Source organism: Phyllobates terribilis, unplaced genomic scaffold (genome assembly GCF_046119375.1).
Source record: "Phyllobates terribilis strain yellow unplaced genomic scaffold, ASM4611937v1 Scaffold_9__5_contigs__length_417890890, whole genome shotgun sequence".
Classification (NCBI taxonomy): domain Eukaryota; kingdom Metazoa; phylum Chordata; class Amphibia; order Anura; family Dendrobatidae; genus Phyllobates; species Phyllobates terribilis.
The window spans coordinates 26,338,553-26,915,268 of NW_027362769.1; the positions used below are offsets into that span (position 1 = coordinate 26,338,553).

General features: G+C 45.2%; 1 protein-coding gene across 2 annotated transcripts; it reads left to right on the forward strand.

The window, feature by feature from the left end:
* Positions 1–127,315: 127,315 nt before the first annotated feature.
* Positions 127,316–476,292, forward strand: PLEKHM3 (pleckstrin homology domain containing M3). Of its 2 annotated transcripts, XM_073646341.1 has the most exons (9): positions 127,316–127,571; positions 166,993–167,640; positions 182,102–183,037; positions 276,529–276,674; positions 294,769–294,962; positions 347,476–347,539; positions 422,910–423,067; positions 465,729–465,886; positions 475,313–475,444. In XM_073646341.1, the coding sequence occupies exons 2-8, from the start codon at positions 167,079–167,081 to the stop codon at positions 465,877–465,879; spliced, it is 2,211 nt and encodes a 736-aa protein (XP_073502442.1). In that variant the 5' UTR covers positions 127,316–127,571; positions 166,993–167,078; the 3' UTR covers positions 465,880–465,886; positions 475,313–475,444. The 2 variants fall into 2 exon arrangements, with proteins under 2 accessions (XP_073502442.1, XP_073502441.1); XM_073646340.1 differs by lacking the exon at positions 465,729–465,886 and having other exon boundaries at positions 127,318–127,571; positions 475,313–476,292.
* The last annotated feature ends 100,424 nt before the right edge of the window (positions 476,293–576,716 follow it).

Here is a 576,716-nt window from a genome sequence, read left to right on the forward strand (position 1 = left end):
TCTCCCTGATTTTTCAGACACAAATATATCTGTTGAAAATAGTCTGGTGTAGGCCCGAGAAATACAAGTGTGGTTTTGCAGTTCCACGGTACAAACCTCTGTATTATCCACTTTTGGGCCATTTGTATCTAAAAAAAACAGTTTGAGTGTGTCGCTCACTGTTCAGCCGCAAATATATATATATTTTAAAATGCCTGGTATACACCAGTAAATTATTACTGTGGTTTTGATGTTCCACGGTAAAACATCTCTATTATCCTGTTTTTGGCATTTTTTGCTGTATAAAAATAATAATAGTGTCTCCCTGATTTTTCAGACACAAATATATCTCTTGAAAATAGTCTGGTGTAGGCCAGAGAGACAGAAGTGTGCTTTTGCTGTTCCACAGTAAAAAATCTCTATTATCCTGCTTTTTGCATTTTTTGCTGTAAAAAAAAAAAAATAGTGTCTCCCTGATTTTTCAGACACAAATATATCTGTTGAAAATAGTCTGGTGAAGGCCCAAGAAATACAAGTGTGGTTTTGCAGTTCCACGGTACAAACCTCTGTATTATCCACTTTTGGGCCATTTGTATCTAAAAAAAAACAGTTTGAGTGTGTCGCTCACTGTTCAGCCGCAAATATATATATATTTTAAAAAGCCTGGTATACACCAGTAAATTATTACTGTGGTTTTGATGTTCCACGGTAAAACATCTCTATTATCCTGTTTTTGGCATTTTTTGCTGTATAAAAATAATAATAGTGTCTCCCTGATTTTTCAGACACAAATATATCTGTTGAAAATAGTCTGGTGTAGGCCAGAGAGACAGAAGTGTGCTTTTGCTGTTCCACGGTAAAAAATCTCTATTATCCTGCTTTTTGCATTTTTTGCTGTAAAAAAAAAAAAAAAATAGTGTCTCCCTGATTTTTCAGACACAAATATATCTGTTGAAAATAGTCTGGTGTAGGCCCGAGAAATACAAGTGTGGTTTTGCAGTTCCACGGTACAAACCTCTGTATTATCCACTTTTGGGACATTTGTATCTAAAAAAAAACAGTTTGAGTGTGTCGCTCACTGTTCAGCCGCAAATATATATATATTTTAAAAAGCCTGGTATACACCAGTAAATTATTACTGTGGTTTTGATGTTCCACGGTAAAGCATCTCTATTATCCTGTTTTTGGAATTTTTGCTGTATAAAAATAATAATAGTGTCTCCCTGATTTTTCAGACACAAATATATCTGTTGAAAATAGTCTGGTGTAGGCCAGAGAGATAGAAGTGTGCTTTTGCTGTTCCACGGTAAAAAATCTCTATTATCCTGCTTTTTGCATTTTTTGCTGTAAAAAAAAAAAAAATAGTGTCTCCCTGATTTTTCAGACACAAATATATCTGTTGAAAATAGTCTGGTGTAGGCCCGAGAAATACAAGTGTGGTTTTGCAGTTCCACGGTACAAACCTCTGTATTATCCACTTTTGGGCCATTTGTATCTAAAAAAAACAGTTTGAGTGTGTCGCTCACTGTTCAGCCGCAAATATATATATATTTTAAAAAGCTTGGTATACACCAGTAAATTATTACTGTGGTTTTGATGTTCCACGGTAAAACATCTCTATTAACCTGTTTTTGGCATTTTTTGCTGTATAAAAATAATAATAGTGTCTCCCTGATTTTTCAGACACAAATATATCTGTTGAAAATAGTCTGGTGTAGGCCAGAGACAGAAGTGTGCTTTTGCTGTTCCACTGTAAAAAATCTCTATTATCCTGCTTTTTCCATTTTTTGCTGTAAAAAAAAAAAAAAAATAGTGTCTCCCTGATTTTTCAGACACAAATATATCTGTTGAAAATAGTCTGGTGTAGGCCAGAGAGACAGAAGTGTGCTTTTGCTGTTCCACGGTAAAAAATCTCTATTATCCTGCTTTTTGCATTTTTTGCTGTAAAAAAAATAAAAAAATAGTGTCTCCCTGATTTTTCAGACACAAATATATCTGTTGAAAATAGTCTGGTGTAGGCCCGAGAAATACAAGTGTGGTTTTGCAGTTCCACGGTACAAACCTCTGTATTATCCACTTTTGGGCCATTTGTATCTAAAAAAAACAGTTTGAGTGTGTCGCTCACTGTTCAGCCGCAAATATATATATATTTTAAAATGCCTGGTATACACCAGTAAATTAAAACTGTGGTTTTGCTGTTCCACGGTAAAAAATCTCTATTATTCAGGTTTTGGTAGTTTTTTCCGTAAAGAAAAACAGTAGTGTCTCCTGACTGTTGTGACACAAAAATATATCTGTTGAAAATAGTCTTGTGTAGGCCCGACATCCCAGTGTGGTTTCGCAGTTCCACGGGTCAAATCGCTGTACTATCCAGTTTTGGGCCTTTGGTATCTAAAAAAAAAGCAGTTTGAGTGTGTCGCTCACTGTTCAGCCGCAAATATCTCTATTTAAAAAAGTGTGGTATACCCCAGTAAACAATAACTGTGGTTTTCCTCTTCCACGGTTCTAATCTACTCTTTATTACCCTTTTTCCATTGATAGTGCAAGTGTAAGCTATTTTACTTCATTTACAATGGGCAAGGTGCGTGGCAAGGAACGTGGAAGTGGACGTTCTGGTGATGGTTCGTGCAGAGGACGTGGCCGTGGCCAAGGTGAAAATGTGCCACAACCAACAGCCACATCTTCTCGCTCCCACTTCTTGACCGAATTACTAGGGAAGCACAGAACAACACCAGTATTGTGAACTGATCAGTGTGAACAGGTTATTAATTGGATAACAGACAATACTTCCAGTTACCTGGGCACCACCACCTCCAGTCTGTCTTCCACACGGTCAACTCTTAGTAGCCGTGAGTCTCGACCGCATACTCCTCCTCACCCTGATGCTCCTTCCTCCCACCATGCCGAGTGTCGTCAGACAGCAAGTGATCCCACACTTGGACACTCTGAAGAGCTGTTCACTGGTCCATTTCCATATTTGGGCCCCTCGCCTGATACGCTTGAAGTGGTGGAAGAGGAGATCCCATGTTGCGATGCCCAAATATTTGAACAGCCACGGCCACAGGAAGTCGACGTTGGCAATCTGTCACAAGAGGTGGACGATGACGAGACACAATTGCCAGGAAGTGAGGAGGAGGATCGTGGTGCGCAAGTGGAAGAGGAGGAGGTGGTGGATGATCTAGTAACTGACCCAACGTGGAAGGAGGACATGCAGAGTGAGGCCAGCAGCACACAGGGGGAGGGAGGCAGAGTACCCCAACAGGCAGGAAGAAGCAGTGTGGTGGCCGCAGACAGAAGGCAGGCAACCGTTCCCCGTAACACCAACACGAGGGACGTTCCCAGTACAAGCGGTAGGTCTTCCAGAGTCTGGAATTTTTTTAAAGACTCTGCTGATAACCCCAAAAAGGCCATATGTTCCACCTACCATGCCATCATCAGCAGGGGAGACAAAACTACCAGCCTGACCACCACCAGCATGATCAGGCACATGGCAGCAAAGCACCCGACTTTGTGGGGCGAAACCCAGGGTCCACGACCAGTGTCAGTGGGTGTCACCACTGCTTCTTCCACTGTTGTGCGTGCAATAGAACCCCCTGTTGTGTGTGCAAGGCAATCCCCTGTCCATACTGCATGTAAAGGTGCCCCCTCCTCTCAGTCTTCACTTGTTATGGCAGTTTCTCAAGAAACAGCATCAACGTCCACATCCACGTCCCACCGCAGCGTTCAATTGTCCATATCCCAGACCTTTGAACGAAAGCGGAAATTCGCAGCTAATGCCCCACAGGCCACAGTCTTAAATTCGCACATTTCACGACTGCTTGCATTGGAAATGCTGCCTTTTAGGCTGGTGGAGATGGAATCCTTCCGCAATCTTATGGCGGTGGCCGTCCCTCGGTACTCGGTCCCCAGCCGACACTATTTTGCCCGGTGTGCCATCCCTGCACTACACAAGTACGTGTCCCAAAGCATCTGCCGTGCCCTCAACAACGCAGTTACTGGGAGAGTCCACCTGACAACGGACACGTGGACAAGTGCTTGTGGCCAGGGACGGTACATCTCTCTGACGGCAGACTGGGTAAACATAGTGGAAGCCGGGACCCAGTCGAACCTTGGGACGGAACACATCCTCCCCACACTGAGGAATGCGGGCCCTATGTCAGTCAGAGTTGCCCCCACAGTGTACAGCTCCTGTGCATCCTCCTCCTCCTCCTCCTCCTCATGTTCAGCCTCCATCTCAGATATCACATCAGTTACAAGCTGGAAGCATTGCAGTACTGCCTCCGACAAGCGGCAACAGGCTGTGCTGAAACTCATAAGCTTAGGTGATAAACCTCACACTGCTTGTGAGTTGTGGACAGCTGTGAAAGAGCAGGCAGATCTGTGTCTGAGACCGCTGAACCTACATCCCGGCATGGTCGTGTGTGACAATGGCCGTAACCTGGTGGCGGCTCTGAGGCGAGGTGAGATCACACACGTACCATGCCTGGCTCATGTGCTTAACCTTGTGGTTCAGCGGTTTCTTAAATCGTACCCCGAGTTGCCAGATCTGCTCGTGAAAGTACGCCACCTGTCAGCTCATTTTCGCAAGTCGGCTACAGCTTCCGCCGCCCTTGCTGTGTTGCAGCAGCGTTTGCAGCTTCCGGCACACCGACTGGTGTGTGATGTCCTCACACATTGGAACTCTACCCTCCACATGTTGCAAAGGATTTGTGAGCAGAAGAGAGCAGTTGTGGAGTACCAGCTGCAACAAGGCCGTCGATATTCAGGTCAGACTCCACACATAAGACCTCAGGAGTGGACCTGGATGTCTGACATATGTACCATCCTGACAAACTTTGAGGAGGCCACCAAGATGGTGAGTGGCGATGACGCCATCATTAGTGTCAGCATCCCACTTGTCTGTCTTTTGCAACACTCTCTGCAGAGAATTAAAGAGGAGGCATTGCAGCCAGAGTATGATGAGATGGATCAAGAAGCCGTAGCGGGCAATTACACACAGCCCAGCCTCATCTCATCCCAACGTGCATTGGGGGGCAATGAGGGAGAGGAGGAGGAGGAGGAAGAACAGGAGCTGCTATCATGCGTTGTAGACGGTAGTACCTGTACAAGTGTCATACCGTCGGTTCAGCGTGGGTGGCCTGAGGACAGGGGGGAGGAGGAAGAGGAGGAGGAGAGCATGGTCAGTCATCATCTTCGTGAGGACATGGAAATCTTGCCCGTTACCAGTCTGGCACGCATGGCTGACTTTATGTTACGCTGCCTTAACCGTGACCCTCGCGTTGTCAAAATGTTGGGTGACAGTCATTACTAGTTGGTGACACTTGTAGACCCCCGCTACAAGGAGAACTTTCACTCTCTTATTCCTGAGGTGGAGAGGTCTACAAAAATGGGGCAATACCAGAAGGCCCTTGCTGCAGAACTCTTAAAAAAATTCCCATCTGAACACGATAGCGGCAGAGGTCACAGTTCGTTGCCCAACCAAGGAGTACAGGTGAGAGAGATGCAACACCAATCCAGCAGAGGCAGGGGAACACTGTCAACTTTCTGGGACAGTTTTCTGACACCCGCCCAGCTTACAGGCCCTGAGGCGCGGGGTACTCTCACAAGGAGTGGAAAGTTTCAAAAGATGGTGAGGGAGTACCTTGCTGATCGTACCAGCGTCCTCCGTGATTCCTCTGTGCCTTTTAATTATTGGGTATCCAAGCTGGACACTTGGAATGAACTCGCTCTGTACGCCTTGGAGGTCCTGGCCTGCCCTGCCGCTAGCGTGTTATCGGAGCGTGTTTTAGTGCCGCTGGGGCAATTATAACTGATCAGCGCACTCGCCTGTCAATGCTGACAAGCTGACCCTTATCAAAATGAGCAAGGACTGGATTGGGCCAGACTCTCATCACCACCAAATGACAGCAGAGTAACATAAAGTCAAATCCACTGTGTTATTTCGGGAGGTGTATTCCCATGCATCGCTTCACACCCACACATGGGTATACGCTTCCTCATTTCGGCTGTTTTTTGCTCTTCTCCTTAGCCTCAGCCTCCATGACCACTATACCACCAGGGTGACCGTGGTCCATGTTGCCAGCATTGCAAGTTCCTCTGTCCTAATTTTTGGCAGCTTTTGCTTGGAAGGCATAGGCAAAGACTATGGGAGACCCACTCCCCAATAATGGGAATAATGTTTTTAATATGCTGTACTGCATGGCTCTTGTAAGGGACATTGCAAGTTCCCCCTTCCTAATTTTTGGCAGCTTTTGCTTGGAAGGCATAGGCAAAGACTATGGGAGACCCACTCCCCAATAATGGGAATAATGTTTTTAATATGCTGTACTGCATGGCTCTTGTAAGGGGCATTAAAATCGTCTTGTTAAGCTACTGTGACCTCCACGTCTCTTCCAAGGGTCGTTAATATTGTCTTTTTATTCCACTGCGACCTCCACCACTCTTCCAAGGGGCATTAAAAGCATCTTGTTAAGCTACTGTGACCTCCACGTCTCTTCCACAGGGCGTTGATATTGTCTTTTTATTCCACTGTAACCTCCACTACTCTTCCAAGGGGCATTGATATTGTCTTTTTATTCCAATGCGACCTCCACCACTATTCCAAGGGGCATTAAAACCGTCTTGTTAAGCTACTGTGACCTCCACGTCTCTTCCACGGGGCATTGATATTGTCTTTTTATTCCACTGTAACCTCCACCACTCTTCCAAGGGGCATTAAAACTGTCTTCTTAAACCACTCTGAACTCCACGTCTCTTCCAAGGGGCATTAAAACCATCTTGTTAAGCTACTGTGACCTCCACATCTCTTCCAAGGGGCATTAAAACTGTCTTGTTAAACCACTCTGAACTCCACGTCTCTTCTAAGGGGCATTAAAACCGTCTTGTTAAACCACTCTGAACTCCACAGCTCTTCCAAGGGGCATTGACATGTTGTTTTTAATTACCTCTAACCTCCACGACTCTTGCAACGGGCATTGCATTTCCTCCTAATTTTTGTCAGCTTTTGCTTTTCAATGCATAGGCGAACACTAAGGGAGACCCACTCCCCAATAATGGGTAGAAGGTTTTTAATACGCTGCAATCCACGTCTGTTTCAAGGGGCATTGCAGTGCCTAATAATTTTTGGAAAGCCTTCCATTCCCTGCTTAGGCCAACAGTGTACAGGAGACCCAGTTGCTATAAATGGAAAAAACGGTTTAGTTAAGGCCCTCTGACCTCCATGTCACTTCCAAGGGGCATTGGAGTGGCTCGAAATTTTTGGTAGGCATTGCATTCACTGTATGCCTTATAACTGTGTAACTGAACTGCTCCTTTTGGTACAGAAACATATCCTACAAGACATGTGTGGTTGGCTGGCCTGATATTGATGTGAATGGTCCCTGTTCCTCCTGCTCTTTCTCCTTTGCCACCACCTCATCCATCATTCATCACCTGAAGCTTTGTTTTAACGGGAGTCATAGAACTGGGATAGCAGCAGGAAAACATCCAGCAATCCTCGAAGGAGGTAGAATATGCGCCAAAACGCTGACCACCTCAGGCGTAGCTGCTACTACATACATGCGCTTGCATTCCAAGGAACAGAAAGCTAAGGAGGTGGATGGCCTCATGATCACAAATAATTTACTTGTTATGTAGGAGGCCGACCACTGCTGCTGTCTACCTTCTGAACTTTGTGTTGAAGCCTGATTGACCCAGGACCCGCAATCCTCTATGTCTGGAGGACGTGTTGCATCCCAGTGTCCAACTGTGTCCCGGCTTCCACAATATTAACCCAGTGTGAAGGCGTCAGTGAGATGGACCATTCCTGGCCACATTCACTTGTCCACGTGTTTGTGGTTAGGCTGTCCTTCCCACTAAATGCACTGGGGAGGGCACAGGTAATGTTTTGGTATGTGCGCTTCTGTATAAGGCGCACCGGGACAAATAGGGGCGGCTGGGGACCGTTTATGGACACCCGGCCACCCCCACGCGGCTGAGGACTGTGTGTGGGCACCCGGCCGCGGAGTGGCTGGGGACTGAGTATGGACACCCGGCCGCCCCCTGCTGGGGACCAAGCGTGGACCCCCGGCCGCCGGGCGGCTGGGGACTGAGTATGAATACCAGGCTACCGACGCAGCCATGACGTGGTGGCCAGATTCCTCCTCCACATGCCTAAAAGGCCCAATTTCAAGTGCAAGCAAGCTAGCAGTATGGTATTGCAGCCTGGGGGTGGGTGGGTGGCAGGCTGCATACTTGCGCTTGTATTGCAAGTTATGGGGGAGGCACAATTGAACACTGCCCTGGGACAAGGACTTGCACGGGGATAGTTGCAAGTCTGCATCTTCTGATGCGGCAAGGATCACTTCTGATGGGCACACTTTTAGGCAGTGACCTGGGTGTCAGAGATGCTTCCAGGTGTCTTCCCCATGCTGTTCCCATGTCTTTTTAGCACTGTATGCATGTGTCACACAGCACATGGCCAGATAAGGTTGTAAAATGTTAAAATGACATTTCCCGGTGAATGCATTTGTCACGGTTGAAAGCAATACAAACGTGCAAAAACGCATAAAAAATGCTACTTGTGAACATAGCCCAAGGTGTGGAGGAGTATTTTTGTTTTTGGTTATTTATTTTACCTTATACACAAGTCTTTACCCTGGAAAGGATGTTCCTTAACCCCTTTCCGACCTGGTCAGTAATAGTACGCACCAGGTCGGGAAGGCCGGTTCAGCGGGGGCTCCGGCGGTGAGCCCGCACTGAAGCGAGTACATGTCAGCTGATTATTGGAATCGCAATCCACCCACGGCTGTTAACATGTTAAATCTCTGACAGTGGCATTTAACTCGTGCTTCCGGGAGTCCTAAGCCCCGCCCATCAGTGACCCCATCACGTGATCGCGGGTCACCAATGGGTGGGCATGACAACTCAGGGTCTGCAGCAGACGCCTGTGGTTGTCATGTCTCAATTGCTATGAGCGCCACCTAGTGGTCAGAGCTCATAGCAAGTGAGCATTTCTCCTGCATACAAGCGATCTGCTCATCGCTTGTATGCAGTAGAAGCAATCAGACAACTGCTGCTTCTAGTCTCCTCTGGAGACTATAGAAGCAAGCAGAAAGTGTAAAAAAAAAGTTCTTAAAAAAATTAAAAAAATAAAAAATATATAAAAGTTTAAGTCACCCCCCTTTCGCCCCATTCAAAATAAAATATATATATATAAAAAAAAAACACATACACATATTTGTTATCGCCGCGTTCAGAATCGCCCGATCTATCAATATAAAAGAAGAATTAATACAATCAGTAAACGGCGTAACGAAAAAAAAAATTTAAACGGCAGAATTAAGTTTTTTTGGTCGCTACAACTTTGCAATAAAATGCAATAACGGGCGATCAAAACATCGGATCTACCCCAAAATGGTATCAATAAAAACGTCAGCCCGGCACGCAAAAAATAAGCCCTCACCTGGCCCCAGATCCCGAAAAATGGAGAAGCTAAGGGTCTTGGAAAATGGTGTCATTTTTTTTTGGTTTTTTTAGCAAGCTTTGGATTTTTTTTTCACCACTTAAATAAAAAAGAACCTATACATGTTTGGTGTCTATGAACTCGTAACGACCTGGAAAATAATGATGGCAGGTCAGTTTTAGCAATCTGTGAATGTGGTAAAAAAAGGACCCAAAAAACAACTGTGGAATTGCATTTTTTTTGCAGTTTCACTGCACTTGGAATTTTTTCCCATTTTCCAGCACACAATATGGTAAAACCAGTGATGGTGTTTAAAAGTACAACTCGTCCCGCAAAAAATAAGCCCTCACATGGCCATATTAAACGAAAATTAAAAAAGTTCTGGCTCTGGGAAGAAGGGGAGCAAAAAAGGAAAACACAAAAACAGAAAGACCCATGGTCGTTAAGGGGTTAATATATTTCACAGGAAAGCACTTTCACTTTCGTTTTTGAACGTTTTATTGTGAGCCTGTAAAAGTGACTTAATACCTCTGACCACGTTGTTGACAGCAGTGACCTGGGGGTCAGAAATGCTTCCAGGGGCGATCCCCATGCTGTCCCCATGTCATTTGAGCACTGTCACTATCGTTTTGGGCACTTTTTAGGCTTTTTACAGACTGCCGGGGGAGCCGCCGCAAAAATGTTCGGGTCTCCCATAGACTAACATTGGGCTCGTTGCTCGGGTCGAGCACCCAAGTATCACAGTGAGCTCGGCCTGAGCTTCGAGCACCCGAGCATTTTAGTGCTCGCTCAACACTAATCATTATACTTTCAACAACTAGAAGAATAAAGAACAATGTAGTATGGACACGTAAGAGTGTGGCAAGAATTACACCTACACAATAACAAATCACAGTTTACTCCAGAATGAAAAATGCAGAAAAGAGAAAGAAACTGTGTAAAGTAATACAAACATTTCTACAGCTATAGATAAAAGGAAATATTCCCCATAAATAGAGGCTGCGATTTCTGGAAGGCTTTGTAATGCTGATATGTAAAAATGGCAGTGTGCTGAAAAAGCGCATATGAAAGGGAAAACTCATTAAATCAAACACTAATTTAGTAATCAGTAGAATAAAGGTAGTCATGAAAGCGATGAGATGTGAAAATGTAACAAAGAGCAACAAAAGATTGCAGGCTTCCAGGTGTCATTTTCAGCTTGTCTAAATGTATTTCTACCTCTCCCAGTGCTGCTTTTAGAGTCCTTTCTTCTTTTGGTATCTCGTTGTTATGCTGCAATCTTAACAAATGCTAAAATAATGCATCCACAGACGAAAAAGGGCAAAATCACTTTTAAGTAGTATGGAAATCTATGAGCGGTCTATGAAAGCTACCAATTATAAGTCAAAAAGTGCTTTATATTAGAACTAGCAAATTGTGGCACATTTAGAAGACTAAAATGAGATACTGATATCACATTCATAAATAAAGGTCAGCACACATAGCATACACTACAATCTACAAAGTTTAATGGCAGCAACGGTAAGGAAAATAGCACTTTTTTGTTTATATGATACTGGTCAATGTTTGAAGGGGTGGTCCAAAACTAAGAATTGATCTTTATTCTAAATGTCTCTCTATTTATATTAATAATGTATTAGTTTTTCTAATAAAGTTTAATTAAAATATCCCTACCCTTCCCACTGTAATCTAATCTGTTTTATGTTATTTTATTTTTTTACCTACTCCCGTTTTGATAACGCTTAATTTGAGAATTCACAGTGCATGATGGGATACTCAAACGGTACGTCATCAGGAGACAGAGGCTGCGATTTTCTGCCATAGCTTCTGTACCCACCATGAAACAAAGTATTATCAGCTACATCCGTTTCAGGGGCTGGGCTAGTCCCTGCTCTAAATGACCATCCATCAGTTGTCATTTCCGATATATGCTTAGTATGAGCTCCCTTGTTACTGTCCAATATTCTTCTCAATGCATAGTGACAGTGCACTCCTTTGACGGGTCTAGAGAAGTGAAGAGCCAGCAACAGAACGCACAGTGTCAGTGCACAAAGTAAAGAGAACGAGCAGAGACCAACCCCACCTCTGAAAACAGACCCCACTCCTAACACTTTTGTATTCAGAGCAGCAGTTGTCACTTTTTCAGGTCATCACTTCAAGTGTTGTTCAATGTGAAGTTATTTATGGTATGGGTTATTTATTATTCTTGCTTACTCAGCGCCATCATATTCCACAGCATCTTATAGACATCGTCATTGTCTGGACTGTTGTTCACAATCTAATTTCCCTATTAGTATATCTTTGGAGTCTAGGAGGAAATACGTGCGCAGAACATACAATCGGAGAACATACAAACTCCATGCAGATGTTGTCCTTAGTGGGATTTGAATCCAGATATCAAGAAACCAAATTTGTGACTGCAAAGTCTATAAAACTCTCAATAAATTGCAAGCATGGAATAAAAGCTTTTGGAGTTCTAATGTTCTATACAAAGGGATGAAAAATGAAAAGGCAATGATTTGGGCACTAGAGCATTATTCATACTATAGTGTCCGATTTTTTTCTCACTTCCATAGACTTGATTGGCTAAGTCTGATCCCATAAAACGTGACATTCATGGGTCCATTTGCTGCTGTTTTTAAAAAGGACAGCACAGGGACAAAAGGGCCATCATGTATATAAGGCCTTAATCAACAATCCAACTCCTTTTTCTCATGTGCAACCAGAGGTCAGGTCTTCTGTAATGGGTGAAAAATGTGTTGTCAGATGTTAAGGAAAATACTCTTTATTTTGTGTTCAAACATAGTTACATAGTTTGTAGGTTGAAAAAAGACCTAAGTCAATCAAAATCAGTTGTTTTATACTTTTAAACCCAAGTTGATCCAAAAGAAAGGCAAAGTCAACTCTGTTAATTACCATTTGGAATTAAGTGGAATAAAACATTTTACTGTCCACTGAGGGAATCAGAAAAACCTTGAGTCAACCTTCTAAATGAATGTCAGTAATTATGAATATTTTATTTACAAAAAAGTTATTTAACCCTTTTTTTTAAATCTGTGCACTATTCCAACCATTATGAAATCCCGTAATGCTTTTGAACTTTTGACAATATGGCCCTTTCGTAAATTAATTTATTGGTCTTTTTAAAAAACTGTCAACAGCCCTTTTATGTATTTGTTCTCCAAACTGGACAGCATAATCAAAATTTAATTGCACCAAATATGACAAATTGGTAGAAAAAATATCAATGGGAAAAAAAAGAAGGCTGCTTCTGAAAATTGTAAAATGTAATACTCAGCTTCTCCAAAAATGTACTTTCTCCCAGGTATCACTCCATCTAGTTTAAAGACTAAAATTTCTATGCAAAACATGCTGTAAGGCAGCAGCTTTCATATCCGTGCGGCAATGAGGCAATGACCCAAAAAAGTTTAACTTAAACGGCTTTATTTTCCAACTTACAAACAAATCCAATACTTTATCCTCTGGTTCGCAGCCGGAACGTCCATGTCAGTCCGTTGCCATGGACGAATGCACCACCATATAATCTGTGGGTGCGGTAATGACTTGTTCAAGTCTCTGCTCTGTGTTTATTTTCACACAGACAGGCCTGCACAGAGCTCCTGCTCTGTAGCTTGCAAAACCCAATACTGACACACCCAAACCTTAACTGAAAGATTAAAGCGCACCTGTCAGCAGGATTGTGCTCAGTAGACTACATACACTGTCAGGTGGGCAACATTAGACTGATTAAAATGATAACTTGGTTAATGAATAGAGATGAGCGTTGTTCTACTCGAACTGTTCGCCAATCTCAAATTCGAGCTGTTTTGGGCGGTGTTCGAGCCGGTCGGCGAACACGAACAATTTGAGAAAAATTCGGCTGTTCGAGGTTATGTTCGATAACTGTTCGTGCACCAAAATCATAACTGGATTTTTTCTCAGTAATGATGAAAATTAATGTTAATACGCAGTTTGAGTGTACAGCGGGGCGGGGGGAGGGGCAGGGGATGGATCTCTGCAGGAACAATGAAGATCTCCATTTTTTTTTCTCTTTCCCGCATTTGCAGTGGGGAGGTGCAATCTGTCAGCCTATCAGCAGCGCACACACGGAGCGAAGTGCTTTTTTTCACACAAGCAAGGGCATGTGTGATTGGCAGTGTATGTCACATGTCCTTGCCCTATAAGACCAAGCCATTTTCCCCGTCGCCACCATTTTCTCACTGCTGCAGCTGCGTGTTAGACGGCACCGCTGTTGCTGTGTGCGCTATACCTTGTTAATTTCAAGCCAATTTTCGCACAAATATACAGATAGCTTGGGAGTAGGGAATAGTTGTGATTGCAGTCCTTTTAAGGACTAGGTTACAGCATTTCCTACGACTTTTATCAGGCAGGTCTGTGCTCTTAAATAGATAGATTGTGGGAGTAAAGACTAATTGTAATTGGAGTCCTTTTCAGGACTAGGTTACATCAGTTCCTATCAGTTTTTGCCAGGCAGGTCTGTGCCAGTGCTGTGCAAGTTTTTTTCACAGCATTTGGCTGAATCTAGCAAAGCTAATCCTTTTTGGCCTATTGCAGAGTGTGTTAGTCAGTGGAGTAGCCTATCTGTGTTGCAAGATATACCACCTGTGTATAGAATACCAATTTTTTTACTGCACCTAGTGAAGTAAAATCTTTTGGGCATAGCATCATTCTATTAGTCCATCTATACTGACCTCCATCAGGTTGCAAACTGAATATAATTTTTTTCTGCATCTAGCTCTGAAAAAATATTTGGGCTTCTAGCAGTGTGTGGGACTTGGTCTATTAGTCCATCTATACTGACCTCCATCAGGTTGCAAATTAAAAATAATTTTTTTCTTCATTTAGCTCTGAAAAAATATTTGGGCTTCTAGCAGTGTGTGGGACTTGTTCTATTAGTCCTTCTATACTGACCTCCAGCAGGTTGCAAATTGAATATAATTTTTTTCTGCATCTAGCTCTGAAAAAATATTTGGGCTTCTAGCGGTGTGTGGGACTTGGTCTATTAGTCCATCTATACTGACCTCCATCAGGTTGCAAATTAAAAATAATTTTTTTCTGCATCTAGCTCTGAAAAAATATTTGGGCTTCTAGCAGTGTGTGGGACTTGGTCTATTAGTCCATCTATACTGACCTCCATCAGGTTGCAAATTAAAAATAATTTTTTTCTTCATTTATCTCTGAAAAAATATTTGGGCTTCTAGCAGCGTGTGGGGCTTGTTCTATTAGTCCATCTATACTGACCTCCATCAGGTTGCAAATTAAAAATAATTTTTTTCTGCATCTAGCTCTGAAAAAATATTTGGGCTTCTAGCAGTGTGTGGGACTTGGTCTATTAGTCCATCTATACTGACCTCCATCAGGTTGCAAATTAAAAATAATTTTTTTCTGCATATAGCTCTGAAAAAATATTTGGGCTTCTAGCAGTGTGTGGGACTTGGTCTATTAGTCCATCTATACTGACCTCCATCAGGTTGCAAATTGAATAAAAAAAATTTCTGCATCTAGCTCTGAAAAAATATTTGGGCTTCTAGCGGTGTGTGGGACTTGGTCTATTAGTCCATCTATACTGACCTCCATCAGGTTGCAAATTAAAAATAATTTTTTTCTGCATCTAGCTCTGAAAAAATATTTGGGCTTCTAGCGGTGTGTGGGACTTGGTCTATTAGTCCATCTATACTGACCTCCATCAGGTTGCAAATTAAAAATAATTTTTTTCTGCATCTAACCCAGCCAATAGTTTTGGCCTAATACCACAGTTTGGCCACTCAGCTCTGCTCGGTTACCATCCATTGTTTTTGTGTGCAAACAACTCCAGAGTTGTGAATTAGTTAACCACCAAAATGAGTGGAAAAAGGCCTGCTGCTGGTGGAAAGGGGAATAGGCGTGTTGGGAAGGGGAAAAAAGGTTGTGTCCGTGGGGTAGGTGCAGAAGAAAGACCATCTTCCAGCCAAACTAAAATGTCTACTTCTTTTAGCGGACAATGTGATAAGATCCCTTTCTTACGGCCACGCCAATCGCTACAAATTCCAGATGAGGCACAAAAACAGCAGGTGCTTCAATGGATATCAAGTGCTCCTTTAAGTGGGCTCTCCTCCACATCAACTTCAACATCACAAATACTCCAGTCCTCAAAGGTGTCACCCCAATCGCACTTGCTTCCTCACAGCTCCCAAATCTCCAGCTGCCCGTCTGAGTATGAGGTAGAACAGATGGTTGAGTCTGCAGAGCTGTTTACTCATACTATAGCCTGGGAATCAGAGGTCGACTCCAGCGCTTCTGTGAATCCAGACGAGGAAATGATCTGCACTGATGCCCAGAATCTTTATGAGTCGGATCCAGGACCAGACGCAGAAGGTTCTGACCATAATGTAGACCCTCATTCCCAAACTGTAACTCCTGTTGGTGGAGACAATGAGGAAGACGATGATAAGACTCAAATACCTGATTGGAGCGACAACTTTAGTTTTTTGTCAGGGCAGGAACAGGTTGGCTCTGAGGACGACGGGTGTGATAACGCACAGGGTGATGATGATGAGGTCGGAGATCCCACTTACTGTCAACCCACAGTCAGCCAAGAGATGAGGTCAGCAGAGGAGGTGGAGGAAGATGCTAGTGACGACGAGGTCAGGTTGCGCCTTCCTGGACAGAGACGTAGTACTGGAAGCACGTCAACAACTGCATCCTCAAACACAACTCTGCCTCTCACCACAAGTCGTGGTGGCTCTTCAGGTCGCATGGGTGCTAAGCCTTGCATAGCCTGGGCATTTTTTCAGATCGATAAAGATGACCCAACTCGTGTTATCTGTAACATTTGTCAGCAAAAGCTAAGTAGAGGCCAAAAAATACATAGTTTGAGTACTTCATGCATGAACCGGCACATGGACATGAAGCATAAGTTGCAGTGGGAAGCTCAGTGTGCTACAATGCGGTCTAGCCGGCCAGGCCAACCACCGTCTGCCATATCTTGTGCATCCGCGGCCTCTTCATCCTCTGTGACTGGGGGGACAGCAGTCACACCTGTTTTGGGGCGCAGACCTGCCACCTCTTTACCCGCAACAGCTAGCGTGATTGGCAGGTCATCATTTTCTTTGGAGGTGGTAACACCAGCTGGTCTTGAGCGCTGTCTGACATCGATAGCACCACCTTTGGATCAAGGCAACCTAACATGTCCGCCTGCATCTTCCTCACAGACCGGCAGTTTGCCGGGGACACCCTTATCAACCCCGTCTAAGCACAATAGCCAGCCCTCGGTCCCTCAGATGTGGACAAGTAAAAGACCATTTCCTCCTAGCCATGAGAAAGCTAAGAGGTTGAATTTCACCATCTGCAAGCTCTTGGCTACAGAAATGCTGCCTTTCCGCCTGGTGGACACAGAGGATTTTCGAGACCTTATGTCCGTCGCAGTGCCCCAGTACCAGATGCCCAGTCGGCACTACTTCTCAAAGAAAGGTGTGCCTGCGCTCCACCAGCATGTCGCACACAACATCACCGCTTCTTTGAGAAACTCTGTGTGTGACAGGGTGCATTTCACCACAGACACTTGGACGAGTAGGCATGGACAGGGGCGTTACATGTCGCTGACTGGGCACTGGGTAACTATGGTGACAGCAGGACAAGGGGCTGCTGTCCAAGTCTTGCCGTCCCCACGAGTTGTGCGTCAATCCTCTTTATGTCATTTTTCCTCCACTGCTTCTGCCTCCTCAACCTCCTCTCGGTCTTCCACCTGCACCCAAAGCCTGTCTGGTCATGCCACAAGCTTTCTAACTGCGCAGAAGGGATCCTGCACACCTCCTTACTATGCTGGCAGTAGGGCTCAACGTCATCAGGCGGTTTTTACATTGAAATGTCTGGGAAATGTGAGTCACACAGCTGAGGAGTTGTGGTCAGCTCTGGAGAACCAATTTCATGAATGGTTGTCTCCACTGGACCTGAAACCAGGGAAGGCCGTGTGCGACAATGCTGCAAACCTGGGTGCGGCCCTTCGCCGGGGCAATGTCACACACGTGCCTTGTATGGCTCACGTGTTGAACCTGGTTGTCCAGCAATTTTTAGCCCACTATCCCAGACTAGATGGCCTTCTGCAGAGGGCACGGTCGCTGTGTGCTCACTTCCGCCGTTCGCATCCCGCAGCTCAGCGACTTACATCTCTACAGAAGTCGTTGGGCCTGCCACTTCACCGGCTAAAATGCGATGTGCCTACCCGGTGGAATTCAACTCTGCACATGTTGCAGCGACTGTGGCAGCACCGACAAGCCCTGGTTCAATACGTTCTGACGTATAGCCTGGGCCAACGAGATTCAGAGGTGGGGCAAATCACGCTGGAGGAGTGGTCTCAGATCAGGGACCTATGCACCCTTCTGCACAGTTTTGAAATGGCGACGAAGATGTTTAGTGCTGACGATGCCATTATCAGCATGACTATTCCGGTGATTTACATGCTGGAGCACATGTTAAACAGAATTCGGAGTCAGGTGGTGGCACAAGAGGAGGTGGAGGAAGTAGAGGAGGAGGAGTTGTATGCGGAAGGGCTAACATCTGCAAGGTCCAGACGGTCGGCAGCACCAAGGCGGCAGGCATGTGAGGGTGGGGGAGATGATTTTACCAGGGCGCATGGTAGCAGCCAAACTAGTGAGGAAGGTGCAGGAGCCCAGGAAGAAGTGGAGGACGAACTGATGGAAGACTCATCAGATGAGGGAGACCTTGATCACATTTCTGTTGTGCGAGGTTGGGGGGAGAGGACAGAGGAAGGAAGCATGATTGCTACCTCGCCACCAACACAACAGGGACTTGGTGCTCCTGGATGCGCAACACACATGAGTGCCTTCTTGCTGCACTACCTGCAACATGACCCTCAAATTGTGAGAATTAGAAATAATCCTGACTACTGGGTTGCCACACTGTTAGATCCCCGGTACAAAAGTAAATTTGCAGAAATTATTCCTGCCATAGAAAGGGATGCACGCATGCAGGAGTATCAGCAGAGACTGTTGCAGAATCTTACATGTGCTTTTCCACAAAATACCAGTGGTGCACGTAGTGAATCTCACAGTTCCAACTTGCCAACCGTGGGACCGTCAAGTGTTCAGCACTCAAACCGTAACAGAACCACAGTATCTGCTGGTAACATCAATTTTGCGGAATCATTTCACCACTTTTTTAGCCCATCCTTTGCAAGGCCACAGGAGACAAGAAGTCTGACACATAGTCAACGCCTAGAGACGATGGTACAGGAGTATCTCCAAGTAAACATTGAAGCCACGACTGTGTCACTGGACCCTTGCTCTTTTTGGGCTTCCAATCTGGATAAATGGCCGGAGCTAGCCACTTACGCCTTGGAGATCTTGTCATGCCCCGCAGCCAGCGTTCTGTCTGAACGTGTGTTCAGCGCTGCTGGTGGTGTGCTGACAGATAAGCGCACGCGGCTCTCCACTGATAATGTAGACAGACTCACGTTCATAAAGATGAACAAATCATGGATCCGAAACGACTTTTCTACCCCTGTGTCATCCTGGGGAGAGTAAAAGCTTGATGATTGGTTAAAATCACCCTACCAACCATTTTAAGCTTTCAAATTACTAATCATGTTTATCTGTATCTTGACTGGAAAATAATTTGGGCTTTGTAGCAGTGTGCAGCACTGATCCTATTAGGCCATCTATAATAAGCTTCACCAGATTTAAAATTAAAAATAATTTTTAGCTGCATCTAGCCCGGAAAATAATTTTGGGGCTCCGAGATGCGCAAGACACATAAGTGCCTTCTTGCTGCACTACCTGCAGCATGACCTTCATATTGTCAGAATTCGAAGTAATCATGACTACTGGGTTGCCACACTCTTAGATCCCCCAAACTTTTCGATCAACCTTTTCATTTTAATAAAGACCAAAAAAATGGTCATTTTTGAAATTATAAGCATTAGCAGGTTGTTAGAAACTGAAATCAAACAGTTTTCAACTCAAAACTTTATTCTAGGTGATGTTACATTTTCACATAGGACCCCTTGTTCGAAAGGAGCTTCTGAACTCTCTCGTCCATTGAATTTGTCAGGTTTTGGATGGTTTCTGCTTCAATTGTTTTGCATGAGGACAGAATACCCTCCCAGAGCTGTTGCTTAGATGTGAACTGCCTCCCGCCATCATAGACACTCCTTTTAATGATGCTCCAAAGGTTCTGAATGGGGTAGAGGTCAGGGGAGCATGGGGGTCACACCATAAGTTTGTCCCCTTTTATGCCCATATCAGCCAGAGATGCAGATGTTTTATGTGCAGCATGAGATGGTGCATTATCATGCAGAAAAATGATCTTGCTGTGAAATACACGGTTCTTCTTCTTGAACCATGGCAGGAAGTGCTGTTTGAGAAAATCCACATACATTATGGAGTTCATCTTTAGCGCCTTCAGGGATCCTAAAGGGGCCGACAATCTCTCTCCCCATGATTCCAGCCCAAAACATTACTCCACCTCCTCCTTGTTGGCGCTGTAGCCGTGTTTGCGTGGGGTGTCCATCAACCAGCCATCCTCCACTCCATTCATCTGGACCATCGAGCGCTGCACGGCACTCATCCGTGAACAAAACAGTTTTGAAATCAGTCTTCATGTAATGTTTGGCCCACTGGAGCCGTTTCTGCTTGTGTGAAGTGGATAGAGGAGGTCGACAGGATGGCATATGCACAGCTGCAAACCTCTGAAGGACCCTGCATCTTGTTGTTCGGGGGACGTTGGAGGCACAAGCAGCTTCAAAAACTTGTCTGCTGCTATGACAAGGCTTTTTTGCCGCTGCTGTTTCAACCTGACGTAATTGCCTGTAGGAAAGTGTCCTCAATTTGCCCTTATCAGCACGCACACGTGTGTACTGTGAATCAGCTACATACTTCTTGATTGCCAAGACACTTCATCCTGATCATCGCACAATGTTGATTGTAGTCATGCCTTGACCTAAACACTCCACAATTTGTTGCTTCTCAGCAGCCGACACATCCTTTTTCTTTCCCATTTTGGCAGAAAATGTAGGCTGCTTAATAATGTGAGAGAGCCTTCTTAAGTAGTCTTGCCTTTCATTGGACACACCTGCCAAACTAATTAGCACAGGTGTCTGCAATTGCTTACAGTGATATAAAGAGCCCTGACACACATCACCATCAATGAGTTTAACTGACAAACAAACAAATTCTTCCCTTATCACTCCTAAACACTTTTTGCATAATAATTTGGAACGCGGTGTACATGTGCTTTTCCACAAAATACCAGTGGTTCACGTAGTGAATCTTACAGTTCTAACTTGCCAACCGTGGTCTGTATGGAATTGTTCAATAAAGGGCCCAAAATTAAGATAACATAGATGGGAGAGGTCTCTATGAATAGGAATTCCTAAGTATTTGATACCCTGTGAGGGCCAGGCAAAGGGAAAGTTGGACTGGATGGAATCCTATATGGATTTAGGGAGGGAGACATCGAGGGCCTCAGACTTCGCTGCATTGATTTTAAAATTTTACCATGTAACAAAGTGATCTATTTCAGCCATAACAGCAGGGATGGATATATGTGATTGAGTGATATATACTAGGACATCATCAGCAAATAGAGAGCACTTGTACTCGGTGCCTCCCACCTCAATCCACCTAATATTGGGGTTATGGCGAATTGATGAGAGCAGGTGCTCCGTCACTAGGATGTATAAGAGAGGGGACAGAGGACATCCCTGCCTTGTCCCATTGGTGATTGTGAAAGGTGATGAAAATGTTCTGACGCACCCCCTGGGCCTTGGGACACCCGGAGCCGGACCCTTTTTGGTGGATGCTGGTGGTTGTAGTCTTCGTGGCGGCGATCCGGTTCCGTGGCTCAGGGCGGTCAAACCAGTGGCGGAACTATTTATGTGGTTTTGATGTTTAAATGTCCGACTACGCCACCCGTGGATTGCGGTCAGAGTGAACCGCCGCTACAGGGCAGACCGCTAAGGCTGGTGTTGTGGGTGCAGCAGAGCGTAGCATAACTCCCCATGGGAGGAGTATAGCCTCAGGGCAGTGTATGCGGAGGATGGGGGTGATGGTGCAGGGCAGCAGCAGTAACGACACGGAGTCAGTGATGCAGTTCAGGGCCTTTACTCACAGTTCTTATTATCCAGACCACGTCTGCAGGTAACGGCTGCCCACGTCGTACTGTGCTCACCAGGTGAGGGGCTCAGACAACTCCCAGATAACTTTGGAGCGCTTCACAGGACCCCCTTTGTGTGTCCTTTGTCTGGCCTTTCTTACCAACACTTCTGTCCGGCTGCCTCGGGCCTCCTCTTGGTAAACTTGGCGCCAGTTTCCCTGACCCTATTTGGTGCCTTCCTAGCGGGTGGAGCAAGGGGCTGCGCCACATAATATGTCAGAGCCTCCGGTTTCTAGCTGAGGGTCGTTTCCTGCCTCCACTAGTTCGGGGACCGGTCTCCCCCTTTGGCCTGACCCCTCCACGCAGGTGGATTCGGGCGTGCGGTGGCGACTCGCCCGTCCGCACCCCTGGGATCCCTTCATTCCTCGTTCCTGGAGCCTTCTCCGCTCCTCTTCCTTCCTTATCCCTCTTGCAGGCCTGGGCCTCTGTTACTAGGCCCGCCTCCGGAGCAGAGCTCATGCAGAGCCCCTGCTCCCTGCCACTTCTGCTCAGACTTCTCTGCACTGAACTAAGATGGTGCCCACCTTTTATACTCCCTTCTCAATGCACCCAGGAACTGCTTCCTCCCTGCTCCTGCACTGCAGGGTTCCCCTTCCTCAGTGTTCCCTCCCCCCACTCCAGCCAGGGACAGGGACTGTCGTGCCCATCTCAGGGGCATATTGGTCGCCCTGCCCCACGGCAATGTGGTGTAATGCATGCAGGTGTCGGGTCCTGATCCACACTCCATCCTTATCTGAGAGTGAGATATCACACCTCTCGGTGAGGTGCAATACGTCTGTAGCAACCGAGCCCTCGGTGCTACAGTTCCATTTATCTTCAGCCTAGGTGACGTATTGTGATACAGGGCCGTGATTTTGGCTATAAAAGGGTCCCCTAGACCCCTACCCCAAGCTTTTTAAGAGAATCATATATGGCGTGCCAGGAGACTCTATGGAATGCTTTCTCAGCATCCAACGAGAGTATCTACTTACAAATTTTTAACTGCATCTAGCCCAGGAAATACTTTGTGCCTAGTAGCAGTGTCTGCTAGTCAGCGGATTATCCCGGCTGTTAAGCAAGCTACACCACCTGTAGTTTGGACACTTAATTTTTTCAAAGGAAATGCTTCGGGACCACGGGATACTTAGTGAAGAGCATCAGGAGGCACCCCAAGGCATAGGGGCTGGGACTGGCACTAGGATGCCTTGCGGTGGACAGCCGAGCTCGATCCTTATAAAAGCTTTTTAACTGCAGCAGCTTTAGTGGACGCTACTGGAGCTGGAATTACGCGGCTGCTGGCATGAGACTTGCCCTCCAATAGATCCTTGTAAATGGATTTAAAGTGTATTCATTCAAATTAGAGGGACAATTTAAATTAAAAAGCTTAGAGCTGCCTCCACCACAGGGGGGCTCTCTCGACCCACCAGCGGACAGGCACCAGTATTGGGAGAGGGGGGCTGGCCGTCAGGGTTCACCGCGGCTCTGGCACAAACCCGGCGACACGGAGGTGGCACGGGCAGGAGCGGACTGGCCGTCTCGGCTTCTCACTTTTTGGATTTTAGAAGGGCATGACATGCCTATATCTGTGTCTCCCCCTCCTTTTACTCCTCCACCTCTTTTCTTTTCGCATGACTATATGTACTTGTCACTTTTCCATGTGTTAGTTGTGTCTTCTGAGCAGTTTGTCAGCTTTTGGACACCTTTGAAGGTGTTTTCTATGTGTTTCTATGTGTTTTTGTTTGCCTGCCATTGGTTTTAACGGTGTTCGAAGGTGTTCGACGAACAGTTCGACGAACAGTTCGGCGAACACACGGGTGTTCGACGAACCGAACCGAACTCGAACACTACGGGGGTGGCTCAACACTATTAATGAAATCCGTCCTGTGGTTCTTGTGTAATCTGTACTTTCAATTTGGAGATAATGATATGCTCGTGCTCAGGGGCGGCCTGTGGGGGGCGCTCAATCTGGTGCTCTGTTTACATATTCATCTGTATGCTCTTATGACAGATCACTGTGCCTTTGTAACACGGGTACTTTAGATGCAGCGATACAGAAACACAGAGCAGCCAATACAGGGTTAATAAACAGGGGAAGTTTATAATAACAGGTCAATCTCCACGCAGGGAGTAACAGGGGAAAATATGGGGGAAAACAAGGGAAATAGCAGGTAAAAGTCTTTAACTTACAGTTCACAGTTTAACTAGATGTAGCAGAGTCGAACCGGTTGTAATCAACAGTTTTTACACTTAGCTGACTCTTTTCCTCCACAAGGCAGTTGCCAGCTGATGCTGGGGTTGATTTCTTCGGGCATCCCCGCCCAAACAATGCTCTGTCTTCTGGCAGCAGCGGGCGGTCTCCGGTTTTCCCCCCTGAGCCCGTAGTCCATAACACGGCACCTCACGTGCTCGGCTCCACAGGCCCTGCGTCTCTTCTCCCTCTAGTCGGAGTGACTCCTTCGGTCCACTGCACTCGGCTCTTGCTCCCAGTACTGGAGCCAGGAGCCTGGACCCTCTCACACTGCTCTCCTGAGCGGGACTCTGCTCTCGCTTTCCCATGCCAAAGTCCTCGTCTCTCCCTCTCTCTAGCCACACCACCAGTTTTCCGGTCACATGACCTCCCAGCTCTCACTCTGGACACGCCCGCAGCTTCCCAGTCACCTGACTCCTGTGCTGGAAGTCTGTCTTCCCCCTGCAACCAGAGGTACGGCCCTGGCAGTTCCGGATCCCTTGTTCTGAAAGTACTTACACCCCGGTCTTCCCTCTTACACCTTCACTGACCAGCCTCCTATTTTACATAATGCATCTAGTAGTGCGGGGCTAGGTAAAATAGGAGTCAGGTCAGTGAATGCACAGTGAGCTGTCATAAGAGCATACAGATGAATATGTAAGCAGAGCACCAGATAAAGTCCCCCCCACAGGCTGCCCCGAAGCATGAGCATATCATTATCTCCAATCTGAAAGTAAAGATTACACAAGAACTACAGCACGGGTTTCATCAACCAAGGTATCATATTAATCAGTGTAATGTCGCCCACCTGACAGTGTATGTAGTTTACTGGGCACAATCCTGCTGACAGGTGCGCATTAAATGGGAATCGTGGACATGGGCAACTCCGGAGACCTGAAGTGGAGGGAGAGATCTGTCCCACTACCATCCTACAGATCTCTCCAAAAATAAAAGCTCATGTCAGATTTTCTTAAATCTAACTTAGTCAAATAGTTTGACCAAATCCACACTCTTTTATTTTGAGTTGTAACCACAGCTATGGCTGTAATTACAACACTCTCCAGTGGGTTTAGTATGCTACTATGCACATCCTGGCGGACACATAACGACCCTCATATATGATTCCCCTCACAATGTGCTGATATGTAAAATAAAGTATATATAAAGAAAATTGGAATTTGGAATTTTGCAGGATGACACATTTGGAGACATTTAACAAAATTGTTACAGTGTGAACAAAATAACTAACAAATAGAGTTAATTAGTAATACCGATGGTAATGTTTTGATAGACTTTCTACTATTACATACTATTAAATGTACCTTCATATTTTTTAATTGATTCAGGCAAACATAGTTAGATTTTAGAAGAGATTGCCTTAATTTTGAAAATGGTCAATCTCTCTACTTTGCCTCCACAACAGAGAAAACAATTGACTCTCCAATTACATCAAGAAAGTAGATACTTCACTACATCAAAATAAATCACCAAGTCCAGACAAATAAACTAAGTCTAGACAAAACTAAGGGCCTCATTATTATTGCAAGCATTTATTTCACTTTTTTTGGATATATCGTTAGACTCCATGAAAGAGGCTTTTGGTGGACTGCTCTGATGTAATAGCGAAGGCCGCAGACAATCAACAGCCACTGATTAGTTGTAGCTATTACTTGACACAGCATAGGAACACAGAGATTGAAGGAATAGTGTCAGTCTGGGAGATAAGCATTCAATGCTTTTATACCGCACTGGAGAGCTATTAAGAAGGTGTTGTCCAGTAACGGACAGCCTTTTTACTGCCTTACCGCTAATGCCTGTTTTCACCTTCCTGCCAGATGCTTTTTTAACCCCTTTACCCGCGAAGACTGTTTGTACGTTAATGACCAGGCCAATTTTTACAATTCTGACTAGTGTCAATTTATGAGGTAATATCTCTGGAACGCATCAACGGATCCCACTGATTCTGAGATTGTTTTACGTGACTTATTGTACTTCATGATAATGGTAAAACTTATTTGATATGACTGGCGTTTATTTGTGAAAAAATCTGAAATTTTGCAAGAATTTCACAATTTTCAAATTTTGAATTTTCATGCTCTTAAATCAGAGATATGTAACACAAAATAGTTAATAAATAACATTTCCCACATGTCTACTTTACATCAGCACAATTATGGAACCAAAATTTTTTTTTGATAGGAAGTTCTAACAGTTAAAAGTTGACCAGCGATTTCTCATTTTTCCAACAAAATTTACAAAACCATTTTTTTAAGGACCACATCACATTTGAAGTGACTTTGAGGGGCCTTTATGACAGAAAATACCCCAAAGTGAAATCATTCTAAAAACTGCACCCCTCAAGGTGCTCAAAATCACATTAAAGAAGTTTATTAACCCTTCAGGTGCTTCACATGAATTTTTGGAATGTGGAAGAAAACAATGAACATTTAACTTTTTTTTTCCCAAAAAAATGTTATTTTAAACACAATTTTTTTATTTTCACAAAAGTAATAGCAAAAAATGGACCCCAAAATTTATTGTGCAATTTCTCCTGAGCGCGCCGATACCCCATATGCGGGGGAAAACCACTGTTTGGGCGCACGGCATGGTTCGTAAGGGAAAGCGCCATTTGACGTTTTGAATGTAAAATTTGCGTGAATAATTAGCTGACGCCATGTCGCGTTTGGAGAGCCCCTGATGTGCCTAAGCAGTGGAAACCCCCCACAAGTGACCATATTTTGGAAACTAGATCCCTTAAGGAATTTATATAGATGTGTGGTGAGCACTTTGAACCCCCAAGTGTTTCACAGAAGTTTATAACTTAGAGCAGTGAAAATAAAAAATCACTTTTTTTTCCACAAAAATGATCTTTTAACCCCAATTTTTTTTTCACAAGGGTAACAGGAGAAATTGGACCCCAAAAGTTGTTGTGCAATTTCTCCTGAGTATGATGATATGTGGGAGAAAACTATTGTTTTGGTGCATGTCAGGACTCGGAAGGGAAGGAGTGACGTTTTGGAATGCAGACTTTGATGGAAAGGTCTGCGTGCATCATGTCGCGTTTGCAGAGTACCTGACATGCCTAAACAGTGGAAATTCCTAACAAGTGCACCCTTTTTGGAAACTAGACCCCCCAATGAATTTATGTAGATGTGTGGTGAGCACCTTGAACCCTCAGGTGCTTCACAGAAAATTATAACATTGACTTATGAAAATAAAAAAAAAATCAAATTTTTTCCACAAAAATGTTATTTTAGACCCCCAAAAATTATTTTAACAAGAGTGACAGAAGAAAGTGGACCCCAAAATTTGTTGTGCAATTTCTCCTGCGCACACAGATAGCCCATAATGGGTTGAAAACTACTTTTGAGGCACAGTGCAAAGCTCAGAAGTGAAGAAGCGCCATATTGGAGTTCATATTTTGCTGGGCTGGTTTGACGGTGCCATGTCACACTGACAGAGCCCCTAAGGTGCCGGAACAGCAGAACCCCCCCCATAAGAGACCCCATTTTACCCATTTTACAAACTACACCTCTCAATGAATTCATCTAGGGGTACAGTGAGCATGTTGACACTACATGTGCCTCACAGAATTTGACACCATTGGGCAGTGAAGAAAGAATAAATACATTTTTACCACAAAAGTTTTGTTTTAGCTCCAGATTTTACATTTTCACACTGGAAATGGGTAAAAATGGCATCAAAACTTGTACTGTACAGTACTGCTTAACCACACGGCGAGACTCCGGAGGGATGGAGTGCTATTTGCCTCCTGGAGCACAGAATTTCCTAGAATAGTATGCAGACGGAATATATACAGCTCTTAAGTGCTAGAAAAGCAGAATCCCCCATCAAGTAACCCCCCATTTTGGAAATTATATCCCTTTGGGAATTTATCTACAGGTGTGGTGATGATTTTAACTACATGGATGTTTTCCAGAAACAAGCAGTAGTGGATGCTGCTGAGTGAAAATTGCAAACTGCTGTTGTAGTGACCAGTATGTTATGCCAAGCTTGCGCTTCTAGAAACATGCACCCGTAAATTAAGTGGGCTCTCATCTCTACAGAAATGTCAAACATGTGGACGCTAACTGATTGTTTAGGTACACTGTGGGGCTCAAAAGGGAGGTGGGCATTTGTATTTGGGAGAAAAGAATTTGCTGAATTTCTTTTGGGGGGCAAGGTCCATTTCGCTTTTCCAGAGCCTTTGTGCTACTAGTAACGTGGAAGCCCCCTATATTTCTGTTAATAGATGACGGACCTGAGTGGATCCATTCACTATAATGAGGCAGCAGAGTTAGGCCTCGTTCACACGTCAGTGCTTCCGGTCCGTTTTTCACATGTACCGGAGACACATACACATGCAGACCCGTTCAAATGAATGGGTCTGTGTACATGTCAATGGGTTTCCACGGATCGTGTGTCCATGGGCAAAACACCTTGACATGTCTGTTTTTTTCGCGCTGTGCGGGCCGCCAATTGCCCTACACTGATGACACATGGATGCCATCCATGTGTTATTAGTGTGACATGTACTGGCACCTGGGAATCAGCGTACAGTTAGCTCTGTTCCCAAGTGCCGGGTGCTGAACGTCGCCCTTATCATTGTCCCCTGCTTGCGCTGCGATCAGCGCGAACAAGGGACAATGATGAGCATTGTATTCTACTCCCGCTGTGTCCTGGTGTAGAAATCAGAATAAAATAAAAAAATTCTTATACTCACCTGTCCGAAGATGTCCCCCGCTGTAATCCATCTGACCGCTCACACAGAGGAGCTGGGAAGAATGACTCGCTCCAGTGAGCGAACCCCGGAGCTGCGCTGAGTTCACTGAGTGAAAGGATATTTAAGAGCATTATTTACCTGCCAAGATCACAGAAACTAATGCACTAACAGGATGCCACAGCTCCCATGATAAAGGCAGAGGCAACACAGGTGCAAAACACTGATGAGAAAACAACTCACAGTTCATTTGGATGGTTGCTTAATATTAAAATTCCACGCAAATTAGGCTCATATATACATGTGCGCTGATCACACACATGTAGTTTAGGCAAGCTGCACAGCACTATATAGATGCACCCCACCGGGACAGACACCCTAGTTTACAAGACCAACAATGACAGGTTTGGGTGCACCCTGCATAAAAATACTGTAAATATGAAGTGGAGAAAAAATAAATATGAGGTATTGGTCAATATTTTAGCCAAAATAAGCAAGCTTGCAACCCACGTCAAGGGTCCTCATTGTCTTCTGAGTCCCTAAACTAAAATTAAAAGCAGAGTCATACGGAATTAAAATTTCCCCCCAAAAACTAAAAAAATAACAGCAGAAAAGGTATCAGTATTTACCTGCCCAGTTCGCAAAAACTAATGCACAAACAGAATTGCAGCAGCCCCTTTTGATAAATGCAGGACTGCTGAAGGGTCTAAAACTTTAGCAGCAATTTTCTTTTTTTTTTATATATATAAAATCTATTTTTAGAGACCTATTCAGTCTTGAAGTAACTTTGAGGGTATGATACATCAGAAACCACCCAAACCCTTACTGAAAATGAGATGACAGGTGGAAAATGAACTATATTTCTTCCGGGAGCCGCAATTTATTCAAAGTATTCAACACTGCATTCAGGAGGTGTGTTAACTTTTCAATTCCTACTTTTATTGAGCGAAAATGTAACAAAAAACGTTAAGCCATTTCTACTGAACACACTGATACTCAATATGTGGTCAGAATCTACTGTTTGGGTACATGGCATAGCACAGAAATGAAAGTGCACTATTCAACTTTTTGGCTGAAATTGATTATACTCGCCATGTCACATTTGCTGAGCCCCCAAAAGGCAGAAACAGCAGAAACTCCGGCAAGTGACCGCATTTTGGAAACTACACCACTAATGGAATTTATCTAGTTTTGCAGTGAACTTTTTGGACCCAAAGTTTGTTCACGAAAGTTTATAGCATTGGGACAAGAAAATAAAAAATTACTAAAATGTTGTTTTAGCCCCAAATATTTAATTTTAACAACGATAGTAGTGGACTACACAATTCATAAAGTTATTTCTCCTGAGTATGCTACTACTTCATATGTAAATGTGTATCTTATGCACGTGACCCATACTTGGTCCCGTCTCACTACTTGTGCCGGTGACTGCGCGTCCCATGCACCGGAACGTAGGGTAAGACGATTATGCTGTGTATATACTGTATATTGTGAGGCAGTGAGGGGAATTATATGAGAGGGATGGCATGTATCCCCCAGAATGCGCATAGAAGCATATTGAACCCGCTGGAGTGCATTGCAATCACAGACATAGCTGTGGTTGCAGTACAGAATAAAAGTAAGTTTGGACTTGGTCAAGATATTTGACCAAGGCAGATTTAGTAAAACCCGGCATGGGCTTTTATTCTTGGAGTGGACTACAGGATGGCAGTGGGGCAGTCCACTTCCCTCCAGCCCAGGTCTTGCATGTGGCTCATGGCCACAGATTCCTTTTAAAAACCTGCAGCAAATGTTTGGGTGTGTCAGTGTTGGGATTGCTAGCAGCAGAGCAGGAAGCTCTGCAAGCTTGTGTGAAGATGAACACAGTCCTGTGAAGGCAACGTATCTGATGCACCCTAAGTGACACGGCATGGCCGTCTCCCACGGCAACAAGTTTATATGGACTTTGTGGACACCCCGGCTACAATGCGGAGGACAGCTTTTGCATTTGAGTTGTGAGTTTTTGGCAAATAAAGACGTTTAAGTTGGACTTTCCTTGGGTCACTGCCTCATTACCGCACAGTGTGATCACCGCCGCACTACAATACAGTATGTGCATTGACACACCATTATTAGGACCTGCCCTGATGAAGCTGCTAGGGCGGCGATACGCGTGAGCCCCATGTAGACGTTGGTATTGCTAACTATTTGCCCTCCCCACATGTTATTTTCTACCTTTTCTGTCCTGCTTTGCACTTTATGGGTATCTTACAGGTTAGGTCTTATGTTAGGGATCTATTGAGTCTTATTTTCTCCATCCTAATTTTCATATGCTCTTATACCCTTACACGTGTTTGTACACCTTGGACATAACATTGTCGATTATTGTCTACCCTTTCCCAGGGACGCCTGGATTTGGGTCTAAATGCATGCATATGCATCATTAATATTGGCTATTCATATAGCATAAGTCTGTACCCATTTACACCGTGGGCACATTTTGAAACAGTTGTTTTTTGCATTTAAGCATGATATTGTGGGGATGTATTAATTTTGACTTTACATCTTTTGATCAACGTTATTTGTGATCCTTTTATACATTGTATACATCATGGTCTTTGGTCTCTGTTTAATTGTTTTTAGTGTGTTGTTGTGCTATAATAAAGCTGTATATTTTCCTATATACTACTTGTTTACATCTTGGTGTGCATATCCGCTTCTTGTATTGTTTCGTTTTTCTTTTTTGATGTTCTTGGTTGTTACATACAATGCAGGATATAGCACCCATTATCACTTAACTTGATACATGGTGCACTCTGCCGCAGAAACTGTCCACAAGTGACCCCAGTTTGGGAACTGCACCCCTCAAGGAATTCACTAGCAGTCTAGTGACCTTTTTCGACCCATAGGTGCTTCTCAAAGGTTTATAATGTTGTGAAGATGAATAATTACATTGTTTTCCTTGAAAATGTTGCTTTAGCTCCAAAATTTTCATTTTCACAAGGGTAATAGGAGAAAATGAATTCCACAATTTGTAAAACAATTTCTCTTGAATACGTCAATATCCCTTATGTGGTCAAAAACTACACTGTTACTAAGGCCCCCTTAGTAGCCACCACACTATTTTTATGGCCCCCTTAGTATCCCCACATTGTTATTATGGCCCCCTTAGTAGCGCCCACATTGTTATTATGGTCCCCTTACTAGCCCGCACACTATTTTGGACCCCTTAGTAGCTCCCACACTTTAATGGCCCCCCTTAGTAGCCCCCACCCTATTGTGGCCCCTTTAGTAGCCCCCCACACTATTATGGCCCCTGTGAAGAACATGAGGGATATAATTTTATGCCAATCGACTGTGTCATATAGTGTCCGAGATTATAAAATTCCTTCAAAGTGTGAAAGCTAAGACAGGACACCTGGTTCAGCAGGTGGTCTAGCTTCTAAAGCTCCAAAGTGGAAAAACTGACACCATAGTAGCCTAGCTGGTACCATGGTCTTTCTACTAGGATGAATCGCTGGTTGGAGCTCAAGCAGCATAACTGCTTCAAACAAATCCCCCCAGACAAATAGGAGGTGTAATTTCATAAGGAGTTATGGAGCTATCATACATCCCAGCCATACAACGGTTACATTTTTGAGATCTGGGGAATGGGCCGAAGCCCATCTGGGTCTCAACCTTTTCTAATGTCCAAGGAAGTATGAAAAAGACAGCACTCACCAATGAATGCCAATAAAAGATCCTTTTATTTCAGATCCAGCATACAGACGTTGCGGCTGGTTCAGGGGTGCGGGGGTGAAAGAAGGATGTGGATGCCAATAAAAGATCCTTTTATTTCAGATCTAGCATACAGACGTTGCGGCTGGTTCAGGGGTGCGGGGGTGAAAGAAGGATGTGGATGCCAATAAAAGATCCTTTTATTTCAGATCCAGCATACAGACGTTGCGGCTGGTTCAGAGGTGCGGGGGTGAAAGAAGGATGTCCTTCTTTCACCCCCACATCCCTGAACCAGCCGCAACGTCTGTATGCTGGTTCTGAAATAAAAGGATTTTTTATTCGCATCCATTGGTGAGTGCTGTCGTTTTCATACTTTCTTGGACATTTGATTAGCACTACTTATTTAGACATAGCACCTCCTGAATGGATAGCCGAGGGCTAGAAAAACTGTCATAGAGTTTTTTTTTACTAAACAGGCAAGATTTGGGAACTGGTGCCGGCATAATTCACGTCTATGTGGTTCTCGACCTTTTCTAGCACCCCGTGATGGGGAGATATGTAGAAGCCAGTTAAGTAGATTAATCACTCAGTATATGTGCATCATAATTTTTATAATAATAATCTTTTTACTTATAAAGCGGCAACATATTCCGCAGCGCTTTACAATTCAGACAATTTACAGACATTATCGGCATTGTCACCATTGCGGCTCACAATCTAGATTCCCTATCAGTATGTTTTTGGAGTGTGGGAGGAAACCGGAGAACCCAGAGGAAACCCACGCAAACACATGGAGAACATACAAACTCCTTGCAGATGTTGTCCTTGTACAATTGAATTAACCCAATGCATTTGGACTGAATAGTAAAGGGATACAATCGCTGAACAACATCAGGATATAGAAGGAAAATGACGATCAAATAATCCCCATAGTAGTGAAATAGCATATAAAAATATAATTTTTATTGAAAAGATATAACAAAATTCACACAAAGTGTAAAAGAACCAGTGGCAACTTGATGTGCAAACGATAAAAGGACGCACTACACATCCAGAGAGAATACAGTGCATTGTGAAAGTATTTGGCCCCCTTGAACTTTTCTACCTTTTGCCACATTTCTGGCTTCAAACATAAAGATATAAGATTCTAATTTTTTGGGGAAGAATCAACAACAAGTGGGACACAATCGTGAAGTGGAACAAAATTTATTGGATATTTTAAACTTTTTTTTAACAAATTAAAAACTGAAAAGTGGGGAGTGCAATATTATTCGGCCCCCTTGAATTAATACTTTGTAGCGCCACCTTTTGCTGCGATTACAGCTGCAAGTCGCTTGGGGTATGTCTCTATCAGTTTTGCACATCGAGAGGCTGAAATTCTTGCCCATTCTTCCTTGTAAAACAGCTCAAGCTCATTGAGGTTGGATGGAGGGTGTTTGTGAACAGCAGTTTTCAGCTCTTTCCACAGATTCTCGATTGGATTCAGGTCTGGACTTTGACTTGGCCATTCTAACACCTGGATACGTTTATTTTTGAACCATTCCATTGTAGATTTTGCTTTATGTTTGGCATCATTGTATTGTTGGAAGATAAATCTCCGTCCCAGTCTCAGGTCTTTTGCAGACTCCAACAGGTTTTCTTCCAGAATGGTCCTGTATTTGGCTCCGTCCATCTTCCCATCAATTTTAACCATCTTCCCTGTCCCTGCTGAAGAAAAGGAGGCCCAAACCATTATGCTGCCACTATCATGTTTGACAGTGGGGATGGTGTTTTGAGGGTGATGAACTGTGTTGCTTTTACGCCAAACATATCGTTTTGCATTGTGGCCAAAAAGTCCGATTTTGGTTTCATCTGAGCAGAGCACCTTATTCCACATGTTTGGTGTGTCTCCCAGGTGGCTTGTGGAAAACTTCAAATGAGACTTTTTATGGATATCTTTGAGAAATGGCTTTCTTCTTGCCACTTTTCCATAAAGGCCAGACTTGTGCAGTGTACGACTGATTGTTGTCCTATGGACAGACTCTCCCACCTCAGCTGTAGATCTCTGCAGTTCATCCAGAGTGATCATGGGCTTTTGGCTGCATCTCTGAACAGTCTTCTCCTTGTTCGAGATGAAAGTTTAGAGGGACGGCCGGGTCTTGGTAGATTTGCAGTGGTCTGATACTCCTTCCATTTCAATATGATCGCTTGCACAGTGCTCCTTGAGATGTTTAAAACTTGGGAAATCTTTTTGCATCCAATTCCGGCTTTAAACTTCGCCACAACAGTATATCGGACCTGCCTGGTGTGTTCCTTGGTCTGCATGATGCTCTCTGCAGTTAAAACAGAACCCTAAGACTATTAAAGAGCAGGTACATTTATTCGGAGACTTGATTACACACAGGTGGATTTTTATCATTACCAGTCATTTAGGACAACATTGGATCATTCAGAGATCCTCACTGAACTTCTGGAGTGAGTTTGCTGCACTGAAAGTAAAGGTGCCGAATAATATTGCACGCCCCACTTTTCAGTTTTTAATTTGTTAAAAAAGTTTAAAATATCCAATAAATTTCGTTCCATTTCACGATTGTGTCCCACTTGTTGTTGATTCTTCCCAAAAAAATTTGAATTTTATATCTTTATGTTTGAAGCCAGAAATGTGGCAAAAGGTAGAAAAGTTCAAGGGGGCCAAATACTTTCACAATGCACTGTATATACAATGTCCATATAGAGTATATCATTATGCATATAATAAACTGTGAAAAAGACCACATAAACACTCCATATATGCAAATACAAGATAGCAGTTAATACAAACAGTGATAAATGATTCAATAAACTTGTATTTGTATGTAGAATACCTGATGGAGTAGGGCTATGCGGTCACTGAATTCTCTGGGTGGGCGCGCGTCCATCCCAATGCGTGTTTTGGCGAGCCTTTGTCAGGGGGTGGTGCCATAATGAATCAAGCAGCTATTTAAATTGGAGTCCACCAATCAGTGCCATTCAAGACTGGAGATGACGCATGGCCTCGAATTGATGGACATAAACATATGTCGCTTAGTTTTAATGTGACCACTCGACGTTGGGGTGGACGCACGCCCACCCAGAGAGTTCAGTGACCACATAGCCATACTCCAGCAGGTATTCTACAAGTTTATTGAATCATTTATCACTGTTTGTATTAACTGCTATCTGGTATTTGCATATATAGAGTGTTTATGTGGTCTTTTTCACAGTTTATTATATGCATAATGATATACTCTATATGGAAATTGTATATGTTCTCTCTGAATGTGTAGCGCGTCCTTTTGTCATTTGCACGTCATGTTGCCACTAGTTCTATTACACTTTGTGTGAATTTTTTTATATATTTTTTCAATAAAAATTGTATTTTATACTCTATTTCACTACTATGGGGATTATTTTATCGTTGTTTTCCTCCTTGTAGAAGCCAGGTAGTAGAAACCAGGTAGTGAAGCGGTGTTTGGTCTCCAAGCATAATGGGGGGCCCGGCCGGATCAGATAGCCCCAAAATTGCTGCCCTATGACCTTCTGTTGAGAAGTTATGATCCATCATAGGATTTGGAGTTTCAGTTACAACTCTGGGGGCGGGAAAGGGAGTGACAAACCAAGGGGTTAAGTGGTCATGCGAGGCTGTGGTCATTGGTTCACTTATAAGGAAGGTCACCCCGTGTATTGTGTTGGAAGAAACCGGAAACAGCTGGCAGCCCACACTTCTCATGTGGCTGCCAGCACCAAGGCTTAGCATCAAGCCGGTAACTGACCTTTGTATCCTCTGCTTATACCTATTGTACTACCACCTGCATTTGCATATCTGACGACCGTATATGTATATCCATTGTGTATCTAGTGTTTTGGCTTGTGTGCCCTTAAGCCTATTAAATATCTAATTTAACCTCGGGCTACTCTTTTATCTCAATCCAAGAATCCACATGTCTGTGTTCTTGCTTTAACATCACATGCTACCGGGGCTCGTTTCTGGCCTGATATAATTAAGTTAACGGACCAAGCTTATAACTAACGAGGAACTTGAGCCAGTCCTACTGGGCTGGCAAGGCTCTGTTTCACTGGTGTTAGTGAAAGGGGTCAGCCTGTCAGGGTTGTAAGCAAGTGTTGTGCCACGCTGGCAGTTGCATGGGCCACCCTCTCCCAATCCCCATGCCTCCCTGTGCCCGTGTGGACAGGGGGTGTCTGTGTAAAACTGTGCAATCTGACATTATGCATCCCCAGGGGGGCGCGGAACGTCATGTCGGTGAAAGTGGGGAGACTGTACCGCGTGACCCCCAACATATTAGTGACGTCAGTTAGGGCTAAGATGTGAGGTTCCTCACAGCCCCCTTAGTAGCCCCACACCATTATGGCTTGTTTAGTTGCCCTCATACATAATGACACAATCACACAATCTTACACAAAAAAAATAAACATCATATACTCACCTAAACCTGGCGAGTCCAGCAGACAGCAGCAGCTCCCGGGGGCTGTCCGAAGTGGTGGCGTCATCTGGGACTCTGATGTCCTGTGTGTGGCACGATGACATCCTCGCGACGCTCCGCCCTGGACCTACCGTTCTGTAGGCCACAGGCCTAATGTGACTTACAGTCTACAGAACTGAAAGCACACTAATAAAGTTAGGGCAGCGTAGCTCTGTGTCAGCCCCTCCAGGTCAGGGGCAACTGCCCCCTCTGCCTCTCCCGGTAGCCACGCTACTGGTGAGAATTTAACCTAAAAACTATCTATACAAACAATAATTTGTTTTTGCATCACCATATTCTGATAGCTATGTTTTGTTTTTGCCAACAGTTTCATTTGAGGGCTTGTTTTATGTAGTTTTCAGTGATATTTTTTTTATACACAACTTTTGAGCACTTATTACATTTTGTGTATGTCGGTATGATGAAAAATTCATAATTTTGTGATATTTCTGTATTTTGATACACATAATATCCATTTCAATTCTATTGAGATGATAGTTTATTCTGTACATGTTATTATATCAACTGTATCATAAAAGTCATTCAAATATAACAACAAATCAGCAATTTGGGTTTTTAAATCATTTAACCTATCCTCTTCATGTAAGATTCCTAAGTATCTGAGAAAATAGTAGTTGGGTTTTTCTTAAGCCTCAGCCCAGGAGGAATAATTTTTGTGTCTACACACATTTTCAAACAATAATGGTCCCAGCAAACTCACTTCTCCAAATTAAATATTTTTCCCAATTTATGAACGAATCCTCTGTCTGGCATTTTTTTCTTTCCTCACATTTTCCCTATATCAATGCGTTAAGACAGTATACTTTGCTGTTTGTTTGATTTATTGGTTTTATATTCTCCCAGTGCTTCACAAGCTTGTCTAAATGTTGTTGAGAAAACTGTAAACGCGCTTGAACATGCTATTTGCTCAGTAATGGAGTCTTACGTGCTGAGCAGGTTTTTGTGGGCCCCGGGCGAAAGAGTCTCTTTGGGCCCCTTTAACACATACCACGCTTCATGATGCACAGATACAGCAGATAAATATATATATAGTACAAGGCCAAAGATTTCACTTCTTACATTACATGACCGATATCTATTGTAAATTCCACAACAGCTCAGAAACCAGTGAATCGCTCCATACAGAATAATGGCCCCCATAAAATGCTCCATACAGGATACTGGCCCTCATATTACGCTCTGTACAGGATACTGGCCCCCTTATAATGCTCCATACAGAATACTGGCCCCCAAATAATGCTCCATGCAGGATACTGCCCCCCATATTATGCTCTGTACAGAACACTGGCCCCCTTATAATGCTCCATACAGAATACTGACCCCCAAATAATTCTCCATGCAGGATGCTGCCCCCCATATTACGCTCTGTACAGGATACTGGCCCCCTTATAATGCTCCATACAGAATACTGGCACCAAAATAATGCCCCATGCTGGATACTGGCCCCCATATTACGCTCTGTACAGGATACTGGCCCTCTTATAATGCTTCATACAGAATACTGGCCCCAAAATAATGCTCCATGCAGGATACTGGCCCCCATATTATGCTCTGTACAGGATACTGGCCCCCTTATAATGCTCCATACAGAATACTGGCCACCAAATAATGCTCCATGCAGGATACTGACCCCTATATTACGCTCTGTACAAAACACTGGCCCCCTTATAATGCTTCATACAGAATACTGGCCCCCAAATAGTTCTCTATGCAGGATACTGGCCCCCATATTACGCTCTGCACAGGATACTGGCCCCCTTATAATGCTCCATACACAATACTCGCCCCAAAATAATGCCCCATGCAGGCTGTTCCCCCCACATAATGCCCCATGCAGTCTGTTCCCCCACATAATGCCCCATGCAGGCTGTTCCCCCCACATTACGCCCCATGCATGCTGTTCCACCCACATAATGCCCCATGTAGGATGTCACCACTCCCCTGACTTATAATGCCCCATGCAGGATGTCACCCCCTTATAATGCCCCATGCAGGATTTCACCTCCCTTATAATGCCCCATGCAGGCTGTCCCCCCCACATAATGCCCCATGCAGGATGTCACCCCCTCTTATAATGCCCGATGCAGGATGTCACCCCCCTTATAATGCCCCATGCAGGATGTCACCCCCCCTTATAATGCCCCATGCAGGCTGTTCCCCCCACATAATGCCCCATGCAGGATGTCACCCCCCTTATAATTCCCCATGCAGGATGTCATCCCCCCTTATAATGCCCCATGCAGGATGCCTTTCCTCATTTAATACCCCATGCAGGATGTCACCCCTCACATAATGCCCCATGCAGGATGCCATCCCTCATATAATGTCTAATGCAGGATGTCACCTCTCCCCCTATATAATGCCCCATGCAGGATGTCACCCCCTCTTATAATGCCCCATGCAGGATGTCACCTCCCCCCCATATAATGCCCCATGCAGGATGTCACCTCCCCCCCCATATAATGCCCCATGCAGGATGTCACCTCTCCCCCCCATATAATGCCCCATGCAGGATGTTATCCCTCCCCCCTTATAATGCCCCATGCGGGATGTCATCTCCCCCCCCCCTTATAATGCCCCACGCTTCCATATATTAAAAAACAAAAAAACAAATACTCACCTCACTTCTCACCTGCTGCCGCTGCTCCCAACTCCTCACCCACGCCGGCGCCTTCCCGCTCTGCGCTGTGGCGGCTCAGGAGAGAGCGCGGTGTAAAGACGTCACCGCGCCCTCTGACCTGAGACTTCACTGTGCAGCAGCCACGGAAGAGACCGGAGCTGCTGCGGAGGCATGGGGAGAGGTAAGTATTGTGCCGGGGCCCTGAGCAAGCGGGGGGGGAGCGGGCACTGGCACCGCACTGCTCACGGGTCTCATAGCGCGCAGGGGTCCCCGACAGTGAGTGGGCCCCTCCGCCAGCTCAGGGCCCCGGCACTTGCCCCGGTGCGCCAGGTGCTGACGCCGGCCCTGGTGCTTAGCACGCATACAGGCCATGGAGGTTGAGTGCATTACTCATAGTTTTCTTTGAAACAATTGTACCTGTTGATTCCAGGTCTTTCTGTAGCTCTCCACAGACGGTATGTGGCTCTTGGACATCTCTTCTGGTAATTCTTTTCAATACTCTGAAATCTTGTGGGGAGCCCCTGGTCATGGCCGGTTAATGGTGAAATTACGTTCTTTCCACTTCCGGACTATGACCCCAACAATGCTCACTGGAACCTTCAGTAGTTTAGAAATATTTATGTAACCAATACCATCAGTATATTTTGCAACAATAAGTATGTTGCAAAGGTTTTGAGACAGCTCACTGATTTTACCCATCACGATATGTTTCTTATCTTGTGTGGCACCTTTGGTAATGAGACACTTTCTTACAGACCACCAGTTGAACCAGGTGGTGTTATTTTTCACTTAGTGGCAGGATTCCTTTCTAATTACCGGATTACTAATAGATTTCAGCTGGTGTCATCTTTTTCCATGGCTTTTTGCACCTCTCTTTCTTTATGTGTCCAGTACTTTTTCCCTGTATCATGTCTCATTATCTTACACATAACTTAAATTAAAGACATCTAAGATTTGATTTCTTTGCCTGTGTGGATTGGATGGGGGTTACCGACATCTGCTAAGAATTTCATGTCCCTAGCACCTTCAGAAATATATTTACCTAGAAATTTGGCGATGTGTTCAATACTTATTTGACTTCCTGTGTATGTATATATATATACACACACATATACATATATATACAGTACAGACCAAAAGTTTGGACACACCTTCTCATTTAAAGATCTTTCAGTATTTTCATGACTATGAAAATTGTACATTCACACTGAAGGCATCAAAACTATGAATTAACACATGTGGAATTATACACTTAACAAAAAAGTGTGAAACAACTGAAAATATGTCTTATATTCTAGGTTTTTCAAGGTAGCCACCTTTTGCTTTGATGACTGCTTTGCACACTTTTGGCACTCTCTTCATGAGCTTCAAGAGGTGGTGATAAGGGCCACATTCCCTCATCGACTGGTTCCTGGGAAGGTGGTGGGTGTCCGGTGTATCCATGGGGACGCTAAGAACTATCCTGTGGCCCAGGTGGATGTAAACACGGACTGTGGCACTACATGTCATGAAGTGGCGGTCGTTAAGGACCTATTGCATCCCATAATAATTGGACGTGACTTTGCATTATTCTGGGAAATGTGGGGGAAAGCGGGGACACCTGGTTGCTCGGACGACAGCCAAATCGCCCCTAAGGAAACTTACCCACAGAATAAGGTAGATGAGTTTCCCATATGTGTGTTTGTGGGCGATGAGGATGAGGCAACATCCCCTGAGGCCAACATCCCTGAACTGGAGGTGTCCGAGGGAAACTTTGGAACTGCCCATCTCAGGGATTTAACTCTGAAAGGGGCCTTTGAAAATGTTACTGTGTTAAATGGGGTGCCTCAGGAATCGGGGGCTTACACTTGGTTCCCCTTTTGCTGTGAATGGGGATTTGCTGTACAGAGTAACTAAGCCAAGGGGTGAGGTAGTAGAACAGTTACTGGTGCCAGGGCCCTATAGAAACAGGGTGTTAGACATGGCTCATTCTCATGTGTTGGGTGGTCACCTGGGTGCAGACAAGACTCATGAATGGATCCTCCAGAGATTCTACTGGCCAGGTTGCTATAGAGAAATAAAGAGTTATTGTCGTTCCTGCCCCACATACCAGATAACCTCCCCAGTAGCCAACTTCCGCAGTCCCCTAGTGCCCCTACCCGTCATCGAGGTTCCATTCGAACGCATAGCAATGGATCTAGTGGGGCCTCTGGTCAAGTCCGCCCGAGGGCATCAGTATATCCTGGTGGTATTAAATTATGCTACACGGTATCCGGAGGCCGTACCACTACGAGACTCTGCCAGTTGTACAGCCTGGGAGTTAGTCCACAAGTTTTCAAGAACGGGGTTGCCTAAGGAGAACCTAACTAGTGTTGAGCCACCCCCGTAGTGTTCGAGTTCGGTTCGGTTCGTCGAACACCCGTGTGTTCGCCGAACTGTTCGTCGAACTGTTCGTCGAACACCTTCGAACACCGTTAAAACCAATGGCAGGCAAACAAAAACACATAGAAACACATAGAAAACACCTTCAAAGGTGTCCAAAAGCTGACAAACTGCTCAGAAGACACAACTAACACATGGAAAAGTGACAAGTACATATAGTCATGCGAAAAGAAAAGAGGTGGAGGAGTAAAAGGAGGGGGAGACACAGATATAGGCATGTCATGCCCTTCTAAAATCCAAAAAGTGAGAAGCCGACACTTTCAGTCCGCTCCTGCCCGTGCCACCTCCGTGTCGCCGGGTTTGTGCCAGAGCCGCGGTGAACCCTGACGGCCAGCCCCCCTCTCCCAATACTGGTGCCTGTCCGCTGGTGGGTCGAGCGAGCCCCCCTGTGGTGGAGGCAGCTCTAAGCTTTTTAATTTAAATTGTCTCTCTAATTTGAATAAATACACTTTAAATCCATTTACAAGGATCTATTGGAGGGCAAGTCTCATGCCAGCAGCCGCGTAATTCCAGCTCCAGTAGCGTCCACTAAAGCTGCTGCAGTTAAAAAGCTTTTATAAGGATCGAGCTCGGCTGTCCACCGCAAGGCATCCTACTGCCAGTCCGAGCCCCTATGCCTTGGGGTGCCTCCTGATGCTCTTCACTGAGTATCCCGTGGTCCCGAAGCATTTCCTTTGAAAAAATGAAGTGTCCAAACTACAGGTGGTGTAGCTTGCTTAACAGCCGGGATAATCCGCTGACTAGCAGACACTGCTACTAGGCACAAAGTATTTCCTGGGCTAGATGCAGTTAAAAATTTGTAATTAGATACTCTCGTTGGATGCTGAGAAAGCATTCCATAGAGTCTCCTGGCACGCCATATATGATTCTCTTAAAAAGCTTGGGGTAGGGGTCTAGGGGACCCTTTTATAGCCAAAATCACGGCCCTGTATCGCAATACGTCACCTAGGCTGAAGATAAATGGAACTGTAGCACCCTGAGGGCTCGGTTGCTACAGAGGTATTGCACCTCACCCAGAGGTGTGATATCTCACTCTCAGGTAAGGATGTAGTGTGAATCAGGACCCGACACCTGCATGCATTACACCACATTGCCGTGGGGCAGGGCGACCAATATGCCCCTGAGATGGGCACGACAGTCCCTGTCCCTGGCTGGAGTGGGGGGAGGGAACACTGAGGAAGGGGAACCCTGTAGTGCAGGAGCAGGGAGGAAGCAGTTCCTGGGTGCATTGAGAAGGGAGTATAAAAGGTGGGCACCATCTTAGTTCAGTGCAGAGAAGTCTGAGCAGAAGTGGCAGGGAGCAGGGGCTCTGCATGAGCTCTGCTCCGGAGGCGGGCCTAGTAACAGAGGCCCAGGCCTGGAAGAGGGAGAAGGAAGGAAGAGGAGCGGAGAAGGCTCCAGGAACGAGGAACGAAGGGATCTCAGGGGTGCGGACGGGCGAGTCGCCACCGCACGCCCGAATCCACCTGCGTGGAGGCCAAAGGGGGAGACCGGTCCCCGAAACTAGTGGAGGCAGGAAACGACCCTCAGCTAGAAACAGGAGGCTGTGACATTTTATGTGGCGCAGCCCCTTGCTACACCCGCTAGGAAGGCACCACATAGGGTCAGGGAAACTGGCGCCAAGTTTACCAAGAGGAGGCCCGAGGCAGCCGGACAGAAGGGTTGGTAAGAAAGGCCAGACAAAGGACACACAAAGGGGGTCCTGTGAAGCACTCCAAAGTTATCTGGGAGTTGTCTGAGCCCCTCACCTGGTGAGCACAGTACGACGTGGGCAGCCGTTACCTGCAGACGTGGTCTGGATAATAAGAACTGTGAGTAAAGGCCCTGGACTGCATCACTGACTTCGTGTCATTACTGCTGCTGCCCTGCACCATCACCCCCATCCTCCGCATACACTGCCCTGAGGCTATACTCCTCCCGTGGGGAGTTATGCTACGCTCTGCTGCACCCACAACACCAGCCTCAGCGGTCTGCCCTGGAGCGGCGGTTCACTCTGACCGCAATCCACGGGTGGCGTAGTCGGACATTTAAACATCAAAACCACATAAATAGTTCCGCCACTGGTTTGAGCGCCCTGAGCCACGGAACCGGGTCGCCGCCACGGAGACTACAACCACCACCATCCACCAAAAAGGGTCCGGCTCCGGGTGTCCCAAGGCCCAGGGGGCGCGTCAGAACATTTTCATCACCTTTCACAATCACCAATGGGACAAGGCAGGGATGTTCTCTGTCCCCTCTCTTATACATCCTAGTGACGGAGCACCTGCTCTCATCAATTCGCCATAACCCCAATATTAGGTGGATTGAGGTGGGAGGCACCGAGTACAAGTGCTCTCTATTTGCTGATGATGTCCTAGTATATATCACTCAATCACATATATCCATCCATGCTGTTATGGCTGAAATAGATCACTTTGTTACATGGTCAAATTTTAAAATCAATGCAGCGAAGTCTGAGGCCCTCGATGTCTCCCTCCCCAAATCCATATAGGATTCCATCCAGTCCAACTTTCCCTTTGCCTGGCCCTCACAGGGTATCAAATACTTAGGAATTCCTATTCATAGAGACCTCTCCCATCTATGTTATCTTAATTTTGGGCCCTTTATTGAACAACTCCATACAGACCACGGTTGGCAAGTTAGAACTGTAAGATTCACTACGTGAACCACTGGTGTTTTGTGGAAAAGCACATGTACACTGTGTTCCAAATTATTATGCAAAAAGTGTTTAGGAGTGATAAGGGAAGAATTTGTTTGTTTGTCAGTTAAACTCATTGATGATGATGTGTGTCAGGGCTCTTTATATCACTGTAAGCAATTGCAGACACCTGTGCTAATTAGTTTGGCAGGTGTGTCCAATGAAAGGCAAGACTACTTAAGAAGGCTGTCTCACATTATTAAGCAGCCTACATTTTCTGCCAAAATGGGAAAGAAAAAGGATGTGTCGGCTGCTGAGAAGCAACAAATTGTGGAGTGTTTAGGTCAAGGCATGACTACAATCAACATTGTGCGATGATCAGGATGAAGTGTCTTGGCAATCAAGAAGTATGTAGCTGATTCACAGTACACACGTGTGCGTGCTGATAAGGGCAAATTGAGGACTCTTTCCTACAGGCAATTACGTCAGGTTGAAAGAGCAGCGGCAAAAAAGCCTTGTCATAGCAGCAGACAAGTTTTTGAAGCTGCTTGTGCCTCCAACGTCCCCCGAACAACAAGATGCAGGGTCCTTCAGAGGTTTGCAGCTGTGCATACGCCATCCTGTCGACCTCCTCTATCCACTTCACACAAGCAGAAATGGCTCCAGTGGGCCAAACATTACATGAAGACTGATTTCAAAACTGTTTTATTCACGGATGAGTGCCGTGCAGCGCTCGATGGTCCAGATGGATGGAGTGGAGGATGGCTGGTTGATGGACACCCCACGCAAACACGGCTACAGCGCCAACAAGGAGGAGGTGGAGTAATGTTTTGGGCTGGAATCATGGGGAGAGAGATTGTCGGCCCCTTTAGGATCCCTGAAGGCGCTATAGATGAACTCCATAATGTATGTGGATTTTCTCAAACAGCACTTCCTGCCATGGTTCAAGAAGAAGAACCGTGTATTTCACAGCAAGATCATTTTTCTGCATGATAATGCACCATCTCATGCTGCACATAAAACATCTGCATCTCTGGCTGATATGGGCATAAAAGGGGACAAACTTATGGTGTGACCCCCATGCTCCCCTGACCTCTACCCCATTCAGAACCTTTGGAGCATCATTAAAAGGAGTGTCTATGATGGCGGGAGGCAGTTCACATCTAAGCAACAGCTCTGGGAGGGTATTCTGTCCTCATGCAAAACAATTGAAGCAGAAACCATCCAAAACCTGACAAATTCAATGGACGAGAGAGTTCAGAAGCTCCTTTCGAACAAGGGGTCCTATGTGAAAATGTAACATCACCTAGAATAAAGTTTTGAGTTGAAAACTGTTTGATTTCAGTTTCTAACAACCTGCTAATGCTTATAATTTCAAAAATAACCATTTTTTTGGTCTTTATTAAAATGAAAAGGTTGATCGAAAAGTTTGGGGGATCTAAGAGTGTGGCAACCCAGTAGTCATGATTACTTCGAATTCTGACAATATGAGGGTCATGCTGCAGGTAGTGCAGCAAGAAGGCACTTATGTGTCTTGCGCATCTCGGAGCCCCAAAATTATTTTCCGGGCTAGATGCAGCTAAAAATTATTATTAATTTTAAATCTGGTGAAGCTTTAGTATAGATGGCCTAATAGGATCAGTGCTGCACACTGCTACAAAGCCCAAATTATTTTCCAGTCAAGATACAGATAAACATGATTAGTAATTTTAAATCTGGTGGAGCTTATTATAGATGGCCTAATAGAATCAGTGCTGCACACTGCTACAAAGCCCAAATTATTTTCCAGCCAAGATACAGATAAACATGATTAGTAATTTGAAAGCTTAAAACGGTTGGTAGGGTGATTTTAACCAATCATCAAGCTTTTACTCTCCCCAGGATGACACAGGGGTAGAAAAGTCGTTTCGGATCCATGAACGTGAGTCTGTCTACATTATCAGTGGAGAGCCGCGTGCGCTTATCTGTCAGCACACCACCAGCAGCGCTGAACACACGTTCAGACAGAACGCTGGCTGCGGGGCATGACAAGATCTCCAAGGCGTAAGTGGCTAGCTCCGGCCATTTATCCAGATTGGAAGCCCAAAAAGAGCAAGGGTCCAGTGACACAGTCATGGCTTCAATGTTTACTTGGAGATACTCCTGTACCATCGTCTCTAGGCGTTGACTATGTGTCAGACTTCTTGTCTCCTGTGGCCTTGCAAAGGATGGGCTAAAAAAGTGGTGAAATGATTCCGCAAAATTGATGTTACCAGCAGATACTGTGGTTCTGTTACGGTTTGAGTGCTGAACACTTGACGGTCCCACGGTTGGCAAGTTGGAACTGTGAGATTCACTACGTGCACCACTGGTATTTTGTGGAAAAGCACATGTAAGATTCTGCAACAGTCTCTGCTGATACTCCTGCATGCGTGCATCCCTTTCTATGGCAGGAATAATTTCTGCAAATTTACTTTTGTACCGGGGATCTAACAGTGTGGCAACCCAGTAGTCAGGATTATTTCTAATTCTCACAATTCGAGGGTCATGTTGCAGGTAGTGCAGCAAGAAGGCACTCATGTGTGTTGCGCATCCAGGAGCACTAAGTCCCTGTTGTGTTGGTGGCGAGGTAACAATCATGCTTCCTTCCCCTGTCCTCTCCCCCCAACCTGGCACAACAGAAATGTGATCAAGGTCTCCCTCATCTGATGAGTCTTCCATCAGTTCGTCCTCCACTTCTTCCTGGGCTCCTGCACCTTCCTCACTAGTTTGGCTGCTACCATGCGCCCTGGTAAAACCATCTCCCCCACCCTCACATGCCTGCCGCCTTGGTGCTGCCGACCGTCTGGACCTTGCAGATGTTAGCCCTTCCGCATACAACTCCTCCTCCTCTACTTCCTCCACCTCCTCTTGTGCCACCACCTGACTCCGAATTCTGTTTAACATGTGCTCCAGCATGTAAATCACCGGAATAGTCATGCTGATAATGGCATCGTCAGCACTAAACATCTTCGTCGCCATTTCAAAACTGTGCAGAAGGGTGCATAGGTCCCTGATCTGAGACCACTCCTCCAGCGTGATTTGCCCCACCTCTGGATCTCGTTGGCCCAGGCTATACGTCAGAACGTATTGCACCAGGGCTTGTCGGTGCTGCCACAGTCGCTGCAACATGTGCAGAGTTGAATTCCACCGGGTAGGCACATCGCATTTTAGCCGGTGAAGTGGCAGGCCCAACGACTTCTGTAGAGATGTAAGTCGCTGAGCTGTGGGATGCGAACGGCGAAAGTGAGCACACAGCGACCGTGCCCTCTGCAGAAGGCCATCTAGTCTGGGATAGTGGGCTAAAAATTGCTGGACAACCAGGTTCAACACGTGAGCCATACAAGGCACGTGTGTGACATTGCCCCGGCGAAGGGCCGCACCCAGGTTTGCAGCATTGTCGCACACGGCCTTCCCTGGTTTCAGGTCCAGTGGAGATAACCATTCATGAAATTGGTTCTCCAGAGCTGACCACAACTCCTCAGCTGTGTGACTCACATTTCCCAGACATTTCAATGTAAAAACCGCCTGATGACATTGAGCCCTACTGCCAGCATAGTAAGGAGGTGTGCAGGATCCCTTCTGCGCAGTTAGAAAGCTTGTGGCATGACCAGACAGGCTTTGGGTGCAGGTGGAAGACCGAGAGGAGGTTGAGGAGGCAGAAGCAGTGGAGGAACTTTGACATAAAGAGGATTGACGCACAACTCGTGGGGACGGCAAGACTTGGACAGCAGCCCCTTGTCCTGCTGTCACCATAGTTACCCAGTGCCCAGTCAGCGACATGTAACGCCCCTGTCCATGCCTACTCGTCCAAGTGTCTGTGGTGAAATGCACCCTGTCACACACAGAGTTTCTCAAAGAAGCGGTGATGTTGTGTGCGACATGCTGGTGGAGCGCAGGCACACCTTTCTTTGAGAAGTAGTGCCGACTGGGCATCTGGTACTGGGGCACTGCGACGGACATAAAGTCTCGAAAATCCTCTGTGTCCACCAGGCGGAAAGGCAGCATTTCTGTAGCCAAGAACTTGCAGATGGTGAAATTCAACCTCTTAGCTTTCTCATGGCTAGGAGGAAATGGTCTTTTACTTGTCCACATCTGAGGGACCGAGGGCTGGCTATTGTGCTTAGACGGGGTTGATAAGGGTGTCCCCGGCAAACTGCCGGTCTGTGAGGAAGATGCAGGCGGACATGTTAGGTTGCCTTGATCCAAAGGTGGTGCTATCGATGTCGGACAGCGCTCAACACCAGCTGGTGTTACCACCTCCAAAGAAAATGATGACCTGCCAATCACGCTGGCTGTTGCGGGTAAAGAGGTGGCAGGTCTGCGCCCCAAAACAGGTGTGACTGCTGTCCCCCCAGTCACAGAGGATGAAGAGGCCGCGGATGCACAAGATATGGCAGACGGTGGTTGACCCGGCCGGCTAGGCCGCATTGTAGCACACTGAGCTTCCCACTGCAACTTATGCTTCATGTCCATGTGCCGGTTCATGCATGAAGTACTCAAACTATGTATTTTTTGGCCTCTACTTAGCTTTTGCTGACAAATGTTACAGATAACACGAGTTGGGTCATCTTTATCGATCTGAAAAAATGCCCAGGCTATGCAAGGCTTAGCACCCATGCGACCTGAAGAGCCACCACGACTTGTGGTGAGAGGCAGAGTTGTGTTTGAGGATGCAGTTGTTGACGTGCTTCCAGTACTACGTCTCTGTCCAGGAAGGCGCAACCTGACCTCGTCGTCACTAGCATCTTCCTCCACCTCCTCTGCTGACCTCATCTCTTGGCTGACTGTGGGTTGACAGTAAGTGGGATCTCCAACCTCATCATCATCACCCTGTGCGTTATCACACCCGTCGTCCTCAAAGCCAACCTGTTACTGCCCTGACAAAAAACTAAAGTTGTCGCTCCAATCAGGTATTTGAGTCTTATCATCGTCTTTCTCATTGTCTCCACCAACAGGAGTTACAGTTTGGGAATGAGGGTCTACATTATGGTCAGAACTTTCTGCGTCTGGTCCTGGATCCGACTTATAAAGATTCTGGGCATCAGTGCAGATCATTTCCTCGTCTGGATTCACAGAAGCGCTGGAGTCGACCTCTGATTCCCAGGCTATAGTATGAGTAAACAGCTCTGCAGACTCAACCATCTGTTCTACCTCATACTCAGACGGGCAGCTGGAGATTTGGGAGCTGTGAGGAAGCAAGTGCGATTGGGGTGACACCTTTGAGGACTGGAGTATTTGTGATGTTGAAGTTGATGTGGAGGAGAGCCCACTTAAAGGAGCACTTGATATCCGTTGAAGCACCTGCTGTTTTTGTGCCTCATCTGGAATTTGTAGCGATTGGCGTGGCCGTAAGAAAGGGATCTTATCACATTGTCCGCTAAAAGAAGTAGACATTTTAGTTTGGCTGGAAGATGGTCTTTCTTCTGCAGATGTTACTGTTGCTTTAACACCTACCCCACGGACACAACATTTTTTCCCCTTCCCAACACGCCTATTCCCCTTTCCACCAGCAGCAGGCCTTTTTCCACTCATTTTGGTGGTTAACTAATTAACAACTCTGGAGTTGTTTTCACAAAAAAACAATGGATGGGAACCGAGCAGAGCTGAGTGGCCAAACTGTGGTATTAGGCCAAAACTATTGGCTGGGTTAGATGCAGAAAAAAATTATATTCAATTTGCAACCTGATGGAGGTCAGTATAGATGGACTAATAGAGAAAGTCCCACACACTGCTAGAAGGCCAAATATTTTTTCAGAGCTAGATGCAGAAAAAAATATATTCAGTTTGCAACCTGATGGAGGTCTGTATAGATGGATTAATAGAACAAGTCCCACACACAGCTAGAAGCCCAATATTTTTTCAGAGGTAGATGCAGAAAAAAATATATTCAGTTTGCAACCTGATGGAGGTCAGTATAGATGGACTAATACAACAAGTCCCACACACAGCTAGAAGCCCAATATTTTTTCAGAGGTAGATGCAGAAAAAATATATTCAGTTTGCAACCTGATGGAGGTCTGTATAGATGGATTAATAGAACAAGTCCCACACACAGCTAGAAGCCCAATATTTTTTCAGAGGTAGATGCAGAAAAAAATATATTCAGTTTGCAACCTGATGGAGGTCAGTATAGATGGGCTAATACAACAAGTCCCACACACAGCTAGAAGCCCAATATTTTTTCAGAGGTAGATGCAGAAAAAAATATATTCAGTTTGCAACCTGATGGAGGTCTGTATAGATGGACTAATACAACAAGTCCCACACACAGCTAGAAGCCCAATATTTTTTCAGAGGTAGATGCAGAAAAAAATATATTCAGTTTGCAACCTGATGGAGGTCAGTATAGATGGACTAATACAACAAGTCCCACACACAGCTAGAAGCCCAATATTTTTTCAGAGGTAGATGCAGAAAAAAATGTATTCAGTTTGCAACCTGATGGAGGTCTGTATAGATGGATTAATAGAACAAGTCCCACACACAGCTAGAAGCCCAATATTTTTTCAGAGGTAGATGCAGAAAAAAATATATTCAGTTTGCAACCTGATGGAGGTCAGTATAGATGGACTAATACAACAAGTCCCACACACAGCTAGAAGCCCAATATTTTTTCAGAGGTAGATGCAGAAAAAAATATATTCAGTTTGCAACCTGATGGAGGTCTGTATAGATGGACTAATACAACAAGTCCCACACACAGCTAGAAGCCCAATATTTTTTCAGAGGTAGATGCAGAAAAAAATATATTCAGTTTGCAACCTGATGGAGGTCAGTATAGATGGACTAATACAACAAGTCCCACACACAGCTAGAAGCCCAATATTTTTTCAGAGGTAGATGCAGAAAAAAATATATTCAGTTTGCAACCTGATGGAGGTCTGTATAGATGGATTAATAGAACAAGTCCCACACACAGCTAGAAGCCCAATATTTTTTCAGAGGTAGATGCAGAAAAAAATATATTCAGTTTGCAACCTGATGGAGGTCAGTATAGATGGACTAATACAACAAGTCCCACACACAGCTAGAAGCCCAATATTTTTTCAGAGGTAGATGCAGAAAAAAATATATTCAGTTTGCAACCTGATGGAGGTCTGTATAGATGGATTAATAGAACAAGTCCCACACACAGCTAGAAGCCCAATATTTTTTCAGAGGTAGATGCAGAAAAAAATATATTCAGTTTGCAACCTGATGGAGGTCTGTATAGATGGATTAATAGAACAAGTCCCACACACAGCTAGAAGCCCAATATTTTTTCAGAGGTAGATGCAGAAAAAAATATATTCAGTTTGCAACCTGATGGAGGTCTGTATAGATGGATTAATAGAACAAGTCCCACACACAGCTAGAAGCCCAATATTTTTTCAGAGGTAGATGCAGAAAAAAATATATTCAGTTTGCAACCTGATGGAGGTCAGTATAGATGGCCTAATACAACAAGTCCCACACACAGTTAGAAGCCCAATATTTTTTCAGAGGTAGATGCAGAAAAAAATATATTCAGTTTGCAACCTGATGGAGGTCTGTATAGATGGATTAATAGAACAAGTCCCACACACAGCTAGAAGCCCAATATTTTTTCAGAGGTAGATGCAGAAAAAAATATATTCAGTTTGCAACCTGATGGAGGTCAGTATAGATGGACTAATACAACAAGTCCCACACACAGCTAGAAGCCCAATATTTTTTCAGAGGTAGATGCAGAAAAAAATATATTCAGTTTGCAACCTGATGGAGGTCTGTATAGATGGATTAATAGAACAAGTCCCACACACAGCTAGAAGCCCAATATTTTTTCAGAGGTAGATGCAGAAAAAAATATATTCAGTTTGCAACCTGATGGAGGTCAGTATAGTTGGACTAATACAACAAGTCCCACACACAGCTAGAAGCCCAATATTTTTTCAGAGGTAGATGCAGAAAAAAATATATTCAGTTTGCAACCTGATGGAGGTCTGTATAGATGGATTAATAGAACAAGTCCCACACACAGCTAGAAGCCCAATATTTTTTCAGAGGTAGATGCAGAAAAAAATATATTCAGTTTGCAACCTGATGAAGGTCAGTATAGATGGACTAATACAACAAGTCCCACACACAGCTAGAAGCCCAATATTTTTTCAGAGGTAGATTGAGAAAAAAATATATTCAGTTTGCAACCTGATGGAGGTCTGTATAGATGGATTAATAGAACAAGTCCCACACACAGCTAGAAGCCCAATATTTTTTCAGAGGTAGATGCAGAAAAAAATATATTCAGTTTGCAACCTGATGGAGGTCTGTATAGATGGATTAATAGAACAAGTCCCACACACAGCTAGAAGCCCAATATTTTTTCAGAGCTAGATGCAGAAAAAAATTATATTCAATTTGCAACCTGATGGAGGTCAGTATAGATGGACTAATAGAATGATGCTATGCCCAAAAGATTTTACTTCACTAGGTGCAGTAAAAAAATTGGTATTCTATACACAGGTGGTATATCTTGCAACACAGATAGGCTACTCCACTGACTAACACACTCTGCAATAGGCCAAAAAGGATTAGCTTTGCTAGATTCAGCCAAATGGTGTGAAAAAAACTTGCACAGCACTGGCACAGACCTGCCTGGCAAAAACTGATAGGAACTGATGTAACCTAGTCCTGAAAAGGACTCCAATTACAATTAGTCTTTACTCCCACAATCTATCTATTTAAGAGCACAGACCTGCCTGATAAAAGTCGTAGGAAATGCTGTAACCTAGTCCTTAAAAGGACTGCAATCACAACTATTCCCTACTCCCAAGCTATCTGTAGATTTGTGCGAAAATTGGCTTGAAATTAACAAGGTATAGCGCACACAGCAACAGCGGTGCCGTCTAACACGCAGCTGCAGCAGTGAGAAAATGGTGGCGACGGGGAAAATGGCTTGGTCTTATAGGGCAAGGACATGTGACATGCACTGCCAATGACACATGCCCTTGCTTGTGTGAAAAAAAGCACTTCGCTCCGTGTGTGCGCTGCTGATAGGCTGACAGATTGCACCTCCCCACTGTAAATGCGGGAAAGAGGAAAAAAAATGGAGATCTTCATTGTTCCTGCAGAGATCCATCCCCTGCCCCTCCCCCACCCCGCTGTACACTCAAACTGCGTATTAACATTAATTTTCATCATTACTGAGAAAAAATCCAGTTATGATTTTGGTGCACGAACAGTTATCGAACATAACCTCGAACAGCCGAATTTTTCTCAAATTGTTCGTGTTCGCCGAACGGCTCGAACACCGCCCAAAACAGCTCGAATTTGAGATTGGCGAACAGTTCGAGTAGAACAACGCTCATCTCTAAACTTAACAGACCAAGGAACTCCATTTATGTCGAAGGTCATGAGGGAATTGTGCAAGACATTGCAGATTGCACAACTGAGAACCTCCATGTACCATCCCCAGACAGACGGACTGGTCGAGAGTTTTAACAAAACCTTGAAAGCAATGTTGAGGGCAGCAGTGGAAAAGGATGGCCGAGACTGGGACTGTCTGCTTTCCTATCTGTTGTTTGCCATCAGGGAAGTTCCCCAAGCTTCCACAGGTTTCTCCTCGTTAGAACTACTCTATGGACGACACCCTCGAGGACTCCTGGATGTGGCGAAAGAGTCCTGGGAAGCTGAGACCACTCCCAATAGGAGCGTGGGGGAGCACGTTGCCCAGATGCAAGAGAGGATTGCCCACGTGATGCCCATTGTGAGGGAGCACCTCCTCAAGGCTCAAGAGGCACAGTTCAGGGTGTATAATAGGTCGGCCAGGGTGAGATTGTTAAACCCAGGAGATCGAGTGCTTGTGTTAGTGCCCACAGTGGAGAGCAAGTTCATGGCCAAGTGGTAGGGCCCCTATGAGGTGGTAGAGAAAGCGGGGGAAGTCAACTATAAAATCCACCAACCGGGGAAGAGGAAGCCCTACCAAATTTACCATGTTAACTTGATTAAGCCATGGCAAAATAGAGAGCCAGTGGAAACTCCCTGTTTAGTGGCTGAGGCTGATGTAAAAGAGGTCAAGGTGGCAGAGTCACTGTCACGTGCCCAAAAGCAACAGTGCGAAGAGTTGCTACAGTGAAATAAAGACCTGTTTTCGGAGTTGCCAGGACTCACTCAGGTCATAGAGCATGAGGTTCTCACAGAGCCTCATGTTCGCGTCAATCTAAAACCATACTGGATCCCCGAGGCCAACAGAGAGGTGATCTCAAAAGAAGTGAGGCGGATGCTTAACCTGAGAGTCATTGAAGAGTCCAAAAGTGGATGGTCCAGTCCTATAGTCTTAGTGCCGAAACCAGATGGGGAATGGCGGTTTTGCAACGACGATAGGAAGCTGAACGAGGTCTCAAAGTTCGACGCCTACCCAATGCCTAGGGTAGATGAGCTTATCAAAAGGCTTGGAACCGCTCGGTACATCGCCACTCTGGGCCTCACCAAAGGATATTGGCAAATTCCCCTGTCCAAAGAGGCCAAGGAGAAGACAGCCTTCTCGATGCCAGACGGATGTTAGAAATACGTCAGGATGCCGTTTGGGTTGCAGGGAGCTCCGGCCACCATCCAGAGAGCCATGTATCGGATCTTAGCACCCCACAAAAAGTATGCAGCGGCCTACCTAGATGACATCATCATATTCAGCCAGGACTGAGAAAGTCATCTGGACAAAGTTCAAGCCATACTTGATGCCCTAAGGAAGGCGGGCTTTACTATCAACCCGAAGAAATGTGCCATGGGGATGGAGGAAGCCAAGTACCTAGGGTACGTGGTTGGTAGAGGGGAAATAAAACCACAAATAAATAAGGTCGAAGCGATCTTGAACTGGCCACAACCCCTCTTGAAGAAGCAGGTCAGGGCGCTTCTAGGCATTGTGGGATACTATCGAAGATGTGTCCCTAACTTTGCCCTGATAGCAGCCCCGCTGATGGATCTTCTGAAAGGGATGAAGTCAGCTATGGCCAAGTGGTCCCCGGAAGCAGAAGCGGCCTTCCAGAAATTGAAAATGGTCCTCTGTAAACAGCCAGTCTTGGTGGCGCCCAACTTCTCCAAGGAGTTTGTGGTCCAGACGGATGCATCGGATGTGGGGCTGGGAGCAGTCTTGTCCCAGGAGATTAATGGAGAAGAACACCCTGTAATATACCTCAGTCGGAAGCTCTCCACTTGTGAGAAGATCTACTCCATTGTAGATAAAGAATGTTTGGCCATTAAGTGGGCGTTAGACACTCTGAGGTATTACCTGTTAGGTAGAAGGTTCAGGTTAGTGTCAGACCATGCCCCACTGAGGTGGATGCGAGAAAAGAAGGGGAACAATGCCAGAGTGACTAGGTGGTTCCTGGCTCTACAAGATTTTAGTTTCCGGGTAGAGCATAGGCCTAGGAAACAACATGGGAATGCTGAAGCCTTGTCAAGGGTTTATTGTATGGTGACAGAACGTGCCAAGCACCCCCCCCCCCGGCTTTGGGCAGAGAGGGGAGTATGTAAGGTGGCTGCCGGACAGGTCGTGGACGGGAGGTATGTGTCCCCGAAGTGCCAAGCTTCGGTGATGTAGGATCCGGAGAAGCAGGCTCACATAGTGCTGAGAAGAATTTAATGGGCCCGGATTACAGGGCCAGGTTTTATGAGCAGCTGAAAGAGCTGGGGGAGGAACAGCTGCTCACTTACCTCGAGTCCAGGTCTTGGAAGGCTGATTAAACACAGCTGCGCCTGTCTCACTCTGTCTGTGTGTGTTGGGCAAGGTGAGCAGACCTTGCATGTGCTGCTTAGATTCTGCAGGAGGCAGAGAAAAGCACTTTGTTTATATGGCTGAGGTCGTGCTGCATGGACTTGTTATTTTGAGCTTTGTTCTATTATTCCTTTTTTTGCCAGGAAAAGGCTGTTACTTTTGTTTTTTCACTGGTGTATGGACACTAAATAAACCAACAGTTTGTTTGAACCCGTGGACTGCATCACTGTGTGAACCTTTGCCTACCTCCGACGTGGCTCAGTGAGTACAAACCCCTACAATATATATATACACATATACATATATATATATATATATATATATATATATATATATATATATATATATATATACAGTGGTGGCCAAAAGTATTGGCACCCCTGCAATTCTGTCAGATAATACTCAGTTTCTTCCTGAAAATGATTGCAATCACAAATTCTTTGGTCTTATTATCTTCATTTAATTTGCTTGCAAGGAAAAAACACAAAAGAGAATGAAGCAAAAATCAAATCATTGATCATTTCACACAAAACTCCCAAAATGGGCCAGATAAAAGTATTGGCACCCTCAGCCTAATACTTGGTTGCACAACCTTTAGGCAAAATAACTGCGAACAACCGCTTCCGGTAACCATCAATGAGTTTCTTACAATGCTCTGCTGGAATTGTAGACCATTCTTCTTTGGCAAACTGCTCCAGGTCCCTGATATTTGAAGGGTGCCTTCTCCAAACTGCCATTTTGAGATCTCTCTACAGGTGTTCTATGGGATTCAGGTCTGGACTCATTGCTGGCCACTTTAGAAGTCTCCAGTGCTTTCTCTCAAACTATTTTATAGTGCTTTTGGAAGTGTGTTTTGGGTCATTGTCCTGCTGGAAGACCCATGACCTCTGAGGGAGACCCAGCTTTCTCACTCTAGGCCCTACATTATGCTGCAAAATTTGTTGGTAGTCTTCAGACTTCATAATGCCATGCACACGGTCAAGCAGTCCAGTGCCAGAGGCAGCAAAGCAACCCCAAAACATCAGGGAACCTCCGCCATGTTTGACTGTAGGGACCGTGTTCTTTTCTTTGAATGCCTCTTTTTTTTTCCTGTACACTCTATGTTGATGCTTTTTCCCAAAAAGCTCTACTTTTGTCTCATCTGACCAGAGAACATTCTTCCAAAACGTTTTAGGCTTTCTCAGGTAAGTTTTGGCAAACTCTAGCCTGGCTTTTTTATGTCTCGGGGTAAGAAGTGGGGTCTTCCTGGGTATACTACCATACAGTCCCTTTTCATTCAGACGCTGACGGATAGTACGGGTTGACACTGTTGTACCCTCGGACTGCAGGGCAGCTTGAACTTGTTTGGATGTTAGTCGAGGTTCTTTATCCACCATCCACACAATCTTGCGTTGAATCTCTCATCAATTTTTCTTTTCCGTCCACATCTAGTGAGGTTACCACAGCGCCATGGGCTTTAAACTTCTTGATGACACTGCGCACGGAAGACACAGGAACATTCAGGTCTTTGGAGATGGACTTGTAGCCTTGAGATTGCTCATGCTTCCTCACAATTTGGTTTCTCAAGTCCTCAGACAGTTCTTTGGTCTTCTTTCTTTTCTCCATGCTCAATGTGGTACACACAAGGACACAGGACAGAGGTTGAGTCAGCTTTAATCCATGTTAACTGGCTGCAAGTGTGATTTAGTTATTGCCAACACCTGTTAGGTGCCACAGGTAAGTTACAGGTGCTGTTAATTACACGAATTAGAGAAGCATCACATGATTTTTCAAGCAGTGCCAATACTTTTGTCCACCCCCTTTTTTAGGTTTGGTGTGGAATTATATGCAATATGGCTTTAGGACAATTCTTTTTGTGTTTTTTCATTGAAGAAAAATGAAATGAAGATAATAATACCAAAGAATTTGTGATTGCAATAATTTTCAGGAAGAAACTGAGTATTATCTGACAGAATTGCAGGGGTGCCAATACTTTTGGCCACCACTGTATATACAGTACAGACCAAAAGTTTGGACACACCTTCTTATTTAAAGATTTTTCTGTATTTTCATGACTTTGAAAATTGTACATTCACACTGAAGGCATCAAGACTATGAATTAACACGTGGAATTATATGCTTAACAAAAAAGTGTGAAACAACTGAAAATATGTGTTATATTCTAGGTTCTTCAAAGTAGCCTCCTTTCGCTTTGATGACTGCTTCGCACACTCTTGGCATTCTCTTGATGAGCTTCAAGAGGTAGTCACTGGAAATGGTCTTCCAACAATCTTGAAGGAGTTCCCAGAGATGCTTAGCACTTGTTGGCCCTTTTGCCTTCACTCTGCGGTCCAGCTCACCCCAAACCATCTTGATTGGGTTCAGGTCTGGTGACTGTGGAGGCCAGGTCATCTGACGTAGCACCCCATCACTCTCCTTCTTGGTCAAATAGCCCTTACCCAGCCTGGAGGTGTGTTTGGTTTCATTGTCCTGTTGAAAAATAAATGATGGTCCAACTAAACGCAAAACCGGATGGAATAGCATGCCGTTGCAAGATGCTGTGGTAGCCATGCTGGTTCAGTATGCCTTCAATTTTGAATAAATCCCCAACAGTGTTACCAGCAAAGCACCCCCACACCATCACACCTCCTCCTCCATGCTTCACAGTGGGAACCAGGCATGTAGAGTCCATCCGTTCACCTTTTCTGCGTCGCACAAAGACACGGTGGTTGGAACCAAAGATCTCAAATTTGGACTCATCAGACTAAAGCACAGATTTCCACTCGTCTAATGTCCATTCCTTGTGTTCTTTAGTCCAAACAAGTCTCTTCTGCTTGTTGCCTGTCCTTAGCAGTGGTTTCCTAGTAGCTATTTTACCATGAAGGCCTGCTTCACAAAGTCTCCTCTTAACAGTTGTTGTAGAGATGTGTCTGCTGCTAGACCTCTGTGTGGCATTGACCTGGTCTCTAATCTGACCTGCTGTTAACCTGCGATTTCTGAGGCTGGTGACTCGGTAAACTTATCCTCAGAAGCAGAGGTGACTCTTGGTCTTCCTTTCCTGGGGCGGTCCTCATGTGAGCCAGTTTCTTTGTAGCGCTTGATGGTTTTTTGCAACTGCACTTGGGGACACATTCAAAGTTTGCCCAATTTTTCGGACTGACTGACGTTCATTTGTTAAAGTAATGATGGCCACTCGTTTTTCTTTACTTAGCTGCTTTTTTCTTGCCAATCCTGGTGTTCTGTGGCAAATGCCAAGTGTCCTGCACGGTGTTGGGCTGTGAGCACAACCCCCATCTGTAGACGTCGGGCCCTCATACCACCCTCACGGAGTCGGTTTCAAACCGTTTGTGCAGACACATGCACATTTGTGGCCTGCTGGAGGTCAGTTTGCAGGGATCTGGCAGTGCTCCTCCCGTTCCTCCTTGCACAAAGGCGGAGGTAGTGGTCCTGCTGCTGGGTTGTTTCCCTCCTACGGCCCCCTCCATGTCTCCTGGTGTACTGACCTGTCTCCTGGTAGCGCCTCCAGCCTCTGGACACTTCGCTGACAGACACAGCAAACCTTCTTGCCACAGCTCGCATTAATGTGCCATCCTGGAGGAGATCCCACAGGAGAGCATCCGCAACCTCATCAGGAGCATGCCCTGGTGTTGTAGGGAGGTCATACAGGCACGTGGAGGCCACACACAATACTGAGCCTCATTTTGACTTCTTTTAAGGACATTACATCAAAGTTGGATCAGCCTGTAGTGTGTTTTTCCACTTTAATTTTGGGGGTGACTCCAAATCCAGGCCTCCATTGTTAATAAATTGTCAGTACAGTCAACTTTGTACAGAACAAAGTATTCAATGAGAATATTTCATTCATTCAGATCTAGGATGTGTTATTTGAGTGTTCCCTTTATTTTTGAGAAGTGTTTATATACAGTACAGACCAAAAGTTTGGACACACCTTCTCATTTTAAGATTTTTCTGTATTTTCATGACTTTGAAAATTGTACATTCACACTGAAGGCATCAAAACTATGAATTAACACATGTGGAATTATATACTTAACAAAAAAGTGTGAAACAACTGAAAATATGTCTTATATTCTAGGTTCTTCAAAGTAGCCGCCTTTTGCTTTGATGACTGCTTTACACACTCTTGGCATTCTCTTGATGAGCTTCAAGAGGTAGTCACCGGAAATGGTCTTTCAACAATGTTGAAGGAGTTCCCAGAGATGCTTAGCACTTGTTGGCCCTTTTGCCTTCACTCTGCGGTCCAGCTCACCCCAAACCATCTCGATTGGATTCAGGTCTGGTGACTGTGGAGGCCAGGTCATCTGGTGTAGCACACCATCACTCTCCTTCTTGGTCAAATAGCCCTTACCCATTGTGGAGGTGTGTTTGGGGTCATTGTCCTGTTGAAAAATAAATGATGGTCCAACTAAACGTAAACCGGATGGAATAGCATGCCGCTGCAAGATGCTGTGGTAGCCATGCTGGTTCAGTATGCCTTCAATTTTGAATAAATCCCCAAGAGTGTCACCAGCAAAGCACCCCCACACCATCACACCTCCTCCTCCATGCTTCATGGTGGGAACCAGGCATGTAGAGTCCATCTGTTCACCTTTTCTGCGTCGCACAAAGACACTGTGGTTGGAACCAAAGATCTCAAATTTGGATTCATTAGACCAAAGCACAGATTTCCACTGGTCTAATGTCCATTCCTTGTGTTCTTTAGCCCAAATAAGTCTCTTCTGCTTGTTGCCTGTCCTTAGCAGTGGTTTCCTAGCAGCTATTTTACCATGAAGGCCTGCTGCACAAAGTCTCCTCTTCACAGTTGTGGAAGAGATGTGTCTGCTGCTAGAACTCTGTGTGGCATTGACCTGGTCTCTAATCTGAGCTGCTGTTAACCTGCGATTTCTGAGGCTGGTGATTCGGATAAACTTATCCTCAGAAGCAGAGGTGACTCTTGGTCTTCCTTTCCTGGGGCGGTCCTATTTTGAGCCAGTTTCTTTGTAGCGCTTGATGGTTTTTGCAACTGCACTTGGGGACACTTTCAAAGTTTGCCCAATTTTTCGGACTGACTGACCTTCATTTCTTAAAGTAATGATGGCCACTCGTTTTTCTTTACTTAGCTGCTTTTTTCTTGCCATAATACAAATTCTAACAGTCTATTCAGCAGGACTATCAGCTGTGTATCCACCTGACTTCTGCATAACACAACTGATGGTCCCAACCCCATTTATAAGGCAAGAAATCCTACTTATTAAACCTGACAGGGCACACCTGTGAAGTGAAAACCATTTCCGGTGACTACCTCTTGAAGCTCATCAAGAGAATGCCAAGAGTGTGCAAAGCAGTCATCAAAGCAAAAGGTGGCTACTTTGAAGAACCTAGAATATAAAACATATTTTCAGTTGTTTCACACTTTTTTGTTAACTATATAATTCCACATGTGTTAATTCATAGTTTTGATGTCTTCAGTGTGAATGTACAATTTTCAAAGTCATGAAAATACAGAAAAACAGTTTAAGATCTGTGTTCATCCATCCTGGTTTCCTTAAATGCTTCCCATTCTTCCTACTTTTCGGGATTGTTAACGACTGAGCTTTGAGAATTTCATTTTGAAAAATTTCCCATCCTTCGTGGACATTTTTGTCCTTAAGGACATCCAGCCATTGGATCCCTCCTATTCTCTTTCTGAGTCGCTTATTATCAGCCTTTCTGAAATCTAACCTTGAAGTTTGAGTCTTCACATGTCTTCCTCCTCTAGCTATCCAAAATTCTATAATAGCATGATCGCTGCCTCCTAGGGTCCCAGCCACTTTTACCTCCTCAACCATTTCATCCCTGTTTATAAGGAATAGATCCAAAGTAGCAGATCCCCTTGTTTTCTCCCCTACCTTTTGGAAGATAAAGTTGTCAGCAAGAGAGGATAAGAATTTGCTTGACCTGTTAGTTTTACTTGAGAGAGATTCCCAACAAATGTCTGAATAGTTGAAATCTCCCATGACCACTACGTCATATTTTTTGGAGAACTTGGTCATTTGATACATAAAGAGTTCATCCATATCTTCAGCTTGCCCAGGTGGCCTGTAGTAAATGCCTACAATGGTGTCCTTTCCGTTGTTCTCTCCTTGTATTCTTACCCAAACAGTTTCCACAGAACCCCCAGTCTCTGCTTCAATCTCTGTGCAGATATGCGCTTTTGTAACATACAGTGCGACACCTCCTCCTCGTTTATCAAGTCTGTTTCTTGCAAATAAGTTGTATCCTTTTAGCCTTGTACTCCAATCATGTGTATCTGAAGCGCCCCCAGGGCCGTGGGGTACTCGGCAGCCGGGCCTCTGGTTGCCGGGGGATATCACGGTGGCTGGCCCGGTCCGTGACCCAGGGCGGTCAGTGAAAAGGGGAATCTTCTATTATTTGGGGCTTTTGGAATTGTTTGTGACGCCACCTGTGGTGTCCGGTGAGGATCAGCAGCGCTGCAACAGTCCTCTGAGGCAGATGATAGGGCAGCTTCAGATGGAACGGCTCCCCACAGGTGGAGCAGGCCTCAGGGCACTGTAGAATAGATGGAGGTGCGCTGGGCGTTGTAGTGCAGGGAGGGAAATGGCACTGGCGAAATAAAGGAGCAGAGGCAGTGCAGTGCAGTCATCCAAGATTTTATTCACAGTTCTTTAGACACTTCACAGGTGCACTATACAGGTAAAGGCCTCCCGCGTCGCACTGCGTTCACCAAGCAGGGGTTCAGTCCTTCCTCAGGTAGCTCGGATGTGCCTGGCAGAACCCCACTTTCCTATGTACCTTCCTAGACCGACTTCACGCTGGGTCTTACTCCCTCCTGCCCTGCGCTTCCCACTGTGAATCCTGTTCGGGTGCTGCGAGGTCCCCCCTGTCCGTCGGAGTTGCACCGACCTGCTTGACCTTACTTTTGGATTGAAGTGAGAGTTTGGCTCCTGGCTATAGAAGTCAGAAGCCTCCGGTTTTTCCAGCCGAGGCTTGAAGCTGCACGACTGGGCCAGGAGCCGGTCCCCTTCTTGTGGCCTAGATCCTCCTGACACTTGGCAGGTTAGGGTTGTACGGGTGCCACCTGCACTCGCCGTACCCCCTAGGATCCCTTCTTCAGAACGGAGCTTCCTCCCTGCTCCCCTCCTGGGCCTCTGAGGCTAGGCCCTGCTTGGGGAGCAGAGCTCTGACAGAGACTCTGCTCCCTGACTGTCTTCACTCTCTCCTCTCACTGACTGGACTGCACTATTCTAAGATGGTTTCTTTTTATATCTTTACTGTATGAGTTCTCCCCTAAACTACTTCCTCCATCCACACCCACTACTGGTTCCCCCTACCTTTGGGTTCCCCCCACTCCAGCCAGGGACAGGGCTCAGCAGCTGCGCTCTGCATGTCGCTCCTCCAGCCGGCCTGGAGCAGTGTAGTGTTGGATGCAGGTGTTTGGGGTTCCGTGCAGCACTCCCTCCTTACCTGAGTGAAGGGAGGCACCACACCTCTGAGTGAGGAGCAGTACCTCTGTGGCGACTGGACCCTCAGGGGCACCACATTCCCCCCTAGTAAAACACAGCACATCTGCGCGCTGGAACAGAGTAAAACAGTGCATACATGACATGCAAATTTTTAGAACGCATTATATACAAGACAATAAAACATTTCTTCCCTTTATGGGAGGCACTTCACTTAAACGTTGCAGGTTAAATTTTTCAAACATTATAAGTTTCTGGCTGTTCACTGTCCCCAGCCTGGAGTCTATATACCCTAATGGGTAATTATGCACACAAAATGTTCAGCAGTTCAATAATGGTGCTCCCTCCGGGGAAGCACCTGTCCACAATAGGCTGGCCCAGCCGGGTCATCAGCTCTAGATGGCGAGGGTTTGCTCTCCTCCACCACCCTGTGGACATTCAGGGCATACCAGCCCCTTTCACCTCTATGCCTGGTGTAGGTGACGGAGTCACCAGGGTAGAGATTCCGGTCGGGAGCGTTATCTGGTGCTCCGGCGTCTTGCTGGTCATTGGCCATGGTTGTGCCCCCTTAGTGAACCGGAGCCTACCTTCTTCACTTTTCTTTTAGGTAGGCCGCAGCTCCGCGGGCGACGGTCTTCCTTCAGGACCTTGCGTCACTCGCGTCTGACGTCAGAGCGTCCTCTGGCTCCTTCCAGGACCTGAAGCTTCCTGGTTCGACATCAGGGGTGGGGCGTGTACTGGGCTTCGCGCGCTTCCAGCAGTCACGCCCCTCTTCTTCCCGCGCGGCGACAGGAAAAATGGCGGATATGGCGGGAAAACCTCAGGAATGGCGGGAAAACTTCACCACAGTGAGTAACACAGTCTTTTAAGGCGCACAGTACCCGGTGGCAACAGGCACGGAATCCTGTTCGTGACGCCAAAACATGAAGCGCCCCCAGGGCCGTGGGGTACTCGGCAGCCGGGCCTCTGGTTGCCGGGGGATATCACGGTGGCTGGCCCAGTCCGTGACCCAGGGCGGTCAGTGAAAAGGGGAAACTTCTATTATTTGGGGTTTTTGGAATTATTTGTGACGCCACCTGTGGTGTCCGGTGAGGATCACCAGCGCTGCAACAGTCCTCTGAGGCAGATGATAGGGCAGCTTGAGATGGAACGGCTCCCTACAGGTGGAGCAGGCCTCAGGGCAGTGTAGAATAGATGGAGATGCGCTGGGCGTTGTAGTGCAGGGAGGGAAATGGCACCGGCGAAATAAAGGAGCGGAGGCAGTGCAGTGCAGTCATCCAAGATTTTACTCACAGTTCTTTAGACACTTCACAGGTGCACTATACAGGTAAAGGCCTCCCGCGTCGCGCTGCGTTCACCGGGCAGAGGTTCAATCCTTCCTCAGGCAGCTTGAGAATGCCTGGCAGAACCCCACTTTCTCGTGTTCCTACTTTGACCGACTTCACACTGGTCTTTCTCCCTCCTGCTCTGCGCTGCCCACTCTCAGTCCTGTTCAGGTACTCTGAAGTCCCTCCTGTCTGTCGGAGTTGCACAGACCTGCTTGACCTTACTTTTGGATTGAAGTGATAGTTTGACTCCTGGCTATAGAAGTCAGAAGCCTCCTGTTTTTCCAGCCGAGGCTTGAAGCTGCACGACTGGGCCAGGGGCCGGTCCCCTTCTTGCGGCCTAGATCCTCCTGACACTTGGCAGGTTCGGGGTGTAAGGTTGCCACCTGCACTCGCCATACCCCCTAGGATCCCTTCTTCAGAACGGAGCTTCCTCCCTGCTCCCCTTCTGGGCCTCTGAGGCTAGGCCCTGCTTGGGGAGCAGAGCTCTGACAGAGACTCTGCTCACTGACTGTCTTCACTCTCTCCTCTCACTGACTGGACTGTACTATTCTAAGACGGCTTCTTTTTATATCTTTACTGTATGAGTGCTCCCTTAAACTACTTCCTCCATCCACACCCACTACTGGTTTCCCCTACCTTTGGGTTCCTCCCACTCCAGCCAGGGACAGGGCTCAGCAGCTGCGCTCTGCATGTCGCCCCTCCAGCCGGCCTGGAGCAGTGTAGTGTTGGATGGAAGTGTTTGGGGTTCCGTGCAGCACTCCCTCCTTAACTGAGTGAAGGGAGGCACCACACCTCTGAGTGAGGTGCAGTACCTCTGTGGCGACTGAACCCTCAGGGGCGCCACATATCGTCCCACCAAGTTTCAGTGATTCCAATGACATCATATTCCTTTTCCTGCGTTAGTAGTTCGAATTCTCCTTGTTTGTTGCCCATGCTTTGTGCATTTGTATAAAAACATTTTAGTTTGTTTGGTTTCTCTTTCTCCCATATTTTTATTATTTACATTTTTTTGCCTTTGTTCTTCCTTTCCACTTCCAGTAGCAGAAATCTCAATAGTATTTGTCAGCTGTATATCTTTTTCTGGCCTTTTGCTTCCCTTCCCACATTGTTCTAGTTTAAAGCTCTCCTGATGAGTGTAGCAAGGCGACTTCCAAATACATGTTTTCCAGTCTTCGTAAGGTGCACCCCGACTCTAGCAAGTAGTCCATCATATAGGTAATTCATTCCGTGATCCAGAAACCCAAATCCTTGTTGACGGCACCATCGACGTAGCCAGTTGTTCGCCTGTAGAATCTTATTCCACCTCATTGTTCCATGGCCATCCACTGGGAGGATGGATGAGAAGACCACCTGCGCTCCCAATTCTTTCACTTTCTTGCCTAAGTCTTCAAAGTCACTGCAGATGGTTTCCAGGTCCTTTCTTGCAGTGTCATTTGTCCCCACATGTATTAGCAGGAATGGGTAGTGATCTGTAGGCCTGAAGAGTCTTGATATCCTGTCAGACACATCTTTAATTTTTGCTCCTGGAAGACAGCACATTTCTCTTCAGGTTATGTCTGGTCTGCAGATAGCGGCCTCTGTTCCTTTCAACAGGGAATCCCCCATGACCACCACTCTCCGTTTTTCTTCACATTTTTCTTTCTCCATCCAGGAGGATTTTGAGGGCTTACAGGGTTCTTCATTGTGGGCAAAGTCTTATCTTGCTGTATTTCTTCGTGATTCTCCTGCGTGAGAGCCTGGTACTGGTTCCTGAGCAGTATAGGTGCTGACTGCCTCTCGATCCTCCTGCTTCTCTGGGTCACATGCTTCCATTCCTCTGTTTCGCCAGGTGCAGTTCGAATTTCTTCTCTTTCTGTATCATGAAGAGATAATTCTGCTCTGTCTAAGAACTCTTCACCTTCCTTAATGATTTTCAAGGTAGTTAACCTCTCTTCTAGATTTCGCAACTTTTCCTCCAACAGGGACACAAGCTTGCATTTCTGGCATGTGAAGTTTGGCTTTTCCACTGGCAAGTCTGTGAACATGTAGCAGGATATGCAGCTCACCAAATGGCTCCTGACCTCTTCCATGTTCTTATTGTTGATATATTATGAAAACAGTGAAAAACGCTCCAAAATTCGCTCGCGGAGATTCTTCACTTATCCCAAAATGCAGTGAGAATATTCAAATTGTCCCCTCAGGACTCCTCCCCTGGTTCACCGATGTCCTCCTTTCAGCTCCAATGGCCAAAATCCAGTGTTCTTTGAGCTCGCGGAGACTCTTCACGTATCCCAAAATGCAGTGAGAATATGAAAATTGTCTCCTCAGGACTCCTCCCCTGGTCTCGCTCCATCCACCAACGTCACGTTGCACCAGACTGTCCAGGAGTTGTCCAAATCTGGGAGGAGATCCCACAGGAGACCATCCGCAACCTCATCATGGGCATGCCCAGGCGTTGTAGGGAGGTCATACAGGCATGTGAAGGCCACACACAATACTGAGCCTCATTTTGACTTGTTTTAAGGACATTACATCAAAGTTGGATCAGCCTGTAGTGAGTTTTTCCACTTTAATTTTGGGGGTGACTCCAAATCCAGGCCTCCATTGGTTAATAAATTTGAGTTCCATTGATGATTTTTGTGTGATTTTGTTGTCAGCACATTCAACTTTGCACAGAACAAAGTATTCAATGAGAATATTTCATTCATTCAGATCTAGAATGTGTTATTTGAGTGTTCCCTTTATTTTTTTGAGCAGTGTATATACACACACACACACACATACAGTGGTGGCCAAAAGTATTGGCATCCCTGCAATTCTGTCAGATAATACTCAGTTTCTTCCTGAAAATGATTGCAATCACAAATTCTTTGGAACTATTATCTTCATTTAATTTTCTTGCAAGGAAAAAACACAAAAGAGAATGAAGCAAAAATCAAATCATTGATCATTTCACACAAAACTCCAAAAATGGGCCAGACAAAAGTATTGGCACCCTCAGCCTAATACTTGGTTGCACAACCTTTAGCCAAAATAACTGCGAACAACCGCTTCCGGTAAACATCAATGAGTTTTTTACAATGCTCTGCTGGAATTGTAGACCATTCTTCTTTGGCAAACTGCTCCAGGTCCCTGATATTTGAAGGGTGCCTTCTCCAAACTGCCATTTTGAGATCTCTCCACAGGTGTTCTATGGGATTCAGGTCTGGACTCATTGCTGGCCACCTTAGAAGTCTCCAGTGCTTTCTCTCAAACTATTTTATAGTGCTTTTGGAAGTGTGTTTTGGGTCATTGTCCTGCTGGAAGACCCATGACCTCTGAGGGAGACCCAGCTTTCTCACACTGGGCCCTACATTATGCTGCAAAATTTGTTGGTAGTCTTCAGACTTCATAATGCCATGCACACGGTCAAGCAGTCCAGTGCCAGAGGCAGCAAAGCAACCCCAAAGCATCAGGGAACCTCCGCCATGTTTGACTATAGGTACCGTGTTCTTTTCTTTGAATGCCTCTTTTTTTTTCCTGTACACTCTATGTTGATGCGTTTTCCCAAAAAGCTCTACTTTTGTCTCATCTGACCAGAGAACATTCTTCCAAAATGTTTTAGGCTTTCTCAGGTAAGTTTTGGCAAACTCCAGCCTGGCTTTTTTATGTCTCGGGGTAAGAAGTGGGGTCTTCCTGGGTATCCTACCATACAGTCCCTTTTCATTCAGACGCCGACGGATAGTACGGGTTGACACTGTTGTACCCTCGGACTGCAGGGCAGCTTGAACTTGTTTGGATGTTAGTCGAGGTTCTTTATCCACCATCCGCACAATCTTGAGTTGAAATCTCTCGTCAATTTTTCTTTTCCGTCCACATCTAGGGAGGTTAGCCACAGTGCCATGGGCTTTAAACTTCTTGATGACACTGCGCACGGAAGACACAGGAACATTCAGGTCTTTGGAGATGGACTTATAGCCTTGAGATTGGTCATGCTTCCTCACAATTTGGTTTCTCAAGTCCTCAGACAGTTCTTTGGCCTTCTTTCTTTTCTCCATGCTCAATGTGGTACACACAAGGACACAGGACAGAGGTTGAGTCAACTTTAATCCATGTTAACTGGCTAAAAGTGTGATTTAGTTATTGGCAACACCTGTTAGATGCCACAGGTAAGTTACAGGTGCTGTTAATTACACAAATTAGAGAAGCATCACATGATTTTTCAAACTGTGCCAATATTTTTGTTCACCCCCTTTTTTAGGTTTGGTGTGGAATTATTTCCAATTTGGCTTTAGGACAATTCTTTTTGTGTTTTTTTCATTGAAGACAAATTAAATGAAGATAATAATACCAAAGAATTTGTGATTGCAATCATTTTCAGGAAGAAACTGAGTATTATCTGACAGAATTGCAGGGGTGCCAATACTTTTGGCCACCACTGTATATACATATATATACAGTACAGACCAAAAGTTTGGACACACCTTCTCATTTTAAGATTTTTCTGTATTTTCATGACTTTGGAAATTGTACATTCACACTGAAGGCATCAAAACTATGAATTAACACATGTGGAATTATATATTTAACAAAAAAGTGTGAAACAACTGAAAATATGTCTTATATTCTAGGTTCTTCAAAGTAGCCACCTTTTGCTTTGATGACTGCTTTACACACTCTTGGCATTCTCTTGATGAGCTTCAAGAGGTAGTCACCGGAAATGGTCTCTCAACAATCTTGAAGGAGTTCCCAGAGATGCTTAGCACTTGTTGGCCCTTTTGTCTTCACTCTGCGGTCCAGCTCACCCCAAACCATCTCGATTGGATTCAGGTCTGGTGACTGTGGAGGCCAGATCATCTGGCGTAGCACACCATCACTCTCCTTCTTGGTCAAATAGCCCTTACACAGCCTGGAGGTGTGTTTGGGGTCATTGTCCTGTTGAAAAATAAATGATGGTCCAACTAAACACAAACCGGATGGAATAGCATGCCGCCGCAAGATGCTGCGGTAGCCATGCTGGTTCAGTATGCCTTCAATTTTGAATAAATCCCCAAGAGTGTCACCAGCAAAGCACCCCCACACCATCACACCTCCTCCTCCATGCTTCACAGTGGGAACCGGGCATGTAGAGTCCATCTGTTCACCTTTTCTGCATCGCACAAAGACACGGTGGTTGGAACCAAAGATCTCAAATTTGGACTCATCAGACCAGATTTCCACTGGTCTAATGTCCATTCCTTGTGTTCTTTAGCCCAAACAAGTCTCTTCAGCTTGTTGCCTGTCCTTAGCAGTGGTTTCATAGCAGCTATTTTACCATGAAGGCCTGCTGCACAAAGTCTCCTCTTGACAGGTGTTGAAGAGATGTGTCTGCTGCTAGAACTCTGTGTGGCATTGACCTGGTCTCTAATCTGAGCTGCTGTTAACCTGCGATTTCTGAGGCTGGTGACTCGGATAAACTTATCCTCAGAAGCAGAGGTGACTCTTGGTCTTCCTTTCCTGGGGCGGTCCTCATGTGAGACAGTTTCTTTTTAGCGCTTGATGGTTTTTGCAACTGCACTTGGGGACACTTTCAAAGTTTTCCCAATTTTTCGGACTGACTGACCTTAATTTTTTAAAGTAATGATGGCCACTCGTTTTTCTTTACTTAGCTGCTTTTTTCTTGCCATAATACAAATTCTAACAGTATATTCAGTAGGACTATCAGCTGTGTATCCACCTGACTTCTGCACAACACAACTGATGGTCCCAACCCCATTTATAAGGCAAGAAATCCCACTTATTAAACCTGTCAGGGCACACCTGTGAAGTGAAAACCATTTCTGGTGACTACCTCTTGAAGCTCATCAAGAGAATGCCAAGAGTGTGCAAAGCAGTCATCAAAGCAAAAGGTGGCTACTTTGAAGAACCTAGAATATAAGACATATTTTCAGTTGTTTCACACTTTTTTGTTAAGTATATAATTCCACATGTGTTAATTCATAGTTTTAATGCCTTCAGTGTGAATGTACAATTTTCAAAGTCATGAAAATAAAGAAAAATCTCTAAATGAGAAGGTGTGTCCAAACTTTTGGTCTGTACTGTATATATATATATATATATATATATATTTATATATATATATTATTATTATTATTTTTTATGTAGCATATTTTCTTGTAGACAGATGGAACTTGCAATATTTGCCTATCCATCACTAGACATGACTAAGGGCATCACAAAATTGAAAATAAAGTAATCTACCCTAACAGCATACTGAATAACTATAAAAAATTAGATGTATTATGGAAAACTTGATTATGTGGCCTACATATGCTTGTGTATATATGTTCTTCTAAAAAGGTAATTTCAACAGTCCTTATTGTTACTGTTAAGATAGCATGTGTACTTATTTTTCAAAACCTAGTATATTTCACATGTTGCTATGGTCTGGCATTTTGCCTAAAAAAAATTTATACTAATATATTAAGAAATAATACAAACAAATAAGTTGTATATTTTGGTAATTTAGATTTCCTAAGTCAATTAAAAAATAAATCAAAGCTCACATTAAGATATAATACAATAACGTCTGTCCCTACTGTCACTTCCCAGAAAGCCGCTCTATACAGAAAGCCTTGTTTGGTGCTATTAGTGTACCTCATCGCCCACAGACCCCATTAGCTGGCCTTATTAAACCAATGACAATGAGGACAATGAAAAAGATGGTCTTGTCCCTGATAATTACTATGCTCACCCCCCTCTTTGGGGATCCTGAAAAGGCTTTGAATAATGTTTCTTTTGCTGAGGTTGCAGACAATAGTATAGCAAACAGCTTTGAGCAATGCCAATCCTATTAGCAGAGGAAAATCACAGATTTCAATGTATGCGCTTGTATTTCTATGTTTATTAAAGTATTGTTGCATTGGCCAAATATTGTAAACTCCACATATTTGTATGGTCACCATTGTTTGTCCCCTTTTTGCTCATATAAGCCCTTATTTTACCTTCCCATGAGTGGAATGTCATTAAATTATCAATCTTTTCATCCTCAAGTGGGACTGACACCAGCAAACTAGTTTTCCAAAGTTTCTAGATCTTGATTAAAAGAAATAAGAAGCAGGCATACTGCATTGGAAGTTGGTTTGGATGTTATTTTGTATTAAAAATGATGACAATTTTAAATTGAGTCTACAGATTTATTTTATGTATCCCCGTAATGATGCAGCCTACTTGGGATGTTAGGACGCAGTCCCATTTTTCAAAGCTGACAAGTCACTTTACTTAGCATTAATTTTAGTGCCTTTATGTATTCAATTTAGTGAATTTCTAAAAAAAAAACCTGAAATGTGTAAAAAAAAAATTGGAAAAATTCGCAGTTTTCAAACTTTTAATATGTCTGCCCTTCAAGAAGATAGTCATCACACAAAATATTTAATTATTAACATTGTACATTTATCTACTTTACATTGCCCTAATTTTTACATGTCCATTTATTTTGTTTACTACATTAGACAGCCTTTTACAGATTAATCTGCTGTGAATTGTCTTGAGTCAAATTTTCTATAAATTCTTATACATGTCTGAATATTGAATCGGAGGGGGCTCATGACACCAGGCGTGACCTCACAGGCTTCCTCATAATGCCTTGCAGCTATCAGATCACATGAGCAGCCAATCAAAGGGACTATCATGGGGACGTTAAAAAACGAAAGCAGGGAAAGAGTTTAAGCCAAGGGATAGGAAGTCAGAATGCTCATTAAACATAGGAATAGAAAAAGGACTAAATCTGATTATGGTGTACTACTGTAGTGCTGAAACAGATTGAAAATATTAGTGGTAGTATCACTGTGAATAATCAAGATACACTGTGTGCAGAATTATTAGGCAAATTAGTATTTTGATCACATGATACCTTTTATACATGTTGTCCTACTCCAAGCTGCATAGGCTTGAGAGCCAACTACCAATTTAGTAAATCTGGTGATGTGCATCTCTGTAATGAGGAGGGGTGTTGACTAATGACATCAACACCCCATATAAGGTGTGCTTAATTATTAGGCTACTTCATTTCCTTTGGCAAAATGCGTCAGAACAGAGATTTGACGGGCTCTGAAAAGTCCAAAATTGTGAGATGTCTTGCAGAGGGATGCAGCAGTCTTGAAATTTCCAAACTTTTGAAGCGTGATCACCGAACAATCAAGTGTTTAATGGCAAATAGCCAACAGGGTCGCAAGAAGCGTGTTGGCCAAAAAAGGCGCAAAATAACTGCCCATGAATTGAGGAAAATCAAGCGTGAAGCTGCCAAGATGCCATTCGCCACCAGTTTTGCCATATTTCAGAGCTGCAACTTTACTGGAGTATCAAAAAGCACAAGGTTTGCGATACTCAGGGACATGGCCAAGGTAAGGAAGGCTGAAAAACGACCACCTTTGAACAAGAAACGTAAGATAAAATGTCAAGAATGGGCCAAGAAATATCTTAAGACTGATTTTTCAAAGGTTTTATGGACTGATGAAATGAGAGTGACTCTTGATGGGCCAGATGGATGGGCCAAAGGATGGATCAGTAAAGGACAGAGAGCTCCACTCCGACTCAGACGCCAGCAAGGTGGAGGTGGGGTACTGGTATGGGCTGGTATCATCAAAGATGAACTTGTGGGACCTTTTCGGGTTGAGGATGGAGTGACGCTCAACTCCCAGACCTACTGCCAGTTTCTGGAAGACAACTTCTTCAAGCAGTGGTACAGGAAGAAGTCGGTATCGTTCAAGAAAAACATGATTTTCATACAGGACCATGCTCCATCACATGCATCCAACTACTCCACAGCATGGCTGGCTAGTAAAGGTCTAAAAGAAAAAATAATGACATGGCCCCCTTGTTCATCTGATCTGAACCCCATAGAGAACCTGTGGTCCATCATAAAATGTGAGATCTACAGGGAGGGAAAACAGTACACCTCTCGGAACAGTGTCTGGGAGGCTGTGGTGGCTGCTGCATGCAATGTTGATCGAAATCAGATCAAGCAACTGACAGAATCTATGGATGGAAGGCTGTTGAGTGTCATCATAAAGAAAGGTGGCTATATTGATCACTAATTTTTGGGGTTTTCGTTTTTGCATGTCAGAAATGTTTATTTCTAAATTTTGTGCACTGATATTGGTTTACCTGGTGAAAATAAACAAGTGAGATAGGATTATATTTGGTTTTTATTAAGTTGCCTAATAATTCTGCACAGTAATAGTTACCTGCACAAGCAGATATCCTCCTAAGATAGCCAAATCTAAAAAAAAAACACTCCAACTTGCAAAAATATTAAGCTTGGATATTTATGAGTCTTTTGGGTTGATTGAGAACATAGTTGTTGATCAATAATAAAAATAATCCTCTAAAATACAACTTGCCTAATAATTCTGCACACAGTGTACAGTGCGTCTGTGAATTTTTTGAGCTGTGATACACTGCAGCACAGCACCTTAGGGTATGTCTCCATGATCAGAATTACTAGAGTTCTGGATGCAGCGTATTTTACGCAGGTGTTTTCAGCCTTGTATAACCTAATAAATAATTTTAAAAAAATGTGGGGTCCCCTCAGTGCAGTGCGTGTTTAGTTTACTGTACATGTATTAACCTAATAAATAAAAAAATGAAGAAATTACATTGGGCCCCCCCCTATTTTTGATAACTGTCCATGGTAAAGCAGACAGCTGAGAGCTGATATTATCAGGCTGGGAAAGTCCCTGGTTATTGGGCCCTTCCCAGCCTAAAAATACAGTACAATCCCACAGCCACCTCAGAATTGGCACATCACATGAGATGTACCAATTCTGGCACTTTGCCCGACTCTTCCCGATTGCCCTAAGGCAGTGGCAATCGGGTTAATGGTAGTTGGGGTTGATGACTAGAGATGAGCGAAACTTTAAAGGTTCGGTTCGGTTATGATTGACGAACTTCCCGATGTTCGCCAAAAATATCTGAACCCCATTGAATTCAATGGGAAGCAAAACAAAACGTATAGACAAAACCTTCGGGGGGCAAAAGCTGCCAAAACAGCTCAAATTAGGGGCAGACACCAGGAAAAGTGGCATCAATTGACCCACAGTAGAAATTTTATAACAGCACAGCAGCAGTCAGTCATGAGAGCCTTGAATGAGGTATCAAGTTCTGGGCCAGCATCTACAGCTTTGAATTTAATTTCAAATTAAGACGGGGTGGGTGAGGGACTGGTTTAGGCCTGCTGTGCTGGGAGCCTTGATACCTCATGCAATAGCTCAAACTGCTTTTCTGCTCAGCCAAACTCAGGTGGCACAAATATCAGCTTTGTAGACTACTATTGCTAGAAAAATTTAAGGATAGTAACACAGGTAGTTGACTGAAAGTGCAGGCCTGTCGGTCTGGGAGCCCTTCTGCTACAGGCAACACACATGAAGGAGACCCAAGTTGGAGTCTCCACATTTCAAAAAATTGTTATTAACATCAGCAACAGTAGGCACAGAAGCCACGACATAGGTGTCACAGAATGCAATAATGCGAGATCAATGCAGCACACTAAAAACTACACCATCCACTGGTCTGCACAGTCTGCGACTGGGGTGCAAAAGTTAGGCGGTCTACACTTTCCATTAAGACACCACCAACAGCGCTAAACAGACGTTCTGAGAGAACACTGACTGCTGGGCATGACAAATTCCATGCCCACTGTGCTTCTATGTGACGCCGCGTAAACTCACCGGTGGCGCGGCTTTATGAGCCGTAGCATGTCTATTTCTGTTGTGGAGATGCTGGTTTCTGCAACAGAAATTTCGACAATAGAATGTATGGGGTGCAGTAACTCCGCATGTGTTCAATGAACACATGCGAATTTACCTACGTGATTGGACGCAGCACTTTGGACACAGCGAAAATACGCTGCGTCCGAAGCACTACTATATTTTTTTTTTAAAAAATATTTGTGGTCAATTAAAGGAGCGCTGTTGCTAGAGAGCATACTATGATAGATTGGTAGCGATCTGCTTCTGAAACACATAGTGGTTTAATAAAAGGTTTGTTCATCACCAATCTATCACAGTGTGCTCTCTAGCCATAGCTCTCCTTTAATTGACCACAAATTTTTTTCCAAAAAACATTTATATTCCCCTTGAGGGATTGTGGCTGGAGCAGGTTGGGGTCCTAGAGAGTATCTCCAGGCATCAGGACCTGAAGTGACGTCACATCCTGTGAGGTGGTATCACGTGACCGGATCTTGGGCCCATGTAACCAGACCAGGAAGCACAGCACAGGAGCGGTCCTGGAGCAACACAGCAGGAGTGCATGGAGACACCCGTTACCAAGGTTGTGCAGGGATGCACAACCCTTTCAGGTGAGAGGCTAATCCCCCCACCTTTATTGGAATATCCCCACTAAACCACTAGGTGCTTTTCATGCTGCGCTCTTCCATGTTCATTATCTTACAAAGTACTGCTATAGCCTGATTGTGGGCACATAGCCCAAGGCATGACAGGTGAGCTCAGGCCACTCTTCCATTTTTGAAGTCCAAAATGCAAAAAGGTCCAAACCTCCCCTGATGGCATTGATATTGAGCTCGAGATAGTCCTGCACCATCCTCTCGTCGTTCACTACGTGTCAGACTTGTACTCTGTTCTGCTGCACAGGCTGGTCTAAAAAATGTGTGAAACGACTCACAGAAATCGCTTCTGCCACTTACACAGCTGCTAATGTTTTTGCATTAATGACTCGACGTTCCCGGGGTTGGAAGTCTAGAACTGCGATGCACACGGTGTGCCTCACTGCTGTCTTGGGGAAAACCACTCTTAAGATTGTCTACAAGCATGTTTTGATACTCCAGCATGCGCCCTTTCCAAGGTGGGAAGCATCTAGAAAAATTTACTCTTCTACCGTGGCTCTATCAAAGTGGCAACCGAGTAGTCAGCACTATTTCTAATTCTAACAATACAAACATCATGTTGCAGATAGTGCAGCAAGAAGGCGCTCACGTGTCGGGCGCTTCCATGAGGTTCAAGTCCATGCTGTGTTGGTGGCGGGATAACACTCAAACTTGCTTCCTCTGTCCCCTCCCAACAACCACAGACAACAGAGAGGGGATCATTTTCCTATTCATCCACTGACTGTTTTGCACCCGGCACCTCTTGCTCCTCATTCTCCTCCATTTGTTCCTCGGCACCTGCACCATAATTAACAGTTTGTCTGGTACCATGAGCTTCCCTCGCTGTAATCCACCCTCCCTTGGCACCTGCCTGTGGACAACAGTCCGGAACTTAAAGATATTGTTATCCCTTCCACATCCTCCTCTGCTTCTTCCTCTTCCCCTGGGATCACCACCTCCTTCCGTAAACTATTCAAAGTGTGTTGCAGCATGTAGATGACCAGAATAGTAATGCGGATTATGGCATCATCAGCGCTAACCATCTTAGTAACCATTTCGAAACTGTGCAGAAGGGTGCACAGGTGCTTCATCTGTGCCCACTCCCCAAACATGATTTGCCCCACATCCGTACTGCCTTGGCCCAGGCTATGCAAAATGACATACTGCACCAGGGTACATTGCTGCTGTCACATGTGCAGAGTGGAATTCCACTGTGTCAGCACATCGCATATCAACCGGCTAACCGTGGGGCGTGAACGGCGGAAGTGAGCACACAGTGACTGTGCTTTCTGCAGTAACGCATCTAGGCCGGGATAGTGCCGGAGAATTTCTGTACCACCAGGTTGAGGATGTGAGCCATGCAAGGCACGTGTGTGAGGTTGCCCTGGTGTAGGGCCGCCACCAGGTTCGCACTGTTATTGCACATGGCTTTCCCTGGCTCCAGGTTCAGTTGAAACAGTCATTGCTCAAACTCTGCCTGGATAGTTTTTCCACAACTCTTGAGCTGTGTGACTGCGATCTCCAAGGCATATTAATTTAAACACTGCCTGATTGCGGTGAGCCATGGCTGCGCAGTACAGAGATGGGGGGGATTCTCTTCACTGTTGGAATGCGTGTCTCATTAAGGCAGAGGTTGAGGGCACAGGTAGAGGCCCTAGAGGAGGTGGAGGAGGCAGAAGCAGTGGAGGAAGTGTTAGATACAGAGGTTTGTCCCGCAAGCCTTGGGGATTCCAAGACCTGTGGAGCAGCCCCTTCCCCGCCTGCCCTGACAGCCACCAGAGTCACCCAGTGCCCAGTCAATGAGATGTAACGCCACTGGCTATGCTTACTTATCTTTCTTAGAGAAGTAATGGCGCCTGGGTAACTGGTACTGGGGGACTGCGACTGCCATCAGCTTTCGGAAACTGTCGGTATCCACCAGGAGGAAAGGAAGCATTTTCATGGCCAACAGATTGGAGATGGTGGAGTTCAAGCTCTTAGCTTTTGTATGTGTAGGAGGAAACAGTCTTTTACGTGACAACAACTGTGGGACCGAGGACTGGTTGCTGTGCTGAGAAAGGGTAGAGTAGGGTGAACAAGACAAACTGCCGGAACTGTGAGTGAGGTGCAGGCGGAGATGTTATGGTGGAGTGAGAAAGACGTGGTGTACTCAATGAAACAAAAAAAGCAGGCATGTCCACTTCCGTAACAGCTCACGGGCTCTCACTCATGCCGACTGTAGCGGGTAAACAAGTATAGGTTCTGCGGCCAGAAACCTGTGTGAGAACACTTGCCACAGTGACTGAGGAGGAAAAAGCAGCAGATGCGGTTCATGGGGTGGCGGTTGGCGAGGCCCGCTAGTCCGCATTTTAGCGCAGTGAGATTCCCAGACTAACGCATGTTGTTCACGCATGTGCTGGTTCATGCATGTAGTAATCAAATTATTGCAATTTTTGCCTTTACTGAGTCGTTTTTACAAAGTTGGCAGATCACGTGAGTTGAGTCATCCTTTGTGATCTCAAAAAAGGCCCAGGCTAGGCAACCCTTGCCGTCCCTGCAAACTGCAGACCTGTGACCGCTGCTAACCACAGCCAGAGGTGTTGATGAGAATGCAGTGCTTGTCGTGGTCGCATCACTCCGTTTCTGTGAGTGAAGCTGCAATGTAACCTCCTCGTCTTCCTCCTCCTCTGCTGAGCTACAAAGCTGTGTGCCTCTGGGTTCACATCAAGTGGGATCTACAACCTCATTGTCATCATCTGTGTTCTCCCACTCCTTGCCGTGAGAGTCACCCTCCTCCTATTCTCTGACTCCTCGCCCTGAGAGTAATCCTCCTCCTCTTCCTGCCCTGACATTACAGTACAGTCCACGTGCACCTCAGGTATTCGAGTCTCATCAGGATCACCTCCACCCCTAGCGTTAAGGTCTAGTGACGAGATTCTGGATCCTGCTCGGACCCTACTTTGTCCGGCCCCGGATCCAACTGCAAAAAAATGTTGGGCATCGATGCAGATGCTTTCCTCCTCTTGAGTCCATGAATCTTTGGGGCAGACCTCTAATGCCCATGGAATAGAATGTGTGAACAGCTCTGCAGACTCACCATCTGTGGTTCCCCACAGTCAGTTGGGCAGTTGGAGAGTTGTGGGGGAAAACAAGGGTAATTGGGGTGCTACCTCTGAGGACTGAACTGTGATGTTAAGGTGGAAGAAGAGGAGTAGAGGCCACTTCATGCAGCGCTTGCCATCCACTGGAGCACATGCTCTCTCTGCCCCTCATCTGCAAGGCGTGCCGCTGTGCGGCTGCCAAAGAAAGGGAGTGAAGTGTCCCTTAACAGAAGTTGTCAGTTGTCTTTGGATAAGATGAGACTGTGTTTGTTCAGTAGAGCTTTCAGTAACATTACTACCTACCCCCTGTACATCTTGAACACAAAGCCTATTTCCCCTTCCACCACAACCTTGCTGATTCCCACTCATGTTGAATGTACCCTTCTCCTCTTTTAACCAGCTGTTTCACAACCCCAGGCCCAGATCTGTCAGTCACCTGTCGCTAAATTAACAATGAGTATTTATTTGCTGAAATAGTGTGGCTGAACCACGCAATTAGCACAAAGAATTTAGATTCTGAAATGTGGACTCCTGGCTGAACAAAAATATTAGCACAAAATATTTATATGATGAAATGCGGCCTGGTTTCTAGACCACACATTTACACAAAGGATTGATCTGCTGGAAGGTCGATTTCACACAGGAGCCTATCTATCTGAACTAGTTGACTGACAATCAACCGCCTAGATAACTATCTGACTATCCTATAGCAGCAGCAGCTTTTCTGCACAATTATACTAACAAAATGGAGCCAAAACAACATTTCCGCTCTTTATATGGAGACAGACATGTCTGGACATTGTGGATGGTTTTTGCACCCTGATTGGCTGCCGGAATCTCCACACATTAAGTTATTAAAAAAAAAGTAAAGAATAACAATCCTCCACTCCTCTGACCTCTCCCCCACCCCCTCCTCTCATCAAACATGCTCATCATGCTCATGCTCATCATTCAGCACCACTATCCTAGCCAAAGTCCTAACAAAAGCATTAGTGGAAACTTGATCATTTACCGAAATTTGTCTGAATTTTCCAGATTTTGAGGAAAATGCTCAGGATTCCGAACACGAATCCACATGTGCAGTTTGTGCCGACTTTAAGATTGGCAAATGTTTTCCAAACAAGCTGGCTCATTTCTACTTGGCACTGCAGGGGTCCTCTGCTTCAAAGATGTTTTAATTGGTTTTGTCAATTCTCAGCTGTACGTAATTTATTCTCTTCCAATAAGTAAAACATTTTCCAAACAAGTTCACTCATCTCTATTGATGACACCTATGATTTGTCAAAAATCACAGCTGCCATCAGGCCCTGGGGTTAGTAATGGTGAGGTGGCTTAATGGCTTAACCCCATCAGGCATCCCAAGTCATTGCCTTAGACTTAAGGTGGGCAGCATTATTATGTTGTTGAGAAATTTGAATATAAAACGAGGACTCTGCAATGGTACACGATTAGTTGTAACATCATTGAATAGAAATGTTCTTGAGGCAGAGATTTTAAGAGAATCAGCTAAAGGTGATAAGGCATACAGAGAGATTCCCACACAATCTGCTGTGGGCAATTCACTTTTTGAATTGGCGAATGTCTCTGTAATCTTCTAAATTTTATTTTTGTTTTCTGTAATGCCATTTACTAATTTATTTGTTGTTTATCGTGTAAAAAGGCTGAAAGTGGATAGATATGGGGAATTTGGGTTAGTTTTTATTATGTAGAGCACACTTTTCTAGCTTCTGAAACGTATTTGTTTTGGAACTGAGGCTGCTAGTTCCTACATGATGAAGGATGCCATCCTGACTTTGCAAAAACAGAACAGTCTGCCATAGTGCAGCCTGATTTGCAACAATGCAACCCACTGGAATTCAATGTGGCATTGTTATGATCTGCAACATGCACTAAGGAAAGATAGGGGAAAGCTGTCCCTACAGTAAGACTAAGCTGAATCCCTACGATGTAGCGGGCTGCCTGTTCCTAGCGAACGGGACCCGCCTTAGTCCTCGGCTAGTCTGAACGAAGACCTATAGCATAAGGGGAGGGGTCCCTAAAAGAACTAAGGACTGGGACAAAAATGGGACACCTCCTAAACAGAGAAGTTGTTGCAGAACACAAAAAGACAAACTGACAAAAAGGTACTAGAGGTCCCAGAAGGACCAAGCGAACTGACAGAGAAAGGCACAGAAGCACTTGGCTAGAGAGACAGTCAAACACTGAAGTCCAGCACAGCCAAAAGGGCGGAGCTGGAATATAAAGGCAGATGGTCACGTGACTGCAAAACACAAGATGGAAAAAAAACAAACAGGAGGATTCTAACAGGCATATTTTGGAGCGAATGTTAGAGAACCAGAAGCAACAATGCACTATATCACAAAGTAGCCAAACTGGAACATGGTTTACTTTGAAATTCGCCATTGACACCTGATGAACGAGGTGTATCATCTACTCTAGCCCTTCAAAAAGGCTACAAAACTTGTCAGTTGGGACAACTGTGGGATCAACAATGTCATCATATTTATTGTGGAAAAAACTTGCACCAGAATCCAAAAGAGGATGGAAGAATAACATCAACTTTTACATGTTCATCTTGACTCTGTGTCTGTTGGGGACCCTCAAAGTCCATGTTACATGCTGCAGGATTTAGAGGAATATGGGGAGGAAGAGAAGGAGCATATTTTATGTGGAAGGGGAACATAAAGATGGCACAGGTAGAGGATGAGGCTGACATAGAGACAATAAAGATGACAATGATTATGCTGGCCATGACAACTAATCATCACAACGAGGTAGTGTAAATAAGCCACCTGGACCCCTGATTGTGTTGTCCAGCATGGCACACTGTATGCTAGAATGCTTGTGGGATGACAGGCATAATGTTACCATCAATCATAGGGACAACTATTAGATAGCCATGCTTTTAGATTTTATAAAAGCTAAATGGGGATTTTTTTTCAGGCTTCCGAAAGGAAGTCCAAATTGACTTATGACAAGGATAAGCTTTTTCGCTAAGAGACGCCTGCCGCATTCATTTCAGACAAACATTCCCTGCTACGATCCCTGCTGACACAACATTCCACTGCCTGTGCTAGTCTTGGGGTAGAACAAGTAGTGGGGGCACTAGTAGCAAAAGTTACAGTGTATTTAACATGATGGACCAGATATTTATCTGCCATTTCATCAACCAAACACAGTTCAGCAAACAGGAATGCAAAGGCTGAACAGCCAGGTTCAGTCATACCATGACTGTGTCCTTTCTCAGACAGATATCTTGAGGTCCTAGTTGAGAAGCCATTACTTCTTCATGTTCAAAACAGCCTTACTTCCATTAGTGCAGCATGTGTATAAACACCAACAAGTCAGGCATCAACCCCAAAAAAAGGTATACGTTTTGGTCCATTTTTATAATTTGAGTAGTTTAAATGGTCTGATACTGCAGTGTGTTAATCAATTGGCTGTTGGTTACCACTGTTTTCCCTTATTCAGATGGGTTGAGGTTACTTGGACATTAACACGGTTCAAAATAGTGCTAGGAGATCACAGAGTGTTATACATATATTTCAGAGGTAATTAAAGGCCTAATATCATTGTGATTTGCTGCAAAAATGTTTGCACAATTCTGCAAAGCTGGCAAATTCAAATTTGAAATGATCCACTCATGTCTAGTTGGCACTAAGGGTTCATTATCACAGTATAAAGCACTATTAATGTATGGTGCACTATGGAGGCAGCAAACGCTGCAGAGATGAGTTGTGGCTGAGAGAAGTTGTCATGGTGATTAGGAACAGATGGAATAAATAAGGGAAAGTAAAAGACTAGAAGCAGCATAGATGCCATCTGTGAGTCACTGGATGTAACTATATTGTATTATCTCAAAGATAGTAAACAATGAGTTTGTATACTCTATAGAGCACCAAAAATGAGCAAATATCCTGCAGTAAGTAAATAGTAATAGCATATGTAAATAACAAAAGATATTTAGCTATTTAGATAATACTATTTTGATCAAAAAAGCGTAAAAGCTATGGCACCGCAACAAGGTGTACCCAATCAGGATGGTCCTATCTCTAGTATTAAACCTCTCTATGTGTTAGCAGCATAGCTACCAACCATCCCGGATTCAACGGGACTGTCCTGTCACGTCAGAGATTGTGTCCCTTTTCTATACTCACCTCTCCAACATCTTCATCGCTCCATAGCTCCTCCTCCGCGGGGGCATAAATTAAATTGTATTATTCACTTTTGCTCCCTCCTGTAATCTGGTCTCCTCAGAACTCAAAGTCACGTCTCCATGCATGCAGGCTGTTGCTCTACAAATGAACCACAAGCCATAATGATGTCGATAGGAGATTTTGGTAATCTTGACCTCTATTGCAGGCAATGAACCCAGAAGCATGTCACACATGTCCATAGAGATACATTGTGTATAGCAATATATTTTTATGGTCCCTGTATACTGAGGTGAAGAAAAATATTTCTTTTGTTCATATAAAAGTAGTAAAAATATTAAGCAATTACTAAAATTAATTTTTTTTTCTGTGAGTCTCCCTGGTTCTCAAACACACAACCCCAAAACCTTAACATTGCAGTAAAGCCCTTAAGCTACTAAACCACAATCTCTGATTATTTGATGGGGAGAATTTTGTGTACTTGATCTATTCTGCAGGATATGACTACACGCAGATTATATTGATAGAAATACACTGCTGTGTATAATGTATGTATTTGAGAATAAGAATTTTTTCATCCTATAAAATTGCTAAAAAAATAATGAAAATCACTTGATAATTAAAAAACTATTGTAATTTTTAAAGCGTTTTATAAAAAATAATGAACATCACAAATCAGCAAATAAAATGAACATATTTGGTATCCTTGTAATTGGAACGACCCGCACAACACAGGGATCAGATTATTTCTTATGATCGGTAAATGACTTAAAAAAATGGCGTGATTAATATTTTTTCTGTATTACACCCATAAAAAAACATAAATATAAAACCTAAAATTAGACACATCAACCAAAAAATATATGATTGATAATTAAGTTTATTAGATACTCAAGATAAAAACATAGGATATAGCAATGCGGGAAAGGGACTAAAAACTGAATCAGAGAGCACAAAGGGGTATATATAGATAAACTGTATCCATGCAGACTAAAATATCTAATAGGTAACAGTATATATGAGTGATAGGATAGTAGGTAGTAATGTGATATGAAGATTAAATAGATATATATATAAATAAATAAATATTTAAAGTGCACAATATTATACCAATTCAATCAGAATATCAAAAGGACATAAAGATAAAGCTATCAGACACTCAATAGTATAATAGGAACAGCCAGAGTCATAATACATGGATGATAAATAAATAAATACATGAATATGTGACACCCCAGGGGTCTGGTTGCCACAGTAATAGAGATATTACGTCTGAGAGCAGGTGGGAGGTCTCTTGGTCAGGAATCCTATGCATGCCACACCTCCTGCCCAGTCCTGGGAGGGGAAGAACTTCCACTATATAAAGCTGGGGCTGAGGCAGGGTTAGCGAGTAGAGAAGAGTAGAGAGAAGAAGAGGAGCAGCATAGGAAAGAAAGATCAGGAGCTCAGTGGGAGCAGTGCTAAAAGGAATCAGGGGCTGGCAGCTGAAGAGCTCGCCCTGATTGAAGAGTTACCACCGGACCCGGAGTCCGAGGCTGTGGGGATTAACCCAGACCCAGCAGCAGAAACCGCCCGGCAGGGGATTTCAGGTCCTCTGGCCAAGAAACCCGAAGGCACGGTCACACGCGTGGGACCAGCACCGCCGTCGTGGAGCGGAAGCCACTAGAAGGCCCCGAGTCACCGGCCATACGGGTGAGCACCACACGGTACACTCAGGGACGTGGGCTACTTTTACCCGCCTCTAGCAAGGTAGCCAGAAGAGTACAATTAGTTGGGGAGGCCTACAACTCCACCTGGCCAGGGGAGATCCCATCTGCTCAAAGACTGACCAGGCCCCGACCGCTAGCCAGTACTCCGGTAGGGTCTATCTTTGTCACCAGTAAAGACCCTGAACTACACCGCATCGTCTCTGAGTGGTTCCTGCTACCCCCATCATCCACGTCGGCTGCCCTGAGGCCATACCCCTCCCGTTGGGGGTTATACCATCTACGCTGCACTATCCTACCACCGGCCTCAGCGGTCTGCTCTGCAGCGGCAGCTCCATAGCTGCATTCAACGGGTGGCGTAGTCGTCCTACATCTACTGCTAATATACCGCCACTCAGCTTGACTCCCTGGGCACGGACCGGGTCACCGCCACGAGACTACTACCCCTATCAGATCCGGCTCCGGGTAGGCTCCCGCGTGCGCAACGCTACTCAGCACAGGCCCAGGGGCGCGTCAGCTTTTGGCGTAGTCGGCAGGATTACGTGCCCGCAACCACCGGGTACTGCGTGCCTGAAAAAGACTGTTCAAACTTACCAGTGGTGAAGATTCCCGCCATCCGTGGAGGTTTCCCGCCATCCGGCGCCATCTTCTGCCTTCTTCCCGCCTTCCGTGGAGTTTTCCCGCCGTTGGATGCCATCTTGAAGACGCCGCGCGGGAAGAAGAGGGGCGTGGACTCCGAAAGCGCGCGAGAACTGAAGCCCCGCCTCACGTCCGGACGTTGCGTAAGGTCCTGGAAGGAGCCCAGCAGACGCCGACGTCACAGGAGCGCGACGGAAGGTCCTCGACCCTGACGATCCACTGCGGAGCCGCGGCCTACGGAAGAGGATCATCGCAAGGTAGGCCACGGTCCACTAGGGGGGAGAAAGATGTCGGATACGGAGGAGAGCTTCACTGCCTCAACCCCCGCCAGCGCCACCGCTGCTGAAGTCATGCCTTTTACCATGCCCTATATCCCGGGAGCAGCCTGGCTACCCCAGTACTCAGGGGAGTCACATACCCTGAATGACTTTAAAGAAAAGCTGGATAGCCTCTTCCAGGTGTACCCCCTCACAGAAGAGCAAAAAGTGAGCATCCTGGTGGCCCAACTAACCGGGGCAGCCCAAAGGGAGGTAAAGTCCTGGCCACCTGGGAGGAGGACTGTCGCGGGGATACTAACCCGGCTGAGGGACGCCTTTGATACCCACACCTCAGCTGAGATTAAGCTTAGATTCTATGGGTGCAAGCAGCGAGCACATGAGAGTATAAGGGACTATGCACTAAACCTACAAGAGGCCCTGAGAGCCATTAAGCAGACCGACCCCGACAGCGTGGGAAACGAGGACAGGCTGTTGACCGAACAATTTATAGAGGGACTATATTGCAATGTCCACCGAACCCAGTTGCGGGCCATAGCCTTACAGGATCCTCATCTGGACTTTGCACAGTTCAAGGACAGAGCCATCCGGGTGCTCCGAGAACCGGCACCGGGTGGCGTTGTGACCCACAGGCGCCCAGCTATCACTTACCACCAGGAGGCGGCGCCATTGTCGGCAGGGGCTGTGGGGGCTGATGCGCAGGCTTTGAACAATGACCCGGCTCCAGACCTGCACCATCAGGTCCAAGAGCTAGCTAAAAGCGTTGCTGCGCTAACCCGAACTGTGCAGTCTTTACAGGTTTCCACTCCAGGGAAGATCCAGCTGGCATCCGGACCGGAGGACATCCCGTGGCGTCGACCAAGGAGGACCCCACCGGCCAGAGGAAGACCCAGCGACCGATACAACGAGGACGGACAACCCATCTGCCGCCGCTGCAATCAACCCGGACATATGGCAAGGTACTGTCCTTTAAACTGGCACAACCTGGGGTAGAGGGCCAACCCCCAGGAAAAAGATCACCAGGCCCATTGAGCTGGCGCGACAAATATGTGGGAGGACGTCCAGTCTTGCCTGTGGTACTGGATGGCATTCCTATGAGTGCCCTACTGGACACCGGGTCACAGGTCACCACCATCCCGTACGTGCTCTTCAAGCAGTACTGGAATGACTCGGATATAACCCGCTACCCTGACGACGACTTGAGTATTATTGCCAGCAATGGTCAACCCGTGCCGCAGATCGGATTTAAAGAGATGACCATTAAAATCGGTAGAGTCGAACTGGCAGCACAGGGACTGATCATTGTGGACATTGACAAGCGCGAGAGTCACCCAAAGATAACTCTAGGAACTAATGTGATTGAAAATTGTCTTGCAGAGGTGATTTTCATTTTACAGCAGGTTGCCAAGAACGCCAGCTCCGGCCAGCAGCGAGTGCTCCAGAAAGAGATTCGGGCACTGATGCGACGGCAACAAGTGGAACTCTCCGGCGGTGAGATTGGTAGCGTAAGAATGTGTGACCCTTTCCCTATTGCCATACCCCCGAAAAGTGAAATGATGATTTGGTGCCGGGCAGCTATTGGTCTGAGAGGTAGAGATTACCAGGCCATGGTAGAGCCAGTCTACTCAGACAGTAGGCCCACCATTTTGACAGCCCGGGGGGTAGTTGATGTACGCCATGGGAGGGTACCCGTTCGCATAATAAATATTGGGAAAAGGGAAGTATACCTGCCCCGGTATGCTACGCTAGCCAAATTATATACTATCAACCAAAATTCTATACAGTCTGTGGAACCCTTGCCTCCATCTCATCCGGAGGAAGGTAACGGCTCTGAGAAAATAATGGAGGATTGGTGTCAGCAACTACATTTGGGTACTGACTCCACTCCCTCCCACCAGAAACAGGGAGTCTACTGGGTGGTTCAAGAGTACGAGAGAGTGTTTAGTAAACACCCGTTAGACTTCGGGCGAGTCAAGGGGGTAGAACACCACATCCCCACGGGAGACCATCCTCCCATAAAAGAGAGGTATCGACCCGTACCCCCTGCACACTACCAACACGCCAAGGGGATGCTTAGAGACATGAAGGAGGCTGGGGTAATCAGGGATAGCTGTAGCCCCTGGGCAGCTCCACTAGTCTTGGTCAAAAAGAAAGACAACACCAAGAGAATGTGTGTAGATTACCGGAAAATTAACCGTATCACACACAAAGATGCGTACCCCTTACCAAGAATAGAGGAGTCTTTGGCTGCTTTAAAATCTGCAAACTTCTTCTCCACCTTGGATCTCACTAGCGGGTACTGGCAGGTTCCTGTAGCAGAGGCGGATCGGGAGAAGACCGCATTCACCACCCCGATGGGACTTAGCGAGTTTACCTGCATGCCGTTTGGACTCTGCAACGCACCAGGAACCTTCCAGCGATTGATGGAGTGCTGTCTGGGACACCGGAACTTTGAGACGGTCCTGCTATACCTGGACGATGTCATCGTCTACTCCAAGACCTACGAGGACCACCTGAAGCACCTGGCGGAAGTGTTTGAAGCTCTGGCAAGTTATGGCCTAAAGGTGAAACCCTCCAAGTGTCACCTCCTGAAGCCAAAGGTGCAGTACCTGGGACACGTGGTGAGTGCTGACGGAGTGGCTCCCGACCCTGATAAGATCACCGCAATTAAGGAATGGCCAAGCCCCTCCAGCGTAAAGGAAGTGAGGCAGTTCCTCGGGTTGGTAGGCTACTACCGAAGGTTCATTCCCGGTTTCACCAAAAAGGCAGCTCCTATGCAGGACCTCCTGATAGGCCAGTCTAGGAAGGCCAAGAACCAGAAGCCGCCCTTGAGATGGGAGAAGTTGGAAGAAGAGTCCTTCCGCCAGCTGAAGATGGCCCTCACGGGGGATGAAATCCTGGCGTACCCGGATTACAGCCAGCCATTTATCCTCTACATCGACGCCAGTAACATCGGGCTAGGAGCCGTACTATCCCAGATCCAGAAGGGGAAAGAACGGGTAATTGCTTACGCCAGCCGAAAACTGCGACCCACCGAAAGAAACCCTGAGAATTACAGCTCATTTAAGCTAGAGTTCCTGGCAGTGGTGTGGGCAGTCACCAAACGCTTTAAGCACTACCTCGCTTCTTCCCGGTTCACCGTGTACACGGATAACAACCCGTTGACACACCTGGACACTGCAAAACTCGGTGCCCTAGAGCAGAGATGGATGGCCCGCTTGTCCAACTATGAGTTTACAATCAAATACCGGGCAGGACGCTCCAATACCAACGTGGACGCCCTGTCCAGGATGCCAAACCTACCGGACGTAGGGGAAGATTCAGAGGAACTGGAAGAAGTTGAGCTCCCCGCGTTCCACCGTCATGGGACTATCCAGTATTCCCACCGTGTAAGAAGTAAGCAAACCGCTACGTTCAACCCCTTACCTCATTCCAACTGGGTGGAGACGCAAGACAGTGACCCTGCCGTCCGTCTGGTAAAGGAGATGCTGACTCGGCCAGATGCACGCCTTGACCCAGACGCTCCGGAGGAAGCCAAGCAACTGTGGGCTGAGAAGAGTCGACTGTTCCTTTATAAGGGAAAGTTGTGCCGCAGAATGGTTAACTCCCGGACGCATGAACTAATCTGGCAAGTAGTGGTGCCCAGAAGAGACGCAGCTATGGTGATGGAGGCATACCACGACGGAGCTGGGCATTTCGGATGGAAGAAGCTGGAGTTCCTGCTGCGCGGGCGGTTCCATTGGGTAGGCATGAGAGGAACCATCGAGAGGTGGTGCAGAGACTGTGGCCCATGCAACTTAAGAAGGAGGGACCGTGCCAGCCAGAAGACTCCCCTGCGGTCCATCATCACCAGACAGCCGTTGGAACTGGTAGCCTTGGATCATGTAAAACTGACCCCAAGCAGAAGTGGCTACGTCTACGCGTTAACCATCGTGGATCACTACTCCCGGTTCTTGGTTGTCGTCCCCGTCAAGGACTTAACGGCTCAAACAGCAGCTAGAGCCTTCCAGCAGCACTTCTGCCGTCCGCACGGATACCCGGAGCAGGTGCTGACGGACCAGGGGCCTGCCTTTGAAGCGGAAGTCTTCCAGGAGTTCTGCACCCTGTATGGCTGCCGGAAGATTAGAACAACACCCTATCACCCGCAAACTAATGGACTTTGTGAGAAAATGAACCAGGTGGTGATAGATCTTCTGAAAACATTGCCCCTGGAAGAACGTAGTCTGTGGCCTGAAAAGCTGCCCGACCTGGTGGACCTATACAACCACATCCCTGTAGGTTCCACCAACTGTACCCCGGCTTACCTAATGAGGGCAAGACCTGGTAAGCTTCCTGTTGATCTGGAGATGGGAGTCCTGACACCCAAGGACACTTCACCAGAAGCAGACTGGGACACAGAGAGGCAGCAGCAGTACCGGAAAGTACAGGAGAGCGTGGAGCGAAGTCTCTGTCAAGCTAGGGAAAGACAAGAGAAAACTTACAACCAGTATGCTCCCGCTGTTCCCCTGGTGCCCGGAGAGCAGGTCTTGAAGAGGAAAAGACGGCTCCACAAGTTGGACGACCAATGGGAGAAGGACCCGTACACCGTACTGCCCTCAAGCCACGACAACCCAAAGATCTGTACAATCAGTAAAGACGGAGGGGAAACCACAGCCATTGTATCCTGGGATCACCTAAAGAAGTGTCCTGAACAGCTACGGAACCCTGAAGAGGAACAAGAGGACCCTCGACCCGTAGAGGAAAGGGAAGATATGGTTAGTACTGTGCTCGGAGACTTCCCTCGGTCTTGGACTCAGGTCAATGGTGCTGTTGTGGTACCCGTCCTCACGTTCCTCCAACCAGCATCCCAAGTGCCTACGGAGACGCAGGTAGAACTGGAAGAACAGCTGGTCCAGGAGGCAGAAGGCCCCACACAAGCAGACCAGGAGAATCAACCCTCTGCTTATAGTGAGCCTGCCATACCCCTAGTGAGCCAAAGAGTCCGTAGACGGCTGCCCAGTTTACCCTTGACAGCCCCTATACCCTGTAGCTCAGGACCAGTCAGCCAGCTCCGTAGATCCACTAGGGTCACTAGAGGCCAGTTACCCATACGGTGGAGGATCTAAATGTTCAAGTTGTTTTATTAATGTTTACCTGTTTATTGTTGCTTGTGTATAATTATGTGTTTCTAGTTATTTATAGGAGTCTTTGGTGGATTTACCGGGAATCCTTTGTGTATATAGTTGGAGCGTAACCCAGGACGGACTGAAAGACTGTTAAGGACTCGGGGCAGGACAGACCCCTACCTGGTTACGTCTCCCTGTTTTTGGTGAAATGGACACCCTTGTTTTCTTGAAAAACTGCACCCGGTTGCGGACACGCCGTGACCATCCTAATGTTTTTCTTTATTGTGTTGTTTCTGTTTGTAATTTGTTATGTTTACAAAAGTATGTTTAGTCCCGGAGTACTAAATTTTACTAGGGGGGAATGTGACACCCCAGGGGTCTGGTTGCCACAGTAATAGAGATATTACGTCTGAGAGCAGGTGGGAGGTTTCTTGGTCAGGAATCCTATGCATGCCACACCTCCTGCCCAGTCCTGGGAGGGGAAGAACTTCCCCTATATAAAGCTGGGGCTGAGGCAGGGTTAGTGAGTAGAGAAGAGTAGAGAGAAGAAGAGGAGCAGCATAGGAAAGAAAGATCAGGAGCTCAGTGGGAGCAGTGCTAAAAGGAATCAGGGGCTGGCAGCTGAAGAGCTCGCCCTGATTGAAGAGTTACCACCGGACCCGGAGTCCGAGGCTGTGGGGATTAACCCAGACCCAACAGCAGAAACCGCCCGGCAGGGGATTTCAGGTCCTCTGGCCAAGAAACCCGAAGGCACGGTCACACGCGTGGGACCAGCACCGCCGTCGTGGAGCGGAAGCCACTAGAAGGCCCCGAGTCACCGGCCATACGGGTGAGCACCACACGGTACACTCAGGGACATGGGCTACTTTTACCCGCCTCTAGCAAGGTAGCCAGAAGAGTACAATTAGTTGGGGAGGCCTACAACTCCGCCTGGCCAGGGGAGATCCCATCTGCTCAAAGACTGACCAGGCCCCGACCGCTAGCCAGTACTCCGGGAGGGTCTATCTTTGTCACCAGTAAAGACCCTGAACTACACCGCATCGTCTCTGAGTGGTTCCTGCTACCCCCATCATCCACGTCGGCTGCCCTGAGGCCATACCCCTCCCGTTGGGGGTTATACCATCTACGCTGCACTATCCTACCACCGGCTTCAGCGGTCTGCCCTGCAGCGGCAGCTCCATAGCTGAATTCAACGGGTGGCGTAGTCGTCCTACATCTACTGCTAATATACCGCCACTCAGCTTGACTCCCTGGGCACGGACCGGGTCACCGCCACGAGACTACTACCCCTATCAGATCCGGCTCCGGGTAGGCTCCCGCGTGCGCAACGCTACTCAGCACAGGCCCAGGGGCGCGTCAAATACATAACATGACAATTCATATGAACATGTGTACTGACCCCAAACGTGTCTCACATCCGACGCGCGTTTCGCTGTTGCTTTTTCAAGGATATGGGAAGGCCGAATGGGTGAGAGTATATATGCATAGAGCGAGTAGCTCATTAGTATACACCGGAGGTACGTGAGGAGGGGCTGCGCATACCATGCATGGTGGAGTCGGCGCGACCTCCTCCCAGGCAGACGCGTCTCCATGGAGCGCGGCTGCCCAGTTAGAGGCGGCGTCGGCGTGCATGTCAGCGTGGAACGCAAGGGAGGAGAAACCGGAAGTGACGACAACCTCCATGACGTTAATGGATAAGGGAGGTCCCAATCAAATGTAAATAGAGAAGATAGTGTAAAGGTGAGTGTAATGAATAGAAATAAAGGAACAAGACCACAGAAGTGAAATAGGGTAGCTAGAGAAGGAACCTCTCCAAATAACAAGAACAGAGAGGAATGTGTATTAATGAAATAAAATAAATAAGGGGAAAATAACAATGTGTATATATATATCAATGCCAATGCATAAATAAAGCCACACATTAATATAAAGTGAAGCACAAACAGAATATAAGAAAGTGCATGGTGCAAGATTCCTCCATATCAGAGCTGGAAATTGACATTAGGCTGGTAATTTCACTGGATAATCACGCACAAACCCCAGACCACCAGAGGGAGCATTCGGATGAAACAGGGAAACTAGAAAGATGAGAAAAGTGCATTAAAAACAGATAAAAAGAAAATTAAAAACAAAAAGAATAAGACAACAAAAAATGAATAAAGCACACAAGGACTATTCAAAGAAAGGGAGCAAAGCTATAGAATTCATTAAGACCACGGGGGGATATGGAATCTAAGATGGTGATCCATTTCACCTCCTTTTGTGCCAACAGTTTTTTCCAATTGCCAACCCGAATCCCCGGATAAACGCGATCAATCTCACTTACCTTTAATGTCGAAGGATCACAATTGTGAAATTTTTTAAAATGACGAGGAATAGTTTTCAATTCTTCCAAATTTTCATTTTCAATGGCTGCCCTTATGTCTAAGACATGTTCATGTGTCCTCCTACGTAATTCCCTCGTTGTCATTCCAATATAGATCTTGTTACATGGATACCTGGCGCTATATATAGCACCAACTGTGTTACAGGACACCGTGTGGGTGATCTTGAAAGTCCTCGAACTATCCGCATTCGTGAAAGTCTTCGTTGGTTCAATATTAGGGCAAGCTACACACCCACCGCACGGTCGACAGCCCCATTGTGGGCCCTTAGAATCAAATAGGTATTTCTTATTACATGTCAAATGACTATGAACCAGCATGTCTCGTAAGTTTTGTGATCTTCGATAGGTGATCGTAGGATTTTTGGAAATGTAAGGTGCCAGTGATTGATCGAGTTCTAGAATCCGCCAATGTTTCTTCAATGCAGCCCAAATCTCAGAACCTCTAGCATTGAAGGCAGAAATAAACCTCACCACATCTGATGCTTCTGGTGTCTGTTTCTTATATAATAGATCCTTCCTTCTGGAGAATTTGGCCCTTCGTTAACTACGTTGAATGATTTTGTCACTATAGCCTTTTCAATAAATCGGCTTGGATTTCGAATTTTGCATCACTTGAGCAAATCCGGCGTATTCTAAGAAATTGCCCAGTTGGACTATTCTCCACAAGATTCCTGGGGTGTGAGGAAGCAGTACATAGAAGGGAATTCACCGAAGTTGGTTTGCGATGCACATCTGTATGGATAAAACCATCTTGATCGATGTCTAGCAAAACATCCAAAAACTCCATTTGGTGTGGTCCACACTTGAAGGTAAGTTGATATTGAGGTCGTTTTCATTGAGGGCAGTCATAAATAATGTAAGGTCCTCATTGGATCCCTGCCATAGAAAAAAAATATCGTCAATGAAACGACCCCAATATAAGACATGTCAGTCAGTCATGAATATTTCCCTCTCCCACAGCCCCAGGAACAGATTGGTGTATGAGGGGGCACAAGCTGCCCCCATAGCTGTTCCCTGGAGCTGTAGGAAGAAGGCGTCTCTGAAAATGAAAAAGTTGTGCTTCAAAACGAAGTCTAACAATTTGGTGATGAAATCACCAAAATCTTTGTCCATATTTGACATCTCCAAAAAAGCTGCTACTGCCCTAATCCCGTCACTGTGGCGGATTGATGTATAGAGGGACTCAACGTCACACGTGACTAAAATCACGCTCTTATCCACCTGGATCCCATCCATCCTCTTCAGAAAGTCTGAAGTATCCTTCAAATATGACGGTAGGGTTTCCACAATGGGGCGTAAGGTGTGATCGATCAATTTACAAACGGATTCACAAAAATTATCAACTCCAGACACTATGGGCCTACCTGGAGGATTGGTGAGGTCCTTGTGAGTCTTTGGAAGAATGTAAAACGTTGAAATTTGTGGATCCTTTTTGAAAAGATAAGACATTTCCTGTTTAGTCAAGACCCCCCTCTGAACTGCATCACTGAGAATGATCTCAAGGGAACTCTGAAATTTGGATAAAGGCTTGAATGTTAGTTTCTTATAAGTCATTTGGTCATTTAAATGACGTCTCACTTCTTTCTCATATTTTGACAAAGGGAGCAGCACAATGTTGCCCCCCTTGTCAGAAGGTTTGATAATTGTGTTTGGAAGAAGTTGTAATTCTTTAATCGCCTTTCTCTCCTCTCAACTGCAATTATCAAATGGAATCGACGTCGGTATCTGTTTAAATTCGTCACTCACCAATTGGACAAATAGTTCAATGTTGGAATACAGCGAGAGGGGAGGAAAGCGCTGAGACTTCGGAATAAGAGATGATGGAAATTTACCCGTTGATTTGGCAGTTTGTTCCTCCAAAAGACTCTCAAGGGTTCTCAAGGCCTCCCGTTCCTCTGTGGTGGAAAAAATGTTGTTATCATCATACTTTTTGTGGAATATTTTTAAAAAAATCAATTAACGGGCAAAAAGGTAGAGGTCCTTAAGCCCAGTAAATAAATCAAAACCACTAGTTGGTGAAAATGTCAGACCCTTCATTAAAACACTAGATGGTGGCCCGATTCTAACGCATCGGGTATTCTAGAATATGTATGCGGACGACCGGGCGCAATCAGCAGTACGTTGTTTAAATTTGGCGCCAAAATCGCTGATTGGTCGCGGCCAGCAACCGCGACTAATCAGCAAAACGGTGTTTAAATTTGGCGGCAATATCGGTGATTGGTCACGGATGGCGGCCGCGACCAATCAGCGAACTGTGTTAGTGAGGACCGGAGAGCTTGTTTAAATTTGGCGATAAAATCGACCAATCAGCAGAGCGTTGTTTAAATTTGGCGGCAATCTCGCTGATTGGTCTCGGCTGGCCGGTGGCCGGGACCAATGAGCAGAGCGGTGTTTAAGTTTGGCGCCAATCTCGCTGATTGGTCGCGGTCGGCCGGCGGCCGCGACCAATCAGCAGAGCGGTGTTTAAATTTAGTGCCAATCTCGCTGATTGGTCGCGGTCGGCCACCGCGACCAATCAGCAGAGCGGCGTTTAAATTTGCAGCCTATATCGCTGATTGGTGGCGGCCGGCCACCGCGACCAATCAGCAGAGCGGTGTTTAAATGTGCCGCCCATCTCGCTGATTGGTCGCGGCCGGCCATCGCGACCAATGAGCAGAGCGGCGTTTAAATTTGCCGGCCATCTCGCTCATTGGTCGCGGTCGGCCACCGCGACCAATCAGCAGAGCAGCGTCTAAATTTGCCGCCCATCTCGCTCATTGGTCGCGGTCGGCCACCGCGACCAATCAGCAGAGCGGCGTTTAAATTTGCCGCCCATCTCGCTGAGTGGTCGTGGTCGGCCACCGCGACCAATCAGCAGAGCGGCGTTTAAATTTGCAGCCTATATCGCTGATTGGTCGCGGCCGGCGACCGCGACCAATCAGCAGAGCGGCGTTTAAATTTGCCGCCGATATCGCTGATTGGTCGCGGTAGCCGGCCTTGACCAATCAGCAGAGCGGAGTTTAAATTTGCCGCCCATCTCGCTCATTGGTCGCGGTGGCCGGCCGCGATTAATCAGCAGAGCGGCGTTTAAATTTGCCGGACATCTCGATCATTGGTCGCGGCCGGCCATCGCGACCAATCAGCAGAGCAGCGTTTAAATTTGCCGCCCATCTCACTGATTGGTCGCGGTAGCCGGCCACCGCGACCAATCAGCAGAGCGGCGTTTAAATTTGCCGCCCATCTCGCTGATTGGTCGCGGCCGGCCACCGCGACCAATCAGCACAGCGGCGTTTAAATTTGCCGCCCATCTCGCTGATTGGTCGCGGCCGGCCACCGCGACCAATCAGCAGAGCGGCGTTTAAATTTGCCGCCCATCTCGCTGATTGATCGAGGCCGGCCACCGCGGCCAATCAGCAGAGCGGCGTTTAAATTTGCCGCCCATCTCGCTGATTGGTCGCGGTCGGCCGGCCACCGCGACCAATCAGCAGAGCGGTGTTTAAATTTGCCGCCCATCTCGCTCATTGGTCGCGGTGGCTGGCCGCGATTAATCAGGACAGCGGCGTTTAAATTTGCCGCCCATCTCGCTGATTGGTCGCGGTGGCCACCGCGACCAATCAGCAGAGCGAGGTTTAAATTTGCCGCCCATCTCGCTGATTGATCGCGGCCGGCCACCGCGGCCAATCAGCAGAGCGGCGTTTAAATTTGCCGCCCATCTCGCTGATTGGTCGCGGTCGGCCGGCCACCGCGACCAATCAGCAGAGCGGCGTTTAAATTTGCTGCCCATCTCGCTGATTGGTCGCGGTGGCCGGCCGCGATTAATCAGCAGAGCGGCGTTTAAATTTGCCGCCCATCTCGCTGATTGGTCACTGCCGGCCACCGCGACCAATCCGCGTCGTATTAGTGTGGGCCCGGGAGCGGCGCTGCTTGTGCGGCTCCGTATTAGTGAGGACCGGGGAGCGGCGCTTCCTGTGCGGCTCCTTCTGCTGCGAGAAGCCGGGAGATGAGTGGCTGCTTGCAGCAGAAGCATCCCGACCGGCGGCGCCGCTCCCCGGTCCTCCGTTCACACTTGCTGTCGGGAGGTCAGCGGGCCAAGCCGCTGATCTTCCGACGTTAGCCGCATGGAGTTCAGCGGCGCCGGTCGGGGTAGTTGTGCTGCTAGCGCCGCTCATCTCCCCGCTGCATCGCCGCTGACCTCCGTCCGCCAGATGAGCCGCTAACTGCCGCCATCTTTTTTCAGAAATCTCGCGGCGCTAATTGGCCGCTGCCGGACCCATGAGCGACGCGGGATTTCCAGGACAGACAGACAGACAGAAAGACAGACAGACAGATAGACAGACAGACAGACAGATGGGGTAAGACAATTATATAGTAGATTAGTTTGAGAAGTAGTAAGAGTGTGATAAGTTGATTACCTTCAATGTGGACTTGGAAGTGCCAGCCTCCATCAGAGTGGTTTGTTTAGGGTGATTTCTCCAGTTGTCCTGCTTCTTCTGACCCAATCTTGTATTATAATTAGATTTAGATGAGGAGGAATCGGTAGATTCATTATCAGTTGACATGTGAGATGAGTTTAAATTTGCCGCCCATCTCGCTCATTGGTCGCGGTGGCCGGCCGCGATTAATCAGCAGAGCGGCGTTTAAATTTGCCGGACATCTCGATCATTGGTCGCGGCCGGCCATCGCGACCAATCAGCAGAGCGGCGTTTAAATTTGCCGCCCATCTCGCTGATTGGTCGAGGCCGGCCACCGCGACCAATCAGCAGAGCGGCGTTTAAATTTGCCGCCCATCTCGCTGATTGGTCGCGGTCGGCCGGCCACCGCGACCAATCAGCAGAGCGGCGTTTAAATTTGCTGCCCATCTCGCTGATTGGTCGCGGTGGCCGGCCGCGATTAATCAGCAGAGCGGCGTTTAAATTTGCCGCCCATCTCGCTGATTGGTCACTGCCGGCCACCGCGACCAATCCGCGTCGTATTAGTGTGGGCCCGGGAGCGGCGCTGCTTGTGCGGCTCCGTATTAGTGAGGACCGGGGAGCGGCGCTTCCTGTGCGGCTCCTTCTGCTGCGAGAAGCCGGGAAATGAGTGGCTGCTTGCAGCAGAAGCATCCCGACCGGCGGCGCCGCTCCCCGGTCCCCCGTTCACACTTGCTGTCGGGAGGTCAGCGGGCCAAGCCGCTGATCTTCCGACGTTAGCCGCATGGAGTTCAGCGGCGCCGGTCGGGGTAGTTGTGCTGCTAGCGCCGCTCATCTCCCCGCTGCATCGCCGCTGACCTCCGTCCGCCAGATGAGCCGCTAACTGCCGCCATCTTTTTTCAGAAATCTCGCGGCGCTAATTGGCCGCTGCCGGACCCATGAGCGACGCGGGATTTCCAGGACAGACAGACAGACAGAAAGACAGACAGACAGATAGACAGACAGACAGACAGATGGGGTAAGACAATTATATAGTAGATTAGTTTGAGAAGTAGTAAGAGTGTGATAAGTTGATTACCTTCAATGTGGACTTGGAAGTGCCAGCCTCCATCAGAGTGGTTTGTTTAGGGTGATTTCTCCAGTTGTCCTGCTTCTTCTGACCCAATCTTGTATTATAATTAGATTTAGATGAGGAGGAATCGGTAGATTCATTATCAGTTGACATGTGAGATGACACTGATCCTCTCCGTTCACCATGAGACGATTTTGTAAATTTCCATTTATAAACCCTATTATTATCTTTGTCAGATTGATCACGTAGATATTTATTGGTTTTGGTTGTTCTGATTTGCTTTTCCCATAAGGAGAAGCAATCCTCCATTTCTTCGCTAAATTTTTCAAAATCCGTCACTGGGATTAAGGATTTAAGCTTTGCTTCTTTAACAGAAATCTCTGAATCAATATCATTTAAGGTAGTCCCATTTTTATTAATGATTAAGCCCAAAAATTCGCACGAGCATCTTTCACATGATTCTTCCCATCGATTGACAAAATCTAAATCTTCTTTCCCATAAGAGGGGAAAACCTGTATTCGCAAGCCCCGTGGAAGGAGCTTCTCTTCAACATATTTTTCCAACGTAAATTTATTCCACCATGTTTTGATGCGACGATGATAAAGTAATGTCAAAGTGCGCTTACATTCATTGATATCGGTTTGAGTGGTATTATCTGGTTGAGTCCCTTTCCCTTTAAATACTGATATGGCTTGTGAATGCCATACAGCCTCTTTGGCTTTAAAATCCATGATTTGAAAACAAGAAACCTCTGTAAATATACAGGATATATAACCACAAAAATTAGCTGATTAAGCAAAAATACCAACTGTTTATGTGTCAATAGCAAATCTAAAACCTAAAATTAGACACATCAACCAAACAATATATGATTGATAATTAAGTTTATTAGATACTCAAGATAAAAACATAGGATATAGCAATGCGGGAAAGGGACTAAAAACTGAATCAGAGAGCACAAAGGGGTATATAAAGATAAACTGTATCCATGTAGACTAAAATACCTAATAGGTAACAGTATATATGAGTGATAGGATAGTAGGTAGTAATGTGATATGAAGATTAAATAGATATATATATATAAATAAATAAATAAACATTTAAAGTGCACAATATTATACCAATTCAATCAGAATATCAAAAAGGACATAAAGATAAAGCTATCAGACACTCAATAGTATAATAGGAACAGCCAGAGTCATAATACATGGATGATAAATAAATAAATACATGAATACATAACATGACAATTCATATGAACATGCGTACTGACCCCAAACGTGTCTCACATCCGACGCGCGTTTCGCTGTTGCTTTTTCAAGGATATGGGAAGGCCGAATGGGTGAGAGTATATATGCATAGAGCGAGTAGCTCATTAGTATACACCGGAGGTACGTGAGGAGGGGCTGCGCATACCATGCATGGTGGAGTCGGCGCGACCTCCTCCCAGGCAGACGTGTCTCCATGGAGCGCGGCTGCCCAGGAAGAGGCGGCGTCGGCGTGCGTGTCAGCGTGGAACGCAAGGGAGGAGGAGCCGGAAGTGACGACAACCTCCATGACGTTAATGGATAAGGGAGGTCCCAATCAAATGTAAATAGAGAAGATAGTGTACAACGCAATAACAATCTTCTCTGATTATTGTGTGTTTGCTGCGTTTCTTTTATACGTTTTCCCTCTTATTTGATGCGATTTTAGGGTGGATATGAAGCAAAGTTTTTAATGATTTTTAATAGTACAAAAAATCTTTGATTGTGAGCTTAAAAATGCAACTGCGTTTTTTTTTTCATGCGTTTTTTTCAGAAGAAGCCTATAGAGAAAAAATGCACCAAAACTGCAGAGTTCAGCAGCATCTTTACACCACAGGGAGCAGAGATTTCATGAAATCACATCCACTTTGCTTCAAAATTTAGAACTTATTCACATGTAAAGAAAATGCTGCATATTTTCTGCTGTTTAAGGCCAGGGTCCGATTAGCGTACTGGCATCTGATGCGATATGCTAATCACACTTGGCTCCTGCTCTACGATGTTTCACACTCACCCATAGAGTTATAAGGGTGCGTGCAATCCGATTTGCGGATGCAGTCTTGCGATTGTTCGATTGTTTTCGCATGCCGAATTGGCATGAGAAAATAATGGCAGATGTGAGCTGCACCATAGGGTGATACTGGGGCGAGTGCAATCCAATGTTTTATCAGATTGCACTCGTCTCATTGCATCGCGACTGGGAGCGAGCCCTAACTGTCCAAGCAAAGTGGATGTGATTTCATGAAAACTGCACCCCCTGTGCGTCTTAAGATGCTGTTGAACTGTACAGTTTTGGTGCTTTTTTTCTCTCGTCTTCTATGTGGAGCCTAAAAAAAAACACACGTAAAAACTGAAATTACTTTATTAAGTGCAGAATCAAAGCTTTTCTGTACTATAAATAAACACATTAAAAATGCATTTCCACATCTGCACTAAAACACATCAAATAAGGGGGAGAATATTGTTATTGTGTAGTTTGGTGCGGAGGCCTGCAGAAAACAAAAAATACTGTATTTCTGCAATGTGTGAACACAGCCTTGCAGACATCAGAAGCCAGATGTTATATAGTGAAGCTACATTAAGATGAGAAAGGCGGTTCTGACTGTGAATGAAATAACAAAAATTAAATCCACAGGTCCCAACTAGACATGAGCAGGACGCACAGATGACATCCCACCAGCTCTGGCCGCGCCAGGAGCGCTGGAAGGTTAGAGATTCGCAGACCTCCTGTCAAGCTGCCAGGCAGCACTGACTTGCACGCTGGACCAGAGACCCGGGAATCCATCCGTTCATCTCTAGTCCCAACTGTCCTGGATACAACAATGGCCTGGGATAGCTCATAAAATCCCATGGCTTCCAGTACCATCTATATGCTGATAACACCCAGATCTACCTTTCTGGCCCAGATGTCACCTCTCTGCTGTTCAGAATCCCAGCATGTCTAGCAGACATGTCCTCCTTCTTCTCCTCCCACTTCCTCAAGCTCAATATGGACAAAACTGAACTCATCATCTTTCCCCCATCTAGCATATCTTCCCCACCTAACCTTTCTATCACAATAAATGACATCACACTTTCCCCTGTACTGGCAATCCGCTGCCTCGGAGTAACCCTTGACTCTGCCCTGTCCTTCAAATCCCACATCCAAGCTCTCGCCACCTCCTGTCACCTCCAGCTCAAAATATTTCCAGAATCCGTACTTTCCTCAACCCTCAATCTATTAAACTGCTTGTGCACGCCCTCATCATCTCCCGCCTCCACTACTGCAACATCCTCCTCTGTGTTATTCCTGCTAACACTCTCGCACCCCTCCAGTCCATCCTTAACTCTGCTGCGCGATTAGTTCATCTCTTGCCTCGCTACTCCTCTGCTATCCCCCTTTGCAAATCCTTTCACTGGCTCCCAATTGCCCAGCGTATCCAGTTCAAACTACTCACACTGACCTACAAAGCCATTCATAACCTCTCTCCTCCATACATCTCTGAACTAATCTCCCGATACATTCCCTTACATAATCTCCGGTCCTCCCAAGACCTCCTTCTCTCTTCCACACTTATTCGTTCCTCGCCCAATCGCCTCCAAGATTTCTCCCAAATATGCCCCATCCTATGGAATTCTGTGCCTTAACACGTCCGATTATCCGCCACACTTGGATCCTTCAGACGGAACCTGAAAACCCATATCTTCAAACAAGCTTTACAGCCTCCTATGACCTTGCCTGCTGCCACCTCAACAACACCGGAGCTACTGCAACCCCCCAACCTACTGTCTCCTTCCCCATTCCTGTAGAATCCTTTCAAGGGAGCTCCAGGAAACCTCCCTTTAGACTTAACCATATAGCCCCAGACGGTGAACTCCTCCCTCCCCACTATTTTAGGGAATCGTACTATACTACCTTGTCATAAGTTTGAATATGTTCAACTTAAACACTTTCATACCTCCTTGAGTGTGGGATCTGGCTGCCCTTTATCAGTTTTTGATAGATCATGAATGTCTCCCTCTTCCACCCCACATGCCATTGCATTTATTTATAAGTTATTATAGGAACCAGACACAGCTTAACTTCCCTCATTCTGCAGGGCTTGAAAAACAGAACTACGCAAAACTTTTACACATGATCAATGGACTAAATGTTTTTTCTTTTCCCACAAATTGGTTATTGCATCCAAATCGCAAGAAACTAGTTTTATTATAGTCTCCAGATGGTTCCGTGTCCCCTCTGCCCTACACAGGTGGTACCCAAATGTATCTAACCTATGATGGCGTTGCAGTGTGGAGGAGGGAACTATGACTCACATTTGGTTCTCCTGCAGGTACTGGGAGCCTTTTGGGAGGGAGTTATTAAAGTCATTAAATAAATTACAGGAGTGATGATCCCCCCTACTCTGGAAGCAATACTTTGGTATATGTTCCCCATGTCCAAATACTCTTGCAAAAAATCTTTATTACGTCATCTTTTGCAAGTTGCTAAAAAGGTAATTCCATGCCATTGGAAATCGACCCTCACTCTATGGAGGAATGGTTTGCTGTAATAGCCTTGACCCACCAGATGCAATCCTTTATCGCTCAGTGTCAACTCAAAAAGAATACCACGACTACCAAATGGTTTCACTGGGAGGCTTTTCTTTCGTCCCCTTTGTACACAAATATTCTGAAATAGTCCATTTTATTTCCTAGCATACTCTATAGGTCTCCATCTCATCCAATTAATTGTTGGCATTACTTTTTCCCCAGGTCCGAATCTCTTTACCGAAACTTTCTTCCCCTACTTTGTTCTCCTCTTATTTCCCTCTCTTCCCGTCCTCTTGCTTTCCATGGTCCCTTTGGTCATGGCTTATTTCCCTCCATTCCTTCATGATAAAGTCAGGTTACTTTTGCACCTGTTTGCATAACAAGTTTTCTCCTTAAGCTATGGCCCCACTATCAGTATTTGGTCATTATTTTTCCCAGGAGTGGGAGCCAAAACCAGGTGAGGAACAATCAGAGAAAAGGTATAATAGAAACAGATGCACCAATTCTGCATTTATCACCCACTACTGGTTTTGGCTCCCACTCCTGAGAAAAAATACTGACCAAATACTGATAGTAGGGACGTGGCCTTATACAAAATATCATATTAATGTTTTATAAATAATAATAAGTTGTTATATAATTTAAGGTATCTAGTTCACAAGCACCCTGTAGAGACCACTGGGGAAAAAAGGGTGGAGGAAGCTGCTGATAGATGAGCAGATATTGTGTGGAAGGTTACTTAAGATAGAGACACAAATCTATCGCGCTAATCTGAGTGATAATTGGGAGATAATAGGGAGGGGGGATTTGGTAATGACCTAAGGTAACAATCCAATCTGGAAAAAAATGTATAAATATTTTACTGGAAATAAAGGGGGGGGTTGAAACAATGAACAGAGTATATGATAACACTATAGATAAAACAGTGATAGTACATAAAATAATGATTGTACATATATAGTGATGGACGAGCACTAAAATGCTCGGGTCGAGCAAATTGGAATGCTCAAGTGCTCGACCCGAGCAACGAACACAATGTAAGTCTATGGGAAGCTCAAGCATTTTTCAGGCGGCTCACCCCGGCGGTCTGCAGAGGGCCTAAAAATTGCCCAAAGTGCTCAAATGACATGGGAACAGCATGGGAAAGACCCCTGGAAGCATTTCTGACTCCCAGGTCACTGCTGTCAACAACGTTGTCAAAGGTATTACGCCACTTTTACGGACAAAAACATACAAAAAGGAATCCAAAATTGATTTTCCTGCGAAATATGTTAAGGAACATCCTTTCCAGGGTAATGGCTTGTATATAAGGCAAAATAAATAACCAAAACCAAAAATACTCCTCCACACCTTGAGCTATGTTCACACGTAGCGTTTTTGATCCGTTTTTGCACTTTTGCATTGCTTTCAACCGTGACAAATGCATTCACTGGGAGATGTCATTTTAACATTTTACAACCTTATCTGGCCATGTGGTGTGTGTGACATGATCAGGCACATCCTGTTTCATTTATGAAGAAGGGACTCTGAAAGTCACAAAGCCTATTTTTATAGGGCCATCAGGCGGCCTTTACTATTCTTAAAGGACCAGCAGTCGGCCTTCACTATTGTTAGAGAGCTATCAGCCGGCTATCCTTTGTTGTTCCCATTACTAAAGAGTGGGTCTCCTATACTGTTATTGCGTATGCAGTAAGTGGCAGGGCTGCCCAAAATTTGGACGCACCCCAATACCCCTTTGAAGAGACTTAGAGGTGGGCCTCCTGAAAACAACGTTCCCATTAATAGGAAGTAGGTCTCCCATACTGTTTGCCTATGCAGTGAATGCAAGGGTTGCCAAAAATTTGGAGGCACTCCAATGCCCCTTGGAAGAGACATGGAGGTGAGAGGGCCTCCTGAAAACAATGTTCCCATTATTAGGAAGTGGGTCTCCCATTGTATTTGCCTACGCAGTGAATGCAAGGGTTGCCAAAAATTTGGAGGCACTCCAATGCCCCTTAGAAGAAATGTGGAGGTCAGAGGGCCTCCTGAAAACAAAGTTCCCATTATTAGGAAGTGGGTCTCCCATTGCGCTTGCCTATGCAGTGAATGCAAGGGCTGCCAAAAATTGGGAGGCACTCCAATGCCCCTTGGAAGAGAAGTAGAGGGCCTCATGAAAAAATGTTCCCATTATTAGGAAGTGGGTCTCCCAGAGTGTTGGCCTATGCAATGAATGCAAGGGCTGCCAAAAATTGGGAGGAACTCCAATGCACCTTGGAAAAGACGTGGAGGAGGGCCTCATAAAAAAATGTTCTCATTAGAAAGGAGCGGGTCTCCTATACTTGTAATGCCCATGCTCTAAGTGTATGGGCTGACAAACATGTACCCCTGGGGGGTATACATGAACATACAGTATAATTTTTTTTTTTTTACGGGCATCATAAACACCCTTTAAAAAAATTATGTGGGTGTTGCATCACGGACCACGGTCACCCTGTTGATATGGTGGTGGAGGATGAGGAGAAGGAGGAGGACAAGAGCAAATAGCCCAAATCAGGAAGCGTATACCCATGTGTGGGTGTGAAAAGGTGCATGGGGATACACCTCCCAAAAAAGACACTGAATTTGAGTTTATGTTATGCTGCTATCATTCGGTGGTGTTGAGACGTCTGGCCCAATCCCGCCCTTGTTCATTTTTATAAGAGTCAGCCTGTCAGCATTTTCAGTTGACAGGAGGATGCGCTTATCAGTTATAATTCCACCAGTGGCACTAAAAACCCACTCTGATAAAACGCCAGCGGCAGGGCAGGCCAGGACCTCCAAGTTCATTCCACGTGTCAAGCTTGGATCCCCAATAATTATAAGGCACAGAGGAATCACGGAGGACGTTGGTACAGTCGGCAAGGTACTTCCTCAGCATCTTCCCAAACTTTACACTCCTTGTGAGAGTACCCTACGCCTCAAGACCTGTGCGATGGGAGGGGCTGAGAAAAATCTCCCAGAACTTTGACAGTGTTCCCCTGCCTCTGGTGGATTGGAGTTGTGTCTCTCTCGGCTGTACTCCTTGATTGTCCAACGAACTGTGACCTCTGCCGCTAGCGTTTTCAGATGGGAATTTTTTTAATAGTTCCGCAATAAGGGCCTTCTGGTACTGCCCTATTTTTGTAGACCTGTCCGCCTCAGGAATAAGAGATAGAAAGTTCTCCTTGTAGCGTGGGTCTAGAAGTGTCACCAACCAGTAATGACTGTCACCCAAAATTTTGAGAACGCGAGGGTCACGGGAAAGGCAGCGTAACATAAACTCAGCCATGACAGACTGCTAACAGGCAAGACTTCCGTGTCATCACCAAGAGGACGAGTGACCATGCTCTCCTCCTCCTCCTCTCTGTCCTCAGGCCATCTACGCTGAACAGACGGTATGACAGTTGTGCAGGTAGTACCGTCTATAGCGCATGAAACCAGCTCCTTTTCTTCCCCCTCTTCTTCATTGTCACCCAATCCACATTGGGATGAGATGAGGCAGGGCTGTGTGTAATCATCCAGTATTGTTCCTTGCTCCATCTCATCGTGCTCCGCCTGCAATGCATCCTCTTTGATTGTGAGCAGAGAGCATTTCAGAAGACAGAGAAGCAAGATGGTGACGTTCATTATGGCATCATCGCCACTCACCATCTTGGTGGAGTCCTCAAAGTCTTGGAGGATGGTACAGATGTCTGACATCCATGTCCACTCTTGAGGTCTTATGTGTGGAGTCTGAACTGAATACCGACGGCCTTGTGGATGCTGGTAGTCAACAACTGCCCTCTTCTGCTCACAAATCCTTCCCAACATCTGCAATGTAGAGTTCCAAAGAGTGGGGACATCACACACCAGTCGGTGAGCCAGAAGCTGCAAACGCTGCTGAAGCACGGCAAGGGCGGTGGAAGCTGTAGCTGACTTTCTAAAATGGGCACACAGGTGGCGTACTTTGACAAGCAGATCCAGCAGCTCTGGGTAGCTTTTGAGAGACCGCTGAACCACGAGGTTAAACACATGGGCCAGGCATGGTACATGTTTGAGCTCGCCTCACCTCAGAGCTGCCACCAGGTTCCGGCCATTGTCACACACGACCATGCCTGGCTGTAGGTTCAGCAGTGTCAGCCACAGATCTGCCTGCTCTTTCAGAGCTGTCCACAACTCTTCAGCATTGTGCGGTTTATCACCTAAGCATATGAGCTTCAACACAGCCTGTTGTCGCTTGGCCGAGGCAGTGCTTCCAGCTTGTGACTGATGTGGTCATTTTGGAGATAGAGGCTAAAGAGGAGGAGAAGGCTGAGGAGGATGAGGTGGAGGAGCTGTAGACTGCGGGGGCAACCCTGATTGACTTAGGGCCCGCAATCTTCGGTGTTGGGAGAATGTGTCCTGTCCCAAGGTCCGACTGGGTCCCGGATTCCACTATGTTAACCCAGTGTGCCGTCAGCGAGATGTAACGCCCCTGCCCACGTGTCCGTGGTTAGTTGGACTTTCCCTGTAACTGCATTGTTGAGGGAACGGCTAATGTTGTGGGGCACGTGCTTGTGTAATGCGAGGACGGCACACCGGGAGAAATAGTGGCGGCTGGGGACCGAGTACCGAGGAATGGCCACCGCCATCAGGTTGCGGAAAGCTTCCGTCTCCACGAGCCTAAAAGGCAACATTTCTAGCGCAAGCAGTCGAGAAATGTGGGAATTTAGTAGTGTGGCCTGTGGGGCGTTGGCTGCGTATTTGCGCTTGCGTTCCAAGGACTGGGGTATGGACAACTGAACGCTGCGCAGGGACAAGGACGTGCTTGCTGATGGTGCTAGTTGAGAGTGTGCAATGACAGGTGCAGGGCAGGAGGCATCTTCGCATGCACTATGGACAGGGGATTGGCTTGCACACACAACAGTGGAAGAAGCAGTGGTGTCACCCGCAGACACTGTTCCTGGACCCTGGGGTTCGGCCCACAAAGTCGGGTGCTTTGCTGCCATGTGCCTGATCATGCTGGTGGTGGTCAGGCTTGTAGTTTTGCTACCCCAGCTGATGTTGGCCTGGCAGGTGGTGCAAATGGCCTTTTTGGGTTTATCGGCAGAGTCCTTAAAAAACAACCAGACTCGGAAAGACCTAACAGTTGTACTGGCACCTTCCGTCGTGTTGGTGTTACAGGGAACGGTTGCCCGCCTTCTGTCTGCGGCCACCACACTGCTTCTTCCTGCCTGTTGGGGTGCTCTGCCTCCCTCCCTCTGTGTGCTGCTGTCCTCGCTCTGCATGTCCTCCTGCCAGGTTAGGTCAATTACTATATCATCCACCACCTCGTCTTCCACTGCCGCACCCTGGTCCTCATCCTGACTTTATGGCAATTGTGTCTCATTATCGTCTACCTCTTGAGACACTTTCCCACCGTCGCCTTCGTATGACCCTGGCTGCTCAAATATTTGGGTATCGCTACATGCGATCTCCTCTTGCCCCGCTTCAAGTGGACCAGGCAAGAGGCCCGAATCTATAAATTGAAAAGTGAACAGCTCTTAGGAGTGTCCAAGTGTGGGATCAGTTGTCTCTGGGCACTCTGCATGGTGGGAGGAAGGAGGATCAGGGTGAGGAATATGCGGTCCAGACTCACGGCTACTGGGACTTGACCATGTGGAAGGTGGTGGTGGCTAAGTGACTGGAAGAATTATCTGCTATCCAACCAATAACCTTTTCACACTGCTCTGTGTTCAATAGTGGTGTTCTGCGATCCCCTATTAATTGGGACAGGAAGGTCGAGAGAGAAGATGTTGAGGCACAATTTCAGCTTGCCCACGGCCTTGGCCTCTGCATGCATCACCATCATGTTCAGTTCCCCGTCCCTTGCCACGTGCCTTGCCCATTTTAAATGGAGGACAATATTTTCCACGCTCACTACAAATAACTGAATTTGAAGCAAACTTATATGTGACCCATGTGACGGACAAACCACAGTTTTAAATAGCTGGCCTGTAGGTAACTATTTTTAACAGCGCCCAACTCGTGTCAATAAGGCCAGAAATGGCAATATTTTCAGCGCAATTATATATGATCAGTGTAACGGACAAACCACAGTTTTAAATACCTGGATTTTTAGCGCTGTAATATGGAAAGGACCTGGCTGTATTCTGCAGTGTCAACAAGACCCACAGTACAGAGGTATAGAGGAGGGCACACACGTGCACACAGTGATCACCAGCCCCTGTGTGGTAACATTGCCCCACAGTACTGAGGTATACAGGAGAACATACACATGCACATGGACACCACCAGCCCCTGTGTGGTAACATTGCCCCACAGTACAGAGGTATACAGGAGGGCATACACCTGTACACGGCGACCACCAGCCCCTGTGTGGTAACATTACCCTACAGTACAGAAGGATACAGGAGGGCATACACCTGCACAAGGTGACCACCAGCCCCTGTGGGTGATAATAATGCCTCACTGTACAGAGATATACAGGAGGGCATACACTTGCACAGAGCAACTGACGCGCCCCCTGGGCCGTGGGATACTCGGCAGTCCGGCCTCTGGTTGATGGGGGATATCATGGTAGCTGGCCGGGTCCGTGACCCAGGGCGGTCAGTAAAAGGGGGGATACTTATAAGGGATTTAAAGTGTTTGTGATGCCACCTGTGGAATGCGGCTAAGGGGTGCCGCCGCTGTGGAGCAGTCCTCTGGAGCTGGTGTTACGGCAGCAGGGATGGCGTGGCTCTCCACAGGTAGAGCTAGCTCCAGGGCAGCGTGGGGTGTAATGGATGGTGGTGCAGGGGAGATGGGACCCAGCCGGGTCAGAGGAAGAACAGACACACACACCGGGGCTAGTTTCAGTACCTTTACTGTTAGAACTCTCCTGTTAGGTTTTTTCTATCTTGCTGGTCACATGACCTTGTTTGACTATTTAATCCTGCTCCGCCCTCCTGGCCTTGCTGGACTTCATTGTAATTTCTACTCTTAAGTTAGCCTGGTGCTTAGTTACCTTTCTCAGTCTGTTTAGCTTGGTCTTCGGACCTTTATGTTCTATGTTGTGTGTTTGTCTTTTACTGCTACAATTTCTGCTAGGAGGTGCCCAACTTTATCCCAGTCCCTAGTTCTTGTAGGGATCCCTCCCTTGCATCTATAGGTCTTCGTACAGACTAGCCGAGGACTTTAGCGGGTCTGATCGCAGGATCAGGTTCCCCGTTACATCGTAGGGATCTAGCTTAGTTCTATTGTAGGGACAGATCTCCTTTCTTTCCTTAGTGCTTGTAGCAGATCATAACAGTAAGTCCAGCCCAAAAATATCTCTAAGGAAAGACCTCCAGTTTCCATCATGGTGTCGGTTCAGGATTTGGCTCAACGCCTGCAGGGACTCTCTCTGGAGGTGGCCGAGCTCCAACAACACGTGAGTAGCTGTTCTGGAGCACATTTTGTGGAGCCAAACGTACGTTTGCCTGATTTATTCTTTGGTGATCAACAGGAATTTTTTCCTTTAAAAATGCTTGTTTACTGTATTTTCGTTTGAGACCCAGATCCTCTGGTGATGAATCACAGTGCATAGGGTTCATAATGTCACTTTTGCGCAAAGAACCTCAGGGATGGGCCTTTTCTCTCCAACCTAGTGATCCATGCTTTAGATCAGTGGAAAGTTTTTTTTCTGCTTTGGGTTTGTTGTATGATGATCCTGATCGTGTCTCATCAGCTGAGACTGAATTAAGACATTTGAGGCAGGGATCAGGTAATGTGGAAAAATATTGTTCTCACTTCCGTCGGTGGTCTGCCCAGGTGGGGTGGAACGATTCAGCTTTGAAAGGTTTGTTTCTTGCGGGGCTAGGTGAAAGGGTTAAGGATTTGCTGATTGCTTATCCCACACCTGGAAACTTGCAGGAGGCTATGCAATTAGCTATACGGGTGGACAGGAGACTGCGTGCAAGGGTTAATGAAAGTAAATCCTCTGCCATGTCAGCTCCGAGTCTTGAGAGGGTCTGTACTGACATTGGAGAGCCAATGGAGATCGGGGCGATGGCACCCCACTCTCAGGAAAAAGACCGCAGATCTTCTGAAGGTTTGTGCTTTTATTGCGGAAAATCTGATCATTTTATTAAGAACTGTGTACTTCATATGAACAAAGAAAAAAAAAAGGTCAGTTACGCCCGTATTGCCTGTTTAAATTCTAAGGGGGTATTTCTTTCTGCTACTACCACTGCTCAGGAAGAATTAATTGAATTTCGGATATTTGTGGATTGTGGTTCTACTCTGAATGTGATTGATGGGGGATTCTTGGAAAAACTTAAATTAAAACCCAAACCTTTGTCATCCCCTATTGCTGTGGTTTCTGTCGATGGCTCCCCCTTGAAGAGTGTTACTTACAAGGTCTGTGAATTTCCCCTCACTATTAATGGTGTTCATCAAGAAAATTTGGATTTGGTGGTATTAAATAATTTGCCTTCTCCAGTAATTTTGGGGTTACCCTGGTTAAAATTGCACAATCCTGTACTGGATTGGTCTACCAATGAAATTAAGTCCTGGAGTCCTAAGTGTTATGACAAGTGTTGTAACGGACGTATTGCTGCGGTGGAAAAAGGGGAATTACCTGTACCTATTCAGGATTTTTGGAGAGTTTTTTTCTGAGGAGGAGTCACAAATATTGCCTCCCCATAGAGACTATGATTGTACCATTGAATTTGTCCCTGGAGCGACTCTTCCTAAAAGTCGTTTATTTAATCTTACTATTCCTGAGAGAAAGGCTTTGGAGGAATACATACAGACAAGCTTGGTCGCCGGTCACATTAGGCCTTCCAAGTCTCCTGTGGCTGTTGGATTTTTTTTTGTTAAAAAAAAGGACGGCGGTTTACGTCCTTGTCTGGACTTTCGTGAGATTAATAAAATTACTGTACGCAATCCTTACCCACTGCCATTGATTCCTGATTTGTTTAACCAGTTAGTGGGGGCCAAGTGGTTCTCTAAAATTGATCTCCGGGGGGCATACAATTTGTTGCGCATGAAGGATGGTGATGAATGGAAGACTGCTTTTAACACTCCTGTGGGTCATTTTGAGAATCTGGTTATGCCTTTTGGTCTTACCAATGCTCCAGCATTTTTTCAGAATCTTATTAATGACATCCTTAGACCTTTGATCGGCAAAAATGTGGTTGTGTATTTGGATGACATTTTCATTTATTCGCCTGATCTGGAGTCTCATTGGCGGAGCGTACGTGAGGTATTACAGTTATTAATTGACAATTCGCTTTTTGCTAAGCTGGAGAAATGTGAGTTTGCTGTACAGAGAATTAGTTTTTTGGGCTACATTATCTCCAGCGAAGGCTTTGAGATGGACCCTGTGAAGGTTCAGGCGGTTCAGGAATGGCCTAGGCCTATTGGTTTGAAATCGATACAGAGGTTTTTGGGTTTCGCCAATTATTACAGTAAATTCATTAAAAATTTTTCTATTATTGTCAAACCACTGACCGATCTCACCAGGAAAGGTGCTAATGCGGTTCAGTGGACTACTGAGGCCATTGAAGCTTTTGTGTTTCTAAAGGAGAGGTTCAGCTCTGCTCCTATCCTTATGCAGCCTGATGTGACTAAGCCGTTTTTGGTTGAGGTTGATGCTTCTTCGGTGGGGGTCGGTGCGGTGCTGTCTCAGGAAATCAAGGATGGAGTACATCCCTGTGCTTTTTTTTCAAAAAATTTTTCTGAGACTGAACTTAATTACGATATTGGTAATCGGGAATTGCTGGCTATTAAACTCGCATTTGAACACTGGCGTCATCTCTTGGAAGGTGCTGAATTTCCCATTCAGGTTTTCACTGATCATAAAAATCTGATCTATCTTGATGCTGCCAAGCGCTTGAATGCCCATCAGGCTAGGTGGGCACTTTTTTTCTGGGGGTTTAATTTTTCCGTTACTTACATCCCAGGTACCAAGAATGTTAAAGCTGATGCTTTGTCTCGCAGCTTTTCTCCCATGGTCGGTGCTGAGGAGGAGGGGAGCATTTTACAAGAAGGTGTTGTGATTGCTGCATTGGACTCCGTTTTGGAAGATGAGATTCTTAAAGCACAGGAGAATGCCCCATCTAACACTCCCCATGGGAGGTTGTTTGTGCCTAGGACCTTTAGGAGAGATTTGTTTGTTGAGTGTCATGAGTCTCGGTTGGCAGGTCATCCAGGAATTTCTGAGACCAAGAGACTTGTGGGTCGCAGTTTTTGGTGGCCTGGATGGCAGAAGGAAGTCATTAAGTGGGTGTGTCAATGTACGGTGTGTGCTAGATCTAAGTCTTCACATACTCCTGCAGCGGGGTTGCTTTTCCCTCTGGAGGTTCCTAGTGCACCTTGGACACATCTGGCTATGGACTTTATTACTGACCTTCCCCCCTCTGAGGGTTTCACAGTCATCTGGGTGGTCGTGGACAGTTTTAGCAAGATGTGTCACTTGGTTCCTTTCATCAAACTGCCCTGTGCTAAGACACTCGCTAAGGCCTTTGTCAAGGAATTTGTCAGACTACATGGCGTTCCTACTGACATTGTTTCGGATAGGGGACCTCAGTTCGTGGCTCGTTTTTGGCGTGCTTTTTGTGACAAGTTGGGAGTTCATTTGTCGTTTTCATCCGGATATCATCCTGAGTCTAATGGCCAGACAGAAAGGAAGAATCAGGATGTTGAGCAGTTCTTGCGTTGTTTTGTGGTAGACAATCAGGAGGGGTGGTCTGAGTTTCTGCCACTTGCTGAGCTTGCTCTTAACAACCATACATCCTCTTCTGCTGGTTGTTCGCCTTTTTTGTGTTGTTCTGGGAGACATCCGTCTTTTGGGTCATTCTCCAAATTGGTATCGGCTGTGCCTGAGGAGGAGAGTTTTTCCGGTGACTTGGAGAGAGTTTGGACGGATGTGCGTGGTAATCTTCAGGAGGCTAACAAAAAATCTAAGAGGTACTTTGATAGGAAACGGCAAGAGGTTTTGTTTGCTATTGGTGACATGGTTTGGTTGTCCTCTAAGAATCTGCGGTTGAGGATTCCTTCTAAAAAATTGGGTCCCAAGTTTGTAGGGCCCTTTAAGGTGCTTCAGGTAGTTAACCAATCTACTGTTAGGTTGGAGGTTCCTATCTCCTGGAAGATTAATCCGGTGTTTCATGTTTCTCTGTTGAAAAGAGCTTGTGTGTCGGATGGAGACGTCTCTGCCACTGTTCCTCCGGTGGTGGAGGATGGGGAATATGAAATTTCTCGCATCCTAAATTCTAGACGGTATAGAGGGAGTCTGCAGTATCTCGTCGCTTGGAAAGGTTTCGGACCCGAGGATAACTCATGGGTGAGGGCTGATGATGTTTCTGCTTCCAGACTAGTCAGAGCGTTTCACAAGAGGTTTCCTGATAAGACTGGGCCTAGGGGATCCGGAGGATCCTCATAGAAGAGGGGGTACTGTTAGAACTCTCCTGTTAGGTTTTTTCTATCTTGCTGGTCACATGACCTTGTTTGACTATTTTATCCTGCTCCGTCCTCCTGGCCTTGCTGGACTTCATTGTAATTTCTACTCTTAAGTTAGCCTGGTGCTTAGTTACCTTTCTCAGTCTGTTTAGCTTGGTCTTCGGACCTTTATGTTCTATGTTGTGTGTTTGTCTTTTACTGCTACAATTTCTGCTCGGAGTTGCCCAACTTTATCCCAGTCCCTAGTTCTTGTAGGGATCCCTCCCTTGCATCTATAGGTCTTCGTACAGACTAGCCGAGGACTTTAGCGGGTCTGATCGCAGGATCAGGTTCCCCGTTACATCGTAGGGATCTAGCTTAGTTCTATTGTAGGGACAGATCTCCTTTCTTTCCTTAGTGCTTGTAGCAGATCATAACATTTACTGCAGATGGTAGTCAGGTACGGTCCGGGGCACTTGTAGGTGGTGTGCACTTCTAGTCTTGCTCCCCAGTGAGCGGGTGTAAGGCCTCCTTTCTGTATCTTCCTGTCTCTCTACCTGGAGCTTCTGACCTGCCTGGAACAGGGTCTAGCTCCCTTGATGTTTCTCTCACCCGTCTTGCTTGGCGGCGAGGGCTTTCCCACTGGTTACCACGATCCCTGGACGCTGGGGCCTTCATGGTACCTAGTCCTCTGAGTGTGCGTTATTCACGGGTGGACTGAGGGATATGAAATCCTCCTCAGTATGCTGCATTCCCTACTGGGTATAGAGATCCCAATAGGCTCGGGCCCGGTGCCCGGCTTGCAGCAGGGGACGAACCCTCTGTGGTTCCTCTGTCCCTCATGGCTCTTCTCTTCCTTCTTGCCTTCTAGCCCACTCTAGGCTTTCACTGGCCAGACTAGCCCGCAGCTTGGGCCTAGCCTGGCTTTCAGCCACACAGACTTCAGCTTGTCTGGTGCTGCAGCATCGTGTCACACTCACTGACTGACTTCCTGAACTCCACCTCCCAGTATATATATACCTGACAGGGCTCCATCTAGTGGACTTGGGTGGAGGTGTCTGCATGTATTGAGGCCACTGGGGAGAATCCCATCTGTGCAACAGCAAGGAGTTCTGTGACAGCCTGCAGCTGCAGGGCGTCACACAACCACAAGCCCCTGTGTGGTAACATTGCCCCACAGTACAGAGGTATACAGGAGGGCATACACCTGCACATGGCGCCCACCAGCCCCTGTGTGGTAACATTGGCCCATAATACAGAGGTATAGAGAAGGGCACACAACTGCACATGGCGACCACCAGCCCCTGTGTGGTAAAACTGCCCCACAGTACAGAGGTATACAGGAGAACATACATATGCACATAGCGACCACCAGCCCTCGTGTGGTAACATTGGCCCACAGTACAGAGGTATACAGGAGGGTATACACCTGCACATGGATGTGGCACCCTGCTGCGCACAGGTACCACAGGACCCAGGGTGCATGGACGGACTTCTCCACAAGAGACCCTCATTACATACAAACACCTCCACCCTTCCACCTCATACCACCAGAGGGAACCCGTTAGGGATATATATATGAAGGGTGGAGCCAGGCAGTCAGTTAGAAGGAGTCAGACTGAGAGAGAGTCTGAGAGCGTGCTGACGCTGAGAGCAGTGAAGATGCAGCGCCTCTGCTGCTGAGTTCTGAGGGCCCCGAGTGTGGCTGAAGGCAAGAGGAGAAAGGAGAGAGGAGTTAAGGGGGCAGAGGAGCATCTTAGGCTCACCCCAGTATACAAACCGGACACCGGGTCCATGCCTACAGGGTCCCTTTATACCCAGTAGGGATCACCGGCATTCAAGGAGGACTACAAGTCCCTGGACAACCTGAAGCTAGACCCATTACAGGACCAGGAACCACAAGGCGCCAGCGTCCAGGGAGAGTGGTTGCCAGCAGAAGGTCCTACTACCGAGCGACAGGTGAAGGAACAGCACGACACATAAGCTAGGCCCAGTTGCAGGCTGGCCAGGAGCAAACAGAGAGGCAGACACGGACCAGGAGGCCTTATACCCGCTCACTGGGGAGAAGTCCTGAAGTGCACCCATCCTACTGAGTACCCTGGACTGTACCTGACATCCGCACCAGTAAAGGAATTGAAGCGAATCCCCTGTGTCTGTCAGTGACTCCTGCTGCGCCATCCGCCTGCACTACAAGTCCCAGCATCACCACCATCAAACTCCACACTGCCCCGGGGGCCCGCTCCACCTGTGGGGAGCAGAAACACCTCAGCTGCAATCCCATCACCCCCCGGAGGTCTGCAGCAGAGCTGGTAACCCTTACCAGGTACCACAGGTGACGTCACAAACTATTTACTTAATTTTTATAGGTTATCCAAGTTACAATCCCCCTTTTTGGTTGACCGCCCTGGGCCACGGGCCGGGCCAGCCACTGTGACATTGCACCGGGGGCACGTCACGGACGCCACCAGCCCCTGTGTGGTAACATTGCCCCACAGTACAGACGTACACAGGAGGGCATACACCTGCACAAGGTGACCACCAGCCCCTGTGTGTGGTAACAATGCCTCACAGTACAGAGGTATACAGGAGGGCATACACTTGTACACACAGCGACCACCAGCCCCTGTGTGCTAACACTGCCCCATAGTACAGAGGTATATAGGAGGGCATACAGATGTACAAGGACACCACCAGCCCCAGTGTGGTAACATTGCCCCACAGTACAGAGGTAAACAGAAGGGCATACACCTGCACACGGTGACCATTAGCCCCTGTGTGGTAACATTGCCCCACAGTACAGAGGTATACAGGAGGGCATACACTTGCACACGGCAACCACCAGCCCCTATATGGTAATATTGGCCCACAGTACAGAGGTATACAGGAGGGCATACACCTTCACACAGCGACCACCAGCCCCCTGTGTGGTAACATTGCCCCACAGTACAGAGGTATACAGGAGAACATACACCTAAACACGGACTCCACCAGCCCGGTGTGGTAACATTGCCCCACAGTACAGAGGTATACAGGAGGCCATACACCTGTACATGGCGACCACCAGCCCCTGTATGGTAACATTGCCCCACAGTACAGAGGTATACAGGAGGGCATACACCTTCACACAGCGACCACCAGCCCCCCTGTGGTAACATTGCCCCACAGTACAGAGGTATACAGGAGGGCATACACCAGCACACAGCGACCACCAGCCCCCCTGTGGTAACATTGGCCCACAGTACAGAGGTATACAGGAGGGCAGACACCTGCTCATGGACACCACCAGCCCTTGTGTGGTAACATTGCCCCACAGTACAGAGGTATACAGGAGGGCATACACCTGCACACAGCGACCACCAGCCCCTGTGTGGTATCATTGGCCCCCAGTAAAGAGGTATACAGGAGGGCATACACCTGCACACCAGCCCCTGTGTGGTAACATTGCCCAACAGTACACGGACATCACCAGCCCCCGTGTGGTAACATTGCCCTTTAGTACAAAGTTATACAGGAGGGCATACACCTGCACACCAGCCCCCGTGTGGTAACATTGCCCAACAGTACACGGACACCACCAGCCCCCGTGTGGTAACATTGCCCTTTAGTACAGAGGTATACAAGAGGGCACACACCTGCCCCCGTGTGGTAATATTGCCCCACAGTACAGATGTATACAGGAGAACATACACCTGTATATAGCGACAACCAGCCCCTGTGTGGTAACATTGGCCCACAGTACAGAGGTATACAGGAGGGCACACACCTGCACACGGACACCACCAGCCCTCGTGTGGTAATGACGCGCCCCTGGGCCTGTGTCGCGCTTGCGTTGCGCACGCGGGAGCTTACCCGGAGCCGGATCTCTTGAGGGTTGTAGTCTCGTGGCGGTGATCCGGTCCGTGCCCAGGGCAGACCGCTGAGGCCGGTGGTAGGATTGTGCAGCGTGATAGTTTAACCCCCAACAGGAGGGGTATGGCCTCAGGGCAGCCGACGTGGATGATGGAGGTAGCAGGAACCACTCGGAGACGGTACGGTGTAGTTCAGGGTCTTTACTGGTGACAAAGATAGACCCTCCCGGAGTACTGGCTAGCGATTGGGGCCTGGTCAGTCCTTGAGCAGATGGGATCTCCCCTGGCCAGGCGGAGTTGTAGGCCTCCCAAACTAACGATACTCTTCCGGCTACCTTGCTAGAGGCGGGTATAAGTAGCCCACGTCCCTGAGTGTACCGTGTGGTGCTCACCCGTATGGCCGGTGACTCGGGGCCTTCTAGTAGCTTCCGCTCCAAGACGGCGGTGCTGGTCCCACGCGTGTGACCGTGCCTTCGGGTTTCTGGGCCAGAGGACCTGCAATCCCCTGCCGGTCGGTTTCTGCTGCTGGATAGGAGTTAGTCCCCACAGCCTCGGACTCCGGGTCCGGTGATAACTTTTCAGTCAGGGCGAGCTCTGCAGCTGCCAGCCCCTGACTCCTTGTAGTACTGCTCCCACAGAGCTCCTGATGTTCTTTTCCTATATCTGCTTCTCTGTCTCTACTTCTTCTCTACTCACTAACCCTGCCTCAGCCCTAGGTTTATATAGGGGAAGTTCTTCCCCTCCCAGGACTGGGCAGGAGGTGTGGCATGCATAGGATCCCTGACCAAGAGACCTCCCACCTGCTCTCAGACATAACATTGCCGTTACTGTGGAAACCAGACCCCTGGGGTGCCACAGTAACATTGCCCTTTAGTACAGAGGTATACAGGAGGGCATACACCTGCACACCAGCCCTCGTGTGGTAACATTGCCCCACAGTACAGAGGTATACAGGAGGGCACACACCTGCACACCTCCCTCTGCGTGGTAATATTGCCCCACAGTACAGAGGTTTACAGGAGGGCATATACCTGCACACAGTGACCACTAGCCCCTGTGTGGTAACATTGTCCCAGAGTAGAGAGGTGTACAGGAGGGCATATGTGTAACCCCAGGCCTGGATGCCACAAACTTGTAAGGCTGTGTCTGAGAGCAGGAGGGAGGTTCTCTGGTCATGGACCATTTGCATGCAGCACCTCCTGTCCCAGGCCAGTAGGGGGAGCAGGCTGCCCCTATAAAAACTGGTACTGAGGGCAGGGTTAGAGAGACCAGGACCCACTTCTGAAGTATCCAGAAGGGTCCCAGAAGAGAGGGACAGGTCAGCCGCAGCTGAGGAGTCCAGGAGGCAAAAGAGGAACAGAAAGCCAGGGACAGAGGCGACGAGAGCCGATCCTGGTTGAAAGGGAACTGCATACCGGACACTGGGGTCCGAGGCTGTCAGGATTGCAAGTCCTGCAGCATATCATCTACCTGCGAGGGATTTTAGGTCCCTTGGCCTAAGAAGCCTGGAGGTTCCGCCACACAGAGGGACCGGTACAGCACGGAGAAGCTACAGGTACCTAAGGTCCGAGTCGCAAGCCATACAGGCGTAGTACACGGCAAGCTCGGGGACGTGGGCTATCATACCACCAAAGGGGGAGATAGTCAGCAAGGGCAGAGAGAGAACGGTAGGCCTACCAACTCACCCTGACCAGCAGAGCTCGCCTGAATGCCCTCAGACACCCAGGTCCGTTCCTACCCTGTACTCCTGTTGGGTCTATGATAAGATCAGTAAAAGACCCTGGACTGCATTATTGGACTCTGTGTGGTTACTGCTGTGCCTGCACCATCACCCCCAGCATCCTATTACACTGCCCTGAGGCTACACTCCTCCCGTGGGGAGTTGTACTATTCCCTGCTGCATCCCCAACACCAGCCTCAGCGGTCTGCCTTGCAGCGGCGGTCCTCCCTGACCGCAATCCACGGGTGGCGTAGTCGGACGTTACCTACAGCACATCATAGACTACCACTGGTCTGACCACCCTGAGCCACGGGACCGGGTCGCCACTACTACTCCCAGCATTGCCCTGAAGACCGTTCACGAGTGCCCCATGGCCCAGGGGGCGAGTCACATACAGCTGCTAACTAGCCCCGGTGTGGTAACATTGCCCCATAGTACAGAGGTTTACAGGAGGGCATATAACTGCACATCAGCTCCTGTGTGGTAATATTGCCCCACAGTACAGAGGTATACAGGAGGGCACACACCTGCCCCTGTGTGGTAAAATTGCCCCACAGTACAGAGGTATACAGGAGAACATACACCTGAACACGGACTCCATCAGCCCTGTGTGGTAAAATTGCCCCACAGTACAGAGGTATACAGGAGGGCATACACCTGTACATGGCGACCACCAGCCCCTGTGTTGTAACATTGTCCCACAGTACAGAGGTATATAGGAGGGCATACACCTGCATACAGCAACCACCAGCCCCTGTGTGGTAACATTGCCCCACAGTACAGAGGTATACAGGAGGGCATACACCTGTACATGGCGACCACCAGCCCCTGTGTGGTAACATTGCCCCACAGTACAGAGGTATACAGGAGAACATACACCTAAACACGGAATCCACCAGCCCTGTGTGGTAACATTGCCCCACAGTACAGAGGTATACAGGAGGGCATACACCTGCCCCTGTGTGGTAACATTGCCCCACAGTACAAAGGTATACAGGAGGGCATACACCTGCACACCAGCCCCCGTGTGTTACCATTGCCCCACAATACAGAGGTATACAAGAGGGCATACACCTGCCCCTGTGTGGTAACATTGCCCCACAGTACAGAGGTGTACAGGAAGACATACACCTGCACCTGTGTGGTAATATTTCCCCACAGTACAGAGGTATACAGGAGGGCACACACCTGCCCCTGTGTGGTAATATTGCCCCACAGTACAGAGGTGTACAGGAGGGCATACACCTGCCCCTGAATGGTAACATTGCCCCAAAGTACAGAGGTGTACAGGAGGGCACACACCTGCCCCTGTGTGGTAACATTGCCCCACAGTACAGAGGTATACAGTAGGGCACACACCTGCCCCTGTGTGGTAACATTGCCTCACAGTGCAGAGGTATACAGGAGGGCACACACCTGCCCCTGTGTGGTAACATTGCCCCACAGTACAGAGGTATACAGGAGGGCACACACCTGACCCTGTGTGGTAACATTGCCCCACAGTACAGAGGTATACAGGAGGGCACACACCTGCCCCTGTGTGGTAACATTGCCCCACAGTACAGAGGTACACACGAGGGCACACACCTGCCCCTGTGTGGTAACATTGCCGCATAGTACAGAGGTATACAGGAGGGCACACACCTGCCCCTGTGTGGTAATATTGCCCCACAGTACAGAGGTATACAGGAGGGCATACACCTGCACACCAGCCCCCGTGTGGTAACATTGCCCCACAGTACAGAGGTATACAGGAGGGCACACACCTGCCCCTGTGTGGTAACATTGCCCCACAGTATAGAGGTGTACAGGAGGGCATACACCTGCCCCTGTGTGGTAACATTGCTCCACAGTATAGATGTGTACAGGAGGGCACACACCTGCCCCTGTGTGGTAACATTGCCCCACAGTACAGAGGTATACAGGAGGGCAAACACCTGCCCCTGTGTGGTAACATTGCCCCACAGTACAGAGGTATACAGGAGGGCACACACCTGCCCCTGTGTTGTAACATTGCCCCACAGTACAGAGGTATACAGGAGGGCACACACCTGCCCCTGTGTGGTAATATTGCCCCACAGTACAGAGATATACAGGAGGGCATACACCTGCACACCAGCCCCCGTGTGGTAACATTGCCCCACAGTATAGAGGTATACAGGAGGGCATACACCTGCCCCTGTGTGGTAACATTGCCCCACAGTATAGAGGTGTACAGGAGGGCATACACCTGCCCCTGTGTGGTAACATTGCTCCACAGTATAGAGGTGTACAGGAGGGCACACACCTGCCCCTGTGTGGTAACATTGCCCCACAGTACAGAGGTATACAGGAGGGCACACACCTGCCCCTGTGTGGTAACATTGCCCCACAGTACAGAGGTATACAGGAGGGCACACACCTGCCCCTGTGTTGTAACATTGCCCCACAGTACAGAGGTATACAGGAGGGCACACACCTGCCCCTGAGTGGTAACATTGCCCCACAGTACAGAGGTATACCGGACGGCACACACCTGCCCCTGTGTGGTAACATTGCCCCACAGTACACAGGTATACAGGAGGGCACACACCTGCCCCTGTGTGGTAACATTGCCCCACAGTACAGAGGTGTACAGGAGGGCATACACCTGCCCCTGTGTGGTAACATTGCTCCACAGTACAGAGGTGTACAGGAGGGCACACACCTGCCCCTGTGTGGTAACATTGCCCCACAGTACAGAGGTATACAGGAGGGCACACACCTACCCCTGTGTGGTAACATTGCCCCACAGTACAGAGGTATACAGGAGGGCACACACCTACCCCTGTGTGGTAACATTGCCCCACAGTACAGAGGTATACAGGAGGGCATACACCTGCACACCAGTCCCCGTGTGGTAACATTGCCCCACAGTACAGAAGTATACAGGAGGGCACACACCTGCCCCTGTGTGGTAACATTGCCCCACAGTACAGAGGTATACAGGAGGGCACACACCTGCTCCTGTGTGGTAACATTGCCCCACAGTACAGAGGTGTACAGGAGGGCATACACCTGCCCCTGTGTGGTAACATTGCCCCACAGTACAGAGGTGTACAGGAGGGCACACACCTGCCCCTGTGTGGTAACATTGCCCCACAGTACAGAGGTATACAGGAGGGCACACACCTGCACCTGTGTGGTAACATTGCCCCAGAGTACAGAGGTATACAGGAGGGCACACACCTGCCCCTGTGTGGTAACATTGCTACACAGTACAGAGGTATACAGGAGGGCACACACCTGCCCCTGTGTGGTACCATTGCCCCACAGTACAGAGGTATACAGGAGGGCACACACCTGCCCCTGTGTTGTAACATTGCCCCACAGTACAGAGGTATACAGGAGGGCACACACCGGCCCCTGTGTGGTAACATTGCCCCACAGTACAGAGGTATACAGTAGGGCACACACCTGCCCCTGTGTGGTAACATTGCCCCACAGTACAGAGGTATACAGGAGGGCACACACCTGCCCCTGTGTGGTAACATTGCCGCACAGTACAGAGGTGTACAGGAGGGCACACACCTGCCCCTGTGTGGTAACATTGCCCCACAGTACAGAGGTACACACGAGGGCACACACCTGCCCCTGTGTGGTAACATTGCCCCACAGTACAGAGGTATACAGGAGGGCACACACCTGCCCCTGTGTGGTAACATTGCCGCACAGTACAGAGGTATACAGGAGGGCACACACCTGCCCCTGTGTGGTAACATTGCCCCACAGTACAGAGGTATACAGGAGGGCACACACCTGCCCCTCTGTGGTAACATTGCCGCACAGTACAGAGGTATACAGGAGGGCACACACCTGCCCCTGTGTGGTAACATTGCCGCACAGTACAGAGGTATACAGGAGGGCACACACCTGCCCCTGTGTGGTAACATTGCCCCACAGTACAGAGGTATACAGGAGGGCACACACCTGCCCCTGTGTGGTAACATTGCCCCACAGTACAGAGGTATACAGGAGGGCACACACCTGCCCCTGTGTGGTAACATTGCCCCACAGTACAGAGGTATACAGGAGGGCACAAACCTGCCCCTGTGTGGTAACATTGCCCCACAGTACAGAGGTATACAGGAGGGCACACACCTGCCACTGTGTGGTAACATTGCCCCACAGTACAGAGGTATACAGGAGAGCACACACCTGCCCCTGTGTGGTAACATTGCCGCACAGTACAGAGGTATACAGGAGGGCACACACCTGCCCCTGTGTGGTAACATTGCCCCACAGTACAGAGGTGTACAGGAGGGCACACACCTGCCCCTGTGTGGTAACATTGCCCCACAGTACAGAGGTACACACGAGGGCACACAACTGCCCCTGTGTGGTAACATTGCCCCACAGTACAGAGGTATACAGGAGGGCACACACCTGCCCCTGTGTGGTAACATTGCCGCACAGTACAGAGGTATACAGGAGGGCACACACCTGCCCCTGTGTGGTAACATTGCCCCACAGTACAGAGGTATACAGGAGGGCACACACCTGCCCCTGTGTGGTAACATTGCCGCACAGTACAGAGGTATACAGGAGGGCACACACCTGCCCCTGTGTGGTAACATTGCCGCACAGTACAGAGGTATACAGGAGGGCACACACCTGCCCCTGTGTGGTAACATTGCCCCACAGTACAGAGGTATACAGGAGGGCACACACCTGCCCCTGTGTGGTAACATTGCCCCACAGTACAGAGGTATACAGGAGGGCACACACCTGCCCCTGTGTGGTAACATTGCCCCACAGTACAGAGGTATACAGGAGGGCACACACCTGCCCCTGTGTGGTAACATTGCCGCACAGTACAGAGGTATACAGGAGGGCACACACCTGCCCCTGTGTGGTAACATTGCCCCACAGTACAGAGGTATACAGGAGGGCACACACCTGCCCCTGTGTGGTAACATTGCCCCACAGTACAGAGGTATACAGGAGGGCACACACCTGCCACTGTGTGGTAACATTGCCCCACAGTACAGAGGTATACAGGAGAGCACACACCTGCCCCTGTATGGTAACATTGCCGCACAGTACAGAGGTATACAGGAGGGCACACACCTGCCCCTGTGTGGTAACATTGCCCCACAGTACAGAGGTGTACAGGAGGGCACACACCTGCCCCTGTGTGGTAACATTGCCCCACAGTACAGAGGTACACACGAGGGCACACACCTGCCCCTGTGTGGTAACATTGCCCCACAGTACAGAGGTATACAGGAGGGCACACACCTGCCCCTGTGTGGTAACATTGCAGCACAGTACAGAGGTATACAGGAGGGCACACACCTGCCCCTGTGTGGTAACATTGCCCCACAGTACAGAGGTATACAGGAGGGCACACACCTGCCTCTGTGTGGTAACATTGCCGCACAGTACAGAGGTATACAGGAGGGCACACACCTGCCCCTGTGTGGTAACATTGCCCCACAGTACAGAGGTATACAGGAGGGCACACACCTGCCCCTGTGTTGTAACATTGCCCCACAGTACAGAGGTATACAGGAGGGCACACACCTGCCCCTGTGTGGTAACATTGCCCCACAGTACAGAGGTATACAGGAGGGCACACACCTGCCACTGTGTGGTAACATTGCCCCACAGTACAGAGGTATACAGGAGGGCACACACCTGCCCCTGTGTGGTAACATTGCCCCACAGTACATAGGTATACAGGAGGGCACACACCTGCCACTGTGTGGTAACATTGCCCCACAGTACAGAGGTATACAGGAGGGCACACACCTGCCCCTGTGTGGTAACATTGCCCCACAGTACAGAGGTATACAGGAGGGCACACACCTGCCCCTGTGTGGTAACATTGCCCCACAGTACAGAGGTATACAGGAGGGCACACACCTGCCACTGTGTGGTAACATTGCCCCACAGTACAGAGGTATACAGGAGGGCACACACCTGACCTGTGTGTTAACATTGCCCCACAGTACATAGGTATACAGGAGGGCATACACCTGCCACTGTATGGTAACATTGCCCCACAGTACAGAGGTATACAGGAGGGCACACACCTGCCCCTGTGTGGTAACATTGCCCCACAGTACAGAGGTATACAGGAGGGCACACACCTGCCCCTGTGTGGTAAAATTGCCCCACAGTACAGAGGTATACAGGAGGGCACACACCTGCCACTGTGTGGAAACATTGCCCCACAGTACATAGGTATACAGGAGGGCATACACCTGCCACTGTATGGTAACATTGCCCCACAGTACAGAGGTATACAGGAGGGCACACACCTGCCCCTGTGTGGTAACATTGCCCCACAGTACAGAGGTATACAGGAGGGCACAAACCTGCCCCTGTGTGGTAACATTGCCCCACAGTACAGAGGTATACAGGAGGGCACACACCTGCCACTGTGTGGTAACATTGCCCCACAGTACAGAGGTATACAGGAGGGCACACACCTGCCCCTGTGTGGTAACATTGCCCCACAGTACAGAGGTATACAGGAGGGCACACACCTGCCCCTGTGTGGTAACATTGCCCCACAGTACAGAGGTATACAGGAGGACACACACCTGCCACTGTATGGTAACATTGCCCCACAGTACAGAGGTATACAGGAGGGCACACACCTGCCACTGTGTGGTAACATTGCCCCACAGTACATAGGTATACAGGAGGGCATACACCTGCCACTGTATGGTAACATTGCCCCACAGTACAGAGGTGTACAGGAGGGCACACACCTGCCCCTGTGTGGTAACATTGCCCCACAGTACAGAGGTATACAGGAGGGCACACACCTGCCCCTGTGTGGTAACATTGCCCCACAGTACAGCAGCGCAGGCTGCCAGCTCCACATGACTAGACAGAGAGACAACCTCAGGGCTGGAACTATTTTTAGCTTCCTTGTTGCACGGGGGACAGAGAAGAGCGGAGGACTGGAGCTGGAGACTGTAAACAGGGAAGCAATGCAGAATGAGGAAGAGCCACCCCTAGGAAAAGCTGTATGATGGTGGAGAGGAGCCAGTCTGCAGCCTCCCTGTCCTCTCCATAGGTCTGCAGCTATGGCTCACAGGCAGGTAGGTGACCTTCATCCTCAGTGTCAGGACACCTCTGTACATGGGAGAGATCATAGATGGTAAGAGTGTGGGATCAGTGCAGTGTGGGGTCTGTATGTGGGTGTAACATCATCCATCCATTTGAATCCTGATTAAATATTTCCTTTGTCTTGTTGCATCCCATCTGCTCTGTGATGTCAAGGCCATTTAGGGGTTAACTCTGTAGATGATCTCATCTCTGTAAAAAAAACTCTGCAAAATGACATGGAAAAGCTTCTCATCTGGAAGATTTTTTTCTGCTTGTAAATGAACTGGTTCCAGTGATAGACCCCCATCCCTGGCTGTGCTGCCTGCTGCACATTGCTATGTCTTGTGGCATGATGGATCTTACTTGTTTTACTGGCAGATATTTTCTTAAATGTGTAAAAGATGAGACATAATATAATATTATTCTGTAAGATATATTGTTTTATTATACAGCTCTGGCAAAAATTAAGAGACCACTGCAAAATTTTCATTTTATCTGGTTTTTCTCTTTATAGGTATATTTTTGAGTAAAATGTACATTGTTGTTTTATTCTATAAACTACTGACAACATGTCTCCGAAATTCAAAGCTAAAAATTGTATTTATTTGCAGCAAATGAGAAATCATCAAAATAATAAAAAAGAAACAGTGCTTTCAGACCTCAAATAATGCAAAGAAAACAAGTTCTTATTCATTTAGAAACAATAATACTCATGTTTTATCTCAGGAAGAGTACAGAAATCAATATTTGGTGGACTAACCATGATTTTTAATCACAGCTTTCATGTGTCTTGGCATGCTTTCCACCAGTCTTTCACACTGCATTTGGGTGACCTTATGCCACTCCTGGCACAAAAATTTAAGCAGTTCTTCCTTGTTTGATGGCTTTCGACTATCCATCTTCCTCTTGATTACATTCCAGAGGTTTTCAATGGGGTTCAGGTCTGGAGATTGGGCTGGCCATGACAGGGTCTTGATGTGGTGCTCCTTCATCCACACATTGATTGACCTAGCTGTGTGGCATGGGGCATTGTCCTGCTGGAAAAACCAGTCCAACAGAAACCAACAAAAAGTTGGGAAAACAGGGTACAAAACTAGAAACCAAAACCAAAGAAAATGACCCTAAAAAAAATACCTTTAATAGTTAATTCTATAAAAAGATACTCAATGGTACCTATGGAACAAAGTGTACACACAAGAACAAATATAAACTTCGATATACTACAGTTATCATACAAAGGGAGGGATGTAAGACAACGATCCAAAAATTGCCCTAGGTCACCCTAGTAGTAGATAATAGCCCACATAGAGGCCAAGTATACAGTTTACCCTAAGGGTTCGACTAATATCCCCACTCGTCAGTGGGTAAGGCTAAGCTATCCCTATATCCCCGTGTAACCAAAAGTGAAAGATAAAAATAAAAAATAATACATAAATTGCAAGGCGTCAAATACAGTAACAAGATGCCAGTCACATACAGTATCAAAAATGGACTAAATGAAAAATAGCCCCTTATAGATAGTAATCGACTATACAAAATAGACTTAACCAACTGTCGCCCGCAAAATGCCAATCACATACAGTATCAAAAATGGACTCAATAGAGAATAGCCCGTTACACGTAGCAATCACATATACAAAAAAATGGGCTCAGTAAACTAACGTCCGTTTTTATGAGATATCAGCTAGTATTTGTTAGACATATAGCTAACGGGACCACAAGTCGCCTGGGATCATGAAGGGAATAATCAATTGTAATCAAATACTAGAAAAAACACAACTACTAGTATTAATAAAGATGTCAGAGGATAAATAAACATAATAAAAAGACAAACTTAGTATAAGATAAACTTAATATAAGATAGTTCTTCTGAGATGTCCATCAAAATTCGTAAATATTATAAACCATAGGGCCACACTAAAATGACCCAAGCAAAAATACTAATGGAAGATTATCGATGAATGTCTCAAATTGTAGTAGTCCCTCAGAAAGAAAAAAAAAAAAAAAAAAAAAAAAAAGTACAAATGATAATGTCCCAGTCGTAATCAACTAAGAAGACAGTTATCCTCAGAAAAACATAACAAAATGTCCATTATCAATGTCCCAGCATTCGTGGTTATATAGCAAATCCTAGAGGGTGGTAAATAAATGGACTTTTTCTTAGGTGCAATTTCTTCTGAGATGACAGATGATGAATATCAAACAATACGTGTATCCAATTATAGTTGTCCCTCAGAAAAAATATAAACTGTCCCAGCAACAGCAATTATACAACAGTTATCTTCGGAAAAAATAACAAGATGTCCATAGATAACATCCCAATATCCGCAGTTATGCGGCGCATCCTAACAAGATGGTTGCAAGAAAAAAATAATAAACGGGCTCCTATTCAATGCATTTCTTCTGAGATGACAAATGATATATTCCAGGCAATACAAGTATAGAATTTCAGAAAAACTAAAGAAAAAGAATGAGGCGACCATTCATACTGTTCTAGCATCAGCAATTATGCAACAGTTTATCCTCGCAAAAAATGACAAAATGTCCACTATTGACATCCCAGTGTCTGCAGTAATATAGTATATCCAATAAAGGTGATTATGAAAGTAGACAGATAGACTTATCTTAAGCGCATTTCTTCTGAGATGGCAGATAGTGTATTTCAAGCGATGTTCCTAGAGGGACATGCAGATAATCCAGCCAAAAAGAACAATAAATTTCCTAAAAGGAGTTGTCAGCAGGTACGCCCATTCAAGTTTATCCAAAGAACGTCCATCAATAAATATCCCAAGGTGGTATGCCAAACATGAGGTCCCATTGACCTAGTCCCAGTCCCTACGCGTTTCACCCCCTCCTCAGTATGGGGCTCATCAGGGGACAGACAGTATCAGAGGAGAAAGCCCATAGTAGGTGCACAACAAATGTGTGTTTCCATAATCCAAAAAAAACCGTATATAGACTAATGCACATGGTCTCTCTATATATAACTCCCTTAATTAGTGCCCAAATTCCATAGGGCAGAACACCTGCAGTTAATAATGCGGTTACCTTATCCCATGAGGCGCAAGCAGCGTTCCACGATACCCTCCATACACTGTTCAGTGTCATTTCCGGGAGTTACGCCAAATGTAACTTCCGGTTACGCAGACACAGAAGGAAAACAAAGGGGACTACGCAAAGTCCGTTCCTTTTTACACCGGATGTTACGTATAACTCAAAATCCGGCTGCGTAGATAGCGCAATTCACAGAGAAGGGTACTCAAACTACGTCCCAATTACTCGTACTGCAGTATTTATAACCTACGATTTTAAAGGGCACACAATATATAGGGGAAAACAATGACAAACCCTCGCACCAGTAACAGTTCTCATACTTGTGGATGTTACATATTGAATAACCTATAGACATAATGACATCAAATAAAATAATAGACACGAAAATGAAAAAATAAATAATAAAAGAGAGACAACACTGATATGCACACAAAAATGACAAAGAATTACAATACCCAAAAAAAAGGCTTATAGTCCATAAACTTGTTGATGACAGCAGTGTCCCAAATTCACAATGTATATGATAAATACACTGGAAAATAGTTAACAAACTATAATTTATAAAGAAGGCTGATATTGATTTTGTCAGTAAGGGTAATAAAGAAAAAAACATACAGTGGCTAGATGAAACTCGAGAAACTCAATTGTTCATTGATACCTCCAGGGGCTAGGGACTCGAGCCAAAAAATCCACCTCGCCTCTCGCTGTAAAATTTTGCGATCCCAATCACCTTGACGAATTGGCATATCTACGACTTCTATTGAACGAAACGTGAAAGAATTTAAGTCGCCTCCGTGATGCAAATTGATGTGTTTAGCTAGGGGTGTATCCCTGTTGTTACGGATATCCCCCAAATGCTCTCCAATACGGACCTTAAATTGTCTCCTAGTCTTCCCTACGTAATCTTTAGGACAGGTACAGGTACAAATATAAACTACACCCATACTCCTGCAATTAGCAAAGAATTTATTTCTATAAATACGTTTGGTGACAGAACTCATAAAGGTGTCAGAGACAGATATATGTCGGACTAGGGACTGGGACTAGGTCAATGGGACCTCATGTTTGGCATACCACCTTGGGATATTTATTGATAAACTTGAATGGGCGTACCTGCTGACAACTCCTTTTAGGAAATTTATTGTTCTTTTTGGCTGGATTATCTGCATGTCCCTCTAGGAACATCGCTTGAAATACACTATCTGCCATCTCAGAAGAAATGCGCTTAAGATAAGTCTATCTGTCTACTTTCATAATCACCTTTATTGGATATACTATATTACTGCAGACACTGGGATGTCAATAGTGGACATTTTGTCATTTTTTGCGAGGATAAACTGTTGCATAATTGCTGATGCTAGAACAGTATGAATGGTCGCCTCATTCTTTTTCTTTAGTTTTTCTGAAATTCTATACTTGTATTGCCTGGAATATATCATTTGTCATCTCAGAAGAAATGCATTGAATAGGAGCCCGTTTATTATTTTTTTCTTGCAACCATCTTGTTAGGATGCGCCGCATAACTGCGGATATTGGGATGTTATCTATGGACATCTTGTTATTTTTTCCGAAGATAACTGTTGTATAATTGCTGTTGCTGGGACAGTTTATATTTTTTCTGAGGGACAACTATATTTGGATACACGTATTGTTTGATATTCATCATCTGTCATCTCAGAAGAAATTGCACCTAAGAAAAAGTCCATTTATTTACCACCCTCTAGGATTTGCTATATAACCACGAATGCTGGGACATTGATAATGGACATTTTGTTATGTTTTTCTGAGGATAACTGTCTTCTTAGTTGATTACGACTGGGACATTATCATTTGTACTTTTTTTTTTTTTTTCTTTCTGAGGGACTACTACAATTTGAGACATTCATCGATAATCTTCCATTAGTATTTTTGCTTGGGTCATTTTAGTGTGGCCCTATGGTTTATAATATTTACGAATTTTGATGGACATCTCAGAAGAACTATCTTATATTAAGTTTATCTTATACTAAGTTTGTCTTTTTATTATGTTTATTTATCCTCTGACATCTTTATTAATACTAGTAGTTGTGTTTTTTCTAGTATTTGATTACAATTGATTATTCCCTTCATGATCCCAGGCGACTTGTGGTCCCGTTAGCTATATGTCTACCAAATACTAGCTGATATCTCATAAAAACGGACGTTAGTTTACTGAGCCCATTTTTTTGTATATGTGATTGCTACGTGTAACGGGCTATTCTCTATTGAGTCCATTTTTGATACTGTATGTGATTGGCATTTTGCGGGCGACAGTTGGTTAAGTCTATTTTGTATAGTCGATTACTATCTATAAGGGGCTATTTTTCATTTAGTCCATTTTTGATACTGTATGTGACTGGCATCTTGTTACTGTATTTGACGCCTTGCAATTTATGTATTATTTTTTATTTTTATCTTTCACTTTTGGTTACACGGGGATATAGGGATAGCTTAGCCTTACCCACTGACGAGTGGGGATATTAGTCGAACCCTTAGGGTAAACTGTATACTTGGCCTCTATGTGGGCTATTATCTACTACTAGGGTGACCTAGGGCAATTTTTGGATCGTTGTCTTACATCCCTCCCTTTGTATGATAACTGTAGTATATCGAAGTTTATATTTGTTCTTGTGTGTACACTTTGTTCCATAGGTACCATTGAGTATCTTTTTATAGAATTAACTATTAAAGGTATTTTTTTTAGGGTCATTTTCTTTGGTTTTGGAAAAACCAGTCCTCAGAGTTGGGGAACTTTGCCTGAGCAGAAGGAAGCTAGTGTTTTTCAAGGATAACCTTGTATGCTGCTTGATTCATACATCCTTCGCAAATATTAACCTGCCCAATTCCAGCCTTTCTGAAGCATCCCCAGATCATCACCGATCCTCCACCAAATTTCACAGTGGGTGCAAGACACTGTGGCTTGTATGCCTCTCCAGGTCTCCGTCTAACCATTAGATGACCAGGTGTTGAGCAAAGCTGACTCATCAGAGAAGATTACCTTACTCCAGTCCTCTATGGTCCAATCCTTATGGTCTTTGGCAAACTTCAGCCTGGCTCTCCTTTGCTTCTCATTGATGAAAGGCTTTTTTCTAGCTTTACATGACTTGATGCCTGCCTCTAGGAGCCCGTTACGAACTGTTCTAGCTGTGCACTTCACCCCAGCGGCCATTTGCTATTCCTTTTGTAGGTCACTTGATGTCATCCTGTTGTTGCTGAGTGACATTCGAATAAGATGACGGTCATCCCGGTCAGTGGAGAGTCGCTTTCGCCCCCTGCCTGTCTGTAGCTTTGCTGTCTCCAATGTCTGCTGCTTGACCTTGTTGTAATAGACTGCTGTCTTCGAAATTTTAAGGATGGAGGCAACATGACGCTCACTGTATCCCTCTGCTAGTAAAGCCACAATTGAGCCCTTCTTTTCCTCACTCAAGACTTTTCTTTTCAACTCCTTTGGCATGGTTAAAAGTTATTTTTTCATTCAAATTACTTTTGGGCTATTCCTAGCACTTATTTTGCCATCCAGCTTGTCCTATTGCAAGAGGATTGTGAAGACCACAGCAGTGTTTTTTATACTTTCCCTCGTTACATAAGATTTGGTTCAGGTGATCACTAATCAGAAGCACATTAAGTAGAATGAGGTGTACTTTGGTTGGAATTCAACTGACACTGGAATGGAATGGCTGTCAGACATGTACAGATGGTAATTTTTAGAAAACTGTGCAGTGGTCTCTTAATTTTTGCCAGAGCTGTATATTTGAAGGGAACCTGTCACCAGAAATAACGCTATTAACCTACAGATATGCGATTAATCTGCAGGTTAACAGAGTAATTGTGCTGCCCGGCACCTGTACACAGCCAAATGCAGCAGTGAGAAAATTATATTTATTCTCCCCGCCAGCATTCGGTTTCAATTATGGGAGTGGCGCTGCAGGTTGATTCATCGCTCTGAGTATACAGAGCGGCCGAAGTAACCGCCCCCTGGCCCTGACTTTACACTCCCTGTGCATTGAGGCCGACTGTCAGGTCCAGGGGTGTGGTTATAACAGCCGCTCTGTATACTCAGAGCAATGACTGAACCTGCGGCTCCCCCATCCCCGTCCCCATGACTGAAACTGAATGCCGGCGGGGAGAATAAAGTTAATTTTCTCCCCGCTGCATTCGGCTGCGTAATAATGCTGTTAACCTGCAGATTAATCTCATATCTGCAGGTTACTAGTGTTATTTCTGGTGACAGGTTCCCTTTAAAGGAATTGTTCTTGCAGTTTTATTTATTTTAAAAGGGGTTTACACCTTTAGGAACTATTATTATTGTTATTATTTTTACTAAAATGCATGTATTTGGGGCTAAAAATCTTTTTTCTACCGATTGGCTTTTACAGGCTCTTTGTTTCGCTGCACATTCACTTTTGATGTGGTCTGTAATGATATGTTAGCTAAGAGGAGTTATGATTCAAACTTTATGAAACCCTGGTGCAAAAATTATTTTTTTAGCCTCAAATGCAGGCATTTAAAGGGAATCTGTCTGCAGGTTTTTGCTACCTCATCTGAGAGCAGCCTGATGTAGGCAAAAAGAAGCTGAATCCAGCAATGTATCACTTAGATTACAGGGTGCAGCCGTTTTCGCACAATCAGAAGCTTTTAGTTTTAGCAATGAAGCAGAGCTGAGAAAACTAACCATGGCCTCACCAGGCTCTGTATATACAATGTCCATAGACAGTGAGCTGCCTATCACAGAAGGGGGTGTTGCTGGACCAGGAGTGATAAGTACCTGGTGCAAAAACATTCATTACAAGCAAACAAAACCACTGAGCTTGATAAGAGAGGCATCGCTGAAATCTGTGTTTTAACCCCTACAGAATGCTGTCTTCAGCTTACATAGGAAAAATCTGTTGAAGCATTCCCTTTAAAGAGGACCTTTCACCATTTTGAGCATGTTAAAATTGCCACATCATAGAATAGTGGCTACAGAGTAAAATTGTAGTTTTTATTTTTAAAGGGAACCTGTCACCAGGTTTGTCCCATATGAGATACGGCCACCACCTTTCAGCCCTGATATACAGCATTCTAATGTGCTGTATATAATCCCCAATACGGCCTGCAAGACTAGAATAAGACCTTTTATAATACCTACGGGGCGGTTGGGTCCAATGGGTGTATCTATCTTGGTCCGGCGCCTCCCTTCTTCTTGCAATGCCTTCCTCCTCTCTTCTTGCTTCGTGTGGCTGATGTGTCCCATTCGTCATCCACACAGTCTCCCTGGCATTGCGCTTTTGTGCAGGCGTACTTCTCTGCCCTGTCCAGGGCAGAATAAAGTACTGCAGTGTGCATGCGCCGGCGCTCTTTGACCTTTCCCGGCGCATGTGCACTGCAGTATCTTGCTCTGCCCTTGACAGGGCAGAGAAGTACGCCTGCGGTGCCGGGGAGAGTGTGTGCATGACGTAGAAAGTGTCATCCACACGAAGCAAGAAGAGAGGAAGACTGCATCTCAAGAAGAGAGGAGGCACCGGTCCAAGACATCGACACCCATCGGACCCAATCGCCTTGTAGGTGAGTATAATATAAGGTCTTTTTCTTGTCTTGCAGGCTGGATTGGGGGCATATATTAAGCATATTAAAATGCTGTATATCAGGGCTGAAGGTGATGGCCTTACCTCATATGGGACAAACCCGGTGACAGGTTTTCTTTTAAATTTCTTCTTTCCTTTGTGAAGATATTAGCTTATAAAGTTTAGGTTATAATTTATGATAGAATCAACTGTATGTTCCCAGAGATTTGTCTCTAAGGGCGTGTACTTCTTCCCCTGCATTTAGTTGACCAATCATAAGCCGGCATCAACATACTGGGGGGAAAAGAATATGCCTCCACAGTAGCTTAGAGCAGGTTTCTCATCTAATGACAGACCGTCTGCTCTCCTCACTGCACAGCTGTGTGCTATTACAAAGTCCCGGGAATTGAGCTGAGTTTCATTATAAGGGCTCACTCACACTGGCGTATAATACGGAGGAGTGCATTGCATCGCATTGTACTCTGACCAATGTTATTAAATGAGTCAGTGCTCATCTGCAAGTATTTCTTCAGCTCGGATTGGGCTGAGGAAATAAATGGCAGCATCCTGCAATTGGATGCAAGAATCGGATCACACTCGCCAATGCAAGTCAATGGATGAGAGAAAAAATCAGATGGCACACAGACCATGCGTTTGCCATATTATTTTTACGCACACATTTCAAAGGAAACCCGACATTTCTTCAGTCAAGTACAGTAAATTCACTGCCCGAACAGTCAGAATAGAATAGATAGAATATATATATATATATATATATATATATATATAGATAGATAGATAGATAGAATATATGTCATGCAGATATTTAATGTAACATTCCCCTACATATAGTAAACTAGCACTCTTTATTGCCTTTCATGTGGCACTAAAGGGTGTTTAGCCTTATTGAACCCCCTCTTTTTTGATAACCAGCCGAGGTAAAGCAGACAACTGTGGGCTTATATTATCAGGCTGGGAAGGACCCTGGTTTTTGGGTCCTTTCTAGTCTAAAAGTACAAGCCTGCAGCCACCCCAGAATTGGCGCATCACATGAGATGCGCCAATTCTGGCGCTTGGCCTGGCTTTTCCTGATTGCCCTGGTGCGGTGGCAATCTGGGTAATGGTTTATGGGGTTGATGTCAGCTGTGTAATGTCCGCTGGCATCAAGCCCTAGTGTTAGTAATGGAGAGACGTCTATCAGACACCCCTATTACTAACCTAGTAAGTTAAAAGGAAAAACACACACAAATAAATTTTATTTTAAAAAACACCCCCGACTCTAGCCCTGTTGCACCAATTTATAAAAAAAATAAATAAAACTATCCAGTCCAGGGATTTCGACGTAGTCCAACGAATCAGAATTAGTGTACAAACGGGAACCTGAAACACATAAAAAAAGAGAGTCAGTGAAATAAAAACAAGAAACACTCCCCCATTCACCAATTTATTATTAAAAAAAATCCCGGCAACTCCGATGTAATCCATGGCGTTCCGACGACATCCACCGATTCTCTACTGCAACCTATAGAGTGCCGTTCTGAGAACAACGCTTCATAGGTCACTTTCGGTCATGTCTCACAAGTGATGATGTCAGTAACATCATCGCTCGTGAGACATGACCGGGAGTGACCTATGGCTGCTGCACAGAGTTGCCGGCTTCCACAAGATCTGGCTTCTCTGAACAGCAGTGACATCAGTAACTACACCGCTCATCAGAGTCGCCAAGTCATTTAACAGATGCCATTGTTTCTAGGATATAGGTTATTTTCTTATCAGCCATTTAAATGTGTGTATTGCTGCAGCCTGGTTGCTAACAGCCCCTAATTTGCTAGGACTATGTCTATTTTTTACCATTTGGGCAGCAGTTTCTTTAAATTGGCCGTTACCTGTTGGATTCATCACTATATTAATTTCTCTCTTCTCGATCCCGGCTTCTCCACTGCAGGCCCAACTCCTGCATCTGAAGGGCCAACCGGAAGTGAGGAGAGATGAGTGAGGCCGGGTTCGCACAAGTGTATGCAAAATCATCAGTTTTTCAGTTGTATCTGCATTGCATCCGTTTGTCCATTTTTTTGTCTGTATACAATGCATATGTCCTTTTCGCATGAACAATTTAATAAATAATAAAGGTCATATTGACAGCACATGGATGTTTAATATCTTCATCTGAACAGACCCTAGTTAGGGCTTGATCTGTCTGACATTACAACCCTAACAATGTATCTAAAATGACTGTCTCATCAGATATTTATTATAAATAGGTTTTATTGGATTTTACATTGATGGGCTATGTCACAGATATAGTTACACTCTATGGAGTACTGTTAACCCCTTCTTCTATTGATCATGGAGGTCTTGAGTGTGAGACACCCAGTAATCATACATTGGTCGGGCAACAGAGTAATGCCTGTGTTAAGAGATGGTGAGCAGCTGCTTCTGGTTTCCCTGATTCTTATTTTTTGACCATTGCAGTCAGGGCTGTGGAGTCGGTAAGCCAAGCCTCCGACTCCTCAATTTCCCTGACTTCTGACTTTGACTCCAACTCCGACTCCACCCGGCCTCACTACTGAGCATGTACATAAGGTGCAGCACAGATTCATCTCAACTAAAAGTAGAGATTCTCAAATCAGGAACAGAACAGACATTTATTGGGCATTTCGTAACTTTCCTAAATTCTTTTGAAAAAATTTATGGCACATCCTGCATTGAACTACTGTACCAATTTATTATATATTTTTGGAGTTGTTCTCCACGACTTCAACTCCACAGCCCTGATTACAGTACCAGAACCACTGGGCACATTAGGTAAGCAGTCAAAAAAGGGAAGAAAAAGACCAACTTGGGACGCTTTAAGGCTTGATTCACATTTATCCTATTCTCTACACTGAGTGCTTGCGTCAGGATATCCTAAAAATGTTATTCAATCCCAATTAATCTAATCTATATAATGAGCCATGTGGACTCATTTGGCCTCTTTTCCAGTGGCGTCTTATCTTTTTAGGTGGGCATAAACAAGCACACTTGTGATTAATGAAAAAGAAGGAGGTGGCTAAAATGAAGGCCTAACTGAGTTCAAAGTGACTACATCTGGCCCATTATAATGAATTGGTCTCTCAGGGGATCTGTCAGAATCCCTTTTTAAGCACATGATAAATGTGAACCTAAAAAGCATATAACGGCATGTCAGGATTCTTGTCCTTCTACAGTTTGACGACTAGTGGCTGCTATTGTTCACCTTCATAATTGTGCTGAAATCCCACTCCTTACCCCTGGCGGCTGCTGTTGTGTTCTGCAATTGCCTTTTACTATGATGGCAGATTCTTAACCTGTGGAATCCATCTTGTTTTCTGTTTGGGCCTACTTAAAGCCAGATGGATCTCTCACTCATTGCTTGAGTATTGTGTCTAGCTGTTAGTCTAGTTACAGTCTCCAGCTCCTGAACTTTCTTACCCAAACTGTTGTCATTTATCTTTGGATTGTTTCTGTCACGCCAGGTGTGGGAAAGACTTAGTGCAACACAGAGGGAAAAGGAAAAGGGAGCCTAGACACTAGGGAAAGGGGGAAATGCAGATCTCCTAGTCTGATCTGGCGTCACCCTGTCTCAACTATCGTCCCTATATTGCCTCTTCAGCAATCGCCGCACGGATGCCTCGCCCTACTATCCCTGGCATATGGCTACGGCTAGGGATGGGAGGAGATGAGCACTAGTCAACCTCCGCTATACTCTATAGACAACAAGGGTGGACAAAACAGGGGAAATGGCTTAGCTTTAGATGAACTCCAAATAAGCACACAGCCTCAAGCTCCACAGAGGACGAAGTACTGCTCCTGCTAAGCTTCACAAGTAGAAATGAGTATAACCGGCAATTCCCTCTCAGACACACCAGGTATATATACACCCAGGCCGGAGAGCTTATTAGCAAGAGAGAGGTGGCCGCTCGGTCTTAAAGACAGCCTCTTATCTAAGGAGCTGTCTGCAATGCCAAACGTAGAGATCTCCTGTAACCCACTGCAGGGCGACTGTCTGTCACCTCTGACACACCCGTGACAGTTTCCTACAACCCTTTGTTATCGCCAAGGACTTCTATTACCGCTTGCTGTTCCTGCTTGTGCTCCTTCGGCCACTGGTTTCCAGCAGTGCTACTCCAGTATCGTAGCACGGCATTATCCAGCACCAGGAGTGAGCATTGATGTTGCAAAATATTGTTCTGCATGAACTGACAGAGAAATGTAATTTAGAAGCACTCCTCCCATCAAAGTTTTTATCTTCTTAATATATTGCAGTCATCATACTATATAGCAATTGCTCATTTTGCTCTTTTACCTATATAATTCTCCTCTTTTCCATTAGGTCTATGACATCACATGATTAAAAATTGTCTGTCTCATGGATGTCAAATATAAACAAACAGAGGGCCAAAATCAAAAACTTGGACAAAGTCGTGGGCCATCCAGGATACAGTATACTGAGCCCCACATAGTGCTCCATACAGAATAATAGCCTCACATAGGGGTAGCGGTTCTGGTGTCGGGGGCCAAATATAACCACCCTGCGGGCCAGATTTGACCCACGGGCCGGAGTTTGACATGTGTGGTCTAGCTGAATCCTTCTAAGCTCTATGTAGAAACAGGAGGTCGATTTTCTTTGCCCAAGTCATGAGTCACTGCAAAAGTCCCTGGCAGGGGGAGGGGTGGAGCTGCTGGGTCAGGAGTTGAAGAGGAGGATGATTTCTGCAGGGACCAGATACTTCCTGTTTCTACATAAAGCAAAGAAAAGAGAAGGATTATCTGTCTGAAAAGGGAAAATGAGCAATTTTAAGTACACAGTTGCTATATACTGTATTTTTCGGACTATAAGATGCACTTTTTTCCTCCAAAATTTTGGAGGTGTGGGGGAATCGGCAGCGACGGAGGAGCAGGGCACAGGAGGCCGGAGACACAGTGCCTGCTACTAAAGAAAATTAATATTCACTGCTTCCCACGCCCATGGGTGTGGTGAGCAGTGAATATTCTTTTTCCTTACCAGCGCGCACACTGTACATGCTGCGCGGCTCCTGGTATGTATGGCCCTACTCATCCCTCTTCCTGGTATGTATGGCCCCCCTCATCCATCTTCCTGGTATGTATGGTCCCCCTCATCCCTCTTCCTAGTATGTATGGCCCCCCTCATCTCTCTTCCTGGTATGTTTGGCACCCCCTGATCCCCATCACGCTGCACACAAAAAATAAAGAATTATACTCACCTCCTCTCTGCTCCAGCGCTGCGTCCTGCTCTGCTGCCGACAGGGATCTCACTGTGTGAGCCGCGTATGGCGTTACTACCATGCGCCCTCACCCTGTGAGATGCTGTGACGGAATAGTCACTGCTCCCCATGCCGAGACTGTGTGCGTGGGGAGCAGTGACCATTCACTCACCTTAATAGCGCGCACACGGTACCTGCAGCACGACTCCTGCTGCCGCTCTGTGGTCTGTGTGCCCGCTATTAAAAACCATGAACATTCACTACAATCCACTCCCATGGGTTGTAGTGAATATTCATGGTCTTTAATAGCGGGCACACGTGACCTCCGGTCGCAGCAGGAGTCGTGCTGCAGGTACCGTGTGCGCGCTATTAAGGAGAGTGAATGATCACTGCTCCCCATGCACACAGTCCCGGCGTGGAGAGCAGTGACTATTCCAGCGCAGCATCTCACAGTGTGAGGGCGCATGGCAGTTTCGCCATGCTCGGCTCACACAGTGAGATACCTGTCGGCCACAGAGTGGGATGCAGCGCTGGAGGAGGTGAGCATAATTCTTTATTTTTTGTGCAGCGTGATGGGGATGAGGGGTGCTAAGCATACCAGGAAGAGGGATGAGGGGTGCCAAGCATATCAGAATGGAGTGGTACCAAGCATACCAGTAAGAGGGATGAGGAGGACCATTCATACCAGGATGAGGGATAAGGGTTGCCATACATACCAGGAAGAGGAATAAAGGGTGTCATACATACCAGGATGAGGGATTAAGGGTGCCATACATACCAGGATGAGGGATGAAGGGTGCCATGCATACCAGAATGAGGGATGAAGGGAGAGATACATACCAGGATGAGGGATAAGGGTTGCCATACATACCAGTCAGAGGGATGAGGGGGACCATACATACCAGGATGAGGGATAAGGGTTGCCATAAATAGCAGGAAGAGGAATTAAGGGTGCCATACATACAAGGATGAGGGATGAAGGGTGCCATACATACCAGGATGAGGGATGAAGGGTGCCATACATACCAGGATGAGGGATGAAGGGTGCCATACATACCAGGATGAGGGATGACGGGTGCCATACATACCAGGATGAGGGATGACCGGTGCCATACATACCAGGATGAGGAATAAAGGGTGCCATACATACCTGGATGAGGGAAAAAGGGTGCCATACATACCAGGATGAGGGATAAAGGGTGCCATACATACCAGGAAGAGGGATGAGGGGGGCCATACATACCAGGAAGAGAGATGAGGGAGGGGGGCCATACATACCAGGATGAGGGATGAAGGGTACCATACATACCAGGATGAGGGATGAAGGGTGCCATACATACCGGGAAGAGGGATGAAGGGTGCCATACATACCGGGAAGAGGGATGAAGGGTGCCTACATACCGGGAAGAGGGATGAAGGGTGCCTACATACCGGGAAGAGGGATGAAGGGTGCCTACATACCGGGAAGAGGGATGAAGGGTGCCATACATACCGGGAAGAGGGATGAAGGGTGCCATACATACCAGGAAGAGGGATGAAGGGTGCCATACATACCAGGAAGAGGGATGAAGGGTGCCATACATACCAGGAAGAGGGATGAAGGGTGCCATACATACCAAGATGAGGGATGAAGGGTGCCATACATACCAAGATGAGGGATGAAGGGTGCCATACATACCAAGATGAGGGATGAAGGGTGCCATACATACCAAGATGAGGGATGAAGGGTGCCATACATACCAGGTTGAGGGATGAAGGGTGCCATACATACCAGCATGAGGGATGAAGGGTGCCATACATGCACTCGTCATCCCTCATCCGGGTATGTATGGCACTCGTCATCCCTCATCCGGGCCATACATACCAGGATGAGGGATGAAGGGTACCATACATACCAGGATGAGGGATGAAAGGTGCCATACATACCAGGAAGAGGGATAAAGGGTGCCATACATACCAGGAAGAGGGATAAAGGGTGCCATACATACCAGGAAGAGGGATGAAGAGGGTCATACATACCAGGAAGAGGGATGAGGGGGGCCATACATACCAGGAAGAGGGATGAGGGGGGCCATTCATACTAGGATGATGGATGAAGGGTACCATACATACCAGGATGAGGGATGAAGGGTGCCATACATACCGGGAAGAGGGATGAAGGGTGCCATACATACCGGGAAGAGGGATGAAGGGTGCCATACATACCGGGAAGAGGGACGAAGGGTGCCATACATACCGGGAAGAGGGATGAAGGGTGCCATACATACCGGGAAGAGGGATGAAGGGTGCCATACATACCGGGAAGAGGGATGAAGGGTGCCATACATACCGGGAAGAGGGATGAAGGGTGCCATACATACCGGGAAGAGGGATGAAGGGTGCCTACATACCGGGAAGAGGGATGAAGGGTGCCTACATACCGGGAAGAGGGATGAAGGGTGCTATGCATACCAGGAAGAGGGATGAAGGGTGCCATACATACCAAGATGAGGGATGAAGGGTGCCATACATACCAGGATGAGGGATGAAGGGTGCCATACATACCAGGATGAGGGATGAAGGGTGCCATACATACCAGCATGAGGGATGAAGGGTGCCATACATGCACTCGTCATCCCTCATCCGGGTATGTATGGCACTCGTCATCCCTCATCCGGGTCATACATACCAGGATGAGGGATAAAGGGTGCCATACATACCAGGATGAGGGATAAAGGGTGCCATACATACCAGGATGAGGGATAAAGGGTGCCATACATACTAGGAAGAGGGTTGAGGGGGGCCATACATACCAGGAAGAGGGATGAGGGGGGCCATACATACCAGGAAGAGGGATGAGGGGGGCCATACATACCAGGAAAAGAGATGAGGGAGGGGGGCCATACATACCAGGAAGAGGGATGAGGGGGGCCATACATACCAGGATGAGGGATGAAGGGTACCATACATACCAGGATGAGGGATGAAAGGTGCCATACATACCAGGATGAGGGATGAAGGGTGCCATACATACCGGGATGAGGGATGAAGGGTGCCATACATACCAGGATGGGGGATGAAGGGTGCCATACATACCAGGATGAGGGATGAAGGGTGCCATACATACCAGGAAGAGGGATGAAGGGTGCCATACATACATACCAGGAAGAGGGATGAAGGGTGCCATACATACATACCAGGAAGAGGGATGAAGGGTGCCATACATACCAGGAAGAGGGATGAAGGGTGCCATACATACCAGGATGAGGGATGAAGGGTGCCATACATACCAGGATGAGGGATGACGGGTGCCATACATACCAGGATGGGGATGAGGGGTTTATGCATATCAGGAAGGAGGGGGCCATATATACCAGCATGGGAGAATATTAACAGAATTAGTGGACATTACCCCTATAACAGTGTCAGCAGCAGACCCCCTCCCACTTAACATGTCATCATGACCACATTTTTTGCTTACATTTTTTTTCTATTTTCCTCCTCTAAAACCTAGGTGCATCTTCTGGTCCGGTGCGTCTTATAGTCCGAAAAATGCGGTAATATGATGACTGCAATATATTAAGAGAATAGAAACTTTGATGGGAGGAGTGCTTCTTTAATTGTGGGAGAAGCTTAATATATTCTATAATTCTCAGCTGAATTATGTATTGGTCCAATAATTAAAACTGTAAATCCCCCATCAATATGAATGTACAGAACTTTTCTCTGCTTATAGTGGGGGAGGGAGTGAGGCATAGGCACTAATTATTTGTACTTTTTACCACTATTTGTTGGGTTGGGAAGCTTCTAATGTCTATGGCAGATCTAAGGGTCCTGCTAAAAAAAAAAAAAAAGAAGGCGGTATAGAGTATGAGATTCCTAAAGTATCGATGAAAAGACAATGCTTCAAAACTTCTGGATAGTACTAATGTCTGACAATTGCACACAAGATATCTTGCAACATGAATCTCATGTTATAAGTTTAGAAGGTTAAATGTTCAGTCATCACTTTAGAAATTATGAACAAACTGCTTAAATCGAATCAGTCATCAGAATTTCACCCCTCAGTTCGTTCCTCCATTTCCTCACTCAGTGCCGTCTCCTGCTTGATTGACAGCTCCTTTGCCTGAAGTCCCACAGCATAGAGGTTGAGTGTCAAACAAGAGGAAGCAGCATTAACCAGGGAAGAGAGCTGGAGTGTCAGAGGCTTCAGATCTACCATAGTTCTTCAGCCTCATTTGCATATCAATTCAAATCCTGATTTCTCAGTAACAGGAATAAACTGGCCATGTAAAGATATTGCTGGACTTGTCTTTGAAAGAGCTACATGCACATATAAATAGTTTGAGGGAGACATTCTACTGACAAATTTCCTTTAACCTTTACAGAACAGTACAATTTTTTTTCTCCCCCTTATAGTTTTTTTTTGTCAACATACCCATATGAGGGCTTGTTTTTTGTGTGATAAGTTGTAGTTTTGAATAACAATGAAAATATAGCGAAAAGCAAATGTGTATAAATCTGTTTTTATTACTTCAGAGACTCACTCAGTGGGAGTGTCAGTCAGTGCCGGGGGCGCAGTTACAGCGGACGCTCTTTATTCTCAGAGCCGTGACTGGACCCCTGGCGCCCCCGCCTCCATGACTGAAACCGAATGCTCGCGGGGAGAATAAAGTTCATTTTCTCCCTGCTGCATTCGGCTGCGTGCAGGCACTGGGCAGCATAATAACGCTGTTAACCAGCAGATTAATCGCATATCTGCAGGTTAATAGCGTTATTTCCCTTTAAATAAGCAATGTGATATGAGGATTTTTTAAGCTTGTAATATGTAGTATTTCTCATTGCAAAGTATAGGAGAAGCTTTGCCATTTATTTCTTTATCCATCCATAAAAACCCTGATGACGATGGTAAAAATGGACACACTGATGCACAACACTGAAGACGCACTGATGACACACTGATGCACAACACTGCAGACGCACTGATGACACACTGATGTACAACACTGAAGACGCACTGATGACACACTGATGTACAAGACTACTGACACATTGATAACACACTGATGTACAACACTGATGATGACCTGATGACACATTGATGACACACTGATGTACAACACTGATGACGACCTAATGATACACTGATGACACATTGATTACACACTGATGTGTAACACGGATGACGACCTAATGACACACTGATGTACAACACTGGTGACGACCTGACAACACACTGATGTACAGCACTGAAGACGCACTGATGACACACTGATGTACAAGACTACTGACACATTGATAACACACTGATGTACAACACTGATGATGACCTGATGACACATTGATGACACACTGATGTACAACACTGATGACGACCTAATGATACACTGATGACACATTGATTACACACTGATGTGTAACACGGATGACGACCTAATGACACACTGATGTACAACACTGGTGACGACCTGACAACACACTGATGTACAGCACTGATGACGCACTGATGACACACTGATGTACAAGACTACTGACACATTGATAACACACTGATGTACAACACTGATGATGACCTGATGACACATTGATGACACACTGATGTACAACACTGATGACGACCTAATGATACACTGATGACACATTGATTACACACTGATGTGTAACACGGATGACGACCTAATGACACACTGATGTACAACACTGGTGACGACCTGACAACACACTGATGTACAGCACTGATGACGCACTGATGACACACTGATGTACAGCACTGATGCACAACACTGAAGACACCGGTACCATTTTTTCATATACGTGTTTAAACATAGATGTATGAATGGCGTCTAAACGTGTAACTCTACAGTCTTAGATGACAGCACAATATTGCCATGGGAGATTCAGGGTAAAATATTGTAATGTTAACTTCTTACATCCTAGAAGATTGATCGTTGCAGAGCGGCTCATGGTCTTTTACAACTCCGGTCAGTCTTGTTGATACCTGTTTAATGTCTGTCCTGCTCAGTATAACATTGCCCATCCCCTCATATTCTTCATGCATCAACAAGCAGCAGTGAAGGGTGTCTAAGCCCGCTGGGATGCAGAGAGAGGCAATACAAAGCACAACTTCCTGGCAGATGCTGTCAGAGGTAATTGAGTGGAGAGACAGGTCTCTGCCAGAGGAAACTATGGTTTCTGTTCTTTAGTAATAAATCCACGTTGCGTTTTACTTTTTGTTTTCTGTGTTCTTCCTCATAACCAGAGTAAACATGTAATTACAAGAAGATCATCACCTAAAATTAGTGGTATTTTATCTATGGCATCAATTAGAAATCTTTAAAGAAAGAAGACGCCATCAGAATATCTCTGTTGTTAAAGCAGTGCGAACAAAAAAAATAAAAATTGATCCCTATAAATATAAGAGGAAATGGTTTCTCCCATGGATGCCATACTTATCTTATCACCCTGGAACCTCAGTAAATAGATTTGCTTAAAGGGGTGTTTCAACGTCAAACTATATTTCATTGTAAATACCTATCTATCCCTACCCTATATTGTAAATCCCGACCTATCTACTGCCGTAATCCAAGCTATTTTCTATGTCTTGTGTGATGACGCTTCGTTTAAGAATCCCAGTGCATGCTATGATACCCAAACGAAGCATCATCAGAGCAGGGGACAGAGGCTGCGGTCACTGACACAACCTCTGCTCGCTCCCTGAAACAAAGCATCATCAGTGTCGCTCATTTCAGGGGCTGTGCCTGTCCCTGCTGTGTCCCTCCCTGCGAGCTGTGCACTGTGCAATTTGCACAGTGACATTGTTACTGATCTGAGCCGACAACAGAGTGGACAATCAGCTGGCAACAGAGCGGAGTCAGAATGCCCGGCGTACAAGAGACTAGCACCGCCCCCTCAAGTGATGTCACTGGTCTCCTGCATGCCAAGTATTGTGATGCTGCTCTGCTTCCGGCTGATTGGACGATGTCACTGTGCAAATCGCATAGTGCACAGGTCGCCCGGAAGGACACAGCAGGAATGAGTACAGCCTCTGAAACCAGCGTCACTGATGATGCTTCATTTCAGGGAGTGATAGAAAAGGAGGGAGTTATGGATAATCCTGTGCTGCTGGTGGGTAAAATCGTAGATCCAGGCACACACAAGTAGGTTTGGGGTTTTTATTTGTCTACGTGTTTTGAAGAATACAAACTTCTTCCTCAGGACAGTTTTTTGGGCATCAATGCATAAGTAGTGGACAACCTCTTTAATATTGTTGTGTGAACTGAGGCAAGACGACTCGCTCGGCTGCAGTCGGAAGTAGACACAGGAACAGTTTCATCTGCCGGTTTATTATATCAGCATAAAGCACTGCAGACTTCAACAAAATAAACTCAGCCTTGCTGGCATAAAGGTAAAACAAAAGACAAAGGATAACACAGTCCATTTGTGTGCGGGTTAGTCTGCACCAATTTGCAGCATACTTCAGCTACTCCTGAGCTGAAGTTCCACAGTCTGGAGACTTGCCTCTCCAAACTCCCAACAACAGAAAAAAAAACAGTGACTGAGCATTTAACCTTGCTCAGACACGCACTGAGGTGGAGATGGGAAGAATGACTTCCCTCCCGTCTCTATGTCATTCACTAAAAACCACTCCCTTCACAATTGTGATTTAACCCCCCCAACATATAACATGCTGGAGAAACGTTGTAGGTCTAGTTCACAAAGCTACAGCTAGTAGCTGTAGTGAAACATATCTCCCCTCACATATACCACCAGTGACTCTGTCACAGAACACAACCATACCAGGTTAGCATAACCTTTAATTATATATTTTTTGTTAACTGGATAAGATAACTCCTCTTTGGTCAGACCTCATCTGGAATACTGTGTCCAGTTTTGGGCACCACATTTTAAAAAAGACATTGACAAACTGGAGCAAGTTCAGAGAAGAACGACCAGAAAGGTGACCGGTCTGCAAACCATGTCCTATGAGGAACGGTTACAGGATTTGGGAATGTTTAGCTTGCAAAAAAGAAGACTGAGAGGAGACTTAATAGCTGTCTACAAATATCTCAAGGGCTGTCACATTGTAGAAGGATCATCTTTATTCTCATTTGCATAAGGAAAGACTAGAAACTGAATGTGAGGAGACACAGATTAGATATTAGAAAAAACTTTTGGACAGTTAGGGTGATCAATGAGTGGAACTGGCTGCCACGAGAGGTGGTGAGTTCCCCTTCAATGGACGTCTTCAAACAGAGGCTGGACAGACATCTGTCTGAGATGATCTAGTGAATCCTGCTTTGAGCAGGGGGTTGGACCAGATGACCCAGGAGGTCCCCTCCAACTCTACCATTCTATGATTCTATGATAAGACCCTATTGCGTTTTTCTCTGCTCCCTAGTTTCTCCTGTTTCCGGGAGGGGGCAGAGGTTATGACAGTGACTTTTGCCTCTGCCCCTTACTCTGATGACGCTTTGTTTGTGTATCCCCGCATGCACTCAGATTCTCAAACCAAGCGCTATCACACAGGAAATAGGGAAAAAAAAATAGCTGTTATCTAGTGTAGTTAGGGAAGGATACTGAATTTTTAATACAAGTATATTAGAAAATAGCTTAGATTATGGCACTAAATAGACAGGGATTTACAATGAGATTTCGTTTGACTTTGGACCACCCCTATAAGTTGTCTTCTGTCAAGTTGGTAAATTCTATTCAGCTGGTTTTTACCACTATGTCTGGCATTGTCATTAACCCCTTCACAACAATTGCCATACCTATACGTCATGCTCGGTTAGTGGATCCCGACCGATGATGTATAGGTACATCATGGAGATCATGCGCTGCACATGAGCTATGCCGGCAAGTTCATCGCTGGGAGCTTGGCTTATGTGATAGCCGAGCCCGGGTTCTTACAGCGAGTAGCGATGCCGGCACCGCCTCTGGCTGTTTAACCCCTTAAATACTGTGATCGATATCGATCGCAACATTTAGGAGGCTGGGAGAGGGACGGGGTTCCCCCTCCCGTCTGAACGGCGTCCCCGCAACATCCTCACAAGGGCTTGATTGTCGTCATGGCATCCTGAGGTTGTCATGATGACCGCCGTGTCTGCCATCTACGGCAAGCCTGTTAGACCATGCCAGGCCAGTGCAGCACTGACAGGTATAATGCATTGCAATGCTGGTGCATTTCAATACATTATACCTGCGATCAGAGTGATAAAAGTTAAAGTCTAATAAAGGGTGTAAGTAAAAAAGTAAAAAAAAAATTATAAAAATATATATATATTTTTTGTAATCAAAATTTAAAAAATATACCCATCAATATGTTTTTTTAATGTAAAAATAAACAACAACAATGTTGCGTTTGGAACGGCCTGATCTATAAAACTGTCACACTAGTTAACCCTTTCAGTGAGCACCGTAAAAAAATAAAAAGCCAGGCAAAAAGCTATACTTTTTCATCATACCGCCAAACAAAAAGTGAACTACACCGTGATCAAAAAGACGAATGTAAATACAAATGGTATTGCTGAAAACGCCATCTTGTCACGCAAAAAACAAGCTGCCAAATAGCTCCGTCAGCTGAAAAATAAAAAAGCTATAGCTCTCAGAATATAGTGATGCAAAAACAATAGTTTTTATTGTGTAAAAGCGGCAAAAATGATATAACTGTGGTATCGCTGTAGTCTTTCTGACCCAAAGAGTAAAGTTATCATCAATTTTACCAAACACGGAACGGCATAAAAAAAAACATAAAAAACAATTCCTGAATTGATGTTTTTTGTTTATTCTGCCTCCCAAAAATCAGAATAGAAAGCGATCAAAAAATGTTGTGTGCCCGAAAATGGTACCAATAAAAACATCAACTCGTCCCACAAAAAACAAGCCCTCACATGACTCTGTCGGCAAAAATATAGAAAAATTATAGCTTTCAAAATATGACGAAGCAAGAACTTGATTTTGCAAAAAAACAAAGCATCTTTTAGTGTGTGACAGCGCCAAACATAAAAAACTATATAAATCTGGTATCACCGACCCGAAGAATAAAGTCATCTAATCACTGCACAAGGAATGCCTTAAACATAAATAAAACCAATTGTTCGCCTGCTGTTGATTTGTTCATTTTGCCTCCCAAAAATCACAGTAAGGCTCGGTTCACATTTATCCTGCTCTCTACGCTGAGCACTTACATCGGGGTTTACTTGTAAGGCTATGTTCACACAAGGCGTTTTTTCATCGTTTTTTTATGTGTTTTTTTATACAAATTTTCAGCTGCATTTTACCAACCAGCAAAGTATATGAGATTTCAGAAATGTCATACACACACCTTGGTTTTGTTTTTTTGTTTTTTTGCACAGTAGAGAATGTCACTTCTTTCAGCATTTTTTCAGCGTTTTTCATCCATTGAAAGTAATGGGTGGTGAGTGAACGCTGAAAAAAGCCTAGTGTGAACATAGCTATCAGGTTTTGCTGTGTTTTTAGTGAAAAAAAAAGTATAGCAGTATGTGAAACCCATTTATTTTTGTGATTTTACCATCTTGTCTTTGTCACGTGAAATGGCAGTTTGGATTAGGAGTTTAATTAAATTAGTGATGTGTAAATTTGTAAACATTGGCTCACCTAGGTGTGAAATTGAACAACCTCTGAGCAACTCAATGGCAGACCATAGTGTGAAAATAAATGGTGTCCTACAAACTCAATGCACTGCCAATGTCTTAAAAAAACTATTCCTGAACAATTCACCTCCCCCCACTGTTAAATTTGTAATTCTAGTTAATATGGTTTCACATATGTCTTGCATTGGTGACCTGTGTTCATGCTTCTGTGGTGGAAGCAAACTGGAACTTTGGGATCCTGAAAAACGCACCAAAAATGCAGCTAAAATGTACCAAAAAACGCACCAAAACCTGCTTTTTTAATGCAGCTTCTTTCCTGCCAAGAGATCAGGTATTGCTGCAGGAAAAAAAACGCTAAAAAAATGCCTAGTGTGAACATAGCCTAAATCTCTGAAATGCGTGATTCAGATGGAACACTCGCCAGAGGATTACCTATAACAAGGCAGATGGAGTCTTTGTGGACGCCGTCTAGCCTGTGGTCCAGTGGTGTCCGTCTTTTTAGACGTGCATAAAAGCGCAGTCGGGCCACAGTTTTGTGCACTTCTAAAAAGGACACCGCTGAACAGAGGCCATATGGAGTCCACAGTAACTCTCCTGCCTCATTATAGTGATTGAATGTATCGGGAATTTCATCTGAACCACGGTATTCACAGATTTAAATGGAAACCCCAGTGTAGGTGCTCAGCGTAGAGCGCAAGATAAATGTGGTTCAAAATGTTATGTAAAATGTTCTCAATAAAATCTTCAACTAAGTCGACAGAAAAAGCAAGCTCCCCACTCAGGTCTGTTATCTGTTAAGGCAAATATTGTGGGCTTCCACATTACTGGAATCACAAAGGCTCTGGAAAAGCACTAAGACTCCTTACCCCCAAAAGAAATTCAGCAACTTCTGCGCTCCCAATTCCAGATGCCCCCCCCCCCCTTCTGAACCCCAGTGTGCCTAAACCACATTTGGCGTCCACATGTTTGGCATTTCTGTAGCAATGAGAGCCCGCTTAATTTTCGGATGCACTTCTCCAGAAGCACGACCTGGGCAAATTGGACTGGACACTGCAGTGGTAGATTTGCAATTTTCACTCCGCAATATCCACTGCTGCTGGTTTCTGTAAAACACCCATGGAATCAGTTCGTCACTAGACCTGTAGATAAATTCCCAAAGGGGTATGATTTCCAAAATGGGGTCACTTGCGGGAGAAGTCTGCTTTTCTAGCACTTAAGGGCTTTGTATATGGAGTCCACAAACTATTCTTGGAAAATCTGTACTACAATAGTCAAATAGTGCTCTGTCCCTCCCTCCTGAGTCTTGCCGTGTGGCTAAGCAGTACTGTACAGCCACATATGGGGTATTTCCACGTTCAACAGAAATTGTGTAGCAAATTTTGGTGCCATTTTTAGCCATTTCCTCAAGAGAAAGTATAAAATCAGGGTCTAAAACAACATTTTTGTGGTAAAAATAAAAATGTAATTATTTTTTCTTCACTGCCACAGTGGTATAAAATTTAGTGACACACCCGTGTTGTCAATATGATCACTGCACCCTTAGATGAATTCATTGAGAGGTGTATTTTGTAAAATGGGATCACTTATGGGGGGTTCTGCTGTTCTGGCACCTCAGGGGCTCTTCCAGTGGTCATGGCACACGTAAACCATAACACTTAAATCTGCACTATAATATGCCGCTCCTTCTCTTCTGAGCTTTCCACTATGCATGAAAAACAGTTTCCGATTACATGCAGGGTATTGAGCACTCAGGAGAAATCGCACAACAAACTGTGATATCCAATTTTTACTAATAGCCCTTATAAAATTAAAACTTTGGGGCAAAAACAACATTTTAGTGGTAAAAATTTAATTATTCTTTCTTCACTGCCCAATAGTATGAAATTAGATGAGGCATATGTGGTGTCAACATGCTCACTGCACCACTAGATAATTTCATTGGGGGGTGTAGATTGTAAAATGGGGTCACTTATGGGGGGTTCCACTGTCCTGGTGCCTCAGGGGTTCTGCCTATGTGACATGGCACCGTCCCACCATTCCAGCAACATCTGAACGCCAATATGGCGCTTCTTCCCTCTGAGCTTTGCACTGTGCCTCATAAGTAGTTTTTGACCACATATGGGGTATTGGCATACTCAGGAGAAATTGCGTATCAAATTGTACCATTCAATTTCTCCTATTATCTCTTTTGAAAATTAAAAACTTGAGCCCAAAGCAACATTTTAGTGGAAAAAAATGGTAATTTTCCATTGACTCAACCCAATGTTATTCTACACCCATAGATGAATTCAAGAGGTGTAGTTTCCAAAATGAAGTCATTTGTGAGTGTTTCTGCTGTTTTGGCACGTCAGGGGCTCTTTAAATGTGTCATGGCATCCGCAATCTATTCCAGCTAAAATTGCGCTCTAGAATTCAATTGGTGCTCCTTCCCTCCCAAGCCCTGCCGTGTGCCCAAACAGTAATTTTACACCACATATTGGGTATCGGTGTACTCAGGAGAAATTACACAACAAATTGTATGGTCCATTTTCTTCTGTTACCCTTGTAAAAATGAAAAAACAACATTTTTGTGGGAAAAAATTTCATTTTCACGGCTCAACATTATAAAATTGTGTGAAGCCCCTGTGGGTTTAAGGTGCTCACCAAACCTCTATATAAGTTCCTTGAGGGGTGTAGTTTCCAAAATGGGGTAACTTGTGGAGGATTTCAGCTGTCTAGGCACATCAGGGGCTCTCCAAACCTGACATGGCTTCCGCTATGTATTCCCGTCAATTTTTCAGTCCAAACGTCAATTGGTGCTCTTTCCCTTCCGAGCCCTGCCATGCACCCAAACAGTAGTTTTCCACCATATATGGGCTATATACGTACTCAGGAGCAACTGCACAACAAACTATACCATCTATTTTCTCCTGTTACCCTTGTGAAAATGCCAAATTTGGGGCTGAAGCAACATTTTGGTGGGGAAAAGTAACATTTTCATTTTTTTCTTCCACATTGCTTTAATTCCTGTGAAGCACCTGAAGGGTTAATAAACTTCTTAAATGTGGTTTTAAGAATTTTGAGTGGTGCAGTTTTTAGAATGGTCTCACTTTTGGGTATTTTCTGTCGTATAGGCCCTCATAGTCACTTCAAATGTGATGTGGTCCCTAAAAAAAATTTTTTTTTTGTAAATCTTATTGGAAAAATGAGACCCTTAATCCTCTCAACTTCCTAACAAAAAAAAATTATGTTTCAAAAATAATGCTTACATAAAGTAGACATGTGGGAAATGTTATTTATTAACTATTTTGTGTGGCATAACGCTTTGGTTTAAGATCATAAAAATTAAGTTTGAAATTGTGAACTTTTCAACAATTTCGCCAAAATTCCGATATTTTCACAAGTAAACGCAAAAAATATTGACCTAAATTTTCCACTACCATAAAGTACAATATATCACGAGAAAGCATTCTCAGAATAACTGGGATCCTTTGAAGCGTTCCAGAGTTATTACCTCATAAAGTGACACTAATCAGAATTGTAAAATTTGGCTTGGTCTGGAAGATGAAAACAGGCTCAGTGTTGAAGGGGTTACAGAGAATATCCTCCTTTTAGGGAATTTTTTTATTTTTTACTTCAAGCACATCTGTCAGCAGTATTGTGCTCAGTAAACTACATGCACTGTCAGGTGGGCGACATTACACTGAATAAAATGATACCTTGGTAGATGAAATCCGTCCTGTGGTTCTTGTGTAATCTTTACTTTCAGTTTGGGGATAATGATATGCTCGTGCTCTGGGGCGGCCTGTGGGGGGCGCTCTATCTGGTGTTCTGTTTACATATTCATCTGAATGCTCTTATGACAGCTCACTGTGCCTTCACTGACCTGCTTCCTATTTTACATAATGCGTCTAGTAGTACGGGGCTTGGTAAAATAGGAGGCTAGTCAGTGAAGGCACAGTGAGCTGTCATAAGAGCATACAGATGAATATGTAAACAGAGCACCAGATTGAGCGTCCCCCCACCGTCCCTGAGCACAAGCATATCATTATCTCCAAACTGAAAGTAAATATTACACAAGAACCACAGCACGGATTTCATCAACAAAGGTATCATTTTAATCTGTGTAATGTCGCCCACCTGGCAGTGTATGTGGTTTACTGAGCACAATCCTGCTGACAGGTGCGCTTTAAATGCATGTAATTGGAGCTAAAAATCAATTTTGCAGTTTGGTTTCATTAATAATTTTGCATAGTTTGTGTTGCACAGTCTATTGCTGGCTGCAGAATGAGATGATTGAGATTCCATCAGCAGCACTTTTTGAGGGTCTGACAGAGATTTTGCCATGCTCTTCTGTCTTTTTCTGAGCTCCTTTCAGCTGATTTAGAACCACAGACCACATCAAAGATGCATGTGCAGGGAAACAAAAAGCCTGTAAAACCAAAATGTTGCAACATTATTTCTTGCCCCAAATTCATTAATTTAAGGGAAAAAATGTCCTCAATGGTGGACAATGCCTTTTATATCATTCTTTCTTGGAATCTTAAAGGGAATCTGTCACATTCAGAAACACTACCGTATTTACCTGCAACTCTAGGAGTAAGCTGCAAGTAAAAATGCTTATATCCTGTTTAGCTAGATTACTGGAGCAGGGACAAAAGTAAGTTTTATTCTCTATGTACCCTCTCGCTTCCAATCATTGGGCCAGTTAGGCTATGTGCCCACGATGCAGAAATGCTCCGGATTTTTTCCTGAGCGTTTCTGCATCTCCCTGGCAGAAAAAACGCATGCGGATTGTACATGCGGGTTGTACATGCGTTTTCCTGCCAGGGACATGCGGATGTGAAGTGTTCTTTACATACATTTCCGCATTAGGGTTGACAAGCGCTTTCCAAGCGATTTTAGCATCACTTGGAAAGTGCTTGACAACTTGGTCATACTGTATGAATCCATGCAGCCGGCATGGATTTATATAGTGTGACCGTAAAAGAATGGTAAAAAATAAAAAAATAAATCTATACTTACCTTCTGATGGCCCCCGGAGTCTTTATTCGATCTGTCCTGGCTTGCCGGCAGCTCGCGGTACACTGAAGGACCTGCCGTCACATGACTAAATGACGTCAGCACAGGTCCTTCAGTCTACCGCGATCTGCCGGCAAGCGAAGACAAGCACACCGGGGGCCATCAGAAGGTAAATATAATATTTTTTATTTTATTCTTTTTTCACAGGTTCTATGGTACCCAGGTCCGGAGGAGAGTCTCCGCTTCTCCAAACCCGGGTACCATCCGCACATTGAAACGCATGGAATGCGCATCTACATATACAGTGATGCGTAATCCATGCGTTCCAATGCAAGTCAATGGCGGCGAAAACGCAGCGCTTCCGCAAAATAATTGGTAGTGCTGCGTTTTTTCCGCAATGATAATCCGCAGCGGAAATTTCCGCAGCATGTGCACAGCACATGTGGATTATCATTGGGGAACATGGCAGGCCTTCTACCATGCGTTTTTTAAGCGTTTCTGCAGCTGAATTGCCGCTGCAAAAACTCTTAAAAAACGCATCATGGGCACACAGCCTTACAGTCACCCTCGCTGTGTGTATGTGTGTATATACTGGATTCCTTCCCCGGCACTTTGATTGACAGCCTGCTCTGCAGCTTATTTACGTAAGCTGGCTACACTACTTTTCATGCGAAGTTGCCTTTCTGGACGTGACAGGTTCCCTTTAAATATAATGTTTTTTTCTGTATGTACTTGATGTATGTATGACGGAATACCCATAAATATGAAACACTTTGGCTAGGCAAAACTCATATAGTTAACACCACAACAGCAGCCTCTGTATTTGTCTAATTTTGTAATGTAACTAAGTTGAAGTGTTTAAATATTTTTTTTTATTGGGTTATATACTCCATGGGTTTTTCTTGCCCTCCTGTAGTGATGTATTACATGTAACCTGATTCACTGTAGCTGTCAATAATTGTTAAAAATAAGTAAAAAACATTGCTACACTGTGCTCCCCTGATCAGCATAATTCCTATTATGACCCTGAACGGCAGGGCTGTGGAGTCGGTAAGCCAAACCTCCGACTCCAACTCCGGCTCCTCAATTTCCATGACCTCGACTCCAACTCTGACTCCCTCATACATGGCTCATGTTTAAGTGATAAATTTACTGTAGCACAGATTCATCTCAGCTAAAAGTCTAGACCCTTAGATCAGGAATAGGACAGACATTTATAGGACATTTCATAATTTTCCCAAATTCTTATGAAAAAAAATATTCCCCACAAACTGCATTGAACTACTGTACCCAATTTATTATATATTTTAGGAGTTGGAATCAGTCCATTTTATACCGACTCTGATTGTGACTCCACCAAAATGGACACCGACTCCGGCTTCACAGCCCTGCTGTATGGCCAAAAATATTTGACCACTCCTCTTAATAATTAAGTTTAGGTGTTTCAGCCATACCCATTGCAGATGCTTGCATAAAATAAAGCACGTGGCCATGCAGTCTCCAGAGATAACAGCTATAGTTGCTAAATTGTTAGTACTATGGCTCGTACTGAAGACCTCAGTGACTTTAAACATTGCACCATAATAGGATGCTACCTTTACCACAAATCAATTTGTAAATCTGATGCCAAGGCCAGGCTGCTATAGTGTTTGCTGAAGAGAACTGTGTATGTATGGTCGCTATGTATGAGAGGGTGAGTTCGAGCCCATGTTAATACACGTTCCAGCAGTAAACCCGCATCTATTGGAAATTTGTGGCATGTTCTGTTTATATAACATAAAAGACCCAGATAGGACAACCCTTTTAAAGGGTTGTTCCTATGATGACCTTCCATGGCTGAGATGGGAAACTCCATCCAGGCTACGGCCACTTAATGTGGAGCTATGGGAACAGATAAAAGCAGAGCCACAGAGAAAGTCAAGAGCCGCTGAGCTACTGTTTCCAGTTCAGCCACTCTCGGTTCTTTCTGTTTGTTCACCGCCAACTGCACTCCTGGATGGAGTTATTCCAGTCTTAGCCATGAAAAGCAGAGGTGGGAATCGCTCTTTAAAGTGAATCTGTCATGTCAAAAACCACTATTAACCTACAGAGAGTTAAAGGGAACCTGTCACATCCTTTATGGCTATTAAACTGCCCCTGTTTCGTGTTAGTGATGCACAATGCATGACTAACATGTTTGTCTCAAGCAAAACTTCAATATTTAGCGCACAAATCACTTTTTAGACTTTGATGAGTGCCCCACATACCTCCGGATTCAGTCATAGGGGTGGGCAGCTCTAACTTTTCAGTCACGGTCAGTCATCTGTGTTTTGAAATTCTCCCCACCCATCATATTAGCACTCCTTACAGTCACTACTCCCTACATCACTGCAATATCCCATTCCAGGAGATTTCGCGGTTGCGCACTGACTCTCAGCTTTCTGGGCATGCGCACCGAATCTGGGTGTACGTCCCAGCTTCATATCCTATGTGCGCATGCTCCGGAGCCGCTGAACATCAGCGCGGTGAGCGGGAAGACAGGCGCGCATACCGTGCGCGCTCACAAACTGTCATGTGGCCACTGACGCTCAGTGACTCCGGAGCATGCGCACATAGTATATGAAGCTGGGACGTACACCCAGATTCAGTGCGCATGCCCGGAAAGCTGAGCGTCATTGCGCAAGCCGCCGGATCTCCTGGGATATTGCGGTGACGTAGGGATCAGTGCCAGGAAGGAATGCTAATGGGGTCTGCAAAGAGAATGTCAAAACGCAGTTGATTGACTGTGACTGAAAAGTTAGAGCTGCACACCCCTATGACTGAATCGAGAGGTATGTGGGGCACTCATCGAAGTGTAAAAAATTATAGTGCGCTAAATACTGGGACATTTTGCTTGAGACAAACAAGTTAATGATGCATTGTGCATCACTAACAAGACACTGGGGACAGTTTAATAGCCGTAAAGGACGTGACAGGTTCCCTTTAATCTGCAGGTTAGTAGCGTTCTAAAGCTGCCCGGCAGCCACACTGGAAGTCCGGCTAGCGGAAGGAAATAAATTTATTTATTCCTCCTGGGCTTTCAGTCATAGAGATGTCGCCACCGCGGCTTCAATCACCACTTAGTACATAGTGAGTGGCAGCTATAACCACACTCTGGCAGTGACTGAAAGCCGGCTCAGCACTGATTTGCTGTATGGGGCGAGGCGTGGTTCCAGCCACCGGCTCACTGTATACTGAGTGGTGACTGAAATCCCGAGGTTGCCGGGAGGAATAAAGTTAATTTCCCCTCAGTAGCCGAGCGGTCAGTGCGGAGGCCGCACGGCTTTAGAACGCTATTAACCTGCAAATTAACTCTATATCTGCAAGTTAATAGCATTTGGGGACATGAGACGTTCCCTGTAGGTTTATGGGAAGTTACACTGTGCTACCCAAAATAAGATCTCTAAAGTGAAAACTGTCTAATATAGAACAAGTTGATGTCTACATATGTGTACGTTTTGTGCAGCATGCTCAATGTTATAGTATTTTGTAAACACATACTCTTTAGTTGATGACAATATTGTACACTGCTCAAAAAAATAAAGGGTATACTTAAACAACAGAATATAACTCCAAGTAAATCAAACTTCTGTGAAATCAAACTGTCCACTTAGGAAGCAACACTGATTGACAATCAATTTCACATGCTGTTGTGCAAATGGAATAGACAATAGATGGAAATTATTGGCTATTATCAAGACACCCTCAATAAAGGAGTGGTTCTGCAGGTGGGGACCACAGGCCACATCTCAGTACCAATGCTTTCTGGCTGATGTTTTGGTCACTTTTGAATGTTGGTTGTGCTTTCACACTCGTGGTAGCATGAGACGGACTTCACAACCCACAGAAGTTGCTCAGGTAGTGCAGCTCATCCTGGATGGCACATCAATGCGAGCTGTGGCAAGAAGGTTTGCTGTGTCTGTCAGCGTAGTGTCTAGAGGCTGGAGGCGCTACCAGGAGACAGGCCAGTACACCAGGAGACGTGGAGGGGGCCGTAGGAGGGCAACAATCCAGCAGCAGGACTGCTACCTCCGCCTTTGTGCAAGGAGGAACAGGAGGAGCACTGCCAGAGCCCTGCAAAATGACCTCCAGCTGGCCACAAATGTGCATGTGTCTGCACAAACGGTTAGAAACCGACTCCATGAGGGTGGTATGAGGGCCACAGATGGGGGTTGTGCTCACAGCCCAACACCGTGCAGAACGCTTTGCATTTGCCACCTATCACCAGGATGGGCAAAGTCGCCACTGGCGCCCTGTGCTCTTCACAGATGAAAGCAGGTTCACACTGAGCACATGTGACAGACGTGAAAGGTCTGGAGACGCCGTGGAGAGCGATCTGCTGCCTGCAACATCCTTCAGCATGACCGGTTTGGCAGTGGGTCAGTAATGGTGTGGGGTGGCGTTTCTTTGGAGGGCCGCACAGCCCTCCATGTGCTTGCCAGATGTAGCCTGACTGTCCTTAGGTACCGAGATGAGATCCTCTGACCCCTTGTGAGACCATATGCTTGTGCTTTTCGCCCTGGGTTCCTCCTAATGCAGGACAATGCTAGACCTCATGTGGCTGGAGTGTGTCAGCAGTTCCTGCAAGATGAAGGCATTGAAGCTATGGACTAGTCCGCCCGTTCCCCAGACCTGAATCCGATTGAGCACATCTTGGACATCATGTCTCTCTCCATCCACCAACATCACGTTGCACCACAGACTGTCCAGGAGTTGGTGGATGCTTTAGTCCAGGTCTGGGAGGAGATCCCACAGGAGACCATCCGCAACCTCATTAGGAGCATGCCCAGGCATTTTAGGGAGGTCATACAGGCACGTGGAGGCCACACCCAATACTGAGCCTTATTTTGACTTGTTTTAAGGACATTACATCAAAGTTGGATCAGCCTCTAGTGTGTTTTTCCACTTTAATTTTGGGGGTGACTCCAAATCCAGGCCTCCATTGGTTAATAAATTTGATTTCCATTGATGATTTTTGTGGGATTTTGTTGTCAGCACATTCAACTTTGTACAGAGCAAAGTATTCAATGAGAATATTTCATTCATTCAGATCTAGGATGTGTTATTTGAGTGTTCCCTTTATTTTTTTGAGCAGTGTATATTCTCTTGAGTTTTGTAGACAAATGGTCTGGGAAATTATTTTTGCCTTTGGAGAACTGGCGTTCACTGGTGGCTTCTCTTCTCATGAACAAAGCTCTCAAGCTATGCTCCCATGACCTTCCTATGGTTCTCTTTATTCTGTGGCAACTCATTATGAGCACTGTCCCCTTTATTAAAAAATGCACTAAAAAATTAGTCAGTTAACTCTCGCTTGTACATATGTTAAGATGGGAATTTGCTATAACACTATTTTGTGTTTTATTATCATTTCCTTATTATCCAGTTTTTTGTGGGTAAAAAGTTATAGATTAGTTTATGAAGAGTTTTATTAATATTCTGCAATGATACATTTAAAGTAGGTATGCATTAGCCCTGGAAGCTTAATGTACATAAGACATTGACCTGTATTGTCTTATACTAAACTTACAAATAAAATTAATTATGGCCAGTGTCGGACTAGGGAACATTGTGCCCACCAAAGAACTTGATTCTGAGAGCGAAACCTTTCATCCACACAAAACCAATTTGGTTACACAGGTCTAGTAAAAAAATTTTTTCAGGTACCAAGGTTTTTTTTACTGGATTTAGGGTATTTTGAGGGTACTGAAGTAAAAAAATCCCATTACTTTTACTGAATTGATTTTAGTTTTTGAGATAATTCATCTATGAAAATAATGCATTCCCCCAATGTACTGTTGTATGATAACAAATGCAATAGCTTTTGGTCTTTTGACTCTTTAACAGTGTCTTAGGTAATGAAATATCCGATATAATTATTTTGTATGTCAATTTGTATGCGTACAATGCTATAAGGCTGCGTGCCCACTATGCTTTTTTCAAGCATTTTGCCGCAGAATTTCCGCAGCGAAAACGCTTGGTAATACGTGCCCCATGGTCCCCAATGATGATCCGCATGTGCTGTGCATATGCTGCGGAAATTTCCGCTGCGGATTATCATTGTGCAAAAATCCATTAATTTTGCGGAAACGCGGCGTAATTGCCGCCATTGACTTGCATTGAATCGCTTAATGACTACATGTGACATGCGGATATTAAGCGATTCAATGTGCGGATGGTACCCGGGTCTGGAGAAGAGGAGACTCTCATCCAGACCTGGGTACCATAGTACCTGTAGTTAAAAAAGAATTAAAATAAAAAAAAACATTATACTGACCTTCTGATGGCCCCCGGTCTCCTGTACGGTGCGTCCGGTGTCTTCGGCGGCTCATGGTGGTGTAAAAGGACCTTCCATGATGTAATTTAGTCATGTGACAGGTCACACAACCGCTGACGTCGGCGGTCGTGTGCCCTGTCACATGACTAAATGACATCATGGAAGGTCCTTTTACACCACCGCGAGCCACCGAAGCCATCGGAAGGTGAGTATAATGTTTTTTTTATTTTTCACCATTTTATTCTTTTGTTTTACTATTGATGCATTGATTTGCAGCATTGTAACATGGTCACACTATATAAATCCATGCCCGTTGCCGGTTGCATGGATTTATATAGTGTGACCAAGTTGTCAAGCACTTTTCCAAGTGATGCTAAAATCGCTTGAAAAAGCTTTTGATAACCCGCATGCAGAAATACATGCAAAAACGGTTGACAAATGCTTCTACCTGGCAGGAAAAACGCATGTAAAATTTCCATGAGTTTTTCCTGCCAGGGAGATGCAGAAAAAATCCGGAGCATTTCTGCATCGTGGGCACTTAGCGTAAAAGCGACTTTTTGAAACCAGAAGCCAGAATTCTACTGTAATTAATCTATCGTGATGAGCGAACGTGCTCAGATAACGTCTTATCTGAGCATGCTCGGGTGCTATCCGCGTATCGTCGGCGTGCTCGTATATTATGTTCGAGTCCCTGTGTCTGCATGATTTGCGGCTGTTAGACAGCCTCAACACGTGAGGATTGCCTGTTTGTTAGGGAATCCTCACATATGTTGAGGCTGTCTAACAGCTGCAAATCATACAGATGCAGGGACTCGAACATAATATATGAGCACGCCGACGATACTCGGATAACACCCGAACATGCTCGTTATCCGTGCACGTTCGCTCATCACTATTAATTAACTATTAAATATCTCAGAAACTAGAGCCAATCTGACCGAACCAAAGTTATATTCTTAATCGGCACCATAAACTTAATAAAAAAACGTTCCGACATCATTGGCACCAAAATCATTGTATATCCGTGTATCATTAAATGTTTTTTTTGGAGCAGGACTAATTTTTGTCCGCACTGTATCCTAAGGTATTGCCATAAGCTACACAATGTTAGGATTCGGCCCTACTTGCCAGTTCGACCGGTAATTATATATCCCTCATATGCGATTTGCATAAAGTTATGTGTCGACGAGCAAATAACTTCTCTGAATGCTAATTATAAAGCGTTGAGAGACGCAGGGAGAGAAGTTTGTCAGCGTATGTCCACAAGTATGTCAATAGCGTAGAGCAAACCGGCAAGCAGACCTAAATCCTAGCAGTGCATATACTACATAGTGTTAGGGTTCGGTCTGATACAGTGCCTGAAAAAGATTACCTCTGGCCTGGAAAACCCCTTTATTGATAATGCAAAATTACATATTGGAAAGAGACATGCAGTGTAGCTCCATAAGCTTTCACATATGGCCGCTGCCAAAGGCTTTTACAGCTAATCAGCAGGGGAGCTGGGTGTTGCACCCCCGCCAATCTGATATTGATGAGGGATAATTCATCAGTGTCATTTGCCCAGAGAAGCCCCTTTGTGTTTTCACCTACCATGAGACCCTTTCAGATGCTCCATTTAAGTATGATGCCCTCAAATATGCCCCCATGCAGTATGATGTCACTGCAGACCCCCTATATAGAGTATGATGTTCCACAGCTCCTTATAATAAGTATGATGTTCCACAGCTCCTTATATAGAGTATGATGTTCCACAGCTCCTTATATAGAGTATGATGTTCCACAGCTCCTTATATAGAGTATGATGTTCCACCGCTCCCTATATACAATGTGATGTTTCCACAGCTCCTTATATAGAGTATGATGTTCCACAGCTCCTTATATAGAGTATGATGTTCCACAGCTCCTTATATAGAGTATGATGTTCCACAGCTCCTTATATAGAGTATGATGTTCCACAGCTCCCTATATACAATGTGATGTTTCCACAGCTCCTTATATAGAGTATGATGTTCCACAGCTCCTTATATAGAGTATGATGTTCCACAGCTCCTTATATAGAGTATGATGTTCCACAGCTCCTTATATAGAGTATGATGTTCCACAGCTCCTTATATAGAGTATGATGTTCCACAGCTCCTTATATAGAGTATGATGTTCCACTGCTCCCGATATACAATGTGATGTTCCACAGCTCCTTATATAGAGTATGATGTTCCACCGCTCCCTATATACAATGTGATGTTTCCACAGCTCCTTATATAGAGTATGATGTTCCACTGCTCCCGATATACAATGTGATGTTTCCACAGCTCCTTATATAGAGTATGATGTTCCACCGCTCCCTATATACAATGTGATGTTTCCACAGCTCCTTATATAGAGTATGATGTTCCACAGCTCCTTATATAGAGTATGATGTTCCACCGCTCCCTATATACAATGTGATGTTTCCACAGCTCCTTATATAGAGTATGATGTTCCACCGCTCCCTATATACAATGTGATGTTTCCACAGCTCCTTATATAGAGTATGATGTTCCACCGCTCCCTATATACAATGTGATGTTTCCACAGCTCCTTATATAGAGTATGATGTTCCACCGCTCCCTATATACAATGTGATGTTTCCACAGCTCCTTATATAGAGTATGATGTTCCACCGCTCCCTATATACAGTGTGATGTTTCCACAGCTCCCTATATACAATGTGATGGCTAACAGTCCCCTATATACAATATGATATCCCCACAGCCCTTTGTGTACAGTATGATGACGCCCATATCCCTCTATATACAGCATGATCTCCCCCGAGAGGTCTGTTGCTATGGATTGTCCTGAGAAGAGGCTAGCTCACTGCCTGCTATTGCCAACACATGTTCCAATAGGGATAATTGTATCATGTATTCTTACTAGTAGCTGCTAGTCAATACCATATAATTTAAAGTTAAAAAAATGTATAAATCCTAGTACTATGATTTGAGCGATGACCATTAGGTGGAAAGTGGGTGCGCTGACTACATTGCCCCTTTAACGCCTCCTCCTATGTTACTAGATTGCTTAGCCGATGTTACTTGTATCTGTTCCTGGGAAAGTTTGGTACATGGGGTAAGCTGAACAGACCGATGACAGAGGGAAATTGTAACCCAGTGCTCTGCTCTAGGTTTCAGTAAAATGATGCCAGACTCCACCTACAGCCAGGAGGCATGCCAAGCTCACAGATGAGGCACGCTCAGTACAGGAGGTGGGGTTGGCGTCCGACCCGGTCTCCTATGGCCTGTGGTTGTTGTATTAGCTCAGACACTTACAGAACGGCAACTAAAAATAGTTGCCCCAGTGGCTAAGTAAAAAAGTAATTTAAAAACAACAATTACCCCAGTTAATTTTAAACACTCATAAATAATTTTTGTTAGCAATTCCATATATTAAAAAAATAAAGTGACATTCCATTTAAAGTTTTGTGTGAGCAATTAGGCTTTTGTCCCTGTGCAACTTTAGGATTTGTGCTTCCTATAGACATTTGGTGCCCAGTAGATCCCCAAATACTATTGAAATGTAGTATAAATGCTAGGATGTGTGGGAATCCTGGCATATGTTCCTTGTAAGGAATTTACACTGAGTTTTTGACGGTAACGTATTGGAAATTAATGTGTTGTTTTTTTGTTTTCAAACAGGGTATGAACTTGAGACTCCAGTTTCACCTGGTCATAGTTGGCTATCAAGCCTAGTAATGTATCGAGAGTAACTATATCAGCAAAGCATGGAGGCATTGGAAGTGGAGGACATCAGTCCAGCACTTGAAGTCACTGAAGACTTCTTCAATTCATTTGATAATTTGGAGCATGCGGGTCATCAGCCAGAGGTCTTTGGCATTCACGAAGTTCCAGAACTCCTGGGGAATGACATATCTGATAAGATCAAGCAGCATGCTGATGGTCAAAATGCCAACTCACAGCAAAGCATCATTTGGGAGAGGTGTAAAAGTAGCCTGTTTGATGCCGAAGCAAAGAATGGTTTTCACGCCAAAGAACATTTTTCCACAACCAGACGAACATTTTCGGATATACCATCGTTGGCTGGAGAAGAAAAAGACTCTTCTGCATTTCCTTTTTTTACTGCTTGTCATCGCAGACGTGACAGACCTCGTTCAGTTAATGACACAGGAGCCCTCAATGAAGAGCTTCCAAAATTCCGACCAGGACACAACAGATCCCGGTCTGATGTCAGTCATGTGGACTGGAATAATGTTCGCAAACATGCCCCATTGCAGCGGTCATCAAGCCAAGGGGTTCACTTCACCAGAGACATTGAAGGAAATACTGGTATGACTTGATTTACTTTATCTGAACTATCTTGGTATGACATAGGGGTTAGGATCCACCCACTCTTAGCTTCAAGTTACCTCCACCTTGTAGGAGAAGTTGGTCAATATTGTCCCATTAACTGTTTCCCGACAAACGTAGAAAATGTACGTTGCAGCTGGGCGCCAGTTTCAGCTCTGTTCTGTGACATACATATTCACCAGGCTAATCAACAGCAGGAGCAGGACTGAATTACGTTGCCTTAGGCTAGGTTGCAGAAGACGTGTATCCTCTCATCTGAGAGAATTGGGTCAATTATGCAAATGAAACTCTGATTAAACTGTGATCATAGTGTAATCCAACCCTCGAGGAAAAAATCAGACATGTTCATGGCTTCTGATGTTTTGTCGGATTGCACCCAGACCAAAAACATGGTCGTGTGCACCTTCCCTTACTCCTGCCTCATCTGCCAAACCGGTGGAAGTGCCAATCCTGGCAGTTTAACCCTCTACATTCCTCGGTCAAAAGAGGTAATTTTTTCCCTATATCCGCTCTTCCAGTAACGCAGCAAAACTTGGTTAAACTTATTTACCTGCAGATTACCACTATATCTGCATGCAAATAGTGTTTTTTGTAGCCGACAGGTTCCATTTAAAGGGTAAGGCTGTGTGCCCACGATGCGTTTTTGGTGCTTTATTTGGTGCAGATTTGCAGCGCGGAAACGCTCCAGAAACACATTGCATACCTTATCCCATGACTTCCTATGACATTCTGCAAGTTCTGTGCACATCGTCAGGATTTTTTCTGCACGGATTTTACTCGCAGAAAAAATACGGACATGACCAATTCTTGTGCGTTTCTGCATGTGTATTTGCCTATACAGTGCATTGGAAAAACACATGGCAAATACGCATCAAAAACGCATGTAAAAAACGCGTGCGTTTTTCTGCCAAGGAAATGCAGAAATGCTCAGGAAAATTTCTGCTTCATTTCTGCATCGTGGGCACTAAGTCTTAGGGTATATGCCCACGATGCAGAAATGAAGCAGAAAATTTCTGCAGCTTTTCTGCATTTTCTTGGCAGTCAAAAAGGTTTGCGGATTTTACACGCGTTTTTGCAGCGTTTTTACATGCGGATTTGACTTGTGTTTTTCAAATGCATTGTGACCTCAAATCCGCATGCAGAAACGCACAAATAATGGACATGCTGCTGATTTTTCTGCAAGGAAAATCCGCTGCAGAAAATTCCGCAGCATGGGCACAGAACATGCAGATTTTCATTGGGGACCATTGGGCACGGATTACCAAGCGTTTTTAAAGCGTTTCTGCTGTGTAAATTCCGCATCAAAAACGCTTGAAAAACTCATAGTGGGCACACAGCCTGAAAGTGTTTGAAATTAAACTTCTTGTTCTCCGTATAGAAGAGAACCCACATGAATACATTGAGTAGGATTGCCATTAGTGTGGCTATAGCATAAAGCACAGTGTTAACAGACCTGATCACAACTGTAAAGACCGCTGGCTTACCTGCAAAACTGGACCAAACAGCTCCACTCTGGATCCAAAGTCAAGACCCACATGTAACACTGGCTGTGTAAGCAGCAGGGGTAAAATTGAGCTAAAAGTACTCTGTTCCTGAAAGCCTTAGTTAAAAGAAAAATGTTTTAAAAGGCAAGAAATATAATTAATATAGTTAATTAAAAGGCCATATAAAATCTGTGAATAGCTACCCTGCTTGCTGTAAGCTTTCCATGGGTTGCAAGAGATTTTTCTTCTAAACTGTAAAAAAGCTGAAGCAAATGAGGATTTAAATCTGTAGTCACTCAGTGGCATAATAGTGTGAAAATGAGATTGTGTCTGTAGTAACGTACTGCAGTGCTGAGACTTGAAGTTTGCCAAAGGCTAATGTGTCACGGCAGTACTGTATGTTGGTCAGTATCTTGCTTCGTTACTTGAAGGCTTGTGGCTTAGCTGCAGAGGTTGCAATTTTGACAAGGTTGCAAAGACCCATTGTCCTTTCCCCTTGTCCACTTCTAGCTGCTACATCACTTGTCACTTATGTTACAGGAAATATTTCCTTCAAGATAAAAGACCCCCTTTTTTTTATATTTTTACAGTTATTTTTTATTTTTTTTCACTTTCTGACGCTTTTTTTTTCACTTTTACACTTTGTCCCCTATGGGACTCTCATTTTTTGCAATCTGATCGCTTGCATAGCATAAGGATGCAGCAGTATCCCTGTGCTGTGCAGGCTTTCAGCTCTGCACTGGCACAAGTTAGATTGTGTGCAGTGCACAATCTATCTTACTTCCTGATGCCCCCACACGGGGTCTCCGATCCAAGGTAAGAGGGGCTTTCTTACCTCTGCCTGCCCCGGAAATGCTGTGATTTCGGGGGTTAATGTGCTGGGAGTGGTGCGGGACTGCTCCTGGCACATAGTACTAGGTGTCAGCTCTCAAAATCAGCTGATACCCAACGGCAATCGCGTCCGTACAGCTTCTGTACGGGCGCGATCTGTGAGGTGTAATAATACGTACCTGGTCATTAAGGCTCAGGTCACAGAGACATATTATTACACTTCACGTCAAAAAGGGGTTAAAGCCCCACACCAGCTTTTTTTTTTTTGTTAGCGCTGGAGTGGCACTTTAAATGTAAGCCCCTGGTCATATACTCACCCTCCGGCGTCTCCACTGTTTTTTAGCACTGCTCCGGTCCCGCAGCGCCATCTTGTGACAGTAGCTTCTGATTGGCCGGAAGTCAAAAGCTACATCACAAGCTCTCAGTGCAACTCTATGAGAGCAAGAACGAGGCTCTCATCAATTTTTATTAAAAAGTGACCTCCGCACAGCTCCATGAAACACTGGAGCTGCAGGCAGTTCACTTTTCGCCAGAGATGGACGGGAGCAGCAGCGGCGAAACAGTTGAAAAGGCCGGAAGGTGAGTATGAGACAGGGGGCAGGGGCATTACATTTAAAGCATCACTCCAGCATGCAATAAAAAAAACACTGAAGTAGTGCTTTAACAAAATGTAAAGTGAATGAATAAAAGAGAAATCTAAATCAAATCAATATTTGGTATGAATACCCTTTGCCTTCAAGACAGCATTAATTCTTCTAGTTACACTTACACACAGTTTTTGGAGAAACTTGGCTGAGAGGTTGTTCCAAACATCTTGGAGTTGAGAGGAGTCTCAAACGTGACGTCACAGAAGGCTGAGGCTGCATTCACTTTCTGCAGCGTCCATCAACCCTCCTGTAACCGAACGTCCCACGGGGCAGCCCTGCAGTTACTCACTAGTCTCTTGCTTTGCTGCACCCTCTGAAGGCGTCCTGGATCTAGGGTGATGCACACTGTGGCAGATGTGAGCATAGAGCCAGCGCTGCACTATCTCCATCGCCGTAGTTTCTGTGAAAGAAGATGTTGTCAGGGGAAGGAGATGGAAGCTGTGAGTGACACCAGCTCCGACTCCTGACGACTCATTTGAGGGCGATGCTAGAAGCTTTGATGCAACGTTGTTTTCACTCACTGCTTTTATCTCCATCACCTGATGACGTCTTCTTTCACAGAAGCTACTTTGGCAGCAGAGAGAGAAACAGAGTGCTGGCGCTGCACTCACCTCTCCCACATCGTCTATCACCCAGGATCCAGGACATCTTCAGAGGTTGGCGATGCAAGAAACTAGTGTGTAACTGCAGCGCTGCCCCCTGTGATGTCCTGTTGCTGGAAGGGCGATGGACACTTTGAAGAGTGAATGCAGACCCAGACTCCTATGATGTCACTTTTGAGAGTCCTCACAAACGAAACATCACAGGAAGAACAGTAAAAAAAGACATTTAGAGTTTTGATAGATAGGGAGAAGTGTAGGGTGATGTGTTATAAAGAAAACTGCAATAGTGGTTAGGGTGACAGACAAATCAATAGGAAATACAGTGGGTGGATAAACTATCAGTGAGAATCTCGCTGCACAAAGTTTCGGCTTCCCTTCTGTTTGTGGAGGATGCAGCCACAGTGAATGATCTCCATTCATTTTCAGGGAAATGTTAGTATTATGCTATCATGCCTGTAGCTTCTCAAGCTTCATTAGAGATTTACAAGAGCTGAAAATCAAACACTTTGTCATTCACAGATAAAATGAAAGATGAAATGCGGAGCAGTAGAAGGACAGCTTCCTTAGAAATAACCTTAAAATATCAATTACATTAGGCTTTATTTCATTAATGATGGATAAAATATGACTTCTGTCAATTTTTCACTGCAAGATAAAATCAGTGTAATCCTATTATGGGAACCATAATAACATATAATTTGTTTCTACAAAGTGCTTTCAGCTCCCTTCATAAAGAGCGTTACGTGACTTATTATTGTAATTGCAAAGCTGTTCTTTTTTATTATCTTTACACAATATCAGGCTGTGCATAATGGCTCCTTGTTCTGCTTTTAGACACATGGTATCGGCCTACTGCTTTGATTAAATGTAATTATTACACTGCATGGATGGAGTGAACCTTATACAAAATATAGGTGCAGTCATAGAGGGTGCTAATGGGTAACTGAATTGCGCCTTTCTTATTTCAGATTTTTATCAGATTTGATGGCAGTCTCTGTGTTTCAGTTGTTTCATTACCTGCCAGAATAGTGACATTTTCTGCCTCCTCAGTAGGTATTTACACATTACATCAGTGATATGAATGTCCCACTTGTTTTTTTGTTTTTTTACCAGTTTTCCCCTATATGTCTTAATTTAGTCATAGAGCTAGTGGTTGGAGACTAGCTGTTATGTCTGCTGTACACAGTACACACAGATGCGCAGATGATGAGGCATTCCTGCTCTCCTGTTTTTGCATAGCACCCCTTATGAAGCAGCGGCGGCAGCATGAAGTGCATCATACAGCAGTACTGAGTAGTGTAGCTGTGAATCGAGCAGTATAGCTGTGAATCCCGCACTGGCATGAGATAAAACACTTGCTGGAAAACATCAGCACAATTTGTGCCTCTCTCTTATACTATTCTTCTTACTCCACCTCCATCCACTTTCCATAGGTTTGAGTACACAGCTGTAATCTGACACCTCAGTGACAGGTTGTTAGATTTGAACAGTTTTTCCGTGAGTTCAGGAAGCAAGAGGAGAAATGTCTTGTAAGAAGCATATTTCTCTGATAACATATTACGTTTCTTACATCCATTTGTGCTATTGATGTACTGTATACAAAGTTTTTTAAAACCTCAGTGACACTTTAAGTAGCGTACATATACCTTTCTTCAGTATACAAGTATGTAATTTAGGCTTTTATGTATGATTTTAAATGCAAACACATTATTTGGCACTCAGCCCTATTACATATTCATTAGGAAGGTAATACAACAATTGAACCTCCTAAATTTATTTTATCTATAGCTTTTAAAATTATCTAAAGTATCACAGAGAGAAGGAAAAAAATCTTCTCTCCCTTCATAAAAAGACTCACAAAACCATATGTTTTACCTCTATTTGCCACAGATTTGGAGAGGTTCGCAGAACATTGATGGTTTGATGTACAGCTCTTGGCGGTGTGGCGCACCGCTGCCCCTGCAACATGAGTGATTCTGTCCCACTGCTCTTGGAGTACTGTGTGTCATTATCAGTGTCATCAGTATGGCCACAAGGTCCATGTGATTTCACTGCCATGTTTTCTGTACCACTTTTTAGACAATTGCATTTTTCAAGTTAAACTGTATCACTGCATGATCGGTGAGATTTGCCCTTTAGTACTCAAAGCACCATGGCAGTCCTGGTCTGAGTTGTCATAGTGGCCAAAGTAGTCGCGTTTCAGCTTATTAATATGATTACCAGAAACTTCTTAAAGAGTACCCGTTAGTGTTGATCGAGCACTGAAATGCTTGAGTGCTCTATACTCGAATCAATCACGTCGGACTCTCTCTCCACGCTCGCCCATCACTAGTAACTGTCGATTTAATTTTTATTTCACAAATCAATGGTACTCATCAAAATAAGAAACTTTGTAATATATCTTATCAGAAAAATCCTCTTCTTTCTGATCCTTTACTGATGTTTCATTCTCAAAATTCTCAATTCAAGGGTAAAATCTCTCTTCTGTGAAGACAGGTTTCCCCATTACTGAGATAGAAGATGATAGTTGGTGCTCATAAAGTTCTATGGAGAACTGCAAGGGACTTGCTGCAGAATATCTTTGTCTACTTCTAGCTCCCCACCTTTTAACATAACTTATCAGAGAAATCTGCTTCAGAGAAATGGAACAGATTTTCCCGTTACTGAGATAGTAGATGACAGTTGGACCAGGATGCTAGTTACAAGTTACAGGGGCCTTCAGCAGGCTCCCGGCTGCCGAAAAAAAGTTTTCATTTGCACCAAGGTTGTAGTGGATTACTCCAGTTTAGATCTACCTGATCTATAAGGCATCCATTTATACTAAAAGGGAGTGGCTTTTGTAGATCAAATCTGTCAATATATTGGCAGTAGATTCCTTCTTACTGATTGGTACCGTACTAATTATGCTGCCATTTGTAATTTGATACTTCAGAAGCCTCACAGAATTTGAAGGAGACTAAAGCTGCTATAACAATTATGCCTGTGTTCATATGACCATGGTAATTCACTTGCCGGTCAATTGCACTTGTAAATGTACAGTAGCCGGACTCATCTAGCCCTATTCTTGGTACACCAGCAGCTCGGCTTTTACATTAATTTGGGTGTGGAACCAGTGGTACAGCCATTTCTCCAAAGTGTTCCTGGAGCCATTTTTCAATAACGCCAGGCCGCATGATGCTCGTGAGCAGCCTATGTGGCCTAAATGTGCTACCATGTCCTGCAGCTTCTCCAGACTTGTATTTCATCAAGCAAATGAGGGACGTCATTTCATAATTCCTTGACTTTTTTCCTTCTTGGTGTTGCAGTTTCAATGTTCAGAGTATTTATGCTACTTTGCTTCTGCTAGACTAGACATATTATGAATGTAACCACTGAATTACTACTCCTTAAAACATACCTCTGTAGGGATTTATGGCTTATGAATGAATTACCTGCGTAGTAGTTACAGGCATGAACTCTTGAGCTGATTCCGTAACAGAGGAATGTCTGAGAAGAGCGCCACAATCAAATGTATAATGCACTGGTCTTGGAATATGTTCAGCTGTAATACATTACTATGCCTATTATTTCCTTATATATAAAGGTAGTTAACGAGGAACTGTCAATTGCTCAAGAAATTGAAATACTTTGTTGTGAAGAATATTCAAAATATAATCCCATGTCAATCATTGTGCCCTGTTTGGCGGGGGACTATAGAGGTCTAGACTGTACAGCTGTAATTGAACACTTCTGCAGCTAAACAAGAAGGGAGGGGGCAGAGGGACAGTGAGTGACAAAACCCCCACCTTCTGCTGTGGAGCTGCCACAGGAAGACCCCCTGTGGACCCCAGCCATGCGGCATGTCCTCTGTGTCAGACAAGTATAATTCAATACCGAGTTATGGGAATAAGATACATCCCAGCGATACACCAAATAGATTTTTCTATGTCACCCTAGCTTCCAGCACAGTCTATCATGTAGGAAACCCCTAGGGTCAGTGTGTTTGGTCTCCACGCGTAGCAGGGGCCTGGCTGGATCTGATGACACCAGAGCTGGCTCCCTAGGACCGTCCATTAAGGAAGTATAGCCCATTTTAGTTTTTGGAGTTTTTAGCTGCGAGATACCGGGGGTGGATATTTAGGTCCAGCCAGGGAGCAGGAGGGGGAGTGACCCAGAGGGGTTGAGAGCTCCAGCAGCTCAGTGTCTTTTTCTCCGAGAGTCACGATGACACATCGTGTGGGAAAAGTCCTGCAGCAAAGGGGACCGCAAGCCTCCCATGTGGCAGCCCCTCCCCCGCATGCCAGGCCTTCCATCTGACTGGTAACTGACTCTTAATAACTGCTAATACCTTTTGTAACACTACCATTGTGTTTGCATCTCTGACCATTATGCATGTATAACCCTTATGTATATAGTGTATTGTCTAGTGTGCCCTTAAGGCCATGAAATATATAATTTAACCTTAACATACCACTTTCCAGAAGCAACAAATGTGAATATCTCTGCAATGGAGTGACTCAGCGCAAAACAAAAAACAGCAGCAGTATCTGGGGAGTTCAGGGATTTTTACAAGGTATTTGACTCAATCTTTTTTAGCAAGTTTAAGGTCCTCTTTAAGTATGCTATTTGGAATTCTGAGAAAGCTTGAGTGACAACCCCTGTGGAAGGGAGATCTGTTAGTAATAAGCTGGTGCATCACAATTTTTCCCACAAAGGAAGACAACTGAAAGATTTTAGGACTGCATTTTTTTCTGAATAGAAAGTACAGTGATGTTGAGTTAAATGAGTATTCCCATCTCCAAGATCCTATCCCAATATGTAGTATGTGTAGTAATAATATTATCATCAAATACCACCAATTGGAAATGTAGTATAGTTCTTTTGATTTGCTATTTCGCTTACCCCATGTGCAGGGCATTGCAGTAGTTTAGGTGTCCATGGTTACAACCACTCCTATAGTGACAGTTAGTTGTTAGTGGGAGTATCCATGGATATCTAAGCTACTGCAACGCCCTGCACATGGGGTAAGCGACATAGAGAATCAGAAGAACTATACTACATTTCTAATTGGAGGTATTTGCTAATATTATGTCACTCAAGGTGTGGGAAAGACTTAGTGCAACACACAGGAAAGAGGGAAAGGGAGCTTAGACACTAGGGAAAGGGGGGAGTAGAGACCTCCTAGTCTGGTCTGGTGTCACCCTGTCTCAACTACCGTCCCTATATTGGCTCTTCACCAATCGCCGCACGCGTGCCTCGTCCTGACTTTCCCTGGCGTATGGCTAAGGCTAGGGATGAAAGGAGATGAGCATTAGTCGTCTCCACTAAACTCTATAGACAACAAGGGTAAACAAACGGGGGAATTGCTTAGCTTTAGACGGCTCCAAACAAATGCGCACACGGCCGCAAGCTCCAGAGAGGGCAAAGTACTGCTCTTGCTAAAGCCTCACAAGTAGTAATGAATATCACCGGCACCTCCCTCTCAGACACACCAGGTATTTATACACCCAGGCCAGGGAGATAATTAGCCAGAGGGAGGTAGCCGCTGGGTACTAGAGACAGCCAGCCTGTAAGAAGATGTCTGTAATGCCAAACGTAGAGCTCTCCTGCAACCAACTGCAGGGCGACTCTCTGTCACCTCTGACACCCCCGTGACATATTATTATTATTACATATACTACATTGTATCTTGGAGATGGGAATACCCCTTTAATGGAAACAGCAATAAGGTGAATAAAATCGATATTGTTATTATAGGATACACTAGGTTGTGTCCAGCAGCCATTAGGCTTCAGATAGTAATGGTTGATCTTATATTTTTGTGTTTTATCAGAACCATGATTTATCATGCAAGGAAATTGTTATTGACTATCTACTGAAAGTTATTCTTTGGTTGCCTGAAGATTTTTCCTAAATCCTCTGTGTCTCCGTATACTACTTACCGTATCCTTATACTCCTTATAGTATCTATAACGGTACAGTATCTATGTGTGATGCCTCATCTGCCCTCTCATACATCTCCTTTCAGTCTTCTATGTTGTGAAAGCTCAGCCCAGATGTTAGGTCATTTACTGTGATTAGCTTTCTTTTGTTCCACCTTAAATTCAATTTCTCTATTTGGGAAACTAAATTAAATGGAAAAGTATTACCGTTTTCATTGAGAGTGGAAGGCAGATTGAACCTGGGCCTTTTGATTGGACTCTTCCTTGCCAGCTTCCATTCTGGCCCAAGTCCCAAGTGTTTTTATTTTTTTATTTAATCGACCTGCCCACTTCATGGAAAATAGAGTGAGTCGGCTACATGAGGACTTCTTGTATTTGTGCGGCGAACATCTGAGCAAACCACGGGTTATAGAACTGTAAGAGGGAACAAGGGCAAATTGAAAACAGAAATAGACATGTTGGAGGAAGGCTGAAAACATCGTCTTTGCGGAGAGAAGAGAACATGATTGCAGTTCAGCTTTGCTTGGCCTTTTATTGGATTAACAGAATAGTAAAATGGTAGCAAAATGAATAACCATTATGTGCACTTTAAAGGGATTAGTGTGAGTTTCAAAGAAATGTAATGGCTCTCTATTGTTTCTTTTTTTCTCCAAATACATTATGAATGCTAAAAAAGGTAAATTAGTATATTAGATGTCTGGTTTCATTATAGAGAGAAACTAAAATATATACAGTGAAATCTGTTTGAGACTACCCAAATTTGCATTGAAAATGTCTGCAACAAACTTTCCTTCATCCACGATCTTTTCATTACAAACAAACTCTCCTTCCTCGCCATCACCGAAACCTGGCTCACCCCCTCTGACACAGCCTCCCCAGCTGCCCTTTCATATGGCGGATTCCACCTTTCCCACACCCCCCGCCCCAATGGAAAACATGGTGGAGGCGTAGGTTTCCTCCTATCAGAACTCTGCGCTTTCACCAAAATCCCACTGCCACCCTCCGTTACACTCCCCTCTTTTGAGGTGCACTGTGTGCGCATCTATTCCCCCTCCAACCTCCAACTGGCCGTCGTTTACCGACCCCCAGGGCAAGCCACCACCTTCTTAGACCATTTCACTACCTGGCTGCTTCACTTCCTTTCCACTGACATCCCCACTATCATAATGGGTGACTTCAACATCCCCATTGACACTCCCCACTCGTCTGTCTCTAAGCTCCTATCCCTCACTTCCTCCTTTGGACTCACTCAATTGTCTTCCACACCCACCCACAAAGATGGCCACACACTGGACCTCATCTTCACCCGCCTCTGTTCCCTATCTAACCTCTCTAACTCACCACTCCCTCTCTCTGACCATAACCTCCTCACATTCTCTACCCTCTCCTCTCCGGGTGCACAATCCCCACTCCACAAACTCACACACCCTCGCAGAAATCTCAAACACCTTGACCTACACTCTCTCTCTGAATCCCTCCTTCCTCTCACAGACATAAATTCCTTGCACGATGCAGACGTTGCTGCTGCTTCATATAACACCACAATAGCTGCAGCTCTAGACTCGATCGCCCCTCTCACACACACCACACCTCGCACATTCAACAGGCAACCCTGGCACACTAAACTTACCAAAGAACTGCGCCGGGCCTCCAGGGTTGCGGAGCGGAGATGGAAAAGGTCTCACTCCATCGAGCACTTCATCGCATTCAAGCAATCCCTCACTAATTTCAAGTCCGCACTCACTACAGCAAAACAAACCTACTTCTCATCTCTCATATCCTCCCTATCTCACAACCCTAAACAGCTATTTAATACTTTCAACTCTCTCCTTCGTCCCCCAGCACCTCCTCCCTCTTCTCTCATCTCAGCCGACGACTTTGCCTCATTCTTCAAACAGAAGATTGACACCATCAGACAAAACTTTGGCCTAAAGTCCACACAACCCCTCCTCATATCTACTCAACCCTCCTCCTCCAAACCCCACTTCTCCACCATTACAGAAGGTCAAGTCTCCTCTTTACTCTCCAAATCACACCTCACCACCTGCGAACTTGACCCAATCCCATCCCACCTCATCACTAACCTCACCTCAGTCTTCATCCCAACCCTAACCCACCTCTTCAATCTATCACTAACAACCGGAGTCTTCCCCTCATGTTTCAAACATGCCGCAATCACACCCATCCTCAAAAAGCCCTCCCTTGACCCTTCCTCTCTGACCAGCTACCGCCCCATATCACTTCTCCCCTTTGCCTCAAAACTTCTAGAACAACATGTCCACCTTGAACTGTCCTCCCACCTCTCCTCCTGCTCCCTCTTCGACCGTCTACAATCTGGCTTCCGACCGCATCACTCGACTGAAACTGCCCTGACCAAAGTCACCAACGACCTACTAAATGCCAAATCCAAGCGACACTACTCCATCCTCCTCCTCCTGGACCTGTCATCTGCCTTTGACACAGTGGACCATTCCCTCTTACTCCAGATTCTCTCATCTCTTGGCATCACGGACTTGGCTCTATCTTGGATCTCCTCATACTTAACAGACAGGACATTCAGCGTCTCCCACTCACGCACTACCTCCTCATCTCGCCCCCTATCTGTCGGTGTCCCCCAAGGTTCAGTTCTAGGACCCCTGCTCTTCTCCATCTACACCTTCGGCCTGGGACAGCTCATAGAGTCTCACGGCTTTCAGTATCACCTCTATGCTGACGACACACAGATCTACCTCTCTGGACCCGATATCTCCTCCCTACTAACCAGAATCCCACAATGTCTGTCCGCCATCTCATCCTTCTTCTCCGACAGGTTTCTAAAACTCAACATGGATAAAACAGAGTTCATCATCTTTCCACCCTCTCATTCACATCCCCCATCCGACCTATCCATCAACGTCAATGGCTGTTCACTCTCCCCAGTCCCACAAGCTCGCTGCCTTGGGGTAACCCTGGACTCTAATCTCTCCTTCAAGCCACATATTCAAGCCCTTTCCACCTCCTGCCGACTCCAACTCAAAAACATCTCCCGGATCCGTGCATTCCTCAGCAAAGACTCTGCAAAAACACTAGTGCATGCCCTCATCATATCCCGCCTCGACTACTGCAACCTCCTGCTCCGTGGCATCCCTTCCAACACTCTTGCACCTCTCCAATCTATCCTAAACTCTGCTGCTCGACTAATCCACCTGTCCCCCCGCTATTCCCCGGCCTCTCCTCTCTGTCAATCCCTTCACTGGCTCCCTATTGCCCAGAGAATTCAGTTCAAAACTCTAACCATGACATACAAAGCCATCCACAACCTGTCTCCCCCATACATCTGTGACCTAGTCTCCCGGTACTTACCTGCACGCAACCTCCGATCCTCACAAGATCTCCTGCTCTACTCCCCTCTTATCTCCTCCTCCCACAATCGTATACAAGATTTCTCCCGTGCTTCCCCCCTACTCTGGAACTCTCTACCCCAACATATCAGACTCTCGCCGACCGTGGAAACCTTCAAAAGGAACCTGAAGACCCACCTCTTCCGACAAGCCTACAACCTGCAGTAAACACCACTGCACGACCAGCTCTACCCTCACCTACTGTATCCTCACCCATCCCTTGTAGACTGTGAGCCCTCGCGGGCAGGGTCCTCGCTCCTCCTGTACCAGTCGCTGACTCGTTTTGTTAAGATTATGTAAATGCTTTTGTTATGTATATCCCTATCACATGTAAAGCGCCACGGAATAAATGGCGCTATAATAATAAATAATAATAATAATAATAATAATCTTGTAGGGGTTGGTTTACTCAAAGAATTATGTCATTATTATTATTTTTGTGCTGTGAATCAATCACAACCAGATGACTCCAGAATTGTGGTTGAAGAAAAGAAACGTATCTAGAGGACAGATGCCATGGTTTCTAAGTTATAGGACCAGACAAGTTCCTTCCTCAACTGCCACTGCTACATTGCAACATAATGCAAGTGAATGGGAGCGCATTGCAACCCCAATGTTCTTTGACAGCATCCATCAAGTCTCAAAGAGCTCAAAGTAATTGGAATTTTTTGCGACTTGCTTTATGCGGTTATGGTACCTTGCAGAATGCAATGCGACCTCATTTGCTTGCACTGTGCTGCGATGGAGGATACAGTGATCTTTCACTGTGCAACCTGTGTTGTGGCTAAAGTCGCCGAGTAGCCACAGTCTAAAGACAGTTGGGCTACTCTTTCCAAATTTTCCCTATAATGGTCAGCTGCGATAGGGCCAATATCTCCTTTTTATTTGTCTGTGCAATATAAAAGGGATTAGAGCCAAAGAGAGGTCCTAGTCCTTGCTAATCCAGGTGCGCAGGAACCCTACATACATTGAAAATACAGAACACAAACTCAAATTCATAAAGCAATGGTAATTTTAACAAATAAAAACACGTTTCTCTCTTCACAACTAGTCCTAACTAGTGTCGTTGACAATGTATCTCATCCTTCATCATTAAAATATGTTACATAGAGACCGTAGGCCAAGAGGTTCCATCCATGAAGCCAGAAATTATGGACGATAACTGTACATCATGGCTTGGCAGCTCTACCTTGTTTCCTCTGGGGACTCAACCACTTCAATAATGGGAAGATTAGAATAACCATATTATTTTATTAAACCAAACTTTCCTACTTCATATTTTTAATCAGTATTTTTTTTAAAGTGTTGTCTCCGATCTCAAACATTTCTTAATAAACTGCAGTTTCTGACATTTTTAGCATGTAATAAATACAATTCAAATAAAATTCTCTGTCTCATCATAGGATGCATAATTTTGTGCTAAACATATTGGGAAAATTCACTGTAAGCAATACTCATTCTTACTAATTAATACCTTTTTCCTGTATTTTCAATATTCTTTTTTATGTGCAAAAAGACTAATTATTGCCCCCGATTCTTACATTTTTTACCTAATCCATTCTTTTAATTTTGCAGAACATATATTGCCAAATATACTGAAAAAAGGATTCCTGGAAACTCGGAAAACTCAAGAAAGCTTTTGGAAGAGCTGTTATGCTGAGATAACTCAATATAAACTTCATATCTACAGCACGGACAGCAGTGGTAACCATAATGCCATTACAGCTTATCCTCTCGCTCATATTGAAAGCATCAGTATAACTGGAAGCCATGAGACTAAATTGGTTGATGTCTTAATGTCCGATAACAGCCAATTGCAACTGAAAGCAGATTCAGCATGGGAGGCCTTGGACTGGGGGCAGAAGTTATGGGAGGGAGTACGTGCTTTGACTTTCATCCCAGACTACATGAGTCCTCAGCATGATGTCCTAACAAGATCAAATACCACAAGTGACAATAACAGTGACTATTTGGAAACTCATAGCTTAACTAATACATCTAATGTACTTTCGAGGGCCATTAACTTGGCCAATGGCTATCAAAAAAACATTTTAAAAACCGGGACTTTGTATCGATTAACACTCCAAAATAATTGGAAAGCCTTCACATTTGTGCTTACCAGTTCACACTTTACAGCTTATCGGCCAAGTTGTTTGGATGAAGACCCATTGATTAGTTACAACCTTGATACGTGTACCTCTGTGCAAATGGATACTCTTGATGGATACGATTCTTGTTTCCAAGTCATTTTTCCTCAAGATGTCCTTCGTCTTCGAGCTGAAACCCGACAGAGGGCGCAAGAATGGATGGATGCTATTATATCTGCTGCTAATGTCGCCAGGAAACCAGATCAGGATGTACTAGTGCCTCTTAGGAACAAATCCAAAGAACAGCTATCTTTACGGGAGCTGCAGAAGAGCAAGCGTCAGTCTGTAACCACAAGTTTTCTTGGAATCTTGACAACGTTGGCCTTGGAAAGGGGCCTCACAGCTCAGAGCTTCAAGTGTGCAGGTAACCATTACAATTCCTGATTGGAAAAAGAACCTAATTCCATTTAAAGGTGAACTCTAGGAGTCCTCCTTGCTCATTTGCAAAGTAGTTATATCATCTTTTTTCTCTAGAGGTTATGTTGATTTTATTATTATCATTAGTTTATGTAGATTATTTTTGTTGTTGTTTTTTAGCTTTTGGTGGGAATGTTATATGAAGAGATACTGTGTAAAGCATGGGCAGGGATTGCAGCCTGTGACACATGTATGGTATGTGCACACAGTCAGGAATAGCTGCTGATTGGACACAGCGGCCAGATGTTACAGCATAGTGGATGGGATTTCAAGAAATCCCATGCCCACTATGCGTCTGTATGCTCCTGCGGATCACCAACGGACACGGACATGCAGCGCGTAGCATGGTCTCCGCAAGAGAAATTCTATCAGTGCAATGTATAGGATGCGGTGAATCCGCATGTGTTCAATGAACACATGCGGATTCACCTGCGTGCAGCGCTTTGGACGCAGCATAGAGTATGCTGCGTTCAAAGCGCTGCCAGAAAGGATTGTGTGCACATACCCTAAGATATCGATTTCAGACTTTCAATAAATGTATGTAGCTAACATACATTTACCTAATAAATCTTTGCTAAAGGAAATCTGTCGGTAGGAATAACCCTCCTAAGTCATCTATATGGGCATGTAGGTCATAGGAAGCTGAATAAAATGATACTTTGTTATCTGCGATCTGTTGACTTATTTGAGATACACATATTTTTCTTAATAAGTAAATGTGCTGTTAAAATCTATGGGCCGGACCCCGATCTGCATGAGAATCTGCCTTCAGAGCTTATTTTAAATGAAAGGAGGAGTTACAAGTGTGAGACATGTAATGACTGAAAATCCAAAGCAATCGGCACTCCACTCCTTGTGGTGCATATGGAAATGAGTTACATATAGGCACTCAAATATATCCTGAATCTTGATTCTTTTATTCAGAACCAGTATGAACGTTTTATCTCTTCACAATTGCTATTGAAAGCTTGTGAGAAGCTGAAAATTTCTTACAGGTTCTCATTAAAAGAATCAAGATTTGCGTTATATGTGAGAGTCGGGAGTTCTTCCCCTATATGTAATGACTGACAGTCTGCTCTTCTCATCTACATGTCTCACACTGGTAACGCCTCCTTTCATTTATAATAAGCTCTGGAGATAGATTCTCTGGGAGATCTATATCCGGCCCGTAGTCCTGAACAGCTCATTTATATATTAAGAAAAACATGGATTTCTCTGGAATAAAACATCAGACCGCAGATATCAAGGTATCATTTTATTCACCTTTCTATGATCTACATGCCCATATAGACAGCTTAGGAGCCTTGATCGTACTGACAGATTCTTAAGACAAGATTGTGGAAAAGAAATGCTAGTTAAGGGCAATTCAGGTGTAAATACTGTTAAGCCTCTATTTCCAAGCTGTTTAGTATTAGACTTGCACACAAATGAGGCCTTTAAAAGGTAATTGTAGTGCACCACACTGTCTGGCAGCCTATTGGTTACAAAAAAAGAAAATTGTTCCTGCTACTGGATAAAAAATATAATATAATGAGCTTTGACAAAGGACGCCAGATAGCTTTCGAAACGCGTTGCTTTTTGTTTTTTCCACCTCGCTGGTCATCTGATGTGTTTTTAACCCCTTTACAACCCAAGGTGGTTTGCACGTTAATGACCAGGCCAATTTTTACAATTCTGACCACTGTCACCTTATGAGGTAATTATCTGGAACACTTCAACGGATCCCACTGATTCTGAGACTGTTTTTTCGTGACATATTGTACTTCATGATTGTGGTAAAATTTCTTCGATATCACTTTAGTTTATTTGTGAAAAAAAACGGAAATTTGGCGAAAATTTTGCAATTTTCAAAATTTAAAAGTTGACCAGCGATTTCTCATTTTTCCAGCAAAATTTACAAAACCATTTTTTTAGGGACCACATCTTATTTGAAGTCACTTTGAGGGGTCGTTATGACGGAAAATACCCAAAAGTGACACCATTCTAAAAACTGCACCCCTCAAGGTGCTCAAAACCACATTCAAGAACTTTATTAACCCTTCAGGTGCTTCACAGGAATTTTTGGAATGTGGAAGAAAAAAATGAACATTTAACGTTTTTCACAAAAATGTTAGACCCCAGTTTTTTTATTTTCGCAAGAGTAACAGGAAAAAATGGACCCCAAAATTTGTTGTGCAATTTCCCCTGGGCACGCAGGTACCCCATATGTGGGGAAAAAACACTGTTTGGGCGCACGGCAGGGCTCGGAAGGGAAGGAGCGCCATTTGACTTTATGAATATAAAATTTGCTTGAATAATTAGCAGACGCCATGTTGCATTTGGGGAGCCCCTGATGGGCCTAAACAGTGGAAACCCCCCACAAGTGACACCATTTTGGAAACTAGACCCCTCAGGGAACTTATCTAGATGTATGGTGAGCACCTTGAACCCCCAAGTCCTTTACAGAAGTTTATAACATGGAGCCGTGAAGATAAAAGAATCAAACTTTTTCCACAAAAATGACGTTTTAGCCCCAATTTTTTTATTTTCACAAGGGTAAGAGGAGAAAATGGACCCCAAAAACTTTTGTGCAATTTCTCCTGAGTACGCCAATACCCCATATGTGGGGAAAATACAGTGTTTGGGCGCACGGCAGAGTTCAGAAGGGAAGGAGCACTGTGTGACTTTTTGAACGCAAAATTGGCTGAAATCGAGAGCGGACGCCATGTTGCGTTTGGAGATCCCCTGATGTGCCTAAATAGTGGAAACCCCCCACAAGTGACCCCATTTTGGAAACTACACCCCTCAAGGATTTTATCAAGGGGTATAGTGAACATTTTGAACCCAGAGGTACGACACAGAATTTGATAGCATTAGGTCATCATATTGAATAAGTTGTCATTAGTCTTGAGCGCAAGTTCTCACTACTGTTCTTACTACTTGAGTTTGCATCGGGTACTCAGGTATGCACCATGTATCAAGGGTGCTCGACTGACATGCTCAAGTTCCCGCCCGCATGTTTAATGGTTATTAGACACCCAAAAAAACATGCGGGGATCGCTCATGCATGGCAGGCAATCCCCGCAAGTTTTTTTTGGCCGCGAAGCATATGGGGCGGAGACTCGAGCACCCGCGATACTCAGTGCATACCCGAGCACCCGATGCAAACTCAAGTAGCGAGCACTTACGCTCAACACTAGTTGCCATATCATCATCTTTTTTTTTTTTTTTTTTTACTTTTGAAAAAAAACCAAACCCTAACCCCAACCCCAGCCCTAGCGTTTATTTTTCACGCTGTTCCTCGTGCGGTATAAGTGATTAGACGACTTTATTCTTCGGGTCTGTGCGACTACAGAGATACCAGAATTATATCGGGTTTTTATGATTGACAGCTGTCACACACTAAAAGACACACATTTTGTAAAATCTAGTTTTTGCATCGCCATATTTTGAGAGCTATAATTTTTCTATATTTTGGCCGACAGAGTCATGTGACGGCTTGTTTTTTGCGGGATGAGATGACGGTTTTATTGGTGCCATTTTCAGGCACGTGACATTTTTTGATCGCTTTCTATTCCGGTTTTTCGGAGGCAGAATAAACAAAAACCAACAATTCAGAAATTGTTTTTTTTTCAATTTTTTTATGGTGTTCCGCGTGTGGTAAAATTGATAAGGCAGCTGTATTCTTCGGGTCAGTACGTCTACAGCGGTACCACATTTAGATTGTTTTTCTATGTTTTGGCGCTTTTACACAATAAAAGCTATTTTATAGAAAAAAATATTTTTTTGCATCGCTTTATTCTGAGAGCTATAACTTTTTTATTTTTCGGTTGATGGAGCTGTTGTTTTTTGCGGGACAAGATGCCGTTTTCAGCCGTACCATTTTTATTTATATTCGTCTTTTTGATCGCGTGTTATTCCATTTTTTGTTTGGCGGTATGATGATAAAGCATTGTTTTTTGCTTCGTTTTTTTTTTTTTGTGTTTTTTACCGAGTTCACTGAAGGGGTTAACTAGTGGGACAATTTTATAGGGCACATCGTTCCGGACGCGGTGATACCAAATATGTGTACTTTTATTGGTTTTTTTTCTTAGTAATATTTATTCATGGGTACATTATATTTTTATTTTTGGTGGATTATTTTTATTTTTTTTTCACTTTCTGACAGTTTTTTTATCTTTATACTTTGTCCCACTATGCCACTATGGGACTTTCACTTTTTTTATTCTGATCGCCTGCATAGCATAGGGATGGAGCACCATCCCTGTGCCATGCAGGCTGTCATCCCTACACAGTGAGAAGATAGTTTGGTCATGTACTGCGCATGACCAAAAAATCTTCCTGCTGTCTGGTGACCCGGATGTTATCATGACGACATCGGGTCGTCATGGCAACATCCGGGAAGCCGCGGCAGACAGCGCTGGAGGCCGGAAGAGGAGGTGAGTTTACCGATCACCTCCCCTTAGCCTCCGCAATGCTGCGATCGATTTCGATCGCAGCATTGCGGGGGTTAATGTGCCGAGAGCGGTGCGGGACAATCAGCTGACACCCGGCGACGATCGCGCCCCCACAGCCTGTGTGCGCGCGCGATCGCCATGACATACTAATACGGGTCAGGCTCTTAAAGCCCAGGGGACACACGCGTATTAATACGTCATGGGTTTTAAAGGGGTTAAAGATATTTCAATAAAGATATATTATTTTTTATCCAGGAGCTGGAACAATTTTCTTTTTTTTGCTCTATTCTTTGACGTCCAGTCAGAACTTGGTTCCGGGCACACTGGATGTTTTTGCCGCAGTGGTGAGCTGGCATTTTGCCTCTTTTTTGTAGCCTATTTATTAATGATTTAATGTCTTAATTTCCAATTTAAATTATTGATGCATCTGCAAAAGGCTACGTTCCCATGATGAGCTTTTGGTGCATTTTTGATGTTGCAGAATTTTTGCACTATTTCTGCACTTATTATTTTAATTAGGTTACTTGCTTTTTTTTCATTGCATTTTTGTGTGCGTTATTTTAACATGCTTTTTTATCTCGTTTTTTTTACGTTGCAATTTTTGTCTCTGTTTGATGTGTCATTCTTTAAATAAAACTGCTATGTTTTGGATATTTCTTGTTTTTTTGCTTTGAGAAAGCTTCATTGACATACTTGGGTGTGGATTACATGCGTTTTTGATGCCTTTCCGCGGTGGATTCGCACTAAAAACACATGCTTTTTTTACTGCTGATTTTCCTCATCTAATGTAAGTCTATTGGGAAGATCCGCACAGAAAACTCAGCGTACCCGCAAGACAAATTGACATGCTGCCGAAAAACGCACCGCAGGTCAGTTTACGCAGTGTTAAAAAGAAGCACAGTGGGCATGAGATTTCTCTAAATCCCATCCACTTTGTTAGAACTGTAAGACGCTGTAATTTTGAGTCTGCAAACACACGCAGCATCAAAAAACGCACCAAAAGCTCATCGAGGGAACTTAGCCTAATGTAGACAGGCTGGGTGTGAAGAGGAAGGAAGCCTGTGTACCAGCTCTCTGCTCTGGTTAATGGAGAATGGTCCCGAGCAGCTATTACATCTACTACTAACCCTAAAGGGACTTATGCAAAGAGGTCACCAATTGTTAACCCCTTAAACTGCGTGAGAAAGAAGTTACAACCGCTCTTCTATCTCCATGTCATCCAGTGTAGGCTTGGTTGACTACATTGATACGTTGCCATCCTCTAAATAAAACAGAAGTAAAACATCATTTCAAGCCTTTCTCAATGTGTGGCGTACATGTAAGTGATGCATATATTTGTCAAACGTTGGGTGTCCATGTATAGAGTGGGTTCAGAAGCTGAGCCCACTCCACAAACAGTGAATGCTGACTGTGTTAAACAGCCAGCATCCAGGGCTGTGGAGTTGGTAAGCCAAACCTCCGACTCCGACTCCTCAATTTCCATGACACCGACTCCACGACTCCGACTCTCTCATACATGGCTCATGTTTAAGTGATAAATTTACTGTAGCACAGATTCATCTCAGCTAAAAGTCTAGACCCTTAGATCAGGAATAGGACAGACATTTATAGGACATTTCATAACTTTCACAAATTCTTATGAAAAAATATTCCCCACAAACTGCATTGAACTACTGTACCCAATTTAATATATATTGTAGGAGTCGCAGTTGGTCCATTTTATACCGACTCCGACTCCACCAAAATGGGCTCTGACTCCACGACTCCCGACTCCAACTCCACGGCCCTGACAGCATCTGGTTCTAACAGCAGAAACCAGAGCTTTCTCCAATCACTATTGTTTAACCCCTGCCAATTTCAGTGATTTCACAGCAGAGTTTGAGGCACATGATCTGGGTGTTATGCTGTTCCAGGCACCCACGACCCCCATCGAACCATGATTGTGGGGTGCCGATAGGTAGCTATGGCAATCAAGAGTCTAAAGGCCCCATGGATGCTACCTTGGTACTCCTGTAATGTCCAGTCACAGGCTAGGCTTCATAGGAGACCATAATTTTCCTATATAGTGCAGTATATAAAACAAATAACTGCAGGTTATAAGTTCCCTAGGGGAATAAAAATAATGTTTCTAAAAAAAAAAAAAGTTTATAAAAATATACGTTATATAAAAAAAATTGCTTGTTTAAAAATAAGTTACCGTATTTGCCGGCGTTTGACGACTTTTTTGCCCTGAAAAACATGCCTCCAAGTGGGGGGGTCGTCTTATACGCCGGGTGCACTTCAGTTGGGATAGAGATAGCTGCCCATAGTGGCCTTCCGATGCTCGCCCGGTGCCCATAGTTGCCTCCCGATGCCTGCCAGGTGCCCATAGTGGCCTCCCGATGCCCGCCCTGTGCCCATAGTGGCCTCCCGATGCCCGCCCACCTCATTCTACATGCCATCCAGTATTGCGCGATATCCAGCGCGGCCGGTCATCAGCGTGGCTGCGGCGAGCATCAGCAGCGATTGGGGTGCCAGCCTTTTTGGCGTGACTGGCCCGCCCCTTGTCTACGCAGAGCTCGCACTTGCGCATTAGTGCCGGTCACAAGGAGATGCAGGGGCGGGCCGGAGGCGCTGCGGCCGTACAATGGTGACAATGACAGGTACTGTAATGGCACACTAATACTAATACTAATGGCACTCATGTAATACCGGTAACGATAATAGCACACAGGGGTACACTTTTATACATTTTGCAACTCTCTCCTCGCCCCCTCCCCCCTTCTTATGCATACCTTGATAAATAACAAACTCTATATTTTGAGTGGAAATGTTGGGGGTTCGTCTTATACGCCGGCAAATACGGTAATACATTTAAAAAATAAACATATTTGGTATTGCTGCCTTCATAAAAGTCTGATCTTTCAAAATATCTTATTATTTAACCCTTCTTGTAAACCCTTTCAAGCAAAAATCATTTGAAATGCCAGAGTAGCTTTCTTTTTTCACTACACTTTACCTAAGAAAGCAATCAAAGCGGCACTTTGCCACACATAAAATAAGCCCTCATACAGTTTCATTGATGGTAAAATGAAAAAGTTAGGGTTCTCAGAAAATGTCAACGTAAACCAGCTTTTTATTTTTCTTTTTACAAATTTCTGAGTTTTTTTCACTTAGTAAAAAAAAATATATACGGTATACATGAACTGATCTGGAGAATCAAGTTTCCAGGTAATTTTTACAGCACAATAAATGTTATAAAAGCAACAACAACAACAAAAAACCTCAAGAGAATGATGTGTATTTTTTTCAGCATTTCACCACACTTGGATGGTGTTTCCCAAAAAAGAAGCCCTCATATAACTATGATGACGGAAAAATAAAAAAAGCTATAACTCATGGAAGAGAGGGAGGAAAAACCACGGGCAAATACAGGAAAAAAACACCCAGGGTAAAGGTTTAAAAAAATGTTTTAAATTGTGAAAAAGGAAAACAAAAAAAAAAACTTTACTCTGTACTGTTTTATTAAAAATGTTTTTATTGTTTTAAAAGTAGAAAGTAAAACGTTGTGAACGCCTTAAGATAAAATGACAAAATTAAAATAAAAAGTAATCAAAATCATGTATGTCAAAATGTTAACAATGAAAAACGTCTACTCATCCTGCAAACGGAGAGCCTTCACACAGATAAATCGATGAAGAACTTTATAAAAAATGCTGGCACATAGAATATGTCTGCAGAAGAAAAGAATGTTTTTGTTTTCTTTAAGAAATGTTTTTATTGTGCAACAGTTTAAAACATAAAAAAAATAGTAATTTATATGTGCTCCAAAGTTGTGCCATTGAAAATGATCACTTATTCCGCACACAAAAACAGGAATAATACAGCTCTATTGACAAAAAAGTTCTGGTAAAAGAAAAAACAAAAGTTGCATTGTCTATGTGACTGCAGACTTGTGAATTCTCACATTGTGCGCACTGTGCCAATGGCTGTCATGTGACCACAGATATGTGATTTGCATATGGACACATTCTGACTAGACGTGTCCAGCCTTTCTCAATACACTTGCATTGAGTGAGGCCACACACGTCTAGTCCACAGGTGACCGACCGTATGTATGCAAATCACACACTTGAGTTCACTAGCCTGCCACTCCTGGCGCCAGTACTGGAGAATACTCACAGTGGGCAGTGCAGTCTGTGAGCATTCACAAGTCTGCAGTCACATAGAGTGACCTCAGACCTGTAACCAAAAGCCAGACAACACCTTAAACTCAAAATCACATACACAAACATACAATCCTGATGGGGTTTCACCTGCTGCATCAGGATATAGATGTATGAGACTGGGATAGCTTGGGCACAGTAGTTGTGCCTGTACCATCCTCGGTAGGAACCAGCTGTAATGTCCATCTAAGCTCTCGCTACATCTCTTGGTACCACAGTTAGCTCGTATACCAGTACAGGGCGATTCAAAAAGGATGGTACAAAATGATAGCCTCAGTATTCATAACCGAAGGAAATAACACAAATCTATTACCATGAGTAGACACATTGGCCCAGAATCATCATTTGCAGGTTTTTTAAGTCCCTTTCCTTTTGCCGTTTTTGGCGCCAAATTCATCAAAATGGGCTTTTATTTTTTCTTGAACTATTCTTGCAACTTTTTTTTTCCAAAATTGCGCCAAAATTTTGACATTTTCAAAAATACATGGAGGGGGGACTGGAGTGAAATTGCACCAAAAATTTACATATAAAGAAAAAGGTGCAAATAAAATAACAAACTGAGTACAAAGAAAAAAAGGTGCAAAAAGCACAAAACTAGACAAAAATCAGGTGCAAAGACAATGATGAATCTGGGCCAATATCTATCAAAGTTTTATCTGGTAGGCTCACCATGTGTGACTGATCCTCTAAGCCCCAAGTCTGGGTGGGCACACTGATATCGGATGTTGATGCAGCAGCAAGAAGGCTCGCGTGGAGCAAGGACTTGAAACACTGGAGGCCGTAGGCAGACAGGAAGCATGAAAGTCCAAAACAACATAAGCAGATGCAGGCAAGGAGCAAGTAGAGGTGCACAGCAAAGAAAATAGGGCTGAGAGTCTTAATACGAAGACACAGATGTGTGTCACAGTCTGCCTTATATAGATCTAGGCAGATGATGTCATGAGAGCACATGCCAAGCCACTTGTAAAACCCAATGTGGAGCACAGCAGAGGTCAGTGGTCATAAGGGAAGGTGTTGAAGACCTGCCGAGCCAAGGCAGATGTGTAACATTATCTATACACTACAAAGATTCAACATGATTTTGATTAGTGACACGGCAGATGTCTAGGTGGTAGTCCATTTCTGTCCAGACGCATGCCAGCATATCTTTGGTACAACACCTTTAAAGAAGTTGTACCAAGATTACAATTTATCACCATGACATTTGGCATTTACTGTATCTAGTTTTTTACTGCCACAGTATTGAAAGTTTAGAAGAGACCTCTTCATTCCAGGTCGTCTCGCCTGTTTTCCTATGCCATGTATAGATGAAAAGTTGCAAACTTGGTGCAACCATTTAAGGAACAGTTTGAAAACCACTGTCTGAGCCGCCACTTCTTGCTATGACCAGGTGCTAGGGATTCTCGCCAATTATATGGAGCTCTTAATGTCAGTCAAAAGGGACCTACTGCGGTAGTTATCTCTGACACCCCACTGTATCATGGTCTGATTCTGTCATCAGAATGCTGTCCTTATTCACATATTATTTATAGATAAATCCAGAGGCAAATTGTTATATACTATAAGGAATTCAAGTCAGCAGCCACTAGATGTCAGCACAAGTAAAATGTCCAAATTTGTTAATTCCGTATGAAAAATATTATATAACCCCATAATAACAAAACGATCATAGCCGTACGAGGGCATGTTTTCGTTGTGAAGTCTTGACTTTTTCTAACACCTTAATCCTCAATTTTGGGGTACATATAATGAAAACTTTTTTATTTTTTTTGGAGGTCAGAGAATGGAAAAACATCAAATACCAAATTCATTTTGCTTTTTTTAATGTTTTAATACTTTTTCAAACAAAAAAAATCCCTTAAAAAATCATTAGTATCACCAATGCTGTGAGCATAGAAGGGAAGCTGGTACATGCTGCCCGATCCACGAGCAGCAGGTAGCAAGCACTGGCTGTGTGACCGCAACCCGATATGTTTAAAGGGAATCTGTCATGTGAAAAAACTGCAGATATGGGGTTAATCTGCAGGTAAATGGTGTTCTGACACCATGTGGCTGCCAGACTGAAGCTCCGGCTGCTGGGAGGAAATGAACCTTATTCCTCCCCTCAGCCTCGGGCTTTCAGTTATAGAGGTGCCACTTCAGTCACTTCTTAGTATACAGTGAGTGTCGGCTATAACCACGTCGCGGCACTGACTGATTGCACTGAAGAGTGAGCTGTCAGTCAGTGACGGGGCAGGTTTACTTTCATGACTAAAAGTCTGAGGCTGACGGGAGGAATATAGTTAATTTTCTTCCTCCAGGCAGCGGGACTTTCAGTGAGGTGGCAGGTTAATTGCATATGTAGCACCCCGAGGGCTTGGCTGCTACAGGGGTATTGCACCTCAGACCAGAGGTGTGATATTCCACTCCCGGGTAAGGATGGAGTGTGGACCAGGACTCGGTAGGCTGCATGCACCACACACACCCCATTTCCAAGGGACAGCTCAACGGTGCTCCCACTAGACAGAAGTGCAGGCACGACAGCATCTGTCCCTGGCTGGAGTGGGGAGGGGAAAGTACACCCAGTGGTGTAGGAGCAGATAGGGGTGGGTCTCTGGGCATAGGTAGGAGCCCATTGGTTGCTAGTCACCTGGGCTCACACATAGAGGGAGGTATATAAGGTGGGCACCATCTTAGGACAGAGTTCAGTTCAGAGAGGAGGAGAAGAAGACAGTTCAGCCAGAGAGGGCTGACGGAGCTGTGGCTCAGTCTGGGCCCAGCTCCAGAGGCAGGCCTGGAGTGGAGGCCAGAAACAGCAGAAAGAGAGAGGAGAAGGAACGGAAAGGAAAGTAAGAAAGGAACTGGAACAGAGGAGAAAGGAAGCAAGGAACACAGAGAAAGGCCCAGAGACACGAAGGCAGAAGGAACCCCATATGCCCAGAGGAGATACAGGGTGAAGGGTTGGCAGAGCAGGGTACCGGAACCCAAATTGGTGGAGGCGACTAATCCTCAGCCAAAACCGGAGGTTATTACCACATCTTGGTGCGACCCCTCACTACATCCACCAGGAAGGCATACCATATAGGGTCAGGGACGCAGAGATCAGCGTGCCCAGAGAAGGCCCGAGGGAGCTGGACAAAGGTGGGTCACTGGTGGGGACGGCCAGAGAAAGGAAAGGAAGGGAGCCCTGTGCCACGCTCTGGAATTGCCTGGGAGTTGACCGAGCCCCTCACCTGGTGGACGCAGCATGACTCGGGCGGTCCTAACTGCGCACAAGTGACCTGATAAAGAACTGTGAGTAAAGCATTGAAAACTGCAACTGCATGTCTCTGTGGTTCATCGCCACACCAGCACCATCAGTACTGGGACACTCACACCATCACTCCCATCATCCACATTAGCTGCCCTGAGGCAATACTTCTCCCGTGGGGAGTTATCCCATTCTTGGCTGCGCATATAACATCAGCCTCAGCGGTCTGCAGCGCAGCGGCGGTCCCCACTGACCGCAATCCACGGGTGGCGTAGTCGGACAATTACAATACAAATAGACTGCCACTGGTTTGACCACCCTGGGCACGGACCGGGTCACCGCCACACGGAGACTACAACCCCCAGCGATCCGGCTCCGGGTATCCCCCTGCACAGCACAGGCCCAGGGGGCGCGTCACATATCTGCCAGTTAATAGTGTTTTTTTATGTCACAAATTCCCTTTAAGGCTATGTGCCCACGTTGCGGACCTGAAGCATATTTTTTACGCTTCTCCCTGGCGGGAAAATCGCATGCGGATATTACATGCGGTTTTCCCGCCAGGTAGAAGCGTTTGTGAGGCGTCTTTGCATGCATTTCCGCATGCGGGTTATCAAGCACTTCTCCAAGCATCACTTGGAAAAGTGCTTGACAACTTGTTCAGAATGGTAAAAAATAAAAAAATAAACTTTATACTCACCTTCTGATGCATCCTCTGCCCCGTCCGGAGTCTTGAGCGGCTCACGCTGTTGTGTGCAGGACCTGCGGTGACGTCATTGAGTCATGTGGTGGGTCACATGACTCAATGACGTGGCAGGTCCTTCAGACAACAGCGCGACGGAGGGAAAACATCAGAAGATAAGTATAAACTTTATTTTATTCTTTTTTTTACAGGTTCTTTGGTACCCAGGTCTGGATGAGAGTCTCCTCTCCTCCAGACTTGGGTACCATCCGCACATTGATTCCGCTGCGCTTCCGCAAAATTAATGAACATGCTGCGGATTTTTGACTGCAGCATATACGCTGCGGAAAAATCCGCAGCATGGGCATTGACATTGCGGAATGCCATTGGGGACCATGGGGTGCGGATCTACATGCGTTTTTCAAGCGTTTACGCTGCGGAAATTCCGCAGCATATACGCTTGAAAAACGCTACGTGGGCACACAGCCTTACTCTGAAACGCTGCTGCATAAAAGCAAAGAAACCCTCATTTGGCTGTGTTGACAGAAAAATTAAAGCTATGGCTCTTGGAAGAGGTTGGGGGAGGGGACCAAAATCACAAAAAAAAAAACGGTGAAGGGCTACAATTAGAGGCTAAAATATATATTTTTTAATAACTACTATGTTATTTTCCTGTTGACATATTTGATATTTTCATAATGTTATATTTAGTTTTGCAGATACAAAACAAGAGCATGAATTACATATTCTATAGGTGTGAAGGAAATAGTAAGAAGCTGGAAATGTGCGTTATCCACCGCAAAGTGGAGACCTAAAAACTTAATCCTAGAAGCACAGGACTGCACGTTACATGGTCCTGAGTGTGGAGTTCAAGTCTTTATCCCTTCTCGTATTGTTACTTAACCCTAAATTGTATCCACTGTCAATTCTAAATAGTAGGAACCAAGATTTTACTTCTTACCCTTCTAGTTGTGAGAGCAGCAAACAGTTGTCGGGGAGAGAAGGGCTTCACTGCAAATTCTTCAGTCATTTAGTGCAAATTCCAGTAATTATAGTCATTGTGTCCTTACTGAATGGTGCATAATACAGACGAAGCCAGTTCTAATTGAGACCTTACAGGAGGTACAAATCCTTTCTTTGTTTAGTTTGACAAATTAGTGCCAGAAAGTGGCAAGGTCCGAATGGGAATCAAAGACAAGAAACACAAAGATGGGACTTAAAGCTACAGTAATAACCCTCTCTTGTCCTGCCAAAGGGGGAAGCAAGTAAAGACCAATGCTTGTTGAAGTTTTCTTTTTGTTCGGAGTTCCCTTGACATGCCAGCAGCTCAGGATTGCCTTATTTGTTTAGTTAAAGTGATTAAATTGTAATAGCTCAGGGCAGACCATTGTCTTTTTTCCCTGATTCCAGCTCCACAGACTCCAGCTGTCTCCATTAATTGATTGACAATGGCCTACTGATAAGGAAACAAGTTGGTAGCACCACATTTTTCCTCATGTGCTTTAAAATTAATTAAGCTGTACTTTTTTTTTCTCCCCTCTTTCTCAAATCAAAACTGTGACAAGGGCTGTGAAATGCAAACAAGTCCGATGGGAATGAGATTTGTGTGAAGAGGTTCAGTCTCATACAACATTTTAGAAAACAATCTGAAGTGTGTCTGGATTTTTTTTGCCATAGTTGTGTTTAGCTAGAAGTTACTCCAGTGAGTTTATGATGTTCCTGGTTTCAAAATTGGAGGCAAAAGAAGTTCAATGTCTCGGTCAGAAGAATATAGGGACTTACAGAACTCACTGTTAATGTAAAATAATTTCCTGGATTCACCTACCTTCTTAAATGTTTTAAAGAGAATCTTCGAAATTTATAAGAAATAATTTTAGAATGTGTAGAACAAAACTTCACTTATATGGTGATGACTATCTGGCAGTTCAATTATAATGGGCACATTTACTTAAGACCGTCATTTTATAAATTGGTCTTCCTTTTAAGAGAATTGAAGTAAGAAGTGCCAAATTTATTAATAGCTTCTTAATAGATTTGGTGCATGTTGGGGCCGCCCGGCCACCAGAGACAAAAAATCGATGCCAGTTTATAGCTTGTAGATTAGATCTAAAGTCACTCCCTGAAGAAGTGACATGCGAAACACATGTCAGAGTGCTTGGTGGCAAAACAAGACATTTGTACTATGACTATAGGTCTGTATTAAACTGTTTGTATTTATTGTGTCTTGGCCTAATACCCCTAATACCGTTACCAGGGTTACTTGAGATTGATTGTCTCTTGAGAATATAAAAATATAATGTACATGTATTGCCTCTCTAATTATCTGGGAAGTAGTATATTAATCAGTGCACCATTGATTGGTGCTATCGCAGCTAGGCATGCATGACTCATTGTGCTGCTATTTTTAATTGATACTGGTCCATTGAGATATTCTTGTTCACTTTCCTATTGTTTTTAACTCCTTCCCAATATAGGATGTACTATTATGTGCTATGTCAAATGCAGGTTTTCACAATCATAGTGCCGGCGTTGTTATATATCCAAATTCTGCTTAACAGCAGTGACTGGATTTGGCTCCAATTGCTGTTGCTCAATCCCTTAAATGCCTCTATCAATACCTTATAGCAGCATTTATGTCCTGTTTCGGGGGCCCATCTGTCCACCCACAACATGTTAGCTGGATGCCTATGGGTTGCCATGGTACCAGGGGGGCTGCTGAAGGCGCCATCTTGGTACCCATTGACATTTGGTTTTTTTTCACTTGAAAAAGACGCTGGTATGGCATTGAAACGCATTGTGAATAAAAAGCCTTTTCCTCATCATCATTTCTGAAGAATTGATTTACTCCAGCAGCGCAGCCCACTTACGTGTTCGTCCAACTGGATCCAGTATCTCCTGGAGCATTTATCCACCAGCCATGGGGCAGCAGCAGCTGTTTTTCTTCATGCCTACATAGGAGATGTGCCTGTCACAACTCCACCAGGTGAGTGTAACCAGCACTCTCCTACTCTCCCTCCATAGGGTATCACCCTATTGTGCGCTCTCTTCCCCACATCTAGATTTACATATTTTGGTACCCATGTGATACCCAGCCAGAGGTTGAGCTTCATAGCAGACCATTATTTTCAATTTATACAGCATTGCAGTATGTAGAACAAGTGACCAAAAGATTAAAAGACGGCAGTCCCCTAAAGGGTCTAAAAAATATTAAAAAAACAAACATTTTTCAAGGCTGCACATTCCTCAGAGCAAATGCAATAATCGGCTACTAAAACATGTACCCCAAAATGGTATCAGTAGTTAGTAAAAATGTCAGCACAAATACAAGCCATCATGCAGGTACTTTAAAAAAAAAAAAAACAAGTAGACGTTAAAGTGCTTTATTGTAAAATCTTCATTCTGGGAACACTATGCCAACCCTAAATTTCTTCAATCATTCTTTCCCATACAGTTTGCATAGTGTTAATCATTGTTACTTTAGAAAAATGTCATGTACAGTATTATTACTTAAAAAAAATCATGTAGCTAATATACTGTGTTCAAGGTTCCTCTCTACACTAGAGAGAAAATCATCTTCAACCATTGTGCCTTGGGTGGAGTTGGTTTTATTATATTTATAATAGGAATAAATGAATGAATGGACTAGAAAAAAAGCCACTGAAAACACACCTGCACATCAAAGGCCTCATATTAATGGATGACATACTTCACTTGAAAGCCAAGGATGCCCTGATGTTACATGCAAGTCACTTTGGACCACTAGAGATTTTAGATGTCCTGCATACATCACATGGTGGCTACTATGAATGTGGTTACCTTTAGAACTGGAAAGCTGTGTCTAGGTGTCTTATGAAGCAAATATTTCTTTATGGGTAAAACCAGCTGAGCTCTGAGGTTCTTTTCTAACAAAATAAATCCTACAGTAGTTCTGTTTAAATGTAAAGAATCTTTGTAGAATGACCATTAAATTGCTGAACATTTCAGTATCGCTCAACTCTCCCGTCTCCGTTGACATCAGGCGTGGAGAGGAGAAGGCGCATGGTGGGCCGTGTTGCTCCTGTCTCTTTACGCTGTCACATGTTGGTCACTCTGACACTGGAGTAGCCAGTTCTGCCAATGGTGCTTCAAAAACGAACAGGATATTATTATTTTGCTTTAGAAAAAGTTTGTCTTTGGAAGATAACAATTTTTCCACCTTGTTATTATGTAGTAGTGTGGCCACATCCTGGGCCTCTGCAGATCAGTTTTGAGCATTTGTACATAAAAGAGATGCAATAAATGAGGAATATGGTGGTTCAGAGTCCGCGCTGCCTAAGGTTCAAAGGTACGATCACACACAAAGATAAAGCATGAATGCGGTTTATTGTGTCAACTCGTTTCAAGTTTTTCCAAACCTCGTCATCAGGACCAAAACACAATGATAAGATACAACTCAAAAGTGCGGAAATATATGGACAATGTATTCCTAAAAAGGCGCCATGTTGTCCATATATTCCCACACTTTTGAGTTATATATATATATATATATATATATATATATATATATATATATATATATATATATATATATATAAATATATACATATATACACACAGTATGTATATATATATATGTGTATATATACAGTTCTGGCAAAAATTAAGAAACCACTGAACAGTTTTCTATTGGAAAGCATGGAAAGACTGGTGGAAAGCATGCCAAGACGCATGAAAGCTGTGATTAAATATCATGGTTAGTCCACCAAATATTGATTTCTGAACTCTTCCTGAGTTAAAATATGAGTAATTTGAGGTCTGAAAGCACTGTTTCTTTTTTAGTATTTTGACGCTTTATCATTTGCTGCAAATAAATACAACATTTTTAGCTTTGAATTTCGGAGACATGTTGTCAGTAGTTTATAGAATAAAACAACAATGTACATTTTACTCAAAAATATACCTATAAAGAGAAAAATCAGAGAAAATGAAAATTTTGCAGTGGTCTCTTAATTTTTGCCAGAGCTGTATATATCACTTTACAACATATTTCCACCATGCACATTTTTACTATGTGCGCAGGCACTTTATTTCTACACATCATAATTTCAATTTCAGAACATACATACTTCAATTTTGATCCCTACGGGACACATACATCTGCCCACCTTAGCACACTCCTCAATTAATCTCTTCATCATAATGTCACTGTAATTTCCCTTCACTATTTTATAATTATTCTTATTCTAATTTATGCTTCACTTTACATAATTCCCTCCCCATATTCATGATCACCTTAGTTTTCATCATTATATAGTTCTTTTCATCAATTTTCTCTAAATTACTTTATAATATACTAGCTATTGAACCCGTTCTACATCCTGGTATGCATGGCACCCCTCATCCCCAATCCCGGTATGCATGGCACCCCTCATCCCCAATCCCGGTATGCATGGCACCCCTCATTCCCAATCCCGGTATGCATGGCACCCCTCATCCCCAATCCCGGTATGCATGGCACCTCTCATCCCCAATCCCGGTATGCATGGCACCCCTCATCCCCAATCCCGGTATGCATGGCACCCCTCATCCCCAATTCCGGTATGCATGGCACCCCTCATCCCCAATCCTGGTATGCATGGCACCCCTCATCCCCAATCCTGGTATGCATGGCACCCCTCATCCCCAATCCTGGTATGCATGGCACCCCTCATCCTCAATCCTGGTATGCATGGCACCCCTCATCCCCAATCCTGGTATGCATGGCACCCCTCATCCCCAATCCTGGTATGCATTGCACCCCTTATCCCCAATCCTGGTAGGCATGGCTCCCTCATCCCCAATCCTGGTAGGCATGGCTCCCTCATCCCCAATCCTGGTAGGCATGGCACCCCTCATCCCCAGTCCTGGTATGCATGGCACCCCTCATCCCCAGTCCTGGTATGCATGGCACCCCTCATCCCCAATCCTGGTATGCATGGCACCCCTCATCCCCAATCCTGGTATGCATGGCACCCCTCATCCCCAATCCTGGTATGCATGGCTCCCTCATCCCCAATCCTGGTATGCATGGCTCCCTCATCCCCAATCCTGGTATGCATGGCTCCCTCATCCCTATCCTGGTATGCATGGCCCCTCATCCCCAATCCTGTTATGCATAGCTCCCTCATCCCTATCCTGGTATGCATGGCTCCCTCATCCCCAATCCTGGTATGCATGGCACCCCTCTTCCCCAATCCTGGTATGCATGGCTCCCTCATCCCCAATCCTGGTATGCATGGCTCCCTCATCCCCAATCCTGGTATGCATGGCTCCCTCATCCCCAATCCTGGTATGCATGGCACCCCTCATCCCCAATCCTGGTATGCATGGCTCCCTCATCCCCAATCCTGGTATGCATGGCTCCCTCATCCCCAATCCTGGTATGCATGGCACCCCTCATCCCCAATCCTGGTATGCATGGCACCCCTCATCCCCAATCCTGGTATGCATGGCACCCCTCATCCCCAATCCTGGTATGCATGGCTCACTCATCCCCAATCCTGGTATACATGGTACCTCTCATCCCCAATCCTGGTATGCATGGCACCCCTCATCCCCAATCCTGGTATGCATGGCTCCCTCATCCCCAATCCTGGTATGCATGGCACCCCTCATCCCTATCCTGATATGCATGGGCCCCTCATCCCCAATCCTGGTATGCATGGTACCCCTCATCCTGGTATGCGTGGCACCCCTCATCCCTATTCTGGTATGTATGGTACCCCTCATCCTGGTATGCATGGCACCCCTCATCCCAATTCTGATTTGTATGGCCTCCTCATCCCAGAAACCTGGTATGCATGGTACCCCTCATCCCTATTCTGGTATACATGGTCCCCTCACCCCCCAATCCTGGTATGCATGATCCCCTCACTCTGCAATCCTGGTATGCATTGTCCCCTCACCCCCCAATCCTGGTATGTGTGGTACCCCTCATCCTGGTATGCATGATCCCCTCACCCCACAATCCTGGTATGCATGGTCCCCTCACCCCCAATCCTAGTATGTGTGGCCCCCTCACCCCCCAATCCTGGTATGTGTGGTCCCCTCACCCCCCAATCCTGGTATGTGTGGTCCCCTCACCACCCAATCCTGGTATGCATGGTCCTCTGACCCCACAATCCTGGTATGTGTGGTACCCCTCGTCCCCCAATCCTGGTATGTGTGGCCCCCTCACCCCCCCAATCCTGGTATGTGTGGTCCCCTCACCCCCCAATCCTGGTATGCATGATCCCCTCACCCTGCAATCCTGGTTTGCATGGTCCCCTCACCCCCCAATCCTGGTATGTGTGGTACCCCTCATCCTGGTATGCATGGTCCCCTCACCCCCCAATCCTGGTATGTGTGGCCCCCTATCCCCCCAATCCTGGTATGTGTGGCCCCCTCACTCCCCAATCCTGGTATGTGTGGTCCCCTCACCCCCCAATCCTGGTATGTGTGGTCCCCTCACCCCCCAATCCTGGTATGCATGGTCCTCTCACCCCACAATCCTGGTATGTGTGGTACCCTTCATCCCCCAATCCTGGTATGTGTGGCCCCCTCACCCCTCAATCCTGGTATGTGTGGCCCCCTCATCCCTTTCATGCTGTACACACATACAAAAAATAAACAGTTATACTCACCTTTCTTCTCTGTGCTCCATCGCTGCAGCGTCCTGTTCTGCCGGAGGCCGGGGGAGGAGTGCGGCGCCGGAGCTCCGCGCTGTCCGGCGCCATTTTGCTGAAGACACATTGCAAATGTGTCTTCAATAAAATGGTGCCGGATAGCGCTATGCGCATGCGCTGACCCGACGCCTCACTCCTGCCCCCGTCTCCGGCGAAGAGAGGCGCCGCGGCAACACTCCTCCCGGTCAGGTAAGTATGTAAGTATGGCGCCGGAGATCGCAGTATGCGCTGAGTGTATACGCATACCGTGATCTCCGGCGCCATACACTCCTCTTACCTGTAACGGCTGGATGCGGTTTTCTGTCTGGAGCCAAACTGCGCGTCGCGCTTGCGCAGTCTATAAAGGCTTCAGACAGAGACATGCATCCCCCGTTATATTATAGATTTCAGTCTATTTTTACTATTTCCCAATATATATCTACATTATCTATCTATGTTAACAATCCAATATATTACATTTCACCAGTTATTTATTCATTCTATAAGATCTTATACTTCTATCTTTCCCATCGATCATCACAATCCATTTATTAGTGCTTATGCTGCTGGCTGTGCACATGCACGAGCTGACGCTCCTTGTTGGACTTCCAGAAGTGTCTCCACAGTGACCCCGTGCGTTCCAGCATGCGGCTCACTAGACACGACCGAGGAAGTCCTGTCTACAGATGAGGGACGGCACAGACGCGCTATGCGCCAATAATACCAGCAAGCGGTGCTTATCTCCTCCTCTCCAATACGTGGCAGGACATCATTGGTCACAGTAGTACATAACATACCGGCCCTCTGCAGTAGGTACACGCACCCCCGGAAGAAGCAAGAGCGAAACGGCGTCCGGCCAAGGGAGACACGACACATCACCCCCGGTCTGGCATCATGATTTATTAGGTAAAATTACTCCTATGATCTATCTAATATGACTTAATATACCCTTTTTTTAATGCATGCTGTCTATTATCCCTGCATGACTAGAGCTAAAATTACCACTCCAATAACATTTAGTGATTGCTGTATACTACCATTACTGCCCAGGCAAGACAGTTTACCTATTATTTAGATTTCTGACTCATCTGCACTAGACACTTTATGGGATGATATTCATATTTGCAATAGGCACTTTATTAATAATATTCATCTTTTATACTAGTTTTCTATATTTGCTGGTGCAGATGGGATGTTAATATACTGACCTCTTTTTACCTTGAGCTTTTTAGGTCTGGTTGAAGGAATTTTCCATGATTGTTCTCTCGGTTATGCTATGAGATGTTATACATCCCTAAAAATGTATATTGGTATTTTTACCGTTGCCTTTTCATGGATTTAATCTGCAGTTTATGATATAGTGTTAGCAATTTATCTTTAGGGGTTTCATAACCTATGTATAGTATTTGCGTTGTACTCACTATATGCCTTTACTATATTGCTGGTGGATTGTGTATTTATAATGTCTCCTGTCTATTGAAGGTTCTCTTCAGTTCTGTTTTTTAACATTTCTAATTTTATTTTGTTTCAATAAAAATTATGTTTTTATATTGAGCTGGAGTCCCTTTTATCTTGAAGCCTGGTATATGGCTATTAAGGTATATATTGTATAGAGAAAGTGTCTAGCACTTGAATTTCATGGTGCTGTTTGGACATATGTGATTAACCTGCCAGTGCCTATCTGCAGGCTAGCCGTACCCGCCAGCATCTGTGATTCCTGTGTTCCCGCTGTGCCTTGCAGTACCAGCTGTACTCTCCTACGGGGCCTTTTCAGCTACTGCCACGGGTGTGTCAGGTTTGATAGACAGTTATACTGAATCTGGCTATAGAAGGTCGCTGCGTTTGGTCTTGCAAACACCTTCTTGATACTTTCATCAACTCTCTCCCTTTAGGACCCAACAATGATCTCCACCTTCTGCTGCTAATTAACACACCCTTGCTGGATCCCTAAATACACTCAGTTTCTCTAGGGAGGTGCTGGTGATAGAGTTAATTCCTCTGATCAGATCTGAATTCTAGCAGTCCGCTAGATTCTCCTTGGAGTTCCTTTGTGGATTGTAGTCGTGATCTTTCTGGTGTCTTCTCAAAGCTAAGTGTATCCCCTTGTCTGTTTCCCTTGTTTGCCTTCAGTTGCAGTGGGGCTGACTAGTGCTCACCCCTACCCCTCCCTACCTAGAGCCTAGCTTTAGGTTCAGCAAGGGCTAAGGTATCATGCTCGGCAATAGGTGCAGAACCTATTTAGGGACGATAGGGGAGTCAGGGTGTTGTTAGATCTGCTTAGGGGTCTCCACTCTCCCTTTCCCTAGTTGCAGGGCTTCCCCCCTTTTCCCGTCGTACGCTGGGTTCTTCCCATACCTAGCATGACAGCTACCTTTCCCATGGGGGTCAACTGCAAGATCTGCCCAGGAGTGGCACCTGATGTCCATCGGTAGCCAAGCCTAACCCCTACATCAGGGGCTCTAGTGAAGAGTCAGGTGTTCATCTAAGTCACGCCCCACTCTGACCACCGCACAGTGGTTCCACCACTCCCGTTACATTTTACATGCATATTTAGGAGTTGTTTATATGTATATATGGCCCTCAGATGCGCCATACACCAAGCAGGACTGCTCCTCACAGCGCTGTACACTTGTGCCATATTTGTCAAGATTACTGCAATCCGCATTTGAAAAAGGCCCATGCTAGGGCCGAAACGTCTTTATTATTTTTGAATTGCCTTATTAACTTATAAATAAAGAGCATGTTGCATTACTTTTGAGTGCCGAATATCATTTATATAATTTTTATATAGGAGTTGTGACTGTCACAATCCTATCAGGTGAACATACCTATGCTAAGACCCTATTTGCGCTTTTTTTGTCTCTCCAGTTTTACTATTTGATTTACATAAAAAAGATGATAGAGCTCCAAAATACTTACACTATTAGTCACAGCATCTCACTGAGGGAGGGATGCCCGAGCTTGGATGATAACGAAACAGACGGTTACCTACATTCCACATTTGCGGAAATAAGATGAAAACAAACTTGCTTAGAGTCCATTGGACCCCATGGAACTAATTAAAGGTTATGTGTGAAAGATCTCCATTATAACTAAAGATTTTCAAACACTAAACGCGAAGGAAAATAAATATTGGGGGTAATATAGCTGCATTAATTATGGCCCCTATAACATACAATGTAATCAGGAATTCTTTTTGTGGAACATGCGAGGGGCAACGTATCAGATTGATGAAATTGGGTTTTAAACTAAGAAGTTAACTTTGTGAACAGTTATAGCACCACTCCAGCGTTATTTTTCTTTCATTGCTGGAGTGGTGCCACTAATGGAAGTTTCCTGACCCTAATATTATACAGTCATGGCTGAAAGTGTTGGCACCCTTGAAATTGTTCCAGAAAATGAAGTTTTTCTCCCAAAAAATTATTGCAATTACTCATGTTTTGTTATACACATGTTTGTTTCATTTGTGTGTATTGGGACAACACAAAAAAACAGAGAAAAAACACAAATTGAACATAATTTTACACAAAAACCCCAAAATGGACAGAACAAAATTGTTGGCATCGTTCCAAAATTGTGGGTTAACAACTTTGTGTCAAGCATGTGATGCTCATTTAAACTCACCTGTGGCAAGTAACAGGTGTGGGCAATACGAAAATCACACGTGAAACCAGATAAAAAGGGGAGAAGTTGACTCAATCTTTGCATTGTGTGTGTGCCACAGTAAGCATGGAGAACAGAAAGAGGAGAAGAGAACGTCTGAGGACTTGAGAACCAAAATTGTTGAAAAATATCAACAATCTCAAGGTTACAAGTCCATCTCCAGAGATCTTGACGTTCCTTTGTCCATAGTGCGCAACATAATCAAGAAGTTTACTACCCATGGCACTGTAACAAATCTCCCTGGACATGGACATCAGAGAAACATTGATGAAAGGTTGCAACGCAGGATAGTTTGGATGATGGATAAGCAGCACCAAATAATCCAAAATCCTTCTGGGAAAGCACCTTGTGGACAGTTGAGACCGAGATAGAGCTTTTTGGTAAAGCACATCATTCAACTGTTTACTAATAACGAAATGAGGCCAACAAAGAAAAGACCACAGTGCCTACAGTCAAATATGGTGGTTGTTCAAAGATGTTTTGTGGTTGTTTTGCTGCCTCTGGCACTGGGTGCCTTGATAGTGTGCAAGGCATCATGAAATATGAAGATTACCAGTGGATTTTGGGTCTCGATGTAGTGTCCAGTGTCAGAAAGCTGTGTTTGTGTCCTAGGTCATGGGTCTTCCAGCAGGACAATGACCCAAACATACTTCAAGAAGCACCCAGAAATGGATGGAAGCTAAGCGCTGGAGGGTTCTGAGGTGGCCAGCAATGAGTCTGGATCTAAATCCCATTGAACACCTGTGGAGAGATCCTAAAATTGCTGTTGGGAGAAGGCCCCTTTCAAATATGAGAGACCTGGAGCAGATTGCAAAAGAAGAGTGGCCCAAAATTCCAGTTGAGAGGTGTAAGAAGCTTGTTGATGGTTATAGGAAGCGATTGATTGCAGTTATTTATTCCAAAGGATGTGCAACCAAATATTAAGTTGAGGGTGCCAACAATTTTGTCTGGCACATTTTTGGGGTCTGGTGTGATATTATGTCCAATTTGCCCTTTTTTTCTCTGTTTTTTGTGTTGTTCAAATTCACACAAAGGAAATAAACGTGTACAACAAAGCATGTGTAATTGGAATAATTTCCTGGGAGAAATAATTCATTTTATGGAACAATTTCAAGGGTGCCAACACTTTTGGTCATGACTGTGCATACCAGCCGCCATCTTCAGCTCTTCTAGCTCCACCATCTTGTGACTTTAACTTCTGACTGACCGGAAGTCAGATGTAACAGTCACAAGTTCTCAATGTCTATGAGAGATGAGAGACTTGTCCTGACCTCGGTCTGGCTCTCATAAACTTATATTGTGTTGTGACTTTAGAATCGCCCAGCAAACACAGGTCAAAAACTGCTGGAGACCGACAAGAGTTGTGCCCTTAACAGATGAATACGGCGACTGGTAAGTATAATACTAAGTGCAGGGAACTTAGATTATTGACGCCACTCTAATGGTGAAATAAAAAAAAAACCCGCTGGAGTGGTGCTTTAACCCCTTCACAACCTATGACTTATAGGTATGTCATAGGTTATGTCCCTGTATTTGATGCGAGCTCCAGCCCCGGAGGACACACCTTTCCCGCAATCCACCCGTGGCTCTTAAAGGGAACCGGTCATGTCCTATCTACTATCTAAACTGCCCCCATTGTGTTGTTAGTGATGCAATGTGCATCACTAACACGCTTTTTTCATTAAAATCGGCTTTAATATAATGAGTAAAACCCTCTTTATATAGTTATTTCCTACCTGCTCATTCAGTCATAGGGGTGTGATCCTCGCTTTTAGTCATCGTTGGCGCCGTCCACGCATTTGAATTGTCTGTGCTCCCAGCTAGCGCTGACGTAGGTACGGGGCGCTTGCACAGTATTTGTCATCCCCAGTATTGCAACTCTGGGACCCGCGCATGCGCTGTGACGAGCGGCTCCGGCAGCACACAGTGAAGCTGGGAACTACACAGCTTCACTGCGCACGCCTTGATTGACAGCCAGCTCTGCAGTGCATGGAGTGATTACCGCACACTCACTGTATGGCGAGCTATGACTATAACCCCTACCTGCACCTACCTGAAAGCGAGCGGCTGCAGGGCGCTTATTAGTACATTTTCTCCCTATAGCCTTATTTACAGTTTTGGCCTCTAGCAGGCGTTTGATGTGCTGTAATGGTTCTATACAACATCATTCTGTAATATATTCATGTGCATAAGGACTTAACGTGCCTATACATCTTCAGTAGCTGTCAGCCCCACCATATGCACATGTGTACTCGGACCAAGTGTGCATGTGTTTTCCTTAGGGAGAGGGGGAGTAAACTATTGCCAAACACATTTGGCATTAGGTTATCTCTCTTCTGAAGAAAATGATTGGGTAGTTGAAATCCAACATGCCCAATCTTTCTTTCTCCCGACATCACTGCAGGCGAGGCAGGAAGTGCATAGTAATCTCGATCAACTCCATTTAATATAGTGGGTTGGGCTGACTTTTCTCTTATGTGTATTCAGACACATCTGGCTGCACCACTCCTAGAGATATCTATAATTACATAAGAAATTATTGGGATTTTTCTTTAGTTTATATGCACTTTAACCAAATTCAGCTAATATAATTTGTGTTAGTTTATCTGTATTTCATTGTACAGAAGAAATCATAACTGAACCTTGGTAATGTATCCAATATTTCATAGAGAAATTCTGAAACTATTCACCTAGCAAGAATCTCTATAACGTAACTCAAAATATCTCAATTATCATTAACTGCAAGTATGGGGGTGAAAAAGCTAAGTGTATGGAGACTGGTTATTTTAACCTTGGTGCTTTCAATAGTATAGTTCAGTTGAGATGTATCATTGAAGATGAGAGGTTCCCAGATGGTTAAGTGTGTGAGCCATACACTTATGTAACACACAATCAGAGCAATAAATGGCAAATCTCATCTACAGAAATCTACACTGATTTATTCCTATATAATGAGCTCATGGATATTTTCATTTATAGAAGTACCATAGTAAACATTTGTTAGTCTCTGCTCACATTTCTTTCATCTGAGGTACAGTACTGTGCAAAAATTCTAAGGCGTAAAAAAATGCTGCAAATAATGCTTTGAAAAATAGAAGTGTTAATAGTTGCAAAGTGAATGAACAAAAGAGAAATCTAGCTTAAATCAATATTTGGTGTGACTCCCCTTTGTTTTCAAATCGGCATCAAAGCTTTATTATTCTACATATACTAGCATACTGTTTTTGAAGCAATTTTGGCAGAGAGGTTGTTCCAAACATCTTGGGGAACTAACCACAGATCTTCTGTGGATGTAGGCTTGTGAAATCCTTTTGTCTCTTTATATAATCCATGAAAGACTCAATGTTGATATCAGGGCTCTGTGGGGGCCATGCCATCACTTCCAAGACTTCCTGTTCTTCCTTACACTGAAGATAGCTCTTAAGGACATTGGCTGTATGTTTGGGGTCTGTTTGTCCTGCTGCAGAATAAATTTGGAACCAATCAGATGCCTCCTTGATGGTATTGCTTTGTTGGTTAAGTATCTGTCTGAATTTCTCAGCTTCATTAATCTTGATCATATTCCCAACTCCATTTGCTGAAAGGCGTCCCCAAACTTGCAGGAAACTCCAACATGCTTCACTGTTGCCTGCAGACAATGATTATTGTACCTCTTTCCAGTCATTTGGCAAACAAACTGCCAAATATTTCAAATATTGTTTCCATGTTGAAGGTCTGGTTTTTGGATTCAGTTCTTCAATGAAGACCAGTTCTGACCAGACTTCTCGAAACAATAAATGGGTCTAGCTGGGTCCCACGGGTTTCTGCCAGTTCTGAGCTGATGGCACTGCTGGAAAGGTTTCAATTTTGAAATGAAGTAAGCATGATGTGTCTTACATGTGCTGCACTAAGTTTCCTTGGCTGACCATTACACTTACAATCCTGTCCAATTCTAGATGTCCTCAATGCTAAGAAATATAAGCAGATACTTTTTCATCATGCAGTACCATCACAGATGCTTCTAATTCACTCCAAATTTGAAGCTAAAACTTCTTCAGGAGTACCACCAAAGAAGAAGTTTATTATTTTTGAAACGCATCGAGAATAAAACCACATTAATATCCTGCTACCACATATTGATCTTTTATTGTGGATACGAAATCTGCTGCGCAGATCACCCATATTTTCCAATATTTTATTACCACGTTGGACCTACCAATCAGTTGGTGCTGCAGAAGCTGGAATATCTCCTTTCCAAAGCTTAACTAGTGTTGTGTTTCACACAACCTCACAAGGTGAGCAGTTAACACTTTTCTTTATATACTGGTATATTGAATAAAATCCTATTGCTCTTAATTAAAGGGAATCTCTTAGCATGATTTCACACCCCAAACTAGTTATATGTGCATGTAGCTTTTTAAATACAGGTGCAGCAATACCGGCCGTTCCGTTCCTCTGTAACTGAGAAATCAGAGTTTGAATTGATACGCAAATGAAGCTGAAGAACTATAATAGCTCTGAACTATGCTAGATCTGTCACTCCAGCTCTAAACCTCGCCCTGCACAACCGCTGATCTCCCGACGGTAGCCGCATGGAGGTCAGCGGCGATGCAGCCGGGAGATGACCGGCTGCTCGCAGCGGAAGTACCCGCACAGGCAGCGCCACTCCCCGGTCCGCACTAACACGGCTCGCTGATTGGTCGCGGCCGGCGATTTTAGAACAAGATGGTGGCCGTTAGCGGCTCATCTGCCGCACGGAGGTCAGCGGCGATGCAGCCGGGAGATGACTGGCGCAAGACGGTCATCTCCCGGCTGTTCGCAGCAGAAGTACTCTGACCGGCGGCCTCGCTCCCCGGTCCTCCCTTCACACTTGCCGTCGGGAGATCTACACCGTGTTGGCATATATTTACCGGAGCCCGTTTTTGGTCATGGACAACTCTATGTTGCATTTTCAAGAGTTAAAATGAGATCCAACGTCAAGGTGCAAGTTTTGGATGCCCCTTTACAAGGAAAGTTGCTTAGAGATAGTCAAAAAGTATTCACAAAAATGTAGTGTACAAAAATATTTTGGGTTGATATTGTTAAGAAATACATTACAGACCAAAAGTTTGGACACACCTTCTCATTTAAAGATTTTTCTGTATTTTCATGACTATGAAAATTGGACATTCACACTGAAGGCATCAAAACTATGAATTAACACATGTGGAATTATATACTTAACAAAAAAGTGTGAAACAACTGAAAATATGTCTTATATTCTAGGTTCTTCAAAGTAGCCACCTTTTGCTTTGATGACTGCTTGCACACTCTTGGTATTCTCTTGATAAGCTTCAAGAGGTAGTCACCGGAAATGGTCTTCCAACAATCTTGATTAAAATGTGATTCTTTTCACACTTTAAGAAATGAAGGTCAGTCAGTCCGAAAAATTGGGAAAACTTTGAAAGTGTCCCCAAGTGCAGTTGCAAAAGCCATCAAGCGCTACAATGAAACTGGCTCACATGAGGACCGCCCCAGGAAAGGAAGACCAAGAGTCACCTCTGCTTCTGAGGATGAGTTTATCCGAGTCACCAGACTCAGAAATCACAGGTTAACAGCAGCTCAGATTAGAGACCAGGTCAATGCCACACAGAGTTCTAGCAGCAGACACATCTTTTCAACAACTGTTAAGAGGAGACTTTGTGCAGCAGGCCTTCATGGTAAAATAGCTGCTAGGAAACCACTGCTAAGGACAGGCAACAAGCAGAAGAGACTTGTTTGGGCTAAAGAACACAAGGAATGGACATTAGACCAGTGGAAATCTGTGCTTTGGTCTGATGAGTCCAAATTTGAGATCTTTGGTTCCAACCACCGTGACTTTGTGCGACGCAGAAAAGGTGAACGGATGGACTCTACATGCCTGGTTCCCAGCGTGAAGCATGGAGGAGGAGGTGTGATGGTGTGAGGGTGCTTTGCTGGTGACACTGTTGGGGATTTATTCAAAATTGAAGGCATACTGAACCAGCATGGCTACCACAGCATCTTGCAGCGGCATGCTATTCCATCCGGTTTGCGTTTAGTTGGACCATCATTTCTTTTTCAACAGGACAATGACCCCAAACACACCCCCAGGCTGTGTAAGGGCTATTTGACAAAGAAGGAGAATGATGAGGTGCTACGCCAGATGACCTGGCCTCCACAGTCACCAGACCTGAACCCAATCTAGATGGTTTGGGGTGAGCTGGACCGCAGTATGAAGGCAAAAGGGCCAACAAGTGCTAAGCATCTCTGGGAACTCCTTCAAGATTGTTGGAAGACCATTTCTAGTGACTGCCTCTTGAAGCTCATCAAGAGTGTGCAAAGCAGTCATCAAAGAACCTAGAATATAAGACATATTTTCAGTTGTTTCACACTTTTTTGCAAGTATATAATTCTGGATGTGTTAATTCATAGTTTTGATGCCTTCAGTGTGAATGTACAATTTTCATAGTCATGAAAATACAGAAAAATCTTTAAATGAGAAAGTGTGTCCAAACTTTTGGTCTGTACTGCAGATACAGTGGGGAAAATAAGTATTTGATACACTACCAATTTGGCAAGTTTTCCCATCTGCAAAGATTGGAGAGGTCTGTAATTTTTATCGTAGGTACACTTCACCTGTGAGAGACAGAATCTAAAAACAAAAAAACAGAAAATCACATTGCATTATTTTTAAATAATGAAATTGCATTTTATTGCATGAAATAAGTATTTGATCACCTACCAGCCAGCAAGAATTCTGGCTCTCACAGACCTGTTAGTTTTTCTTGATGAAGCCCTCATATTCTGCTCTCATTACCTGTATTAATTGCACCTGTTTGAACTCGTCACCTGTATAAAAGACACCTGTCCAATCAATCAAACTCCAGCCTCTCCTCCATGGCCAATACCAAATTGCTGTCTAAGGACACCAGGGACAAAATTGTAGACCTGCACAAGGCTGGGATGGGTTACAGGACAATAGGCGAGCAGCTTGGTGAGAAGGCAACAACTGTTGGCACAATTATTAGAAAATGGAAGAAACACAAGATGACTGTCAATCTTCCTCGGTCTGGGGCTCCATGCAAGATCTCTCCTCATGTGGCAAGGATGACTCTGAGAAAGATCAAGAATCAGCCCAGAACTACATGGGAAGACCAGGTCAATGGCCTGAAGAGAGCTGGAACTACAGTCTCAAACATTACTGTTAGTAACACACTATGCCGTAATGGATTAAAATTCTGCAGAGCACGCAAGGTCCTACTGCTGACGCCAGCACATGTCCAGGCCCTTTTGAAGTTCGCCAATGACCATCTGGATGATCCAGAGTAAGCATGGGAGAAGATCATGTGGTCAGATGAGACCAAAATAGAACTTTGTGGTATCAACTCCACTCGCCATGGTTGAAAGATAGAAGAAGGATGAGTACAACCCCAAGAATACCGTACCAACCGTGAAGCATGGTGGGGGAAACATCATACTTTGGGGGTGCTTTTCTGCTAAGGGGACAAAACAACTGCACCGTAGTGAAGGGAGGATGGATGGGATCATATATCGCAAGATTTTGGCCAACAACCCCTTTCCTTCAGTAAGAGCATTGAAGACGGGTCGTGGCTGGGTCTTCCAGCATGACAATGACTAAAAACACACAGCCAGGGCAGCTAAGGAGTGGCTCCCTAAGAAGCATTTGAAGGTCCTGGAATGGCCAAACATTTCTCCAGACCTGAACCCAATAGAAAATCTTTGGAGGGGGCTGAAACTCAATATTGCGACAGCTCCTAAACATGAAAGATCTGGAGAAGATCTGTATGGAGGAGTGGGCCAAAATCACCGCTGCGGTGTGTGCAAACTTGGTCAAGAACTACAGGAAACGTCTGACCTCTTTAATTGCAAACAAAGGTTTCTGCACCAAATATTAAGTTCTGTTTTTCTATTGTATCAAATACTTATTTCATGCAATAAAATGCAAATTAAAAATCATACAATGTGATTTTCTGGTTTTTAATTTTAGATTCTGTCTCTCACAGTTGAAGTGTACCTACTAATTACTGACTTCTCCATTCTTTGTAGGTGGGAAAACTTGCAAAATCGGCAGTATATCATATACTTACAGTGGGGAAAAAAGTACTTAGTCAGCCACCAATTGTGCAAGTTCTCCCACTTTAAAAGGCGAGAGAGGCCTGTAATTTACATCATAGGTAAACCTCAACTATGAGAGACAAAATGAGAAAACAAATCCTGAAAATCACATTGTCTGATTTGGAAAGAATTTTTTTTTCAAATTTTGGTGGAAAATAAGCATTTGGTCAATTATAAAAGTTCATCTCAATACTTTGTTATATATCCTTTGTTGGCAATGACAGAGGTCAAACATTGTCTGTAAGTCTTCACAAGGTTGGCACACACTGTTGCTGGTATGTTGGCCCATTCCTCCATGCAGATCTCCTCTAGAGCAGTGATGTTTTGGGGCTGTCGCTGGGCGACATGGACTTTCAACTCCCTCCAAAGGTTTTCTATAGGGTTTAGATCTGGAGACTGGCTAGGCCACTCCAGGACCTTGAAAAGCTTCTTACGAAGCCACTCCTTTGTTGCCCTGACGGTGTACTTGGGATCATTGTCATGCTGAAAGACCCAGACACGTTTCATCTTCAATGCCCTTGCTGATGGAAGGAGGTTTGCACTCAAAATCTCACGATACATGGCCCCATTCATTCTTTCATGTACACAGATCAGTCGTCCTGGTCCCTTGGCAGAGAAACAGCCCCAAAGCATGATGTTGCCACCCCTATGCTTCACAGTAGGTATGGTGTTCTTTGGATGCAACTCGGCATTCTTTCTCCTCCAAACATGCCGAGTTGTGTTTCTACCAAACAGTTCTACTTTGGTTTCATTTGACCATATGACATTCTCCCAAAACTCATCCAAATGCTCTCTAGCAAACTTCATATGGTCCCGGACATGTAATGGCTTAAGCAGGGGGATACGTCTGGCACTGCAGGATCTGAGTCCCTGGTGGCGTAGTGTGTTACTGATGGTAGACTGTGTAACGTTCGTCCCAGCTCTCTGCAGGTCATTCACTAGGCCCCCCCGTGTGGTTCTGGGATTTTTGCTCACCGTTCTTGAGATCATTTTGACCCCACTGGGTGAAATGTCGTGTGGAGCCCCAGATTGAGGGAGATTATCAGTGGTTTTGTATGTGTTCCATTTTCTAATTATTGCTCCCACAGTTGATTTCTTCACACCAAGCTGCTTGCCTATTGCAGATTCAGTCTTCCCAGTCTGGTGCAGGGCTTCAATTTTGTTTTTGGTGTCCTTCGACAGCTCTTTGGTCTTCACCATAGTGGAGTTTGGAGTGTGACTGTTTGAGGTTGCGGACAGGTGTCTTTTATACTGCTAACAAGTTCAAACAGTTGCCAGTACTACAGGTAATGAGTGGAGGACAGAGGAGCCTCTTAAAGAAGAAGTTACAGGTCTGTGAGAGCCAGAAATCTTGCTTGTTTGTAATTGACCAAATACTTATTTTCCACCAAAATTTGAAAAAAAATTATTTCCAAATCAGACAATGTGATTTTCAGGATTTGTTTTCTCATTTTGTCTCTCATAGTTGAGGTCTACCTATGATGTCAATTGCAGGCCTCTCTCATCTTTTTAAGTGGAAGAACTTGCACAATTGGTGGCTGACTAAATACTTTTTTTCCCCACTGTATAGATAGACAGACATAGACAGACCTATTGACATACAGACAGACATATAGACATATAATTGCACAACCCCTCAACATATTATAAAATTGCACCCTTTGGAGCTTATTGGACAGCTTTTTATGATTAAATGAATAAATGAAAATAACAACTTGGGTTTCCCCCCTATTTTTTGTAACCAGCAAAAATAATGCAGACAGCTGTGAGCTGATATTATCTGGCTGGGAAAGTACCTGGTTATTGGGCCCTTCCCAACCTAAAAATAGCAGCCCGCAGCCGCTCCAGAAGTGGCGCATCACATGAGATGCTCCAAGTATGACGTTTTGCTTTGGCTGTTCCCGATTTGCCCTGGTGCAGTGGCAATCATAGTAATGGTGCTTGTGGTTGTCAGCTGTAAATTATCAAAAAACACAGCTGACTTCAAGCCCTTTTGTTAGTAAAAGAGAGATGTCTATCAGACACCGCCATTACTAACCCAGTAAGAAAAAAAAAACATTCACACAAAAATACGTTATTGAAATAAACACCCCCAACACTATCCCTTGTTCACCAATTGATAAAAAAAAAGTTCCCACGAAGGTCCTCCGTAGTCCATTGAAACCAACGTAATACATAAATGGAAGTCTGAAAAACATAAACAGAGAGAAATAAACACAAGACACTATCCCTCGTTCACCAATTTATTAGAAAGAAAAATTCCCACGCATATCCACTTTATCCACTGAATCTGACCTAGTCCAGAGCGCAGAGAGACCAGGAATGTCTAGAGAGCAGTGACCTTACTGGCCTCACCACTTTTCAGAGGCGCTGGGTCACTCTGGGCTCTGGACTACATCGGATTTGGTAGACTAAGTCGGACCTGCATGGGACCTTTTCTTTCTAATAAATTTGCTGAACAAGGGATATTGTCAGCTGTGATTTTTTTTTTTAATAAAGTATTTTTGTGTGTGTGTTTTTCTTTTTTTTTACCTGGGTTAATAATGGGGGTGTCTGATAGACACCTCTCCATTACTAACATTAGCGCTTGATGCCAACTGTGTTTTTGGACAGTTCACAGAGACTGTTCGTGGTCGATCGCTGCCGGGTGTCAGCTGATTCTGACCGCTGACACCCGGCACTCGGTGCCAGGAGCAGTGCCCTCACCGCTCCTGGCACTTTAACCCCCTAAATGCTGCGATTTAGCGAGGGAGCAAAGGGACAAAATCCCCTCTGCTCTGGGATTGGAGACCCCGCGATGTCATTGCGGGGTCCAGATTGTTGCCATGGTGACCCAATGTCGTCATGACAATATCCTGGTCACCAGGCACTAGCAAGTTAGTTAGCTCATATGTAGTGCTTGATCTAACTAACTTGCGTCTGCAGGGCTGACAGCTATAAGGAATAGCAGTGATCCTGCACTGCTATGCCTTATAGCAGCGATCAGACTGCAGAAAGTTAAAGTCCCATGGTGGGACTAAGTAAAAAAAGCTTAAAAAAAGTTGTAAAAATATTTATATTTTTACAAAAATCACAAAATAATAAGAATTAAAAAAAAAAAAAAATATATATATATATATATATATATATATATATATATATAATGTTGTACCCATAAATAAATATTATTATGAAAAAAACAAAGCAATAAAAGTACACATATTTGGTATCGCCGCGTCCGGAACGCCCTGACCTATAAAACTGTCCCACTAGTTAACCCCTTTAGTGAACACGGTAAAAAAAAAAAAATGAAGCAAAAAGCGATGCTTTATCATCACACCGCTGAACAAAAAATGGAATAAAACGCAATCAAAAAGACGAATGTAAATAATCTTGTCCCGCAAAAAAGAAGCCGCCATTCTGCTCCATCAGCCATAAAATAAAAAAGTTATATCTCTCTGAATAAAGTTATGCCAAAAAAATTTTTTTTCTATAAAATAGTTTTTATTGTGTAAAATCGCCAAAACATAAAAAAACTATATAAATGTAGTATCACTGTAAACGTACTGACCTGAAGAATAAGGGTATGTTCACACTAGGCATTTCTTCAGCATTATTTTTCTGCAGCAAAACCTGATCTCCTGGCAGGAAAGAAGTTACATCAAAAATGCAGGCTTTTGTGCGTTTTTTTGGTGCGTTTTTGGTGCTTTTTTCAGTATCCCAAATTTCCGCATTGCTTCCACCACAGAAGCATGAACACGGGTCACCAATGCAAGGCATATGTGAAACTGTATTAACCAGAATTTCAAATGTAACAGTAGGGGGAGGTGAATTGTTCAGGAATAGTTTTCCTAAGACACAAGCAGAGCATTGAGTTTGTAGGACACTATTTATTTTCACACTATGGTCTTCCATTGAGTTGCTCAGTGATTGTTCAATTTCACACCTCCGTGGGCCACAGGTATTGTTCAATCTCACACCTAGCTCAGCCAATGTTTACATTTTACATATCACTCATTTAATTAAACTGTCCTAATCCAAACTGCTATCTCAGGTGACCAAGACAAGATGGTAAAAAAAATAAAAATGAGTTGCACATACTGATGTGCTTGCTTTTTTTCACTGAAAATGCAGTGAAACCTGATAGCTACAGTTATATGAAAAAGTTTGGGCACCCCTATTAATCTTAAGCTTAATGTTTTATAAAAATTGGTGTTTTTTGCAACACCCTTTCTGTTTGATATATGTAATAACTGTTGGACACAGTAATGTTTCTGCCTTGAAATGAGGTTTATTGTACTAACAGAAAATGTGCAATCTGCATTCAAACAGAAGAGGGCTGTCCATGCTCGGCGACCATCAAACTTAACTGAACTGGAATTGTTTTGTAAAGAGGAATGGTCAAAAATACCTTCATCCAGGATCCAGGAAATCATTAAAAGCTACAGGAAGCGACTAGAGGCTGTTATTTTTGCAAAAGGAGGATCTACTAAATATTAATGTCACTTTTCTGGTGAGGTGCCCATACTTATGCACCTGTCAAATTTTGTTTGAATGCAGATTGCACATTTTCTGTTAGTACAATAAACCTCATTTCAAGGCAGAAACATTACTGTGTCCAACAGTTATTACATATATCAAACTGAAATAGCTGTTGCAAAAACACCAATTTTTTATAAAACATTAAGCTTAAGATTAATAGGGGTGCCCAAACTTTTTCATATAACTGTATGTTCAGACTAGAGGTATTTACATCATTTTTTCATTACCCATTACTTTTAATGTGTGAAAAACGCTGAAAGAAGTGTAGGGATCATACTCACTTGGGTGTGATGAGAGGAAAACAGGCGGCATGTTCCTTTAAAAGTTCATGTCTGTTAATTGCTTCATTAACCCAGAAGCCAAAAGGAAAAGCAAATAGGCTTTAGTTTAGGCAAAGACAAAGAAAATAGTCCTTTGAACAAAATCTCTGGTTGGCCAGCGCTGTGGTCAAACTGGCTTGTAGGCAACCAGTACACGGCCCAGTCTGGAGACAACCACACACAGGAGACCTTCTCCCTCCAGACACACAGACCATGTGCCAAACAACGGCATCGTTCATCACAGAGGACAGCCATCTCTGTGACACATACCTCATATCGACTATGCAACAATTAACGGCCTTACATACCCCCCCCCTCTGCCTAAAGCCAAGGGGCTTGGCACTTTCTACTACCAGACAGTGGATTCTCGAGAGGGCATCGGCATTACCATGTAGCTTCCCTGCTCTATGCTCTATATGGAAGTTCAAAATCTTGTAGGGCTAAGAACCAGCAAGTGACCCTAGCATTTTTCCCCTTTGTTTCCCTCATCCATTTGAGTGGGGCATGGTCGGATACCAGTCTAAACTTACATCACAACAGATATTACGGTAATGTGTTCACCGCCCACTTTATGGCCAATCACTCCTTCTCTATGACTGAATAATTCCTCTCACATGAGGACAGTTTCCTTCTTAGGTAGAGAATAGAGTGCTCCTCCACTTGTATCTCCTGGGAAAGAACTGCTCCCAAACTGACATCTGAGGCGTCCTTTTGGAGTATGAATTCTTTCTTAAGTCGGGGGCAACCAGGACTGTTGCTTACACAGAGCCCCTTTCATTTTTTTAAAGACCGTCTCTGCCTCTTCAGACCATTTGGCCATTGCTGATTTCGTCCCTTCAGGAGGTCAGTCAGGGGTGCGGCCATCATGGCGAAGTTTGGGATGAACCTCCTGTAGTATCCCACGATCCCCAGTTAGGCTCTAACTTGTTTTTTTGACAGCGGCCTCGGCCAGAAAGGATTGCCTCCACTTTACTGATTTGGGGTTTGTACTTGCCTCTACCCACTACATAACCCAGGTATTTGGCTTCTTCTTTCCCCATGGCACATTTCTTCAGTTTTATTGAAAACCCCACCTTCCTTAGAGCATCAAAACCGCCTGGATCTTCTCCAGATGACTCTCCCAGTCTGGGCTGAAGATAACAATATCGTACAGGTATGCTGCGGCGTATTTCTTATGGGATGCAAGCATTCGATCCTTGGCTCTCTGGAAGGTTGTAGGGACCCCCTGCAGTCCAAACGGCATCCGGACATACTGGAAGCATCCATCCGGCATAGAAAACGCAGTGTTCTCCTTGGCCCCCTGTGCCATGGGAGCTGCAAATATCCCTTCGTCAAATCTAAGGTGGTTATGTACCTTGCTGGCCCAAACCTCTCGATCAGCTCGATGCGTGACATGGGATATGCGTCGAATTTGGAGACCTCATTCAACTTCCAATAGTCGTTGCAGAATCTCCACTCACCATTGGGCTTTGGGACCAAGACAATCGGGCTCGACCAACTGCTCTTGGATTCTTCAATGACATTGAGCTTCAGCATACGAGCCACCTCTTTGGAGATCACCTCTCGTCAGGCCTCAGGTATCCGATAGGGCTTCAAGTTCACCCGCACATGTGGCTCGGTCAGAACCTCGTGTTCTATGACCCTTGTACAGCCCGGCAATTCCGAGAATGGATCCTTGTGCCTCCGCAGCAACTCCCGACACTGCTGTTTTTGGGTCTTCGTTAGCGTCTCCGCTATTGCGATCCCTCCAACGTCACCTTCTGGTTTGACTAGCAAGCATGGAGCTTCCACTGCCTCTCTGTCTTGCCACGGCTTAATAAGGTTGACGTGGTATATCTGGTATGGCTTACGTCGTACCAGTTGGTGAACCTTATAATTCACTTCACCAACCTTTTCCACTGTAGGAATCAGAACGAGGACTCTGTCACCAGGATTGAATTGCCGCACTCTGGCTGAGCGGTTATAGACCCTGCCCTGCGCCTCTTGTGCCTGGAGGAGATGTTCCTTTGCGATGGGCATCACCTTCGCAATCCTCTCCAGCATCAGAGCGACATTCTCGACGCTCCTGTAGGGCATGACTTAGGCTTCCCAAGTTTCCTTTGCTACATCCAGGAGACCCCGCGGATGTCGGCCATACAGGAGTTCGAATGGCGGGAACCCCATAGAGGCTTGTGGAATACCTTCCGTCTATAGGGACCCGGCACTATTAACTGTCCCACCAGCTCCTCCCTCATTGTCTTGACCCGGTACAACAATTCCTCATCATAAAATATGGAAACCTTGCGTCAGCCCCCGGCTCCTGTGCAACCCCATTTATGACCGTGACATTATTAAAGGCTTCCCTCAGAGTTAGGTCCCTATGTTGGGCAGACCCAAAATTCTCGCTGGTCACCCCTAACTCCGGAATGTCAGTTTCAGCAGACCCTACCTTCTCATCCCCCACAAGGACACAAAAGGGAAACCTGGCTGACTCTGGGTGTGGTGATACCTCATCAGGGTTAACTGGCTTCCTATCTGAGCCATCGAACTCAGAAACTTTCCCCCACAGATCCCAAAATAAACAAAAGTCCCGGCCTATAATAATGGGGTGCAACAAGTCCTGAATGACGCCGACCTCATGGGACTCAGTACCGTGGGCCGTTTCAATGTCCACTCTGGCCATAGGATAGTCCTTAGCATCGCCCTGAATGCACCTTTCGCCGATTTTTTTCCCCGGGATCAGTTGGAGAGGAAAGTTGGCCCTCACAAGGGTCACCTGACTCCCTTAGTCTAGCAGTGCCGTTACCTGCCGCCCGTTCATCTTCCTGGGAGACATGACTGTGGCCCCTCGCTTCGTGGACAGTTCACGCTGCATGCCTGATACGCATAATATGAACAGCGGTGTCCTGTGCTGCAGTCCATTGGCTCGGGGGTCAGGGGACAACGGTCTGGTCTGGGCCATGGCACCTCCAGCAAATCACATCTCCCTTAGGGACCTTTGGCACCACCTCCCCTGCCCCTTTGGACCTTGGATGCCCCACCCCCTCTTGGGCCTCTGCTTCCTGTTAGGACCCCCAATGTGGAGTAGGCTGCCTTCCCAAGGACCCTTCAACCCCCTGGTATCTCTCGACCAGTCCGACCAGTTCATCGGCATTCCAGGGATCACCCTGGGCAACCCAAGTCTTAATGGGCCTCGGTAGGGAGTGCACAAACCGGTCCATTACCACTCGCTCTACCATATGCGCAGGCTTAGAGGATTCCGGCTGCCGCCACTTCTGGACCAGGTGCAAAAGGTCAAACATTTGAGAGCGAGGGAGTTTGTCCCGGTGATACACCCAGCGGTGGACCCGCTGTGCCCTGACAGACAACGTCACCCCCAAGCGCGCCAGAATCTCAGTTTTTAGCTTGCCATACTCTTTAGCGTCTTGCAAAGCTAAATCATAATAAGCCTTCTGGGGTCTCCCTCGTCAAGTATGGCGCCAGCACCTCTGCCCACTGCTCTGGCAGAAGTCTCTCGGCGACTCTTTCAAACACCGTCAAAAAGGCCTCTATATCATACCCCAAGCTCATTTTCTGCAGGGCTCCCCTTACCGTCTTCCGGATGGAAAAATCGCCCACTGACCTTGTCGGAGCTGTCGCCGTGCCACGGACCTCCTCTGCAAGCAACTCAATCTGCTGCTGCTGTTGATGATGCTGATCCTGTTGCTGCTGTTTCTGGAGCTGTATTTGCTGCATCAGCATCTTAGTTGTCTCTTGTTGCGCCATTTGTTGTTGCTGTAGCATCTGCTGGTGCTGCGCTTGCTGCGTCTGCTGTGCCTGTAACAGATGTTTGAGCAGATCAATGGTGAACATTGGACATAATTTAAAAAAACATCACAGTAAAAGATAATGCCTTACCAACACCAGGTCAGATTACCAATGCACTGCAGGATGCAGCAAGCCTCCATGATAAAGGCGGGGGCAGCACATGTGCAAAATACTGATGCAGACAGCCACTACCAATTCATGGACGGGGGTGGCTGTGTAGTATTATACATGCACACCGATGAAGTTTGCATAGGGCGCCAGTCACACAGATATGTGTGATGCACAGTGTCTGGCTTGCAGCCTATTGACGCCCATACTATTAGATCAGACGGGTTGCTCAGCACTAGATACGTGCACCCCCACAGGACAGATGCCCCAGTTCACCCAGCCAACACTAAAGAGGCCTGACCGCATCATGGAGACTTGCTGCATCCTGTATCCTGCAGTGCATTGGTAATATGACCTGGTGTTGGTAAGCCATTATCTTTTACTGTGTTGATGTTTGAGCAGATACTCCATTTTGTCCGGTGTCACTTGCTGGCTTATGGCAGACTTCACCCAGGACATTCAGTCCTTCTTATATTAGTCATACGTGTCTGCTGGAAACGCTGCCCGCACGTCTAACACCAATTGTAGGGATCGTACTCACTTGGGTGCGATGGGAGGCGAACAGGAGGCATGTTCCTTTAAAAGTTCATGTCGGTTTATTGCATCATAAACCCAGAAGCCAAAAGGAAAAGCAAACAATCTTTAGTTCAGGCAAACACAAAGAAAACAGTCCTTTGAACAAAATCTCTGGTTAGCCAGCGCCATGGTCACACAGGCTGGTGTGCATCTAGTACATGGCCCAGTCTGGAGACAACCACACACAGGATGCCTTCTCCCTCCAGACAAACAACCATGTGCCAAACAACAGCCTCCATTTTATAGGCTGTTAACCACACCCAGAGGTGAGCTAGGTGGGTAGCTAGACCCGCCCAACTCTCTTAGCTACCCATAACCTGGTCCCAGGTGCACCAAACGAACCTCTTAGTGCTTACGTGCACTAGACAAACACTCCAGGTTACATCACAGAGGACAGCCATCTCTGTGACACAAACCTCCCATCGACTATGCTACCATTAGCCACCTTACAGAAGTGACTTGCTCTATTGTGCAAAACAACATGCAAAGTACAGAATACTGATGACACAAAAACCAATGTGTGTGCATGAGAATTCTGAAATCTCATAGACTTTGCTGGTACTGTAAAACGCACAAAAAAAGCTGAAAAAACGCCTAGTGTGAACATGGCCTAAAGCTGCCGTATCAATTTTACCACACGCGAACAACATAAAAAAAAAAAAAAGCAATTCCTGAACTGATGGTATTTGTTTATTCTGCCTCTCAAAAATCAGAATAGAAAGCGATAGAAAAAAGTTACGTGCCCGAAAATGGTACCAATAAAAACATCAACTTGTCCTGCAAATAACAAGCCCTTACATGACTGTCGGCCGAAATATGGAAAAATTATAGCTCTCCAAATATGGCGATGCAAAAACTAGTTTTTGCAACAAAAAAAAGCTTTTTTTAGTGTGTGACAGCTGCCAAACATAAAATCCCAATATAAATTTGGTATTGCTGTAATGCACTGACTTGAAGAATAAAGTCGTCTAATCACTTATATCGCACGAGGAACAGCTTAAAAAATAGATAAAACCAATTCTTCACCTGCTGCTGATTTATTCATTCTGCCTCCCAGAGATCGCAGTAAGGCTCGGCTCACATTTATCCTGCACTGAGCGCTTACACCGGGGTTTCCGTGTAAATCTCTGAAATACGTGATTCAGACGGAACACGCCGTCTGGCCTGTGATCTCACTGTGTCTGTCATTTTATTAAGCGTACATAAAAGTGCCGGCGGCCACAGTTTTATGAACCTTTGAAAAAAAAGGACACAGCTGAACAGAGGCCAGACAGAGTCCAGAGTAACTGTACTGCCTCATTATAGTGAAAAGGATCCCTTGGAGGCTCCATCTGAATTACGTCACTCAGAGATTTAAATGGAAACCCCAATATTAGTGCTCAGCATAGAGCACAGGATAAATGGAAATGTAGCACCCTGAGGATTCGGCTGCTACAGGGGTATTACACCTCAAGCCAGAGGTGTGGTATTCCACTCCCGGGTAAGGATGGAGTGTGGAACTGAGCTTAGTAGGCTGCATGCACTACATACATCCCATTTCCGGGGGACAGAACAACGGTACTCCCACCAGTATATGTGCAGGTACGACAGCGTCTGTCCCTGGCTGGAGTGGGAGGGGGGTGGAACATCCCAGTAGTGTAGGGGCAGATAGGGGGAGTAGTCTGGGTAAAGCTAGGAGCCCATTGGGTGCTGGTCACCTGGGTTCACACATAGAGGGAGTATATAAGGTGGGCACCATCTTAGAATAGGGTCTTTAGTCAGAGAGAGGAGGAGCAGAGCAGAGGAGCTCAGCCAGGAGGGCTGACAGGGAGCTGTGGCTCCGGCTGGGCCCAGCTCCAGAGCAAAGCCTGCAGTGAAGAGAGAGAGGAGGAAGAAAGGCCCAGAGACAGAGGGAACCCTAAGATCCCAGAATCAGACCAGAAAGGGTGAAGGGTTGGCAGAAGAGGGCACCGGATCCCAAGCTGGCGGAGGCAGAAGTAACCCTTAACCAGGAACCGGAGGTCGTGGGCAAGTTTTGCCACGACCCTCACCATATCCACCAGGAAGGCACACCACGAGTAGGGCCAGGGAAGCCAGAGAAGGTTCAACCACTAAGAGGCCCGAGGGAGCTGGACAGAGGTGGATCCCTGGTGGGGACGGCCAGGAGAAAGAGAGTGAGAGGGAAGCTCAGGACCACGCTCCGGAACTGCCTGGGGGTTAGCCGAGTCCCGCACCTGGTGGACGCAGCACGGCTCGGGTGGTCACTCAAGGCCAGAGTGACTAAAGCAACATCAGTGAGTAAAAACCCTGAAACTGCATCTCCTGACTCTGCCTCTCCTTCCTGCATCATCACAACCCCCATCATCCACACCTGCTGCCCTGAGGCCATACCCCTCCCGTTGGGGGTTATACCATCACTGCTGCACATATACCACCGGCCTCAGCGGACTGCTCTGCAGCGGCGGCTTCAAAGCCGCACTCAACGGGTGGCGTAGTCGATCAAATTAACATCTACTGCCATAGACTGCCACTTAGTTTGACACCCTGGGCACGGACCGGGTCACCGCCACAAGGACTACTACCCCCATACAGATCCGGCTCCGGGTATCCCTTGAACATGGCCCAGGGGGCGCGTCAACTTTGGCGTAGTCGGCAGGATAACGTGCCCGCAACCACCGGGTACTGCGTGCCTGAAGAAAAGTTCATATTTACCGTAAAAAGAAGTCTCCCGCCAATTCCGGAGGGTCCCCGCCATCGGACGCCATCTCGGATCATTTCCCGCCGTTTGCCCGCCATCTGCAGTCTTTTCCCGCCATCCGCAGAGTTTCCCGCCATTGGGAAGCGGTTCCCGCCATCTGAGAAGATTTCCCGCCTTGGCAGAGCGGACGCCATTATGGGCGTGCCAGAGGGTGACAAGAGGCCACCTCCCATCGTGGGCCAGGACCAAGAATGGCGCCAAAAACGGAGACCGCCCCCACCAGTGGAGACTGTGATGTTTGAGATGTCCATCAGCGTGGGGGGTCTGCCCCTGGAACTGACAATCACCAAGTTGCCCCAGGACCGCCCTCAATGGGGGCGGAGAGAGAACAAAAGAGAGAAGATGGGAGCAGCTTGGAGGAGTCCGGAGAAGTCGCACCCGGAGATGGAGGGAGAGTCAGGCAGCACCGACCCTGTGGTCAGGAGCCTGCTGCAAGCGACAACCCACTAGGCCTGGTGGAGATCCTGGCACAGCTCCCCCGAGACCGGGAGTGTGCGCAGACCGAGCTGGAGCGCCTCGCACGGAGGATGGCCCAGGTGCAGCGAGAAACGCTGACGGAGTGGAGCAGAGAGATGGCCCTGCAGGCAGGAACCCGCCAACGGAGCACGCCACCCGAGACGAGGAGTCAGACCGCCTCTGAGGATGGCGCAGGAGGAATCAAGGCCGGAGACGACACCGAGGAAGGAGCTAAAGAAACGGAGGCAGGTAAAGGGGACGTCACTACCCCGAGCCGAGAAGCTGTGAGCCTGCCCCAGCTCCCCGTCGCAGAGCCCGAGACCCCACTCACCACTCACGTTGCTGCATCGTCACCGCTCCGAGCTAGGCCTCAAGCGGCAGGAGCCGCGGCCACGCCCCCTGCTACGTCATGCGCCTCGACTCAGAGCGCGGCCAAGCAAGAAGCGCCACCGGCCTGGTCGTTGGGCCAAGTAACCCCGGGCGCCGCCGTTTTCACGGTGCCCTTTATATTCAGGGTGCCCCAAGCCTGGTCGCAAGGCCTGGTAAACCCGGGCGCTGCTACCACCACCGCGCCCTCAACGTCCACAGCGCCACACCTGGGTGAAGACCTATTTGCCCAGCACACTTGCCCGGATGGGCAGCCCCCTGTGTGGCCACCGGAGTACCACCATCCCCGACTCCGGAAAGAAAGACCCCTGGATGAGCCCCTGATCCCGGCTCCGGCGCCCGTCAAGATGACCCCGCTCTCGTTAGAGGAGGCGCAGTTCGAGTGGGACCCCACTGGAGGAGACCTCATCGGGTTCACTCAAGAGGACCCGGACGGGTCTGAAGCCTACCCTCAGGGAGGAGCAGGAGGGCATCGTCACCATTAAGAGGTGAACTGAAACTGTAAAATAGTTACCCGTAAGGGTATATGCCATGCTGCTAATTTAAATATGTTCCTTCTTCCCACTGACCGAGGACTGAGAGCGGTCATTCTTTCCTTAATCCCACTGGTCGAGGACTGAGAGCGGCCACCTCCCCTTGTATATAGTTGCGCTTTTTAAGGCGCCCCCTACTGGTTTTAGAGGAAACTGTGTTTTTCCAGAAGAGACTGTTGCACTTTACCCGGTCACAATTTGCACCGTGGCCGGAGGAACAAGAATGTTTACTATGAAAAGTTTTATATGAAAAGTTTTATGCTGATGATATATATAATGTTCTATATGTTTATGATGTTTTTGAAAAAAAATTTGTATGTTTGTGGATGTTTTTATTCTTTTACAGCCCGAGGACGTGCTGTGATTTACCAGGGGGGAATGTAGCACCCTGAGGATTCGGCTGCTACAGGGGTATTACACCTCAAGCCAGAGGTGTGGTATTCCGCTCCCGGGTAAGGATGGAGTGTGGAACTGAGCTTAGTAGGCTGCATGCACTACATACATCCCATTTCCGGGGGACAGAACAACGGTACTCCCACCAGTATATGTGCAGGTACGACAGCGTCTGTCCCTGGCTGGAGTGGGAGGGGGGTGGAACATCCCAGTAGTGTAGGGGCAGATAGGGGGAGTAGTCTGGGTAAAGCTAGGAGCCCATTGGGTGCTGGTCACCTGGGTTCACACATAGAGGGAGTATATAAGGTGGGCACCATCTTAGAATACGGTCTTTAGTCAGAGAGAGGAGGAGCAGAGCAGAGGAGCTCAGCCAGGAGGGCTGACAGGGAGCTGTGGCTCCGGCTGGGCCCAGCTCCAGAGCAAAGCCTGCAGTGAAGAGAGAGAGGAGGAAGAAAGGCCCAGAGAAGCAGAGACAGAGGGAACCCTAAGATCCCAGAATCAGACCAGAAAGGGTGAAGGGTTGGCAGAAGAGGGCACCGGATCCCAAGCTGGCGGAGGCAGAAGTAACCCTTAACCAGGAACCGGAGGTCGTGGGCAAGTTTTGCCACGACCCTCACCATATCCACCAGGAAGGCACACCACGAGTAGGGCCAGGGAAGCCAGAGAAGGTTCAACCACTAAGAGGCCCGAGGGAGCTGGACAGAGGTGGATCCCTGGTGGGAACGGCCAGGAGAAAGAGAGTGAGAGGGAAGCTCAGGACCACGCTCCGGAACTGCCTGGGGGTTAGCCGAGTCCCGCACCTGGTGGACGCAGCACGGCTCGGGTGGTCACTCAAGGCCAGAGTGACTAAAGCAACATCAGTGAGTAAAAACCCTGAAACTGCATCTCCTGACTCTGCCTCTCCTTCCTGCATCATCACAACCCCCATCATCCACACCTGCTGCCCTGAGGCCATACCCCTCCCGTTGGGGGTTATACCATCACTGCTGCACATATACCACCGGCCTCAGCGGACTGCTCTGCAGCGGCGGCTTCAAAGCCGCACTCAACGGGTGGCGTAGTCGATCAAATTAACATCTACTGCCATAGACTGCCACTTAGTTTGACACCCTGGGCACGGACCGGGTCACCGCCACAAGGACTACTACCCCCATACAGATCCGGCTCCGGGTATCCCTTGAACATGGCCCAGGGGGCGCGTCAGAAACATTTTACATAACATTTTGGATCACAATTAAAGCTTCGACTCAATCCAGAAAAAAAGCAAGTCCCCACTCAGTTCCTTTATCTGTTAACGGAAATATAGGGGGCTTCCGTTACTAGTGGCACAAAGGCTCTGGAAAAGCAAAATGGCCCTTGCCTCCCAAAAGAAATTCAGCAAATTCTGTGCTCCCAAATACAAATGACCACCTCCCTTTTCAGTGTGCCTAAACCGCAGTTAGCGTCCACATGTTTTGCATTTTTGTAGTATTTCTAATTTACGGGTGCATTCCTCCAGTAGCACGAGCTGGGCATAAAGTACTGGTCACTACAACGGCAGTTTGCAATTTTCACTCTGCAACATCCGCTGCTGCTTGTTTCTGTAAAACTCCCATGTAGTTAAAATCCTCATTACACCTGTAGATAAATTCCCAAAGGGATATAATTTCCAAATTGGGGGTCACTTGTATATGGAGTCTGTATACTAGGAAAATCTGCGCTCCAGGAGGCAAATAGCTCTGTCCCTCCAGAGTCTCGCCGTGTGGCTAAGCAGTACTTTACAACCACATATGGGGTATTTCTACATTCAGCAAAAATTGTGTGACAAATTTTGGTGCCATTTTTACCCATTTCCCAGTGTCAAAATGTAAATCTGGGGCTAAAACAAAACTTTGGTGGTAAAAATTAAATTATTCTTTCTTCACTGCCCAATGGTGTAAAATTCTGTGAGGCAAATGTGGTGTCACCATGCTCACTGCACCCCTTGATGAATTCATTGAGAGGTGTAGTTTATAAAATAGGGTCTTTTATGGTGGGTTCTGCTGTTCTGGCACCTTAGGGGCTGTGCCAATGTGACATGGCACCGTCAAATCAGTTCAGCAAAATATGAACTCCAATATGGCGCGTCTTCCCTTCTGAGCTTTGTACTGTGCCTCAAAAGTAATTTTTCGACCACATATGTGGTATCGGCGTACTAAGGAGATATTGTGCAACAAATTTTGGGGTCCATTTTCTCCTGCTATCCTTGTGAAAATGAAAATATTGGGGGCTAAAACAGCATTTTTGTGGGAAAAATATATATTTTTTTCATTTTTACAGATCCACGTTGTAAAATTCTGTGAAGCACCTGTGGGTTCAAGGTGCTCACCACACATCTAAATATATTCTTTGAGAGGTCTAGTTTCCAAAATGGTGTCACTTGTGGGGTATTTCCACTGCTTAGGTACATCAGGGGCTCTCCAAATGCGACCTGACGTCCGCTAATTATTCAAGCAAATTTTACATTCAAAAAGTCAAATGCCACTCCTTCCCTTCTGAGCCCTGCCGTGCACCCAAATAGTGGTTTTCCCCCCGCATATGGGGTATCGACTTACTCAGGAGAAATTGCATAACAAATGGTTTGGTGCAATTTCTCCTGTTACCCTTATGAAAATGCAAAGTTGGGGGCTGAAAAACATTTTTGTGGGAAAAATGTGAAAAGTTTATTTTTACGGCTCAATGTTATCAACTTCTGTGAAGCACCTGGGGGTTCAGGTGCTCACCACACATCTAGATAAGTTCCCTGAGGGTTCTAGATTCCAAAATGGCTTCACTTGTGAGGGGTTTCTATTGTTTAGGTACATCAGAGGCTCCCCAAATGCAACATGGCGTCCGCTAATTATTCAAGCTAATTTTACATTCAAAAAGTCAAATGGCGCTCCTTCTCTTCCGAGCCATGCTATGCGCCCAAACAGTAGTTTTCATCCATATATGGGGTATCTGTGTGCTCAGGGGAAATTGTACAACAAATTTTGGGGTCCATTTTTTCCTGTTAGCCTTGTGAAAATAAATAATTTGGGTCTAAAGTAAAAATTTTGTGAAAAAAAATTAAATGTTCATTGTTTTCTTCCACATTCCAAAAATTCCTGTGAATCATCTGAAAGGTTAATAAACTTGTTGAATGTTGTTTTGAGCACCTTGAGGGGTGCAGTTTTTAGAATGGTGTCACTTTTGGGTATTTTCTGTCATAAAGGCCCCTCAAAGTCACCTCAAATGTGATGTGGTCCCTAAAAAAATGGTTTTGTAAATTTTGTTGGAAAAATGAGAAATCGCTGGTCAACTTTTAACCTTTATAACTTCCTTACAAAAAAAATGTTGGTTCCAAAATTGTGCTGATGTAAAGTAGACATGTGGGAAATGTTATTTATTAACTATTTTGTGTGACATATCTCTCTGATTTAAGGGCATGAAAATTTAAAGTTTGAAAATTGTGCAATTTTCAAAATTTTCACCAAATTTCAAATTTTTTCACAAATAAACACAAGTCATATCAAATAAATTTTACCACTATCATAAAGTACAATATGTCACAAAAAAAACATTCCCAGAATCAGTGGGATCCGTTGAAGCGTTCCAGAGTTATTATTACCTCATAAATTGACGCTGGTCAGAATTGTAAAAATTGGCCGGTCATTAACGTGCAAACAGCCTGCGGGGGTAAAGGGGTTAATCATTAAAAAGCTGTTTAATAAGCTCCACAGGGTGAAATGTTATAATATGTTGGGGGTTATATGTCTATATGTCTGTCGGTATATGTATAGGTCTGCCTATCTATATCTATTATCTATCTCTATAGCATTCATTGCTGTCCAAAAATGCATGCGAAAACGCGTTTTTGCCTCTGCGCATTCACAGCACATAGTGATAGGATGTGGACTCAATGCTGATTTTGTAATTTGCTGCAGATTTTTCATGTTCCAGTTTAGCGTAAAATTCTGCTGTAATTAACAGTTAAACTGTGAGTTTTTTTGTTACTGCTTTTTTTTTCGTGCATTTTCTCCTATAGTCTTCTATGGGGGGCCTGAAAAAATGCATGTAAAAAACAGTATTCCAATGTTTCTGCAATAAAAAAAAACACTTTGTCAAATCTGCATCAAAATGTAAAAAGAAGAAAATGTAGCAAAACATTAATGCAACAAAAACAATAATCAGAGCAGATTGCTACCTTGTATTCTCATGCATACACTGCAAAAAAAAACGCAAGAGAAAAAATGCACTTGAGAACTTGGCCTAAGGCTGGTGTGGCATACAAGCTGGAGTAAAATGTGTCAACTTTGTTATGAGGCAAATGGTATTTAATATTTTTTTTTTTTCTTTTTTTTTTTCTATGTGGCACAAAATGAAATTTAATCCATGAAATAAATGACACAGATTTGCACTATAATTTATGCCAGTTTCTGATGTAAATTATAGTAAGCTTGTTAGGTCCTGGATGGGGTGCGAGAGAGCCACTCTCCTGCTAATCCCCAGCCATTTCTATCAGTTTTGAAAAATTGAGAGGAATATATTGTGTAATGTTGAAATGTAAAATTAACAAAAGTCACAAAATGTTTGTGCAAAATGTATGTCTTTTTTATGCAAGAAAAGAAGTTTGAAGTCCCTTGATAAATGCTTCCATATCCTTTAGGTTATTACTGACTTACTGATTTATTAACTTTAGGGGTGTTAGAACCCTCCTGTTTGTTTTTTCCATCTTGTGTTTTGCGGTCACGTGACCATCTGCCTTTATATTCCAGCTCTGCCCTTTTGGCTGTGCTGGACTTCTGTGTTGTTTGACTGTTTTTCTAGCCAGGTGCTTCTGTGCCTTTCTCTGTCAGTTCGCTTGGTCCTTCTGGGACTTCTAGTACCTTTTTGTCAGTTTATCTTTTTGTGTTCTGCAACAACTTCTCTGTTTAGGAGGTGTCCCATTTTTGTTCCAGTCCTTAGTTCTTTTAGGGACCCCTCCCCTCATGCTATATGTCTTCGTTCAGACTAGTCGAGGACTAAGGCGGGTCTGTTCGCTATGAACAGGCAGCCCGCTACATCGTAGGGATTCAGCTTAGTCTTAGGCTGCGTGCACACGATGCGTTTTTCATGCGTTTATGCTGCGCAGCGGAAACGCATCAAAAACGCATGGTAATCCGCACCCCATGGTCCCCAATGGCATTCCGCAATGTCAATGCACATGCTGTGGATTTTTCCGCAGCGTTTCTGCAGTGCTCATAAATCCGCAGCATGTTCATTCATTTTGCGGAAGCGCAGCGGAAGCGCCGCCATCGACTTGCATTGAGACGCATAGAATCCGTGTCTGTACATTTGTACAAGTGGATTCTATGCGTCTCTATGTGCGGATGGTACCCAGGTCTGGAGGAGAGGAGACTCTCATCCAGACCTGGGTACCATTGTACCTGTAAAAAAATAATAAAATAGCAAATAAAGTTTATATTCGCCTGTCCGGCGGCTTCTCTCTGCATGCCGGCATCGCTGAAGGACCTTCGGTGACGTCACAGTCATGTGACCGCAGGCCCTTCACCGCTGTGTCTCGCGATATGCCGGCAGCCGAGAACCGGACAGGAATGAGCGCTGCAGCACACGCCGGGCCATCGGGGGTAAGTATAGCTTTATTTTTTTATTTTTACGGTCACACTATATAAATCTATGCTGTTTGCATGGATTTATACAGTGCGACCTAGTTGTCAAGCACTTTCCAAGTGATGCTATCGCCTGGAAAGCGCTTGTCAATCTGCATGCGGAAACGCATGTGAATCCGCATGTGGATCCGCATGTATTCTGCAGGAAAAACGCATGCACAATCTGCATGCGTTTTTTCTGCCAGGGAGATGCAGAAATGCTGCAGAAATTTTCTGCTTCATTTCTGCATCGTGGGCACATAGCCTTACTGTAGGGATAGCTTTCCCCTCTCTTTCTTTAGTACTTTTTCCAGATCACAACAAAGGGGACCTGTCATCCACAGAAATACTTTACCAGCAAACATAGTGGTAATCTGCAGGTAAATAGTGTCTAAAACAGAACTGTCAGGTTTACAGGATCATCGTCGACAGCAATGATTCCCAAACTGCAGTCCTCATGGCCCCCAACACATCATGTTTTCAGGATTTCTTTAGTATTGCACAGGTGAGAGGACCTGAGGCAATTTCTGATTCCTTAATGATACTCCCACCACCTTTGGAATACTAAGGAAATCCTGAAAACATGACCTGTTGGGGACCGTGAGGACTGGAGTATGGCAAACACTGGTGTACAGGGAGAAAATGAAGTTATATTCTCCCTGCAGTCACTTGCTTGCAGTCATTGGAACGGTGCTGGAAGCTGTTACAGTCGCCGCTCACTATATTCATTCCTCTGCACCTTGATTGACAGCCTGCTCTGCAGCATATAATGTGCAGCGTGTGTGTGTCGACCATGTTGTCACTCAAGGTGTAGGGGAGTGATAACTGCTGCGCTCACAGTATGGTCAGCGGTGACTGTGACAGATCCCTGCACCACTTTGATAAAACGTAATTCTCTCCCTGTAGCCGCAGCTGCAGTACAGTAATAGTATACAGTGTACAGTACAGCTTTATTTAAGACACCAGTGTTCCAACATTGTTTTAAAAGCATATGACCCTTCGGGAAAATGGCAGCGGTGTTTTCCCTAAAGTGTCCTCTTTGTCGCTTTTTTGATTGTTTTTTTTGTTTTGTTTTTTTAATAAAAGATAGTGGTGGTTTTGAATGGCTGGTCAGGTCATTTGTTTTAGCCACTTCACAGCTTTGGAAGTTTGAAGTGGTTAAATGAAGTTACAAAAGACGGACATATGTACGGTAAGTGGTTTTGACACAGCAGCGCATATTGTCATTATTTGTAACGTTCATTTAGCACTTTTTCAGGTGAGTCCAAGGCAGAATCCGTGTGAAAAAGATGCTGTATGCACATACCCTTAGGCAGCAAGCATATTTTAAATGCTATATACATGCAGAATACCACAATATCTGCAGATACATAACGTTTCTGGAGGTGATAGGTTCCTTATATGAAAAAAATCGAGCGAAAATCTACTTTATTGCTCCCTTAAAGGGAACCCGACGGTCATACATGATTCCTGATCCACAGGCAGCATGTATCAGACACTGACTGTATGATTTCATCCATGTACAACATTCCAGAGAAAAACATACTTTAAAAGTCGCAGGGCACCGAGCTGCACAAGAGACTAGTTGGACAGGCTCTCCCCGCCTGCTGCCAGTGACCGACGGTGCAGTTGTAGAGAGAGACCTGTCACTCCATGGCAGCTGGTGGCGAGAAGCTGCCAGGGACTGGCCTGTCCGACTGGTCTCACTTGTGGCTTGGTCCCTGGCGGCTCTTAAACTATGTTTTTCTCTGAAATGACGCAGCATTTTAGAGTCAAACATACATAGATGAAGTTGTACAACCATGGACTGATACACGCTGCCTGTGGGTCGGACAGCATGTGTCAGCTGCCCTGTTCCCTTGATCTTACAAGGCCCTAGCATTCCCCCACCACTAATTAACAATGGGGGATCCTACGATTTGAATGTATGGGGCCCTGAAGTTTCTGATGGCATAATTACGTCATCCATCTCCTGCAGGACAATCTGTGAACGTCTGTATTGTCTATTTTAAATAGTATTAAAGCGTGAAATGCATCCTAGCGATGTTTAGTGCTTAGCACAATAGACTGAATACATGAAGATCAAGGGACAGCATCTACTTTTACCATCAAACATTGTGTACTGAAAAAAGAGTCTTTTAGGGCGTGAATATGAACTTAAAAAAGAAAACTTTGTATTTCAAAGCTGCTCTCCTGAACCGTCCTCCCAAATAAACATCCTAATTGACATCCAGTTCTGTGATGCTAGCATTTGCTTTCCAACCTCACTTACTTTGAAACCCCTGACATCAAAGGCGGCCAGCATCTTTCTGAACTCAATATGCAGGGACACCTCTATTATGACCCAAGCAGATAATCTAGTAGAGAGAAGGCTGCAGAGTGGACCAGAATTAAAAATCCGCCCGTAATGGATTGCTGGGTCTTCAGAGCCACATGAAGTCTCTGCTGTGTCTGTCCAATTTACCTTTTATTTGTTTTGCTGTGTGCACAAGGAACCTGCTATATATCAGTCACGGTTTTTGAGAAGGAGGGCAATTTGTTGAAAGGAGCCAACCTATTTAATTGATGTATCATTATATATTTTTTAAAAGCACCAGTGTGGTTTTTCATCCAGTTTTTTTTACACCAAAGCCAACAGTGTATCCAGAATGAAGGCATAGTATACGGCTTGTCTTTTGCATTTATAATTTCTTTGTAATCTGGTTTTGACCTCAAAAAACGACATAAAAAACGTAAGTGTTTTTTCTTCAAAAAAGAGAAACCATCTTTCCAGAGAAATTTTTTATCAATTCAGAAAGTCTCCCTGATTGCCGCTTAAATAAGCATACAGAAGGGATGACATGACTGCAGGACCAGACTACAAACTGGTTTGTTTGTAGTCTGTCACCATGGAGACACTTAGGTACATTTTTATTAAGTCTTATCAGGGAGAAAGTGACATCTTCCTTACTTTTCAGCACACTGTAGACACTCTACCCTTTCTGTAGACACTGCAAATGTTCTGATACCTTTCCTTACTCCCCAAAATAAAGAAATAAATAGTCCCTTTGCTGTATCTTGTTGAGATACCAAATATATGTTGGCAAGAAGTAGGAGACAGTTAGAACAAAATATTTGGCACCTGTTCAAAAAATGATATTTTTACTTAAAGATCTATCACTAGATTTCACTCTTCTAAATGCATATCTCATTAAATAGATCTGTTAGATTTAAAATGAATCTGACAGCTGATCGATCCTGCCGATTCAGGGTCAAGCATGTACAGTGGCTTGCGAAAGTATTCACCTCCCTTGGCTTTTTACCTATTATTTTTTTTATATTACAACCTGTGTTTAAATATTTTTGTAATCCGATTTGTGTGTGATGCATCAGTACTCAATAGAAGTTGGTGAAGAAAATATATGCATATATTAAAATTATGTGATAAAATAAAAAAAAAATTGGCATGTGCATATCTAGTCACCCCTTGAAGCCCCTAAAATTTGTGGTATAAGCAGTTACCTTCATAAGCCACATGCTTAGTGAAAGGAAGTCCACCTGTGTGCAACCTAAGTGTGACATGGTCTGTCAGTATATACACTTTACCTTTGAAAATCAAGGCAGAACTAGCTGTATTATCCTGATATTAAGATCAGCATTTTAATATAATACAGGAAAACCCCCTTAAAATATTATACAGCCATTCTAACATGGATTGTCAAAGTAAAAACACCATCCTCATGAGGTCTGAAATCCACTTGTATGTAATTTAGTTTGTGAAATATCGGGGCTGATTCCCGTTCCAAATATGTTTACGTTTCATGTTAGGATACATTGCAAAATACAAAAAAATAGGAGATTATAAAAGATTACATACTCTTTGCCTCCCCTATAAGTAATTCCTTACAGACATTATTTGTCTAGCTGTGCTATGCTCAGGGTTGGCTCAGGTGTTGTAGCTGACAGGACCTAATTCCAGGTCTCTTTGCCTTTGTGCAGAAGGACCGCTGGTGTATAGATGACCTGCCACCAGCATATGACATTTTTTTCACAAACTATTCAGAACTTTTTTGGTTTATTTTGATGAAGCCATGATTAGTAGCTATGGACCCCATTATCTCTTTATAGGGACCGGGATTGCACAAATGGAGCAACAGCAGAGTTTTGGTTTGTTGCAGTGAATCTCTGATGGTTTCTTATAGTCTCAGTGACATTATCAGACTGCCATAGTAACAGACAGACTGCCCCCTACCAGCATTCTGAGGAGATAAACCAGTCAAGGAGGAAGGGACGTCTGTTTCTTTTCCAATGTACAGACAACAGATCAGTCACTACCTTCATACTTTTATTTTTAGATTGTTTGCTCAGACTTTATCATAGATGTGAGGTGCAATCAAAATTATTCAACCTGCAAATTAGAATTATTAGAGCTAAATTTACACATTTTCTGCTGCTTGCAATAAACCAAAGTAGAATAATTTAAATGGCTGACCACATCTAATGTAACAAGTATTCCCCACAAAATGCCATTTTTAATGACTACTGCACTCTCAGAATTAGGGCTCATTCAGATTTCAGTTTTTCTCATACAAGTACTATCCTTGATTTTCACAAATGGCACTTGTAAGTATGGTAGTCTACAGGGCTATTCACATGTCCGATTCTTTCTTCGGACCGAGTGATCCTCACAAAAGCACAGAGACTTCTCCAATATTGATCCGAGTATCGGATCAAACTCTTCTATGGGTCTGTGACAAAAGTAGCATTCCAATACCATCCACGTTTTACAAATTCTTTGATAGGAGAAGCTTGAGAAACCTCCGTTAATTTTTTTTCATGCACAAAAAACTTATGAAACTCTTATGGTAAAAAATGACACACTGACCAAACTCTCATAAACACTCTGATTAAAAACACTGATGAAACTTGGACGAGAAAAACCATTGACGTCCGAACGAGCCCTTACACTGTTTTTGGGAGGCAGGATGAACAAATAAACAGCAGTTTAAAAATTGCTTTCATTAATTTCTCTTTTTTGTACGTCATTCACAGTGCAGTATAGATGAGATAAGACGGCTTTGTTCTTCAAGTCAGCACTATTACAGTGATACTAGATTTACAGGTGCATCTCACTAAATTAGAGTATCATCAAAAAGTTAATTTATTTCACTTCTTTAATACAAAAATTGAAACTCATATTATAAAGAGTCATTACAAACAGAGTGATCTATTTCAAGTGTTTATTTCTGTTAATGTTGATGATTATGGCTTACAGCCAATGAAAACACAAAAGTCATTATCTCAGTAAATTAGAATAATTAACAAAAAACACCTGCAAAGGCTTCCTAAGCGTTTAAAAAGGTCCCTTAGTCTGTTTCAGTAGACTCCACAATCATGGGGAAGACTGCTGACTTGACAGATGTCCAGAAGGCAGTAATTGACACACTCCACAAGGTCCCAGAGTTCCAATTTTTATTTGGAAATCAAGGTCCCAGAGTCTGGAGGAAAAATGGAGAAGCACAGAATCCAAGCTGCTTGAGGTCTAGTGTGAAGTTTCCACAATCAGTGATGGTTTGGGGAGCCATGTCGTCTGCTGGTGTAGATGCACTGTGTTTTATCAAGACCAAAGTCTGTGCAGCCGTCTAACAGGAAATTTTAGAGCACTTCATGCTTCCCTCTGCCGACAAGCTTTTTGGAGAAGGAAATTTCATTCTCCAGCAGGACTTGGCACCTGTCCACACTGCCAAAAGTACCAATACCTTGTTTAAAACAACAGTATCACTGTGCTTCATTGGCCAGCAAACTCGCCTGACCTTAACCCCGGTATTGTCAAGAGGAAGATGAGAGACACTAGACCCAACAATGCAGACGAGCTGAAGGCTGCTATCAGTGCAACCTGGGCTTCCATAATACCTCAGCAGTGCCACAGGCTGATCGCCTCCATGCCACGCCACATTGATGCAGTAATTGATGGAAAAGAAGCCCTGACCGAGTATTGAGTGCATTTACTGAACATACATTTCAGTTGGCCAACATTTCGGATTTTAAAAACATTTTTCAAGCTGCTGTTATAAATAGTGTTGAGCGAGCACTAAAATGCTCGGGTGCTCGAAGCTCGGGCCCAGCTCACTGTGATACTCGGGTGCTCGACCCGAGCAACGAGCCCAATGTTAGTCTATGGGAGACCCGAACATTTTTGCGGCGGCTCCCCCGGCAGTCTGTAGACAGCATAAAAAGTGCCCAAAACGATAGTGACAGTGCTCAAATGACATAGGGACAGCATGGGGATCGCCCCTGGAAGCATTTCTGACCCCCAGGTCACTGCTGTCAACAACGTGGTCAGAGGTATTAAGCCACTTTTACAGGCTCACAATAAAACGTTCAAAAACGAAAGTGAAAGTGCTTCCTGTGAAATATGTTAACCCCTTAACGACCATGGGTCTTTCTGTTTTTGTGTTTTCCTTTTTTGCTCCCCTTCTTCCCAGAGCCAGAACTTTTTTAATTTTCGTTGAATATGGCCATGTGAGGGCTTATTTTTTGCGGGACGAGTTGTACTTTTAAACACCATCACTGGTTTTACCATATCGTGTGCTGGAAAATGGGAAAAAAATTCCAAGTGCAGTGAAACTGCAAAAAAAAATGCAATTCCACAGTTGTTTTTTGGGTCCATTTTTTACCACGTTCACAGATTGCTAAAACTGACCTGCCATCATTATTTTCCAGGTCGTTACGAGTTCATAGACACCAAACATGTATAGGTTCTTTTTTATTTAAGTGGTGAAAAAAAAATCCAAAGCTTGCTAAAAAAACAAAAAAAAATGACGCAAGTGAGAAATGCTCACTTGCTATCAGCGCTGACCACTAGGTGGCGCTCATAGCAATTGAGACATGACAACCACAGGCGTCTGCTGCAGACCCTGAGTTGTCATGCCCACCCATTGGTGACCCGCGATCACGTGACGGGGTCTTAGGACTCCCGGAAGCGCGAGTTAAATGCCACTGTCAGAGATTTAACATATTAACAGCCGCGGGTGGATTGCGATTCCAATAATCAGCTGACGTGCTCGCTTCAGTGCGGGCTCACCGCCGGAGCCCCCGCTGAACCGGCCTTCCCGACCTGGTGCGTACTATTACTGACCAGGTCGGAAAGGGGTTAAGGAACATCCTTTCCAGGGTAAAGACTTGTGTATAAGGTAAAATAAATAACCAAAAACAAAAATACTCCTCCACACCTTGGGCTACGTTCACAAGTAGCATTTTTTATGCGTTTTTGCACGTTTGTATTGCTTTCAACCGTGACAAATGCATTCACCGGGAAATGTCATTTTAACATTTTACAACCTTATCTGGCCATGTGCTGTGTGACACATGCATACAGTGCTAAAAAGACATGGGAACAGCATGGGTAAGACCCCTGGAAGCATCTCTGACACCCAGGTCACTGCCTAAAAGTGTGCCCATCATAAGTGATCCTTGCAGAAGATGCAGACTTGCAACTATCCCCGTGCAAGTCCTTGTCCCAGGGCAGTGTTCAATTGTACCTCCCCCATAGCTTGCAATACAAGCGCAAGTATGCAGCCTGCCACCCACCCACCCACCAGGCTGCAATACCATACTGCTAGCTTGCTTGCACTTGAAATTGGGGCTTTTAGGCATGTGGAGGTGGAATCTGGCCACCACGTCATGGCTGCGTCGGTAGCCTGGTATTCATACTCAGTCCCCAGCCGCCCGTGGGCGGCCGGGTGTCCATACTCAGTCCCCAGCCGCCCCGCGGCCGGGTGCCCACACACAGTCCCCAGCCACGTGGGGGTGGCCGGGTGTCCATAAACGGTCCCCAGCCGCCCCTATTTGTCCCGGTGCGCCTTATACACAAGCGCGCATACCAAAACATTAACTGTGCCCTCCCCAGTGCATTTAGTGGGAAGGACAGCCTAACCACAAACACGTGGACAAGTGAATGTGGCCAGGAATGGTCCATCTCACTGACGCCTTCACACTGGGTTAATATTGTGGAAGCCGGGACACAGTTGGACACTGGGATGCAACACGTCCTCCAGACATAGAAGATTGCGGGTCCTGGGTCAATCAGGCTTCAACACAAAGTTCAGAAGGTAGACATCAGCAGTGGTCGGCCTCCTACACAATGAGTAAATTATTCATGATCATGAAGCCATCCACCTCCTTAGCTTTCTGTTCCTTGGAATGCAAGCGCATGTATGTAGTAGCAGCTAGGCCTGAGGTGGTCAGCGTTTTGGCGCATATTCTACCTCCTTCGAGGATTGCTGGATGTGTTCCGGCTACTATCCCAGTTCTATGACTCCCGTTAAAACAAAGCTTCAGGTGATGAATGATGGATGAGGTGGTGGCAAAGGAGAAAGAGCAGGAGGAACAGGGACCATTCACATCAATATCAGGCCAGCCAAGCACACATGTCTTGTAGGATATGTTTCCGTACCAAAAGGAGCGGTTCAGCTACACAGTTATAAAGCATACAGTGAATGCAATGCCTACCAAAAATTTCGAGGCACTCCAATGCTCCTTGGAAGTGACATGGAGGTCAGAGGGCTTAACTAAACCGTTTTTTCCATTTATAGCAACTGGGTCTCCTGTACACTGTTGGCCTAAGCAGGGAATGGAAGGCTTTCCAAAAATTATTAGGCACTGCAGTGCCCCTTGAAACAGACGTGGATTACAGCGTATTAAAAACCTTCTACCCATTATTGGGGAGTGGGTCTCCCTTAGTGTTCGCCTATGCATTGAAAAGCAAAAGCTGACAAAAATTAGGAGGAAATGCAATGCCCGTTGCAAGAGTCGTGGAGGTTAGAGGTAATTAAAAACAACATGTCAATGCCCCTTGGAAGAGCTGTGGAGTTCAGAGTGGTTTAACAAGACGGTTTTAATGCCCCTTAGAAGAGACGTGGAGTTCAGAGTGGTTTAACAAGACAGTTTTAATGCCCCTTGGAAGAGATGTGGAGGTCACAGTAGCTTAACAAGATGGTTTTAATGCCCCTTGGAAGAGATGTGGAGTTCAGAGTGGTTTAACAAGACAGTTTTAATGCCCCTTGGAAGAGTGGTGGAGGTTACAGTGGAATAAAAAGACAATATCAATGCCCCGTGGAAGAGACGTGGAGGTCACAGTAGCTTAACAAGACGGTTTTAATGCCCCTTGGAAGAGTGGTGGAGGTCGCAGTGGAATAAAAAGACTATCAATGCCCCTTGGAAGAGTGGTGGAGGTTACAGTGGAATAAAAAGACAATATCAACGCCCTGTGGAAGAGACGTGGAGGTCACAGTAGCTTAACAAGACGCTTTTAATGCCCCTTGGAAGAGTGGTGGAGGTCGCAGTGGAATAAAAAGACAATATTAACGACCCTTGGAAGAGACGTGGAGGTCACAGTAGCTTAACAAGACGATTTTAATGCCCCTTACAAGAGCCATGCAGTACAGCATATTAAAAACATTATTCCCATTATTGGAGAGTGGGTCTCCCATAGTCTTTGCCTATGCCTTCCAAGCAAAAGCTGCCAAAAATTAGGAAGGGGGAACTTGCAATGTCCCTTACAAGAGCCATGCAGTACAGCATATTAAAAACATTATTTTCATTATTGGGGAGTGGGTCTCCCATAGTCTTTGCCTATGCCTTCCAAGCAAAAGCTGCCAAAAATTAGGACAGAGGAACTTGCAATGCTGGCAACATGGACCACGTTCACCCTGGTGGTATAGTGGTCGTGGAGGATGAGGATAAGGAGAAGAGCAAAAAACAGCCGAAATGAGGAAGCGTATACCCATGTGTGGGTGTGAAGCGATGCATGGGAATACACCTCCCGAAATAACACAGTGGATTTGACTTTATGTTACTCTGCTGTCATTTGGTGGTGATGAGAAGTCTGGCCCAATCCAGCCCTTGTTCATTTTGATATAGGTCAGCTTGTCAGCATTGTCAGTTGACAGGCGAGTGCGCTTATCAGTTATAATTCCCCCAGCGGCACTAAAAACACGCTCCGATAACACGCTAGCGGCAGGGCAGGCCAGGACCTCCAAGGCATACAGAGTGAGTTCATTCCAAGTGTCCAGCTTGGATACCCAATAATTAAAAGGCACAGAGGAATCACGGAGGACGCTGGTACTCCCTCACCATCTTTTGAAACTTTCCACTCCTTGTGAGAGTACCCTGCGCCTCAGGGCCTGTAAGCTGGGCAGTTCTCAGAAAACTGTCCTAGAACATTGACAGTGTTCCCCTGCCTCTGCTGGATTGGAGTTGCGTCTCTCTCGCCTGTATGCCTTAGTTGGGCAGCGAACTGTGACCTCTGCCGCTACGGTGTTCAGATGGGAAGTTTTTTAATAGTTCTGCAGCAAGGGGCTTCTGGTACTGCCCCATTTTTGTAGACCTCTCCAACTCAGGAATAAGAGAGTGAAAGTTCTCCTTGTAGAGGGGGTCTAAAAGTGTCATCAACCAGTAATGACTGTCACCCAACATTTTGACAATGCGAGGGTCACGGTTAAGACAGCGTAACATAAAGTCAGCCATGGGTGCCAGACTGGTAACGGGCAAGACTTCCGTGTCCTCACCAAGATGACGACTGATAGTGTTGAGCGATCACTAAAATGCTCGGGTGCTCGAAGCTCGGGTCGAGCTTACCGTGATACTCGGGTGCTCGACCCGAGCAACGAGCCCAATGTTAGTCTATGAGAGACCCGAGCATTTTTGCGGCAGCACCCCCGGCAGTCTGTAGAAAGCCTAAAAAGTGCCCAAAACGATAGTGACAGTGCTCAAAAGACATGGGGGCAGCATGGGGATCGCCCCTGGAAGCATTTCTGACCCCCAGGTCACTGCTGTCAACAATGTGGTCAGAGGTATTAAGCCACTTTTGCGGGCTCACAATAAAACGTTCAAAAACGAAACTGAAACGGTTTTCCTGTGAAATATGTTAAGGAATTTCCTTTCCAGGGTAAAAACTTGTGTATAAGGTAAAATAAATAACCAAAAACAAAAATACTCCTCCACACCTTGGGCTATGTTCACAAGTAGCATTTTTCATGCGTTTTTGCACTTTTGTATTGCTTTCAACCGTGACAAATGCGTTCACCGGGAAATGTCATTTTAACATTTTACAACCTTATCTGGCCATGTGCTGTGTGACACATGCATACAGTGCTGAAAAGACAAGGGATCAGCATGGGGAAGACCCCTGGAAGCATCTCTGACCCCCAGGTCACTGTCTAAAAGTGTGCCCATCTGAAGTGATCCTTGCCGCATCAGAAGATGCAGACTTGCAACTATCCCCGTGCAAGTCCTTGTCCCAGGGCAGTGTTCAATTGTACCTCCCCCATTCCTTGCAATGCAAGCGAAAATATGCAGCCAACCACCCACCCACCCGCAGGCTGCAATACCAGACTGCTAGCTTTCACTTGAAATGGGGCCTTTTAGTTTGGAGGAGGCCTTTTAGGCATGTGGAGGTGGAATCTGGCCACTACCTCATGGCCGCTTCGGCAGCGAGGTATCCATACTCTGTCCCCAGCCGCCCAGCGGCCGGGTGTCCACGCTCGGTCCCCAGCCGCCAGGTGGCAGCCAGGTGTGCATACTCGGTCCCCAGCCGCCCTGATTTCTCCTGTCACCTTCCCCCACACTTTTCTTAGCCTGGCCTGCTTTAGGGCAGCATTGGACGAGCCCACCAGAGAACCAGACTCCTCCGGTGGGCCCTGGCTTCTCCATCAGGGGAGTTGAGAGTGCCTAGGTGAGGAGCATGATGATGATGATAGAAGTTAGCATCTGCTTTGTTTTCTTGGAATGCAAGCGCATGTATGTAGTAGCAGCTAGGCCTGAGGTGGTCCGCGTTTTGGCGCATATCCTACCTCCTCCGAGGATTGCTGGATGTTTTCCTGCTACTATCCCAGTTCTATGACTCCCGTTAAAACAAAGCTTCAGGTGATAAATGATGGATGAGGTGGTGGCAAAGGAGAAAGAGCAGGAGGAACAGGGACCATTCACATCAATATCAGGCCAGTCAGCCACATATGTCTTGTAGGATATGTTTCTGTAACAAAAGGAGCGGTTCGGCTACACAGTTATAGGGCATACAGTGAGTGCAATGCCTACCAAAAATTTTGAGCCACTCCAATGCCCCTTGGAAATGACATGGAGGTCAGAGGGCGTTAACTAAACCTTTTTTTTTAGATTTATAGCAACTGGGTCTCCTGTGCACTGTTGGCCTAAGCAGTGAATGGAAGGCTTTCCAAAAATTATGAGGAACTGCAATGCCCCTTACAAGAGCCATGTGTGGCACCCCAGGGGTCTGGTCACCACAGTAATAGAGATATTACGTCGGAGAGCAAGTTGGAGGTTTCCTGGTCAGGATCCCTTAAACATGCAACATCCTCCTGCCCCACTCCTGGGAGGGGAGAATTCTGTCCTAATAACTGGATCTGGGGCGGGGTTGAGTGAGTCAGAGAACAGTCAGAATCAGAGTGAGAGCAAGGGAAAGTAACAGCAAGGAGCTCTGTAGGAGCTAGGAGCTAAGGACCAGGGGCTGGAAGCTGAGCAGAGCTCGCCCTGGCAGAAGACAATAGGAACCGGACACAGGAGTCCGAAGCTGTGAGGACTTATATATCCAGCAGCAGAAACCAGCCGGCAGGGGATTTCAGGTCCTCTGGCCATAGAAGCCCGGAGGCTCAGTCACAAGCAAGGGACCAGCACCGCCGTCGTGGAGCGGAGGCTAACAGAAGGCCCCAAGTCACCAGCCATACTTGTGAGCACTACACGGTACACTCAGGGACGTGGGCTACTTCTACCCGCTTACAGCAAGGTAGCCAGGAAGAGTGCAGACAGACGGGGAGGCCTACAACTCCACCTGGCCAGGGGAGCTCCTGCTTGCTCACAGACTGACCAGGCCTCTTATGCTAGCCAGTACTCCCGGGAGGGTCTACCTTATAATCATCAGTAAAGACCCTGAACTGCACTGCAAAGACTCTGAGTCGTTCCTGCTGCGCTCGTGCACCATCACCCCCATCATCCACACTCACTGCCCTGAGGCTATACTCCTCCCGAGGGGAGTTATCCCATTTTATGCTGCGCACACAACAACAGCCTCAGCGGTCTGCCTCGCAGCGGTGGTACTCCCTGACCGCAATCCACGGGTGGCGCAGTCGGACAATTAACCTCAAAACCTAAGAAAGACTGCCACTGGTTTGACCAGCCTGAGCCACGGGACCGGGTCACCGCCACGGAGACTACAGACCCCAGAGACCCGGCACCGGGTATCCCACACACGTGTACACACGGCCCAGGGGGCGCGTCACATGCAGTACAGCATATTACAAACATAAGTCCCATTATTGGGGAGTGGGTGTCCCATAGTATTTGCTTATGCCTTGCAAGCAAAAGCTGCCAAAAATTAGGACGGAGCAACTTGCAATGCCCCTTACAAGAGCCATGCAGTACAGCATATTACAAACATAAGTCCCATTATTGGGGAGTGGGTCTCCCATAGTATTTGCTTATGCTTTCCCAGCAAAAGCTGCCAAAAATTAGGACGGAGCAACTTGCAATGCCCCTTACAAGAGCCATGCAGTACAGCATATTGCAAACATAAGTCCCATTATTGGGGAGTGGGTCTCCCATAGTATTTGCTTATGCTTTCCCAGCAAAAGCTGCCAAAAATTAGGACGGAGCAACTTGCAATGCCCCTTACAAGAGCCATGCAGTACAGCATATTACAAACATAAGTCCCATTATTGGGAAGTGGGTCTCCCATAGTATTTGCTTATGCTTTCCCAGCAAAAGCTGCCAAAAATTAGGACGGAGCAACTTGCAATGCCCCTTACAAGAGCCATGCAGTACAGCATATTACAAACATAAGTCCCATTATTGGGGAGTGGGTGTCCCATGGTATTTGCTTATGCTTTCCCAGCAAAAGCTGCCAAAAATTAGGACGGAGCAACTTGCAATGCCCCTTACAAGAGCCATGCAGTACAGCATATTACAAACATAAGTCCCATTATTGGGGAGTGGGTCTCCCATAGTATTTGCTTATGCTTTCCCAGCAAAAGCTGCCAAAAATTAGGACGGAGCAACTTGCAATGCCCCTTACAAGAGCCATGCAGTACAGCATATTACAAACATAAGTCCCATTATTGGGGAGTGGGTCTCCCATAGTATTTGCTTATGCTTTCCCAGCAAAAGCTGCCAAAAATTAGGACGGAGCAACTTGCAATGCCCCTTACAAGAGCCATGCAGTACAGCATATTACAAACATAAGTCCCATTATTGGGGAGTGGGTGTCCCATGGTATTTGCTTATGCTTTCCCAGCAAAAGCTGCCAAAAATTAGGACGGAGGAACTTGCAATGCTGGCACCCTGGTGGTATAGTGGTGGTGGAGGCTGAGGATAAGGAGAAGAAGATTAAACAGCCGAAACGAGGAAGCGTATACCCATGTGTGGGTGTGAAGCGGTGCATGTGAATACACCTCCCGAAATAACACAGTGGATTTGACTTTATGTTACTCTGCTGTCATTTGGTGGTGATGAGAAGTCTGGCCCAATTCAGCCCTTGTTCATTTTGATAAGGGTCAGCTTGTCAGCATTGTCAGTTGACAGGCGAGTGCGCTTATCAGTTATAATTCCCCCAGCGGCACTAAAATCACGCTCCGATAGCACGCTAGCGGCAGGGCAGGCCAGGACCTCCAAGGCATACAGAGCGAGTTCATTCCAAGTGTCCAGCTTGGATACCCAATAATTAAAAGGCACAGAGGAATCACGGAGGATGCTGGTACGATCGGCAAGGTACTCCCTCACCATCTTTTGAAACTTTCCACTCCTTGTGAGAGTACCCCGCGCCTCAGGGCCTGTAAGCTGGGCGGGTGTCAGAAAACTGTCCCAGAACGTTGACAGTGTTCCCCTGCCTCTGCTGGATTGGAGTTGCATCTCTCTCGCCTGTACGCCTTGGTTGGGCAACGAACTGTGACCTCTGCCGCTAGCGTGTTCAGATGGGAATTTTTTTAAGAGTTCTGCAGCAAGGGCCTTCTGGTATTGCCCCATTTTTGTAGACCTCTCCACCTCAGGAATAAGAGAGTGAAAGTTCTCCTTGTAGCGGGGGTCTACAAGTGTCACCAACCAGTAATGACTGTCACCCAACATTTTGACAACGCGAGGGTCACGGTTAAGGCAGCGTAACATAAAGTCAGCCATGCTTGCCAGACTGGTAACGGGCAAGATTTCCGTGTCCTCACCAAGATGACGACTGACCATGCTCTCCTCCTCCTCCTCCTCTTCCTCCTCCCCCCCTGTCCTCAGGCCACTCACGCTGAACCGACGGTATGACACTTGTACAGGTACTACCGTCTACAACGCATGATAGCAGCTCCTGTTCTTCCTCCTCCTCCTCCTCCTCTCCCTCATTGTCCCCCAATGCACGTTGGGATGAGATGAGGCTGGGCTGTGTGTAATCGCCCGCTACGGCTTCTTGATCCATCTCATCATACTCTGGCTGCAATGCATCCTCTTTAATTCTTTGCAGAGAGCGTTGCAAAAGACAGACAAGTGGGATGCTGACACTAATGATGGCGTCATCGCCACTCACCATCTTGGTGGCCTCCTCAAAGTTTGTCAGGATGGTACATATGTCAGACATCCAGTTCCACTCCTGAGGTCTTATGTGTGGAGTCTGACCTGAATATCGACGGCCTTGTTGCAGCTGGTACTCCACAACTGCTCTCTTCTGCTCACAAATCCTTTGCAACATGTGGAGGGTAGAGTTCCAACGTGTGGGGACATCACACACCAGTCGGTGTGCCGGAAGCTGCAAACGCTGCTGCAACACAGCAAGGGCGGCGGAAGCTGTAGCCGACTTGCGAAAATGAGCTGACAGGTGGTGTACTTTCACGATCAGATCTGGCAACTCGGGGTACGATTTAAGAAACCGCTGAACCACGAGGTTAAGCACATGAGCCAGGTATGGTACGTGTGTGATCTCACCTCGCCTCAGAGCCGCCACCAGGTTACGGCCATTGTCACACATGACCATGCCGGGATGTAGGTTCAGCGGTCTCAGCCACAGATCTGCCTGCTCTTTCACAGCTGTCCACAACTCACAAGCAGTGTGAGGTTTATCACCTAAGCTTATGAGTTTCAGCACAGCCTGTTGCCGCTTGGCGGAGGCAGTACTGCAATGCTTCCAGCTTGTAACTGATGTGGTGATATCTGAGATGGAGGCTGAACATGAGGAGGAGGAGGAGGATGCGCAGGAGCTGTACACTGTGGGGGCAACTCTGACTGACATAGGGCCCGTAATCCTCGGTGTGGGGAGGATGTGTTCCGTCCCAAGGTCCGACTGGGTCCCGGCTTCCACTATGTTTACCCAGTGTGCCGTCAAAGAGATGTACCGTCCCTGGCCACAAGCACTTGTCCACGTGTCCGTTTTCAGGTGGATTCTCCCAGTAACTGCGTTGTTGAGGGCACGGCAGATGCTTTGGGACACGTGCTTGTGTAGTGCGGGGATGGCACACCGGGCAAAATAGTGTTGGCTGGGGAACGAGTACCGAGGGACGGCCACCGCCATAAGATTGCGGAAGGATTCCGTCTCCACCAGACTAAAAGGCAGCATTTCCAATGCAAGCAGTCGTGAAATGTGTGAATTTAGGACTGTGGCCTGTGGGGTGTTAGCTGCGAATTTCCGCTTTCGTTCAAAGGTCTGGGATATGGACAATTGAATGCTGCGGTGGGACGTGGACGTTGATGCTGTTTCTTGAGAAACTGCCATAACAAGTGAAGACTGAGAGGAGGGGGCATCTTTACATGCAGTATGGACAGGGGATTGCCTTGCACACACAACAGGGGGTTCTATTGCACGCACAACAGTGGAAGAAGCAGTGGTGACACCCGCTGACACTGGTCGTGGACCCTGGGTTTCGCCCCACAAAGTCGGGTGCTTTGCTGCCATGTGCCTGATCATGCTGGTGGTGGTCAGGCTGGTAGTTTTGTCACCCCTGCTGATGCTGGCATGGCAGGTGGAACATGTGGCCTTTTTGGGGTTATCAGCAGAGTCTTTAAAAAAATTCCAGACTCTGGAAGACCTACCGCTTGTACTGGCAACGTCCCTCGTGTTGGTGTTACGGGGAACGGTTGCCTGCCTTCTGTCTGCGGCCACCACACTGCTTCTTCCTGCCTGTTGCGGTACTCTGACTCCCTCCCCCTGTGTGCTGCTGGCCTCACTCTGCATGTCCTCCTTCCACGTTGGGTCAGTTACTAGATCATCCACCACCTCCTCCTCTTCCACTTGCGCACCATGATCCTCCTCCTCACTTCCTGGCAATTGTGTCTCGTCATCGTCCACCTCTTGTGACAGATTGCCAACGTCGACTTCCTGTGGCCGTGGCTGTTCAAATATTTGGGCATCGCAACATGGGATCTCCTCTTCCACCACTTCAAGCGTATCAGGCGAGGGGCCCAAATATGGAAATGGACTAGTGAACAGCTCTTCAGAGTGTCCAAGTGTGGGATCACTTGCTGTCTGATGACACTCGGCATGGTGGGAGGAAGGAGCATCAGGGTGAGGAGGAGTATGCGATCGAGACTCACGGCTACTAAGAGTTGACCGTGTAGAAGACAGACCGGAGGTGGTGGTGCCCAGGTAACTGGAAGTATTGTCTGCTATCCAATTAATAACCTGTTCACACTGATCAGTTCTCAATACTGGTGTTGTTCTGTGCTTCCCTAGTAATTCGGTCAAGAAGTGGGAGCGAGAAGATGTGGCTGTTGGTTGTGGCACATTTTCACCTTGGCCACGGCCCCGTCCTCTGCACGGACCATCACCAGAACGTCCACTTCCACGTCCCTTGCCACGCGCCTTGCCCATTGTAAATGAAGTAAAATAGCTTACACTTGCACTATCAATGGAAAAAGGGTAATAAAGAGTAGATTAGAACCGTGGAAGAGGAAAACCACAGTTATTGTTTACTGGGGTATACCACACTTTTTTAAATAGAGATATTTGCGGCTGAACAGTGAGCGACACACTCAAACTGCTTTTTTTTTTAGATACCAAAGGCCCAAAACTGGATAGTACAGCGATTTGACCCGTGGAACTGCGAAACCACACTGGGATGTCGGGCCTACACAAGACTATTTTCAACAGATATATTTTTGTGTCACAACAGTCAGGAGACACTACTGTTTTTCTTTACGGAAAAAACTACCAAAACCTAAATAATAGAGATTTTTTACCGTGGAACAGCAAAACCACAGTTATAATTTACTGGTGTATACCAGGCTTTTTAAAATATATATATATATATTTGCGGCTGAATAGTGATCGACACACTCAAACTGTTTTTTTTAGATACAAATGGCCCAAAAGTGGATAATACAGAGGTTTGTACCGTGGAACTGCAAAACCACACTTGTATTTCTCGGGCCTACACCAGACTATTTTCAACAGATATATTTGTGTCTGAAAAATCAGGGAGACACTATATTTTTTTTTTTACAGCAAAAAATGCAAAAAGCAGGATAATAGAGATTTTTTACCGTGGAACAGCAAAAGCACACTTCTGTCTCTCTGGCCTACACCAGACTATTTTCAACAGATATATTTGTGTCTGAAAAATCAGGGAGACACTATTATTATTTTTATACAGCAAAAAATGCCAAAAACAGGATAATTGAGATGTTTTACCGTGGAACATCAAAACCACAGTAATAATTTACTGGTGTATACCAGGCTTTTTAAAATATATATATATTTGCGGCTGAACAGTGAGCGACACACTCAAACTGTTTTTTTTAGATACAAATGGCCCAAAAGTGGATAATACAGAGGTTTGTACCGTGGAACTGCAAAACCACACTTGTATTTCTCAGGCCTACACCAGACTATTTTCAACAGATATATTTGTGTCTGAAAAATCAGGGAGACACTATTTTTTTTTTTTTTACAGCAAAAAATGCAAAAAGCAGGATAATAGAGATTTTTTACTGTGGAACAGCAAAAGCACACTTCTGTCTCTCTGGCCTACACCAGACTATTTTCAACAGATATATTTGTGTCTGAAAAATCAGGGAGACACTATTATTATTTTTATACAGCAAAAAATGCCAAAAACAGGATAATAGAGATGTTTTACCGTGGAACATCAAAACCACAGTAATAATTTACTGGTGTATACCAGGCTTTTTAAAATATATATATATTTGCGGCTGAACAGTGAGCGACACACTCAAACTGTTTTTTTTAGATACAAATGACCAATAGAACTGCAAAACCACACTTCTATTTCTCTGGCCTACACCAGACTATTTTCAACAGATATATTTGTGTCTGAAAAATCAGAGGCACACTTTTTTTTTTGGGGGGGGGGGCACCAAAAGGTTAATAAGATGGGTATTTGTACATTGTGAAGGAGGAAAAAAAAAAGAGGATTTAGATAAAAAAAAAAAAAGGATTTTTCCTGGCCCCTGAGACCTGGAGCTAAGTCCAGCAATTTCAGCAACAGGAGCAGCACACAGGACTGTAATGCAGCGTTTGCTGGTATAACCACTGCGTCTCCTATACAGCCTGCCTGCCTGCCTGATATACCTGGGATGGATATTAGTCCTGAGAAGGACTGTTTGTTTGATCTGGCAGCCTTTACAGACCCTACACTAACTATTTTGCAGGATATATCTCTCCCTAAATCAGCAGCGCTGTCCCTACACTGTCTGATCCGGAGCGACTGTGTCCAAGATGGCGGCGCCCGGTTTTAAATACTCGAGGTGACGCTGTGAGGCCAGCCAATCACTGTAATGCCCACAAACAACATGGCTGCGGCATTACAGTGACTGGCTGGCAATCCCTGCATGTTCATTGGCTCTGTAAAGAGCGCCAAACATGCAGGGCGGAGACCCGAGCTCCCGCCCGAGTAACCCGGAAATGCTCGGTGCTCGCCGAACATCCCGAGTAGCGTGATGCTCGGGCGAGTACCGAGCAGTGTCGAGCATGTTCGCTCAACACTAGTTATAAAGTAATTTACTGAGATAATGACTTTTGTGTTTTCATTGGCTGTAAGCCATAATCATCAACATTAACAGAAATAAACACTTGAAATAGATCACTGTGTTTGTAATGACTCTATATTATATGAGTTTTACTTTTTGTTTTGAAGAACTGAAATAAATGAACTTTTTGATGATATTCTAATTTAGTGAGATGCACCTGTAAGTATTTATGCGCTCCGTCTATCCATTTTTTATTGTTTTCTCCTTTTGCACACTAATAACTAAATTTTACAAATTAGTTTTTACATATTCTGAGACCTGTAACTTTCTCTCTTTTTTCTGACTCGGTGTCATGGGTGTTTCAGAGGTGACAGAGAGTCGCCCTGCGATTGGTTGCAGGAGATCTCTACCTTTGGCATTACAGACATCTTCTTAGAGGCTGGCTGTCTCTAGGACCCAGTGGCTAACTCCCTCTGGCTAATTAGCTCTCTGGCCTGAGTGTATAAATACCTGGTGTATCTGAGAGGGAGGTGCCGACGATATTCATTACTACTTGTGAGGCTTTAGCAAGAGCAGTACTTCGTCCTCTCTGGAACTTGAGGCCATGTGTGGATTTGTCTGGAGTCATCTAGAGCTAAGCAATCCCCCCTGTTTGTCTACCCTTGTTGTCTATAGAGTTTAGTGGAGATCGACTATTGCTCATCTCCTCCCTTCCCAACCTTAGCCTTACGCCAGGGAAAGTCAGGGCGAGGCATGCGTGTGGCGATTGGTGAAGAGCCAATATAGGGACGGTAGTTGAGGCAGGGTGACACTAGATCAGACTAGGAGGTCTCCACTTCCCCCTTTCCCTAGTGTCTGGGCTCCCTTTCCCTCTTCCCTCTGTGTTGCACTAAGTGTTTCCCACACCCTGCGTGACATTATCGCCGGCTCCTCCCTCTCAGACACAACAGATATTTATACACTCAGGCCAGTGAGCTATTTAGCCAGAGGGAGGAAGCCGCTGGGTCCTAGAGACAGCCTCTAAGAAGATGTCAAGATGTCTGTAATGCCAAACATAGAGATCTTCTGCAACCAGCTGCAGGGCAACTGTCTGTCACCTCTGACACACCCGTAACACTGGGTCTTATGACAATTTGTTTTTTTGCCTGACAAATTGATGTTTTCACTGCCACCACTGTTTTCACATATGATTTCTAGATCACTTTTTATTTCATTTGTTTTGAAAGTCAATGAAAAAGGTACAGGATTAATAATGTCACAGTTTTATAGTTCAGGTTGTTTCTGTCTCTACGATAACAATTATGTGTATGGGCTTTCTTTAACTTTGTATTAACAAAAAAGCTGACCTTTTAGTGTCAAAACTGTTTTTTTTACCATTTTCTTGTGTGTTTTTATTTTTTTTTACACATTTTAACTTTACTGACAGATTTTGCTGCATCAGCCTGTAAGTGGGCTCCAGTCACTTAGTGATGCTGATGGTTAAAACCCCTTAAAGGGGTTGTCTGATCCAAATAGATAAGTTTGCAGTCACTTTGTGTAACTGCAGACTTATGAATCCCCCTTATACCCTCTGGTCCCAGCTCAGAAACCAGCGAATCCCAGCAGCGCACAGTGCATGCTCTGGGGAGATTCATAAGTCTGCAGTCATACACAGTGACTGCAGACTTATCTATTTGGACCGGACAACCCCTTTAATTAAAACCCACTGTAATTCAGCAGTTGATAAGAGGTGAAAATGTTTTTTTAATACTGAAAATTGCTTCTTGTGCAGGTAACAAATCAGTGGAGATCTAACTCTTGGCACCTCCACTGATCGGCTATTTGACGGGGCTGCAGTGCTCGGGTGCAATATACGCATTCCCCTCATTGCTTACTAGGTACTGCTTAGTATATATTGTGTAGTGGCTATGTATGGTATTGCATCTGAGAACTAAAGGTCTAGGCACATCAGCTACAAAATGTGCATGGTATAGAATAAAGTAGATCGGCACTTGTTTTTTTGCCTTTTAATCCGCTGATTGTGGGGTCACCAAGAATAAGACCCACACCAGTCTCCTAGTAATGGCCTAGATTATTAATGTCAAGCCCCTGAATTTCAGCAGGAGCAGAATATCATCTGATGTAAATTGGGGAAGGATTGGGCTGTTGGATTTTAATATGCGTGATCATTTTGGTGTTTGGCGAGGTAAGCCTCCAGCACCGGTGTCTGGCAGATTCTTACTTCCATCCTTCAGAACAGGTGCATGATGGCCAAGTCAAGGGTGCCTGTGAATGAGGGATCTGAATACATGTCTGATGGCCAAATAAGCATTCAGCAAATCACTACCAAAGAGTATGGCCATCTTAAGCAAATGTCATCAATATCAAAGTCCCAGAAAACCTCATTTAAATTGTATAGAATCTTTTAAATAAAAGATAATGAGCTTCTGACAGCATCCAGTATATCTTTTACTAGAACAGGCAATTCCATATTAGGGGATATTTAAGAAACAGACTTAATGAAATGAATTTTACTTAAAAGGGTTTTACCATGAACAAAAGTATATTTAAATCAACAGATCTTGGAATAATAATAACTTCCACAATTGGATGTGTTTAAATAAAATGTTCCTGTGTTGCGATAATCTTATAAATGTGCCCCTGCTGTGTACTGTGTAATGGCTGTGTCTGACCGTACAGGAACATGGTCTGATCATACCACAGCTCCTGGGCAGAGGAGGAAGGAAAAGAGTTTACAGACATTGCAGCAGGGGATTCTTTTTGTGAGATAAAACATTTCCCTGCCTGTTTTTAAACAATATTTTACCTCAAAGAAAGAATCCTCTGTGATCCCCTGCTGTAATGTCTGTATACTATTTTGCTTCCTTCCCCGCCCAGGAGATGTGATATGATCAGACTGTGTTCCGTACATGGTCAGACACAGCCATTACACAGGGGCACATTTATAAGATTATCTCAGCACAAGAACATTTTTTTAAACACATCCAAATGTGGAACTTATTTTTATTCCAAGATCTGTTGATTAAAATTAATTTTTTTCCTGGCTGATTTGGAAAACAGCTGCGTTTTTGCAAACTGCAGCATGTCACTTCTTTCAGCGTTTTTGCAGCATTTTTTCACCCAGAGAAAGCAATGAGTAAGTGCAAAAACACAGCAAAAAATGCAGGTATCAAGTTTTGCTGTGTTTTTGGTGCCAAAACCTTAAGGAAGTTGCATCATCTTTTTTGGGGGGGCACTAAACTTTAGCAGCATGCACACGAGACAATACAAACGCAGCAAAAACTGAGCAAAGCCTGCTTTTTTGAAGCTGCTTCTTTACTGCCTAGAGAGCAGATTTTGCCTGCCGAAAAAAACGCTGCAAAAATGCAACGTGTGAACATAAGCTAAAGAGTTCATGCCGCTAGCAGGCTCTAGAGCACATGTCAAACTCCGGCCCTTGGGCCAAATCTGGCCCGCAAGGTGGTTATATTTGGCGCCTGACAACAGAATTGCCACCTTTATGTGGAGCCATTATTCTGTATGGAGGACTGTGGGGCTCATTCTGTATGGAGGACTATGGGAGCCCATTATTCCATATGGAGGACTATGTGGGGCCCATTATTCGGTATGGAGGACTATGTGTGGCCCATTCTGTATGGAGGGCTATTGAGGCCCATTATTCTGTATGGAGGACTATGGTGGTCCATTATTCCGTATGGAGGACTATGTGGGGCCCATTATTCCGTATGGAGGACTATGTGCGGCCCATTATTCCGTATGGAGGACTATGTGGGGCCCATTATTCTGTATGGAGGACTATGTGAGGCCCATTATTCTGTATGGAGGACTATGTGAGGCCCATTATACTGTTTACTGGTTGGCCAGTGACTTTGTTCAAGTTTTTAATTTTGGCCCTCTGTGTGTTTAAGTTTGACATCCCTGCTCTGGAGCCAGTTCATGGTGTTGGATCTGGCCTGCCTTAGTGCCCCCTGAACTTGTCCCATGCTGCGGAATGCAAAGCTACCTCTGCTTGCAGCATAGGACAGCACATAGTTGGGACCAGTGGTACATCCATGCTGTTTGTCTGAACTGATTGGCTTCAAAGGAAGGTGCTCTCCTGAGCACTTATCAATAAGATTGAAGATGTGAACACAGCTTTAAATCCCCCAAACTCTTCCCATTTTGGCAGAGTTGACCAGGACCGAAGTAAAAACGCCAAAAGTCACAATATTTTGCACACTTTCAAGTTGTGCAAAAATTTTGTTATATTTCAAGGTGTTTTACACTGGAAAACTGTCAAAAACACCTTAAAAAATTAGGCACTGTATATGGTACAGTATGCAAACTGCCAAAAGTAACAAACGCCTTAATGAATCAAGCCATATGTATGGTGCAATACGACTTACCACCTTGATGTAATTATTTAGAACAGTTAGAAACAGCAAAATAATTATTTTGTGTGGGCGGAATATATATATTATTAGATCTGTAAAGGGTCTGGACATAAGCACCTTCAGTTTTACCAGCAATAAGTGAAAATGAATAGCTGCTAAAACAGTGATACGCAGGGAGGCTTTCTCAGGTTACATTATTTACAATCAGTTTTTTCTTTTACCACCAGAGGTCTCTACCTGTATATGTGCATGTAAAATATTCAATGCGGTTAGGACTGTTCAACATAGAGGTATGTGTGTGTACATATAAATATATTGTAACAAAGTCACTGGTAAGGTGATAGAGGGAAGATATGTTTCACGGAGGCTGTTAGCTTCCTTGAATTGAAACCATGAAGTTTGCTCCAGTATGTTATTTGCTATGAGGGTTAAACCTCCATTTTAAGAGGTAGTGTTTTTTGTGAATGACCATTGTGACGGGTGGGAGGTCGTTCACCATATCTTCACCCCAGGGTGTGGCCTGGGGTTTAAATACTCGGCCAGCTAATGCATTCAGTGTTCAGTAAGTCTGGAGAGAGTTAAGGGTATGTGCACACGATGCAGAAATGAAGCAGAAAATTTCTGCATCATTTCTGCATCTCCCTGGCAGAAAAAACGCATGCAGATTGTGCATGCGTTTTTCCTGCGGAATACTTGCGGATTCACATGCGTTTCCACATGCGTTTCCGCATGTGGATTGACAAGCGCATTCCAGGCGATTTTAGCATCACCTGGAAAGTGCTTGACAACTAGGTCACACTATATAAATCCATGCAGCCGACATGGATTTATATAGTGTGACCCAAGAGAGTGTATATACTTACCTCCGATGGCCCGCGCTGTCCTGCTCACTCCATTCTCCCTCGCCGGCAACTTTGAATTGAAAGACCTGCCGACGTCAGCGTCACGTGACCCGTCACATGACTCTGACGTCAGCGCAGGTCCTACAACTCACTGCAAGTGCCGGGAACCAAGAAGGAGCGGTGCGCGGGCCGACAGAAGGTAAGAATACATTAATTTTTTATTTTATTCTTTTTTTACAGCTTTTTTAATAGTACCTGGGTGTGGATGAGACTCTCCTCTCCTCCACACCCGGGTACCATCCGCACATTAGAACGCGCCAATTACGCAAGTACAGATGCAGTCTTGCGGAATTGGCGCGTTCTAATGCAAGTCAATGGCGAAAATGCCGCGTTTCCGCAAAATTAATTGACATGCTGCGGATTTTTGAGCGCAGTGTTTACGCTGCGGAAAAATCCGCATCATGGGCACAGCACATGCGGATTTCAATTGGGGAACATTGCTGCCCTTCTACCATGCGTTTTTAATGCGTTTCCGCGGCCTCTACGCAACTGCAAAAACGCCGCTGAAACGCATTAAATACGCATCGTGTGAACTCAGCCTTACTCCAGATTTGTTTGTGTGGAGCTAGCCTGAACCATGTGGAATTGCTGGATGCTGAGCAAGCAGATTCCTGCTACCACAAGGACTGTGCTTTTGTGTTACCATTTTGCTTTGTTTTCCCTGTTTTTGCCTAAAGGGCCGTGTTTTCTTTTATGGACTCAGTGTTGATTTATGCTGCATTTTAATAACCCAACCAGAAGTTTAAAGAGACAGCTTAACTATGTCTACCTCCGTATGCAGCTGAGTGATCGATCTACCACAATGTATATATATGTCTGTGTGTATGTGTGTGTGTGTATATATATTTTTATATACACACACACACATATATATAAGGCTATGACACTCTGCAAACTCTAGTGTGTATATTTAAACATAACCTTTATTTTATAATTTTATGTTACAATAAACATGCAGACACAAAAATACTCTCACATGAACGGGCATATAGTATTATGTCCAAAATTACGTATATATAAAGGTTACCAAATCTTAGCACCAGTGGTGCCCATTAGTTTCTCCAGGCAGTGGAGCAGAGTCACAGAGGGCCATTCTCTCTAGTACCAGGTAAACAATAATGTGTAGGTACAATGTCCAAGGTAACCTGATAGGCTGGTCATTAAATGCTTGGCAATTCTGTTGATATATGACATACTAGCCCTGGTATTCCTGGTGGGGTGCTAGTTTTTCATACGGGCTTAGTTTGGGTTACTTCTTCCTTGTAATGAGGCCCCCTGAATCTAAAACCATACTCTATTAAAAAGTCACCTAACATGCCCCTATAAAAATAAGGGCATATTTCTATCCAAAAATGAAGGAAGACTCACCAGGACACATTGAGATTTGGTATCCTGCAAAAAAAGTCATTGTAGCTTTATAACCCTGCCTGCCATGTCTTTGGCTGTAACTGTAGGATGGGTAACTTGTAAGCGTGCAGACTGCCATTTACCTCAGAATTGAGAATTTTGATAATGACAGATCAGTTCTGGCAGAGAAAGAAGATTTCTCTGATAAGATATAGCAGGTGAAATAAGTATTGAACACATCACCAATTTCCTAAGTAAATAGATTTCTAAAGGTGCTATTGACATGAAATTCTCAACAGATGTCAGTAACAACCCATCAAATCCACACAGGCAAATAAATCAAACCATAGATATCAATAAATGAAGTTATGTACTGTATAATATTGAAAAATGACACAGGGAAAAAGTATTAAACACATAAAGAGGTGCAAAAAGCCATGGAAAGTCATGACACCAGCTGAAATCTATCGGTAATTAGAAAGAAATCCTGCCACTTAGTGAAAAATAATATCAGCTGGTTCAACTAATGGCCTATAGAAAGGTGTCTAATTACCAAAGGTGCCACAGAAGAAACATCCCTTGATGGGTAAAACTAGTGAACTGTCTCAAGACCTTCGCAACCTTATTGTTACAAAACATTCTGATGGCATTAGTTACAGAAGAATGTCTAAACTACTGAATGTCCCAGTGAGCACTGTTGGGGCCACACCCCGGAAGTAGAAGTAACATCATTTTACCATAAACCAACCACAACCAGGTGCTCCTCACAAAAATTCAGCCAGAGGAGTGAAAAGAATTATCAGAAAAGTCATCCAAGAGCCAAGGACCACCCGTGGAGAGCTACAGAAAGACCTGGAATCGGCAAGTATTATTGTTTCGAGGAAAACAATAAGTAATCCACTCAACCTCCATTTCCTGTATGCACGCTCACCACACAAGACTCCTTTGCTTAACAAAAAGCATGATCAAGCGCATTTAAATTTTGCTCAACAGCATTTAGACAAGCTTGTGAAATACTGGGAGCATATTGTTTGGTCAGATGAGACCAAAAATGAACTCTTTGGGATACATAATACACACCATGTTTGGAGGCCAAATGGCACTGCATATCACCTCAAAAACACGATACCAACGATGATGTTTGGGGTTCGGAACACCATCATGTGGGGCTGTTTTTTAGAATAAGGCAGTGTCAAACTTCAAGTAATTGAAGGAAGGATGAATGGACAAATGTACCAAGACTTTCTTGAAAAAAATCTGCTGGCATCTACCAGGATAATGAAGATGAAACAAGGGTGGACTTTTCAGAAAGACAGTGATCCCAAACACACAGCCAAGGAAACTCTCAATTGGTTTCAGAGAAAGAAAATTAAACTGCAAGAATGGCCGAGCCAATCACCTGACTTGAGTCCAATAGAAAATCTCTGGAGAGAACTAAATCTCAGAGTTCATAGAAGGAGCCCACAGAACCTTCAGGATTTGAAGAGTGTTTGTGTGGAAGAATGGGCCAAAATCACACCTGAGCAATGCATGTTACTAGTTTCTCCATACAGGAGGTGTCTTAAAGCTGTCATCGCCAACAAAGGCTTTTGTACAAAGTATTAATTAATTTTCAGTAAACTTGTTCAATACTTTTCCCTGTGTCATTTCTCATTATTGCTCATAACTTAATTTATGGATTTCTTTGCCTGTGTGGATTGGATGGGTTGTTACCGACATCTGGTGAGAATTTCATGTCAATATCACCTTTAGAAATATATTTACTAGAAAATGGTGACGTGTTCAAAACTTATTTCACGAACCACTATATACAGTTAGGTCCATATATATTTGGACAGAGACAACATTTTTCTAATTTTGGTTCTAGACATTACCACAATAAATTTTAAACAAAACAATTCAGATGCAGTTGAAGTTCAGACTTTCAGCTTTCATTTGAGGGTATCCACATTAAAATTGGATGAAGGGTTTAGGAGTTTCAGCTCCTTAACAAGTGCCACCCTGTTTTTAAAGGGACCAAAAGTAATTGGACAATTGACTCCAAGGCTATTTCATGGACAGGTGTGGGCAATCCCTTCGTTATGTCATTCTCAATTAAGCAGATAAAAGGCCTGGAGTTGATTTGAGGTGTGGTGCTTGCATTTTGAAGGTTTTGCTGTGAAGTAAACATGCGGTCAAAGGAGCTTTCCATGCAGGTGAAACAAGCCTTTTCCAACAAGCAGGGGGTTGGACCAGATGACCCAGGAGGTCCCTTCCAACTCTACCATTCTATGATTCTATGATTCTATGATAAGCCATACTTATCTGCAAAAACAGAAAAAACCCATCCGAGAAAATGCTACAATATTAGGAGTGGCAAAATCTACAGTTTGGTACATCCTGAGAAAGAAAGAAAACACTGGTGAACTCATCAATGCAAAAAGACCTGGGCGCCCACGGAAGACAACAGTGGTGGATGATCGCAGAATAATCTCCATGGTGAAGAGAAACCCCTTCACAACAGCCAACCAAGTGAACATCGCTCTCCAGGAGGTAGGCATATCAATATCCAAATCTACCATAAAGAGAAGACTGCATGAAAGTAAATACAGAGGGTTCACTGCACGGTGCAAGCCACTCATAAGCATCACGAATAAAAAGGCTAGACTGGACTTTGCTAAAAAAAACATCTAAAAAAGCCAGCACAGTTCTGGAAGAACATTCTTTGGACAGATGAAACCAAGATCAACCTCTACCAGAATGATGGAAAGAGAAAAGTATGGCGAAGGCGTGGTACAGCTCATGATCCAATGCATACCACATCATCTGTAAAACACGCGGAGGCAGTGTGATGGCTTGGGCATGCATGGCTGCCAGTGGCACTGGGTCACTAGTGTTTATTGATGATGTGACACAGGACAGAAGCAGCCGAATGAATTCTGATGTATTCAGAGCCATACTGTGTGCTCAGATCCAGCCAAATGCAGCCAAACTGATTGGTCGTCGTTTCATACTACAGATGGACAATGACCCAAAACATAAAGCCAAAGCAACCCAGGCTTTTATTAAAGCAAAGTGTGGCACCCCAGGGGTCTGGTTTTCCACAGTAATGTAATATTATGTCTGAGAGCAGGTGGGAGGTCCTTTGGTCAGGGATCCTGTGCATGCCACACCTCCTGCCCAGTCTTGGGAGGGGAAGAACTTCCCCTGTATAAACCCTGGGCTGAGGCAGGGTTAGTCAGTCAAGGAGAGTAGAGACAAGAAACAGCAGAAGCAATACTACTACGAGTCAGGGGCTGGCAGCTGCAGAGCTCGCCCTGACTGAGAAGCTTTCTTACCGGACCCGGCGTCCGAGGCTGTGGGTACTAACTCTTACCCAGCAGCAGAAGCCGACCGGCAGGGGATTTCAGGTCCTCAGGCCCAGAAACCCGAAGGCACGGTCACACGCGTGGGACCAGCACCGCCATCGTGGAGCGGAAGCCATTAGAAGGCCCCGAGTCACCGGCCATATGGGTGAGCACCACACGGTACACTCAGGGACGTGGGCTACTTATATCCGCTTCTAGCAAGGTAGCCAGAAGAGTACAGTCAGTTTGGGAGGCCTACAACTCCGCCTGGCCAGGGGAGATCCCATCTGCTCAAGGACTGACCAGGCCCCGTTCACTAGCAAGTACTCCGGGAGGGTCTATCGTTGTTACCAGTAAAGACCCTGAATTACACCGCACCGTCTCTGAGTGGTTCCTGCTACCCCCATCATCCACATCTGCTGCCCTGAGGCCATACCCCTCCCGTTGGGGGTTATACCATCTACGCTGCACCATCCATCCACCGGCCTCAGCGGACTGTCCTGCAGCGGCAGCTCCATAGCTGCATTCAACGGGTGGCGTAGTCGTCCTACATCTACCGCTGTTACATCGCCGCTCAGTTTGACTCCCTGGGCACGGACCGGGTCACCGCCACGAGACTACAACCCTCAAGAGATCCGGCTCCGGGTAAGCTCCCGCGTGCGCAACGCAGCGCGACACAGGCCCAGGGGCGCGTCAACTTTGGCGTAGTCGGCAGGATTTCGTGCCCGCAACCACCGGGTACTGCGTGCCTGAAAAAGAGACTTTTCAAACTTACCTGTGGTGAAGATTCCCGCCATCCGGCGCCATCTTCAGCCTTCTTCCCGCCATCGGTGAAGTTTCCCGCCATCTTCTGCCTTCTTCCCGCCATCCGTGGAGTTTTCCCGCCATTGGACGCCATCTTGAGGACGCCGCGCGGGAAGAAGAGGGGCGTGGACTCCGAAAGCGCGCGAGAACTGAAGCCCCGCCTCACGTCCGGACGTTGCGTAAGGTCCTGGAAGGAGCCCAGCAGACGCCGACGTCACAGGAGCGCGACGGAAGGTCCTCAACCCTGACGATCCACTGCGGAGCCGCGGCCTACGGAACAGGATCATCGCAAGGTAGGCCACGGTCCACTAGGGGGGAGGAAGATGTCGGATACGGAGGAGAGCTTCACTGCCTCAACCCCCGCCAGCGCTACCGCTGCTGCAGTTATGCCCTTCACCATGCCCTATATCCCGGGAGCAGCTTGGCTACCCCAGTACTCAGGGGAGTCACATACCCTGCATGACTTTAGAGAAAAGCTGGATAGCCTCTTCCAGGTGTACCCCCTCACAGAAGAGCAAAAAGTGAGCATCCTGGTGGCCCAACTAACCGGGGCAGCCAAAAGGGAAGTAAAATCCTGGCCACCTGGGAGGAAGACTGTCGCAGGGATACTAACCCGGCTGAAGGACACCTTTGATACCCGCACCTCAGCCGAGATTAAGCTTAGATTCTACGGGTGCAAGCAGCGAGCGCATGAGAGTATAAGGGACTATGCACTAAACCTACAAGAGGCCCTGAGGGCCATTAAGCAGACCGACCCTGATGGAGTGGGAAACGAGGACAGGCTGTTGACCGAACAGTTTATAGAGGGACTGTATTGTAATACCCACCGAACCCAGTTGCGGGCAATGGCCTTACAGGATCCCCATCTGGGCTTTGCACAGTTCAAGGACAGAGCCATCCGGGTGCTCCGAGAACCGGCACCGGGTGGCGTTGTGACCCACAAGCGCCCTGCTATCACTTACCACCAGGAGGCGGCGCCCTTGTCGGCAGGGCCTGTGGGAGCTGATGCGCAGGCTTTGGACAATGACCCGGCTCCAGACCTACACCATCAGGTCCAAGAGCTAGCTAAGAGCGTTGCTGCGCTAACCCGAACTGTGCAGTCTTTACAGGCTTCCACCCCAGGGAAGATCCAGCTGGCATCCGGACCGGAGGACATCCCGTGGCGTCGACCAAGGAGGACCCCACCGGCCAGAGGAAGACCCAGTGACCGATACAGCGAGGACGGACGACCCATCTGCCGCCGCTGCAATCAACCTGGACATATGGCAAGGTACTGTTCTTTAAACGGGCACAACCTGGGGTAGAGGGCCAACCCCCAGGAAAAAGATCACCAGGCCCATCGAACTGGCGCGACAGATATGTGGGAGGACGTCCAGTCTTGCCTGTGGTACTGGATGGCATTCCCATGAGTGCCCTACTGGACACCGGGTCACAGGTCACCACCATCCCGTACGTGCTCTTTAAGCAGTACTGGAATGACTCGGATATTACCCGCTACCCTGACGACGACTTGAGTATCATCGCCAGCAATGGCCAGCCCGTGCCACAGATCGGATTTAAAGAGGTGACCATCAAAATCGGTAGAGTCGAACTGGCAGCACAGGGACTGATCATTGTAGATATTGACAAACATGAGTCACCCAAAAATAACTCTAGGAACTAATGTAATTGAAAATTGTCTTGCAGAGGTGATTTTCCTTTTACAGCAGGTTGCCAAGAACGCCAGCTCCGGCGAGCAGCGGGTGCTCCAGAAAGAGATCCGGGCACTGATGCGACGGCAACAGGTGGAACTCTCCGGCGGTGAGATTGGTAGCGTAAGAATGTGTGACCCTTTTCCTATTGCCATGCCCCCAAAAAGTGAAATGATGATTTGGTGCCGGGCAGCTATTGGTCTGAGAGGTAGAGATTACCAGGCAATGGTAGAACCAGTTTACTCGGACAGTAGGCCCACCATTTTGACAGCACGGGGGGTGGTTGATGTACGCCATGGGAGGGTGCCCGTTCGCATAATAAATATCGGGGAGAGGGAAGTGTACCTGCCCCGGTATGCCACGCTAGACAAATTATATACCATTAACCAAAATTCTATACAATCTGTGGAACCCTTGCCTCCATCTCACCCGGAGGAAGGTAACGGCTCTAAGAAAAACATGGAGGACTGGTGTCAGCAGCTACATCTGGGTACTGACTCCACTCCCGCACACCAGAAACAGGGAGTCTATCGGGTGGTTCAGGAGTACGAGAGAGTGTTCAGTAAACACCCGTTAGACTTCGGGCGAGTCAAGGGGGTAGAACACCACATCCCCACGGGAGACCATCCTCCTATAAAAGAGAGGTATCGACCCGTACCCCCTGCCCACTACCAACACGCCAAGGGGATGCTTAGAGACATGAAGGAGGCTGGGGTGATCAGGGATAGCTGTAGCCCCTGGGCAGCTCCACTAGTCTTAGTCCGAAAGAAAGACAACACCATGAGGATGTGTGTAGATTACCGGAAAATCAATCATATCACACACAAGGATGCGTACCCCTTACCAAGGATAGAGGAGTCATTGGCTGCTTTAAGATCTGCTAACTTCTTCTCTACCTTGGATCTCACTAGCGGGTACTGGCAGGTTCCTGTAGCAGAGGCGGACCGGGAGAAGACCGCATTCACCACCCCGATGGGACTTAGCGAGTTCACCTGCATGCCGTTCGGACTCTGCAACGCACCGGGAACCTTCCAACAACTAATGGAGTGTTGTCTGGGCCACAGAAACTTCGAGACGGTCCTGTTGTACCTGGACGATGTCATCGTATATTCCAAGACGTATGAGGACCACCTGAAACACCTGGCGGAAGTGTTCGAAGCTCTGGCAAGTTACGGCCTAAAGGTGAAACCCTCCAAGTGTCACCTCCTGAAACCAAAGGTGCAGTACCTGGGACACGTGGTGAGCGCTGACGGAGTGGCTCCCGACCCTGATAAGATCACCGCAATTAAGGAATGGCCAAGCCCCTCCAGCGTAAAAGAAGTGCGGCAGTTCCTCGGGTTGGTAGGCTACTACCGAAGGTTTATTCCCGGTTTCACCAAAAAGGTAGCACCTATGCAGGACCTCCTGATAGGCCAGTCCCGGAAGGCCAAGAACCAGAAGCCGCCCTTCAAATGGGAGGAGCTGGAAGAAGAGTCCTTCCGCCAGCTGAAGATGGCCCTCACGGGGGACGAAATCCTGGCGTACCCGGATTATAGCCAGCCCTTTATCCTCTACACCGACGCCAGTAACATCGGGCTAGGAGCCGTACTCTCCCAGATCCAGCAGGGGAAGGAACGAGTAATCGCCTACGCCAGCCGAAAACTGCGACCCACCGAAAGGAACCCCGAGAATTACAGCTCATTTAAGTTAGAGTTCCTGGCCGTAGTATGGGCAGTCACCGAGCGCTTTAAGCATTACCTCGCTTCTTCCCGGTTCACCGTGTACACGGATAACAACCCGTTGACACACCTGGACACGGCAAGACTCGGTGCCCTGGAGCAGAGGTGGATGGCCCGTCTGTCCAACTACGAGTTCACAATCAAATACCGGGTAGGACGCTCCAATACCAACGCGGACGCCCTGTCCAGGATGCCCAACCTGCCGGACGGAGGAGAAGATCCGGAGGGACTGGAAGAAGTTGAACTCCCTGCATTCCACCGTCATGGGACTATCCAGTATTCCCACCGGGTAAGGAGTAAGCAGGCTGCTACGTTGAACCCCTTACCCCACTACAACTGGGCGGAAACGCAAGACAGCGACCCTGCCGTCCGACTGGTGAAGGAGATGCTGACTCGGCCGGAGGCTCGCCTTGAACCAGACGCTCCGGAGGAAGCCAAACAACTATGCGCAGAGAAGAGTCGACTGTTCCTTTACAAAGGGAAGTTGTGCCGCAGAATGGTTAACTCCCGGACGCATGAATTACTCTGGCAAGTAGTGGTGCCACGAAGAGACGCAGCCATGGTGATGGAGGCATACCACGACGGAGCTGGACACTTCGGGTGGAAGAAGCTGGAGTTCCTGCTGCGCGAGCGGTTCCACTGGGTAGGCATGAGGGGAACCATCGAGAAGTGGTGCAGAGACTGTGGCCCGTGCAACCTGAGAAGGAAGGACCGTGCCAGCCAGAAGACTCCCCTGCAGTCCATCGTCACCCGGCAACCGTTGGAACTGGTAGCCTTGGATCATGTAAAACTGACCCCAAGCAGAAGTGGCTACGTCTACGCGTTAACCATCGTGGATCATTACTCCCGGTTTCTGGTTGTCGTCCCCGTCAAGGACTTAACGGCTCAAACAGCAGCTAGAGCCTTCCAGCAGCACTTTTGCCGTCCACACGGGTACCCGGACCAAGTGCTGACGGACCAGGGACCTGCCTTTGAAGTGGAGGTCTTCCAGGAATTCTGCAATCTGTATGGCTGCCGGAAGATAAGGACGACACCCTACCATCCGCAAACTAATGGACTTTGTGAGAAAATGAACCAGGTGGTAATGGATCTTCTAAAAACGTTGCCCCTGGAAGAACGCAGTCTGTGGTCTGAGAAGTTGCCCGATCTGGTGGACCTATACAACCACATCCCGGTAGGTTCCACCAACTGTACCCCGGCTTACCTAATGAGGGCAAGACCTGGTATGTTACCTGTTGACCTGGAAATGGGAGTCCTGACACCCGAGGACACTTCACCAGAAACAGACTGGGACACAGAGAGGCAGCAGCAGTACCGGAGAGTACAGGAGAGCGTGGAGCGAAGTCTCTGTCAGGCTAGGGAAAGACCAGAGAAAACTTACAACCAGTATGCTCCCGCTGTTCCCCTGGTACCCGGAGAGCAGGTCTTGAAGAGGAAGAGACGGCTCCACAAGTTGGATGACCAGTGGGAGAAGGACCCGTACACCGTACTGCCCTCAAGCCACGAGAACCCGAAGGTTTGTACCATCAGTAAAGACGGAGGGGAAACCACAGCCATTGTATCCCGGGACCACCTGAAGAAGTGTCCCGAACAACTGAGGAACCCTGAAGAGGAACAAGAAGACCATCGACCCGTAGAGGAAAGGGAAGATATGGTTAGTACTGTGCTCGGGGACTTCCCTCGGTCTTGGACTCAAGTCAATGGTGCAGTTGTGGTACCCGTACTCACCTTCCTCCAACCAGCATCCCAAGCACCTACGGAGCAACAGGTAGAGCTGGAAGAACAGCCGGTCCAGGAGGCAGAAGACTCCACACAAGCAGAACAGGAGGATCAACCCTCTGCTTATAGTGAGCCTGCCGTACCCCTAGTGAGACAAAGAGCCGGTAGACAGCTGCCCAGTTTACCCTTGACAGCTCCTACACCCTGTAGTTCAGGGCCAGACAGTCAGCTCCGTAGGTCCACTAGGGCCACTAGAGGCCAGTTACCCGCACGCTGGAGGATTTGAAGTGTATAAATTGTTTTATTTATGTTTATCTGTGTATTGTTGCTTGTGTATAATTTTGTGTTTCCAGTTATTTTTAGGAATCCTTGGTGGATTTACCGGGAATCCTTGTACATAGTTGGAGCGTAACCCAGGATGGACTAGAGACTGTTAAGGACTCTGGGTAGGACAGACCCCTACCTGGTTACGTCTCCCTGTTTTGGTGAAATGGACACCTTGCTTTCTTCAAAGACTACACCCGGTTACGGACATGCCGTGACCACCTTTATGTGTTTCTTCTTATTGTACTATTATTGTTGTTATATCTTGTTATGTTTTTTCTAAAATATGTTTAGTCCCGGAGTACTAAATTTCACTAGGGGGGAATGTGGCACCCCAGGGGTCTGGTTTTCCACAGTAATGTAATGTTATGTCTGAGAGCAGGTGGGAGGTCCTTTGGTCAGGGATCCTGTGCATGCCACACCTCCTGCCCAGTCTTGGGAGGGGAAGAACTTCCCCTGTATAAACCCTGGGCTGAGGCAGGGTTAGTCAGTCAAGGAGAGTAGAGACAAGAAACAGCAGAAGCAATACTACTACGAGTCAGGGGCTGGCAGCTGCAGAGCTCGCCCTGACTGAGAAGCTTTCTTACCGGACCCGGCGTCCGAGGCTGTGGGTACTAACTCTTACCCAGCAGCAGAAGCCGACCGGCAGGGGATTTCAGGTCCTCAGGCCCAGAAACCCGAAGGCACGGTCACACGCGTGGGACCAGCACTGCCATCGTGGAGCGGAAGCCATTAGAAGGCCCCGAGTCACCGGCCATACGGGTGAGCACCACACGGTACACTCAGGGACGTGGGCTACTTATATCCGCTTCTAGCAAGGTAGCCAGAAGAGTACAGTCAGTTTGGGAGGCCTACAACTCCGCCTGGCCAGGGGAGATCCCATCTGCTCAAGGACTGACCAGGCCCCGTTCACTAGCAAGTACTCCGGGAGGGTCTATCGTTGTTACCAGTAAAGACCCTGAATTACACCGCACCGTCTCTGAGTGGTTCCTGCTACCCCCATCATCCACATCTGCTGCCCTGAGGCCATACCCCTCCCGTTGGGGGTTATACCATCTACGCTGCACCATCCATCCACCGGCCTCAGCGGACTGTCCTGCAGCGGCAGCTCCATAGCTGCATTCAACGGGTGGCGTAGTCGTCCTACATCTACCGCTGTTACATCGCCGCTCAGTTTGACTCCCTGGGCACGGACCGGGTCACCGCCACGAGACTACAACCCTCAAGAGATCCGGCTCCGGGTAAGCTCCCGCGTGCGCAACGCAGCGCGACACAGGCCCAGGGGCGCGTCAAAAGAAGTGGAATATTCTTGAATGGCCAAGTCAGTCACCTGATCTCAACCCAATTGAGCATGCATTTCACTTGTTAAAGACTAAACTTCAGACAGAAAGGCCCACAAACAAACAGCAACTGAAAGCCACCGCAGTGAAGGCCTGGCAGAGCATCAAAAAGGAGGAAACACAGCATCTGGTGATGTCCATGAGTTCAAGACTTCAGGCAGTCATTGCCAACAAAGGGTTTTCAACCAAGTACTAGAAATGAACATTTTAGTTACAATTATTTAATCTGTCCAATTACTTTTGGCCCCTTTAAAAACAGGGTGGCACATGTTAAGGAGCTGAAACTCCTAAACCCTTCATCCAATTTTAATGCGGATACCCTCAAATGAAAACTGAAAGTCTGAACTTCAACTGCATCTGAATTGTTTTATTTAAAATTCATTGTGGTAATGTCCAGAATGAAAATTAGAAAAATGTTGTCTCTGTCAAAATATATATGGACCTAACTGTATTCCAGAGTCTCTTATTTTCATGTGTACTTTTAATATATGAAATACAAATGAAAATGTCAGGTACTCTTTAAATGCTGTAGTCCCCTGTGTAAAATAATAAAAAAAAAAACCTTATACTCACCTCCTTTAGTGGTGTCTTTCAGTGATGTTGGCACTTGGTCTCTCGGTTCTCATATGACATTGTTATGGACTTTGTAATGCCACTTGAGCGCTTCAGATGCGCTGCTTTTTCACTCTTTCCTTGAACAGTACTCCCAATATAAAACCCGCTGATGGTCTGCAATGCGCACATTACATAACTGTGCCAAGCAAGCACCTGGAGACCCAGGACCTACATCGCTGGAAGGGCCTTTGGTGCGGATGGTGAATATAAGAGGGTGTTTTCATTTTACATGGGGGACTACCTTAAGAAAGTGTTTTCCAAGTAATGGACAAACCCTTTAAGAGAGGACGTCTAATATGTTTTCCAAGTAGTGGACAATCCCTTTAAGAGATGACGCCTAATATGTTTATATATACTCGGTTACATGTAGCTGGTGCACACCAGTAAGTCAGTACTCTTACACAACTCAGGGCAAATCATGGTTCTCATAGTGTCTTAGATGTTGCAGTGATGGAAGGGGCTTGAAGGTAAATGCCTCTCCTATCAAGGGTTGAAGATGTTCAGAATGTTGTTAATTATACTCAGGAGCTGTCAGGGCTTGAAGATTATAAACGTGTTCCTTCTTTTTTTCAGCGCCCTGTCTTCTCTAGGATCTAATTATTTCAGGAGCAGCATTCTGTATGAGAAGACTCTTCAAAGTCAGGTTAATAATGGAAGATTCACCATCACACTTAGATTGATGTATTCTGTCTGACACTTAATTGTAGGGACAGTTCGGAAATTAACTATTACATGCGAGTATTATAACACTATAATAGAATTTCTAAATACATTTTTTACGTCCTAGTAACGTGCAAGAGAACTAAGTGTTGCTTATGTGAACTGCTGTGATAAAACACTAATGTATGTCCCTTTATAGCCCTAAGATGACACATTCAGGTATCCGTTGCCCACAATTTACCATGTAGAACTTTTTTTTCTTCTCTTTTAGTATGTGATGAAATTATGCATTATTATAGCTAAAACCACATTATATTTTGAAAGGCTTGTTTCAATTCCTCATCTGTGTCCAGCAACCTTCTCTTCAAACAAGTATGCAAGCATATCTTAAAGAGGACCTGTCACTTGCTCAAAATATTGAGTTAAATAGTTAGTAAAAATCCCTGCGCTCCCCCTGACTCAACACTTCTCTTTGTTTTGCTCTGCGTAATCCCATTGCAGAGATATTCACATTTGTTTCTTTCTTCTAGAGCACTCTGTGAAATTTCTGCTTGTAGACCAACTGGGCATTTCTTCAGTCTTCTCTGGGGGCATACAGTTTCACCTCTCCTGGACGCTATCAATCACAGCTGATCTAGCAGTCTCAGACACTGCTGAGCTGTAATTGGCAGCATCTGGGATGGAGGGGTGAAAGCGCATGCCCACAGAGAAAACTGAGGAAATGCCCAGTTGTTCTGCAAGCAGAGATTTCAGATATTGCGCTCCAAAAGCAACAAATGTGAATTTCTCTGCAATGCAGTGATGCAGTACAATACGGAAACGAGTGGCAGAACTGGGGGAATTTTCATAAGGTATTTAAAGAGTAATTGTCATTTTAATTTTTATTTTGTAAATCAATATTACACGTGAAAATTAGCAACTTTGTATTATATGTTATCAAATAAATTTGCATCTTTCACCTACTTGATTGATCTTTCAATTCATGGGTAAAAAAAAGTAAAATCCGTATTCCGTGAAGACAGATTTTCCCATTATTGAGATAGGAGATCGCAGCTGGTGCTTTTAAAATTCTATAGATTGGGAAGAAGAGGAGCTAGAGGCTGACACAGACATTCTGCTGCAAGTTCTGCAAGCCTATACTCACTGAAGACAGGTTTTACCCTATCATTGTGAGAATGAATGAATGATCCATCCAGAAGCAGATTTCTCTGATTAGAAATATTACAAAGTTTCTTATTTTCATGTGTATTGTTAAATTATGAAAGAGGAGATAAATAATGATAGTTACTGTTTAACTTAATTTTTTGAGCAACTGACAGGCCTTCCTTATCTCTGACATTTCCCCTCGTCCGTAAATATCTGGTGATCACAACAATGACATCACTGGCGTCAAATCAGAATTTTTCACCAAACTGAATAGGTTTGTTGGCAATCCTGCAGAAATATTACTCTGCTACATTAAAGGGGGCACACACAGATCAGCTCATATTATGGGTTACACATTCCAGTAAGCCCCACATTGTCTCTGTTTTTTACCAGACACAGCTCTGTACATTCTGACTTCTGCTCAGTCCTATTTAAGTAAATGGGACTTAACCTCCAATATCATGTAGAACACCATGGATGGAGCAGTGCCTAGTAAAGATAGAAGGGGTTGAAGGATACTTGTTCTAGTTAGTGTAGTGCTCTCCTTTTTTGCAACATGTAAAAACACAGAGTTTTCGTTCACATAGCCGTGTTTTCGCTCCAAGTGCTGTTTGACATCAGACAGCGCTCAGACCAATGTTATCCAATCTTGGCTGTTCACATGACTGTTTTTTACACAGACGGAATATGCATGTGAAAAATATTGCAGCCTGTATTTCGAGGGAAACTTTGCTACTCAAGTGTATGGGTTCACAAAAAAAGAAAATGATCCCACATGGATCAAGAGTATTGCATCCGATTTTTATGGATACATTGTCATTAATAACATAGGTAACGGTTTTCAGTCTTGTAAATTTTATTCACTGCTGATGTATAAAACCGATGCCATGAGGATGACACTACAAAAAAAATTGCCCATTTATTGTCAGAATGAAAAGAGGACACTTTTTTTGTACTTTTGTGTGATAGTGTGCGATCATTTCATGGGTCATCTTTTTTATATATTTACTTTATTTCTTTTCTTTTTTTATGATTGAGGTCAATGGTAAAGGGTCTGAAAACAGGAGCAATGTGAACTAAAACAATAGTTTGCCCATGTTGTAGCCAGTACTGCATCGGCAGGTAGCAGAAGGCTGGCACAGTCTTGCAATAGATATCTTGGCTTTGGTATTTATAATCCATATTTACCTATGTGGATGTAAGTAGCAAGTGACCTTTCCGGCGGATCCTTCATTGTGCCAAGATCACTTGAGTCTTTTTTTTGCCTTGTAGAGAAGCATTAAAGTTGCAGCTTCTTAGTCTAAAGATTGTACTTCTGGGAATATGGTAGAACTGGAGTCCAAAGGATTCATACATGCTTCATGGTTAATCAGATGCTAGGCTTTTGTGGTTACTTTGTGCCTTTTGATCAAGCGTCTAACCCAGTTTTTGAATGTACAGTGCTCAATCCTTGAAGGGCTTTTCCAGCGCCGCTTACTTCTGTATTGGGAGCTGATGGGCCTGTGTGCTTTAAAATACTATGGCTAATTTTAATTCTTGCCCTGGCTTCAGTAGGTATCTTGCCTAGAGAGAAATTTGAATTCTGTGCCTTACGGTAAAACCTTGGTACACAGCATCACCCCAGAAAAATGTAACTGCAGTATTTAGGTAAACCTCTTCAGCAAGGAAATCAAAGTTTTCCCAAACTATTTTGTCCCTCACAGGGCTCTGTTCCATACTCACTGCCATAACTTAGGTATATCCAGAGAATGAGAAGTACGCCTCGTCCGTTGCTTTTCTGTACTACTGTTCCTTACCAGTTTTGCCTCTTTCTTATAATCTTCTAACTGTAACTCATGTTATTAATCCAGAGACTCAAACATCTACCGGGATCAACAGTCTCCTAATAAAACAGTGCTGTCTTTTATTACACTGTACTAATCTATACATACTGTAAATGCTTTCCTTAGATTAGCGATAGATTACATTAAAAGTAAAAGTTTTCCAACAAAACCGAAGATTTTCTAGATGCTTTAACTTACCCCTGTATGATAACAAATTCCTTCTTGTAAATGAATGTTCTAACATATATTATTGGATCTCCTCTACTCTTTGCAGGTTGCCAGAGGCCAATTGGGCTTTCTAATGAAAAGGCCAAGGTGTGCAGTTATAGCGGGTGGTATTATTGTTGCTCGTGCCATGTAGATGATGGCTTCATTATACCAGCTCGGCTTGTTCACAATTGGGACACATCTAAACACAAGGTAAGGTGCAGTTCTTTTTGTAAATCTTTTTCCCATGCGTCTGTTTATTTCAGAGACCAATCATTGGCACATAGCTATCTTGCCAAAATTGTGATATTTATTAATATTTTCACAGGTTCCTGATTAGCAATTGCATTTTTTTCACAGACCACACAAAATAAAAGGCAGAATAAATGAAAATGGCATAACATGTTTAAAAAGGAGCTGTACTTTAACCCCTCTACCCCAGAAGGCTGTTTGGGCATTAATGACCAGGCCAATTTTTACAATTCTGACCACTGTCACTTTATGAGATAAGAACTCTGGAACGCTTCAATGGATCGCGCTGATTCTGAGATTGTTTGTTTTTTCGTGACATATTGTACTTCATGATAGTGGTAAAATTTCTTCGATATGACTTGTGTTTAATTGTGGAAAATTGTTAAAATTTTTCTATTTTGAAACTTTAGATTAAATTAACTAGCGCTGGACCCAGGCGTAAACTTAATATGAGATGGAGTGAAAGGTATAAAATAAAATTCTTTTTTGATAAAATTGATTAAAACCCAATTGTAAAATAAAGTAAAATGGGAGTAATTTATATTAGGTATAGGGATTAGTAGTAGTGGTAAAAGGCTGGTGGTCCTCTGTAGATCTTCTCAAAGTGGATCCACTAAGAATTGGTTTCTAGAACAGGGTGATTTTCTTGATGGCGAGGAGGAGAAGTGAATCAGAGGAGTCCAAGAAGGTTGTGGGTGACCCAGGGGGATGGTTCACTCTGCTAAGTTGTCCCAAGATAGGTAGGTGGATGTCCTGGTGGGATAGGGAAGTAGATGTGGTCTTTACAGAAGAGGTACAGCTGGCTCAGACGTATGTTTTGGTTGTTAATTAGTAAAAGGATTAATCTCAGAGGAAATCACTGCGGGATCTCGTCCTTCTCCTCCCGGTGAGGACGAAGGACGAAGCCAATTCTTAGTGGATCCATTTTGAGAAGATCTACAGAGGATCACCAGCCTTTAACCACTACTACTAAACCCTATACCTAATATAAATTACTCCTGTTTTACTTTATTTTACAATCAATTTTATCAATAAAGAATTTTATTTTATACCTTTCACTCCATCTCATTTTAAGTTTACGCCTGGGCCCAGCGCTAGTTAATTTTGATCCAATTTTTTAACCCTTGACAGACCGTGGTTTGTGTGTCCTACTTGCTGCAGGACCCTTCAAGCAGACCTACCAGCACCACTGTTTTTCTATTTATATTTTGAAACTTTGAATTTTTATGCCCTTAAATCAAAGAGATATGTCACACAAAATAGTTAATAAATAAGATTTCCCACATGTCTTCTTTACGTCAGCACAATTTTTGAAACATAATTTTTTTGTTAGGAAGTTCTAAGGGTTAAAAGTTGACCAGCGATTTCTAATTTTTCCATCAAAATTTACAAAACCATTTTTTTAGAGACCCCGTCACATTTGAGATGACTTTGAGGGGTCTATATGACAGAAAATACACAAAAATGACACCGTTCTTAAAACTACACCCCTCAAGGTGCTCAAAACCACATTCAAGAAGTTTATTAACCCTTTAGGTGCTTCACAGGAATTTTTGGAATATGGGGAAAAAAATGAACAATTAACTTTTTTTCAGAAAAAATTTATTTTAGATGTATTTTTTTTTATTTTTGCAAAGGTAATAGGAAAAAATAGACCCCAAAATTAGTTGTACAATTTCTACTGAGCATGCCGATACCCCATATGTGGGTGAACACCACTGTTTGGGTGTACAGCAGAGCTCGGAGGGGAAGGAGCGTCATTTGACTTTTTTTGAATGTAAAATTTGCTGGCATAATTAGTGGACACCATGTCGTGTTTGGAGAGCCCTGATGTGGCTAAACAGTGGAAACCCCCCACAAGTGACACCATTTTGGAAACTAGACCCCTCAGGGAACTTATATAGATGTATGGTGAGCACATTGAATCCCAAGGTGCTTCCCAGAAGTTCATAACGTTGAGCCGTGAAAATTAAAAAAAATCACATTTTCCCCACAAAAATGTTTTTTTTAACCCAAAATTTTGCATTTTCACAAGGGTAACAGGAGAAATTGCACCATACAATTTGATCTGCAATTTCTCCTGAATATGCCGATACCCCATATTTGGGGGAAAACCACTGTTTGGGGGATAGGCAGGGCTTGGAAGGGAAGGAGCGCCATTTGACTTTTTGAACTAAAAATTTGCTGGAATCATTAGCGGACACCATGTTCCATTTGGCGAGCACCTGATGTGCCTAAACAGTGGAAACCCCCCACAAGTGACCCCATTTTGGAAACTAGACCCCTCAAGGAATGTATCTATATGTGTGGTGAACACCTTAACCCCTAGGTGCTTCACAGAATTTTATAAGGTTGAGCCGTGAAAATAAAAAAATCACATTTTTCCCACAAAAATGTTATTTTAGCCCCAATTTTTTTTATTTTCATAAGGGTAACAGGAGAAATTGCACGATACAATTTGTTGTGCAATTGCTCCTGAGTACGCAGATACCCCACCTGTGGGAGAAAACTAGTTTTGAGTCACAGTGCAAAGCTCAGAAGGGAAAAAGCGCCATATTATAGTGCATATTTTACGGTTATGGTTTGTGGGTGCCATGACCAACTGGGAGAGCCCCTGAGGTGCCAGAACAGCAGAACCCCCCCATAAGTAACCCCATTTTACAAACTACACCTATCAACGAATTCATTTAGGGGTGCAGTGATCATATTGACACCACGGGTGTGTCACAGAATTTCATACCATTGGTCAGTGAAAAAAAAATAATTACATTTTTACCACCAAAATTTTGATTTAGCCGCACATTTTACATTTTCACACAAGACGTGGGTAAAAATGGCACTAAAATTTGGCCCACAATTTCTGCTGAATGTGGCAATACCCCATATATGGCTGTACAGTACTGCTTAGCCACACGGCGAGACTCAGGAGGGAAAGAGCACAATTTGCCTCCTGGAGCGCAGATTTTCCTAGAATAGTTTGCGGACTCCGTATACAGAGTCTTAGAAGATTCGAATAACCCCTCAAGTGACCCCATTTTGGAAATTATACCTCTTTGGGAATTTATCTACAGGTGTAATGACGATTTTGACTCCATGGGTGTTTTCAAGAAACAAGCAGCAGTGGATGTTGCTGAGTGAATATTGAAAACTGTTGTTGTAGTGACCAGTACGTTTTGCCCAGCTCGTGCTTCTAGAGACATGCACCCGTAAATTAGGCTGGCTCTGATCGGTAGAGAAATGCCAAACATGTGGACGCTATATGTGTTTTAGGCACACTGGGGCTCAGAAGGGAGGAGCGGCATTTGGATTTGGGAGAGCAGAATTTGCTGAATTTCTTTTGGAGGGTGAAGAGCCATTTCACTTTTCCAGAGCCTTTGTGCTACCAGTACCGTAACGTGGAAACCCCCTATATTTTAGATAACTGATGACGGACCTGAGTGGGGACCTGCTTTTTTCGTGAATAGAGTTGAAGCTTTTGTTAGGAACATTTTACATAACATTTTGGATCACATTTAGGGGGTTCCGTCTGAATCATGTATTTCGGAGATTTACCTGGAAACCCCAGTGTAAGCGCTCAGCGTAGAGCGGAGGATAAATATGTGCCGAGCCTTACTGCGATCTTTGGAAGACAAAATGAACAAAGAAAACAGCAGGTGAAAAATTGTTTTTGCTTATTTTTTTACGCCGTTCCTCGTGCGGTAAAGTGATTAGACGACTTTATTTTTCGGGTCGGTGCGATTAGAGTGATACCAGATTTATATAGTTTTTTATGTTTTGAAGCTTTTACACAATAAAAGCGATATTATAGAAAAAATAATTATTTTTGCTTTATTTTGAGAGCTATAACTTTTTTATTTTTCAGCTGATGGAGCTGTATCATGGCTTGTTTTTTGCAGGACAAGATGACGTTTTCAGCGGTTCCATTTTTATTTATATTCGTCTTTTTAATCGCGTTTCATTCCACTTTGTGTTCGGCGGTATGATGATAAAGCATCGTTTTTTGCCTCTTTTTCTTTTTTTTTATGGTGTTAACTAGTGGGACAGTTTTATAGGTCGGGTCGTTCTGGACGCCGCAGTACTAAATATGTGTACTTTTTTTGTTTATATATTTTTTTTTCATACAAATATTTAGTTATGGGTACAATATACACTGCTCAAAAAAATAAAGGGAACACTTAAACAACAGAATATAACTCCAAGTAAATCAAACTTCTGTGAAATCAAACTGTCCACTTAGGAAACAACACTGATTGACAATCAATTTCACATGCTGTTGTGCAAATGGAATAGACAATAGATGGAAATTATTGGCAATTATCAAGACACCCTCAATAAAGGAGTGGTTCTGCAGGTGGGGACCACAGGCCACATCTCAGTACCAATGCTTTCTGGCTGATGTTTTGGTCACTGCTCATCGTTATTGTCACCCTTGATGCTTAAGTACATGATGTGGAATATCTCCTGAAAAAAATGAATCAAGTGAAACAGTTTTTTTTGTATTGAGCACTTGTGTTAAATAAAAAAAAGGAAATGATAGACAATAATTTTAAACCAAAAACAATGGGAGGGAAAAATAGAAAAACCTAAAGCTTGCTGTGACACTGGTATTGGCACCCTTTACATTAATTTAGTATGGGAACACATTTTGACTCACCTGTGGTAAATCACAAAAGAGATTCACCTGTGATAAATTGTCGGTGCCCATGTGACATGAATTAACCAAATGAATGATGACTTAATTGTTTTAAAAAGCCACATGGTAGGCCCTGATCCTTTGTCACAATGACCTTGACAAACCGCAATCCTGCTGGGAAAATGTTCTGTGGACAGATGAAACAAAAATAGAGCTTTTTGGCAACGCAAAGCAACAGTTTGTTTACAGACTGCGCAATGAAGCTTATAAGGAAAAGAACACCTTACCAACAGGTAAGCATGGTGGAGGATCCATAATTCTGTGGGGTTGGTTTGCTGCGTCTGGTACTGGAGGCCTTGACCGCATCACAGAAATCATGAAATCAGAGAATTATCAAGAGATTTTAGAGCAAAATGTCCTACCCAGTGTACCATTGTCCTCCAGCAAGGCAATGACCCAAAGCACACATCTAAAAGTACACAGGAATGGTTGAAAAAGAAAAAAATGGACTGTTTTAAAATGGCCAGCAATGAGTTCTGACCTCAATCCCATTGAAACTCTTTGGGGTGAGCTGAAATCTGCCATTGGGAAAAAGAACCCTGCAAACATTCAAGAGCTTGAACAAACTGCAAAGAAAGAGTGGGAGAAAATTCCAGCTGAGAAATGCAAGAAGCTTATAGATGGCTACAAGAAATGTTTGGAGGCTGTCATCAATGCTAACGGGTATGCAACCAAGTATTAATTAGGGGTTCCTTTATTGCTGCACATGCTGTTTATTCTGTTTTTTCTTTTAAATTGCAACATGGAAGTTGAAAAACAATGTTTTATTGTTGTATTTCTTTGGACCACTAATTAATACAATTCTGAGGATATAACTATGGTACATTTCCATTTATTTCTGAAGATATTGTACAGTCTATGAAAAAAATGAAGGGGTGCCAATAACGATGAGCAGGACTGTACAGGCAGGCTTATATACAGACGCAAACATACAGGCTGCATATACAGAGACACAGACATACAGGCAGGCTTATATATGTACACAGACATATAGGCATGCCTATACACAAGCACAGATATAGGCATTCTTGTATACAGACACACACAGACATATAGGCAGGTTTTTATACTGACACATAGACATATAGGTAGGCTTATACACAGACAGGCTTATATACAGATACACACAGACATACAGGCTTGCTTATATACAGGCACACAGACCTACATGCAAGCTTATATACAGACTCACACTGACATATAGGCAGGCTTATATACAGACACACACTGACATATAGGCAGGCTTATATACAGACCCACACTGACATATAGGCAGGCTTATATACAGATACACACAGACATATAGGCAGGCTTATATACGGACACACACTGACATACAGTACAGACCAAAAGTTTGGACACACCTCATTTAAAGATTTTTCTGTATTTTCATGACTTTGAAAATTGTACATTCACACTGAAGGCATCAAAACTATGAAGTAACACATGTGGAATTATATACTTAACAAAAAAGTGTGAAACAACTGAAAATATGTCTTATATTCTAGGTTCTTCAAAGTAGCCACCTTTTGCTTTGATGACTGCTTTGCACACTCTTGGCATTTTCTTAATGAGCTTCAAGAGGTAGTCACCGGAAATGGTTTTCACTTCACTGGTGTGCCCTGTCAGGTTTAATAAGTGGGATTTCTTGCCTTATAAATGGGGTTGGGACCATCAGTTGTGTTGTGCAGAAGTCAAGTGGATATACAGCTGATATTCCTACTGAATAGACTGTTAGAATTTGTATTATGGCAAGAAAAAAGCACCTGAGTAAAGAAAAACGAGTGGCCATCATTACTTTAAGAAATGAAGGTCAGTCAGTCCAAAAAATTGGGCAAACTTTGAAAGTGTCCCCAAGTGCAGTTGCAAAAACCATCAAGCACTACAAAGAAACTGAGGACCGCCCCAGGAAAGGAAGACCAAGAGTCACCTCTGCTTCTGAGGATAAGTTTATCCGAGTCACCAGCCTCAGAAATCGCAGGTTAAAAGCCGCTCAGATTAGAGACCAGGTCAATGTGACACAGAGTACTAGCAGCAGATACATCTCTTCAACAACTGTAAAGAGGAGACTTTGTGCAGCAGGCCTTCATGGTAAAATAGCTGAAAGGAAACCACTGCTAAGGATAGGCAGCAAGCAGAAGAGACTTGTTTGGGCTAAAGAACACAAGGAATGGACATTAGACCAGTGGAAATCTGTGCTTTGGTCTGATGAGTCCAAATTTGAGATCTTTGGTTCCAACCACCGTGTCTTTGTGTGACGCAGAAAAGGTGAACGGATGGACTCTACATGCCTGGTTCCCACCGTGAATCATGGAGGAGGAGGTGTGATGGTGTGGGGGTGCTTTGCTGGTGACACTGTTGGGGATTTATTCAAAATTGAAGGCATACTGAACCAGCATGGCTACCACAGCATCTTGCAACGGCATGCTATTCCATCCAGTTTGCGTTTAGTTGGACCATCATTTATTTTTCAACAGGACAATGAACCCAAACACACCTCCAGGCTGTGTAAGGGCTATTTGACCTAGAAGGAGAGTGATGGGGTGCTACGCCGGATGACCTGGCCTCCACAGTCACCAGACCTGAACCCAATCGAGATGGTTTGGGGTGAGCTGGACCGCAGAGCGAAGGCAAAAGGGCCAACAAGTGCTAAGCATCTCTGGGAACTCCTTCAAGATTGTTGGAAGACCATTTCCGGTGACTACCTCTTGAAGCTCATCAAGAGAATGCCAAGAGTGTGCAAAGCAGTCATCAAAGCAAAAGGTGGCTACTTTGAAGAACCTATAATATAAGACATATTTTCAGTTGTTTCACACGTATTTGTTAAGTATATAATTCCACATGTGTTAATTCATAGTTTTGATGCCTTCAGTGTGAATGTACAATTTTCAGTGTGATGAAAACACAGAAAAATCTTTAAATGAGAAGGTGTGTCCAAACTTTTGGTCTGCACTGTATAGGCAGGCTTATATACAGACACACACTGCCATATAGGCAGGCTTATATACCGACACACACTGACATATAGGCAGGCTTATATACAGACACGCACACACAGACATATAGGCAGGCTTATATACAGACACGCACACACAGACATATAGGCAGGCTTGTATACAGACACACACACACACAGACATATAGGCAGGCTTATATACAGACACGCACACACAGACATATAGGCAGGCTTATATACAGACACACACACACAGACATATAGGCAGGCTTATATACAGACACACACACACAGACATATAGGCAGGCTTATATACAGACACGCACACACAGACATATAGGCAGGCTTATATACAGACACAGACATACACACGTGGTCAAAATTGTTGGTACCGCTCGTTTAATGAAAGAAAAACCCACAAATAAACTCAAATAACTTGAATCTGACAAAAGTAATAATAAATTAAAAATCTATGAAAATTAACCAAATGAAGTCAGACATTGCTTTTCATCCCTGCTTCCACAGAATTTTAAAAAAAATTAAACTAATCAAATAGGCCTGGACAGAAATTATGGTACCCTTAACTTAATATTTTGTTGGACAACCTTTTGAGGCAAGCACTGCACTCAAACGATTCCTGTAACTGTCAATGAGACTTCTGCACCTCTCGACAGGTATTTTGGCCCACTCCTCATCTGCAAACTGCTTCAGTTGTCTCATGTTTGAAGGTTGCCTTTTCCAGATGGCATGTTTCAGCTCTTACCAAAGATTCTCAATCGGATTTAGGTCAGGACTCATAGAAGGCCACTTCAGAATAGTCCAATGTTTTCCTCTTAGCCATTCTTGGGTGTTTTTAGCTGTGTGTTTTGGGTCATTATCCTGTTGCAAGACCCATGACCTGCGACAGACCAAGCTTTCTGACACTGGGCAGCACATTTCTCTCTAGAATCCCTTGATAGTCTCGAGATTTCATTGTACCCTGCACAGATTCAAGACACCCTGTGCCAGATGGAGCAAAGCAGCCTCAGAACATAACAGAGCCTCTTCCATGTTTCACAGTAGGGACAGTGTTCTTTTCTTGATATGCTTCATTTTTCCGTCTGTGAACATAGAGCTGATGTGCCTTTCCAAGAACTTCCATTGTTGTCTCATCTGTCCATAGGACATTCTCCCAGAAGCTTTTTGGCTTGTCAACATGTAGTTTGGCAAATGCCAGTCTGGCTTTTTTATGATTTTTTTTCAAAAATGGTGTTATCCTTGGTCGTCTCCCATGAAGTCCACTTTGGATCAAACAACAACGGATGGTGCGATCTGACACTGATGTTCCTTGAGCTTGAAGTTCACCTTTAATCTCTTTAGACTTTTTCCTGGGCTCTTTTGTTACCATTCATATTATCCGTCTCTTTGATTCGTCATCAATTTTCCTCCTGCGGCCATGTCTAGGGAGGTTGGCTACAGTCCCATGGATCTTAAATTTCTGAATAATATGTGCAACTGTAGTCACAGAAACATCAAGCTGCTTGGAGATGGTCTTGTAACCTTTAACTTTAACATGCTTGTCTATAATTTTCTTTCTAATCTCCTGAGACAACTCTTTCCTTTGCTTCCTCTGGTCCATGTTTAGTGTGGTACACACCATGTCACCAAACAGCACAGTGAGTATCTGTAGCCCTATATACAGGCCCACTGACTGATTACAAGATTGTAGACAAACTGTGATGCTAATTAGTGGACACAACTTGATTTAACATATCCCTTTTGTCACATTATTTTCAGGGGTACCATCATTTCTGTCCAGGCCTATTTCATGAGTTTAATTTTTTTTTAAATTCTGTAGAAGCAGGATTGAAAAGCAATGTTTGACTTTCATTTGTTCATTTCCGTAGATTTTTAATTTATTATTACTTTTGTCAGATTCAAGTTATTTCTGTGACCATTGTGGGTTTTTCTTTCATTAAACGAGGGGTACCAACAATTTTGACCACGTGTGTACATGCAGGCTTATATATAGGCTTATATAGAGACACACACAGACATACAAGCAGGCTTATGTACAGACACACAGACATATACGCAGGCTTATATAGAGACACACACAGATATACAGGCAGGCTTATATATGTACATACAGGTAGGCTTATATACAGACACACACAGACATACAGGCAGTCTTATATACAGACTTACAGACATACAGGCAGGCTTATATACAGACATATAGGCAGGCTTATATACAGACATACAGGCAGGCTTATATACAGGCAGGCTTATATACAGACATACAGGCAGGCTTACAGACACTCTTACATACACAGGTAAACAGAAGCACATACTGTACACACAGAACCATCTATCTATATAATTGTCTTATCCCGTCTGTCTGTCTGTCCAGGAAATCCCACGTCGCTGATTGGTCCGGCCGCGGCCAATCAGCGACGCGGCATTTCACAAAAAGATGGCGGCCGTTAGCGGCTGATCTGCCGCACGGAGGTGAGCGGCGATGCAGCCTGGAGATGAAGCCGGCTGCTCGCAGCATACGTCCCCCGACCGGAGGCGCCGCTGACCCCCATGCGGCTACTGTCCGGAGATCAGCGGCTACGGCCGCTTATCTCCGAACGGTAAAAGTGACGCCCCTCCCCTCTCCTCCCCTTCTCTACTCTCTCCTCCCCTCCTCTCTCCTCCCCTCATCTCCTCCTGTCCCTCCCCCTGCTCGCTCAGGACCCCGGCACCCGGCGCCATACTTACCCCTCCCCGTGCCTGCGCAGCAGCACCTGTGTCTTCCGCTGCTGCTGTGTGACGTGTCAGGTCAGAGGGCGCGGTGACGTCTTTACACCACGTTCTCTCCTGACCGGTCACAGCGGGAACATGCGGGCTACGCTGGAGTCCAGAGGAGCAGCTGACAAGTGAGGTGAGTATTGGATTTTTTTTTTTTTTATTGTATGGGGCCATAGGGCATTAAATGGTGGGGTGGCGAAGTGTGACATTGTGGAGGGGCCATTATAAGGGAAGGGGGATGTGACATCCTCCATGGGGCACTATGGGGGGGATGTGACATCCTGCATGGGGTATTATATAGGGGGGGTGTGACATCCTGCATGGGGTATTATAAGGGAGGGGGTGATGTCACATCCAGCATGGGGCATTATAACGGACGGGGGATGTGACATCCTGCATGGCGCATTATATGGGGGGGGAGTCACATCCTGCATGGGGCATATTCTAGAATACCCGATGCGTTAGAATCGGGCAACCATCTATGTATGTATACCTACCATCAAGCTAGTGGAGCCTGAATACACAGTGGAGATCCCAGCCTAAGGGGAGAGCAGGAAAAGAAGGTGTCAGTATTTCCTTTGCAGTGCAGCTCCTGGAAACCATCACTGTGGGGGACTCCCGAGTTCCGCCTACATGTCTCCTCTGAGTGACTGCACAGCTCAGTGTTTGCAGCTGCCAGCCACCTGTCACTACATGAAGGCCAGTGAGTGGTTTGAGCGGCCATGAGCTCTCTGGGAGCTTCGGGGCCCATGCAGCCACCCAAACCACTGTAGGGACTGTACTCACTCAGGTGCTATGAGAGGCAAAAAGGAGGCCTGTTTCTTTAAATGTCCATAGCGGTTTATTGGCTTCATAAACCGTCAAAATAAAAATGTAAACAGACAGCCTTTAGTCCAGGCAAAAGCAAAAGTAAAGCAGTCCTTTTAGCAAAGTCTCGGGTAAACCGGACCTGTGATCACACAGGCTGGTAAGCATCCAGCACACAGCTCAGTCTGGATACAACACACAAGAGGCCTTCTCCCTCCAAACACTGGCCATGTGTCAAACAACAGCCTCCATTATATAGGCTCGTAATCACACCCAGAGGTGAGGTATGAGGTAGCTAGACCTGCCCAACTCTTCACAGCTACCCGTAACCCGGTACCAGGTGCACCAGTTAGTCCTCTTAGTGCATGCGTGCACTAGAGAAAATACTCCGGGTTACATCACAGAGACCAACCATCTCTGTGATACATACCTCACATTGACTATGTGACCATTAGCCACCTTACACCACTTATATCATTCAGGCCCTTAAAACCAATGGAGGGACCAGTTCAGGGAGCAAATGTCCCCCAGTGTAAGACATAGTGACAGGACTGTGTGTGATGCGGTGACTGCATGTAGAAGATTTAAAGGGCTGGCGGCCCACTTTCTAGTTTACTGCTGCAGCCCAGTGGCCACTTGACCAATTTGGCAGATTGCCAATCCGGGCCTGTGGAGAGGCGGCTGAGATGGCTGTTGGATGAAAGATTGATCAAAACATTGTTCAGCCTGCAGCCTTCTAATATGTATGGTCAGCCTTAAGCCCAGCTCCGACCCTTTACAGGTGTGGCCTCACTGTATGGAAAATTTCCAGAATTTCTTCCAGGTGTGTAACACATCAAACCTTGACATTTTAGTTCATTGGGAAAGCTTTTAGAAGAACTATAGCTCTGTTTTCTCATTTGCAGATGCACTTCATGATGCTGTGTCCTTTACTGCTCCTATAAAACTCCTAACAAAGCTTGATATAAGACGTTTATATAATGAGACATTTTGTCTTCCTTGAAATAAAATGTATTGATTTTTTTCGTTCTTCTAACAGTGATGTTTTTTAATGCACTTTCCAGCCTTAATTAGGAGTTATTTGCGATTTAAGCCGAACTTGCTTGGTACAATATGTCTGGAGAAGATTTAAAATCTAAAGAAAAAACCTTTCTGCCATCATTTGCCTTCCTGAAATAGCACAATTTAGCTGTGTCTCAGTGTAAACATGGACTTAAGGGTCTGGAAGCCTAATAGCATTGCTCAATATATCATTTTCCATCATTCTATTCTCAAGTGTCATAGACAAAATTTCCCCCATGCTTTAGAATGGAATACATTAGTAGGAGCTATTTCATCTTTCCCTACTCTGTTTGAGTGAATACATAATAGGAAAAAAATTAGTTCAGTGGTTTCTGGTAATTAATGTCCCCTTGATGCAGTTGGCCTGTGTGATGTATATTGTAGTTCTTTCTTTGCTATCTGACCGATTAGTTTTTTGCAAATATGATAAAATTACATTATTTTTATGTACATAAATTATATATATATATATATTTTTTTTTTATTGGAGCACTAGTCGTGTTTCATATAAAGGGTTGTTTACCTGTAAATGCAGGTTGGTGGAATAGTAAGAAGTTATTTGATAATTTGTGTGCTATTCTAAGGATTGCCATAATACTTGTTACATTGAGATCTGCCATTCAGCTATTGTTTAGTTGTAATTTGGTTATTTTTACTTGGGAGCGTAATTATTTATTTGTGGTCATCATCAGTACATTATCGTCAACGACAGATTACAATTATAAATGTAATAACATACAGTTGGGTCCAGAAATATTTCGACAGTGACCGAATCTTCGTGATTTCAGCTCTGCATGACACTATTTTGGATTTAAAATGAAACAACTGAGATGCAATTGAAGTGAAGACTTTTAGGTTTAATTACCGTATTTTTCGGACTATAAAACACACTTTTTTTCCTCCAAAATTTTGGAGGAAAATGGGGGGTGCGTCTGTAGTCCGAATCTACTATATATTGTACTGTTGCTGGTGCTGTGGGGGAGCGGCAGCGGCGGAGGAGCAGGGCACAGGAGGCAGCAGCTGCCTCCTCCAGCCAACACTGCTAAAGAAAATGAATATTCAGTGCTCCCCACGCCCATGGGTGCAGGGAGCACTGAATATTCATTCTCCTTAATAGCGGGCATGCAGTGTCAGCCCAGCCGCCGGCTTCCTGCAGCGGCTCAGCGGTCACATGTACACGCTATTAAAGAGCATGAATATTCACTCCTCTCCTCGGCATACGCGATCGTTCAGCCACTGCAGGAGCCGCGGCTGCTGCTACAGTGTGCTCCCGCTGTTGAGGAGAATGAATAGTTACTACTCCCCACGCCAATAGTCCCGGCGTGGGGAGCAGTGACTATTCCGGCACCTCATCTCACCGTGTAAGAGCGCATGGTAGTGACGTTATGCGTGGCTCACACTGTGAGATCAGCTGCTGGCAGCAGAGCAGGATGCAGCGCTGGAGCAGAGGGAAGGAAGGTGAGTAGTATCATTTATTTTTTTGTGCGCAGTATGATGGGGAAAAGGGGTGCCATGCATACCAGGATGAGGGGTGCCATACAAAACAGGATGAGTGATGCAATGCATACCAGGATGGGGGTGCCATGCATACCAGGATGAGTGGTGCCATGCATACCAGGATGAGGGGTGCTATGCATACCAGGATGAGGGGTGCCATGCATACCAGGATGAGGGGAGCCATGCATACCAGGATGAGGGGTGCCACTCATACTAGGATGAGGGATGAAGGGTGCCATGCATACCAGGATAAGGGGTGCCATGCATACCAGGATGAGGGGTGCCGTGCATACCAGGATGAGGGGTGCCGTGCATACCAGGATGAGGGGTGCCATGCATACCAGGATGAGGGGTGCCATGCGTACCAGGATGAGGGGTGCCGTGCATACCAGGATGAGGGGTGCCATGCATACCAGGATGGGGATGAGGGGTGCCATGCATACCAGGATGAGGGGTGCCATGCGTACCAGGATGAGGGGTGCCATGCGTACCAGGATGAGGGGTGCCATGCATACCAGGATGGGGATGAGGGGTGCCATGCATACCAGGATGGGGGCTACGTATAACAAGAAGGGGGGGCCATATATACCAGGATGGAGGATATTAGTACAGAATTGTGGGACATAACCGCTATAACAGTGTTAGCAGCAGACCCTCTCTGTGCATAATGACCACATATTTGCTTCCATTTACATTTTTTTTCTAATTTCTTCCTCTAAAACCTAGGTGTGTCTTATGGTCTGATGCGTCTTATAATCTGAAAAATATGGTAAAGGGTTTGAAAATATATATCCTGTGAAACGTTTAGGGATTGCAACCATTTTTCTACAAAGCCAGACATAGCGTTTACCTCGGTTGCCATAAAGTTCAATTTTGGTCTCATCTGACCACACCACCTTCCTCCATACATTTAGGGAGTATCCCACATGTCTTTTGGCAAACTCAAAACCAGGGCTGTGGAGTCAGTAACCTAAACCGCCGACTCCTCAATTTCCATGACTCCGACTCCACGACTCCGACTCCCTCATACATGGCTCATGTTTAAGTTTAAGTGATACATTTACTGTAGTAAAATGTTAAGTAACAGCAGGCTTTTAATCATTATTATAATACAATAATCAAACCATTTAGATAGAACATAAAATATATTTATGAGCTAAGCGGAAAAACAAACTAAAACATCAAGCATACAGAGACAACATATGCTGGACTATTGATTTATGCACAGTTTTTTGAAAGTTTAGATATGCTTTAAGAAGTACTTACCTTAATCCTGCTTTCCTGTTCACTCCAGCAGTTCTGAGATGAGTGCAGGCATTCCTTCCCTGTGTGTGTTTGTTTTTTTTTCCCGTTATCTGCAGAGGAGGAGCTTCACTACTTATCATGTACATAAACTGCAGCACAGATTCATCTCAGCTAAAAGTCTAGTCCCTTAGATCAGGAATAGGACAGACATTTATAGGACATTTCATAACTTTCCCAAATTCTTAAGAAAAAATATTCCCCACAAACTTCATTGAATTTAAATTGAACTGTACCCAATTTATTATATATTTTAGGAGTTTGAGTCGGTCCATTTTATTACAACTCCACCAAAATGGACACCGACTCCACAGCCCTGCTCAAAACGAGCCTTACAATTTTTGTGTGTAAGTAAAGTCCTTTTTCTGCCCACTCTTCTATAAAGGCTACCTCTATGGAGTGTACGGCTTATTGTGGTCGTCTGGACAGATACTCCAGTCTCTGCTTGGGAACTCTGTAGCTCCTTCAGGGTTACCTTTGGTCTCTGTGCTGCCTCCCTGATTAATGCCCTCCTTGCCTGGGCTGAGAGTGGTGGTCGGACCTCTCTTGGCAGGTTTGTTGTGGTAATGTGTTCTTTCCATTTGATGATAATGGATTTGATGGTGCTTGAGGGGATCATCAGAGATTGGGATATTTTTTTATAACCCAACCCTGACTTGTACTTCTCAACAACTTTGTCCCTGACTTGTTTGGAGATCTCCTTGGTCTTCATGGTGTTGTTTGGTTAGTTTTGCCTCTTGCTTATTGGCGTTGCAGCCTCTGTTGCCTTTCAGAAAAGGTGTGTATATACTGACAGACCATGTGACACTTAGATTGCACACAGGTGGTCTTGCTTTCACTAAGCATGTGACTTATGAAAGTAATTGCTTGCACCAGACATTTTTAGGGGCTTTATAGAAAAAGGGGTAAATACATATGCATATACCAAATTTTAGTTATTTGATCCCATAAATTTAATTTATACCTATATTTTTCTCACTTAACCAATTTAGACTATTTAGTGCTGATGCATCACACACAAATCGGATTACAAAAATATTTAAACACAGGTTGTAATGTAACAAAATAGGTAAAAAGCCAAGAGGGGTGAATACTTTCGCAAGCCACTATAATTGTTCAGTTACCTTTAGTCCATTTAGAAAGTGGCAGCTACATATTAAACAGCTGTAATTCCTAAACCCTTACTCCAATTAGGATGTGAATACCCTCAAATTAAAGCGGAGAGTCTGCACTTTAAGCCCATATTAATTATAGAACTATATCTTGAATATGTTTTGGTGAACAGCTAAAATGCCAAAAATTGTGTTACTGTCCAAATATTTCTGTACCTAACTGTAGTTACATAGATGAATTGCAAAAGTTAAAGTGAAATGCTTGTTAAAGGGGTTTTCCAGGACAAGACTAGTGATAGCCAATCTATAGGATAAGCCATCAATATCAGATCGGTAGCTTCATACGCATGCACCTAGCCAATCGTGTAAGCATTGCAGTCTGTTCCGTGTATACATTGTGCTGTCTACCTGCACATCATCAGCTTAGTAGTAGCAGTGCAAGGTATTATAACATTGACTTATGCATTTCAATTTGTATTCATTATATGTGTGTTGTGGTAACAGCCATATTCATCATGAAATAACAGATTTGGAGCATGTTTTCTTTAGTACTCCATGTTGTATCATCCCTATTATTCCTCCTGAAATGTATAAATATTTTACTCACTTATCTAATTCTACAGCACTTTACAGACATTATCATTGCTGTCCCCATTGGGGCTCACAATCTACATTCCCTATCAGTAGGCCACCCACATACAGGGAGAACATACAAACTCACTGCAGATAATGTCCATGGTGGCAAACATATGCACGGAGTTTGTATGTTATTATAAGCATTTACTATAAGTTATGAGATAATAATTACAATCATAATTAAATAAGCTTCTCCAGCTTCAAAAAATTAATGGATGCATCAACTTTCTTTTTTTTTTTGAGTACCCTATTTTACTGACCACAACCCTAGAAGTAATTTGAACCCAAGACCTCAGCGCTGCAAGGCTGCAGTGCTAACCACTGAGCCACCATGCTGCCCCTACTATTTCTGTGATATACCTGGGCAGCACGGTGGCTCAGTGGTTAGCATTGCAGCCTTGCAAGGAGTTTGTATGTTCTCCCCATGTTTGCGTGGGTTTCCTCCAGGTTCTCCTGTTTCCTCCCACACTTCAAAGACATACTGATAGAGAATTTAGATTGTGAGCCCTAACGGGGACAGAAATGGTGATGTCTGTAAAGTGCTGTGGAATTAATGGCGCTATATAAGTGAGTAAAATAAATAAATATAAAACCATGAAATTGATTATAACATTTTATCGCTAATTCAATAACATTTTCTTTGCACAGTATCCTAATGTTTGTACAATACTTTATGAATTCATATATACAAAATAATTGCTATCACTTATGGGATGTAAACGTTGAACACAAATCAGATTATCTGTGATCACAGGGCACAGTGTTCCATGTTACAATATAACCGGTCACTATTCAACCATTTCTTGCACAATTTTGTTCCCACTTATCTGATATCATTTACTAGTTGTGAGTTACGATTACATCGTTCGTCACTTAAATGATTGTCTGCTCTTGTAAATGAATGAAGGTTGCATAATAAAAATTCCCTCCCTGATGGAAAATGTTTTTTTCCCCAGATTGTTGTTCAATACATTCAATCTGTCTGTGATATTCTATTTCAGTTAAAAATAATTTAAGAAGCTATTGACAAACCAAAGGAAGGTTGCTTCTTTTCATGAAGCGTTCTGCTTGTGAGGCAGGTGCGCTCGCTAACAATATATACTTCCCAACTGTGAGATTACCAAGGGCATTTAATCAGCATGTTGTGTACAATAGAAACAAAGACTTCAGCTTTCAAGAAAAGCCACGCAGACCAAGTGCTCTCTCTTTTTTCAGGTATCGAAGCAAGCAAAAGAGTTCTTGGAGTATGTGTATGAAGAGCCCCTGATTGACGTGCAGCAGGAGAACCCATTGCTCTACCGGCATGTGGATACGTTGGCACAAATTGTACGTCTGAGACAGCAGCTAAAGTCACTCCGAGCCTATCTCTTCAGCTGTCGTGCGGTGGTTGCAGAAGATCTGCGCAGGAGGTGAGTGTTATTAGTGGCAACATCAGAAAACTAGGAATCCTTCTTTTCATGTAAATTCTCAAACTAAATGTTGAGAGTGCTACTGCACCTGCCACCCACTAAGTAGCCCCATATGAGAGGTCATTGAGGTCATTGAAAATATCCTGTGTGATAAACAGGGTTTTTCTTTATGCTGATAGGCTGATCACATGTCGAACATGAGGTCCTCTGACTAGTAATACATGATCCACCTCTGGGTTGGTGCCACTGCCTTCTCTCTCTTCTAGATACAATCTGAAGATCTGATGGCATGTGTGATTACTTGCCGCCATTCATTGTGCAGAATGTAAGCAGTCTAGCAGTGAATGTAGAAGTTAAGCAGCTGCATAAAATAGTAGCATGCAATTTACATTTCTAAAAATTAAAGCAGTTCTGTTTCCAGATTTCATAATATACAGTAGTGTGTATACTTTATTGTATAGATCTCAGACCTGATAAGACTGGTATACTTACGTTAAAAATCCATGTCAGAATTACTTGAATAATCCTGATATCAAGATTAGCATTTTATGAGTTAGCTATAGAGTGAGAGCGTTCATGATTTCATGTATATTTATTCTTCGCCCACCCGTCCTGACTGACTGCTCGTAAGGAGTTGTCAATCCGGCTAGATAGGCAGAGTTTAAACAATTCTACTGCTATTCTGACATGGATTTTCAAAGTAAGTGTACCAGAATCAGGTCTAAGAGATCTATTCAAAGAGGACCTTTCACCAGTTTGAGCATGTTAAAGTCGCTTCATCATGGAATAGTGGCTGCAGAGCTGAATAAAACGTCTTTATTTTTTAATTTCTTATCTTCGTAGCGGGGATATTAGCTTGTAAAATAGAAGTTCTAATTTCCACTAAGACAAAGGTGGCATTAGCATAGATTCTTCTCTGGGGGCGGTTTCTTTTTCCCCTGCATGTTGTTGACCAATCATAAGCAGGAAGCATCATACAGGAGTAAAAAAGAACACGCCCCCCAGAGAATGTTAGTCCCTTCTCTTTCTGTGTGAGACATGTAATGACACACAGCTCTGCTTTCCTCACTTATCTGTCAGCATCTACTGTGATTATAAGAAGGGGGAAGGGAGTAGAGCAGAGCTGTGTGTCACTACTAGCACATCTTGTAGCTCTCTTCTCACAGTGTTCTCAGCTCTGTGCTTCTTCAACTCCCACACTTACTGACAGCGCTGGGAGATGAGAGCTGCAGTTGTGATGAATGGAACATCCAGAAAATCTACAGCAGTTCTAGATCCACATCTTCCAACATTTAACTCCCATATAGCGGTACATTTTAAATCTACATTGGAGCATCATCGAATATTTCTCTGATGATGCGCCATTCCAGTCACCTAAACCGCTTTTAACAACGCTTTTTTAAAATAGGGTTGTTTTCATCAGCACTTAACTACAGTAGACAACCAGAAATACTACCAATCCCCTAAATCCAGTAGCTCATCATGAGTCAGCGAGTTCACGATTTCTATGGCCTTGCATTATTTACCTGCACACTGTCTGCAGTATTTTTGTAGATGTTTATACTGTATAATTTCCAAATGCTTAAAGAGAATCTCTCACCAGGTTTTTGCTGCCTAATCTGACATCTGTGGTGGCACAACATAGGACTGCAGAGTAGCGACTTTACAAGTCATAATTTCATATTGTCAATGGTACAGTTACTGCAGGAGCTGCTCATTGGCAGTTTGTGCCGCTAACATCTGAAGCAGCTGCTCCACTGTCCTGTGCTGCGTGTTGGGTGTATGTGATAGATGCTGAATTCTTACAGCAAAGCTCCGCGATCCTCCCTCACTTCACCACACAATAGATGTATGAGAACTTGATAGGAAAGAAATATATAATTGTAGAAAATTGACAGCTGAAAATTAGGTAGAGGGGATCAGAGGATATGAAGCACAAAGAGTAGTAAAAGGAGATAGGGACCTTCATTGCTAAGGCAAAGTAGTAACATAGTAACATAGTTTTTAAGGTTGAAGGAAGACTAAGTCCATCTAGTTCAACCCATAGCCTAACATGTTGATCCAGAGGAAGGCAAAAAAAAAACATGTGGCAAACACTAAGCTCCACATTGGGGAAAAAATTCCTTCCCGACTCCATACGACAATCAGACTAGTTCCCTGGATCAACGCCCTATCAAGGAATCTAGTATTTATAACCTGTAATATTATACTTTTCAAGAAAGACATCCATGCCCTTCTTAAATTTTAGTAGTGAATCACTCATTACAACATCATGCGGCAGAGAGTTCCATAGTCTCACTGCTCTTACAGTAAAGAATCCCGTCTGTGATTATGATTAAACCTTCTTTACTCCAGACGTAGAAGATGCCCCCTTGTCCCCGTCTCTGGCCTCAGAGTAAAAAGATCAGTAGAAAGGTCTTTGTACTGTCCCCTCATATACTTGTACATAGTAATAAGATCACCCCTAAGCCTTCGTTTTTCCACAGTAAATAACCCCAAGTGTAATAACCTGTCTTGGTATTGCAGACCCCCCAGTCCTCTAATAACCTTGGTCGCTCTTCTCTGCACCCGCTCTAGTTCAGCTATGTCTTTCTTATACACCGGAGACCAGAACTGTACACAGTATTCTAAGTGTGGTCGCACTAGTGACTTGTATAGAGGTATAATTATGTTCTCCTCATGAGTATCTATGCCTCTTTTAATGCATCTCATTATTTTATTTACCTTACATTTATCCCCATTAAAGCTCATTTGTCATTTATCAGCCCAAGCTTCTAGTTTGCATAGATCCTCCTGTAATATAAAATTGTCCTCCTCTGTATTGATTACCCTGCAGAGTTTAGTGTCATCTGCAAATATTGAAATACTACTCTGTATGCCCCCTACAAGGTCATTAATAAATATGTTAAAAAGAAGTATTCCTCAGAAACAGTTTCCTAAAGCCTTATTCCATTTCTTTTAAAAGCACCTCTAGCTTCACATGTAATAAAGGACCACTCCAGCATTTTTTTTATTGCAGCGCTGGAATGGTGCTACTAATGTAAGATCCTGCACCAAATATTATACTTCACCACTCGCTGTCTTCAGCTATCCCTGGCACCGCTCCAGTCTCTCGACAGCATCTTGTGAACGCAGCTCCTGCCTGACCGTAAGTCAGACGTAACGGTTACAAGCTCTCAATGCAAGTCTATGAGGGCCAGAACAAGGCTCTCAGATTTACATTGAAAGTGACCTCCGGCTCGCTTCAGCAAACAATGGAGAGATCCAGCAGGTCACGAACTGCTGGAGATCGATAGAAGCAGTGCCGATAACAGCAGAAGACAACAGATGACAAGTATAACACTAAGTGGATTTACATTAATAACACCATTCCAGCACTGCAATCAAAAAAACCACTGGAGTGGTGCTTTAATTTGTACAGCTTTCATTGGCTGTTGGTGTTGTCAGACTGGAAAGTTTCCTTGCGATTGGCTGCAGAAATAGTCCTCTTAGTCAAACAGTGATTCTGTTTTCCCACGGTATTTGAAGGGCATTTCCTGTGAGGCTGCCCAGCGGCGACTCCAGAGAGATCTTGGATCACTTGCGTAATTGAGCAGTATAAAGTAGAGTCAAATTAAACTGGTAATTTTACATTGTATTTTGTAACATCCCTGGCGGCGTGCTGGCATGGCTTACCATCTCCCACCATACAAGACCGCCAACTTACCTATCAGTCCAGGCTGTGCACTATACTCTTCTACTTGCTGTGTGCATGTCTCTTGTCTGCTGGCTTAGGGCGGGGGCGCTGGAACTTCCTGATTCTTTACAGTGTGCGCAGTCATAATGTGTCCCCAGCCTATTGCTGTGAGTCACTGGATACTTAAACCTCCTCCACCCAGTAGGAGGTGCCTGAGCAACACTTTCTTACAGTGTGTTCTGTGCAACTGTGAGTTGCCAGGTTCTGTCCTGAATCTTGCCTGTTTCCGCCACCCTGGGGGCTGAGTACCCAGGCCTTCTACCTGTATCTGTGACTTCAGGTCTATTTCTGCCACCCTGGGGGCTGAATGCCCAGGCTCGTTCCTGTATCATGTTCCTGTGTCAGTTCCTGTCTGAACTGTGTCCTAGCCTGTTACCTGTTTGTCTCTATGTCCGATCCTTCCCTTTTCCTGCAGTGTCTGAACAAGTACCTAACTCCTACTCATTGTCTCTGTACTTTCTGTTTTGTGCCCACTCGCTACTTCATAGCAAGTACCTTGTGTGTATCTGGTTCTGCTTGTCCCGTTTCCCTGCCTCCGTATCTACCTCCTGTGTTCTAGCTATCTTCCTGTGTTTTCCTGTCTGTTCCATGTGAACAGAGCCCTGTCCTGTCTGCCCGCACCTGCGGCTCTGCTCTGCCCTGCTACGCTTGCCCTCCGCACCTGCGGCTCTGCTCTGCCCTGCTCCGCTTGTCCTCTTCACCTGCGACTCTTCTCTGCCCTGCTCCTCTTGTCCTCCACACTTGCAGCTCTGCTCTACTCTGCTCCGCTTGTCCTCCGCTCCTGCGGCTCTGCTCTTCCCTGCTCTGCTTGTCCTCCGCACCTGCGGATCTGCTCTGCTCCGCTTGTCCTCTGCACCTGCAGCTCTGCTCTGCTCCGCTTGTCCTCCACACCTGCTGCTCTGCTCCGCTTGTCCTCCGCACCTGTGGCTCTGCTCTGCTCCACTTGTCCTCCGCACCTGCGGCTCTGCTCCGCTTGTCCTCCGCACGTGCGGCTCTGCTCTGCTCCGCTTGTCCTCCGCACCTACGGCTCTGCCATGCTCCGCTTGTCCTCCGCACCTGCGGCTCTGCTCCGCTTGTCCTCCGCACTTGCTGCTCTGCTCCGCTTGTCCTCTACACCTGCGGCTCTGCTCTGCTCCACTTGTCCTCCACACCTGCGGCTCTGCTCTGCTCCGCTTGTCCTCCGCACCTGCGGTTCTGCTCTGCTCCGCTTGTCCTCCGCACCTGCAGCTCTGCTCTGCTCGGCTTGTCCTCCGCACCGGTGGCTCTGCTCTGCTCGTCCTCCGCACCTGTGGCTCTGCTCTGCTCTGCCCTGCTCCGCTTGTCCTCCGCATCTGCGTCTCTGCTCTGCTCTGCCCTGCTCCGCTTGTCCTCCGCACCTGCAGCTCTGCTCTGCCCTGCTCCGCTTGTCCTCTGCACCTGCGGCTCTGCTCTGCTCTGCCCTGCTCCGCTTGTCCTCCGCACCTGCGGCTCTGCTCTGCCCTGCTTCGCTTGTCCTCCACACCTGCGGCTCTGTTCCTGTATCCCAGTCTGTACTGGTCCCTATCCAGCCTGTTTACCTACCTGCCAGTACCCGCCTGTCTGTATACCAGCCGTGTCTGCCAGTACCCCCCTGTCTGTATACCAGCCGTGTCTGCATACCAGCCAAACCTGCCCGTTCCTGCATTCCCCGGTGTGGGTGAACAGCTGTGTGACCGGGGTCTGACCTGGAGTAGCACCTGGGCCACCGCCGCCGTGCGTCCGTGGTCGGATCTGGCGAGGCCCCTAGTCACGCCCCTCCAGGCACTCCTCTGTTCGTGGCCCAGTGGGACCACTAACCACGCTCACGCCAAGCAGTCCGGGCGTCAGCGTAACATATTTCATTACTTATATTTAGAGACTTTATTTTTTTAATACAAATGATTTTTAATACACATTTTTTGTGATACTATTGAAAACTGTTTTTGGCTCTCCTTGCTCAGAGGGAATCTGTCCAGGTCTCTTTCTGCCTGCCTCACCTACTATGAAGGTTTAGAAGGAAAATGCTTACAAGTGGTGTGCACAGCTTTACTTCTGCTCGTTTTTACCAGTGCACACCATTCTAGGCTGAGGCCTCCTTTCTATTTATTTCTGCATTTTTTTCTCTCTAGCTTCATAAAATGAAACGGATGCTAGAGCTGATCCCATAGTTTTTTTTTTAGGATTGTTCCCATTCCTCCAGTGCAAACAGTATGTTTTTTTTTTTAATGAAGCATTTGAACTTAAAGAAGTACTCCCATTATTGTATATAGCACTGTGTACTTAAAAATTGCTCATTTTGCCTTTCTACCCAGTTAATCAGTTAATTCTTCTCTTTTCCATTAGGTCTATGACATCACGTTATTAAAAACTGACTAGCTGAATTTTTATAGCTCATGCAGGGAAAATTGACCTCCTGTTCTTACATAGAGCTTAGAAGGATTCAGCTCGTCAGTTTTTAATCACATGATGTCATAGACCTAATGGAAAAGAGAAGAATTATCTGGGTAGAAAGGCAAAATGAGCAATTGTAAGTACACAGTGCTATATAATATGATTGCAATGTATTAACCCCTTTACGATCAATTACAGTCATAGTATGTCACTAGAGCCTGTCAGTTCCCACACCATGACAAGCTATGCCTGTAAACACGCAGTGACAGTTTAATGCCGACAGCTGTCACTGACAGTTGAGCGACACGGGAAGAGGTACCAGATTTATATAGGTTTTTTTATGTTTGTCTGCTGTCACGCACTAAAAGACGCTTATTTTTTTTTTGCAAAAACGCGTTGCCATATTTTGAGAGCTATAATTTTTCCATATTTGTGCCGACAGTCATGTGACTGCTTGTTTTTTCTTGGACAATTTGATGTTTTTCTTGGTACCATTTTCGGGCACATGACATTTTTTGATCGCTGTCTAGTCTGATTTTTAGGGGGAAGAATGAACAAGAACCAACTATTCAGGAATTGTTGTTTTTTTTTATGCCGTTCCGCATGTGGTAAAATTGATAAGATGACTTTATTCTTCAGGTCAGTACGATTACAGCGATACTACATTTACATAATTTTTTTATGTTTTGGTGCTTTTACACAAAAACTTTTATAGAAAAAATAATTATTTTTGAATTGCTGTATTCTGAAAGCTGCAGTATAACTTTCTAATTTTTCCACTGATGGAGCTGTATGGTGGCGTGTTTTTTGCAGGAAAGATGACGTTTTCAGCGGTATTATGAAAAACCATAGTTTGCCTTGTTTTTTTTTTTTTTTCAGCGTTCACTGAAGGGGTTAATTAGTGTGACAGTTTTATAGGTTGGGTCATTGAGCTATCCCTCAGGTCACATCCTAGGAAGACTGACTGGAGCAGCTCCAATAAAAGATGAAGACTGTGGCTGGGAAGCATAAGACTAGGGGCAGGGGCCTTACATTAGTGGCACCACTCCAGCACTGCAATAAAAAAACCACTGGAGTGATGCTTTAAGCACATGTGCATGTTACCATAAAGAATAAAGTAATCCAGCAGTCCAGGCGATTGAGCATTTTATCAAAAAGTAGCCAATTTTGGGACTTATTTTTTCCCAAGTGTATGGCACTTACTTTACTAAAGACAATTTTACAAGTTAAACTTAGTTTTGACAACCATACAGTAAGCATCAAGGGAATCTTATTTGTATTTCTGCAGTCTAAACTATTCTTCCATGTGTGAATACCTATGTAAGCATAACCAATGGAAGTCCTATGACAGTCATCTAAACAGACTGGAACCCTGTGTTAATATTGCTGTCGTAAACTAAAAGGAAAAATGATTAATGAGGTTGATCACTCCTGCATTTACTATTGTTATTTTCCTGCTTTCATCCTTATTAGGTGACTTATGTAGCGCTGCAGATGTTTCATTTATTCAACAAAAAAATGTATAGCTCTGGATGGAACCAAAGTCTTCTTTTTGTAAAAGAGACCGTTACAGGCGATGTTTTCATCAAAGTTTATCATTTGATTTTCACGATTTGTCATGCTTTTCCACAACTATATAATAACCAGTGGATTATTATTATTATTATTATTTATTATTATAGCGCCATTTATTTCATGGCACTTTACATGTGAAGAAGGGGTATACATACAAGAAAAATTACAATAATCTTGAACACAATGTGACGGCGACTGGTACAGGAGGAGCGAGGACCCTGCCAGCTAGGGGTCACATTCTACAAGGGATGGGTGAGGATACAGTAGGTGAGGGTAGAGCTGGTCTTGCAGCGGTATGGTGAAGCGGTGGTTACTGCAAGTTGTAGGCTTGTCAGAAGAGGTGGGTCTTCAGGCTCTTTTTGAAGGTTTCCACGGTCGACGAGAGTCTGATGTGTTGGGGTAGAGAGTTCCAGAGTAGGGGGGGAAGCACGGGAGAAATCTTGTATGCGATTGTGGGAGGAGGAGATTAGAGGGGAGTAGAGAAGGAGATCTTGTGAGAATCGGAGGTTGCATGCGGGTATGTAGCGGGAGACTAGGTCAGAGATATATGGAGGAGACAGGTTGTGAATGGCTTTGTATGTCATTGTTAGGGTTTTGAACTGGAGTCTCTGGGCAATGGGGAGCCAGTGAAGAGATTGACAGAGAGGAGAGGCCGGGGAATAGCGGGGGGACAGGTGGATTAGACGGGCAGCAAAGTTTAGGATGGATTGGAAGGGTGCGAGAGTGTTGGAGCGGGAGGCCACAGAGCAGGAGGTTGCAGTAGTCAAGGCGGGAGATGATGAGGGTGTGCACTAGTGTTTTTGCTGATTCATTGAGGAATGTGCGGATCCGGGAGATATTTTTGAGTTGGAGTCGGCAGGAAGTGGAAAGGGCTTGGATATGTAGTTTGAAGGAGAGTTCAGAGTCCAGGGTTACCCCAAGGCAGCGAGCTTGATGGACTGGGGAGAGTGGGCAGCCATTGACTATGATGGATAGGTCAGTTGGGGGGGTTGAATGAGATGGCGGAAAGATGATGAATTCTGTTTTGTCCATGTTAAGTTTTAGAAATCTAGCAGAGAAGAAGGATGAAATAGCAGACAGACATTGTGGGATTTTGGTTAGTAAGGAGGTGATATCAGGTCCAGAGAGGTAGATCTGTGTGTCGTCAGCATAGAGGTGATAATGAAAGCCATGAGACTCTATGAGCTGTCCCAGGCCTAAGGTGTAGATGGAGAAGAGCAGGGGTCCTAGAACTGAACCTTGGGGGACACCGACAGATAGGGGGTGAGATGAGGAGGTGGTCTGTGAGTGAGAAACACTGAATGTCCTGTCTGTTAGATATGAGGAGATCCAGGATAGGGCCAAGTCTGTGATGCCGAGAGATGAGAGAGTTTTTAGTAAGAGGGAATGGTCCACTGTGTCGAAGGCAGATGACAGGTCTAGGAGGAGGAGGACAGAATAGTGTCGCTTAGATTTGGCGGTTAGTAGGTCGTTGGTAACTTTGGTCAGTGCAGTGTCAGTAGAATGGTGCGGTCGGAAACCAGATTGTAGGCTGTCGAAGAGGGAGCAGGAGGAGAGGTGGGAGGACAGGTCAGAATGGACGTGTTGTTCCAGTAGTTTTGAGGCATAGGGGAGAAGTGATATGGGGCGATAGCTAGACTGAGAGGATGGGTCAAGGGAGGGCTTTTTGAGGATGGCTGTGATTGAGGTATGTTTGAAGCATGAGGGGAAGACACCAGTTGTTAGTGACAAGCTGAAAAGGTGGGCTAGGGCTGGGATGAAGATAGTGGTAAGGTTTGGGATGAGGTGGGATGGGATTGGGTCAAGTTTACAGGTGGTGAGGTGTGATTTGGAGAGTAAAGAGGAAAGTTGATCTTCCGTAATGGTGGAGAATGTGGTTTTGGAGGAGGAGGGTTGAGTAGGTGTGGGGACGGGCTGTGGGGGCTTTAGGCAAAAGCTTTGTCTGATGGTGTCAATCTTCTGTTTGAAGAATGAGGCAAAGTCTTCGGCTGAAATAAGAGGAGAGGAAGGAGGCACTGGGAGACGGAGGAGAGAATTGAAGGTGTTGAATAGTTGTTTGGGGTTGTGAGACAGGGACGATATGAGAGATGAGAAGTATGTTTGTTTTGCTGCAGTGAGTGTGAACTTGAAGGTAGTGAGGGACTGTTTGAATGCGATGAAGTGCTCATTGGAGTGGGACCTTTTCCATCTACGCTCAGCAACCCTGGAGGCCCGTCGCAGTTCTTTAGTTAGGCTGGTGTGCCAGGGTTGTCTGTTGATTGTGCGAGCTTTGGTATGTGTGAGGGGGGCAACCGAATCGAGGGCTGCAGCTGTTGTGGTGTTGTATAAAGTGGCAGCAACATCTGCATCATGTAAGGAACTAATGTCTGGAAGAGGGAGAAGGGATTCAGAGAGCGAGTGTAGGTCAAGGTGTTTGAGATTTCTGCGAGGGTATGCAAGTTTGTGAAGTGGGGATTGTTGCCCTGGAGAGGAGAGGGTAGAGAATTTAAATAGGTTGTGGTCAGAGAGAGGGAGAGGTGAGTTAGAGAGGTTAGATAGGGAACAGAGGCGGGTGAAGATGAGGTCCAGCGTGTGGCCGTCTTTGTGGGTGGGTGTGGAAGACCACTGGGTAAGACCAAAGGAGGAAGTGAGGGATAGAAGCTTAGAGGCGGCTGAGAGGGAAGTGTCAATGGGGATGTTGAAGTCGCCCATGAGGATAGTGGGGATGTCAACGGAGAGGAAATGAAGTAGCCAAGTGGTGAAGTGGTCAAAGAAAGTGGTGGCTGATCCTGGGGGGCGGTAGATGACAGCCAGTTGGAGGTTGGAGGGGGAGTAGATGCGCACGCAGTGCACTTCAAAAGAGGGGAGAGTAATTGAGGGTGGCAGTGGGATATGGGTGAAGGAGCAGTTATCTGAGAGGAGGAAACCTATTCCTCCACCGTGCTTGCCGGTGGGGCGGGGGGTATGGGAGAGGTGGAATCCGCCGTACGAAAGTGCAGCAGGAGAGGCCGTGTCAGAGGGGGTGAGCCAGGTTTCAGTGATGCCGAGGAAGGAAAGCTTGTTGGTGATGAAGAGGTCGTGAATGTAGGAAAGTTTGTTGCAGACGGAGCAAGCGTTCCATAGAGCTCCTGTTAGGGGGATTGGGGAAGCGGGGGCTGGGCGGATGGGTATAAAGTTAGAAGGGTTACGAGAGTTTGGGATAGATCGTGGGTAGGAGGTGGAAGTGACTGTGGGGATGTGGTGAGGAGGGCCAGGATTTGGAGAGATGTCGCCGGCAGTAAGGAGGAGCAGAGAAAGCGTTAGTAGGTGGGAACAGGAGAGGGCATGAGGTGGCGGTCTGTGTTTGGAGGCAAAGGATTGTATGTTGAGGAATAGCTCTGAGGAGGAGGTGAGATGGGTGGAGAGAATGGAGGGAGAGATGAAGAGTTCCTTACTAGGTGCAGGGATTAGGGGTGGTTGGAAAAGGTGAAGGATTAAGGGGGTGAGAGTGAAAACAAACACAAACATTGTTTACTGTGACAAAGTATCCAGTTACCTTCAGTTCACTTCAGATTCAATTCAGAATTAATTCATATTTCTCACATTTAAGCAATGGACACTTAAGGTGATGGACACAGACTAAAGTCTGACACACCATGAGATGAGAAAGAAACAAGATTGGTTGGCATCCCCTTCTCCTTGACAATTAAAGGGTTGTCCGGTCCAAAACGATAAGTCTGCAGTCACTCTGTGTGCGCTGCGGGGATTTGCCGGTTTCTGAGCTGGGTCCGGAGAGTATGTATGAGTTATTCATACTCCCAGCCAGTGGGCGCAACCTTGCTTTCATACATTTGTATGGGGCGAGGCCGTGCCCTCTAGTTGGCCACACCCACTGGACTGCTTTTGTCATTAGTCAGGGCGCAGCCTAGCTCAATATAAGTGTACTAGATGGACCCTGGCCAGGAGTATGTATAAGAGCTCATACTCATCTGCGAGAAAAACAAAAGGGTGCAATCCGATAAAAATCGGATTTCACTCTGACCAATGTTATTCTATGAGGCACATCTCATATGCCATTTTTTTCTCAACTGAAATCGGACTGATAAAAAAATTGCATTATGCTGCATATTGCCGCGTATCACGGACGAGACTCGCCAATGCAAATCAATGGGTGCATGAAAAAAACACACGGCACTTGGACCATGGAAATGCTGTCCGATTTTCACGCCCCAGTCTCCTTGAAAACCTGACAATTCATCAGCCGCATACTGTAAAATTACAGCGGTATCTGACAATATAAATTAGAGAGAATAGCTATACATACATGGGAGCCCCCAACCATCTTATCCTAATAATAGATCTTTGGTATAAAATTCCCAGAGTGAAAACCTCATCTGTCAGTATCCTTTGATACTACTTAAGTCAAAGGATCTGACACATAAATCAATGCTCTTTAACAGGCAATTATGTTCTATTTTGTCACTTATTCGATAAACTGTACTGTCAGTAACTTACTTTGGGCTAAAATCTCCATTGGAATTGCGCCTCTCTTGGTACCATAGTGCTGGACATATGCACATACTAGTTGTACGCCCACCTACTGTTAACTACTCCATTCATGGCACAGTGCTTTACACAGACTAATAACTATTTTAGGCATGTAACTCAACTGAGATTGATTAAAAGGCCAAAAATATAAAAGCCTCTCAGTTTTCAGTAGTCGTCACTTGTGAAACATTCCAGATGGCTGGAATCTCTTTGTTAAAGATTCTGGAATCTATATAATGGAAGGCGTATTTACAATATCTTCTTAGATAGGTATATTGGGGAAATGTGATGTAAACATTTTAATTCACTGGCATTTCAGCAAGTAAATTGTATGCAAGACAGTTTATTAGACTCGGCAGACAAGCGCCCAAAACAAGGACTCCTCTTACGATAACGTCTTGAGGTTACTGCTTAAAAGGTGTTATGTCTCCAGTTTCTAGAAAACCAAATGTTCAGATTGTCCATTTCCAGTTTACATTGTGTGTGTGGCACACAGATGCATGGAGAACAAAAAGAGGAGAAGAGAACTGTCTATGGACTTGAGAACCACAATTTTTGAAAATATCAACAATTTGTCCATGGTGATCAACATAATAAGGAAGTTTACAATCCATGGCACTGTAGCTTATCTCCCTGGACATGGATGACAGAGAAAAATTGATGAAAGGTTTCAATGCAGGATAGTCTGGTTGGTGAATAAGCAGCCTCAATCAAGTTCCAAAGAAATCAAGCTGTCCTACAGGCTCAGCGTGCATCAGTGTCAATGCGAACTATCTGTTGACATGTGAATGAAATGAAATTCTATGGCAGGAGACCCAAGAGGACCCCGCTGCTGACATAGAGACATAAAAAAAGCTAGATTGCAGTTTGCCAAAATGTACGTGCGTAAGCCAAAATCCTTCTAGGAAAGAGTCTTGTGGACTGATGAGACCAAGATAGCGCTTTTGGTAAAGCACATCATTCTACTGTTTACCGAAAAAGGAATGAGGCCTGCAAAGTAAAGAACACAGTACCTACAGTCAAATATGGTGGAGGTTCAAATATGTTTTGGGGTTGTTTTGCTGCCTGTGGCACTGGGTGCCTTGACTGTGCAAGGCATCATGAAATCTGAAGGTTACCAAAGGATTTTGGGTCGCAATGTAGTGCCCAGTGTCAGCTGGGTTTGCGTCCAAGGTCATGGGTCTTCCATCAGGACAATGACGCCAAACTTTTCAAGAAGCACCCAGAAATGGATGGAAAAATACCGCTGGAGAGTTCTGAAGTGGCCTGCAATGAGTCCAGATCTAAAACCTATTGAACTCCCATGGACAGATCTTAACATTTTTGTTGGGAGAAGGCACCCTTCAAATATGAGAGACTTGGAGCAGTTTGCAGAAGATGAGTGATCCAAAATTCCAGTTGAGAGGTGTAAGAAGCTTGTTGATGTTTATAGGAAGCAATTGATTGCAGTTATTTTTTCCAAAGGGTGTGCAACCAAATATTAAGTTGAGGGTGCCAGCCATTTTGTCCCACCCATTTTTGGGGTTTTGTGTCAAATTATGTCCAATTTGCTTTTTTTCTCTCTCATTTTTTGTGTTGTTCCGATACACACAAAGGTTGCCAAGACTTTCGGCCATGACTGTGTATGTATACAGTGGGGAAAATAAGTATTTGATACAATGATGATTTTGCAAGTTTTCCCACCTGCAAAGAATAGGGAGGTCTGTAATTTTTATTGTAGGTACACTTCAACTGTGAGAGACAGAATCTAAAAATAAAAACCAGAAAATCACATTGTATGATTTTTAAATAATTCAATTGCATTTTATTGCTTGAAATACCGTATATTCCGGCGTATAAGACGACTTTTGAAGACTGAAAAATCTTCTGTCTAGTCTGGGGTCGTCTTATACGCCGGTAATGCTTTTAAACTTTCAGAAATTGACATGCGGGGATACTCTGAGGGTGTTAATAAGCTGCCGTGGCCGTATCCCTGCCATGTCGGAGTTAATATAAGGTGGAGGGAGTTAAAATACGGCGGCGGTACGTCCAGACAGTCAGCGCTTCTGTGCTGAAACGGACACATCGCTGCGTATTCCCAGCTCCGGACACAGCGCAGGGCTTCTGTGCCGACAGCTTTCACTTGTCACAGAAGCGCTGCGCTGTGTCCGGAGCAGGGAAGTTCGCATCACTTCTGTGACAATATATGAAAAGCCGGCAATTCAGCAGCGGCATAAGCCGGCACCCGACAATTTAGAATAGAAAGAATAGAGCTTCACACATAGATTAGATAGATAGAAACATGTCAGTCACATATATATGAAGTACAGTGACAGTATTGCTTACTGTACTTGTCATTTAGTGTAAAGGATTTATTAAAAAAAATAATAGTGTTTTCATGCACCGTCTCTTTAAGAAAGCCGGCCGGCAATTCAGCAGCGGTACCCGACAATTTATAACAGACAGAATAGAGCTTCACACATAGATTAGATAGATAGAAACATGTCAGTCACATATATATGAAGTACAGTGATAGTGTTGGTTACTGTACTTGTCATTTAGTATTAAAATAAAGGATTTATTATTAAAAAAATTGGCGTGGGGTTCCCCTTAATTTTAGGCTCTAGCGGAGGTTAAGCAGACAGCTGGGGCAGATGTTTGAAGCCTGGTAAGGGGGTAATACCCACGGAGCTTCCCAGGCTACTAATATCAGCCCCCAGCTGAATACCTAGTCTTTACTAGCTATTAAAATGGGGGACCCCCCCCAAAAAATGACGTGGGGTCCCCCCTAATTTAATAGCTAGCAAAGGCTAGGCAGACAGCTGGGGGCTGATATTAATAGCCCAGGAAGGGAGCCATGAATATTTGCCCCCTCCCAGGCTAGAAACACCAGCCGTCAGCCGCCCCAGAAATGGCGCATTCATAGGATGCGCCAATTCTGGCACTTAGCCTCGCTCTTCCACGCTGCCCTGGTGCGGTGGCAGGGGGTAATAGGGCTGGGGTTGATGTCAGCTTATAATGCCAGCTGACATCAAGCCCAGGTTAGTAATGGAGAGGCGTCTATAAGACACCCCCATTACTAACCTCATAGTCAAAGTTAAAAAAAACACAAACACCCAGAATAAAGTCCTTTAATTGAAATAAAGACACAATTCTTTATTGTTCTAAATTAAACCATACTTACCATCACGCCCATTCCAGCTGAAGCCAACGATCTCCTGCAATAAAAGAAAAATAATAAAGCAACCTCATCCTTACCTTTCCATGGCTCCCAGGACCGGTCCAGCTCTGCTACATCGAGATGACAGGCTGGACCGCAGCAGAACGCCGCCATCCAGCCTGTCATCCCGCAGACACTGAGAAGCGCAGGCATGCTTGCGCTCCTCAGTGTCTCTCTGTGACGGCATCCAGATGAGCCGACAATGAACTCAGCTCACCTCCTGGACGTCCGTCACTGACAGCGTGGGAAACTTCTACTGCGCATGCGGGGAGCAGGAGAATTTTCCCACGCTGTCAGTGACGTGCATGAGGTGAGCCGAGTTCATTGGACATGACCTCGGCTCATCTTTATGCCGTCACAGTCAGACACTGAGGAGCACAAGCATGCCTGCGCTTCTCAGTGTCTGCCGCATGGCAAGCTGAACGGCAGCGTTCTGCTGCGGTGCAGCCTGTCATGTGAATGTAGCAGAGCTGGACCGGTCCTGGGAACCATGGAGAGGTAAGGATGAGGTTGCTTTATTATTTTTCTTTTATTGCAGGAGATCGTTGGCTTCAGCTGGAATGGGCGTGATGGTAAGTATGGTTTAATTTAGAACATTAAAAAATTGTGTCTTTATTTCAATTAAAGGACTTTATTCTGGGTGTTGTGTTTTTTTTAATTACTTTACTAGAAATTCATGGCGGTCATGTCTAATATTGGCGTGACCCCATGAATTTCGGGCTTAGGGCCAGCTGATAATGCCAAGCTGGCCCTAACCCCTTTATTACCCAGTGAGCCACCGCACCAGGGCCCTGGATGAGTTGGGTACAGCGCCAGAAGATGGCGCTTCTATGAACGCGCCATTTTCCGGGGTGGCTGCGGACTGCAATTTGCAGCGGGGGGGGCCCAGAAAGCTTGGGTCTCCCTGCGCTGCAGATTCCAGCCCCCAGCTGCCTAGTTGTACCTGGCTGGACACAAAAATAGGGCGAAGCCCCACGTCTTTTTTTTTTAATTATTTCATGAAATAATTAAAAAAAAAAGGGCTTCCCTATATTGTTGTGTCCGGCCAGGTACAAATAGGCAGCTGGTGGTTGGGGGCAGCCCGTTCCTGCCTGCTGTACCTGGCTGGACACAAAAATATGGCGAAGCCCACGTCAACATTTTTGGGAAAAATTAATTACAAAATTAATAATAATTTAGGGACTGCATCTTTATTAACCCCTCAATTGTCATTTAGTGTTAAAATAAAGGATTTTTTAAAAAGAAAATTGGCGTGGGATCCACCATCATTATAGTCTCTAGCGGAGGTTAAGCAGACGGCTGGGGCAGATGTTTGAAGTCTGGGAAGGGGGTAATACCCACGGAGCTTCCCAGGCTACTAATATCAGCCCCCAGCTGAATACCTAGCCTTTATTAGCTATTAGAATGGGGGACCCCCCCAAAAAATGACGTGGGGTCCCCCCTATTTTAATATGTTTATGAGTGACAGTTTTCCTGCTATATACCTGCATGTCATAAGAATTTAAATTAAAAAAGGACCATGTTAAATTCAAATCTGTTTTTTTTTAATTTTTACCGGTGTTTGGTATGCGTTGGAAAAGGGGTAGTCTTATACGGTGAATATATCCTAAACTCTATATTTTAACAGGAAAGTAGGGGGGTCGTCTTATACACCAGGTCGTCTTATACGCCGGAATATACGGTAAGTATTTGATCACCTACCAACCAGCATGGATTCTGGCTCTCACAGACCTATTAATTTTTCTTTAAGAAGCCCTCCTACTCTGCACTAATTACCTGTATTAATTTCACCTGTTTGAATTTGTTATCTGTATAAAAGACACTAGTCCGCACAATAAATCACATTCCAGCCTCTCCACCATAGCCAAGACCAAAGAGCTGTCTAAGGACACCAGGGACAAAATTGTAGATCTGCACAAGGATGGGATGGGCTGCAGGACAATAGGCAAGCAACTTGGTGAGAAGGCAACAACTGTTGGCACAAGCTGTCAATCTTCCTCGGTCTGGGGCTCCATGCAAGATATCGCCTCATGGGGTAAGGATGATTCTGAGAATGATCAGGAATCAGCCCAGAACTACACAGGAGGACCTGGTCAATGACCTGAAGAGAGACCACAGTCTCAAACATTACCGTTAGTAGCACACTATGCCGTCATGGATTAAAATCCTGCAGGGCACGCAAGGTCCCCCTGCTCATGCCAGCACATGTCCAGGCCATTTGAAGTTCACCAGTGACCATCTGGATGATCCAGAGAAGGCATGGGAGAATGTCAAGTGGTCAGATGCGACCAAAATAGAATTTTTTGGTATCAACTCCACTCGCTGTGTTTTGAGGAAGAAGAAGGATAAGTACAACCCCAAGAACACCGTCCTAACCATGAAGCATGGTGGGAGAAACATCATACTTTGGGGGTGCTTTTCTGCAAAGGGGACAGTACGAATGCACCATATTGAAGGGAGGATGGATGGGGTCATGTATCGTGAGATTTTGTCTATCAACCTCCTTCCCTCAGTAAGAGCATTGAAGATGGGTCATGGCTGGGTCTTCCAGCATGACAATGACCCGAAACACACAGCCAGGGGAACTAAGGAGTGGCTCCATAAGAAGCATTTCAAGGTCCTGGAGTGGCCTAGCCAGTCTCCAGACCTGAACCCAATAGAAAATCTTTGGAGGGAACTGAAACTTATTGTTGCCCAGCGACAGCCCCGAAACCTGCAAGATATGGAGATCTGTATGGAGGAGTGGGCCAAAATTCCTGCTGCAATGTGTGCAAACTTGGTCAAGAACTACAGTAAACATCTGAACTCTGTAATTGCAAACAAAGGTTTCTGGACCAAATATTAAGTTTTGTTTTTCTATTGTATCAAATACTTATTTCATGCAATAAAATGCAAATTAATTATTTAAAAATCATACAGTGTGATTTTCTGGATTTTTTTTTAGATTCTGTCTCTCACAGTTGAAGTGTACCTACAATAAAAATTACAGACCTCTCCATTCTTTATAGGTGGGAAAGCTTGCAAAATCACAGTGTATCAAATACTTATTTAACCCCCTGTATGTATATGTGAGGAGCTGCCCATTTACTAAAGACTTTTCCAGCACGGAGCACCAATTTTTATCAATCTTATTGTTGTGTTTTATTAGTGATTTCGTGCTGTGTTTTATTGTTCTGCTTGCTTGTCAGTATGTGCGCTAATTTCACTTGTAAAGTGTCCAGCATTCCAGTAATCTAATTAGTGTCTCAGGAGCCTCTAACCATTGTTCAAACAGCGACTAGGCCCATTGTGTGAGTGTTGAAAGTAGATTCAGCAGAGCCGTCACCAAAGGGAGTCTCACATGCAGACCAGGTGATGAGTTCGACCTGAGAAAAATACCTCCACTAATGCACACTTAGCTTTTGGAGGGGAGGATGAGAGCAGTTTTGCCCTTTCAGGGGGCTGATCCCAGTGAAGGAGAAAAGAAGCCACATGTTTACTGGGAGTGGGTGACATGTTGTCGAAGGAATAGAATCTAGTTTGAGTACCTGGAACATGGATGGATCCGATGGCTTATGGAGTTGAAATTGGCTGCCGACTGGGCTCGATAAACGTTCTACAGTTGTGGGATCTGTCATCTGGATTTGATAAACTTTCTTAAATGACTGTTGCTACTGGATACTTTTGCTTCTGTCGTTTTATCTGTCATATGAAGGATCGTGGACTGTGACTACAGAATATACTGGCTGGAGATACGAAATCTGTGCGCCAACCAAAAGTTGGGGGACAGTGAGTATCTGTTGGCACAAAGGCAGTGGAACTACCGCCCCAGTGAGCGTATCTTGTGGACTGGACTGAGACAATTGTAGTTTGGATATTTACCTGGAATTGCTGTATTACCATGGATGTATGATATAAAATAGATAGTAAATCTATCGCGCTCCTCACACTTAGTTGAGGTATAGAGGCGTAATACATAAGAGTGAAAATAATTGAGATAACAAATTGATAACAAGAAAAGTAAAGGAATATATTGAGATACAGCGATATCAAATGGCACTGTGACGAATGGCACCAGAGGGATCCCGCAGAATTTCACCGCTGCCACCACTGTGAAGAATGGCACCAGAGAGATCCAGCAGAATTCCACCACTGCCACCACTTGTGACGAATGCACCAGAGAAATCCCGCAGAATCCCACCGCTGCCACCACTTGTGAAGGATCCACACTTCGCCACCCTCCTGACGTCACAATTACGTCAGACGGAACACTTTATACGGATATGTTCTTTGCACTAACGTAACGTTCCGCACCCCTTCGGGGATGTGTAAGGTCGGATTGGTGCAGTTCTACACAGACACCGCATATCTGCACGGGTACAGGAAGGCACCGGGAGTGAGAACAGGTGGCCCACTCAGTCACTGACGTGGCACCACAGTCGCTTACACCCCTGACAGGCTAAGAGGTCCCTTCACTAGCATCAATGAAGCAGAACCTTGTCGGCCTGGTAGAGCTGCTACCAGTTCCTATTAAATATAATTCCCGCTAAGACCAGGGGATTATATTGGGCCAGGAACTAGCCCTCGTAGCGTGTTCGTTGGGCCAAACAACGGACGTGAGGATTCGTGGGTCGAGATAAAAGAGCAGCCCAAGGTTAAATTATATATTTAATCACCTTAAGGGCACACTAGACAATGCACTATATACATAAGGGTTATACATACATAATGGTCAGAGATGCAAACACAATAGTAGTGGTACAAAAGACATAAGCAGATAGTAAGAGTCCGTTACCAGTAGGATGGAAGGCCTGGCTTGCGGGAAAGGGGCTGCTACATTGGAGGCTAGTGGTCCCCTTTGTTGCAGGACTTCTCCCACACGATGTGTCGTTGTGACACATGGAAAAAGACACTGAGCTAGGGCTGCTGGAGCTCTAAACCCCTCTGGGTCACTCCCCCTCCTGCCCCCTGGCTGGACCTAAATCTCCACCCCTGGTTTCTCTCAGCTACAAACTCCAAAAACTAAAATAGTGTATACTTCCTTAATGGACAGTCCTAGGGAGCTGGTTCTGGTGTCAACGGATCCAGCCATGCCCCTGCTATGTGGGGAGACCAAACACAGTGGCCCTAGGGGGTTCTGAAAGGCTGTGCCGTGTATCTCCCCAACCCTACGCGCTAGACTGTGCTTGAAGCTAAGGTGACATTCCTCTTTTTCGTGTGATTCCAAAGATCTATTTGGTGTATCGCTGAGATTGTATTCCCATAACTCGGTATTGAATTATACTTGTCAGACACAAAGGACATGCCGCATGGCTTGGATCCACAGGGGGTCTTCCTGTGGCAGCTCCACAGCAGAAGGTGGGGTTTTTGTCACTCACTGTCCCTCAGCCCCCTCACTTCTTGTTTAGCTGCAGAAGTGTCCGATTACAGCTGTACATTGTAGACCTCTATAATCCCCCGCCAAACCGGGCACAATGATTGACATGGGATTATATCTTCAATATTCTTCACACCTTCCCCCTTTAGACGGCGCTTAGGGGCAACACCACCCGGTGTTCCCCGGCGCTCCCGTCCGCAACTTCCCTTTGTCGGGAAGAGTCCGTGATTATAATAGTAATGATAGTGAGACAAGTGCTGGTTATAATTAGTCAACAAATAGTCCACAAAAAGTCCAAACAGGTCCTTAGTAGAAGAGTAAAATATCCAGGTGTAAAACAGGGGTTCTCATATATAGCGTAGTATTGATTAATCCCTTTAAAAATTAAACATGTAGCCACTTGCAGCTGTAAGTTAAACCCACTAAAATCTGCGTGTGGAGCTGGCAGCTGGTGTTTAGGCAGCAGGGCCATAGAGGATGGGAGCGTAGTATCGCGTTTCTGCAATGCTCATTCAGGAATACCAGCTGTACGGACACTTACTTTTGGCTTCGTTAGAGCTATTGGTCAGTGTTGCGTAGCAGACTGCTGCAGGAGCATGTTTTCGGGTTCGTTGGTTGCTGGTGAGTAGTCTGCAGCGGAGCAGGAGGGAGGGAGGAGGCGGGTCTAGCAGGGCCAGGGGCGTTTCAGCCAGTAGCGTCCCTGGATACCAAACCAGGAATGAACAGCATGTCCTGGAAAGCCGCGTGACATCACTCTGTACGGTAAGACCACAGCTCTGGCTAACCAGAGACTTTGCTAACAGGACTGTTTTCTTTGTTTTTGCCTGTTAGTTTGCATTTTGCTTTTGACCGGTTTATTAAGCCAATAAACTGTTACGGACATTTAAAGGAACATGCCTCCTGTTTGCCTCTCATCGCACCTGAGTAAGTACCATCTCTACAATTGGTGGAGAATGCGGGCAGCTTTTTCATCAAAGACGTGTGACTGCTACAGGAAGGACTGCATGTCCTGGGTTAAGTCTGTCGCAAGCCAGCAAGCATCGCCAGACAAAATGGAGGACCTGCTGAAACACCTGGTCCAGTCGCAGCAGCAGGAGACCAACAGGCTGTTGTTACAGCAGATCCAGCAGCACCAGCAAGAACAACGCCTGCAGATGCAGCTACCGGTAACCACCATCCAGGGCAGGACGAGCGCCCCAACCCCAAGTCCGGCTGATGACGCCCACTTCCGGAAGGCGGTAAGATGACCCTGGCAGAAAATGACCCCGTGGGATGACGTTGAGGCCTTCCTGACGGTGTTTGAAAGGGTTGCCGAGAGGAAGAAAGCAGAGAGCAGTGGGCAGAGGTACTGGCGCCGTACTTGATGGGAGAGCCCCAGAAGGTGTACTATGATTTAGCTTTGCAGCACGCCAAAGAGTATGGCAAGCTAAAAAACTGAGATTCTCGCGCGCTTGGGGGTCACAATGACTATCAGGGCGCAGCGGGTTCACCACTAGGCATATCACAGGGACTAACCATCTCGCTCCCAAATGTTTGACTTGTTGCACGTGGTCCAGAAGTGACTGCAGCCAGAGTCTTCTACGCCTGCGCAGATGGTAGAGCGGGTGGTTATGGACCAGTTTGTGCATTCCCTGCCGAGGCCCATTCAGACTTGGGTTGCCCAGGGTGATCCCCGGAATGCGAGTAAACTGGTCGAACTGGTCGAGAGATACTAGGGGGTTGAAGGTTCCTTGGTAAAGCAGCCCACTCCATACTGGGGACCCAATAGGGGGCAGAGGCCCAAAAGGGGGTGGGGTATCCAAGGTCAAAAGGGGAGGGGGACGTGGTGCCCAAGGTTCCCATGGGTGGTGTTGTTTTCTGGAGGTGCCACGGCTCAGGCCATATAGCCGCCCGTTGTCCCCTGACCCCCGAGCCGATGGACTGCAGCATAGGACGCCAGTGTTCATATTATGCGTATCCGGCCTGCAATGTGAACTGTCGACCCAGCGAGGGGCCTCAAGTTTGTCCCGTGAAGGATAACAGGCGGAAGGTAACGCCACTGGTTGATTCCCGGAGACTGGGGACCCTTGTAATAGCCACCCTTCCTCTCCAACTGATCCCGGGGAAAAAAGTCGGCATTCGGTGCATTCATGGTGACGTTAAGGACTACCCTATGACCAGAGTGGACATTGAAATGGCCAACGGTACTGAGTCCCATGAGGTCCGCATCGTTCAGGACTTGTTGCACCCTATTATTATAGGCCAGGACTTTTGTTTATTTTGGGATCTGTGGGGAAAGGGTTCTGGGTTCGCTAGCTCGGATAGGGAACTAGTTAACCCTACTGAGATATCTTCACACTCAGAGTCAGACGGATTTCCCTTTTGTGTCCTTGTGAGGGATGAGGAGGTAGTGTCCCCTGAGTCTGACATTGCAGAGTTAGGGGTCACCAACAGAAATTTGGGGTCTGCCCAACATAGGGACCTAACTCTGAAGGAAGCCTTTAATAATGTCACCGTCATAAATGTGGTGGCACAGGAGCCGGGGGCTGACACAAGGTTTCCCTATTTTATGACAGGTGGGGAATTGTTGTACTGGGTCACGAAAGTGAGGGAAGAGCTGGTGGAACAGTTAATAGTGCCGGGTCCCTATAGATGGAAGGTGTTGGACATGGCCCATTCGCATGTCTTGGGGGGGCACCTAGGGGTGGAAAAAACACAGGAACGGATTATGCAGAGGTTCTATTGGCCCGGGTATCTACGAGAAATATTAAAGTATTGCAGGTCCTGCCCTACTTCCCAGTTAACCGCCCCCACCTCACTTTTGAAGTCCCCTCTTGCCATTGCCCATTATTGAAGTGCCGTTCAAGAGAATTGCCATGGACTTGGTCGGTCCCCTGGTTAAATCTGCTCGTGGGCATCAATATATCTTGGTCACCCTGGACTATACCATACGCTATCCGGAAGCAATTGCCCTGAGAAACTCCTCTGCAAAGAGTATAGCTCGCAAATTGGTCCACGTTTTTTCCCTGACAGGTTTACCAAATGAGATCCTGACCGACTAGGGAACACCTATTTATGAGTAAGGTGATGGGGGAGTTATGCAAGGTTCTGCAAATCTTCCAACTGAGGACTTCAGTGTACCATCATCAGACAGATGGCCTTGTGGAAAGGTTTAATAAAACGCTAAAGAGTATGCTGAGGAAGGCCATATAAATGGATGGTAGAGACTGGAACTGTCTCCTACCGTATCTATTGTTCTCCTTCTGAGAGGTTCCACAGGCCTCTATGGTGTTCTTGCCATTCGAACTTCTGTATGGCCGACATCTGCAAGGTCTCCTGGATATAGCTAAGGAAACCTGGGAAGCCGTATTCACGCCACACAGAAGCATCATTGAGCACTTGGCACTGATGCAGCAGAGGATTGCGAAGGTGATGCCCATTGTAAAAGGACATATCCTCCAGGCACAAGAAGCTCAGGCCAGGGTCTACAACTGGTCAGCCAGAGTGAGGCAGTTCAATCCGGCAGACCGAGTCCTCTTGCTAATTCCTATTGTGGAGAGCAAGTTCTTGGCCAAATGGCAAGGGCCTTATGAGGTGGTGTAGAAGCTTGGTGATTTGAACTGTTAGATTCATCAACCAGGAAGACGGAAACCCTATCAGATCTACCATGTCAACCTCATCAAGCCATGGCAAGACAGAAAACCGGCTGAAGCTCCGTGCTTGCTGTGCAAGCCAGAAGGTGTTGTTGGAGGTGTCACCATAGCAGAGATGCTGTCAGAGGCCCAAAAACAGCAGTGCTGGGAGTTGCTCCAGAGGATCAGGGACCTGTTCTCGGAATTGCCGGGGTGCACAAAGATCGTAGAACACAAAGTTCTGATGGAGCCACATGTGCGCATAAACGTGAAGCCCTATCGAATTCCGGAGGCCCAATGAGAAGTGATCTCTACAGGTGTAGCGTATGTTGAAACTCTGGGTCATTGAAGAATCCAAGACCGGTTGGTCAAGTCCGATTGTCCTGGTTCCAAAACCCGATGGTGAATGGAGGTTCTGCAACGACTATCGGAAGTTGAATGAGGTCTCCAAGTTTGACGCATATCCCATGCCTCGCATCGATGAGCTGATCGAAAGACTTGGACCAGCAAGGTACATAACCACCTTGGATTTGACAAAGGGATATTGGCAGATCCCCATGGCAGAGGGAGCCAAGGAGAAGACTTTTTTTTTGTACGCCGGACGCATGCTTCCAGTATGTCTGGATGCTGTTTGGACTGCAGGGGGCCCCTGCAACCTTCCAGAGAGCTAGGGATCGAATCCTTGCACCCCATAAGCAATACGCCACAGCATACCTGGACGATATTGTTATCTTCATCCCGGACTGGGAGAGTCATCTGGAAAAGGTCCAGGCCGTGTTTGACTCTCTAAGGAAGGCGGGGTTTTCAATAAACCTTGAGAAATGTGCCATGGAAAAAGAAGAAGCCAAATACATGGTATATGTAGTGGGTAGAGGCCATATCAAACCCCAAATTAGTAAAGTGGAGGCAATCCAAACCCGACCGAGACCGCTGTCAAAAAAACAAGTTAGAGCCTTTCTGGGGGTCGTGGGATACTACAAGAGCTTCATCCCAAACTTCTCCATGATGGCCGAACCCCTGACTGACCTCCTGAAGGGAACGAAATCGGCAATGGCCAAATGGTCTGAAGAGGCAGAGTCGGCTTTTCAAAAAATGAAAGGGGCTCTGTGTAAGCAACCGGTCCTGATGACTCCCGACTTTAAGAAAGAGTTTCTGCTCCAAACGGATGCCTCAGGTGACGATTTAAGAGCAGTCCTTTCCCAGGAGATACACTGGGAGGAGCACCCTGTTCTCTACCTGAGTAGGAAGCTGTCCTCATGTGAGAGGAATTATTCGGTCATAGAGAAGGAGTGCTTGGCCATAAATTGGGTGGTGGACACATTACGCTACTATCTGGTAGGACGTAAGTTTAGATTAGTATCCGACCATGTCCCACTCAGATGGTTGAGGGAAACAAAGGGTAAAAATGCTAGGTGCTAGGCCCCAGCCAGAGGCCGAGGCCCCGGCCCCAATCAGAGACCACGGCGCCAGCCAGAGGCCTCCGCTCCAGCCAAAAGCCCCGGCACCAGCCAAAAGCCTTGGCCCCAGCCAAAGGCCTCGGCCCCAGCCAAAAGCCCTGGCACCAACCCCAGCCTGAGGCCTCGGCCCCGGCCCCAGCCAGAGGCATCGGCCCTAGCCAAGAGCCCCGGCACCAGCCCCAGCCAAAAGCCCCAGCCAGAGGCCGAGGCCCCAGCCAGAGGTGTCAGCCCCAGCCAGAGGCCTCGGCCCAGCCCCAGCCAGAGGCCCCGGCCCCAGCCTCAGTCAGAGGCCCCAGCCCCAGCCAGAGGCCTCGGCCCCAGCCAGAGGCCCCTTCCTCAGCCCCAGCCAGAGGCCCCGGCCTCAGCCCCAGCCAGAGGCCCCTGAATCAGCCCCAGCCAGAGGCCTCCGCACAGGAACCAGCCAGGCTAGGGGCCTCAGCCAGGCACAGGAACCAGCCCGGCACAGGCTCCACGGCATCTGACCTCTTCTGCTGCAGCCGGCGACTTCCTGAGGGACCCTTCCTCCTGTGACCCTCGCTCCACTGCCCCCCAGGTAATATACCGTACCTATTCAGACTATTAGATGGACCCCCATCTTATAAAAAATATTTTTTTTCTATTTTCCACCCCAAAATTTGAGGTGCGTCTTATGGCCCGGTGCGTCTTATAGTCCGAAAAATATGGTAAGTACCAAACTTTTTCATCATACCGACGACCAAAAAGTGGAATAAAATGCGATCAAAAGGTCGAATGTAAATAAAAATGGCATCGCTGAAAACATCATCTTATCCCGCAAAAAACAAGCCACCATACAGCTTCATCAGCGGAGAAATAGGAAAGCTATAGCTCTCAGAATATAGTAATGCAAAAACAATTCCTTTTTCTATAAAAGTTTTTTATTGTGTAAAAGCGGAAAAACATAAAAAAATGCTATAAATGTGGTATTGTTGCAATCATACTGACACGAAGAATAAAGCTGTCTTATCACTTTTACCACAAAAAAATGCCAAAAAACAATTCCTGAATTGCTGGGTTTTGTTCATTCTGCCTTTCACCCCCCAAAAGAAATCCAGCAAATTCTAATGCTCCACTGATTTCTGAGCCCCACAGTATGCCTAAACCACATTTAGCGTTCACGTGTTTGGCATTTCTGTAGTGATGAGATCCTGCTTAATTTATAGATTCCCTGTCTCCAGAAGCACTAGCTGGGCACTACAATCTACGAGCACTACAACGGCAAATTTGCAATTTTCACTCAGCAACATTAATATTATTTATTATTATAGCGCCATTTATTCCATGGTGCTTTACATGTGAAAAAGGGTATACATAATAAAAAACAAGTACAGTAATCTTAGACAATAGAAGTCAGCGACTGGTACAGGAGGAGAGAGGACCATGACCGCGAGGGCTCACCATCTACAAGGGATGGGTGAGGATACAGCAGGTGAGGGTAGAGCTGGTCGTGCAGCGGTATGGTGGAACGGTGGTTACTGTAGGTTGTAGGCTTGTCAGAACGGGTAGGTCTTCAGGTTCCTTTGAAGGTTTCCACGGTAGGCAAGAGTCTGATATGTTGGGGTAGAGAGTTCCAGAGTAGGGGAGATGCACGGGAGAAATCTTGTATGTGATTGTGGGAAGAGGAGATAAGAGGGTAGTAGAGAAGGAGATCCTGTGAGGATCAGAGGTTGCGTGTAGGTAAGTACCCGGAGACTAAGTCACAGATGTATGGAGGAGACTAGTTGTGGATGGCTTTGTATGCTACGGTTAGAGTTTTGATCTGGAGTCTCTGGGTAATGGGGAGCCATTTAAGGGATTGACATAGGGGAGAGGCAGGGGAATAGCGGGGGGACAGGTGGATTAGTCGGGCAGCAGAGTTTAGGATAGATTGGAGGGGTGTGAGAGTGTTTGAAGGGAGGCCACAGAGCAGGAGGTTGAAATAGTCGAGGCGGGAGATGATGAGGGCATGGACTGGGGTTTTTGCAGAGCATTGATTAAGTAATGTACGGATACGAGAAATATTTTTTAGTTGGAGTTGGCAGGAAGTGGAAAGGGCTTGGACATGTGGTTTGAAGGAGAGATCAGAGTCCAGGGCTACCCCGAGGCAGCGAGTTTGCAGGACTGGGGAGAGTAAGCAGCCATTTACTTTAATTGATAGTTCCGTTGGGGGGTTGAATGAGATGGGGGAAAGATGATGAATTCTTTTTTGTCCATGTTAAGTTTTATAAATTTAGCAGAGAGGAAGGATGAAATAGCGGACAGACATTGTGGGATTCTGGTTAGTAGGGAGGTGATATCAGGTCCAGAGAGGTAGATCTGTGTGTCATCAGCATAGAGGTGACAGTGAAAGCCGTGGGACTCTATGAGCTATTCCAGGTCGAAGGTGTAAATGGAGGAGAGCAGGGGCCCTAGGACTGAACCTTGGGGAACACCGACAGATAGGGGGCGAGGTGAGGAGGTGGTGTGTGAGTGGGAGACACTGAATGTCCATTCTGTTAGGTAAGATGAGATCCAGGATAGGGCCGAGGCTGTGATGCCAAGAGATGAGAGAATCTGTAGTAATAGGGAATGGTCCATTGTGTCAAAAGCAGAGGACAGGTCCAGGAGGAGGAAGACAGACTAGTGTCGCTTATCTGTGGCCGTTAGTAGGTCATTGGTGACTTTAGTCAGGGCAGTTTCACTGGAGTGATGCAGTTGGAAGCCAGATTGTAAGCAGTCAAAGAGGAAGCAGTAGGAGAGGTGGTAAGACAGTTGAAGATGGACGTGTTGTTCCAGTAGTTTTGAGGCATAGGGGAGAAATGATATGGGGCGATAGCTAGATACAGAGGATGAGTCAAGGGAGGGCTTTTTGAGGATGGGTGTGATTGAGGCATGTTTAAAGCATGGGGTAAAGACACCAGTTGTTAGTGATAGGTTGAAGAGATGGATTAGGGTTGGGGTGAAGACTGTGGTGAGGTTTGGGATGAAGTGGGATTGGGTCGAGTGCACAGGTGGTGATATGTGATCTTGAGAGTAGAGTGGAGAGTTGATCTTCTGTAATGGTGGAGAATGTGGTTTTGGAGGAGGAGGGCTGAGTAGTTACGAGGCCAGGCTGTGGGGGTTTAAGGCCAAAGCTTTCTATGATGTTATTAATCTTCTGCTTGAAGAATGAGGTAAAGTCTTTGTTATGATCTGCTACAAGCACTAAGGAAAGACAGGAGATCTGTCCCTACAATAGAACTAAGCTAGATCCCTACGATGTAACGGGGAACCTGATCCTGCGATCAGACCCGCTAAAGTCCTCAGCTAGTCTGAACGAAGACCTGTAGATGTGAGGGAGGGATCCCTACAAGAACTAGGGACTGGGAGAAAGATGGACACCTCCTAGCAGAAATTGTAGCAGTAAAAAGACAAACAAACAACATAGAACATAGAGGTCAAAAGACCAAGCTAAACTGACTGAGTAAGGTAACAAAGCACCTGGCAAGCTTAAGAGTAGAAATGACAATGAAGTCCAGCAAGGCCAGAAGGGCGGAGCAGGATTAAATAGGCAATAAAGGTCATGTGACCGGCATAATAGAAAAAACCTAACAGGAGAGTTCTAACAGTACCCCCTCTTCTATGAGGATCCTCCGGATCCCCTAGGCCCAGGCTTATCAGGAAACCTCTTGTGAAACGCTCTGACAAGTCTGGAAGCAGAAACATCATCCGCCCTCACCCATGAGTTATCCTCGGGACCGAAACCCTTCCAAGCGACGAGATACTGCAAACTCCCTCTATACCGTCTTGAATTAAGGATGCGGAAAATTTCATATTCCCCGTCCTCCACCACCGGAGGAACAGTGGCAGTGGCGTCTCTATCTGATACATCAGCTTTTTTCAATAGAGAAACATGAAACACCGGATTAATCTTCCAGGAGGTGGGAACCTCCAACCTAACAGCAGATTGGTTAACTACCTGAAGCACCTTAAAGGGCCCTACAAACTTGGGACCCAATTTTTTAGAAGGAATCCTCAACCGCAGATTCTTAGAGGACAACCAAACCATGTCACCAACCGTAAACAAAACCTCTTGACGTTTCCTGTCAAAGTGCCTCTTAGATTTTTTGTTAGCCTCTTGAAGATTACCACGCACATCCGTCCAAACTCTTTCCAAATCACCGGAAAAGCTCTCCTCCTCAGGCACAGCCGATACCAATTTGGAGAATGACCCAAAAGACGGATGTCTCCCAGAACAACAAAAAAAAGGCGAACACCCAGCAGAAGAGGATGTATGGTTCTTAAGAGTAGTGTTGAGCCACCCCCGTAGTGTTCGGGTTCGGTTCGGTTCGTCGAACACCGGGATGTTCGAGGAACTGTTCGTCGAACTGTTCGTAGAACACCTTAGAACACCGTCGAACACCGTTAAAACCAATGGCAGGCAAACAAAAACACATAGAAACACATAGAAAACACCTGCAAAGGTGTCCAAAAGCTGACAAACTGCTCAGAAGACACTCTCTTTAAAAAAGCCTGCCGGCAAATTCAGCAGCGGCATACACCGGTACCCGACAATTTAGACAAGAAGGAATAGAGCATCACACATAGATTAGATAGATAGAAACATGTCAGTCACACATATAAGAAGCACAGTGACAGTGTTGGTTACTGCACTTGTCATTTAGTGTAAAGGATTTATTAAAAAAAATATTAGTGTTTTCATGCACCGTCTCTTTAAAAAAGCCGGCCGGCAATTCAGCATCTGTACCCGACAATTTAGAACAGAAAGAATAGAGCTTCACACATAGATTAGATAGATAGAAACATGTCAGTCACATATATAATAAGTACAGTGACAGTGTTGCTTACTGTACTTGTCATTTAGTGTAAAGGATTTATTTAAAAAAATAAAAGTGTTTTCATGCACTGTCTCTTTAAAAAAGCCGGCCGGCAATTCAGCAGCGGTACCCGACAATTTAGAACAGAAAGATAGAGCATCACACATAGATTTGATAGATAGAAACATGTCAGTCACATTTATAATAAGTACAGTGACAGTGTTGGTTACTGTACTTGTCATTTAGTGTTAAAATAAAGGATTTATTAAAATAAAAATTGGCGTGGGGTTCCCCCATAATTTTAGTCTCTAGCGGAGGTTAAGCAGACGGCTGGGGCAGATGTTTGAAGCCTGGGAAGGGGGTAATACCCACGGAGCTTCCCAGACTACTAATATCAGCCCCCAGCTGAATGCCTAGCCTTTACTAGCTATTAAAATGGGGGACCCCCCCCAAAAAATGACGTGGGGTCCCCCCTATTTTAATAGCTAGCAAAGGCTAGGCAGACAGCTGGGGGCTGATATTAATAGCCCAGGAAGGGTGCCATGAATATTGGCCCCCTCCCAGGCTAGAAACACCAGCCGTCAGCCGCCCCAGAAATGGCACATCCATAGGATGCGCCAATTCTGGCACTTAGCCTCGCTCTTCCCACTGCCCTGTAGCGGTGGCAGTGGGGTAATAGGGCTGGGGTTGATGTCAGCTTATAATGCCAGCTGACATCAAGCCCAGGTTAGTAATGGAGAGGCGTCTATAAGACACCCCCATTACTAACCCCATAGTCAAAGTTAAAAAAACACACAAACACCCAGAATAAAGTCCTTTAATTGAAATAAAGACACAATTCTTTATTGTTCTAAATTAAACCATACTTACCGTCACGCCCATTCCAGCTGAAGCCAACGATCTCCTGTAATAAAAATAAAATAATAAACCAACCTCATCCTTACCTTTCCATGGTTCCCATGACAGCTTCAACGATCCCCTGCAATAAAAGAAAAATAATAAAGCAACATAATCCTTACCTTCCAATGGTTCCCACGACAGCTTCAGCTCTGCTACATCGAGATGACAGGCTGGACCGCAGCAGAAAGATGCCATCCAGCCTGTCATCCCGCAGACACTGAGAAGCGCAGTCTTGCTTGCGCTCCTCAGCGTCTCTCTGTGACGGCATGAAGATGAGCCGAGGTCATGTCCAATGAACTCGGCTCACCTCATGCACGTCACTTACAGCGTGGGAGAATTCTCACGCTGAAGCGCTGAGTGCAGGAGAATTTTCCCACGCTGTCAGTGAGGTGCATGAGGTGAGCTGAGTTCATTGGACATGAGCTCACCTCATGCATGTCACTGACAGCGTGGGAGAATTCTCCTGCACTCAGCACTTCAGCGTGAGAATTTTCCCACGCTGAAGCGCTGAGTGCAGGAGAAATTTCTGCTTAACCTCCGCTAGAGACTAAAATTATGGGGGATCCCACGCCAATTTTTTTTTAAATAAATCCTTTATTTTAACACTAAATGACAAGTACAGTAATCAACACTGTCACTGTACTTCATATATATGTGACTGACATGTTTCTATCTATCTAATCTATGTGTGATGCTCTATTGCTTCCATTCTAAATTGTCGGGTACCGCTGCTGAATTGCCGGCCGGCTTTTTTAAAGAGACGGTGCATGAAAACACTAATATTTTTTTTTATAAATCCTTTACACTAAATGACAAGTACAGTAACCAACACTGTCACTGTACTTCATATATATGTGACTGACATGTTTCTATCTATCTAATCTATTTGTGATGCTCTATTCTTTCGGTTCTAAATTGTCGGGTACCGGTGTATGCCGCTGCTGAATTGCCGGCTTTTCATGTTTCACTGTGAGCACTGTTCCCATCGATTTAGGCAATCACTGTAATGCCACAACCACCATGGCTGTGGCATTACAGTGAGTGGCAGACAATCCCTGCATGATTGGTGCTCTAAATAGCGCCAGACATGCAGGACACGCTTTTGGTGCACGAACAGTTATCGAACATAACCTCGAACAGCCGAATTTTTTGCAAATCGTTCGGGTTCGTCGAACAACTCGAACAGCGCCCAAAACAGCTCGAATTTGAGATTGGCGAACAGTTCTAGTCGAACACCGCTCATCTCTACTTAAGAGCAAATTCAGCAAGCGGCAGAAACTCAGACCACCCCTCTTGATTGTCTGCCACAAAACAATGCAAGAACTGCTCAACATCCTGGTTCTTCCTTTCTGTCTGGCCATTAGACTCAGGATGATATCCAGATGAAAATGACAAATGAACTCCCAACCTGTCACAAAAGGCACGCCAAAAACGAGCCACGAACTGAGGTCCCCTATCAGAAACAATGTCAGTAGGAACACCATGGAGTCTGACAATCTCCTTGACAAAGGCCTTAGCGAGTGTCTTAGCACAGGGCAGTTTGATGAAGGGAACCAAGTGACACATCTTGCTAAAACAGTCCACGACCACCCAGATGACCGTGAAACCCTCAGAGGGGGGAAGGTCAGTAATAAAGTCCATAGCCAGATGTGTCCAAGGTGCACTAGGAACCTCCAGAGGGCAAAGCAACACCGCAGCAGGAGTATGTGAAGACTTAGATCTAGCACACACAGTACATTGACGCACCCACTTAATGACTTCCTTCTGCCATCCAGGCCACCAAAAACTGCGACCCACAAGTCTCTTGGTCTCAGAAATTCCTGGATGACCTGCCAACCGAGACTCATGACACTCAACAAACAAATCTCTCCTAAAGGTCCTAGGCACAAACAACCTCCCATGGGGAGTGTTAGATGGGGCATTCTCCTGTGCTTTAAGAATCTCATCTTCCAAAACAGAGTCCAATGCAGCAATCACAACACCTTCTTGTAAAATGCTCTCCTCCTCCTCAGCACCGACCATGGGAGAAAAGCTGCGAGACAAAGCATCAGCTTTAACATTCTTGGTACCCGGGATGTAAGTAACGGAAAAATTAAACCGCGAAAAAGAAAGTGCCCTCCTAGCCTGACGGGCATTCAAGCGCTTAGCAGCATCAAGATAGATCAGATTTTTATGATCAGTGAAAACCTGAATGGGAAAATCAGCACCTTCCAAGAGATGACGCCAGTGTTCAAATGCGAGTTTAATAGCCAGCAATTCCCGATTACCAATATCGTAATTAAGTTCAGTCTCAGAAATTTTTTTTGAAAAAAAGGCACAGGGATGTACTCCATCCTTGTTTTCCTGAGACAACACCGCACCGACCCCCACAGAAGAAGCATCAACCTCAACCAAAAACAGCTTTGTCACATCAGGCTGCATAAGGATGGGGGCAGAGCTGAACCTCTCCTTTAGAAACACAAAAGCTTCAATGGCCTCAGTAGTCCACTGAACCGTATTAGAACCTTTCCTGGAGAGATCGGTCAGTGGTTTGACAATAATAGAAAATTTTTTAATGAATTTTCTCTAATAATTGGCGAAACCCAAAAACCTCTGTATCGATTTCAAACCAATAGGCCTAGGCCATTCCTGCACAGCTTGAACTTTCACCGGGTCCATCTCAAAGCCCTCGCTGGAGATAATGTAGCCCAAAAAACTAATTCTCTGTACAGCGAACTCACATTTCTCCAGCTTAGCAAAAAGCGAATTGTCAATCAATAACTGCAATACCTCACGTACGCTCCGCCAATGAAACTCCAGGTCAGGCGAATAAATCAAAATGTCATCCAAATACACAACCACATTTTTGCCGATCAAAGGTCTAAGGATGTCATTAATAAGATTCTGAAAAAATGCTGGTGCATTGGTAGGACCAAAAGGCATAACCAGATTCTCAAAATGACCCACAGGAGTGTTAAAAGCAGTCTTCCATTCATCACCCTCCTTCATGCGCAACAAATTGTATGCCCCCCGGAGATCAATTTTAGAGAACCACTAGGCCCCCACTAACTGGTTAAACAAATCACAAATCAATGGCAGTGGGTAGGGATTGCGTACAGTAATTTTATTAATCTCGCGAAAGTCCAAACAAGGACGTAAACCGCCGTCCTTTTTTTTAACAAAAAAAAATCCAACAGCCACAGGTGACTTAGAGGGTCTGATTTGACCGGCGGCCAAGCTCGTCTGTATGTATTCCTCCAAAGCCTTTCTCTCAGGAATAGTAAGATTAAATAAACGACTTTTAGGAAGAGTCGCTCCAGGGACAAATTCAATGGTACAATCATAGTCTCTATGGGGAGGCAAAATTTGCGACTCCTCCTCAGAAAAAAATTTCCAAAAATCCTGAATAGGTACAGGTAATTCCCCTCTATCCACAGCAGCAATGCGCCCGTTACAACACTTGTCATAACACTTAGGGCTCCAGGACTTAATTTCATTGGTAGACCAATCCAGTACAGGATTGTGCAATTTTAACCAGGGCAACCCCAAAACTACTGGAGAAGGCAAATTATTTAATACCACCAAATCCAAATTTTCTTGGTGAATACCATTAATAGTGAGGGGAAATTCATAATCCTTGTGAGTAACACATTTCAAGGGAGAGCCATCGACAGAAACCACGGCAATAGGGGATGACAAAGGTTTGGGTTTTAAATTAAGTTTTTCCAAGAATCCCCCATCAATCACATTCAGAGTAGAACCACAATCCACAAATACCCGAAATTCAATTATTTCTTCCTGAGCTGCGGTAGTAGCAGAAAGAAATACACCCTTAGTGTTTAAACAGGCTATACGGGCGTAACTGACCTTTTTTTTTTCTTTGTTCATACGAAGCACACAGTTTTTAATGAAATGGTCAGATTTCTCGCAATAAAAGCACAAACCTTCAGAAAACCTGCGGTCTTTTTCCTGAGAGCGGGGTGACATCGCCCCAATCTCCATCGGCTCTCCAGTGTCAGTACAGACCCTCTCAAGACTCGGAGCTGACATGACAGAGGATTTACTCTCATTAACCCTTGCGCACAGTCTCCTATCCACCCGTATAGCTAATTGCATTGCCTCCTGCAAGTTTCCAGGTGTAGGATAAGCAATCAGCAGATCCTTAACCCTTTCACCTAGCCCAGCAAGAAACAAACTTTTCAGAGCTGAATTGTTCCACCCCACCTGAGCAGACCACCGACGGAAGTGAGTACAATAATTTTCCACATTACCTGATCCCTGCCTCAAATGTCTCAATTCCATCTCAGCTGATGAGACACGATCAGGATCATCATACAACAACCCCAAAGCAGAAAAAAAACTATCCACTGATCTAAAGCACGGATCACTAGGTTGGAGAGAAAAGGCCCATCCCTGAGGTTCTTTGCGCAAAAGTGACATTATGAACCCTATGCGCTGTGATTCATCACCAAAGGATCTGGGTCTCAAACGAAAATACAATAAGCAAGCATTTTTAAAGGAAAAAAAATCTTGTTGTTCACCAAAAAATAAATCAGGCAATCGTACCTTTGGCTCCACAAAATGCGCTCCAGAACAGCTACTCACGTGTTGTTGGAGCTCGGCCACCTCCAGAGAGAGTCCCTGCAGGCGTTGAGCCAAATCCTGAACCGACACCATGATGGAAACTGGAGGTCTTTCCTTAGAGAAATTTTTTTGGGCTGGACTTACTGTTATGATCTGCTACAAGCACTAAGGAAAGACAGGAGATCTGTCCCTACAATAGAACTAAGCTAGATCCCTACGATGTAACGGGGAACCTGATCCTGCGATCAGACCCGCTAAAGTCCTCAGCTAGTCTGAACGAAGACCTATAGATGTGAGGGAGGGATCCCTGCAAGAACTAGGGACTGGGAGAAAGATGGACACCTCCTAGCAGAAATTGTAGCAGTAAAAAGACAAACAAACAACATAGAACATAGAGGTCAAAAGACCAAGCTAAACTGACTGAGTAAGGTAACAAAGCACCTGGCTAGCTTAAGAGTAGAAATGACAATGAAGTCCAGCAAGGCCAGAAGGGTGGAGCAGGATTAAATAGGCAAAAAAGGTCATGTGACCGGCATAATAGAAAAAACCTAACAGGAGAGTTCTAACAGTCTTCAACTGAGATGAGTGAAGAGGGAAGAGGTTCTGGGTGACAGAGGAGAGAATTGAAAGTGTTGAATAGCTGTCTAAGGTTGTGAGACAGGGAGGATATGAGAAATGAGAAGTATGTTAGCTTTGCTGCAGTGAGCGTGGACTTGAACGTAGTTAGGGATTGTTTGAATGCAATGAAGTGCTCGTTGGAGTGGGATCTTTTCCATCTTCGCTCAGCAACCCTGGAAGCCCGCCTCAGTTCTTTAGTCAGATTGGTGTGCCAGGGTTGCCTATTGATTTTGCGAGCTTTGATAAGTGTGAGAGGGGCGACCGATTCGAGAGCTGCAGCTATTGTGGTGTTATATAAAGGGGCAGCAGCATCTGCATCGTGTAAGGAATTTGTGTCTATAGGAGGGAGAAGGGATTCAGAGAGTGAGTGTAGATCAAGGTGTTTAAGATTTCTGTGAGGGTGTGCAGGTTTGTGGAGTGGGGATTGTGCAAAGGGGAGAGGGAAGAGAATGTAAGTAAGTTGTGGTCATCAAGAGGGGAGGTGAGTTAGAGAGGTTAGATAGGGAACAGAGGCTGGTGAAGATGAGGTCCAGTGTGTGGCCATCTTTGTGAGTGGTTGCGGAAAACCATTGAGGGAGGCCGAAGGAGGAAGTCAGAGATAGCTTAGAGACAGCTGACAGGGAAGGGTCAATGGGGATGTTGAAATCGCCCATGATGATAGTGGGGATGTCAGCGGAGAGTAAATTAAGTAACTAGGTGGTGAAGTGGTCGAAGAAAGTGGTGGCTGGCCTTGGGGGGCGGTAAATGACAGCCAGTTGGAGGTTGGAGGGGGAGTAGATGCGTACACAGTGCACCTGAAAAGAAGGAAGGGTAACGGAGGGTGACAGTGGAATTGGGGTGAAGGAGCAGTTATCTGACAGGAGAAAACCAACTCCTCCTCCATGCTTGCTGCTGGGGTGATGGGTGTGAGAAAGATTGAATCCACTGCTTCTTGTTTTGGAAAGTACCCATGGAGTCAAAATTACCACTACACCTGTAGATAAATTCCAGGGTGGTGTAATTTCCAAAATGTGGTCACCTGAGGGTGGGATTCTGCTCTTCTGGCACTTAGGGGCTCTGTATATGGAGTCCACAAACTATTTTACGATAATTTGTTCTCCAAGAGTCAAATAGTGATCCTTCCCTCCCGAGTCTCGCTATGTGCCTATGCAATACTGTACAGCCACATATGGGGTATTTCCACATTCAGCTGAAATTGTGTGACAAATTTTGGTGCCATTTTTACCCATTTCCCCATGTGAAAATGTAAAATCTGGGGCTAAAATAAAATTTTGTTTGCAAAAACATTATTTTTTCTTCACCGCCCAATAGTATAAAATTCTGTGACACACCCATGGTGTCAATATGATCGCTACACCCTTAGATGAATTCATTGAGAGGTGTAGTTTGTAAAATGGGGTCACTTATGGGGGTTTTGCTGTTACGGCATCTCAGGGGCGCTTCCAGTGGCACACACAAACCATAACAAAAAAATCTGCACTACAATATCCCAACTGAGCTTTCCACTGAGTCTGAAAAGTATTTTTCGATTACATGTAGGGTATTGGCGCACTTAGGAAAAATTACACAACAAACTGTGAGGTCCATTTTTTCCTATTGTAAAGAGAGGAGAGAACAAGGCACAATGGGTGACTCAGTATTGCAATTGTAGGAGGGGTGTGGGGATGGCTACTAACCTTATGAAGTTGTGCAAATCTGTACAACCCCAGTGTAAAGCTCCACAAACTCCGCTCTGTTGGTGGCTGTCATCTATTACCAGCGGCGTTCACAGATCCTGATCTCTCGGTGGTGGATCACGTGGTCAGGTTAGTTGCATGTAACGCCGAGATGGACGCCCAGCTTCACCAACACCCCCGGCAGCGCTCCGGAGGGGTTAGGGCAGCGCAGCTTGGAAAACCAGGGTAGTAATTCTAATTAAATTCCTCCCACAGGTGAAAGAACAATAAATTAAAGGCAGCTCTACCGCACCCCAACAGGGGGAAAGGGACAATCAGTGAATATGAATAGCGGTACCAGAGCGCCAATAACAGGGAAAAAATATTAAAAGGACTGATTTATTAATACACACAATGCGTTTCGGTGGACACAGCCACCCACTTTCTAATAATGGGAACATTGTTTTCAGGAGGCCCTTCCGACCTCTACGTCTCTTGCAAGGGACATTGGAGTTCCTCCAAATTTTTGGCAGCCATTGCATTCACTGCATAGGCAAACAGTATGGGAGACCCACTTCCCAAAAATGGGAACATTGTTTTCAGAAGGCCCTCCGACCTCAATGTCTCTTGCAAGGGACATTGGAGTTCCTCCAAATTTTTTGGCAGCCGTTGCATTCACTGCATAGGCAAACAGTATGGGAGACTCACTCCTTTCTAATGGGAATATATCGTTACTGTGGTCCAGCTTTGTGTGTCTTTAAATTATTATTGGGGTATTTCCTAAATTTTGGCAGCCGTTGGACTCACTGCATGGGCATTACCACTATAGGAGACCCACTCCTTTATAATGGGAACATTTTTTTTTACTGAGACCCTCCTCTATGTTTCTTCAAAGTGGTATTATGGTGTGTCCAAATTTTTGGCAGCCGTTGCAGTCACTGCATACGCAATAACAGTATAGGAGACGCACTCTTTAATAATGGGAACAACAAAGCATAGCCAACTGCTGGCCTTCAAAAGAATAGTAGGGGCCGCCTGATGGCCCTATAAAAATAGTGTTTGTGACTTTCAGAGTCCCTCCTTCATAAATAAAACAGGATGTGTCTGATGATGTCACATGGCCAGATAAGGTAGTAAAATGTAATTTCCTGGTGCATGCATTTTTCACCGTTGAAAGCAATGCAACTTGTTTGACCCGAGCAACGAGTACCCGAGTTTTTTAGTGCTCGCTCATCCCTAATGCTGATGTAAAGTAGATATGTGATAAAAGTTATTTGTTAATAATTTTGTGTGACATATCTCTCTGGTTTAAGGGCATAAAAATTAAAGTTGGAAAATTGCAATATTTTCCCCAAATTTTCGATATTTTCACAAAAAAAAAAACGCAAAAAATGTCTCCTAAATTTACCACTGCTATAAAGTACAGTGTGTCACGAAAAAAGATTCTCAGAATCACTAGGATTCGTTGTAGTGTCCCAGAGTTATTACTACATAAAGTGACACTGGTCAGAATTGTAAAATTTGGCCTCGTCAGTAAGGTGTAAACAGGCTGGGTGATGAAGGGGTTAAAGTAGCATTCCCACCCAAGTTTTATCCTCTTAATATATTGTAGACTTCATCTATAATATAACGCTACAAGCGTCCCTCTGTCTGAAGCCTCTATAGACTGTTCAAGCGGCGCCATACTTACCTGACCGGGAGGAGCGTTGCCGTGGCGCCTCTCTTCTGCCCAGAGACCGGGGGGCGGAGTGAAGATGTCGGAATCGTCGCATGCGCATATCGCTATCCGGCGCCATTTTACTGAAGACACATTTGCAGTGTGTCTTTAGCAAAATGGTGCCGGAGAGGGTGGTAGGAGCACGCGCGTACTCCGGCGCCGCACTCCTCCCCCGGCCTCCTGCAGAACAGGACACCCCAGCGCTTGAGCACAGGGAAGAAAGGTGAGTATAAGTGGTTTTTTTTTGTATGTCTACAGCGTGAAAGGGATGAGGGGGCCACACATACCAGGATTGGAGGGTGATGGGGCCACACATACCAGGATTGGTGGATGAGGCGGCCACACTTACCAGGATTAGGGGATGAGGGGGCCACACGTACCAGGATTGGGGGATCAGGGGGCCACACGTACCAGGATTGGGGGATGAGGGGGCCACACGTACCAGGATTGGGGGATGAGGGGGCCACACATACCAGGATTGGGGGATCAGGGGCCACACATACCAGGATTGGGGGATCAGGGGGCCACACATACCAGGATTGGGGGATGAGGGGGCCACACATACCTGGACTGGGGGATGAGGGAGCCACATATGCCAGGATTGGGGGATGAGGGGGCCACACATACCAAGATTGGGGGATGAGGGGGCCACACATACCAGGATTGGGGGATGGGGGGCCACACATACCAGGATTGAGGGATGAGGGAGCCACACATACCAGGATTGGGGGGTGAGAGGTACCATGCATACCAGGATTGGGGGGTGAGGGGACCATGCATACCAGGATTGGGGGGGTGAGGGGTGCCATGCATACCAGGGCTGGGGGTGAGTGGCCATGCATACAGGATTGGGGGTGAGGGGTGTCATGCATACCAGGATTGGGGGTGAGGGGTGCCATGCATACCAGGATTAGGGGGTGAGGGGTGCCATGCATACCAGCATTGGGGATGAGGGGTGCCATGCATACCAGCATTGGGGATGAGGGGTGCCATGCATACCAGGATTGGGGATGAGGGGTGCCATGCTTACCAGCATTGGGGATAATGAGTACCATGCATACCAGGATAGGAATGCGGGGGACCATGCATACCAGGATGATGGATGGGGTACCATGCATACCAGAATAGGATTATGTGGTGTCATGCATACCAGGATTGGGGGATGAGGAGTGCCATGCATACCAGGATAGGGATGAGGGAGCCATGCATACCAGGATGAGAGGTTGGGTGCCATGCATATCAGGATTGGGGGATGAGTGAGGCTATACATCCAAGAATTGGGATGAGGGTGCCATGTATACCAGGATGAGGGGTACCATACATACCAGAATAGGGATGTGGGGTACCATGCATACCAGGATGAGGGATGGGGTGCCATGCATACCAGGATGAGGGGTACCATACATACCAGGATAGGGATGCGGAGTACCATGCATACCAGGATTAGGGATTGGGTACCATACATACCAGGATTGGGGGATGAGGTGTGCCATACATACCAGGATTGGGATGAGGGGTGCCATGTATATCAAATTTTGGATGAGGGGACCATGCATACCAGGATGAGGGATGGGATGCCATGCAAACCAGGATTGGGGATGAGGGGTGCCATGCATACCAGGATTAGGGATGAGTGGTGCCATGCATACCAGGATTGGGGATGAGGAGTGCCATGCATACCAGGATTTGGGATGAGGGATGCCATGCATACCAGAATAGGGATCTGGGGGGGCCATGCATACCAGGATTCGGATGAGGGGCCATGTATATCAGGATGAGGGATGGGGTGCCATGCATATCAGGATAGAGATGAGGGATACCATACATACTAGGATGAGGGGTACCATACATACCAGGATAGGGATGAGGGATGGGGTACCACGCATACCAGGATTGGGTATGAGGGAGCCATGCATACCAGGATTGGGGATGAGGGGTGCCATGCATACCAGGATTAGGGATGAGGGGTGTCATGCATACCAGGATTGGGGGTGAGGGGTGCCACACTTACCAGGATTGGGGGATGAGGGGGCCACACGTACCAGGATTGGGGGATGAGGGGGCCACACGTACCAGGATTGGGGGATCAGGGGGCCACACATACCGGGATTGGGGGATGAGGGGGCCACACATACCTGGATTGGGGGATGAGGGCGCCACATATGCCAGGATTGGGGGATGAGGGGGCCACACACACCAAGATTGGGGGATGAGGGGGCCACACATACCAGGATTGGGGGATGGGGGGCCACACATACCAGGATTTGGGGATGAGGGGGCCACACATACAAGGATTGGGGGATGAGGGAGCCACACATACCAGGATTGGGGGGTGAGGGGACCATGCATACCAGAATTGGGGGGGGGGTGAGGGGTGCCATGCATACCAGGATTAGGGGGTGAGGGGTGCCATGCATACCAGGATTGGGGATGAGGGGTGCCATGCATACCAGCATTGGGGATGAGGGGTGCCAGGCATACCAGGATTGGGGATGAGGGGTGCCATGCATACCAGCATTGGGGATAATGAGTACCATGCATACCTGGATAGGAATGCGGGGGACCATGCATACCAGTATGATGGATGGGGTGCCATGCATACCAGGATGAGGGGTGCCATGCATACCAGAATAGGGATGACTGGTACCATGTATACCAGAATAGGATTATGTGGTGCCATGCATACCAGGATTGGGGGATGAGGAGTGCCATGCATACCAGGATAGGGATGAGGGATCCATGCATACCAGGATGAGGGGCTGGGTGCCATGCATATCAGGATTGGGGGATGAGTGAGACCATACATACAAGAATTGGGATGAGGGTGCCATGTATACCAGGATGAGGGGTACCATACATACCAGAATAGGGATGTGGGGTGCCATGCATACCAGGATGAGGGATGGGGTGCCATGCATACCAGGATGAGGGGTACCATACATACCAGGATAGGGATGCGGAGTACCATGCATACCAGGATTAGGGATTGGGTACCATACATACCAGGATTGGGGGATGAGGTGTGCCATACATACCAGGATTGGGATGAGGGGTGCCATGTATATCAAATTTTGGATGAGGGGACCATGCATACCAGGATGAGGGATGGGGTGCCATGCAAACCAGGATTGGGGATGAGGGGTGCCATGCATACCAGGATTAGGGATGAGGGGTGCCATGCATACCAGGATTGGGGATGAGGAGTGCCATGCATACCAGGATTTGGGATGAGGGATGCCATGCATACCAGAATAGGGATCTGGGGGGGCCATGCATACCAGGATTCGGATGAGGGGCCATGTATATCAGGATGAGGGATGGGGTGCCATGCATATCAGGATAGGGATGAGGGATACCATGCATACCAGGATGAGGGGTACCATGCATACCAGGATAGGGAGGAGGGATGGGGTACCACGCATACCAGGATTGGCTATGAGGGAGCCATGCATACCAGGATTGGGGATGAGGGGTGCCATGAATACCAGGATTAGGGATGAGAGGTGTCATGCATACCAGGATTGGGGGTGAGGGGTGCCATGCATAAAAGGATTGGGGGTGAGGGGTGCCATGCATACCAGGATTGGGGGTGAGGGGTTCCATGCATACCAGGATTAGTGGTGAGGGGTGCCATGCATACCAGGATAGGAATGAGGGCAGCACATAACAGGATAGAGAAACAGGATTGGGGAGCACAAATACCTGGATGGTGGCAGCATATACCAGCATGGGAGACCATATACCAATAAAAATGCTCCCCACCTGGGGGTAGAACGGGCTCAATAGCTAGTATTATATAGCACTGTGTACTCACAGTTGCTCATTTTGCCCTTCTACCCAGATAATTTATCTCTTTCCATTAGGTCTATGACGTGATTAAAACTGTCTAGCTCAGGGGTCTCAAACTCGTCTGGGTAAATGGGCCTCACATAGAAAAAATTTGAATTTGACGGGCCACATTCTTTGCAGGATGAGATGGCATTTTTAGTGATACCATTCTTTTTTCTATACACCTTTTGATCACTTTTTTTTTTTCATTTTTGAATTGTTATTTATTTAATTCTTTTTAAATGCCATTAATCGCGTAGGTTATGGTACAGTTTTATAACTTAGGTTATTACGGATGTGGCGAAACAAACATGCAGTTATTATTTCCTTTAGTTTGCACATAAAACAGCGTTTTTAGTGGCAAATTATTTTTTCATACTTTATTTTGAATTTTTGTTTTCTTTTTTTGTCCCTCAATTGGTTTCTTACAGTAATATTGTTTTACAATTAGCACCATATAGTAATTCTGGCCAACATCTTGCAGTAATGTCCCCCAGCCTGGACGCCATCCTGCAGTAATGTCCCCCAGATTGGCCCCTGTATTGCTGTAATGTCCCCCAACCTGGTCCCCATATTGCAGTAATGGTCCCCCAGCCTGGTCCCCATATTGCGTTAATGGTCCCCAATCCTGGTCCCCATATTGCAGTAATAGTCTCCCAGCCTGGTCCCCATATTGCAGTAATGATTTCCCAGCCTGGTCCCCATATTGCAGTAATGATTCCTCAGCCTGGTCCCCATATTGCAGTAATGGTCTCCCATCCTGGTCCCCATATTGCAATAATGGTCCCCCAGCCTGGTCCCCATATTGCAGTAATGGTTTCCCAGCATGGTCCCCATATTGCAGTAATGGTCTCCCATCCTGGTCCCCATATTGTAGTAATGGTCTCCTAGCCTGGTCCCCATATTGCAGTAATGGTTTCCCAGCATGGTCCCCATATTGCAGTAATGGTTCCCCAGCCTGGTCCTCATATTGCAGTAATGGTCCCCAAGCCTGGTCCCCATATTGCAGTAATGGTTCCCCAGCCTGGTCCCCATATTGCAGTAATGGTTCCCCAGCCTGGTCTCCATATTGCAGTAATGGTCCCCCAGCCTGGTCCCCATATTGCAGTAATGGTTTCCCAGCATGGTCCCCATATTGCAGTAATGGTCTCCCATCCTGGTCCCCATATTGCAGTAATGGTCTCCCAGCCTGGTCCCCATATTGCAGTAATGGTTCCCCAGCCTGGTCCCCATATTGCAGTAATGGTCCCCAAGCCTGGTCCCCATATTGCAGTAATGGTTCCCCAGCCTGGTCCCCATATTGCAGTAATGGTTCCCCATCCTGGTCCCCATATTGCAGTAATGGTCTCCCAGCCTGGTCCCCATATTGCTGTAATGGTTCCCCAGCCCGGTCCCCATATTGCAGTAATGGTTCCCCGTCCTGGTTCCCATATTGCAGTAATGGTCTCCCAGCCTGGTCCCCATATTGCCGTAATGGTTCCCCAGCCCGGTCCCCATATTGCAGTAATGGTTCCCCAGCCTGGTCCCCTTATTGCAGTAATGGTTCCCCATCCTGGTCCCAATATTGCAGTAATGGTCTCCCAGCCTGGTCCCCATATTGCAGTAATGGTTCCCCAGCCTGGTCCCCATATTGCAGTAATAGTCCCCTTTGTGCTACTCTTCACATACACATTTAAAAAAAAATCCTTCTCTCTTGTCCTCCGCTCCCTCAGCGAACAGCGTCCTCTTCTCCTCCACAGCCGGGGCAGCGCATGACAGTGACATCATACGCTGCACATGCCGGCATGCCGACGTTAGCTGCTGGCCTCTGATTGGCCGGTGGCTACTATTGGTATTGCGGCGCAGAGACTAGCTCTCTGCGCCATGATACATTTCAGTTGAATGTGCGTCCGTACAGACAGACTAGTACCCCATTTTATTCTTGGGAAGACACAATATTTTAAAACGTATCTAAGGCCTCGAAGTTCCCCATACAAATTTGCTAATAGCTTTGTTGAGATGGAATAAAAAGGTCTGAGGAACGCTGGCAGGAACGGTCTGGAATATATGAAGAAGTTTTGGCAAAATATTCATTTTGATCACATTAAGGCTATGTGCCCACGATGCAGAAATTCTCCGGATTTTTCCTGAGCGTTTATGCATCTCCCTGGCAGAAAAAACGCATGCGGATTGTACATGCGGATTGTACATGCGTTTTCCTGCCAGGGACATGCGGATGTGAAGCGTTCTTCACATGCATTTTCGCATGCGGGTTGACAAGCGCTTTCCAAACGATTTTAGCATCACTTGGAAAGTGCTTGACAACTTAGTCACACTGTATAAATCCATGCAACCGGCAAAACGACAAAAAGAGTTTGTTCAAGGATGGGGATATAATTTAACCGATACAGATCGCCATGTTCCCTGGATTTGTGTACCCAGGTACTTAATTGAGTTTATCTGCCACTTAAAGGGAAAGTTAGAAATTAGTCTTTGTGTCAGTTCAGCATTAAAAATTATGTTCATGCCTTTTTGTTAGGGCAGTTAGAATTGTTTACATGGCCGAAATATACGAATTCCTTTTTTATAGAGGGAAATGAGATCATTGGGTTTGAAATAGAATTGCTTTTATTTATTTATTATGCCGTTCCTCGAGCGGTATAAGTGATTAGATTACTTTATTCTTCGGGTTGGTGCGATTACAGCCAGCGATACCAGATTTATATCGCGTTTTTATGATTGACAGCTGTCACACACTAAAAAACCCTTTTTTGCTTGTTGCAAAGACTAGTTTTTGCATCCCCATATTTTGAGAGCTATAATTTTTCCATATTTCGGCCGACAGGGTCATGTAAGTTCTTTATTTTTTGTGAACAAGTTGACGTTTTTATTGGTCCCATTTTCGGGGACATGACATTTTTTGATCGCTTCCTATTCCAATTTTTGGGGGCAGAATAAACAAAATCCAACAATTCAGGAATTGTTTTTTTTAGTCTTTTTTTATGCTGTTCCGTGTGTGGTAAAATTGATAAGGCAGCTTTATTATTCGGGTCAGTACGTTTACAGCGATACTACATTTATATAATTTTTTTATGTTTTGGCCGTTACACAATAAAAACTATTTTATAGAAAAAATAATTTTTTTTGCATCGCTTTATTCTGAGAGCTGTAACTTTTTTATTTTTCAGCTGATGGAGCTTTATGGCGGCTTTTTTTGCGAGACAGGATGATGTTTTCAGCAGTTCAGTTACATCTCTGAGAATACAGAGTGGCGGCTGTAACTGTGCCCCCGGCCCTGACTGACTCTGGCTCTGCATTAGGGCCGGCTGTCATTCAGGGCCGGGGGCACAGTTACAGCCGCCGCTCTGAGTCAGAGCAGTGACTGAACCCACACAGCACTGCCCCCTTGACTGGAAGCCAGACGTTGTCAGGGAAATAAAGTTAATTTTCTCCCCACATCGTTCGGCTACGTGCATGCATCGGATAGGTTAGTAACACTATTAATCTGCAGATATACTCCATATCTTCAGGCTAATAACGTTTTTTTCTGGTGACAGGTTCCCTTTAAGTTCCAACATCTGAAGCCTTGTTGGGACTCAGGTATAGTCAGATTACAATATAACAAAATACAGGAGCATGATCTGACCATATAGCAGTTCCTATCTGGGATGTGGGTTGCCATGTAAGCAAGTGATGGCTAATTCAGATGTAATTAACAGTTGTGGTCAGCAGGGCTGTGGAGTTGGTAAGTCAAACCACCGACTGAGACTCCTCAGTTTCTCTGACTCCACAGCCCGGCCTCACTACTGAGCGTTTACATAAAGTGCAGCACAGATTCATCTCAACTGAAAGCTGAGATCCTTAGATCAGGAACAGAACAGACATTTATAGGACATTTCAGAACTTTCCCAAATTCTTATGAAAATATTTACAGCACATCCTGATTGTACTACTGTTCCCAATTTATTATATGTTTTAGGAGTCTGAGTCGGTCCATTTTATACCGACTCCACCAAACTGAACACCGAGTCCGACTCCACAACTCCAAATCCGACTCCACAGCCCTAGTGGTCAGGTCCTGCTGCGTAATCCTATGCAGTGACGGGAGAATACTGAATACATAATAGAACATCTTTTTAAGCATAAACACCTCCACAGACATATTATAACTGCTATATAGCCATAACTTTCTCCTTTTTAAGTACATGCATATCACCACAGACCTTTATGGACACTTAGGTTGATATATTGGCCCATGCATTTCTATGAATCCTATAGATATAGTAAAGAAAGCATTTAATTTATGCAGAGACATGAGGCCAACATAAAGTGATCTGGAATCCAACAAACCACCCCACCACCACTGCCACCTGCTTAGTATAGAAACAATGCTGGTAACTTTTCAGGATAATGAAATTTTGATGATAAGCCAATTATCTGGATTTCTGGACAATCATTTGTCAGATATTACTGTGAATGTGTATATATTTGTGAGGGTTGTGTACAGGTAACCCTTTACCCCTCCATTCACGGACATACAGGGACATCTCTCTTTGAAATCAGACATTAACAAGGTCTATTGTCAGCTATTCTGCATCTATTTCCAACAATTGATTGAACTGTATGGTTTTCTTCATGCTCAATTTACAAGATTCAGCAACATAATAATTGTTTTTCTGACATGGTATATATTTTTTTGTTTGCAGCCCTGGACTGTTTAGTACACCCTTTCAGTGCTCTACTTAAGGTTTTTGAATGAATAATTAGATTATTCAGACGTGTGACAAAGAACCTGGACACTCTTGTTAATGATAGTTAAGCAGTATGCACAGCTCTAGGCAAATAATCCGTTCACAAAATACAATTATACGTTGAAAAATACAGTAAAATCGAATCACTATTGCACAGATATAGCATTGCCTTAAATTGAGGAGATACTCTGTATTACACTGCTATCCATTGGAAGAGTCTGGCCGGCCTGCTGCAGACATGTTTTCTATAACGCCAAGATACTGATCTCGCAATGACATTGATTACCACTTCTGTCTGCCTCTGTCTGCTTAGTATGTCAAAATATAATAAGACCATAAGAGCCATATGTGTATAATAAAAATGTGACTGAGTGGAAAACAAGTGATTCTTCTTGTTGAGGGAACATCATCTTTGGGGTTTTTTATTTGCTTCTGTTGTCTTTTTTGGTTTGAGGATTTTCATTTATTTAATAGTCATTTAAATCTGTAAATTACATACAAGTAGAGAATTTGGTCACCTCTTCTAATAAAATGAGATCAGTCACAGCCATGCTAATTGAACGAGGCAAGATGCCAAACCATCAGCCATAGCCATAACCTTCTGCTTTTCTAACACTGCATTAATGGTAAGTGCCGAAATTGTAGTACCAATGTGAAAAGTGCATGTCCAGGAGCAATGGGCAAGGTTCACATGTTTTGGGTTTTTTAAATGTTTTAAAGTGGGTTTCTTTATGTGTTTTAAGAAACGCCAACAGTATGAAGCTTTCTTTTTAATAACATAATTTTTATCTGCATTTTATTGCTATTTATTAAACTAAAAAACTTTCATAACCACAGCAGGCTGCATTTGTTAAAAATGTAACTGACCTCAAAAGTGGCACTAAGACAAAGTGCCCCCAACCCTCTTGAACAGAAGCCAAAAACATACAGTGAAAGCACCACTCCAGCTCTTGTTGTTTTTTTTTCAAGCACTGGAGTGGCGCTTTAACTGTAAGCCTCCTGCCCCCGTTCTTATACTCACCTTCCGGCATCTTCACCTTTTTTCCGACTCCGCTCTGTTCCTGCGGCACCATCTTGTGCCCGTCATTTCTGACTGGCCGGAAGTCAAAAGTTTCATCACAAGAGCTCAAATCAAGTCTATGAGAGCCAGAACGAGGTCAGAACAAGATTCTCTTAGACTTGTATTGAAAAGTGACCTCCGCGCCATTCCATGAAACACTGGAGCTGCCCGCAGGTCACTTTACTTTTCGTAGGAGACCGACGTGAGCAACTCTGGAAAAGGATGAAGGTGGCGGCAGCTGAGTATGAGACTGGGCAGGGGACTAACATTTAAAGCATCACTCCAGCAGTGCAATAAAAAAAACCGATGGAGTGATAAATTAATCGATTTGTGTGAACACACAAACTGGGTGTAAACTGGAACAAAATAGCAATTAATAATGCATTAAAGGGGTTTTCCCACGAACAAAGTACACTTTAATATAATCTTGGAATAAAAATAAGCTCCACAACTGGATGTCTTAAAAAAATGTTCCTGTTCTGAGATAACCTTATAAATGTGCCCCTGCTGTGTACTGTGTAATGGCTGTGTCTGACCGTACAGGAACATGGTCTGATCATTCCACATCTCCTGGGCAGGGGAGGGAGCAAAAGAGAGTATACAGACATTACAACATGGGATCACAAATTATTCTTTTTGTGAGGTAAAACTTTTCACTGCCTGTTTTTCAGCAATGTTTTACCTGAAAAAAAGAATCCGTTGTCCTGCTCTCCTATCTTTATACTTTCTTTTCGTCCTCTCCCGCCTAGGAGCTGTGGTATGATCAGACCATGTTCCGGCACGGTCAGACACGGCAATTACACAGTACACAGCAGGGGCCCATTTATAAGATTATCTCAGCGGAGGAAAAAATTTTAATTATTATTATTCAAATATTTATTGATTAAAATGTTGATTGAAATTAACTTTGTTCGTGGGAAAACCCCTTTAAATGGCTTTCTATTTTGTGGCTTTTACACCCAGTCTGTTGAGTTTTGCAGACAAAGTAAGCAAAGTTATTGAGCCTTTTGGATACAAAATTTCACCATTTTATTAGTACAGCTTAAAAGGTTCCCGGTACAATAAAATCTTGCACCAAGGCAAAAACCGATATGTTTCAAGCATAGAACTTTTTTGGTTATAAAACATCACCGATTGATTAGTGCAACTTTAAAGCTTCAAGGTACATTCAAAATATTGCATCAGGTCAAAAAACTATGCATTTCGAACATAAAAATGTCCTTAATTATAGTATGACTGTCCAAAACGCGCATGGTATGTCTAAGGACATTGTGTCCAAAACACATCAGTTTTTGCCTTGATGCTAAATTTTTTATGTACCTGGAACATTTTAAGCTATACTAATAAATTAGGGAAGTTTATATCCAAATGACTGGATACTTTCATTTGCTTTGTCTGCATCTGAAGCCAAGCAAGGACTTTTACTTCCTGTGCGATGGATTTTTTACAGCTAATCGAAGCTGATGAACCCTGTACTTTGTGCTTTTCTTGTGGAGTTTTGTGGCGCCACTTTCTTGGTGTTTTTTTTGTGTGTAGTACTCTGTTTTTAATATTAAAATGAAAGCTTTTTTGGTAAGGCATACCGTATTTTTTGGACTATAAAACACAGCGGACCATAAGACGCACCCCAAATTTTGGGGTGGAAGATAGGAAAAAAAATATTTTTTATAAGATGGGGTCCGTCTTATAGTCTGATTAGGTATCTTACCTGGGGGGTGGTGGAGCAGGAGGCAGGGTCCTTCAGGAAACTGGCCCGGCGAAAGTGGAGGAATGCTGCGGACCCTGGATACATGAAGCCGGTGCTCCAGCAGCAGTGAGTTGTGGTGATGGTGGAGCAGGATCGCAGGTCCCTCCGTTCCCTGCCTCAGGAACCCGGCGGCAGCAGAAGAGGTGAGATGCCGGTGTCTGGCTGGGGCCTGTATCCTGCCCGGGGCCTGTGGACTTGCTGAGGCCTGTGGACCTGCCTGGGGCCTGTGGACCTGCCTGGGACCTGTGGACTTTCTGGTGCCTGGACCTGTGAGCGGCGTCCAGCAGTGAAGCAGAGGAGCCGGGGCCTGTGCCGGGCTGTGAGCGGCATCCGGCGATGCGGCAGAGCAGCGTGTGCGGCTTCCGGTAGCCGGGGCCATCTTCCTGAGGCTGTGATCTACAGGAAAATGGCCGCCGGAACTCCCGGTCGGCGCATGCACCGGCTCTGGCACGCACCGCCAGACACCGCTAACAGCCCGGCAGAGGCCCTGGCTCCTCTGCCTCACCGCCGGACTCCACTCAGCCCGGCACAGGCCCTGGCTCCTCTGCTTCACCACCCGACACTAGCCACTCCAGCACAGGTACAGGCCCCGGCTCCAGCCGCATCTCACCTCTGCCTTTGCCGGGGGACCCTGCGATCCCCCTCCACCACCACCGGTAAAGTAACGTTCGGACCATAAGACGCACCCCCCATTTTCCTTCCAAATTTTGGGGGAAGAAAAGTGCTTCTTATGGTCCGAAAATACTGTATATTAAGGATTCTAGCTCCAAAGGTTTATATGGCAATTTTTGAAGTTCTACATGCAGTATGTTTTAAATGTAACTAGTCATAGTATATCTGGACAGTTTTTGGTTGTCATGAATAAGAGTTGCAGTACTTCTCTAATACTTTAATGATCAAACCAATGCAAGTATTTCAAAATCTAGTGAAAAACCGTACGTCAACTGTTTAGGCTGTGGAAGTGGCAAAAGGGAAGGCCAAATCTGTTTCAGTGGGGACGACTTTGGAATGAGATATTCAACAAACACCTCTTAATATTCACGTAATCTTTGTCTATATTGTCTTTTTTTCCAGAATTTTCCCCCGTGAATATCTTTTTCAGCAAATTCACTTATACTCCCTTGCAGACCTGCAACAGGTACTTTTTATCAATTTATTTTGAGTTGCTTTTAATGTGACATATTATCATGAAGTTTGTTTTCCATTTAAAATAACCAATTTGATGGACTAATAGATCATTAGAAGAAATGAGCCAGATACTTTGAAATTCATAGTTGCCAGATTCGCATTTTCTAAATTTATAACTTTTGGACCAGTAATCCCTCTTTTGGGGCAAATGCCTGACATGCCATTGTTTATACACACCTAGTGTCCACAGAAGAAGCCATGACTTTTTCAGCTCCTCCCGCAAAGCGGCATATACATTACGGCGCCGCAATCGCACCGTTCAGCAACACCCACGATCGGTGCGAGCACCGATCGCGGGCATTTGACCCGTAATGCCGTTGTCAATAGTGACAGTGACATCGCAGGGCATCGCACAGGGAGTAAACTCCCTGTCTCCTTCCATCAGCACAACGCGATAAAAAGTAAAGTTAATAAAAATATTTTAAAAAATCACAAAATAAAAAGCAGAAAAAAAAGATATTATTCCAATAAATACATTTATCTGTTTTAAAAAAAAATTACCAAAAAAAAAGTAAATATATTTGGTATCACAGAGTCCGGAACAAGCCGATCTATAAAACTGTTCCATTAGTTAACCCCTTCAGTGAACACCATAAAAAAATGAATGAAAAACAAGGCAAAAAACTATACTTTATCATCATACCGCCGAACAAAACGTGGAATAAAACGCGATCAAAAATACGAAGGTAAATAAAAAATGGTATCGCTGAAAACGTCATCTTGTCCCGCAAAAAACAAACTGCCATACAGCTCCGTCAGCGGAAAATTAAAAAAGCTTTCAGAATAAAGCGATGCAAAAATAATTCTTTTTTCTATAAAATAGTTTTTATTGTGTAAAGGCGCCAAAACATAAAAAATATATAAATGTGGTATCACTGTAATCGCACTGCCCCGAAAAATAAAGCTGCCTTATCAATTTTACCACACATGGAACGGTATGAAAAAATACCCAAAAAACAATTCCTGAATTGCTGGTTTTTGTTCATTCTGCCACCCAAAAAATGGGATAGAAAGCAATCCAAAGATATCATTTGCCTAAAAATGGTACCAATAAAAACGTCAACTTGTCTCGCAAAAAACAAGGCGTCATATGACTGTCAGCAGAAATATGGAAAAAATATAGCTATCAAAATATGGCTATGCAAAAGCTTGTTTTTACAAAAAAAAGCGTATTTTTGTGTGACAGCAGCCAATCATAAAAACCGTGCTTCAGACCGAACCCCCGGTGGAAGATTCCCTATAATGAGGCAAATGGAGACACTGTGGATGCCGTCTGGCCTATGATCCGGCGGTGTGCATCTTTATATTAGGCGTGCCGTCGGCCACAGTTTTGTGCGCTTCTGAAAAGAAGTACGACGCTGAACAAAGGCCAGATGGAGTCCAGAGTAACTCTGCTGCCTCATTATAGTGAATGGACCCCTCGGGGGTTTCATCTGAATCACATCACTCAGAGATTTAGATGTAAACCCCGATATAAGTGCTCAGCGTAGAGCGCGGGATAAATGTGATCCCAACCGTTATAGAAAATGTTCCAGTCCCAAAAAAAGCAAGTCCCCACTCAGGTCCGTCATCTGTTAACAGAAATATAGGGGGCTTCCACGTTACTGGTAGCACAAAGGCTGTGGAAAAACTAAATGGCTCCTCGCCCTCCAAAAGAAGTCCAGCGAATTCTGCGCTCCCAAATCCAAATGTCGCCCTCCCTTCTGAGCTCCATAGTGTGCCTAAACCGCAGTTAGCGTCCACATGTTTGGCATTCCTGCAGCGATGAGAGCCCACCTAATTTATAGGTGCATGTCTCCAAAAGGATGAGCTGGACATTACGTACTGGTCACTACCACATTTTTGTTACTACAACGGCAGTTTGCAATCTTTACTCAGCAACATCCACTGCTGCAGTCCGGCAATTCTGAACCCTAATATGGCTCTTCTTCCCTTCTGAGCTTTGCACTATGCCTCAAAAAGTAGTTTTCAACCACATAAGGGGTATCTGTGTACTGAGGAGAAATTACACAACAAATTTTGGGGTCCCTTTTCTCCTGTTACCCTTGTGAAAATGCAAAATTTGGGACTAAATAATATTCTTGTGGGAAAATTTTAGATTTTTTTTATTTTCACGGCTCAACATTATAAATTTCTATAATGCACCTGGGGTTTGAAGGTGCCCACCACACATCTAGATAAGTCACCCAAGGGGTCTAGTTTCCAAAACGGTGTCACTTGTGCGGGTTTTCCACTGTTTAAGCACATCAGGGGCTCTCCAAACGCGACATGGCGTCCACTAATTATTCCAGCAAATTTTGCATTCAAGAAATCAAATGGAGCTCCTTCCCTTCCAAGCCCTGCAGGGCGCCCAAACAGTAGTTTTCCTCCACATATTGGGTATCATCGTACTCAGGAGTAATTGCACAACAAATTGCATGGTGCAATTTCTCCTGTTACCTTTATGAAGATGCAAAATTTGGTGATAAAAAACATTTGTGTGGGAAAAATGTGATTTTTTGATTTTCATGGCTCAACATAATAAACTTCTGTGAAGCACCTGTGGGTTGAAGGTGCTCAGTACACATCTATACAAGTTTCCTGAGGGGTCTAGTTTCGAGAATGGTGTCACTTGTGGGTAGCTTCCACTGTTTAGGCACATCAATGGCTGTCCAAACACGACATGGCGTCCGCTAATTATGCCAGCAAATGTTACATTCAAAAAGTCAAATGGCACTCGTTCCCTTTTGAACCCTGCCGTGTGACCAAACAGTGGTTTTCCCCCACACATAGGGTATCAGTATGCTCAGGAGAAATTGCACAACACATTTTGGGGTCCATTTTCTCCTGTTACCCTTGTGAAAGTAAAAAAAATTGGGTCTAAAGTTAAATTTTTGTGAAAAAAGTTAAATGTTTATTATTTCCTTCCACATTCCATTAATTCCTGTGAAGCACCTGGGGTTAATAAACTTCTTGAATGTGGTTTTGAGCACCTCGAGGGGTGCAGTTTTTAGAATGTTGCCACTGTTGGGTATTTCCTGTCATATAGACCCCTCAAAGTCACTTCAAATGTGATCCCTAAAAAATGTTTTTGTAAATTTTGTTGTAAAAATGAGAAATCGCTGGTCAACTTTTAACCCTTATAACTTCCTAAAAAAAAAATAGTTTCCAAAATTGTGCTGATGTAAAGTAGACATATAAGATATGTTATTTATTAACTAAAGTTTGAAATGTCAAAAAAAATTCAAATTTCCAATTTTTTCACAAATAAATGGAAGTCATATTAAAGAAATTTTACCACTATCATGAAGTACAATATGTTGCGAAAAAAACAGTCTCAGAATCACCAGGATCCGTTGAAGCGTTCCAGAGTTATTACCTCATAAAGTGACACTGGTCAGAACTTGGCCTGGTCATTAACTTGAAAACAGGCTTCGGTGTGAAAGGGTTAATAGGCTGTGGTTTAAAAAATTATTCCTTATTGGAACGCAATAACTGGTTTGGTGTTTGTAAACTGAAGAAGACAATGGCTTGGCTTCTTATAGCCGTCAAAAAAATAATTACCGTATATACTCGAGTATAAGCCGAGTTTTTCAGCACCTTTTTTGTGCAGAAAAAGGCCCCCTCAGCTTATACTCGGGTATATACCCGAGTATATAGAATTTCTGCTGGTGGATAGTTGTGGGGGGGGTAGCGGCGGCGGAGGAGCGGGCTGCGGCGGAGGAGCAGGGCACACACAGCAGCCTCTGCTGCAGCTACCACGTGTGCCCGCTGCTAAAGGGATATGAATATACCCTCTTCTCCACTCCCATGGGCGTGGAGAAGAATGAATATTCATTCTCTTTAGTAGCGGGCACGGAGGAGCTACTAAAGAGAATGCATATTCACTCCTCTCCACACCCATAGTCCTGGCATGGAGTGGAGTGAATATGCCGGCAGCTCACAACAGCGTCTGAGAGCGCATGGCTGTGACGCCATGCGCTGCTCAGATGCTGACATGAGCTGCTGTAGCAGAACAGGACGCAGCGCTGGAGCAGAGGTGAGGAAGGAAGGTGAGTATAAATGTTTATTTTTTATGTGTGCGGTGATGGGGGGCCATGTATACCAGGATTGGGGGATGAGGGGGCCATACATACCAGGATTGGGGGATGAGGGGGCCATGCATACCAGGATTGGGGGATGAGGGTACCATACATACCAGGATTGGGGTATGAGGGGGCCATGCATAACAGGATTGGGGAATGAAGAGGCCATACATACCAGGATTGGGGGATGAGTGGGCCATGCATACCAGGATTGGAGATGAGGGGTGCCATACATACCAGGATTGGGGGATGAGTGGACTATGCATACCAGGATTTGGGGATGAGGGGACCATGCATACTAGGATTGGGGGATGAGAAGGCCACACATACCAGGATTGGGAGATGAGGGGGCCATGCAGGATTGTGTGATGAGGGGGCCATACATACCAGGATTGGGGGATGAGGAAGCCATACATACCAGGATTGGGCGATGAGGAGGCCATGCATACTAGGATTGGGGGATGAGGGGGCCATACATATCAGGATTGGGGTATGAGGAGGCCATGCATACCAGGATTGGGGGATGAGGAGGCCATACATACCAAGATTGGGGTATGAGGGGGCCATGCAGGATTAGGTGATGATGGTGCCATACATACCAGGATTGGGGGATGAGGAGGCCATGCATACTAGGATTGGGAAATGAGGGGGGCATACATATCAGGATTGGGGGATGAGGGGGCCATGCGTACCAGGATTGGGGGATGAGGGGGCCATGCATACGAGGATTGGGGGATGAGGAGGTCATGCATACCAGGATTGGGGGATAAGGGGGCCATGCATACCAGGATTGGGGGATGAGGGGGCCATGCATACCAGGATAGGGGGATGAGAGGACCATGCATACCAGAATTGGGGGATGAGGGGGCCATACATGCCAGAATTGGGGGATGAGGGTGCCATGCATAACAGGATTGGGGATGAGGGGTGCAATGCATACCAGGATTGGGGATGAGGGGTGCTATACATGCCAGGATTGGAGATGAGGGTGCCATGCATACCTGGATGGGGATGAGGGGGCCATACATACCGGGATTGGGGATGAGAGGGCCATGCATACCAGGATTGAGGATGAGGGAGCAATGCGTACCAGGATGGGGAAATTTACCAGTAGCTGGCTACTGCATTTCCCACCCTAGGATTATACTCGAGTCAATAAGTTTTCCAGTTTTTTTTTTGTAAAATTGCAAACCTCGGCTTATACTCGGGTCGGCTTATACTCGAATATATACAGTATCTCTTTTTCTGGAATAGCAACAGGTTTGGTGTTTCTTCATAATGTGAATAAGCAATTGTAAATAGCCGAGCGTGGGTGACAGGTGCCGGCTGAGGAGACTACTACCCCATCAACCACTGCCTGTTCTCATTGTTAATAGCGAGTTCAGGAGCAGCTGAATGGGAGCAGTAGTCTCTCATCAGCGGCACCTGTGCTGAAAGTAAAAAAAAAAAGTTAACATTAATAAATAAATATTGAAATAAAAGTAAAAAAACACATTATACTCACCTACACCAAGTCCCCGATGTCCTTGTCCCCTGTAAAAAATAAAAAAACACCATATACTCAATTTAACACCTAATCCTTGATGCCCATGTCACCTGTAATAAAGAAAAAATAATAAACCACCATAATCCTCACGTATCCTCCTTGGTCCCGAGTGTCCCACGACGATCTCATGAGTAGAACAGCCACATCGTTAGATGTGACCGCTCTATTCAGCAGCCGGCGATACACTGACAGAAGCATAATCGCTCCAGTCAGTGTATAGCACTAAGTGGCCGGGAATGAGGTCACCCCAGTTCAATCAGCTGATGAGGGTTCGGTGACCTCACTTATGGCACAACTGCTGCTTGAGAAAATTCACACGCAGCAGTGGTGCCGTAAGTGAGGTCACCGGGGCTCATCAGCTGATTGAACTCCACTGACCTCACTCCCGGCAGATCCGATCGCCGTGAGACGCTCAGGATTATGTCATCACGACGGACTGGTGAGGGATATTGTTGTTTTTTATTTTCTGTGTTAGGTGAGTATACTGTGTTTTTTATTTTAAAATAAATATGTAAAAAAATGGTGTGGACTTTTATTTACAATAAAAGACTTTATTCTTGCCGTGTCTTTATTTCCAAACCTTTACTATGGGGTTAGTAATGGGGGCATCTCATAGACTCCTCTCCATTACGAACCTGGGCTTCATGTCAGCTGCTAATTCAAGGCTGACATGAACCCTCAACCCTATTACTCCACTTGCCACCGCACCAGGGCAAGTGGGAAGAGCCAAGGCTAAGCGCCAGATTTGTGGTATCTTAAGGATGCGCTATTTCTTGGGCCTCTGAGGGCTGATATTATTAGCCTTGGAGGGGGCCAGTATCCATGACCCCTTCCCTGACTATTAATATCAGTGCACAGCTGTCTGTTTAGTCTTTGCTGGTTAGATTTTATAGGGGGGCCCTACTTCAATTTATTTTCAGGGGTAACCCTGTAATCCAGCCAGTAAAGGCTAAGCAAACCGCTGTGGACTGTTATTAATAGCCAGGGAACATTTTTGGCTAATAGCCTCTTTACTCGCTAGTAATATCAGCCCACAGTGGCTGGCTTTCACTCTGCTGGTTATGAAAATGACGCGAGAGCACACTCCATTTTTTTTTATTTAATTCTTTATTTTATTTCATAAACTCACCTGCAGCATGTCAATTTCTGTAGCAGAGACGCTAGTCTCCCCTGCCGATTTTGACTGATTGAAATGTCAATATATGCGGTGGATCTTCATTTACTGACAAAACAAGTGCGGCATTAGGAGTAATTGGATTAGGGGTAATGGGATTAGGTGTCGCTGACACCATAGCCTAGCTTTAGTAATGAATAGGTGTCAGCCAGACACCCTTATTACTAAACTGTAAGTAAAGATTTAAATAAACACATACACCGCGAATAAAACGCTTTTTATTTGAAATAAAACAGACACATTCTTTAATCATTTAAATTAACCCAATATACTCACCCCAAGTCTGATGGTAATCCAAGGGTTAAAGCGATGTCCTATGTTTCTTTTTTCAAATATCTTTATTTAGCTCCAAAAACTATTCATTGCTGTACAAAAATGCTTAAAAAAAAGCATGCACAAACTCACGTTTTTTAGCAGCGTTTTTGCTGCTAAGAGATGCAGAAACCTTGCATTTTCCAGGACGTCCCTCCTGACAGCACCATCAGGGGGTCGTCCTTCATATCCTTGATAGGGTCAGGAAACACACAAGAGGTTAAAAGGCCACTCCCTCCACCCCAACTCCAGTGTTTTTCCTGTCCCTGTCAGGGACGGACACAGAAATGGAATACTCACGTGTACCAGGAGCTGGAGTTCTTGAAGCCGGACGCAGGAGGATCAGTACGCGATCCTCGCATTCCTCCCCTTCCTTCTGCCATGGTACGGAGGCCGAGACCTCACTGAAACCAGGGGTCCCTCAGCTTTTGTCCGGTAGGAGCAGAGACTCCCAAGGAAGAACCGTCTCCCCCGCAAAGGGGGCTCTGGGTTACGGCGGCTGCAGCCCTGCGCACAGCCCCAGCGTTCGCCTTAAGATGGCGAATGCTGCACTTCTGGTTACAGAGGGAACGATACGCGAACCTCTAGTAACTAGCGTGTGTTCCACGGTGGAACGCTCTTCTGGTTTATTTGAAAAAAATGTCGCCAAACTGAAAATTAAAGGAGAAACGCCGTTTTTTCTGACAATGCAGATGGAAGACAGGTGAGAAATGCTATTTAAAGAGGGGGATGGGACTAAGGTTATCAGTCAACCAGATCACCAGTAATGGCAGAGCTAACCACTGGTCGCTCTGATACTCCGGCTGAACCTCTAATCCAAGTAAGTTTGCTGAATGATTCCCCACTTGTCACCTGTTCCCATATGTCTGTGGTAGTAAATGTCTTGTGTCATTATAGGACAAGGAAGCGCCTAAAAAAGACACGATGACATCAGCTCCTAAGAAAAGGAGATGCGCCATCTGTAACAAGAAACTACCGGACACGTACCGGAAACAGTTATGCTCTACCTGTAGTGCAAAAGTTGTTAAAGAAGAACATTCCTCCTTCATGTCAGATTTAAGGGCCATAGTAAGAGAGGAAGTGCAGAGCACAGTCACAGACTTAGTCTCTCCGCAAGCTCCTCAGGGTGCTCCCCGTCAGAAAAGGCCACTTCAGGAGTTGGAGTCCAGCTCTGGGGAGGAGGAGTTGTTGGATTTCTCTGACCCTGATCAGGATAGGGAAGGATCTATCACCAACCCCCCAGATGAAAAGATGCAGTGAGGAACACTATGCAGATAGAAGACACTTACCAATCCTCATCTGTACAAGATGAGATGTTTGGGGGGTTAAAGACCCGCAGGAATAAGGTATTCCCCGTTAATAATCACATTAAAGCAATGATTCTGGAAGAGTGGGAGGACGTAGAGAAGAAGCTAGTCATTCCCAGAAGCTTCAAAACTCGCCTGCCATTCGAACCAGAAGATATAAAATTATGGGAATAGACCCCAAATATTGATATCCCGATAGCCAGGGTAGCGAGAAAAACATCTATCCCATTTGAGGACTCGTCATGTTTAAAGGATGCGATGGACAGGAAGGCAGACAGTCTCCTCAAAAAAACCTGGGAAACCTCTGCGGCAATAATAAAAGCCAATATTTCGTTAAGGGCATACAATAAATGGACTGAAATAGAGAAGTTATGGCTGGCTCCCACTCATCCAAACACCCTGCTTTGGACCAACTGCCTGTTGTAAAACAATATTTTACCTCACAAAATGAATCCTCTGTGATCCCCTGCTATAATATCTGTATACTCTTTTGCTTCCTCTCCTGCCCAGGACCTAGGTCAGACACAGCCAATTTTTAAAATGAACTTTTGTTCGTGGGAAAACCCCTTTGAGACAGTGTTCCTAGTCGCAATAACCACAGCCAGACGGATCGGGGAGATTCAAGCATTCTCAATCAAAGACCCATACCTGAAATGCCTAGATGATTGTATTATCCTCAGGTTAGACCCAGCTTTTTTACCAAAAGTAGTTACCCCTTTCCATAGGAATCAGGAGGTGGTCCTCCCCTCCTTTTGTCAGGACTATAAGAATGATCAAGAATTAACCTTCCACTCACTAGATGTTAGGAGGGTAGTTCTGCAGTACTTATAGGTCACGAAGGACTGGCGTATACATACCAACCTGTTCGTACAGTTTGGGGGAAAACAATAAGGGGAAGAAAGCAACAAAATCAACATTGGCATGATGGGTCACATCAGTAATAAGTCTGGCCTATTCATCTGAAGGGAAATCCCCTCCAGAATATATTAGAGCCCATTCTACCAGGGCTATGTCCACATCATGGGCAGAAAGAGCAGGGGCATCGGTGGAACAAATCTGCAAAGCGGCAACTTGGACAAATCTGAGCACCTTCTGCAAACATTATAAATTGGACATTCTATCAGGTCAAAAAATGGCCTTTGGAAAGAAGGTCCTCCAGGCAGTGGTCCCACCCTAAAATGTATACTCTGGTATTCTCCTGATAGTGATGTCAGGAGGGACGTCCTGGAAAGTAGGCATTAGACCTACCGGTAATAGGGTTTCCAGGAGGCCCTCATGACAGCACCCATTATATTCTCCCTAAATATTCCTAAACGGCTATGTGAAGTTAACATGCATTGTAGAAAGGCAAATAAAATAGAGTTGCATCCATCCTGGTGTGGTACTTGAAAAATCACTGGAGTTGGGGTGGAGGGAGGGGCCTTTTAACCTCTTGTGTTTTTCCTGTCCCTAACAAGGATATGAAAGAAGACCTCCTGATGGTGCTGTCATTAGGGACTCCTGGAAGCCCTATTACCAGTATGTGTAATGCCTTTTGCTGCCAAGAGATGCAGGAACCTTGCAGAAGTTTCTGCAATCAAATACTCAACATGCACACATAGCGTGATGTCCCATATTTCTTTTTTCAAATATCTTTATTTAGCTCCAAAAAGCATTCATTGCTGTGCAAAAACGCTTAAAAAAGCGCATGCAAAAAACGCATTCAAAAACGCGCATTTTTTCAACAGCGTTTTTGCTGCCAAGAGATGCAGAAACCTTGTAGAAGTTTCTGCAAACAAATACTCAACATGCACGTCTGCAAGGTTTCTGCATCTCTTGGCAGCAAAAACGCTGCTGAAAAAACACGTTTTTGCATGCTTTTTTTAGCATTTTTGTAGAGCTTTTTGTAATGCTTTTTGGAGCTAAATAACGATATTTAAAAAAGAAACGTGGGGCATCTTATGTTGAGTACGTGATTGCAGAAACTTCTACAAGGTTTCTGCATCTCTTGGCAGCAAAAACGCTGTTGAAAAAGCGTGCGTTTTTGCCGTGTTTTTTGCATGTGTTTGTTTAAGCGTTTTTGTACAGCAATGAATGCTTTTTTGAGCTAACTAAAGATATTTGAAAAAAGGATCATGAAACATCATGCTATATGTGCATGTTGAGTATTTGATTGCAGAAACTTCTGCAAGGTTTCTGCATCTCTTGGCAGCAAAAACGCTTTTTTGCCGCTTTTTTAAGCATTTTTGTACAACAATGAATAGTTTATGGAGCTACATAAAGATACAGTACAGACCAAAAGTTTGGACACACCTTCTCATTTAAAGATTTTTCTGTATTTTCATGACTATGAAATTTGTACATTCACACTGAAGGCATCAAAACTATGAATTAACACATGTGGAATTATATACTTAACAAAAAAGTGTGAAACAACTGAAAATATGTCTTATATTCTAGGTTCTTCAAAGTAGCCACCTTTTGCTTTGATGACTGCTTTGCACACTCTTGTCATTCTCTTGATGAGCTTCAAGAGGTAGTCACCGGAAATAGTTTTCACTTCACAGGTGTTCCCTGTCAGGTTTAATAAGTGTGATTTCTTGCCTTATAAATGGGGTTTGGACCATCAGTTGTGTTGTGCAGAAGTCTGGTGGATACACAGCTGATAGTCCTACCGAATAGACTGTTAGAATTTGTATTATGGCAAGAAAAAAGCAGCTAAGTAAAGAAAAACGAGTGCCCATCATTACTTTAAGAAATGAAGGTCACTCAGTGCGAAAAATTGGGAAAACTTTGAAAGTGTCCCCAAGTGCAGTTGCAAAAACCATCAAGCGCTACAAAGAAACTGGCTCACATGAGGACCGCCCCAGGAAAGGAAGACCAAGAGTCACCTCTGCTTCTGAGGATGTTTATCCGAGTCACCAGCCTCAGAAATCGCAGGTTAGCAGCAGCTCAGATTAGAGACCAGGTCAATGCCACACAGAGTTCTAGCAGCAGACACATTTCTTCAACAACTGTTAAGAGGAGACTTTGTGCAGCAGGCCTTCATGGTAAAATAGCTGCTAGGAAACCACTGCTAAGGACAGGCAACAAGCAGAAGAGACTTGTTTGGGCTAAAGAACACAAGGAATGGACATTACATCAGTGGAAATCTGTGCTTTGGTCTGATGAGTCCAAATTTGAGATCTTTGGTTCCAACCACCGTGTCTTTGTGTGACTCAGAAAAGGTGAACGGATGGACTCTACATGCCTGGTTCCCACCGTGAAGCATGGAGGAGGAGATGTGATGGTGTGGGGGTGCTTTGCTGGTGACACTGTTGGGGGTTTATTCAAAATTGAGGGCATACTGAACCAACATGGCTACCACAGCATCTTGCAGCGGCATGCTATTCCATCCGTTTTGCGTTTAGTTGGACCATCATTTATTTTTCAAAAGGACAATGACCCCAAACACACCTCCAGGCTGTTTAAAGGCTATTTGACCAAGAAGGAGAATGATGGGGTGCTACGCCAGATGACCTGGCCTCCACAGTCAACAGACCTGAACCCAATCGAGATGATTTGGGGTGAGCTGGGCCGCAGAGTGAAGGCAAAAGGGCCAACAAGTGCTAAGCATCTCTGGGAACTCCTTCAAGATTGTTGGAAGACCATTTCCGGTGACTACCTCTTGAAGCTCATCAAGAGAATGCCAAGAGTGTGCAAAACAGTCATCAAAGCAAAAGGTGGCTACTTTGAAGAACCTAGAATATAAGACATATTTTCAGTTGTTTCACACTTTTTTGTTAACTATATAATTCCGCATGTGTTAATTCGTAGTTTTGATGCCTTCAGTGTAAATGTACAATTTTCAAAGTCATGAAAATACAGAAAAATCTTTAAATGAGAAGGTGTGTCCAAACTTTTGGTCTGTACTGTATTTGAAAAAAGAAACGTGTCACATCGCTTTAACCCTTGGAGTACCGTCAGACTTGAGGTGAGTATATTGGTTTAATTTAAATGATTAAAGGATGTGTCTGTTTTTATTTCAAATAAAGTGTTTTATTCTCGGTGTATGTGTTTATTTAACTTTTTACTTACAAGTTTAGTAATGAGGGTGTCTGGCTGACACCTATTCATTACTAAAGCTAGAGCTTTATGTGAGCGACACCTAATCCCATTACCCCTAATCCCATTACTCCTAAGGCCCCACTTGTTTTGTCAGTACATGCGGATCCACCGCATGTATTGACATTTCAATCAGTCAAAATCTGCAGCGGAGACTAGCATCTCCGCTACAGAAATTGACATGATGCGAGTGAGTTTATGGAATAAAATTAAGAGTTAAATTAAAAAAATGGCGTGGGCTCCCGCATCATTTTCATAACCAGCAGAGGGAAAGCCAACCACTGTGGGCTGATATTACTAGCCGGGGAAGGGGCCATTAGCTAAAACTGTTCCTTGGCTATTAATAACAGCCCACAGCTGTATGCTTAGCCTTTACTGGCTAGATTACAGGGGCCCCCTGAAAAAAATTGACTTAGGGTCCCCCTATCAAATCTAACCAGCAAAGACTAAACAAACAGCTGTGAACTGTTATTATTAGCCAGGGAAGGGGCCATGAATACTGGCCCCCTCCAAGGGTGGTAATATCAGCCCTCAGCGACCCCAGAAATGGTGCATCCTTAAGATGCACCAAATCTGGTGCTTAGCCACGGCTCTTCTCACTTGCCGTGGTGCAGTGGCAAGTGGGGTAATAGGGTTGGGGTTCATGTCAGCCTTGTATTAGCAGCCGACATGAAGCCCAGGTTTGTAATGGAGAGACGTCTATTAGACACCCATTAGTAACCCCATAGTAAAGGTTTGTAAATAAATAAAGGCAAGAATAAAGTCTTTTATGGCAAATAAAAGACCACACCATTTTTTACATATTTATTTAAAAATCAAAACACAGTTATACTTCCCAAAAGCCTAATCCGCTGAAGCCATTGTCATCTGTAAAAAACAGAAAATAAGAAACAGCCATATCCCTCACCTGTCCGCCGTGATGACATAATCCAGAGTGTCCCTCGGCGATCAGATCATTTGTAGGACAGTCACATCAGCAGTTACTGATGTGGCTGCTCTACAAGACAGCAGGCTATACATTGACACAGAAGTATAATCACCCCTTTGTCAGTGTATAGTGCTAAGCTGCTGGGAGTGAGATCACCGGAGTATATGGTGTGTTTTACAGGGGATGAGGGCATCAGGGCCTTGGTGTAGGTGAGTATAATGTGTTTTTTTTTTATTTCAATATTTATTAATTTTACCTTTTTTGTTTTTTTACCTTTAGCACAGGCACCCACTGATGAGAGACTACCGCTCCCATCCAGCGGCACCTGCGCTCGCTATTTACAATGACAGCAGGCGTCAGCTGATGGGGGTAGTAGCCTCATCAGCCAGTGCTTGTGACCCACGGTAAGCTTTTTACCGCAGGTGACAGTCACAGCTGTGGGATCATGCTGATAGCGTGATCCCGAAGCGCTCTGACCGCGGTAGCGATGTTACCGCTAATCAAAGCCTGTGTTTCCCACGCTGTCACGCAGATGACCGCGTGGGAAACCAGGGATGTTCGGGGCCCCCATTCATGTGAATGGGGTCGGTGTTCGGGTTCGGGTACTGTTCTGGTTACCAAACTCCAACTATTAATAAACTTTTTGTCGTTCTGCTGAACCCGCGGGACCCGAACCGTAAAGGGTTTGCCCATCACTAATTGTTATCACATGTTTGATGTAATTGGTTACTTATATTCCTGACTATACTCCTACGCAATCTCTGACTTTGTATAAGCGTACCCAAAAGAATTGATGCTGTTTTGAAGGCAAAAAGTTGTCACACCAAATATTGATCTAGATTTCTTCTTTACATTTGGTTAATTTATGAAAATAGATTAAAATATAACCTTTAATTCTAATTTCTTAAAAATAAACGTATCCATGAAAAGGTCATCCGTCCTAAAGTGCAAATAATTAGTGCCACAAGTTCTAAAGTGCAAGACATATAAAATAATGATACATACAACCATATTTGAACAGTGGCCTCTTCAGGGACCCAAGCCCTATGTAAACAGTAGCCAGTCACAATTTCTAATTGTTGTGTATTTTAATAAATGTAGGAGATGGGTTTATGGGCGTCAATAGGCAATATCAAGGAGAGACCATATCATGCAGTTACTCATTTCTCAAAAAATGGAACAATCTTACCTTTTGAAGTCTCAGCTAGCATAGAGAAACAACCCAAATCACTCCAAGACTATGTCCATATGATACCCATGTATCCGTGTATTGTGTATTGGAACATGACTCCCTACACGTTTCTTCTTGTTTCAGACTCATAAGGGGAGATTCAAGGTTGGTATGTCGCTAAAGAACACACCATGCTCACTATACCATGTCACTGGTCTCAAAAAACCTAGCACAGCTTGTGGAGGAAGACTCACCTATTTAAATGCAGTCTGACTGCGCTATTGCCTGGCAGTCGCGTCACTTCCGGGCCCGCCATCATCACTTCCGGTTCATGGAACCCAAGTCCCGCGGACAGTGTATGGGGGGGGGGGCATGGACAGTACCATTGTGTACACAAAGGGGACATCACTATGCAGGGGATCGCTGCTGGGGCATATCTGCAGGTATACAAGAGAGTAGCAGACAGCAAGCTGTATACATGTCTGTGGTGGATGATTAGCTGCGAATGGGCTGATTTTTATTATCACTGATGTTGGTGCTGAGAGGTGGGCTGGATTATGGACGTGGGGACTAGTGCATAGTAAATCCAAAATGAATATCGCTGGCGCAGAGGGGTGGGCGGAATTATGGGCGTGGGGAACAGTACATATTCGTTTTGGATTTACATATGGTTGACCAGCAGGCACGCGGCTGTAAATTCTCCAGTGCTTTTAGCAAGAAAATCGAAGAAGCAACAGCAATAAAAGTAACATACTCTGAAAGTTCTGCCCAAGCCCTATGTCAGGATACCATTAGTATCATACTAAAAATCACCTGACAGATTCCCTTTAAAGAGAAGAAGGTGGAGTAGTAGTCAGAGAATGACAAGCAGTAGATGATAATGATGTCACCAGCCAGATATTAGTTGAAGATGTAGTCTGGCTACCAGAAAGACAAGCACAAGCAGAAAGAAGAGAATCCTCTCTCTGTCTAGATTTACAAAAAATGTCTGCTTCATTTCCTACTTCGGCTTTTATATAAGCTTTGATAGTCCCTCTTGATTAGCTGTGCTATATCTTGTGATGTGCTAGTGACGCGCCCCTGGGCCTGTGTCGCGCTGCGTTGCGCACGCGGGAGCTTACCCGGAGCCGGATCTGTTGAGGGTTGTAGTCTCGTGGCGGTGACCCGGTCCGTGCCCAGGGAGTCAAACTGAGCAGCGATGTATCAGCGGTAGATGTTGGACGACTACGCCACCCATTGAGTACAGCTAAGGAGCTGCTGCTGCAGGGCAGACCGCTGAGGCCGGTGGTAGGATTGTGCAGCGTGATAGTATAACCCCCAACGGGAGGGGTATGGCCTCAGGGCAGCCGACGTGGATGATGGGGGTAGCAGGAACCACTCTGAGACGGTACGGTGTAGTTCAGGGTCTTTACTGGTGGCAAAGATAGACCCTCCCGGAGTACTGGCTAGCGATTGGAGCCTGGTCAGTCCTTGAGCAGATGGGATCTCCCCTGGCCAGGCGGAGTTGTAGGCCTCCCAAACTAACTGTACTCTTCTGGCTGCCTTGCTAGAGGCGGGTATAAGTAGCCCACGTCCCTCAGTGTACCGTGTGGTGCTCACCCGTATGGCCGGTGACTCGGGGCCTTCGGGTTTCTTGGCCAGAGGACCTGGAATCCCCTGCCTGACGGATTCTGCTGCTGGGTAGGAGTTAGTCCCCACAGCCTCGGACTCCGGGTCCGGTAAGAAATCTTCTCAGTCAGGGCGAGCTCTGCAGCTGCCAGCCCCTGACTCCTTGTAACACTGCTCCCACAGAGCTCCTGATGTTCTGTTCCTATATTTGCTTCTTTTCTCTGTCTCTACTTCTTCTCTACTCACTAACCCTGCCTCAGCCCTAGGTTTATATAGGGGAAGTTCTTCCCCTCCCAGGACTGGGCAGGAGGTGTGGCATGCATAGGATTCCTGACCAAGAGACCTCCCACCTGCTCTCAGACGTAATATCTCTATCACTGTGGCAACCAGACCCCTGGGGTGTCACATTCCCCCCTAGTGAAATTTAGTACTCCGGGACTAAACATATTTTAGAAAAACATAACAAGATATAGCAATAACAATACAATAAAGAAACACATAAAGGTGGTCACGGCATGTCCGTAACCGGGTGCAGTCTTTGAAGAAAGCAAGGTGTCCATTTCACCAAAACAGGGAGACGTAACCAGGTAGGGGTCTGTCCTGCCCCGAGTCCTTAACAGTCTTTAGTCCGTCCTGGGTTACGCTCCAACTATGTACACAGGATTCCCGGTAAATCCACCAAAGACTCCTATAAACAACTAGAAACACATAATTATACACAAGCAACAAGAAAAACAGGTAACCACAAATAAAACAATTTATACACTTCAAATCCTCCAACGTGCGGGTAACTGGCCTCTAGTGGCCCTAGTGGACCTACGGAGCTGACTGTCTGGCCCTGAACTACAGGGTGTAGGAGCTGTCAAGGGTAAATTGGGCAGCTGTCCACGGGCCCTTTGGCTCACTAGAGGCATGGCAGGTTCACTATAAGCAGAGGGTTGATCCTCCTGGTCTGCTGGTGTGGGGTCTTCTGCCTCCTGGACCGGCTGTTCTTCCAGCTCTAGCTGTTGCTCCGTAGGTGCTTGGGATGCTGGTTGGAGGAAGGTGAGTACGGGTACCACAACTGCGCCATTGACTTGAGTCCAAGACCGAGGGAAGTCTCCGAGCACAGTACTAACCATATCTTCCCTTTCCTCTACGGGTCGAGGGTCTTCTTGTTCCTCTTCAGGGTTCCGTAGCTGTTCGGGACACTTCTTCAGGTGATCCCGGGATACAATGGTTGTGGTTTCCCCTCCGTCTTTACTGATGGTACAGACCTTTGGGTTGTCGTGGCTTGAGGGCAGTACGATGTACGGGTCCTTCTCCCACTGGTCGTCCAACTTGTGGAGCCGCCTTTTCCTCTTCAAGACCTGCTCTCCGGGTACCAGGGGAACAGCGGGAGCACACTGGTTGTAAGTTTTCTCTTGTCTTTCCCTAGCTTGACAGAGACTTCGCTCCACGCTCTCCTGTACTTTCCGGTACTGCTGCTGCCTCTCTGTGTCCCAGTCTGCTTCTGGTGAAGTGTCCTCGGGTGTCAGGACTCCCATCTCCAGGTCAACAGGTAGCTTCCCAGGTCTTGCCCTCATCAGGTAAGCCGGGGTACAGTTGGTGGAACCTACCGGGATGTGGTTGTATAGGTCCACTAGGTCGGGCAGCCTCTCAGGCCACAGACTGCGTTCTTCCAGGGGCAATGTTTTCAGAAGATCTATCACCACCTGGTTCATTTTCTCACAAAGTCCATTAGTTTGCGGATGATAGGGTGTCGTCCTTATCTTCCGGCAGCCATACAGAGTGCAGAATTCTTGGAAGACCTCCGCTTCAAAGGCAGGTCCCTGGTCTGTTAACACTTGGTCCGGGTACCCGTGTGGACGGCAGAAATGCTGCTGGAAGGCTCTAGCTGCTGTTCAAGCTGTTAAGTCCTTGACGGGGACGACAACCAAGAACCGGGAGTAGTGATCCACGATGGTTAGTGCGTAGACGTAGCCACTTCTGCTTGGGGTCAGTTTTACATGATCCAAGGCTACCAGTTCCAACGGCTGCCGGGTGACGATGGACTGCAGGGGAGTCTTCTGGCTGGCACGGTCCTTCCTCCTCAGGTTGCACGGGCCACAGTCTCTGCACCACCTCTCGATGGTTCCCCTCATGCCTACCCAATGGAACCGCCCGCGCAGCAGGAACTCCAGCTTCTTCCATCCGAAATGCCCAGCTCCATCGTGGTATGCCTCCATCACCATGGCTGCGTCTCGTCGTGGCACCACTACTTGCCAGATTAGTTCATGCGTCCGGGAGTTAACCATCCTGCGGCACAACTTCCCCTTGTAAAGGAACAGTCTACTCTTTTCTGCCCACAGTTGCTTGGCTTCCTCCGGAGCGTCTGGGTCAAGGCGAGCCTCTGGCCGAGTCAGCATCTCCTTCACCAGCCGGACGGCAGGGTCACTGTCTTGCGTTTCCGCCCAGTTGTAGTGAGGTAAGGGGTTAAGCATAGCGCCTTGCTTACTCCTTACCCGATGGGAATACTGGATAGTCCCATGACGGTGAAACGCGGGGAGTTCGACTTCCTCCAGTCCCTCTGGATCTTCTCCTACGTCCGGTAGGTTTGGCATCCTGGACAGGGCGTCCGCGTTGGTATTGGAGCGTCCTGCCCGATATTTGATGGTGAACTCGTAGTTGGACAGGCGGGCCATCCATCTCTGCTCTAGGGCACCGAGTCTTGCCGTGTCCAGGTGTGTCAACGGGTTGTTATCCGTGTACACGACGAACCGGGAAGAAGCGAGGTAGTGCTTAAAGCGTTCGGTGACTGCCCACACCACTGCCAGGAACTCTAACTTAAATGAGCTGTAATTCTCAGGGTTTCTTTCGGTGGGTCGCAGTTTTCGGCTGGCGTAAGCGATTACTCGCTCTTTCCCCTGCTGGATCTGGGACAGCACGGCTCCTAGCCCGATGTTACTTGCGTCGGTGTAGAGGATAAAGGGCTGGCTGTAATCCGGGTACGCCAGGATTTCATCCCCCGTGAGGGCCATCTTCAGCTGGCGGAAGGACTCTTCTTCCAACTTCTCCCATCTGAAGGGCGGCTTCTGGTTCTTGGCCTTCCGGGACTGGCCTATCAGGAGGTCCTGCATAGGAGCTGCCTTTTTGGTGAAACCGGGGATGAACCTGCGGTAGTAGCCTACCAACCCGAGGAACTGCCGCACTTCCTTTACACTGGAGGGACTTGGCCATTCCTTAATTGCGGTGATCTTATCAGGGTCGGGAGCCACTCCGTCAGCGCTCACCACGTGTCCCAGGTACTGCACCTTTGGTTTCAGGAGGTGACACTTGGAGGGTTTCACCTTTAGGCCGTAGCTTGCCAGAGCTTCGAACACTTCCGCCAGGTGTTTCAGGTGGTCCTCATAAGTCTTAGAATATACGATGACATCGTCCAGGTACAACAGGACCGTCTCGAAGTTTCTGTGGCCCAGACAGCACTCCATTAATCGTTGGAAGGTTCCTGGTGCGTTGCAGAGTCCGAACGGCATACAGGTAAACTCGCTAAGTCCCATCGGGGTGGTGAATGCGGTCTTCTCCCGGTCCGCCTCTGCTACAGGAACCTGCCAGTACCCACTAGTGAGATCCAAGGTAGAGAAGAAGTTAGCAGATCTTAAAGCAGCCAAAGACTCCTCTATCCTTGGTAAGGGGTACGCATCCTTGTGTGTGATACGGTTGATTTTCCGGTAATCTACACACATCCTCATGGTGTTGTCTTTCTTTTTGACTAAGACTAGTGGAGCTGCCCAGGGGCTACAGCTATCCCTGATCACCCCAGCCTCCTTCATGTCTCTAAGCATCCCCTTGGCGTGTTGGTAGTGGGCAGGGGGTACGGGTCGATACCTCTCTTTTATGGGAGGATGGTCTCCCGTGGGGATGTGGTGTTCTACCCCCTTGACTCGCCCGAAGTCTAACGGGTGTTTACTAAACACTCTCTCGTACTCTTGAACCACCCGATAGACTCCCTGTTTCTGGTGTGAGGGAGTGGAGTCAGTACCCAAATGTAGTTGCTGACACCAGTCCTCCATTGTTTTCTTAGAGCCGTTACCTTCCTCCGGGTGAGATGGAGGCAAGGGTTCCACAGATTGTATAGCATTTTGGTTAATGGTATATAATTTGGCTAGCGTGGCATACCGGGGCAGGTACACTTCCCTCTTCCCGATATTGATTATGCGAACGGGCACCCTCCCATGGCGTACATTAACCACCCCCCGTGCTGTCAAGATGGTGGGCCTACTGTCTGAGTAAACTGGTTCTACCATTGCCTGGTAATCTCTACCTCTCAGACCAATAGCTGCCCGGCACCAAATCATTTCACTTTTTGGGGGCATGGCAATAGGGAAAGGGTCACACATTCTCACGCTACCAATCTCACCGCCGGAGAGTTCCACCTGTTGCCGTCGCATCAGTGCCCGGGTCTCTTTTTGGAGCACTCGCTGCTCGCCGGAGCTGGCGTTCTTGGCAACCTGCTGTAAAAGGAAAATCACCTCTGCAAGACAATTTTCAATTACATTAGTTCCTAGAGTTATCTTTGGGTGACTCTCGTGTTTGTCAATGTCTACAATGATCAGTCCCTGTGCTGCCAGTTCGACTCTACCGATTTTAATGGTCACCTCTTTAAATCCAATCTGTGGCACGGGCTGACCATTGCTGGCGATGATACTCAAGTCGTCGTCAGGGTAGCGGGTGATATCCGAGTCATTCCAGTACTGCTTGAAGAGCACGTACGGGATGGTGGTGACCTGTGACCCGGTGTCCAGTAGGGCACTCATAGGAATGCCATCCAGTACCACGGGTAAGACTGGACGTCCTCCCACATATTTGTCGCGCCAGTTCGATGGGCCTGGTGATCTTTTTCCTGGGGGTTGGCCCTCTACCCCAGGTTGTGCCAGTTTAAAGGACAGTACCTTGCCATATGTCCGGGTTGATTGCAGCGGCGGCAGATGGGTTGTCCGTCCTCGTTGTATCGGTCGCTGGGTCTCCCTCTGGCCGGTGGGGTCCTCCTTGGTCGACGCCACGGGATGTCCTCCGGTCCGGATGCCAGCTGGATCTTCCCTGGAGTGGAAACCTGTAAAGACTGCACAGTTCGGGTTAGCGCAGCAACGCTTTTAGCTAGCTCTTGGACCTGATGGTGCAGGTCTGGAGCCGGGTCATTGTTCAAAGCCTGCGCATCAGCTCCCACAGGCCCTGCCGACAAGGGTGCCGCCTCCTGGTGGTAAGTGGTAGTGGGGCGTCTGTGGGTCACAACGCCACCTGGTGCCGGTTCTCGGAGCACCCGGATGGCTCTGTCCTTGAACTGTGCAAATCCCAGATGAGGGTCCTGTAAGGCGATTGCCCGCAACTGGGTTCGGTGGGCATTGCAATATAAACCCTCTATAAATTGTTCAGTCAACAGCCTGTCCTCGTCTCCCACGCCGTCAGGGTCGGTCTGCTTAATGGCTCTCAGGGCCTCTTGTAGGTTCAGGGCATAGTCCCTTATACTCTCGTGTGCTCGCTGCTTGCACCCGTAGAATCTAAGCTTGATCTCGGCTGAGGTGCGGGTATCAAAGGTGTCCCTCAGCCGGGTTAGTATCCCTGCGACAGTCCTCCCCCCAGGTGGCCAGGACTTTACCTCCCTTCGGGCTGCCCCAGTTAATTGGGCCACCAGGATGCTCACTTTTTGCTCTTCTGTGAGGGGGTACACCTGGAAGAGGCTATCCAGCTTTTCTCTAAAGTCATGCAGGGTATGTGACTCCCCTGAGTACTGGGGTAGCCAGGCCGCTCCCGGGATATAGGGCATGGTGAAAGGCATGACTGCAGCAGCGGTGGCGCTGGCGGGGGTTGAGGCAGTGAAGCTCTCCTCCGTATCCGACATCCTCCTCCCCCCTAGTGGACTGTGGCCTACCTTGCGATAATCCTCTTCCGTAGGCCGCGGCTCCGCAGTAGATCGTCAGGGTTGAGGACCTTCCGTCGCGCTCCTGTGACGTCGGCGTCTGCTGGGCTCCTTCCAGGATCTTACGCGACCTCCGGACGTGAGGCGGGGCTTCAGTTCTCGCGCGCTTTCGGAGTCCACGCCCCTCTTCTTCCCGCGCGACGTCTTCAAGATGGCGTCCAACGGCGGGAGAACTCCACGGAAGGCGGGAAGAAGGCTGAAAATGGCGCCGGATGGCGGGAATCTTCACCGATGGCGGGAAGAAGGCTGAAGATGGCGCCGGATGGCGGGAATCTTCACCACAGGTAAGTTTGAACAGTCTTTTTCAGGCACGCAGTACCCGGTGGTTGCGGGCACGATATCCTGCCGACTACGCCAAAAATTGACGCGCCCCTGGGCCTGTGTCGCGCTGCGTTGCGCACGCGGGAGCTTACCCGGAGCCGGATCTGTTGAGGGTTGTAGTCTCGTGGCGGTGACCCGGTCCGTGCCCAGGGAGTCAAACTGAGCGGCGATGTATCAGCGGTAGATGTTGGACGACTACGCCACCCGTTGAGTACAGCTAAGGAGCTGCTGCTGCAGGGCAGACCGCTGAGGCCGGTGGTAGGATTGTGCAGCGTGATAGTATAACCCCCAACGGGAGGGGTATGGCCTCAGGGCAGCCGACGTGGATGATGGGGGTAGCAGGAACCACTCGGAGACGGTACGGTGTAGTTCAGGGTCTTTACTGGTGGCAAAGATAGACCCCCCCGGAGTACTGGCTAGCGATTGGAGCCTGGTCAGTCCTTGAGCAGATGGGATCTCCCCTGGCCAGGCGGAGTTGTAGGCCTCCCAAACTAACTGTACTCTTCTGGCTGCCTTGCTAGAGGCGGGTATAAGTAGCCCACGTCCCTCAGTGTACCGTGTGGTGCTCACCCGTATGGCCGGTGACTCGGGGCCTTCGGGTTTCTTGGCCAGAGGACCTGGAATCCCCTGCCTGACGGATTCTGCTGCTGGGTAGGAGTTAGTCCCCACAGCCTCGGACTCCGGGTCCGGTAAGAAATCTTCTCAGTCAGGGCGAGCTCTGCAGCTGCCAGCCCCTGACTCCTTGTAACACTGCTCCCACAGAGCTCCTGATGTTCTGTTCCTATATTTGCTTCTTTTCTCTGTCTCTACTTCTTCTCTACTCACTAACCCTGCCTCAGCCCTAGGTTTATATAGGGGAAGTTCTTCCCCTCCCAGGACTGGGCAGGAGGTGTGGCATGCACAGGATCCCTGACCAAGAGACCTCCCACCTGCTCTCAGACGTAATATCTCTATCACTGTGGCAACCAGACCCCTGGGGTGTCACACTAGTTGCAAGGCATTATGGAGAAGGCCATATGCCCATGCTCATGTGATCCTCCTCTTGCTGGTGGCAATGGCCATTTTAGTAAATTCACGAGTTGCCAGGCTCAGGGAATTCCTAAAAAATTCAACACAAATTCTTTTTGTATCAAATCGCTCGTCTCTAAATCTTAGATATAGAAAATGCGTTCTTTTTTTTTTGATGATTTGAAGAGTTAACTTATGTAAGACTCATTTTTACTCTGTGAATTAACATTTCAAAATATCTGTAGAATATTACCTCAGCAATTTTATCCCTTTAATATATAGGGTTTTAATCGGCAGCACCAGCTGTAGCAAAATTTGTGGGGAAATACATCTGGATTTAGCTTTAAGTCACTAAAGTTTTCTTTCTGTTTTTTGAGCAGTGCGGAAGCTGCTATGGGGGAAACTGGTGCTGGAGACAGAGGAGGAATTTTCATGATTAGTGAATGATAAAAATGGTGCAGTTGACCATAGACGCTAGTTAGGGCACTGAGTGGATACCATTGACAAGTGCTCTATTCTCCCTTGCACTAGTTGTCATAAATCTCCCTCAATGACTCCACGCCAGAGACTTGCTGTATTTTGAGGAACTTATTTTATCTTTTTATTTTTTAAGAAGAGAGCCCTTTTAGTTAGCTTCCCATTCCCTGTCCGCACTCCCGTCCCGCTCATCTCATTGTGGAAATTGAAATTAATTACTCAGTCTGCTCGAGTGGAGAGTTAGATTTAGTTTCGACTAGCTGTGGCTTGCAAACAATCTTTCATATGTGCCTCACATCATGGCATGAAGTTTTCAAGTCTTCGCAAAGTCAAATAAATAGAAGCCACTCTCTTTTGCACAATACTGTATTTATGTGTTTTCTTTATATTTTTCTTCTTCATAAATTGAAATATCTATTCCAGACAAGTGGAATGAGAGTACATTTGTCATAGGTAAATTGAAAGTTCTCCAACCATTAAAGGACGTTTTCAAGGAAGATTTAAAGAGGTTGTCCAGGACTGAGCTATTGATAACCACTCAATCCCATTGAAATGAAACGAAGCTTAGCTGCTGTATCCAACATGAGCATTACACAGTACATGGACCTGTGCTGTTCCTGCTCTGCGCACTCTGTACATTTACCTGTCACGAGAGCTGCAAACAGCTGATCGTTGGAGTGTCAGACACCACCGATCTGATCTAAAAGACTCATGTGTAATGAGGTAATTAGGAAAATACATTACTTTTTGTTCTGTTACCTCATTTGCTTTTCTTTTTTTCCATAATGAAAACACTGTTTCTTTAATTTAATTACTGCATATAATACTATTTACTATAGTCGACAGTGCCATACACTACACAAGTATGCAGTGACTCTTTGTGACTGCAGACTTGTGAATCCTCACAGCCCATGCACTGTGCGCTGTGAGGATTCTCCGGTGTTGGCGCCAGGAACGGCGGTCACGTGACTGCAAGTATGAGATATACATACCCTTGGCCACAATCCGACTAGATTGTTTCAGGCCTCATGCAATAGACTTGCATTGACCGTGCCGAAAACAGTCTAGTCAGATTCTGGGCGGGAGTATGCATATTGCATAATTGCAGTCACGTGACCGGAATTCATAGCGCTGACACCGGAGAATCCTCACATCACACAGTGCGTGCGCTGTGAGGATTCACCAGTCTGCAGTCACAGTACAGTGTCTGCACACTTGTTGTTTTAGACTAGACAACCCCTTTAAGTAAATATAGATTATAGTGGTAATATGATCCATTACAGTGATGATTTCAAACTGTTTGCCAATATTGATGAGATTACTTTTTACGAAAATCATTAAAAAAGCTCTCCCATCAAAATTTTATCCTCTTACTATATTGCAATCATCATATTATATAGAACTGTGTACTTACAATTGCTCATTTTGCCTTTCTACCCAGATATTCTTCTCTTTTCCATTAGATCTGTGACATCACGTGATTAAAAACTGACTAGCTGAATTCTCTCTTATGTAGAAACAGGAGGTAAGTTTTCCCTGTATGACTGACCATTCACTGCAAAAGTCAATGATGGGGGAAGAGCGGAACAACTGGGTCAGAAGTTGAAAAGGGGAATGAGTCATGCAGGGAGAAGAGGCTTCCAGTTTCTACGTAGAGCAGAGAAAAGAGAAAAATTAGCTGGGTAGAAGGGCAAAATTAGCAATTGTAAGTTCACAGTGCTATATAATATGATGATTGCAATATGCTAAGAGGATAAAAACTTTGATGCAAGTGCTTCTTTAAAGGGTTACTTTGCTACTTTTATATTGAAGACTTATCCTAAGAATAGCTCATCAGATTGGTTGGGGTCCGACATGCGACACCCTACTGATCATCTGTTCTCTATGGCGGCAGCTGGATGTTAGCAGTTGAAAAGTAAAGCTATGTGAAATGTGTAGTGACTGCTGCTGGGCACTGCAGATTCATTCTTATTCATTCGAATAGGGGAAGATGTGCAGTAACCCGCCATGGCCACTACAGATATGATGGAGCTTTACGTTTCAGCTCCGCAACTGCTAATGTGACGCCTCTTACTCGTAAAGTCCGTGTTTACCCTGGGTGATGGGGGACTCGGTGTCGGGTCCTATGATGGAGAGATGGGGTGCAGCCTTGGCCCGGACCCGACCCGTGCTCAGGTCCGTCACATTTAAAACAGATGGTGTGGGCTTATCCGGGTTGAGTGGCTGGTTAACGACTACGCCGCCTGTGGTGCCTGGTGAAGGGCCACCAGCGCCGCCGCAGTCCGCTGAGGCATGGTGTTATGGCGGCCAAAGTTATTACTACTCCCCACAGGCGGAGCGTGGCCTCAGGGCAGAGGGACAGGATGGAGGAGGTAGTAGTAGAGGAGTGCGGGTTCCGCGTCTCGCGGTGTGGCGCAGAATGAACCAGAGACGGGGGGTCCGACAACCTCCGAGTAAGTCCAGCATTCAGTCGAGACCCTACACCAGAGTGTTCCTGAACTACAGACCGAATCCTTTCCTGTCCGTGTTTGTGCGAATAGGCCGGGACTCCCTCTGAGCTCCTCTCAGAACAAGGGTACGGGTGGCAGCTCCGCTCCGTCCGATACCCGGTGGGATCCTCTGGGCCTACCGGGCTTTCCCGTCCAGGACGTAGAGTAGCAGTGTCGGGGGCCGGTACCCCTTTTGCAGCCGGAGTCCCTCTGAATATATCAGCATGGCGAGGACAGGTGGCGTACACCGCTCCGTCTGCATCCTGCCTGGGATCCATTTGCTGTGGAGCCACACTCTTAAGCTCCGGGCCTTCTTGGTCCTGGTCATTGGCCGGGTTGAGACATTCCCCGTCTACAACCTGCCTCTCGTCCCAAGGCCGGGGTACGAAGGCTGTGTCTCCTGACCCTGCAGGCCCACACAGGATCTGCGCTCCGGGAGGGAGGTCACAGTAACACACAGTATTTAACAGCACAAAGACCAAGATCAAAGATGACTTTCCATTAAATATGAAATTTAAATTGTAACTAACTTGTAAGTCCTCCACCCTCACCCACTAACTGGTTCCCCTAACTCTTGGTTCCCCAGTCTCCCTGTAACCAGGGGAGCAGCACCTAGTGCATACTAGCCCCCTCTGGTGGAGAAGTGTGGTGTTGGATGTAAAGGTTGGGTCACGACTATCACACTGGTCTTACCTCAGAGGAGGAACACTACACTCCATTAGAGAAGTGCAGCATCCCTGTGGCGGTCGAACCCTCAGGGGCGCCACATTCCCCCCTGGTAAAACACAGCACGTCCGCGGGCTGCAAAAGAAGTAACACCCAGGAAATTTCTTTTTTATAATAACAAGAACTATCTTTCCTTTATGGGAGGCACATTTCCTTGAACGTTGCATAACAGGGTATACAGTATAAAAGTGCAAAATATAAAATTATAAAAGTGCTAGCATTTTCCAGAGACATTTTTGTGCAGACAGGCGGGTTAAAGTGCAAAGACACAGAGTCAGTTCAGAAGTGCAAGGGACCTGTCCCAATCCCTCAACGTGGGCCCTGGGATGGCTGCAGGGCATGAAGATCCCGAGTTGGACCTCCCAGAGAGCCACCCCGACAGGTTTTCCTCCTGGATGTGCTGAGGTAGAAAAGTATACACGGTTTTGCATAAAACCAATATGGAGCACCTGAAAAGATGCAAACTATATACAAGTAAAGTCTGCCGCCTGCCATAGTCCACAGGGTCCAATGTCTCTGGTAACGGGAAATAAATCAACAAAAATTATAAAAACAATTTAACTACAACAGCAGCCGGGGGGGAAGGCTGCTTAGTTCATGTACTCTGGACTTCGCAGCTTTGGTCTCAACTCGGAGCTGCTCGCACCGTGCCTCCCGTTCTTGCTGCTCCCGGTTTAGCTGGAGAATTTGCTGGAGGCACTGCTCCCTTCTCCTCTCTTCGGCCTGGGGTTCCCGGGGGAAGCCTTCTTGGTTGCCCCCCTGGTTATCCCAGGCCCTCTCTTCCGCCGCCGGGCAGGTAACTGTGGGGCCCCGAAGCAGCGTTAGGGGGCTCTGTAGCAGGCCCGAGTCCATGGGCCTTTCCAGTTTGGGGCCCATAGTTTCCCATGCAGGCCCGGGGTCTTCCGGTAACGGAGGTGAGAGACCACGGAGGTCTCTGGAGGTGGCGGCAGCCTGGAGCTCCGGGGCTAGAGCCTGCTCCCAGGTCACTGCGCCGGGCAGTAGGCACTCAGACCCGAAGTCCAGGAGGGGCACTATTTCCTCAGCGGCCGGGGTGAGGGGTTCCGACTCACCCTTCTCTAGGCCGCAGGCGCCCTCCGAAGCCTCTTTCTCCTGATCTGCTGCTCCTTGGCGGAGTGTTCCATACTCCCGCCGTTGCTCCTCCTGCCGCCGTGCAGCCGCCTCCATGCACCTTCGGGCCAGCTTGCTCGGTCCATCTGCGGGAATCAGGGGCACTCCCAAGTACGAATATCTGCTGGCTCTGTCTCCACCGGTACCGGCAGCCAGGCCAGCTGCAGAAGGCTCTTTTCGAGTTCCCTCCGCAGCGTCCATGTCCTCTTCCAGTGGTGGCGATACTGAGACTGCCATGGCCGCACCTCGTTCCTTCTCTTCTTCCTCGTCTTTCAGGGCGGTTCCTGGGTGGCATATTGACAGGCCCGCCTTCCTTCAGCCCATCCGGTTTGACGGGCATTACCCCACGGACAGTCTCTGATGGAAGGGGCAGTCCACATTTTTAGCGCCAAGCGGGAGCCCAGCCCACGATGGGAGGTGTTCAAAGGCAGTCTTTTCACAGTATTATGGCGCCTGTTCTTCTTGGGTGGGCACCATTTTTAAGTGTAAAACGACAGTTCAAGGTGTAAGGCACACAGTACCCGATAGCAATGGGCAACTCCTTCCTTTGCTGCGGGCACGCAATCCTGCCGACTACGCCAGGTTATGTGATGCCTCTTACTCGTAAAGCCCGTGTTTACCCTGGGTGATGGGGGACTCGGTGTCGGGTCCTATGATGGAGAGATGGGGTGCAGTCGTGGCCCGGACCCGACCCGTGCTCAGGGCCATCACATTTAAAAGAGATGGTGTGGGCTTATCCGGGTTGAGTGGCTGGTTAACGACTACGCCACCTGTGGTGCCTGGTGAAGGGCCACCAGCGCCGCCGCAGTCCGCTGAGGCATGGTGTTATGGCGGCCAAAGTTATTACTACTCCCCACAGGTGGAGCGTGGCCTCAGGGCAGAGGGACAGGATGGAGGGGGTAGTAGTAGAGGAGTGCGGGTTCCGCGTCTCGCGGTGTGGCGCAGAATGAACAGTCCGGAGGCCATAGGGGTGAACTTCCAAGGCTTTACTCACATAGATGGCAAAGGAAGGCGACTCCCTGCTCCCCGCGGAGTCCTGCGCTAACCAGAGACGGGGGTCCGACAACCTCCGAGTAAGTCCAGCATTCAGTCGAGACCCTACACCAGTGTGTTCCTGAACTACACACCGAATCCTTTCCTCTCCGTGTTTGTGCGAATAGGCCGGGACTCCCTCTGAGCTCCTCTCAGAACAAGGGTACGGGTGGCAGCTCCGCTCCGTCCGATACCCGGTGGGATCCTCTGGGCCTACCGGGCTTTCCCGTCCAGGACGGGAATTCAGGGAGCAGCCGCAGCTCTCTCGTCCTTCCGATTTACATCCAAAGAAGGAAACAGTGAAGCAGACGGCATTTGACCACAGGGATCATGTGACATAACAATGTCACATGAGCCCTGGGAGAAACAGTGCCGACACCGCTGAAACAGCACCAGCACTGAAGGTCAGTATAGGTGTTATTAATTTACATGGGGGAAACATAGTGATTGAGAAGGGTTGTCTGAGTAGTGGACAATCCCTTTAAACTGAGTATGTAGCTCTTAACATGTTTAGTGCTTCTATATTTTTTACCTAAGTGAAGCCAGCCAGGCATTGACTTGCAGAATTTCACATACATATTTGTACACACCAGCATCAGGAATTCCATTTATTTTTTTCATCTAGGAATAGAAAAATGGAATTTATGCCAGCACAGATTTGTCATGACTGATAAGATGGTAACAAGTTGCAAGCTTTCGAGACTACTCAGGCCTCTTCATCAGTCATAGTATAACACAAAATCTGAAGCGGCACATATTTATACACAATAGGACACAGAAATAATGCAATAGATGAGACAGGTGACGTATAACAGAGCAATTACTATGGAGTAGCAAGGTCGGGGGCCGGTACCCCTTTTGCAGCCGGAGTCCCTCTGATTATATCAGCATGGCGAGGACCGGTGGCGTACACCGCTCTGTCTGCATCCTGCCTGGGATCCATTTGCTGTGGAGCCACACTCTTAAGCTCCGGGCCTTCTTGGTCCTGGTCATTGGCCGGGTTGAGACATTCCCTGTCTACAACCTGCCTCTCGTCCCAAGGCCAGGGTACGAGGGCTGTGTCTCCCGACCCTGCAGGCCCACACAGGATCTGCGCTCCGGGAGGGAGGTCACAGTAACACACAGTATTTAACAGCACAAAGACCAAGATCAAAGATGGCTTTCCATTAAATATGAAATTTAAAGTGTAACCAACTTGTAAGTCCTCTACCCTCACCCACTAACTGGTTCCCCTAACTCTTGGTTCACCAGTCTCCCTGTAACCAGGGGAGCAGCACCTAGTGCATACTAGCACCCACTGGTGGAGAAGTGTGGTGTTGGATGTAAAGGTTGGGTCACGACTATCACACTGGTCTTACCTCAGAGGAGGAACACTACACTCCATTAGAGAAGTGCAGCATCCCTGTGGCAGTCGAACCCTCAGGGGCGCCACTCTAACATCCGGCCACAGACCCTGAGAACAGCTGATCGGTGATGGTGTTGGAACCCCCCACCACCACGGTCTTATGTTGATGACCTATCATTAGGATAGGTCACCAATATAAAAATAGTGGAGCAACCCATTAATGATTTTAATTTCTACTTTCACAATTGAAAACTCTTAAATTGATTAGGTGAACTGTTCACCTAAAGAACAACATAGTAACCACTAAGCAGCACTGTGTACTCATGGAGTAGTACTTGTGCCTCCTTGTGGCCGCAGCATTTGTGCCACTCTCCTTACTTTAATGACTTACTGTATAAATCTTATAGGAAACAGTGAAGAAACTGCTGTAAAAGTTGGTCATGAAAAACTAATGGTGACGTTTTGTGATAAAAGAGACCATTGTTTTTCATAGTGATGTGGAATTTTTACATAACCTGTGGAGGTCAAGAACTGAGAACATTCTGAGCTGAATAAAGTATATTCCTGTTATCCTGACTGACATCCTGAACATCTTTCACTAAAAGGTCAGACCCCTAAAATTTGGATTTGCTTCTACAGTTCGGACTGGTGGAAGTTAAAAGCCACTTCATTTTGTTAAATACTTGATTTCAGATTTAAAGGGAGTCAGTCACCCCCAAAATGCATTTTAAATGGTCTATACAGTGTTGTAGGGAATTTTGCCCTTGAACAACCATACTAGCAATGTACCTGTTACTGGTACAGTGCCTGAGAAAATAGCTTTTAACTCTTATACAAATTTGGAGGCTTCGGTGCACTTTTTGCATGGCCAAGAGTATGGTGCATGGTTATGTCTCATCATCTGCATATTGAGGCCCTTTCACCCACTTCTGATTGACAGTGCGCACTTCCCAGAGTGAGCACGGTCTGAATTCTGCCACGGTGTGAGCCCGTGTGCACTAGCAGTTCCCGCATGCATTCTCCTCCCTGTCTTATTTCTTCTGACACCTCTTGCTGCCCTATAAAGGTATATTAATGTAGTGAGCATCATAATATCATGGCTTTTGTTATAAATGGTAGCAATGAGATTAATATGAACATAGCCTTAAGGGAGTTGTATAAGCAAAATTTGTCATCTACACTGCTGAGACCTCCACTCATCCCAAGAACGGGGGTCCCACAGTCCTGTGGAAATTGAGACATAGTGAGCATCTGTTGTAGACAGTGAATGGAACAATGCTAGATAAAAAATAAAATAAATTCAGCTCACCTGGTTCTCACATGCTCCTGGTGCAGGGAAGTCTGGTAACGTGTGGTTTCACGTAGTGGAAACAATATAATGTAAGAAGAAACTGGCTTCCAGGAATATAAAAATTTCCCCTAAATTTTTTTTTTTTTTTTTTATTGATAGAAAAGTAGTTCAGATCAGTTCAGGTAATGAGATAAAAATTCAATGGATAAATCGCATCATAGAATCCAGCTACGCGTTTCGAGCATGATACTATGCTCTTTGTCAAAGAGCATAGTATCATGCTCGAAACGCATAGCTGGATTCTATGATGTGATTTATCCATTGAATTTTTATCTCATTACCTGAACTGATATGAACTACTTTTGTATCAATAAAAAAAAAAAAATCGGGGGGAAAATGTTATATTCCTGGAAGCCAGTTTCTTCTTACATTTATAATGGAACAATGCTCACTCCCACTCTATTCACATAGAGGACATTGGTACCAATCATTCTCTTGACTGGTTGGGGTCCAGGCAGTAAGTCCCCCACCAATAATAGCTTTATCACCTATTCTGTGGATCAGTTATATACAATCGTTATGAAACAACCCTTCTAAGTAGATGATGCGTTATGCAAAAATCTCATAACAAATGAAAACTTAAAGGGATTGATCCCACCTCAGACAATCACTTCTCAGTCCCTATATTTTCCTCAAGAAAAATAATAACTCTTAAACTACCCGGCACCGTTCCAGTGGTGATAGCAAAGGCTTTCTCAGGTCTCACATGACAGTGTTGTGTCGCACGATCCCTGCCACCAATCAGCGGCTACTCTACTCTCCCCTGTCTAAGATGGCTGTTAGACACATAGTGGATGGGAGATAAACCTGGAGTAATGATTTAGTGTGTATAGAAATAAAAGGGGTTAATTGGCCATGACAGGTTGATTATGAGCAGCTGAACGGCCGCTCAGCATATCTCCACCCCTGGATGTGGTTCACTTGGTAAAATGAGACTCTGTTTGTTTCACACAGGCTGTGTGTATGGAGGTGTGCAGATCTCTGGGATTGAGTGCCTTTGCTCAAGGACTAAGAAGCTGGACTTTAAGGCAGGCGGGCTAACCAGCACCATTGAATGGACTGGTTACTTTATGTTTTACCTTATGCCAGAGAAGGGCTGTATTTAAGTTTTCCTGTGATGTGGTCTATGGAGACTGACATAAACCTGCCAGACTTTAAATAGAAACGGTTCCTGTTATACTTCAGATCACTCCCAAGTGAGTAGCATTGTTACACCTCCTTCAGACAAATCAGACATCCGGAGGAATTCAGGGAGCAGCCGCAGCTCTCTCGTCCTTCCGATTTACATCCAAAGAAGGAAACAGTGAAGCAGACGGCATTTGACCACAGGGATCATGTGACATAACAATGTCACATGAGCCCTGGGAGAAACAGTGCCGACACCGCTGAAACAGCACCAGCACTGAAGGTCAGTATAGGTGTTATTAATTTACATGGGGGAAACATAGTGATTGAGAAGGGTTGTCTGAGTAGTGGACAATCCCTTTAAACTGAGTATGTAGCTCTTAACATGTTTAGTGCTTCTATATTTTTTACCTAAGTGAAGCCAGCCAGGCATTGACTTGCAGAATTTCACATACATATTTGTACACACCAGCATCAGGAATTCCATTTATTTTTTTCATCTAGGAATAGAAAAATGGAATTTATGCCAGCACAGATTTGTCATGACTGATAAGATGGTAACAAGTTGCAAGCTTTCGAGACTACTCAGGCCTCTTCATCAGTCATAGTATAACACAAAATCTGAAGCGGCACATATTTATACACAATAGGACACAGAAATAATGCAATAGATGAGACAGGTGACGTATAACAGAGCAATTACTATGGGAGAGAGATAAACAGTTCTGACTATAAATATTTTAGCAGTTCATAAATAAGAAGTGTGATTTCCCTGTATCATGACTGATATAAATGTCACCCAATGACCCCATTGACTGTAAAAGGATTTGTAAGGTTTTCATAATTTGCATGTATCTATCACTTACTGTTAAAAATAGTACAGCAGGATACACTATTTTATTCGGGATAAGGGATGGAATCTGCAAATTAGCCACCTAATGCCTCTAACCAACGTAATTGTGACTAGAGCGTAAGCTTTAACTTTTCTTGTAGACCCAAACATGTGGGATCTTTCCTGTACTGGTAAAATGGATAAAGCTGTTTGAACTATTTGCATTGTGCAGTGGAAATCCTGGACAATAGAGCTGCAGATGTGGACACTTAGTATAGCATAGTTGCCCTTTAACCAACAAAGCTGTTTATCAACAGGTGATGCTGTCTCCTTGCTCTTGTACTTCACTTGCTGATTAGAAGTTCCCAGCAGGACTCTAGTTTACCAGCGAGACAGCTTGGCCCTGCAAAACTGGAACAGCGGCACTGTGCTCACACACGCTGCATCAGAGACTTGACCTAAGTTCAGAGAGGAGGCCAAGCCAAAGATGCTTTGGCAGTCTACTCTACCAGCCCCCAAATTCTACCTCCCATTCCTTATTTCCTATTGTTCACAATCCTTAGCAGGCATGATAACTAATTAGACGCTTTCAGATTTAACCAGCAGAAAGACAAAGCGTGACAGCTCCTATATACTGCCCCACCAGTGATGATTGTATTACACTCACCAAGCCATTTCTGGCTTCACAGTTCTCTCTGCGTAATGGGCTGTAATGCAGTATTGAAGCTATCATTAAAACAGCACTAAATCATTGTTAGCTGCTTGATCCCTGACAATGTTGCAAACTCCATTACTTGGACAGAAAGTGATAAACTTGTAATTTAATATTTCTTTACAGCTTCTCATCATACTTGTAAAGTCTATATTTTGTTTTTGTCCAACCCCTCACGCCCCCACAAAAAAAACTTTAATACAGAGTTTACTTGTTTGTGGCTAATACCTAACTAGATGGCAGTAATGACACAAAGAAAATATCTTCTCAATACAGACGTGCAAGAAAACTGTTGCTCTATGATTAGAATGTTGTTTTGTACTGTATAATCATACTAGTAAATTGTTTTAATTACACTGACGAGCAAAAGGGTAACAATGTTTTGAACTTTTGACTTTCAGGCTCCATATCTCACCATTCATTACTGCTTTGAATGTGAAACTACCATCATTTTATAGACAATCATATTGCCTATCTTATACATAAATTTGACTTGCAACTATTTAGCATACAATTAGTTATGGAGATTCTTGTCATGTCACTGTATTGTTACTGTTTTACTCCTAGTGGAGTAAAAATCTTTTTCTTCCTGTATACTACAAATTACAACCATTGTCACATTCCCTAATAGCTCAGTGTGTTATTAGGTTGAGTCCCAAGCAAAAGGTCACTGGTTAGAATCAAGGAGCAGCCATGAAGATTTCTCAAGACGAGAGAAACAGCATCATCCAGCTCATCAATAGCGGTATCTCGGTCAAGAAAATTGCCAAACTGCATCATGTGGGTGCCATGACAGTTGGAAAAATGTGAAATGAAGTCCATCAATTCAAAAGCCAAGAGGTGGACTTCCAGGCAAAATATCAAAGTCCACAAGTCAGCTCATCCAAGGTCCGTCAGTTCTGACGCGACAAACACGGCAGTGGAGGTGGCTCTTATGCTTCGTAATGGTGAGAACACAGACGTCCATGCAAGCACCATGCGATGCACATTACACAAGTCTGGAATGGAGGCCAAAAAAAAGGTGATGAAGCCTCAATTTTAATATTATCATAAGAAACGTCGGCTCGAGTTTTCAGAAAAGTACGAAAATTAGACAGTAGAAGATTGGGAATGGGTGATTTGGAGTGATGAGATGAAAGTCAATAAAGTAGGCTCTGATGGGTACAAATTGGTCTGGAAGAAACAAGGGGAAAAAGGGGCTATCTAATCGATAAATTGAAGGAACTGTCAAGTTCGGTGGAGGAAGCCTGATATAATGGGCTTGTTTCACAACCAAAGACGTTGAATACTTGACCAGGATCGATAGTGGTCTCATTGCTGAGCTATATATGAGTATCCTACAAGACAAGTTACTTCATACACTCAACTACTATGGGTATCAAAAGAACAACATAGTGTTCCAGCAGGACAACGACCCGAAGCATAGATCGAGATTGGCAAAGAAATGGTTCTATGGCAATGAAGTAGAGGTGCTAATTGGCCCCAGCATTCCCCATACCTCGACCCAATCGACAAGTATACACCAACTATGGGAATGTGTAGAAGAGACCTTAGATCAGATTTCGGTCGAGACATGCTTGAATCTGATCGACAGCATGCCCAGAAGGATTCAGGCAGTGTTGAAAGCCAAAGTTGAATTTACAATATACTAACAAAATAATAACAATTAAAATTTAGATTTTTAGAAGCAAAACCGTAACAATGCAGTGACATGACAAGAATCTGCATAACTAATCATATGCAAAATAGTTGCAAGTCAAATTTATGCATGAGATAGCCAAGATGATTGTCTTTAAAATGATGGTAGTCTAACATTCAAAGCAGTAGTGGATGGTGAGATATGGAACCTGAAAGTCAAAAGTTCAAAATATTGTTACCCTTTTGTTCGTTAGTGTATATTTCATATTTAAAGTTATTTATTATTATTCATTCTGTAACTAGTCCCCGAGTATATATATTTCAGCTATTGTTACCTTACTTAGTTGTTTCTTTCCAACCTAAATTTCGTGGTATACATCTCCTCATTTGGGTCAAGTTAATGACTCCTGAGAACTACACTGATTCATTTCCTTTGAAGGATGGCACTAGAATTTTCTCTATGAAGAGATGACACTCATGTACAGCACTAAGGAATCAATGGTGCTCTAAAAATAAATAAATGATAATAATAATGGACTGTACCACTGAAACTATTACAGTTTTATGGTAGATCCCATTTCAGCCTCCTGACTGTATACTTATAGTCTGTTATCTTATTTACAGTTACAAAGAGGATAATCACACTATCACAGCAGGCATGGATGTCACGCACAGTGTAGGAAAGACAAAGTGCGACACGAAGGTATGAGGGGAAGGGAGCCCAGACACTAGGGAAAGGGGGAAGTGGAGACCTCCTAGGCTGATCTACAATCACCCTGTCTAACCCTACCATCCCTATATTAGTTCCTCACCAATCACCACACAGGAACCTATCCCTATATTTCCTTATCGCTTGGCCCTAGATAGGGAAGGGGGGTTGAGCGCTAGTCGATCCCCACTGAGAGCTAAAGACACCAAGGGGAGACAGACATGGGGGAAGTAGCTTAGCTTGAGTTGACTTCAGAGAGATGGCGCACATGTCCTCTTAGCACCAGAGAGAAAGTAAGAACTGCACTTGCTCCAAGCCTTCACATGGGGTCATGTGAATATCACCGGCTCCTCCGTATTGCAGACTGAAAGTATTTAAACACCCAGACCAGGGTGTTAATTAGCAAGAGGAAGGTAGCTGCTGGGTTCTAGAGTGAGAAAGATCTAAGAAGGTGTCTGTAATGCCAAACGAAGAGATCTCCTGCAACCAACTGCAGGGTGACTGTCTGTCACATCTGACACACCCGTGACAGTACCCCCTCCTCTACGAGTGGCCTCCGGACACTCAGGACCAGGTTTCTCAGGATAAGAGGTGTGAAATGAACAAATCAACCTGGGAGCGTTCACCTCTGATGCTGAAACCCACATCCTCTCTTCTGAACCATAACCCTTCCAATGCACCAAGTTTCGCAGGAAATGACGTTGTAGACAAAAATCTACAATCCTCGAAATCTGAAACTCAAGATTACCATCAACCATTACTGGGGGTGGCGGTAGGTGAGGACTCAAGAGGTTCCACATATTTCTTGAGTAAGGACCTGTGGTAAACATTGTGGACCTTAAGGGCCTGAGGAAGCTCAAGACGAAACGCTGCTGGGTTAATGACGGTGGTTATTTTATAAGGACCAATAAACCTAGGTCCCAGCTTCCAGGAAGGGATTTTCAACTTAATATTCCTGGTAGACAACCACACAAAGTCATTCACATTCAGGTCCGAACCTGGCAAGCTTTTTCTGTCAGCCATACGTTTATACCTGTCTCCCATGATCTTTAAATTACTCAGGACCCTTCTAAACAATGAAGAGAGCGACGAAGCAAAACGTTCCTCCTCAGGAACTCCCGAAGCTCCTCCCCCACTAAAGATACCAAATTGTGGGATGTAACCGTATGCACAAAAGAAGGGTGACCTGCCAGTGGATTCTTGACGATGATTATTAATGGCAAATTCTGCCTGTGGTAAGTAGGATGCCCAATTCTCCTGATTTTCGGAGACGAAACACCTGAGGAAGATCTCCAAATTCTGATTGACACGCTTGGTCTGTCCATTCGCCTGAGGGTGGAAGGCAGAGGAAAAGGACAGCTTCACCCCCAGTCGAGAACAGAATGCATTCCAGAGCTTGGAAACCAACTGGGTCCCACGATCTGACACCACATCGGAGGGAAGCTTCACAATCTCATTTATGAACACCTGAGCAAGTGTCTTGGCATTTGGAAGTGCAGGTAATGCGACGAAGTGAACCATTTTACTGAACCTATCTACTACCACCAAAACCACCATTTCGCCTGCAGAAACCGGTAGGTCTGTAATAAAATCCATGGGCAAGTATATCCATGGCCTAATAGGGATAGGTAGCGGAAGAAGAGTACCAGGCGGATGGGTATACGAAACCTTAGAACGCACGCACATACTACAAGCAGCTTCATGTTCAATCACATCCCGATGCAACCCCGGCCACCAAAAACGGCGAGAGAGGAGGTTCTTGGTTGCCTTACTACTTGGATGCCCAGCAAGCACAGAGTTATGATGTTCCTTAATTGCTGCAGACTAGATGGTACAAATAACCTTCCTGAAAGGCAGGAGGCAGGGACGTCCCCCTGAGCCTCCAACACCTCACCCCCTAGTTCAGGATATAATGCCGAAATTACTTCCCCCTTCTGTAGTATCGGGGCAGGGTTGTCATGGTCATCAGGGAAGCTCCGGGACAAAGCATCAGCCTTGACATTTTTGACCCCTGGACAGAGAGTGACAACAAAATTGAACCTAGTAAAAAACAGGGACCATCTAGCTTGCCTAGTGTTGAGACGTTTAGATGACTGGTTCTTATGGTCAGTAATAACAGTAATAGGATGGACAGCCCCGTCCAACCAATATCGCCATTGTTCGAGTGCCAATTTGATCGCCAAAAGTTCCCTATTACCCACCTCATAATTTCACTCAGCTGAATTTTTTTAGAAAAGAAGTCGCAAGGACACCATTTACCAGGGTACGGACCCTGAGACAGCACAGCCCCAACCCCCACTTCTGATGCATCAACTTCCACAATAAAGGGTTGAGAAACATCGGGTTGACTGAGCATAGTTGCAGTGGCAAAATAATTCTTTAGGGAGCAAAAAGCCTGGAGGGAGGCATCCAACCATTTGGAAAAATCAAACCCGTTCTTAGTCATGTCAGTAAGTAGTTTCACAATTACTGATTAATTTTGGATGAATTTCTGGTAAAAATTAGTACAGCCCAGAAAATGTTGTAGAGCCTTCAGGTTCTCGGGTCGATCCCAATCAAGAACTGCACGGATCTTTTCCGGATCCATCCGAAAACCTGAAGATTACAATAAGTACCCCAAAAACTGCACCTCCTGGACTGCGAAAACACATTTTTCCAGTTTGGCATAAAGTTTGTTATCCCTTAATATCTGGAGCTCCTGTTTAACATGCCCCCGATGTGTCTAAAAATCAGGTGAGTAAACCAAAATATCGTCCAGATAGACCAACACAAACCTCCCTACCAAATGATAGAAAATATAATTTATGAAATGCTGGAATACCGCAGGTGCATTGGTCAAACTGAAACGCATAACCAGACTCTCGAAATGCCCTTCAGGGGTATTGAACACTGTTTTCCATTCGTCCCCTTCTCTGATTCTAACCAGATTGTAGGCTCCCTTTAAATCCAACTTGGAGAATACCTTAGCTCCTACAACCTAGCTGAACAAATCAGAGGAAGAGGGTATGGATCTTGGATGGTAATTTGATTTAATTCCCGAAAATGTAAACAGTGAGGTAGACCGCCATCTTTTTCCTTCACAAAGAAGAACCCTGTTGCCACAGGTGAAGATGAGGGCCTAATGTGTCCCTTCTCCAGACTTTCCGCAATGAAATCCTTCATGGCTTGTCTCTCAGGGCCAGAAAGATTATACAGACTGGACTTCGGTAGTTTAGCTCAGGGGGTCTGGTTAATAGGACAGTGATATGCACAATGAGGAGGCAAATCCTGACTCCCCCTCTCAGAAAAAAACGTCCTCAAAACCAGACAGAAAAGCAGGTAATATTTCCTTAGAGACATGAGAATGGGAAATATCTAAACAGTTCTCATGGCTGTAATCTTCCCATTCAGTAATCTCCCCAGATTGCCAATCCACCAACGGATTATGTTTCACAAGCCAGGGGTGACCCAAAACAATTGGGGTGGGAAGACTGTCCAGGACATAGCAAGGGATTATTTCACAATGAACTAACCCCACCCTCAGTTTTACATTATGTACAATCTTAGTAAATGCTTTCTGTGCAAGTGGCGCCGAGTTGATGGCGAAGATGGAAATAGGTTTAGCTAAAGTACAACAAGCAAGACCATGAGTTTTCACAAACTCAGCATCAACCATGCTGACTCCAACTCCACTGTCAACAAACACAGAAATTTTCTCGATTTTTCTCTCTAGCACAGCCTCTGCTGTCAGGACAAAGTTCAGGTTGGCAACAAATGCACCCCTTGCTTATCCAACTCCAGACTACCAAGAGTTAATCGACTTTTGTTTAGCAATTGAAGGACAGGTTCCAATAAAATGTCCCTTTTTCCCACACAAAAAACATACACCTTTTTTTTTTTTTTTGCGAATCTCTGGGGAAACGTATGATGTAAAGGCACCCCTTAACTGCATGGGTTCATCCACTTCCCCCAGTACTGGTTCATTGTCAGACCGCTCCCCTGGCAGAGTTACGTATCACCGACCAGAAGGCCTTGGAGAAGGTGGTCTCATCCGTCTATCCCGAAGGCGTCTATCAAGATGTATGGCCAACGACATGACAGCCTCCAAAGACTGAGGGGTTTCATATACTGCCAAGGCATCTTTCAACCTTTGAGTAAGACCCTCACAAAATTGACTTCTAAGGGCTGAGTCATTCCATTTAGAATCCGTTGCCCATCTACGCAATTCAGAACTGTATGTCTCCACTGACCGATTCCCCTGCTGAAGGCGATGTAGCCTAGACTCAGCCAAGGCGCCTCAATCAGGGTCATCATAGATGAGGGCCAGAGACCCGAAAAACCCCTCTACAGACTGGAGACAAACTGAATCCTGCGGTTAAGAAAACGCCCACGATTGAGGATCTCCCCACAGTATAGAGATCACAATTCCAACCTGTTGCTCCTCGTTTCCGGAGGAGTAAGGACGAAGTTTAAAATACAGTTTGCAGGCCTCCTTGAATACAAAAAACTTGTCCCTACCTCCTGAAAACCTGTCCAGGGGGGCAACCTTGGGTTCAGGCTGGACAGGCCTACCTGCAGAGACACCCACATTGGCGACCTCAAGCAGCTGATGCTGTTGCTGAACCTCACAGCGGAGGTCATTCACCTCCAGAGACAGACTGCGCAGTCGTTCTGTGAGCTCTGCCAATGAAACCATACCAAGGGAGAAAGGAAAAAAAAAACACACCCGAAAAAAAGCACTCAATTAAACCCAAGTGTCAGTTGTTTTTTTTTCTCTAAATGTGTACGGCCAGTGATAATGTGACGTACAGTGTAGGAAGTGTAGTGTAGTGTAGGGGGAAGTGGAGACCTCCTAGGCTGATTTACAATCACCCTGTCTACCCCTACCTTCCCTATATTGGTTCCTCACCAATCCCCACAAAGGAACCTATCCCTGTATTTCCTTAGCGCTTGGCATCACCGGTGCCTCCCTATTGCAGACTGAAAGTATTTAAATACCCAGACCAGGGTTTTAATTAGCAAGAGGAAGGTGGCCGCTGAGTCCTAGAGACAGATCTAAGAAGGTGTCTGTAATGCCAAACGAAGAGATCTCCTGCAACCAACTGCAGGGCACACCCGTGACAATAGATGGTGCTTGTTCCAGTTGCACATACAATGCTGTAATGATGTATCATGAAATTAATAGCAGACACCAGACCAAGATCAGACTCGTCAAGTTCACCTAGATTTACCTTGAGTCACCAGCTTGTAGGTCTCCCTCATCCAGTCACCTGTTTACCATTGCTGCTCACCTTGGGGGTGAAGGTTTCCTTAATGAGTGACAGTGAACTAAAAGAGGTTCTAGGTTAAACTTCAATCTTTGCAGTCTATATAAAAGGCACTGGGGTAGAAAGAGATGGGATGAGTTGTGAGGGTTTGTGCAAAACAACGTCTTTATCAAGTGGATTGCAGTTTAAATGGAATGCACAGCAATGTAAGAGCGACATTACTATGAACATGTTCAGTCATTTGTTACTTTTTGTAATTTCTTCAGGATTTGGAAACTGTGAAACAATTAAAAGAAGTAATGTGTTAATTTTTCAGGTGTCTTAATTTGTAGACAGCCCACTTGTTATAGTTGAAAGCTTAAGAAAAAGAAGCCGGCAGCTTTGCTGTCTCAAAATGACAGCGAAACCACCAGTAAGACTATGTGTGCACGTTCAGGATTTGAATGCAGAAAATTCCTTCAGGTTTCTGCATCTTTTGGCAGAAAAACCGCTGCAGCAAAAAACGTGCGTTTTGCCGCGATTTTGATGCGGTTTTGTACATCAGTGAATGCTTTTTGTAGCTAAATAAAGATATTTGAAAAAAGAAACGTGGGGCATCCCTTTAACCCTTGGATTACCCTCAGACCTGGGGTGAGTATATTGGTTAATTTAAATGATTAAAGAATGTGTACAGTGGTACGGAAAGTATACAGACCCCTTTAAATTTTTCACTCTTTGTTTCATTGCAGCCATTTGGTAAATTCTAAAAAGTTCATTTTTTTCTCATTAAAGTACACTCTGCACCCCATCTTGACTGAAAAAAAACAAATGTAGAGATTTTTGCAAATTTATTAAAAAAGAAAAACTGAAATATAACATGATCATAAGTATTCAGACCCTTTACTCAGACACTCATATATAAGTCACATGCTGTCGATTTCCTTGTGATCCTCCTTGAGATGGTTCTACTCCTTCATTGGAGTCCAGCTGTATTTAATTAAACTGATAGGACTTGATTTGGAAAGGCACACACCTGTCTATATAAGACCTCACAGCTCACAGTGCATGTCAGACCAAATGAGAATCATGAGCTCAAAGGAACTGCCCAAGGAGCACAGAGACAGAATTGTGGCAAGGCACAGATCTTGCCAAGGTTAGAAAAGAATTTCTGCATTACTCAAGGTTCCTAAGAGCACAGTGGCCTCCATAATCCTTAAATGGAAGAAGTTTGGGACCACTAGATGTCTTCCTAAACCTGGCCATCCAGCCAAGCTGAGCAATCGTGGGAGAAGAGCCTTGGTGAGAGAGGTAAAGAAGAATCCCACGATCACTGTGGCTGAGCTACAGAGATGCAGTAGGGAGATGAAAGAAAGTTCTACAAAGTCAACTATCACTGCACTCCTCCACCAGTCGGGCCTTTATGGCAGAATGGCCCGACTGAAACCTCTCCTCATTGAAAGACATATGAAAGCCTGCATAGAGCTTGCTCAAAATCACATGAAGGACTCCCAGACTATGAGAAATAAGATTCACTGGTCTGATGAGACGAAGATAGAACTTTTTGGTGATAATTCTAAGCGATATGTGTGGAGAAAACCAGGCACTGCTCATCACCTGCCCAATACAATCCCAACAGTGAAACATGGTGGTGGCAGCATCATGCAATGGGAGTGTTTTTCAGCTGCAGGGACAGGATGACTGGTTGCAATTGAACTAAACATGAATGCGGCCAAGTACAGAGATATCCTTGGTGAAAACCTCTTCCAGAGTGCTCTGGACCTCAGACTTGGCCGAAGGTTCACCTTCCAACAAGACAATGACCCTAAGCACACAGCTAAAATAACAAAGGAGTGGCTTCAGAACACCGTTTGACCATTCTTGACTGGCCCAGCCAGAGCCCTGACCTAAACCCAATTAAGCATCTCTGGAGAGACCTGAAAATGGCTGTCCACCAACGTTCACCATCCAACCTGACGGAACTGGAGAGGATCTGCACGGAAGAATGGCAGAGGATCCCCAAATTCAGGTGTGAAAAACTTGTTGCATCATTCCCAAGAAGACTAATGGCTGTGCTAGCTCAGGTAAAGGGTGCTTCTACTCAATACTGAGCAAAGGGTCTGAATACTTATGACCATGTGATATTTCAGTTTTTATTTTTTAATAAATTGGCAAACATTTCTACATTTCTGTTTTTTTCAGTCAAGATGGGGTGCAGAGTGTACTTTAATGAGAATAAAAAATAACTTTTTAGAATTTACCAAATGGTTTCAATGAAACAAAGAGTGAAAAATTTAAAGGGGTCTGAATACTTTCCGTACCCACTGTATGTTGTATTTCAAATAAAGTGTTTTACTCTCAGTGCGTTTGTTTATTTAACTGTTTACTTTACTTAGGTTTAGCAATGAGAGGGTCTGATTGACACCTTTTCATCACTAAACAAAGGGTGAAGTGTCAGCTAATCCCATAAACCTTAATCACATTAGCATTCCCATTCATGTCATTTCTGGGGCAGCTGTGAGCTGCTATTTTTACCCTGGGAAGGTACCATTAGGCCAACATGTTCCCTTGTTATTAATAACAGCTCACAGCTGTTTGTTTAGCCACTATGTCCCCACGATCAGCAACGAGCAGCTCTTTGGACGCAGTGTATTTTAGCTGCGTACAAAGTGCTGTGTTCCAATGCCGCACTTTTGTTGTCAGTACATGCAGATGCACCGCATGTAATGACATTTCAATCGGTCAAAATCTGCAGAGGAGACTAGCGTGTCTGCTACAGAAATTGACATGCTGCGGGTGAGTTTGGGTACGTGCCCACGGTCAGGAGCCATAGCGGGTTTGAAGCTGTGTATTTATGCAGCGTCAAACACACAGCATTCAGATGTTACAGCATGGTGGATGGGATTCCTAGAAATCCTATGTCCACTATGCGTGCATCTGAGGCTGCAGATCACCCAAGGACACTGACATGTGGCGCGTCTTTCAAGAACCATAGCATGTCAAATTCTTTTGCAGAGTTGCTAGTCTCTGCAGCAGAAATTTGACCACTAGAATGTATTGAATGCGGTAAATCCATATGGTTCAGTGAACACATGTGGTTTTACCTGTGTTCAATAGAACGCAGTGTTTTGGATGCAGCAAAAATATGCTGTGTCCACAGCGCTGCTACGTCCAGATTGTGGGCATATAGCCTAAAATTAAAAAAACATGGCGCGGGCTACCGCGTCATTTTCATAACAGCCCACATCTGTTTGCTTAGCCTTTACTGGCTAGATTACAGGGGGACTCCACAAAGAATTTGACGTACAGTCCCCCTATAAAATCTAACCAGCAAAGGCTAAACAGACCGCTGCGGGCTGATATTAATAGCCAGGGAAGGGGCCATGGATCCGGGCCCCCTCCGTGGCTAATAATATCCGCTCCCAGCAGCCCCAGAAAAGGTGCATCTGTAAGATGCGCCAAATCTCACGCTTAGCCTCCGCTCTTCCCACTGCCATGTAGCAGTGGCGAGTGGGTAATAAGGTTTGGGTTCATGTCAACTGGCAGCTGACATGAAGCCCAGGTTAGTAATGGAGGGCATCTATTAGACGCCCCCATTACTAACCCCATAGTACGGTTTTTGATGTTCTTTCAAATAAAGACACGGCCAAAATAAAGTCTTATATTCAAATAAAATTCCACACTGTTTTAATAATTTATTTAAAAATAAAAAACACCGTGTACTCCCCTAATGCCCAGTTCCCAAAGCTCTCGTCTCCTATAAAAAAGCAAAAATAAAAAACAACCATATCCCTTACTTGTCCGCCGTCATGACGTAATCTAATCCCATTGTCCCACGACAATCTGGGTCACTTCTACAGCAGTCACACCAGCAATCACTGTTGTGACTGTTGTAGAAGACAACACTGTATACACTGATAGGAGTGTAATCACTTCTGTCAGTGTACATCGCTGTGCTGCTGGGGCTGAGTTCACCGCAGTTCATCAGCTGAAGATCAGCTGATCAGCGTCGGTGCCCTCCCTTACTGCATCAGTGTTGCGTGGGAAAATTCCCACGCAGCACCGATGCCGTATGTGAGGGCACCAGAGCTCTTATCTGATCTTAAGCTGATGAACTCCGGTGAACTCAGTCCCAGCAGTGCAGCGATGTACACTCCCGTCACTGTATGGCCAGGTGACCATGTCGCATTGGGACATCGGGAGGACGGCGGACAGGTGAGAATGAAAGGTGTTTTTTATTTTAATATAGATTTTAACTTTTTTTTTTTAAACATTGCGCATAGATGCCTGCTGAGGAGACTACTTCTCCCCTCAGCCGCGCCTGCTCCCGCTTTTATCAGCAGGGGCGGCTGTCTGATGATGGGAGGGGTAGTCTTCCCCGGGTACCATTCTTTGTGCGTTTTTGCAGCATTTTTGACTCATTGACTTGAATTGAGTCAGTCAAATACGCAACAAACATCCACAGCATATCCGCAAATATACACTGCGCAAAAAAATAAAGGGAACACTCAAATAACACATCCTAGGTCTGAATGAATGAAATATTCTCATTGAATACTTTGTTCTGTACAAAGTTGAATGTGCTGACAACAAAATCACACAAAAATCATCAATGGAAATCAAATTTATTAACCATTGGAGGCCTGGATTTGGAGTCACCCCCAAAATTAAAGTGGAAAAACACACTACAGGCTGATCCAACTTTGATGTAATGTCCTTAAAACAAGTCAAAATGAGGCACAGTATTGTGTGTGGCCTCCACGTGCCTGTATGACCTCCCTACAACGCCTGGGCATGCTTCTGATGAGGTTTCGGATGGTTTCCTGTGGGATCTCCTCCCAGACCTGGACTAAAGCATCCGCCAACTCCTGGACAGTCTGTGGTGGATGGATCGAGACATGATGTCCCAGATGTGCTCAATCGGATTCAGGTCTGGGGAGTGGGTGGGCCAGTCCATAGCTTCAATGCCTTCATCTTGCAGAAACTGCTGACACACTCCAGCCACATGAGGTCTGGCATTGTCCTGCATTAGGAGGAACCCGGGGCCAACCGCACCAGCATATGGTCTCACAAGGGGTCTGAGGATCTCATCTCGGTACCTAATGGCAGTCAGGCTACCTCTGGCTAGCACATAGAGGGCTGTGCTCCTCCTGTATTGAAGGGAGGATCGTGGGGTCATATATCGTGAGATTTTGGCCAACAATCTCCTTCCCTCAGTAAGAGCGTTGAAGATGAGTCGTGGCTGTTTCATCCAACATGACAATGACCCAAAACACCCAGTTTAGTGCAACTAATGAGTGGCTCCTGAAGCATTTCAAGGTCCTGGAGTGATTTGAACCCAATAGAAAATCTTTGAAGGGAGCTGAAACTCAGTTTTGGCCAACGACAGCATCGAAACCTGAAAGATCTGAGGAAGATCTGTTTGGAGGAGTGGGCCAAAATCCCTGCTGCAGTGTGTGCAAACTTTGTCAAGAACAACAGGAAACGTATGACCTCTGTAATTGCAAACAAAGGCTTCTGTACTAAATATTACGTTCTGTTTTTCTATTGTATCAAATACTTATTTCATGCAATAAAATGACATGTCACTCTCCGCAAGGTCTGACGCCTCTCACCCAGCCAACCAGAACTCGCACTTTGCGCTGACGAGGGGCAGTACCCAAAACACAGTGTCTGCAAATTAAGTTTCTGGTTCTGGCTTATATCCTAAGTCATGTGATAAGGCTCGTTAAAGGGTTACTATTGACTTTTAGGATTGCTACTTCCTGTAGGTGGCACTAGAGTTCTGGTCCTCTTCCTCTCTGAAGAGGCAATTTGCAAGCAGTAAAATGCAAATTAATTGCGTAAAAATCATACAATGTCATTTTCTGCATTTTTTTAAGATTCTGTCTCTCACAGGTGAAGTGTACCTACGATAAAAATTACAGACCTCTCCATTCTTTGTAGGTGGGAAAACTTGAAAACTCGGCAGCGTATCAAATACTTATTTTCCCCACTGTATATAGATCACAACTTCATCTTACTAGTGTACAGTCTAGTCATTTGAGAAAGGAGCTGATGGCTTTGAAACACCTTAAGCATTAGACTGTTTTCTTTTTATGATAAAGAATCTTTTTAACTTTAATCAAGACGGGTGAACTAGTGTGCCTATATGGATGTTCCTTTTTCTTCGGTCAAAGAACCAATTAACTCTTCCAATATGGAGAGAAATTGAAAGTTGCTCTGGCTTTATATAACATTGAAAATTTACATTTTCTGAACTTGTGAGTCTTAGTAGAAGATTGGATTGGGAACCTACAAACGAAGGTAGACATCAACTCTGGATAACGCAGTATTCAAACACCATGTGTCACGGTCCGAGTAGGGAATATGATGCGCAGACTGGCCGTGGGTCTCCTGCCCAATCTTAACAGTCTTATATATGTCTATGAGGCTGTTAATTTTGAGTTGGTAGACACATTGCTGATCCATGAATCACAGACAGTGACACATAGATGTGTGAATGCAGTATTAAAATACATGTACATTTAAAGAGTTAGCAGTGACTCCCAGCAAATGTTTGATTTCCACTAGTCTTAACACACAGAAGCATAGTGAAACATGAGATCCTTCTACTTGTGAGTCCAGGAGAAAAATGCAAAATGCTATAGAAACCCTAAACCACATTGTTTATTGCTCTTATTGGCCCATAGCCCACATTTTAGATATCTCTGCACTTTCCTCACTTTTGGACTTACCATAACTACCATGTTTGTAAATTACTGCTTAGACTGAGCTTGGCATCGTCACTTATGTATTTTTAGCAGATCTGTTTCTTTATGGATTTTGAGCAGTAAAGTTTATTGTACTGATTTATCATTTTAGTTATATTCATTTCATTCTTGTGTGTAATGGTCAAAACTTTTGCAATGGGGTTGTCCACTATTTTTAAACAATTTACTATTGGATGATAGAAAAAAAAAGAAAGAAATACAGTACTTGCCGATTGGACCAGCGCTGCTCCTTCATACTGCTACCAGCATTCCCCGCCAGTCTCCTGAATTCCGGCAAGCCAGGACGCATCGGATAAAGACACCGGGGGCCATCAGAAGGTAAGTATAATGTATATTTTTTATCTTATTATTCTTTTTTTTACAGGTACTATGGTACCCGGGTCCAGAGGAGCTTCTCCAAACCGGGGTACCATCCGCACATTGAAACGCATGGAATCCGCATGTCCAGATGCAGTGATGCGGATTCCATGCGTTCCAATGCAAGTCAATGGCGACGAAAACGCCGAGCTTCCGCAAAATAATTGATAGTGCTGCGTATTTTTCCGCAATGATAATCCGCAGCAGAAATTTCCACAGCATGTGCGCAGCACATGCGGATTATCATTGGGTAACATGGCAGACCTTCTACCAAGCGTTTTTTGCAAAAAATGCATAGTGGGCACACAGCGTTACTGAATTTTCTATCCCTCACAGAGCCTCACTTTCTGTCTGGATCATGTGTTTTTAATACCTGTACCATTTGCCTCCATTTATATGGCCCATGTCATATTTGTTCTTGGTTATGATGTTCCCTTCATTCCATTCCATTGTATAAACAATGTAAAGCATTTCTAATATGTTCCTACTTGCTTTTGAAATCTAATAAAATTTTGAATTAGAAAAACAAAATTTGTGGAATTTGTTTTGTTGTTTTCATTCCCCGCCATACAAAAAAATGAACAAAAAAATTTTTAATACTCCAAAATAGTGTCCTAAAAAGGTGTTTGTGCATATACACTTATCTTCAATAGGTTTGTCTAGCTAATAAAAATACAGTTAGATCCAGAAATATTTGGACAATGACCGAATCAGATTTGGGCTCTGCATGTCACTATTTTTTATTTAAAATGAAATAACTAAGATGTAATTGAAGTGAAGACTTTCAAGCAGCGGTGTAACCACCACGGTCGCTGCTGCGACCAGGCCCGGCGGGTGGGGGCTCGGACGCACATCCAGTTGAAGTGTATTGCGGTGAGCGTTTCTGCACGCCACAATACATGCTGCCGGCCAATCAGAGGTCAACAGCTGATGTCAGCGTGCACGTAATGGGGTACATAGCAGTGATGTCAGATGCTCCTGTCGCACGCCGAAATCAGCTGCTGGGTTCACAAGAGGATGTGCGCGGCGTGGGAGCCAAGGAACAGTGAGTATTAAAAAAAAATCAGTGGCCATACTACTATGGATGACTATGGGGGTGCATTATACTGCTATAGATGACTAAAGGGGTGCATTATACTACTATGGATGACTATGGTGGTGCATTATATTATATGGAAGACTGTGGACTGTGCTTTACGCTTTATAGGGGATTATACTACTTTGTATGACTATGGGGCTGCATTATACTATGGATGACTATGGAGGTGCTTTATACTACTAAGGAGGACTATGGGGTGTATTATACTTTATAAAATGACTATGGGCTGTGCATTATATTATATGGTGGCCTGTGCATTATACCTTATAGGATGACTGGGGGTACATTATATTATATGGAGGACTGTGCATTAAACTTTATAGGATAACTATAGGGGTTGCATTATACTTTATAGAATGACTATGGGCGTGCATTATACCACTATGGATGACAATCGGGGGCATTATACTTTATAGGATTACTATGGAGGTGCATTATACTTTATAGGATGACTATGGTGGTGCATTATACTACTATGGGTGACTATCGGGGTGCATTATACTTTATAGAATGACTATGGCTGTGCATTATACTACATGAATTACTATGAGCTGTGCAGTATATTATATGGAGGACTATGGGATGCATTATACTATATGGAGGACTATGCGGGGTGCATTATACTTCTTCTATGGAGTCCCATAACTTCTATGTATGCCCCTGGTGAGCATAATGGTTTATTTTCTTCTATACATTAAAGAACAGCGGCAGAACGGGGGACATATATACCAGGATGGGGTTCAAGATAAGGGACATATAGCAGAATGGGCGATATATATACCAGGATGGAGCCAGGATGAGGGACATATATACCAGGATAGAGGGCATATATATACACTTCTCAAAAAAATAAAGGGAACACTCAAATAACACATCCTAGATCTGAATGAATGAAATATTCTCATTGAATACTTTGTTCTGTACTAAGTTCAATGTGCTGACAACAAAATCACACAAATATCATCAATGGAAATCAAATTTATTAACCAATGGAGGCCTGGATTTGGAGTCACCCCCAAAATTAAAGTGGAAAAACACACTACAGGCTGATCCAACTTTGACGTAATGTCCTTAAAACAAGTCAAAATGAGGCTCAGTATTGTGTGTGGCCTCCACATGCCTGTATGACCTCCCTACAACTCCTGGGCATGCTCCTGATGAGGTTGCGGATAGTCTCCTGTGGGATCTCCTCCCAGACCTGGACTAAAGCATCCGCCAACTCCTGGACAGACTGTAGTTGGTGGATGGAGCGAGACATGATGTCCCAGATGTGCTCAATCGGATTCAGGTCTGAGGAACGGGCGGGCCAGTCCATAGCTTCAAAGCCTTCATCTTGCAGGAACTGCTGACACACTCCAGCCACATGAAGTCTGGCATTGTCCTGCATTAGGAGGAACCCAGGGCCAACCGCACCAGCATATGGTCTCACAAGGGGTCTGAGGATCTCATCTCGGTACCTAATGGCAGTCAGGCTACCTCTGACGAGCACATGCAGGGCTGTGCTTCCCTCCAAAGAAATACCACCCCACACCATTACTGATCCACTGCCAAACCAGTCATGCTGAAGGATGTTGCAGGCAGCAGATCACTCTCCATGGCGTCTCCAGACTCTGTCACGTCTGTCACATGTGCTCAGTGTGAACCTGCTTTCATCTGTGAAGAACACAGGGTGCCAGTGGCGACTTTGCCAATCCTGGTGTTCTGTGGCAAATGCCAAGTGTCCTGCACGGTGCTGGGCTGTGAGCACATCCCCCATCTGTGGACGTCGGGCCCTCATACCACCCTCATGGAGTCAGTTTCTAACCGTTTGTGCAGACACATGCACATTTGTGACCTGCTGGAGGTCATTTTGCAGGGCTCTGGCAGTGCTCCTCCTGTTCCTCCTTGCACAAAGGTGGAGGTAGCGGTCCTGCTGCTGGGTTGTTGTCCTCCTACGGCCCCCTCTACATCTCCTGGTGTACTGGCCTGTCTCCTGGTAGCACCTCCAGCCTCTGGACACTACGCTGACAGACACAGCAAACCTTCTTGCCACAGCTCGCATTGATGTGCCTTCCTGGATGAGCTGCACTACCTGAGCAACTTCTGTGGGTTGTAGAGTCCGTCTCATGCTACCACGAGTGTGAAAGCACAACCAACATTCAGAAGTGACCAAAACATCAGCCAGAAAGCATTGGTACTGAGATGTGGTCTGTGGTCCCCACCTGCAGAACCACTCCTTTATTGAGGGTGTCTTGATAATTGCCAATAATTTCCATCTATTGTCTATTCCATTTGCACAACAGCATGTGAAATTGATTGTCAATCAGTGTTGCTTCCTAAGTGGACAGTTTGATTTCACAGAAGTTTGATTTACTTGGCGTTATATTCTGTTGTTCAAGTGTTCCCTTTATTTTTTGAGCAGTGTATATAACTTATTCAGGTTGGGGGGGAGGCCTGGTCCAAATCTTGAACTGGGGCTCATCAGACTCTAGTTGCACCACTGGTTTCAGGTTTGATTAAAAGCATTGCACAAAAATATCCTGTGAAACGTTTAGGAATTGTAACCCTTTTCTACAAAGCCTCCTAATTTCAGGAGCTTAAAAGTAATTGGACAAACTAACTTTACCATAAATAAAATGCTCATTTTTAATACTTTGTAGAGAATCCTTGCAGACAATAGCTGCCTGAAGTCTGGAAGACTTGGACGTCACTGAACACTGGGTTTCCTCCTTTGTGATGCTTTGCCAGGGCCTTTACATCAGCTGACTTCAATTGTTGCTTGTTTGTGGATCTTTCTGCCTTAAGTTTTGTCTTAAGCATGTGGAATACATGCTTGATGGGGTTTAAATCTGGTGATTGACTTGGCCATTGCAGAATATTCTACTTCTTTGTCCTAAAAAACTCCTGAGTTGATTTCGCAGTATGTTTTGAGTTATTCTCCACCTGTACTGTGAAGTGCCATCAAATCAACCTTGCTGCAATTGGTTGAATCTGAGCAGAAAGTATAGCCCTGTACACTTCAGAATGCATCCGGCTGCTTCTGTCTTTGGTCACATTATCAATAAAATCTAGTGAGTCATTCCAAGCCTTCTCCATACTTCTTCCCATAATTCTGGTTCAGGATGATCTTAGTTTTATCTGTCCAAATAATACTTTTCCATACCTTTGCTGACTTCTTTAGATGTCTTTTTGGCAAAGTCTAGTCTGGCCTTTCTATTTTTAAGGCTGAATAATGGTTGCACCTTGTGGTGAACCCTATGTACTTGCTCTCATGATGTCTTCTCTTTATAGTATACTTAGATACTGAAACAGATTACCACATGGTCAGACAATGAGCATGTCACTCCAAAATTAATCTAAAACACAATACCCACCGACTTATAGTCAAGTCATAGGTACACAAGAGTGTAGACACGAATATAAAATATGACAGTTTATTTAGATCAAAAATTAAAACAGAATCAATAAAATAAGCAGGAGAAAGTTCCTCAACTGAACAGGGCATCACGACACAAGCCTATTAATATCCAAGTATTAATAAAGTATACTGTCTAAACAGTGCTGACAACAACAAAAAAAGATAAACTTGTTGAATCTCCTGACTATGCTTATATTGATATCTCTATTAAGGATTGATTATAATAGCAGATAGTGAATAAATAATGTAATACTTCCTGCAATATTAGAAATCCACACTAGTGGAATAAAGTAAAGTGCAACTGCCTAGCAGCTAAGAATCACACATATAATCCACCTGTGATTCTGTTTTAATTTTTGATCTAAATAAACTGTCATATTTTATATTTGTGTCTATACGCTTGTGTACCCTATGACTATAAGTCGGTGGGTATTGTGTTATAGTTTAGATACTGAAACACCTACTCCCTGGAGAGTGTTCTTCACTTGGATGGATGTTGTGAAGAGGTTTTTCTTCACCATTGAAAGGATTCTGCGATCATCCATCACTGTTGTCTTCCATCGACGTCCTGTGTCTTTTTGAGTTTCCAAGCTCACTAGTGTGCTCTTTTTTTGTAGGATGTACCAAACTGTTGATTTGGCTACTTCTAGCGTTTCTGCCATCTCTCTGATGGATTTCTTCTTTTTTTTTCTTCAACCTAATGATGGTCTGTTTCTCGGGAGCTTCTTTGACTGCTTATTGTGGGCAAATGCCACAGATGGAATCAGCTCCAGACCTTTTACCTGTTTAATTGATGATGGAGTAACGAGGGAATAGCCCATGCAGCCCATCAAAGTGCTTTTGAGAGAATTGTCCGATTACTTTTGGTTCCCTTTAAAAAGAGACAGCTACATGTTAAAGAGCTCTAATCCCTAAACCCTTACTCCAATTAGGATGTGAATACCCTCAAATTAAAGCTGAGAGTCTGCACTTTAAGCCCATATTGATTATACCACTGTATCTTAAATACATACAGTACAGACCAAAAGTTTGGACACACCTTCTTATTTAAAGATTTTTCTGTATTTTCATGACTATAAAAATTGTACATTGACACTGAAGACATCAAAACTAGGAATTAACACATGTGGAATTATATACTTAACAAAAAAGTGTGAAACAACTGAAAATATGTCTTATATTCTAGGTTCTTCAAGGTAGCCACCTTTTGTTTTGATGACTGCTTTGCGCACACTTGGTATTCTCTTGATGAGCTTCAAGAGATAGTCACCGGAAATGGTCTTCCAACAATCTTGAAGGAGTTCCCAGAGATGCTTACCACTTGTTGGCCCTTTTGCCTTCACTCTGCGGTCCAGCTCACCCCAAACCATCTCGATTGGGTTCAGGTCTGGTGACTGTGGAGGCCAGGTCATCTGGCGTAGCACCCCATCACTCTCCTTCTTGGTCAAATAGCCCTTTCACAGCCTGGAGGTGTGTTTGGGGTCATTGTCCTGTTGAAAAATAAATGATGGTCCAACTAAACGCAAACCGGATGGAATAGCATGCCGCTGCTAGATGCTGTGGTAGCCATGCTGGTTCAGTATGCCTTCAATTTTGAATAAATCCCCAACAGTGTCACCAGTAAAGCACCCCCACACCATCACACTTCCTCTTCCATGCTTCACGGTGGGAACCAGGCATGTAGAGTCCATCCGTTCACCTTTTCTGCGTCGCCCAAAGACACTGTGGTTGGAACCAAAGATCTCAAATTTGGACTCGTCAGACCAAAGCAGATTTCCACTGGTTTAATGTCCATTCCTTGTGTTCTTTAGCACAAACAAGTCTCTTCTGCTTGTTGCCTGTCCTTAGCAGTGGTTTCCTAGCAGCTATTTTACCATGAAGGCCTGCTGCACAAAGTCTCCTCTTAACAGTTGTTGAAGAGATGTGTCTGCTGCTAGAACTCTGTGTGGCATTGACCTGGTCTCTAATCTGAGCTGCTGTTAACCTGCGATTTCTGAGGCTGGTGACTCGGATAAACTTAGCCTCAGAAGCAGAGGTGACTCTTGGTCTTCCTTTCCTGGGGCGGTCCTCATGTGAGCCAGTTTCTTTGTAGCGCTTGATGGTTTTTACAACTTCACTTGGGGACACTTTCAAAGTTTTCCCAATTTTTCGCACTGGCTGACCTTCATTTCTTAAAGTAATGATGACCACTCGTTTTTCTTTACTTAGAATTTGTATTATGGCAAGAAAAAAGGAGCTAACTGTCTATTGAGTAGCACTATCAGCTATGTTTCCACCAGACTTCTGCACAACACAACCGATGGTCCCAACCCTATTTATAAGGCAAGAAATCCCACTTATTAAACCTGACAGGGCACACCTGTGAAGTGAAAACTATTTCCGTGACTACCTCTTGAAGCTCATCAAGAGAATGCCAAGAGTATGCAAAGCAGTCATCAAAGCAAAAGGTGACTACTTTGAAGAACCTAGAATATAAGACATATTTTCAGTTGTTTCACACTTTTTTGTTAAGTATATAATTCCACATGTGTTAATTCATAGTTTTGATGCCTTTAGTGTGATTGTACAATTTTCATAGTCATGAAAATGCAGAAAAATCTTTAAATGAGAAGGTGTGTCCAAACTTTTGGTCTGTACTGTATGTTTTCGGAAACATCTAAAATGCCTAAACTTTGTGTCACTTTCCAAATATTTCTGGAACTGTATATGCGGGAAACAGAATGGACTTGAAAGCCTGGCTACCCAAGTGATAGGAAAAAGTGCTGCTGAAGTGCTTTACCTATTACAGAGACAGAAAACCATCTCTGGCACCCACTCCAGACAGATCTTTATTTTCCTGATCACATCTAACTTCTTGTCAGAGCAACACAGGGCTGGGATCTGAAGAGCATCCCCAAAAAAGAGAAAAAAAAGCAATTACTTGCATCATTTGTATTGCAACAATATTTCTAAACCCTCACCACATCTCCCATATCTGAAAACCTGAAGAAGACTTGTAGTCTTGGAAACATGTTGCACTTTATAATATTGCCTACCAAGCTTTATGAGTCGCTATAGAATAAAGTTGCGTGTGTGCACTTGACAAGGCGATTAGATTTTCATTGCCACCTTATAGTATTTTCTGAAAGAAATGGAAGATTCCTTCTTCTTTATTTTTTTTTTCATGAAGATTTTTACAAGCAGGCTTACAAGTTTCTCTTTTGTTTTTGTTTTCTGAAGGTTATTTAGGGGATAGACAAGTAATGGCTCTACAGCACTCTAGATTGGTGGGTACAGAAGAAGCTTTTCACTCCGTTTCTTACACAATGTGTTGTCTAGTCTAAGATACACCAAATCAAGGTTTTGTTTATTTCTTGACGTCCTGTGTTGCATGTGTGAGGGGTCAGCTCTGTGGTAGGTGCTGGTTCACACAGGGATGCAGTCCAATGGTTTAAACAAACTGGTGGTTTATTAAATGTCCATAAACCAGGCAGGAAACAAAAATATCACAGCGTCTTTCAGGTTCCAAAAAGGTATACCAGAACAAAACACAAAATAAACAGTCCATATACAGCACGACCTCAGCCGTTTAAATGCAGATGCCTTTCTCTGCCTTCATCAAAGGTCTGAGCAGCCCATGCAAGCCTGCTCACCTTGCACAACACACAGACACAGAGACAGGCGCAGCTGTCATAAATCAGGCCTTCCAAGACCTGGACTGGAGGTAAGTGAGCAGGTGATTCCCTCTAGCTCTTTCAGCTGCTTGTAAAACCAGGCCCTATAATCCCGGCCCATTAAACACCTCTCAGCACTATGTGTGCTGGAGCCTGCTTCTCCGGGTCCTACATCACCGAAGCTTGGCACCTCAGGGACACATACCTCCCATCCACAACCTGTCCAGCTGCAACCTTCCACATGTTAGGCCACAACCCCTTTCCAACAAATCTTGAACCTTTTCAGTGATTTTCCCTTGTTGAACAAAGCACAAAACATAATAAAGTTGATGCAAGTCAAGTTTGTCGGTGCAAATTGCTCCACAATTCTGGGCATTTTGCTTGATAAATATGTCCCAAAATATTAGTTAAACCCATTCTCATTTATATCCAGAAGCTGATAATTCCTACAGAACTTATACAGCTATGGATTTTCTGTGGTGTATCCAGTCTTGGCAACCTTCTGTGAGTTTAAAAGGGTTTTCCATTCTCATAAATTGATGCCATATTTCTTTGATATGGCATGACATTCTGATTAGTAGTGGTCAGACCGCCATGACCTTTTTTGCTCCTAAAGACGGAGAAGGTGCAACTGTAGTTTGGCATTTTGGTCCTTTGACTATTTTTTCCATGCTCCTGACCACCGACTGTACATGGAGAAACTGTGAAACTTGTGCTGCAGTCTTTCCATTTTCAGGACTAGTAGGTGTCATGACAGTCAGACTAGTACCAATTATAAGCTGATGGTTTACCCAAGTGACATGCCATCACTTTTAAGAAAAACCTCTCTAAATATGTTAGAAATGTCATTATCCCTTGTGTTCTGGTAATATGCTACAATCTGTCAGATAAGGGCTATTAATCATAAAGTAGTTCACTAACAATTGCCCAAACAAGAGGCATTGTGGCATAAAACAACAGGTAGAAAAGTCCAGCGGGGAAAGGTATGTCCTGAGCCTTTAACTCTTCACCTTTATTAGGAATGCAGTAAAAACTCCATATTGTGAACAGTAGAGTAGTGAACCTACACATTTCGGCAAGTAGCCTTAATATGGTATAAGTCCTGAATGGAAATGCTTCCGTTTAAATGTCATTTGTTAATTGCTAGGCATTCTCAGCAACCAATCAGGGCTTTACACTTCTGTAAACTAAAAAGATAATGGTGAAACCAAACTATACATATAAAAAATGGCAAAAGTAGGAGAAGAAAAGAAAAACTATAAAACAGCTTCAATATCATAATATGAGATCATTGTGGCATTATTATCAATATTGCTTAATTTTTAGAAATTGCAAACTAAAACTGGTTTGTCTTAAAATCCATCACATTTACCAAGTGGTTCATGTTGTTTGATAAATCTGCCACATCTTTAGGTCATCTAGTCTATGTGTACAGCACCTATAAATCACCTCACTTTGTGCCAAAAAACTTGCTTCCAAATTTTGGCACATTTTTTTAGAGGGCATGTGGTTGTATTAGACTCTGTCCAGTAGGCTAGGCTCCGTACAAGTGAAGCCATGCCACCTTGATTGACAAGATGAGCAAAAAACATTTATAAATGTGGTTTATGTCATGATAGACTGTCTTTTGGTTCAATTTTCACCATAATTCTGCCACATTTAGCACAATAAATATCCCACATTGTAGCTAAACTATCAAATCTGAGAAATTAGGCGCTCTAGGTCGTCATGGGTCTTCATTACTGGCAATAGGAGCTCTGCTGCTGATATGAAATGCATAGTTCGCTTTTACATATGCTTCTCACAAAATTAGAATATCATCAAAAAGTTAATTTATTTCAGTTCTTCAATTCAAAAAGTGAAACTGATATATTATATGGAGTCATTACAAACAGAGTGATCTATTTCAAGTGTTTATTTCTGTTAATGTTGAAGATTATGAAAACACAAAAGTCATTTTCTCAGTAAATTAGAATAATTAACAAAAACACCTGCAAAGGCTTCCTAAGCGTTTAAAAAGGTCCATTAGTCTGTTTCAGTAGCCTCCACAATCATGGGGAAGACTGCTGACTTGACATATGTCCAGAAGGCAGTCATTGACACACTCCACAAGGAGGGTAAGCCACAAAAGGTCATTGCTAAAGAAGCTGGTAGTTCACAGAGTGCTGTATCCAAGCATATTAATGGAAAGTTGAGTGGAAGGAAAAAGTGTGGTAGAAAAAGGTGCACAAGCAACTGGGATAACCGCAGCCTTGAAAGGATTGTTAAGAAAAGGCCATTCAAAATTATTGGGGGAGATTCACATGGATTGGACGTCAGCTGGAGTCATTGCTTCAAGAGCCACCACACACAGACGTATCCAGGACATGGGCTACAAATGTTGCATTCCTTGTGTCAAGCCACTCATGACCAATAGACAGCGCCAGAAGTGTCTTACCTGGGCCAAGGAGAAAAGGACCTGGACTGTTGCTCAGTGGTCCAAGGTGTTGTTTTCAGATGAAAGTAAATTTTGCATTTCATTTGGAAATCAAGGTCCCAGAGTCTGGAGGAAGAGTGGAGAGGCACACAATCCAAGCTGCTGGAGGTCTAGTGTGAAGTTTCTACAATCAGTGATGGTTTGGGGAGCCATGTCATCTGCTGGTGTAGATCCACCGTGTTTTATCAAGACCAAAGTCAGCGCGGGGGATATCACGGTGGCTGGCTTGGTCCGTGACCCAGGGCGGTCTGTAAAAAGGGGATTATTTATAGGGGATTTGGAAAGTTCGTGACGCCACCTGTGGAATGCGGCTAAAGGGAGCCGCTGCTGCGGAGCAGTCCTCTGGAGCTGGTGTTACGGCAGCAGGGATGGTGTGGCTTTCCACAGGTAGAGCTAGCTCCAGGGCAGCGTGGGGTGTAATGGATGGTGGTGCAGGGGAGAGAGACGGCAGGTCGGTCCCGGAGGAAAGACGGACACTCACACGGGGGTAAGCTTCAGTATCTTTACTGGTGATGCTGCAGGCACGGTCCAGGGTACTCCGGGCGAAGGGCGCACTTTTGGACTCTCCCCAGTGAGCGGGTATAGGGCCTCCTGATCCGTGGCTTTACTCTCTGAGCTTCTGACCTGCCTGGAGCTAGGCCTAGCTTGTTCACTGTCTTTCTTTGCACCTGCTGACCTTGTGGTAGGGCCTTCTCTTTGGAGATCACTCTCCCTGGACGCTGGGGCCTCCCTGACTCCTAGCCCTGGTACTGCAATCAGCATTTGGTGATCCTGGGACCTGTAGTCCTCCAGGGGTTCTGGTGGTTCCTACTGGGTGTAAAGAGTCCCTGTAGGTGCGGACTTGGTGTCCAGTATATATCTGGGGTGAGCCTGGTTTGCTCCTCTGCCCCCTCACTACTTCTTCCTCCTCCTCTCGCCTTCAGCCACACTCGGGGCCCTCACTAGGCCTTCACGCGTTCTGTAGGCCTTCGCTCGCCTAAGCACAGCAGCCAGCTTGCTGCCTCTTCGCTGCTCTCTAAGCGTCAGCACGCTCTCTGCTCAACTCTGAGCTCTGTCAGACTTTAACTCAAACTAGACTCCAACTCAAACTGAACACTGACTCTAACTGAGCTGCCTAGCTCCACCCTCCCTATATATATCCCTTACGGGCTCCCTCTGCTGGTCTGAGGTGGTAGGGTGGAGGTGTGTGAATGTGTGAGGGCCTCTTGTGGAGAAGTCCATCCATGCACCCTTCTGGGATCTGTGGCACCAATGCGCAGCAGGGCGCCACACAGCCGTCTATCGGGAAATTTTAGAGCACTTCATGCTTCCCTCTGTCGACAAGCATTTTGGAGATGGAAATTTCATTCTCCAGCAGGACTTGGCACCTGTCCACACTGCCAAAAGTACCAATACCTGGTTTAAAAACAACAGTATCACTGTGCTTGATTGGCCAGCAAACTCGCCTGACCTTAACACCATAGATAATCTATGGGTATTGTCAAGAGGAAGATGAGACACCAGACCCAACAATGCATATGAGCTGAAGGCTGCTATCAAAGCAACCTGGGCTTCCATAACACCTCAGCAGTGCCACAGATTGATCGCTTCCATGCCACGCGACATTGATGCAGTAACTGATGCAAATGGAGCCCCGACCAAGTATTGAGTGCATTTACTGAACATACATTTCAGTAGGAGAACATTTCGGATTTTAAAAACATTTTTCAAGCTGTTGTTATAAAGTATTCTAATTTACTGAGATAACTTTTGTATTTTCATTGGCTGTAAGCCATAATCATCAACATTAACAGAAATAAACACTTGAAATAGATCACTCTGTTTGTATTGACTCTATATAATTTATGAGTTTCACTTTTTGTATTGAAGAACTGAAATAAATTAACTTTTTGATGATATTCTAATTGTGTGAGAAGCACCTGTATGTGTGGGAAATGTCTGCAGTATGTGAATGGAATTTCTAAAATTTCACTCACTTTCCTTGTATTGTAGTTCACCGCAGATTATGCCTGCACAGGTAAAATCCGCAGCAAATGCACCACACGTGAAATCATTCTCACCATTCACTAACAAGAAGTTCTTCATAATGCAAATGAGATTTCTTATTTATGTGACTGAACAACCAAATTATCATCCTGGACACATGAAAAAGTCCAATAAGTCATTATCGCTATACTGTTTAGTAGAGGTCCACTTGTGGTATTGTATTTAGAGCTTTACGTACGTTGGCAAAATCACACAAAAGGCATCAAAAAAGCTTTGTAATCATGCCTCTTTAATTGGCTATAATGTGCCATATTGACTTGTTTTGGTTACAGATCTGTAAAGTGTTGTAAGGGCTTAGCGTCTCCTGTATACTGTTAGCCATCCAAAGTAGTGCAGCTGTGCAGATAGACTTTGATACATTCTGTATTTTGTGACGCTCCCACTTATGTTGGTCTCCATCCATTGTGAACCTTGGGAACCACAGTGAAGCTGGCACCTGAAGCACAGCACAAAGGATGAAAGAGATCCGCATGATGAGCATGTGTCTATACCGTCTATTGATCTCCTCCTCTGATGTAAATGTTTTCAGAGCAATTAAAAGATGTTTACATGAATAGGAAACATTTTCCACACATCTTTGCATTGAAGAACTGGTTACCCCGCTTGCTTAGATGTCAGTGAAGAGGGTTTTGACACAAGACTGGAGCTTGTACTTGAGCTCTTCAGCTAATTCATGTGCGGTTGTCTTGGGTTAACAATAAAATAACCACATTGTTGCAGCCGTGTATGTGATCACCAGAGGCTATGATACAGTAGGATGTTTTGACTTGTTCTAAATTAACATCAGATCATTGTAGAGTTCACAGCTATCACAAAGGGCATAGTCAATCTATTATCGGCACAGTACAGCATTGTGGTAATGATGAGAACAACAGAGCAACACATTACAATAAGTTACAATTTTCAGTAAGAAAAAATCACTGCCTCCCAATAGAGCAAAATTGTCTACATAGGGAGACAGTGCAGTGCAAATATAGCTATTCCATCCACATGACGGTTTCCATACACTAGCCATTACAGTAGTATTTATTTTACTTATTTATTTAACTTTCTTTTATAAGGCCATCATGTTCCATAGCGCTTTACAGACATTATCGGCACTGTCACCATTGGGGCTCACAATCTTAAATTCCCTATCAGTATGTCTTTGGAGTGTGGAAGGAAACTGGAGAACCCGGAGGAAACCCACGCAAACAGGGGGAGAACATACAAACTCCTTGCGGATGTGTTGACTCCTGCACTGCAAAGCTATAGCGGTAACCACTAAGTAGTGGCCATAATGAAAACAGAACTATGGCGGTACTGATGTATTAGAAAGAAAAACTACTACGAGATATTATTTCTTAGCATTTCAATTAACCCCTTTAAAGCCCATTATGTATTAATACGCGTCTGTGCCCTGGGCTTTAAGAGCCTGACCCATATTAGTATGTCATGGCGATCGCGCACGCACACAGGCTGTGCGGGCGCGATCGCCGCCGGGTGTCAGCTGATTGTCACAGCTGACACCCGGTACTATGTGAAGGGAGCGGTCCCGCACCGCTCCCGGCACATTAACCCCCGCAATGCTGCGATCGATGTCGATCGCAGCATTGTGATGGCTAAGGGGAGGTGATCGGTATACTCACCTCCTCTTCCGGCCTCCAGTGCTGTCTGCCGCGGCTTCCCTTATGTTGCCATGACGACCCGATGTCGTCATGACAACATCCGGGTCACCAGACAGCAGGAAGATTTTTTGGTCATGCGCAGTACATGACCAAACTATCTTCTCACTGTGCAGCGCTGACAGCCTGCATGGCACTGGGATGGTGCTCCATTCCTATGCTATGCTGGCGATCAGAATAAAAAAAGTGAAAGTCCCATAGTGGGACAAAGTAAACAAATAAAAAAACTGTCAGAAAGTGAAAAAAAAAATAAATAAATAATCCACCAAAAATAAAAATATAATGTACCCATCAATAAATATTATTATGAAAAAAAACAACAATAAAAGTACACATATTTGGTATCACCGCGTCCGGAACGACCTGACCTATAAAATTGTCCCACTAGTTAACCCCTTCTGTGAACACGGTAAAAAATAAAAAACAAAGCAAAAAACAATGCTTTATCATCATAACGCCAAACAAAAAATGGAATAACACGCGATGAAAAATGCGAATATAAATAAAAATGGTACCACTGAAAACGTCATCTTGTCCCGCAAAAAACAAGCCGCCATACAGCTCCATCAGCCAAAAAATAAAAAAGTTATAGCTCTCAGAATAAAGTGATGCAAAAAATTTTTTTTTTCTATAAAATAGCTTTTATTGTGTAAAAGCACCAAAACATAGAAAAACTATATAAATGTGGTACCGCTGTAAACAAACTGACCCGAAGAATAAAGCTGCCTTATCAATTTTACCACACGCGGAGTAGAATAAAAAATTAAAAAAAAAACAATTCCTGAATTGTTGGTTTTTGTTTATTCTGCCTCCCAAAAGCCGGAATAGAAAGCGATCAAAAAATGTCACATGCCTGAAAATGGCACCAATAAAAACGTCAACTCATCCTGCAAAAAACAAGCCGTCACATGACTGTCGGCCAAAATATGGAAAAATTATAGCTCTCAAAATATGGCGATGCAAAAACTAGATTTTACAAAATATGTGTCTTTTAGTGTGTGACAGCTGTCAATCATAAAAACCCGATATGATTCTGGTATCGCTGTAGTCGCACCGACCCGAAGAATAAAGTCGTCTAATCACTTATACCGCACTAGGAATGGCGTAAAAAATAAACACTAGGGCTGGGGTTGGGGTTAGGGTTGTTGTTTTTTTCAAAAGAAAAAAAAAAGTTGACGATATGGCAACTAGTGTTGAATGCAAGTGCTCGCTACTTGAGTTTGCATCGGGTGCTCGGGTATGCATTGAGTATCACGGGTGCTCGAGTCTCTGCCCCATATGCTTCGCGGCCAAAAAAAAATCGCGGGGATTGCCTGCCATGCACGAGCGATCCCCACATGGTTTTTTTGGGGTGTCTAATAACCATGAAACATGCGGGCAGAGACTCAAGCATGTCACTCGAGCACACGCAATACATGGTGCATACCTGAGTACCCGATGCAAACTCAAGTAGTGAGCACTTGCGCTCAAGACTAATGACAACTTATTCAATATGATGACCTAATGTTATCAAATTCTGTGTCGTACTTCTGGGTTCAAAATGTTCACTATACCCCTTGATAAAATCCTTGAGGGGTGTAGTTTCCAAAATGGGGTCACTTGTGGGGGTTTTCCACTATTTAGGCACAACAGGGGCTCTCCAAATGCGACATGGCGTCCGCTCTCGATTCCAGCCGATTTTGCGTTCAAAAAGTCACACAGTGCTCCTTCTGAACTCTGCCGTGCGCCCAAACACTGTATTTTCCCCACATATGGGGTATTGGCGTACTCAGGAGAAATTGCACAAAAGTTTTTGGGGTCCATTTTCTCCTCTTACCCTTGTGAAAATAAAAAAATTGGGGCTAAAACATCATTTTTGTGGAAAAAGTTTGATTTTTTTATTTTCGCGGCTCCATGTTATAAACTTCTGTAAAGGATTTGGGGGTTCAAGGTGCTCACCACACATCTAGATAAGTTCCCTGAGGGGTCTAGTTTCCAAAATGGTGTCACTTGTGGGGGGTTTCCACTGTTTAGGCACATCAGGGGCTCCCCAAATGCAACATGGCGTCCGCTAATTATTCAAGCAAATTTTACATTCAAAAAGTCAAATGGCGCTCCTTCCCTTCCGAACCCTGCCGTGCGCCCAAACAGTGGTTTTTCCCCACATATGGGGTATCTGCATGCCCAGAGGAAATTGCACAACAAATTTTGGGGTCCATTTTTTCCTGTTACCCCTGCGAAAATAAAAAAAACTTGGGTCTAAAGTAACATTTTTGTGAAAAAAGTTAAATTTTTTTCTTCCACATTCCAAAAATTCCTGTGAAGCACCTAAAGGGTTAATAAAGTTCTTGAATGTGGTTTTGAGCACCTTGAGGGGTGCAGTTTTTAGAATGGTGTCACTTTTGGGTATTTTCTATCATAAAGACCCCTCAAAGTGACTTCAAATATGATGTGGTCCCTAAAAAAATGGTTTTGTAAATTTTGTTGGAAAAATGAGAAATTGCTAGTCAACTTTTAACCCTTATAGCTCCCTAATAAAAAAAAATGTTGGTTCCAAAATTGTGCTGATGTAAAGTAGACATGTGGGAAATGTCATTTATAAACTATTTTGTGTGTCACATCTCTCTAAATAAAGGGGATAAAAGTTAAAATTTTGAAAATTGCAAAATTTTCGCCAAATTTCCTTTTTTTTCACAAATAAACGCAAGTGATATCGAAGAAATTTTACGACTATCATCAAGTACAATATGTCACGAAAAAACAGTCTCAGAATCAGGGGGATCCGTTGAAGCGTTCCAGAGTAATTACCTCATAAAGTGACAGTGGTCAGAATTGTAAAAATTGGCCTGGTCATTAACGTGCAAACCACCTTGGGTTGTAAAGGGGTTAAACAGAGATTATTTCATTTTTGCTGCTATCTTTGGCCATAAAAATTCTATTAAAGTCAATGTTAATAGTTGCAGTTATTCTGATACCATTGCAAACATATCCACTGAACACCATCAGAAACTCTCCTTCCAGGCTCAGCAGGTGGCAAGCACAAGCCCAACTATAAAGCCCTAATAGCTATTTGTAATGCAAATAGCACATAGTAGGATGTAAAGTGTAATCTTGTCTTGTTTATGAAAGATCATCACAAATGGACAAATCGGTTTCCATTTTTTTGTTTTCGGTTAAGCTTTATCTCATGCCTATCGCTTGCTTTACTCATTTAAGCATTTATTTGTAACCCAAATTCAGTTATGCACAGGACAACACCAACTCTTAGTACATGAAAAAGTGGGGTATCCTCAATCCCATATGTCCAAATTAAGAGAAAAAGAATGTTGTGAGTTCTTAAACCCTGAAGAACTAGACAGTTGTTTGTTTTCTCACTTTCGATTTTTACTCCCCTTCTACTATGAGATCTAACTTTTTTTTCTGTTTCGACATATTCATATTAGGGCTTTTTTGCGGTTCTAGTTGTAGTTTTGAACAACATCCTTAACTTCACCATATACGGTAATGAACTGAAAAGCAGGAAAAAATATGTAAGGGGTGAAATGGTGAAAAAATGCAATTCCGCCATTGTGTGTATGTATATATGTATGTATATATAGAGAGAGAGAGTAAGAAAATGTTGAACTTTGTAGAAAAAAAAATCACAATATATAGATAGCTGTATATATGCATGCATATGAATAAATATATATACATATATACCGTATATTGTTTTCTTGATTTTATCATTATTATGTATTTATTTATTTTTTTACTTACTATTTTCTGTGACCCATACCTTTTTTATTTTTTCAGCAATGGAGCTATGTGAGGGATTTTTTTTCTCCTTATAGCATTTACCATATGAGTTATCTACTTATATGTTACTAGATCAGACTTTTACAGAAGCGGCAATGCGTACCATATATGTTTGTTTTTTAATTATGTTTTTAAATTGGTAAAAGGGAGGCGACTCAATTGCTCATGCTTTCTTCTTCAGCTCCCTGAGGGGACTTGAACCTGATGCATACACATTCTGGTGATTGCTCCACTTAAATGAATGATTCACACTGGAATCTACGGTAAATGGTTATAGCTCCGGCTGCTTCTGTTTTAGGCAGATGCCAACTGTATAACACAGCGAGCACCTGCTGCGTGGGCTGATCTCCTGTGCCCCTTCCAAACATACAGACTCCTGCGCTGATGTCCTTCCATTTTCCCAAGGGGTCCACTACCTCAAGATCCACTATTAATGTTCCCAGGGACGTGAAAAATTCCCATACCAGCATTATTGATCCTTCCGTAGCGCTGTTTCCCCCTTTGGTCTCCAGGGATCAGGTGTTTCTTCTGGCTCAGACTAAATGTGAAAGAGGCTGCTGATTGGCTTCCAGAGCTTGTGATGTTCCTGCTGGATGTTGATACCAAGACACCGGTGAAGAATGCAATGAGGAGTACAGAGGAACGGCAACGATCAAGTAGTGGATAACCCCCTTAATTACTCTTGGTTTTATCTCTAACTGCCTAGATAAAATGTATAGTTGTAAAAATAGTAGAAAGTTTTGTCCAAATTTTAAAAATCCTATTTAAATATGTCTGATAGATTTATAAATTGAATTTGATTTGTTAGTAATTTGATTGTAGTTGATAGAGATGGGATTGTTTGGGATTGTCTACCATAGTTTGGTGACATTTTGATGACATTTGGAGATGGAAGGAACATCTATAAACTCCTGCAATGGCCATGATTGTAAAAGGTGAAGCATTTCGTAATCACATAGTACAAGAGCTTAGAGCAGGGCTTCTCAAACTTTGTGCCAATCCTTACCAAAGAGACACCAACCTGGTGAAATGCATCTGGGGAGACTGGACCCCTTTCTTTAAACTCAACTAGTGTATTATTTTGCTAAGGAATAACAATTTGTTAATAATAATATCATTGGGTCCAAGATGAATAATGGACACTGAGATAAATTGTACATTTTGGCGTTGACCTCAATCAAAGCTGAAGAAACGGGAGCAGCAGCGTTTTGACAAAGACCCACACATGTATTAATGGATCGAAACATTGCAGCTCCTCTTTTTGTTATTTCTATGGCACAGTAAAAGCAAGGATTTGGCTTAATTATGTAGACATGCTTAGTGACTTACCTCCCTGCAGCTGTGGTATCAGGACATAGGTCTGATTATTAGCACTTTTGGGGCTGGACAGAGATCGCAATGTATAAGTTAGTATAGTCCAGAAAATTCACGGAGTCAGATATCTTCTATCAATGTACCTTTGGCCCCTGCAAGTTCACATATAGGTATATACATGTGCAGTTATACTAGATTTACTGGAGGGTTCACACACTTTGTGGGGTTTATTACAAATGATTCCCGCCAATTTATATGAAAAGGAAAAATAATAGTCATGAAAACGCCAGACATTGTTTCTGCAGTTCCCTGCTTGTTAGGACGATGTGAAAGGTCCAATGTGACACAAACTCAGATGAACATTTCATTTAACATATGAAGCGCTGTGCACAGACGCTTTCTATCACAGTTGACCTGTGCTGATGTGACCCCCTGATCCCTAGGCCATAGGTCTTGTCATCTTATGAGTCTTCCAGTCTGCTCCTGCTGGGATTACTTTCTTAAAGTAATGGTAATAGATTTGTGTATGCCCAACATCTAAGGAAAATGAAGCAAGGAACCCTGAAAACTGGGTTAATTGTTGCTTCATTAAGTGCTATAGAACCTTTAAACTGTGTGTTTTGAGAATATTTTGTGTATTTCCACTTCATTTGTTTGCTGTGCTTTTCTTGTAACGTGTGCTGGTCATTCATTATGCAAATAATGTCTATTGCAGCCGAAATCCATTCTATTTCTTTCAGTTTACAACTTTGCACGGTAAATGGTACAAGTTGTCATTCATAGTGGTGCAGCAGGTCGCTGGAGCACGGTCAGCTCATCAGGATATGGTATTATTGTGGCACTTGTTTTCTGCTTACGTCACCTGCAGGACAGCAATAAGAAATGTTAAATTATTTATTAGCAGCGTGGCTCAACTTAGAAAATTCTTGATTGAGACAATAATATGTTAAATAATTGTGTATTATGAAATATATTACAATGGCACCAAAAGCAATATTGCTGATCTATGTCGAAGTCATATTCTGTCCACCCTGTGCTGTTTTCTTTATCGAGGATCCATCTCTTGATATGTCTGTAACACTGAGTGGTGGAGACTCTGTAACACTGAGTGGTGGAGACACTATAACACTGAGTGGTGGAGACACTGTAACACTGAGTGGTGGACACACTGTAACACTAAGTGGTGGAGACACTGTAACACTGAGTGGTGGAGACTCTGTAACACTGAGTGGTGGAGACACTGTAACACTGAGTGGTGGAGACACTGTAACACTGAGTGGTGGAGACTCTGTAACACTGAGTGGTGGAGACACTGTAACACTGAGTGGTGGAGACACTGTAACACTAAGTGGTGGAGACACTGTAACACTGAGTGGTGGAGACTCTGTAACACTGAGTGGTGGAGACTCTGTAACACTGAGTGGTGGAGACACTGTAACACTGAGTGGTGGAGACACTGTAACACTGAGTGGTGGAGACACTGTAACACTGAGTGGTGGAGACACTGTAACACTGAGTGGTGGAGACACTGTAACACTGAGTGGTGGAGTCACTGTAACACTGAGTGGTGGAGACACTGTAACACTGAGTGGTGGAGTCACTGTAACACTGAGTGGTGGAGTCACTGTAACACTGAGTGGTGGAGACTCTGTAACACTGAGTGGTGGAGACTCTGTAACACTGAGTGGTGGAGACACTGTAACACTGAGTGGTGGAGACACTGTAACACTAAGTGGTGGAGACACTGTAACACTGAGTGGTGGAGACTCTGTAACACTGAGTGGTGGAGACTCTGTAACACTGAGTGGTGGAGACACTGTAACACTGAGTGGTGGAGACACTGTAACACTGAGTGGTGGAGACACTGTAACACTGAGTGGTGGAGACACTGTAACACTGAGTGGTGGAGACACTGTAACACTGAGTGGTGGAGTCACTGTAACACTGAGTGGTGGAGACACTGTAACACTGAGTGGTGGAGTCACTGTAACACTGAGTGGTGGAGTCACTGTAACACTGAGTGGTGGAGACACTGTAACACTGAGTGGTGGAGACACTGTAACTGAGTGGTGGAGACACTGTAACACTGAGTGGTGGAGACACTGTAACACTGAGTGGTGGAGACACTGTAACACTGGTGGAGACACTGTAACACTGGTGAAGACACTATAACACAGTGGTGGAGACACGGTAACACTGGTGGAGACACTACAACACTGAGTGGTGGAGACACGGTAACACTATAATGCTGAGTGGTGGAGAAATGCTCTTGGTGTCATGTAAAAGCTGTGTGCTTTGCTTTGAACCAATCCACTATCTCCAACGTGTTCATCCTTCCAGGGGCAGAGAACTGACAGTAAGGCTATGTGCCCACGATGCAGAAATGAAGCAGAAAATTTCTGCAGCATTTCTGCATCTCCCTGGCAGAAAAAACGCATGCAGATTGTGCATGCGTTTTTCCTGCAGAATACATGCGGATTCACATGCGTTTCCGCATGCAGATTGACAAGCGCTTTCCAGGCGATAGCATCACTTGGAAAGTGCTTGACAACTAGGTCACACTGTATAAATCCATGCAAACAGCATGGATTTATACAGTGTGAACCGTAAAAATAAAATAAAGCTATACTCACCCCCGATGTCCCAACGTGTGCTGCAGCGCAGATTCCTGGCTTGTTCCTGGCTGCCGGCATATCGCGAGACAGAGCGGTGAAGGGCCTGCGGTCACATGACTGTAACGTCACCGAAGGTCCTTCAGCGATGCCGGCATGCAGAGAAGCCTTCGGAAAGGTGAGTATAAACTTTATTTTTTATTTTATTCTTTTTTTACAGGTACAATGGTACCCAGGTCTGGATGAGAGTCTCCTCTCCTCCAGAACTGGGTACCATCCGCACATAGAGACGCATATAGAATCCGCTTGTAAAATGTACAGACGCGCATTCTATGCATCTCAATGCAAGTCAATGGCGGCCATTCCGCTGCGCTTCCGCAAAATTAAATGACATGCTGCAGATTTTTGTACGCATCATAAACGCTGCGGAAAAATCCGCAGCATGTGCATAGAACATGCGGAATCCCCTTGGAGACCATGGGGTGCGGATTACCTAGGGTTTCACAAGCGTTTACGCTGCGGAAATTCCGCAGCATAAACGCTTGAAAAACGCTACGTGGGCACCCAGCCTAAAGGACCCCTGTGCCCAATTTCTGTCTGGGGTCTTCCCTTACCATTAGACTTCACTGACATAATTTACATACATATTTTATTTATTTTACTCACTTATATAGCACCATTAATTCCACAGCAATTTATAGACATTATAATGGCTGTCCGCATTGGAGCACACAATCCAGTATGTCTTTGGAATGTGGGAGGAAACCGAGAACCCTGAATAAAAGCCACTCAAACACAGGGAGAACATACAAACTCCTTGCAGATGCTGTTCTTGGTGGGATTTGAATCCAGGACCCCAGCACTGCAAAACAACAGTGCTAACCACCAGGACTGTGGAGTCAGAGTCTGTGTCCATTTTTGTGGAGTCGGTATGAAATGGACCGACTCATAAAATATATAATTAATTGGGTACAGTAGTTTAATACAGGGTGTGCTGTAAATGTTTTCATAAGAATTTGGGAAAGTTATGAAATGTCCTATAAATGTCTGCTCTGTTCCTGATCTAAGCGTCTAGGCCAGTGATAGCGAACCTTTTACAGACTGAGTGCCCAAACTGCAACCCAAAACCCACTTATTTATCGCCAAGTGCCAACACAGCAAATTAACCCAAATACTGAGGTTTTAGTTTAGAAAAAACAACTCATACAGAGAGCAGGGGCATGACCCTGCAGAAATAAAGAATGTTCTCACCCCCATCTTGGTATATGCCCCAATCCATGTATATATGCTGCCGCCCCCCCCCTCAATCCATGTATATATGCTGCCTCCCCCCCTTCAATCCAAGTATATATGCTGCTTTCCTCTTCAGAAATAAATGGAAATGTACCAAAGTTATATCCTCAGGATATTTTAATTAGTAGTCCAAAGTAATACAACAATGAAACATTGTTTTTCCATGTTGCAATTTCAAAGAAAAAAACAGAATAAACAGCATGTTCAGCAATAATTAATTAATACTTGGTTGCTCACCATTTGACATTGATGACAGCCTCCAAACATTTCTTGAGCCATCTACGAGGGGCGTTCATTAAAGATTTCCCCTGACCCACTTCCTGTAGATTGAGAACAATGAAACTTGGCACAGTTATTAGTCCTTCTCTGCATAGGTGCTACCTAGGGACACATACTTCTCTCATTTCTTTAAGCAACTGTAAACACCTCGCTTGTAGAAGTTGACAGGTTGCTCCAAAAGCCACATTGTGATTTCGGAAATCAGAGTCTCATCATCTGGATAATGCTTACCCTTCAAAAATAACTTCATTTTTGGAAAGAGGTGGAAGTCCGATGGTGCGAGATCGGGTGAATAAGGGGGATGCGGTAGAATTTCAAAGCCACAGGAGCATGCTTCCATTTGGGCAACATGTGAGTTGTGAACTGGTGCATTGTCTTGCAAAAGGCGGACAACTTTGGTGAGCATGCCATGTCTCTTTGTTTTATGGCCTCCTGTAATTTCCGCAGCAGTGAAGCATAGTATGCCCCAGTGATCATGGTACCCTTTGCTAGGAAATCCATCAATATTACTCCGTGCTGGTCCTCCACCATGCTTAACTGTTGGTAAGGTGTTCTTTTCCTTATAAGCTTCAATGCGTCTTCTGTAAACAAACTGTTGCTCTGCATTACCAAAAAGTTTATTTCTGTTTCATCTGTCCACGGAAAATTTTCACAGAAGGATTGTGGCTTGTCAAGGTACTGTCAAAGATCAGTTGTTCCTTTTTATATCTTTTCTTCAGCAATGGTTTCTTCCTTGGTCTTCGCCAATAAAGCTCTGCTTGGTTTAATGTGCGGCGTATGTTACTTGTTGAAACCATGACCCCAGACTGTTCCAGGTTTGACTTCAGGTCTCTGAATATTTGACGTGGTGTTTTTTCCACCATTTGCACCAACCTTCGAAGACATCTCTTGTCAATTTTCCTCTTTCCCCCTGTCCAGGGATGTTCTTGATGGTTCCATGCTTGGCAAACTTCTTAAAAACATTGCGCCCTGTTGAAACTGGGATACCAAGGTCTTTGGAGATGGCCTTATACCCTTTGGAAGTCTTCTGTTTGCTAATAATAACAGTTCTGATGTTCTCAGACAGATCCTTTGTCTTCACCATTGTGACAAAATAACAGGTCCTGCCATGTGGCTTTTTAAAAACTGAAGTCATCACTCATTGGCTATTTCATGTCACATGGACACAGACAATTAATCACAGGTGAATCTCTTTTGTGATTTACCACAGGCAAGTCGAAATATGTTTCCATACTAAATTAATGTAAAGGGTGCCAATACCAGTGACACAGCAAGCTTTAGGTTTTTCTATTTTTCCCTCCCATTGTTTTTTTTTTAAATTATAGTTTATTATTTGCTCTTTTGTATTTAACACGAGTGCTCTATACAAAAAAACTGTTTCACTTGATTCATTTTTTCAGGAGATATTCCACATTATGTACTTAAACTTCATGGGTGCCAATAACAATGCCAATAACAATGAGCAGGACTGTAAGGACTATTATCAATACTTAGATACTGCCTGATGTCTTTAATGCATGGGAAATGTCAAATTCTGAGTCTTCTTTCTTGAGATACTTCGTAGGTCTTTACTGCAGCCATTCTCAGTTGAATGTAGTTTTTGTCTTCAGTAAGTGAAAAGCATGTTCAATCAGACTGACGTGAGGTGATTACCTTGGACATGGAAGAATCTTCCAGTACTTTACCATAAGGGTAAAAAAAAAAGGAAAAACGTTCTGGTTATACTGTAAATTGCTATATTCTGCTAACTCTATCACAGTCACACCACGGTTAAACGCCTTTGACCCACTTCTATTGTCGGCTATACATGTTATAACACTGCCTTCACCACATTTCACAGATGATTTAGTATGTTGGAGATCTTGACCCCTTCCAACCTTATTCATAATCTTCTTTTCATTTGGCAGGGGGTTTTTTTTGTTTGTTTCTTTTTTCTGCGGGCGGTTGGCTTTTTTATAGATATTTTCTGACCTTTCTCTGTATGACTGCCGACTTATGAATCCCCCCAGCGCATGCATTGTGCGCTGTAAGGATTCGACGGTTTCTGAACCGGAACCAGAGGGTATGTATGCGTTATACATACTCCCGGTCAAAGCCCGGTCAGTATTGAGCAAGGCTACGCCCCGAGTAGAGATGCGGCCGTCTAGTAGGCGTGGCTGACTAGAGGCCTCGCCCACTAGGCTGGCTCTGGCCGGGTGTATGCATAACGTATATGTACCCTCCGGACCAGGCTCCGAAAAATTGTATTTATTCAAATAGATGAGTATTAGGAGCATCTCCATACACTTTATATAATACAAGTGTTCTCTAAATCTACCTATCTTTTATCTTGTGTAGGTAGTGGAAGGCAAGTTGGCTCCTTTCCTAACAAAAGTGATCAAGTTTGCTACATCTCATGTCTACAGCTGCAGCCTGTGCAGTCAGAAAGGATTCATCTGTGAGATTTGTAACAACGGAGAAATCCTCTATCCCTTCGAGGAAACTTCCACAAGCAGGTAATATGCATTTTTATTATTGAGGTCAACACAAAATTCATAAAGTCACAAATGTCAGTGACTGTATATACCGTATTTTTCGGACTATAAGACGCACTGGACCATGAGACGCACCTAGGATTTAGAGGAGGAAAATAGAAAAAAATTATAAGCAAAAAATGTGGTCATGATGCCCTGTTAAGGGGGAGGGGGTGTGCTGCTGACACTCTTATAGGGGTAATGTCCCCCAATTCTGTTAATATCCCCCATCCTGGTATATATGGCCCCCTCCTTCCTGTTATATTTGGCCCTCATTCCCATCCTTATATGCATGGCACCCCTCATTTCCATCCTGGTGTGCATGGCCCCCTTCATCCCTCTTCTTGGTATGTATTGCACCCTTCACCCTGGTATTTATGGCCCCCTTCATCCCTCATCCTGGTATGTATGGCCCTCCTCATCCCTTTTCCTGGTATGTATGGCACCACTCATCCCTCTTCCTGGTATGTATGGCACCCTTCATACCTCATCCTGGTATGTATGGCACCTCTCATCCTCTTCCTGGTGTGTATGGCACCCTTCATCCCTCATCCTGGTATGTATGGCCCCCCTCATCCCTCTTCTTGGTATGTATTGCCCCTTCATCCCTCATCCTGGTATGTATGGCCCCCTCATCCCTCTTTCTGATATGTATGGACCCTCTTATCCCTCTTCCTGGTATGTATGGCACCACTCATCCCTCTTCGTGGTATGTATTGTACCCTTCATCCCCATCCTGGTATATATGGCACCCTTCATACCTCATCCTGGTATGTATGGCACCTCTCATCCTCTTCCTGGTGTGTATGGCACCCTTCATCCCTCATCCTGGTATGTATGGCCCCCCTCATCCCTTATCCTGGTATGTATGGCACCACTCATCCCTCATCCTGGTATGTATTGCCCTCCTCATCCCTCTTCCTGGTATGTATGGCACCACTCATCCCTCTTCCTGGTATGTATTGCACCCTTCACCCTGGTATGTATAGCCCCCTTCATCCCTCATCCTGATATGTATGGCCCTCCTCATCCCTCTTCCTGGTATGTATGGCACCACTCATCCCTCTTCCTGGTATGTATTGTACCCTTCATCCCCATCCTGGTATGTATGGCACCCTTCATACCTCATCCTGGTATGTATGGCACCTCTCATCCTCTTCCTGGTGTGTATGGCACCCTTCATCCCTCATCCTGGTATGTATGGCCCCCCTGATACCTCTTCTTGGTATGTATTGCACCCTACATCCCTCATCCTGGTATGTATGGCCCCCCTCATCCCTCTTCCTGGTATGTATGGCACCCCTCATCCCTCTTTCTGATATGTATGGAACCCCTCATCCCACTTCCTGGTATGTATGGCACCCCTCATCCCTCTTCCTGGTATGTAAGGTACCTTTCATCCTGGTATGTATGGCACCCTGCATCCCTCATCCTGGTATGTATGGCCCCCCTCATCCCTCTTCCTGGTATGTATGGCAACCTTCATCAATCATCCTGGTATGTATATGGCCCCCCTCATCCCTCTTCCTGGTATGCATGGAACCCCTCCATCCTAGTATGCTTGGCATCCCCTGATCCCCATCACGCTGCACACAAAAAATAAACAATTATACTCACCCCCTCTCTGCAGCACCGCTGCGTCTTGCTCTGCCGCCGACAGGAATCTCACTGCTGGTACAGTGTGCGCGCTATTAGGAGAGTGAATGGTCACTGCTCCCCATGCACACAGTCCCGGCGTGGGGAGCAGTGACTATTCCGGCACAGCATCTCACGATGTTGGGCCGCATGGCCGTTACGCCATGTGCGGCTCACACAGTGAGATCCCTGTCGGCAGCAGAGCAGGACGCAGCGGTGCTGCAGAGAGGAGTTGAGTATAATTGTTTCTTTTTTTTGTGTGCAGCGTGATGGGGATCAGGTGATGCCAAGCATACCAGGATGGAGGGGTGGCAAGCATACAAGGAAGAGGGATGAGGGTGGAAATATACATACCATGATATTGATGAAGGGTGCCATACATACCAGGATGGAGGGGTGCAAAGCATACCAGGAAGAGGGATGAAGGGTGTCATACATACCAGGAGCCGCGCTGCAAGTACAGTGTGCGCGCTATTAAGGAAAATGAATATTCACTGCTCCTCACTCCCCACGCTCGTTACATTTGCCATTGATTGGGAATGAACGTTTGGAAAAGCACCTTTAGATACTAAAGCTGTGGGCTGCATTGTTGTTTTTCCATCCATTGCATTGCCATGTTTACCCAAGTCTTAGATCGTTGATTTCTAACAACAGAAGGAGGATAAAGCCTGGAATTCAGTGTTTAATGGGAATTTCCATTACAGAAGTGATAAGCCCTCCTGTAACAGGTAAACATTACAGTTCATTCAACTTCCCAAACAGTTTCTGCATTCATGAATCATCTTAGCTGCCACTGGAGCAGCCATGTGCCCTACGTCTTCTAGGAGCCCAGTTAAACAGATGGCTTTTGTCTGATTAGGTGATTACTTTCTGTCATTTCTCTTTACTGTCATTTCTCTTTTTTTGTCTGACGTCAGCCTTGTTTCTCAATAACAGTTATTTCCTGCAATGATGAGACTGAGGTATTTTTAATATCTATAAAACTGATCCTCTGTTGTACAAAGTCATCATTAGCAAATGAAAAGGTTGAACTGATTCATTGGATCCCTCAGACACTTTGGCCCTCGATTCATCATTGCCTTTTCGCCTCATTTTTGTCTAGTTTTGTGTGTTTCCGCCTTTTTTTGTCTGCACCCCATTCATTATCCTATGTGTGCCTTTTTAAGTATATTTTATATGTTTTTGCCTGTTTTGTTATTTTCTGTTTTCCGTTTTGTGGGCAGAGTTTAACGATTCCAGATGTTTTTGCCTAATTTATCAATTGCGACTTTTTAAGAAGTCATACAATTTGGTACAATTTCACTCTAGTCTCCCCACTGGTGTATTTTCACAATTTTTGTGACTTTTGGTAGCAAAAGTCGTAAAAAACATTTAAGACCGGAATAAAACCCTTTTTTTTTTTTTTTACATTGAGCCAAATTCATGAGTCACATGTTCCTTTTTGGTGACTTTGGTGCCAAAAAAACGGCAACTAATATCACGAATGTGACTTAAAAAAAAAAATAATCATTTACTTGCTGCTAAAATTCTGCACTATTCCTGAGCTGTAACGTGGTGATGTGACCTCCAGCTCCTTACTTCCTGCTACAGTCCAATTAAAGCGCAGAGTACAGAGATTTCAGGTCTGTGCTTTGAGCAGCTCAACCAGCAGTGCTGCAGAGTGCATGTGATGGGAGATACAGTTTAGAGTGAGGAGGTGCCTGGTGTTCCATAGTGCTGGATTACATTATGACATATAAATACATTATAAGGGGGGGGGGTACTTGGACTGTTGTATAGGGCCAACTACCCAATGAGCCAAGTGATTTAGTCATGATGTTACAATGGCAGCCAGTAAGCCAAGATTGCAGCAGTGATGGAGCGGTAATGCTGGACCTGAAGAGTATGAGTAGCATCGGATTATATCAGGTTATCCCAGCGCAGGCCTTAGAGCCAAGAAAACTATAGCTAGAAAACATCTTTAAATGTGAAAAGTATACTTACCTCCAGCATTTGCGCCTTTTGGTCGCTCTGAGCCCCGTGTTAGGTCTTAGGGAAAATTTTTTTTTTTATAAATTTCTGTTTTTCTGCCACTAAATTAAAGAAAAAAAATGATAGACAAGTTTGTTATTGCCATAATCGTATTGACCTGGACCAACATGTTTTCGCAATTTCCTCACACTTGAATTTTGTTCTCGTTTTCCAGTACGCTATGTGGTAATATAAATGGTGTCATTCAAAAGTACAACTAGTCACACAAACAACAAGCCATCATACATCTACGTGGAGAGAAAAATAAAAAAGTTATAGGTCGTTTAAGAAGGGGAGGAAAAAACGAAAATGCAACTGTGCCTATTGTTGTCCAAGATCCCGATCTGAAATTGCAGCTCAGCCCTATTCAGTTGAGGGAGAGTTGGCTGCAGTACCAGGTGCATCCCTTGGACAAGAGTGGTGCTGCTTCTGGAAAAAATACCTTTTTTTAGAGCATGCTGTCCTTTCACAGCCAAAACACTTATGACCAAATAATGTTAAGATAAACTTACTGGGGTTTTCAACAATATTGCAAAGGTGATCAAGGGGGTAGGGAATGTGCTTCAATAAATAAATAATCATTACTTACCCCCAGTGCTCTAGTACTGCCGCTCTAGTGGTTCCTCACTGGTACTAGAAGTGATGACATCCTATTCTTCAGCCAACCCATCCATCAGTCATTAGTGGAGATGAGCAAACAAGTTTGGTGTTCTTACAGGACAGTTAAGGCCCCGTCACACTTGGCGACGCTGCAACGATCCCGACAACTATACGACCTGTTAGGGATCGTTGCTGCATCGCTATGTGGTCGCTGGTGAGCTGTCAAACAGGCAGGCTCACCAACGATCAGGGGAGCAGCGACATCGTGGAAAGAATCTTTCCACGATGTCCTGCTCTTGGTTACCAGCCTGCTGAAGCAGGAGCAGGCTGGTAACCATGATAAACATGGGGTTACTAGGGGCACACGCGCACCTAGTAACCCTTTGTTTATCATGGTTACCACTCTGCTACGGTGAGCGGGAGGTTACCGCTCACTTTAGCAGGCTCGTAACCATGATAAACAACGGGTTACTAGATGCGCGTGTGCCCCTAGTAACCCCATGTTTATCATGGTTACCAGCCTGATCGCTGCTCCCGCTGGTCACACACAGCGATGTGTGCTGACTAGCGGGAGGGCAACGACAAGAAAATGGTCCAGGACACTTTGCAGCGATCAGCGACCTCACAGCAGGGGCCTGATCGCTGCAAAGTGTCGCACATAGCGACATCGCTGGTGAGGTCGCTGTTGCGTCACCAAAACCGTGACACAGCAGCGATCTCGCTAGCGATCTCGCTATGTGAGACGGGGGCTTTAGTGTCCGTTGCTAAATGCCGAACACAGACTTATCCCAGAAGTCCGTTGCAATGTTCAGAGTTCTGGGGAAAGTCCATTGCAAAGAGAGAGAGAGAATTTTCCAGCTCAAAAGTTCAGGTCCCCATTGTTTTCAATGGAGTTTGGGTACAGTTCTGGTACATGAACCGAACTTTGGAATAAAGTTTGGGTCGTGTACCAGAACCCAAACTTCCGCGGGTCCACTCATCTCTAGTTAGCCTTAGTGGTGATGTTTGCAGATGTAGCACATGCCCACTAAGGCCAGTGATTGACTGCAGCGGTATTGTGACTCACTGACAGGACATCACCACTTCCGGTACCAATGAAGACGCTGATCTGGAGTACCAGAGGGAATTAAGGGGTAAGGCTTATTTCATCATGTAATGATATTCCATACAACACATCTATTTTTGAAAAATCCTAAATAAAACCTTTAATATTTCTGCAGTAATCACACAGATGTGAACCTAGCGTTAGTGATATTTTCTCTTATATGATTGATGTTGAATTCACACTTGTACAATTATCTCAGATATTACCACAAGACAGATTACAATGGGTGACATGTATAATGAATATTAACAAGATAAACTGGTAAGGTTTGTATGTCAACATTCACATGTTGCAGTGACATTTTTGCACACCAGACTGCAAAAAATTAGCATTTTTGCATGTTTCAATGCAAACAGTGTTAGAGAATTAATTTACCTACCTCTCTAAATGATCTTCCTGCTTCTTTAATTTAGGATTGCAGAATCCAGACAGAAGTAGCAGGATCCACATAATATAATAAAACAACAATGTTTCTATTAAAAATGTATAATGATAAAGGGGTCAAAATTGCTAGAAGGCTATTGATTTCAGTTCTCATTGAAATTACTTTCTCATGCTATAGGTGACATTTGGAGAATTCTGCAGATTGGAATGTTCACATTGCATACTAAAATCTGCATTTTATTATATCCTATTCAACTGAATCAAAAGTATTTGGGTGCAGAATTTCAATCTGGATATCCACATAAAAAACATCCTAAGGCGACGTTCGCTCGGCAGTACTTTGGTTAGTATTTCACATCAGTATTTGTAAGTCAAAACCATCAGTGGGTGAAAAATACAGAAGTGGTGACTTGTTTCTATTATACTTTTCCTCCGACTGTACCACTCCAAATTTTGGCTTACAAATACTGAGGTAAAATACTGACCAAATACTGAATGTGCGAACGTGGCCTTATAAAACAGATGAACATACCATTACTATTTAAAGGGAATCTGTCAGCAGGCGTTTGCTTTGTTATGTCAGCAGCATGTGGCAGCAGAGACCCTGATTCCAGTAATGTATTACTTAGTTTACCATATGCAGCAGTGGTGACAGACTCACAGTTTTCTCTGGTGCTGATCTAGCAGTTCTCTGAATGCTGAGCCCTGTATAACCCCACCCACACCACTGATTGGCCGCTTTTGTGTACAATGTATATTGACAGGAAGCTGCTAATCAGTGCTGGAAGCGTGATAATTAAAACAACACACAGCTCAGTAAGTGACACATCAACATCTCAGCCTCTACATCATGATGCTCTCTGATTACATAGAAAAACCTGGTGACAGATTCCCTTTAATATACAGTTAGGTCCATATATATTTTGACAAAGAAAACATTTTTCTAATTTTGGTTCTAGACATTACCACAATGAATTTTAAACAAAACAATTCAGATGCAGTTGAAGTTCAGACTTTCAGCTTTCATTTGAGGGTATCCACATTAAAATTGGATGAAGGGTTTAGGAGTTTCAGCTCCTTAACATGTGACACCCTGTTTTTAAAGGAACTAAAATGTTGTCTCTGTCCAAATATATATGGACCTAACTGTACACTGTGTTCCAAATTATTATGCAAATAATATTTTCTAAGATTTTCCCAAATTACATATGAATTGCAGTCATTGTAATTGTCCAGTCAAATAACTATTAGAGTACAATTGAAAGGTTTTTGTACAAACTGCCTATGATAACAGTATATTTTTAAAAAAATAAAAAACTCAAACTGCACTCAAAATGCATGTTCCAAATTATTATGCACAGCAGAGTTTTCAACCTTTTCATTTTAATAAAGAACAAAAAAATGGTCGTTTTTGAAATTATAAGCATTAGCAGGTTATTACAAACTGAAATCCAACAGTTTTCAACTCAAAACTTTATTCTAGGTGATGTTACATTTGCACATAGGACCCCTTGTTCGAAAGGAGCTTCTGAACTCTCTCGTCCATTGAATTTGTCAGGTTTTGGATGGTTTCTGCTTCAATTGTTTTGCATGAGGACAGAATACCCTCCCAGAGCTGTTGCTTAGATGTGAACTGCCTCCCGCCATCATAGACACTCCTTTTGATGATGCTCCAGAGGTTCTCAATGGGGTTGAGGTCAGGGGAGCATGGGTGCCACACCATAAGTTTGTCCCCTTTTATGCCCATAGCAGCCAGAGATGCAGATGTGTTATGTGCAGCATGAGACGGTGCATTATCATGCATGAAAATGATCTTGCTGCGGAATGCACGGTTCTTCTTCTTGATCCATGGAAGGAAGTGCTGTTTGAGAAACTCAACATACATTATGGAGTTCATCTTTACCCCTTCAGGGATCCTAAAAGGGCCGACAATCTCTCTCCCCATGATTCCAGCCCAAAACATTACTCCACCTCCTCCTTGTTAGCGCCATAGCCGTGTTTGCATGGGGTGTCCATCAACCAGCCATCCTCCACTCCATCCATCTGGACCATCGACGCAGTTCACATGCATTTTGGAACATGCATTTTGAGTGCAGTTTGAGTTTTTTATTTTTTTTTAAATATACTGTTATCATAGGCAGTTTGTACAAAAACCTTTCAATTGTACTCTAATAGTTATTTGACTGGAAAATTACAATGGCTGCAATTCATATAGGTAATTTGGGAAAATCTGAGAAAATATTATTTGCATAATAATTTGGAACACAGTGTAGAAGAGCTAAATAGATGTACCTTATTTTTCGGACTATAAGACGCACTATTTTCCTCCAAAATTTTAGAGGAATATGAGGGGTGCGTCTTATAGTCCGAATGTTGGGGGGGGGTGTATATATATGTGGGATGTGGGGGGAGCGGTAGCGGTGGAGGAGCGGGGCACAGGAGGCAGGAGCCTACACTGTCCCCGCTGCTAAAGAAAATGAATATTCAGTGCTCCCCACGCCACAGCGCGGCTCCTGCTGCTGCCGGAATCGCCTGTGCCCGCTATTAAAGAGCATGAATATTCAACCTCTCTCCACGCCCATGGGCGTGGGGAGGGGGTGAATATTCATGCCCTTTAATAAGCGGGCACACAAGATAGCCGGCAGCAGCTGGTGCCGCAGCGCGGCTAAACTGTGTGCCGGCTATGAAGGAGAGTGAAGTCACTGCTCCCCGCGCACACAGTCCCGACATGGGGAGCAGTGACTTCCGGCAGCAGATCTCTCCTTGTGAGCCGCGCATGGCAGTGATGTCATGCGCGACTAACATGGAGAGATCAGTGCAGGCAGACAGGACGCAGCGTTGGAGGAGAGAAGAAAGGTGAGTAGGAGTGTTTATTTTTTTTTTATGTGCAGCAAGATGGGGATTGGGGGACCATGCATACTAGGATAAGGATCACGGGGCCATACATAACAGGATAAAGATGAGGGGGCCACACATAACAGGATAAAGATGAGGAGTCATACATGCCAGGATAAAGATGAGGGGTGCCATGCATACCAGGATAGGGATTAGGGGTGCCATGCATAACCAGGATAGGGATTAGGGGTGCCATGCATACTAGGACAGGGATTAGGGGTGCCATGCATACCAGGATAGGGATTAGTGGTGCCATGCATACCAGGATAGGGATTAGGGGTGCCATGTATACCAGGATAGGGATTAGGGGTGCCATGCATACCAGGATGGGGAATAGGGGTGCCATGCATACCAGGACAGGGATTAGGGGTGTCATGCATACCAGGACAGGGATTAGGGGTGCCATGCATACCAGGATAGGGATGAGGGGTGCCATGCATACCAGGATGGGGATTGCTGTGCCATGCATACCAGGATAGGGATGAGGGGTGCCATGCATACCAGGATGGGGATTGCTGTGCCATGCATACCAGGATAGGGATTAGCGGTGCCATGCATACCAGGATAGGGATTAGGGGTGCCATGCATAACCAGGATAGGGATTAGGGGTGCCATGCATACCAGGATAGGGATTAGGGGTGCCATGCATAACCAGGATAGGGATTAGGGGTGCCATGCATAACCAGGATAGTGATTAGGGGTTCCATGCATACCAGGATGGAGGGGTTCCATGCCTACCAGGATGGAGGGATGCCAGGCATACCAGGATGGGGATGGGGACCACGTATAAAAGAAAGGGGGGGCATATATGCCAGGATGGGGGATATTGTCAGAATTGGGGAACATTACCCCTATACCAGTGTCAGCAGAAGACCCCCTCCCAGTTAAAAGTGCTTACATTTTTTATTTTCCTCCTCTCTAGGTGCGTCTTATGGTCTGGTGCGTCTTATAGTCCGAAAAATACGGTACTTTTATTTATATAACCATAACATTTTTAAGGTGTAATAGTAACTCTGCCATCTTGAAATTAGAAGGTAATATTACACTGCAAAAAAAGATAAATGCATCTAGACTGTCAGTGGGTTTTAGTCACAGCAGAGCCAGGTAAAGTTGACATACCAAAGATGTACTGTTAATCATATTACTATAAGAAGATAGTTTTCTGGCTGCTTGCCTTGCTTAAATCTGCTGGACTCGTGAATGATTTAGTATGTGACTTTTTACATCCTTATATTATGGGGGCAGAGGTTAATATTTTTTGTATGCTATTGGATGTAGTGTAGGAGGTATTACGGCAGCTCACTTAAGCTTAAGACTGAATTCACCCTGCATTTGCGTTCCTGGTGAACCATAAGGTTAAACTATTAATTTTAGAAATCTAAATAGCCCCATAAACAAGGCAAAATAGGAACTTTGATTAACCCCTTCACACCTGGGGCCATTTTCCCTCTTTCGTTTTTTGCTCCCTTTCTTTCCAGAGTCATAACTTTTTTATTTTTCGATCAATGTGGCCAACTGAGGGCTTGTTTTTTGAGGGACAAGTTGTAATTTTGAACTACACAATTGGTTTTACCATATTGTATACTGGAAAATGGGAAAAAAACTTCCAAGTGCGGTGAAATTGCAAAAAAGGTTAAATTTCACAGTTGTTTGGTTTTTTTACCATATTCACTAAATGCTAAAACTGACCTGCCATTATGATTTCCAGGTCATTGCGAGTTCGTAGATACCAAACATGTAGAGGCTCATTTTTATTTAAGTGGTGTAAGGCAGCACTAGTCATCATAATGGGGGATACTCGCTGCACCGGGTCAATTAATGCACACCAGCAATGTCTTTCCGGTACTTCACAATGCTGCAGTTTATTGCACTTCATAAACCACAGTTCACACATATAATGTTCACGAGCCCAAGTGGCAGACAGGCCCACTTGGCTCAGGTTACAGCCTTCAGCAAGGTAATACTTTAGCAATGTCCATACAAGTGTCCATATAACAAAGTGTATTACCTTTGCCGGGTTTAGTTGCTGCAGTCCATTTGATTTGCCACCACTGTGGCTTTGCGGCTTCCCAGATCGTGGTCTCTAGCCGTCGTCCCGTCTAAGGCTACTGGTATGTCTTACACCGTCAACATCCAGCCTGCGCCTTTCAGGACTCTTCAACAAGCCGCTGCCTTCCAAGGCCACTAGCATCCACTTACAGGATCCAGTCTCGACCTTTCAGGCTGCCAGGCTTCACTAGGCCTCACACGGTGGTGTCCCACACAAGGGAAACAGGCCTCACGCCTATCACACCAAACACACCTGTCTCCCATCAAGCAGGGTTTATATATCCATCCCGTGCACACACACACACAGACAGGATCTTGCTGATGTCACAGTCATGTGATCAGACAGATATTCTGTGCGCAGGACCTGTGCTATGTCACAGTCATGTGACCAGTCAGCTGAGGGGGAGGTACATGGTTAGTCAAAACACACACACTGGATCATTACAGTAATGCCAAGCACCCGCTGCATTACATATCCCCCCCTCTGTTCAAACTTGTGGGGTTGAACACATAATATACACAATCACCTCATATCCCACAGTTCATACAGAGACCATGTACTTGTCAATTGCGCTGTTCAGCCCCTGGAATATTAGTCAATGACATTAGCCCATTCCTTAGGGACCTACCATCTGTCATTGTCACAGACTTCTTCAAGTCACATTTCCGGGTCGTAACTTTGTCAGACCTTCCCCGCTCCCAGCGGTCAGTCGTAACCTTGTCAGACCTCCCCCGCTCCCAGCGGTCAGTCGTAACCTTGTCAGACCTCCCCCGCTCCCAGCGGTCAGTACAGCAGTGCGACTCACATGCCCTTGTATCTAAGGTCCGGTTCGATTCCGTATTGTCCCGTCCTCTATTGGGTCGCTTGTATGGGCCATTCAAACCTGAGTTACTGGAGGTCTCACTACCTCTAAACCCACGCCCACTACTCTCAGGACATCTTGAAAGGTCCCTAACTTCAGCTGTAGCTGTTCTGTTATTTAGGGGGCCCTTTCTCTGTCGGGTCTCACTATTTCTAGATGGCTGCCACCTCCTGCCGCTCAGGCGATGTTGCCTTTCCATTTGTAGTCTGGCGAGATTCAACTGTTCTACCTCTCGCAGGTAGGTCACTCTGTACTCGATCAGCATGCTTATATATGCCAGGTTTTCTTCCGTTCCTACAGCCGAGAATGACACCATGCCGTCCCCGTCTGGCATCCAGTCCTGACGATCACGTGGACTGCTTACTTTCACCACACCAGACTTCTTGACCATCATCTGCATGACTCGACCATTTCTCCCAACGAGCTTTCTCACCAGAACATGCGGCACACGGATGACCTCTTCCCGCAGACTGTGAGCTTTTCTCATAAGCTTCAGGCGTCTAAAGGCTTGTTCCGTCTTCAACCGGAGAAACCGCTTCGTGCGAATACATCGCCAGTGCATGTCACTTAGGATAGCCACCCTCTTTACTGTGACTTCAGTCCTGGACAGGACCTCCAGCTGTTTAGCTTCTGAGGTCGAGTACACCCTACAGGCTCCCACGGCCTTCCTAAACTCTACATGCACGGACTCACTGGTGCATTCTTCCCTCAAATCCTCGGGTACATCTACGAGGCATTTGTAATGAGACGTTTCTGTCTCACCAGTGGTTTCCAGACGATCAACCAGCTCAGGTTTCAGGGACAACTGACTTTCAGCTTCTTCACCCTGTATGCTTCCCCTGAGCTGACTCACAGCTATAACTTCAAGAATTTTCGTCTTGACCACTTCCATTTCATATTTATCATCTGTTAACACTCTCTTAGCTCTCCTCAGGTCCACCTTCTCATGATATAAGGGAGTGAGTGCAACGTGTTTGCCCTTTTCCTTCTCCAAGGAGGCCTCGTTCACTGAGTGATACTTTCTCAGGCGACTTTTGAGTCTGGAAACTTCTTCCTCTAGCTCCGCCACTCGCCACTCAGCGGCCCGTCTCTGAAGCTCTTCCTGCTTCAACTGTTCCTTTAACAGTAGAGTTCTCTCAGACCTGTCTGTCTCCAATGCGCCCACTCGGCTCTCAACAGCCAGTCTCTCAAGCTTCTCTTGCTTCCAATGGGTTGGTAGCGACTCCTTGAGCTCCTTGATCTCGGCTCCTACATCCACCGAATCATCCGAGCTCACATCACTCGAGGAGTTATCTGCTTCATACCTCCCATCACCAGCGGCCAACTCCTGGCCCTGGTCTGTGGCTTCTCCGATAGATTCCTCCATCTTTTCCCGCTCAGCTTCCATCTTGCTGAGTCTTTCCTTAAGGCACGTCTCTGCCCTCTGGAGAGTATCACAGAACGTCTGCAGCTCCTTCACCTGAGCTTCCAGACCTAGGGTCTTTCTGCGGAGATCACCATTTTCATCACGGGTGTCCTGCAGAGTGGTCTCAACCACTTGGCGCGTGTGCTCTGCATCCGCCTTATCATCCTCTAGTTTTTCTTTAACCCTGAGGAGATCCTCATAGTCTCTCTTAATTTGTTGCAGTTCCCCACTGCGTTCACCACATTCCTTCTTGGAGTCACACAGCTCCCGGTTGAACTGTTCGCGCAGTCGCACTAGGTTTTGTTCACGCCCAGAAACTTCATCCTGCAGCGCCTCCTTGAGGGCAGACAGCTCTAACTGTACCAGAGAGAAGCGATCTTTCACCTCGCACAGCTCATCTTCACACTCCGCTTTGTCAATTTCCAATTGAAAAACCTCCTCCTTGATTTTGCGGCGGTCTTCCTTAATTTCGTAGTACATTTCCTTCCGCTGGTTAATTTCCTCGTTGCTTCTCTCCAGGTCTCGCTGTAAGTTCCTCACAACCTGGTATAATTTCTGCCGTTCAGACTCCAGGCTCCGCTGGTCTGAGGACACGTTCTCCAGGTTTTCCCGTAGTTGCTGCACGTCACTCTGACACTGCTGCCTGATAGGCTCCAGCTCTTGGTCACTGGCCACCTCCTCTTTCAGGGCAGTCAGCTCCTTCTGTCTCAGTACTGTACCGGAGGTTGCTACTGGCAACGTCACCTCCTCTTCTGCCTCTAAGGGAGGATCCATACTTGAAACAAAGGCACACAGCATTACATTTTCCTTATTTTTACTTTCAGCGAAGACTACAGGAGCAACCTTTTTGTGGCCCTTGCGCCGTCTACGAGATGGGGACTTTCTCACCTCGTCTAGCCCCTCCTGACTGACCTCTCCTTCTACTTTCGTAGTGTCACCGTCAGCTACGGGGTCTGTGTCACTCCCCATGGTGTTGTGGACTAACAGGTCACCTCCCACTTTGACGTCACCCCCTTCTACTGGAGCTACCCCGTTATCAACGGTCACATTGTCATTTTTAGGAGGTACCAACCCACCACCAGTAATTTTTTTTGATTTTCTATCCTCCACGCTGTTTTGAACAACCGACCCTTTTTTAGACTCCGCCCCCTTTTTAACAACCACACCGGCAGGGGATTTTTTACAAGAAAAATCAACAATAGTCTTAGGACTCAGTTCACTACAGCTCTTACCACCTCCCCGGGCACTCTGGGACAACAATGACGCTCCCGGAGAGTTCACAGAATGGTCCACTTCCGCCATTCTATACGGTGCCCACAGCTCCTGCGGTTCCAGCACCATGTCCAGTAGATGTTTCCCAAATACGTGCTCCGGTCCCAACCGGCACCTTAATCGCTCAAAAGCTTCATTCACTTTTGCTGCTCTGTTCACAGCCATCGCGGTACGCTGTTCACACTAGAACTTCACCGCTCTCCCCAGAAAATTTTCGTGGCCCCACCAAGCCACAGCAAAACCGGATTTGAGTGCGACGAGAACCTTCGCAACCCCGCCGAGTTGCAGCCTGATGCTTTAACCTTCGTGAGCCCCGCCGAGCCACAGCAAACCAGGTTTGAGTGCGACGACATTCTTCGCAACCCCGCCGAGTTGCAGCCAGATGCTTTTAAGCTTCGTGAGCCCCGCCGAGCCACAGCAAGATGCTTGTATCCACACTCGTCGTCCTGTGCCGTTGCCCCTAGAAACTGGGCTGCAGTTGCCCGCATTCTCCAACCACATGTAAGGCAGCACTAGTCATCATAATGGGGGATACTCGCTGCACCGGGTCAATTAATGCACACCAGCAATGTCTTTCTGGTATTTCACAATGCTGCAGTTTATTGCACTTCATAAACCACAGTTCACACATATAATGTCCACGAGCCCAAGTGGCAGACAGGCCCACTTGGCCCAGGTTACTGCCTTCAGCAAGGTAATACTTTAGTAATGTCCATACAAGTGTCCATATAACAAAGTGTATTACCTTTGCCGGGTTTAGTTGCTGCAGTCCATTTGATTTGCCACCACTGTGGCTTTGCGGCTTCCCAGATCGTGGTCTCTAGCCGTCGTCCCGTCTAAGGCTACTGGTATGTCTTACACCGTCAACATCCAGCCTGCGCCTTTCAGGACTCTTCAACAAGCCGCTGCCTTCCAAGGCCACTAGCATCCACTCACAGGATCCAGTCTCGACCTTTCAGGCTGCCAGGCTTCACTAGGCCTCATACGGTGGTGTCCCACACAAGGGAAACAGGCCTCACGCCTATCACACCAAACACACCTGTCTCCCATCAAGCAGGGTTTATATATCCATCCCGTGCACACACACACACACACACAGACAGGATCTTGCTGATGTCACAGTCATGTGATCAGACAGATATTCTGTGCGCAGGACCTGTGCTATGTCACAGTCATGTGACCAGTCAGCTGAGGGGGAGGTACATGGTCAGTCAAAACACACACACTGGATCATTACAGTAATGCCAAGCACCCGCTGCATTACAGTGGTTAAAAATAATGCAAAGTTTTGTTGGAAAATGGCGACTTTTTTTTTGAGACCCATAGGCGGCTCTATTTTTTGGGATCTGGGGCCGCGTGAGAGCTTATTTTTTACACGCCGAGCTGACGTTTTTATTTATACTGTTTTGGGATAAATACAATGTTTTGATCACCCATTATTGCATTTGGTTGCAATCTTGCGGCAACCAAAAAAACGTAATTCTGGAGTTTTAATTTTTTTTTCATTACACCATTTACCCACTGATTAATTATTTTTATATATTGGTAGATCAGGCGTTTCTGAACACTGCGATACCAAATATGTGTATATTTGATTTTTTTCTTTATTGTTTTATTTTGGATGGGGCGAAAGGAGGGTGATTTAAACATATATTTTTTTAATATTTTTAAATACTTATTTTTTTTACTTTACACATGCTTCAATAGTCTCCATGGGAAACTTGAAGCTGTGTTCATCAGATCGCCTGTGTGTAGCAGAAATGCTCCCGGCAATGACAACCGCAGGGGTCTCCTGCAGATCCCGGGTTGTCATGCCAACCCATTGGCCACCCGCGGTCATGTCACACGGGCGCCGATGGCCGAGACTTATGACGTCTGTGAAGACACGGGGTCTTCCGTGGGCGTAATACCACTCAGACAACACAGGGTGAGGGTAAAACAGTGTGGTAATACTTTATTGAACCACAAAGCGGACAATAAACAGATAGAACAGTCCCAGCAAATACCTAAAATGGTACAAAATTACACAGTCTGACCCTTCCACTGGCACGCCTGGGATAGATCAGCTGCGACTTTGGGACTTCCAGGGCCAACTACCTCAACCAGTGGTCCCCCGCTTCTGGCGGGCCCCCACAGAGAGAAGGTAGTGGCAAGCTTGGAAAGCTAGCAGTCCATCAAGGTACAAGGCCAGGAGACCCGAGGGTCCCACCCTGGCCTCTCCAAGAGTTTCCATGGGGCCAGATGACCGGATAATCCCAATCTGGCTTCTCCGAATGGCTCCATGGGTTCTAGGTGACCGGAGGGTCCCACCTGGCAACCCCAAACAACATATCCATGGGGTCAGGTGACTTCATCGTCCCAACCTGGTCTCCCCAAATGTATCCATGGTCTCTCTGATGGTCAATAGAGCAGATCCCTATCTTTCCAGTCAGGGCTATGTACCCTTAGGCTAGAATCATGTAGAATCCAACTCTGTGTCTCTTTGGGTAAAGCCATCCTACCAAACTGATAGTGTGAAGAGAGTCTGATCTTTGATTCTCGTTGTAAAGTCTCTTTTCAATCTCTGTTTCAAGTCTGTTTGCTACAGAAGCACATGCCCCTTAAAATAGTTACAGTTGTCCTTGCAAATACACATTCACAGGTAAGGGAGGGCATTACTCACAGGGCTCAGCTATCATTGTTTGAGCTAATCTATTTACATAGTTGGTATAGTAGTTGGCTCTTTAAATCAACATCATTGTTTCAGAATCAAAGAGGCGACAACAATCAGGGTCATTGAAATACTGGTCTGTTCTTCTTGACTAGCCACATAAATACACATACATTTACAAGTCAACACAAAGATAATAGTGTATTTCTCTTGGATTAACAAATCTAAACATCTGGCTTATTAAGATTCTAGGCTGTATCGTCACAAAGTCCTTCTGGCGTGTCCATTTTAAATGTCGCTGTCAGAGATTGACAGCGGCATTTAACAAGATACAGCCGCGGGTGGATCGCGATTTCACCTGCGGCTGTTCAGGGCACACGAACGCTGATCAGTTCAGCTGTCATGTCCCCAGAAAGGTGCAGGCTCATCGCCGGAGCCTGCGCCAAAGGGAGAGACACGACATGTGCTGTACATGTACGCCACATATCGGAAAGGAGTTAAAAGACAATTAGATATGTCAGTATGAATGTGTTAATTTGGTCAGAAAGTGTTCCAAAGTGGATATCAGACCAGTTATTCAGCTTGACAAAATTGAAGTGGATTGAATCCCCTAGCTGACAAATAGCACCAGTGATGGACGGTGACCCCTGATGAAATCTGCAAATTTTTCCTCAGACACAGACGTAAATATATCACTTAGTAGAATGCTACATTCTGTGATTGTTCACGACATGTTACACAATCATTTGCTGATCACTAAATACATTCCCACTATTCCACCATATGCTGTGAGTAAAATATGCAAAACCTGTGAAGATTCCTGTTCCAGTGTCTTATTGATCCATAGCTATTTGTCATGTTCTCATCTATGCATAAAACTTGTATCAGCTTTCTTATATTGAAATGTTCACGACTCATGTAAACGTTCTGATCTTTTCATAAACCATTTACCAACGTATGACATACAGTTATGTCATGTGCTTGCTCTATGACTTTGAGGGGAGCTCAGGAACTGAGCCCACATCTTTCCTGGCAGTTGATGGCTGTAATATTCAGTCATCATGTGCTTCTAAGGCTATGTGCGCATGTTCAATATTTGATTGCAAAATTTCTGCAAGGTTTCTGCACTTCTTGCCAGCAAAAACGCTGCAGAAAAAACGCACATTTTTGCCACGATTTGGTGCATTTTTGTATGCCTTTTTATGCGTTTTTGATGTTTTTTGTACAGCAATGAATGCTTTTAAGAGCTAAATAAAGATATTTGAAAAAAGAAATGTGAGACATCGCTTTAACCCTTGGATTACCATCGGACCCGGGGTGAGTATATTGGTTAATTTAATTGATTAAAGAATGTGTCTCTTGTATTTCAAAAAAAGTGTTTTAGTCTCTGTGTGTGGTTATTTAACTCTTTACTTACAGGTTTAGTAAGGAGGGTGTCTGGTTGACGCCTCTTCATCACTAAACAAAGGGCTTGGTGTCAGCGACACCTAATCCCATTAGCCCTAATTCCCATTCATGTAATTTCTGGGGTAGCTGAGAGCTGCTATTTTTAGCCTAGGAAGGGGCCATTAGGCCAACATGTTCCCTGGCTATTAATAACAGCTGTTTGGTTAGCCGCTACGTCTCCACGATCAGCAACCAGCAATGCTTTGGATGCAGCGTATTTTCACTGAGTCCAAAACGCTGTGTTCTAATCCTGCATTTGTTTTGTCAGTACATGCAGATCCACCGCATGTAATGACATTTCAATCGGTCAAAATCTGCAGCAGAAATTGACATGCTGCGGGTGAGTTTGGGTGATGTGCCCACGATCAGGAAATGCCGCGGGTTTGACGCTGCGTATTTATGCAGCGTCAAACCTGCAGCAGCCAGATGTTACAGCATAGTGTATGGGATTTCTAGAAATCTCATGTCCACTATGCGTTCATCTGAGGCTGCAGGTCACCCACAGACACGGACATACGGCGCGTCTCTCAGGACCGCAGCATGTCAGATTCACTTGCGAAGTCACTAGTATCCGCAACAGAAATTTGACCACTAGAATGTATTGAATGCAGTAAATCTGCATGGTTCAGTGAACACATGTGGATTTACCTGTATTCAATAAAGCGCAGCATTTTGGATGCAGCAAAAATATGCTGCGTCCAAAGCGCTACTACGTCCGGATCGTGGGCACATAGCCTAAAATTTAAAAAAATGGCGTGGGCTCCCACATCATTTTCATAACCAGCAGAGGGAAAGCCAACCACTGGGAGCTGATATTACTATCCGGGGAAGGGGCCATTAGCCAAAAAAGGTTCCCTGTCTATTAATAACTGCCCACAGCTGTTTGCTTAGCCTTTACTGGCTAGATTACAGGGGGGTCCTAGAAAAAAATTGACATAGGGTCCCCCTATAAAATCTAACCAGCAATAAAATCTAACCAGCAAACACCAGGTAAACAGCTGCGGACTGATATTAATAGCCAGGGAAGGGGCCATGGATCCTGGCCCCCTCCAAGGCTAATAATATCAGCTCTCAGCGGCCCCAGAACTGGCGCATCCATAAGATACCCCAAATCTGGCGCTTAGCCTCCGCTCTTCCCACTTACCCTGGTGCGTTGGCAAATAGGGTAATAGGGTTGGGGTTCATGTCGGCCTTGTATTGGCAGCTGACATGAAGCCCAAGTTAGCAATGGAGGCTTGTGTAAGATGCTCCCATTACTAACCCTGTAGTAAAGTTTTTGAAATAAAGACACAGCAAGAATAAAGTCTTTTATTGTAAATAAAATTCCAAACGCTTTTAATCATTTATTTAAAAGTAAAAAACACCATTATACTCACCTAATGCCCATTTCACTGAAGCCATTGTCACCTGTAAGAAACCAAAAATAAAATACAACCATATCCCTCACATGTCCTCTGTAATGACATATCCAGAATGTCCCACAAAGATCTGAGTCACTTCTACAGCAGTCACACCAGCATTCACTGATGTGACTGCTCTAGAAGACAGCACTCTATACACTGACAGGAGTGTAATCGCTCTAGGCAGTGTATAGCGCTGAGCTGCTGGGAGTGAGGTCACTGGAGTTCAATCAGCTGATGATTAGCTGATAAGCTCCGGTGACCTCACTTACGGCATCCGTGTTGCGTGAGAAAATTCTCAATTCTCTCTGATCATCAGTTACCCCCCGCATCTCACCGCACACCAGGCAGAGCTCGCAGTGGATGCCGGGTGTGACGCGGGGGGGGGGGGGGGGTAACCCCGCCCACAGCCTGGCATCCACCGTGGAACCAGTAAGACAAAGACCCCCGCCAGCTGCCAGCTCTTGTCGTGACATCAGCGGATGTCAGAGCCGGCTGCAGCGGGGGGGGTCACGTGATGCCTGTGAGCTGCCAGTGATAGCGCCGCTCACAGGCATTATCTGCAACGGAAGGTATTTACAAAAAGTCTTAGGGGCCTCGGGGGGATACATTGGGGGGGTAATCTAAAGTAGTGGACAACCCCTTTAATGACAACCAAAAACATACAAATGACCCTGATCAAAAGTTCACATACCCTGTTGATTTTGGCCTGATAACATGTTCAGAATTTGACACAAATGGGTTTGAATGGCTACTAAAGATAATATCCTCACCTGTGACCTGTTTGCTTGTAATTAGTGTGTGTGTATAAAAGCTGAGTGAGTTTCTGGGATCCAGACAGACTCTTGCATCTTTCATCCAGCCACTGACGTTTCTGAATTGTGAGTCATGGGGAAAGCAAAAGAATTGTCAACGGATCTACTGGAAAAGGTAGTTGTATTGTATAACACAGGAAAGGGATACAGAAAAATATCCAAGGAATTGATAATGCCAGTCAGCAGCATTCAAACTGTGATTAACAAATGGAAAATCAGGGGCTCTGTAAAAACCAGGTAGGCCAACAAAAATTTCGGCCACAACTGCCAGGAAAATTGTTCGGGATGCAAAGTAAAACCCACAAATAACATCAGCTAAAATTCAGGACTCTCTGAAAACTAGCGGTGTGGATGTTTCAAGATGCACAATAAGGAGGTACTTGAAGAAAAATGGGCTGCATGATCGAGTCGCCAGAAAAAGCCATTACTGCCCAAATGCCACAAAGTATCTCGCCTACAATACGCCAAACAGCACAGAGAAAAGCCTCAAAACTTCTGGAACGAGGTAATTTGGAGTGATGAGACCAAAATTTTACTTTTTGGCCACAGCCATAAACGTTACCTTTGGAGAGAGGTCATCAAGGCCTATGATGAAAGGAACACCATTCCTACAGTAAAGCACGGAGGTGGATCGCTGATGTTTTGGGGATGTGTGAGCTACAAAGGCACTGAAAACTTGGTAAAAGTTGAAGGAAAGATGAATGCAGCACGTTATCAGGAAATACTTGAGGCAAATTTGCACTCATCAGCCCGGAAGCTGCACATGGGACGTACTTGGACATTCCAACATGACAACGATCCAAAACACAAGGCCAAGTCGACCTCTTATTGGCTATAGCAGAACAAAGTGAAGGTTCTGGAGTGGCCATCTCAGTCTCCTGACCACAATATCATTGAGCCACTCTGGGGAGATCTCAAGCGCGCAGTTCATGCTAGACAGCCCAGGAATTTACAGGAACTGGAGGCTTTTTGCAAAGAAGAATGGGCAGCTTTACCATCTGAGAAAATAAAGAACCTCATCCACAACTACCACAAAAGACTTCAAGCTGTCATTGATGTTAGAGGGGGCAATACATGGTATTAAGAACTGGGGTATGTGAACTTTTGATCATGGTCTTTTGGATGTTTTTGGTTGTCATTAAGATTCAAAAAGAGAAAACACAGTAGTTTGACAATTAATGGCTTCACCCAACCAATAACCATGAGTGAAGAAAAAGGAAAAAGTTTTTTTGTTATCATTCATATTCTCTGTTCTCTGAAACAAGGCCAAGAAAGGAAAAATTCTGCCTGGGTATGTAAACTTTTGAGCCCAACTGTACCACAAAAGGGTATCAATAAAAATGTCAGCCCTCACACAACCTCATTGACCAAAAATGTAAAACATTATGAGTCTCAGAAAATGTTGATACAAGTAAAAAAAAATATTACAAATTTCTGAAAGATAGCAAAGAGTTTTCAAGTTGCCCTTTCCTCAGTTTGAAATGTAATTAAGAAATGGCAGTTAACAGGACCAGTGGAGGGCAAGATAAGGTCTGGAAGATCAAGCAAAATTTCAAGTATATTGAAATTAGCCCTAACAGGCTAATTAAGTTATCTGAGCACACAAATCTCCAAGGGTGCCCAACCTTTTACATCGGCCCATTTTTCTTTTTGTAATTTTTAAAATGTAAAAGATGAAAATATATATTTTCCCTAAAATACAAAGGAAATGTGTCATCTTTAACATTAGACCTTTTAGAGATCATTTCATCTTCAACTTGCTTAACTGTTCACAATAACAGTAATTTTGACCAGGGGTGCCCAAACTTTTACATGCCACTGTACATCAGGAACGTGCCTTCTAAATTGGTCTTAAGGGTATGTCCCCACGATGATTTCTGCACCTATTATGTAAATTAGGTTATTTGTAATTTTTCATTGTATTTTTTAGTGCATTTTTTTGCATGCATTTTTGACACTGCGTTTTTTGTCTCTTTTTGGTATGTCATACTTTAATCCCTTCCTGACATGGCCAATTTCCATTTTTTCAGTTCCATGTTTTCCTCCCCTTATACCATGAGCCATAACTTGTAATGAGCACTGACTGTTCACAGCCCTCGTGCTGCCTGCAAGGGGAGTATAACTTCATTTTCTCCTAGGATATCTTATAGACAGACATACATTTCCTCAGCTATAAACTTATGTGTTCAGACGAGTTCAGATTTCTGTCTGCCGCTGAGTAAGCTGAAGGTCGCCCCAAAAATTAAGACTTATTATGCAAACAGCCTTTTCCCTTATTTCTGCCCTATGTCAACAGGAGAAAATGCTTCAGCCATGTCTGTTTGCAGTTGTTCTTCACATTGTGAGAGATGGTCCAGGCTCCGACAGCTCATTTTTCATTTCTTTTCTTTTTGTTGGTTCGGTGGCAGGAGATGAGCTGGACGCACATTACGCTGCAGCCCCAATGAATAGAGTAGTCTGTTACTTGGCCACTTGTTTGCAATGCATTTATTTGTGTCAGACCTTAAGCAAACAAAATACCTAGCTCATGCACTCACCTGGGCTCCGTACACACATGACATACCCCAGTGCTCACTTAATCAGTATGACACATTCCTTTGTTACTAAATGGTTCCAAACCAAACAGAATCAGTCCGACTAATTAGCGGCTTTTAGAAACCCCTGCTTCGTTATCCTGTCACATCCTGCCCAGCCATAAAACAAGTAAATGAGTTTGCTATAAATGCCAGTCAGGTACCTGTAAAAGATTACTTTACCTAATCATGGGAGGAGCAGCCACGTGGAGTAATGCCAAGGAATTTTGAAATACAAGGACTCAACTGGAGACGTGAGCTGTAAATCACACACAGCTTCTTTTTTTTTTTCGCTTTTCGCTTTAGGTAAAAGTGCTTCACATTATTTCATCATGGCTGCAGTATAGGCGCTATGTGTGAAGGAATGAATAAGCATCACACATATTCATTCATTAATGTCAATATCCTACTGTATTAAAGTCACCACACCTAATGGTATGCTGTACCATGGGCAAACAAAGCCCTAGCTGATAAAAAGCAGGTGTGGAAGATTTGTTGCAATAAATTGTGCAACTGAAAATCTGATTTCCTGAAGCACCTTCTGCATCTGCGTCTATAAGACGCCGTGTGCACATAGCCCATGTGCACACTGCGCATTTTTGATGCGTTTTCGCAGCATTTTTTCCACACGGAAATGCACTAAAGACACTAGGTAATCCGTGTGCCAGCTAATGCAATGACAATCCTGAAGTGCTGTGCACATGATCAGGAATTTTCCTGTCAGGATTGTCATTGCTTTTAAATATGCAGCATGTCAATTCTTTGTGCGTTTCTGCAGCGTTTTTCACCCATAGACTTGAAATGAGTCAGTCAAATCCGCAGCAAAAATGCAGGTATAATAATATTTGTGGATTTGCTGTGGATGTTTGCTGAGTATTTGACTGACTCAGTTCAAGTCAATGAGGCAAAAAAACGCACAAAGAATTTCCCTCTAGAGACTACTCCTCCCATCATCCGACAGCCGCTCTCGCTGAGATTATCGGGAGCTGGTGCGGCTGAGGGGAGAAGTAGTCATCTCAGCCGACGTTCTGTATCCCGTGTTAAAAAAAAGTAAAAATAAATCTATATTAAAATAAAAACACTTTATTCTCACCTGTCCGCCATCTGCCCGATGTCCCATGGGGATCTGATCACCCGGCAGCCGGCAATACACTGACGGGAGCCCGATTGCTCCCGGCAGTGTACATCACTGCGCTGCTGGGACTGAGTTCACCGGAGTTCATCAGCTGACGAGCTCCGGTGCCCTCACGTACGGCATCGGTGCTGCGTAGGAATTTTCCAACGCAACACTGATGCAGTAAATGAGCTCTCAGCTGATCTTCAGCTGTTTGAACTCAAGTGACAACAGTCCTGCAGCACATCACTATACACTGAAAGGAGTGATTACACTCCTGTCAGTATATAGAGTGCTGTCTTCTACAACAGTCACATCAGTGATTGCTGATGTTGCTGCTGTAGAAGTGACCCGGATCGTCGTGAGACACTGTGGATTACGTCATAACGGCAGACAGGTGAGATATATTGTTGTTTTTTATTTTTGGTTTCTTACAGGAGATGAGGGCTTTGGGGATTGGGCGTTAGGTGAGTATGAGGAAGTGAAGATGGATCCAGCTCAACACACCGGGCAATTGATTAAAATTCAACAATCTTTATTGGCAAATCCTTTTAAAAGTTTGTAGAAAAGTCAAAAAATGGACATCTCAGACGACAAAGCATATATTATGGGGTGGTATGTATAAAAGATGCCATACGCGTTTCAAGTAAAAAACTCGTTAGGTGAGTATACTGTGTTTTTTATTCTTGAATAAAAGATTAAAACCGTGTGGTATTTTACTTAAAATAAAAGACTTTATTCTGACCGTGTCTTTATTTGAAAAACGTCAGAAGCCTTACTTCTTGGTTAGTAATGGGGGCATCTTATAGACGCCCCCCATTACTAACCCGGGCTTCATGTCAGCTGCCAATACAAGGCTGACATGAACCCTAACCCTATTATCCCACTTGCCACTGCACCAGGGCAAGTGGGAAGAGCAGAGGCTAAGCGCCAGATTTGGCGCATCTTATTGATGCTCCAGTTCTTTATTTCGCTCCAAAAAGCATTCATTGCTGTACAAAAACACATCAAAATCGCGGCAAAATGCGCCTTTCTGCTGCAGCGTATTTCCTGCCAAGAGATGCTGAAACCTTGCTGAAATTTCTGCAATCAAATCCTGAATGTGCACACATACCCTAAAAGAGGAGCTGTCACCTGTCAGACAGTATAAAAAGCTGCCTGTGGATCCAATGGAAGCTTCTTTAACATCACTCATTCCTCATTCAGATGAAAATCAGAACTGGGACTGGGCGAATATTTTCCAGCATTTTCCCTCTCCCTGTGGTGAGATCTCATCCTTTTTTTAGCTAATAAAGACATATGGGAGGAACTTGAGGTGAACTGGGTTTAAGTCGCTCAAATTTTTCTTTTTTGTGAGTATCAAATGATTTCTTTTGAAACACAACTGATGCATTGGTGGTATCCTGCCACATACAGTGGGGAAAATAAGTATTTGATACACTGCCGATTTTGCAAATGCAAGATAAAAAACAGCGATATGACCCATCAGTGGGCATGTGCAATTGATTGGTTTGGCAATTGCTCTTTTGCTTCCATCTAGCAACAATATGAATTTTAGAAGCCATTTTAATAAACTGAATGAGTCAGTATACAGTGGGGAAAATAAGTATTTGATACACTTTTGCAAGTTTTCCTACCTACAAAGAATGGAGAGGTCTGTAATTTTTATTGTAGGTACACTTCAACTGTGAAAGACAGAATCTAAAAAAAATCACATTGTATGATTTTTACATAATTAATTTGCATTTTATTGCATGAAATAAGTATTTGATACAATAGAAAAACAGAACCTAATATTTGGTACAGAAACCTTTGTTTTCAGTTATAGAGCTCAGATGTTTCCTGTAGTTCTGGACCAAGTTTGCACACACTGCAGCAGGGCATTTGGTCCACTCCTCCATACAGACCTTCTCCAGATCTTTCAGGTTTCAGGGCTGTCACTGGGCAACATTGAGTTTCAGCTCTCTCCAAGGATTTTCTATTGTGTTCAGGTCTGTAGACTGGCTAGGCCACTCCAGGACCTTAAAGTGCTTCTTACAGAGCCACTCCTTAGTTGCCCTGGCTGTGTGTTCCAGGCCATTGTCATGCTGGAAGACCCAGCCATGACCCATCTTCAGTGCTCTTACTGAGGGAAGGAGGTTGTTGGCCAAAATCTTGCAATACATGACCCCCATTCATTCTCCCTTCAATATGGTGCAGTCCTCCTGTCCACTTTGCAGAAAAGCACCCCCAAAGTATGATGTTTCCCCCACCGTGCTTCACAGTTGGGACGGTGTTGTTGGGGTTGTACTCATCCTTCTTCCTCTCAATACAGCTAGTGGAGTTGATACCAAAAAGTTCTATTTTGGTCTCATCTGACCACATGACCTTCTCCTATGCCTCCTCTGGATCATCCAGATGGTCACTGGCGAAGTTCAAATGGACCTGGACATGTGCTGGCGTGAGTAGGAGGACCTTGCGTGCCCTGCAGGATTTTAATCCATGACGGCGTAGTGTGTTATTAACAGTAATGTTTGAGATTGTGGTCCCGGCTCTCTTCAAGTCATTGACCAGGTCCTCCCGTATAGTTCTGGACGGATTCCTGGCCTTTCTCAGAGTCATCCTTACCCCATGAGGCCAGATCTTTCATGGAGTCCCACACCGAGGAAGATTGACAGTCATCTTGTATTTCTTCCATTTTCTAATAATTGTGCCAACAGTTGCCTTCTCACCAAGCTGCTTGTCTATTGTCCTGTAGCCCATCCCAGCCTTGTGCAGATCTACAATTTTGTCCCTGGTGTCCTTAGACAGCTCTTTAGTCTTGGCCATGGTGGAGAGGTTGGAGTTTGATTGAGTGTGTGGACAGGTGTCTTTTATAGAGGTAACGAGTTCAAACAGGTGAAATTAATACAGGTAATGAGTACAGAGTAGGAGGGCCTCTTAAATAAAAACTAACAGGTCTGTGAGAGCCACAATTCTTGCTGGTTGGTAGGTGATCAAATACTTATTTCATGCAATAAAATGCAATTGAATTATTTAAAAATCATCCAATGTGATTTTCTGTTTTTTATTTTTAAATTCTGTCTCTCACAGTTGAAGTGTACCTACAATAAAAATTACAGATCTCTCCATTCTTTGTAGGTGGGAAAACTTGCAAAATCGGCAGTATATTAAATACTTATTTTCCCCACTGTATGCCAACTTTATTAAAATTTGACAATGAAAAAAAAAAACACTTGTTAAGTAAGTTATATAGATTGAGAAAGCTCCCTTATGCAAAATATATGTAGTTACAAATGCTGTGCTTTTCAAGTGATTTTATGGCATTTTTTTACATACATTTTTGGTGTTGTTTTTCATTTTGTTTCATTTCCTCGCTTTTTTTCAACTTCTGTAGAGAAATCTATTAATGACTCATTTATACGTCCATCTTACACTTACATGCTGTTCACATGTCCGTGTGAAAACACGTAGAGACATGTCCGTGAAAAACAGATACAGCACACAGATGGCATTAGTGTACAGTCCATGTTCTGTCCATTTTTAACATTGCAAAGTATAGTAGAAGCTTTGTAATTTCATTATTTCTTCACCTTCATTTTTCATGTACATGTGGATGTATGAATGATCCCTAAGGCTGTGTTCACACATTGCGTTTTTGCTGAATTTTTTTATGCAAATTAAAAGCTGCATTTTACAGTACCAGCAAAAGCTATGAGATTTTAGAAATCTCATGCACACACATTGTTTTTTTTCGTCACTGAATTGGAACACTGCTGCCTTTTTGAAAACTAAAGCATGTCACTTGTTTCAGCGTTTTTGCAGCATTTTTTCACCCATAGAAAGCAATGAGTACGTGCAAAAACGCAATAAAAACACAGGTATCAGGTTTTGCTGCATTTTTGGTGCAAAAAACTCTAAACTGTATCAGCATGCACAAGAGACAAATGTACCTGGAAAAACGCCGCAGAAACCACAGCAAAAACGCAGCAAAATCTGTTTTTTAAGCAGCTACTTTACTGCCTAGAGAGCAGCTTTTGCCTGCAGAAAAATACTCAGCAAAAACTCAACGTGTGAACATATCCTAAGAAGAAGCCAGAGCAAAAAAAAGGCCTGACCTCGGAGCAATTCCCCCCAAAAATACAAAAGCCTGTGTATATACACTGTACAGTATTTTACTATGGGCTTTATCATCTATTTAGAGCTTTTTGGGAAAAAGAAAAGTGCGACCAAAAATGAGAAAAGTGACGTTACTTGAAAATCTTTGGCTTCTAATCCAAAGTCTGAAAAAAATAATACTTAAACAGAAATGTAAATCAGGGGCGAACATATCATTGGTTCAACCTATACAGCCTCACAGGGGCTATAGAGGCCCATGTACACCCCCAAAGCAGGAGGCATTGTGCATTATGAGGAGCTATAAGACCACACAGGGCCCATATATACTGTTCATGCACAAGGGCCTCTTCTGTCTGTGTTCGCTCCTGTGTGATACATTTGTCAGGCTACTAGTGTTGAGCGAGTATGTTCGGTTAACCCTTTCGCCGAGTATGCTCGGCCGAGCACCGAGTATTTATAGCGTGCTCAGGCTTTAAGTTTTCGTTGCTCCCGTGAACATGATTTGCAACTGTTTGACAGATTTAATACATGTGAGGAATGCTGGAAAAACAGGCATTCCTCACATGTATTAAATCTGTCAAACAGTCGCAAATCATGTTCACAGAGCGACAAAAACTTAAAGCCCGAGCACGCTATAAATACTCGGTGCTCGGCCGAGCATACTCGGCGAAAGGGTTAACCGAACATACTCGCTCAACACTACAGGCTACGTCTTTATTTAACCAGATTGTTAGAACCTTGCAGGTACTGGTGCAACCTCCAAACATTTATTGTCTTGTAAACACATAGTAACCCTACATACCATCCTTCTCCTTTATTGGTGTAGTTACTGTGTAACTTATATGGTGTACGAGGCTTGTTTCCCATCTAAGTTATGGCCTGATTTGATCTGTAATCTGTACAGCCTCTGGGGAACATTTCCATGTACTTGATAACATTTTTACTTCAGTTTACAAGTTTATTACTTAGACTTTAGTCCCGCCAATTTTGCTCTCTGATTATGGCAGAAGAATTACTGTTACTACATGACAGTGATATTTAATAATGGCTTCTCAGTCCAAAAGGCGGGAATTGTATAATCAACTTGTCACCTAATACAGATCGGTTAATTCTGGGCACGTTTGGAAGACCATCCATCTGAACATACGAGAAAACTGTCAACAAATCCTTACATTTTGTATTAGGAACAGTTGCAATAACATTAGTGGTATCATGTGGCATCTGTGTAATTCTTCATGCACACAGTACTCACAATCATACTGTTGTACACTATTGTGATCTTTTATCAATACTGTGGATTCTGTATAAGGAATCCATGCGATGCAGATTTTTAATAAAAATAAATAGGAGCTGTCATCGGAATCATCATAGTACCTTAAAAAAACTCATAAGGGGTTTTTATTTTTTTTTTATTTTATTGTACTTTAAATTTGCAGACGTCTAAAATAACAAACTGATCGTTTATTTACCCTCTTCTGTTCCAGCACTGCTTTTCCACCGCTTCTCTGGTCTTTGTTGATTAGCTGCATTGATGACATCATGTCTACAGGGATCGTAACTGCTGCTGCTAATCACTGGGCTCAGTGGTTCATGCAGTCTACATCAAGAGAGCCACCGAGCCCAGATTGACTTCAGCGGTTATGAACACTGCAGATGTGGCTTCACTGCTTCAGCTGATCAACAAAGACTAGATAAGTTGCGGAGAGGCCATGCTGGACCAGGAGACTATTTATGTGTAATAACTCTGTTTGCTATGTTAGGCAGCTGCAACCCTATTCTACAATAGCATGTCCATGAGCTACATCAAGACTGGTGTACAAAATGTTGGTCTTGAAGAATCGACTCCAAACTATATGGCTAAACGCAGGTATGCAAATGTCCTTTTAGGTCAAGAATTGGCTAGACAGCTGTACAACTCTTTTTGGCCATCTAGTGTGGGGCTGATTTATAAAGACTGTGTAACCAGTCTTGATGTATAGTCTGCTAGAATAAGATGCACCAAATTCATTAAGAGATGTGCGCCTCTTAAAGGGATTGTTCGATAATGGGATATTGATAATTCTTAGGATAGGTCATCAACATCAGATCGGTGGAGTCCGAGACCCAGCAATCACACCCATCAGCTGTTATTAGCTGCAGCTGGTTTTAAACATTAAAGGCAATCTGTCTATAGGATCAACCCTCCTAAGCCGCCTATATGATTATGTATCAGATAAGAAGCTGAATAAAATGACACCTTAATATCTGTGATCTGATGTCTTATTCCAGAGAAATCCATGTTTTTCTTATATGTAAATGAGCTGTTCAGGACTATGTGCCGGACACTGATCTGCAGGAGCATGTTCCTTCAGAGATTATTTTAAATAAAAGGAGGCATTACCAGTGTGAGACATATGATTAATACAGAACAGGAGAACTGAACTGTCTTCCTGCAAACACATTTTTTTCAGCTCTCAGAGCTCTGCTGTATTGCAGCCCTGTCTGCCTGTGAGATGGAAGCTGCAGCTGAGAGGAACCTGCAGATGTGTCAGGTATAATCACACACAGCTCTGCAGTGAGATCAGGAGAGCAGAGAGCGGCCATCACACATCACACTGGTAACTCCTCCTTTCATATATAATAATCCCTGAAGGCAGATTCTCATGCAGATCAGTGTCCTGGTCCATAGTCCTGAACAGCTCATTTACATAAAATTAAAACGTGGATTTCTCTGGAATAAGACATCAGACCGCAGATATCAAGGTGTCATTTTATTCAGCTTCCTATGACCCACATGCCCATATAGACAGCTTAGGAGGGTTGATCCTACTGACACATTCCCTTTAACCCCTTTACCCCCAAGGGTGGTTTGCATGTTAATGACCAGGCCAATTTTTACAATTCTGACCACTGTCACTTTATGAGGTAATAACTCTTTAACGGATCCCACTGATTATGAGATTGTTTTTTTCATGACATATTATACTTCATGATTGTGGTAAAATTTCTTCAATATGACTGGAGTTTATTTGTGAAAAAATCAGAAATTTGGCGAAAATTTAGAAAATTGCGCAATTTTCAAAATTTGAATTTTCATGCCCTTAAATCAGAGAGATATGTCACACAAAATAGTTAATAAATAACATTTCCCACATGTCTACTTTACATCAGCACAATTTTGTAACCAACATTTTTTTCTGTTAGGGAGCTATAAGGTTGACCAGCGATTTCTCATTTTTCCCACAAAATTTACAAAAACATTTTTTGGGGGACCACATCACATTTGAAGTGACTTTGAGGGGCCTTTATGACAGAAAATACCCAAAAGTGACACTATTCTAAAAACTGCACCCCTCAAGGTGCTCAAAACCACATTCAAGAAGTTTATTAACCCTTCAGGTGCTTCACAGAAATTTTTGGAATGTGGAAGAAAAAAATGAACATTTAACTTTTTTTCACAAAAATGTTACTTTAGACCCCAATTTTTTTTCTCGCAAGGGTATCAGAAAAAATGGACCCCACAATTTGTTGTGCAATTCCTCCTGAGCACGCCAATACCCCATATGTGGAGGAAAACCACTGTTTGGGCGCACGGCAGGGCTCAGAAGGGAAGGAGCCCCATTTGACTTTTTGAATGTAAAATTTGCTTTATTAATTAGTGGACGCCATGTTGCGTTCAGGGAGCCCCTGATGTGCCTAAACAGTGGAAACCACCCACAAGTGACACCATTTTGGAAACTAGACCCTTCAGGGAACTTATCTAGATATGTGGTGAGCACCTTGAACCCCCAGGTGCTTAACAGAAGTTTATAATATTGAGCCGTAAAAATAAAATTTTCACATTTTTCAACTAAAAATGTTTTTCAGCCTCCAAGTTTGCATTTTCATAAGGGTAACAGAAGAAATTGCACCATGCAATTTGTTGTGCAATTTCTCATGAGTAAGCCGATACCCCAAATGTGGGGGAAAACCACTGTTTGAGTGCACGGCAGGGTTCGGAAGGGAAGGAGCGCCATTTGACTTTTTGAATGTAAAATTTGCTTGACTAATTAGCGGATGCCATGTTGCATTTGGGGAGCCCCTGATGGGTCTAAACAGTGGAAACCCCCCACAAGTGACACCATTTTGGAAACTACACCCCTCAAGGATTTTATCAAGGGGTATAGTGAACATTTTGAACCCAGAAGTATGACACAGAATTTGATAACATTAGGTCATCTTATTGAATAAGTTGTCATTAGTATTGAGCGCAAGTGCTCGCTTCTTGAGTTTGCATCGGGTACTCGGGTATGCACCAAGTATCGCGTGTGCTCAAGTGACATGCTAGAGTCCCCGCCCTGCAGGTTTCACGGTTATTAGACTCCCAGAAAAAACATGCAGGGATCACTCGTCCATGGCAGGCAATCCCCTTGAGGTTTTTTTGGCTGTATAACAGCTGCAAAACATATGGGGTGAAGACTCGAGCATGTCACTCGAGCATCCGCGATGCTCTGTGCATACCCGAGCACCTGGTGCAAACTGAAGTAGCGAGCACTTGCGCTCAACACTAGTCGCCATATCGTCGTCATTTTTTTTCTTTACTTTTGAAAAAATCCCAACCCCTAACCCTAGCCCAACCCTAACCCTAGCCCAACCCTAACGCTAGCCCAACCCTAACGCTAGTCCAACCCTAACGCTAGCCAAACCCTAACCCTAGCCCAACCCTAACCCTAGCACAGCCCTAACCCTAGCACAACCCTAACACAAACCTAACCCTAGCACAACCCTAACCCTAGCTCAACCCTAGCCCTAGCACAACCCTAACCCTAGTCCAACCCTAACCCCAGCCCGACTCTAACCCTAGCACAACCCTAACCCTAGAGTTTATTTTTTACGCCATTCCTCGTGCAGTATAAGTGGTTAGACGACTTTATTCTTCGGGTCGGTGTGATTACAGCGATATCAGATTGATATTGGGTTTTTATGACTGACAGCTGTCACACACTAAAAAAACATTTTTTTTTGCAAAGACTAGTTTTTGCATCGCCATATTTTGAGAGCAATAATTTTTCCATATTACGGCCGACAGAGTCATGTGACGGCTTATTTCTTGCGGGACAATTTGACGTTTTTATTGGTACCATTTTCGGGCACGTGACATTTTTTGATCGCTTTCTGTTCTGATTTTTGGGAGGCAGAATAAACAAAAAACAACAATTCAGGAATTGTTTTTTTGAGTTTTTTTTTATGCCATTCTGCATGTGGTAAAATTGATAAGGCAGCTTTATTCTTCGGGTCGGAACGTTTACAGTGGTACCACATTTATATTGTTTTTTTATGTTTTTCCGTTTTTACACAATAAAAAGTATTTTGTAGAAAAAATATTATTTTTTGCATTGCTTTATACTGTGAGCTATCATTTTTTTATTTTTCGGCTGATGGAGTTGTATGGCAGCTTGTTTTTTGCAGCACAAGATGACATTTTCAGCGGTACCATTTTTATGTACATTCGTCTTTTTGATTGCGTTTTATTCCATTTTTTGTTTGACGGTATAATGATAAAGGATCGTTTTTTGCTTTGTTTTTTCTTTATCGTGTTCACTAAAGGGGTTAACTAGTGGGACAGTTTTATAGGTTAGGTCGTTCCGGATGCGGCGATACCACATATGTGTTTTTATTTTTTGGGATTATTTTTTTCATTTTTTTTTTTATATTTTTACAATTATTATTATTATTTTTTTTTTTTTCACTTTCTGACACTTTTTGAACTTTTACACTTTGTCCCACTATGGGACTTTCACTTTTTGCAGTCTGATCAGCTGTATAGCATAGAGATGCAGCAGCATCCCTGTGCTATACAGCCTGTCAGCGTTGCACAGGGAGAAGTTACTTTGATCGTGCACTGCGCATGATCAAAGTAACTTCTTGCTTTCTGGTGACCCGGATGTCGTCATGACAACATCTGGGTCACCATGACAACCACCGGGACCCGGCAAAGACAGCGCGGGACACCGGAGAGGAGGTAAGTATCGGCGCTTACCTTCCCTTGCTCCGGGAATGATTGACTTCGATCGCAGCATTTCGGGGGGTAATGTGCCGGGAGCTGTGTAGGACCGCTTCTTGCACATAGTACCGGTTGTCAGCTGTGAGTTGTGAAATCAGCTGACACCCGGCGGTGATCGCCCCCCACACAGCTTGTGTGCGGGCGCAATCACTTTCTGTGTAATAGTATGTCCCTGGCCCAATAGGCCTAGGGCACAGGGATGTACTATTACCACATATGTCAGAAAGGGGTTAAATGACTCTGCACTGCCCAGCTCCATTTAATGTGTAGGTGGTACTGCTCATCAGCTCTTATTCTTCTGAATAGGAGTTGATTTGCAATTCCCAGCAGCGACCTCCACATAATGAACAGAATGATTCCTATCATACATATTTAGAGTTTACATCCTGCTAATAACAGCTGATCTGTGCAGGTGCCAGATGTTGGACTACCACTGATCTGATATTGATTACCTGTCATTAGATTAAGTCATCAATATTATATGACCAGACAACCCCTTTAAGGAACTTGTCCCATCTTTCAGTTTCTGTGCAGCAGAGACTTCTCAAAAAGTTGGTGAAGTTGGCGCAAAAACTCCAAAAGCCGCAGAATGTGCAATATTTGCAAGAGTTTTATGCCAGTTTCCTTGTCTGATAAATCAAGCTTTATATGTTTAGCCAAGTAGAGTGTCCTGAATGTAATCTAATTAGTAGTAATGATCAATAAGCTGAAAGTTGTTCGATGCACATACAGAGAATCCCAGTTTTGGGAAAAGTAACCTTTATTATATGAAGCCGCTCTATGAAATCCCTTCACTACTACAGACGCAGCCTTTCAGTGGTGGTACAAAACATCTGAATCTGGTACAGCTGCAGGTTTTAATGTTGTTTCTCTGCATCTCTAGATATAAGATGCATTTACACTGCCTTCTTTCGGATAACACAGGTCTGCAAAGGTAAAATTGTTTGAAAAGTAAGAGGTGATTTCTATATACTTTTTTTGATCATTCAAACTTAGTAAAAATATCGAAAAAATTCCATCACGTACAGTTTTTTCACAAACACTGACTCCATAGGCTTTTTCTTGCACAATACATTGAGCCCTTTGTTTTGGTGTCATTAGATTGACACAGCTTTTTTCACAGATCAAATTAAATTTTTGTTCGTCCGGATATTTGGAAACTCATGAAGGACGACATGTTCGAAACAAAAATGAAAGCTGTTGAGAAAGGGGCTTGGGATTCTTGTAAAGAAGTTGTGAAGAAATTTCTAGGTAACAAGAAAGATCCAAAATTCAAGTCCATCATGGAGAACATGCTGAAACGTTTCATAGCTTTGGGTTGTCTGATGAATTTGAAGTTATATTTTTTACATTGCCATTTGGACTACTTTCCTGAAAACCTTGGTGCGTTTAGCAAAGGGCAAGGAGAAAGATTTCATTTCAAACATAAGAATCAGTCATTGGATTTGAAACAATTTTCATAAACCCAAATTTTGAATACCTGTGTAATCGGTGAAATGATTTTTAAGCTTGCTTACAGGACGTGCTGTAAGAACAATAGCAGCATATGTATACAGGGCAATCTGATTACCGATTGTTCTGTGGGCATGGGAAGTGTGATCTGCCTATCCAAATAGATTATTAAATGACTGCCGATCGGCTTGTATGTAACCGATAGGCTGTCCTTTAACGACCTCCATTATCCAGTGTAAGCACACCCCGCACCCCCTAACTCCCAATATTATTTTAAAGGGAATCTGTCACCAGGTGTTTGCTATGTAATATGAGCGCACCATAATCTAGGAGCAGAGACCCTGATTCCAGCAATGTGCCACTTACTGGGTTGTGTTTTGCTGTTTAAATACAATCAATGTTTTATCAGCAGGAGATTATCATTACAGGACAACTGGCCTTGTGCTTCCTAGTCCAACCACACCCCTAGCACTGATTAGCAGTTATACAATGTACACAAAAAGCTATTATAAAACCAAAATAAATGAACTGGAGTCAAGTTGGTATGCATACAAAATAGAAGTATGTTCAGACTGGCCAAAAAAACAGACAAAAACCAAGACAGAAACAAAATAAATAAATACCCTGCTGTAAATAAATACAGTTATATGAAAAAGTTTGGGCACCCCTATTAATCTTAAGCTTAATGTTTTATAGAAATTGGTGTTTTTGCAACAGCTATTTCAGTTTGATATATGTAATAACTGTTGAACACAGTAATGTTTCTGCCTTGAAATGAGGTTTATTGTACTAACAGAAAATGTGCAATCTGCATTCAAACAAATCTTGACAGGTGCATAAGTATGGGCACCCTTATCATTTTCTTGTTTTAAATACTCCTACCTACTTTTTACTGACTTACTAAAGCACTTTTTTTTGTTTTGTAACCTCATTGAGCTTTGAACTTCATAGCCAGGTGTATGCAATCATGAAAAAAGCTACTTAAAGTGGCCACTTGCAAGTTGTTCTCCTGTTTGAAACTCCTCTGAAGAGTGGCATCATGGGCTCCTCAAAACAACTGTCAAATGCTCTGAAAACAAAGATTATTGAACATACTTGTTCAGGGGAAGGATACAAAAAGCTGTCTCAGAGATTTAACCTGTCAGCTCCGACTAGAAATTGTTCCAATTCACTATCAAATTTTGGAAGCCGATGTGTGACTCATAAGTGAGCGTCCCTTAAGGTTAGTATAGTCATCTGTTGTCTTGCTGAAAACGTAAGCGATCCTCATCACATCTGTCACTCTCAATATACTGCAAAAGGAAAAAAGAGGTTTAAGACACTGAAATAAATAAAATAATAATAAAATCTATGTAACCAGAAAACCAATAAAATACACAAAAATGACACTACAAGAAAGAAGTAAAACTCAAAATTTCATTTAACCCTTTGGGTCGAATGCAATCGATCCTCATAATCCACTGGGACTCTAATTGGGCCAGAGTTTTCCTCCAATTACCACCTCGGCCATCAAGGAGGACTCGATCAATGCCAGAGATGGTCAAAAGTTTTGCGTCACATCCATGGTGTGTTTTGAAGTGTTTCGGAATTGGCTTAAGAGTTGAGACATCTTGGTTATCAATGGCATTGCTTATGTCTCTAACATGTTCACGCACCCTGATTCGAAGCTGGCGAGATGTCAAGCCCACATAGATTAGGCCGCAAGGACAAGTAGCATAATAGATCACTCCCACGGTACTACAGGTGATATGTTGCGTCACTTTTAAATTCTTTCAATCCGTCACTGGAGAAAAAACTGGAACAACGTCTTAAATTAGCACAAGCAGCGCAACTTCCACAGGGAAAGAAACCCCACTTGGGGCCCTTTGATCCAAAGGCACGTCCAGGTCCTGGGTCTTTGTAGTAGCTGTGTACTAATAAATCTCGCAGATTTTTAGAACGTCTGTATGTAACAGATGGAGATCCCATAGTGTATTTACACAAAACAGAATCGTTCTTAATAATGGGCCAGAATTTCTCCAAGGCTTTTTTAACAAGATCATGTTTGTCATTAAATGTTGTTATAAACCTCACCTGTGTATGTTTGTCTTCCACGGGTGATATCTTGGTCCGTAGTAGGTCCTCTCTTCTTGTCCTTCTTGCTCTATTCCAACCTCTCTTGATAGCTCGCCCAGAATATCCCCTTTGTCTGAATCTTTCGGCTAGTTTCGGCTAGTTCATCAGCCTGTTGATAGAAAGAAGCATCATCAGAACAGATGCGTCTGGTCCGGAGGAACTGTCCCACAGGAATATTTTTCTTTAGAGATTGTGGATGTGAGGAAGATGCATGTAAAAGGGCATTCACAGCGGTTTCTTTGCGATAAATATCAGTACATAATATTCCTTCAGATCCCTTATAGATACGAGTGTTTAGGAAGGTAATTTCTGTTTGACTATACTGATAAGTCAATTTGACATTGATGGCATTATTGTTAAGCTCTCGTATGAAGCCATGCAGCTCGTCCTCAGTTCCTTGCCAAATGACCAGAATGTCGTCAATATAGCGTTGCCAAAAAACGACCTTTGTTATCATGGGGGCACTTTCACCAAGGAAGAGATTTCTCTCCCAAAGCCCCAGAAAGATGTTAGCATATGAGGGGGCAAAAGCAGCCCCCATGGCTGTCCCTTGCAGCTGTAGATAGATAAACTCTTTAAAAATAAAAAAGTTGTGGGTGAGAACAAATTCCAAAAGTGTCATCAAAAAAGTAATCATTTCATGATCCATGTTGGACATATATAGGAAGGTTCTGGTAGCCTCCAGTCCATCACTGTGTCTAATTGATGTGTATAAAGATTCAACATCCAACGATACCAACCACATATCTGGTTCTAGAGCTATATTCTCCACTTTTCTCAAAATATCACCAGTGTCTTTCACATAGGATGGCATGATCTCAACGAGTGGTTTCAGATAGTAATCAATGGATGTGACACAAAACTTTTGACCATCTCTGGCATCGATCGAGTCCTCCTTGATGGCCGAGGTGGTAATTGGAGGAAAACTCTGGCCCAATTAGAGTCCCAGTGGATTATGAGGATCGATTGCATTCGACCCAAAGGGTTAAATGAAATTTTGAGTTTTACTTCTTTCTTGTAGTGTCATTTTTGTGTATTTTATTGGTTTTCTGGTTACATAGATTTTATTATTATTTTATTTATTTCAGTGTCTTAAACCTCTTTTTTCCTTTTGCAGTATATTGACAGTGACAGATGTGATGAGGATCGCTTACGTTTTCAGCAAGACAACAGATGACTATACTAACCTTAAGGGACGCTCACTTATGAGTCACACATCGGCTTCCAAAATTTGATAGTGAATTGGAACAATTTCTAGTCGGAGCTGTTTGGCATGGCTTCGGCTACACATTACTTTGGCTATATATTATTATTATACTATTCCCCCCTCTTCCTTCCCTTCTTTGGTTTGTTCACCTATACACGAATTACACACTATATATGTATTGACACATATTTTGGTATACACATATGAATATTCTTATATATGGTATATAGAGTATATTCTCGTCTGCACTTCCTCTTCACTTATGTGCACCTTATCCTTATTACACACATGGTGTTATGACAATTTCTCCCCTCCCCCCCCATTTGTTTTCTTCCCCTTCAGCCAGTTTCATAGTCTCACAGTGTTTTCTGGCAATAAGTTTATTTGCACTTCTCTTTAATAAAATAAAAAATAAAAAATTTCTTTTGGTTCACCTTTACACTGTTCACTGTTTCTTTTGTGTGCTTCAGATTGGGTATTCCATTGGGTACACTTAATTCGGCACACATTCACATGTATAATGCAATACTGAACACAATCTCTATCCCTTCCACACTTGCTATTAGGGTTCATCTGTGTGCACTTTTTATTATATTTTTTTATTATATTGCTTTATGATTCATTGTATCTTCCCCCCCCCTCCTTGGTGAATTATCTTACAGGGTTGGTATTTCTGTGTATTTTCACATATGTTGTTTTCGGTCACCCTATATGGTGTGTTTTAGATGGGTTTCTTATATTATTTAGATCCCATTTTGTGATATGATTGCCGTTTTTTTCTGTTTTTTCTGTTTATTTGTTCTACTTTTGGTGCCCTAGCTTATTATTTATAACACACCATAAAATATATATATTTTTTTCATCTCATTTAGATCCTGTATACTTAGTATGGACTTCTACATTGTCCATACTATTTACTTTTATGAACACATTTATATGATCTATTATGTTTTTCAATGAGATGTCTCTTTGACTTATTCTCTATTTATTTCCTCCATTTATCCTTATGCCTTTTCCTTAGTCACATCGCTTTCTCTTTGTATTTATATCCCATACTTGAATAACTCATTCCTTTTCTTTTTATTTTGGTAGCCGCTTCCCCTATCACATGGTTTTATCCTTGTATTTACATCCCTTACCGGAATGACGCTTTCTCTATAATGATTATAGCCCTGTTGCTGTCAGCACGTGTGGAGTGCGCTTCCGTCTTGCGGATGGGGTTGGTTGCCAGGCGACGCGCTCATCCAGCGTTGTCTCTCTCCTCCCTCTGTGCTGACGTCGGCCGGTGGGCGGAGATGGATGACGTGAGCGCTGCTGCCGCGGGCTTCCGCCTTGTCGCGGCTTCCGGAAGCGCCATTAATACCACACGTGCACTCTTGTGCCCTGCATATAAAGGAACATATGAGACCCCCTATGTACCACCCCCCGAAGAAGCGGAACGCGAAACGCGCGTTGGGGTTGCCTCCTTTCCCACAAGTAACAAGGTTGTATTGCTTCCTCCCCTCTTCCTATCCCTATTCTTATTTTTGTTTTTTCTGCTTTTTGCCCTATGTATCCTCCTTAATCAATCATAATTTTATAACCACATGGGCCTTTAATATATGACACTATTGTTATTTTGATTGATCTATTGTGTCACTACCTATGCTATTTAGGATTTGGGGATTATTTTAAAGCCTTTTCATTATGCATTTGAATATAGCCCTTATTTATGTGTATATTTAAATCTCTCACAGCACTGGGAGCACATGTGAACTATATTTGTGTCCGCACAATCACAGACATCTTTCGATCAACCCATATCGTCTATGATTGACACTAGTCCTTATTGTCTGATGGTACTATTCGGATTGATCTAATTATTTCTGCTTCTGATCTGTGCTCATTAGTGCTTGGAGATTTTATTGAAGTTTTCTACTTTCTACCTAATATAGCCCTGGATTGGAATTATCTCTTTGTATTGTGGTACTAACCATTTTTTAGCCCCGGAGTATTACTTGTTACGATTTGGTGCAATAAGAATTACCCATTTTGGTTTATTTGTGGTACTTCCTGTATTGATACGCACTGAGCACAAGTCACTTTAATCCACAGGCTAACTGATGATTTATACATGAATGTGGCTATATATAAATTCCAACAATTACATATACCAATTGTTACTGTGGGTACCTTCACTTTCTACTTCTCCTATATATATTGTTTTATCAGAACCCTTTTAATAATTCTTCGAATAAACTTGGATTTTATTGCATCTATACTTCTATAAATTAAACAAGCAGCGATCCCTAAATATATGTTTTCAAACACCAATGTCCTGATTCATCAAAATGTTTTTGCTACAAATCTGGCATAAACAACGACTTTTGCCAGTTTAGCTCCGCTTCACCAAAATGGGCAGCACTTTTGCGGGATAGAGGCATGACGCCACAGCTCATCTAATTCATGACTAGTTGTGGTGTACCTTAACCCTCCGTCACATACAATATCGGTTCTAACGAGTTCACATACAATGTGACTGTCAGGTGCAGGCTAGAAAAATACCTATAATATCTAATGTTTGCAATTTCAGTGCTCTAAAAGTGATCAGTGACCTTCATAGGGATGTAATAAAAGAGACTACACATAATCAGGTGCAAAAAAAAACCATTTACTTAACATAAAACTAATAACTCTGAAATACAAACATTTCAAAACTCCCGCCAAATAAAAGAGATGTGCCTGTCAGGCATATTGTATGTGACGGAGGGTTAAATCTGCAGCACAGCATTTATACTTGTATACACATATATGTAGCCAAAAAAACAGTCATCATAAACCTTCAATGGAACCTAAAAATCATTTGAGGCCTTATGTACATAGCTGTGTTACAGATCCATGTTGTATCTCCTACAAAGTCACTTTTTACTTATCGATTTTGTATGCAAGAAAAAAATCATAATTTCTGCACACTTTTTTTTTTTTTACAAGAAAGAATATTATCACGATCCGCCCTTGCCTGCCTCGCTGTGAGTTAATAAGTGCCAAGATTAATGACTTATGTTCCTTGACTGGGTGTTTTTATTTAGCAATTGCTCACCTTTATCTTTCATTTGCTTTCCTGGGTAGAGACCTTTGGCTAGACGAAGCAGGTGCATCTAGACAGCCCTACCATTTTATAGGAGTCAGTTACACTAAAGCTTGCTGATAAGAGGTAGGGTGAGCAGAGGTATGGGCCAAGTAGGCGGGTGTGACAGCGAGAAAACACAGTGCTGACTTCACTATCACAGTAATTAGTCATTGCCCCTTCACATACTCCTGCGCGCCTGCATTCACGTCCTCACATATCAGTGGTGTGACAAATGGGGATGATAACGGCTTGAGTAATACAGATTTAGGCTGTATGTGTTCTTGTTACTCCATGCACATTAGTTAACTTGATCAACTATCTCTTTATGATGAAATCTCAAACTGTCTTTTAGAGCCAGGAAAAATGGCTTCATATTCATTAGGTGCTAGAATAATTTTTTACTGACCTGTTGTTTTTCCTCTAGCATTGCTTTGGGCTACCATTGTTTTCTGTACATTCTGTTTCCATACGGACACAGTGATTGGCTGCAGTGGTCACATGCCTGTCTGGCCGGAAGAGGAAGCACAGGGACTGCTGGTGGACCCTGGCAGTGCTGGAAGGGGATCAGCAAGTGAATATACTGTATGTTATTATTTTTAACCACACAAATTATCTAAACGTAATATAGTGAAATATTGTTAAAGAAATCACATTTCCTCTTGTAATATTAAACGTATAAAGGTCCAATTGTTTTCAAGCAGTTATCTCTTGAAGACATGACTGTGGAAAAGAATGGCCATTAATGTAATAAGTAGGTAGGCCAGGCCCATTATGGCTCGTAGGACCCCCTATTCCACCACATGTATCTTAGTGTTGCAATCGAATATGTGTACAGAATTGTCTCTTTGATACAAAATAATTGTAGCCATCTACATGACCATCTAAAACTTGATTAGGGGGATTTCAGGGGGTTGTTGTCACGCAAGGTGTGGGAAAGACTAAGTGCAACACGACGGGAAGAGGGGAAGGGAGCCCAGGCCCTACGGAAAGGGGGGGGTGGAGACCTCCTAGGCTGATCTGATATCACCTTGTCTCCCCTAATGTCCCTATATTGGTTCCTCACCAATCGCCGCACAGGAACCTAAACCCTGTATTTCCCTAGAGCTTGGCCCTGAATAGGGAAGGGGAGATGAGCACTAGTCAGTCCCCACTAACAACTAAAAACAACAAGGGAGACAAACACGGGTGAAAGTAACTTAGCTTGAGCCGACTTCAGAGAAATTACACCACACATCCTCCTAGAACCAGAGAGGAAGTAAACAGACTGCAGTAGCTCCAACCCTTCACAAGTAAATATGTGAATATCACCGGCACCTCCCTGTAGCAAACAAAGTATTTAAACACCCATGCCTGGGTGTCAATTAGCAGGAGGGAGGTAGCCGCTGGGTCCTAGAGTGATACAGATCTAAGAAGGCGTCTAATGCCAAGCAAAGAGATCTTCTACAGGGAGACTGTCTGTCACATCCTACACTTCCGTGACAGTTGTTTAGAGTGGCGAAGTCATGAGCACCATTATCTACATCCTGAGCAACTTCTCCACTTAGACATTAACCAATGATGCAGATTTTTACATCAGTAGCTATTTAGTGAAATTGCTGTGGATTTTCCCCTGTTGAGTTCAATGGGGATGTCAAAAGCACAATTACCTGCTGATTATACGCCTTCAAGATACTCAAAAAAAAACAGTAAACAAACCAAAACACCTTTTGCAGATTATGAGGTAACACTAGCTTAGCCCCCATCCACTCTTTGTATTGTCACCTCCAGTGAAAACGTTATGTAGGTCAGTTACCACTGCAGCTAATCATAGGCTGCAGCAGTCAGAGGTGACAACAATTCATCACTTGAGACCCAGTGTACAGAGACAGCAGTGTAGTAGAAGGTTGAGTATAGAATATAAAATGTGAACTGACCAAAATTACTGCAGGAAAAGCGTCACATCCATGCAATATTGTGCAGACTTGCTGCCACGAGTTGCAAAACTTGTTGAACCGGTGGTAACATTTGGGTTTTATTACTGATCTTTACTGGATGGAATAACCTCAGCAGTTCCTGTATGTGAGAATGAAGAGTTTATTTCAACCTCTTGATCTAAACCTATTGATCTAAGGGATACTTTGTAACAAAAATCAGTATTCATTTTATGAACTTGTTATTTATCTTTGAGCTCAGATTTTTCCCAAGCTTTGAGTTTTTTACTTTTGTTGATCCTATTTTAGCAAATCTGTTTGGAGGAATATAACAGACTGATGACTGAATCCTATTATACGCAGTGAAGTAAATTGATGTCTATTTACTGTCCATTAGACCCCTGTCCTGACACGGGCCAATAGCTATTTACTATCCATTATATATAGTAGAGCCAATTAACAGCTATTTGCTCTCCATCAGCCTTAGTCGGCCTATTTCATGTGTATTTGTACTGCTTAATACACCATGAGCAATTTGACATTCCATTAGCACAGATAGTATTTAGGTCACTTACAAGATTTTTTGAAATACAGAAAGGTCTGATGATATTTTTCATCAAAAGGCCATTGTATGCCGCAATGTGTTTCTGCAATTACCATAATCCCAATTATTCTCCAATAAATGATGTGAGTGCAGTGAGGAGATAAGCAGCTGCCAGGTGACTGAGCGTTCCTGTGTATGAGGCAGTCAGGGTGATAGCTGTTAGTGGAACCATAGTTCAGCTCACCACTATCTAATGCGTATGGCCAAATAAAGTTTGTTGCAGCGACATTAATCATTCAAAGCCAAAATATTAGGCTGGCACTAGGCAGTTCATGGCAACAGTCTGTGTAGATGCTAAGAGTATTGCGAACGTCACAAACTTTGTAGGACTTAGAGAGGTTTTCTACTTTATGTTCATTTTATCAGAAGTGATCTGGACGTGATTTTGTGGCATTTAATGTATAAATATTACAGGTTCTCCTCCTGCTGTTGTTATTGCCTCCTCCAGTCCATACAATGGCTGCTAGTGGAGGAGCGTGTGTTCAGACCTGTCTACCAGACTCCTCCGATTGATGGGAATGCTGCATTTCTATTGGCGTAGACTGATGGACAGGTCTAGTCACATGCTCCTCCACCAGAAGCCATTGTATGCACATTAGAGCTATGTAGTCTGTGAAGACAGCTGCACTAACGAGCAGGAGGAGAACCTGTCATACCTATATAATAGTAATTGCCACAAAATAATGTCCCAAACAAATCTGATAAAATAAAGTGGCTAACCCCTTTAGGGAAAGTGATACTGAGCTGAGAGAATCACGCATTTATGGATACATCAATATTCTTACTGTTGCACAGCTACTTTCTAATATTTTCATGCCCCTTTTTTCCTTTGAATTTTTAAGTTATATTTAATGTACAAATGGCATCAAATAATTGGCTGACATTTTTTACAGTACACTTTCTTAAATTGGGAAACTCCCACAATTCTCTAAGAAAAGTCTCTCCATAGTGTAACAATACAATAAAAAAACAAGTTAATGAAGCACTCCCACTAAGTGAGCTGCTGATAAGTCTTTGGCTTTACCCAGAAAGAAACGAGGTAGGACGATGAAACTTTACATTTATTCAACATACTCTCCACTGATGTCAACACACTTCTTACATTGGTATTCCAAGTTTTGTAAGCCTTGCAAAAGGAAGGATTTCGGTTGTGCCTCAAACTAGTTATCCGTAGCAGCCATGGCATCAGAAATGGTGTGAAATTTGGTACCCTTGAGGTGTTTCGTCAGATTTGGAAACAGATGACAGTCGGAGGGAGCTAGATCTGGTGAATAAAGTGGGTGGTCAACCAGCTGGAAGTCTAGCTCAACCAGTTTTGCCGTGGTCGCTTGTGCCGTGTGAGCGGAGGCGTTGTCTTGCAGGAACAAGATTCCTTTGGACAGCTTGCCGCGCCTTTTGGCCTTCAGAGCTGCCTTCAATTGGTCCAAAAGTTCAATGTAATACCTTGCATTGATGGTGGAACTATTTTGAAGGTAGTCCACTAGCAGCACGCCCTCCCTATCCCAGAACACAGATGCCATCACCTTAGTGGCTGATTTTTGCACCCTGAACTTCTTTGGACGAGGAGCATCACTGTGCCTCCACTCTTTTGACTGCTCCTTGGTTTCAGGGTCATACAAATAAATCCAGGTCTCATCCATAGTGACTACTCAATCCAGGAAGTTCTTATCAGTCCGGAAACGCTGACAAACGGACCGGGAAGTTTTCACTCGCATGCTTTTCTGATCTGTTGTCAAACATCAGCAGCCTGTAAATGCATGCAATGTAGTGCGAGTGTATTAATATATTCACATCCCGCCGCTTTCCCCAGTGTCCAGCGCCGTTCTTCTGCTCTTCTCAGTGACATCACCGTAATTGTGACTAGCCAGCTCACTCTGTGATCTATGTGTGAGCCGGCAGTCTCTTTCACAATGTAAATCTATGGTGGCTCGTTCTGACATTCCATAGACTTGCATTGTAAAAGCCACTTCTGAGTCATGCAGAGCACAGTGTGAGCCAGAGAGTCTGCAGAGCGGTGACCTTGTTAGAACCTTGCTGTTAGGTTTTTTTTCCTTTGCTGGTCACATGACCTTGTTGGCCTATTTAATCCTGCTCCGCCCTTCTGGCTTTGCTGGACTTCATTGTATATCTACTTTCTAGCTAGCCTGTGCTCTGTATCTAACTCTGTTAGTTTGCTTGGTCTACGGACCTCTATGTTCTATCTATTTTGTTTGTTCGTCTGTCTGCTACTATTTCTGTTAGGAGGTGTCCCATATTCCTCCCAGTCCTTAGTACTTGTAGGGATTCCCTCCTCACATCTATAGGTCTCCGTACAGACTAGATTAGGACTTTAGCAGGTCTGATCGCAGGATCAGGTTCCCTGTTACATCGTAGGGATTCAGCTGAGTCTTATAGTAGGGACAGATCTCCTCTCTTTCCTTAGCTTTGGTAGCAGAACATAACAGTAAGTCCAGCCTGCAAATTCTCTAAGGAAAGATTTTTTTTTTTTTTTTTTTTGTTCCATCATGGTGTCGGTTCAGGATTTGGCTAAACACCTGCAGGGACTCTCTCTGGAAGTGGCTGAGCTCCGTCAGCACGTGAGTAACTGTCCTGGAGCATATTTCTTGGAGCCTAAGGTATGTTTGCCGGATTTATTTTTTGGTGAACATCGAGAATTTTTTTCATTTAAAAATGCTTGCTTATTGTATTTTCGTTTGAGACCCAAGTCCTCTGGGGATGAATCCCAGCGCGTAGGGTTCATAATGTCACTTTTGCGCAAAGAGCCTCAGGAGTGGGCCTTTTCTTTGCAACCTAGTGATACATGCTTCAGATCAGTGGATAGTTTTTTTCTGCTTTAGGACTATTATATGATGATCCTGACCGTGTGGCATCAGCTGAGACTGAGTTGAGACGTTTAAAACAAGGATCAGGTAATGTCGAAAAATATTGTACTCATTTTCGTCGTTGGTCCACTCAAACAGGGTGGAACGATTCTGCTCTGAAAAGTCTATTTCTTGCTGGGCTCAGTGAAAGGGTTAAAGACCTGCTAATTGCTTATCCTACACCTGAGGATTTGCAACAGGCTATGCAATTAGCTATACGGGTGGATAGAAGACTGCGTGCTAGGGTTAATGAGAGCGAATCCTCTGCTATGTCAGTTTCTGATTATGATAATGTGTGTACTAACAGTGGTGAACCGATGGAGATTGGATCGGTGGCACCTCGCTCTCAAGAAAAAGACCGTCGTTTTTCAGAAGGCTTGTGTTTCTATTGCGGAAAATCTGGTCATTTGATTAAAGGCTGTGAGCTTCGTATGAAGAAAGAAAAAAAAATGGTCAGTCACGCCCGTATTGCCCGTATTGCCTGTTTAAATTCCAAGGGTATATTTTTAGCTGCTTCCACGATTGCTCAGGAAAAATTAATGGAATTTCGGGTGTTTGTTGATTGCGGGTCTACACTGAATGTAATTGATGGGGGATTCGTGGAAAAACTCAATTTAAAACCTGAACCTTTATCATCCCCCATTGCTGTGGTTTCTGTGGATGGCTCCCCTTTGAAGAATATTACTCTCAAGGTCAGTGAATTTCCTCTCACTATTAATGGTGTTCACCATGAGAAATTGGATTTGGTAGTGTTGAATAACTTGCCTTCTCCAGTAATATTGGGTTTGCCCTGGTTAAAATTTCACAATCCTGTACTGGATTGGTCTACCAGTGAAATTAAATCCTGGAGCCATAAATGTTATGACAAGTGTTGTAACGGGCGTATTGCAGCTTTGGATAGGGGAGAATTGCCTGTTCCTATTCAGGATTTTTGGAGAGTTTTTTCTGAGAAGGAATCGCAGGTTTTGCCTCCCCATAGAGACTATGATTGTTCTATTGAATTTGTCCCTGGAGCGACTCTTCCTAAAAGTCGTTTATTTAACCTTACTATTTTTTATTTTTGTAAAAAAAAAGGACGGCGGTTTACGTCCTTGTCTGGATTTTCGTGAGATTAACAAAATTACGGTACGCAATCCTTACCCACTGCCATTGATTCCTGATCTGTTTAACCAGTTATTGGGGGCCAAGTGTTTCTCTAAAATTGACCTTAAGGGGGCATACAATCTGTTGCGCATGAAGGAGGGTGATGAATGGAAGACTGCTTTTAACACTCCTGTGGGTCATTTTGAGAATCTGGTTATGCCTTTTGGTCTTACTAATGCTCCTGCATTTTTTCAGAATCTGATTAATGACATCCTTAGACCTTTGATCGGTAAAAATGTGGTTGTGTATTTGGATGACATTTTGATTTATTCGCCAGATCTGGAGTCTCATTGGCGGAGCGTGCGTGAGGTATTACAGTTATTAATGGACAATTCGCTTTTTGCTAAGCTGGAGAAATGTGAGTTCGCTGTACAGAGAATTAGTTTTTTGGGCTACATTATCTCCAGCAAAGGTTTTGAGATGGATCCGGTTAAGGTTCAGGCTGTGCAGGAATGGCCTAGGCCTATTGGTTTGAAATCGATACAGAGGTTTTTGGGTTTCGCCAATTACTACAGAAAATTCATAAAAAAATTTTCTAGTATTGTCAAACCTCTGACTGATCTCACCAGGAAAGGTGCTGATGCGGTTCAGTGGTCTTCTGAGGCCATTGAAGCTTTTGTGTATCTCAAGGAGAGGTTCACCTCTGCTCCCATCCTTATGCAGCCTGATGTTACTAGGCCGTTTTTGGTTGAGGTTGATGCTTCCTCTGTGGGGGTTGGCGCAGTATTGTCTCAGGATAACGGGGATGGATTACATCCCTGTGCCTTTTTTTCAAAAAAATTTTCAGAGACTGAACTGAATTACGATATTGGTAATCGGGAATTATTGGCTATTAAACTCGCATTTGAACACTGGCGCCACTTCTTGGAAGGTGCGGAATTTCCCGTTCAGGTTCTTACGGATCATAAAAATCTGATATATCTTGATGCTGCCAAGCGCCTGAATGCCCGTCAGGCTAGGTGGGCACTGTTTTTCTCGCGGTTTAATTTCTCCGTTACTTACATCCCTGGTACTAAGAATGTTAAGGCGGATGCCTTGTCTCGCAGTTTTTCTCCCATAGTTGGTGCTGAGAAAGAGGAAAACATTTTACAAGAAGGTGTTGTGATAGCTGCTTTAGACTCCGTTTTGGAAGATGAGATTCTTAAAGCACAGGAGAATGCCCCATCTAACACTCCTCATGGGAGGTTGTTTGTGCCTGGGACCTTTAGGAGAGATTTGTTTGTTGAGTGTCACGAATCTCGGTTGGCAGGTCATCCCGGAATCTCTGAGACCAAGAGACTGGTGGGTCGCAGTTTTTGGTGGCCTGGATGGCAGAAGGAAGTCATTAAGTGGGTGCGCCAATGTACTATATGTGCTAGATCTAAGTCCTCACATACTCCTGCTGCGGGGTTGCTTTGTCCTTTGGAGGTCCCCAGTGCTCCTTGGACACATTTGGCTATGGACTTTATAACTGACCTTCCCTCCTCTGAGGGTTTTACTGTCATCTGGGTGGTCGTGGACCGTTTTAGCAAGATGTGTCACTTGGTTCCCTTCGTCAAACTGCCCTGCGCTAAAACTCTCGCTAAGGCCTTTGTCAAGGAAATTGTCAGACTTCATGGCGTTCCTACTGACATTGTTTCTGATAGGGGTCCTCAGTTCGTGGCTCGTTTTTGGCGTGCCTTTTGTGACAGGTTGGGAATTCATTTGTCGTTTTCGTCCGGATATCATCCTGAATCTAATGGCCAGACAGAAAGGAAAAACCAGGATGTTGAGCAGTTCTTGCGTTGTTTTGTGGCAGACAATCAAGAGGGGTGGTCTGAGTTTCTGCCACTTGCCGAATTTGCTCTGAACAATCATACATCTTCTTCTGCTGGTTGTTCGCCTTTTTTTTGTTGTTCTGGGAGACATCCGTCGTTTGGGTCGTTCTCCAAGTTGGGATCTGCCGTGCCTGAGGAGGAGAATTTTTCCGGTGATTTGGAAAGAGTTTGGACGGATGTGCGTGGTAATCTTCAGGAGGCCAACAGAAAATCTAAAGACTACTTTGATAGGAAACGACAGGAGGTTTTGTTCGCTGTTGGTGACATGGTTTGGTTGTCCTCTAGGAATCTGCGGTTGAGGATTCCTTCTAAGAAATTGGGTCCCAAGTTTGTAGGGCCCTTTAAGGTGCTTCAGGTTGTCAACCAATCTGCTGTTAGGTTGGAGGTTCCTACCTCCTGGAGAATTAATCCGGTCTTTCATGTCTCTCTGTTAAAAAAAGCTGTTGTGTCGGATGGTGACGCCTCTGCCTCTGTTCCTCCGGTGGTGGAGGACGGGGAATATGAAATTTCTCGCATCCTTGACTCTAGACGGTATAGAGGTAGTTTGCAGTATCTTGTGGCCTGGAAAGGTTTCGGACCCGAGGATAACTCTTGGGTGAGGTCAGATGATGTTTCCGCGTCCAGACTTATCAGAGCGTTTCACAGGAGATTTCCTGATAAGCCTGGTCCTAGGGGATCCGGAGGATCCTCTTAGAAGGGGGGGTACTGTTAGAACCTTGCTGTTAGGTTTTTTTTCCTTTGCTGGTCACATGACCTTGTTGGCCTATTTAATCCTGCTCCGCCCTTCTGGCTTTGCTGGACTTCATTGTATATCTACTTTCTAGCTAGCCTGTGCTCTGTATCTAACTCTGTTAGTTTGCTTGGTCTACGGACCTCTATGTTCTATCTATTTTGTTTGTTTGTCTGTCTGCTACTATTTCTGTTAGGAGGTGTCCCATATTCCTCCCAGTCCTTAGTACTTGTAGGGATTCCCTCCTCACATCTATAGGTCTCCGTACAGACTAGATTAGGACTTTAGCAGGTCTGATCGCAGGATCAGGTTCCCTGTTACATCGTAGGGATTCAGCTGAGTCTTATAGTAGGGACAGATCTCCTCTCTTTCCTTAGCTTTGGTAGCAGAACATAACAGACCTCACTGAGAAGAGAAGAGGAACAGCGCTGGACACCGGAAGGAGTGGCAGTAGGTGACTATATTAATACACTCACACTACATTACATGCACATTTACTGAACAAAAAACTTAGTGGGCGTGCTTCTTTAAAGGGGTTGGCCACTTTTTCTTGTTAGTTTAACTTTCATCACAGACTGCTAAGCATTTCTCCATACAATGGCTGCTGGTGGAGGAGCAGGTGACCAGATTAGTCCATATGTCTCCTTCATCTTTAAAACGCCTCACATGGGAAAGCTGCTTTTCTATTGGTGCAGGCTGATGGACAGAACTGGTGACATGTGCCTCCATCAGCAGCCATTGTATGGACAGGAGAACTGTGCAACAAAGAAGGCTGCACAAACGAGAGAAAATGGCCAACCCCTTTAAACTCCTAAAGAATCATAATAAACTGATTGCAGCAAATATGTGATACTTCGCTGGAATCAGGGTCTCTTCCCCTGCATTTGTCACTCCATGTGTATATAAACCAGTAAGTCAGTAAGCAATACATATTAAATGTTTTTTGTATGTGTTTTTCTTTTAGGTGTGAAAACTGTGGAGCCGTCTTCCACAGTGATTGCAAAGTGAAAACTGTGCCGTGCCCCCGGTGTGTGCGCAAGGAATTGCAGAAGAAGCAGAAGTCATTCTGGAAAAGGCTGAATGTGGATGACAGCTGGGATGAGTCCTGCAGTATGTTTGAGCTGTCTTACCAGGGCACATGACCACAGACTGAACGCAGCTACAAACTTTGCACTCGCTTTCTCTCCCTGGCTGCTGATGGAATAAGCCAGCGTCCCTGTTAGAAATTCTAGCTGAAGTAATAGTTGGTACTTACTAACATGTCCTAGGATTCTTCTACTAACATATATTAGCATTGCCATTATACTATGTTCATTAGCTGCCTGCTCTATAGCACCTTAACTAGAGACTCCCCGATCCTACTGCATGCACATGCCTTACGTATAAATTTTAATCTTGATAACGGCAGTGGGAATTATTTATAATAAGCAGGTTCGCTGACTAGTTTGTGACCAGCTTTCGAACACAAAATCCCTCATATGTCTATATGTAGCATGGAATGGGGCACTTTTGGTGTTTCAGGTTGGTTCAATTACTCTCTCACTTCTTTAAGATTCCATATAGGCTCTTTGTGCACATCTTAATGCAACTTCAAGTTGTCTGGAGCTGTGGTCATTTGTTTTATTCATCGGGGATTGACCTCTTAGTATGAAAACTAATATCAAATACATGCAAGGTTATGAATAGTGCTTGTTGCAATTACTTTGGTATTGTCATTTATCTTCTAAAAACGGATCTGGAAATATATTTAGGGATTATTTTAAAGTTGCAGTCATTAGGACGACTGTATTTATTTATTCTTCTAGCAGAGATGTGCAAGTGTGGGCCGCTCCGCTAGGTCGTATTCCATACTGTTTAACTGGCCACTGGATTCCCTTTTCCTGCTCTGTAACCCTCAAACCTGCAAAAAAAAAAAGCAGAATTCAATAAAAATATTTAACTCTACAAACTTTTCCATGATTGCTCATTCTAAGGCTAGTACAACCTTAAGAGAACATATTGTGCCTATTTACTGCCAGGTTTCATGTTTCAATGTATAGGATGAAAAGTCTTGCAGGTGTTCCACAAATACTCACCTGCGTTCTCTTTTCTTCTCTAACCATCAAGGAGAAGGTATGTTCTTTGTTCAAGAACAATACATTGCTGCATTACTTTTCTTTATTTCTAGTTAGCTCTGAACGCATTACTAATTGAGTCACAGACTGGTGCAGTGAAAGAATTGGCTCAGTCTGCAAGGACTTACCATCTACAAGAGAAGGGTGAAGAAAACAGGAGGGAAGGAGAGGTGATGCTCACAGGGTAGTCTGTGGCAGCAGTGTAATTTGTAGATTTGTTTTTTTTTCTTTAAGGGGTTATTTGGGACTATTTTTTTCTTATGTGTTTAAGAACTTACAGGCAGGTAGTTGTTAACTATCTGTATGATGTGCCCAGAGTGGTCACGGACCGCCCCTGCTGGCGATTCTGCGGCTTCTGCTGACATCATGTCGACAGAGCAGCTTCTACTCTTAAGCCCCCGTCTCACATAGCGAGATCGCTAGCGAGATCGCTGCTGTGTCACGGTTTTGGTGACGCAACAGCGACCTCACCAGCGATGTCACTATGTGTGACACTTTGCAGCGATCAGGCCCCTGCTGTGAGGTCGCTGATCGCTGCAGAGTGTCCTGGACCATTTTTTGGTTGTTGCCCTCCCGCTGGTCAGCACACATCGCTCTGTGTGACCAGCGGGAGCAGCGATCAGGCTGGTAACCATGATAAACATCGGGTTACTAGGGGCACACGCGCACCTAGTAACCCGTTGTTTATCATGGTTACGAACCTGCTAAAGTGAGCGGTAACCTCCCGCTCACTGTAGCAGAGTGGTAACCATGATAAACAACGGGTTGCTAGGAGCGCGTGTGCCCCTAGTAACCCGATGTTTACCATGGTTACCAGCCTGCTAAAGTGAGCGGTAACCTCCCGCTCACTGTAGCAGAGTGGTAACCATGATAAACAACGGGTTACTAGGTGCGCATGTGCCCCTAGTAACCCGATGTTTACCATGGTTACCAGCCTGCTAAAGTGAGCGGTAACCTCCCGCTCACTGTAACAGAGTGGTAACCATGATAAACAATGGGTTACTAGGTGCGTGTGTGCCCCTAGTAACCCGATGTTTACCATGGTTACCAGCCTGCTCCTGCTTCAGCAGCAGGCTGGTAACCAGGAGCAGGACATCGTGGAAAGATTCTTTCCACGATGTCGCTGCTCCCCTGATCGTTGGTGAGCCTGCCTGTTTGACAGCTCACCAGCGACCACATAGCGACGCAGCAACGATCCCTGACAGGTCATATCATTGTCGGGATCGTTGCAGCGTCGCTAAGTGTGACGGGGCCTTTACACTCTCTGCTAATGTCATGATGATTGACAGCCGGCTCCCCACTGCCTAGCTGCTCATGTCAGCATGATGTCGGCAGTCACACCTCGTCGACAGAGCAGCCTGGAAGATGAAGAGCTGCTCTGTTGACGTGGGCAGCAGCAGAACCGTCGGCAGGAGCGGTCTCTGATCACTCTGAGCTGGCATCAAACACAACAGGCAGGTAGGCGGGCTATCAATTCTTAGCCCCATGAGAAAAAAATAAAATAGTCCAGGATAATCCCTTTAAGATTACCGTATATTGCCAATCAGACGGAAGAGTCCAAAAAAAAACAAGAAACCCCACTTGGTAACAAGTCCGCAAGCATGAAAAAATAGACAGCATCCGGAACGTGTGATGACATATCAAGCAAAATTTATGGTGCCAAATACCCACTACATTTTGACCCATTACAGGTCTTTAAGACGCACAAATAAATAGTACAACATAGAGTTGTCTGTTGTAATATGACCACCAATTAGTGTGCAGAAAACCGCCCCCATTGTTTTGCATGTCACAAAATAAAACCATTGTATGGTTTCAGCTCTGGTAGTTGCATGGATACGCACAGGCACCGGGTTTTAATCTCATAAAAAAATAAAGTTTATTGTCCTTCATAAACTTTACAGCTTCAAAATGAAAACTGCCCTCCTTCAGCACAAATGAATTGCAAAGCAGTCCTTTCTTCAGCAAAAATGAATAAGCAAAACAGTATTTTCCTCTAGATAAGGCAAAGTACATCAAAACCATCTCAGCAACTTGGTATTACAGGAACCTCTCTGGCTGCAGTTCAGACTATCCACCATCTCTGTCTTTCTCCAGTCCCAACACCACAACACTGCTAATCTAACCAAGCTGCCTTTTATTAGGCAGTAAGACCTGGACTGGAGTATGAGAATGACCTTTCACACCCAGGCTCTTTTGGTTGCTGCAAAATTCAGTCAAATAAAAACCCTCTCAGCAACCTAGTGTAACTGGTACAGACTTTATGGGACTTACATTACTGAGGCCAGACGGCTCAGTGACACATACCTGGCATCCAGGACCTTATATCCTGCTTTCTTAAAGCATACATAGAAATAAACAAATGCATTACATAGGACCTCAAAAACCCAATCATAATCAACCAGATCAAAATATAAAAGTGCAAGATAAAAAACAGCGATATCACCCACCAGTGGGCATGTGCAATCAGTTAGGTTGGCAATTGCTCTTCTGCTTCCATCTAGCAACAGTGTGAATTTTAGAGGCCATTGTAATAAACTGAATGAGTCAGTATATTATGTTATTGACCCCTAATGGTTTGTCACCCAACAGCATCACGGAGGTGAAAGAGGAATCAGTTATTAAATAGAAATTAAATTAAAGCAGAGTGTTTTATTCCCTAAATCTCTCTATGTGAGTATTTAATGTAGTGTAAGCACATTAATATACTTACTGGTTGCCAGTTTCCAGAAGTGCAGCAAAAAAGGGCAGCAGGTGCTCTGAACTGCTAAGTCAAAATTTAAATTATTTGACATTAACAGGAAGCAGTTTGTTCACCAAAGGGCTGAAGAGCAGTACGATAAACAATAATTTGAAATACAATGGAGGGAAAAATAGAAAAACCTAAAGCTTGCTGTGACACTGGTGTTGGCACCCTTTACATTAATTTAGTATGGAAGCACATTTTGACTCACCTGTGGTAAATCACAAAACAGATTCTCCTGGGATTAATTGTTGGTGCCCATGTGACATGAATTAGCCAATGAAGATGACTTCACTGTTTTAAAAAGCCACATGGTATGCCCTGTTCCTTTTTAACAATGGTGAAGACAAAGGAGCTGTCTGAGGACATCAGAACTGCTATTCTTAGCAAACAGAAGACTTCCAAAGTATATAAAGCCATCTCCAAAGACCTTTGTATCCCAGTTTCAACAGTGCACAATGTTATTAAGAAGTTTGCCAAGCATGGAACCGTCAATAAACTCCCTGTACGTGGGGGAAAGAGGAGAATTGACAAGAGATGTCTTCGAAGGTTGGTGCGAATGGTGGAAAAAACACCACCTCAAACATCCAAAGACCTGAAGGCCATCCTGGAACAGTTTGGGGTCACGGTTTCAACAAGTACCGTATGCCGCACACTAAACCAAGCAGAGCTTTATTGGTGAAGGCCAAGGAAGAAACCATTGCTGAAGAAAAGACAAAAAGGAACAACTGATCTTTGCCAAAGAGTACCTTGACAAAACAAAATCCTTCTGGGAAAATGTTCTGTTGATAGGTGAAAAAAAAGTAGAGCTTTTTGGCAATGCAAAGCAACATTTTGTTTACAGACGGCACAATGAAGCTTATAAGCAAAAGAACACCTTACCAACAGTTAAGCATGGTGGAGGATCCATAATGCTGTGGGGTTGCTTTGCTGCGTCTGGTACTGGAGGCCTTGACTGTATCACAGGAACCATGAAATCATAGAATTATCAAGAGATTTTAGAGCGAAATGTCCTACCCAGTTTAAGAAAACTTGGTTTGAGTCGAAGATCATGGATCCTCCAGCAAGACAAAAAGCACACATCCAAAAGTACACAGGAATGGTTGAAAAAGAAAGCATGGACTGTTCTTAAATGGCCAGCAATAAGTCCTGACCTCAATCCCATTGAAAATCTTTGGGGTGAGCTGGAATCTGCCATTGGGAAAAAGAACCCTGCAAACCTTCAAGAGCTTGAACAAACTGCAAAGGAAGAGTGGGAGAAAATTCAATTCCAGCTGAGAAGTGCAAGAAGCTTACAGATGGCTACAAGAAACGTTTGGGGGCTGTCATCAATGCCAAAGGATGTGCAACCAACCAAGTATTTATTAGGGGTGCCTGTATTGCTGCACATGTTGTTTATTCTGTTTCTTCTTTTTTTAAAATTGCAACATGGAAGTTAAAAAGCAATGTTTTATTGTTGTATTACTTTGGACCACTAATTAAAAAATCCTGAGGATATAACTTTGGTATATTTCCATTTATTTCTGAAGATATTGTACAGTCTATGAAAAAAATGAAGGGATGCCAATAATGGTGACCAGCACTGCATTTATTCATCATGCAATACCACAAGTGGGGTGTTTGATTCTATGTATGTTTGGGGTCGTTGTCCTGCTGCAGAACAAATTTGGAGCCAGTGCCATTAAGAACTACGTCAGCATAAATAAAATCAAAGAGTCTTAGACGTGATGATATATCCTCCACAGAGCGCTGATTATTGTGGTTCTCCTGATGAAGAAGTTGGTTCAACTTCAGAAAGCATTTATCTAATCCCTGATCACATCTTCTGGATTCCTTGAATTTAGCACAGCTATGCAAACTATTAACTTCTTACCCAACACAATTAGTTATTGCTTTAATATTTCCATGCAATTTTCCTTCCTCCAATTTCCATAATGTATTTTGCAAAGTGCACCAGTCCTTACTACTGCAAGCAAATAGTATTCTTTGGCATGCAATCCTCTCTTTTTTTTCCTTCAAAAGTCACTGGCAGGACACCTTTCACTCCCAACATTATAAGCATTGTCCCCATCTATTCATAATCTACACTAGCTTCCCATCCTGCTGATATCCCAGTGCTGAGCCTGCTACAGCTGTATTTGTCTCTATTATTACACCTGCTGTGTGGCACGGTAACTGTTCTTCTCCTCTTAGTGTGCCCAATTAGCAATAATCTCCACAACTGTGCCCCTTACGCAGTAAGATTCCCTATTGCCCTCTAGGTGGTAAAATTGCCCCGTAGAAAATATTAATGCCCTCTGTGAGTGCCCTAGAAAGTAGAAATGCCCACATTTTTCATATGTGCCCCTAAAAAGTAATAAGTTCTCCTGAGTGTCCCTTTAGCAAATAATAATGCCCCAAGTGCTGAACACTGGTTCCTCATAAATAGTAATAATGACCCTGAGACCCCATGTATAGTAATAATGCACATATAGTTATAACATCCCCTCTGTTCTCCCATGTAGAATAACTGGTTCCTGAACATAAAGTAATAATGCCCATGAATCCTCCCTCATACAGTAATAATGGTCCCTGAGCCCCCCCATATACTAATAATGTCCCCTGATAACTCCATATATAATAATGACCCTTGTGTCCTCCACATATAATATTGGCCGAAATCATCTCCTTATATAATAATGACCCATGAGTCCAGCTCAGTTAGGTCCAGAAATATTTGGACAGTGACACAAGTTTTGGCATTTTAGCTGTTTACCAAAACATATTCACAATACAGTTCTATAATCAATATGGGCTTAAAATACAGACTTTCCACTTTAATTTTAGTGTAGCCGCATCATATTTGGAGTAAAGGTTTAGGAATTACAGCTCTTTAATATGTAGCTGCCGTTTTTTCAAGGAACCAAAAGTAATTGGACAATTATGTCAAAAACCCTTTAATCGGCCGCATAGACTTGTCCCTCAAAAATCCAACATCAATTAAGCCAGAAAAAGGTCTGAAGCTGATTCCAGGTGTGGCATTTACATTTGGAAGCTGTTGCTGTGAACCCACAACATGTGGTTAAAGGAGCTCTGAATGGAAGTGAAACAGGCTATCATTAGGCTGAAAAAAAGAAGAAATCCATCAGATGTTAGGAGTTGCCTAATCAACAGTTTGGTACATTCTGCAATAAAAAAAAAGCACTGGTAGCTTGGGAACTCAAAAAGTCCTGGATGTCCATATAAGACAACAGTGGTGGATGATCGCAGAATCCTTTCCATGGTGAAGAAAAACCCATTCACAACATCCACCTAAGAAGAGGAGAACACTCTCCAGGAAGTAGATGCTTTAATCTCTAGGTCCACCATAAAGAGAAGACTTTTTGAGAACAAATACAGTGGTTTAATCAAAGGTGCAAATCATTAATAAGCCTTAAAAATAGAAAGACCAGAATAGACTTTCCAAAAAACATCTAAAGAAGCCAGCCCAGTTCTGAAAAAGCATTCTTTGAACAAATAAAATTAAGATCAACCTATACCAGAATGATGGGAAGGAGAAAGTATGGAGAAAGCTTGGAATGGCTAATGATTAGGGTTGAGCGAGTATGTTCTGTCCGAGTATGCTCGGGCCGAGCTCCGAGTATTTACAGCTGCTCGGTGATAAGGTTAAATCTCTCCCGTGTGCATGATTTGCAACTGTTTGACAGCTTAATTACATGTGAGGAATGTGTAAGAAATAGACATTCCTCGCATGTAATAAATCTGTCAAACAGTCGCAAATCATGTACACGGGAGTGATTTAACCTTATCACCGAGCAGCTGTAAATACTCGGAGCTCGGCCCGAGCATACTCGGCGAAAGGGTTAATAGAACATATTCGCTCAACACTACTAATGATCTAAAGCACACCACATCCACTGTAAAACATGGTGGAGGCAGTGTGTTGGCATGGGCATGCATGGCTTCCAGTGGCACTGGGTCACTATTGTTTATTGATGATGGGACTGAAAACAGAAGCAGCCGAATGAATTCTGAACTGTACAGGGCTATACTTTCTGCTCAGATTCAACCAAATGCAGCAAGGTTGATTGGACAGCCCTTCAAAGTACAGATGGAGAATGACTCAAAACATACTGCAAATGCAAACCAGGAGTTTTTTAAGGCGAAGAAGCTGAATATTCTGCAATGGCCAAGTCATTCACCAGATCTCAACCCCATCGAGCATCATTTCATGTGCTTAAGACAAAACTTAAAAGGAATCTTAAATATGGGCATACAGATGATAGAAATGTGAATCTATACTTACCTGTATGGCCCATATTAGAGGTCTACTTGCTTTGTAATAGCTTTTTATCAAATTAGTTTTGGCAAGCTTTGCGACCGGGGAACACTAAGAAATCCCCGCCTATTAGCTTAATTTCCATATCCCCCCGTCCCCTGCACATCACAAGGCCCTGTGACGTGCAGTTCCCGGCTGGATCCTGGCATCTCAGTTATTTAATAAAATCACGTAGATTTGGTCACTGTAAAAATATTTTTGGCCCTAACTGTGCTGTAACGATGACTCCTGCGGCCCCTCCACATATACTTATAATGTAATGTAATTCACCCCAAAAAAATAATAATGCTCCATAAAATATTAAAAAGACATAATATATATATACTTAACTCTGGATTCTGACAAATCCACCAGTACATTCAGCTTCCCAATATTGGTGGAGCGATGTCATTGTGCCACCCGAGCAAGGACTCTGTCATACTGTGTGCACCCATGCTGTTCTGTAGGCCATTAGCCTAAAGTGATCTGTGGACTACAAAACAGAGAGTGGTAGGGCAGGGAGATCAATACCTTGCTCTAATGCAGAGTTTAACTGTATTGGCATGCTATAAATGCCAATACATTTAACCCCTTAAAAGCCCAGGGCATACTAATACATACCTGTGCCCTGAGATTTAATAGCCATGTACGTATTAGTACGCCCTGTTGATTTCTCCCGCACACAGGCTGTGCGGGTGCGATTGCCGCCGGGTGTCAGCTGATTGCACCCGGTGCTATGTGCTGGGAGCGGTCCCACACCGCTCCCGGCACATTAACCCCCTCAATGCTGCGATTGAATTTGATCGCAGCATTGCGGGGGCAAGGGGAGGTGATCGCGATACTCACCTCTCCTGCCGGCGTCCAACGCTGTCTGCCGCGGCTTCCCGGATGTTGCCATGACGACCCGATGTCGTCATGACAACATCCGGGTCACCAGACAGCAGGAAGATACTTTGGTCATGCGCAGTGCATGACCAAAGTATCTTCTGCATCTGCAGCACTGACAGCCTGTATAGCACAGGGATGGTGCTCCATCCCTATGCTATACAGGCGATCAGAGTAAAAAAAGTGAAAGTCCCATAGTGGGACAAAGTATAAAAGTAAAAAAAAAAGTGTTGAAAATTGAAAACATTAATTAAAAAAATTGTAAAAATCTAAAAAAAAAAAATAATCCACCAAAAATAAAAAGATAATGTACCCATCAATAAATATTTTTATGAAAAAAAAAAAATAAAAGTACACATATTTGGTATCGCCGCATCCGGAACGACCTGACTTATAAAACTGTCGCACTAGTTAACCCCTTTAGTGAACACGTTAAAAATAAATACATTTAAAAACGAAGCAAAAAACAATGCTTTATCATCATACCGCCAAACAAAAAAATGGAATAACACGCGATCAAAAAGACGAATATAAATAAAAATGGTACCGCTTAAAAAATCATCTTGTCCCGCAAAAAACAAGCTGACATACAGCTCCATCAGCCAAAAAATACAAAAGTTATAGCTCTCGAAGTAAAGCGATGCAAAAAACTAATTTTTTCTATAAAATAGCTTTTATTGTGTAAAAGCGCCAAAACAGAAAAACTATATAAATGTGGTACCACTGTAAATGTACTGACCCGAAGAATAAAGCTGCCTTATCAATTTTACCACACGCGGAACAGTATAAAAAAATTTAAAAAAAAAATAATTCCTGAATTGTTGGTTTTTGTTTATTCTGCCTCACAAAAATCAGAATAGAAAGCGATCAAAAAATGTCACGTGCCTGAAAATGGCACCAATAAAAACATCAACTCATCCCGCAAAAAACAAGCCGTCACATGACTGTCGGTCAAAATCTGGAAAAATTATAGCTCTCAAAATATGGCGATGCAAAATCTAGATTTTGCAAAAAAATGCTTGTTTTAGTGTGTGACAGCTGTCAATCATAAAAATCCAATATGATTCTGGTATCGCTGTAATCTCACCGACCCGAAGAATAAAGTCGTCTAATCACTTATACTGCATGAGAAATAGCGTAAAAACTAAACTCTGGGATTAGGGTTGTGCTAGGGTTAGGGTTGGGGTTATGGTTAGCGTTGGGCTAGGGTTAAGGTTGCGATTGTATTAAGGGTTGTGATTTTTTTCAAAAGCAAAAAAAAAAAAAGATGACCATATGGCGACTAGTGTTGAGCGCTTGCTACTTGAGTTTGCATCGGGTGCTCAGGTATGTGACGCGCCCCCTGGGCCATGTTCAAGGGGATACCCGGAGCCGGATCTGTATGGGGGTAGTAGTCCTTGTGGCGGTGACCCGGTCCGTGCCCAGGGTGTCAAACTAAGTGGCAGTCTATGGCAGTAGATGTTGTTAAGTGTCGACTACGCCACCCGTTGAGTGCGGCTTTGAAGCCGCCGCTGCAGAGCAGTCCGCTGAGGCCGGTGGTATATGTGCAGCAGTGATGGTATAACCCCCAACGGGAGGGGTATGGCCTCAGGGCAGCAGGTGTGGATGATGGGGGTTGTGATGGTGCAGTAAGAAGACTCAGAGTCGGGAGATGCAGTTCAGGGTTTTTACTTACTGGTGTCCTTTTAGTCACTCTGGCCTTGAGTGACCACCCGAGCCGTGCTGCGTCCACCAGGTCCTGGACTCGGCCAACCCCCAGGCAATTCCGGAGCGTGGTCCTGAGCTCCTTTCTGACTCTCCCTTCTTCTGGCCGTTCCCACCAGGGATCCACTTTTGGCCAGCTCCCTCGGGTCTCTTGGTGGTCAAGCCTCCTCTGGGCTCCCTGACCCTATACTTGGTATGCCTTTCTAGTGGATTTGGTGAGGGTCGTGGCAGATCCTGACCACGACCTCCGGTTCCTGGCTAAGGGTTACTTCTGCCTCTGCCAGCTTGGGTTCCAGTACCCGTGTCCGTCAACCCCTCACCCTTTCTGGTCTGTTTCTGGGTTCTTGGGGTTCCTTCTGTCTTTCTCTCTGGGTCCTTCTGACTCCTCTCTCTCTCTCTCTGTAGGCCTTGCTCTGGAGCTGGGCCCAGCCGGAGCCACGGCTCCCTGTCAGCCCTCCTGGCTGAGCTCCTCTGCTCTTCTCCTCCTGCCTGAACTGAACCCTGATCTAAGATGGTGCCCACCTTATATACTCCCTCTATGTGTGAGCCCAGGTGACCAGCACCCAATGAGCTCCTAGCTTTACCCAGACTACTCCCCCTATCTGCCCCTACACTACTGGGATGTTCCACCCCCCTCCCACTCCAGCCAGGGACAGACGCTGTCGTACCTGCACATTTACTTGGTGGGAGTACCGTAGTTCTGTCCCCCGGAAATGGGATGTATGTAGTGCATGCAGCCTACTAAGCTCAGTTCCACACTCCATCCTTACCCGGGAGTGGAATACCACACCTCTGGATTGAGGTGTAATACCCCTGTAGCAGCCGAGTCCTCAGGGTGCTACATTCCCCCCTGGTAAATCACAGCACGTCCTCGGGCTGTAAAAGAATAACCATTCCAAAACATACAATTTTTTTTCAAAACATCATAAACATATTAAACATTATAAACATTATCAGCAGCAATAAACTCTTCATATAAAACTTTTCATTATAAACATTCTTGTTCCTCCGGCCACGGTGCAACTTGTGACCGGATAAAGTGCAACAGTCTCTTCTGAAAAAAACACAGTTTCCTATAAAACCAGTAGGGGGCGCCTTAGAAAGCGCAACTATATACAAAGGGAGGTGGCCGCTCTCAGTCCTCGGCCAGTGGGGAACAGGAATGGCTGTTCACAGTCCTCAGCCTGTGGGGAGATGGGACACACTGGAACAGTTCACACTTGTCCCAACGGGGAACTCATTTTAATTAAGCAGCATGGCATATACCCTTACGGGTAACTATATACAGTTTCAGTTCACCTCTTAATGGTGACGATGCCCTCCGGCTCCTTCCTGAGGGTAGGCTTCAAACCCGTCCGGGTCCTCTTGTTCCTCCTCACACCGCAGCTCTTCTTCCGTCAGGCGATGTACATGAAGGGCATAGGGTCCTTTGGCACACTGGTGCCGGGTGAAGGTGACCTCATCGCCCAGGTAAAGGTCACGACCTCTGTGTCCCTCCGGCAGATGGCTTTCTACGTCTCTGCGGGTGACAAAGACGTCGCCGGGGGTGTGATGATCTCTGATGAAGCCCCAACCGTGCTGCAGCTGGAATTTAATTACAGTCCCGGTGGCACGGGGACCGTGGGCTGCACGGGGGTTCCTTCGGGTCCGGCTCTTTTGTTCTGCACTCTTTACTTGCAGCCGCTGCTCACGGACCCGCCTCTCTCTTCGTTCTCGGTCAAAGACGTCCAACTGCTGGCGACAGCACTCCGCACGCTCAGCTGCGGCCGCCCGGGTCTCCTGAGTGAACCCGATGAGGTCTCCTCCTGCGGGGTCCCACTCGAACTGCGCCTCCTCTAACGAGAGCGGGGTAATCTTGACGGGCGCCGGAGCCGGGATCAGGGGCTCATCCAGGGGTCTTTCTTTCCGGAGTCGGGGATGGTGGTACTCCGGTGGCCACACAGGGGGCTGCCCATCCGGGCAAGTGTGCTGGGCAAATAGGTCTTCACTCAGGTGTGGCGCTGTGGACGTTGAGGGCGCGGTGGTGGTAGCGGCGCCCGGGTTTACCAGGCCTTGCGACCAGGCTTGGGGCACCCTGAATGTAAAGGGCACCGTGAAAACGGCGGCGCCCGGGGTTACTTGGCCCAGCGACCAGGCCGGTGGCTCGGCAGAGGTAGAGGGCGCTGTTGGTACTGCGGCGCCCGGGGGTACTCGACTTTGCGACCAGGCCGGTGGCTCGGCAGAGGTAGAGGGCGCTGTTGGTACTGCGGCGCCCGGGGGTACTCGGCCTTGCGACCAGGCCGGTGGCGTCTCCCGCTTGGCCGCGCTCAGGGTTGAGGCGCGTGACGTCACAGGGGGCGTGGCCGCGGCTTCTGTTTGAGGCCTAGTCGGGAGCGGTGACGGTGCAACGACGGGCACGGCAGGGGAAATTTCGGGCTCTGCGACGGGGAGCTGGGGCAGGCTCACGGCTTCTCGGCTCGGGGTAGTGACGTCCCCTTTACCTGCTTCCGTTTCTTTAGCTCCTTCCTCGGCGTCGTCTCCGGCCTTGATTCCTCCTGCGCCATCCTCAGAGGCGGTCTGACTCCTCGTCTCGGGTGGCGTGCTCCGTTGGCGGGTTCCTGCCTGCAGGGCCATCTCTCTGCTCCATGTGGCCAGTACGTCTCGCTGCACTCGGGCCATCCTCTGAGCCAAGCCCTCCAGTGCGGTCCGTGCATGCTCCCGATCTCTGGGGAGCTGCGCCAGGATCTCCACCAGGCCTTCTGGGGTTGTCGCTTGCAACAGGCTGGGTCGGTGCTGCCTGCCTCCCCCTCCATCTCCGGGTACGACTCCTCCAGACTCCTCCAGGCTGCTCCCATCTTCTCTCTTTTGTTCTCTCTCCGCCCCCATCCTGAGGGCGGTCCTGGGGTAACTTGGTGATTGTCAGTTCCAGGGGCAGACCCCCCACGCTGACGGACATCTCAATCATTGCAGTCTCTGCTGGTGGGGGCGGTCTTCGTTTTTGGCGCCATTCTTGGTCCCGGCCCACGATGGGAGGTGGTCTCTTGTCACCCTCTGGCACGCCCATAATGGCGTCCGCTCTGCCAGGGCGGGAAATCTTCTTAGATGGCGGGAATCGCTTCCCAATGGCGGGAAACTCTGTGGATGGCGGGAAAAGACTGCAGATGGCGGGCAAACGGCGGGAAACGATCCGAGATGGCGTCCGATGGCGGGGACCCTCCGGAATTGGCGGGAGACTTCTTTTTACGGTAAATATGAACTTTTCTTCAGGCACGCAGTACCCGGTGGTTGCGGGCACGTTATCCCGCCGACTACGCCAAAAGTTGACGCGCCCCCTGGGCCATGTTCAAGGGGATACCCGGAGCCGGATCTGTATGGGGGTAGTAGTCCTTGTGGCGGTGACCCGGTCCGTGCCCAGGGTGTCAAACTAAGTGGCAGTCTATGGCAGTAGATGTTGTTAAGTGTCGACTACGCCACCCGTTGAGTGCGGCTTTGAAGCCGCCGCTGCAGAGCAGTCCGCTGAGGCCGGTGGTATATGTGCAGCAGTGATGGTATAACCCCCAACGGGAGGGGTATGGCCTCAGGGCAGCAGGTGTGGATGATGGGGGTTGTGATGGTGCAGTAAGAAGACTCAGAGTCGGGAGATGCAGTTCAGGGTTTTTACTTACTGGTGTCCTTTTAGTCACTCTGGCCTTGAGTGACCACCCGAGCCGTGCTGCGTCCACCAGGTCCTGGACTCGGCCAACCCCCAGGCAATTCCGGGGCGTGGTCCTGAGCTCCTTTCTGACTCTCCCTTCTTCTGGCCGTTCCCACCAGGGATCCACTTTTGGCCAGCTCCCTCGGGTCTCTTGGTGGTCAAGCCTCCTCTGGGCTCCCTGACCCTATACTTGGTATGCCTTTCTAGTGGATTTGGTGAGGGTCGTGGCAGATCCTGACCACGACCTCCGGTTCCTGGCTAAGGGTTACTTCTGCCTCTGCCAGCTTGGGTTCCGGTACCCGTGTCCGCCAACCCCTCACCCTTTCTGGTCTGTTTCTGGGTTCTTGGGGTTCCTTCTGTCTTTCTCTCTGGGTCCTTCTGACTCCTCTCTCTCTCTCTCTGTAGGCCTTGCTCTGGAGCTGGGCCCAGCCGGAGCCACGGCTCCCTGTCAGCCCTCCTGGCTGAGCTCCTCTGCTCTTCTCCTCCTGCCTGAACTGAACCCTGATCTAAGATGGTGCCCACCTTATATACTCCCTCTATGTGTGAGCCCAGGTGACCAGCACCCAATGAGCTCCTAGCTTTACCCAGACTACTCCCCCTATCTGCCCCTACACTACTGGGATGTTCCACCCCCCTCCCACTCCAGCCAGGGACAGACGCTGTCGTACCTGCACATTTACTTGGTGGGAGTACCGTAGTTCTGTCCCCCGGAAATGGGATGTATGTAGTGCATGCAGCCTACTAAGCTCAGTTCCACACTCCATCCTTACCCGGGAGTGGAATACCACACCTCTGGATTGAGGTGTAATACCCCTGTAGCAGCCGAGTCCTCAGGGTGCTACATATGCACTGAGTATCGCGGGTGCTCAAGTGACATGCTCGAGTCTCTGCCCCATATGCATCTCGGCCAAAAAAACCTCTCGGGGATTGCCTGCCATGCACGAGCGATCCCATGTTTTTTTTTGGGTGTCTAATAACCGTGAAACATGCGGGCGGGGACTCGAGCATGTCACTCAAGCACGCGTGATACATGGTGCATACCTGAGTACCCGATGCAAACTCAAGTAGCGAGCACTTGCTCTCAAGACTAATGACAACTTATTCAATATGATGACCTGATGTTATCAAATTCTGTGTCGTACCTCTGTGCTCAAAATGTTCACTATACCCCTTGATAAAATCATTGAGGGGTGTAGTTTCCAAAATGGGGTCACTTGTGGGGGGGGTTCCACTATTTAGGCACATCAGGGGCTCTTCAAACGCAACATGGCGTCCGCTCTCAATTCCAGCCAATTTTGCGTTCGAAAAGTCACACAGTGCTCCTTCCCTTCTGAACTCTGGCCTGTGCCCAAACAGTGTATTTTCCCCACATATGGGGTATTGGCGTACTCAGGAGAAATTGCACAAAAGTTTTTGGGGTCCATTTTCTCCTCTTACCCTTGTGAAATTAAAAAAATTGGGGCTAATACATAATTTTTGCGGAAAAAGTTTGATTTTTTTTATTTTCACGGCTCCATGTTATAAACTTCTGTAAAGCACTTGGGTGTTCAGGGTGCTCACCACACATCTAGATAAGTTCCCTGAGGGGTCTAGTTTCCAAAATGATGTCACTTGTGGGGGGCTCTCCAAACGCAACATGGCGTCCGCTAATTATTCAACCAAATTTTACATTCAAAAAGTCAAATGGCGCTCCTTCTCTTCCGAGCCCTGCTGTGCGCCCAAACAGTGGTTTTCCCCCACATATGGGGTATCGGCGTGCTCAGGGGAAATTGCACAACAAATTTTGGGGTCCATTTGTTACCCCTATGAAAATAAAAAAATTGGGTCTAAAGTAACATTTTTGTGACAAAAGTTAAATGTTCATTTTTTTCTTCCACATTCCAAAAATTCCTGTGAAGCTCTTGAAGGGTTAATAAAGTGTTGAATGTGGTTTTGAGCACCCTGAGGGGTGCAGTTTTTAGAATGGTGTCACTTTTGGGTATTGACTGTCATAAAGACCCCTCAAAATGACTTCAAATGTGATGTGGTCCCTAAAAAAATGGTTTTGTAAATTTTGTGAGAAAAATGAGAAATCACAGGTCAACTTTTAACCCTTATAGCTCACTAATAAAAAAAAAATTTGGTTCCAAAATTGTGCTGATGTAAAGTAGACATGTGGGAAATGTTATTTATTAACTTTTGTGTGACATATCTCTCTGATTTAAGGGCATAAAAATTCAAATTTTGAAAATTGCAAAATTTTCAATATTTTCGCCAAATTTCCGTTTTTTTGACAAATAAATGCAAGTTATATCGAAGAAATTTTACCACAATCATAAAGTACAATATGTCACGATAAAACAGTCTCATAATCAGGGGGATCCGTTGAAGTGTTCCAGAGTAATTACCTCATAAAGTGACAGTGGTCAGAATTGTAAAAATTGGCCTGGTCATTAACGTGCAAACCCCCTCGGGTTGTAAAGGGGTTAAGAGCGGTGGTCATTCAGCATGAGCCCTACTGTGTGTGTGCCCATGGCAATTGCCCCTTCACCCCCAGTAGCTTCCCAAATAGTTTCATTAAAGAATTCCTATCTTCTCCCGAAATCTGGCCCATGCTAGATTCCAGTAAGGAGTTTTAATTTAGAAATCCAGCTGTAAATTTATGCAAGATTGAAGCCCAGTACAAACCTTCTTAAACTTGTGATGTTCAGTCAACATTACATTAAACTATAGTTTATTTAATTTTTTTTTGGGGGGGGGGGGCAGGGCCGGCGTCAGCACCCGGCGCACCCGGGCAAATGCCGGGGCCCTGAGCAGGCAGAGGGGCCCACTGGCGGTCGCGCACCCCGCTGGGCTATGGGCGGAGGAGAGCGGTGTCAGTGCCCGCCCTTCTCCGCCGTTTGCTCAGGGCCCCGGCAGCCGGATACTTACCTCTCCCCGTGCCTCCGCAGATCAGCTGTCTTCCTGCTCTGCGCTCCCTGTGACGTCTCAGGTCAGAGGGCGCGGTGACGCCTTTACACCGCGCCCTCCCCTGAGCCGTCACAGGGAGCGCTGAGCAGGAAGACGCCGACAACGCTGGAGTTCGGACCCGAGCAGTGGACAGCGGGCAGCAGGCAGCAGGTGAGGAGAAGGGAGGTGAGTATTTGATTTTTTTTTTTTTAATGTATGGAGGCATGGGGCATTATAAAGAGAGGGGGGGGCATCCTGCATGGGGCATTATAAAGAGGAGGGGTGACATCCTGCATGGGGCATTATAAAGAGGAGGGGTGACAGCCTGCATGGGGCATTATAAAGAGGAGGGGTGACAGCCTGCATGGGGCATTATAAAGAGGGCGGGGGGCATCCTGCATGGGGCATTATAAAGAGGAGGGGTGACATCCTGCATGGGGCATTATAAAGAGGAGGGGTGACAGCCTGCATGGGGCATTATAAAGAGGAGGGGTGACAGCCTGCATGGGGCATTATAAAGAGGGCGGGGGGCATCCTGCATGGGGCATTATAAAGAGGAGGGGTGACAGCCTGCATGGGGCATTATAAAGAGGGCGGGGGGCATCCTGCATGGGGCATTATAAAGAGAGGGGGGGGCATCCTGCATGGGGCATTATAAAGAGGAGGGGTGACATCCTGCATGGGGCATTATAAAGAGGAGGGGTGACAGCCTGCATGGGGCATTATAAAGAGGAGGGGTGACAGCCTGCATGGGGCATTATAAAGAGGGCGGGGGGCATCCTGCATGGGGCATTATAAAGAGGAGGGGTGACAGCCTGCATGGGGCAGTATAAAGAGGAGGGGTGACAGCCTGCATGGGGCATTATAAAGAGGGCGGGGGGCATCCTGCATGGGGCATTATAAAGAGGAGGGGTGACAGCCTGCATGGGGCATTATAAAGAGGAGGGGTGACAGCCTGCATGGGGCATTATAAAGAGGAGGGGTGACAGCCTGCATGGGGCATTATAAAGAGGGCGGGGGGCATCCTGCATGGGGCATTATAAAGAGGAGGGGTGACAGCCTGCATGGGGCATTATAAAGAGGAGGGGTGACAGCCTGCATGGGGCATTATAAGGTGGGGAACAGCCTGCATGGGGCATTATAAAGAGGGGGGGCATCCTGCATGGGGCATTATAAGGTGGGGAACAGCCTGCATGGGGCATTATAAAGAGGGGGGGATTCCTGCATGGGGCATTATAAAGAGGAGGGGTGACAGCCTGCATGGGGCATTATAAAGAGGGGGGGGATTCCTGCATGGGGCATTATAAAGAGGGGGGGTGACAGCCTGCATGGGGCTTTATAAGGTGGGGAACAGACTGCATGGGGCATTATAAAGAGGGCGGGGGGCATCCTGCATGGGGCATTATAAAGAGAGGGGGGGGACATCCTGCATGGGGCATTATAAAGAGGAGGGGTGACAGCCTGCATGGGGCATTATAAGGGGGGGACAGCCTGTATGGGGCATTATGTGGGGGGTAACAGCCTGCATTCAGCATTGTATGGGGGCCAGTATCCTTTATGGAGCGTTATAAGGGGACCGGTATCCTGTATGGAGCGTTATATGGGGGCCAGTATCCTGTATGTAGTTTTATAAGGGGACCAGTATCCTGTATGGAGCGTTATATGGGGGCCAGTATCCTGTATGGAGCTTTATAAGGGGACCAGTATCCTGTATGGAGCGTTATAAGGGGACCGGTATCCTGTATGGAGCGTTATATGGGGGCCAGTATCCTGTATGTAGTTTTATAAGGGGACCAGTATCCTGTATGGAGCGTTATATGGGGGCCAGTATCCTGTATGGAGCTTTATAAGGGGACCAGTATCCTGTATGGAGCGTTATATGGGGGCCAGTATTCTGTATGGAGCCTTATATGGGGGCCAGTATTCCGTATGGAGCCTTATATGGAAGCCAGTATTCCGTATGGAGCCTTATATGGGGGCCAGTATTCCATATGGGGGCCAGTATTCCGTATGGAGCCTTATATGGGGGCCAGTATTCCGTATGGAGCCTTATATGGGGGCCAGTATTCCGTATGGAGCCTTATAGCATTATAAGGGGGGGGGCAGCCTGTATGGGGCATTATGTGGGGGGTAACAGCCTGCATGCAGCATTGTATGGGGGCTAGTATCCTGTATGGAGCGTTATAAGGGGACCGGTATCCTGTATGGAGCGTTATATGGGGGCCAGTATCCTGTATGGAGCTTTATAAGGGGACCAGTATCCTGTATGGAGCGTTATATGGGGGCCAGTATTCTGTATGGAGCCTTATATGGGGGCCAGTATTCCGCATGGAGCCTTATATGGGGGTCAGTATTCCGCATGGAGCCTTATATGGGGGTCAGTATTCCGCATGGAGCCTTATATGGGGGTCAGTATTCCGCATGGAGCCTTATATGGGGGTCAGTATTCCGCATGGGGTCTTATATGGGGGCCAGTATTCCTTATGGGGCCTTATATGGGGGCCAGTATTCCGTATGAAGCGTTATATGGGGGCCAGTATTCCTTATGGGGCCTTATATGGGGGCCAGTATCCTGTATGGAGCGTTATATGAGGACAAGTACCCTGTATGGAGCATTTTATGGGGGCCAGTATACTGTGTGGAGCGATTCACCGGTTTCTGAGCTATTGTGGAATTTACAATAGATATGACTCATGTAATGTAAGAAGTGAAATCTTTGCATTGTACTAATATATATATATATATATATATATATATTTCTCCGCCGTATCTTTGCATCATGAATCGTGGTATGTGTTAAAGGGGCCCACTGAGACTCTTTCGCCCGGGGCCCAGAAAAACCTGGAGCCGGCCCTGGGGGGGGTATGAATTTGAATTACAACTCCAACTCCAAAACAGTTGGGTGCTGTGTAAAATGTAAAGCAAACAAGAATACAATGTTTTTTTGGGGGGGGGATCTCTTATAGCCATATTTTATTCACAACAAAACATAGATCAGAGATCAGAAGGTGAAAGTTAGACATTTTTCCTTTTCATTTGAAAAAATAAGTAATTTAGAAATTGATGACAGCAACATATTTCACAAAGTTAGAGCGTTTTACTGTTGTAATAAATTAATATGTCTCTTTTATTACAAGTAAATTCATAAAATTTCTTCCCTCTTAAGTATTCTATCCAATGTTCAATAGTGGTATTGTTGAAAGGAGTAGGTATTTACGACCACAGCAACCCAGCGACCAAGTGGCAGACCATGTAAAGTTATACAATGGGTTAATTGAGTTTGTGGAACAAAGTGCATAAAAATCACCAACGCTCTGCTGACTAAATAAATGCAGATCTTCAAACCTCCTCTAGCATTAACATCAATACAAAAACTGTGTACTGGGAGATTTATAACATGGGTTTCCATGGCTGAGCCGCTGGGTACAAGTCATACACTGCCAAGCACTATGCCAAGAAACAGATGTAGAGGACACCACCACTGGACTCTGGAGCAGTAGAAATGTGTTCTATGGAGCGATGATTAACACTTCTTTCTCTGACAATCGGATGAACGAGGCTGGATTTGGCAAATGCCAGGAGAACCTCACCTGTCTTGGCTGCATTATGGTAACTGTAAAGTTTGAGGGAGGAGGGATAATGCTATGGGGTTGGCCAAGGACCCTGAGTTCCAGTGAAGGTAAATCTTAAAGCTTCAGCATACCAAGATATTTTGGACAAATGTATGCTTTCAACTTTGCAGGGACAGTTTGAGGAAAGTGTTTTTCATGCGGCCTGGCATTGTTGTGTTGAAAAATGGCTCTTTGGACACTTTTGTGGTGCAAAATTTACATATTTGGAACTCTTCATAATTCTCTCCACTTTGACTAAAGCCCCAGTGTCAGGTACTGAAAAATAGCCCTAAAGCACAATGCTTCCTCCACCAAGATTCATTGTAGATATGGTGTTCTTTTGGTGATACCCAGTGTTGGCATTGTACCCAACATACCTCTTGGAATTATGGCCAAAAGTTCTACCTTGGTCTCATCATACCATAACAAGTTTTGTCGCATGCTTTTAACAGAATTATTGTAGGTTGTGGCAAAAAATAGTTGGGCTAGGATGTTTTTCTTTGTAAGAAAAGGCTTCTGTCCAGCTACCTTAGCCCACAGGTCAGACCTACAAAGAATATGGGAGATGTTGTCACATGTAATGCACAACCAGTACTTGCCAGAAATACCTGCACCTCTTTTAATGTTGCGGTAGGCCTCTTGGTAGACTCCCGGACCAATTTTCTTCTTGTCTTTTCATCCATTTTTGAGGAATGTCCAGTTCTAGATAATGTCAGGCAGTGAGAGGGCTGGCCACTGAAGGAAGAATACACACAGACTCATTGGAAGTGGCAGGAAGCAAGATGGAAGATTGGCTTTGCTGGGAGGTGTGAAAAGCCAGGGGATGCATGAAAACAAAGAAGAATGATAATGGTAAGAGAGCTGCAAAAATGAAAACAACTTTGAGAGACATTACTGTACTATATACAGTATTAATAGCACCTTTTTGAAAAATGTTTTTTTTCTGTTGGAAAACCACTTTAAGCCTAGAAGGAGCATAGGTTTACACTCCACACCAATGAAATTGCAACACCATGAAGGAAAAGTCGTTGAATTATGTAAATTACAGGATCGATAGACATGCTAATGATATGCAAATAAGGAAAAATTAAAACAAAATTCTCAATGCATCTCAATTTATTCACTACTGAGTATTAGCACCACACATACTTGACTATTCCTGGGTAGAAGGGTGTGGAGGAAAAGACAGAGAGCTCTACCTAAGCGTAATCAGTAGAGAATAAGGTGTTTTAAAATAAATATTTTGTGCTCACCTAAGCAAGTTGTGCTGGTAGGCACAACTCTATTACAAGACCTTGCGATATCTGGGTTCTCAATCCACGGTTTGCAGCTCTTCCATGGGCGGTTGTGGTGTGTTTGTCCTAGCCCGACAAAAGCCTCCACGTGGACCAAATATAGCAATTGGATCCTGGAGGCACTTCCATGGAATGATGAGTTTCCAAGTAGCTACTGGACCTTACGATATTTAGTGCGGTCAGAATGTGGAATGAACCACAGAGGATTGAAACTTGTGGATTTATAAACAAACGATCATAAAAAGAACGTTACACATAAAAAAGGGGGGGGTTGACCAATCACACAACGCGTTTCTGCTCATAGGGCCTTCATCAGGTGTGTATGAAACCTTATGGCTTGCAAACCACTTATACCCGGCATTATTACTTATAGGTGGGGTTACTCTCAAGGGAAACACCCAACAAACATCTGAGTTTGCTCCTTCTTTACTTTACAGAGTATAAAGTGTAATAAGTGAGTTTGGATTGACTTGTATGCATGGAATGTATTCCTTTCAGTTAATAAACGATAATATTTATTTATTATAGCATCGGCCTCTCTGCCCCCTGACAGGCAGAGACGCCGTCCCGATTACCGCAGCGCTCCTGGTCCGGCGTCTTCCGGACCTCCTTCTGCTGCTGGCGCACGCAGCTTCCCGAGCACTGTGCTTAGGGCGCGCGCGCTCCCTCCCTCTTAAAGGGGCCGCGCGCCGTCCTACGGAGTCCCCGGCCAATGGCCGGAGGACCTCATATAAAAGGCACCTCCTCCAAAATGGAGGTGCCCATGCAAGGTTGTAGCTCTGTGTTCTAAACTCTGCTTCAGCCCTCAGGTCCCGCTGCTAGTCTGACTACCAGTGCAGTCTGCCAGCCTGACTACCAGTCCAGTCCACCAGCCTGACTACCAGTCCAATCCGCCAGCCTGTCTACCTGTTTCCGCAAGCCAAGTACACTCTCCAGCCCAACGGTCTGCCTATGGTCCAAACCCGCCAGTCTGTCTATGGGCCAGGCTTGCCTGCCTACCCGGAGAACGTACCAATTACCTGCCGTGCCTACCAGCCAGCCTACCTGGACGCTCCTGCCAGTTACCCGTGGTGTCTGCCACACCGTCTTCCCGGATCACCCGTCTGCCTGCCTGCCGTGCTCATCTGTACTGGTCAGTCCCTGCCTTCTGACCCGTGGGAGTCACCTGCTCTCATACAAGGACTGGTCCAGAGTAGCACCTGGTCCCTCTGCTCGGTCCTTCCCTGGTTCACGGAGTCGATTGAGCCGCTGTGCGACCTTGGTCAGTCCGAGTTGATACCTAGTTACGCCCCTCTGGTCCATCCTTGCACCGCAGCACAGAGGTTCCACCACCCGGAACCGTAACAGTTTGCACGGGCCATGGAACCCGGTGGCCCCCAGGCTCCTTCGCTTGCTGACCTGTACCAGGAGGTTTCTCGTCAGAGTTCCCAACAGGAAACCATCCTGACCTACCTGCGGTCTGTCAACTCCCGCCTGGACACGTTTTCCGTCCCACCAGTGTCCGCCTCGAGACGAGCGACACCCGTTCCAGTGGCGCCTCTGCCTACCAGTGCCACGGCATCCAGCTCAGGACCCCGGCTCTCTGCGCCTCCTCATTTTGGGGGCGACCCCGTCTTATGTCGGGGTTTTCTGAACCAGTGCATGCTGCACTTTGAACTACTTGCACATCAGTTTCCCTCCGACCGGGCCAAGGTGGCGTTCATCATGTCTCACCTCACCGGGGAAGCATTGGCATGGCTAAACCCTCTATGGGAGAGAGGGGATCCCCTGGTGTCTGGCTTTCCTCACTGCCTTCCGGAAGGTCTTCGATGAGCCCGGACAAAGGACTTCTACTGCCTCCTTATTGCTCCGTCTCCGCCAAGGGAGTCTCACCGTGGGCCTGTATGCCATACAGTTCCGTACCCTCGCTTCTGAGCTTGCCTGGAACAATGAGGCCCTGGTGTCCACCTTCTGGGAGGGTCTTTCTGGATGGATCAAGACCGAGCTAGCCGGCCGGGACATTCCTACCACCCTGGATGACTTGGTGTCACTAGCTACCCTGATTGACATCCTTTTCCTGGAACGAGCTAAGGAGACTGCCCGGGAGAGAAGATTTCCTCATCTTACTCCTGTTTTCCAGAAACCTGCCTCCCAACCAGCAACTCCCCGGGCACGCTTGCCCGAACCCATTCAGATCGACCAGACCAAGATGGTCAAGTCTCGCCAAGAAACACGCCGTGCCGAGGGGAGCTGTTTCTACTGTGGTAGTAAGGAGCATCTGATCCGTTCCTGCCCGGAGAAGCCGGGAAACTCCAGTGTCTAGGACCACTCGGAGAGATCGTCCTAGGCAAGAGTAAATCCTCTCCGTTCTTGACTCTATCCGTTTCTATTTCCTGTGGAGAGAACCGCTTCTTTGAAACCGCCCACCTGGATTCCGGAGCCGCTGGGAATCTTATTTCTCAGTCCCTTGTAGAGAAGTATCAGATTCCCACCAAACTTCTGGCTGAACCATTGGCAGTCGCTTCCGTGGATGGAAGACTCCTTCCGGTAACGATCTTGCTCGTCACAGAGCCTGTAACCTTTCAGGTGGGAATGTTGCACTCAGAGAGGATCTCCTTCCATGTGCTATCCGGACTCTCTCACTCCCTTTTGCTAGGTCTACCCTGGCTACAGAGACATGAACCCGTTCTGAATTGGCGATCCAGTGAGGTGCTACGTTGGGGGCAGGATTGCCATGAGACCTGCCTGGTTCTGGTTGCCCGGTTCGACCTCCGTCTACTCCGGCTAATTTACCTGGTCTACCGGCACCTTACTGGTCCTATGCAGATGTCTTCGACAAGAAGAAAGCAGAGACACTGCCACCTCATAGGCCATATGATTGCCCTATCGACCTGGTACCCAGTGCCACTCCACCCCGTGGGCGTATCTACCCCTTGATGCTGGCGGAAACCCGGGCCATATCGGAGTACATCGAAGAAAATCTGGCTAGGGGATTCATCCAGAAATCTACCTCCCCGGCTGGAGCTGGATTCTTCTTCGTAAAAAAGAAAGACGGTTCACTACACCCCTGTATCGATTATAGGGGACTTAACCAGATTACTATCAAAAATAAATACCCCCTGCCACTCATTTCAGAGCTTTTCGACCGCCTTAAAGGCGCGAAGGTCTTCACCAAGCTCAATCTTCGTGGGGCGTATAACTTGGTCCGGATCCGCCAAGGAGACGAGTGGAAGACGGCATTCAATACCCCGGACGGCCACTATGAATACCGTGTGATGCCCTTCGGCCTCTGTAATGCTCCAACCGTCTTCCAAGAACTAGTTAATGACATCTTCCGTGACCTCTTATATTCATGCGTGGTGGTGTACCTGGACGACATCTTGGTCTTCTCTCCGGATCTACCCACACACCAGAGGGATGTTCGTCAGGTCTTGCTTAGGCTCAGGCAGAATCACTTGTACGCAAAACTTGAGAAATGCCTCTTCGAGCAGACCTCTCTTCCGTTCCTGGGCTATATTATCTCTAAGACTGGTCTACGGATGGACCCCGAGAAGATCTCTGCCGTCTTAAAGTGGCCCCGACCGGAGGGGTTGAAGGCGATTCAGCGATTCCTGGGCTTCGCTAACTATTACCACCTCTTAATCCCGCATTTCTCTTCCCGGACTGCTCCCATCTCTGCGCTCACCCATAAGGGTGCTGTTATGATCTGCTACAAGCACTAAGGAAAGACAGGAGATCTGTCCCTACAATAGAACTAAGCTAGATCCCTACGATGTAACGGGGAACCTGATCCTGTGATCAGACCCGCTAAAGTCCTCAGCTAGTCTGAACGAAGACCTATAGATGTGAGGGAGGGATCCCTAAAGGAACTAGGGACTGGGAGAAAGATGGACACCTCCTAGCAGAAATTGTAGCAGTAAAAAGACAAGCAAACAACATAGAACATAGAGGTCAAAATACCTAGCTAAACTGACTGAGAAAGGTAACAAAGCACCTGGCTAGCTTAAGAGTAGAAATTACAATGAAGTCCAGCAAGGCCAGAAGGGCGGAGCAAGATTAAATAGGCAAAAACGGTCATGTGACCAGCATAATAGAAAAAACCTAACAGGAGAGTTCTAACAGTACCCCCTCTTCTATGAGGATCCTCCGGATCCCCTAGGCCCAGGCTTATCAGGAAACCTCTTGTGAAACGCTCTGACAAGTCTGGAAGCAGGAACATCATCTGCCCTCACCCATGAGTTATCCTCGGGACCGAAACCCTTCCAAGCGACGAGATACTGCATACTCCCTCTATACCGTCTAGAATTAAGGATGAGGGAAATTTCATATTCCCCGTCCTCCACCACCGGAGGAACAGTGGCAGTGGCGTCTCTATCTGATACATAAGCTTTTTTCAATAGAGAAACATGAAACACCGGATTAATCTTCCAGGAGGTAGAAACCTCCAACCTAACAGCAGATTAGTTAACTACCTGAAGCACCTTAAAGAGCCCTACAAACTTGGGACCCAATTTTTTAGAAGGAATCCTCAACCGCAGATTCTTAGAGGACAACCAAACCATGTCACCAACCGTAAACAAAACCTCTTGACGTTTCCTGTCAAAATACCTCTTAGATTTTTTGTTAGCCTCCTGAAGATTACCACGCACATCCATCCAAACTCTTTCCAAATCACCGGAAAAACTCTCCTCCTCAGGCACAGCCGATACCAATTTGGAGAATGACCCAAAAGACGGATGTCTCCCAGAACAACAAAAAAAAGACGAACACCCAGCAGAAGAGGATGTATGGTTGTTAAGAGCAAATTCAGCAAGCGGCAGAAACTCAGACCACCCCTCTTTATCATCTGCCACAAAACAACGCAAGAACTGCTCAACATCCTGGTTCTTCCTCCTTTCTGTCTGGCCATTAGACTCAGGATGATATTGAGATGAAAATGACAAATGAACTCCCAATCTGTCACAAAAGGCACGCCAAAAATGAGCCACGAACTGAGGTCCCCTATCAGAAACAATTTCAGTAGGAACACCATGGAGTCTGACAATCTCCTTGACAAAGGCCTTAGCGAGTGTCTTAGCGCAGGACAGTTTGATGAAGGGAACCAAGTGACACATCTTGCTAAAACGGTCCACGACCACCCAGATGACCGTGAAACCCTCAGAGGGGGGAAGGTCAGTAATAAAGTCCATAGCCAGATGTGTCCAAGGTGCACTAGGAACCTCCAGAGGGCAAAGCAACCCCGCAGCAGGAGTATGTGAAGACTTAGATCTAGCACACACAGTACATTGACGCACCCACTTAATGACCTCCTTCTGCCATCCAGGCCACCAAAAACTGCGACCCACAAGTCTCTTGGTCTCAGAAATTCCAGGATGACCTGCCAACCGAGACTCATGACACTCAACAAACAAATCTCTCCTAAAGGTCCTAATCACAAACAACCTCCCATGCGGAGTGTTAGATGGGGCATTCTCCTGTGCTTTAAGAATCTCATCTTCCAAAACGGAGTCCAATGCAGCAATCACAACACCTTCTTGTAAAATTCTCTCCTCCTCCTCAGCACCGACCATGGGAGAAAAGCTGCGAGACAAAGCATCAGCTTTAACATTCTTGGTACCCGGGATGTAAGTAACGGAAAAATTAAACCGCGAAAAAAAAGTGCCCACCTAGCCTGACGGGCATTCAAGCGCTTGGCAGCATCAAGATAGATCAGATTTTTATGATCAGTGAAAACCTGAATGGGAAAATCAGCACCTTCCAAGAGATGACGCCAGTGTTCAAATGCGAGTTTAATAGCCAGCAATTCCCAATTACCAATATCGTAATTAAGTTCAGTCTCAGAAAAAAATTTTTGAAAAAAAAGCACAGGGATGTACTCCATCCTTGTTTTCCTGAGACAACACCGCACTGACCCCCACAGAAGAAGCATCAACCTCAACCAAAAACGGCTTAGTCACATCAGGCTGCATAAGGATGGGGGCAGAGCTGAACCTCTCCTTTAGAAACACAAAAGCTTCAATGGCCTCAGTAGTCCACTGAACCGTATTAGAACCTTTCCTGGTGAGATCGGTCAGTGGTTTAACAATAATAGAAATTTTTTTAATGAATTTTCTGCAATAATTGGCGAAACCCAAAAACCTCTGTATCGATTTCAAACCAATAGGCCTAGGCCATTCCTGCACAGCTTGAACTTTCACCGGGTCCATCTCAAAGCCCTCGCTGGAGATAATGTAGCCCAAAAAACTAATTCTCTGTACAGCGAACTCACATTTCTCCAGCTTAGCAAAAAGCGAATTGTCAATCAATAACTGCAATACCTCACGTACGCTCCACCAATGAGACTCCAGGTCAGGCGAATAAATCAAAATGTCATCCAAATACACAACCACATTTTTGCCGATCAAAGGTCTAAGGATGTCATTAATAAGATTCTGAAAAAATGCTGGTGCATTGGTAAGACCAAAAGGCATAACCAGATTCTCAAAATGACCCACAGGAGTGTTAAAAGCAGTCTTCCATTCATCACCCTCCTTCATGCGCAACAAATTGTATGCCCCCCGGAGATCAATTTTAGAGAACCACTTGGCCCACACTAACTGGTTAAACAAATCAGGAATCAATGGCAGTGGGTAGGGATTGCGTACAGTAATTTTATTAATCTCGCGAAAGTCCAAACAAGGACGTAAACCGCCGTCCTTTTTTTTAACAAAAAAAAATCCAACAGCCACAGGTGACTTAGAGGGTCTGATATGACCGGCGGCCAAGCTCGTCTGTATGTATTCCTCCAAAGCCTTTCTCTCAGGAATAGTCAGATTAAATAAATGACTTTTAGGAAGAGTCGCTCCAGGGACAAATTCAATGGTACAATCGTAGTCTCTATGGGGAGGCAAAATTTGCGACTCCTCCTCAGAAAAAACTTTCCAAAAATCCTGAATAGGTACAGGTAATTCCCCTTTATCCACAGCAGCAATGCGCCCGTTACAACACTTATCATAACACTTAGGGCTCCAGGACTTAATTTCATTGGTAGACCAATCCAGTATAGGATTGTGCAATTTTAACCAGGGCAACCCCAAAACTACTGGAGAAGGCAAATTATTTAATACCACCAAATCCAAATTTTCTTGGTGAATACCATTAATAGTGAGGGGAAATTCATAAACCTTGTGAGTAACACATTTCAAGGGAGAGCCATCGACAGAAACCACGGCAATAGGGGATGACAAAGGTTTGGGTTTTAAATTAAGTTTTTCCAAGAATCCCCCATCAATCACATTCAGAGTTGAACCACAATCCACAAATACCCGAAATTCAATTAATTCTTCCTGAGCTGCGGTAGTAGCAGAAAGAAATACACCCTTAGTGTTTAAACAGGCTATACGGGCGTAACTGACCTTTTTTTTTTCTTTGTTCATACGAAGCACACAGTTCTTAATGAAATGGTCAGATTTGCCGCAATAAAAGCACAAACCTTCAGAAAACCTGCAGTCTTTTTCCTGAGAGCGGGGTGAGATCGCCCCAATCTCCATCGGCTCTCCAGTGTCAGTACAGACCCTCTCAAGACTCGGAGCTGACATGGCAGAGGATTTACTCTCATTAACCCTTGCACGCAGTCTCCTGTCCACCCGTATAGCTAATTGCATTGCCTCCTGCAAGTTTCCAGGTGTAGGATAAGCAATCAGCAGATCCTTAACCCTTTCACCAAGCCCAGCAAGAAACAAACTTTTCAGAGCTGAATCGTTCCACCCCACCTGAGCAGACCACCGACGGAAGTGAGTACAATAATTTTCCACATTACCTGATCCCTGCCTCAAATGTCTCAATTCCATCTCAGCTGATGAGACACGATCAGGATCATCATACAACAACCCAAAAGCAGGAAAAAAAACTATCCACTGATCTAAAGCACGGATCACTAGGTTGGAGAGAAAAGGCCCATCCCTGAGGTTCTTTGCGCAAAAGTGACATTATGAACCCTATGCGCTGTGATTCATCACCAGAGGATCTGGGTCTCAAACGAAAATACAATAAACAAGCATTTTTAAAGGAAAAAAAATTTTGTTGTTCACCAAAAAATAAATCAGGCAATCGTACCTTTGGCTCCACAAAATGCGCTCCAGAACAGCTACTCACATGTTGTTGGAGCTCGGCCACCTCCAGAGAGAGTCCCTGCAGGCGTAGAGCCAAATCCTGAACCGACACCATGATGGAAACTGGAGGTCTTTCCTTAGAGAAAATTTTTTGGGCTGGACTTACTGTTATGATCTGCTACAAGCACTAAGGAAAGACAGGAGATCTGTCCCTACAATAAAACTAAGCTAGATCCCTATGATGTAACGGGGAACCTGATCCTGCAATCAGACCCGCTAAAGTCCTCAGCTAGTCTGAACGAAGACCTATAGATGTGAGGGAGGGATCCCTACAAGAACTAGGGACTGGGAGAAAGATGGACACCTCCTAGCAGAAATTGTAGCAGTAAAAAGACAAACAAACAACATAGAACATAGAGGTCAAAAGACCTAGCTAAACTGACTGAAAAGGTAACAAAGCACCTGGCTAGCTTAAGAGTAGAAATTACAATGAAGTTCAGCAAGGCCAGAAGGGCGGAGCAGGATTAAATAGGCAAAAACAGTCATGTGACCAGCATAATAGAGAAAACCTAACAGGAGAGTTCTAACAGGTGCTAATCCTAAGGAATGGACGTCCGAAGCGGAGGAGGCCTTCCTCTCCTTAAAACAAGCCTTCTCTTCTGCCCCGGTGCTGCACCGTCCGGATTGCAACCAACAGTTCTTTCTGGAGGTTGATGCTTCCGGAGCCAGAGTGGTGCTCACCCAGAAATCTCCATCCGGGAGAATGGTAACCTGCGGCTTCTCCAATCTCTTCTCCTCGTCCGAGCGCAACTATTCTATAGGAGACCCAGAACTGCTAGCCATCAAATTGGCGCTGGAGGAGTGGCGTTACCTTCTAGAGGGGGCTCTGCACCTGGTGGTCATCTACACTGACCACAAAAACCTGGCATATCTACAAAATGCCCAAAGACTCAATCCACATCAGACCCGGTGGTCTTTGTTCTTCGCCCGTTTCAACTTTACCCTACATTACCGCCCTGCGGACAAGAACGTTAAAGCCGATGCTTTGTCCCGATCCTTCCTGTCTTCCGATCAAGAGGAGGAGCCTATGCATGTCATCAATCCCTCCAAAGTGATGAATGTGGCTCCCTTTGACCTGTCTCGTCTCCCACCCGGTAAGACATTTGTAGCGGTTCCGGATTGTAAGAAGGTTCTTCACTGGGGTCATTCATCTAAACTAGCCGGCCATGCTGGCCAGCGGAGGATCTTCCTGCTCATTACCCGGCATTACTGGTGACCTTCCCTGCGCAAGGATGTTGTAGACTTCGTCACGGCCTGTTCATCCTGTGCCGGCAACAAGGTTCCCAGACGTCTTCCAGCCGGCCGTCTCCTGCCTCTTCCCATACCTGCTGTCCCGTGGCAACACATTGCTATGGACTTTATTACTGATCTCCCTGTTTCTGCCGGTTGTACTGTCATTTGGGTGGTCGCTGACCGCTTTTCTAAAATGGCCCACTTTATCCCTCTGCCTGGTCTCCCGTCTGCATCTGTGCTGGCCAAGGACTTCATCCATCACATCTTTCGTCTCCACGGCCTACCCCTCCACACTGTGTCTGATCGAGGGGTCCAGTTCACTTCGCGCTTCAGGAGAGATACGTGTAAGCTGTTGGATCTCACCCTGGATTTCTCCTCTGCTTATCATCCTCAGTCCAATGGCCAAGTGGAACGTATCAAGCAGATCCTTACCAGCTTCTTCCGGCACTTCGTCAACGCTCACCATACCGATTGGGTAGAGCTCCTACCATGGGCCAAGTTCTCCTATAATAACCATGAGAGCGAATCTTCTTCCAAGTCCCCGTTCTTTGTGGTCTACGGTCAACATCCCCGGATTCCGTTTCCCGTCTCCGCTTCAGTGGACAATCCTGCCGCGGAGTCTCTGGTCAGCGAATTTTCCACCCTTTGGGAGGACACTAGATCCGCACTTCTTCAATCCTCCGAGCAGATGAAGAGACATGCTGATAAGAGACGTCTGGATCCGCCTGAATTCAATCCGGTAGACAAGGTTTGGCTCTCCTCCAAACATGTTTGTCTCAAAATACCCTCCTATAAGTTGGGTCCACGGTTCATCGGTCCATTTGAAGTCCTCAAGCAAATCAATCCAGTGGCCTACAAGTTAAAACTCCCGGCCACCTTACGGATTCCCAACTCCATCCACATATCTCTCCTCAAACCGGTTGTTCTTAATTCTTTTCTGACGATCCCGGTACCTCCCCAGCTCCGGTCTCCGCTGAGGACGTCTATGAGGTAGAGAACATTCTGGCCACCAAGAGGGTAAGAGGAAAAAACTTTTTTTCTGGTGGATTGGAAGGGGTTTGGCCCAGAGGAGAGAACTTGGGAACCCAGGGAGAACATCCACGGCCCGCTTCTTCTTAAAAAAAAAATGTTCAGACCTAAAAAAGGGGGGGGGGGGGTTACTGTAGCATCGGCGTCTCTGCCCCCTGACAGGCAGAGACGCCGTCCCCCTTACCGCCGCGCTCCTGGCCCGGCATCTTCCGGCCCTCCTGCTGCTGCCGGCACGCGCAGCTTCCCGAGCACTGTGCTTAGGGCGGAGGACCTCTCATATAAAAGGCACCGCCTTCAAAATGGAGGTGCCCTTGCAAGGTTGTAGCTCTGTGTTCTAAACTCTGCTTCAGCCCTCAGGTCCCGCTGCTAGTCTGACGTCCAGTCCGCCAGCCTGACTACCAGTCCAGTCCGCCAGCCTGTCTACCTGTGTCCGCCAGCCAAGTACACTCTCCAGCCCGACGGTCTGCCTATGGTCCAAACCCACCAGCCTGTCTATGGGCCAGGCTTGCCTGCCTACCCGGAGAACGTACCAGTTACCTGCCGTGCCTACCAGCCAGCCTACCTGGAGGCTCCTGCCAGTTACCCGTGGTTTCTGCCAGTCCTTCTTCCTGGATCACCCGTCAGCCTGCCTGTACTGGTCAGTCCCTGCCTTCTGACAAGGACTGGTCCAGAGTAGCACCTGGTCCCTCTGCTCGGTCCTTCCCTGGTTCACGGAGTCGATTGAGCCGCCGTGCGACCTTGGTCAGTCCGAGTTGATAGCTAGTTACGCCCCTCTGGTCCCTCCTTGCACCGCAGCACAGAGGTTCCACCACCCGGATCCGTAACATTTATGATATAAATTGTAATCCTATGTTCCCAAACTGATCATTTTATTGGAATCAATAATTATCTGCTGTGTAAGATTTGTTTTCATAATCTCAAGATCAAATAAAGTATGCATTGCATTGTTGTAAAAGAGACATTGATCATGAAACCCATTTTATATTTTCTCTAATGTTAGACTTTGTCCTTAGGGTCAATTTCTTATTTGAGAACAGCTATAAATTACTCATTCTTCCTAGATGTTAAATAATCTTACTAAATTGTTACTTTTTTAGTGATTTACCGTATGTGGCCCTCTACCTATATGTCATGTTTTATTTTTGGTAATTAAATCCTAACTTTCCTTATAGTATATGCCCGCAGCCATCCAATCGATCTCCTCGCCCTCAAACCCTCATTGGAAGCAGCGGTTCCGAAGCGGTAAGTCTTGAGACACCACGCATACTTACATGCATGGCATGCTAGGAGGATAATAACTGTCTAAGGCTATGTGCGCACGGTCAGGATTTGAAGCAGAAATTTCCTGAGCGTTTCTGCATCTCCTTGGCAGGAAAAACGCTGTGGAAAAATCACGCTGTTTTGACACCTTTTTTATGCGTTTTTTTAAGCGTTTTTGTACATCAATGAATGCTTTTTGGAGCTAAATAAAGTTATTTGGTGGGACGTTGCTTAAACCCTTGGATTACCATCAGAACTGGGCTGAGTATATTGATTAATTTAAATGATTAAAGAATGTCTCTGTTGTATTTCAAATAAAGTGTTTGCTCTGTGTCTGTGTGTTTATTTAACTCTTTACTTTAATAAGGTTTGGTGATAAAAGGGTCTGATTGACACCTTGTCATCACCAAACAAAAGAGCTAGGTGTCAGCTAATCCCATACGCCCAATGTCATTAGCATTTCCAGTAATGTAATTTATGCGGCAGCTGTGAGCTGCTATTTTTAGCCTATGAAGGTGCCATTTGCAAACATGGTCCCTGGCCATTATTAACAGCTCACAGCTGTTTGATTAGCCGCCACATCCCCCCGATCAGCACTCAGCAGCGCTTTGGATGCAGCATATTTTTGCAGCTTCCAAAACGCAGTGTTCTAATGCCACACTTTTGTTGTTGGTACATGTGAATCCACCGTATATGGTGACACTTCAATCGGTCAAAATCTGCAGCGGAGACTAGCGTGTCCGCTAAAGAAATTGACATACTGCTGGTGAGTTTGGGTACGTTGCCACGATCAGGAGCCGATGCAGGTTTGACGCTGCAGATTTGAGGCTGCATGTTTACACATGCAGCGTCAAACCCGCAGCATCCAGATGTTACAGCATAGTGGATGGGATCTCTAGAAATCCTATGTCCACTATGCGTGCATCTGAGGCTGCAGATCACCCATGGATACTGACATGCGGTGCATCTTTCAGGAACGCAGCATGTCAAATTCTCTTGCGGAGTCGCTAGTCTCTACAACATAAATTTGACCACTAGAATGTACTAAATGTGGTAAATCCGCATGGTTCAGTGAACACATGTGAATTTACCTGCATTCATTAGAACGCAACGTTTTGGACGCAGCAAAAAATATGCGTCCAAAGCGCTGCTACATTTGGACATTGGGCACAGAGCCTAAAATGGCGTTGGCTCCCGCATCATTTTTATAACCAGCAGAGGGAAAGCTGACTGCTGGGGGGCTGATATTAGTAGCCGGGGAAAGGGCCATTAGCCAACAATGTTCCCTGGCTATTAATATCAGCCCACAGCTGTTTGTTTAGCCTTTACTGGCTAGATTACCGGGGAACACCAGAAAAAAATTTACGTGGGGTCGCTCTATAAAATCTAACCAGAAAAGGCTATCAGACAGCTGCAGGCTGATATTAATAGCCAGGGAAGATGCCATGAATACTAGCCCCCTTCGCGGCTATTAATATCACCCCTCAGCAGTCCCAGAAAGGGCACAACCATAAGATGCGCCAAATCTGGCGCTTAGCCTCCGGTCTTCCCACTGCCCTGCAGTGGTGGCGATTGGGGTAATGGGGTTGGGGTTCACGGCAGCCTTGTATTGGCGGCTGACGTGAAGCCCAGGTCTCACACAAGGTCAGTCCTAGAGTGGCACCTGGTTCCCCTGCCCGGTCCCTCCTTGGTTCACGGAGTCGACTAAACCACCGTGTGGCCAGGGTCAGTCCGAGTAGGCTCTTAGTTATGCCCCTCTAGTCCCTCCTTGCTCCCAGGCTCCTTCGCTCTCAGACCTGTACCAAGAGGTCTCTCGCCAGAGAGCCCAACAGGATACTATCCTGTCCTACCTGCGGACAGTCAACTCCCGCCTGGACATGCTGTCCACCCCGACTGTGTCCGCTTCTAACTGAGCGGCACCCGCTCCGGTGGCACCTCAACCCAGTGGCACTGTGGCATCTGGCTTTGGACCCCGGCTATCTGCTCCTCCACGTTATGGTGGTGACCAAGCCCTATGTAGGGGCTTCATAAATGAGTGCACACTGCACTTTGAACTCCTGGCACACCAGTTCACCTTCGACCGTGCCAAGGTGGCATTCATCATGTCTCACATCACCGGAGAGGCATTGGCGTGGCTTAACCCTCTGTGGGAGAGAGGGGATCCTCTGGTGTCCGATCTCCAGGCTTTCCTCGCGGCTTTCCAGAAGGTGTTCGATGAGCCAGGACAAAAATCTTCTACTGCCTCCTCACTTCTCCAACTCCGCCAAGGGAGTCTCTCTGTGGGCCAGTATGCCGTGCGTTTCCGAACCCTCGCATCTGAACTTGCCTGGAACAATGAGGCCCTGGTGTCCACCTTTTGTGAGGGCCTTTCCGGACGGATCAAGGATGAGCTAGCAGGTCGTGACATACCTTCCTCCCTGGACAACCTGGTGTCATTAGCTACCCGGATTGACATCCGTTTTCTGGAACGTGCTAAGGAGATGACCCGTGAGAAGAAACATCTGCGCCTTGCTCCCTTCTTCCAATGTCCAGTCTCGCAACCTGCACTCCCCCAGGTGTCTTCTCCAGAGCCTATGCAAATTGACCAAGTAAAGATGGTCAAGTCTCGCCAGGAAGCCCGTCGTGCTGAAGGGAGTTGCTTCTATTGTGGCAATATAGAGCATCAGATCTGCTCTTGCCCGGTGAGACCAGGAAACTCCAGTTTCTAGGACTGCTCGGAGAGGTTGTCCTAGGCAAGAGTTCTTCCTCTCCGCCCTTGACTCTGTCCGTTTCCGTTACCAGTGGTGAGACCCGCTTCTTCGAGACTGCCCATCTGGATTCCAGAGCCACTGGGAATCTCAACCAACAGGCCGCTGTGGAGCGCTCTCAGATTCCTACCAAACGTCTGGCAGATCCTTTAGCGGTTTCCTCTGTGGATGGAAAGCTTCTCCCTGAAACCATCTTGTTGGTCACTGAGCCGGTAACTCTTCAGGTGGGAATGCTGCACTCGGAGAAAATCTCCTTTTTCGTACTGTCTGGTCTCTCTCATCCCCTCTTGCTTGGCCTGCCTTGGTTACAGAGACATGAGCCCGTCCTGAATTGGAGCTCAGGTGAGATGCTCCGTTGGGGTCAGGAATGCCATAAGACCTGTCTGGCTACCGGTTCGTCCTGCTCGACCCCGTCTACTCCGGCTAACCTACCTGGCCTGCCTGCACCCCACTGGTCCTATGCACACGTCTTCAATAAAAAGGAGGCAGAGACACTACGACCTCATAGGCCGTATGATTGCCCCATCGACCTAATACCTGGTGCTTCACCTCCTCGTGGGCGAATCTATCCCTTGTCGCTGGCTGAGACCCGTGCCATGTCTGAATACATTGAAGAAAATCTTACTAGGGGATTTATCCAAAAATCCACCTCTCTGGCTGAAGCAGGATTCTTCTTTGTCAAAAAGAAAGACGGCTCTCTTCATCCTTGTGTTGACTATAGGGGCCTAAACCAGATTACCATCAAGAATAAGTACTTCCTGCCTCTCATCTCGGAGCTGTTTGATCGCCTAAATGGCGCAAGGATCTTCACTAAGCTCGACCTGTGTGGGGCATACAATCTGGTCTGGATTCGCCAAGGAGACGAGTGGAAGACGGCATTCAACACTCGGGATGGTCACTACGAGTACAGCGTGATGCCCTTCGGTCTCTGTAATGCTCCAGCCGTCTTCCAGGAGTTAGTAAACGATATCTTTTGAGATCTCCTGTATTCTTGCATGGTGGTGTACCTGGACGATATCTTGGTGTTCTCCCCTGATCTGCCCTCTCACCAGAGGGATGTTCATTAGGTCCTGCTGAGGCTCCGGAAGAATCGCCTGTATGCTATGTTCGAGATATGCCTCTTTGAGCAGACCTGCCTGCCATTTCTGGGGTATATCATCTCTGAGACCGGACTGCGGATGGATCCCGAGAAGGTGTCTGCCATCTTAAAGTGGCCCCGACCGGAGGGGTTGAAGGCCTCGCTTATTTGCTGACCACCCAAAGACTAAACCCGCGCCAAGCCAGATGGTCTTTGTTCTTTGCTCGATTCTGCTTCAATCTCCATTACCGCCCGGCAGACAAGAACATTAAAGCCGACGCTCTATCCCGCTCTTTTCTGTCTTCCGACCTGGAGGAGGAGCCTCTACACATCATTGATCCCTCCAGAATTATGACTGTTGCTCCATTTGACCTGTCTCATCTACCTCCTGGTAAGACCTTTGTAGCGGCTCAGGATCGGAAGAAGGTCTTACTCTGAGGCCATTCGTCCAAACTGGCTGGCCATGCCGGCCAGAAGAAGACACTTCTGCTCATTGCTCGGCACAATTGGTGGCCCTCCCTGCGCAAGGATGTTGCGGGTTTTGTCGCGGCTTGTTCCTCTTGTGCTCGTAGCAAAATACCTAGGCACCTTCCAGCTGGTCGCCTCCTTCCTCTTCCCGTGCCTTCCGCTCCATAGCAACATATTGCAATGGATTTCATCACGGATCTTCCTGTATCGGCCGGTTGTACTGTCATTTGGGTGGTCGCCCCTCTGCCTGGTCTTCCGTCTGCACCTGTGCTGGCTAAGGACTTCATCCGTCATATCTTCCTTCTCCACGGCTTACCCCTCCACATTGTCTCGGACCGAGGAGTTCAGTTCACTTCTCGCTTTTGGAGAGCCACGTGCAAGCTGCTGGATGTCTCTTTGGATTTTTCTTCGGCCTATCATCCTCAGTCCAATGGTCAAGTGGAACGTATCAATCAGATCCTTACCAGCTTTCTTCGGCACTTTGTCAACGTTCACCATAGCGATTGGGTTGAGCTCCTGCCCTGGGCCGAGTTTTCCTATAACAACCATGTGAGTGAGTCTTCTGCTAAGTCTCCGTTTTTTGTGGTCTACGTCGACACCCCCAGATTCAGTTTCATGTCTCCACTTCAGTGGACAATCCTGCCGCGGAGTCTCTCGTCTGTGAATTTTCTGCGATTTGGGAAGACACTAGATCTGCTCTCCTTCAGTCCTCCGAGGGGATGAATAAGCATGCTGATAAGACACGTCTGGATTCGCCTCAATTCCGTCCGGGAGACGGTCTGGCTTTCCTCCAAATATGTCCGCCTCAAGATACCTTCTTCCAAGTTGGGTCCGCGGTTCATCAGCCCGTTCGAGATTCTGAACCAAATAAATCCAGTGGCTTACAAGCTGAAACTCCCGGCCTCCTTATGGATCCCCAACTCACGTTTCTCTCCTCAAACCAGTTGTCCTTAATTCTTTCTCTGACGATCCAGGTACCACTCAAGCTCCAGTCTCCTCTGAGGACGTCTTTGAGGTAGAAAACATTTTGGCCATCAAGAGGGTAAGAGGAAAGACTTTCTTTCTTGTGGATTGGAAGGGGTTTGGTCCTTGGGAGCACAGGAAGAACATTCATGCCCCTCGTCTTCTTGAAAAATTTCTTGCAGGCCTAAAAAAGAGGGGGCGTAAAAACGGGGATACTGTAGCGCCGGCATCTCTGCCTCCTGCCGGGCAGAGACGCCGTTCCCCTCACCGCCGCGGTCCTGGTCCGGCCTCCTCCAGCTCCCCTGCTGCTGTTGCTCGCACCGCACGCAACTTCCCGGGCACTGTGCTTAGGGCGCTCTCCCACCCTCTTAATGGGGCCGCGAGCGCCGTCCTAAAGACTCCCCGGAAAATGGAGGTGCCTGTGCAAGGTTGTTGTTTGTGTGCTAACACTCTCCTCAGCCTTCAGGTTCCAGTGCCCGCCAGTCTGTCTGTCAGCCGTGCCCACCTGTCTGTCTATCAGCCGTGCCTGTCTATCAACCGTGCCCACTTGCCTGTCTATCAGCCGTGCCCGCCAGTCTGTCAATCTGCCGTGCCCGCCAGCCTGTCTACCTGCCGTGCCCGCCGGCTTACCTACCTGGATCACCTGTCTGGCAACCAGCCGTACCCGCCTGCTTGCCTACCCGGATCACCCATCAAGCTACCTGCCATACTCTTCCGCTGTATCTGTCAGCCTCAGCCACCTGACCCATGGGAGTCGCCTACTCTCACACAAGGTCGGTCCCAGAGTGGCACCTGGTTCCCCTGCCCGGGAGTCGACTAAGCCACCGTGTGGCCAGGGTCGGTCCGAGTAGGCGCTTAGTTACGCCCCTCTGGTACCTTCTTGCATCCCAGCACAGAGGTTCCACCACCCGGACCCGTAACACCAGGTTAGTAATAGAGGGCGTCTATAAGACGCCCCCATTACTAACCGTACCGTAAAGTGGTCGCCGCTTTTTCAATAAAAGACACGGCCAGAATAAAGTATTTTAATGAAATAAAAACACATGGTTTTAATATTTTTTTTTTTAATGCACTCTGTCCGCGAAGCCATCGATCTTCTGAAAAAAAATTAAAAAAACAAACAACCATATCCCTCACCTGTCCACCATCAACGACGCAGTCCACAATTATGCCAACGATTGTCCCTCGACAATCCGTGTCACTGCTGTAGAAGACAGCAATGTACACTGACAGGGGTGTAAAATCACTGTCAGTATACATGCTGCTGCAGGAGGTCACTGGGGTTCATCAGCTGAAGATCAGCCCCGGTGAGTTCACCACCATGGGAACATTCTTCAGAATTTTCCCTCGGTGAGATCACGTGAGCGATAAGCTGATCGCTCACATGACCGCAGGTCTGGCAGCGGAGTACACTGCTGGTAGTGAGCGCACTCCCCGCTGTGTACCGCCGGCCACCGGGAGGAGAACATCGCCGGGGATCAGGACCAGGAGGACATTGGGGGGCGCCGGACAGGTGAGTATAGTGTTTTTTTTTGTTTTTTTTTACACCGCGTGGTAACCGGCTTGGCAAAGCAGACTACGGCTCCCCCCAGCCGACCTGTTCTCGCTGTTAACAGCGGAAGCAGCAGTCAGATGAGAGGAGTAGTAGTCCTCTCCCAACCCGGGTACCACCTGCACCACGTTTCCGCCGCAAATTCGCGGCTATTGGCTTTAATTGAAACGCAGCAAATCCACAGGTATAAGTTCTATACCTGCGGATTTGCTGAGGTTCAATTCAAGTCAATGGGCACGAATTTGCGGCGGAAATGCCTGCACAATGGACATGATGCGATTTTTACCGCAATGGTAATCCTGAGCGGAAATTTCCGCATCATGTGCTCAGCACATCAGGATTACCATTGCTATAGCTGGCAGGCATATTAACAAGCGTTTTCGCAGCGTTTCCACTGCGGAAAAACCTCCACGGAAACGCAGTAAAAATGCTTCGTGTGCACATAGCCTACGTAATATTCTGCTATGCTAAATGCACCTGGGCATGCAAATCATTAAGATACGCTGCTGGTAGGTGCCTTTCCAATTGCCGACTAATGGTGTCCCAGATGTGCTCGATGGGAAACAAGTCCAGAGATGCAGCAGACCGTGGTAGCACATTTAAGCCACGCAGGCTAATCACAGTAGCACGAGCAACATGCAGCCTGGCATTGTCATGTTGAAAAATGGTTCTTTGGACACTTATGAAATGACCATACCACTGGTTCCACGACCAAATCAATGTAAAGCCAAGCTGTTAGTGTAGAAGGAATGAAGACTAGAGGGGTCCAGCTACTATACATTATTTGAGCAAAGAGAAATAGAACATAAGTGTTTCAAAAGACCCCAGGGTACAATATAGTTAAGAAACAATGTGCTGACTAAAAAATAAGTAATTTATTAAATATATTTAAAAAGACACACATTGTATGATTCCATATATTATCAGACATAATATGGGCAGGTGAGGTAACAGAGGGTAGATAGAGACACAGTTGGTATCAAATATAAACCAAAGATGCAATCACATAGTCCAACCAATACAATCAATTGGTCACAGCAAAAGGTGTGTAGGTCAGGTCACAATAATATTAATCATAATATTAATCATATGGCCTAAACAAAGGTCAATGTAAATAATCAAAAGTCAAATCCTACAACAGACAGTAGTGTAAGTATCACATGTTCCACCCACCACTGCCCCCTGAAGAAGTACGGAAACATGTGTCGGGGCTTCCCCTGACACTGTTGGTTATCTCTCACATGTTACTAAGTATGCTTTGTCCAGCCTTACTCATGTGATACTTACACTATTGTGTGTTGTAGGATTTGACTTTTGATTATTTACATTGACCTTTGTTTAGGCCATATGATTAATATTATTGTGACCTGACCTACACACCTTTTGCTGTGACCAATTGATTGTATTGGTTGGACTATGTGATTGCATCTTTGGTTTATATTTGATACCAACTGTGTCTCTATCTACCCTCTGTTACCTCCCCTGCCCATATTATGGCTGATAATGTATGGAATCATACAATGTGTGTCTTTTTAAATATATTTAATAAAGTACTTATTTTTTAGTCATCACATTGTTTAACTATATTGTACCCTGGGGTCTTTTGAAACACTTATGTTCTATTTCTCTTTGCTCAACTGGTATCTAGTGGTATGCCCCTCATTATTTATGAGGTCTTGTTTTCCATTGTTATTTTCTTGCACTACTATACATTATGCCACACCATAATCCTGGGAGTAGGACCCGTGTGATGTTCCATTGTAAAGGACGTCTGTATATCAATTTGCTCAGTACCACCTGCTCTATATTATGCAACCTCATTTACAGGGGCATAACAATTGAGGTTGTAGAGGTTGCGACCAGGCCCGTGTGGGTGAGGGGCCCACCGACGCCAGCGCACATTTCAATTGGATGTGCCAATCAGAGACCGGCAGCTGACATCGGCATGCACGTGACTGGGGGTGCATCACAGTTACGTTATGCTCTCACTTGCATGCTGAAGTCAGCTGCCAGCCTCAAAAGAGGATGCCACGCGGCGGGGGAGCAGAGGGAAGGTGAGTAGAATCATATATTTTTTTCTACGCATTAAAGAACAGCGGTAATATTGGGGGCTTATACCAGGACGGGGCCCAGGATAAGGAACATATACAGTGGGGGAAAAAAAGTATTTAGTCAGCCACCAGTTGTGCAAATTCTCCCACTTAAAAAGATGAGAGAGGCCTGTAATTGACATCATAGGTAGACCTCAACTATGAGAGACAAAATGAGAAAACAAATCCTGAAAATCACATTGTCTGATTTGGAAAGAAATTTTTTTACAAATTATGGTGGAAAAAAAGTATTTGGTCAATTACAAACAAGCAAGATTTCTGGCTCTCACAGACCTGTAACTTCTTCTTTAAGATGCTCCTCTGTCCTCCACTCATTATCTGTAGTACTGGCACCTGTTTGAACTTGTTATCAGTATAAAAGACATCTGTCCGCAACCTCAAACAGTCACACTCCAAACTCCACTATGGTGAAAACCAAAGAGCTGTAAAAGGAAACCAGAAACAAAATTGTAGCCCTTCACCAGGCTGGGAAGACTGAATCTGCAATAGGCCAGCAGCTTGGTGTGAAGAAATCAACTGTGGGAGCAATAATTAGAAAATGGAAGACATACAAGACCACTGATAATCTCCCTCGATCTGGGGCTCCACACAGGATCTCACCCCGTGGGGTCAAAATGATCTCAAGAACGGTGAGCAAAACTCCCAGAACCACAAGGGGGGACCTAGTGAATGACCTGCAGAGAGCTGGGACCAACGTTACACAGGCTACCATCAGTAACACACTACGCCGCCAGGGACTCAGATCCTGCAGTGCCAGACGTATCCCCCTGGTTAAGCCATTACATGTCCGGGCCCATCTGAAGTTTGCTAGAGAGTATTTGGATGATCCAGAAGAGTATTGGGAGAATGTCATATGGTCAGATGAAACCAAAGTAGAACTGTTTGGTAGAAACACAACTTGTCGTGTTTGGAGGAGAAAGAATGCTGAGTTGCATCCAAAGAACACCATACCTACTGTGAAGCATGGGGGTGGCAACATCATGCTTTGGGGCTGTTTCTCTGCTAAGGGACCAGGACGACTGATCCATGTACATGAAAGAATGAATGGGGCCATGTATCGTGAGATTTTGAGTGCAAACCTCCTTCCATCAGCAAGGCCATTGAAACATGGCTGGGTCTTTCAGCATGACAATGATCCTAAGCACCCCACCAGGGCAACAAAGGAGTGGCTTTGTAAGAAGCATTTCAAGGTCCTGGAGTGGCCTAGCAAGTCTCCAGATCTAAACCCTATAGACAACCTTTGGAGGGAGTTGAAAGTCCGTGTTGCCCAGCCACAGCCCCAAAACCTCACTGCTCTAGAGGAGATCTGCATGGAGGAATGGGCAAACATACCAGCAACAGGGAGTGCCAACCTTGTGCAGACTTACAGAAAACGTTTGACCTCTGTCATTGTCAACAAACAATATATAACAAAATATTGAGATGAACTTTTGTAATTGACCAAATACTTATTTTCCAGCAAAATTTGAACAAAAAGTCTTTCCAAATCAGACAATGTGATTTTCAGGATTTGTTCTTCTCATGTTGTCTCTCATAGTTGAGGTTTACCTATGATGTCAATTACAGGCCTCTCTCATCTTTTTAAGTGGGAGAACTTGCATAATTGGTGGCTGACTAAATACTTTTTTTCCCCACTGTATACTAGGATGGCGAACATATGTACCAGGATGTGGAACATACAGTATATACCAGGATGGTGGACATATATACAGTGATGAGCAAAAGGGTAACAATGTTTTGAAGTTTTGACTTTCAGGCTCCATATCTCACCATCCACTAACGCTTCAAACGTGAGACTACCATCATTTTATAGACAATCATCTTGGCTATCTCGTACATAAATTTGACTTGCAACTATTTAGCATATGATTAGTTATGCAGATTCTTGTCGTGTTACTGCATTGTTACCTAAAAATCTATTATATAATTTTCATTTTTATTATTTTGTTAATCTACCTTTAGCTTTCAACACTGCATGAATGCTTCTGGACATGCTGTCGATCAGATTCAAGCAAGTGTCAACCAAAATCTGATCCCAGGTCTCTTCTGGTGCCTACTGGTCAACTAAACTCACTTGGATATACATACAGCTTTTTCTTCAACTCTACCCACAAGTGTTCGTTGGGGTGAGGTATGGGGACTGTAGATGCCAATCCAGCATCTCTACTTCATTGTCATTGAACCATTTCTTTGTTAATCTCGATGTATGTTTCAGGTTGTTGTCCTGCTGCAACACTATGTTGTCCTTTTCATACCCATAGTACTCGAGTGTACGAAGTAACTCGTCTTGTAGGATACTCACATATAGCTCAGAATTGAGAGCATCATCGAACCTGGTCAAGTATCAAACGCCTTTGGCTGTGAAACAACCCCATATCATCAAGCTTCCTCCACCGAACTTTACAGTTCCTTCAGTTTCTCGATCTGTTAGCCCCTTTTTCACATATTTCTTCTAGACCCATTTGCACCCATCAGAGTCTAGTCTACTGACTTGCGTCTCATCGCTCCAAATCACCTGTTTCCATTCTTCTACTGTCCACTTTTCGTACTTTTTTGCAAACTCGAGCCTATGTTTCTTATTACAATATTGAATTCGAGGCTTCTTCACTAGTGTTGAGCATTCCGATACTGAAATATCGGGTATCGGCCGATATTCGCGGTATCGGAATTCCGATACTTAATTCCGATACTTTTGCAATATCGTATACCGGAATCGGAAGTTCCCATAATGCAATGAGACATTTTCATTTTATTCAGCCAATGAGGATCCTAAGAAGTGTGGGCACATCCTGTTAGGCATGTAGGCATCTTAACTAATGGCATGGCTGTGATTGGCTGCTGAAATGATGTCATGATGCACTATAAAAGCCACCGCCGCCATTTTGAGCTCACTCTGCTGTGAATTCAGTTAGGGATAGGACGCTGTTGTTCTGAGGGACAGTTTTAGCTACCTATTTGCTCTATACTGCTTTACCCAAGCTACTTTCTAAATCACTGTGCCTTGCAGTGCTAGTGCACAGTTCCCTGTGCTGTTCACCGCTGTCTGCAAGGTCTGTGTGTGTGAGTGCAGCTCACCCTGTAGTGTGTGCTTCAGCCAAGTCTGGTTGTAGTGCACTCAGTGTGTGTCACTGCCTCATACATTGTCCTTTTTTGCCAATTCATAATTTTTCCTGATATCTCCTATTAGTGTGGTGGTTCCATCCGTATTCAGCTAAATTGGTTCCAAACACACTATATAGGAGTAGATAGAGAAATTTTTTTGGTCTTGCAGCGCTAGTGCACATTGCTCTGCATCTGTACTGTTCACCGCTGTCTGCAAGGTCTGGTGTGTGAGTGCAGCTCACCCTGTAGTGTGTGCTTCAACCCCGTCTGGTTGTAGTGCACTCAGTGTGTGTCACTGCCTCATACATTGTCCTTTATTGCCAATTCATAATTTTTCCTGATATCTCCTATTAGTGTGGTGGTTCCATCCGTATTCAGCTAAATTGATTCCAAACACACTATATAGGAGTAGATAGAGGAGCCTTTCTGCAGCATTGGGCCCTGCAGCCCCAGCCAGATTAGTATTAGCCTATTTTTTGCAGCCTCATCTATTGCATTGTAGGTTACCTTCCTACATTGTAATAGCTACAAAAAGTTTGTGATACTATCGTTATTACATCTTTAGGCACATCCAGTGTCTTTTTGTGACAAAAAAAAACCTAAATAAAGTTCACCAAACACTCCACTTTACAGTTGTGTAGGCCACATTAGCTCATATTAAAGTCTAGTCCACACTTTATAAAATTAGTGTTTCTTATACCTGTTAGCAGCTGTTCAGGAATAAGCACACTAAGCCCTTAGTACTTTTCTGCCTATCTTTATCAGTCTACCAAGATGAAGAAGGCAGGGAGTAAGGCATGTGGTCGTGGGCGTGGGCGTGGGCGTGGGCGTGGAGTTTCTGCAGGGAGAGGACGTGAGGATTCTGTGCCTGCAGGGAGAGGACGTGGGGATTCTGTGCCTGCTGCGGGCACCAGTGACTCAGCATCCCCCAGTTTTACCAGGGAACAGTCCTTTATGCGCAGCTTTGTAGGAGCTAACCGTACCCCACTGCTGCACGAGGACCAAATTGAAGCCGTTGTCGGATGGATGGCAGCTAACGCATCGACTTCAATTAGTTCCAGATCCTCTCAGGTCCTGAGCACTGAAGAGCACCCATCTGTCTCTTCACCACCTGCCAAATTGCCCAGGCAGTCAGAGAGCCCTGGACAGGAGCCATCTCTACTTCTGTTCTCTGAATCTCTTGGCTTGGAAAGAGGGGGCCAGCCAAGCAGAATTCGAGAATTTGAAGAAGAGGTAGTATGCAGTGATGCGCAACCGTTTTGTCTCTCTGAATCTGAAGAGGTGGGTGGGCCAGTGCCTATGGTCAGCAGCACACCTCAGTACGCATCTGATGATGAGACTCAGGTGCCACTTTCTGGTGCGTACTGTGCTGTCGAGACTACCCAGGAGAAGCAGTTGTTTGAAGAGGGTGGTGTAGATGATGAGGTCCTTGAACCATCATGGCGTGAGGGACAGGAAGGTGGTGGGAGCAGCTCTGAGGAAGAGATTCCCCGAACGGCCCAAAAAGGAGGGAGAGGGAGGGGGCAGACTTGGTTGCCTGTAGCCTCCACTTCGGCACCCATTAGGAGCATGGCTCTTCCAAAATCCAAAGCGGGCGCTCCCAAGACTTGCAGTGCCTGGTCCTTTTTTGACACAGTTGCAGATGACATTTGCTTTGTCAAATGCAAGCTGTGTAATCAGAAGGTGAAAAGAGGGAAAAGTGTCAGCAACCTCAATACCACAAATATGTGGAAACATGTGCGGACCAAGCACATGGTGGAGTTACACAAACACACTGAAGACCTAGGCCAACCTACAGCGCCACCTACCACCTCTTCAGCTCGTGTTGTAGCCTCTTCCTCCAGCTCACACACAGCTGGTTCGGCTTCCTCACAGGATCGCCATGGAAGAATCTCTGGCACTGTTGTACAGAGACACAGTGTAATTCCACCCACAGCACCACTTTCCCAGTCATCCTCACACTCCCAGGCCAGTCTACAGCCATCGTTAGCACAGGCATGGGAGAAAAGGCGCCCATACTCGGCAAACCACCCCCGAGCACAGGCTCTGAATGCTGGCATTGCTAAACTACTGGCCCTTGAAATGCTATCATTCAGGCTGGTGGAGACTGACACATTCCGTAACTTTATGGCATTGGCAGTCCCACAATACAACGTGCCCAGCCGCTTTTATTTCAGCAGGCAAGCCGTCCCTGCCCTGCAACATCATGTGGAGGGAAAAATTAAACATGCGCTACAAAACGCCGTCAGTAGCAAGGTCCACCTGACCACTGATGTGTGGACCAGTAAGCATGGACAGGGACGATACCTTTCCCTCACTGCCCATTGGGTAAATGTTGTGGAGCCGGGTACAGATCTTGAGAGTGGCGCTGTACGTGTACTCCAAGGATTGCAGGAATCCAGTCTGTACACATTGACTCCTCCTCATACTCCAGTTCCTCTGAATCAGCGCTGCAGGAGCCGTCACGGTCTACCTCCACATCGACCCGTGAACGGTTACCTGTTATGATGACCGATATGAGCACAGCCATGGCCAAACGTCAACAGGCCGTATTAAAATTAATTTCTTTGGGGAATCGAAGCCACACAGCGCAGGAGCTCTGGAATGCCATCAAGCAGCAGAGTGACGTGTGGTTTGTGCCAGCGAATCTCCAGCCAGGCATGGTAGTGTGTGACAATGGCCGAAATCTGGTGGCAGCTCTGGGCCTAGGCAACCTCACTCACATCCCATGTCTGGCACGTGTGCTCATACTTGGTCGTGCAGAGTTTTTTGAGGGACTATCCGGATCTTGATGCACTGCTTCACAAGGTCCGCATAGAGTGCGCTCACTTGCGGCGTTCCAGCAATGCAAGATCACGCATTGCAGCTCTGCAGCGCCGATTATGTCTTCCGGAACATCGCATCATATGTGACCTACCCACCAGGTGGAATTCAACGTTACATATGTTGGAGAGGTTGTGTGAGCAGCAGGCAGCAGTAATGGAGTACCAGCTGCAGCAGGCGCAAACAAGTCGCAGTGCGCGCCGTTCACACTTCACCACCACTGAGTGGGCCTCTATGAAGGACATTTGCCACGTTTTGCGATTATTCCACGCGGATGGCGAGTGCAGATGATGCACTAGTCAGCATGACTATCCCCCTTATCTGCCTGCTTGAAAAAACACTGCAAGCACTAAGGGACGAGGTTTTGGAAGAGGTGGAGGATGAGGAGTCACAAATGCCATCTGCTTCTCTACAGTCTGCGCAACGTGGTTCCTCACAAAGGCCTAGGCAGGGGACACTTTGTGAGGAGGATGAGGAGGAGTCAATGGATGAGGAAGACATCTGTCCAGAGGAGGGAGGTACACAATGCTCTAGTAGTCAGTATCTAGAGCGAGGGTGGGGTGATGCAGAGCAGGCAGAGATCACGCCTCAAGCAGGGGACAGCGTTTCTTGGCCAGTTGGCAGTCTGCAGCACATGGTTGATTTCATGCTGCAGTGCCTGAGAAACGACTGCCGCATCGCCCACATTCTCAACACGGCTGATTATTGGGTGTCCACCCTCCTAGATCCTCGCTACCGGGACAACTTACAAAGCCTCATAACACCGTTGAACCGGGAGCGTAAAATGCGGGAGTACCAAGACGCACTGGTGCATTCCATCATGTTCTCCATTCCAACCGAGAGCAGTGCTGCTAGTGCTTTACAAAGCAGCTCAGTGCGTCGAGGCAGTGGAGGAAGCTCTGCACAAAGAGGGAGCAGAAGCAGCGCCTCAGCACAAGGCAAGACCAGTATGGCCGAAATGTGGCAAAGTTTTGTGTCCCCGCCGCCACAAATGTCTACACCATCACAGACGGCTCCAGTCAGCAGGAGGCAACGTTTCCGTCAGATGGTGACAGACTACATGTCTTGCCCTCTTAGTGTACTCCCAGACGGCTCTTCTCCCTTCAAGTTTTGGGTCTGTAAGCTGGATACATTGCCAGAGCTTAGTCAGTATGCACTGGAGGTGCTAGCTTGCCCTGCTGCTAGTGTATTATCGGAACGCGTCTTTAGTGCCGCAGGTGGTGTACTAACAGACCGTCGCATGCGACTATCCTCCGATAACGTTGACCGGCTTACTTTTCTCAAAATGAACAAGGCCTGGATCTCTCATGAATTTGCCAGTCCTCTTCCAGAATAAATAATTGGTTGGCAACAGTATCCAGGTCTCCTGTTCTGTTCATGTTTCTACCACCTGAACTGTAATCCCTGAGCTCCAACACCGCCAGTTGGCGCTCGGAAGTGCCGTCTGCACAGTCAACACTTGCTGCCGTGTTATTGGGGTTCAGTAACGTCAGCTGTTCCCCTGCTGTGCGGACGGCAATTTCTCCTGCTCTGTCCACATTCTCACTACTACAGATTTTAAAGTTGCTCCAATTACACCTCTGGCTCCTCTGTTTTCAGTATTATCCCTGAGCTCCAACACCGCCAGTTGGCGCTCGGAAGTGCCGTCTGCATAGTCAACACTTGCTACCATGTTATTGGGGTTCAGTAACGTCAGCTGTTCCCCTGCTGTGCGGACGGCAATTTCTCCTGCTCTGTCCACATTCTCACTACTACAGATTTTAAAGTTGCTCCAATTACACCTCTGGCTCCTCTGTTTTCAGTATTATCCCTGAGCTCCAACACCGCCAGTTGGCGCTCGGAAGTGCCGTCTGCACAGTCAACACTTGCTACCATGTTATTGGGGTTCAGTAACGTCAGCTGTTCCCCTGCTGTGCGGACGGCAATTTCTCCTGCTCTGTCCACATTCTCACTACTACAGATTTTAAAGTTGCTCCAATTACACCTCTGGCTCCTCTGTTTTCAGTATTATCCCTGAGCTCCAACACCGCCAGTTGGCGCTCGGAAGTGCCGTCTGCACAGTCAACACTTGCTGCCGTGTTATTGGGGTTCAGTAACGTCAGCTGTTCCCCTGCTGTGCGGACGGCAATTTCTCCTGCTTTGTCCACATCCACTGTACTACACATTTTAAAGTTGCTCCAATTACACCTCTGGCTCCTCTGTTTTCATTCTTATCCCTGGGCTCCAGCACCGCCAGTTGGCGCTCGGAAGTGCCGTCTGCACAGTCAACACTTGCTGCGGTGTTATTGGGGTTCGGTAACGTCAGCTGTTCCCCTGCTGTGTTCACGGCAATTTCTCCTGCTCTGTCCATATTCACTGTGCTACTTATTTAAAACTTGCTCCAATTACACCTCTGGCTCCTCTCTATTTTTATTCTTATCCCTGGGCTCCAGCACCGCCAGTTGGCGCTCGGAAGTGCCGTCTGCACAGTCAACACTTGCTGCCGTGTTATTGGGGTTCGGTAACGTCAGCTGTTCCCCTGCTGTGTTCACGGCAATTTCTCCTGCTCTGTCCATATTCACTGTGCTACTTATTTAAAACTTGCTCCAATTACACCTCTGGCTCCTCTCTATTTTTATTCTTATCCCTGGGCTCCAGCACCACCAGTTGGCGCTCGGAAGTGCTGTCTGCACAGTCAACACTTGCTGCCGTGTTATTGGGGTTCGGTAACGTCAGCTGTTCCCCTGCTGTACGGACGGCAATTTCTCCTGCTTTGTCCACATCCACTGTACTACACATTTTAAAGTTGCTCCAATTACACCTCTGGCTCCTCTGTTTTCATTCCTATCCCTGGGCTCCAGCACCGCCAGTTGGCGCTCGGAAGTGCCGTCTGCACAGTCAACACTTGCTGCGGTGTTATTGGGGTTCGGTAACGTCAGCTGTTCCCCTGCTGTGTTCACGGCAATTTCTCCTGCTCTGTCCATATTCACTGTGCTACTTATTTAAAACTTGCTCCAATTACACCTCTGGCTCCTCCGTTTTTAGTATTTACCCTGGGCTCCAGCACCGCCAGCTGGTTCTCAGCAGTTCCATTGGCTCTTGTACCTTCTGCTACCCATCCGGGTTCCAGTACCGTCAGCTGGTCCTCGGTAGTTCCATTTGCTCTTGTATCTTCTGCTACCCATCCGGGTTCCAGTACCGTCAGCTGGTTCTCGGCAGTGTCTTTGGCACGGGTACTCCCTCCTGCCCAGCCTGGTTCCAGCACGCCAGCTGTTTCCGGTTAGTGTCAACGTCACTTTGCCTCCAATGCGTTGTCCTGTCGTGTTGCGGTCGGGTTAGCCGACTCTATGGTGCCTGCAGTTTAGGTGACTCCTATGTGGGCTGCGGGATCTGGCAATGAAGGCTGGTTCCATAGTGCCAATAGGACAAGCACCCCCTGTAGGACTGTGGGTTTTGGTAACTGCGGCCGGCTCGCGGCCTTGAACTTTTTTTTACATGGGTACCTTCTGCTACCCATCCGGGTTCCAGTACCGTCAGCTGGTTCTCGGCAGTGCCTTTGGATTAGGTGCCTCCTTCTCGGTATCCAAGTTCCACCAACGTCTGCTGGTCCTTGGTAGTGCTTTCTGGCACAGGTACCTCCTGCTTAGTAACCGAGTTCCAGTAACATCAGCTGGTCCTCGGTAGTTCCATTGGCTCTTGTACCTTCTGCTACCCATCCGGGTTCCAGTACCGTCAGCTGGTCCTCGGTAGTTCCATTTGCTCTTGTATCTTCTGCTACCCATCCGGGTTCCAGTACCGTCAGCTGGTTCTCGGCAGTGTCTTTGGCACGGGTACTCCCTCCTGCCCAGCCTGGTTCCAGCACGCCAGCTGTTTCCGGGTAGTGTCAACGTCACTTTGCCTCCAATGCGTTGTCCTGTCGTGTTGCGGTCGGGTTAGCCGACTCTATGGTGCCTGCAGTTTAGGTGACTCCTATGTGGGCTGCGGGATCTGGCAATGAAGGCTGGTTCCATAGTGCCAATAGGACAAGCACCCCCTGTAGGACTGTGGGTTTTGGTAACTGCGGCCGGCTCGCGGCCTTGAACTTTTTTTTACATGGGTACCTTCTGCTACCCATCCGGGTTCCAGTACCGTCAGCTGGTTCTCGGCAGTGCCTTTGGATTAGGTGCCTCCTTCTCGGTATCCAAGTTCCACCAACGTCTGCTGGTCCTTGGTAGTGCTTTCTGGCACAGGTACCTCCTGCTTAGTAACCGAGTTCCAGTAACATCAGCTGGTCCTCGTTAGTTCCATTGGCTCTTGTACCTTCTGCTACCCATCCGGGTTCCAGTACCATCAGCTGGTCCTCGGTAGTTCCTCAGCTTTCTTGTACCTTCTGCTACATTTCCAAGTTCAAGCTTTTTGAAATGGTTCTTGGTAATCACTCTGGATCTCCCTGACGAGGACCCTGAAGACGAGGACCCTGAAGACCAACCCTAAGAAGACGAGGACCCCGAAGACAATGACCCTGAAGACGAAGACCCTGAAGACCACCCCGAAGAAGACGAGGACCCTGAAGACCACCCCGAAGAAGACGAGGACCCTGAAGACCACCCCAAAGAAGACGAGGACCCCGAAGACGAGGACCCAGAAGACCAACCCGAAGAAGACGAGGACCCCAAAGACGAGGACCCCCGAAGACGACGACCCTGAAGACCACCCCGAAGAAGACCAAGAAGATGACCCTGAAGAAGTTGACCAAGAAGACAAAGAAGAGAAGACAAGCACCAAGATACAGAAGAACAAGAGACAGAAAACCAAGAAGCAGAAATACAAGAAGCTGCAGAACAAAAAGCGGAAGAACATTAAGCATAAGACTAAAAATCAGAGCAAAAGATAATATCTAAATTATAAGCAGAAGATGACTAAGCAGTGTATGGGGGTGAGTCCGTTCCTCCTCGTGGTGCCCCTGGAAAAGACCTGCTGCTGCAGGCCAAACTGAACGCGGACAAATCCTGTTGTAAATCTTTTGTGACGGGCAGAACGAAAGGTGTAATGTCCAACCTTTTATAGATAACAACTACAGGAATGCCTGTCACAAATAAGAATATGATGAAGAAGAAGAATATGAAGAAGATGAAGAAGTAGAATATGAAGAATGTAAAAAAAAGAATAATACGAAGAAGGTGAAGAAGAAGAAGGTGAAGAAGAAGTGGATGAAAAAGATGCTGAGGATGATGAAGGAGAAAGTGTGGGAGAAGTAAAAAAGAAGGTGAAGAGCATGGAAGTAGTGAAACATAAATATCTGACAAAATATAAAAATACTTAACATAGTTAATATTTCCGTAACTCAGAACATAATAAAAAAATAGTAATTCCTGCTATTCCATTTGACTGGGCTAAACCTCTATGCCTTTATTGTCTCCCCCACCTCCCCCAATACATTCTACATTATTCTTAGTTGTTTTCCTTCATGTTCAAATAACCTACAAGGAAAGAAAGGGTTTATTTTAATTCCGATATTTATGTCCCATTGACTTGCATTGGTTTCCGGTATCGGAATCGGCGATATCCGATACTTTTTCGGTATCGGTCCGATCCAATCCGATCCGATATTTCCCGATATCGGAAGGTATCGCTCAACACTATTCTTCACCTATCTTCGAGACACCATTCCAGACTTCTGTAACGTGCGTTGCACAGTGCTGGCATGTATATCTGTGATCTCACTATTACAAAGCATATGAGCCACCTCCACTGACGTGTTTGTCACGCCAGAACTGATAGCCCTTGTGATGAGCCGACTTGGCTTTTCAATGGATGGATGGACTTCATTTCGTAATCTTCCAACTGTCATGGCACTCACATGATGCGGTTTGGCAATTTTCTTGGCCGAGAGACCCTATCGATGAGCTAGATGATGCTGTTTCTCTTTTCTTGGGAAATCATCTTCATGGCTGCTCCTCAATTCTAACCTGTGACCTTTCGCTTGGGAATCAACCTAATAGCACACTGAGCTATTAGGGAATGTGAGAATAGGTTGTAATTTGTACTATACAGGAAGAGAAATATTTTCCCACCACCCAGAAGCAATCTGCATAACGTCATATGCTAAATAGTTGCACTTCAAATTTATGTATGAAATAGCCAAGATGATTGTCTATAAAATGATGGTAGTCTCACGTTGGAAGCAGTAGTGGATGGTGAGATATTGAGTATGAAAGTCAAAAGTTCAAAACATTGTTACCCTTTTGCTAATCACAGTATATATATATATATATATATATATATATATATATATATATATATGTATATATATACTAGGATGGGGCCAGGATGAGGGCATATATTCCAGGATGGTGGACATATATACTAGATTGGGCCCTGGATGGGGGACATATATACCATGAAGTAGCCCATGATGGGGGACATTAGTACATAATGGGGGAGGGTAGGAAACTCTTTTGTCCTTATAGGATTTAGAACGCTACATAGGCCCATACATCTGACCAATATGTGGGGGTGGATGGGACGGAAAAGGGGTGGGTGTGGTGGCCAGGTCTAAATTTTGCCCCGGGGCCCGTAGTTACACCACTGCTCATATAGATCATCATGTTTATTGTAACAACTTTCCTATAAGGCGGGTTACATACAGGACTTTTTAGGGTGCTTAGTTTTTCAACCTTATATGTGTTGTAATGCCTTTTTAAAAATATATATTATTTTGTACATGCATTTTTAGCACAAACTAAAAAGATTTTGAATATTTCGATAAGAAACCATAAAAAAATAACACCCACAGTGTGTGATTTTAAAAAACAACAGTAGCTAACATAAAATACCTGTCTATATTATATTTGCTCAGGAAACAGCAAATTCAAACAAAGAGAAATCCAGGTAAATGTCCCAATTAATAGCTCACATCTATAGACGATATCTCCACTATATACAACAGTAAATCATATACAATGTGGATATATAAATATGTACACCCATATATATATATACAGGGGTGGACATATCATTGGTGCAACAGGGGCCCAAGAGGTAAGGGACCCATTTCTACCTTCAAAGCAGGTGCAATTTTGCATTATGATGAGATATTGGGCTGCAAAGGGCCTTGCACAGGGGCCCTTTTCTGTCTATGTCCACCAGTGTATATATATATGTATATAAATATATATATACATTAAAACTGGACGTAAAAAGTCTGCACACCCCTATTAAAATGCCATTTTTTTGTCATGTAAAAAAATCATACGAAGAAGAGTCATTTCAGGACTTTTTCCGCCTTTAATGTCACCTATTATCTCTGCAAATCAATTGAAAACTAAACTGAAATCTTTTTGGGTGGAAACGTTCACCCTTAAACTAGTAGTTTGTTGAAGTACCCTTTGAAATCATAACAGCATTCACTCTTTTTGGGTAGGAGTCTATCAGCATGGCATATCTAGAATTGGCATGTTTGCTCACTATTACATGCAGTAGTAGTCCAAATCTGTCAGATTGTGAGGACATATCCTGTGTACGATGCCCTCTATAGGCCCACCCACAGGTTTTCCCTTGGATTCAGGTCTGGGCTCTGGCTGGGCCATTCAAAAACTTTGGTCTTCTTCTGATGAAGCCATTCTTTTTTTAATTCGGAGATATGCTTAGGGTTGTTGTCGTGCTGAAAAGTTAAATTCCTCGTTAGCTTTTTAGCAGAGGCATGAAGGTTTTGTTGCAAAATTAACACATTTGAAACTACTGTTTTCATAATTCCTTCCACCTTGACTAAAGCTCCAGTGCCAGGCACTGCAAAATAGCCTTAAGGCATAATGCTGCCTCCACCATGCTTCAATGTAGATATGGTGTTCTTGTAGTAATACGCAGTGTTGGCTTTGTGCCAAAGATACCTATTGGAATTATGACAAGAAAGTTAAACCTTGGTCTCTTCAAACCATAACATGTTTTCCCATATGCCTTTGGCAAACTTGATGTAGGTTGTGGCAAAACACAGACGAGCATGGATGTTTTTCTTTGTAAGAAAAGGCTTCTGTCCTGCACCCTTCCCCACAGACTAGACATATGAAGAATACTGGAGCATGTTGTCACATGCAGTTAACAACCAGTACTTGCCAGAAATTCCTGCAGCTCCCTTAATGTTGCTGTAGGCATATTTGTAGTTTCCCGGACCAATTTTCTTCTTATCTTTTCATCCATGTCTGAGGGATGTCTACTTCTAGATAATGTCACTGTTGTGCTAAATTGAAGCCATTTCTTGATGACCGTCTTTACAGTGTACCATGCTATATATAATGATTTGGAATTTTCCTTGTACCCTTCTGACTGATAGCTTTCAACTATGAGATCTCTTTGCTGTAAAATGGCTTTTGCTGTAAAATGCAAATAAAAAGAGTTAGTAAAATCCTACTAAAACAGCTAAACCTTGTATGGTGTTAGTCAGAATCGCTTTAAATGATGGCAGCTGTGTACTACAAGAAAAAAAAAAATAGAAGAAAGAATAGTACCAGCACACTTTCAGTATTAAATTAATGTATACGTGCACAAATATGCTAGATGACCAATGTACTAACATATACATGCAAGATGCGTCAGCACACTGCGATTAATGAATATGTAGCACCCCGAGGACTCGGCTGCTACAGGGGTATTGCACCTCGAACCAGAGGTGTGGTATTCCACTCCCGGGTAAGGATGGAGTGTGGAACGGGGCTCAGTTAGCTGCATGCACTACACTCACCCCATTTCCGGGGGACAGACCAACGGTACTCCCACCAGATAGATGTGCAGGTACGACTTCTGTCCCTGGCTGGAGTGGGGGGGGGGAGGAACATCCCAGTGGTGTAGGAGCAGAGAGGGGAGGGACTCTGGGCATAGGTAGGAGCCCATTGGGTGCTAGTCACCTGGGTTCGGGTGTCAGAAGGGAGTATATAAGGTGGGCACCATCTTAGGACAGCAGTCAGTTAAGAGAGGAGCTCAGCCAGAGAGGGCTGACAGGGAGCTGTGGCTCAGTCCGGGCCCAGCTCCAGAGTCAGGCCTGGAGTGGAGGCCTGAAGCAGAGAGACAGAGGAAGGAGAAAGAACAGAAACACCAGGGGAGGCCCAGAGACGCAAGAGAAGAGGGAACCCTGAGATCCCACGAGCTAACGGGTGAAGGGTTGGCAGAACAGGGTACCGGATCCCAAACTGGTGGAGGCCAAATATCCTCAGCCAGGAACCGGAGGTCGTGGACAAGTTTTGGCGCGACCCCTCGCCACATCCACCAGGAAGGCAAACCACGTATAGGGTCAGGGAAGCCGGGAAAGGTTTCACCACCAGAAGGCCCGAGGGAGCCGGACAAAGGTGGATCCCTGGTGGGGACGGCCAGTAGGAAGGAGGAGAGGGGAGCTCAGGACCACGCTCTGGAACTGCCTGGGAGTTGGCCGAGTCCCGCACCTGGTGGACGCAGCACGGCTCGGGTCGTCATCACCTGCAGGACTGACATTAATAACAACTGTGAGTAAAGCATTGAAAACTGCAATCAGTCTCTGTGTTCCATTGCACCACCAGCACCATAGGTACCGGGACGCTCTCACTATCATCACTCCCTTCTCCCGCACCAGCTGCCCTGGGGCTATACCTCTCCCGTTGGGGGTTATACCACGATAGCTGCACATATATACCACCGGCCTCAGCGGACTGTTTTGCAGCGGCGGCCTTGTGACCGCAAATCAACGGGTGGCGTAGTCGAACTCTATAACAACATTACAAATAGATTGCCGTCGGTTTGACCACCCTGGGCACGGACCGGGTCCCCGCCACTCGGAGACTACAACCCCCGTCGGATCCGGCTCCGGGTATCCCCCGCATGCGCAACGCAGCACAACATGGCCCAGGGGGTGAGTCAAATACATGAACTTTAATATTGCTGCAAACGTTAAAAACGTGAGGTACTTAGCATTTTTTTGATCAAAGAGTGCAAAAGTCATCCAACCACATCAAGGTGTATCTAGTTATGGATGGTCTCTATCACTAATGTTCTGCCTCTCCATGTGCCAAACCAGGGCTCAACTGAATGGGGAAGTGAACGGAAACCAGGCGTAGGTCACAATTAAAGCAAGATGTGTAGATAACAGGCCTAGTTTTCCTTCACTTCCTCATTCAGATGGAGCCTAGTTTGGCACATGGAGAGGTAGGACATTAGTCATAGGGGACATCTATATTTAGATACACCTTGATGTGCTTGGATGGCTTTTACATTCTCTGATCAAAAAACGCCAAGTACCTCACGTTTTTAACGTTTCCAGCAATAGCGGAGTTCATATATTCAATCGCAGTGTGCTGACATATCTTGTATGTATAAGGCAGCTGTGTACTGACTAATAATTAAAATGTCATTGGCTAATTCTGAACACAACCATATCCCCAATTATAACACGGTGTTCACACTTATGCAACCATATTATTTTAGCTTTATTATTATTTTTCCCCTGAAAATCATCTGTTTGGTTCTTCATGGATTTGTACATAGTATGGGTGACATTTAAGGTGAAAAATCTTCCTGTTATGATTTTTTTTTACATAATAAAAACCTGGCAGGGGTGTGTAGACTTTTTATATCCACTGTATATATTGCACACACATTGTATGATATATGTATGCATATATTTATATACACTAATATATTTGTATATTAGTATGCATATGTATAATATATAGGTATATATATATTTATTTTTATTATTTTTACAATGTATGTACAGGAGTTGAAGGAAGAGAAGCACTGACAGTTCCTTACTACAGCTAACACATAATTATATATAATAAAAATGGCCATTACCCATTTTTGCAGGGAAACAAATGGCCGTTATACATACTTTCCCTATATTTTGTGGGTTTAAAAGTCTAAAATAAGGAATGCACAACAAAAATAACTGCGAAAATGATGTGGGCTTTATGATTTTACCATAAAATATGTTTTTCTTGCCTCAGAATCATGGCTCAGCAGTCCTACCACCCTTAATGAATGGGTGACGGTTTTGGGCATCGTACTTTGGCAGAAAGTTTGCTTGTTCTGATTTTAAACCTTGTTATATTTTTTACTTCTAAAGGGATGGGGAACACAAACAGCTGATGTGCTTTAAAGAATAATAAAATCACATGAAGGGTGGGTTTGCGCAATTAATATTTTCAAAGTAATTGTTTTCCTTATTTCATGTAAAGTGTACTGATAATTATCTAGTGTACAGACAATATGATTTCTATAGTGATTTATATATGTAGTTGTATATTTATGAATGATACTAGATTATTATAATTGCTGTTATTTATCAAACTGTGAAATATGAGCCATCAAATTATACTTTCTTCTTCACAAAATGTGTCAATTCTGAAGGTTTTAATCTTATTAAAAGGAACTTGTCGACATAAAGATGCAGTCCAATCTGCAGGCATCAGGCTGTCGAACAGGGGAGCTAAATAAATTGATAGAAACGATTCAGTATAACCTGGGTTTTAATTATTTAATCCTCTGCTCTTTCTGGGATTTTTGGTTCAGTGGGTGGTCTTATTAGTCACTGACTGCTTTCTTTGTATATGTGTGCATACAGAGACAGCCGTCAATCACTGATAGGACCGCCCAGTGGACCAAAAATCCCTGAAAAGAGAAGAGGTTCAAAAGATTAATGCACAGGTTATACTGAATCTTTTCTCACGAATAAATCTAAGTATATATCAATCTACTCAGTTCCCCTGCTCTATAACTTGATACCTGAAAATTGGACTAAATTTTCAGAGACAGATTCCCTTTAACCTTTTCACCACCCAGCCTGTTAACACCTTCATGACTAGGCCAAATTATACAATCCTAACCAGTGTCACTTTATGAGGTAATAGAATGATTCAATGGATCCCAGTGATTCTGAGACTCTTTTCGTGACCTATTCTACTTCACGTTAGTGGCAAATTTAGGAGCAATAATTTTTTGCGTTTATTTGTGAAAATATTGGAATTTTGGCTAAAATTTTGAAAATGTTGCAATTTTCTAACTTTTGATTTTTATGCCCTTAAACCAGATAGTTATAGCACACAAAATAGTTAATAAATCACATTTACCACATGTCTACTTTAAATCAGCATCATTTTTTAAACATATTTTTTATTGTTATGAGGTTAGAAGGGTTAAAAGTTGATCAGCAATTTCTCAATTTTCCAACAACATTTACAAAACCAATTGTTAGAGGGACCACATCACATTTGAAGTGACTTTGATGGGCTTATGTGACAGAAAATACACACAAGTGACAACATTTTAAAAAACTGCACTCCTCAAAGTGCTCAAAACCACATTTGAAAAGTTTATTAACCCTTCAGGTGCTTCACAGGAATTAAAGCAAAGTGAAAAAAAAGTTGAAAATGTTACTTTTTCCTTCAAAAATGTTAATTTAGCCACAATTTTTTAATTTTCACAAGGGTAACAGGAGAAAATGAACCATATAATTTGTTGTGCTATTTCTCCTGAGTATGGCAATACCCCATATGTTGTGGAAAACTACTGTTTGGGCGCACGACAGGGCTCGGAAGAGAAGGAGCACCGTTTGACCAACAAGTGACACCATTTTGGAAACTACACCCCTCAAGGAACTTATCTAGAGGTGGGGTGAGCACCTTGAACCCATAGTTGCTTCACAGAATTTTATAATGTTGAGCTGTGAAAATTAAAAAATAAAAATTTTCCGCAAAAAATGTTGGTTTTGCCCCAAAATTTTCATTTTCACAAGGGTAACAGGAGACAATAGACCATACAATTTGTTGTGAAATTTCTCCTGAGTACACCGATACTCCATATGTGGTGGAAAACTGCTGTTTGGGCGCATGGCAAGGCTCGGAATGAAAGGAGTGCCAACTGAATTCTAGAGCTCAATTGTAGCTGGAATAGATTGCGGGTGCTATGTCACATTCCATAAGCCCCTGACATGCCAAAACAACAGTAACCCTCACAAGTGACCCCATTTTGCAAATTACACCTCTTGAGAAATTCATCCAGGGGTGTAGTGAGCATTTTTAGCCTTCAGATGATTCATAGAATTGTATAACATTAGACTGAATAAATGGAAAATTACCATTTTTCCACTAAAATGTTGCTTTGGCCCCAAGTTTTTAATTTTCAAAAGGGATAATAGGAAAAAATGAATGGTACAATTTGTTACAAAATTACTCTTGAGTACACCAGTACTCCATATGTGGTCGAAAACTACTTTTGAGGCACAGTGCAAAGCTCAGAAGGGAAGAAGCGCCATATTGGAGTTCAGATTTTGTGATGGTTTGAGGGTGCCTTGTCACATTGGCAGAGCCCCTGAGATGCCAGAACAGTAGAAACCTCCCGTAAGTGATGTCATTTTACAAACTACATCCTCCCCAATGAATTCATGTAGGGGTGCAGTGAGCATGTTGACACCACACGTGCCTCACAGAATTTTATATCAATGGGCGGTGAAGAAAGAATACCGTACATACTCGAGTATAGGCCGACTTTTTCAGCAAATTTTTTAAGCTGAAAAGCCCCCCTCGGGTATATACTTATATATACTTCTATATATAGTATGTACCGGTGGGGTAGGGGGGGTTGCGGCGGCGGAGGAGCGGGCACAGGCACTAGCCACTGCTTCAGCTACCACGTGTGCCCGCTGCTAAAGAAAATGAATATTCACCCCTCTCCACGCCCATGGAAGTGGAGAGGGGTGAATATTCATTATCCTTAATAGCGTAGTGTAAGTCACAGCTACTGCTTCCTGCTGTGGCTCAGCAATCCTCTGTGCCTACTATATGAGAGAATGAATATTCATTCTTATCCACTCCCATGGGCGTGGAGAGGGGTAAATATTAATTTCCTTTAGTAGCGGGCACATGTGATCGCAGAGCCGCTGCAGGAAGCGGCATTTGCGACTCACACTGCGCTGTTAAGGAGAATGGCTGACTATTCTCTCCTTTCCATGCGCATAGTCCCGGTGTGGAGAAAGCGAAAATCCCGCTCCTCACCTCAGCATCTGAGGGTGCATGGCAGTGATGCCATGCGCTGCTCAGATACAGAGGTGAGATGCTGGCAGATAGGACGCAGCGCTAGAGCAGAGCAGAGGGGAGGAAGGTGAGTAAGGGTGTTTATTTTTTTCATGTGTGCAGTGATGGGGGGCCATGTATACCAGGATAATAGGGCCATGCTTATCAGGATTGGGATGAGGGAGCCATGAATACCAGGATTGGGGATAGAGGGGGCCATGTATACCAGGATAGTGGGGCCATGCTTACCAGGATTGGGATGAGGGGCGCTATGCATACCAGCATTGGGATGAGGGGTGCCATGCATACCAGGATTGGGATGAGGGGTGCCATACATACCAGGATTTGGGATGAGGAGTGCCATGCATATCAATATTGGGATGAGCGGTGCCATGCATACCAGGATTTGGGATGAGGGGTGCCATGCATACCAGGATGAAGGGTGACATGGATACCAGGATTTGGGATGAGGGGTGCCATTCATACTAGGATTTGGGATGAGGGATGCCATGCATACCAGGATTTGGGCTGAGGGGTGCCATGCATACCAGGATTGGGTATAAGGGGTGCCATGCATACCAGGATGAGGGGTGCCATGCATACCAGGATTTGGGATGAGGGGTGCCATGCATACCAGGATGAAGGGTGCCATGCCAGAACAGTGGAATCCGCCCAATATGTAACCCCATTTTACAAACTACACCTTTGGATGAATTCATCTAAGGGTGCAGTGATCATATTAACACTATGGGTGTGTCACAGAATTTTATACCATTGGGCAGTAAAGAAAAAATAATTACATTTTTACCACATAAAAAAAAAAAAATAACCCCAGAATTTACTTTTTCACACTAGGAAATGGGTAAAAATTCCACCAAAATTTGTCACACAATTTCTGCTGAACGTGAAAATACCCCATATGTGGCTGTACAGTACTGCTTAGCCACATGGCAAGACTCGGGAGGGACGGAGTGCTATTTGCTTCCTGGAGCACAGATTTTCCAAGAATATTTTGCGGACTCCATATACAGAGCCCCTAAGTGATAGAAGAGCAGAATACTGCCCTCAGGAGACCCCATTTTGGAAATTATACCCCTTTGGGAATTTATGTACAGGTGTAGTGATGATTTGACACCATGTGTGTTTTCCAGAAACAAGCAGGAGTGGATGTTGCCGAGTGAAAATTGCAAATCTGCTTTTGTAGTGCCCATACAATTGTAATACCCATACATTATGCCGATCTTGTGCTTCTAGAGACATAGACCCTGTAAATTAAGCAGGCTCTCATCGCTACAGAAATGCCAAACATGTGGACGTTAAATGTGATTTAGACACACTGTGGGGCTCAGGAGGAAGATGGGTATTTGGATTTGCGAGCACGGAATTTGCTGAATTTTGGAGGGGAGTCATTTCACTTTTCCAGAGCCTTTGTACTACCTGTAATGTGGAAGCCCTCTATATTTCCCTTAACAAATGACGGACCTGAGTGAGGACTTGCATTTTTTGTGGATTGAGTTGAAGCTTTTATTGGGAACATTTTATATAACATTTTGAATCACATTTATCTTGTGCTCTACACTGAGCACTTACATCAGGGTTTCCATCTAAATCTCTCGGAATCTTCATATGAAACCCCTGAGGGACCCATCTTCTATAATGAGGCAACAGAATTACTCTGGACTCCATTTGGCCTCTGTTCAGCGGTGTCCTTCTTTTCAGAAGTGCATAAAACTGTGTCTGACTTCGCTTTTATGCACGCTTAAAAAGACGAACAGCGCTGGATCATAGGCCAGACGGCATCCACAGTGCCTCCATCAGCCTCATTATAGAGAACCTTCCGCCGGCGGTTCTGCTTGCATCACGTATTTCAGAGATTTACATGGAAACCCTGGTGTAAGATCTCAACGTAGAGGACATGATAAATGCGAGCCGAGCCTTACTGCGATCTTTGAGAGGCAGAATGAGACCAGAAGGCGGCTGTTCCTCGTGCAGTATAAGTGATTAGATGACTTTTTCTTTGGGTCAGTGCGATTACAGCTATAGCAGATTTAGGCTGTGTGCCCACGATGCGTTTTTTAAGCATTTCCGCAGCGGCAAAAATGCTGCAAAAACGCTTAAAAAATGCATGCTAGAAGGCCTGCCATGTTCCCCAATGATAATCCGCATGTGCTGTGCACATGCTGTGGAGATTTCCGCTGCGGATTATCATTAAGGAAAAAAACGCAGCACTACCAATTATTTTGGGAAGTGCTGCGTTTTCGCCACCATTGACTTGCATTAGAACGCATGGATTACGCATCACTGTATATGTAGATGCGCATTCCACGCGTTTCTATGTGCGGATGGTACCCGGATGTGGAGGACAGGAGACTCTCCTCTGGACCCGGGTACCATAGAAAACTGTAAAAAAAGAATAAAATAAAAAATAAATATATACTTACCTTCTGGCGGCCTGCGGTGCGCTTGTCCTCGCATGCCGACAGTTCGCGATGTACTGAAGGACCTGCGCTGACGTCATAGTCATGTGACGGGTCACGCGACGCTGACGTCGGCAGGTCCTTCAGTGTAGCGCTGCCAGCACCCGGGACAGAGGGAAACAAGACACCGGGGGCCATCGGAAGATAAGTATAGATTTATTTCGGTCACACTATATAAATCCATGCTGTTTGCATGGAAGTTGACAAGCACTTTCCAAGTGGTGCTAAAATCACTTGGAAAGTGCTTGTCAACCCGCATGCAGAAATGCAAGTGAAGAATGCTTCACTTCCGCATGTCCCTGGCAGGAAAAACGCTTGTACAATCCGCATGTACAATCCGCATGCGTTTTTTTCTGCCAGGGAGATGCAGAAACGCTCAGGAAAAAATCCTGAGCATTTCTGCATCGTGGGCACATAGCCTTATATTGTTTTTTCATGCTTGTCTGCTGTCACACACTAAAAGATGCTTTTTTTTTTGCAAAAACAAGTTTTTGCATTGCCATATTTAAGAGCTATAATTTTTCCATATTTCTGCCTACAAAAATTTCAGCCGTTCCACCCATGGTAAAATTAATAAGGCAGCTTTATTCTTCGGGTCAGTACGATTACAGTGATACCACTTATACCATGATTTATATTATTTTTTTATGCTTTGCCACTTTTATACAATAAAAACTGTTTTATAGAAAAAAATATTATTTTTGCATCACTGTGTTCTGAGAGCTATAACTTTTTTATTTTTCCACTGATGGAGCTGTATGGCGGCTTCTTTTTTGCGTGACAAGATGACGTTTTCAGCTATACCATTTATATTTACAAATATTTTTTTTGCGTTTTATTCTATTTTTTTTTGTTCAGTGGTATGATGAAAAAGCATAGTTTTTTGCTTGTTTTTTTTCTTTACGGTGTTCACTAAAAGGGTTATCTAGTGTGACAGTTTTATAGGTCGGGTCATTCCGGACGCGGCGATTTCAAATACGTGTACTTTTTTTTTTACATGAAAATACATTTTTATTGGTATAATATTTTTTCTTTTTTTAGTATGATTTTACTTTTACATTTTTTTAACTTTGTTTTACTTTCTTACTTAGCCCCTCTATGGGATTTTAACTTTTATCACTGTGATCGCTGGTATAATGCATTGCAATGCATTATACCTGTCAGTGCTGCACTGACAGAAGCCTCTTAGACCATGCTCTGAGCATGGTCTAACAGGCTTTCTGTAGCTGGGCAAACTGGATGTCAACGTGATGACCTCAGGTTGCCATGGCAACAATCATGCCCTCACGATGACGTCGCGAGGGCGCTGATTGGATGGCAGAGGGAGCCCCCTCCATCTCCTAGCCTCCTAAATTTTGCGATCGATATAGATCGTGGTATTTAGGGGTTAAACAGCCAAGAGTGGAGTGGGCATGGTTCCTGGCTGTGAGAGTCGGGTCTCAGCTGTCATGTAACCTCAGCTCCTGGCGGCGATTGCGCAGGCACAGCTCATGTGCCCGCACAATCAGCAGGGCGTACCCATGCGTCCTAGGTCGAGAACCCTACCCAACCAGGATGTGGGGGTACATCCAAGGTTTGAAGGGGTTAAATTTAAATATCATACAATTGTGCCCATATCTAATGATTAAAGTGAGTATGTTTATAAACCGTCAGCAAAAAAGTTAACTGCGATAAGGTAAAGTGTCCCCTTTGCACAATTAAATTAGTTAAACACAAAGAAAATATCTGTGCTGAACAAATTTACAGAGCATTCCTTTTTAAATTTTTTTTTGCGTTTTTCCATCAAATGATTGTACAGGACTATAAAAATCGTCCAGATTTTGATATATAATCTGAGAACAGCATGAAGTAGGGGCTGAGATCCTGATTTCAGCAATGTGTCACTTATTAGGCTGTGTTCTGTTATTTCAATACATTGTTTTATTAGCAGGAGATTACCCCTGCCAGATTAGCTCCTACGTTATGCTGCTCTCAGGTGAGGTAGCAAAAACCTGGTGACGAGATTACCTTTAAAAGGCAATATAATAGATAAATCTCTTCAAATTCTATGCAAGCATTAGTTCAAGGGTTTCTTTTCATAACAACCAGCAAAATTTTCTCGGAGTAAATACATGTTCTAACATAATCAGTTTTGTAGTGAAAATTATTAACTACCAATAATGTTATAAAGAAGGCCTTTTAAACCAAAAATATTTACAAACATAGATGAAGACAGTAGACAAAAACAAGGGGAGGGATAATAAAACAACGGGATAGGAGCTAACAGCACAAAAATAGTTTCATGTGTTCCAAACAGTTTCAAAGGAGGCAATGCTGTTATTTATAGTAGCCATTAAATATTCCATACATACAGAGGATATCACAGAGATGAGAGGTTGGCCCTAGAGGGAGGTTATGTTTGCTTCCAACAGAGTGCTTTTAAGCTTCTAGCTGCAGTCAAAATGTCTAAAAGGATTTTTTTCTTTATAATTCTCACCTGTTTCCCTAGGTGTAACAGTAAGGTAAACAGAGGTTGCCAAACAGATATCTATATACAGTATAGTTAGTATTAAAGATATGACCATACTCCAGAAGGGAACAATCTGTAAGCAACTCCAAAAAATATGTGATAGCGATCCAGTTGCTGCCTTGCAATGCCAGCAAGTAGGAGATTTCGTTTATATTAAAAGTTTTGGTTTATGGTAAAAGAACATGAAGATCTTTTATTGATTTTCCTTATATAAATGACATATTGAAGTTTCAGAACTTTAGAACAAATAACCTGCCATAGCTGATGTGGCAGCTCTCACATACTAATGTTTTGTAAGTTGCTTCCTCCAGGGAAGAGTTGAGTATTTTACAACTATCTTCTACTCAATTTTTCAAAGTCTGTCGGAGATTAAATTCTAAGGGAGCTGTTGAAAAAATGTGCAGAATGTTAAATTTGCAAATAGTGATATTGTTCACATTCACGGTATCGTCATCGTTCTTTCAGATACTCAAACATATGGAGCTCTAGGTTGCAGCTATCAACTAAATCCACAAATCTAAATACTCCTGCTGATGCCCAACGATGTACCATTTGAGCAGTTAGGCTGTCTGAAATCCGCGACTGAAATGAAAATGATATCATCTTGGGAAGAAAGAGTAAGGTGCCTTCTCCAGGAGAGCCAAACCTTTTTGGTGGATTGCATTGGTCCAAGTACCTGTGTATGGTTTTCCAGGGAACCATCCCTCTAAAGATATAAGTTGGATTTTTCAATTTCTGTGTATTTGTTGTAGATCTTGTGAAAGGACCAAGGCAGAATTCGACATAGGTAAGTAGACCAATATTATTTCGGAATATCAGGAGCCTACAGTTCCCTACCATTTTCTAGCAATCATGACCTTTTAAGAAATTGTATGCTGCTTATCAGCCCAAAGAGATCTTAATGTAGAGGCTTGTAAAGATTTTTAAAGTTTCAAAGTGGTATGTTAGCTTTTGGCATAAGGGACAGCTTCACTGCTGGATGCTGTCTTGCAAGGTGTGGGAAAGACTGTCTTTCCCTGGCGTATGACTAAGGTTAGGGAAGGGAGGAGATGAGCACTAGTCGATCTCCACTAAACACTATAAACAGAGGTGGACAAACAGGGGGAAATTGCTTAGCTTTAGACGACAAATGCGCACACGTCCTCAAGCTCCAGAGAGGACGAAGTTGTGCTTTTGCTAAAGCTTTCACAGGTAGTAATGAATCTCGCCGGCACCTCCCGCTGAAACACAGCAGGTATTTATACACCCAGGCAGGGTGTTAATTAGCCAGAGGGAGGTAGCCACTGGGTCCTAGAGACAGCCTCTAAGAAGATGTCTGTAATGGCAAACGTAGAGATCTCCTGCAACCAACTGCAGGGCGACTGTCTGTCACCTCTGACATACCCGAGTAGAGCGACGAAGCAAATCATTCCTTCTCAGGAACTCCTGAAGCTCCTCCCCCACTAAAGGTACCAAACTGTAGGTGGTAACCTTATGCACCGAAGAACGGTGACCTGCCAGTGGATTCTTGACAATGATTATTAATGGCAAATTCTGCCAGCGGTAAGTAGAATTCCCAATCCTCCTGATTTTCAGAGACGAAACACCTGAGGTAGGTCTCCAAATTCTGATTGACACGCTCAGTCTGACCATTCAAATGAGGGTGAAAGTCAGAGGAAAAGGACAGCTGCACACCCAGTCGAGAACAGAATGCCTTCCAGAGCTTAAAAACAAACTGGGTCCCCCGATCTGACACCACATCGGAGGGAACCCCGTGAAGCTGCATGATCGCATTTATGAACACCTGAGCAAGGGTCTTGGCATTTGGAAGTGCAGTCAATGCGACGAAGTGAACCATTTTTACTGAACCTATCTACAACCACCAAAACCACCGTTTTGCCTGCAGAAACCGGTAGGTCAGTAATAAAATCCATGGACAAGTGTGTCCATGGCCTACTAGGGATAGGTAGCTGAAGAAGAGTACCAGACGGACGGCTATGAGAAACCTTAGAACGCGCGCAAATACTACAAGCAGATACGTGTTCAATCACATCCCGATGCAACCCCGGCCACCAAAAACGACGAGAGAGGAGGTCCGCGGTTGCCTTACCACCTGGATGCCCAGCAAGCACAGAGTTATGATGTTCCTTAATTACCCTGCGGCGCAGATTAGATGGAACAAATAACATTCCTGAAGGGCAGGAGGCAGGGGTATCCCCCTGAGCCTCCAACACTTCACCCTTCAGTTCAGGATACAGTGCCGAAATGACTAACCCTTTCTGTAATATCAGGGCAGAGTTCTCATAGTCACCACCACCAGGGAAGCATCAGCCTTGACATTTTTGACCCCTGGACAAAAAGTGACAACAAGATTGAATCTAGAAAAAACAGGGACCATCTGGCTTGCCTAGGGTTGAGACGTTTAGCTGACTGGAGATATGACAGGTTCTTATGGTCAGTAATAACAGTAATAGGATGGACAGCCCCCTCCAACCAATGTCTCCATTCTTCGAACACCAATTTGATCGCCAAAAGTTCCCTATTACCCACGTCATAATTTTTCTCAGCTGAAGACAATTTTTTTAGAAAAGAAGGCGCATGGACACCAATTACCAGGGGACGGACCCTGAGGGAACACAGCCCCATCCCCGACATCAGACGCATCAACCTCCACAATAAAGGGTTGGGAAACAATGGGTTGACTGAGTATAGGTGCAGTGGCAAAATAATTCTTTAAGGAAGAAAAAGCCTGGAGGGAAACATCTGACCATTTGAAAAAATCAGACCCCTTCTTAGTCATGTCAGTAAGGGGTTTCACAATTCCAGAGTAATTTTGGATGAATTTCCGGTAAAAATTAGAAAAGCCAAGAAAACGTTGTAGAGCCTTCAGGTTCTCGGGATGGTCCCAATCAAGGACTGCATGGATCTTCTCTGGATCCATCCGAAAACCTGAAGATGACAACAAGTACCCCAAAAACTGCACCTCCTGAACAGTGAATACACATTTTTCCAATTTGGCATAAAGTTTGTTATCACTTAATATCTGAAGCACCTGCTTAACATGCACACGATGTGTCTCCAAATCAGGTGAGTAAACCAAAATATTGTCCAGATAGACCACCACAAACCTCCCCACCAAATGATGGAAAATATCAGTTATGAAATGCTGGAATACCGCAGGTGCATTGGTCAAACCGAAAGGCAGGGCCGGCGTCAGCACCCGGCGCACCCGAGCAAGTGCCGGGGCCCTGAGCAGGTGGGGGGCCCACTCACTGTCGGGCACCCCTGCGCACTATGGGACCTGTGAGCTGTGCGGTGCCAGTACCCGCCCCCCCGCTTGCTCAGTGCCCCGGCACAATACCAATACTTACCTCTCCCTGTGCCTCCGCAGCAGGTCCAATCTCTTCCGTGGCTGTTGCACTGTGACATCTCAGGTCAGAGGGCGTGGTGCTCTCTCCTGAGCATTCACAGCACAGAGAGGGAAGATGCCGGTGCGGGTGAGGAGTCTGGAGCAGCGGCAGCAGGTGAGAAGTGAGGTATTTTTTTTAATATATGGAGGCATGGGCCATTATAAGGGGGGAGAGGTGACATCCTGCATGGAGCATTATAAGGGGGTGATATCCTGCGTGGGGCATTATATGGGGGAGGGGTGACATCCTGCATGGGGCATTATAAGTGGGGGGAGAGGTGACATCCTGCATGGGGCATTATATGGGGGGGGGGGTGACGTCCTGCATGGAGCATTATATGGGGGGGTGACAAGTGACATCCTGCATGGGGCATTATATGGGGGGGAGAGGTGACATCCTGCATGGGGTATTATATGGGAGGAGAGGTGACATCCTGCATGGGGCATTATAAGGGGATTATAAGGGGGGTGACATCCTACATGGGACATTATAAGGGGGGGTGACATCATTCATGGGGCATTATAAGATGGGGTGACATCCTACATGGGGTATTATATGGGGGAGAGGTGACATCCTGTATGGGGCATTATAAGAGGGGGTGACATCCTGCATGGGGCATTATATGGGCGCGGGGAGGTGACATCCTGCATTGGGCATTATATGGGGGGGAGAGGTGACATCCTGCATGGGGCATTATAAGAGGGGGTGACATGCTGCATTGGGCATTATAAGAGGGGGTGACATGCTGCATTGGGCATTATAAGAGGGGGTGACATCCTGCATGGGGCATTATAAGGGGGGTGACATCCTACATGGGGCATTATGTGGGGGGAACAGCCTGCATGGGGCATTGTAAGAGGGGGGAGTGACATCCTGCATGGGGCATTATAAGGGGGGGAGAGGTGACATCTTGCATGGGGCAATATATGGGGGGAACAGCCTGCATGGGGCATTATGTTGTGGGAACAGCCTGCATGGGGCATTATTTGGGGGCCAGTATTCTGTATGGAGCATTATAAGGGGGCCAGTATCCTCTACAGAGCATAATATGGGGGCCAGTATCCTGCATGGAGCATTATTTGGGGGCCAGTATTCTGTATGGAACATTATAAGGAGGCCATTATCCTATACAGAGCGTAATATGGGGGCCAGGCATCCTGCTTGGAGCATTATTTGGGGGCCAGTATTCTGTATGGCGCATTATAAGGGGGCCAGTATCCTGTACAGAGCGTAATATGGGGGCCAGTATCCTGCATGGAGCATTATTTGGGGGCCAGTGTTTTGTATGGAGCATTATAAGGGGGCCAGTATCCTGTACAGAGCGTAATATGGGGGGCAGTGTCCTGCATGGAGCATTATTTGGGGGCCAGTATTCCGTATGGAGCATTATAAGGGGGCCAGTATCCTGTACAGAGTGTAATATGAGGGCCAGTATCCTGTATGGAGTATTTTATGGGGGCCAGTATTCTGTATGGAGCGATTCACCTGTTTCTGAGCTGTTGTGGAATTTACAATAGATATCGCTCATGTAATGTAAGAAGTGAAATCTTTGGCCTTGTACTATATATATATATATTTCACTGCTGTATCTGTGCATCATGAAGCGTGGTATGTGTTAAAGGGGCCCACAGAGACTCTTTCGCCTGAGGCCCACGAAAATCTGGAGCCGGCCCTGCCGAAAGGCATAACCAAACTCTCGAATTGCCCTTCCAGGGTATTGAACGCTGTTTTCCACTCGTCCCCTTCTCTGATTCTAACCAGATTGTAGGCTCCCCTTAAATCCAACTTGGAGAATACCTTAGCTCCTACAACCTGGCTGAACAAATCAGGAATCAGAAGAAGAGGGTATGGATCACGGATGGTAATTTGATTTAATTCTCGGAAATCTAAACAGTGACTTAGACTGCCATCTTTTTTCTTCACAAAGAAACCCTGCCATCACGGGCAAAGATGAGGGTCTGATATGTCCCTTCTCCAGACTTTCCGCAATCAAATCCTTCATGGCTTGTCTCTCAGGGCCAGAAAGATTATACAGTCTGGACAGTCATATGCACGATGAGGAGGCAAATCCTGACACTCTCTCTCAGTAAAAAACGTCCTCAAAACCAGACAGAAAAGCAGGTAATATTTCTGTAGAGACAATAGCAAGGGAAATATCTAAACAGTTCTCATGGCAGTAATCTCCCCATTCAATAATCTCCTCGGTTTGCTAATGTTAGAACCCTCCTGTTAGTTTTTGCTATCTTGTGTTTTGCGGTCACATGACCATCTGCCTATATATCCCAGCTCCGCCCTTCTGGCTTTGCTGGACTTCAGTGTTGTTTGACTGTCTTTCTAGCCAGGTGCTTCAGTGCCTATCTCTGTCAGTTCACTTGGTCCTCTGGTACCTCTAGTACTTTTTGTCAGTTTGTCTTTTGTGCTCTGCAACAACTTCTGTTTAGGAGGTGTCCCATTTTTTTCCCAATCCTTAGTTCATTTAGGGACCCCTTCCTTAATTCTATAGGTCTTCATTCAGACTAGCCGAGGACTAAGGCGGGTCTGTTCACAAGGAACAAGCAGCCCGCTACATCGTAGGGATTCAGCTTAGTCTTACTGTAGGGACAGCTTTCCCCTATCTTTCCTTAGTACATGTTGCAGATCATAACAGTAAGTCCAGCCCAAAAAAAACTAAAAGGAAAGAAATTCAGGGATCAGTATGGTTTCCGTCCAGGAGTTAGCTCAACGCCTGCAGGGATTGTCTCTGGAGGTGGGCGAGCTTCTGCAACACGTGAGTAGCTGTCCTGGAGCGCATTTTGTCTAACCCAAGGTAGGACTGCCTGATGTTTTTTATGGTAAGTGCTATGATAAATGTGGTAATGGTCGCATTGCGGCTGTGGAAAAAGGGGAATTACCGGTACCTATTCAAGATTTTTGGATGTTTTTTTCGGAGGAGGAGTCGCAAGTTTTACCTCCTCATAGGGATTATGATTGCGCCATTGAGTTTGTTCCGGGTGCTACTCTTCCCAAAAGTCGCTTGTTTAATCTGACTATCCCTGAAAGAAAGGCCTTGGAGGAGTACATACAGACTAGCCTGGCTGCTGGTCACATTAGACCTTCTAAGTCGCCTGTGGCAGTTGGATTCTTCTTTGTTAAAAAAAAGGACGGCGGTTTACGTCCATGTCTGGATTTTCGTGAAATTAATAAGATTACCGTACGCATTTCCTACCCATTGCCGTTAATTCCTGACTTGTTTAACCAGTTAGTGGGAGCGAAGTGGTTCTCCAAAATTGATCTCCGGGGGGCATACAATTTGTTACGTGTGAAGGAGGGTGATGAATGTAAAACTGCTTTTAACACTCCGGTAGGTCATTTTGAGAATCTGGTGATGCCTTTTGGTCTTACCAATGCACCTGCATTTTTTTAGAACCTTATTAATGACATCCTGAGACCTTTGATTGGTAAGAATGTGGTTGTGTATTTGGATGACATTTTGATTTATTCACCAGATCTCGAGTCCCATTGGCAGAGTGTACGTGAAGTTTTGCAGTTATTGAGTGATAATTCACTCTTTGCTAAGCTGGAGAAATGTGAGTTCGCTGTGCAGAAAATTAGTTTTTTGAGCTACATTGTCTCCAGCGAGGGCTTTGAGATGGACCCTGTGAAGGTTCAGGCTGTGCAGGAATGGCCTAGGCCTATTGGTTTGAAATCTATACAGAGATTTTTGGGTTTTGCCAATTATTACAGGAAATTCATTAAGAATTTTTTTGTAATTGTTAAACCTCTAACCGATCTCACCAGGAAAAGTGCGAATATGGCCCAGTGGACTACTGAGGCCATTGAAGCGTTTGAGTATCTCAAAGAGAGGTTCAGTTCTGCCCCTATCCTTATGCAGCCTGATGAGACCAAGACTTTTTTGGTCGAGGTCGATGCTTCATCAGTGGGGTCGGAGCAGTTTTGTCTCAGGAGAACAAGGGTGGAGTACATCCTTGTGCCTTCTATTTGAAAAAAAATTCGGAAACCGAACTGAATTATGATGTTGGAAATCGGGAGTTGCTGGCTATTAAACTTGCGTTTGAACACTGGCGTCATTTTTTGGAAGGCGCTAGATTTCCTATTCAGGTTTTCACAGATCATAAGAATTTGATCTATCTGGATGCTGCCAAGCGCTTGAATGCCCGTCAAGCTAGGTGGGCACTTTTTTTTCTCGGTTTCATTTTTCTGTTATCTATATCCCTGGTACTAAGAATGTTAAAGCCGATGCTTTATCTCGCAGCTTCTCTCCTACGGTTGGTGCCGAGGAGGAGGAGAGCATTTTGCCGAAAGGAGTTGTGGTGGCGGCTTTGGACTCCGTTTTGGAGAATGGGATTCTGAATGCTCAAGAAGATGCTCCATCTAACACTCCCCATGGGAGGTTGTTCGTGCCTAGAGCTTTTAGGAGAGATTTGTTTGTGGAGTGTCATGAGTCTCGGTTGGCAGGTCATCCAGGAGTTTCAGAGACTAAGAGACTTATCAGTCGCAGTTTTTGGTGGCCTGGATGGCAGAAGGAAGTCATCAAGTGGGTGCGTCAGTGTACTGTGTGTGCTAGGTCAAAGGCTTCACATACTCCTGCGGCGGGGTTGCTTTGCCCTCTGGAGGTTCCTAGTGCGCCTTGGACGCATCTCACAATGGATTTTATTACTGATCTTCCTGTGTCCGAGGGTTTTACTGTCATCTGGATGGTCGTGGACCGTTTTAGTAAGATGTGTCATTAGGTTCCATTCATTAAGTTGCCCTGCGCCAAGACACTCGCTAATGCGTTTGTTAAGGTGATTGTCAAGCTCCATGGCGTTCCCACGGATATTGTTCCTGATAGAGGACCTCAGTTTGTGGCTCGCTTTTGGCGTGCTTTTTGTGACAGGTTGGGAGTCCATTTGTCATTTTCGTCCGGTTATCAACCGGAGTCGAATGGACAGACTGAAAGAAAGAACCAGGATGTTGAACAGTTTTTGCGTTGTTTTGTGGCAGACAATCAAGAGGTGTAGTCTGAGTTTCTGCCTCTCGCAGAATTTGCTCTTAACAATCATACATCCTCCTCTGCTGGGTGTTCTCCTTTTTTTTGTTGTACTGGGAGACATCCGTATTTTGGTTCGTTCTCCAAATTGGGGTCGGCGGTGCCGGAGGAGGAGAATTTTTCCGGTAATTTGGAGAGAGTTTGGACTAATGTACTTTGTAACCTGCAAGAGGCTAACAAGAAGTCCAAGAAGTATTTTGACAGGAAACGTAAAGAGGTTTTGTTTACTGTGGGTGACATGATTTGGTTGTCCTCGAAGAACTGCGGTTGAGGATTCCCTCTAAAAAACTGGGTCCTAAGTTTGTGGGTCCATTTAAAGTGCTTCAGGTTGTTAACCCGTCTGCTGTTAGGTTGGATGTCCCTACTTCCTGGAAGATTAATCCTGTCTTTCATGTTTCCTTGTTGAAAAAGGCTGACGTATGTGATAGGGACGCCACTGTGACAGTTCCTCCTGTGGTGGAAGACGGCGAATTTGAAATTTCGCGTATCTTGAATTCTAGATGGCATAGAGGGAGATTACAGTATCTTGTCTCCTGGAAGGGTTTCGGTCCCGAAGACAACTCCTGGGTAAGGACGGATGATGTCTCTGCTCCTAGGCTTGTTAAAGCTTTCCACAGGAGGTTTCTGGATAGGCCTGGGCCTGGAGGATCAGGAGGATCCTCATAAAAGAGGGGGTACTGTTAGAACCCTCCTGTTAGTTTTTGCTATTTTGTGTTTTGCGGTCACATGACCATCTGCCTATATATTCCAGCTCCGCCCTTCTGGCTTTGCTGGACTTCAGTGTTGTTTGACTGTCTGTCTAGCCAGGTGCTTCAGTGCCTATCTCTGTCAGTTCGCTTGGTCTTCTGCGACCTCTAGTACTTTTTGTCAGTTTGTCTTTTGTGCTCTGTAACAACTTCTGTTTAGGAGGTGTCCCATTTTTGTCCCAGTCCTTAGTTTATTTAGGGACCCCTCCCTTAATTCTATAGGTCTTCATTCAGACTAGCCGAGGACTAAGGCGGGTCTGTTCACAAGGAACAGGCAGCCCGCTACATCGTAGGGATTCAGCTTAGTCTTACTGTAGGGACAGCTTTCCCCTATCTTTCCTTAGTACATGTTGCAGATCACAACAGCTAATCCACCAATGGATTATGTTTAAGAAGCCAAGGAATACAAAAAACAATAGGTGTGGGAAGATTGTCAAGGACATAGCAAGGGATTATTTCACAATGAACTGACCTCATCCTCATTTTTACATTATGTACAATCTGAATAAATGCTTTCTGTGCAAGTGGCGCCGAGTCGATGGTGAAGATGGAAATAGGTTTAGCTAAAGTACAGCAAGCAAGACCATGAGCTTTCACAAACTCAACATCAACCATGCTGACTCTGAATCCACTGTCAACAAACACAGAATTTTTTGTGTTTTTTCTCTCTAGCACCTCTTCAGCTGTCAGGACAAACCGGGAACTGCAGGTTGGCAACAAATGCACCCCTTGTTTATCCAACTCCAGACAAACAAGAGTTAATCGAGTCTCCTTTTGTTTAGGAATTGAAGGACAGGTCCCAACAAAATGTCCCTTTTTCCCACAAAAAAAAATATGCTTTTTTTCTTGCGAATCTCCGGGGAAATGTATGATGCAGAGACACCAACCAAAGCATGAGTTCCTCCACCACACGCAGCACTTGTCCACCCCCAGACCACTCCCTTGGCAGAGGTACACAACCCCAACAAGAAGGCCTCCGAGAAAGTGGTCTCACCCGTTTATCCCGAAGGAGTCTATCACAACGTATGGCCAACATGGCAGCCTCCAAGGACTGAGGGGTTTCATATACTGCCAAGGCATCTTTCAACCTTTCAGTAAGACCCTCACAAAATTTATTTCTAAGGGCTGAGTCATTCTATTTGGAATCCGTTGCCCATCTATGGAATTCAGAACTGTAAGTCTCCACTGACCGATTCCCCTGCTGAGGCGACGTAGCCTAGACTCATCCAAGGTGACTCGGTCAGGGTCATCATAGATGAGGGCCAGAGCCCTGAAAAACCCCTCCACAGACTGGAGACAAACCGCGTCCTGCGGTAAAGAAAACGCCCACGACTCCCTGCAGTAGAGAGATCACAATTCCAACCTGTTGCTCCTCATTTCTGGAGGAATACGGATGAAGTTTAAAATACAGTTTGCATGCCTCCTTTAATACAAAGAATGTGTCCCTACCTCCTGAAAACCTGTCCGGGAGGGCAACCTTGGGTTCAGGCTGGACAGGCCTACCTGCAGAGACCCCCACTTTGGCGACCTGTAGCCGCTGATGCTGCTGCTGAACCTCATAGCAGAGGTCATTCAACTCCAGAGACAGACTGCACAGCTGCTCTGCGAGCTCTGCAACTGAACCCATACCAAGGAGAAAGGAAAAAAAAAACACGCCCAAAAAACACACACCAAAAAAAGAAACCAAAGTGTCAGGGTTTTTTATTCCTTTTCAAAATGTGCTCAGCCGGCGATAATGTCACGCAAGGTGTGGGAAAGACTAAGTACCACACAAAGGGAAGATGGAAAGTGAGCCAAGACTCTAGGGAAAGGGGGGAGTGGAGACCTCTTAGGCTGATCTAATATCATCCTCTCTCCACTAACGTCCCTGTATTGACTCTTCACCAATCGCCGCACGCGAACCTCACCCTGTCTTTCCCTGACATTGGGCCCTGGCTCGGGAAGGGAGGGGGATGAGCACTAGTCGATCACCACTGACCATTAAAGACAACAAGGGGGAACAAACAAGGGAGATAGCTTAGCTTTCAGTCGACTTCAGAGAGAAGTGCTAATTAGCCAGAAGAAGGTAGCTGCTGGGTCCTAGAGAGACAGCCTCTAAGAAGATGTCTGCAATGCCAAAAGTAAAGATCTCCTGCAACCAACTGCAGGGTGACTGTCTGTCACTTCTGACACACCCGTGACACTCGGCTTATGTGATAGCCAAGCCCTGGCTCTCATAGCCAGGAACGGAGCTAGGAGAAGGAGGGGGCTCTGTCTCCCGTCTGACTTGTGCCTTGCCAAGTCATCGCGAGGGCCCAGTTGTTGTCATGGCAACCCAAGGTCGTCCTGACAACCTCCAGGTCTGCCAGTGATGGTGTCCTGCTTAGACCATGTCAGAAGCATGATCTAAGAGGCTTCTGTCAGTGTAACAATGACAAGCATTGTAATGCTGGTGCATTGTTATGCATTATACCAGCGATCTGAGTGATAAAAGTAAAAAAAAAAGTAAAAAAAATTAAAAAGAAAGGTTAAAAAAAATTGTAAAAACATAAAAAAGACACAATAATAAATAAAAATGAACAAAAATATTATACCCATAAATATGTAGTTTTTACGTAAAAGCAAAAATAAACAAAGTTCACATACAGTGGTGTGAAAAAGTGTTTGCCCCTTCCTGATTTCTTATGCTTTTGCATTTGTCACTCTTAAATGTTTCCGATCACAAAACAAATTTAAATATTAGACAAAGACAACACAAGTAAACACAGAATGCAGTTTTTAAATGAAGGTCTTTATTAAGGGAAAAGGGAATCCAAACCTACACAAAAAGGTTTGTGGAAAAAAGTGATTGCCCCCTAAACCTAAGGCTGCGTGCCCACAATGCGTTTTTTAAGTGTTTCCGCAGTGGCAATTCCGCCGCGGAAACACTTAAAAAAACGCTTGGTAGAAGGTCTGCAATGCTCCCCAATGATAATCCGCATGTGCTGTGCACATGCTGCGGAAATTTCCTCTGCGGATTATCATTGCGGAAAAATCCGCAGCATTACCATTAATTTTGCAGAATTTCTGCATTTTAGCCGCCATTGACTTGCATTGGACCGCATAACATCTGCATTACTACACGTGCACATGCGGATATTATGCGGTTCAGTGCGCGGATGGTACCCGGGTCTGGAGAAGAGGAGACTCTCCTCCAGACCTGGGTACCAAAGTACCTGTAGTTAAAAAAGAATTAAAATGAAAAATAAACATACACTCACCTTCTGATGGCTCCCAGTCTCCTTCTCCGGTGTCTTCGGCTGCTCGGGGTGGTAAGAGGACCTTCCATGACGTCATTTAGTCATGTGATAGGTCACACGACCGCTGACATCGGCGGTCGCGTGACCTGTCACATGACTAAATGACATCATGGAAGGTCCTTTTACACCACCGCAAGCCGCCAAAGATACCAAACGCACCGGAGAAGGAGACCGGGGGCCATCAGAAGTTGAGTATAATGTTTTTTTTTATTTTCACCATTTTTATTCTTTTTTTTTACTAAATGGATTTATATAGTGTGACCAAGTTGTCAAGCACTTTTCCAAGTGATGCTAAAATCGCTTGGAAAAGTGCTTGACAACCCGCATGCAGAAATCACATGTTCAAAACGCTTCACTTACACTTCTACCTGGCAGAAAAAAAAAATGTAAAATCTGCATGCGTTTTTCTGCCAGGGAGGTGCAGAAACGCTCAGGAAAAATCCGCAGCATTTCTGAATCGTGGGCGCATAGCCTAATAACTGGTTGAGCCACCCTTCGCAGCAACAACTGTAATCAAGTGTTTGCGATAACTGGCAATGGGTCTTTTACAACGCTCTGGAGGAATTTTGGCCCACGCATCTTTGCAAAATTGTTGGAATTCAGCCACATTGGAGGGTTTCTGAGCATTAACTGCCTTTTTAAGGTCATGCCACAACATCTCAATGGGATTAAGGTCAAGACTTTGACAAGGCCACCCCAAAGTCTTAATTTTGTTTTTCTTAAGCCATTCAGAGGTTGACTTGCTGGTGTGTTTAGGATCATTGTCCTTCTGCATAACCCAAGTGTGCTTCAGCTTGAGGTCACGAACAGATGGCTGGACATTCTCCTTCAGGATTTTTGCCCAGTCTCTTTCTTATGGTGGAGTGCCAGGGAGATATTGAGGAATATTGAAAGTCTGACATAGATATTGGCCATTTCTCTCAGGCCTTTTCTTCGCCCCCTCCCTTATCCATCTTTTAGGAGCTGTCTCCATGAAAATATACAGTATCTTCCTGCAATTTATCACCCACAGCCAAAAGGCCTTACACAAACAAATGCCAGCCAAGAGGTGTCACCAAACTTCGTTAAGATGCGAGCCTCTTGTCCCTGGAACACACAGGAAGGTAATTACTGGCAGGATTGCACTAATTTGTTTGTAACTGGGAAAGTTGCTTTCCGGAGCTTAACACAGAAATCCCCAGACAATCCGACTACGAAACGAAATATGTAATATGGTAAGTTCCATGCGTCTGACAATAATGGGACCCATATTTCTAGTGACAGAAACAGCCGAGTAATGAATACATAGTTTTTCATTGTTGCAAGCCAAATCAGAGAGCTGTAGCGCAAAAACACCCGAATAGCAGACTGAAGCTATGCGATGTGTGGTCTCTAAAAGAAGATAAAATCATAAGGGAAAACATGGCGTCATTTGCAAGCTTCTGCGATCAACGAGCGATGAGTTATCACAGAAGTTAGCGTTTTTAATTAAAATGTACAGGCTGGAGACAGGCCCACATGATGTCACCACAGGAGCATGTGGGTAAATCTCCCCTTAGGTATAAGAGAACTCATGGACAGTACAGAAACACTCATTGTCAGGGGGTATAAGGATTATAAGCAATGGGTCCTGTTCGATAACAGCATAATCAAACTGGGGAGCCCCTCCTCCACCTATACTGAGTCGTCACAGCGAACTTTATAGTGTAAGTTTCACCTTTTTATCCTGTTTATTTTATGTAACTGCTTATGTATTTTTATTTTTAATGTCTCCTTTGTAACATACTTGTATATATTTTTCTTAAACACTGCCTCCCTTTTGGATTAAATATAAAATTTAATAGTTCTGTAATCGTTCCCTTCCCCGAAGCCACACACGCTACCAAAACGCAGGCGTCCGGCCAGGCCTGTATTATGTTTCAAACTCGGCCGGGGGTGGCAGAGAATAATAATTATTGGGCTATCGTGAAGCTGACAGTGACAGTACGGAGGGCGTAAACATGGATTCCAGGCTTTGGAACCCAGAGGTGTGATGCCATACTCTCACTGCTCACTTGCCGATATCCACGTAGCGAGTAGTCTGGATCGCATGCTCGCGATTACGGATGAAATACTGACAACGTGACGGCACACTGAGATATCGCATGATTTCCCCGGTGTCGTCCCTCTGTGTGTGGTGATCCCTGACATGGACATGCCTGCGGTTCTTTGAATGTTCTTGTGGGATCTTTTGTGACCTCTTGGATGAGTCGTCACTGCAATCTTGGGGTAATTTTGGTCGGCCGGCCGCACCTGGGAAGGTTCCCCATTGTTCCATGTTTTCACCATTTGTGGATAATGGCTCTCACTGTGGTTCACTGGAGTCCCAAAGCTTTAGAAATGGCTTCATAACCTTTTCCAGACTGATAGATCTCAATTACTTTGTTTCTCATTTGTTCCTGAATTTTTTTTGATCACAGCATGATGTCTAGCTTTTGAGGATCTTTTGGTATACTTCACTTTGTCAGGCAGGTCTTATTTAAGTGATTTCTTGATTGAGAACATGTGTGGCAGTAATCAGACCTGTGTGTGGCTAGGGAATTGAATTCTTCCCAAACATGTGATAAACCACTGTTAATTTGTTTTAAGTGGGGGGCCATCACTTTTTCACACAGGTCCCTGTAGGTTTGAATTTCTTTTTCCCTTAATAATAAAGACATTTATTTAAAAACTGAATTTTATGTTTACTTGTGTTATCTTTGCCTAATATTAAAATTTGTTTTGTGATCTGAAACATTTAAATGTGACAAACATGCAAAAGAATAAGAAATTAGGAAGGGGGCAAACACTTTTTCTCACCACTGTATTTCGTATTGCCGGGTCCGGAACGACTTGATATATAAAACTGTCATACTAGTTAACTCCTTCAGTGAACACCGTAAAAAATATAAATAAAAACAAGGCAAAAAAAATGCTTTTTCATCATACCACCGAACAAAAAGTTGAATAAAACACGATCAATAAGACGAATGTGAATAAAAATGATTTAGCTGGAAATGCCATCTTGTTCCGCAAAAAACAGCCACCAAACAGCTCCATCAGTGGAAAAATTAAAAAAGCAATAGCTCCCAGAATACAGCAATGCGCAAAACAATTTTTTTTTCTATAAAATTGTTTTTATTGTGTGAAAGTGGCAAAACATAAAAATATATCAATGTGATATCGCTGCTGTTGTACTGGCCTAAAGAATAAAGCTGTCTTAACAATTTTATCACACATGAAACGGCATAAAAACAAATGTGGCGCCCCTGCTGCGCATTGGTGCCACAGAACCCAGAAGGGTGCATGGATGGACTTCTCCACAAGAGGCCCTCACTACATTCATACACCTCCACCTTACACCTCAGACCAGCAGAGGGAGCCCGTTAGGGATATATAAAGGGAAGGTGGAGCCAGGCAGCTCAGTTAGTTTAGAGTCTAGTTTGAAGTTGAGTCTAGTCAGAAGTCAGTGACTCAGCAGTGAGTGTTCTGACAGGAACACCGCTCAGAGTGAGCAGAGAGAGTGCCGACGCTCAGAGAGCGGTGAAGAGGCAGCACGCCAGCTGCCGAGTAGTGAGGGCCCCGAGTGTGGTCGACGGCGAGGAGAAAAGGAGAGTGGAGCTAAGGGGGAAGAGGAGCATAGTAAGCTCACCCCGTTTTACAAACCGGACACCGGGTTTGAGCCTACAGGGACCCTTTACACCCAGTAGGAATAACCGGAATCCTAGGAGGACTACAAGTCCCTGGCAAACCGGAAGCTAGACACCTACAGGACCAGGAACCACGAAGGCCCCGACATCCAGGGAAAGTGGTTACCAACCAGAGGTCCTACTTCTGAGCAACAGGTGAAGGAAAAGCAGGACACATAGTCTAGGCACAGTTGCAGGCTGGCCAGGAACATATACAGAGACAGACACGGATCGGGAGGCCCTATACCCGCTCACTGGGGCGAAGTCCAAAAGTGCGCCCTTCACCTGGAGTACCCTAGACCGTACCTAACAATGGCACCAGTAAAGGTAATGAAGCAAATCCCCTGTCTCTGTCCGTTAATTCAGCTGCGCTATCGCTCCCCCTGCACCACAACGCCCAGCGCAACCTGCATCGTTTCCACTGCCCTGAGGCCTGCTCCACCTGTGGGGAGCCGTTCCATCTCAAGCTGCCCTATCATCTGCCTCAGAGGACTGTTGCAGTGCTGGTGATCCTCACCAGACACCACAGGTGGCGTCACGACAAATCCCCTATAAATATCCCCTTTTGCACTGACCGCCCTGGGTCGCGGACCGGGCCAGCCACCGTGATATCCCCTGCAAGCAGCCATAAGGCCCAGCTGCCGAGTACCCCACGGCCCTAGGGGCGAGTCAGATACTGGCGTCACGAACAGGATTGTGTGCCCGTTGCCACCAGGTACTGTGCGCCTTAAGAGACTATAACCCTTACCGTGGTGAAGTTTTCCCGCCATTCCTGAAGTTTTCCCGCCATATCCGCCATTTTTTTTCCTTTTGCCGCTTGGGAAGAAGAGGGGCGTAACCGCTGGAAGCGCGCGAAGCCTAGGACACGCCCCGCCCCTGACGTCGTACCAGGAAGCGTCAGGTCCTGGAAAGAGCCAGAGGACGCTCTGACGTCAGACGCGAGCGACGCAAAGTCCTGAAAGAAGACCGTTGCCCGCGGAGCTGCGGCCTTCCTGAAAAGAAAGTGAAGAAGGTAGGCTCCGGTTTACTAGGGGGGCGCAACAATGGCCGACGACCAGCAAGCCCCCGGAGCCTCGGTTAACGCTCCTGATGTCCAACCTGCGCCCGGCGCCGCTCAGGCCGGAGCGGCCGCTCCACCAGCAGGGGTCGTAACTCCGTTGATACCTATGGCCCTGCCGTATATCCCTTGAGTGAAGTGGTTCCCCCAGTATAATGGTAAACCGGACACACTGTCCGGGTTCAAGATGAAAATATGCGGCATACTGGATATGTATTCTATGACTGGCAAGCAGAGAGCCGCTGTAGTGTTAGGACAATTGACTGGTGCCGCTGAGCGAGAAGTTGAAACCTGGCCAGCCACAGACCAAGAATCAGTGTCCATCATCTTTAAAAGATTGCAAACAGCGTTTGAAAACCGCACTGAGACAGATCTCCGGATGAGGTTCTACCAGTGTGTCCAGAAACCTGAGGACAGTATCCAGGACTATGCCTAGCGCTTACAGGAGGCCCTGCGGGCCCTGAAACAGGTTAGTCCAGCCAGCATCCATGAGGAAAACAAAATGCTGATGGAACTGTTCATCTCGGGGTTGAAGTCCCAGGAAGAGAGCAGAACTGTACGGTGGTGGGCCTTAGACCATCCAGATGCCACTTTTGACACCCTTAAGGACATGGCTATAAAGGGCCTGCAGCCCCTGGAAACCACAGACACTGCTATCCAGCGTTACCAGGGTGGGGCCTCCCCAGTGCCTGCAGCACCCACCGTTCCTTCACTAACAGCCGAATCAAGTATGCAAACAGTGCCCCATAGCGAGCTGGACTGCCTACGCTCTGAAGTGCGCCAGTTAAGTAAAACCCTGGCCACTGTCATGAGCACCCTGCAGCTGCAGACGGAGCCTGAGCCGGAGGGAAGGATCCTGCTAGCTGACAGCCCTGAGGATGTCCCCTGGATGAGAAGAAGAAGGAGGACAACGCCACCCCGTAGGAGGACAACGCTACCCCGGAGGAGGACAACGCCACCCCGCAGAAGGACCAACGACAAACGACGCCCTCCAGAAGACTTCATCTGCTACCGCTGCCATAAAACAGGACACACCACGCGGACCTGCCCTTTTAAACGAGGAAACCCTGGGGCCGAGGGCCGACACCCAGGAGTAGACCAACCAGGCCCATCAAACTGGTACTTACGGTTCGTGGGAGGAAGACCTTTCCTGTCCATTGTGCTGGACGGCATCACGACACCTGCCCTGCTGGACGCAGGATCTCAGGTAACCATCATGCCTGATGTCCTCTACAAAAGGTTCTGGTCCATAGACGAACTTCACCCGCCAGATCTAAACCTTTCCGTGTATGCCTCTAATGGCCTCCCCCTTAACCTAGTCGGGGTTAAGGATGTGGCAGTAAAAGTGGGAAGAGTGGAACTGAAGGACCAGGGACTAATTGTAGTAGAGACTAATCCTGATGATACAGACTTGTATATGGTACTTGGCACAAATATTGTTAGTAACTGTTTGGGAGAAGTGTTGTTCTTGCTCCAACAGATGGCTGACACCGCCAGACCAGGGCAGAGGAGGGTGGTCCAGAAAGAGATCCGAGCCCTTATGTACCAGCAACAGGTAAAGCTAACAGGTGGAGAAATTGGTAATGTACGGGTGACAGACCCGATACCCATTGTGACCCCCCCGATGAGTGAGATGCTGATTTGGTGTAGAGCAGCAATAGGTCTCAAAGGCCACAGCTACCAGGCAGTAGTAGAGCCCCTTAGCTCAGAGCATAGACCTACACTCTTGACTGCCAGAGGGGTAGTGGATGTATGCAATGGGAGGGTGCCCGTACGCCTCCTAAACTATGGGGAGGACGAGATTAGATTACCACGCTATGCCACTGTTGCCAAACTGTACACAGTAGATAACAACTCCATACACACGGCGGAGTCCTTAACCTCACCAGACGAAGTGGAGGATAATGACCCGGAAACCCAGGTGAAGGATTGGTGTCAACAGCTCCATGTTGGGACAGACACCACTCCTGCCCATCAGAAGCAGGGTGTACACCGGGTGGTCCAGGAATACGAGCAGGTATTCAGTAAACACCCACTTGACTTTGGGAGGATTAAAGGGGTACAACACCATATACCCACAGGTGACCATGCACCCATCAAAGAACGTTACAGGCCCATATCACCAGCACACTACCAGAAGGCGAACGAGATGTTGCACGACATGAAGAAGGCAGGGGTAGTAAGGGTTAGCTGTAGTCCCTGGGCAGCTCCCCTGGTCCTAGTCAGGAAAAAGGACGGAAGCATGAGAATGTGTGTAGATTACAGACAGGTAAATCGCATAACACACAAGGATGCATACCCTTTGCCCCGTATAGAGGAATCCCTGGCTGCATTAAAGTCTGCAAATTACTTCTCCACCCTTGACCTCACTAGTGGGTACTGGCAAGTAGCTGTTGCTGAGGAGGATTGGGAGAAGACGGCCTTTACTACCCCGATGGGACTCTGCAAGTTCAACAGTATGCTGTTCGGACTCTGAAACGCCCCCGGAACGTTCCAGAGATTGATGGAGTGCTGCCTGGGACACTGCAACTTCGAGACTGTACTTCTATACCTGGATGACGTGATAGTGTACTCCAAAACGTACGAGGACCATTTGAAGCACCTGGCAGAGGTATTTGAGTCGCTGTCCCGGTAAGGGATGAAGCTGAAGCCCTCCAAGTGCCACCCGCTCAAGCGAAAGGTACAGTACCTGGGGCACATCATCAGTCCAGAAGGAGTAGCACCGGACCCAGAGAACGTCACTGCCTATTAGAGATGAGCGTTGTTTTACTCGAACTGTTCGCCAATCTCAAATTTGAGCTGTTTTGGGCGGTGTTCGAGCCGTTCGGCGAACACGAACAATTTGATAAAAATTCGGCTGTTCGAGGTTATGTTCGATAACTGTTCGTGCACCAAAATCATAACTGGATTTTTTCTCAGTAATGATGAAAATTAATGTTAATACGCAGTTTGAGTGTACAGCGGGGTGGGGGGAGGGGCAGGGGATGGATCTCTGCAGGAACAATGAAGATCTCCATTTTTTTTTCTCTTTCCCGCATTTGCAGTGGGGAGGTGCAATCTGTCAGCCTATCAGCAGCGCACACACGGAGCGAAGTGCTTTTTTTCACACAAGCAAGGGCATGTGTCATTGGCAGTGTATGTCACATGTCCTTGCCCTATAAGACCAAGCCATTTTCCCCGTCGCCACCATTTTCTCACTGCTGCAGCTGCGTGTTAGACGGCACCGCTGTTGCTGTGTGCGCTATACCTTGTTAATTTCAAGCCAATTTTCGCACAAATATACAGATAGCTTGGGAGTAGGGAATAGTTGTGATTGCAGTCCTTTTAAGGACTAGGTTACAGCATTTCCTACGACTTTTATCAGGCAGGTCTGTGCTCTTAAATAGATAGGTTGTGGGAGTAAAGACTAATTGTAATTGGAGTCCTTTTCAGGACTAGGTTACATCAGTTCCTATCAGTTTTTGCCAGGCAGGTCTGTGCCAGTGCTGTGCAAGTTTTTTTCACAGCATTTGGCTGAATCTAGCAAAGCTAATTCTTTTTGGCCTATTGCAGAGTGTGTTAGTCAGTGGAGTAGCCTATCTGTGCTGCAAGATATACCACCTGTGTATAGAATACCAATTTTTTTACTGCACCTAGTGAAGTAAAATCTTTTGGGCATAGCATCATTCTATTAGTCCATCTATACTGACCTCCATCAGGTTGCAAATTAAAACTAATTTTTATCTGCATCTACAGTGCCTCTGAAAAAATATTTGGGCTTCTAGCTGTGTGTGGGACTTGTTGTATTAGTCCATCTATACTGACCTCCATCAGGTTGCAAACTGAATATATTTTTTTCTGCATCTACCTCTGAAAAAATATTTGGGCTTCTAGCTGTGTGTGGGTCTTGTTCTATTAATCCATCTATACTGACCTCCATCAGGTTGCAAACTGAATATATTTTTTTCTGCATCTACCTCTGAAAAAATATTGGGCTTCTAGCTGTGTGTGGGTCTTGTTCTATTAATCCACCTATACAGACCTCCATCAGGTTGCAAACTGAATATAATTTTTTTCTGCATCTACCTCTGAAAAAATATTTGGCCTTGTAGCAGTGTGTCGGACTTTCTCTATTAGTCCATCTATACTGACCTCCATCAGGTTGCAAATTAAAAATAATTTTTATCTGCATCTACAGTACCTCTGAAAAAATATTTGGGCTTCTAGCTGTGTGTGGGACTTGTTGTATTAGTCCATCTATACTGACCTCCATCAGGTTGCAAATTAAAAATAATTTTTATCTGCATCTACAGTACCACTGAAAAAATATTTGGGCTTCTAGCTGTGTGTGGGACTTGTTGTATTAGTCCATCTATACTGACCTCCATCAGGTTGCAAACTGAATATATTTTTTTCTGCATCTACCTCTGAAAAAATATTGGTCTTCTAGCTGTGTGTGGGACTTGTTGTATTAGTCCATCTATACTGACCTCCATCAGGTTGCAAACTGAATATATTTTTTTCTGCATCTACCTCTGAAAAAATATTGGGCTTCTAGCTGTGTGTGGGTCTTGTTCTATTAATCCACCTATACAGACCTCCATCAGGTTGCAAACTGAATATAATTTTTTTCTGCATCTACCTCTGAAAAAATATTTGGCCTTGTAGCAGTGTGTGGGACTTTCTCTATTAGTCCATCTATACTGACCTCCATCAGGTTGCAAATTAAAAATAATTTTTATCTGCATCTACAGTACCTCTGAAAAAATATTTGGGCTTCTAGCTGTGTGTGGGACTTGTTGTATTAGTCCATCTATACTGACCTCCATCAGGTTGCAAATTAAAAATAATTTTTATCTGCATCTACAGTACCTCTGAAAAAATATTTGGGCTTCTAGCTGTGTGTGGGACTTGTTGTATTAGTCCATCTATACTGACCTCCATCAGGTTGCAAACTGAATATATTTTTTTCTGCATCTACCTCTGAAAAAATATTGGGCTTCTAGCTGTGTGTGGGACTTGTTGTATTAGTCCATCTATACTGACCTCCATCAGGTTGCAAACTGAATATATTTTTTTCTGCATCTACCTCTGAAAAAATATTGGGCTTCTAGCTGTGTGTGGGTCTTGTTCTATTAATCCATCTATACAGACCTCCATCAGGTTGCAAACTGAATATAATTTTTTTCTGCATCTACCTCTGAAAAAATATTTGGCCTTGTAGCAGTGTGTCGGACTTTCTCTATTAGTCCATCTATACTGACCTCCATCAGGTTGCAAACTGAATATATTTTTTTCTGCATCTAACCCAGCCAATAGTTTTGGCCTAATACCACAGTTTGGCCACTCAGCTCTGCTCGGTTACCATCCATTGTTTTTTTGTGCAAACAACTCCAGAGTTGTGAATTAGTTAACCACCAAAATTAGTGGAAAAAGGCCTGCTGCTGGTGGAAAGGGGAATAGGCGTGTTGGGAAGGGGAAAAAAGGTTGTGTCCGTGGGGTAGGTGTTAAAGCAACAGTAACATCTGCAGAAGAAAGACCATCTTCCAGCCAAACTAAAATGTCTACTTCTTTTAGCGGACAATGTGATAAGATCCCTTTCTTACGGCCACGCCAATTGCTACAAATTCCAGATGAGGCACAAAAACAGCAGGTGCTTCAACGGATATCAAGTGCTCCTTTAAGTGGGCTCTCCTCCACATCAACTTCAACATCACAAATACTCCAGTCCTCAAAGGTGTCACCCAAATCGCACTTGCTTCCTCACAGCTCCCAAATCTCCAGCTGCCCGTCTGAGTATGAGGTAGAACAGATGGTTGAGTCTGCAGAGCTGTTTACTCATACTATAGCCTGGGAATCAGAGGTCGACTCCAGCGCTTCTGTGAATCCAGACGAGGAAATGATGTGCACTGATGCCCAGAATCTTTATGAGTCGGATCCAGGACCAGACGCAGAAGGTTCTGACCATAATGTAGACCCTCATTCCCAAACTGTAACTCCTGTTGGTGGAGACAATGAGGAAGACGATGATAAGACTCAAATACCTGATTGGAGCGACAACTTTAGTTTTTTGTCAGGGCAGGAACAGGTTGGCTCTGAGGACGACGGGTGTGATAACACACAGGGTGATGATGATGAGGTTGGAGATCCCACTTACTGTCAACCCACAGTCAGCCAAGAGATGAGGTCAGCAGAGGAGGTGGAGGAAGATGCTAGTGACGACGAGGTCAGGTTGCGCCTTCCTGGACAGAGACGTAGTACTGGAAGCACGTCAACAACTGCATCCTCAAACACAACTCTGCCTCTCACCACAAGTCGTGGTGGCTCTTCAGGTCGCATGGGTGCTAAGCCTTGCATAGCCTGGGCATTTTTTCAGATCGATAAAGATGACCCAACTCGTGTTATCTGTAACATTTGTCAGCAAAAGCTAAGTAGAGGCCAAAAAATACATAGTTTGAGTACTTCATGCATGAACCGGCACATGGACATGAAGCATAAGTTGCAGTGGGAAGCTCAGTGTGCTACAATGCGGCCTAGCCGGCCGGGCCAACCACCGTCTGCCATATCTTGTGCATCCGCGGCCTCTTCATCCTCTGTGACTGGGGGGACAGCAGTCACACCTGTTTTGGGGCGCAGACCTGCCACCTCTTTACCCGCAACAGCCAGCGTGATTGGCAGGTCATCATTTTCTTTGGAGGTGGTAACAGCAGCTGGTGTTGAGCGTTGTCCGACATCGATAGCACCACCTTTGGATCAAGGCAACCTAACATGTCCGCCTGCATCTTCCTCACAGACCGGCAGTTTGCCGTGGACACCCTTATCAACCCCGTCTAAGCACAGTAGCCAGCCCTCGGTCCCTCAGATGTGGACAAGTAAAAGACCATTTCCTCCTAGCCATGAGAAAGCTAAGAGGTTGAATTTCACCATCTGCAAGCTCTTGGCTACAGAAATGCTGCCTTTCCGCCTGGTGGACACAGAGGATTTTCGAGACCTTATGTCCGTCGCAGTGCCCCAGTACCAGATGCCCAGTCGGCACTACTTCTCAAAGAAAGGTGTGCCTGCGCTCCACCAGCATGTCGCACACAACATCACCGCTTCTTTGAGAAACTCTGTGTGTGACAGGGTGCAATTCACCACAGACACTTGGACGAGTAGGCATGGACAGGGGCGTTACATGTCGCTGACTGGGCACTGGGTAACTATGGTGACAGCAGGACAAGGGGCTGCTGTCCAAGTCTTGCCGTCCCCACGAGTTGTGCGTCAATCCTCTTTATGTCAAAGTTCCTCCACTGCTTCTGCCTCCTCAACCTCCTCTCGGTCTTCCACCTGCACCCAAAGCCTGTCTGGTCATGCCACAAGCTTTCTAACTGCGCAGAAGGGATCCTGCACACCTCCTTACTATGCTGGCAGTAGGGCTCAACGTCATCAGGCGGTTTTTACATTGAAATGTCTGGGAAATGTGAGTCACACAGCTGAGGAGTTGTGGTCAGCTCTGGAGAACCAATTTCATGAATGGTTGTCTCCACTGGACCTGAAACCAGGGAAGGCCGTGTGCGACAATGCTGCAAACCTGGGTGCGGCCCTTCGCCGGGGCAATGTCACACACGTGCCTTGTATGGCTCACGTGTTGAACCTGGTTGTCCAGCAATTTTTAGCCCACTATCCCAGACTAGATGGCCTTCTGCAGAGGGCACGGTCGCTGTGTGCTCACTTCCGCCATTCGCATCCCGCAGCTCAGCGACTTACATCTCTACAGAAGTCGTTGGGCCTGCCACTTCACCGGCTAAAATGCGATGTGCCTACCCGGTGGAATTCAACTCTGCACATGTTGCAGCGACTGTGGCAGCACCGACAAGCCCTGGTGCAATACGTTCTGACGTATAGCCTGGGCCAACGAGATTCAGAGGTGGGGCAAATCACGCTGGAGGAGTGGTCTCAGATCAGGGACCTATGCACCCTTCTGCACAGTTTTGAAATGGCGACGAAGATGTTTAGTGCTGACGATGCCATTATCAGCATGACTATTCCGGTGATTTACATGCTGGAGCACATGCTAAACAGAATTCGGAGTCAGGTGGTGGCACAAGAGGAGGTGGAGGAAGTAGAGGAGGAGGAGTTGTATGCGGAAGGGCTAACATCTGCAAGGTCCAGACGGTCGGCAGCACCAAGGCGGCAGGCATGTGAGGGTGGGGGAGATGGTTTTACCAGGGCGCATGGTAGCAGCCAAACTAGTGAGGAAGGTGCAGGAGCCCAGGAAGAAGTGGAGGACGAACTGATGGAAGACTCATCAGATGAGGGAGACCTTGATCACATTTCTGTTGTGCGAGGTTGGGGGGAGAGGACAGAGGAAGGAAGCATGATTGTTACCTCGCCACCAACACAACAGGGACTTGGTGCTCCTGGATGCGCAACACACATGAGTGCCTTCTTGCTGCACTACCTGCAACATGACCCTCGAATTGTGAGAATTAGAAATAATCCTGACTACTGGGTTGCCACACTGTTAGATCCCCGGTACAAAAGTAAATTTGCAGAAATTATTCCTGCCATAGAAAGGGATGCACGCATGCAGGAGTATCAGCAGAGACTGTTGCAGAATCTTACATGTGCTTTTCCACAAAATACCAGTGGTGCACGTAGTGAATCTCACAGTTCCAACTTGCCAACCGTGGGACCGTCAAGTGTTCAGCACTCAAACCGTAACAGAATCACAGTATCTGGTGGTAACATCAATTTTGCGGAATCATTTCACCACTTTTTTAGCCCATCCTTTGCAAGGCCACAGGAGACAAGAAGTCTGACACATAGTCAACGCCTAGAGACGATGGTACAGGAGTATCTCCAAGTAAACATTGAAGCCACGACTGTGTCACTGGACCCTTGCTCTTTTTGGGCTTCCAATCTGGATAAATGGCCGGAGCTAGCCACTTACGCCTTGGAGATCTTGTCATGCCCCGCAGCCAGCGTTCTGTCTGAACGTGTGTTCAGCGCTGCTGGTGGTGTGCTGACAGATAAGCGCACGCGGCTCTCCACTGATAATGTAGACAGACTCACGTTCATAAAGATGAACAAATCATGGATCCGAAACGACTTTTCTACCCCTGTGTCATCCTGGGGAGAGTAAAAGCTTGATGATTGTTTAAAATCACCCTACCAACCGTTTTAAGCTTTCAAATTACTAATCATGTTTATCTGTATCTTGACTGGAAAATAATTTGGGCTTTGTAGCAGTGTGCAGCACTGATCCTATTAGGCCATCTATAATAAGCTCCACCAGATTTAAAATTAAAAATAATTTTTAGCTGCATCTAACCCGGAAAATAATTTTGGGGCTCTGAGATGCGCAAGACACATAAGTGCCTTCTTGCTGCACTACCTGCAGCATGACCCTCATATTGTCAGAATTCGAAGTAATCATGACTACTGGGTTGCCACACTCTTAGATCCCCCAAACTTTTCGATCAACCTTTTCATTTTAATAAAGACCAAAAAAATGGTCATTTTTGAAATTATAAGCATTAGCAGGTTGTTAGAAACTGAAATCAAACAGTTTTCAACTCAAAACTTTATTCTAGGTGATGTTACATTTTCACATAGGACCCCTTGTTCGAAAGGAGCTTCTGAACTCTCTCGTCCATTGAATTTGTCAGGTTTTGGATGGTTTCTGCTTCAATTGTTTTGCATGAGGACAGAATACCCTCCCAGAGCTGTTGCTTAGATGTGAACTGCCTCCCGCCATCATAGACACTCCTTTTAATGATGCTCCAAAGGTTCTGAATGGGGTAGAGGTCAGGGGAGCATGGGGGTCACACCATAAGTTTGTCCCCTTTTATGCCCATATCAGCCAGAGATGCAGATGTTTTATGTGCAGCATGAGATGGTGCATTATCATGCAGAAAAATGATCTTGCTGTGAAATACACGGTTCTTCTTCTTGAACCATGGCAGGAAGTGCTGTTTGAGAAAATCCACATACATTATGGAGTTCATCTTTAGCGCCTTCAGGGATCCTAAAGGGGCCGACAATCTCTCTCCCCATGATTCCAGCCCAAAACATTACTCCACCTCCTCCTTGTTGGCGCTGTAGCCGTGTTTGCGTGGGGTGTCCATCAACCAGCCATCCTCCACTCCATCCATCTGGACCATCGAGCGCTGCACGGCACTCATCCGTGAACAAAACAGTTTTGAAATCAGTCTTCATGTAATGTTTGGCCCACTGGAGCCGTTTCTGCTTGTGTGAAGTGGATAGAGGAGGTCGACAGGATGGCGTATGCACAGCTGCAAACCTCTGAAGGACCCTGCATCTTGTTGTTCGGGGGACGTTGGAGGCACAAGCAGCTTCAAAAACTTGTCTGCTGCTATGACAAGGCTTTGTTGCCGCTGCTCTTTCAACCTGACGTAATTGCCTGTAGGAAAGAGTCCTCAATTTGCCCTTATCAGCACGCACACGTGTGTACTGTGAATCAGCTACATACTTCTTGATTGCCAAGACACTTCATCCTGATCATCGCACAATGTTGATTGTAGTCATGCCTTGACCTAAACACTCCACAATTTGTTGCTTCTCAGCAGCCGACACATCCTTTTTCTTTCCCATTTTGGCAGAAAATGTAGGCTGCTGAATAATGTGAGAGAGCCTTCTTAAGTAGTCTTGCCTTTCATTGGACACACCTGCCAAACTAATTAGCACTGGTGTCTGCAATTGCTTACAGTGATATAAAGATCCCTGACACACATCACCATCAATGAGTTTAACTGACAAACAAACAAATTCTTCCCTTATCACTCCTAAACACTTTTTGCATAATAATTTGGAACACAGTGTACATGTGCTTTTCCACAAAACACCAGTGGTTCACGTAGTGAATCTTACAGTTCTAACTTGCCAACCGTGGTCTGTATGGAATTGTTCAATAAAGGGCCCAAAATTAAGATAACATAGATGGGAGAGGTCTCTATGAATAGGAATTCCTAAGTATTTGATACCCTGTGAGGGCCAGGCAAAGGGAAAGTTGGACTGGATGGAATCCTATATGGATTTGGGGAGGGAGACATCGAGGGCCTCAGACTTCGCTGCATTGATTTTAAAATTTGACCATGTAACAAAGTGATCTATTTCAGCCATAACAGCATGGATGGATATATGTGATTGAGTGATATATACTAGGACATCATCAGCAAATAGAGAGCACTTGTACTCGGTGCCTCCCACCTCAATCCACCTAATATTGGGGTTATGGCGAATTGATGAGAGCAGGTGCTCCGTCACTAGGATGCATAAGAGAGGGGACAGAGGACATCCCTGCCTTGTCCCATTGGTGATTGTGAAAGGTGATGAAAATGTTCTGACGCACCCCCTGGGCCTTGGGACACCCGGAGCCGGACCCTTTTTGGTGGATGCTGGTGGTTGTAGTCTTCGTGGCGGCGATCCGGTTCCGTGGCTCAGGGCGGTCAAACCAGTGGCGGAACTATTTATGTGGTTTTGATGTTTAAATGTCCGACTACGCCACCCATGGATTGCGGTCAGAGTGAACCGCCGCTCCAGGGCAGACCGCTGAGGCTGGTGTTGTGGGTGCAGCAGAGCGTAGCATAACTCCCCACGGGAGGAGTATAGCCTCAGGGCAGTGTATGCGGAGGATGGGGGTGATGGTGCAGGGCAGCAGCAGTAATGACACGGAGTCAGTGATGCAGTCCAGGGCCTTTACTCACATTCTTATTATCCAGACCACGTCTGCAGGTAACGGCTGCCCACGTCGTACTGTGCTCACCAGGTGAGGGGCTCAGACAACTCCCAGATAACTTTGGAGCGCTTCACAGGACCCCCTTTGTGTGTCCTTTGTCTGGCCTTTCTTACCAACCCTTCTGTCCGGCTGCCTCGGGCCTCCTCTTGGTAAACTTGGCGCCAGTTTCCCTGACCCTATGTGGTGCCTTCCTAGCGGGTGTAGCGAGGGGCTGCGCCACATAAAATGTCACAGCCTCCTGTTTCTAGCTGAGGGTCGTTTCCTGCCTCCACTAGTTTCGGGGACCGGTCTCCCCCTTTGGCCTGACCCCTCCACGCAGGTGGATTCTGGCGTGCGGTGGCGACTCGCCCGTCCGCACCCCTGAGATCCCTTCGTTCCTCGTTCCTGGAGCCTTCTCCGCTCCTCTTCCTTCCTTCTCCCTCTTCCAGGCCTGGGCCTCTGTTACTAGGCCCGCCTCCGGAGCAGAGCTCATGCAGAGCCCCTGCTCCCTGCTACTTCTGCTCAGACTTCTCTGCACTGAACTAAGATGGTGCCCACCTTTTATACTCCCTTCTCAATGCACCCAGGAACTGCTTCCTCCCTGCTCCTGCACTACAGGGTTCCCCTTCCTCAGTGTTCCCTCCCCCCACTCCAGCCAGGGACAGGGACTGTCGTGCCCATCTCAGGGGCATATTGGTCGCCCTGCCCCACGGCAATGTGGTGTAATGCATGCAGGTGTCGGGTCCTGATCCACACTACATCCTTACCTGAGAGTGAGATATCACACCTCTGGGTGAGGTGCAATACCTCTGTAGCAACCGAGCCCTCAGGGTGCTACAGTTCCATTTATCTTCAGCCTAGGTGACGTATTGCTATACAGGGCCGTGATTTTGGCTATAAAAGGGTCCCCTAGACCCCTACCCCAAGCTTTTTAAGAGAATCATATATGGCGTGCCAGGAGACTCTATGGAATGCTTTCTCAGCATCCAACGAGAGTATCTAATTACAAATGTTTAACTGCATCTAGCCCAGGAAATACTTTGTGCCTAGTAGCAGGGTCTGCTAGTCAGCGGATTATCCCGGCTGTTAAGCAAGCTACACCACCTGTAGTTTGGACACTTCATTTTTTCAAAGGAAATGCTTCGGGACCACGGGATACTCAGTGAAGAGCATCAGGAGGCACCCCAAGGCATAGGGGCTGGGACTGGCAGTAGGATGCCTTGCGGTGGACAGCCGAGCTCGATCCTTGTAAAAGCTTTTTAACTGCAGCAGCTTTAGTGGACGCTACTGGAGCTGGAATTACGCGGCTGCTGGCATGAGACTTGCCCTCCAATAGATCCTTGTAAATGGATTTAAAGTGTATTCATTCAAATTAGAGAGACAATTTAAATTAAAAAGCTTAGAGCTGCCTCCACCACAGGGGGGCTCGCTCGACCCACCAGCGGACAGGCACCAGTATTGGGAGAGGGGGGCTGGCCATCAGGGTTCACCGCGGCTCTGGCACAAACCCGGCGACACGGAGGTGGCACGGGCAGGAGCGGACTGGCCATGTCGGCTTCTCACTTTTTGGATTTTAGAAGGGCATGACATGCCTATATCTGTGTCTCCCCCTCCTTTTACTCCTCCACCTCTTTTATTTTCGCATGACTATATGTACTTGTCACTTTTCCATGTGTTAGTTATGTCTTCTGAGCAGTTTGTCAGCTTTTGGACACCTTTGAAGGTGTTTTCTATGTGTTTCTATGTGTTTTTGTTTGCCTGCCATTGGTTTTAACGGTGTTCGAAGGTGTTCGACGAACAGTTCGACGAACAGTTCGGCGAACACACGGGTGTTCGACGAACCGAACCGAACTCGAACACTACGGGGGTGGCTCAACACTACTGCCTATCCAGAAATGGCCGGAGCCGAAGAGCCTCAAGGAAGTGCGTCAGTTCCTGGGACTAGTCGGGTATTACCGAAGGTTTGTGAAGGACTATACCAAGAAAGCGGTGCCTTTGTAAGATCACCTGGTAGGACAGTCCGGGAGAGGCAGAAACCCCCCATTCCAATGGGGTAAGGAGCAAGCTGAATCCTTTAAGATGATGAAGGAGATCTTGACCGGCGAAGAGATCCTAGCCTGCCCTGACTACAGCCAACCGTTCCTGCTGTACACTGATGCCAGCAACGAGGGATTAGGAGCTGTGTTAAGTCAGAAGCAGAATGGCAGAGAGAAGGTGATCGCCTATGCAAGCAGGAAGCTCCGCCCGACCGAGAGAAACCCAGAGAGCTATAGCAGCTTCAAGTTGGAGTTCCTGGCCCACGTCTGGGCCATCACCGAGCGGTTCAAGCACTACCTAGCCTCCAGTAAGTTCACTGCCTACACTGATAATAACCCCTTGACTCATCTGGAAACAGCCAAGTTAGGAGCCATGGAACAACGATGGATGGCTCGGCTGTCAAACTACCAGTTCACCATTAAGTACCAGGCGGGCCGCAAGAATGCCAACGCCGATGCCCTGTCCAGGATGCCTCACCAGTCGGACACTGAAGAAGAAGTGGATGACCTGGAGGAGATTGAGCTACCTGCCTTCCATAGGAATGGGATGGTCCACGAGCAGCGCACCTCCAGGAGGCATCGCTGTAAGATGTTAAACCCTTTGCCTCACCACAGCTGGAAGGAGACCCAGGACAGCGACCCGCTTGTCAGCCGTATCAAAGAACTGATAACCCAGGAAGGTTCCTCCCTGGAGAAGGACGCGTCTCCACAAGCCAAGCAACTGTGGAATGAGAGAAGCCGGCTGTTCATCTATAGGGAGAAGCTGTGCCGAAGGTACGTCAACCCGAGGACCCATGAGATGGTATGGCAGATCGTAGTGCCCAGGACGGACATCCAGATGGTGTTGGAGGCCTACCACGATCAAGCGGGGCACTTTGGCTGGAAGAAGCTAGAAACCCTGCTGAAAGGTCGGTTTTATTGGGTTGGAATGCACAGTTCCATAGAGAGATGGTGGCAGGATTGTGGACCCTGTAGCCTCAGAAGAAAAGACTACAGCAGCCAGAAGGCACCCCTGAAACCCATCAAGACAACTCAACCCTTGGAGATCGTGGCCCTGGATCATGTCAAGCTGTCACCCAGCAGATCAGTATATTCCTATGCCCTGACCATGGTGGATCACTACTAACGGTTCCTGGTGGTCGTCCCCCCTGTCAAGGATCTGACGGCAGAAACTGCGGCGAAGACGTTTCAGGCGTACTTCTGCAGGCCCCATGGATACCTGGAGCAGGTGCTGACAGATCAAGGAACTGCCTTCGAAGCAGAATTGTTCAAGGAGTTCTGACATCTGTACGGGTGTAAGAAGATCCGGACTACACCGTACCACCCCCAAACCAATGGGTTATGTGAAAAGATGAATAACATCGTCATTGACCTGTTGAAGACCTTACCGCTAGAAGAAAGAAACCAGTGGGCCGACAAGCTACCTGACCTGGTAGATTTGTACAACCACATACCTGTGAGTTCCACCAATTGTACTCCAGCATATCTCATGCAAGCAAAGCCCAGAAAGTTGCCCATGGACCTGGAGCTTGGTGTAGTAGAACCCGAAGCAGATATGTCCACTGAGAACTGGGATACGACTCGACAGGAGCAGTACAGGAGAGCTCAGGCCTGTGTCGAAGACAGTCTGAATAGAGTAAGAGACAAGCAGGAAGCACAGTACAACAAGAGTGCACCAGCAGAACCCTTTTCACCCGGAGAAGTCGTGCTAAAGAGAAAAAGAAGAAACCACAAACTTGATGACCAGTGGGAGAGAGAACTCTACACTGTGTTAAATTCAAGATTTGATAACAGGAAGACCTGTTTAATTACCAAGGACGGAGGAAGAACGACTGCAACGGTATCTAGAGACCATCTGAAGTTCTGTCCTGGTCTGCTAAAGCCCCAGGAAGAAGTGCCTCTCATCGTACCGGAGGAGCCTAAAGAAGCAGTGATACATACTGAATTAGGAGATTTCCCGGCAGATTGGCCCCAACTATGAGGAGCAGTAATAATACCTGTGATCCACTTTTACAAACAGTCAGAAGACCCTCCACAGCAAGAAGAACCTGTAAGTGCCCCAGAAGACCCTGCTCAGGAAGAATCCCCGGAAGAAGGATCCCCGGTTGGAGCAGAGCAAGAAGGCCCAGCCAATGGTACACTTGCCAGTCCCATAGAGAGGTTAAGGCAGTTATACAATCTACCCACACGTAGAACTGACATGGTGGCAGACAGTGCAGACACAGATACCATCCACACTCCCGTACTACGCAGATCAACACGTAGCACCAAAGGCCAGGCCCTGTCAGGTTCAGTGAATAAGTAGAAATACCTGCAGTATAAATAGTTACCCCGTAGGGTATGTCCCAGTGTTATTTATGTATTTATTTATTGGTTTCTGCTTATGGTTGACAATTTATATGTGCATTTAGTTACCCGTAAGGGTAAAAAGAGACTTGTAGGCTGAGGACTGTGAGCAGCCCAAAAACTGTCCTGTACATAGTTGCACTCCCTGGAGTGCCCTTCTAAGCGACCACTGAACAAAAACCCGTTTGGCGTGGCGGAAGACGTGTTCCAGCACCTGGATCATCTATGCCCTGTAGCCATGCCCAGGGCCTACGTTGAGGGCTTTCAGGCAGGTCCCTCATCTTCCTTCATCGGTGAAATGGACACCATTTACTTGAAAAAACTCTGAACTTGTTTTATAAATATTTATTGTGTTCATAATGTTATCTGTAACGTTCAAGAAAG

Bases quoted from the DNA above. Each gene is read 5' to 3' on its own strand.
- PLEKHM3 (XM_073646340.1), top strand. From the start codon at position 167,079: ATGGAGGCATTGGAAGTGGAGGACATCAGTCCAGCACTTGAAGTCACT. The intron at 167,641-182,101 runs GTATGACTTGAT...TTAATTTTGCAG, and splicing joins AGACATTGAAGGAAATACTG to AACATATATTGCCAAATATA. The intron at 294,963-347,475 runs GTGAGTGTTATT...CTTTTTTTCCAG, and splicing joins GCAGAAGATCTGCGCAGGAG to AATTTTCCCCCGTGAATATC.